This window comes from Pleurodeles waltl, chromosome 2_1, assembly GCF_031143425.1.
Source record: "Pleurodeles waltl isolate 20211129_DDA chromosome 2_1, aPleWal1.hap1.20221129, whole genome shotgun sequence".
In the NCBI taxonomy this organism is placed as follows: Eukaryota; Metazoa; Chordata; class Amphibia; order Caudata; family Salamandridae; genus Pleurodeles; species Pleurodeles waltl.
In genome coordinates, this window is record NC_090438.1 from 741,058,301 (window position 1) to 741,635,016 (window position 576,716).

Here is a 576,716-nt window from a genome sequence, read left to right on the forward strand (position 1 = left end):
CAACCAGAAGGGTTTAGCAGACAGAATGGCATATTGCTTTTTTAATCTGCCATTGTGGCAAAAAGTTATATATGTAAATGTCACAAATGCCTGCTTTCTCCTAGTCATTTTCAATATTTATTTTTTTCAACATTTATTTTTCTTGGGAAAACCTTGTGGGATCTACCTTCTGACCCCTTTGCTGAATTCAAAATGTTGTCTACTTTTCAGAAATCTATAGCTTTTCTGGATCACCCATGGGTTTCACGTTGGTTTCCACCATAAACTGGTAGTAGGTTGAGAGAACAAAACATAGGGAAAATAGGCTACCTCTTAGAAAAATGCTAAAACTGAAACAAAATGTGTTTTTTTTTAATTCCACTCTGCATGTTCCTAAAAGTTGTGATGATGGTGACTTTAGTACAGAAAAACATTTGTGGATGCCATTTTAGGGAAAAAAACAAACACTTGTCTCTGAAGCACTTTTTCCTTGTTTTTCTCAAAAAACGTTTGCCATATTTGGCGTATTTGCTCAGTCCCTTCCAGGGGAATCCACAAACCGTGAGCACCTTTACAATCACCAGGATTTTGGAAAGAAAGGACACAAATTTGGCATGGATACCTTATGTGCACAAAATGTTATGGAGGACTAAATGCAAACATCACCATAAAAGGGCTCATCACTGGGAAATGGGGAGTGTGGCTAGCAGCAAAAGGGTTAAATCATAGTATTTATAGTAACGTGGTTGATATATCAAATGATATATTTTACGAGAACACTGTGCATAAACAGATCTTTTCATTGTCTTGTTACCTCTCTAATCAAAATCTCCACCTTCTCCTGGGTACACTACAGATTCCTCTCCCTAATGCTTCCTGAATACCCATCCTTCTTGAAGTGTGTCCTCCTGGCTTATAGCCTTATCCTGGATTGTCATTTTGGAAACAATCAAAAACTTTAACGCCACAGTAATTACTGCAGAAAGCACCACTCCTATAAAGTGAGCTATGAACTTTAATGTGGGTGTTCCAGATATAGTTTCATAGCTGTCCCAGAATGTGATAGATGAAGTAGTTAATACATGACTGTCCAATCAGTGCTTTGCTTTATAAAAGAAAAGTACTTTAAGTTACATTAGCAAAATAAGTGATATAAAGAAAGATGATGGCGAAAGAAAGCTATAGACCTCCAGCACCTTCTTAGCCAGAGGTCCGGCCTCAAGAAATAGTTCTATGGCACTTAAAAGGGAGGAGCTATACAACAGTTAGCATGGGGTCTATGTCTATGTCCAGCATTATTCAATAGACTGTGATGTGAAGAGCTTTTATGTGACTACATGATACAACAGAGACAAAACTAAGAATTCTTGCAAAAATAGTTTGCAACTAAAATGACTATTTCGCAAGAGCAGACCTCAAAGGGTAGGAGTTTGCAGTGCTAAACTTCAAAGGCAGACAATGTCTACACTGGAACATACAGTGATTTGAGTTTGTTACAGTGGAGAAATATTAACAGGTTTTCAGTGCACATGCCACAAAATACTGTATCTACCACCCAAAGGGTGTCGTACCAGCCCAGTGCTGGCAAATAAAACAATTCTGTTCTGGAAGTACAGGGATGGTTTCCAATGCCCTGTGTGAAACATACACACTAATGGAATCCAACTAGGCCAGCATCCACTTTGCTAGTCTTTAGGGGTATTAGCAGGTGCAGGTGCCACTACACCTGGGAACCCGCATAGATGGCACAAAACATTGGGAGCCTTGTAACTCAGCACACTCAACTCAACACCCAGCAATCACAGTCATACAATTCCAGTGGTGTTGCGTGGGGATGGTGGCACTCCATCATTGAGCACAGGATAGGACAAGCAAGGAAAAAACTAAAGGCTGGAGGCAGATCTTCAACCTCATACAATTTGGTTATACCTGTGGTCTCTTAGATGTAGAGAGGCAACATATGACAGTCAGCAAGTAAGTACAGTCTCCTAATAAAGTCCAAACAACAAAATAATAATGATCAGAAGGTTCTCTTTGTTCCCTATATTCTTTTACTATTCTTCAATACAAAAAGTGCAGCCAATGCGTTTCGTCCACAATTAGTTTCATCAGGGCATGATGATCCTTGTCCATGCATAAAAATCACCCAATATGTACAATGGCCACTGCTTCCATGAAAAACTTTAATCCAGAATCTGTATATTAGGGTGCATGTTCTAAACGAATATCACAAGAGTAGTCATGGTTGTACAGTAGTCAACACCACAGTCCGTGTTTGGCATCTGCACCACGTCCTTGAAAACTGAAACACTCACTGTAGCCAAAAATAGCTGTGGTTTCTTGAGCCAGACTTCTGCAGTTTGGAGGGATAACTGCAACCGGCAAGAACTATCTCTGGGTTGCAGTCTTTCTCAGCAACACTGGGGTGCAGCTCCTCCTTGGATGCAGAGAAAAGTTGTAACACTCTGCTGGTCAATGATCCTACTACTTCTAGCTACCTAGTACCATTCTAATCTTGGTGGCAAGAGAGCCTTCAGTCCTACAAGGGTATTATTACCAAATTATCAGCCTTTGGAGGAGACATGTCTGATTTGAGGTTCTACTGGCCTGGAGCAGCTAGAAAGTGTTGTAACCAAGCACTCAATTAAATCCCCACCTTCAATACGTCTTTGAGTCCATTAATGAATAAGGGATTATATCACATTTTCCAGCCAACTTGAGTCAATCTTGATGTGCCTACGACCTTTTCCAATGTTGTGACATAAGAAAAAGAAGGAAATACATATATCAGATGATAGTGCATACATTGATGAACAGATGTGATACATCAGTATAGCATTTTTAACAGTGGTTGTGTCCTGTGTATTATATAGCACATTAAATTGTGTAGAACTGTAAAAACATGTCAGACAACAAATAATACAAAATAAACATCTATTGCAAACATGGGGCAGGGAACAAAGAAGCCTCATCTTTTTTTATGGATATCTGCAAGTATTGGTGCCAAATTATAGTGGAGCATCCTTAAAGTCTCTAGAAATAATGCTATCATAGAACATGCAGCCGCAACAATCACGCAAAACAAGCATGGTCCTGTTTAATAATTTCCATTATCAATTTCTACTATTATACTATTCCTTACAATCCTCATAAAGATGTCCGAGGAAATGTCTAGAATGCTAAAATTATTTAGTTATCAAGATTCTGATAACGGATATTCATCACATCCTGTTTGAATGCTTGCGGAAAGGTATTTACATGAAAATGAAGATTCAGCCATTAAGAACGAAGGAAGCACTCTAGTATGACGAGAACTGCAGGCAAGCAAAAGTAGAGCTGTTAACAGCGGTCAGAGTTGTAATAAAGTTGCCATCACTAAGAAAGAACTAAAAGTTGGTTTAAGATGCAAGTAAAAGAAGCTGGGAGGAATCATCAAGGAGAGATGTGTTACCAGCTTTGAGTAATAAAGGAGGTCATTTTAGAACATCCTTAGGCATGGTACCTCAATGACAGCCAGGAATGAAGAGCACTGTCTACAGCCCCACGCGTGGTTCAAACAGTTCTCAGGTGTTTACTCAGTACATGGTGGAGAGCAAAAGGATGCAGAAAACCATATTGACTGTAACATCATTGTCAATTTTGAGCCCAGCTCGCCAATCCGTTTTATGGTAGAAGAAACAATAAGAGCCATTGAGGCTTTAAAAGGGTTCAAAGCCCTGGGATTAGATATGATCCCAGAGGCTCTTTATTGAATTGAGGCCCTTTGTTTGGGCCCTGTATGTAAATTTACTGTGTACTGCCATTGCTGCTCGGGCTAACATCCCCCTATCTCGGAAAGGGGTAGAACCTATTCCAATTTACAAAAAAAAGAAAAGGGATAACCCCAGGAACTACAGGGCAATTAGTCTGATTGATAATTTACTGAACATTTATAGAGAACAGATATTGGCTAAGGTTGAAGACTGGATTGATGAATCTCAGGTTCTATCCCATCTTCATGCTGGATTCATTAGAGAATAGATAAGCACAATAGATATAGGCCCTCATTACAACCCTGGCGGTCAGTGTTAAAGCGGCGGTAATACCGCCAACAGGCCGGCGGTAAAAAAAATGAGATCACGACCATGGTGGAAACCGCCAACATAGACAGCCACTTTAACACTCCGACCACCACGGCGGTAGAAACAAACACCGCGGCGGTAACCTCCAACAGACAGGCGGAAAACAAGGTTCCGTCCACTGTATTACAAGAGGCCTATCTGGCACCTTTTCCGGGGCGGTACCAACGACATCAAAAGCACGGCAGAAATAGTCTGTGGAACGGAAACCACTCACCTTTCAATACCCAATGGGGACCGAGGACACCATGGAGCCCAAGTTACAGGTCCTGCCCATGTTGCTTTACCTCCTCTTGTATCAGGAGCAGCAAAGACGCCGGCGACGACCACGGTGAGTACTGCACCTAGCACACAGGGGAGGGGAGGAGGGAAAACAGAGTGATACACACATGCAATACGCAACACCCCAACCTCCACCCTCACCCACAACACCATACACACAAATACATGCAGCAACATTACATATACACCCCGTCACCCCCTGGAAGAACGCAAGGACCGAAAGAAATGATTGTAATGAGCGTAATCATTGAAAAATCAGATAAGCCAAATTAAAATATCAGTATATAAAATATGTACACCAACTACACAAGTCCAGATATGATTGAAATCATTGTCCATGGATCAGTGTCCCAAAATGCATGGGCGAAGCCCACACAAGATACCTGAGTTGAAACGGAGAGAACACTGCAGGGGCATTAGATGGAAAATAAACAGACACCTCAGGGGGAGGAGAAGGGGGGGCACCTCAGCCGGATGAACGGACAACACCACTGCTCCACGAGGGGGCTCCATGCCCACAGTTTGGTCCTGGGGAGTGCAAAGCCACAGTCTCTCAAGTCTCTCCAGTGGGTGGTTTGCTCACTGCTTTATCCAGGGGAGTGCAAAGCCACAGTCTCTCAAGTCTTTCCAGTGGGTGGTTTGCCCACTGCTTTATCCTGGGGAGTGCAAAGCCACAGTCTCTCAAGTCTTTCCAGTGGGTGGTTTGCCCACTGCTTTATCCTGGGGAGTGCAAAGCCACAGTCTCTCAAGTCTCTCCAGTGGGTGGTTTGCCCACTGCTTTATCCTGGGGAGTGCATAGCCACAGTCTCTCAAGTGGATGTGATTCTCCACTGGTTCTGGAGGGGGGATTGTGCCCAGAGTGCTTCATCCTGCCAAGGACTGAGGTAATGGATGTGAATTTCCACTTGTTCTGGAGTGGGCATTGTGCCCAGAGTGCTTCATCCTGCCAAGGACTGAGGTAGTGGATGTGATTCTCCACTGGCTCTGGATGGGGCATTGTGCCCAGAGTGCTTCATCCTGCCAAGGACTGAGGTAGTGGATGTGATTCTCCACTGGTTCTGGAGGGGGCTTTGTGCCCAGAGTGCTTCACATGCAGTGTGGCAGGTCCCATTCCCTCACCTGGGTGTGTGTGCCATGAGATTGCCTGGGAACAGGTAGCATGTTACTCTATGGAGGCAGAGACACACTCCACCCTGCTGCGACTTCGTCTGCCACATGCAGGTACAAACAGTGCTGGGTGTCGTGCCTCATGTACGCTGTGCAGGGTTCAGGATGTCTCCTGCAGCGTCGGACGGCTGCCCACTGGAGATGATAGCCATGTCAGCTGTGGTGGCACTGTCTGAGCACGTCGCGAGGCTGGTGGCGGTGGCTGCGGCGCTGTCTGTGTCAGCAACTGTAGAGGGACACAGCAGGACGTCTCCTGCAGGCTCGGACGGCTGCCCACTGGGGATGATGCTGGGGACTGTGCAGGTGGCGGTGCAGGTGGCGGTGTCCAGCGCCGTACAGGTTGATGTTCTGGTTGACAGAAGGGGTGACTGGTCCCTCAGCCGGAGCCTCCGTGCCCTGTCCTGACTTGCTCTTCGCCTTGTGTCCCTTCCCCACCTTTGATGTCGCTGCTGGTCCCTTGGCACTGTCCCCTTTTGGCTTGGAGGAGCCCTTGCTTGATGGTTGGTGCGGCTTCTCCCTCCAGCATGTGTGTACCTTCTTTACCTTGGCAGGTGGTGGAATGGGCTGCTCCTTGGCCTCGCTAGGTGGCACACTGGCAGCCCTGATGGGTGCCACCCGCCATGTATCCGGACTTGCTGAGACCACTGTGCTGGATGAGGTGCTGAGCTGGGACCTGGACAGCCTGGCCCTAGGGGAAGGATGGGGGGGAGATGTAGGGAAGAGGTCAATGTTAGCCAGGAAGAGTTTCTTAGACACACTGGGACGGGAAAATGGAGGGTGTTTGGGAATGGAGGAAGAGGTAGTGGTTGTAGGAGGTGTATGTCTGCTGAATTTAGGTGAAGGTGCATGGGCCGGAGGCTGTTGTGAGGTGGATGGCTGTTGGGTGGGTGTGTGCCTGCCTTTGTGTACTTTTGGAGGAGGGCTCACAGACACACTGGGAGAGGGCACATGGGATGTGTGCATGGTACTGGGGGTGGTGATTGCACGTGAGCGGTGTGTGATGATGGGCATGCTGGTGATGGAGGTAGTGGATGAAGATGTAGTGCATGCAGGTGTGAGTGGAGACGAGACAAGGAGGGAGGAGGAGGACGTGGAAGAGGAGGGCACAGTGGAGGCAGTGGATGTTGGTATGTCTGCATGGGGATGGGGATGGTGCTTGTGTGAGTGCCTGTGGAATGTGTGGTGCTTATTTTTGCCATGTCCACTCTTGTGTATTGATGAGTGAGCATGCTGGTCTGATGGTGTGCTTGGGATAGGCTGAGGTACATGGGATTGGGTCTGGGTGGAGGAAGTTGGAGGGGGGAGGCTGGACACAGGGACAATGGCTGCCATCAGTGCTGAGGCCAGAGCCTGAAATGTTCTCTGTTGGGCCGCCACGCCAGAATGAATGCCCCCCAGGTATGCATTTGTTTACTGCAAATGCCTCTCAACACCCTGAATGGCATTCAAAATGGTTGATTGCCCAACAGTCAGGGATCTCAGGAGGTTAATAGCCTCCTCACTGAGGGCAGCAGGGCTGACTGGGGCAGGGCATGAGGTGCCTGGGGCGAAGGAGATGTCCACCCTCCTGGGTGAGTGGGCACGGGAAACTCGATGAGGGGCTGCTGGGAGGGCAGTGCTGGTAGGGGGGGTGGGGTGGGGCAGTACCTGTTGAAGCGGTGGGCACAGAGGTGCCTGTCACCGCAAGGGAGCTCCCATCAGAGGAGGAGTCGCTGTCGCTGGTGTCTCCTCCTGTCCCAGTTCTGGAGCTCCCATCGCCTTCTGTCCCACTGGTGCCTTCTGACTCCGTTACTTCACCCTCCAGGGCCATGTGGGATGCAGCTCCCTCCTGCTCCGGTGCCACTGCTCCTCCGCCAGATGATGCTAATGCACACAAGGACAGGGTGACAAAACAAAAAGGGGGGGAAAGACAGAGGAGACACATGGTCAATGCCTGCAACACCACTACCGTTGGCAGACACAACACACAGGGAGCAGCCCTATGCACTAAGCCATGCACTAACAGGGCAGGGGAAAAGCACATGCCCATGGGGGATTCTGTCTAGACCCATTTCATGTACAGCTGGAACCCATGGTAGCCTGACTAGGTGTAGAGGTCAAATACCACCTTTGGGCTTGGAGTGGGAATGAGCCTGCAAATCAATGGATCTACCTTTGCGCATCTGCCCTGGCCTAGGGGAATCCACAGCCCACCTCCCCCACCCAGACACCTCGTCAAGCGCGCAGAGTCAGCTGAATGAGAGTGCACTCACCCCCTTGTGGCTGCTGTGATGCCCTCAAGCGCCCATCCAACTCAGGATATGCAACCGCCAGGATCCGGTACATCAGGGGGGTCATGGTGCGACGGGCACACCTTACACGTTGGGAGGCCATCCCCTGCTGGGCCTCCACCGTCTTCTTGCACCAGCGGCACAGGTCCTCCCATGTCTTCCGGCAGAGGGTGCTCCGTCTATGGTAGACGCCAGGGTCCGCACTTCCTTGGCGATGGCACGCCAAATAAACTTCTTCTGGTGGGCACTGACCTAGAGGAATAGTGATGTAAAAATAGATGTTACTCCCCGTACAGTTCTTCTCACACATTGGCCACAAACCTCCCACCCTGGCCCAGAAAAACATACACACACCATCCTCACATGCTGGCCTGTCCCCCCATCTCTTCCATCCACGACACTCCATACAATCATGTGCCATCCACCATGCACACAGTTTACTCACCTGTTTGTCTGGAGGACCGTAGAGTTGCGTGTACTGGGGGAGGACCCCATCAACCAGTTTCTCCAACTCCTCCACAGTGAAGGCAGGGGCCCTTTCCCCAGACACTGTAGCCATTGTTGCTTCCAGACACAGGTCACAGCAGCACTTGCAGGATAGGTCCCCTCCTGTTGAAGGTCAGGTACCAAGTGAGGGAACAGATAGAAAATGGCAGTTACGTCTGCGGCGGTGCGTACCATCACCGCTGGCGTACATCGTCATTGGCTCCTGGAACTCATAGGGCCGAATGATAACCAATGCTGAATTGCGCAGCGGTCTTCGACCGCCTAATGCGACGCTGCACAATGCCAGCGCAGTTACCTCATTTCCCCTTGTCCCACCTTACAGGTCAGGCAGCTGCCATTTCAGGGGGCCACATGGCAGACCAACTAACTGCGTCACACCTATTTAGGCCAGGAATACGGACAGACAAAGGCACATAGAGATAATTTAACGATTGTGCTAAACAGCCTTGTGAAACCTATGTGGTGTATGACCCTCTGCTCACTGTTCTCCTCCATAGGGCACGTCCGCTGGGGCAGGTGATGAGATGGCGGCATCCTCCGGTGTACACACCCTGGTGGACCTGTCGACAATGGAAGACAGACACATCATTATCACTTACAGACTTGATTGTGCAACAATCCAGGAACTGTGTGCCCAGTTGGAGCCAGACCTGATGTCAGCTATCCGCCATCCCACAGGAATCCCCCCTCTAGTGCAGGTCCTGTCAGTGCTCCATTTCCTGGCAAGTGGGTCTTTTCAAACAACAGTAGCCATGGCATCAGGGATGTCACAGCCAATGTTCTCTAACGTGTTGTCCAGAGTGTTATCTGCCCTGCTGAAACACAGCTACATCGTTTTCCCTCAGGTGGAGGATCTGCCCACAGTGAAAGGTGACTTTTATGCCCTGGGACATATCCCCAACATAATTGGTGCCATTGATGGTACACATGTGGCATTTGCCCCCCCGCAGGAATGAACAGGTGTACAGAAACCGGAAAAGCTACCGTTCAATGAATGTGCAGATGGTGTGTTTGGCAGACCAGTACATCTCCCATGTGAATGCCAAGTATCCAGGCTCGGTGCATGCCGCTTACATTTTGAGGAATAGCAGCATCCCTTATGTGATGGGGCAACTCCAGAGGCACTGTGTGTGGCTAATAGGTGAGCCCAAGGTCCCCACACAGTTTAATTAGGTGGCTGGGTATGGGAGATTCCCTAATCTTTGGAGGATGTCTAACAGTTGTCCCTCGATAGTTGCAGGTGACTCTGGTTACCCCAACCTGTCATGGCTTCTGACCCCAGTGAGGAATCCCAGGACAAGGGCTGAGGAACGCTACAATGAGGCACATGGGTGAGCTAGGAGGATAATAGAGCACACCTTCGGCCTCCTGAAGGCCAGATTCCGGTGCCTGTGGACCGTGAAGAGGAGGAGGCAGAAGAAGAATATGTAGACAACCGTAACAACATCATCATGCAATACTTCCAGTGAGACACAGGTAAGAGGATGACACTGCTTCCCATATCTCATACTGTTGTAGGACCTAGCATAAATCTGCCTTTTTACCTCTGTGTATGGACCCTGACTTGTCACTTTGGCTTTCCACTTCACAGATCTGGGTCCCACTTTATGCCCTCTGCTATGTTTACTGCTGGCCAACAACTGTGTAACATTGGTATGTGAACAAGTACATTGACATTGCTATATTTCAGATAGGTTGCAATTACACATTTGTGAAATCACAGACTGACTCCAGATTGATTTGTGATTCAAGGGTGTTTATTTCTGTGCAAATAAGTGGAGGGGGGTGTGCAATGGGCTGGGGTGATGGTGGAGGAATGTCCATGGTAGAGTCCAGTCTCTTGGTATTCCAGGTGCATTGACAATAGGGCATATGAAGGGGAGCAATGGCAGTTTAAGGTGGACAGGGTGACAAAGTGGGACAGAAGGGTGACATTCAGGAGGGTCTCATTTCCTGGCGGGGGTCTTGGCAATGTTCTCTGTCTTGTTCCTGGATCTCAGGGACCGTTTGTTGGGTGGTTCTCCTTCTGCAGGGGGTGGGGTGCTGCTGGTCTGCTGTTCCTGTGGCGGTGCCTCCTAGCGCCGGCGGAGGTGGAGGGCTGTTCATCATCCAGGCTAGTGTCAGGGGCCCGTTTGTGTGCCACTGTGCCCCTCATGGTGTTGGCCAGATCTACCAGCACCCCTGCAATGGTGACCAGAGTGGTGTTAATGGACTTCAAGTCCTCCCTGATCCCAAGGTAGTGTTCCTCCTGCAGCTGCAGAGTCTCCTGAAACTTGGTCAGTACCGTGCCCATGGTCTCCTGGGAATGGTGGTATGCTCCCATGATGTTGGAGAATGCCTTGTGGAGGGTCGGATCCCTGGGCCTGTCCTCCCCCTGTCGCACACAGTCCTCCCAGCTTCCCTGTTATCCTGTGCCTCTGTCCCCTGAACCGTGTGCCCACTGCCACTGATTGTCTTGGGTTGGTGGGTTTGCCTGGGGTCCCTGCAGTGGTGGACACACTGCTGATTGACGTGTCCTGGGGACAGTGGCATGGGCCCGCTGGGTGGGTGCTGTTGTGGTGTTTCCTGAGGGGGGAGGGTCTGTGGTGGCTTGTGACAGTGGCAGGAGACGCGACTGTCCAGAGGTCCCTGATGGGCCGGGCTGGTCATCTTGATCCAGGCGTGCAGAACTGCTGTCATCACTGTGGGCCTCTTCTGTAGGGGGACTGGATATGTCTGGCATCTCCTGTCCGGTGACGTTGGGTATGGGTCCTGTTGGGGTGTAAATGCATAATTTTAGTATCTGTGTGTGCCATCTTCTGCATTGGGTGAGGTACCCTCTACTCCTGTGCTTGCAATATTGTGTTTGCCCTTTTGTGATAGTTGGTTTGGGGTCTGTGTGGGTATCTGTACTGGACATGCTTTGGTGATGGGGGTCCATGCATAGGTGTTGCATGCAGGGCCTTGGTATTGGGATGTGTGGGTTGTGATAGTGAGGCATATGTGAGGTGTTGGAGTGATGGGGGTGAGGGTGGGGGTATGTGATGGCATGCAGGTGTGGTGGGGGGATATGGTAAATAAGATATGGCTTACCAGAGTCCAGTCCTCCTGCTACTCCTGCCAGGCCCTCAGGATGCAGTATTGCCAAGACTTGCCCCTCCCATGTTGTTAGTTGTGGGGGAGGAGGTAGGGGTCCACCGCCAGTCCTCTGTACAGCAATCTGGTGTCTGGATACCACTGAACGCACCTTACCCCGTAGGTCGTCCCACCTCTTCCTGATGTCATCCCGTGTTCTTGGATACTGTACCACTGCGTTGACCCTGTCGACTATTCTCCGCCATACCTCCATCTTCCTAGCAATGGAGGTGTGCTGCACCTGTGATCCGAAAAGCTGTGGCTCTACCCGGATGATTTCCTCCACCATGGCCCCACCATGGCCCTGAGCTCCTTCTCTCAAAACCTGGGGTGTCTTTGAGGTGCCATGATGTTGTGTGGGTGATGTGTGAGGTGCTTTTTATTGTGCTGTGTGATGTGTTGTGTTGGGGTGTGTTGTTTGAGGTGCGTGATTGTTGTATGAGTGATGGTGTTGTGTGCCTGTGGATGCTGGTGTTGTGTTTGCTACTCTGTCTCTCTTAGCTTTTTCAAAAAAAATTTGTTGTAAGGGTTTGTTGGTAGTGTGGGTGTGTGTTTCATAGTAGTGTGAGTGTGTGGGTGTGGTGTGTGTATGTGTATCAGGTGTGTGTATTTCGAAATGTCCAATGTAGTTGTGTTTTGTAAATGTGTGTGTATTTTGAGCACGGCGGTGTGTACCGCCAATGGATTACCGCAGTTGAAAGACTGCCGCGTTGATTCGTGGGTCGTGATAGTGTGGGCGTATTCTTGTTGGCGTGACGGTGTAGGTTTTGGTATTGCCAGTTTATCACTGAGCTTTGGTGTGGCGGACTAGTGTGGGTGTCTGTATTGTGGCGGATTCCGAGATGTAGGGTTATAATACCTGTAGTGGAAGTCCGCCGCCGCCACGGTATATTGGAGGCCTTCAGCACGGCGGTAAGCGGGATTTACCACCTGGGTTGTAATGAAAGTCTTTGACTTTGTACAACTGATATGGAAGACTGTCCTTCTGAATCACGATCACCTATATGTGGTATTCATGGATATAATTGCAGCCATTGACCGGCTCTCCCCTCCTAACTTATGGAAGGTTGTGAAAAGTATGAAAATGCCACTTAATTTACTTGAAATAATCATTTGTCTTTACAGAGGTAACTATGCTCAAGTTAGATGGGGTAGGCAAGAAGAGTTGATGGTCCGAATAAAGATTGAGAGAGAGGTCCATAAAGGCTGTGTTCTAGGCCCAACCTTATTCACTCTAAATATAAATGGGGTGATCAACTCTTTATATGCCTGTAACAACAACTCCCAAAAGCTGCTTGACCAAAACATTCCTGCACTCCTCTTCACAGATAATACCATATTAATATTGAACAGTCTAATGGGCCTCCAAACTCTGCTTTACAGATTTGCCACTGACTGTAAATCTCAGGGATTGGAAATCAATTCTAGTAAAACTAAATGTATGGTATTCAATACACATAGGTCATTCCAGGGCAAAGTGAAATTGGGGGAAACCATAGTGAAGAGAGTGAGTGTTTTTGGCTATCTAGGGGTCAGGGTGGCTAGCTCACTGTCTAGGATCCAGCCGATTGCAAAGAGTAAAATGAGCCTCCAACACGGAGCTTGCATGTCATTGAAAATGCAAAAGCCATTGAATAATTGATTGGTATCCCCAGTTGTAGTGGATCCTATTTAGTTTTAATGGGAACTAGGAGATAGCTTAGCCTTCTGGCTTGCAGGCCTGTGCCCCTGTCCCCTAGTGACTCTTAACCTACTTAGCCTGCTCTGTTTTAGCGCATTTATTTTATTATTTCTTCCATATTAATTGGCCACTACTGGGATTAATCCACAAACAGTACATTCTATCATGGGCAAAGTGCCCACGGGATGAGAAAAAATCCTGTTCTGGATAGCCCAGAAAACTAATCAGCTGGCAGCTGTGTTTCCCCATACAGGGCCACAGGAAAAGCATTCTCATAATGTGCTTGCCATTCGGAATGGTTCTCTCAGTGGATGACTGCGCCATATGGGGTACAGTCTTTGCTGCGATTTATACTACCACACATGGTACCCCGACACTTGCCAATTTACCATAAGTGTTGAAACAAATACAGAACTAGTACGGGGCTGCTCCAGCCCTACTGTAGATTTGGGGATGAAACTGATGAGTAACTTCGACATGGTCTCCTTAATAATACTCAGTAATATTAAAAGGGAAGCAGTTGCATTGGCTATAGGCCAGCGGCTCCGAGAGATTCCACACTTGGAACAGGAGAAACAGCTACCGAAAATAATTTCTGATACCTACACTAGTATAGGAAGGGATAGTTTGGGAGCCAAGCTGAAAAAGCCTGAAATACAGAGAACCACCCCTAAGGAAGGTACTACACAAGCGCAGGAGGATTCTAAGAAGCGCTAGGATAAACAAAAGCAAATTAAAGACAGACAATGTCAGAGAGCAGACTCTCCACACCCAGAGAACTTCAAAAGGAGATATAATCTCAGAAATAGAAAAAATATAAAAGCTCTTGACAGATATGCTGATTCACGTCCCTCTCGCTCCTTTCAGGACGCACGGAATAGATGTAGCGAGAGAGTGGATTGGACAGAGCAACATCCTTACTACGTTGAAACAGACTCACTTCGGTCTTTAGACAAAAAAGAAGATAAGTCCCCACAACAGTTTAAAAAGAAAAAAGTGGCAGCACATTCAATTAAAAATGCCAGTAAAGTTGAGAACATTGCTGAAGAACAAGACGTGATTGGTGACACTGCTGGACAGCGTAGCAGAAAGTCACAATATGTTGCCAAAGTCTAAAAGATCATCTGGACAACTGGCAACTTTATTGCAGTTGGGACTACAGAAGGGCGCATTCTCCCACCCAACAGGGTTTATGATTTAAATATCCAAATTGAGGGAGACATAGAGCGCACCATTAGTGTAATATTCTGGGATGAACTTAGTGTTGATATCTTATTGGCCAAGAGAGACTGGACTACTGAACATGTCCGTAAGCTCCCACATGGGGAAGATGTAATTTTAACTTCTTTCTTTGATTTTGTTACAGAAACGGTAAAACAAGCCTACGCTGCCAACTGGGCTTTAGCGCAGGCTCCTGCGCTATACCACAACCATGTAGGTTGGGATAAGGATTCTCCTTACCAATTAATACTAATTAGGTCTATACCCCAGACTCAGCCCCAGTATCCTGTTAAACACAAAGCCAAAGCTCCAGTGAGGCAGATCCTCACTCACCTTGAGCACCAGGGTGTAACTGAGTCGTGTGTCTCTGCAATGAATAACCCGCTATTCCCCGTTGCAAAACCCGACCATTCATATAGAATAGTCTTAGACTACAGACATTTAAACAGTCATACACGTACATATTCAGTACAAAATTCACACAGCAGAGCACTAATTAACAACATAGTGAGTAAACAATAAAAAACAACCTTGGATATCTCCAACGTTTTTTTCTACCAAAACGTAGCACAACCAGCTGTGGGTACTAAACATCAATACTCAGCCCCTTGTGCAGGCGTGAACAGAGTGATGAAGGATGGTGTATTTTACCCTCACAGTGCCTACAAGCATGCCCTGTGGGCATGCACAGCTCAGCTGGCTGAACTTTAAGCCCTTATCCTAGCGCTAGAACATACAGATCCAGGACAAATCACATTGATTGTCTGTGATTCATACTACTGTGTCCAGTCCCACAATGATTATGTTAATCATTGGCGATTTAACGGGATCAGAGACTCAAAGGGGAACACCATAAAACACAGAACTCTGTGGGGGAGGGTAGCTGATCTTAATGCTACCTAATACTCATGTAGTCCATACATTGGGCCATCAACGTGTAGGAATACACATTATTGGCAACACTCTGGCTGATGAAGCGGCAAATACGCAGTAGCTACGGCTTCTGTTGCTGCAGTGACTTGTTCCCAGACGAGATTGGATAGTGAAATACTGGCTGCCTTGAAAGCTCCGGCTGAAGGCAAGCCTCTCCCAAAAGCATGCCCTACAAAATATTCATAACACATCAATGCAACAATTCCTGGGGTTGGAGATTGAGTATTCCCCAACCAAGACCAGAGATTAGATCTAATTAAAGCAGCGCATGATGGTGTTGCCCTTGCACATGCTGGTGTTGTGGCCACAATAACACTCTTACAGAAACTCTTCTGGTGACCGGGTCAATACAAACAGACCAAGCAAAATTTTATTTTCTGTGACATTTGCCAGAAGATAAAGGGCTCAAATATCAGACATCCCCCTAAGTGTCCAATAGACCACTACAATGTGTGTATATGGACCATTGTAGTCCCCTTCAACCGAATGGTGCATACAAATACATCTTAGTCACTGTAGGTTCTTGTTCTAGATTCCTGTGGGTATGGCTTCAGCGGCCGGGTGACGCTTGAACTGTTATAAAAGACTTGCTGATCTTTATCAGTACATATGTGGTTGTAGCATTACATTTGCACCAGGGCCCTGCCTTTGCCTCTAAGGCATTCAGGGACACCATGAGGATTATGGGTGTTGAACTCCATTACACCTCACCCTACCATATCAAGGGTAATTTGGTTGTGAAGAGGAGGAATCGAGATCTAAAGCCGTCCTTAACAGCTAGATTACTAGGTTCTGGCTGCAGTTAGCTTCATCACCTATATGGGGTCTAGACAGCACTGAATAATATGCCAAGATGGTCCTTGGGGGGATGCGCTCCTTATGAGGTTCTCTTTGGGCTAACTATGTATGTCTCAGATCTAGATGGCCCTGGTTTGGTGGCAGCAGATACACCTTTTGACATAAAGTAACATCTTACTGTCTTACAGGAGCTTCAGCAATTTTGTGATGATAATTCATCCGCCAGTGCTGCTACCTTAGGAACAAGGGATTAGCCAACAACTTCTACAGGCTGGATTCCTAAAGTTGGGGATCTGGTTCATGAGAAGAGTGCTGTGAAGAAGCAATTTGGTCCATCCTACAGAGTACCGGTCCAAGTACTGGGAATACAAGGCACCAGAACTGTCATCTTACCATCGTTACTTGGTTCCAAAGCAAACAGATTTGTCTCCATTGACAACATCTAACTACACCATGTGGCCAATCCTGCACAGTATACCCAGAGGTCCCTTGGGTAGGTCCCAGTCCCCTCTCACAGTAGTGAGACATACCTCTTTAAAGAAATAACAACAACACTTCTATCTACAACAGCATGTAAAACTATGCTACGAATGCCTCCTCGAGCATGAGGAGGGCAGAAAATTAGCTTTTGCCGATTCCTGTTACCAGTTTACCAACTACAACTGTCCAAGATGTGGATGTCTTCTACTTCAACTTGACACAAACAGACTATACTGTCTACTTTGAACCTCCACGCAAAATGGATCCATCCATCAGTAATGCACCAGCTCCTGTGTTTGCAGAGACTGCTTCTGGTTATTTCATCAACCTTGATGACTTTTCTTCAACTTCATCCGCACCTGCAACTGAAACGGTTTCAAAGACACGTAAGATTTACATATGGCTTAAAATAACTAATTTATCCATGGAATTATCTGTGGATATTTCTGATATTGCTTGCCTTTATATTGTGGACTGGTTTTGTGACTGTTTTCTTTCTCCATATAAATGGTCATTACCTTCCTAAACAGTCTTCTGCTGAGCCTATGGATGAAGTTTAACTTCTTATCTTTTCTCACATAAGGTCCCAAGAGACTCGTCCCTTGTGAACATTTTCAAAATATTAATGACTGATGTAATTACACCTGGTGCTGTTTCTGATGACTGGGATGTTCAAACAGTTGATTCCATGTGTGCTGAATTGAAGGATTATACTGTATTTGAAATTGATGATATTTACACTAACAATGAATTAAAGGGAGATGTTCTGTTATAATAATATAATAATTGGGGACATTACTACCTGCACCGAGCAACCAGACACAGATCGGTATTAAATTACACACAGTGGAAACACTGTTAAATTCCACCAGTGGGGATCCCAAAGCATTATTCAGATAAAGTTGCATATTTTTCTGGGCATGACATTAAAATGCAGAATCATCCTATTTCAAGTTACCATCTTCTAAAATTAGGAAGATTTTGCTAACAAACACAAAATTTATTTATTCAGGTTCCTTTGTTTCTCGACTTGCAGTTGAATGATATAAATACTGGAAGAACACTATGGATGTAAAGAGTGTATGGGGAACACAAGATTGGCAAATTCAGGGTAGGGAAGTCTTATTTAGAGCGTACCTTATTCCTGTTCAAACAATCTTTTTGAATGACACAATTCAACAGAACTCTTGTCTAGGGTTAGCAAAAAAAAAAGAAAAAAATTAATGCTTCCATTATCCCCACATTAGCAAAATTCACTAATTGGCAGTCCTTACTGAACATCACAGAGGAAGAATTAGATGCAAAGGTTCAGGCTGGTACCTATAATTCTTCACTTTCTAGTCCAGGTAGGTGGTTATTGTGGCCAATAGACACAAATGGGTGTCAGACACGTTTTGTTGATTCCTCAGAGGGTTTCAAGATTAGCCAGCCGGACCTTCGCTTTATCTTGGGTCAACACTTGGGTATAGTTATTACATACAGTGTGGGTAAACTGTGGCAATGGTTGCAGACTAACACCTTAGCAGCAGTTAAAGAACATCTTAATACGTTATCTGAAGACATGGTCTTACGGGATTTCTTGTTAGGTCCCAGAAGGCCTCGCTCTAAAAGATTCAATTATATCATGTACAATGAGATCTAGAAGCTTCCTCAGATGGAAGAAGCTGCACGTTTAAGGCAGATAGATAAGAAAAATTTGGAGAAGCTTTAGCTGTTGTCGATAATGGCATGACCACTCTGTCCAACAGAATATACTCCCCTAATAACATGGGGCCTGATTACAACTTTGGCGGAGGGGATTACTCTGTCCCAAATCAATCAATCAATCAATCAGTAATTTGTTAAGCGCGCTACTCACCCGGTAGGGTCTCAAGGTGCTGGGGGGTGGGGTGCTACTGCTCGAAGAGCCAGGTCTTGAGACGCTTCCTGCAGGTCAGGAGGTCCTGGGTCAGACGTAGGTTGACGGGGAGGGAGTTCCAGGTTTTGGCAGCAAGATGGGAGAAGGATCTGTCGCCGGCTGTGGTACGGTGGATGCGGGGTACGGTGGCGAGGGTGAGGTTGGCAGAGTGGAGCTGGCGTGTCGGGATGTGGAAGTTGAGAGGCTCGTTGAGGTAGGTGGGTCCGGCGTCGTGGAGAGCCTTGTGAGCGTGGATCAGGAGTTTGAAGATGATCCTTTTGTTGACATGGAGCCAGTGGAGGTCTCTGAGGTGGGCTGAGATGTGTTTCTGGCAAGGGAGGTTGAGGATGAGTCGTGCTGAGGTGTTCTGAATGTGCTGAAGTTTTCTCTGGAGGTTGGAAATTGTTCCTGCGTAGAGTGCATTGCCGTAGTCCAGTCTACTGCTGACAAGGGCATGGGTGACCGTTCTTCTGGTTTCAATGGGGATCCATCTGAAGGTCTTGCGAAGCATGCGGAGGGTGTTGAAACATGAGGATGTGATGACGTTGACTAGCTGGGTCATAGTGAGATTGAGTCCAGTATGAAGCTGAGGTTGCGTGCATGGGTGGTGGGCGTTGGGGTGGCTCCTAGAGTGGCTGGCCACCAGGAGTCGTCCCATGCTGATTTGTTGGAGCCGAAGATGATGATCTCAGTCTTCTATGAGTTCTGTTTGAGGTGGCTTGCCTCCATCCAGTTGGAGATGGCGTGAAGTCCAGTGTGAAGGTTTGTCTTGGCGGTTGCGGGGTCCTTCGTGAGAGAGAGGATCAGCTGTGTGTCGTCTGCGTAGGAGACGATGTTGAGGCCGTGGGATCGGACGATGTTGGCGAGTGGTGTCATGTAGACAATGAAGAAGGTGGGGCTGAGAGAGGATCCCTGGGGGACTCCGCAGATGGTCTTGGTGGCTTTTGACAGGAACAGGGGGAGGTGGACTCTTTGGGTTCTGCTGGTGAGGAAGGATGTGAGCCAATCCAGGGCTCTGTGGCGGATTCCAGAGTCATGGAGGCATGTGCGAAGTGTGCGGTGACAGACGGTGTCGAAGGCTGCAGAAAGGTCAAGGAGGATGAGGGCAACGGATTCACCTTTGTCGAGCCTGCTTCTGATGTCATCGGTAGCAGCGATGAGAGCGGTCCCGTTGCTGTGGTTCTTGCAGAAGCCAGACTGGGAGATGCTGAGTTGGCTGTTGTCCTCCAGGAAGCAAGATAGTTGGCTGTTGACTATCTTCTCAATGACCTTCGCAGGGAAGGGGTGTAGGGAGATGGGCCAGTAGTTTTTAAGTCTTCGGGGTCAGCTTTGGGTTTTTTGAGTAGGGCGTTGTCTTTGGCGTGTTTCCAGCTCTCCGGGAAGATGGCGGTCTCGAAGGAGCAGTTGATGATGGTCCGGAGCTGGGGAGCAATGATTTGGTTGGCTTTATTGAAGACGTGGTGAGGAAAGGGGTTGGCGGGTGAACCCGAGTGGATGGTACGCATGGTCTTGGTGGTTTCTTCGACGCTGGTGTGGATCCAGGCACTTAGGATGTTGGTGTGGACGGGTGCATTGGGGTCGGCGTTGGCAGTGGTGGTGGTGGGGGTCGGTGGTGCGAAGCTGCTATGGATGTCTGTGATCTTGCGGTGAAAGAAGGTGGCGAGGGAGCTGCAGAGGTCTTGCGAGTGTGGGGGGTCAGCCGAGCAGGACTTGGGGTTGGAGAGTTCATTGATGATGTTGAAGAGCTCCTTGCTGTTGTGTGCGTTGTTGTCAATTTGTTCTTTGTAGAAAGATCTTTAGGTGGTCCGGATAAGCTGGCGATGTGGATGGCAGTTTTGAGGACGGTGTGGTTGCTTTCTGAATGTTCTTGCCACCAGATGTTCTCGACTTTCTGACATTCCCGCGTGGAGGTCTGAAGGTCGGTGGTGAACCAGGGGGCTTTCTTGCTGGTGACGGATATCTGGCCCGCTGAATTACGAGTACATTATAGCCTATGGAACTCGTAATACGGCAGGCGGAATATCCATCACATTTGGGACGGAGTAATCCCCTCTGCCAAAGTCGTAATCAGGCCCATAGTGTCATCTGTGATAGACATTATTCAGAATGACATGTCCCTTTTACACCATGGACAAATTCAACAGCGTTCCATCATGCAGTTAGGTGGGGCACTACAGATTTTGAAAAATGGCTGTGTTCCATTGAAATACATTAACAAGAGTGACCTGTTTGCTGCTTTTAATTTATCCAGGGAACAACAGACAATGGCTAAAAGGGAAGCGAGTTTCACCATGCTTCAAATAGAAAAGTTAGAAAAGTGCCTTTCACAGTTGCAGAAAGTCCATCAACAGTATGGCTCATACATGGCATTATAAATGTGCCCATTTCCACCTTTAGTTTTTTGAAATGCTTGAAACATCTTGTTCGTGGGCAGATAGGAGCAGCTAGGCAATAGTTATATTAAAGAAAAGTGGGGGTTGCCCTTTGAATATAAATGTCTGAATGGAGAAACAGAGGTCTTTTTCAGCGGAAGCGAATGTGAGACCACTGTTAGTCATTCAATGATTTACAAACAGGCATTCCTTCATCGCCTTTGCAATGTGGGGGTCGCAAACTTGGCCTGTTTTCTGAAAGGTACTCCCGTCCCTGTGATTCATCCAACATTTCATATACTTTCCAATGGAAGTTATATGGTCCTGAATGAACAAAGCTGTTGTGGCAGGAGACCAGGAATTGCCTATGCAATTTCAGTCTCAAAGATTATAACTTGTTGCGGACATGTTCTTTTCCTCCCCCACACACAAGAGATAAGAGTAGCAGAAATGTGGCCTCACATTGATACTACTAAAGTAAATTATGACAAGCTGAGCAGACTGAAGATGCAACTGTTCCAGAAACAAGTTGCGTTGACATCGGCTAGAAAGACGTATGATGTCCAGATAGCAAGATCATCAGCCGAGATACAATCCCTATTAAATACCAACTTTCCCAAGCACTTTGGAGAGCTGGTATCCAGAATATTCAATGCTTCAAGAACTACAGGGATTGTGCACTTCTTTAAGGCTGTCGGGTCTGGATTGGTGTCCATCTTCCAGACTGTCTTCTGAGTCTTTCTTCAGCCATCCATTCATTCTTTTTAAGTGTGTTTGTCAACTTTCCTGTGACTTTGGCATTGATCGTCAGGATACCGCTGTTGTTGTTCCTGATGCACAGTAGTTGTGCCTTCCCAGCTAAGCGGATTGATGGAGCTACTACCACCAGCCCAGCTGTGCCGTGATCGCATGGTACAGTTCTTTGGTGCGCCATTGCTGGAAGAATTGGAGCATGATTGGTCACTGTCATTCTGACCAGTCTAATGGTGTGTGCAACTAGTCTTTCATTGCACCTGGTGCCTCTTAAAACATCTACCTTTGGTGTGCCTTGCTGTTCCACCGGTGCCTCCTGTGGACCAAGAACTGCTGATGTTCTCGATGAGGGTTTATTCACGGTCATGCCCCATGAGACTGAGGCTGACTCACTAGGCCACTTAAGAGCTACCCTTGGTAGACTATCTTGCTCCTTTAGGCACTTTGGATGGTGCTGCCCTCACAGGTTATCCTGGGCTTGAGGCTGCTGCTCACTACTAGTCCGTGGATCTATCTGCCAATCCTGTTATCGATCTAACATCTGATGATGTGGTTTCCTTGCCGGATACCCTTCCTTTTGATGACTTCGATGACATTCTTTAAGATCATGATTACTGTTAAATTAATTTAAATATTAGCCTATTCTAAAGTTTCAAAGTTTTGCCAATATTGCCTTTAACTTTGGTCTGCTGTGCTTGTCATGGTAAAAATGTTCCCTCTTTGTATGTTTTAGCTCTTTTAAACAAGTTCTTAATGAGATTTCAGTTATATTTTAATATGATTTTAGCTTGCTTTAATCCAGAGCATTTTAGCTTGGGTTCACGTACCTTCTCTGGTGTCATTATTATAGCATCATACTTGTTCCCGCAATGGGGAGAGTGTAGTGGATCCTATTAGTTTTAATGGGAACTAGGAGATAGCTAAGCCTTCTGGCTTGCAGGCCTTTGCCCCCATCACCTAGTGACTTTCTAACCTACTTAGCCTGCTCTGTTTTAGCGCATTTATTTAACTATTTCTTCCAAGATGGCTGCTATGTTTATAGTTAGGAAGATGTTTTGATTTCACATTATCAGTGCCACTCTGTGAAGGCTTTACTATCAGCGTCAAAGACAAGTGATATACACAGTTATTCACATCAGGTTCTTTCCCTCTTACGTGTGACAGGAACATAGGGGGTCATTCTAACCCTGGCGGTAAAAACCGCCAGGGCGAATGACCGCGGTAGCACCGCCAACAGGCTGCCGCCCGCCGCGGTTAGAATCACCGCCATAATGTACTTTTGGAGGGAATATTTTATGTAATTGCTGCCCCAAGCATGCCTTCTTATCTATTGTTTGGGAACATACCTGCATCAGGGGTCCTACAAGATCTGTATAAATACATCTCACGCAGACAAGGTTATCAGAGGGATTCCTACCAGATGCCATCAATGCTACCTATGATACACGTTGCTTTGATGCAGACCCAGCCTTTGTGTCCCCACGCAGTGTGATCTAGAGACCTCATTCCAAGGTAACGAGGGTTGGGGGGCTCTTCTCATGGACATGGTACTGGTGGATTAGGTTTATCCTATCTAGCTCTTTTTAGATTAGGGATTAGGTTCATCATGCTAGGGTATTAGAGCCTATTTCACATCTGATGTTGTTGCATGATGGTGGGGGTCTTTATATTAATGACTCATTTTCACAATTCTGTTTCTTGCATTGTTCATTATCCTAATCATTGCAGCCCATGATTTGACAGTAGATTGCAGTCTTGCTAATAAAACCTATTGTAAACTTAACTGCATCTCCTTCATTGCCTGTGTGTGGCTGAGACTTGTTGCTCATGTGAGAAAAGGGTAATCTCTGTTTAACCATGAATCCCCTGAGATGTAGCACTCCTGAGTCCATGCGTAAAGGCTGCCACAAACCACCTTTAACTATTTGGCTTTTTGGTGAGGGACTTCTTGGGAGACAGGAGGGTTGGGTCGACAGTTGCGACTTGTAGGGTTGGCCTAGTCCCCTACAAACAAAAGTGCTGTTATAACTAAACCAGCAGTCTTGCTTAGAGCAAAGGTCCAACTACAACACAGTAGTCGAAATATACTTAGCCAAAGGTCTGGGCACCGCATTGTACAGTGCAGACATGTGGGGCAATTGTAACTTAGCCAGCCTATTTAAAGTTAAAAACAAGTTTGTAAGAGCACTGCTCAACATGCCAAAAGGTGCGCTCATGACTCTATGTCTGCACTTAGCATTAAAGAATATACCACATTGCCACTATTGTACTGGGTGAGAAGGGGCTAAATAACCAATTGGAGCAGACGTAGAGGGGACTCCTCTACGGCTGCACTTAGCATTGAAGAATATACCACATTGCCACTATTGTACTGGGTGAGAAGGGACTAAATAACCAATTGGAGCCTTATAAGAAATCACTTATTGAACTGAAAGTAATGGCCTGTCGCTCAAACTACTCTGAGTTCACTTATGTGAAATCTTGTTTTTTAGCAATTAAAACTGAAGAGATCTTGGAGGCACCAGAATCTATCCCCAAAGTCTCTGGGCCTCATTATGAGTTTGGTGGTCCCACCACAGGAATGCCAAACTCAAGGAGAGGATGCTACCGCCCTAGCGGTGATGCCCCCCCGAGCGTATTGCGATATTGCAGTACACGTTCCTGCTGGGCTGTCAGCCGGAAACAGTGTTAGGATATTGGCCGCGGCTCCCTTAATATCCTAACCCTCGTGCATACTCGGAATGGTTACAAGCCTGACCGTCATCATGAACCATGTTCCCAGTGGAGACTGCAGTCCCCTGGTGGATCGGCTCGCCACAGTCTTAATTGGGTGCTCCGAGCACCTGAAGTGCAGTGATCCGACCGTCAACGCGAGTGTGGCAGTCCTCGGTCCGCCACACTCATAATGGGGCCCTCAATGTCTCTGGTAAAATCAAGATAGTGTTTGTTTGTATATGAAAAGTGGTACAAAGAGTCAGGAAAAGGTGGTTTGGTGGGGATGGTCTTAGAGGGTAAAAATCTGTTGTTGTTTGAAGCGTCCCTTGTCAGTATTGTGCCACTTGAGGCTAGACCTTTATACCTAATATTTTGGATTGGGATTTTACCAATCAACAGTTTTGGCAGCAAATGGAGAACTCTGCCTAGAGAACCTGATGTTTGCCCAGTTTGCAAGGGTTATCTGCTGTTCTTTTGGAAACTTTATCAACACATCAGGAGAAAATAGTGTTTGTACATTTGTAAATCGGGCTGTTTGTGACCGCTAAAATGCTTTGCACATCTGCCCCTTTGTGCTTATCTAGAGACCAATGGCTTGCTTGCTGATGTTCAAGGAGGCCTATGCCCAGAATGAGAGACTGAGCTTTGATGGGTGCCTCCCTGGAGGCTCTGTGAATGGTAGCAGATGGTAACAGTGTCTGCACCCTGATCTTACTAGATCTGTCAGCAGCATTTGTTACTCTTGACAATAAGATCTTGCTTAATAAACTACCAGTGGCTGGCATCCCAAGAGCGGTATATCAAATTGTTCGACTCCTTCCGGTGTAATATCTTACAAAGAGTGATGTTAGACACAAATTGGTCAAACTCTCTCATTACAGTGCAGGCTTACTCATGGATATCTCTTTTCCTGTATCTGTTTAACATGTACACCTATGTCTCAGAATAGTTTGCTCCTTTGGTGTTCATCTCTTCACTTTTGCTGGTGGTACACAAATATTATTTCCACTTGACTCAAAACCCAGAAATGATAGTTCTTTAAAAAATGCATGGCAGTAAGGATTGGGATGGATACCCAGTGAATGAAATTAACTCCAGACAAGCCAGAAGTATTGGCAACAATGTGCCATCCCTCTCTATTGAATGGCTCCCTTAGGCTACCCTCTATCGGTAACTGCCCTTCTCCAGTCAAGGGGGTTAAGAGTCTTGATATTAAAATTGACTCTGATCTTTAAATACCTTCCCAGGTTCTCTCCTTTGTCTTATTCTGTTCCTTTTAAATGCATTGCATCTGTCACATATCTACGATGCTCCCTTTTTATAAAATAGAAAACAGTTGTCTTAGCACTGATTGCTTCAAGGCTGGGCTACTGCTATTTGGTCCAAGTATAAAATCTTCCTTATGGCACCACCTTCAAATTATCCAAAATCAAGCAGCCCACCAGGCTTTGGGGGGTCTTAAAAGGAAGAATATGTTTAACCTAGCTTTGGGAGTTCCTAAAAGAATGAACAGGTTTAACATGTTGTGTACTTTGTACTTGCTGCCAATCCGACATTGCACCTCCTTCAAAGTCTTATGCCCATCACCTTATATACATCACGTCCTCTTCCATAAAAAGATAGAAACGTAAAAATGATTTAACCTACAACGGTCTGCCCCTGGTGCTGTTTCATCCCTAGAGCTGGAAGACCATCTCATATTAGGTGACAGTGCACTCTACAAGACCCCCTATATCATAAGCCCATGATCATCACCACCACTAAATATTGATAGCAGTATTTGTATATGCGTCACTGCAATGCTTGATTTGATTTCTAAAAGTTAGAGAAATGTAATTCTGCCCACCCCAATTTTGCTTAAAACATCACCCAAAAGTGAGAAGGGGAAGCTAATAATTTTTTTTTAACTAACGCGTCAAGAATTTAAAATTCTATATAAGGACACTGAGGGGAGGATTATGCTTCTCCTTCTTTGATGTTCATTAATACCATTTAACAGCAGCCAATCAAAAAAAACTTTTTTAATAAACCACATTTCCCATACACCATATAATGACATCACATCCATTGTACCAATCATAGGCCCTCATTCTGACCTTGGCGGGCGGCGGAGGCCGCCCGCCAAAGTCCCGCCGTCAGGTTACCGTTCCGCGGTCGAAAGACCGCGGCGGTAATTCTGACTTTCCCGCTGGGCTGGCGGGCGGTCGCCTTCAGACCGCCAGCCAGCCCAGCGGGAAAGAGGCTTCCACGATGAAGCCGGCTCGGAATCGAGCCGGCGGAGTGGAAGCTGTGCGACGGGTGCAGTTGCACCCGTCGCGTATTTCACTGTCTGCGCAGCAGACAGTGAAATACATGTAGGGGCCCTCTTACGGGGGCCCCTGCAATGCCCATGCCAGTGGCATGGGCACTGCAGGGGCCCCCAGGGGCCCCGCGACCCCCCCTACCGCCATCCGGATCTCGGCGGTCCGACCGCCGGGATCTGGATGGCGGTAGGGGGGGTCGGAATCCCCGCGGCGGTGCAGCAAGCTGCGCCGCCGCAGAGGATTCAATGGGGCGGCGGTACACTGGCGGGACCCCGCCAGTGGTGCCGGTCCGACCGCGGCTTTACCGCCGCGGTCGGAATCCCCATTGGAGCACCGCCGGCCTGTCGGCGGTGCTCCCGCGGTCCTCCGCCCTGGCGGTCAAAGACCGCCAGGGTCAGAATGACCACCATAATGTCTCTGTTCGTATAAACTGCATTGTTGCCATTTTGACTTCCTCTTTCTTTGCCTCGTCAACAGAACGTAACCCTGTAAAGCCACTTTTCATCAACTGGACCTCACTGTGGTGCTATAACCATAGTGGAACCTTGAGGATAAGCCTCAGAACTGGAGTCATCTTTGAGAACAACGAGGCCTCAAAGAAACTGAAACCTGGGAACTCTTCTTGTTCATGTATTCAGTCATCAAATCAGTTTCCGGGAAAGACAGAGAAAAAGTACTGTAATACCTAATGCCATGCAGGGTAGTATAAAAACATCACATTTGAACACATCAGAACATTAGGGTGGGGTAATATAAACATTTCAGCATTGTAAACAACGCTGTTGAACAAGAGCGGGTGGGATAATCCTTACTTCTGTGTCCTTAATAGAATTTAAAATTCTTGACATGCTAGCTAGAAATGTTTTTATTCTATGTCAGAACCAGAGGCTTCGGATAATGCTTGTTCAAAGCTGTTGTAACCCAATTGAAGCCACATCCAGAATCGGGTTGAAATAAAAAGTTTTGAAAGCAGAATCAGCAGACCAGTCCACTACTCTCATGATGGCCTGACTGAGCAAGCTCCAAACTTAGAAGCATCAGTACCTACCTCAGAGAGAATCCTATTTCACCCAGCGAGCTAAAGTAGCAGATGAGACTGGAAGGAAAGGTGTCTGAAATGAAATGAGTTGACCCCCATTGGATTGACGGAACTCGCTAGTATGACCTTTGTATTCTTTCAGACATTGCGCAATATGCAACTTGGAATTGTCTGGAAAGTTAGAGTAAGCAATTTGCTTAGATACCATGTCTGGAGAAAATGAGCAGGGCTTTGACATCCGACACCCTTCCTCAGGAGACTAAACATAGAAGGATGTTCAATTTTGCTGAAAACTTTTTTCTGGATAAGTCAGAGTTGGACGGCCATCTCTGAAGAAATATGAGGATAATATTGATATCTCAAAGGACCGAATATTTAGTAAGAGGAGGATTGGCTAAATGAATACCACGCATGAATCTACTGACTCCAGGGTGTTTGCCGATTGGTTTACTCTCTAAGAGAAAATAACCTACTGAAATTGCGGATTGACAATTGTCCATGAAAGAATAGGTTAATCCATTGGAAGTAATTTCTGCTAGGAAGTTGATGACTGAAGCAACGAAGGCCCCTAGTGAATCCAAACCCACCAACGCAACCATTTCTTCCAGGCTGAAGCATATTGTTTGTGGGTAGAGACTGACCAGGACTTTGTTATAGAGGAGACAGATTAGTCCGAAGATGTGGGAAGAACCAGCGTTTCCTGAAACACACCAAGCCATGAGATGAAGACGGGCCTGTAGAAGAAGCAGTTATTGCAGGTCCGCTAGGCTCAAAAGAAGGTTGGGAATTCAGGAATCCGAAGTGTGCAGTTGCAGGACATCTTGAGAAGGACCGCTAACCAGGGCTGAGCTTTCCATAGCAGAGTAACTAGGATCAGTTCCACTTGGTGACAGAGTAAATAGGCTGACACTCTTGGGATCATCAAGAATGGGGGGAAGGCATAAAGTAGGGAGCCCCTCCAATTCTGAAGAAAAGTGTCTATAGTGAGAGCCATCAAGTCCAGTATCCAAGAGAATAATCTCAAAACACCACATGACCAGACAAGATGCAAAGAGATCTGACCCCAGTGATTCTGGAGTGCTTGGAAAATCATGGAGTGGAGTTTTCATTCGCTGGAATCCCGTAGATATCTTGAGTTCAAGTCAGCTACCACATTGCTCTGAGTTGGCAGCTATTCCTGCGGCATTGAGAAACTATATTGAAGATAATACTGCCAGAACATCTGCGCCCTCCCAGTTTGTTTATGAAGGTGACTGCTGAGATATTGTCCATTCTCAGCAGAATGCAGCAACTGGATTGAGGGGCTAGAGTTTTTTATTGCAAAGGACCCTGCTAAAAGCTCTAAGCAATTTATGTGAAGATTGGCTTCTTTCAGCGACCATCGACCTCCGGTGGAGATATCTTTTCCCCTGGCAACCCCTACAAACTGGTGTATGATTCTAGAATGATGTCTGGCCTGGAACAGAATATGGCTCTGCTGTTCTAGGCAGTCATGTGACTTAGCCACCATTGAAGCTCTGCACTGGTCTCTGAAGTCACATCAATCAATTCTGAGTAAGTTACGCCCCTCTGAAGAAGGTGGATCTTTAGACATTGGAGCAACTGGCAGTGGAGGGGGGCCGGGAAGATGGCTTGGACAGAGGAAGCCAGCAAGCCTACTGTTCTAGTTGTCATTCTCAGAGACACCTTGTCTTTGTGTAGGGTGGAACAAATTTTCTTCTGTATGGTGCGTAACATCTAAGGTGGCATTGGGCTGACACGGAGTTGATTTGAAACCCTAGAAATTCTATGCATTGGGGGTGGACGAGAATGGATTTCTTTTCATTGACCAGGAAGCCTAGGCCTTGGAGGAGTTGGACTGTCCATGTTAAGTGATGGAGCACCAACTGCTGGTCCTGTGCCATCAGGAGAATGTCTTCCACGCAGATAATTAGACAAACACCTCTGGCGTGAAAGTTCTGGACTACTGGATGAAAGACCTTGGTAAAGCACCAAGGGGCAGTGTAAAGGCCAAAAGGGAGCACTTTGACACTGTATCATTGGTTGTCCCACACAAAATGAAGCAATTTCTGGTGAGGGGGAAATATTGGAAGGGAGAGCCAGGAGTCCTTCAAGTTGAGGCATACTATCCAGTCCTTTTTGTCAGCCGCCGCTGCGGCGGTTCCAGCGTGGTGGAGAATGTAGCCTTTAAAGCTGTGCGCAGCACTGTGACAACTGCTCATCATCAGCTCCGCCTACCCCCCTTACTCACCTCTGATTGATTTCTCAGTGTCCTCTAAGTGTTTGGTGTCCTGCTTGCCTCGTTGGGCCTATCTCACTTTTCTGTTCCAGCATCGGTTATTTTCTCGCTGATCTGCATTTTCTTGGATTTTTCTACTAAAGACAAGAATAGAGACAAAAATAGGAAAGCTACTGATGGTCACAAAGTGGTAACATTTATGACTTCCTCTTTTCCTGAAGGATTACTTACCTGATGGAACTTGGTGGCAAAGTCTTAACCATATCTTTGCCAACGTCATTATATAAAAGGAAAAGAAATTACAAGACTTTGATTGTTGTTGCAGCGTTTTGTCTACAAATATATATATATGACTAAGACTTATATTAAGGTAGAACGATTAGCACATTCTGATGAATTTGTTTAGTTTCTTGTTTACTGAATACTACTCAAACACTATGATTCTATTTACAGGAAAGTACAATAGAGAGTCTAGAAATGAACATTATATAACTTTGACATGGTAAAGAATTGGTGTATATTCTTCTAGTTCACACATAGGTAGGTGTAGCAGACAAGTGTTTAATACTCATTCATATCTGTGTATCCTGCCAGTGGATTTAACTTTTGTGAGTTCTGTTTTCCTAGAAGTATTACACGTATAACATCAGTCTTCAGGAACCAGCCTCTAAAAGAAAGGGAGAAGGGACATAAGGTACTTAAAAGGGAATTATATTGATAAATATGAAAAAGTGTAAAAGTATTCTTTGATATGCTAAAAGGGGTTTTCTTTTTCACAGAAAACGGCTCAACACTATAAAGTGGAAGTTTCGCTCTGGTCCTGATCAAGGTTCAACTCTTCATCCCAGTGAGACAGACGTGGCTACCTGAGGTTCGCTTGTTTTGCAGGGAAGTTGGGAACTAGGTTGTGTCCATTTCACTCCTGCGGAAAAGGTACAAGGTTGACACTTTTCTCTGAGAAGATGTCTGAGGAGCTGAATCCCCTTCATTTTGAAATGGCAGTAGAGAATCCACCCATTTAACTCTTTTCGATTGATCACTAGGCGTGAACCACTGCCCTCTTTGGTCACCACAAAAATATTGCTGCAAAAGCCCAAACGATTGGGGTGAGGAGCACAAATTGAATATTTTTTCAGAAGTTGGGTTATTTCAATTTGAATAAAGGACAGATCTTGTTGGGAAAAATGGATTGGCAGGGGAGGGGAACCCCAAAGAACTCCATCTTTTTAACCTGTCACATATTTCTTTGACCTATTGATTAGGCAGTCAGAGGTGTTCAGTTGGAGAGAAAGTAGTGTGTCCTCCCTCCCAAGACAACAGAGGAAGGTTGATTCAGCCTTACCTTGGGAATTTGCTCCAGTGTTTTAGTTGCCCAGGTAGCGGTAAGAACCTCTTCTTTAGCAAAAGTGACTTCCTCGTGCCCTGGAGGAATAAAAGGTTTCTTAGGCTTAAGTGGAGATATCATGGCCTCTGGATGGTTGGTATGAATGGGGGCCGTGTACATTTGCACGGCTGGTCGGTCACCCTCTATAATGGCTGGCCTTGATAAAATAGCATGGCGGGATCCAAGGGTGGCATAGACATGGCATATATCTTAAAGGCTCTGTTGACGGACTGGGTCACAGAATTGTCTAAGGCTTCCAAGATGCTATTTGTCAGCCTAAGGTCCTCATCAAGGTTATGGGGTTCTTTTATAGCTTTGTAGCGCTCACCCATTGTGAATAAGTGTGCTGAAGTATTAGAAATTCAATAATCACTAGCAGGGTGGAGCGGCAGTGAAAAGCCATTTTAGGCTAAGGGGAGGCAAACCTATGATGGCCATGAAAAGGAGGCAAAAGTGTGAGAGGAGACGGAGCCTGGGTCAGACAAAGCCTCAAGCTACTCAGTAGAACTTGTATGGCCAAGCAACTTGTACTGGCATGCGGGCATAGGAGAGGCAATTTCTATTCCACTGCATGCACTGAAGCAGGGAAAAAGCTCACTCTTGCGGAGCTATGCATGTGTGCTTGCCTGCCTGATACAAGTCAGAGAAACGCAAAGCGTGAGAGCTCTGCACATGGTTCGGCAAGGTCGAAATAGGACAAAACTGTCTGCACTGTAGCACACTGCCTCCCTGCCTTCAGGTACTCCTGTTAGGTGCCGATGTAATGCGGCCTAAATGAATACAAAAATGGCACAAAGAACATCAATGAGTTAAAAAGCAATGTCTACTTATCTTGTGTTGAAGCTGCAAAGAAAGAGGAAGTCAGCATGGCGACAATGCAATTTATACAAACAGATGCAATGATTGGTGCAATGGGTGCAATGTCATTATAAGGTTTATGGGAAATATGGTTTATTAAGAAGTTTGTTTTGATTGGCTGCTGTTGAAAGATAAGTAAATACCTAAGAAGGAGAAGCATAATTCAAAGCCTCCGGTCCTGACATGGAATTGTAATCCCAATACTGCATCATGGATACTCTTTCAGAGTTAATAAATTCTTGTATAACATCATACATATGCAGGGGCCCAGAATATATTTGTAAAAGTGTAAAATTAGAGTTATGAAACAATTTTAATCATAAACATACATAAGGTAACATTTTGTGACTTTCTTATAAGCAGTCAGTAAAATCATTTATACAGGAATATTAGCCTGGAAACACTAGTTAAGGAAAAATAAGCTAGAAAGAAAAAAAAGACAAGAGGAAGTGGAACTCCCTGTAGTAGCTGCAGCCATAGTAGCTAAACTGCTACTGCCCCTTTAAGAAACTCCAGAGATGATGCTATGCCATAGTGCACAGCAGCATCTGTATGGCAATTTGTTTTTGGAGATCAGATTGACAAAGAACTACAAAGACCATTAAACCAAACGTGGCACTAGTCCCCGTAGTAGAGGGTGGGATATTAATGGAGTTGGAAAGAATATTGACAATGGAATAACCAATGTTTTCTGCTTGATCATGGAATTATCACAACCTAGGTGGATGACCAAGAACACAGAGGAAATATTTATATAAGCAGATTACACAGGGAAGCTGGCCCTTTTTCAGCCAGCCTACTCTGGAGCCAGAATTATTACAGAATTGCTTGGCAGAGGTATGTTTTAATCTCCAAGTAGCAGTTATGCATTTGTGTCAAGTAGGGAAATTCCTCATAAATATAGCAATAGACAACCTTCCCTAGTAGAATGGGCCTTCGGTTCAGACATAGTTCTCATTGCTTTCTGGTAACTCACAAATATGCAGGAGACTATCAAGGTGGGCTATGGTTTATATTGCGGTAGGAAGCCCTGTATGAACTACCTTGTAAGTAATAAATTGTTGTCTAACTTTGGGCATACTTTGGTCCTGTCCAATATGTAACACAGGGCTCTTATAAAACCAAAGGTACATGTACCTTTCTGAAGGACATCATGGTTTATGAAAATCAAAGAATGCTGAGGAAGAAAAGAAGTGAGTCCAAAGGGATCAATCAATCAATCAACATTTATAATGCATGGCTTATCACCCAAGGGTTCTTAAGGCACTAGCTGGGGGATGCAGGCCAGTCGAAGACCCATGTCTTGAAGTCCTTCCTGAACTGAGCCAGCGATGGGGACTGCTTGAGGTGGAGCGGCATCGTGCTCTAGCTTTGAGCAGGGAGGTAGAAGAAGGATCTTTTTCCAGCTGTGCTCTTCTGGATCCTATGGATGGGAGTGAGGGCCAGTTGTGCTTAGCGGAGTTGCCTGAAGGTAGGCAGGTCCAACATTGTGCAGGGTCTTGTATGCGTGGGTCAGGAGTCTGAAGGTGATGTGTTTGTTGATGGGAAGCCAGTGTAGGTCTCTCAGGTGGGCGGACATGTGGCTTTGGAGAGGGATGTCCAGGATCAGTCTGGCTGCGGTGTTCTGTATTCTCTGGATCTTGCTTGGAGTTTTTTGTTGATTCCAGCGTATAGTGCATAGCTGTAGTTGAGTTTACTGCTGATGAGTGCCTGGGTGACTGTTCTCCTTGTGCTGATAAGGAGATCTTGATACAATGAAATACAGTACAATGCTACGTGATACAAAGAGCTTGAAATCATCTTCCTAAACAGGTGCTGGAGATCCACATTGTGCATGGGCTCAAAAGGTGATCCTTCTACTTTTGATTGTACAATATTTGGCTCCCAACTAAGGGAAGGCTTTCTCAAAGGGCAAATAAAGCTATCTAAATGTCATAAAGACATCTATATTTAAAGGAATTATGAATAATTTGCCTGAGAACATCATTTATAATAAGAAGTAGCTTCAGGCTTATTAGAGCTAGACTATAGGCCACATTTAACCAGTTAAAGAAAGAAAGCTAGCACTGTTTCTTCCAGGCAAGTTCTTCTCCTGAAAGTAGATGCAGCATTCAATCCATCTGATGGTGTACAAGAATTGAGAATAATGTTTTTCTTTGTCTTGACGGTCATACCATAATCTGGATGTTTAGGGGTCTACATTGCAGGTACCAGGGATCCAGGCATCCATACTCAGCCATTTAAGGCTGGGGTAGAGAACATTGTTCACCTTGAAGGTGAGGCTCTTGTAAGAAAGAGATGGATAATGGAAGATGATTCTGATACCACCAGTGAAGATGCCGGCATGGAGCAATGATAATCATCCTCTACTCGCGCTCCTTGAATTTGGATATTACTTCAGAGAGCAGTGGAATCATAGAAAGGCATAACAAGTGTCCTTGTGACTTTCCTACTAAAAGAGTATTCCTATTGGATTGAGGTATTGGGAACCTGGAGATCTAGGGGCCAATTCATAAACTGCATTTTTTAGCAAATTTAGTAGTACTACAATAGTTCTATGTTATGTTTATCTCTAGAGTGCACTATTGCCTGTGAGGGAGTCCTGACAATGAGCAGGTGGGTGTGCCTAGCCCTGCCTATACTAGGTTGGTTAACTGTAAAGCCACTTCTTCAGCTTCCTGCAGAATTCAAGAAGAGAGGGGGTATAGTGCCCTCACCAGCCTGGGTACCCATAAACGACTATACCACACACGGAGCTTGGTCTTACACATCTTTAATGTTCTGCGTGTAACCGCAAACTCAACATTCTAAACATATAGGGGCATATTTATACTCTGTTTGCGACGAATGTGTCTCTGGCCATGGAAGGAGTCCAGAGGTGCCCTCTCCTGCCCCCAGGGACACCCCCTGCCACCCTCGCCCACCCCTGGAGGACACCCATGGATGGGGGGACCTATCCCAGGTAAGTACAGGTAAGTTGAGGTAAGTATTTTTTTTATTTTTTTAAAGTGGCAAAGGAGGGGCCTAATTTGGGCCCCCCTACATGCCACTGTGCCCAATTACCATGCCCAGGGGACATAAGTCCCCTGGGCATGGCCATTGGGCAAGGGGGCATGACTCCTGTCTCTGCTAAGACAGGAGTAATTTCAATGGGGGTTGTGCATAAAAAAATGGAGCAAGTCCGGTTTGAGGCATGATTTTTGCCTCAAACCTGACTTGCACCATTTTTGGATGCACAACCCCCATTTTTTTTTACTACGACAAGTCCGCAGCGCCGGCTAACGTCATTCCTTAAATAAGGCACCTGCATGATGCATAGGAATGGCGTTAGCCGGCGGTAAAAAAAATTACGCAAACCAGCGCCGGCGCTGGTTTGCGTCAAAAAGTATAAATATGGGCCATAATATATTCTTCACACCCAAATACTTAAGTCAGCGTTTTACAGAGTCCATCAGGAACAAAAAGGGTCCCGTCATCGCTAACTCACAAAAAAGTATTATTTTTGGAGAATTTAAAAGCAACAGGTGCAATTGTTCAAATGACAAGGAGATGGAAGTTCAGTTTGCAGATATTAAACCAAGATTTACTCGTAGAGGTTATCCACGAACATACACTGAGGCCCATATTTATACTTTTTTAGTGCCGCAATTGCATCGTTTTTTTATGCAAAATCGGCACAAACCTACAAAATACAATTGTATTTTGTAAGTCTGCGCTGCTTTTGCGTCAAAAAATTACACAAATACGGCACTAAAAAAGTATAAATATGGGCTTGAATAGGGTGCTACACTGGCCAAGTCCAAAACTCAGCACCAAGTCTTGGTAGAAAAGCCATAGCAAAATATTGAAGACCAAAACAACTGTCCACGCCTTATACTTACTTACAGTAAAGCAAGCAAAGAAATCATAAATATTTTCAAAAACCACTGGAAAGTATTGAAAAATGATCAGGACCCTGCTACAATTGTGGGTCCGAGCTCCCTTATAACCTGTAGAAAATCACGTTCACTCAAAGATATGCTAGTAAAAAGCCACTATGTAGCACCCAGCAAAATGAATTGGCTGAATGAATAAATGGTTGGCTTCTACAAATGCAATAAATGCAAAGTCCGCCAAATAGCTAGAAATGTGAAAACCTTTACCAACCATAATGAAAAAGATATACACATTACACAAAGAATTACTTGCAACAGTCAATATGTAGTATACTTGTTTGAATGTGCATGTGGCTTATGGTACATAGGTAGCACTATTTGTCCCCTTAAATAATAATATTTGAACATGTTAGCTATACAACATAGAGATCTAAGTTATGCTGTTGCAAAACAGTATGTAACTGAACATACCAAAGTATTAGGTTTTTTGGTTTAGCAATGATTAAACAAAATGAACGAGGTGGAGATAGGACTCTCAAATTAAGACAATTGGAAAGTAAATACATCATCTAATTACGTACAAAGATACCTGGTGGACTGAATGCTGATGAGGAGCTTTTCATTTACTCGTTTGACTCCTAGTTAAAAAAAAAAGTCTGAAGTAATTGACTAGAGGATGACCATTCAGAATACATGGCAATTATTTACAGGAAATAAATGAAATTGATCGTTAGCGAATATGAAAAATTATAAGTATGAAATGATATGCTAATAATATTATCTGAAATGAATGGAATATTCATAAAGAATGACATAATTTGGATGCAATAACTACTGTGCATTATTTAATATTATTATCAAGATTTCAAAAACAGATAACTATCAAAATAAGTTTATAGCACTTAGCTTCAATTTATAGATAGTTACTTTTGTTTATTTTCACCTTTTAAGACATTAATTGGTGAAGTTTTCCAGCACTAAGCTTAACTGTTTGAAAATAATTATATTTTCTTCAATTCATATAATTTGCATTATAGATACATTTACAAACATTCACGATCTTGTCATGTTATGCCAACTGAAAATAACAGTTTCAGCATCAGAATGAAACCATACATTGATATGTATATTTTATTTTACATTTATTTTATTATTGTTTTGTACTATGTTATCCAGAATGGCTCATTAATCGCAGCTTGGATTAATCATATATATGTGGAAAGGGATAAGGAACTCACTACTGTGAACAAGACTCTAGACGAGTTGAAACGCGTTGGTGGCTGTGCAACTTAATTAAAGATTGTGAATTTGGACTTTACGGAGTGCTGTGACTCTTTTCATTTAAATATATATATATATATATATATATATATCAAAACAAAGCGCTCCTTCTAGGATCCGGTGGCCTAAGAGGGGTGGCGCGTGAAACCAGCGGAGCAGGCCAGTAATAAAATCCACATTCACAATCCAAGTAAAACCACACACTCAGGACGTCCAGAATAGTGAATACAAGTGGCGAATATCTAAATGATAGTGACAAATCGACTTTATGACTAGATCTATCATTTTGTCCCACTGAACGTTTCAACTATGCAGAGACTCATATTGATTTATTTAAATTCATTAGAAAATTGAAACTTAAGAAATGGTACAAACTTAAAAACCAGAAGACTATTGGCAGTGGATGCTCAGTGATGATGATACTCAGGATGTTTTGAGCATCAGTGATGTGGACACCTTGGTAACCCTTTATGAGTTAGAAAATAATGAGGTGACACAGAGAGGTTCTAAAGATCTATATGAAACCTTGGATGTCTTGGGTGTCACACATGATTGTATGGCACCATCTGGGTTTAAGCCGGTGTCTACATTCCTCCCTAATATGAATCATGGTAATATTGATACCTTTAATGATGTAGTGGCTCAGAATCTTACACAATTTCGGCACAAGACTTGGTCTAAAGCGAGACAAAACCAAAATTTTACCTTTGAACAAAGAACAACTATAAAATCAGTGGCAGAAGATGTTAACACTATCATATGTCTGGCTGATAAAGGAAAAAGAACAGTTGATGGACGGAATGCAGAAGAAATCAAACATTCACCCCCAGTCACAGATCTGGGTTTAATCCATCAGTTTTTTTGCTCACCATGCCATTCCAGTTTGGACCCAGCCATATACAAATCAGTCTTGACTCTGTTCCCCATGGGAACAGTGCAGCCTGAACTGCCAGACCAGGTCCTCCCTGGACCAGAAACAAGCATCCTGGGACCGGTTTCGGGGTATTACCCCTCTTCAGCCTGGCTGATAAAGGAGGCAATATTGTGCTTATGGTTAGAGAAATGTATATTGAGGAAGCCATGCATCAGCTAAGTGATAGGCATTTTTACACCACTGTCACAAAAGAAAGCTATATGAGTAGTATTACAGGAATTTGGCAATATCTTACAGAATGGAAGGATAAAGGTTTGTTATCCTGGGAGGAATACTGTTTTCTTAAAAAAGATTTCCCTAAATTACAAGTATTGTACATTCTTCCCACAATCCATAAAGATAGATAACATCCTCCTGGTAAACCTATAGGGGGTCATTCTGACCCTGGCGGTAATTACCGCCATGGCGGAGGTCGGCGGTAGCACCGCCAACAGGCTGGCGGTGCACCGCTGGGCATTCTGACCGCGGCGGTTCAGCCGCGGCCAGAAACGGAAAGTCGGCGGTGTACCGCCGACTTCCCGCTGCCCTTGAGAATCCTCCATGGCGGCGGAGCGTGCTCCGCCGCCATGGGGATTCTGACACCCCCTACCGCCATCCTGTTCCTGGCGGGTCTCCCGCCAGGAACAGGATGGTGGTAGGGGGTGCCGCGGGGCCCCCGTAAGAGGGCCCCACGAAGAATTTCAGTGTCTGCTTTGCAGACACTGAAATTCGCGACGGGTGCAACTGCACCCGTCGCACCTTCCCACTCCGCCGGCTCCATTCTGAGCCGGCGTCCTCGTGGGAAGGGTGTTTCCCGCTGGGCTGGTGGGCGGACTTTCGGCGGTCGCCCGCCAGACCAGTGGGAAAGCCAGAATGACCGCCGCGGTCTTTTGACCGCGGAGCGGTCTTTCGGCGGGAACCGCTTGGCGGGCGGCGACCGCCGTCCGCCGCGGTCAGAATCACCCCCATAGTGTCTTCATGTGATAGTGCTTTGGAAAACGTATCTAAATATGTTGATTTGTTTCTTGGGGAGTTTGTCATAAACTGCCATCCTATGTACGTGACACCAAAGATTTTTTAGGCAAACGTGAGGGTGTCTCATGGGAAGATGAATTCATTTTGATAACTTTAGATGTCAATTCCCTGTATGCTATTATTGAGCATGAAGAGGAGATTGAAGCGTGCAGACACTTCTTGAGAGCAAGATCAATCAAGTACTTGGCACATACTGACATGATTATTGAAATGGTCAGATACTGTTTGATTAACAATATTTTTCTATTTAATGGAGTACTCTACAAATGAATACTTGGGACTGCCATGGGAAATTGTTTTGCTCCAAGGTTTGCTAATCTGTTCCTAAGATGGTAGAAAGAAGAGATATTCAAGGATGAGGGGAGGTATCCTGAAATCGAACAAGTCATATTGTGGCTTCGATACATAGATGATTTGTTTATCATCTGGAAAGGAACAGAATGGAAAGCTAAGAGATTTATTGAAAATTCTAACAATAATAACCACAACATTGGGCCTGATTACAACTTTGGAGGAGGTGTTAATCCGTCCCAAATGTGACAGATATACCACCAGCTGTATTACGAGTTCCATAGGATATAATGGACTCGTAATACGGCTGGTGGTATATCATTCACATTTGGGACGGATTAACACCTTCCTCCAATGTTGTAATCAGGCCCATTGTCTTGATATCTGAGTAAATCCTCTATTGAGTTCTTAGATACAAAGATAAAGATAAATAATAATATGATAAATACAGAGTTACTTCAGAAAGCCACTGCAGGGAATAGTTTACTTCATGCATCAAGCGGTCACCCAGATAAATTGAAATGGAGCATCCCCTATGGCGAATTGTTGAGGGTCAAATGTAATTGCAACACTGAGGAAGCTTTTGATAAAGAACAAAAGAATATGATTATCAGGTTTAAACAAAGGGGTTACCCCAAATGGGTGATCAAGAAGGCTATTGACAAAGTCATTGGGGTAGAGAGGACACAGGCCCTTTTTGATAATAAATTGTTGAAGACAAAAGCTGATACTAATGAGAGTAGAATCATTATGACATACAATGAAAATGCAGTACACATTAAGAAGATTATCTTAAAAAATTGTGACATTCTGAGAAGTGATCCCCTTATTGGCTCCACAATTCAAAGGAGACCCCAAATTACTTACAAAAGGGGCGTAAACTACATGACATCTTGAGCTTAAATGATATCACTACTGTTCCTCAAATTAGAGATCATAACCTGCAGGGATTTTTCCCATGTGGGCATTGCAAAGCCTGCCACAATAGTACTATGCGGAAGGACTTTCCCACATGCAAACCAGGCGAATTGAGACAGATTAAGCAATTTCTTACATGCAGTACTGCGTTTGCGATTTATGTGTTAGAATGTCGTTGTCACTGGTGGTATGTGGGAAGTACCAAACACATGGTCAAAAAACGAATTCTCGAACATATGCAAGCTATTACATCAAACAACTCACACTACCTGACACTTTCAGGAGAAACATAATTCTGACAACTCCTTGCTCTCTTATTTTAGTATAGAACATGTGCCAGGTAATCATAGGGGTGATGACAGAGAGCTTTCACTAAGAAAAAAGGAATCTAAGTATATACTGGATTTAGAAACTAAAATACCAAAGGGGTTGAATACGGATGAGGAATTAAACATTCACTTCTATGAGACTTGATTCATCAATAGTTTTCGCAACTGAAGTTTCTGTTATATTAATCAATGTGTTTTTAGATTTTGTGGTTGAATTTAAGATATGATGTTAATTCTTGTAGTAAACTTTTTATATGTATTGTGTTTTTTCTGGTCTTCCTTTTGATTATGTTAGGGTGTATTTTGATCTGATGGATTATTTTAATATGCATTTTGTGTTGTTACAGGAAGAAGGAGGCCTGATGGATAATGATTTGGATTCTCTGTGCCATCTCTTCTTCTTTCCTGCACATAAGGACACGTTTTGCACTGGTGTAATGATTCACAGATAATGATTTTTTGCACTCATCTTCCGCTGCATATTTACTAACACTATTAGTTCAGCATGTGTTATTGCCTACCGGGACATTATTACTATTATCATTATTATTGTATTTATGACATATAGAACAGGTCAGATTACCTGTAGACTTATGCATTTCCAATGTTATTTTATAATATTAGTGGACGATTGTGTGCTGATTTGATATTATTCATTAGGAGATTAGAAAAAAATATATATTGTATATTTATATTTATATCAAATTATATCCATTTCGTTCATGAAAAATAGTAAGGTGAAGACTATTCACCTGGTTTAAATTTTTCAGACACGATCAGATGTATTTGTATTACTGACATTGTTAAAGTTTCGTTTGAACTGAATAACAATAATTGCGTCTTTTACCTGTCTTGTTTCTATGAGACTGAACAGTGTTGTATTTATGTTATGCGGATTGGTTGCAATGTGCACATGATCAAGGCTGCCAAGTCAGCCGAAACGCATTGTGTTTGGGATTAAACTCGCCACTTGTATGCACTATTCGGGGCATCCTGAGTGTGTGTTTCACTTGTATTGTGTATGTGGATATATATCTATATAAATATATACTCTATGAGTCATCATGTGGTTCTGACCAAAGGCCCAGATCGTGTCCTCTGAGGCTGTAAAGAGAGAAGAGAAGCATCCGTGACTGGCACCAGTGGAGGGACAGATGCAGTCAGGGGCTCTCTGCTGTCTCATTCAAACCATTCTCATCTCTGACTTTAGGAACTGGCTCATAATGAGGCAGATGCCTGAAATATGAAAAATCTTGCATAATGTACTTTCCAGGATGGTATGCAGTCATCATGTGATCCTTGATAGTTAGAACTTAGAAAGGTTCAGCATCAAACGGAGCATCAGATTTGCATTTTCTCTTTTGTCACACTAATACTCAATTTCCTCCATTGAAAACAATGTTCTTGGCACATCGAAGCTTGTCGGCATATACTTTCATCTTTTATTTACGACACAAGTCTGTTTGATTAAGTTCACCATCTTTTGTAGATCTCCTGTTGATTTATTGTGGTAACTTGGTCTTCATGGCTCTCCCAAATGTCAGGGTGGCAGGACTTTCACCTGTTGCTGAATGAGGAGTCACCCAATAAGGTAGAAGAGAACCATGTAGAGCTGACTTCAGATCAAGCTTCTCCAATTTAGCACACTGGACAGTCTTTTTGAGTGTGCTCATAAAGCGTTTGCCAAGGCCATTTGCTTATGGCCAAAGAGGTGGGCTTTTCTGATACTTCAAATTGAGATTATCAAGAAAGTCTCTGAATTCCTGACTGTTGAAAGGTGGGCCATTGTCAGACTTCAGAACTGAAGGAGCATCCCATATTACAAAAATGCCACCTAACCTCTCAATCACTTTTTCTTAAGTAATGGATGAGAGATCTTCTATCATTGGAATTCACGAGTATTTATTTATTTATAATCACCATCAGGTGATGTCTGTCTATTGCCAAGATGACCAAAGAAAATAAACAGTGATTCTCTCCCACACATGTTTTGGTAAATCTGACATGATCAAGGTATGTTAAGTGATTTTGGGAGATAAGCAAATTCACAAATGACAGGACTTCAACTCTCTTTCAATTGTTTTGTCAAGATGAGTAAATCAAACTCGGTCTTGTGGAGCTTGTATAGTGGCAACAATTCAACAAGGTCCTTCATGGGCTACTTCATTTACTTGTTGTTGCAGACTCTCTGGTATGACAATTCTCAAACCTTGTAAAATAATACTTTCTTGTGTAACAGACAGTTTGTCTTTCACATTTTTAGACTTCTCACTGTCACATGTGAGCGGTAAAGTGTGCTGTTTCCAAGATTGATGTACAATAATGTCTTTTAGCATCAACAAGTCACTATCTTTACTCGTTGCAATAATAATAAAAAAAATAGTGTCAGGAGTACCAGACTTTATAATGAAGTTAATGTAGGCTTCAGCAGCCTTGGAAGTGGTACCATGCCACAGTACTGGCACTCGTGAAAAGTAGTCAGCAGGGTTTTGTCCCTTGTTGGTGCAGGATAGTGTAGTCATATTCCTGTAGTTGCAAACCCCAACATTCAATTCTGGGAAGAATCTTGGCTTTTAGGTTGCCAATGATGGTCAGCAATGCTCTTGATGAGTTACAAGAGTGAATAGTTGTTCACAAGCCCACCCCACTGCTGAACATCCTTTCTCAGGTTGTGAATAGGGCACGTACAGTTTGTGACGAACTTCTGCTTGCATATGTCGCAATATACCTTAGAACATGTAGGTGTCACTTGTGTTGGGCAAGGATCACACCCTAACTAACTGGGCTTGTGTCAACAACAAGCTCTGTATGAAGTATGAAATAGGCCATTTCAGTGGTATTCTCAATTGCACCCCTGATTTTCTTAAAACTTTGTTCACATTGGTGTGACAAGTAAAACTAAGCTTTTTTTGTTAAGTCTCCCAAAGGAGCACTTACTGTGGCAAAGTCACATATGCATCTGGGACAGTAACTGGTCATGCCAGGGAATGAATGTAATGTGGTACGGTCTTGTAGGGGATTGGTGGCTGACAACGCTTGTACTTTAGCTGGATCTGTTGTCATACCCCCATCAGAAAAGATATGGGCAAATATCTTGAGTTTTGTTTTCTGAGACTCATATTTCTCAGCATTCACAGCTAGACCTGCATTAGCAAGAAAACAACACACTTATGTGAGAGCTTTATCATGTTCCTTTTGGGTAGCTCAGAAAACCAATATGTCATCACTGTAATTGAAAGCATCCATGACAGGTTGTATGATACATTGAATGACATCTTGAAAAAGTTCTGTAGCTGATGATACACTGTAACAAATGCATTTATAGCTGAACAAACCAATATGGGTAGAAAAGGTGGTATTGTACCTGCAATTTACTTTGAGTTTCAAGTGGACATTCTTTGTTCGGATCAAGGAGAGAGACAACTTTGGCACCATTTATGTTGTTCTCGTTCAATTGCTTTGCTAGATTGACGCATATCAACACAGATGTGTATAGCGCTTTCACTGTTCTCTTTGGCCACTACCATTACAGGAGAAACCCACAGAGCTGGACCAGAAGATTGTTCTATGATATCATGCTTTATTAAAGTCTCTTTATCGGGGGGGTGTCCAAGATGGCGGAGCGCTAGGACGTGTCCGTGAGCGCTCCGCCGCCTCGATCCTGCAAAGTGCCTCGCGGCCCGTGGGGGGGGGAAGCCTGGAGGCTCCCCCCGCATTGTGAGGCCCCCCCAGGTGTTTGTCCCGCTCGGCTGCGGCCGGGTTCGGGTTGTGCCACTCCCGCGGGGAGAGCCGGGCTCGGCCCCGGAGTCGGGGCGGGGCCGCAGAGCGGCGCGGGAGGCGGCCTGGGCCGCGGGACGGGCCTCTTCCCGGCGGTCCTTCACGGCGTGGCACCGAGGACTGAGGGTCCCCCCTGGGCCCCACAGCAGCTTGATTGCGCCACGGGACCCGGCGCCTGGATAGCTGAGCGCCCTGGGGAGAGGGGCGCTCCCTTGTGCTCAGCCGGGCCGGGAGAGATAAGCAGGGCCTCCTCACCCTGATGCCTTGGAGTGGCGCCGTTCGCAGTGCAGGGCCCCAGGAGAAGGTAGGGGCCCAGAAGATCGGCCTCCGGGCTATTTTACCCCACCATTTGAACTTTTTATGAGTGTGGTCCTGCAATCTTTTGGAAGGGTGCCAGGAGCGGACTGCAGCTGGGGGTGGCTCCTGGGGGTTGGACCTGGTCGCGGACCCGGACAGGGTGGCATACACTGACAAGACCCGGACGGAAACCCTGGAGGCCCCACGGGATTGAACTGGCGAGGCGTGATCAGGCCAGCACGCCATGGCGACATCAAAATCCAAGCGCGAGCGCTCAGTGAGAGACATGCTGGCAGGTACGCGCCTGACATCTGGGACTGTGGCGGAGGATCTGCCTGAGACGAGGGCCCTGGAGAGTCGGGTGGAGACAGACCCAGAGGAGAGTTCTCCCGTTACGAAGGGCTTTCTGACCTCCCTGTTTGAGTCGCTCCGGGGAGATATTCAAGAGCTGTGTAGGGACAGCTCACAGGAGGTGAAGGAGTTACAGGGAGAGGTTACTTCCTTGGGTGAACGTGTATCGCAGCTAGGGGACAACGAGATCCCTCGCGGTGAAGAGGTGGCAGGCCTGCAACAGGAGGTAGTCCACCTTCAAGAGCAGCAGGACCTCCTCCAGATGGCGGTTGAGGACTGGGAAAATCGCTCGAGGCGACAAAATATTCGTATTAGAGGGTCCCGGTTGGTGCTGAAAAAGAGGACATTGGGTGCTACGTGGTGGACCTGTTTCACTCCTTGCTTGGCACAGATGAGTCACAGGAGGTAGTCCTGAACCAGGTACATCAAGTTAGGCGCGCCGGAGGTCCTGGAAACCACCACCCTGACATTTTAGCCTGTCTCCACAATTTTGTCCTTAAAGAAAAGATTTTACAGCGGGCCCGCAGCCTCCAGAGTGTACTCTTTCAAGGGCATGAACTCCAGCTATTTCATGGCCTATCTGTGCGGACTTTGCAGAGGCGGAGAGAGTTCAGACCGATCACGGATCACTTGAGGGCACACAACGTGTCCTACTCCTGGGGACATCCGTTCCGCTTGGTCTTCTGGTGGGAGGAGCAGCTCCGGCAGGTGAAATCCGTTTTGGAGGCTAGCTGCATCCTGGGTCTGGAGGACATAGGCCGGGAGGTGAGCGAGGGGGCGGTTCTGCCGGCGGGTGGGTCCCCCTCGTTGGTGGAGAAAAGAGAAGAAAAGGAAGCTGCAGCGCCCGACGGCCTCGGAGCTGAGGTTGGAGAGAGAGGCCGCTTTGAACAATGTGGCCGCCTGAACTTCGGCCTAGTGTGGACACCCGGGGGCGCCCGGGATTGCTATTGGCTGCATTGCTAACAATATGCTGATCGTCGAAGAGGGTCGAGGTGGCGGGGGCAGTGGACCTGATAACCTGATCTGGTTGGATATACAGCCCCGTGGAGACTGCACCTCGTGAGTATGGACAACCGAGGACTTCTGTGTTCTATGCACCTGTTGTGCTTATTAGTTGTCTGTTGTTGGGTTTCCCTGCGATGCTGGCTTCTTGTGGAGATATCCTCAGGTCTGAGTGCACTAGGTGGTCTAGATATTAATGTAGGGGGTAGTCCTCTGCTGTGCCCCTGCTTCCTTGCTTGCTCCCCTCAGTATAGGCTATGACCATTAAATGTTTAAGCTTAAACGCTAGGGGGCTCAATAACCCTACCAAGAGGCTAGCCATCCTATCAGCTTTAGAGAGATCAGGGAGTCATATATGTCTCTTGCAGGAGACGCACCTTGTCTTTACAGATACCTACCGTATGCGCTCTAAGTGGTTTCCCAGGCAGTTCTGGTCCTCTCTACCGTCCAAGCATGCAGGGATGGTGATACTTCTATCACGTTCATTTCCGGGGGAAGGGATATCACAATTGCACGAGGTCCCAGGGAGGCTTTTGGCCATGAGGCTTAGACTGGGTTTTTTTTCCTTCACGATCGCTTCCCTTTATGCACCTAATTCCCAACAAGAAACCTTCCTGAGACAGTCTCTGACTCCGCTGCTCCAGTCCCCTGATGGTGCTTTATTGCTGGGGGGCGATTTTAACTTGGTGATGGATGGGGACTTGGATCGCTCAGGTCATCGGTATGGGCAGACGGGGTCCTTTTCGGACGCAGGGCGGCAGTGGTTGAGTGAGTGTGGTCTGGTGGATGTGTGGAGGAATGCGCACCCCTCGCTGAGGGACTACTCCTTTTACTCATCAGCAACCAAAACATACGCTAGGTTGGACCTTTTTCTGGCATCCCAGGAGCTTCTCCCCAGGGTTAGAGACTCGGCGATTGAGCCGCGGGCCCTATCGGATCATGCCCCAATTACAGTTGAAATCCACATGGACATGGAGAGGGTTGGTGCATCAAGATGGCGATTTAGGGACTCGATGCTTCAGAACGCTGCAACAGTAGAGGCGATCCGAAAGGCAATAACAGACTACCTTAGCTTTAACGATGATGGGATAATAAGCATTGCAACACTGTGGGAGGCACTGAAAGCTGTTTTGAGGGGTGAGGTAATGTCCCTTTCTTCTAGGGACAATAAGGCAAGGCGTCGAATTAGGGGGGGACCTGGAGCAGCGGGTGAGGGTTTTAGAGCGCTCACATAAACACACCGGTGCTCCTAGAATATGGAGAGAGCTCGAGAAGGTGCGGAAGCAGCTGAGAAGGCTGGACTGGGACAGGGCATAGTACGCAGTGGTCTGTCTCAAACAAAAGTACTATGTAGGAAGCAACAAGTGCGGGAAGTTATTGGTGCATAGGTTGAGAGCACAGATTGCAGCATCACTGATAAAAATGGTGCGCTCCCCCTCTGGAACAGAAGCACGCACGAGTGACCAAATAGCGCAGGCTTTTGCGGAATTCTATCGGAATCTATATAGGGCTGATGAGCCCGGTACCTTAACTCCAGAATCCTTCTTAGAGGACATAGCAATCACCCCCTTGTCTTTGAGAGAGGCAACCGCGTTAGATTTACCTATAAGGGCAGAGGAGGTTATATCATCGATCGCCCGGCTGCAGACCTGGAAGTCGCCTGGCCCCGATGGTTTCTCTGCGCTTTTTTATAAATCTTTCTGTGCGGAACTTGTTCCCGTTCTGGTGCGACTCTTTAACTCTTTTCGTCAAACGGGTGCTCTTACGCCTAGTATGTTAGACGTTACCATCGTGGTTATACCGAAACCGGGGAAAGACCCTGAGGAATGTGCCTCGTATAAGCCGATCTCCCTCCTGAATATTGACGCTAAATTATTCACTGGCATTTTGGCACATCGTCTCAACTATTATATGCCGGGCCTGGTGGATCCCGACCAATCGGGATTCATACCGCATAGACAGTGTAGCGATAACACCAAGCGACTGCTTCACCTCTTGGATAAAACCGAACGCTCTTGTAGGACGGCGCTCTTCCTATCTATCGACGCTGAAAAATCATTTGATAGGGTTCATTGGCCATACTTGTTCAAGGTGCTTGAACGCTTCGGACTGGGATCGGGCTTCATGGCATGGATTCGCTGCATTTATCAAGCACCTCGGGCACTTTCTTTGCCGTTCGCCATCCAAAAGAGGGACTAGGCAGGGGTGTCCGCTTTCGCCCCTCCTTTTTGCGCTCTATATGGAGCCTATGGCGCAGAGGCTCCGGGACAACCCTCAGATCATGGGCGTGAAGTTTGGGGGAGATGAACATCTCATATCACTATATGCGGACAACGTCATCCTTACTCTGGCAGAGCCTATGACCTCACTACCGGCGCTAATGGGTGTTTTAGAGGAATTTGGACGGGTCTCGGGATTTCGTATGAACATGCTTAAATCGCAGGCCATGGGCAAGTTTATCAGTCCGGAGCATGAACGGGCTCTGAAGGCCCGATTTCACTTCACATGGACCTCCTCGGACAGTCGTCCGCACAGCGACGTTGAACTATACGAAACTAACCCGGGAGGTGCAGCGCGACTTAGAGACATGGGGGGAACTTAAATTGTCCTGTTTGGGTAGGGTTGCGGCAGTGAAGATGACCATCCTACCACGTATACTCTATCTGTTTCAGGCGCTCCCGTTGGAGCCTCCGCCGCGGATGATAGCGACCCTCCAAACAGCGTTTGTAAGATTTATATGGGAAGGGAAGGCGGCACGGTTATCGCGGCAGGTCCTGTATCGCCCCAAGCGGGAGGGGGGCTGGCTGTCCCCTGTCTCCTCCGATACTTCCAAGCAGCACAGCTGCGTTTCCTCTTGGAATGGAGTCGACCGTCTTCTGAGAAGCACTGGTGTTTTATGGACCAGGCAGTAGCTGGCTCTCACATATGGAAGGAACCCTGGCTTAAGCGCCGGCACAGGGCGCAGGGATTGTATATATCACCGGTCACGGAGGTTTCGATGAGCGTGTGGGATCGGGTGGCCGACAGGGTGGGTTTGACGACTTTCCCATCCCCAATGACTCCTCTGGGCGCGAACCCCGATTTTGGCCCGGGCCTACAGTCTGAAGCATTGTGTTGGTGGTACGAGGGGGTTGCAAAAGGGTGGGATATTTATTCGATGAACAGGGGGTTATCCCCTTTGACCGGCTGAGGGAGCTATATGGCCTAACCGAGGCTGACAGGATGATGTACTATCAAATAAGACACTGGGCCCTGCTTCCAACCAATAGGATATTAATAGATAGACCGTTAACACGTTTGAAAAATGGATTTGAATGAAAAAGGGCGATAAGCGCATGGTTTCTGAGCTGTATGTCCTTTTACGGGGAGGCCCGCTCAACCAAGACCAAGGGGCAATTGAGATGGGAGAAGGCACTAGAGAGGGAGTTATCGGAAGATGAGTGGGAGAGTGTCTTTTATAGGGCGCATCACACAGCTTATAACTCAGCAGGTACAGAGACAGCCTACAAGGTGGCCTCCTCCTGGTATTACACCCCAAATAGGATCCATGCTTGGGATCATGACAAATCTAATCTTTCCTGGAGGGGCTGCGGCGGAGGGGGCTCCCTTGTGCATTTACTATGGCATTGTCCCAAACTACACCGGTACTGGAAGGACATAATAGACACTGTGGACAGAGCTTTTGACACTCAGATCCCTAGATTTCCTGCCTATATCCTACTGGGCCTTCCCAATCCTCTCACTTTTCCCCTGAGATCATTGAAGGGTCGGCAGATGGCTTTAGCTTTGAATGCAGCAGTACAGCTGTTGTTATCTGCGTGGGGGACAGAGCGGATCCCGACAACAGTCTCGTGGCTGCACAAGCTCTGGTTTATCCTTGCTATGGAAAAGCTTACCCTGACTTCTCAGCAGCAGAGCGGGGACTTTAAAGAACTTTGGCAACCATTTGTATGTATCCTGTCCGGGGAGTTTTCAGAGCTGACATGCCCAACTTATCTGAGGGTTCTGAATTTGAATGGAGTTTAGGGGATTGCACCTGCAAGGGGATGTATACATAGGATTAGATTTATATGATATAAGAGCCTGAGATTGTTTGATCACTGTATTGTTAGCCAGAAGTGGGGAAACATAGTTGTATTAAATCATTAACTTTCTTTTTTATTGTTTCGCATGAAGTAAGCTAAAACAAGCCTTTTGGCAATATTGTGATGTATTCCATATGCGATGTTCTATAATTGAAACTAATAAACAGATTTGATCCATAAAGTCTCTTTATCAACAGCTTCTTATAGATGAAATGCCATTTGCCCGTATCTTTGGGGAACAGGACAAACATCCAAATTGTTATGCAGTTTCAATTTCATGGTCTTAAGATTCCCAATCCATGAAACAAAAGGAACTGACTTACATTTATGTGACGAGCACTCATGTTGTAGTTCACACATATCAGTCTCATATCAGCAGCAGTATTGAAACTGAGTTAACAGGCACTTGGCGCACTACCTTGAAGTGCATCAATGGGTGCCTGTACTTTTGTCTTTTTTTGTGTCTCATGGTTGCTACAAATGAACCTTGAATCTTTAATGGTGTTGATGTAGCCTGTGTATGAACTTTAGTCTTTAACGGTGTAAGACAATGCAATGAAGACTGTTCCTTGTATTTCTCTTCAGAGATAATATTTATCGATGCACCACTGTCAATAAAAAAAGGTATGGAGCAAACGTTTTCCTTTAGGGTAATCTTCGGACAATGTTTGAATGACTTTTGTGATTTTACTTGTTGATTTTTCTTTGACTCAAATTCTTCTTTGCATGCGGCCAGTCCAACATGGGCACGTTTTTCTAAGGTAAACATCAGCATGGCACATCTGTCTTCCTCACTGTCCATGCCAATTAAACTGAAGAACTCTTGGACGGAGATTTAGATCATGATCGTCTTCATTTAGTGTTGATTTGCCTCAGCTGATGTTGCCGCTTGTCCTTGTGGGCATGCGTAGAACGTTGTTCTGGAATGTTCGGGTGTTCATTTTGTTTTCTCATCGTGACACACAGAGCTTTTCCTTGGCCTTGCAAACCATTACAAAATGGTTCTGCTTCCCAAACGTTTTGCATACTTGTCCAATGGCGGGGCATTTAGATTCATGTAGAAATGAAAATCCACATTTAAAGCAAAGTTTTTTTTTCTTTACAGACATCACTTTGTGTCCTTCAGCTTTCTGTTTCTGCTTATTTTTCATGCTCATGAATGACATTCTGGGCACCTCCAGCCTCCATGTCAGCAGCTTGTCGGTAAGCAGGTCTGGCAGCTATAAGAACTCACTCCAGCAAAGGGTTTCTTTCAACATTCATCATCTGAGTGAATCTGACTGACATTCATCAATAATTCTGCAATGTCTGGCTTCTTCATCAATTAATTAATTAAACTTACAGTGTCCGACAAGCCTATCAAGTCTCTCAATAAATGTGTCGATTGTTTCATCAATCTTCTGTTGTTTCATGACTGAAAATATATCTTTCGTAATTGACAGTCAGCATTGGATTGAACATGAGATTTAACGCTTCTTAGATTTGATGGTTTGTGACTTCAGTTTGAGGCAGTTTCTTTATTACCTCTTTTACTCCTTGACCAGCAAGATATTTCAGGCATTTGACAATGTTTTTGTTGTCTGTTCCTTCCAATTCATCAATAAAATCATCAAACATTTCTATCCAGACAGTCCATCTGTGACCAGTATTTTGCTTTCTGGTGGTTTCAAAGGCGGTGGCGCCATATTTTGTGCTCTAACCAGCAGCTGTTGAAAAAGTTCACTATTCTGACCGCCATTCACGGCCTTCCAGTCAGTCCGATGTGATTCACCAACCTTGTAAGCAAAACCCCTGTGCTTCTGCTTGGGTTGCAGCGCCTAGTCTTGAGGTCGGATGGCTCTCATTTTGGTAAGTGTGATAGTATTCTTTATATATTAGATTATCACCACCTCTACTGTTTCTCTAAATGTATCTGCTTCTGCTCACAGCATTCCCTTCCACCTGGCTGTCGCTGCTCATTGTATTTTCCATACCTGGTTGTTACTGCCTTTAGCAGAGAGCCCAAAACACATACATGTACCTGTTAGTAATAAATGTGGGCGGGAGCAGGAGAGAGTGGATGGAAAAAGGAGAATACTTAGTAAAAAAACATGGGAGGGGTTTAAGGAGGGACATGCATCCACCCACAAAAGAGTAAATACATTGCTATATACAAATACCACTTCTAAAGTTACTACAGTAAAAAAGGACCAAAAACCAATGTAAACATAGTGCAGCTCAGACTTGCAGTAAGAACAACACAACACATTGCCAACCACTGTTACTGCCACTGTTACAGTGTCAGACTAAAAATAGAACCTTAAATGAATAATCTTAAAATTAACGTATTTCTATTTCATAAACATATATTTATTTTTATTGATTTGTTTATATACATAAAAATACATATTTTTCTTTAAACTATTTTAATAGCTTTTGTAATTGAAAAGTAAATGTAACTATCTTTTGAACAATTAAATGAAAGTAAATGAATTCTGTACATAATCTTTAGTACATTATAAATAAATATAAACATTTCCTTTTAGGTGGCTTTTTAAATAAATCTTTAAAAACATAATATTAATGTATATATTATTAAAAATATTTCGTTCAAACTTCAGATATTAGTTCTATAGCATTTTTGAAATTTGTTTTCAAATATATATATATATACACAATTAATGTATATTAATACGTTCGTTAAACGTATTTTTACTATTTCTTTTCAGGTTTACTAACCTTTTTACAGCTTTCCTATACATTAACATAAGGAGACCACTGACAATATCAGAAAATGTATTAGTCGTAAATTAGGCTCAGGCAGAGGCCAAATGTATGTCTACACTTTGCAGTAACTTTACACTCAGAAATGGTGAATAGAAAAAGTACTAAAGTTACTATAAAGTGTAAGAGTAACTTTACATGTGTAAATTTGTTCATGTGTAAATTTACCTGTGTGTATAGGGCCCATAGACTTGGCACTTATTATATCCTCACAAGGTAAAAAGATACCCATATGCAGTACCCTACTCAGAGAGGACTTTAGGAAAATTGCTTGTGAAACATAAATTAAAAATTCAAATGTTGACATAAAATAAAAAAATATAAAGATTACAAATGGCCTTGTGTCTTTGTGCTTTTTTCAAATTATAAGACTGCAAAATGAGACATTATATTAGTAAAAAGCAATTACAAATAAGAGACACCCACAAGCATCTAATCCGAATCCAACTCTCCGGCCTGTATCCCCTATTGCTACAGCTCAAGTTTCCCTGCCTGTTCAAGCAGACTTAAACACTAGACTAGCTAAGAGAATAGGCAACAGCACTCCGAGGACAATGACCACTCACCCCTATGTAAACCCAGGGAGGAATACATATAGCAGAATTGAATTCCCAAATATACGATACCGCCCAAGTGATCTATTACATCTTCCTCCAGAGGTTACTCCTTATGTAGTGATTTTGGCCAACGTTCCAGTTTTAAATGACCAACAGACAGAATCTTGGGCAGCTCTGAGAAATAAGGCCCTCAATTGGATAGGAGTCCGTTTGGGCTCAGGAATGGTGGGGCCTCTCTTTGAAAATATAAAAATGGTCAGGAGAATCAAGTGGTTGGGCAGCAGTAAGAAAATGCAGGAAGGCGACTGCGTGGTCCTTTCATTCAGGTCACCAAATTTAGTGGACACAATTATCCACAATCTAGGAGCCACACAGGTTACTTCCCAAGGAATCTCACTACTACCCTTAGGTTTCTTTTATCAAAGCCCAGAGGGACGCAACTCCACAGGCCCACAACTAGCAAGAGTATTTTCTAATACACCAGATTTCCCAATAGGGCACAACAGATTTCACCCCCTTACGGCCTTAGAAGATATTGATTGACTTAATAAGAATCAGACAGCTCCTTCAGATGAACTAGTCCAGATAGAATACAAATCAGGGTGGGCTTCAAACAAAGAACATATATCTTACACAGAAGATTCCATAGCAAACAGGTCCCAAATTCACTTAACCCAGAACAGTGCCCCCAGAAATTCACCCCAGTCATCAGGTGACATTATACCTCCCGGTACACCAGTGGACCAGCATGGTATCCCTAAACAGAAAGCAGAGATTGCTCTACTATTCTGGAACATTGCAGGTTTAAACAACAAAATAGGCAATGAGACTTGGGTGAATTTTATAGAAAAATATTCATGCATATGCCTCCAAGAGACGTGGATGACGAGTCCCCTTCACATTAACGGCTATAAAACATTTCACTCACCAGCTGCCCCGTCTAGGCACGGCAGACCAAAAGGGGGTTTATGCACATACATCTCTAACAAGTTACGACTACAAAACCTAGAGATGAAATTTACGAGTCTATACTATCAAATGATAGAGGGTAACTTGGATCATAAGACTCATCTAGTCATCATTAACTTTTATAATAATGCAGCCCCAGGAGAGCTTGCTAATATCCTAATGGAGATGGGAAATGATTTAAAAAAAATAACAAGTAAAATAACAAGTACTAATAACAGCCGTGAGACCTTTATGATCTGGGGTGGAGACCATCCCTGTAAAGAAACCTCAGATAAGGTATGTGGCTGGGTTTCTGAAGGCGTTGGCTTAAGTCTCCATTTTGCACACAACACCGAAGGAGACGCTTGAATTTACTGGCACAAACCCACAATTTATCCTTCGCAAATGAATTATACACTGCTGAATCAAAGTTTAATCCAACATACAACGGAAGGGGTGCAAATACAGTGATTGATTACGTTTTAATGTGAACCCATTTTTCACACTACCTCAAGAAATATACTTTGCATGACATCGTAATTAGTGATCACTACCCCCAGAGCCTCAACCTCCTAATAACTCCCCCAACAGCTGATAGAGAAGACAGGCCCACCCTGATAGACGACATTGAATTAATGCCGCGTAACGGTTACACCCTGAAATGGTCACAGACTGACCCCGACTTTCTCCTCAAACAGTTACTAAGCGACTGCAAGCACGCTTTTGCAGACTGTTTAAGTGAGAATTTAGATCCATGGTGACGTTTAAATGCCTTTACTTTGATCATGCAATTCATAAAGAAAGCCCTTACTACTAGAAGGGGTAACCTGGGAAAAAAAAGGGCCACTGGATGCTTTGATTATAACTGCTCACAAACACATAGGAAATTGAAAAAGGCTTTAAAAGCCCCAAAAAGATCCTTAATTGAGATACGTAAGTGTAGACAAGAATATAAAGCAGCAATGAAGGGAAGGAAATTGACTCTAAAAAGAACTCTGTGGGAAACTATACACACAGCTAGCCGAACGAAAGATAATACTCTTTTTTGGAAAACAATTAACTCACCTATGCTCGGGGATAGAGACTCCCCCAGGATGGAAATAGCGATCTCCGAAGAAGACTGGATCGCACACTTTTCTAAAATATATGCGCGGGACAGCGAAGAGAACCCTACATTTCCTGTACATGATCAAGCCCTCCAGGAAGGCACCCGCTTGTTAATAAGCCCACAATTTAGCCTTGAGGAGGTAGAGGTAGCCATATCTCTAAGCAAATCAGGGAAAGCTCCGGGCCCCGATGGCGTCCCGATTGATATATACAAGGCCAATATCCATTTATGGGGCCCTGTATTAACGCAGTCATTAAGGGCCATTTGCATACAAGGTCCCCTACCATCTTGGCGAGATTCTAATATAATTCCTATATATAAAAAAGGTGACCGTCTTAACCCAGCCTGTTATAGACCAATCTCCCTGCTGGACTCAACGGCTAAATTAGCAGGGAGAATCATCCTGAACAGATTGCAAACATGGGCAGAAGAAAAGAGAGCTTTATCTTCTGTCCAATACGGATTCCGGAAAGGTATTGGGACAGTGGAACGAAGCCTGAATCTAAATATTATCATAGGAAAGTATACAAGGATTAGAGAAGGTAATCTGCACCTGGCTTTCATTGACCTATCATCAGCATTTGACTGTGTACTACATGACAAGTTATGGGATACCTTAAGCAGCATGGGGGTAGAACCAGCCATAATTCAGTTTATACGAGACATGTACACAGGGTGCAGAGCAAGAGTGAGGTACGGCCTAAAGGGGGAAAGCACTCGCCCTTTTGGCATATTTAGAGGCGTGCGCCAAGGCTGTGTTCTTGCCCCGTTCCTGTTCTCGATGTATATAAATAACTTAGAAAATGTGTTGGCTAGTAACTGCAAAGATCTACCCCAAATAGGCAATCGCGCTGTCCCGGTCTTACTTTATGCAGATGATGCAGTTTTAATGGCCAGGACCCCGTTAGCCTTACAAAAACTTTTAACTACTTGTATTACATTTATGTCACAATTGGGTCTTACTGTCAATCGCTCAAAAACGTTCATTATGAACTGTGGTGGGAAACGCGGCAAATCCTATAACATTACAACCGCAGATGGGAGAGTAGAAACTGCGCGTACCTTTTCCTATCTGGGCATAATGTTTGACAATCAGGGCTCCTGGGCTAATTGTAGGAAGACAAAAAAAGCCCAGCTTATAAAAACAACGATGGCTCTAAGGCTTTTTTCCAAAAGGATAGGGGGGATTGCCCCGCCAAATATTATAAAAATTTACAAAGCTAAGTGCATCCCAGCCGCCACGTATGGGTCCGGTATTTGGGGATACACCGATTGTAATCTGGTGCAGACGGTTGAAAATGATTTTATAAGATATGTATTGATGGTACCAAAAGGTACTTCATCATACATAATTCATTCAGAACTGGGGTTCCCCTTTATTACCGACTTGATAAAGATTCAACCCTTACTGCTATGGCACAAAATTTGGACCTCGGAACATACTGAACTAAATAAGGCCATTTTGACCGACTGCATGGAGTCTATATACGCAATAAGGGTGCCTTGGCTAAGATACATTATGACTTTTTTTGAAAACATGGGCAACAAAGCTTATTACACAAATCCAGCTTTGCTGGTAACAATCTCTAGGAAGGATCTGAGTGCTCTGGCATTAAAATATCTAGAAGATTTACGATGGGAGGTCGAATCAAAAAAGCCCACCGTCATTCACAATCAAATAATCTTGTTGACGGAGGCCATTCAGCCTTATCTGACGAATGTGATAAATCCCCGCCATCGTTTTGTTCTCACCAGACTGAGGCTAGATATATTCCACCGTCTAGTGACCTTCCCAACTATGAATGACTGGAGCACCACCTTGAAGGCCTGCCCATGTGATGCAAAGGCACCACAAACCACAATCCATGTGGTTTTATTTTGCAAATTTTACACCAAGCAAAGAAAGCGCTTAGTAGCCACTCTTCTAAGGCTAATCAATCTCCCTCAGTGTCGTACCACGTATGCCAGCCTCCAGGTGCTATCATCCATTGAGATGTGCGGAACCTTGGCCAATTTTTTATGCTCCGTATTAAACACAAGAAAGCGCATGGGGGTAGCAATATAACTTGAATTATTTTATCTAACGGTTCGTATCTAGAATTTTTTTTTAAAGAACTTTAAAAAATTTTTTTTTTCATGTATGGATCTTTTATTATTGTAAATCATTAAGATTTTAACTTATTTATTGTATTTATCGTATAATAAAATGTAAAATATTTGTTACTTTTATGACTTGCTGAAAGTCGAATAAAGTTTTTTTGTACTGTACTGTACTGCCTTGGACTTTTATTTTAACTTATTTGTGTCATCTCTGAATGAATGAGGAATGCTTATATAGCACACAGCTACTCAGAGTGTCCCGCCGCTCCAGGTATAATTGGGGGTAGGAGGCGGAAGCTCAAATCTGCTGACTCATGCCTAAACAAAAAATCTTTAGCTCCTTCCTTAATCTAATCCTAGAATTAATCAGTCTAAGGTGTGTGGGCAAAAGATTCCAAGCTTTAGTGGCTAGGACCAAGAAGGAAACGCACAGAAGCCGAGCCGGATGATATTCCAACATCTTCCTGCACAGGTACTCTGGTCCCTGCTTATGAAGATCCAGGTGGGTCAGAGCCAGTGTAATTTTCCTCACAGCGGAGAAACCCTGCCACATTTAGGGATTTTAAACAGCAGGCGAACTGTCGTATTCTGAATAACCTGTAATTGATTTAACAAGTAGTCAGGCAGACCCAAATAAAGGGCATTGGAATAATCTAGCCTGGATACAATCAGTGCTCTCACTATCATCACCTGGACTTCATGCAATAGGTGATGTAAAAATGTCTCCAGCATCCGCATAATCCAACAGCACAACCTCACTACAGCTGATACTTGAGCCCCAAAGGAAAGCGCAGTGTGAAAAAGGACCCCTTAGTTTCTAACCGATCTTGGTGGGGGGTGGGCAGAGCCGGCACTGGCCATGCTCTTGTCCAACCAGGGGATGGATCATGGCCTATAATAGCACCGCCATCTTATCTGGGTTACATTGAATTTATTAACCTTAACTATCGTTTACAAGCTTATCAAGATCAGAGACGCTAATCAAAAGTCTAAAATAATTTATTTAAAAATAGCTAAAAAAAACTTATAAAACATATCAAACTGCGGATTTCATGAGGGCATATTCCAAATTTGTGAAGTACTGGGAGATAGACTGCTCTAAGGTGAGAAGCTAGTGTCAGATCATTTGAGCTTCTCATGAGAGGTTTCTGGATCTTGGTCTTCTGTGCTTGTGCAGATAATATTTACTAGTTGTAAAGCCGGACTGAAGTAGAATTAAGTTCACAACCGCCAACAGACGTGCGTTCCGAACCGCCAAATAATGAACCAACTGAAACACAGGCATCCTGAAAACCACTCACCGCCAGCAGAGGAGTGCCGACGAGGACAGAGCCTACCCACAGGCCGACGGAAAGGCCCTACCCACCCATCAAATAATGAAGCACTAGACCGCCGTCAGTTCTGGGGCGGGAACCACCGGCAAGCAAAGCCAGGTGGAAATGAACCAAATATATGGAAACACTCACTGGAGGCTCACACAACACGCCGAAGCAGACATGGAGAGAGAGTTGCAGATCATGCCAGCCCTGCTCCTTGCCATATACCTTCACGACCAAGACCGCCGACGAAGATGATGACGGTAAGTCCCACAACCTACTAAAGAAGGGAAGAAAGGGCACAGTTACATACCCACCCACCCTGCAACGCTCCCACAACCATTCACAGCAGCACAAGCCATACATCCCCCAGCAAGAGGTACTTACCCGACACAAGGCAAATCCAACCTGCCCAAAGTACATACATCTGCCCAACACCCTCAAACAATGAAACAAGAGACCACGGATCCTGAGTGTGCCTTAAACAACACAGGCCACACATTAACCTTTGTTCTGCTTACTGAGCAACAGAAGTGCATATAAGGCCAATGGCCAGTCCATAGGTAAAGAAGTCCAATGGGCCTCAATGGCCCCAACTTGACTCCACAAGTGCAACGGTACTCCACCTCATAGGAGCAACAATGGGGCATCCAGACACCTCAGGGAACAGGGGCAGGGGGTGGTGGTGGCGGGGACTTACGACTGGGAGGGGGGCTTAGATTTCCATTTGGAAGGTGGAGGGGACATAGGTTTTGTGACAGCAGCTGGTGGAGCAGACTTGGCCTGGGGTGCGGCAGATGTTCCTGTGCCAGCACGGCGTCTCTTCCTCACAGGGAAGGTAGCACAGGAATGGGAAGGGCGGACAGGGGCGGGCTGTGACGTGGGAGGAGTGGACAGGGCAAGGAGATGAGCACGTTTAGGGACGAGACAGGGTGGGCCAGTGGGTTCAAAAAGGTCAACACGGGATAGGAAAAGTTTCTTAGGTGCAATTGGGGTGGACCTGGAGGGAGGCGTGGGAGTGGAGGTAGATGGAGTGGTTGTGACAAGTGTAGGTGTGCGTGACGTGGGTGCAGGTGACTGGACAGTATGCTGAGGTGTGGTGGATGTGTGATGGGTGGTTGTTTTGGTGCGTTTGAGTGTCTTGGGAGGAGGGGGGTGGACACAGTGGGACAAGACAGGCTCCCACTGTAAATGGATGTTGTATGGTTGTCTGCACGTCTGGTGAGTGTGCTGCATGTGTCAACTAAAGTCGTTGTGAGTGCAGGTGTGGTGTCTGGGGTGCATGAATGGATGTGTGCTATTGTTGTGAATGCAGGAATAGGGTCAGCAACATTGAATGAGGGTGCAGTGCCTGTACAGGGAACAGACAGGGAGGCAGAAGAGGTGGACACACTGGGGGAAGTGTATGTTGGTGTGTGCATGTGTATGTTGGCTGTGTGTATGCTTGAGGTGGGAGGTGTGGTGCTTGTGTTTTGAAGTGTGCTTCTTGTGTGTTGTAGTGTGTGCCTGCATGTCAGAATGTGTGTTTTGGACGGGTGAAGGGAGTGGGTTACTGGAAGGGGTAGAGGTGGTTGGAGGGGGGACGGAATGACCAGGGACAATGGCTGCTGTCAAAGAGGAGGCCAGAGCCTGAAAAGATCTCTGTAGGCCAGACACAGCACAATGAATGCCATCCAGATAGGCTTTGGTCTGCTGCACCTCTGATGCTAGCCCCTGGATGGCATTGACGATGGTTGTCTGCCCTACAGAGATGGTTCTCAGGAGGTCAATAGCCTCCTCTGTGAGGGCTGCAGGGCTGACTGGAGCAGGGGATGAGGTGCCTGGGGCGAAGGAGATCCCCACCCTTCTGGGTGAGCGGGCACGGGCAACTCGGTGGGGAGCAACTGGGAGGGCCGTGATGGTATGGGGGGGTGGCGGAACATGACACAGTAGGGGTGGGCCCACTAGGGTCTGCTACGGCCAGGGAGCTCCATCGGAGGAGGTATCGGAGTCACTACCTCCAGTGGTAGTTGCCTCCTCTGTGGTACTCCCCTCGCCCTCCAACCAACTGGTCCCATTGGCATCGGACTCTGCCTCCGAGGATCCGTGGGCCGCTGCCTCCCCACTCGCCAGTGCCTCAGCTCCCTCATCAGATGATGCTGATGTACACAGACAACACAAGAGAACAGGGATGGGGGGACAAAACAGGAGAGACACTTGTAAATAGCTGAATGGAGGTACATAAGTGGTTCACCCACGCCAGAAAATATTCCACCAGGCAGCACCTACCACTATACTCATGGCTATGCCCCTGACAAGTGGCCAAAATCCTGCTCTACAGCCATTCCCAACAGAACTTAAGGACCTGACGTACTGCAGACTTGACCCTTACACCCCTACTCCCCATGGGGGCCATTATGTAGATGGACATTAGTCAGAGTCCCTGCCACTAGACAGCATAAATACGAACAACACACACATCCATCAAGGAGCCAAAATATGGTATATGTACTCACCCCCTTGTGACTACTGTGCAGCCTTCAAGCGCCCATCCAGGTTCGGGTACGCCACCGCCAGGATGCGTTGCATAAAGGGGGTCAGTGCCCGACGGGCACTCCTTCCTCGTTGGGAGGACTTCCCAGCTGGGCCTCACATATCTTCCTCGCCCAGCGCCGCAGGTCCTCCCACCTCTTCCTGCAGTGGGTGCTCTGCCGGTTATAGACCCCCAGGGTCTGCACCTCCTTGGTGATGGCATGCCAAAGTCCCCTCTTCTGTTGGGCGCTTACCTATAAGGGACACACAGAAAAAGTAACACTGAGGTCAGACAATGGCCAGTAATATACAGCTGGCTATTCGTCCACTATGGGACAGACATTTCAAACAGCCTGACAGCACACACAAACGCAGCATATCAGGAACCCTGGACCATACATTGTCACACGTGCACACATGTATGCAGCCATCAACCACCATTACACACATCCATGCCCCCCAATCCTCCTACTTACCTGTACCTCTGGCCGACCGTAGAGCTTGGCGTACAGGGACAGGATCCCGCCATGAGCTTCTCCAATTCCTCGTTGGTGAAGGCAGAGGCTCTTTCCCCTGCAACATGTGCCATTTCCCTGACCAGAGGCAGGACACAGCAGTACACTCAGTGGAGTACCTGCATGCATGAGATCAGGGAGTCAAGTGAAGTTAGGGTGATGAGTTCGCGTACGCACCGTGGCGGTGTGCACCGTCACCGCTGGCGGCGATCATGATACGCTAAGAATGCCCATTGACAACCATGTTAACCAATGAATTTGCACACAGCGGTAAACACCGCCTTACACTATTATGTCAACCGTTAGCGGTATGAGGTCACTTATACCACGATACTTCTGGATTACAGGGGGCAGAAATTTTGGCCTTAACTATGCAGTTGTAAAACCCTCATCAGCACAATGCAGGCCCTGTCGTCCCCTAAACACCCATAGGCATGAAACAATATACATTACCTCACCTGGCCAGTTCTGATATATCATTGTGGTCATGTTGCTGTAATGTCACACACACTAAGCATTTGTGTCGTCGACAATCATGCCAGCACTGCTGAATGAGAAACAAAGTGTGTGCAGATATATGTGTGTTCCTCACATGTGTTTTCAACTCCTCCTAGGTACAGACCCTTGTGGCGAGGGAGGGCCCCATCGGTGTACAGACCACTTGTTGATTTGCGGACTATGGTGGAGCGTCACATAATTATCAATTACAGACTCACTTGTGCTACTATTGATGAACTTTGCGCATTACTGGATCCAGCACTGAGACCGGCTAGACAGCATGCCATCCCTACTGAAGTGCAGGTGCTCTCTGCACTCCATTTCCTGGCCAAGGGCTCATTTCAAGTGACAGTGGGCATGGGTGCAGGTTTTTCACAGCCAAATTTTAGCATTATACTGTCCAGGTTCCTGAATGCATTTGTACGACACCTGCAGTCCTAAGTGATGTTTTCCCAAAGTGCTGACCTCCATGCCATCAAGTTGAACTTCTATGCCTTTGCCAACATACCCCATGTGATAGGTGCCATCGATGGCACCCACATAGCTATCATACCCCCAAGAGTCAGTGAACAGGTGTACAGAAACAGGAAGAACTTTCATTCCATGAACTTTCAGTTGGTGTGTACTGCAGACCAGTACATCTCATATGTGAATGCGATGTTCCCTGTATCAGTCCATGATTCCTTTGTGCTAAGGAACAGTAATGTGCCACACTAGATGGAACAACTACAAGAGGACAGAGGATGGATCATAGGTAGGTGTTTCTGGCACTTATTGTCACATAGCAGACAGCCAGGCTGTCTGTCTCTGAGGGTTGTCATTGACGGTCCTGTTTTGCACCATTTTCTAGGTGATTCTGGCTACCCCAACTTGCGTTGGCTCCTGAGTCCAGTAAGGAATCCTGGAACAGATGCAGAGAGGAATTACAATGAGGCCCATGGACGTACTAGGAGGGTGATAGAGCGCACAATAGGTCTCCTGAAGGCTAGATTTCATTGCCTACATATCTCTGGCGGTTCCCTGGCCTGTGGGCCTAAAAAGGTGTGTAGAATAGTGGTGGCCTGCTGCATGCTGCACAACGTGGCTGTAAGGAATTCTATCCCCCTCTTGGAGGAGGGGGGTGCTGTGTATCCAGACCAGCTTCCTCAGAGAGGGGATGAGAGTGATGGTGATGATGAGGAGGGGGAAGATGTAAATTTCAGGACCCAACTGATACAACTCTACTTCCAGTAACTATGTGGGACTATTGGATGAGATTGCTGTCTGTGCAGCATACTGTCAGTGTGCCTTTTCATCTAGGGGGGTGTTGGGTCAATAGTCATTGCCACTGTGACCAGGTCTGCATAGGACAGGTAACATTATAGCATAATAGTTCAACACATCTGTAGGCACAACAACATGTTATGCATGTGGTGCATTTCCTACTACTCAGATAATAATAAATGAGTTATAATACAGTTGCATCCATACTTCACTTTGGTCAAACAATGTTAGGGGACTTTGTAATAGGTGAACTGGGGTTTTATTTGGTGCAGGGATTAAATCGTGCAAATTACAGTGATGGGAGTGGGCTACTGGTGGTAGTACAATATGGCAACATGGTCGCAGCATTTGTTGGCAGTAGTGGTAGGTCCATCTATGTTTACAAGAGTTTGTTGTTGTTTTCACACGGTTTGGTTGTTGATCCAGTGGGACACTTGGAGGACAGTTATTGCCAAAGTCACTTCTTTGAGGGGGCTTTGGTCTTGGCAGGTGTTCCAGTGCCATATCTGGGCCTGAGGGTCCATTTGGGTGCCTGGTGTTGGCCTGTACGGGTTGAGATGGATGTCCCCTGTGTGTCCTGAGAGGGTGGAACATGTGCAGCTGCTGCTGATGCTGTTGTTGTCCGGTCTGTAGCATGGCCTGTAGTAGGGGGTTCCTGGTCTGTGTGGGACTCAGTCTGTGTTGGGACAAGGTGCAGCAGCGCACCTGCAATGCTGGCCATTGTGGCATTGTTCAGTTACCACTGCTCCATGGCCTCGTGGTGGCGTGCTAGCTGCATCCTTTGACTCTGCTCCAGGGTGGATACTATCTGGGCCAATCTGTCCTGAGTATGGTGATATGCTCCCAGGACCTCAGAGATCACATCCTGGGTTGCTGCAGCGATCCTGTGGCCTCCCTCTGGGCCACTGATGCCCTCCTACTGGGCCTAGACCCCTGTGCCTGTGTCCCCTGCACAGGTCGGGTGGTACCACTTGTACTGGGGCCATCGTCTTCCTGCTTGTTGGTAGGGGGTGACTGTGGCCTCTGTCCATGTGTTCCACCAGTCTGTGGCCTGGATACACAGGTGTGGGGACAGTTGCCCTGGGCTGATGTTGTTGGCTGGGTGGTAGGGGTGTCAGTGGTGTCCTGGGTGGGGCTGCTGGATGATGACAGTCCAGGACTGTGTGAGGGGCCAGGGTGATTGTCAATGTCCAGGGTTCCATCCCCAGTGTCCTGGGAGGTGCCTCTGTCTCACTGTGGGGCACTGCCACTCCTTGTCCTGTCTGTCAGGGTGGCATGGGTGGTGGTGCCTGTTGGGGGGAATGTACATGTCTGTTACAATTGCATGATCAGATGGGGTGCACAGGACTGGGCAGTTTTGTGCAGGTTTTCACACTTTGGGGCCATGCAGGGTGCTTTTGTGAGGTTAGCATTGCATTTTGCTTTGGATGTGGAGGTGCATTGTGGGTGTTGTAGGCCATTGTGATTCCTTGCAGGGGAGGGTGGCTGTGCACAGGGGGAGGGATGTGGGCCTGTTAGTGGGTTTGTGGGCATGCAGGGGGACTGGATGTAGTGACTGTGGCCTGGGTGGGGTAGTGGTCCTGGTGGGTGTTGGTGGGGTGGGGCATGCATTACATGTGTGATGGATATGGGGTAAAATGTAGACGACTTACCCGAGTCCACTCCTCCAGTGAGTCCAGTGAGTCCCTCAGGGTACAGGATGGCCAGTACCTTTTCCTCCCAGTCAGTGTAGTCGGGTGGTGTTGGTGGAGGTCCTCCCCCAGTCTTCTGGACTGCAATGTGGTACTTGGATGCCATGGACCTGACCTTCCCAAGCAGGTCGTTCCATCTCTTGCGGATGTTGTCCCTGGTGCGTGGATGGTGTCCCACCGCATTGACCTTGTTGATTATTGTCTGCCATAGCTCAATCTTCCTGGCGATGGGGGTGTGCTGGACCTGTGCCCCAAATAATTGTGGCTCGACCTTCAATACCTCGTCCACCATGGTCCTTAGCTCCCTTTCTGTGAAGCGTGGGTGTTTGGGGGGTGCCACGGGGTGTGCTGTGAATGGTGTCTTGTGTGGATCTAGGTGAGGGTGCTCTGGTGTGGTTGGATGTATATATATTGTATTGTGGCGTTCCGTGTCTGCTTCTGGGGTTCTCTGTATTAGTTGGCCTAATTTCATTGCAAAGGATTGTGGGGTGTGTCTGTGAGTGTTTTATAGTGTTCTGGATGTGTGTCAGGTGTGTGGGTTTCAAACTTGCCAATGTATGCATTTCTTACTGTTGGGACCACTTGCCGCCCGTGGGGGTCTGTACCGCCAATGGTCGTTTGGCTTCCACTGACAGCCACCGTGATTTGTGCTTCATTATTTGGAGGGTGGGGAGTTTGTGTGCTCGGCGGGGTGGGAGGTCCAGCATTTCCGCCGACAAGGTCCTGGCGGTGACTGATGGCAGGGAGATTTTTGTTGGTTTCTGATTTTTGCATCATTATATGGCAGGTTTCTTTTCACCGCCAATGGCGGTTTTCTGTTCGCCGTCGTGTTCATAATGAGAGCCTTAGTTGGAAAGAGCCAACTAAGAGAGGCAGGTATACCTGGCATCAGAAAGAACCAGAGCAACAGCATTTCTTTCTGTTGTGCACCTATTTAAGAAGTCAATGCACATACAATAACAATTTCCACTGTTCTCTCAATAAAATATATACCTAAACAGACATTAAAAGTCTACTCTATATTTTCACAATAATTCACATCTTGATCTCTTGAATGTAGACCCCTCTACCTTCTTCTCTACATCCCCATCCCTCCAGCCCCATTTTAATGTCCACTCTATCCCAACTTCACTCATTTCATTGTGAGGCTTTCCCACATTTCTTCAAATTTGGCCACTTGATCATTCAACTTATACATCACTTTTTTTCTTAAGTTGCAATGTCAAATATAGCTTTCAGCTCAGCCTCAGATGTAGGTATTGTTGCTGTTTTCCATCATCATAAGATTCATACTTTTACTACGGTCACCAGGAGAGCCGGAGGTGAGTGACAAGGACAAAGTTCCAGAGGAACCATGGACGCCCATTCCTTAATATTGATGGACAGCCAGGAGCTGATTAGGATGCCCAGGAGACATGTAATAAGAAACCGGGGGCCCTTGCGGTGATAGTGTGACTGGCCCTTGGCTGTTTTGATCTGGGGCTCACCAAGGGGTGATGCTGTGGTGGTGCTACGCTTAACAGACATCCAAGATGCTTGCTTTGATCCATACTTAGCCCTAAAGAATCAGACAATGGGCAGGCCTATCAAATACTGCATTTCACAAGGTGTGATCCTGAAGCAGACATAAGGCGGTCTTATGCATCTGAACTGAGTAACCAACTGATTCATGACTTGAGGTGCAGGCGGAGGCAAATGAAAAAATAAATTGGCCCCTGGGGACGCATCTGCAGAGAGTATGGCATCACAAGTGTCCTGGTGGTCGAGACCAGGGGCTGGAACAAATAGCAAGAGAGCTGAAAAAGAGCCAAGGCAAACACCTGAGGCCAGTGCGGAGCACAGGTCCTGCTGGGTGATTTGCTGCAGTACTCATGGCGATAAGAGGGCCCGACTAGAGAAGTGAGGGTTAGCGAAAGACTCACTCAGTGCTAGATGTGCCATCCCTTCCCCTTGGTGGATACTAGCTATGTATAGAGCACAGTGGGGGCATGTAATCAAGCACCAATTGTACCACATACTCCTTTTTAAAGGTGGGGGTCTCTAACAACTAATCTGCACAGTGCTTGCCCACTGCCACAAGGCAGCCACCTCTTCCCATCAGTTTGAGGAACTTTGGGACTGTAAACACCAGAGGCAAGATGACTGTCTTGTGGAAAGACAAAGGGGCATATTTCTACTCCGTTTGCACCGAAATTGCGTCGTTTTTTTTGACGCAATTTCGACGCAAAACTAACTCCATATTTATACTTTGGCGTTAGATGCGTCTAGCGGCAAAGTCCATGGAGTTAGCGTCATTTTTTAGCGTGGACACCTACTTTGCGTTAATTATATGCAAGGTAGGCGTTCCCGTCTAAAAAATCGACTCCAAGGCACGTGCGTGGGATTTATACTCCCGGGCAAAAATCACGCCCGGGAGTGGGCGGGTCAAAAAAAATGACGTACGGCCGCTTTTGCGCCGTTTTTTAGCGCCTGCAAAAGGCAGGCGTTAAGGGACCTGTGGGCTCTGAAGGAGCCCAGAGGTGCCCCCCCATACCCCCAGGGACACCCCCTGTCACCCATGCCCACCCCAGGAGGACACCCAAGGCTGGAGGGACCCATCCCAGGGACATTAAGGTAAGTTCAGGTACGTGTTTTTTTTTGTTTTTTTTGTGGCATAGGGGGGCCTGATTTGTGCCCCCCTACATGCCACTATGCCTAATGACCATGCCCAGGGGACAGAAGTTCCCTGGGCATGGCCATTGGGCAAGGGGGCATGACTCCTGTCTTTGCTAAGACAGGAGTCATTTCTATGGGGGTTGGGAGTGAAAAAAAATGGCGCAAATCGGGTTGAGGCGAAAAAATTGCCTCAACCTGACTTGCCCCATTTCTTGACGCCCAAGCTCCATATCCCCCTACGCCGGCGCTGCCTGGTGTACGTCGTTTTTTTTAACGCACACCAGACGGCGCCGGCGGCTAACGCCGGCTAACGTCATTCAATAAATACGGCGCCCGCATGGCGCTTCAGAATGGCGTTAGCCGGCGCTAATTGTTTTGACGCAAAACTCTGTTGGCGCAGTTTTGCGTCAAAAAGTATAAATATGGGCCAAAGTGAATTGGCAGTCTGTCCAGGGGGAAACAGATAGATTCACAAAGCCAAAACCCCCACAGACCGAATGATCATCAAGTCTCCGAAACACCAGAGGAAAACCACTCACAATCCATGTCAATCCTATTTGCAGATCAAGAATCCAGGCAGTTGTGGAGGGAAAAATTGGGGAACTCAGCATGGATAACACTAGGAAATACCTGACTGCGAAATACTATAGACAGGGTCACTGAGGCGGAAGGTCACATTTCAGAGACTGAAAACTCTCTCAGACCCACACAGACCAAGATCACAGAACTACAATTGACACTGAAAGTACTAGAGGCACGCGCTGAAAATGTGGAGGGCTGCTCACGACAAAACAACATTAGGATCGTGGGCATCCCAGAGGGAGCAGAGGGCCAATACCCCACATAGTATGTTGCAATGTGGCTGAAGTCCTGGATGCCAGCAGAGGTTTCCCTATACTTCCTTGTGGAGAGGCCCCACCAGTCACTGAATCCATGTTCCCCAAGGGTATCACCATGGCCGATGACCGTCAGAATCTTTAATTGTGCAGATAGAGGTGATTGTAAGAACAGCCCGCAAGATGGGAAAAAGAAACGTGTCTCTTATTGCCTTTAATGATATTCCCAGATTACATGCTTAAAGTCCAGCAATAAATAGAATCTGTTCTTGAAGTAAAACAGACATTGCAGGCAATGGCTATTAGATAGATGTTGTTCCTGGCACACCTAAAGTTCATATATAAAAATAGAGAATTGTTTTTTGACACTGCAGAAAGTGAACAGGCTTGGATACATGGTGCCATGGATGGCATATCCTAAACCCTCAGAAAAGAGACACACAGTAGGTGGCTTAAAACAGCTGGTGAAATGACAGCAGAAGAGCCGCTGGTATCACACATCAAAGGAGACAATGAATGGCAGCCCCTGCCAATGCTGACCACCTTCAGGGAGAGGGGGGATTGGGCACACCTAGGATGAGACTTGAAGGTACCACATTTGGAACCTGCCTAAATACAGAAGACATGTCAGTGCAGTCATTATATAATTGCTTCATGGGATATGTTTATGAGGTAACAACCTTGCTTGGGGTAACCCAGCTTGATTATACCTGGTACTCATACTATACCCCAGGTAAAGCATTAGCTATGTTGTTGGGGCAGCGGATATACCAAGCTTTGGGGTGGTGGTTAGTTTAAAAAACACTGCATGGTAAGGTGGGGTGGGGATATTTGATGTTATGTTATGGTATGTTCACTACCAAGCACACTTAGTAACACATTTAAAAGTACACAACCACCCTGGGGTAGATGGAAGCACAAGTGCATGGACATAAAGACACACAGAGTGATGGGCCAGTTTTGACATTCATGACGTGGAATGTTAATGGGTTGGGAAATAAAATTAAGAGATAACTAGTATCTAAAGTCTTGCAACACCATAAACTGGTCTTTGTGTTCCTACAGGAGACATACTTGACAGGTACAAAATGTTAATTTATCCGGGGGTGGGAAATATAGGGCTATGGTACCCGACGGTCTCCAGAGGGGTGATGATTCTGCTTAAGAAATCGTTTAATTTCCACCACTCACAAATATGGATGGATACTAACAGAAGGTATACTGCAGTGCTTGGGGAGTGGGAGGGTACAGAAATTGTTACTGGTGAATAGTTATGTGCCACAGAGTCTTCAGAAATATAGACTACAAATACAGACACAGCTCCTAGCCAACATTAAACAGGCCTTGACAATATTGGGAATTTCAACATGGTAGTACACCCACACTTAGAATGACCAAGCCCCCAACAGACATCACATAACTCACAGGGGGAACTGTATGGTTTCCTTCAAGCGATGGGGCTAGGGGCCATAGGGAGAACACTACACCTGCAGAAATGAAAATATATTTTTTATTCTGGGACACAAGTCACACTCATGAAAAGAACATTTCATCACACCATGCACATCCCTAGGTCAATTTACTGCTGCAGAATGCTTGGCATAGGGAGTGTCGGACCATTCCTCCTTGCAGGTGACACTGAGTCCAGACAAAAGATGCAAAGGAGGAGACTGTAGATGATGACTGACTAACCCTACAGTAATCAAGAGTCTCAACAAAGCCACAGAAGATATTTTATAGAAAATGAAAACTCAGTGAAGGTAGCAGATATACTATGGAAAGCTTACAAAGCCATGATAATCGGAGTGATCAATAAGGGAGACTTGGGGCACAGACGTGCAATAAAGCAGATAATGGGGAAACTGGAATGAGAACTCAAATAGTTAAAAATGGAGCAGGCCATACAACTCACAGAAAGGAAAGCATGCTTACAAGTGGCAAAAGAAGAATGTAGGACTACACTAACTGATGATGTCAAAATAGCCAACATGATCAAGCAAATGCATGTGTGAAACAGATGACAAAACTGGGAAACTGTTGGCCAGGCTAAACAGCTGATAAAGAGAGTGAAGACATATTAGGGAGGTACGAATACCCAACGTCTACAAGGTTAAGGGGGAACGTGAGATTGCAGAAACTGTTGCGGACAATCTAGAGCCCTTCTACCAATCCTGGTATAAAATCAGTCCCTCAGACCTCAGCTTTATCACAGATTTGCCAATGCAACAACTAACAGGAATTCAGAGTATTTCATTAGAAGGGGATCTCACTAAGGAAGAGATAGTGAAAGCAATGACCAGAACACAAGGGTCTACTGTTAGATATTTTTTTTAACAAAAATGGCACACAAGGTGACTAACTCAATTTGAATAGACAATGCACTCCTATTGCAGCACTCCAAGTAATGCTAAGGATAAAACACCCCTTACCAATTGTATGTGTGCACCAGGGCATTGCCTTCTGATTCTAGGCATTGGTACGAATGAACTGATTGTGCTGTCTCTCTCCTGGGAGTAACGTCCCCCGCGTGCACTATGGAAAGTCACAGAAGTCAGATTAAGACTATCTTCCACTTCTTGAAAATACATGTTTTAAACTCAATAAATGTAATCCATAACTGATGACAAATGTTCATGAAGATTTATTCTTTGTGAAATCGTCAAAAATATACAAACATCCATCTTTAAGTGCTGAATGTTAAATCATCCACATGTATACTAAATCATATGTACATGACTACTCTCTGATCTCAATGCATTTCAGGCAACAGTCCTGCATCAGAGGATATTTTCTTATGAAATAAGCAAAACAACAATAAACTGAAGTGGGATATAAGAGGTTAGAATGCCCTTGTCAAAAGGGAAAATAATGTTCCACTTATTAGATGTCTGTGAACCTTCGGTGTCATCACTCATCATGTGCCTTGTGTGCCAGTTAGTGAAAAGTAACCCGTTCAACAATTGAAAAATAAAAATTAAGTAAAAAAAGTCCCTTGGTTAAGTCAGTGGAAGGCAGGCAACCAACAATGTAGCAAAAACATGCAAAGAGTTATTTCAAAACTAACAGTGAGTGAATATGCCCAGACCACAATGTGCCCACATTACATGTTTTGTTTTCTATAAACCAGCCATCAGGGGGAACACGGAGAACCATGTAACCCCAGTGTATAAAACATGTGTACAACGAAACAGTGGAGTGCTGGCATTCCTTGAACACGGTGTGAACTTAAGGTGCCCAGACTACAACGTACTTGCATTACAAGTTAAGCCTTATATAAACAGGCCTTCAATGGTATGCATTCAACCATGCAAGCCAAATGTATAAAAAAATATATAAAACGTAACGGTGGTGTGCTTGCATGCCTTGTTAATAAATAGTGTACACCCTGCCATGGTGTGAACTTAAATAGTTTGTGAATTACTTGTAGAAGTACTAGAAAATAGACAATATCATGCACTCACCACAAAGTGTTTTGAAATATTGCATGTATCTCCGGTGGCATCTAATGCAGTCGCTATATTACTAATGCTAAATACACTCAGCTGTCGGGGTGGAAAAGGTACTAGGTGAGCTGTGGAACCAAGGTGAATAAATCAGCGCCATGTTGGTATGGCATATTCTATAGGTACAAAACATGTAGAATCAAAACACTACAACTATTAATCCAAAGTAAAAATAGACAACAGTAAATTATCACCCCGCTGATGTAGCTTGTTCAATACAAAAAGTCTCTGCAGCTTATAATCCAGAAAAAAAACCATGTTGTTATATATCAAGTGTGAGCGTGCTTAACACTGCATGTTCTAGTAATATATGTCTAAGAGATCTAACTAAGTGTGAATGGTATGCAAAACATTAAAGCAACCACTCAGGAAATATATTTGAACATCTTTGATACTATGTGTTGTAAGTTGTGTGTTCAGAAAATCTTACTAAATATAAACAATGAAGAGTGTCTGAAATGTAAAAACTATATGGCAATCAATGTAAACAAGTCAATAGGCTACAATAAATGACTGCAAAAAATAATGGGTTGTAATAAATGGTTACAAATAGACTACTGAATTCCATTTGATCATTTAAGCCTCTGGGTGTTAAAGTGTCCAATCTTTTAATCCAATAAACCTCCTTCCGTAGTAGCAGTTTTTTGTTATCAATCCCTTCTCTTGTTTGAACTGTTTCTGATACAGTGAATCTCAACTGGCTAACATTGTGTCCATGAGTGTGAAAATGCCTTTCCACTGCAGATTTCTCATTCTTAGTACGCATATTGCTCTTATGTTCTGTGATTCTTGTTTTAATCTTTTGTTCTGTCTTGCCTAAGTATGCTAGACCACATGGACATTTCAAAAGATAGAGGACATTCAGGGAATCACATGTGACAAATAATTTGATTTTGTTGTCTTCCATTAGATGAGTGATAGTGGCACCTTTAATGATACTATTACAATTGCAACAGCTCAAACACACCACTGTCCCTTTATAGATGTTCATGTGCTGTGGGCAGCACAAATGTGCAAGGAGTTCTTTTAAATGATCGGCCCTTTCATAGGCAAAGAGGGGTACTTGCCTGAAAATTCTACGAAATTCATCTTCTGTTTGAAGCATAGGCCAATGTTTCAATATGGCTTTTTTGATTCTGGCAATTCTTATAGAATATTTTGAAATGTATACTATTCTCTTGGTTTCACTGCCAGATTTTCTGGGAAGTTAAAAGTTGTGCCCGTCTTTAGTGTCTTTGGTGTTAACTGCTTCTTTGATTACTGCATCAGGATATCCCCACTGCAAGAATTTGTTTGCCATGTGATCTTTGCCTGTATTGAATTTGTTGGGGGTCTGAAATAATGTGTTTGATTCTTACCTGTTGTGAATATGGAAGATCCTTTTCAAAGAGTTTTGGTGAAAACTGCTGTAGTGCACAAAATTATTGAGGTTGATGAGTTTCACATAAATGTTGGTTTCCAATGTACTGTCTATCATGGTGACCTCTGCATCCAAAAATGTGATATTCTAGTCACTGACAGTATGAGTAAAACTAATTTGATCATCGATGTTCTATTTTTCAGTGGCAGTTATTTCTGAATGAACCCCATTCAAATGATGAAGATATTGGCAATATATCACCAGTAAGTAAGGAGTTGCTCTTGACAAGTCTGGTCTTTCAAAATATTATCCTGCTCAAATTTATGCGTAAAAAGATTGGTGTAACATGGAGCTGCACAGTTTTCTATGGAAGTACCTGGTCCCTGTAAAAAGTACTCAGTGTTCCATATGAATCAACTGTGATATAATGTCAAATGTAATAACTCCAATAGGAACACTTTCAAATCTTTATCCATGTTGGTACCCGACAAAAAATACTCAACCGCATATATGCCTACATTTTGTGGAATAGAAGTGTAAGATGACTTAACATCAATAGTACAGAGGACAAAAGTATCTTCCCTGTTCAGTTTGATGGCAACAATTTTATAAAAAAACTGTCATGACCACACAAACTTGCCAAGTCAAATCAAAGAAGTGCATGAGAAAAGCAAAGAGATATCCTCAGTGGAGACAGCAAAGCCCAAACTGGAAAAAGGTTTGCAGAGTAATCTTGCGCTTATTTCAAAGGAAGAATCAAGAAGAGAAGATCCAAGATGGCCGCTGTGAGTCCTGAAGGTTAGTTACAGTTCTAGTCTTGCAATCGGTTGGTTGCTAGGTTACGAGCTCTCCAGCTGGAAGCCTTGCACTTCAACTGAGGTCTGACAGGAATCAGCTGTGGGGAGAGAGAGCGCGCTTCAGAACAGAAACTCCTGTGAGGTAAAATTACATTTGAAGATTATATTATATAAAACAGATAAATATTGTCAAGGTTTATTCGAAGAGTTTGATAGTAGACCGTTCCCGTGGAAGTCGGCAAGGCTACAGAGTTAATGTATGAATTAACCTTATGTTTACAAGGTTCTTGTTTAAGATATTAAAGTCAAAGAAAAAACGAACTTTAAAAGAGCAAGTATCTACAAATGTCAAGGTTATAAACAAAGGCCAAGTTTAAAGGAGAAACGAACTGTTAACAAATAAGCATTTACAAATTCAATGGTAATAAACCAAAATAGAGTTTAAAAGAGAAACAAACTTAAATAAACAAGCATTTACAACTACAAGTTATCGATAGATGTCGAAGTAAGGAAGGAGAAACTAACTTTAATAAACAAGCATTTACAAATACAAGTATTGACAGAAGTCACAATAAGACAGGAGAAATTAAATAACATCAGCTGATTTGAAGAACGCATTATCACCAACTATATATATATATATAGCAACATAAAACCAATCTCTAACAAAGGTTGAGAAGTTCTTCCAGAATCAGTAATAAGCATTTTTTAAGAAGAGCTATCATTTATAGAGAGAAGCAAGGCTACAGAGAACTCAGGGTGAGTGAAGAAATAATAGAATTAAAGAGAATTAAGTGTTGAGAGTAGAAAGTGAAAAACTGATGTTGTATGTCCCTAGTAATTGCGACTGTGACTCTTGCAGGTGCTGTATCCAATCTTAGATGTGAAGAGGCAGACTGAGTACTGGTGTTCATCATCTCTGTGGCAGTCTCTCTACCATCCCATTCCCCTTTCCCCCTCCGGGGTACTCAGCACGAAGGATTAATATTAGTTGTGAGTAGCTCGGGTCGGGACTGAGGAGTTATCTTCTGCTTTTGAGGAAATCGAATTGAAGTATCCTGACAGAAACAAATCTGTGGTGTTTTTCAAATACTTGGTCATGCATGGAACCAATGGTTGTAGATGTCGATCCAAATATTTACCCAAGTGTTCATGTATAGACTTTCCTGTATACACAATGGGTCTAAAGGTGGCTGCATGAGATTTTTTAAATAATTTTTAGGAAGCATTTAAAAGTTAGGATGTTTTGGATTACTTTGTTATGGCTCTGTCTAAGATGGCCAAAAGTATCTTTGTGAATTAGGTATTTGGATTAAACTTTAATTTCATATAAGTAGAACTGTCATAAACATGATCATTGACATTCCGTATAAACTCAAGCCTTCCATGATAACTACGCTGCTCTTGTCTGCTTTACAGCACACAAAGTCAGGGTTGTCAGCAATTTGTTTAATGATTCCTTTCTCTTTTACACTCAAGTTTGAGTGTCTATGAGTCTTGGTGTTGAAAATTTGACTCAATTCCTTTTTGATTACGACTTCAAATGAATCAAATACTTTGAGACTGACTGGTGCTTCAAAAAAACTTTTGGGATGCAGATTCCATCTCTTTTTTTTTAAATTTGTTATCTCACAATGTTGTTTTTTTTAAATGGCGTAGCCTTAAGTATTTCATGAATTTAAAAGGACTAATTTCTTGTTTAAGAGCGTTAGAATGATAGGTGAGAACAAAAGATGTTCCTTTTTGCAAGGTTTTCATTTGTATTGGCATTAAATGATGTTTAGAAATGTTGATAACTAGGCTATTATCTTCTGTGGCTTCTGGCTTTGTTGACATCTTCAAATCTCTAGTTGAAGGTTGCATTTTTTCTATTCTTGCCACTTCCTCTGTGGATTTTTCTTTGGTGGCAGGGCTGATTTCTAAAATTAATTCATAAATAATTTAAGTTCACAATGTGGCAGAATGTACACTTTTTATTAACAAGGCACGCAAGCACATCACCATTTCATTTTATATACTTTTTTTATACATTTGGGTTACATGGTTGATCGCATACCTTTGAAGGCTTGTTTATATAAGACATAACTTGTAATGCGATGTATGTTGTAGCCGGAGCATCTTAAGTTCACACACTGTAGACAAGGCATGCGAGCACTCCGCAATTCCGTTTTACACACGTTTTATACATTGGGGTTACATGGTTGATTGTGTACCCTTGAAGGCTGGTTTATAGAAAACATAACATGTTATGCTGGCACATTGTTGTCCGGGCCTATTCGCTCACCACTAGTTTCAGAGTAACTCCTTGCATGTTTTTCTGCATTGTTAGTTGCACTACCTTCCACTGACTTAAGGAAGGGGCTTTTATACTTAATTTTTATTTTTCAATTATTAACGGGTTACTTTTCACTGACTGCCACACAAGCCATGTGATGACACTGCAGATTCACAGACTTCTAATGAGTCTTGGAATCTGGGTCTCACAAAACAAAAACTATGAAGATAATTCAAACCTGTTAGCTACACAAACTGGACACAAACATATCACATTGGTGACACCTACCAATATCATTACTCAAGAAAGCAGCACTCTTTAAGATGACTGCATTGACCAGATTTACATACGTACTACAAAGCACCCTACATGGAATACCAAACCTTTTTTTTTTTTTTTAACCAAAACAGACCTACTGAGGACATTATTATGGGCAGGAGGCATACCCAGTAGACCACTGAGCAGCCTGCAATGAACAACATATGAAGGGGGAATTGCACTCCCAAATACCCAGAAATATTAGGAAGCAGCACAGTTCTTCACAGTCAAGGGCTCAAGCTACCCCCTGTTACAAGAACTAGAGTATAGACTGGACAGATTCTGATTGAGGAGACATTGATACACACATGCTCTATATTGAGGGGGGAGGGTGGTGAGAAACAGAAGGCACATTGCCTCCCATAACAAACACACTAATTCACAAATGGCATACACTAACTTGGAAATGGGGTGGGACAGGAGATTGACACTGAAGACACCTCTATGGGTAGGGCCACAGTTAGGGCACTAGTGAGCTTGCCAGACTACAAAAAAATGGGATAGAACTGGCATCTCTCCACTAGCTGTTGTCTGGGATACAAACGTGTTAATGCCATTTGAGCGTCTATAGAAGGAGTACGAGATAGACATGTCTCAAATATGTAAATACCTACAATTGAGACATGCCTTACAATCTTACATTGCAGCAGATGAGATGAAAGAAGACTCCCCTTTAGAGAGGAGACTGATGTACAACTCGCCACCAAGGTCAGATCACTTACATACAGCACATTACTGGCTAATACTCAGGAAGAATTAATGACATTGGAGTCTTGGGGTATGAGGATCGGGGAGATGCATTGAGGCTCCCGAAAAGCTAGCTACAAATCTATACAACTTAAAACACTACATGGAGTGTATTACAGCAGAACATTGTTATATAAAATGGGCAAGAAGGTAACGGACAAATGCCAGCCTAACTGTAGACACAAGGGCACTTTCTCTCACAATAGATGGGAGTGCACAAAAATTCAGAGAAACTGGCAATTGATTGCAAAGTGGGTACAGAATGCCACAACCTGCACAATCAACCACACAGCCCCATTGGTGCTACTGGGGACATGTAAAAATGCAAACGCATACAAGAAACTGCTGATAAACTTAGGATATTTTGTGGCCAAACGTGATACTGCCCATAGATGGGATTAGTGCGATATTCCCTATGATAAAAGACTGGGAGAGGGGTATGGAACTTTCCATGACCATGGAAAAGTTGGTTTAAAGGGATCAAGGATGCCCTGAAAAATATGAAAAGATGTGGGGAGGATGGATGAAAGATGGGGAGGGAAATGGAGGATCAAAAAGCAACCCTAGGATTGTTGTGACCTGGGTGTCTTATACCTCTCGTCCCGTCTCCAAGCTGTTTCCATGAAGGTTAACAACATTACGGTAGATTAATATTATTCATGGGGCAGTATGGCCAAATAACGCATTGTAGAGATGATTAAGTTATGTACAAGAACAATCTAACATGGTATCACTGGGGAATATCTACGCACACAAAAAAAGGAGGAATAGTGCTACCCTTATCAAGTCAGGGGAACCACCCTGGAGGCAATCAGTAAACAGGCGAAACATGCTGACAAGAGAGTATCATCACAGAAAGTTATTTCAATCCTATCCAGGGAATCCATCAATAAAGAGGATCAGGACTCCCATGAGGTAGTTTTATTTGTTTGCTTTTGTTCTGCATAGTAGATCCCTATATGTATGTGTGTGTATTGTTTTCCCTAATCCCTTATGCTCCATCCCTGATGTTGGTTTGCGCAGGGATGTGTTAGCAAGCCTGATGATGAAGCATGCCACTACTAGTGGGTGAGAACACTTTTAATAACAATGCATTTTGCTAGGGTGGCTCCTCTGATGCGATAAGAGTAGCATTATTTGTCCTTCTCTTTTTGTGTGCTTAGATACAGTTAGGTAGGGAGGGTGGAAAAGGAGAAGTACCGCTCTCCCTTTTCTCTTGTGTTGTGGATCACTGGGGGATAGCCAATCCCAAGAATGTTACTGAGGATGGTACTGTATTCTACTTAAAAAAAACACAAACATACCTATGTTGAAGAAAAATATTGTGTAAGCTTCTCTCAGTCACATAATATATGCACAATATAAACATCAGTTTTGCCACATTTCCAGCAGTTAGTTTCAATGATTGTCATTTTTTAGGTTACTAATGCCAACTGTGCAGAACTTTAAAATAAATTTGCTTTAGTCTAGTCTTTCTAATTCCTTTATCATGCTGATCAACTTGTCTCAATCTTCCTCTGCATATTCAGCTGCTAACCTGCCTTCCCAAAATGTTCTAAGGCCTCTCGATGTGTGGGCCAAGAATCTGTGATGTACAAGTGACCCATATAGACCTGACACCATACCCTTGCATGAACGTCCTGCTTGTATGTACTTCTGCACGGCTGAGATAGGTAAGTTTACTGGTGTAGGACCAAAGATGGAGTTAGACAATGAATCAGTTGCCTGTACCTCTACCCTTGCGTTTGTGATTAATCATTCTTGTGTTAATATTGAAAAAGTCGATGTCTATGTGCAAAATGATACGTTCACATATACAAATGAAATTGCATCACTGGTGTAGAATGTACTCATCATGAACTCTCCATCAACCCCAACTCAGCAATATGTGGTCTGGCAGACTTTGAGACCTAGGCCTGAGGTTACTGATTGACAGGTCACAGGTGGGGCATCACGTAGCAGGTAGACAAATGGGTGAACAGGAAACTCAGATAAATCCCATGGATAGGAGCAGCAACACCAAAATGATCCCAGGAGTTTGGCCCCAATAAAGCACATATGTTGAAGGAGTGTGCACATTCCCAAAAACACCATAAAGTCAAATGCCACGAAGTTTTGGGCAGGACAGGGGTGTCTTTCTGCCCTTATGGTATTTGTGCTAGTTGTTTTGGCGCTATCTGTTTATGCCTCGTTGCATTGGTTTGTTGTTGAATGGAGCCTCTATCGTCATGTTTACTCTGCAGCTCACCCACTGTCCATAAAGTACCCGATGACTGCTCGCTCCTTGATTCTGCGGCCTCCTGCCATACACAAATGAAACTAACATTCTCACATGGAATGTGAGAGGTATACACACACCAGCGTGCAGATACGCTATTTACTCATACATCAATAGACATTCCATACACATTGGAGTTTTACAGGAAACGCACCTCACCATGTTAAATGCCACTAGTCTACAGAGACGCTGGCACAGACAACTCTTTGCAACACATTTCTTCTCTTTTGCTAGAGGCATTCTCATATGGGTTAAACCAGGTACCCCCTTTCAGGCTGAGGAGCAGGTAATAGACGCTTATGGCTGTTATGTATTTATATTCGCCCATTTAGATGGCCAAGCCTTAATTTTAGGATCGATATATGCGCCAAACACAGGACAAGCGTCCTTTTTACACAAACTGTCTGGCGTCCTGTCCCGCTGGAGTGGTATCCTGTGGCTTCTGGGGGAGACTTATTAGCGTTATTGACCTGGCCCTAGACCGCTCTTTCCCTTCCCTTCCCACGGTACCTGCAAAATATGCTGTGACATCATTCCATAACTGGCTTCAGCACTGGTGCTTGGCAGACATTTGGTGCCACCAACACAGTCAGGATTGTGCATACTCATACTATTCTGCCCCACACAACCTCTATGTGCAGCTAGATAGAATCCGCTGCACTAAAAACATAATACCCACCATATCGTACACAGACTACTTGGGCCGTTACCACTCTGACCACAATCCACAATACCTACAGTTGGTAGAGGATATTCTGGTTCCAGCTTTACCCACTTGGAACTTATGACCGGAGGACCTTCCCTTTTGCGAGTCTCTTGGTAGAGCCGTCCCAACATACTTCGACAACAATGCCCAGACGGCCTCATTGAGGCGCCTGGGAAGGGACGCACTTAAGGCGACACTGCGGGCCACTGTTTGGGTGTGCGGTGGAACATGCGTAAGTTGACTGAGGCCAGTCTGACGCGAATAGAGAAAACTCTATTGGGTCAAGAAATACATGCCCTAAGCGACCCGGAGGGGCGACGCACCCTAGGGGATAGTCACAGGGAACAAATATCTCTGTTGCAGTGTCTACGATGCCTTAATTATGCCACACACTCAGCCTGTATGCATGCTGCAGCAGAGCGGTCAGGACGATTACTGGTGTGGCTGATACATCAAGAGGGCGCCGCAATCCCAATAGTGGAGTTACGCTCTGCGGCGGGTAACTTGCTGCATACCCAACGGGAAATGCATGATGATCTTACACATTACTATACACCCTTGTATCAGTATACGGTATCGGCGAGCCCCGAGGAATACGAAGCATTTCTCACTTCACTTCCTTTGCCTCGCCTCACGGATGATTAGCGAATGGAATTAGAGGAACCCCTAACACTGACCGAACTGCAGGAAAGTATACATGCCCTAGCCACTGGTAAGACCCCGGGCCCAGATGACCTCCCAACTGAATTTTACAACACTTACGCTCACTTGATTGCCCCTCACCTCCTGAGAGTGTATGAGGAAGCACTCCGCGGCTGCCCTCTCTGCTTCTCAACGTGAGGCGCTGCTGATTTCCCTTCCAAAACCTGGCTGAGATCTGACCCTGTTGGGCTCTTATAGACCGCTGGCCATGTCTAACACGGATTATAAGATACTGGCCAAGGCGCTCGCCACACATTTGGTGCCTTTGGTCCCCACATTGGTCCACCCAGACCAGAATGGGTTTGTGCCAGCCCGCAGCACATCATTGAATATCCATCGCTTTTTCAGTGTAATGAAATATTCCATGTAGGCCTGGCCAGCAGCTGGATGTCTGGTATTGGACCTTGAAAAGGCCTTTGATTCGCTTAATGGCCCTTTTTATTTCAAGTCCTGAGTCGATATGGTTTTGGCCCCTGCTTTCAGAGACTAGTAAGACTGTTGTATACACGACGTCAGTTTAGAGTAAAGACTGCTTCTGCTATCTCTGATCCGATCACAATTGGCAGGTGCACTCAACAGGGCTGACCCCTTTTCCCCTTACTCTTTTCACTAGCTATAGAACCTCTGGTGACAGAGCTCCATTGCCGTAGGAGGTGCTGGGGCATCTCACTGGGGGACGGACTACATGTGGTGTCCCTATATGCAGACGACCTACTTCTTTATTTTAGAACCATTGCAGACATCTCTGCCGAGGTTGTGGAGGTTTTGCAACACCTCCGTCAGGCCTACGTGTTAACTGGGGTAAGTCGTGTTTGTTTCCATTCCATCCATAGTTGAGGGACCCGGCCTTGCTGCTCTCTCCTACACCAGGCCTCTGGCAACATTTTAGATATCTTGGGATCCGTATAGATCACTCAGACTCTGATCTGCACGATGGAAACCTTAAGAGTGCGCTCACTTCCATCCGCACGCAAATTACCTTCTGGCAGAGTCTGCCGTTATCTGTGATGGGGCTAGTGGCCCTCCTGAAGATGGTAGTACTTCCCCAGCTTTAATATTACTTCTCCAACTGCCAATTTATATATCAGCAACGTTTTTTAGAGAGTTAGAGCCCAGGTTGAGGAAGTTCATATGGAATACTGGCAGCTGTTGTGTGGCGCTGGCGAAATTATATGCGCCACTGTATAGGTGCGGTTTGGCGGTGCCTAACCTAGAACACTATTATCTGGCCTCCCAGCTACAGTGGGTGACCGGCTGGCTTCCGGGCCAACACTTACCGGATACAACTACAACTATGCCGCAGCGGACTTTGGCCAGTATATCCCATTTATTCCACCCAAATATATGCACTAGGACACTGGATTCCCATTTTTTATGGGTGGCGCACTGGTGCTATCTTAGGAGCATTAATCTTACACGCTCACTGACTCCCAATGCACCAGCACTGGTCCTATTGGGCACCCCCAGAAACACCATTCCTATATCAGCAGAGGAGCTAAAATTCTGGCATGCAGCAGGAATACATTCATTGGGTGACCTATACAAGGAGGGCACACTGGTCCCCTTTGACACTGTGGCAGCAGAGACTGGCCTACAACCAGGACAGTTTCTGTTTTATAATTAATAGAAGGCATTTTTGTCGTATCACTGGGGAGACATATCAACGGAATTGCCACCTGACGATCCAATATATGCAGGTTATGGGTCGGGCGCGCACTTGGTACGTTGGCTAGGTAGCTCGCTACAAATACATACCACATTCACACATGCTTGTCTACGTGCCCGGTGGGAGGGTGACCTCACCTGGCCCTTCACGGATAGGGAATGGGAGATGGCACAGGAAAGCCCCACACATGTTCCGCGGAACGCACGCTTCCACCTGATCCAATTTTACATACTACACAAGGCATATCTTACTCCTGAGAAGATTAACAGTTTTTTTCACTGGATTGATGCGTCCTGTCCCAGATATGCGTTGGTTGCAGCCAATTTCTTGCACATGATGTGATCGTGTCCCTCATTGTGCACTTACTGGCGAGGAGTGAACTCTCACCTTTCAACCTGTAAGGCGTGCCCATCATTAAATAAGTGGGAAGCATGGCTATTGGGGTTATTACCCAGATCTAGGAAATATAAGGCAATCTCCCATTTCTTGGACTTGGGACTTTTGACAGCAAAGTGTCTCATTACAAAGAGATGGAAGACATCCAAACCTACCTCTGTAGTGGCGTGGCTGCATTCTTTCACAGTGTGGGTGCAGGCGGAGGGGCAGCATTATGTAGGAAGGGTAACTTGGGGCGGCGCAGGTATCCATTGTCTGCTAGTTGGGAGACCATACTCTTTGAGCTTGACATGCTGCAGGGTAAACCTGATGGCAATCTACAGACCTAAAGGTGCATTCTGCATTGTTTGTGGGGTAAAGGGGGCGGTCTGTGAACCTGCTGTGGGGAATGTATAGTATTAGAAGACTGAATTACTGCATATCCTTGTTTCTAGAGAGCAGGGTGACCGAGTGGATGCGATGGGATGGAAGCAGGGAGCTGTAATGTGGGTGAGATTCTGCTAATAGGCTCTGGTTATGTTTGTTAAACCCACTGTTGTTACCACTTGATATCCCAAGCTATGCTGAAGCGCAAATGATAAAACAGACACATCCTTTTGTTGTACCACAACTGCCCTGACATGCATGGTTGCTCGTCATAGGACTATCCGAACCTTGATAGCTGTCTCCGCTATAGTATGCTTTGAATCTAGATACAAGGGGAGAAACGGCTGTCTCAGTTGGGCCTCCCTATAACTTGCACACATTGTGAGCTGTAACCGTTATAGACATGAGGTACAATGAGTCTATATGTGTATTACTGAAATATGTCTCTACTGGAGATGCTATGTCTGATTATCCCCGATTATGCTTAAATGTTATATTGTGTAAACGGTCGAAAACTGTAGCAAAAATCAGAACACAGCACATACAGGAAGAATTCTTATGGGGCCATGGCGAAAGAAGTTTTTCAGCTAGAGCCATCTCAGATATTTGTCTCTGGCAATATCAGGACAGGGGTTCCCAGATAAGGAAGAGGAAAAGGATAATCATTTTAATACAGCTGAATATGGGAAGGAGCTTAGAGCTCCTGTGATAGGAGCTTGAATTCTGCCAATTCAGACAGAAGCCTCCAGGAAGGTTTAAAGTCATGGTAGTCTGGGAGTGCTGAAAGAGGGCTATAGGGTGGTGGGAATTCTGCAGGGGCTATGCAATGGCAAGTCTCCAGTCACTGGCTAGTGGAAATGATAACAAAAACGGTACGATATAACAAGCTCCCAAGTACTGTCATGCAATGTGGCAGAGACCAGAAAAGAACCTGATAGGCACCTGTGAAAAAGAGAAGGCTTGCTGCAGACCTGGACCAACACTTCACTTGCATCTAGCAACAGGAAGCACTCTCCCAAGGTTAGTCAGCAGGCCCCATATACACAAAAGGCTAAGCAAAAGCTCCTTCCTGTGTTGGAGAACCAGCTGCCCAGATGGACCTGGTTTGAATTGGACCCTGTGAGAACCTTGGCTGAAGAGAGACTTGGGCCCAAAGAGATGTCCTTGGACGCCTGTGAGCTATGAAGAGATGAGGTGTGCCTTTTTTAGCATCTTAAAGAAATTGAAGCTTTTGTTCAAGCAGGGGGTGGTGGAACATGAGATGCGTTTATCTTTCAGCTATAACCTATTTTAATCCTTTGTGTCATTTTGCCTATGAAATGTTTTGGATTTTACTAAGACTGGAAAGGTTATATTGTTTTTTTGGTAGAGCTTGAACATAGAACTCTTCTCTTGCGAATATTGTACTACTAGTGAAATAGCTGCATATTTGTATAAGTGAAATATATTGTAACGTAACTTTTATTAAGTTCACAAGGTTGCCTTTCCCAAAGTAATTGCCGACTCTCTGATAATAATGTTGTTTAATGTTTTCCAATCCTGAACTTCATGAAACATCTGAATCTCATTGGGATGCAGAAGATTGTATCCGTAGATCTGTGGGGTACATCCCGTCTCCTCTGTAAAGCTGTCGACATGCTGGATAAAGAGTCAACATTCTAGACTTCTCTTTAGAGCCATTTGTTTGTTGTAGAAATGTTTGTTTTGCACCCTTCTTTTCCTAGTATTCTACAGTGGGAGAACATATGTCGAACATCTTTATGGCCACTATTCTTAATTTTTTTTTATTCTTCATAGTACACTTAAGACCGTATCCTTGACCTAAGACTTTCATGAAATGATTCATCAATCAATGTTCTCCAGGGTAGTCATCCTGATAATTTTTAATGATGCAAACATGTGTGAGCTTGATTTCAAATGAGTGTGCTTTCTCGCGATAGGTCTCCTCTCAATCAGTGGTTGGTGACAGAAGCAGAAAGTTTCTCAGGTAATGGCTGCACTGTTTCTGTACTGCCCAGTGTGGCACTAGCTGAGAAAGAGCTTGTGGATCATCCTTAGTTGGTAGAATAGGCAACAGAGCCTTGGCTCAGGGCTCTGAAGATGTAGAAGGAGACCTGATAACGCATCACTTTTTGTGGTCTCAACATAGCGGCTATAAAAGGGGACATTATGACTGAGAGACCATAATGTAGTATGAATCCTCAACGGTAAGTACAGTGATGTCGACTATGAATGGAAGCAGTAGGGATATCAGCGTACAAGTCAAAAGTGATGGACAGAGAAGGGTTGTGACCTGGTCTCATTAGGTGATAAGGAAGAGGAATACCCTTAAACCCTGTCTCAAAAAACACTGCACAGGAATAGGAGAACTGCATATACCAATTTCATCAGGCTGCGCAATGAGGCAAACTCCTTTTCTGTCCCTCATTCCTATATGGTGTGACAGTCAGCACACACTTTGTGATAGTTTTTCTGACATCTTCCCACCATATATTGGACACCTTTCAAGAAGAGAAGGAATACTGAATGGAGGTACACAAGGAAGCGAAAACATCTTGCCAAAAGGAAATTAACATGTCTCCATCAAGAATGTTTCTTGAGAACGCAGGTATGTAGCTTGAAAATGCCCAAGAAGTTGAATAAAAAACAAAAACAAATCCCCAGATGAAACAGCTTTCAGTTAAAAAACAGTTTCGCAAAGGAAACCGTGCAGAAAGCACAAACTGTCACACCCAGCTATGAATTACAGAAAACACCCAATCTCTGGAGTGTTTTTTTTTTTTTTTTTAAAGGGAAACGGTCAGATTTTTCAACCAAGCTATAACTTGTCCCATTTCCTACTTTGATATTTTCATCTCCTAGTTACATTTTTTTTTCCACAAACAAATGTTTTAAGACCAAAGTATTAAATTGACTTGCTGATTACTTTTTGGAAAAAAGTAAGAAAATGTTGACTTAAAGAGACTTATTTTCAGTCAATATTGTTTAATAACTTTAAATAACATATTTAAACTTGTTCTGGGACATGAAACTGCTTATGAACGTTAGAGAGAATCCCATGATGGAAAGTGGAGCATTTTATCGGCGCCTTAAAAAATTGATACGGGATTAACACTTGAATTGACAAAAGGTGAAATTCGTGTCTCTACTGAGCAATATGGAGCAACTACGTAAACAAATGTGCTATTACTAAACACAAGATAGTATTGGACATGTACCTCTTGGCTTTTTAATAGTATTGAGCATAAGATGAATGCATCCTTGCAGAAGTGAACCCTTTTCTCTTTGTTCTATACTTTGCACAATGTTTTCTGGCACATGACTACTTTAAATCCATTGGATTGGTTGTCATTTTAAGTTTTAAACTTAATTGCTCCACTATGATTTTGGGTACCATATTGGTCTGAACGTGAATGGTATTTGTGCATTCAGTTCATTGTAAGTATGCCAGTGAGAAATGAAATCTGATGATTGAAATCATAAGCCATGGCGAGAGGCAACACTCCAGCAGAGGATGAAGACTTAGAATTAGAGAAAGTATTGCTCATTTATATCATACGTACTTCAGTGGTTTATTAGCCATGTGGGCAATCGTATGAAGTGTGCATGGTGAACAGGCACTATACCAGGAAATTTACAGTAGGCTTAGCATGGGCGTCCACAGAAAATCTTTCAAAGGGTTGGGGGGGGGGGGGGCACAACATTTTAATGGGAACCGCAGCCGTACTAATGCAGGCAGCCTAACAATACAGTTGCCGTAGTGTTATGCTGCACTTCGGGCAAAACAGCGTACAGACCACAACACTCATCTTAAGGGGGTAAAAGGCTGCTTTAATAGAACAGGTCTGGCAAAAAACACAATAACCTTGGCATAAAAGCCTCACAAAACTACATAAATCCTCACTAATACAAATATTTCCTCCTAGCCCCTCCCCCACCCTCTAAACTTACCCCTCACCACCACCCCTTGCCCCATCCCCACCTTGACCCAACCAATCTATTACTCATCTGTCCTGCTGTCCACCTTCTGTAGTTACCCTTGCCTTTGAAAACTCCCTGCCCTCATCTTTTAGCATCCACCCCCTTCCCCCCCAAAGGCTTTCTGTGAAAAAACCCCACCACACAGGAAAACCCGGTAGGCGTTTTCCTGCCCCACCCGAAAACCAAAACCTACCAATCCCAAAGTCTCTCACCCAACAACTCAGCAATCCTCATCCGAAGCTCCAACAGGTAATGCTCGTTACCGAGAAAGGATGAATGTACCCCATCCTGCCTAAACAACTCCACATCCGAACCAACTATATTCTCATGCATCAATACTGAAAACCTTGTGACCTACAAAAATTCCTCATCTCCCTGTTAACTTTCCTACGCTGTTTCTCAATGCCTACGAATTAATTTGCACCTCTCCAAACTCTCCTAGGCACCAAGCTAGTCCACACAATATGGGTACCAGCCCAACGCTGCTTGATCCTCCCCAAATCGAACTTCATGGCTTTCAAAAGACCAATACCCGACAGCGGCACCAAGTCATTCTCCCCCAGATGAATAACCAGCAAATCTGGACAAACCCGCTGCTCGAGCCTTCTAGAAAGTACATATAACAATTCTCCCCACCTCATGCTACTCTTACCCACCCAACTAATCTTGATCCTTGCCCCATCCGAACCCAATTGCCGTCCAAAATGCCTTGATGATGCCTGTTTCTCCACCCAACGAATGAACGAATGCCCCAATGCCCCACAATCCACACAGAGCAGGCTCTGTCCGGGCCCCCAACACAACCTGCAAAAGAACATCACAACTTAAGTAATTTGCAGTTGGAAAGAGGTATAGAAAGAAAGGGAAGGAGGGGGTTTGGGGGTGGGAGAGGAGAAGGAAGAAAGAGAAATAAAGTGTGACCAAATCACTATTTATAAAACCTCATGTAACGCTGAAAACATTGAGACCTCCACCTCCCCATATCTATAATAGCTTTATCTGGTTTACCCAACCGTTTCTCTACTGTAGCAGCACCAATCCGAAATGAATGTGCCCCATAACATTGTGGATCCAACCCCAACCTTCTAATTGCCATGTTTGAATCTGCAAGCAATTGATGAGATGATAAAAAGGAACCGTCTTGGTGAACAAATACCAACCTGGATGTTTCTGGCAACACTCCAGCAAAGGAAATCCAAAGCTTAAGGGGACAATCACAAGAGTGCTTACCTCTTAATATGACCTCCTGGCCCCTTACCAACTGATCCATTTTAGATGAACACAACCAAATACAAATATCCCCACCTCTTACCTGAACGTCCAAACGTGAAATACCTTCTTTTCCTCTAACTCCCAGCAATTCAGAAACCCAAAATGCACCATGAAATAGCCAAGACATACAAAGTGAAATCAACCGGACCTCCCACATCAAAGAACAAACCTCATCCAAAAACCCCAATAATGCCCGTAATAGCTGCAATGTAATTGGGCGCCTACGATCCACTGTAGCATCCCCTGTCCTTGCCCAACCTGCCAATATTCTCCTACTAACTTCCCCTTCAACAGGATCATAGCCCCAAAAATACTTACCATAGAATGAAACCCCTGATAACGTACCCGCTATCGTAACCGCAGACAACCCAATCTCAATCTGCTGCATAATAAAACGAACAGTATCCTCTCACCTTCTTCCACATCCCTCCACCCCACCCTCCCGTTTTACAGCACCTGAATTCAGAAACTCCAACCAGGCCTGAAAATAACTCCTCCTGGTGGACGGAGCTATGGACTGTTGTACCAGCTCCAACATCCTCACGCTCCTATCTCCCACAACTCCCCAGGTACTGCAGTCTTCTGCGCATCTGCTCCCGGTGCCAGCCCACGGAATCTCTGACACTGAAAACGAGATAGTGCATCAGCAATATCATTACTAATGCCAGGAACATACTTAGCCTTGAACATTATATTGAATCTCAAACAATTCAACAAAAACATTCTCAACAGCCTAAGCACTCTCTCGTCCCTTGCTCTTTGTGAGTTCACCAGATGGACCACAGCTTGATTGTCCACATTGAAAACCACGTTCCTATTAGCCAGACAGGGACCCCAAATGGACAATGCAACCACAAGGGGAAAGAATTCCAAAAAGGCAATGCTATGCCCAACTTCCTTCCAACACAATGGCCAAGCTTCCGCCGCCCAATGTCCGTCCCAAAAAAGGCCAAAACCATTAGCTCCAGATGCATCCGAAAAAATTTGAATTTGCCAAAACCAGTCAGACTCCTCCACCAACATAGTCACACCGTTGAACTCCTGAAGAAAACCAATCCACATCCTCAAGTCGTCCTTAACACCAGCACAAAGCCGAATATGATGATGCGGCAAAACAGCGCCACGCATTGCAAAACCCATTCTTCTGCAGAAGGCTCTGCCGACTCTCACCACCTTGCAAGCAAAATTCAAATGACCAAGTAAAGATTGGGCTCACTGCAACTCCAGCTTAGGTTTCCGTACCGCCTCCTCCAACATCAAAACTAACTGCTGCACCTTGTCCTGTGGTAACCGTACCTCAATTTTTACAGAATCCAACTCAATACCCAAATAATTCAGACATGTTGAAGGCCCTTCCGTCTTCTCCTGTGCCAATGGAACCCCAAAGAGGGTCATCATCTGCTCAAACTCCAACAACGCCCTACCACAATCACCTCAATCAGGCCTTCCAACCAAGAAAAATTCATCTAGATAATGTGTCACAAACTTGAAAGCACACTGAAATTGAAAAAAACACTGCAAAAAAGTGCTAAACATCTCAAACAAAGAACAGGACACGGAACAACCCACAGGTAACATCCTATCTACGTAAATGGCATCATCGAACTGCATGCCCAATAAAGAAAAATACTCTGGGTGAACCGGCAAAAGTCTAAAAGCTCACTGGATGTCAGATTTTGCCATTTCAGCACCCCGTCCACATCTCCGCACCAACAAGACGGCTTCATCCACCGAAGCATAATGCACAACAGTATCCTCAGGGGCAATAAAATCATTAACAGAAGCCCCAGCCGGCCACGACAGGTGAGAAATTAAACTAAACTCTTCTGGCTGTTTCTTGGGCATCACCCCTAAAGGTAAGATATGCAAATTCGGCAAAGGCCACTCCGAGAAGGGGCCCAGTTCCAATTCCTTCTTCAACTTAGCCCTCACCACGTCAGGATATTCCTTCGCAGACTTCAAATTATTAGCCCATCTTCGCAGACTAGGGCCCTGGTAACACAACCTGAAACCTTCCAGAAAACCTCTAAACAATTTGGGGTAGAACCGCAACCAATAACTCACCACATCCAACTTAATAGGTGTAGGGCCCTTTACCTGGCAACTGCTGCACCTGCCCCCTACCTCTCTCGACACCTCTTGCCTGTGACCCATGCCAGCCCCATTGGAGCCCACCATAACATTGATAGGCAGGGTGTCTACAAAACAGTCATGCCGAAACTTACATTGCTGCCTGTTGCAAAGTCCACTACTGAACGACCAAGATGCCCTGTTATGTGGGAACTGCCATCGGTGTCCAAAACCCACCCCAAAGTCTGTGGGACGTCCCTGAAAGGGCTTATACTGCACAGGTAAACCACTAGCCATATGCGTCGTAGGTGCATTCCTTGCCGTCCTTAGCCATTGCATACAAAGCTCATTATCGATTTCACCCCATACCTTGTCTGCATAAATGGCCTTCCTCGCTCTAAACTCCTTATCGTACCAGAACCAACCAAAACCTCCATAATCCATCTGAGCGCGACGCACAATATCCATATATTTAAACAGTGCCTCACAACTATCCGGATAGCTCTCACAATATACACTTGCATAAATCAAGAAAGCTGACGTCCAATTCCCAATTGTGGTTGGAACTCTAGGTCTACGAGCTAGCACCCACTCCTCTTCTTTCGAACCCTCTTTAGCCTGGACCTCCCTACGTAACAACTTAAAAACGTCAATAAACTCACCCTTCCATATCTTTTCCTTCAAACTCTGAGTGAGATGTGCCCTCAAAGGCATCAACACTCCCATATAAGGTAACCTTTTAACCTTAGAAATGCACCCTAAACCTTCACCCGTCGCAGTAGCTGACCAACCTGCCCATCACCTGCCTTAACCATATCCGGCTTACCTAACACCTCGGAACCAATCCCCCAACTCACCTCTGACTTACCTGACACGTCATCCGAATTGATACCTACCTGGATGGAAGCATCCACACTTCCCTTCCCTCGATCCTTGCCCACCAAGCCACATATGACCCTGTCAGCATTTTGTATTGCATCCACCGCCCCAAGCTCAACAGAAACCAACCCATAATCCTCACCTCTAGGTAAATTTCCAACGACCAACTCTTGACGACGTCCCCCTGGGTGATCGCGCTGGACCACCTTCTGGACCACTCTAGGCGTCTCCATCATACCACCCTTCGGCACTGATGCTACTTGTGCTTCCACTTCCTCATCATAATCCAGCAGTTCTTCCTCTATGTGCTCCAAATTGGAACCAGCACCCCGGCTAGTAGATGGCCGCATGTCAAAAACTGGACCCTCATCCTGACACAGAACTCCATGACGAGCTGCCTCCCACGATGTCAGGTAAACCGCTCTGGGTTTGACCCCCCCTTCAGCCCGGTGTCTAAAAGGTGCTCCGACCCTCACCGGCAAACTCTTACCACCAGCCGGCCGCCCAAGCTGCTGATGCACCGCATGATCCCCATGTCCGCCCAAAACATGGGGACTGTCACACCCAGACAGGCCCTCACCCTGACCCGAATGCCAAAAATCAAGCATAACCTGAGCCCTACCTGCCTTCCCATCACCACTAGCTTCCCCACAAATAGTACCTCTAAGCACCGTACCACTACTGTCCACAAACTCTACCTGCTCACCAACCTTAAATACTGCCTAATTATCCACCTCCCAAGCCTGCACCTTATACAGCATGGGACTAACTACTCTAGGTATCCAAGGAATCATTCTACCTTCCTTTTATATATATATAAAAACACCATCAAGAGTACCTTTCCCTCCACAATCAGCGCTATTCTGACCACCCTGCTCCTCTACCTCTTCCTCAGAACTAATAATAACTGTGTCCTCAACCATAGACACGGGCGCTGCCATCTTGTGCGCCCCGCCTAATTGCCTTTCATCTAAATTAATCCTCCGATGCTGACTGAAATCGGAGGGCGCCGCCATATTGGGCGTGCCTCCTAATGGCCTTTCCTCTGCAGGATTCCCCATAAGCTCCCCACCGCTTTCCAAGGGTGGTGGAGCTTGCTTTCTTGCTCTGCGCATGAGTCTCATCGACCCGCTCCCACGTGTGGCTGATCACACCCACCGCACCTGAGAGGCCAGCCCCCCATCACTCCAACGGCCACCCACTGCCAAAATGAGGCTCCTGAATGCCTCGCGAACCTGCCTCCGCCCCGCTGCCCACTCCTGACCGGCGGGTAAGCTACATTCCTCCGCCCCCAAATCCACGAAAACCTTTCCGGCGACTACGCAACTTTCCTACCCATCACACTTTTTGATTTAAATTTTTTAGGGGCTCGTTCAGGTGATGTGCATGCAATAATTGCTGCCGTCATGCCCTCCACCGATAGCCTCTTAGGCCTTCTAAGCCCCACCCATGCCTGCTCTAACACTCCCTCTCTAATCAGGTCCTCCCTCCCCTCGTCCTGTAAAACTTTTCAAGCTTGCACCACCTTATTGGGCTCCATGACCGAACCTATAACAACCAGTTAATCACCACAAACTGCTAGTTAAACTCCTACCAAAATCTCAATACTGCCTATAATCACCACAAAAAACGCTAGATAAACTCCTACCAAAATCTCAGTAACGCCTACTGGGTGTGACAACGGCCAAAGAGGCCGCCCTGCCTTATAAACCCACCCTGAAGTAACCGCCCCATCCAGATAGCCCAACCAATCCACTACTCCCGTTGTGGGCTATCCCACTGCCGCCCGATAAGCCCAGGGGGAGACCGGGCAAGCCCTTTGCTCCCCCCAAACCCCAATGAGCCTGCACACCAGGCTGTACCTAAATCCGGGAGGTGGGGGAATGCACCCTCTCTTAACTCCCATGAAGTTTAGATGTTGATGCTAATTTTTATTGCAGTTTGTGAATCAATGAAATGGCGTAGATCTACGCAAACAATAGTAATAGTTTATAACTAAAACACTTTTTGGGTGAATCAGTACCACAGTGTTGATAGCAGAACTAACTGTTTTGCCGTATCATAAACCCATCAAATGTTGGTGCTTCTGAATAGCCATCAGCAGGGCTGGGGCAGATTAAATACATGCCAGACAACTTAAAGGTAGAGACAATTCTTCTTTCTGGAGGCAGCATACTACAAAATCGCAGCATCTATTATTGCAGTTTCTATCTATTTTGTTGCTATTTTGTAAACATTTCTAAAATAAGAATTTTAATGACATTAGCAGCTGACCTCCGTCACAAATTCAATGTTTGTGATTATAAAGGATAAAGTATATTCTGGCTCAAGATCGATAATATGGCCCTATCAAATATTTATGAGGCTGGCAGCATAGCCAGGTACTGAATGCCTTCATTGACTAGAGGGGACACATGGACTAAATGGGGGGTAGGGGGTCTTAATTTGAATTTAGTAAAAAAAAAAAAAATCACTTGTACAGCAGTACACACATCTGAATTATAATCATAGAAAAGTTACGAAATATTAGTTTATTTTAAACAGTTTTCACAGCTGCATTTTCTATAAAACTTTACAAATTGTACAGTTCATACTACGTAACATAAAAGTAGGTCCCACAGATGCAAAAATACTGTACCAATGCCAACTTAAGGCAGATTTACAAACTGTACAGCACTCCCCCAAGAAGGGAAGTCAGATCCCGATATAAACTTAAAAACTGTACAAAAATAATGTGTTTTGTTTTATAATTCTTCATACATTCGTCATATTGAAAGCAGTCTTCCAGTAACAGTGGATATCTGTCATCACTCAGAAAACAACTCCTGGAAAGGAATGCAAAGTATGGATATGTACACAGGGCACACTGCTACACTATAGTTTTTACAGCACAGCCTTATAAAATGCAGAGAAAAAGAACATTTAACATGTAATATAAGATATTTTTTGGGACGAAGTTTGTATTTAAGTGAGGCAAAATTAACTTATTAAATAAAATATATTCTAATGAACCTAAAAAGTATACACAGGCACATAAAAAGATATTTTTGGTGTGATACATTGATTGAACCTGAAAATAGAAAAACTACGTTTTATAAAGAAGCAGTCTTACCCAGCAACTGAAGCACTATAGTTAAAAATTGTGTAACTGTTGATACAAAATGTAAAACTAATGCATAACTTAGATATTCATAGATAAGATATTCAGTGATTCACTAATACTGAAAAACAAGCTTTCATCCTAGAGACAGTGGTTTCTTCATGCTTACTGGGTAAGATTAGGACTTTCCCAAAAAGGGGAGAAGCATTTTATTTTTAGAAATCCTGAGCACACATATACATTTTTTTTGCAGATATGTATATCAAAAGAATATATAATATTAGTTTTTTTTTTGCATTTACTGAAGTCTTTTCCAGAATGCATAATTGCTTGAGGTATTTCAACCTTTGTCCACAATTTAAAGGCATAACGTAAGCTCATTACTGTATTTTTTAGCATTAAAGGTAAGGGTTGCCAGATACTCATTTCAATCTTAGATTCCATGTGAAAAAATAAACATTATTCCAGACCTTCCTGTCACAGAGTCCAAAGTCAAAACAATTTATCCTCTCTTCATTATCCTCCTCTTTTTGCATTATTACAGTACTCTGTAGAGCCATGAGCTAGTTCCTCAATGAGAATGTTACAGATCTCCATTTCATATAAGTTTTGTGTGCACTGGAGGAAGGGAAGAAGCTCTGCAATTGTCTATTACAGTACTGAACGGAACGGAAAGTTGATTTTCCAAATACAGTTCCAAGCTTTCGTTACTTAACTTGCTTCTTGACTTTGAAATATAGTTGAGCACTCCGTCCTATGTGCCCAATTAATAAAATTCCAGTGTCATTCCACGTATGAGCATTTGCATAGTCCATCAGAATTCATCAATCTTCCTTTGTAAGTACTTTAACATGGAGTCCATTCCTTGGGAAGAGCCCCAGACTTTCTTTAAAACTTCACACTCCCTGTCATTGGCTTGCTCCAATTCATCTTTTATGACGTTACGGACAAGAGCTTTGGTTTCTTCAAGTACCTAGATGAAACAACATTTTTTTAGTAATCTGTAAGAGTAATCATTAGAATGCTAATTTTGACGATTACAAAATAGTACAATTTGCTGCCTGTTAAGAAATTCTTCGAAACAAACATGTACATACATAGAAAAACACAATGAAACCAGCAGTAATGCACTTTAAAATTAGTGGAATTTCAATATACAAAAATGCATTCGACATATTTATATTACACTGTAATAACATAATAATAATGCTTATGCAGTAAGAATGGATTAGGCAGTATAACATTTTCTACAACCGTGTGGTGAAAAGAGTACACATAACTTAAGACTCACACCTGGATATAGATGTATCCGCATCAGAAATGCAAGCAGGTGCACTCTGAATAAAAAGATTTATAAATATATAATTCTTAAAGTATATACAATACAATGGATAGTAAGATAAATCTGTAGTCAAAAATTAAAAACGTTATTTCATTTACAAAAGAGTTATATTTAATATGAAACACATGGCCTTACACTGTTCAACAAAACACTGTTTTACTACAGCAGCTCTTAAGGATAAATATCAGTACAGCAAGTAGGAAGAAAAAAAACCGCTCAAAATCAACCTTTATTTTCTGTTTCCTAGCCCTCCTTTTCCCCCATTTCTCTCTTATTACAATCACCTTAACAACCTGTTCTGCAATTTGAATGCTGAATCTACCCAGCCCACGTCTTCAATTATTAACTCCACGTATTGACAGAGAAACACAATTTTTAGAACATAAGACGTGTGATTTGTGCAAGGCTTAACATCAAAGTAAGCACTGGGCTTATCCGCTAAACGTATTTGGTTCCCAGGCAGGTCGCTCCCCTCACCGCCACGCAGCCCCCAGTGTGACCGCTCTCGCTGCAGTGCCCTGACTGCCTGTGCCTGCCTCCTGTGACCGAGCGCCAGTGTCCTCCGATTCTGTGCCCGAGCGCCAGTGTCCCTGGTATAGTTGCCCTGATTTGTTCTTCCTTTTTGCCCTGACTGTGCTCCCTTCCTTCCTGCTTCCCTCGTCTTTCCGCGTCTCCCCCTCGACTCCCGTTTTCCCGCCGCCGCGTCCCGGTAGCTCCGCCCCCTTGCACCCCATTGGCCGCCCCGCTCCCACCTCCCAGCTGCTCCTCCCTCCCTCTTCCCCTCATATGGAGGCCGCGCAGCGGGCGCGCCGCTGGCGCGCCAAAGGCAAGCCCGTCTGCACCTGTCCGCGCCTGGACCGCGCCCAGCGCCAGTCCCCCTGGCCCCCGCCGCTGCCAGCCTCCCCGCCGGACCTACGCCGCCGCCACCCTCCTCGCACTCAACACCAGCCGGATCCCCGGGTGCTGCCGTGCCGACCCAAGACGCACCCACGGACCCTTCGTCTGCCAATCATGCAAGTTCTCCTGCATCCGGACCCGCACCGCACCCACCAAGCCAAGCACCAGCAGCAACCACCTGAAGTGCATCCTGCTCAACACCCGCTCCATCCACAGACACGCCGTGGAACTCTGGAACCTGCTCGACACCACATCTCCAGACGTCGCCTTCCTCACAGAAACCTGGATGAACGCCTCCTCAGCGCCCAACATCGCCATCGCCATCCCGGACGGATACAAGATCACCCGGAGGGACCGCGTCAACCAGACAGGAGGAGGCATCGCCATCGTCCACAAGAACACCATCCGCATCACGACCAACTCCGACGACGCCCTCACAGCCGCCGAACATCTCCACTTCCAGATACACACCGACCCCAAGACCACACTCAGAGGCACCCTCATCTACAGACCCCCAGGACCCCGCACACAATTCAGCGAAGACATCGCAGACTTCATCAGCCCACACGCCATCCCCTCCTCTGACTACATCCTCCTAGGGGACCTCAACTTCCACCTGGAGAACAACAACGACAACACCACCACCACCCTGCTGGACAACCTCGGACTCAAGCAACTGGTGAACACCCCCACCCACTACGCCGGACACACGCTTGACCCAGTCTTCTCCTCCAGCAAGTACATCTCCTTCAGCCACTCCACCGGACTCCACTGGACAGACCACAGCTGCGTCCACTTCAACTTTAGCTTCAGAAGAACCACGACTCACCACCACCCACAACAGGCTCCCCGCAGGAGCTGGAACAAGATCACCACTGACCAGCTCTCCACATCACTGAACCAGAACCCTCCCGCCAGCTCAGCGGACCCCAACCAAGCAGCCAACAACCTCACACAGTGGATCACCAACTGCGCTGACAACCTCGCACCTCTGAAAACCCATCCCATCAGGCCCAACAGCAAGAAAGCCTCCTGGTTCAACAACGACCTCAAGAACTCCAAGAAGAACTGCCGCACCCTCGAGAATGCCTGGCGAAAAAACCCGACTACAGACAACATGACCGCCCTCAAGCACGCCTCCCGCAAACACCACCAGCTGATCCACACCACCAAGAAGACAGCATTCAAAGAACGACTAGACAACAACGCACACAACAGCAAGGAACTCTTCAGCATCGTCAAAGAGCTCTCCAACCCCAGCGCCGGAAACAACGACATCACTCCCTCACAAGACCTCTGCGACTCACTCGCCTCGTTCTTTCACCGCAAGATCGCCGAAATACACAACAGCTTCGGCGCACAGACCACGCACCCAACCACCAAACCGACGCCCCCCAACACCACCCTCCGCGCCTGGACCCCGGTCAGCTCCGAAGACACCATCCATACGATGAACACCATCCATTCCAGATCACCAACCGACCCATGCCCCCACCACATCTTCAACAAGGCCAACTCCGTCATCGCACCCCATCTCCGGGACATCATCAACTGCTCCTTCAACACCGCCACCTTCCCAGAGAGCTGGAAGCATGCCGAACTCAGCGCCCTCCTGAAGAAACCATCAGCAGACCCCACCGTCAAGAACTACCGCCCCATCTCGCTCCTCCCGTTTCCTGCCAAAGTCATCGAGAAGACCGTCAACAGACAGCTAGCCGCCTTCCTCGAGACTAATGGATCCCTCGACCACTCGCAGTCCGGCTTCCGAGCCAACCACAGCACTGAGACCGACCTCATCGCAGCCACTGACGACATCCGAGCCCTGCTCGACAACGGGGAAACAGCGGCCCTCATCCTCCTGGACCTCTCCGCAGCGTTCGACACTGTCTGCCACTGCACCCTAGTGCAGCGCCTCAGCAACATCGGAATCCAAGAGAAGGCACTAGAGTGGATCATCTCGTTCCTCGCCGGAAGAACCCAGAGAGTCCGCCTCCTCCCGTTCAGATCCAAGGCCACCGAAGTCATCTGCGGCGTACCACAAGGATCATCACTCGGCCCCACCCTCTTCAACGTCTACATGAGCCCCCTCGCAGCCATCGCACGCCAACACAACCTCAACATCATCTCCTACGCCGACGACACCCAGCTGATCCTCTCCCTCACCAACGACCCAGCCACCGCCAGAACCAACCTGCACGAAGGGATGAAAGACGTAGCCGAGTGGATGATGAACAGCCGCCTGAAACTGAACTCAGACAAGACGGAAATCCTCATCCTTGGATCATCACCCTCGGCCTGGGACGACTCCTGGTGGCCCCCTGCCCTAGGCAGCGCACCCAAACCAACGGACCACGCACGCAACCTAGGCTTCATCCTGGACTCCTCCCTCTCGATGACCAGACAAATCAACGCCGTCTCATCATCATGCTTCAACATCCTACGCATGCTCCGAAAGATCTTCCGATGGATCCCCACCGAAACCAGGAAGACGGTCACCCAGGCACTCGTCACCAGCCGACTGGACTACAGTAACACCCTCTACACCGGAACCACGGCCAAACTACAGAAAAGACTCCAACGCATCCAGAACGCCTCCGCACGCCTCATCCTTGACATCCCCCGACACAGCCACATCTCCAGACACCTGAGAGACCTGCACTGGCTCCCGGTCAGCAAGAGAATCACGTTCCGTCTCCTCACCCACGCACACAAGACCCTCCACGTCCTGGGCCCCAGGTACCTCAACAACCGCCTGACCTTCTACACTCCCACCCGCCAGCTACGATCGACCAGCCACGCCCTCGCCACCGTGCCACGCATTAGAAAAGCCACCATGGGAGGAAGATCCTTCTCCTACCTGGCAGCCAAGACTTGGAACTCCCTCTCCATCCACCTCCGTCTGACCCAAGACCACCTCTCCTTCAGGAAGCAACTCAAGACCTGGCTGTTCGAGCAGTAGCGGTCCCCCCTCCCCCAGCGCCTTGAGACCCTCCGGGTGAGTAGCGCGCTTTACAAATTTCTTGATTGATTGATTGATTGATAGTCTTTCATCTATGTGTAAAACCATACTACTTTGGGGCAGTTTCAGAACACTAAAACAAGAAGCAAGACAATAAAGAGAATAAGAGAGACTGGAGGTCACTGCAATCCATTTACCACTGGTGTTAAAAGCTATTCTGTACTTCATGTGGTCAAGTTCTAAGGGGGGAGAATGGAATTCCAGAATGTAGAGGTTTGGGTGTACAATCATCCTCCTACTTGCTGTATCCATTTTAGAGAGGAAAGTGTGGTTGAGGAAGGCTAGTTATATGCAAATGGTCAGCTAGTATCATCAGAACAGGAATAATCTGGTGTTAGATAACAGTGAACTTTTACTGGTCAAGCACAAAGAATATAGATAAAATTATATGCTTCATTTGAATTGATTTTTAACTTTCTTGTAAAATACACTGGTCCTCTTTTAACTACCCCGTTTTTAGGGTTGAGCGCGGGCAAGCACTCTGGACCATGTTGTAATCTCTCTGTGGGCTTCTAACCACGCCCATGTCACAGCCGCCACTTTCATTAGTTCCTGGGCTTGCCTTTTAAATCGATTGATTTCATTTGTGAAAGGAATGCATATGTCATACCTTTACCAGTGTTTAGCCCTCCTCGAGCGCACCGGTGAACTACTGAAAACATACGAGGCTCTGTTTTTTCAGCTGGTTTCTGGACTACTTTATCTTTTTATTTCCTGGGCAGCGCGATCTTGCTGGGCAGAAGTCGAGCGCTTCGCATGACACCGACCCTGATACATGGATAATTACACTTTTGCCGATATGTTTCACTGCTGGTGAAGTTCTGCTTTCTTTTCTGTGTCTCCTTGAAACTCATGGCCACCATCGGCTCGCATATGTGAAACTGTTTTACTTTTCATTAATAGTTTATGTGGCAAGAAAAATCCGGTTAGGAGTTTACAATGCTAATAGCTGTAACATGAGTAAACGGGATACCCATTGCAAATGCTTGTTTAATTTGCATTCTTCATATTGTACCTATTGGACTGGCGAGGATTTTAGAGCACGTCTGACAGCTTTAATTTGTATGTTTTAATGTGTCAGGCTGGAAATGGCAGACACACTGATACTGTCAGCAGCACATAGCCTCAGAGACACTGGTACGGTCAGCAGAGCATAGCCATGCAATTTCAGCAATTGTGAGTGTTCCGCTATGTGCTTGATGGAACATATGAGAGTGTAGAGAAATTCAGTGGCTTGCTTTCAGGTCAGAGGTGAAGTACCATCTAAATCTAAAAAGCAGCAAAATTTAAAGTATGATGAAGGATGTGGTGCTACGGCCAGAGCTGTTGACTTCGAAACTGTGGAATCAAGTTTGAGTCTCGGCTCAACATCCTGTGATTCTGGGAAAATCACTTAATCTCCCCTGCTCAATACAATTAACGTAAGATTGTGTGATGTAACAGGTGCTCATGTAAAGTGCTCAAGCACTTGGGTCGGGTTGAGGTTGTGCTATATAAAAAGAAATGCCAAAAAACAAACTGTACCTCACACTCAGTATAGGCAGCGGGCGGAAATCAATCTGTACTTCTGCATCCTCCAAACAAAGACAAGAATTGGCAAAGTGAATAGGCCTCACCTATGCAAGACCTATTGGCTTTGCCAATGTGTTTTAGCCATGTTGTAAACCAGCATGGCTGAAAGTTAGTGGTGTAGGGGGGAGTCGCGTGGAGTGTCAGAGTGGAATGGCGAACAGTAGAGTACTGTGTTGTAGAGTGGAGTATCAGTGTTGGGTATTCAGGAGGCATAGTGTGGAGTTGTGAAGAGGGGCAAACATTGAAGTGGCATTGAGTAGAGTGGATGGTGTAGAGTGTTAAAGAGTATAGTGGCGTAGAGTGCAGTGGCATTGAATTCAGTGGGGTACAATTTAGCGTTGTAGAGTGCAGTGGCATGGATTATAGTGGAGCATAGTAGAGTGCAGTGGTGCAGACTGGAATAGTGTAGAGTGGTGCAGAGTAGAGTGGCATAGAGTTGAGTGATGCAGAGGGCAGTGCACAGGGTACTTGAGTGGCATTCAGTGCAGTGGCGTAGAGTAGCATAGAGTGGTGCAGGGAAGAATACAGTGGAGTGGAGTGACAGAGTACAGTTGTGCAGAGTATAGCAGTGCAGAGCACAGTGGCGTAGAGTTTAGTGGCAGAACTGCAGTGATGCAGAGTAGAGTGTCAGAGTGCAGTGGAGTAGAGTGGCTTAGATAGAAGTGGCAGAGTACAGTGATACAGAGTAGAGTGCAGTGGTTACGAGTAGAGTGGCGCAACGGCATAGAGTTAAGTGGCGTAGAGTAGAATGTTTCAGATTAGAGTGACGTGGCATAGAGTGTAGGGGTGCAGGGTAGAGTGCAGGTGCACAGAATGGCAGAGTGTAATGGCGTAGAGGACGGTGGTGTAGAGTGCAGTGGCCTTGGTTGCAGTGATGCAGAGTAGAGTGGTGTACAGTGGATTGAAAGAGTGTATTTGCATAGAGTGTGGTAGTTCAGAGTGCAGAATGGCGTAGAGTACAGTGGTGTAGAGTGCAGTTGAGCAGAGTAGATTGGTGTGGCCTAGACTGGAGTAGTTTAGAGTGCACAGGGGTAGAGTAGAGAGGCACAGAGTGCATTTACATAGAGTAGATTGATTCAGGGTAGAGTAGAGAGGCATAGTGTGAAGTGGCGCAGAGTGCAGCAGTGTGGTGTAAAGTGGATTGGTGCAGAGTAGAATGCAGTGGTGTGGGGTGGTGTAGAGGGGAGTTCCGTAGAGTGGTGTATTCATGGTGTGGCAGCACACTGCCACTTCAAACAACACAATTTGAATTAAAATGACCATTACTTTTGCGCAGACATACAGTTTTACTAATAAAAAGATACAGTGCACAGGTGAAAATGTGTGGACACTGCGTCACCTAGTGTTTTGATCATATTAAAGTATTTGTTTCCAACACTTCAGAAATAACAAAAAGTTGGCTTTATTTGTGTTCCTAATTCTGATATATTCTGAATTACCTGCACAGTTCATTTAAATGTTCTTTTGTGCTAGACAAAAACCCAGTCCTATCCCCAGTATTCAGCAAGATTGTCACATAAATCCTCTCACTTTGAAGTCAGAAAAAGAAAAATAAGCAAGGGCCCTCAGAAAACAACATTTGACATTAGACCTCAGCCTTTGAATGTGATGAGGTAAGAACAAGGTTTACAGTCTATTTACAGAAAGGGAGCACTCAAAAGGATACTGTAAACAAGGTTTGGGCAATGGAAGGTACGAATGCAAGCTGGACAGCCTAAAACAAATAAAGCCAGCAAATGAAAAGCAAGAAAATATGAGTTACAAACCACAAAGACAATGACAAGCAATGGGCAGAATGCACTCCTAGGTCAACTTTCTGAATGTACCCAAGACGTCTTTAGTAAATCAGGCAGCTATGCTGTCTGGTAGGCTGCAACCTAAAAAGGAAGTGATGCCTCGAATGCACTGCTGAATTACAAGGCAGCAAAGAAGAGTGATAATGATCACTCCAAGAGAAGGAAGCCAGTGGGAAAAGTGGGCTGCCCATTGCTCCAGGCTGTTTATTGTGGTGGGTTTAAGTATGATGACAGTGACCAATCAACTGACCACTGAATAAATCCTGCTTACCAAAAGCCTTTTAATGTATATATATTATTGTTAGACCTGACAGCCTTAGGGTGGACACCCCTAACTAAAGGCAGGGTGCAATGTAGATAAAAGGCAGGACATGTACCTGTGCAGTTTATATGTCCTGGCAGTGTAAATCTCCTAAATTCGTTTTTACACAGCTGTGAGGCCTGCTCCTTTCACAGTTAACATTAGGGCTATCCTCATATGTTGTTTGAGTGGTAGATTCTGATCTGAAAGGAGTAACAAGGTCATATTTAGAAAGACCAGAATCGTAATACAAAATCCTGCTGTCTGGTGAAGTTGGATTTAATATTACTATTTTAGAAATGCCACTTTTAGAAAGAGAGCATTTCTCTGCACTTAAATCCTTCTGTGCCGTACAATCCACATCTGGCTAGGTTTAGTTGACAGCTCCCTTGTGCATTCACTCAGACAACCGCAAACACAGGATCCTCAGTCACACTTGCATACATCTGCATATTGAATGGGTCTTCCCTGGGCTGGGAGGGTGGAGGGCCTGACACTTACATGTCAAAGGACAGTAGCCTGCCCTCACACAAAGGACTGCCACACCCCCTACTGGGACCCTGGTAGACAGGATGGAACTGAAAGGGGACCTTGTTGCCCTGCTGCCCCCTGGCTTTGCTAAGAAGTGCTGGCCAAGGGCTTGGATAGAGCTTGCCTCCTGTTCCTTGAAGTCTAACAACCAAAAAGACTTCATCCTGCAAATGAACTCCTTGTGTGGTGAAAATTTGACACACAGCCTGCAAGAAACAACATGCAGCCTGCGTCGCGGTGAGATCATCACCGCATGCTGAACCGGAACGACACAGCCCGGCTCCCCGAAGTGGAGATCGACGCAGCGCCAGCATTGCAACCGGAACTTCGACGCACGGCCCATGCAATCGACGCAAAGCCGAGCCAGAACGCGCCAGGCAACTTCCTGAGAGGAATCGACGCAAGCGCCAGCCGTGCATCCCCAGGATTTCAATGCATCGTCTCCGGGGCGTCCAAAAGCCCGCACCCCAAAGAGGATCCCAGTCTATGTGCCGGAAATTGACGCAAAGCCTGTACTGTGTGAAAATTAAACTACGCATCATCTGTGTGTGCCGGAAAAGTCGATGAACACCTCCCCGTTTCCACGCATATCTTCCTCTGCGGCCCCTTGTGGAGGATTTGAACACAAACCAGGTACTTTGTGCTTGCAAGAGACATTTGTTGCTTTTTAAAGACTAAAGACTTTGTTTATCATTTTCTACAGTGATAAATCAAAGTGTACTTATCAAATCTTAATCATTTTGACCTGCATTTAACCAGGTAAATATTATATATTTTTTTAAACAGTGTGTGGTGTATTTTTTGTTCCCACTTAGCCCCAAGGTGTTTAAGAGTTTTGGAGAGATAGTGACTAAGGTTTTTATTATTCACAAAATTGTCTTTCTGATCCACCCTGTCCATGGTGAGCCTCGAATGAGGTGGGCTGAACTGGGAGAATAAACCATTCAACCACGCAAATGAAAATATCAATAGAATTCTGTCTCGTGCAGCAAGAAATGGGACAGTTGACTGAAATGTTTTATATGGCCACTTTTCCATACAAACCCCAACTTAGAGATGCTGACCAGGTCTCAAGCTCTAAAGCCTGGCAAGCTAGCCACCCGTTACAGACAGTACCATACCAGAGAGGATTCTTACCTGTGGGAAATCCCTCTGAGCAAATCCACCTCAGTGCACAATGCCAAAAAAGCACAATGACCAGGTGACCAGTGGAGATTTGATGCCTAACTAGTACATAGAGCAGGTTGACTAGTCCATAGTGGTCTTACCTGATCCAGCTCAAGCTGGATGCTGGAACCTTTTGTGTTCTAAAAATAACCAATCACTGAAAGTCAACTTTCAAATGGTGACATTACACATTTAGTGAGCCATATATGCATTGGACCACGCGTCCACAGAAAAGACCTTACAGACGACTGCAAATTGTCAAAGGCGTATGTAGAGATCTTGTACCAGTAATTCTGCATCACAAAAAGTAACTGTATGAGGAAAATCAATCTAAATAATGCTCCAGAGCAAGCCAGAGGGAGTGGCAGCTTGCTCCAGGCCACCATGTTCCTTTTGGCTGGTCACATGTGCCTGTGACAGATGCAGGTATGGTTTTGTTCCAATTTATGCCAAGGGCGGAGGTGTTGGCATGTATCTGTCAGATTTTCATCAGTCTCTGTATAGAACCTTCTGGGTCTTGGACATAAGGATGCAGGTCATCAGTATACACTGCAACTCAGTCCTCATGCTAATCATACCATCTTAATCATTTAAGTTATGCATTGTGACAAACCCACTCCATAAGTGGCTAGATCACAAAAGCGAAGAGGAGATGAGGAAACATGCTCAATCAGAATAGGAGGGGGTAATACGCCATTCACACTGAACTGTACCAATGGGGCCTTATAAAGGATATACTTCTGAAACAGTGCAACACAATTCATATTGTCATGGCCCCAGAACATAAATGGCAAGTGGATGTAGCCAAAGGTCTTCTTAAAGTATGCAAGGACCAAGGCACTGGGCCCCTAAGGCAAGAAGAATCATCAAGGTCTATGTGTAGGTGGCAGGGCTGGCGTGTACTGCAATTCAGCATGAAGCTGCTTTGGTCTCGGCAGATGAGAGATGATTACAGCCAACAAGTGTCTAGCAAGGATTTTAGGTAAATTTTTGGTTTCAATATTAATGAGGGAGATTGACCAGTATGAGGTGCAATTATTCTGGTACTTGTCTGGTTTTAACATTGCTGAGATCGCAGCCCGGGAAACAGAGCTGGATAGGACAGCCTCCTCGAAAAGCACAGATAGGTTAGGAGTGAGGTTAAGTGCTAATTCTATGGTAAAGCCATTAGGGCTAGTGTTTTCTCTGATGGCATTATTTCAATTGCATTTAATAAACTGCATAATTATTTGGAAAAATACGAAATTGCAAGCCAAATAAATAAAGCGTAGGAAGACCAGTACTTAATTTGATCCTGTGGTTGTAGATGGTGGGCATCAGTACTTATTTTTGGAGACCGGAACTTATTTACCCTTATTAGACTTTGACCCAGAGTAAAAAAAAAAATAGAAAAGGGAGGAAAGAGGAGAAATGTAAATGGACTCCCAAGAGTGAGATATAGGTAAGGGAAATGTAGGTTGGTAGAGGAAAGAGGCAGAAAACAGAATCAAGACTAGCCAGTCTTGGGGCTCAACAACCATAGCGTATGGTAGCACTGGTGGGCAGGCTCCTAAGAAAAACTCTGAGATCTTGTACTTATTTTTGTACAAGTACCGAAGAGGACCTTTGAATAGCTTTGTAACCTTTTAAACCTCTAATACAGCTCGCCTTTGGATCAAGATCACACATGATCTACTTAGTTTGCATAGATGAACTCTAAAAAATGGAAATGAGCCTGAAAATGTCATCAATGTTCTCTGTTCAGACAAAAAGCCATGAGCTACCATGTTCTTCACAGCGACATATCAACAATAGTCATATTCCAAATGCAGGTAATTCCTTTGAGGACTGAGCTTCTATTTTAAATAAAGGAGAGTTCAGTGAACGCTAGGAAGAAGCACCAGTTCATTTACTCTCTTCATGTACAGCCGTTCATCTACAACCATCGTAAGAGGATTTTTGAAAAGATTGCCCTAATCTTAGACTACACATTTTATTTTGTCATTTAATCTAATACTGCTGTCTTGCTTTGAGATGAGGTGGACACTAAATATACCCAAAAAATAAAGTGCTTTTCTTTTGGCTCAGTTTTCATTTAAGCATTTCAAGACAGAGCACATAGTTTATTTCTCAAATAACTTATTCCTGCAGCATTAAGACAGACTACATTTAGTGTTCTGCTTCTAAAGTCACAAAAAGGGCTCTGATTTCCCAGTTTGAAGTTAACATACACAAAAGGATTTTCTAGGGTGGGCATGTACCTATGTAACCTCACATTTTACAAGCCTCCCCAAAAACACACTAATTAATTAAGAAGCATCACCACAATGCATACCACTATTTTCCACTAGGTTTCTCATAACAAGCAATGGCGAAGCCAATTGTTTATGCCTATGGAATATCTATTGGCTGTGTCAATGTTTCCTAAATGTTGCACAGCAACACGGGCTGCTGAGCAACAAAGTTTAAAAAAAACAAGCACTGGCAAAGTTAATAGTCAGAGCTATTGACTTTGCCAATGTGTTTTAGCCATGTTGTACACTAGTGTACTAAATGTTAGTGGTGTAGAAGAGAATTGTGTGGAGTGGAGTAGAGTATCAGAGCAGAGTGTGGTATATTGGAGTTGCATAGAGTGGAGTAGCGTGGCATACAGTGGAGTGGCTTAAAGTAGAGTGAATTGGTGTAGAATGCATTTGCGTAAAGTGCTGTAAAGTGCAGCAGCATAGAATTCAGCAGAGTACAATTCAGCATCGTGGAATGCAGTGGCGTAGATTAGAGTGCTGCATAGTAGAGTGCTATGGTGTATAGTGCGCTTGTGCAGACTAGAGAGGCATAGAGTACAGTCATGGAGAGTGCAGTGGTGCAGAGTAGAGTGGCATTGACTGCTATAGCATAGAGTGGTGCAGAGTGGACTGGTGTGGAGTATAGTGCCATAGAGTGCTGTGGCGTTGAGTGCTGCCGAGTGGTGAAGAGTGCATTGGCATCAAAGGCAGTAGCGCACTAGAGTGGTGTAGAGTTGTATTTGTACATTACAGATTGATAGAGGGCAGCAGAGTAATTCTTCTCCCGTTAGCAGATGGAATAAAATTACTTCTGAAAAACTTGAAGTATAATCAAATGAATCCCTCTCAAGGACTAATAGCCCGTTAGAATGTTCTGCAGAGAGTTTTAGTTTATGGCTAACTAATGCTATCAATCAGTTTGCCCCCTTACCTCTAAAACTAGAACCAGAATTTCCGCTCCTTGATTTTTAGAGGACTTGACAATGCTCAGACATCAGGTCAGAAGACAAGGGTGGAAATAGAGCCTTACACCCTCTGAGGAAGAAACTAAAAAGCATAAAGAACGGAAACAGGTATAAGCATGCCAATGAAGCAGCTGCTTATTTTTCTGAAAAAAATAGGTCAGCTACCAAAACTCCGAAGGAACCTTTTAAAGTGATTAACAGTCTTTCTACTCTGCCAGCCCAGCGTACTTCTGAGAGTTCACAAGGTTTCTGTATTAGTGTGGCAGCTTAGTTTAGGGACAAAATCTTTATGATTGTGTCCTGCTTCATCTCTAAGGAAGGAGGTCCCCTTTCAAACTGTAGTGAGGAGGCAAATAATCCAGCCTCATCTGCCACTATATCAGCCTTTCCCCTTATATCGATTTTAAAACTTAAAGAGCTTCTCCTACAGTTAAAATCAGGTTCTCTGGATGACCTTTACCCCCCCAGAATTTTTCAACTGCCTGCAGATCTGATTGCCTCCTTTCTTGGAAACGTTTTTAACCTAATTCATAGTACCTGGATCTTGCCCCTTTCTTAGAAGGAGGCAGTAGTCACCCAATGGAGAGCAGGAAGACTATAGCAACCTGTTTCTTATTTCTTTGGTGCTTGTGCCTGCGAAGATCCTTGAAAAATACATTAATCAGGTACTCATGGAGTTCGCTATTATTTAATATCTTTTCCATTCTTCGTAGAATGGTTTTCGGAGAAGCCATGGCACAGAATCCGCACCGCTAGTGGCTACTGAATCTATAGGCCACCAGGTGGATCAGGAAGGATCTGCTATACTGCAATATTGTCTCTCTCTGCTGCATTTGATACTGTGTGTCCCTCCCACTTGGTAAATAGACTGTGCCTGGCAGGTATGAGGGACTCCGCTCGGGCCCTGTTAGTGTCCTTTCTCATGAATAGGACTCATACAGTGAGATGTGGGCATTTCAGGTCAGGATCTTATCAGCTGTCTTATGAAGTTCTGCAGGGCTCTTCGCTCAGCTCAACTTTGTTCAATCTGTACATTGCCTCCTTGGCTAAAGTGATAAAAAAAATTGGGTTCTAAATATTGAGTTACATGGATGACAGCGGATAGGTTTGAATGCTGCGTGATAAAAAATTAACACCTGGATGAAAGAGAAGTGGCTAAATCTAAATGCCAATGAGACTGAAAAACTGGTCTTTGGTGAGCAAAGATCGGTATGGTCTGAATTGAGGTGGCCAAGGCGTGTGGCTCATTACCATACCCAGTTATGGAAGACAAAAACCTAAGAGTTATCTTTGACAGTACCCTCTCCTTTGATTCTCAGGCCAAGAAGACAGTGAGCGCCTGTTTTTTCATTGTTAGAATCTTGAAAAAGATCTTTCCTTTCATTCCTTTTGAGCTCAGGGTTGCCGTGGTTATCACCCTGATTACTTCTCAGCTAGACTACTGCAACTTGCTATATTTAAATATCAATAAATGTACCCTCAACAGTCTTCAGATTGCTCAAAATGCAGTTGCTCACTTGAGTCTGGATGCCTCTAAACATGTTTGGGTTAGGGATGGCATTCAGTCTCTTCACTGGCTGCCGATCATGAAGCGTGTGACGTTAAAAGCTCTATGCTTGGTTCACACTGCTTGCACTTGCAGGGCCCGCTTGCCCTAAGATCATCTTTTCAATTGTATACCTCTCACAGACCATTGAGACAGTTCTCTCTTAGGAAGGTTACTACCCAAGAGTTAGAAAAGCCAGATGGGGAGAATGGACCTTTTCGGTAGCTGCAGCCAAGCTGGGGAACGTGCTTCCACATGACATTGCTATTATTACTTCCAATACAGTTTTCCCAAGAAGACTTAAGACTTGGCCTTTCTCCCTTCCATTATCACTGGTGGATGTTTCCTTCATGTTACTGCTTCTTCTATTACTGCTAGCACTTTGACACGCTTGGGTATAATGCACTTTACAAATCCCAAATACTAATATAATAATAGTAATATGCAGTGGCATATTATGCAGTCGCCTAGTTGCGTAGAGTGCAGTGTCCTAGAGCGCAGTGTAGAGTGGCAAAGGGTATACTGAAGTGGCATAGAATGGCGTACAGTGGAGTGGAATGGAGTGGCATAGAGTAGAGTGGACCTCTGTAGAGTGCACTGCCAAAGTGTTGCAGACTATAATGGCACAGACTGCAGCAGAATAGAATTCAGTGGCATGCGCCGTGGTGTACATTAGAGTGGTGCACAGTAGAGGGCAGTGGCATAGACTGTGGTGGTGCCAAGTGGAGTGAAGCAGAGTACAGCAGCATGTAGTGCAGTGGCATAGAATACAGAGGCTTAGAGTGCAGGGTTGCAGAGTAGAGGGGTGTACAGTAAAGTGGCATTGAGTGCAGTGGTACAGACTGGCACAGAGTAGAGTGGCAGTACAGTGGCGTACAGTGCAGTGCTTCAGATGGCAGTTGCACTGAGTGCGGAAGTGAAGAGTAGAGTGGCACAGAGTTCAGTGGCAGAGAGTGGAGTGCTGCATAGTAGACTGACGTAGAGCACAGTGGTGTAGAGAGGCATAGAGTACATTGGCATAAAGTTCAGTTGCTTAGAGTAGAGTGACGTAGAGAACAGTGGCATAGACTACAAGGGTGCAGAGTAGAGTGCAGTTGGGTAGAGTTCAGTGGCATAGAGTGCATTGGCATAGAGTATGGTAGGACAGAGTGGAGAACAGTGGGAGAGTAGAGGGGTAGAGTAGATTGTTTTACAACAGAGTGAAGTAGCATAAAGTGGAGTAGTGCAGGGCTGAAGTGCATTTAGTTTGCATATAAAACTGCCTATTATGCAAATTAAAGGAACTTCAATGGGAGCGTATTATGCCCCCAATGTGGCTATTTTGTTTGTGGAGAGTTTTAAGGAAAAAAACTATCTATTCTACACAGATCACCTCTTTTTTTGAAAATGTTTGCCATTGGCAGCGGTATACTGATGATGTCTTCTTTATATGGCATGGTACGAGCTGGCTTCTTAATGATTTTTTTTGGATTGGCTTAATAACTGTTCAGCAGATTTCAATTTTACATCTCATTCTAGAATGTCTGTCAATTTCTTGGACTTGACAATTATGATGCAGGAGGGCAAGTTGGCCACAAGACTGTACATGAAAGCTACGGCCCGGAATACCCTACTTCAGTATACCAGCCATCGCACTAGAGGTTTGTAGGTTGAACTTCCCTTTGGGCAATTTCTCCAGAGTTGTAGAAATTGTAAGTTGAAACATTACTTTTTCAGCTAAGCCAATATTTTGACCAGGAAAATGGAAGCTCGGGGTAATCCCATGAGATTAAGTGCTCATTGGAACATGCGTAGTATAACCATCCTAAATTTTTACTGATCCCTAAATCCAAAATATCTATGACGCGAGTAGTGGGTGTTACCACTTTTTGCATTAAGAGTAATGCAATAACCAAAATCATTAAAAAACTTTGGCCACTGATTCAGGCATTTGTGGTACGCCAGAGACTTTGCCCCTAAATCTATCGCTGAGTTCATCTCGCCTCCAGTCAGACTCCAAACAATGTGTCCTCCTGGGAGACCTCAATTCCCTTCTTAACGACCCCAACGACTGCAGCTCCACCACCCTCTTGGGCAACGTAAAAAACATCAGACTCAAGTAACTTGTCACCAGCCCCACTCAATGCAGGACACACTCTGGACCCATTCTTCACTGCCAGCAACAGGATAAAATTCTCCCATATGACGGAGCTAACATGGACCTACCACCACATCATACTCCTCGCCATAACTAGTACGCTGGAACCCTACCACACACCTCCTGCCCCCCGCCCCCCTCATCAAAGATGAGAAAAAACCATGAGACCCAATGGACACCACCACCATCAAGACCGACAGACCCAACCCCACTGGCAACATCGAGCAACACGCCCGGAGCTTCCCTGACTGGATCCTTAATTGTGCCAACAAAATCCTCCCCACAAGAAACTCCAACACCAGAAGGTCCCGCAAGCCCATGAGGTGGTTTACATCGGAACTGCACCCCCTGAAGACAGAATGTATCAGACTAGAAAAGGGATGGCGCACCAGCAAAAACCTATCAAATCCCGTCTACTTCAAAACTGCCCTAAAAAAATACTACCACCACCTCAGTGAAGCACAGAAGGATGCCCTAATCAACTGCATCAAGGACAGCACCAACTGCACTAAGGAGCTTTTTAGCATCGTGAGAGAGCTCTCCTGCCCTGCTGACACTAAGAACACAATAAAACCATCCCACGCCCTCTGTGACTTGCTGGCAGACTACTTCCATGACAAAATAGCAAGTATCTACAGCAATGCTGCGACTGAAACCATCAACACTGACCACCTCCTAACCCTGACTGACGAAACCCACTGACAACTGATCACCAACTGAAAACTGCTACCAACTCAGGAAACATCAGCCATCATGAGTGCAACACACGCCAGATCACCCAGTGACTCGTGCCCACACCACATCTACAACCTGGGACAGAGAGAGATCAGCAGCACCCTCACCCCCATCCTCAACGCATCCATCTCGATGGTCATCATTTCAGACTCCTGGAAGCATGCAAAAGTAAAACTGCTTCTGAAGAAACCGTCCGCCGACCCCAGTAAGCTCAAGAACTACAGCCCGATATCGCTGCTACTCTTCCCCGTCAAACTCCCAGAAAGAGCCACCAACAGACAGCTCTCTCAGAAAACCTAGAAGAACATAATTTTCTAGACATCTCTCAAGCAGGTTTTCATGCCAACCATAGCACCAAATCCAACCTGGTTGCAGAAACGGACATCAGAACCGACCTCATCCACACAAACAAAAGTTGCCCTAATCCTCCTTGACCGTTTAGCAGCTTTCAACAATGCTTCCCACCACATCCTCATAACTGGGCTCTATCATCTCAGGATTCAGAATAACGCACTCAAATGGATCCACTCCTTCCTCACAGGATGCATCCAAAGAAACCACCTACCTCCTTTCACCTCAGAACAGAAGAACATAATCAGCAGCATTCCCCAGGGATCCTCGCTCAGTCCCACCCTCTTCAACACTTACATGACACCTCAGTAGACATCGTACACAGCCATAGACTCAAAATCATCTCATATGCCGATGACACACAAATTGTCCTATCACTCACTGAAGATCATGCCACCCAAAGAGCCAACTTCTGCAATGCCATGAGCAACGTAGCCGAATGGATGAGAGTCAACTGTGTGAAACTGAACGCGGACAAGACTGAAGTAATCATCTTCGGAATCAACCCATCCCCCTGGGATGACACATGGTGGCGCACCACCCTACGACGGTCCCCTACCCTGAAGGACCACACCCCCAACCTAGACATCATCAACAGCAAACTCACCTTCAAGCAACAGATAAATACAGCCTCCTCTTTTCTCCCTCTCCGCATGCTACAAATAATTTTCAGACGGATCCCTGTCGATACTCGAAGAACAGTAACCCAAGCCCTAATCGCCAGCAGACTTGACTACCGGAATGTACTCTACTTCGAAACCACCACTCACCTCCTCAACCTATACAGATCTCCTCAGCAAGACTCATCCTAGATCTTCCTAAATGCACCAGCATCACCCCGCACCTCAGAAGTCTACACTGGCTGCCAGTATACAAGAGATTTAAATTCAAGGTCCTGACCCTCACCTTCAAAACCCTCCACAACATTGGACCCAAAAACATTAACCACCAGCTGACCTTCCATCAACCTGCCACAAAACTCTGATCAACCTCCCTCGAACATGTTTCACGCATCAACCAGAGTCGCTGTGGAGGCTGCTCCTTCTTGTACCTTGACGCCAAAGCTTGGAACGACCTCCCACTCCACCTTCAAATCACACACTCCCTCCTCAATTTCAGGAAGAAGCTGAAGACCTGGCTCTTCGATGAGAGGCAGTCAGTACGCAACGCCACCTCCGAGCGCTTGGATACCCCTCGGTGAGAAGTAGTGCTCAACAAATACTGACTGATTGATGATTGATTGATTCTCTTTTAGAAAAGACTCCATTTAATGGATCATTTAGTATGAACTGATATCCCTCGTAAGACCTCACCTAATCTGGTTTCTGTGTGGGGCATCAACAAAATCATATGGCATTTCGAGTAATGTGTGATTCCACATTTACTACCAAGCAGTTTATACATGAAAATATTGTGCATGATTTGAAATATCATACTAATTGCAACTCCCAAAACGTTGTTTATGTGATTTTGTGCCACTGTAATTTGATTTATGTGGGGCAAACCACACAGAAGATCAAAACCAGATTGTCACATCATAGGAACCAAATTAAAACTAAGACTTTGTTAGCCCTTCTTATATCTCATTTTGCTGAGCTAGATCATTCACCTAATGACTTAAGATGGCAAATTGTCGAGTTGATCATGAAACCTCCACTTGGCAGAGACACACAGACTGACTCAGGCTGAATGCCACTGGATACTCCGATGTGATAGTATCATGAAGAGTTTCAATACATTGGAAGAATGTAATTCTTTGATTATGTGCTGAATCTGTAATGGTTTTGGTTTATGTTTTTTCCTGTATTTGAAATGTGTTAGATGTAGCAATCATACTGTGAGATACTGTGAACTTTTTTCTGTGGCTCAACAAGTTGGAGGAACATAAATTTTGATTTATGTGTGCAGTAATAATGATTGTGTAATGTGTATTTTTTCTTGAGGTTGATTGTATGTTAATGTTAGGAGGGCTATAACCTTTTGATATTGCAAATATTTGATTTTGAATAATCAGGCATCACACCTATTGTTATTTTTCATATAATTGCTCATACAATGATTTGCTATATTACATGTTTAAGGTCATAATATGCACCCTTTCTTTAGTTATATTTTTACTTTTTGCTCTGGGCCAACAAGTACATTGGTGGCACATTGTTGCAATTCTTTTGGTTTGACTTATTAATTTCTGTTTGATGTATTATGGTTTCTGAGTACCTTTGTTATTCTATGGGCTACCAGTGCACAGCCTTTGAGCATAAACATTTGTACTCTTTTTATTGTTATCTTGATTAGTATTCTTATTAAAGTTTTTGGTAAGTTATCAGTATGAATAGCCTGTATTCCTAACATTGTTCCTCTGGATTTAATATTATTGAATAGTATGCTTTTTGAGTACTTTGGTTAATCAGTGGGCAATTAGTATGCAGTCTCTAAGCCTGCGCGTTTCTGTTTCCTGGTGGTTTGTCCACTTTGTCCTTTGAGCATGTGTTTTCAATTTCTTGATTTTTATTTCTTATTTTTTGAAAGGTCACGGCTTATTCACTTACTTTCTTTTTTATTTGTTTTTCTGTATTTGTACATTTTACAACACCTATGTTTTGAGTAGCCTGCTAAGGCATTGGGTGATTAGCGTGGAGCCTCTGAGCAAGCACTTGTTGGTTTCTGTTGTCCTATTCTTTTTCTATTGCCATGCTAATCAGCCCCTTTTAAGACACTGCAGTGCAGGTCGGTTTCAATGCAGACTGTGGCAGTTTGGTGAATTAGCCCAGAAGGTCTACTGTTTTACATACAGTGACCAAGTCATTTTTGAAAGTTAATGGTTGGAGAGTCTTGTGCTCCCATGTAAGTAAGGTCTTATCTATCTAGTCGGGGTGGCTTTCTTTGGAAAGTGCCACCTATTGAAAGTTTGGTGGGATGTCTACCACCAATTTTTCAGTGGTGGTTTGATTTTCGACTGCTATGGTATTGCATATCTTGTCTGTGATTGGGTTAATATTATGATTATCTTTTGTGACTTGGTTATAATTATTTGTGTTAGATACATTGAATGTAGGTCCTTTACGGTGGTATTTTTGAGTTATTGGGATAGTGCGTTTCCCTTTATGATTTGATTGACTCTAACATGATGGGCACATTGAATGAAAGTGTCCCTGTTATTTTTTTAATTCAGATTTTTGCTCAGTAATTTTGGTTCCGTCCTGCGGGTCAGCACCACATGCGCTGGACTTATTTGCAGGGCAATGATTTATTCATGACAAGACAAATATTTCAAGTAGGTTGTTGATGGGTGTTTGTCTCACACTATTTATAGGTGGCTTTGGTCTCTAGTATTTTGCTATTGGTGCTGGACTTGGTGCCTTTCACTTTTCTACTATTCAGCACAGTGTATTAAGTACCGATTTATTTTTTCAGCAGGATTATTTATTTTGGTGGAGTTCTTTGATTAAATTTGTTTTTGCTGGGAAGGCAGCAATGCGAGTATTTGGACTTGGGCCCCTTTATTAAATAACAATTTTTCATCTTACGGTACCTTATCATAGTCTTATTCTGTTTTTGTTTTTATTTTGAGAGTTTTCATGTATGCTCCAAGTTTGTACGCCTGATTGGCTGACTGGATGCAAACATTGTTTGTATTTCTATTCCATTAACTGTGGTCTATTTGATTGTCTTTTACATCCATTGCCTTAGTTTTCTTGTTTTACACTGTATATTGTTTGCAAATGTGTACAGGAGGAGGCTGCCCTGGTTTGTAGTGGGTACCTTGGGTACTTACACCTTATACCAGGTCCCTTATTAGTGAAATGTAGTAGTGTTCTAGCAGCTAGGGCTGAAAGAGGGAGACATGCAAAGCTCATGCAATACCACTTATAGCTACACAGTACTTATACACAAGTAAAGACAATACTCAGTGTTACCAAAAATGAAGGTATTTATTTGGGTGACACAGTACCAAAAATATCTTAAGAGACAATACTCCTTTTGGGGGTAAGTATTATACACAATATGTACACAAGACACCAAAATTAGACAAGTAAATAGTCATAGAACAATTCAAATAATAGGAAACGCTATAGATTGCAATGGGAGAAAATAGGTCTAGGGGCAACACAAACCATATACTAAGAAAGTGGAATGCGAATCACAAATTCCCCCCTAGACAAGTGTAGGGTGTGCAGAATCGCTGGGAGAGTAAGAATACAGTAAAGGTAAGTAAATTACCCCACTCCAGAGCCCAGAAAAGCAGGAGTAAAGTAGTGCAAGTTTCCTTAGGACACACTACACCTCACGATTGGGATTATGCAGTAACCAACCAAGTCTGCAAACAACAACTGCTGGATTCCTGGACCTGAAGGCCTGCAAAAGAAGGGGACCAAGTCCAGAAGTTGAAAGAAGTTCCAGGAAGGACTGGAGCCCCTGCCAGCCCAGAAGAGGGTGCAAAAGAAGAGTCCACGGTTAGTCGAAGACTGCAGGAATGCACCCTAGGAAGACGCCAGCAGGTTCCTGCATGATGCAAAGAATGTCCCACGACGCGAAGATGGATGCAGACGTGATTTTGTGTTGGAAGTCACCAACAAGCCTTGGATACGACAAAAGTGCGTTTTGCGTCAAAATGGTGCTGGCTGCACCCAGGAGGGACCTTGGGGCCTCAACTCTGTGTGAGGAGGAAGAGGGGGCTCTCAGCACTTTAGAGAGCTCTCAGGATGCCAGGCAGCACCCACGGGAGTCCCAGGACATGGGGACAAAGAAGGTGCATAATGTGGTTGGTGCAGCACAACAAAGGAAGGTCCCATGCTGCCAGAGAACAACTCAGCGAGTTGAGCATTGCAGGACGGAGTGCTGGGGACCTGGAGCAGGCTGTGCACGAAGGAATTTTGCAAATAGTGCACAGAGGCCTCAGGAGGTGAAGAAGACGCAGTACAAAGGGGTACCGTCACTCTCAGGGAAGGCAAGGTCTTACCTCCTCCAAATTGCGTCAGCAGGACCTCAGGACAGTCTGTCAAAAAGGTCCAACCTCTGTGTCCTTAGTAGCACGCTCGTCGCTGTGAGAGGAATCCAAGGGTACCGGTCGTTGTCTTAGAAGGTGCCTGCTGGAGCAGGGGAGTGGCTCCGTCACCCCACAGGAGATTTCTTCAGTCCTTCTGGTGCAGGATGAAGACAGGGAGTCCTCAGAGCGTGCACACTGTGGAAAGTGTTGCAGTTGCTGGTTGGTGCTGAAGTTGCAGAGGAAAAGTATCCCTTGTGGATACTTTGTTGCTGTTACAGCGGTTCCTGGAGCAGGCTGTGGTTGATCCGAGGTCAGAGGATGATGAAGTAGTTGCAGAGGATTCCTGAAGGAAACTTGCAAGGAGCATCTGAAGAGAACCCACAGGGGAGACGCTAAACAGACCTGAGAGAGGGATTGGCTACCTTATCAGGTATGGGCCTATCAGGAGGGGTCTCTGATGTCACCTGCTGGCACTGGCCACTCAGAGCCCTCCAGAGTGTCCCCAAACCTTGCAAAGCAAGATGGATGAAGTCTGGGACAGACTGGAGGAGCTCTGGCACCACCCCTAGGATGGTGGTGGACAGGGGAGTGGTTACTCCCCTTTGTCCAGTTTTGTGCCAGAGCAGGGGACAAGGGGTCCCTGAGCTGGTGTAGACTGGCTTATGCAAGCAGGGCACCATCTGTGTCCTTCAAAGCATTTCCAGAGACTGGGGGAGGCTACCCCTCCCCAGCCTGTAACACCTATTTCCAAAGGGAGAGGGTGTAACACCCTGCTCTCAGAGGAAATGCTTTATTCCGCCTTCCTGGGACTGGGCTGCCCAGACCCCAAGAGGGCAGGACCCTGTCTGTGAGGTTGCAGCAGCTGTAGCTGCAGTGCAAGCCTCAGAGAGCTGGTTTGGCAGTACTGGGTGTCCATGATGGAGCCCCCAGGACGCATGGAATTGGCTCCACAATACCAGATTTGCAATGGGGGGGACAATTCCATAATCGTAGACATGTTACATGGCCATATTCGGAGTTACCATTGTGAAGATACATATAGGTATTGACCTATATGTAGTGCACATGTGTAATGGCGTTCCTGCACTCACAAAGTCCCGGGAAATGGCCCTGAACAATGTGGGGGCACCTTTGCTAGTGCAAGGGTGCCCTCACACTTAGTAACTTTGCACCTAACCTTCAGCAAGTGAAGGTTAGACATATAGGTGACTTATAAGTTACTTAAGTGCAGTGAAAATGGCTGTGAAATAACGTGTGCGATATTTCACTCAGGCTGCAATGGCAGGCCTGTGCAAGGGCTTGCCTGAGCTCTCTATGGGTGGCAAAAGAAATGCTGCAGCCCATATGGATCTCCTGGAACCCCAATGCCCTGGATACCTGGGTACCTAGGTACTATATACTAGGGACTTATAAGGGGGGTCCAGTGTGCCAATTGAAATTGGTAAATGAAGTCACTAGCCTACAGTGACAAATTTAAAAGCAGAGAGCGCATAAGCACTTAGGTTCTGGTTAGCAGAGCCACAGTGACACAGTCAAGCACTACTGAAAACACATACATTAGGCCAAAAAATATGAGCACTGGGATCCTGGCTAGCAGGATCCCAGTGAGACAGGCAAAACACACTGACATATAGGTCAGTATCTATGAGCACTGGGGTCCTGGCTAGCAGGATCCCAGTGAAACAGTAAAAACACACTGACATATACTCACAAAGAGACCAAAAGTGGGGGTAACCATGCTAGAAAGGGCTACGTTCTCACATGTACTAAGTGTAACATGGGGAGCCATTCTCCTATGTATATTTGATATTATTGAATAAATATTCTCATGTTTGTACAATTTTGTGTTTTGGCACAGTTTATTTCTTGTCTATTCTTTGTTTTTGTTTAATTATTTTTTCTCCTGGTGCTACTGTTGTTAATATTAGGTTTAATTGCTCCAAGTTCTGGGTTTGCAGGGCAGACCCTATTGCTGTACTATTGTTTATTTCTTTTAAGCAATTACAGCTCAGAGTCAAGCAACATGAGGTTGAGGTGGGTGTGTAAGCACATTGAAGAGTAGGAGGAGGTGCCTAATGGAAGTAATAAAGTATTAGAAAGAGGTCTCACTTCTTACATGGTACAAAACAGTAGCAAGTGAGGGGAGTGGAGTGAGTCAAAAAAACTGGCGAGCAGAAGGGTGGGTCAAAAGAACAGTAAGTGGGGGAGGGAAGTGGATCAAAACTGTGGCGGATGAGGGGCTGATGAAAACAATGGCTGGCAGGATGGCTGTTGAAAATAAAAGCAAGCAGGGGGTGGGAGGGTGATTCAAAACAAGAGGCAGTACCTGTGCATGCCTGGAGAGACGAGAAAATAGTTATAGGTCCTCATCTTACTTCGTATACCTGGTGCTAACGTTTTAAGATGTGTTCATCTCTCCTCACAATATGCCCTCATCAGCGCGTGCCCCTTTAAACCTGCTAACATAGCTGCTGAGTATGTTGTATTCCCAAAGTGAAATCCAGAGACTTGTGATTGCTGTATTAGTTCACAAACAGCACTCAGTAAAGTGCTGCTTGCTAAAATGCCAAGACAGGATGATCCTCCCACACACTATTGAGCCACCTGAAAGCAAAGTGCCCCTGCTCCCCACCTCAGTCCTAAGAAGAGAGCTGCACTTCTAAGCGGGGCCTCTTGCTTTTTCAAACTCTTACCAATCTACCATTAGTGACCTCCCAATGAACATGTGACTCCCATTGAGCATATGACTCTCAAATTTCCACAATTTCCATGTGCATTGTAAAGCAATAAAGATAAAAATGAACTCCTCAAATGCCATCAAGGAAAAATATTTTATTTGGCATTACTTTCCATTCTTCCTCAGTTTTATTAATTGAAGCAGAAAATTAGAGTAGTATCAAGGTCTCACTTCTGACATGGAGCAAAACAATGGGAAGTGGTAGAAGGGGGAAGGCGTTGTTCAAAGTAATGGTAATGGTCCAAAAAAAACAGCTGGAGGAAGACCACAACTGTGGGAGGGCAGAGAGCGGGGTGATTTAAAACACGGGTGAGCGAAGGGGGTGGATCAAAACAACAGAGAGCAGGAGAAGGGAGGGAGGGGTGTTGGGTCAAAACAATGGTGAGCAGATGGCAGGTGAATCAAAACAATGGTGAGAAGGGGTCAAAACAACAGTGAGCAGCAGGCAGGTGGGTAAAAACAACAGTGAGGGGAGTTACAAACAACAATGAGTAGTGGTTAAGGGGGTAAATACAACAGTGAGGGTGATCTAAACAACAAGCAGTGGAGGACAGGGGTGAAGGAGAAGGACTGCAGAGATGTATTGCAATGATAGTACATGTCGGGGGAAAAGAAAAAAGGAGTACCTGCTAGCCAGTGGAAGTACACTGACCAGAGGAAGCAGTCCATGCTCCATTGCATGGATGAATACTGAAAGCCGCAGGCGAGGAGGAGGCCCTGGCCAACAGGAAGCAAGGAAATGAAAGTGACATGGGAGCCCACCAATGGTAAGTAAAGGTGCGTAATAAGCAGGCTTAAAGACCCTTTTAAGATTTATCATTCTTTACAAGAGATTTTGCAGAACAGTGCAGGCAAAACCTAAAAATGTAAATATAACAGGAAACAAGCTAAAACAGTGCTGTTCATGCACCAGGGACAGAGAAACACACCACTATACCACTGCTTTTCTCACTGACATTAACAGCAGAGTTAATTCATTTCACAGTTACGGGGAAAGTAAGAGACCTGGTATACACTGTCAGGTGACTCCTAACGGTTACCAAGTAACAGAAGATTTTTAAACCAAAAGACGTGAACATTATGTCTCTACTTAACTGCTTACAACCCACAAGTGAGGTTAATATACCAGCATTCCTCAATGACGCAGACAGATTGACAATCAAACTAATCATACAAAACTACTGCTTTAGAATATGCACTGAAATTAGGCTAGTCGTGCTAATCAAAGCTAGTAAAGCAGCATAACTATATTTAAATTGCAACTCAGATAGCTATAGCTGTAAATTTGAAACTGTACCAATCATTGTTGAATTTGGCTACATACATATTATCCCATGTAGTGCATCAAATAAAAATATGTCCTCTGGTTCACTATATGCCAAGTCATGCAAGACGCAGCTCTCATGGAGTGACTTCATGAAGTTTTTTTTCAATCTGAGGTAACACAGTTCTTTGTCCCAGAAAATGTATGAAAAACCTTATAGATGTTGGTCCATTTTTTTAATGCCATAACAAACATATTTTAAGAAACAATGTTAACCGAGTGAGAGTTGTAATGTCAGATTCGTTTTCAGTTTTGGATTCTTAGGAATACAAGGTCAAATCTTGCAAATTCACCAATCATATGGTGATCTGTGGATTATACTTCCCATTACATGCAAACTTTAATCAGTGTTCTAAAATACAAGCAATAAACACCAGGGAACGTCCTCAATATCTTGTGAATTACATTACAAAAGCTATGAAAAAATGGCATATTGGATGGCAAAACTGATCTACACTATCCATTACATTACTAAATCATTGCAATATCAATATTTGCTGAGAATGATAAACTCTTTAGCCTGTGGCTATTTTCTGATATGTACATTTCATGCCTCTAGTCACTTAATTTGTCACTCTACAGAGGGTAGCGGTAACTGCAGGGTGATCAAGTTTTTACCTATGACCAATAAAGATGCAGAGGTGAGCGTGTACAACGGTGACTGTTGTCTGTACAGCATTGTATCTTGCACAAAGGCAACCATTTGTACTAATCAGCAAACTAAGGAATCTGTCCTTTTCAATGACATCGCCCAGTATGTAATGAAAAAAGGGTTCCATGCACACTCCCATCACTGCCACTGAAATGGCAGAATAGATGAAAATAGTTTTAAATGTAAAAAGCTTCTCTGAACCACGTAGAGCCACCCATTCCTTTATGTATTCCTGTCCTGTTTAGTGTGAGAGGGAAGATGAGGGATGGGTGTATACAAGCTTTGCAAAGCTTCATAAAGATGTGTCTGTACAATGAGTAGAAACCCGACCAGAGACGCTGCTAGCTTGACTGGAGGCTCCTGGACCCAACTAAACACACCAGAATGAATTAGGGGAAGGTCACATCCTATACCCCCCCCTCCTGACCTACGCCCCTGAAGTGGACAATCTCATTCTCCACGAAGAGAGCAAGGAAAAGCCATGGCTCTCTCTACGGAAAACTGACCTACTTTGGTCTCTACCTAGGCTAAACCTTACTCCCTGTACAGCGGAATAATGTTACAAAAAAAAGTGGGAAGGCATATGAGAAGTGATCAGTGATGATGAGGCTGTTGGTGAGTTTGTCAGGTATGCAGTGATGTTTGCAATGTCCTCAGCAACTGCCAGTGTGCCATAAGTCAGGACATAGCTAAATTAAATGTGGCAGTGAAGAATGTATTTATAATTCAGAAGGCAGCACAAGCATGCACAGTATTTAGACAAAACATCATGTTTAAAATATTGGCAGACAAATATCGGAAATTGAATATCGCTGACAAGAATATCCTTTTGTGATGTAAGTAATATCATTTTAAAGAATATTGATGTTTCTTATATTTAAAGTAACAGTTGTTATCAATATTGTTTTAATTATTTTAATGTGTTTTAGCGGATATGTTACTACTGTTTTAATTAAAATGTATTAATTTTTAAATACATCTTGTATGTTCAAGGGATTTCAAAATGTTTATTTAGTTATTAATAGTAATTTAAAGCGAAGCAGGTTGCTGGATTTGAAGGGGTAGAGGGTGGGAAGTTAACTAGATAATAATTATGAATTATTTATTACATTTCATTTGATCACATTATTGATATTTATTGTGAAAATAATGCAATACTTATTTAATTTAGTTATAGGTTATTTGCAGGCTGTTAGGCTTGTAAAGGCATGGGGGAAGTTAATTAATAATTACAATTAATTTTATTGATTTTTAATTATGTATTTCATGGAATATGTATTTATTTTACTCATATTTGAGTTGCAAACGACTAGGTTTGTCATGGTCTAGGGTGGAAAGTTAAGTAATAATCAATGAAAAATGTATTAATTTTTAATGATTTGACTTATTTTTTATAATGTAAAATATGGAATACTTATTACTTCAGTTATATTTTAGTTCCGGGCTACTAGGGTTATGGTGTCTAGAGTGGCAAACTAAGTAATAATTATTCATTATAAATTAATTATTGAATTGAATTTTAAATACATAATTTATGGAATACTTTTTTATTTGACTTATATTTTAGTTGTGGGCTGCTAGGTTTGTAGTGGTGTAAGGTAGGAAGTAAATTAATCATTGAGTAACATTTATTATCTGTTAGTTATTTATGCGTAATAATTATGTAAACTGATATAGTTTTTTGGTGCATATATCTTTTTTCATGTTAACTAATCATTTTTATATTGAGTTTAATATTTTGTTAGATTCATTGGGTTACTCATATAAATAATGTGTTTGAAGTTAAGTACTTTCCTTACACAGTAGGAATAGTAAAATTAACCTCTTCGCAGTTCAACACTTTCCGTACTCTTGTGCAGTCAGGAGTGGGACTAGTACATTTTACCCCTATGAAATCCAATCTTTTCTCTACTGTTGAACAGACTGCAGTGGGAAAAAACAAATTCAACCCCTCCAAATTCCAACGTATCTGTCTACTGTTGCATTTAAAGGAGCAGGAATGGTAAATCTAGCCCCTCCTAAGTCCAATATTTTCCCTCCAATTGCAGTGACTGGAGTAGAAATAGTAAATCTAGCCCCTTCAAAGTCCAACACTTTACCTTCTGTTGTATAAATTAGACTGGGAATATGTATTTAATATTATTACACTCCAATACTTTTCATAATGTTTAAATGGAATTTTGTGCGTTAATTGTTTTTATATTTTATACTATTGGTTTTTATTTTTAAATTTATGTTAATGTTTATACATTTTTTTGGGATTTAAAATTTTCAATATTTCATTTATTGCCTAAGTTCATATATTTTAGTTATTTAATTATTTATATTTTTGTTTTTTTAAATATATGTAACACACATATATATATATATATATATATATACATATATATATATATATATATATATATATATATATATATATACACAAAATCTCCTTAACCCCCTTAGCTGTCAAGAATCCAACTTCCCACCCCCCCCCCCCAACAAAACACCCATGTGCTAAGTCCTTTTGTGTTTATTTGGGGTAGTTGGTGCTTAGGGTTCCATAACTTTGTTCCATATTAGGTATCCATGCCAAACTTACTGCCTGAATTCTAAAGGTAACAGGGATTGTGGATTCTCCTGGAAGGGACAGAGAACATGGGCAAAATATAGCAATATTTTGAGTTTTTTAGAAAAATAAGAAAAAAGTGCTCTGGATAAAAGTGTCTGTTTTTTGCCCTTAAAATTGTATCAGCGAACAGTTTGCTGTGTTAATGTCACCATCTTTACACCATTCCTAATTTTGAACTACAGTTTTGTCAGTATTTGGCAAGGTCCTCAGGGTCTAGTGTAGGTTTCTTTAGAAGTGGCAGGATCTGGACTATCTTGAGAGCTTCTGGAAGATGCCTTAAGGGAGGCATTGATAATGGTGAGTAGGGATGAAAGAGCTTCATCAGAGAGCTTTGATGAAGATGAGGGTAAGACATCATCTTCATAAGAAGTGGTTTTGAGGGAGAAAACTATGTTGGCAAACTCTGAGAGGGATAGGGCTTTGACGGATGACCAATGAAAGACTCTACAAGAAGGGGTGGCCCTAAGGGAAAAAACAGGCTTGGTGCTGTTGGATCTTCTGTGACGTTATCGCTGAGGATGAGGTTGATGGCAGTACACTTGTCTGTTAAGTGTGGAATAGGTGGGTACGCCAGGGGGGTGATGCAGTCTTGAAAAGCATTCAGCTTCTGTTGGTATATTCATTGATGGTGTTGGCATGGTACTATACTTTGGCCGATGTTATCGAGTCTTGCACAGAGGGACTTCAGCATCATGAGGACAACGTGAGTTCAGTTGTTTCTTCCGTTGTTTTTCCGGTTTGTCAATGGAGGACTTATTGTCAGCAATCTCTTTAGAGTATCCGAGGTGCTGACACTTTTGGCTTCCCATGCATGTTTTTGTTGGAACATGGATGTTTGCATAGTTTAAAAAAATAAATGTGTTAAAGATATTAAGAAAGCTGTTAACCTTAGAAATGGAGTTGGTAAGGAGGGAAAAGGGTGACCAGTGGAACAGTTCTTTTTCAACATGTGGCTGATTCAATTTATGTGATTGATCAAATACTTAAAGGTAGTGGGTGCTGTCTTAATCACCTGCAAAAAAATCAACATACTTCTCTAACTTTTCTAAAAATGCAATATTTGATATGAAAGGCTGAAAAGATGTAACATTTAAATTTTAGTAAATGTTTGGTCTGTTTGGTGGTACAAATCATGTTATGGATTCTCAGTGATCCATGCTTGTCCTTCTACATGTTCCAATGTTATTTTCACAATTACAGTTCACAATTACATTATATTGTCTTGTGGGACCACTCTGTAATATTAACTACCTGAAGATGTTCAGCTAATTTCCTTTGATACATGCTACTATCCATTATCCCAATTGCTTCCCCCTGTTCACCTTTCTTTTTGTAATTTCAAGAAAAGTCCTCAGTGCTTGAAGGTGTGGTCTTTCTTTAGTGATCAAATATTACATATTTCTGCTAACGTGGTTGCCTCAAAAGCATCAATTGCAGTGTGCAATGTGGGTGCTTCAAAATGTGACTACATAATAACTAGTCTTTCATTCTTATGATAAGGTTACAATTGGGAAAACATACTTTTAGCATAAAAGGTCCTAAATGTTCTCAAAAGCCTCTACTTTCTTGTTCAACAACGTGTTTGAGGTAGAAGGCACAAATGACACTCCCACTGGCCAAATCCATTACTCTAATGGAATCACCTCTTAAGGCGATAGGTTTACAATCAAATTTTAGTTTGGCTTTGTAATGTTCTTTTTTCTTTCCCTACTTGTTTGTCTTTTGATTTTACGTGCATTTCATTCTCTTTTTCATTTGTTTGTTTTGCATCTGAATATTTATTTGAAGTTGAAGATACTACTTTCTCTATTATTTGAGGCTGCTCATTGCTTTTTTGTGCTACCTCAATGTGTATTATTCTTCGTCCATTAAGTTAATTTGTGCCTAGTGCATTTCTAACATCAAATGGTCTCTGAGAAGCTTCATGACTATTCAAAGAAGAACTGCAGTATTGTACATTACTCCTTTTTGGCCCATAGCAGTTCACTGAGATGTAGGCTATATCAAGTTTGTAATCTAAAATGAATTTCCTATTTTTTTTTTTCTTGTGCTCCAACTCTTAATGTTTGAACTTTGTTTCTGTCCGTGGATTTTCTTTTCAGCTGATCTATCTTAAATGATTGCTTTAATTGCCTTTTCAATTTAGCCATCTCTGTATCTGAAGACAACGTTTTTCAAGTTGATCAAATACTTAAAGGTAGTGGTTGCTGCGTTAGCATTATTAAATCTAGCGAACTACTGAAAATCACACTCCACTTGATGACAAATTCCTTCTATTTTTGCATAATGTCGACCCTAGTTTAATTTGTAGTCCCTAAGGAATTATTTGTACCTTTGATGGCAAGCAAACACTGTCATATAGAGTGTCCACAAAATGGCCAATTCCCAATACTTCCGTAAATGCTGGAGTAAGGTTGGGTACCAACAATTGCTTTCCATAGGATAAAGCACATTAGATCCTTTGCAATGGCCCTAGACATTGGAAATATTTTGTGTCTCAAAGTCTGTAAAACATTGCTACTCATCAGTAACCTTCCACTGACACCCATGAGTTCATGCTACTGACAGTGAGGATGCCGATAACGTCATGATACAGGGGTTCCAAAGGAACATTCTTGTCATTCCACAGGAGAGAGGGGAGCAAATCCATGAAGTCATGGTGGAGTCACAATGTCAAACTCTGGGGTTAGGGAACGGGCCAAGCCATGGACCAGGATCACAGCTTCAAGTCATGGGCCAGAGTCACAGCTTTAAGTCACAGGCCAGAAACAAAGGCTCAAGCTGTGGGAAGGGGCACAGTCTCAAGATCTGTGAATGATGCACAGCCTCAAGCTGTGGCAAAGGGGCACTACCTCAACTCATGGGCTTGTGGGAGAGGTGCATAACCTCAAGAAATGGGAGGAAGCATTGTCATTCCTAAAGAAAGAGCATCAAAGCATGGGTGGTATATTCTGGAAAGGAGGACCCATGACACATGCCTATGGGGGCTATGATAAATCCAAAAAACAACAAGCATTGGAAATGCCAATAGGACACGCTTATGAAAGTGCCTTTTGTGCCACAGATTGGGTTATGTACTCAGTAAGTCACCATTACAAGCTCTGTCACTCATGCATCCATTCACTGGCTCATTCTTGTGTTCACTCTCCGACACAACCGCAATAAAACACATAAAAACTCAACAACATATGCAAGATAAATTAAAATGAATAGAGTCGAAAAAAGAATCATGCTGGTGTCTAAATACGATGGGCATATGCTTGCAATAACTGAACTACACATAGCAGTTGGTGTACGTCTTGCAATGGTATTGTAAACAGTCTATATTGTTGTTTTAAAGGTCAACCCTGCTGCCACATTGAGAACCAATCTGTTTACCATCTTGGGATGGTAAAACAGTGATACGCTGTTACACAATGCATTGCACAACATCACATCTTTTGCATATAAACACTATTTTGCAGTGTGTAGTACATATAACTTACACTACACAACACTCACACACACTCATTCCTGAGTGACGAGTTTATTACTCTCCTGCTATGTTGAACGTCAAATATTGCACAAACCAGTTGTAACTTTTCCATACATAAATCACTGTTATTGTTTTAAACAGTGCATTTTTTCACTATTAAACTTTGTTATTGCATGTGCTTCCCTTACAATTATTAACCACTAACTTATTTTATGTACTTCACCAAGTACACATAATGGTGCTTCAAGGTGGGGAGCTCTGGCAGCACCTGGCACAGGAGGGTCTGCTGCAGCTCCCTGTCAATCTCCTGGAGCTAGGCAGCGTTGAGGCAAGCCCCGGTACAAGGTAGGGCTGGAAGGGTGAACAAGCTAGGTGTGCCGGGACAGAGCACCTTTTTTTTTTTTTTTTTATACAATGCTTTCGATGGTTATACAATTACAGCAACTGTAGATCTCCCAAATTGCCAAGATGGAGATATTCGCCAACGCTGTCTTTTTGGCTCACGTCGCTTTGGACTCTGATAGCTGTAGTTTTATTTTTGTATTATTAAAATTTGACTGCAAATATCAGAAAGCAATAAACACACTGCGGATGGTTGCAACAAAAAGCCAGTTACTAATAGAACATGTTTTCTGTTGTGCATGTTGGTCAGGCGGAGAAGACAGGTTTTCAACAGTTCTTTTCTATACAGCATGTGCAGCAAACAAATGCAAATTGTTTTAATCTCAAGTAAACGCCGGCAAACCAATTGTGACAGAGGCAGTCAAGCTGGTGTAAGCAACACATGCCAAAGGCAAACATCTTGAAAATGCTATAAAAACCTTTAAGGTGTGGCAACGTCAACCTCAGGGCAGCTACCCTCCCCATCAAGGTGCTGCAGATTTCACATTTTAAGAAGTCTGTATGCAAACAAACCAGCTGTTCTCCAACACCCTCAATATTTAAGTGACGCAAACTCTTCCTTTGCATGGATGTAATGCAGATTACGCCTCACACCACAGCACGTAAACTTGTATCAAAATAACTCAAACATGCTAAGTTCAAAGTTTTCCTAAGTTCGAGTTGCTTAGCTTTCACCAAGTGCCCCTGCGTTATGTTACCTCCTTTTTGCCAGGCTGACTTTTTTCGGTAACCGCAGCTTACAACCAGGACCAAAGTTATTTGACTTCTTGGAAGCCTCGTTGGGGGTAAGCGATATATGAAAAAATACAATTTAATATTGACTCAAACATAGAATATAAAGTTATTTTGTCTAACAGAATAACAGAACTGATAAAGAGAATCTATCTAGATTCTTATGTGGCACTCAATAAACAAAAACGCTTTCAGGTGCTGATATACTGATATGACGGCGACAGCGCCAGCCATTATACGAACAGACCCGTTGCAAATTCAGGGCAAGGGGGTGGCGGGGTACCCGAGGAGGCCCAGGTCTGAAACACTGAATGGGCTTTTTTCAGGTCTGACCTTACCCTAGCTACCTCATGGTGGATTACAGACTCAAAACGTATTGGATAAACCTCATGCTAGATATAAAACTGTTGTTTGGATAGACAAGAAATGACGAAAAAAATGAAAGAAATGATCATAAAATGCACGAAAATATATAAATAGTAGGAGGTGTATTTTTGTTGTGTTGATGTGTATTTAGGTATATGTACTTTTTCCTATAAATTTGGTGAATGATGAAATGTCTATATGGAGTATAATGCAATTTACCCTATTGTACAATAATATCTAAAAAATACATACAAGTCATCAAATAAAGACACGAGGCGCTATGTTATTTTACCTTGCTTTGTAAATTTACAGTTATACAAACAAATTAGTTTTGTCTTGCGATAAAAGCATTCCTTTGACTCATCCTCGGGCTCCCCATTTCTTGTTATTATGATATTAGCCCAGGGGTAGTGAGGTTATTGGGGTGTCCCTCCTTTTTAGTTTGAGTATAGCAGCGCCCAAGCGCTGCTTTTCCAACGTGTTGCTATGTACCTGGGCTTTTAACCACCTCTACCTCACGCCCATCACTATCACTATTTTGTGGGCTTGCCCTTTAAAAATCCTTTATCCTCGTTGGTAAATGCTTTACGTTTGTACCTCCTTGGGGCGGTTTAATTAGCGCCTTGGACATCGCCCCTGTTACATGGTTAACCGCACTTTTGCCAATATGTTTGACTCCAAGCAAACTTCTTTTTCCTTTTGTGTATTCCATCACGCTGATGCCGTGGTGCTTTGAATTGGCTGGCTTATGTGAAACCGTATTACTTTTAATTTTCAATTTATGTGGAAAGAAAAGTCCAATTAGGAGTTTACAAAACTGATAGCTCTAACTTGAGCAAATGCGAGACTTATTGCATTGCAAATGCTTGTTTCTTTTTTACCACCAAGGAATCAAAGGCAGTCCTAACAAAAAAGTTACTTACCTTCCGTAACGTCTTATTTGGTAGAGACAATATCTAGTTGCAGATGCCTTACTTTTGAATTTCTCCCAGGCATCAGATTGAATCCGGAGACTTTTGTGAGCAGTACCCCACGGCACAGTCAGGTGGTGTTGATTGGCTCTGCTTTGCCCGTCAGGGCCATCTGCGCTGGCTATGACTTCACGGTTCCTGTATAAGTGCCACTCCGGTGAGCTGGCGTCAGTTTCTGATTACTGGTGTGTCAGAACTAAGAACCTGAAAGGGTAGTCCCTGCCCCTCTAAATCAGTTTGCAGAGTGAGGAGGATGGGTGTGTCAGTAAGGAATCTGCAACTGAATATTGTCTCTACCAGATAAGGAGTTACCAAAGGTAAGTAGCTTGTTCATCTGACAGAAACTTCTAGTTGCAGATGCCTTACCTTTGAATAGATACTCAAGCAATACCATCCCTGGAGGAGGGTCTGAGAACCAAGTTCATATCAGAAAGTCCTGCAGGACCCAATGGGCAAAGTGCCCGTCCCTATGGATCTGACTGTTCAGGCAATAGTGTTTGGTGAACAAGTGCAGAGATGCTCATGTTGCTGCCTGACAGATGTCAAGAACTAGGTGGTCCGCTTCTGCACTGCCCGACCTTTCTTCGCACCCACATAACCGACAAAGAGTTGATCATCCACTCAGAACTCTTTTGTACGATCAAGGAAGAACACCAATGCTCTTTTTGGGTCCAGGTGGTAGAGTATCTCCTCTTCCTTAGAAGGATGTGGGGATGCAATAAAAGTATGCAAGGTGATGGATTGCCCCACATGAAATGGCGTAACCACTTTTGGCAGAAAGGAGGCCCTAATGCAAAGCACCACTTTGTCAGGATAGATAGAAAGGGAAGACAGCATAGATGACCATGCCTGCAGCTCACTCACTCTTTGGGAAGATGTAATGGCCACAAGGAAGGCTGTTTTCAAAATGAAAAGCTGGAAAGAACAATTGTGGAGACGCTTAAAAGGAGCGCATATACAAAATATCAAAACCGAATTCAGATCCCATTGGAGCAAAATGAATGTGGATGGAGGAAAGAGGTGTGCAAGACCTTTGATGAACCTATGTACAAGAGAGGACTTAAAGAAGGTTTATCAGGCAACCTCCAAAAAGCAGAAATAGCATACAAATAAACCTTTAAGAGTGCCCATGGCAGAGCCCTACTGGGCCAAGGAAAGGATAAACAAAAGAACCTCAGAGAGAGAGGGGCAGAAAGGATGTTTACAGACTTGTCTGTGCACCATGCCACAAGTTTCTTCCAAGGATAGGCGTATAAGGCGCATATCGTTTTGGTGGAGGGATGCCTGGCTGCCAAGATTATGTTACTGACCTCAGGAGGAGGATCAAAAGCTGTCAACTGTCGCCGCTCAATCCCCACGCAAGAAGGCAGAGAGTGGACAGGTTCAGACGTAGAACCTTCCCCTGTTGCTGCAACAAAGGATCTTCCAGAAGGGTAGTCTGATCGGAGGATCGATGGACATGCTCAGCAGCTCGGGATACCAGACTCTCTCTGCCCAGTCTGGAGCCACAAAGATTGCTTGGGCCCTGTCATTCTTGATCGGAAGAACTCTGGGCAGAAGGACGTACAGGAGACCCAAGTTCCACTTAAGATGAAAAGCATCTCCAAGCGATTGCTGCCTTGGAAACTCCAAAGTGAAAAACTGCTGCCATTGTGCATTCTCTGAGGAAGCAAACAGATCTAACCAAAGCTCTCCCCACTGCTGAAAGAAACCTTGTGCCACCTTCAGATGGAGATGCCATCTGTGATCCGCTAAGTATGTTCTGCTGAGTTTGTCTGCTCTGGCGTTCAGAGACCCCGCCAGATGTTGAAGCACCAGGGATATGCCCTGCTGTTCTAGCCAAGCCCAGAGGAGCAGAGCCTCTTGACAAAGGGTCCACAACCCCACACCACCCTGCTTGCTGCAGCACCACATGGTGGTGGTGTTGTCTGAACACCGGTGACCATCTTTACCTTGGTAGAGCGAAGAAATGCCTTCAATGCTAGCCGTATCACATGCAGCTCAGGCTGATGTGGCGTCCGGATTCTGCTGGAGACCAGATGCTTCTGATCTCCAACTCTCTCAGAGGGCCAACCCATCCCAGGAGTGACACAACTATCACTACTGTCAGATCTAGTTGAGGAAGGAAGAGGGATCTACTTCTGACTCAACTGTTGTTCGTTAACCACCACTGCGGATCTTGCGCAATTCCCTCCAAGATCTGGACCTTGTCAAAGGGATTCCCCTGATGCTGCGCCCACTGGAACTGCAGGTCCCACTGCAGAGCCCGCATATGCCATTTGGCATATCACCAGCAGGATGCAGGAGGCCATGAGGCCCAGCAGCCTCAGAGGCATTCTCACCAATATCCAGGATTTAGGCTGAGACATCATCATCACAGCCTGAATATCCTGGACTCGCCACTTGGGAGAATAAGCACAAAACTGCACTGTGTTCAGAAAAGCTCAGATGAAGGGAACATCTGGGAGAGAGTAAGGTGTGACTTCAACACGTTTATAGTAAACCTGAGCAAATTGAGGCAGTCTGCCGTAATCTGGAGGTGGGAGACAACAGCCTAGGGCAATCCTGCCTTCAACAGCCATTTGCCAAGATAGGGGCAGATTGAAACACCTGATCTGTGCAGATGAGTTGCGACCATCGCCATCACCTTGGTGAACACCCGAAGGGCACTGGGAAGGCCAAAGGGGGGCACAGTGTACTGAAAGTGCTTGTGGCCTACCGTGAACTGCAAGTAACGTGTATGGGCAGGCAGGACGGTGCTATGAAAATAAGTCTAACTCTACCATCCAGTCCCCTAGGTCCAGGACAGATAGAACCTGAGCCACAGTGAGCATCTTAAGTTCGCCTTCTTAATGTAGAGATTGGGGGACCTAAGGTCTAGGATAGGGCAGAGGACCTTTTCGTTTTTGGGTACCAGAAAATAGTGGGAATAGCAACCACAACCTACTTCTGGCATGGGAACCCTCTCTATGGTTCCCTTTGCCAAGGGAGACATAACTTCCTTGCAGAGAAGGGACAAGTGATCCTCTGTCACCCAATCGTAGGATAGTGGCATGGATAGAGGGTTAGTCTTGAAGGGGAGGGAGTAGCTCCTCAGGACTTTCTGCAAAACCTACTGTCTGACGGGATGGATTGCCAGCGGAGCAGATGATGGTGAATTCTGTCTCCTACTGGCCCTAGGTGGGGGAGAGTCAGACTAAGAAGGCTTAGAGGGTACTTCAGAAGGGGGCGGAGAGGTCAAGACTGTCCAGACCACTAGTCACCTGATCCACGAGGTCAGTGGATCCAGCTCCCTCGGCCATGAAGAGGCTGAGCAGCATGAATGGTTTGATGGCTGGCAAGGATTGGGCGCAGTTGGAAGCCCCTTCCGAAGGGGGCGGGCGAGTGAGAGACCACCGCAAGGTCCAAGGGCCTGGCCATTACTGAACAATACACGAAGTGCTCAAGCACAGAGTCTATCTTGTCTCTCAAGAGCCATGTGCCTTCAAAAGGCATGTCCATCAAGGTAGCTTGGACATCCTCTGAAAAGCCAGATGCGCTCAACCAGGGATGGCACCTCAGGGTCACTGTCGATGAAACCGCTCTGCCCAGCGAGTTGGTTGTGTCCAGTCGAAAATGGATTGTAGACTTTACTGCTTCTCTCTCATCGGCAGCAGCCTGTGAGAGTACAGCCCAGGCTGTCTCAGAGACCTGTGGCAGCACAGGGCTTGAAAAATCTACTTGACAACTCGCTATGGCAAGTTATAATTGATCAGGTCAAGCTATTTTTAGGACTAACTGGACTTTTCTGGTGAATTGACAAAGAACAGGTGTTCTGTTCAGTCAGAAAGTGGATGGGCAATAAAAGATGTCTTTAAATCTTCTTCTTATGTTACATTTGCTCTGTGTTCACAGACACAAGTCAAAAGTTAGTTTGGCTTACAATTTCCCTTCTGACTGCAGTTTCAGGACTTTGTAAGGTGAACTGTGTGACCTGATGTTAAAAGTGTAAAATAAAAGGATCTAGGGTGTCAGGCTTTTCCTAACACACTAAGTCAACTGTACAAACATTTCAAAATATATTTAAGTAGTCATGAAAGCCCTTTTTTGTATTTCTGTGAAATGAAAAAATATTTTGATAGGATGAAAACTAATCAGAATACTTTATGTGTTGATGTGCAAAGGATATGTTTTCTGAAACCCATTTTTCACAGATTGTTGATATCCTATAGAGTTTTATCGGTAAAGCTGCAAGTTAGTGGAAAGGTTTTTGTATATTTCTTGGAAATTTCCTGTGTGTAGATGACAATAGGCTACCACATCATGGTTTGGAATGAAAATGTCACTTACCCAGTGTACATCTGTTCGTGGCATTAGTCGCTGCAGATTCACATGTGTGGCACAGTCCGCTGCCTGGTGTTGGGCTCGGAGTATTACAAGTTGTTTTTCTTCGAAGAAGTCTTTTTGGTCACGGGACCGAAGGACTCCTCCCTCCTCGGCTCCATTGCGCATGGGCGTCGACTCCATCTTAGATTGTTTTCCCCGCAGAGGGTGAGGATGGAGTTGTTTGGTATAAATAGTGCCCATGCAATGGAGTGAATATGTATGTACGTTAAGAGTTTCTAATAATTATTTACAAATGTTCAGATGTTTAAGATTTATGATCTACTTCTAAACGGCTACAGGCTTCCCGGGGAGGTGGGAGGGTACATGTGAATCTGCAGCGACTAATGCCACGAACAGATGTACATTGGGTAAGTGACATTTTCAGTTCGATGGCATATGTTGCTGCAGATACACATGTGTGGCATAGACTATAAAGCAGTTACCTCCCCTAAAAGCGGTGGTTTAGCCTGTAGGAGTTGAAGTAGTTTGGAATAATGTTCTTAGTACAGCTTGGCCCACTGTAGCTTGTTGTGCATTTAGTACGTCTACACAGTAGTGTTTAGTAAACGTATGAGGCGTAGACCAGGTTGCAGCCTTACATATTTCGCTCATAGGAATGTTTCCTAGAAAGGCCATTGTAGCACCTTTCTTTCTGGTTGAGTGTGCCTTTGGTGTAATAGGCAATTCTCTTTTGGCTTTAAGATAGCATGTTTGAATGCATCTGACTATCCATCTAGCAATGCCTTGTTTAGAGATTGGATTTCCTATGTGTGGTTTTTGAAAAGCTATGAACAGTTGTTTTGTTTTCCTGATTAGCTTTGTTCTGTCAATGTAATACATTAGTGCTCTTTTGATGTCTAATGTATGTAGTGCCCTTTCATCCACAGAATTTGGTTGTGGGAAGAACACTGGCAATTCTACTGTTTGATTTAAATGGAATGGTGAGATTACTTTTGGCAGAAATTTTGGATTTGTTCTTAGAACTATTTTATTGTTGTGTATTTGAATAAATGGTTCTTGTATGGTAAATGCCTGTATTTCACTTACTCTTCTGAGGGACGTGATTGCAATGAGAAATGCGACCTTCCAGGTTAGATATTGCATTTCACAGGAATGCATGGGTTCGAAAGGTGGACCCATGAGTCTTGTTAAGACGATGTTAAGATTCCATGAAGGAACTGGTGGTGTTCTTGGTGGTATAATTCTTTTTAGCCCTTCCATGAATGCTTTAATAACTGGTATTCTAAATAGAGACGATGAATGAGTAGTTTGTAGGTAAGCAGATATTGCTGCGAGGTGTATTTTTATAGATGAAAAAGCGAGATTTGCTTTTTGCAAATGTAGTAAGTATCCTACTATGTCTTTAGTAGAGGCATGTAATGGTTGTATTTGATTGGAATGGCAGTAGTAAACAAATCTTTTCCACTTAGATGCATAGCAGTGTCTAGTGGAAGGTTTTCTAGCTTGTTTTATGACCTCCATGCATTCTTGTGTGAGGTCTAAGTGTCCGAATTCTAGGATTTCAGGAGCCAAATTGCCAGATTCAATGATGCTGGGTTTGGATGCCTGATCTGTTGTTTGTGTTGTGTTAACAGATCTGGCCTGTTGGGTAGTTTGACATGCGGTACTAGTGAAAGGTCTAGTAGAGTTGTATACCAAGGTTGTCTTGCCCATGTGGGTGCTATCAGTATGAGTTTGAGTTGGTTTTGACTCAACTTGTTTACTAGATATGGAAGGAGAGGGAGAGGGGGAAAAGCGTACGCAAATATCCCTGACCAACTCATCCATAGAGCATTGCCTTGTGATTCGCGGTGTGGGTACCTGGATGCGAAGTTTTGGCATTTTGAGTTTTCTTTTGTTGCGAACAAATCTATCTGGGGTGTTCCCCAAATTTGAAAGTACTTGTTCAGAACTTGGGGGTGAATTTCCCATTCGTGGACTTGTTGGTGGTCTCGCGAAAGGTTGTCTGCTAGTTCGTTTTGTATTCCTGGAATAAATTGTGCTATTAGGCGAATGTTGTTGTGAATCGCCCACTGCCAAATTTTTTGTGTTAGGAGGCACAATTGTGTTGAGTGTGTTCCTCCTTGTTTGTTTAAATAATACATTGTTGTCATGTTGTCTGTTTTGACAAGAATGTATTTGTGTGTTATTATGGGTTGGAAGGCTCTTAACGCTAGAAATACTGCTAACAGTTCTAGGTAATTGATATGAAATTTTGTTTCGTGTATATCCCATTGTCCTTGAATGCTGTGGTGATTGAGGTGTGCTCCCCACCCTGTCATGGAAGCATCTGTTGTTATAACGTATTGAGGCACTGGGTCCTGAAATGTCCGCCCTTTGTTTAAATTTTTGCTGTTCCACCATCGAAGCGAGAGGTATGTTTGGCGGTCTACCAACACCAGATTTTGAAGTTGACCCTGTGCCTGTGACCATTGTGATGCTAGACACTGTTGTAAGGGTCGCATGTGTAGTCTTGCGTTTGGGACAATGGCTATGCATGATGACATCATGCCTAGAAGTTTTAGCACAAATTTTGCTTGTATCTTTTGGTTTGGAAACATAGCACTTATTACCTTGTGGAATGCCTGCACTCTTTGTGGACTTGGAGTGGCAATTCCTTTTGATGTGTTGATGGTTGCTCCTAGATATTGTTGTGTTTGACACGGTTCTAGGTGTGATTTTGTATAGTTGATGGAAAACCCCAGTTTGTGAAGGGTTTGTATGACAAATGTGGTGTCGTTTGCGCATTTTTTTACTGTGTTGGTCTTGATTAGCCAATCGTCTAGGTAAGGGAACACATGTATCTGTTGTCTCCTGATGTGTGCTGCTACTACTGCTAGACATTTTGTGAACACTCTTGGTGCAGTTGTTATTCCGAATGGCAACACCTTGAATTGGTAATGTATTCCTTTGAATACGAACCGTAGGTACTTTCTGTGAGAAGGGTGTATTGGTATATGAAAGTACGCATCCTTTAGGTCTAATGTGGTCATGTAATCTTGCTGTTTGAGCAGTGGAATGATGTCTTGTAGTGTGACCATGTGAAAATGGTCCGATATGATGTAGGTATTTAGTGTCCTGAGATCTAATATTGGTCTTAATGTTTTGTCTTTTTTTGGAATTAGAAAGTACAGGGAGTAAACTCCTGTGTTTTTTTGTTGTACTGGTACTAACTCTATTGCATCCTTTTGCAGTAGTGCTTGAACTTCTAGTCCTAAAAGTTCTAAATGTTGTGGTGACATTTTGCGTGTTTTGGGGGGGATGTTTGGTGGGAAGTTGTGAAATTCTATGCAATAGCCATGTTGGATTATTGCTAATACCCAATTGTCTGTTGTAATCTGTTGCCAAGATTGGTAGAATTGGCTTAGTCTTCCCCCCACTGGTGTTGAGTGAAGGGGTTGCGTGACTTGAAAGTCACTGTTTAGGTGGAGGTGTTTTTGGAGTCTGGAATCTTCCCCTACTCCTTGGGAATTGACCCCCCCGATATCCCCTGAAACCTCCCCTTTGGAAGGAACCCTGATATGGTGTGGTTCTTGTTTGTTGGCTGGTGGTGTCTGTGGGTTGGCCACGAAACCCCCCTCTAAATGGAGTTTTTCTGAAAGAGCCTCTGCTCTGCGGGGAGTAGAGTGCGCCCATGGCCTTGGCCGTGTCTGTGTCCTTTTTAAGTTTTTCAATGGCTGTATCCACTTCAGAGCCAAAAAGTTGTTTCTCGTTGAAGGGCATATTAAGGACAGCCTGCTGGATTTCAGGTTTGAAGCCTGAAGTGCGTAGCCAAGCGTGTCTCCTTATGGTGACAGCAGTGTTGACTGTTCTTGCTGCAGTATCGGCTGCGTCTAGTGAAGAGCGGATTTGATTGTTTGAGATCGTTTGTCCCTCTTCCACTATTTGCTGCGCCCTTTTTTGGTATTCCTGGGGAAGATGGTCTACGAGAAGTTGCATCTCGTCCCAGTGTGCGCGGTCATATCTGGCCAGCAGCGCTTGTGAATTTGCGATGCGCCACTGGTTGGCTGCCTGTGATGCTACTCTTTTCCCTGCCGCATCAAATTTTCGGCTTTCTTTGTCCGGAGGTGGGGCGTCGCCAGATGTATGTGAATTTGCTCTCTTGCGAGCTGCCCCTACTACCACGGAGTCAGGTGGTAACTGCGAAGTAATAAACACTGGGTCTGTGGGTGGTGGTTTGTATTTCTTATCCACCCTTGGGGTGATGGCTCTTGATTTTACGGGCTCTTCAAAAATTTGTTTTGCGTGCCGTAACATCCCTGGTAGCATTGGGAGACATTGATATTGGCTGTGTGTAGCCGAGAGGGTGTTAAATAAAAAATCATCCTCTATAGGATCGGAATGCAGTTGGACATTGTGGAATTCTGCTGCCCTAGCCACCAGTTGCGAGTATGAGGTACTGTCCTCTGGCGGTGACGGCTTTGTGGGGTATGACTCGGGATCATTGTCCGGCACTGGGGTGTCATACAGGTCCCAAGCGTCTTGATCCTGATCGTCATGACTTATGGTCGTTTGCGCTGGTGAGTGCATTTGTGGCGGTGTTTGTGCCGGCGATGCCTGTGGTGGAGAGGGCGGAGGCGTGACTTTTTTAACCACTTTGGCTTGTGGTTGTGCGTCATCCTTTGGAAGTCCGATCCTTCTTTTCCTCATGATTGGGGGAAGGGTTGATATCTTCCCTGTGTCTTGCTGGATGTACAGTCTCTTTTGTGTGTAGTCCGATTCTACACTTTGGAGCTCTTGTCCAAATCTGTGCATTTGGCCACTTATTCCTTGTTCCTCTGAGTAGGATGAAGGTGTGGTATTTTTCGGCGCCGAGAGAGAATCTTTTTTCGGTTTCGGCACCGACAGAACTTTTGTTCCTTTCGGCATGGATTCTCGGTGCCGATGTTTTTCGGTGCCGGTATCTTGTTTTTGTCTCTCGGAGCCGCTTTCTCGGCTCCGAGGTTGCTCCATGGCGGTCCCTCGACCGGAGTCGGGTGTCTTCGCTATGGGCGTGCCCTTTTTCGGCGCCTTCGACGGGTCGCCTGTTTTATGGGTCGAGCCATGGCCTGTTGGCAGTGGCGTCCCCTGGGCTTTCGGTTTGTCGATGGATTTACTTTTCGACGTCTTACTCACAGTTTGTTGCTGTTGTTCGACGTCGGAGTCTCCGGATTCTGATTCCGGAACCGAGAATGTTTCCTCTTCCTCGTCGAAACGTTGTTTTGTCGACGTGGACGCCATTTGTTGACGCCTGGCTCTTCGGTCCCGGAGTGTTTTTCTGGACCGGAAGGCTCGACAGGCTTCACAGGTATCCTCCTTGTGCTCGGGGGACAAGCACAAGTTACAGACCAAGTGCTGATCTGTATAAGGATACTTACTGTGACATTTTGGGCAGAAACGAAACGGGGTCCGTTCCATCGGCTTCGATGTCGCACGCGGTCGGGCCGACCAGGCCCCGATGGGGGATCGAAACTACCCCAAAGTCTTCCGATGATCGGTGTCGATGTACCTAACTATTCCGATACCGAACGGAACAATACCGACGCTTTCTTCCGAGATTCTGACTAACTTTCCGAACCGAAACACGGAGCGAAAAGGAATACGTCCGAACCCGACAGCGGAAAAAAACAATCTAAGATGGAGTCGACGCCCATGCGCAATGGAGCCGAGGAGGGAGGAGTCCTTCGGTCCCGTGACCAAAAAGACTTCTTCGAAGAAAAACAACTTGTAATACTCCGAGCCCAACACCAGGCAGCGGACTGTGCCACACATGTGTATCTGCAGCAACATATGCCATCGAACAAATATTTATTAAAAGTAAGTGTTTAAACAAACTGAGAAATACTCCTGCCCTGATCGCAATGGTGTTAGCAAACTAAAGGCAAGTCATGGGTCATGTGTCCCCGGTATGTGGGCTAGATTCTTGTGATACATGCAGCAAACTTTAGTGTACTTAAACAAAAGAGACTTTTTTGTACTGCAGAAATGCTGAGCTCACATTTTTGAAGGTGCAATCATATGTGAGAATGAAGAAGAAGGCGACTCTGTGAACTATTTAATAGGATCACACAACTTGAGACCCGTTTACGGGTCAAGTACATTACTGTTAGACCGAGTAGCTTGTCTAAGTTACTCGATCTGCAGGTATAGTAACATTTTTATGACTTTTTGAGGCCTGCAGCACCTGCACATCTATATCCCCACAGCCAGAGGGAATAACAGCCCAAAAGGCATGCATGTTCACAGATCACGGTGCAAGGCTGCTGAAAGAAAACATCCACTTCCCAAGTGTGTCCAACCTTTTGGATTCCCTATCTGGGAGTGCAGAAGGGATGATGCCCTGGGAGGTAGAGGCTTGGATAACCAAGCTTTCAGGGGTGTGGTGTTGCATCAGAAAACTTGGGTCCCTGGAGAGGAGAGATGGCAGCAGGCATTTGTCCTCTTTACAGGAACCCCTGTGCTGGGTTTGAACCAGATACTGAGTAGGACATCTGTAAGGGCCTCATTAAATGGGAGTAGGGGTTCTGAGGTGGAAGCTCCAGTTTATGGACAGCCACCGTTAGAAATGGGGTCTTTGGTTGGCAGCAGTCAGGTTACCCCCTGTCCAAGCAAGGACCCTCACTCTAGTCAGGGTAAGTCACACACAATCCAAAGTATCCTGTGCCCACCCTCTGGTAGCTTGGCACTGAGCAGTCAGTCTTAACTTAGAAGGCAATGTGTATAATATTTGTGCAATAAATCATGCAATAACATAGTAGAACACCACAAGTATACACCACACAGTGTTTAGAAAAATATATAATATTTATTTGATAAGATGCAGGTCAAAACGATCAAGGTTCAATAAGTATGCATGGAGATATCGCTGTAGAAATTATATAAAATGTCTTTAGTCTCTAAAAAGCAACAGGTGTCTCTTACAAGCACAAAGTACCTGGTTTGCGTTCAAATTCTCCGCACGGGATCGCAGAGGAGGCGTTACGTGGAAAACGGGGAGGTGTGCGTCACTTTTTCCAGCGCACACAGACAATGTGTCATTGAGTTTTTACGCAGGGCAGGCTTTGCGTTGATTTCTGGTGCAGAGACTGTGATTCTCTTTGGGTTGGGAGGTTTTTGGACGCCCCAGAGACAATGCGTTGAAATCCTGGGCGTGCAGAATGAAGTCACAGGGGCTGGGTCGATCTGGTGGGCGTTGCGTGGAAATTTCTGCCGCACAGCAGGTGCTGCGTCGATTCCTCTCCGGAAGAGCTGCGTCGTTCCGGCTTGGCATTGGGTCGATCCAGTGGGTCGTGCGTCAGATTTCCAGTTGCAACGCTGGCGCTGCATCGTTTTCCTCTTCAGGAAGTCGGACTGCGTCGATCCAGTTCGGCGTGCAGTGATTTTCTCACCGCGAAGCAGGCTGTGTGTCAATTTTTGCCACACAAGGAGTTCTTTTTCAGAGATGAAGTATTTTTGGTCGTGAGACTTCAGGGAGCAGGAGGCAAAATCTAGCCAGCACAGCCAGAGAGCATCAGGGCAACAGCAAGATAGCAGTCCTTCTCAGTCCAGGTGAGTCCTTTGGGCAACCAGGCAGTTCTTCTTGGCAGGTTGCAGGTTCTGGTTCAGGGATTCTTCACTGGGTTGGTAGGGTCAGAGACCCTACTTGAATACCCAAATATGCCTCTGAAGTGGGGGGAGACTTAAAAGAGTGGCTTAGAAGTGCACTAAGTCCCCTTTCAGTTCCATCATGTCTGCCAGGGTCCCAGTAGGGTGTGTGGCAGTCCTTTGTGTGAGGGCAGGCTACTGTCCTTTGACATGTCAGGCCCTCCACCCTCCCAGCCCAGGAAGACCCATAAAATATGCAGATGTATGCAAGTGTGACTGAGCATTCTGTGTTTGGGGTTGTCTGAGTGAATGCACCAGGGTGCTGTCAACTAAACCTAGCCAGACGTGATTATAAGGCACAGAAGGATTTAAGAGCAGAGAAATCCTCACTTTCTAAAAGTGGCATTTCTAAAATAGTAATATTAAATCCAACTTCACCATTAAGCAGGATTTTGTATTACCATTCTGGCCATACTAAATATGACCTTGTTACTCCTTTCAGATCAGGATCTACCACTCAAACAGTATATGAGGGTAGCCCTAATGTTAGCCTGTGAAAGGAGCAGGCCTCACAGCAGCATAAAAGGAATGTAGGAGTTTTACACTGACAGGACATATAAACTACACAGGTACATGCCCTTCTTTTTATCTACATAGCACCCTGCCCTATGGATTATCTAGGGCCCACCTTAGGGGTGACATATGTAGAAAAAGGGGAGTTTAAGGCTTGGCAAGTACTTTTAAATGCCAAGTCGAAGTGGCAGTGAAACACACAGGCATGGTTAGGAGGCCACTTATGTGGGTGGCACAATCAGTGCTGCATGCCCACTAGTGGCATTTAATCTATAGTCCCTGGGCACATGTAGTGCACTTTACCGGAGTCTTACAAGTAGATTAAATAAGCCTACTGGGTATGAACCAATGTCACCATGTTTTAAGGGAGAGAGCATATGCTCTTTAGCAGTGGTAAAGTGCGCAGAGTCCTAAAACCAGCAAAAACAGTGTCCAAAAAGTGGAGGGAGGCAGGCAAAATGTTAGGGTTGACCACCCTAAGGCTGTCAGGTCTAACATGTGTCCCCCTCCAGCTGAAAGTGGGGAGAGCTACCCAACCTCCTGGGAGCTCTCATCGCTAAGGTGAAAGTATCTGGAGAGACCATCAGCACTGGCGTGGTCAATCCCCGGGCGATGCTCCACTGTAAAATCCATCCCCCTGTAGGGAAATGGAGCAACTCAAGAGTTTAGGATTCTTGCCCCTCATTTGCATGATCCTTCTGAGGGGCCTGTGGTCTGTCTGAACCCGGATGTGAGTCTTAGCTTCTTCAGTGCCCAGACCACAGCAAATGCTTCTCTCTCACATGCACTCCAACTCTGTTCCTATGGTAAAAGTCTGCTAATAAAGACTACTGGTTGGTCTAGGCCCTCCTCATTTAGCTGTGCTAGAACTGCCCCTATGCCATGCTCTGAAGCGTCTCTGCACAATACATTTTTGGGAGTAGTCAGGGGCCTTGAGCACGGGGGCCGTCCACATGGCTTCCTTCAGGGAGTCAAAGGCTTTCTGACAAGCCTCTGTCCAATTCACCAACCTAGGTAGCTTTTTGGATGTGAGTTCTGTCAAGGGTGACACAATGGTTCCATAGCCCTTGACAAACCTCCGGTAATAACCAGTAAGTTCCAAGAAGGCGCTCACCTCGGTTTGGGTTCTAGGTGGTTGCCAGGCCTTGACAGTTTCAAGCTTGGCCTGGAGAGGCTGCACCTTGACACCACCTATTAGGTGTCCCAAGTAGACCACGGAACCGTGCCCAATCTGGCACTTACTGGCCTTGATGGTCAGGCCTGCCTGTTGCAGGGAAAGCACCTCCTTTAGGTGGAGCAGGTGTTCCTCCCAGCTGGAACTATAAACGTCAATATCGTCGAGGTAGGCTGCGCAGAAGGCATCCTTGCCAGCTTAGGGGCATTTTTCAAGCCAAAGGGCATCACCCGGAATTGATAATGACCCTAAGGTGTGGAAAATGCAGATCTCTCTTTAGCCCCCTCAGTCAAGGTGATCTGCCAGTACCCTGATGTGAGATCAAAAGTACTGAGGAATTTGGCAGCGCCTAGTCTGTCTACGAGCTCATCAGCTCGGGGATGGGGTGAGCATCAGTCCATGTGACTGAGTTGAGACCCCAATAGTCCACGCAGAACCGGAGTTCTGGCTTGGCACCGGGTGCAGCAGCCTTGGGTACCAGCACCACAGGGCTGGCCCAGGGACTACTGGACTTCTCAATAACCCATAGTCCAGCATCTTGGCGACTTCCTCCTTGATGCTGGCCTTCACCTTGAGTCTAGGAATGAGGGAAAACAGAAAAAGAGAACTGTTCTAATAACTCATGGCAGTCTCCTCTATGTTCTGGGGTCAGGGAGTCAGAGAGATCAACACCCTCCACTGACCCATCACTTTCTTTGGCAGAGAGGAGTTCGGGGAGAGGCTCACTCTCCTCTTCCATGTCCTCATCTGTCACAAGGAGCAGACTGACGTCAGACCTCACAAAATGAGGCTTCAGCCTGTTGTGGTGGAGAACCCTTAGACGGTTTCTAGGAGTCTCGAAGTCCACTAGGTAAGTGGTCTCTCCCTTTCTCTCCACTTTGAATGGGCCAGTCCAGCGGTACTGGAGGGCTTTAGGCCCTACTGGCTCCATCACCCATACTTTGACTCCAGGTGAGAATTCTACCAGAGTGGCCTTCTGGTCATACCACTTCTTCATCACCTCTTGACTGGCCTCAAGGTTACTCTTGGCCTGTTTCCAGAAACGCTGGGTCTGGTTACGGAGGGCCAGCATGTATCTGACCACATCCTGGGGAGGATTATGGGAGCTTTCTCCCATCCCTCCTTGACCATACTTAATGGTCCCCTGACAGGGTGACCTTAGAGAAGTTCAAAGGGGATGAACCCCACCCCTTCCTGGGGCACCGCTCTATAAGCAAAGAGAAGGCATGGCAGAAGACGTCCCACTTATGCCTAGACCAGTAATCATGCCTTTTAGAGTCTTTTGGAATCTCTCAACAAGCCCATTGGTTTGAGGATGGTAAGGGGTAGTAAACCTGTAGGTTACCCCACACTCATCCCACATGGACTTCATGTACGCTGACATGAGGTTTGTGCCTCTGTCAGACACAAACTCCTTTGGGAACCCCACACGGGTAAGTATCCCAATCAAAGCTCTGGTCACTACTGGTGCAGTCACTGTCCTTAAAGGGATTGCCTCTGGATAGCGGGTGGCATGGTCCACCAAAACCAGGATAAACCTGTTGCCTTGGGCGGTTTTGGGGTCCAAGGAATCAATTACGTCAATGCCCACCCTTTCAAAGGGGGTGCCAACGACAGAGTGGGATCAGGGGGGCCTTAAGCCTTTTCCCTGTCTTCCCACTAACCTGGCAGGTTGGGCAGGCCCCTACAGAAATCATCTGAGGCTACCCGCATTCTAGGCCAATGGAAGTGGGTGACAAGCTTGGCAAAGTACTTGTCTTGTCCCAGATGTCCTGCCAGGGGGATGTTGTAAGCCAAACCCAGTAGGAAGGCCCCGTAGCACTGGGGGACCACCAGCATACATGCTGCCCCAGTGGCCGGTACCTTAGGCTCACTGTATAGGAAATCATTCTCCCAATATATGTGGTGATCACCAGAGGCTTCACCTGCTGCTTGGGCTGAGGCTTGTTGCCTCAGACTCTCAAGCGTGGGGCACTCCTTCTGTGCTTTGCAGAATTCCTCCCTGGTTGGCCCACCCTCTACTTGCTAGCCAGCAAGTTCAGGCAGGTTTCCCAGGTTGGCAATATCCTCCTCAGATGGCTCAGGGGCCTCCTCCTCTGGGACCCCGTCCACCTCCGTGGGAATATCTGGTGCTGGCTTCCTGCGCCCCTTGCCCTTCCTCTGTGCAGCTGTCTGGGCCATTGTTCCAGGCTCCAAACTCCCTTTACTCCCTTCCCGGGCAGCCATGGAACTTGTGGTCATGCAGACCCACTCAGGCAAACCTAACAACTCCAGGTGGGATCTGAGCTCTACCTCCTTCCAGGCAGCATGCTCAAGATCATTACCTAGCAGACAATTTACAGGCATGGCAGGACTCACAGCTACCTTTAAAGTACCAGAGACCCTCTTCCCCCACTCAAAGGGAACCAGAGCCACCAGTAAGTTACTCTCGCAATTGTCAGTTACTATGACATGGTGGAATGTATTAGGGATGATTGCTCTGCTGACACCAGCTGACCCCTGACAGTAGTCATACTGGCTCCTGTCACGCAGCGCCTCCACCCTTTGCCCATCAATGGTGACCCACTGCCTATATTTGGAAGTATTTGCAGGCATGTGGGCTTTTGGCTCCATTTCCTTATCTCCCAGGGATACTAGTGACACCTCTACCTGCTCCCCAAAGCTAACTGGGACCAACTCCCCCGAGCGCTACACTAGCCAACCCAGGGGTCTGCCCTCCAGTGGGTGCTGTGCCATCTTGGGGCATTGGAGGTCACCCTTATAGTGCCACAACTTGAAGCACTCTAAGCATCTGGAGATAAACTTCCCTTTCTTATTGTCAAAGTACCCTGACTTCCTGTCAGCTTCAGGTGGGGACTGGTTACCACCACCCCTACACCCCTGGAAATTGTTTTGGGGGGCTTTTGAGAACTCCTTATTTTTAAGGTTTTCTCCCCCCTCTTTCTTCTGTTAGGAACCCTGACCACCTTTGTGGGTGTCCCTCCACCCCCCATGTACCTTTTTAGACACTATGGTGCTAACCCAGAGGTCCAACTCCTCATCACGCTTTCTAGGATCAGTCAGCTTACTGTCAACTAGGTACTGGCGCAACTCTGTAAAGCAAACACTGAACATATGCTCTTTCAGGATCAAATTATATAACCCCAATAGTCATCTACTTTACTGCACTGCACCCATCCATTCAGTGCCTTACTGGAGAATTTAAAAAAAAGTCTACCCAGTTCTGTGTGGGGAGTTTGGTGGTGTCCCTGATCCTCTGACGGTACTTCACAGGTGTCAGCCCAAACTTGGCAAGCAAAGCATCTTTCATGGGTGTGTATCTGTTTTGATCCTTAGGATCCAGTGCAAGGTGTGTGTCCCTAACCCCTACTGGTACATACCACCACAAGGCCGCCCCCCATTGCTCTTCAGAGACCCAATGAGCCCTTAGTGAAACTTCATAAGCAGCCAACCACTTATCAATGTCATCTCTTAACACATAACTTGGCACTACATTTTTGGGTATACAAAACTTCCTTTCCCCAGCAGGTCCTGCATGTATGCTTCCACCATCACTGCTGGACTCAGACTGTCTCGCCTTAATATCCACCTCCTTGAGACTCAGTTCATGAGCCAACAAAGGTTTATTTTCAGCCAAAGCTCTCTCAGCTTCAGCTTGTTTGACTGCTCTCTCGGCCTCTCTCTCTGCTTTCCTCTCCTCTGCTTCCAGGTTTAACTTTGCCATTTGTAGTTGGAATTCTCTCTCCTCTTTCATTTCCTGCGGTTAGGCCATGGCTAGAGACACTGCTCCCTGGTCTACTGGGGGCACAAATCTAGAGTTAACATCCCCCACTACTGGCAAGAAATATTCTGAGGGGCCATCCACTTGCTCCTCCTCCTCAACATCCTCCTCTGAATAAGCTTTCAGCACCAGTTGGTACTCCTCCTTCTTGGAGGCACCCTGGGTGTGTACTCCCAACCCCTTGCAGAACCCCTTTAGCTGTTTGACAGTGTATGTCTCCAGCTCGGCTAGGTCAAAATCTTCAGTTCCTGCTTGAGACCCAGCCAGAAAGAATAACATTGCAGAAAAAGATTTTTTAAAAATTCAAGTTGACCTTCAACTGTGGGTAGGTAGTGAATTAGGGCCAGATGTAGGTACGTTGCAAATTGCGACTTGCAATTTGCGAGTCCGAGTGACTCGCAAATTGCAACTCGCAATTTGCTATGCAGAAATGTGTCTCAGACACCTTCTGCGACTCGCTTTGCGAGTCTGGGCACTCACGGGGATGGTGGCCTGCTGGAGACAGCAGACCACCATGTCCGTGACTGCTTTTCAATAAAGCAGTTATTTTTTTCCATCTGCGGCCCGGCTTCCTGCTCTGAAAAAATATTTTTGTGTTCATTCACAAAGGGGAAGGGGTCCCATGGGGACCCCTTCCCGTTTGCGAATGAGTTACCATCCACTTCAAGTGGATGGTAACTGCGAGTTGATTTGCGACCGCTTTCGCGGTCGCAAATCAACTTACATTGCGTTGCGAGTCGCAAATAGGAAGGCAACATCCCTTCCTATTTGCGAGTCGGAAACGCATTTTGCGAGTCGGTTCCGACTCGCAAAATGCATTTCTGCATCGCGTGGCGGCTTTTGCGCCTCCCAAACGGCGTTTTTCGCCATATGCGAGGCGCAAAAGCCTTGCTACATCTGGCCCCTAGTGCACAAATACATGTCCTATCCTCACTGCTGATCACCAATGTTAGAAATGGGGTCTTTGGTTGGCAGTCAGGTTACCCCCTGTCCAAGCAAGGACCCTCACTCTAGTCAGGGTAAGTCACACACAATCCAAATTATACCCTCTGTTAGCTTGGCAGTGAGCAATCAGGCTTAACTTAGAAGGCAATGTGAAAAGTATTTGTGCAATAAATCATGCAGTAACACAGTATAACACCACAAAGATACACCACACAGTGTTTAGAAAAATATATAATATTTATCTGATAAGATGCAGGTCAAAACGATCAAGATTCAATAAGTATACGTTGAGATATCACTGTAGAAATGATATAAAGTGTCTTTAGTCTTTAAAAAGCAACAAGTGTCTCTTACAAGCACAAAGTACCTGGTCTGTGTTCAAATTATCTGCAAGGGACCGCAAAAGAGGGGTTGCGTGGAAAACGGGAGGTGTGCGTAAATTTTTCAGGCACACACAGGCGATGTGGCGTTGAGTTTTCACGCAGGGCAGGCTTTGCGTCGATTTCCGGCACAGAGACTGGGATCCTCTTTGGGTTGCTGGGTTTTCGGACGCCCAGGGGCTGCGTCGATCCGGTGGACGTTGCGTGGAAATTTCTGCTGCATGGCAGGCGTAGCATCGATTCCTCTCAGGAAGTCAAGCTGCATCGTTCCAACTTGGCTTTGTGTTGATCCAGTGGGCCATGAGTTGGATTCCCGGTCTGAACGCTGGCGCTGCATCGTTTTCCTCTTTGGGAAGTCGGGCTGCGTTGATCCGGTTCGGCGTGTGGTGATTTTCTCACTGCGAAGCAGGCTGTGCATTGTTTCTTGCAGGCTGTGCATCAATTTTCGCAGCACAAGGAATTATTTTGCAGAGATCAAGGGGGTTATTCTAACTTTGGAGGAGTGTTAATCCGTCCCAAAAGTGACGGTAAAGTGACGGATATACCACCAGCCGTATTACGAGTTCCATAGGATATAATGGACTCGTAATACGGCTGGTGGTAAATCCGTCACTTTTCCGTCACTTTTGGGACGGATTAACACCTCCTCCAAAGTTAGAATAACCCCCTAAGTCTTTTTGGTCCTGAGACTTCAGGGAACAGGAGGCAAGCTCTATCCAAGTTCTTGGAGAGCACTTCTCAGCACAGCCAGAGAGCAGCAAGGCAGCAGGGAAACAGCAAGGCGGTTGTCCTCAGAAAAGCAGTCCAGGTGAGTCCTTTGGGCAGCCTGGCAGTTCTTGGCAGGTTGCAGGTTCTGGGATTCTTCACCAGTGGTATCTTGTCCAGAAGTGTCTAAGTTGGTAGGGTCAGAGACCCTGCTTAAATACCGAAATGTGCCTTTGAAGTAGGGAGAGACTTCAAAGAGTGGCTTAGAAGTGCACAAAGTCCCCTTTCAGATCCATCCTGTCTGCCAGGGTTCCAACAGGGGGTGTGACAGTCCTTTGTGTGACGGCAGGCTACTGTCCTTTGACATGCAAGTGTCAGTCCCTCCACACTCCCAGCCCAGGAAGACCCATTCAATATGCAGATGTATGCAAGTATGACTGAGCATCCTGTGTTTGGGGTTGTCTGAGTGAATGCCCCAGGGGGATGTCAACTAAACCTAGCCAGGCGTGAATTGTCAGGCACAGAAAGATTTAAGTGCAGGGAAATGCTCACTTTCTAAAAGTGGCATTCCTAAAATAGCAATATTAAATCCAACTTCACCAGTCAGCAGGATTTTGTATTACCATTCTGGCCATACTACAAATGACCTTGTTACTCCTTACAGATAAGAACCTACCACTCAAACAGTATATGAGGGTAGTCCTAATGTTAGCCTATGAAAGGAGCAGGCCTCACAGCAGTGTAAAAGGAATTTAGGAGTTTTACACTGCCAGGACATATAAACTACACAGGTACATGGCCTGCTTTTTCCCTACTTAGCACTCTGCCCTATGGGTTACCTAGGGCCCACCTTAGGGGTGACGTATATGTAGAAAAAGGGAATTTTAAGGCTTGGCAAGTACTTTTAAATGCCAAGTCGAAGTGGCAGTGAAACTGCACACACAGGGCTTGCAATGGCAGGCCTGAGGCATGGTTAGGTGGCCACTTATGTGGGTGGCACAATCAGTGCTGCAGGCCCAATAGTAGCATTTCATCTATAGGCCCTGGGTACATGTAGTGCACTTTACTGGGGTCTTACAAGCAGATTAAATAAGCCAATTGGGTATGAACCAATGTCACCATGTTTTAAGGGAGAGACCATACGCACTTTAGCACTGGTTATCAGTGGTAAAGTGTGCAGAGTCCTAAAACCAGCAAAAACAGTCTCCAAAAAGTGGAGGGAGTAAGGCAAAAAGTTAGGGGTGACCACCCTAAGGCTGTCAGGTCTAACAGCCACCAAACGCAACTCAAGGTCCAGGACCTCAGCTGCCCTCTTCTCCACCATAGAGTAGGAAAATCCCTCCTCCATAGCCATGGTAGGGGAAGAAAGCATGCCAGTATCTGGAGGTGTACCCAATTCTCAAGCTTTATCCAAGTCTGTACCCCAGTCCATAGACTGTTCTTCCTGGAGCTGGTATTCTAAAGGTTTCAGCGACCCCTCCCATTGACTCCCGGAACCTAGACCATGAGAAAGGGGCTCAAGATCTGACCTAGGAGGCAAAGCTCCTGCCGGTGTCAGAATCAGCATCATACAATGCCCATCCCGCTCCGTGTAGGAGTCGGGGATTACAATGGTGATGGGACAGGAGCATCGGGGAGGGTCAGAGTGGTACAACAGTCATCAATCTGGATCCGTGGGTGCCCCTCGGCACCGAGGCTGAACCTGCTGAGGTGGAATCCGTAGGGGGCCGCTTCTGACTCCGCGGTCCCAAAGGCGCTCCAGCAGTGTAAGACTTCCCAAAAATGAGGCACATGGCCTCATAAAACTCTGAGTTGGGCAGGGGTTGCTCCGGCTCCCGGAAGCACAGGGAGGCATGGAGTCTGCTCAGGCACAGGCTCCACAAAGCGAGGCCTAGAACATTGACGCTCCCTGATCTCATCGCCCAATGGACAAGAATAACAAGTTACTTACCTTGTGGATACACTAGCTGCCTGTGGATTCTTCACCTAAAGAATAGGAATAGTGAGGAATCCACAGGTAGCTAGTGTATCCACCAGAAAAGGCGCTACCGAAGGTAAGTAACTTGATCTTCAGATGGATACAACTACCTGTGGATTCCTCACCGAAAGAATAGAGTCCCAAAGCAGTACCGCACTCATTGGTGGGTGCCTGAATGGTCAAACCAAGAAATCCTGCAGAACTGAGCGTGCAAAATGGCCATCCCTCCTAACTTCAGAATCCAAACAATAATGTTTGGCAAATGTGTGGAGGGATGCCCAAGTTGCCGCCTTGCAGATGTCAACCACAGGAACACCTCTAGCTAAGGCCGATGAAGCCGCCTTAGCCCTGGTGGGATGGGCTCATAGCCCCACAGGAGGTTCCTTCTTTGCTAAAGAATAACACAATTCAATGCAAAGAATGACCCACCTGGAAAGCGTTCCCTTGTGGACAGCTTTGCCTCTCCTCTTCCCCACGTAACCGTCGAAGAGCTGATCGTCCTGTCTGAACTCCCTCGTCCTGTCGACGAAGAAGCTCAACGCTCTTCTTGGGTCAAGTCGGTGAAGCCTCTCTTCCTCCTTTGATGGATATGGTGGAGGATAGAAGGAAGAAAGTGTGGTGGGCTGTCCTAAATGAAAGGGTGTAACAACCCTTGGTAAGAAAGCCGCCTTGGTCCTTAACACCACCTTGTCCCTGTAAAAGGAAGTATACGGGGGTTCCACACTAAGAGCCTGGAGCTCACTCACTCTTCTAGCAGATGTAATGGCAACTAGAAAAACAGTTTTTAAAACTAAAAGCCTCAAGGGACAAGAATGCATCAGTTCAAACAGTGAACCCATCAGAAAGGCCAACACTAAGTTCAAATCCCACTGTGGCATAACGAATGAAGTGGGTGGAAACTTGTTAGTGAGACCCTTAATGAACCTCAAAACAATTGGGGACTTAAACAATGAGGGTTGGTCTGGAAGGCACAGAAAGGCTGACAGCGCGGATAAATAACCCTGAACAGTGGCAACTGCACAACCCCTCTGTGCCAAGGATAACGCAAATGAGAGGATGTCTGATAAGTGGGCACGCAAGGGATCAATTTGATTCTCTCCACACCAAATCACAAATTTAGCCCACCTGCTTGCATAGGTAGATTTGGGGGAGTGTCGCCTGGCTGATAATATAACGTCCACCACCTCAGGTGGGAGAGAAAAAGTACTCAGATTGCCCCGTTCAATCTCCAGGCATGTAGGTGCAGGTGTAGAACCTGCCCCTGCGACTGCGAGAGGAGGTCTGCCCTGTGAGGAAGACGGAGCGGAGGGCACAGAGAGAGTTGGAGAAGGTCTGAATACCACACCCTTCTTGGGGGCTATTAGGATGACTTGGGCCCGGTCTTGGCGAATCTTCCTCAGGACCTGAGGAATCAAGGGTATGAGGGGAAACGCGTAAAGCAACTGACCTTTCGAGGACATCTGAACGCGTCCCTTAAAGTTCCTTGCACCGGATACTGGAGGCTGCAGAACGACGGGCAGTGCGCGTTCTCCCGAGTGGCAAACAGGTCTATCTGTGGATCCTCCACACCTGGAAGATGTAAAGGACCAGGTCTGGATGAAGACGCCACTCGTGATCGGTCGAGATGTGCCGAGACTGTCCACACGTACGTTCAAAACTCCGGCCAGATGGTTTGCTACCAAGCAAATCCGATGGTCCTGTGCCCAGGACCAGAGTCGCAGAGCTTCTCTGCAGAGAAGGTACGAACCCACCCCTCCCTGCTTGTTTATATACCACATCGCGGTAGTGTTGTCCGTCAGGACCTGGACCGACTGACCGCGAAGGGAGGAAGGCCCTGAGAGCCAGACGTATCGCCCGCAATTCTAACAGATTGATATGAAACATCTGTTCCGCTGGAGACCAATGACCTTTGACCTCCAGGTCCCCCAGATGAGCTCCCCACCCTAGAGTGGAAGCATCCGTTATCACAGTGGCCACTGGAGGTGGCAGCGAGAACGGCCTTCCTTGAGAAAGGTTGCCATCCGCAGCCCACCATTAAAGGTCCGCCACAGCATCTCTGGAGATCCTTACCGATTCCTCGAGATCTCCTTTGTGTTGAAACCACTGCCTGCGTAGGCACCACTAAAGAGCCCTCATGTGCCAGCGTGCATGAGTGACCAGCAGAATGCAAGAAGCAAACAGACCGAGCAGACGAAGGACCTTAAGGACTGGAACGACCGCTCCATTCTGGAACATTGGAATCAACTCCTGAATGTCCTGAATCCGCTGCGGCGGAGGAAAGGCCTGATTCAATGTTGTGTCCAGTACTGCCCCTATGAACAGGAGGCACTGAGAGGGCTCCAGGTGAGATTTGGGCACATTCATCGAAAAGCCCAGATCGAACAACAACTGAGTTGTCGACTGCAGGTGACGCCGCAGGAGCTCCGGAGACTTGGCTTTGATCAACCAATCGTCCAGATAAGGGAATACTGCTATTCCCCTTCTTCTGAGCTCTGCTGCAACCACTGCCATCACCTTTGTGAAGAGTCGAGGTGCTGAAGTAAGACCAAACGGAAGGACCGCAAACTCATAATGTTGCGACCCCACCACAAACCGGAGATAATTCCTGTGCGACTTGAGGATCGGGATATGAAAGTAAGCATCCTGCAAGTCGACAGACACCATCCAATCTCCTTCGTTCAACGCCAAAAGAACCTGTGCTAGGGTCAGCATTTTGAACTTCTCCTGCTTGAGGAACCAATTCAAAATCCTCGGGTCCAGGATTGGCCTCAACCGACCATCCTTTTTGGGGATCAGGAAATATCTTGAATAACAGCCCTGACCCCCTCTCCTGCTCTGGAACCAACTCTACTGCACCTTTCGACAAAAGGATTAGCACTTCCCGTTGTAGTAAAAGAAGATTGTCTTCCGAACAGAAGGATGGGCGGGGAGGGAGGGGAGGGGGAAACTCCCGAAAGGGAAGAGTGTAACCTTTCCCCACAATATCGGTGACCCAGGAGTCCGATGTTATTGACTCCCACATGTGAAGAAACTGAGACAGTCTCCCCCCTACAGGAGATGCATGCAAAGGGAGTGATGGAGGACTAAGGCTGCTTTCCCTGCTGCACCCCTTCGGAGGAAGAGGAAGAGGCAGACTGCTGCTGGGTGGCCCCTCCACTACGAATTCTACCCCTTCCCCTGAATGATCTATAGGGGTGAGCTGTAGAAGGTTGCTGTCCTGCTGCCTGGAACCTCGCTCGAAAGGAAGAGCCACGCCCAAAACCTCTAAACCTCCTAAACGATCTCAAAGAAGTGGAGGTGGATGCTTGCAAGCCCAAGGATCTTGCTGTGGCCCTACTCTCTTTGAACAGCTCCAAGGCAGAGTCAGCTTTTGTCCCAAATAGTTTATCCCCATCAAAGGGCAGATCGAGTAAGGTTGTCTGCACATCGGAAGAGAATCCTGAAGACCGTAGCCAGGCATGCCGTCTTGTCGCTATGGACGTGCCCATAGCCCTGGCCACAGAGTCCGATGTGTCCAGCCGAGAATGAATAACCTGGGTCGCCGCCGCCTGAGCGTCCGTCAAAGGATTAAGCACCTCCTGAGGCAATGCAGTGTGTGTCTTGGCCTCGTCCATGAGAGCATAAATGTACCTTCCCAGGATACAGGTAGCATTCGTTGGCTTGAGGGCCACGCTACATGAAGAGAACGCCTTCTTAGCAGATTGGCCCATTCTCTTGGACTCTCTGTCCGTGGGAACCCCTGGAAAAGATCCTGGAGCAGAGCGTGAAGAGAATGAAGCCTGCACTACCAAACTCTAGGGAGTCGGGTGTCTGGTCAAGAACGTTGGATCTCCAGGAGCCACCCGATACCTTCTCGCAACAGACCTGTTTACTGCCAAAGTCACAGGCTTCTTCCACACCTCCATTATTGGGTCAATGAGTGCCTCATTAAACGGAAGAAGCGGCTCTGCCACAGCTGAAGAAGGACGCAAAACCTCTGTCAGAATGTTCGTCTTAACATCCGCAGCTGGAAGAGGAAGGTCAAGAACATCCACTGCCTTCCTGACCACCGAATGGAAAGAGGCAGCCTCTTCAGTGTACTCCCCCGGAGAAGCCAAGTCCCACTCCGGGGATGTGTCCAAACCGCTAGCCGTGTCCAAGCCCTGCAGGTCTCCCAGGGCCTCCACAATCTCACCCTCTTCCAAGAGCTACTTCTCATACTCTTGCTCCTCTAGCAGCCTCAGAGCCAACCTCCTGGAGCGGAGCTTGGATTCAATCTTGGCGTCGATAAGGCGTCTGTGACGCCAAACACCTCGGACAGCATTGACCATCGGATTCATCCGACGTCCGATCCATCGGCGCCGTATGCTTCTTCAGAGTAGATGAAAGCTACGGCGAAGTCATCGGCGCCGGAGCAGTAGATGTCGTCGGCGTCACAGGCCTTCTAGGCGACGCCATCGGTACCGGCGCCGAACCAGCACTTCCCGAAGGAAGGAAAGGCATGAAGGGCATCGGTCTGTATGAAGCCGGAAGACCCATGTCACAGGCCAATGGACCCGAATGACCACCTCCCGGAGCCATGGTGGCAAAGATGTTGAACATCGCATTAAGAAATGCGGCAGGGTCTGGCCTGGCGCTGGGAATGCCGGATATCCCTGCTGAGCCAATGCCTGAGGTGAAACCGGCATTGATTCGGGCATCTCCGTCTGCGCCGGAGAGACCGCCGGCTCCTGGTGAGGATCGTCTTCGAAGACCGACAGCGGAGACGTCAGAGAAGTAGGAGTCGTCCGAGGCAGAGGTGTGACAGTCGGACTAACTTCCCAAGTCGTACGACGTCGAGCCGACAGCGACCTCGAGCGGGAACGGTCCTTAAGCGTCATGAATCATGCCGGCGTCGGGAGTCTCGATGCCGCCTGTGAGATTTCGATGACTTGGAAGAAAACCCACGACGATGATGTCTCTCCTTCTTCTTAGACCTTGCCAAGAACAACTTGGCCTCCCGCTCCTTGAGAGCCTTCGGATTCATGCGCTGACATGAACCGCACGCTTCGACCTCATGGTCAGAGCTCAGACACCACAAACAATTCTCGTGTGGGTCTGTGACTGACATTCGGCCTCTGCACTCCCTACAGGGTTTAAAACCCGACTTCCATGGCTGAGACATTTTAACACACGAAGTGAAACAGTAGCTCTCTTGTAGCCTCCAAGAAAAAAACGTTACTCGAAGGCATGGAAAAAAGGGAACTGACGTCTGCACGTCAACGAGGACCTCTTATGGCCTGGATGACATCATACGGCATCGCGTGGGAGTCGGGCAATTGTGACGTCGACGTGCAGAGCTAGAAGAACATTTCCGTTGAATGCTGGCGCGTGGGGAAAATTCTTTAGGTGAGGAATCCACAGGTAGTTGTATCCATCAGAAGTCGAAGAATGCTTCAACTTCTTAGATTTATTCTTGTGTCTCGACTGACCCAATCGCCTGAGGACTTTGAGTGGGACGACTATAATTGAGGACTCTGTGACCGATCACCGGAACAGGACTTGAAATTCTACTCGCCCAATCGCCATGGCGAGTCATGTTACCAGGTCAAGCTATTTTTAGGACTTACTCGCCTCTTTTGGTGAGTTAACATAGAACAGGTGTTTTTTTCAGTCAGAAAGTGAAGGAGGCCTTTAAATCTTGTTATTGTCACATTTGCTCTGAGTTCAGAGACAGAGCTCATAAGCCAGTTTGTCTTCAAATGTATTTTCCTTCTGAGTCCAGAGTTCCAGGATGTTATCAGTGTTTTCCTAACACACAACATTTAAATAGCAAAGTCATCTGCACAAACATTTCAAAATATATTTCAGTAGTTGTGATAGCCCATTGTTTGTACTTCTGTGTGATGAAAATAATATTTTAACAGGATGAAAACAGATCACAACACTTATCTTGGTTATGTGCAAAGAATAAATATGTTTTTTGAAACCAGATGTTCACAGATTTGATAATACATTATATAGTTTTATCAGTAAAACTGCAAATTAGTTGGAAAGGATTTTGGTCATCTTTTGGAAATTTTCTGTCTGTAAATAACGATGGGAGCACATCATGCTTTAGTAATATATTTATTAAAAGTGAGTGTTCAAAAATAAACCCTCCTGCCCTGGTAACAATGCTATTAGCAAACTAAGAGGCAGGTAACAGAGTAGTAAAATTTTTATGATTTTTCGAGGCCTGCGGAACCTTCCTCTCAAACAAGATCTCGACTTGCGGAGTCGAGCATAGGGCCACCATCAGCTTCAGGTAACGCCCCCTCAACTTCAGGTCATGGTCTCGCTCCAGGCACCAAAGACACACGACGTGCGGATCCATTACAGACTTCGCTCAATGACATGAACTGCAGAGCTTGCATCGGGGCTTCCTCTATGACACCCTCGATGCAGCAGAAGTTGAAAACACGAAAAAAATCTTTGACAAAAAGTTGAAAAACCCAGTCAAATAATGACCGAGGGGATAGCTCTCTTTGGATCAGCGCTTGGTGGCGCGGAAAGAAAAGAACTGCCATTAGCCCGCTGGGGTGGCACCTATATAGGAGCAGATATGTCATATCCGGAGCGGACTATGCCAACAACAAACACAGAGCCCATCAACGCTACCTGACGGCGCGCAAAGGTACTGCTCCCAAAATTATATGAATCCAGTCTGACACCTGGGGGAAATTGAAAGGTAAGGAATCTGCAACTAGATGACTATCAGATCTGTGGAATCGAAGAGATTCTTGTGGTTGTCAATTCTCACTGCCAAACTAACATTTCATGAGGAATGATGAGATTCTGACAATTCCAGAAGCACATCCCCTGAGCACACTATTTTTCCACCACACAGTCTACATCTCTAAAAGTGCTGACAACAGTCTCCCTTTTCTGAAAGAAGCAGATGAAACAATGGACAGGGTGAGAACACAGAAATAAATAACTGAACATGTGTAAAACTTAACCTTCAAAACTTTAAAGTCTGCTTAAAAGGATATTAAAAAAATGGCAAAGGTCAGTGATACATATCTGAGCCATGTGTCCAGAATTTCTTCAGTATAGTAACTATGTTTGCGACGCTCTCAATGCATTTAAAAACAAAGCGTTTGAAAAAAGTCCTCTATTTCGACCTGTACCACAAAAAGCCTACAAGAAGAAGCTTTGTAAAAACAGCATTTCTACAGTCAAGAATTATTGTCATAAAAGTGGGGTCATTAAGAAGAAGAGCAACCTCGAAGGTAAGATTTGTTTGTATATTCAGACATACAGCATTTCATTTACAACACATAAAAAAAGTCTGACTTACTACTGGATTGCAGGTCACAAGTTCTTTAATTCGAACCATTACTTCTTGCGTGAACGTCCCAGGCCAGAAAACTTGAGAGACTAAACCTTTTGTACATGCCTCCTGCGCAGTCAATTTTCTTCCGCTGAACAACATTTCATTTGCCTGAACAATAAAACATGATTTTGGTTAAATATCTTAAATGATAAATAGCCACAGAATGCAAACACAATATTATTAAACTGCTAAAAAAAACACAAACTCGAATGTAACAGCAATAGCCTCGTTCCCAAACACAGGGTTTCTGCATAAAAATCTAACTGCAACAAAAAATAAGCTCTTTTGTAAATTTGTAAACATAATATTCTATAGTTACACAATAGCACGATAAAAACAAAGAACAAACCAGCAATAGCAAAGTCAAAGAGAGCACTTAAAAAAAACTATGTTGCTTTTTTTAAATAATAAATAGAAACCTTTCATAAAGTATCAAAAGTAACGTTTATTTGAAAAGGAGATGTTCCAAGGCCTTTCAACTGCCAAAAGTCAGTGACATTTGAAAACTTTCTAATACTTTAATAAAAAAAATCTGAAAATGAAAAACTTCTTACAGGTTAGTATTGAATACTCAAGATATGTTTGCTCGCAGAGAAGTTGAGTCATTGTCATGAGATGCAGTATACCGTGCGCACAAAATGTTCTGCAATGAGGTTTTTTTTTTAAGATCATCTACAACTCCTCTTAAGTTCATAGATTCTCTGATCTTCTTTGAGAGGTAAGAACATATGAAAATAGAGCAAACTGTGGAGGAGGTGCTGGACTAACAGCTCTGTGCAATGAGCAATAGTTTCATTTGGTTCAGTTGATAGAATTCTGACTCATTCGCAGGAAAGAGACCTGTTCTTGCCCCAACACTATCCGACATCGTTATCACTGGTCTATACAACCACCTTCTGAGTTTTGGTGGGGATATTCCAGGGGTGGGCAGGAGGCCCAGCCCTGCTATTCATCCATGATGCTGTCCTGGCACACTGAGAACTAGCAGATTTTTTATCAATTTCCTACTGTATTGATTGGAAAAGGCATTCTGAATAACAGTCTGCAAAAATTAGAACAGTATGCCTGATTCTACAGATTGAGAATGCATTACAGTATCAGGTCCTGTGTTTTCTCATAATTAACTGTTTGCCCTCAGCAGTAAGATTTTTTTCAATTAATTTCTCATGTTCACACTTGAAGTAAACGATACTAACATACGGGTGTTAATAATTATATGATAAAAGAAGATGTACAAACATAAAAAGTGTTTGAGATTGTGTTTTCCACTGAATAACTGGAACACCATGACTTAGTAAATATTGTACAATCGATGTGCCTCTGCCTGAGTCAGCATAATGGTGATAAAGAATTTCTAATTTCTTACCTGAGGTTTCCACTGATTCTATTAGTTTTATTGCAAGGCTAGCAGCTGTACTCATAAGTTTGTGATATATGCTTAACCAGTTATTGTATCAGTAAAGGTCACTTGGAGTTATCAGATAAATGTATTCTTATCCACATTATTTCCTAGAGTCTATTAACTACCATTTTAATAAACCAGAAGTCTATCACAGTGATAGACATGTAGAAGAGTATGATATGTAACTGGTGTAGGGTAGTATGGAATTTCTCGACAAATTAGAGAAAATAAAAGGCTTTTCTTACTGTGCGGACTCCCGATCTAGCTTTAAAGGACAGCAGAAAAAGTGTCCTTAACTCTTAGTTGAATTGCTGCTCCAACTAAGGGGTCCAGAGCTAAAAGAGGTCGGTTTCCTGATTTGGCCTTAAGGAACAGTGAGGATTTAGGTCTGCTGAGAAAAATGTGCTTTGTCTCCTGTGAGAGTATAGCTTCTGTCTGATTTTTCCTTGATGTGGTCATGTCTATCCTCAAGAAGTTGACAGCCTGTGGAGGACTCCTAGTTCCTGATATTACTGCTTGTAAGAAACTGGGTTATTAGTTGAGAAGGATGAGTAACCACCTCAAATAATGATCACAATCCTTGTCAGGGTGAAGTCACAAAATAAACCGGAGATCAACCACCTGGTAGCACAGAACAGATGGGCTTTATTTAGAGGCACTGTGTAAAGCGTTTATGCAGTAATAAAGTTGAAATGTGAAACAATGAAAAAATCCCAAAATGAATTAGAAGCATAGGATACAAAGTAGGAAACAAGCTTAAGCCAAAAAGACAAACATCTAAAAAGGAGAAAAATATATATAATATTTTAAAGTTTAAAGTAAAAATAGTGACATGAAGCACAAAGTGGCAATGGTAGTCAATAGTTGCAGTAGAACAGGTCCTAAGCGCAAACTGACACTGAACGTGATGGCATACAGTTAGGATACACTAAACAGGCTCTTCGTAGTCAAAGATTTTACCTTCTGACTTTAGTCCTTTAATTCCCATTCCAACACAGGAGTACATTCCTAAACCACTTCCGCCAGGACCTCATGGGAGGCATTTAGAGACTCACAGGTTGGCAGGCAGAGTCCAGTCCCGTTCCAACTGCTACTGACCATCCTAGCAGTTGCAGGGTAGGCTTCTTACAGCTTGTGTTATCTGTGTAGCTTGAAAAGGAGAGCAGCCTTATGACACGGAGTCCTCTTCTTTGTCATGGGTACAAGGGAGAGAAGCCAGTCCTATAGTGCTCTTCTCACGTTTAGACAGAAGGTCCAGTCCTCTTCTGATCTTTCTCAAGTCCAGAAGTGTGGATGTCACATTTATGCCTGGCACAAGCTAGTGGGTGGCAATGACCCCCTGACTATGCCTTAACCATTTTCAAGATGGCCGAAGTGTTCAGCTTTACTAGTGTGTGTGTGTGTGTGTGTGTGTGTGTATGTGTATGTGTGTGAGAGATACACACTGTGGTAACCCTAGTGTCTTCCCACAATGAACAATAAGCTCTAGCTTTAAGCAATCCTTCTACCCCGAAGAAACTCAGAGTCTGAAGTGTGATCAAACAAAGGCTGAACTTCCAGTAACCAGTGTGTGGATAAAGACAAGTTGTTTTGGCATTCAGTTTTTCTCCTTTGAAGTACATCCCAAGAGCCATGTGAAAACTCCCCAGTACATCTGTCAAGCAGTTCTCAACTGCTCCAGAGGGATCTGACATTGTGATGTCAAAAAGAAGCCCATTGTGATGATGGTCTGACTAGCTCCAGTGACAAAAAAAAAAAGATGAAGGCCTAGGCGTTCGCTACATCTGCGTGTGACAGGGTAGACCTCTTTGAAGTCAATCAAGTCCTGTGCCCACACAACAGGCCATCCTGTCAAGGGCACAGCAACACCTCCCTATTCCCAAGACGTTTGTCCGTGTCATGGGAGCAAGTTCACAAATCGTTCACGCCAATTAAAATGCTAATTACTGGTCAGCACAAGTGGAGGGAAAAATGCAAATTTAGCTTAAAGGGACTTGAAGCATGCCAAAAGTAATAATTCCAAAATATTTACTACAAATGTGATTTCACCAGTGAATTGGGCTTGCAATAAGTATTTCAAAAGTGCAGAAATTAAATTTGGAGTTGCTTCCTACCCAGAGATAATATTTAGTAAATAGTTTATCCCAATGCGTTTCAATGGAACATCTAACCCTTCTACAGTGAAAATAGCTTTCAGGGCATTTTCACTGTAAAGACATGTTTAATATTAAACCAAACCCTTACATGCCCTACTTGTAAGACCAGGGCCCCTGCATTATTAGCAATAAGGCCTAGTCCGGGGGGGTGGGGTGGGGGAAGCAAAATGGCCGACAGGACGTGCTCCTAGTGAGCTCCCACTTCCCAGCTATATCCTACATTGATCCTGGGGTGCCCGAGGTGATAAGCCCCCCCCCGTATTATGGGACGGCACCCTGAGTGTGTCGCTACGCTACGGAGCGGCGCCAAATCTGACATTTCGGCATCCTGTTCGGGACTGTGTCCGTGGGGCAGCTACCGGGCCTAGGAGGTGTTTGCAGCAGGCTGGCAACATGGTGCACGCTGTTGGGGGTCGAGGTCTCCTCATACGTGGCCCCCAGGCTGCATGTACTGGACCTCTGATGAACTTTGGGGCGCCCACACGCTAGCATTGAACTATGTGAGACAGCGCTGTCGGGCGTGCCCCTTTGGACTGGTGACCCACCTGGGAGCCGGTGTTTGGTGGACCCTTGGTTGGGCGGCTGAAGACCTGTGGAGCCGCAAGAAGGAGGGGGCCGAGTTAGGCCGGAGGAACTGCCACACAAGTGGGTAAGGAGTGGCCATTGCACTGACTTCGGTGGTGGGGGAACCTCATTTAACGGCCAGGGGTTTGGATTTGGGCCCACCACGATGAGTGGCATTGGACTTGCTGGGAGGAGATACTGGTGGTGCCCAATTCTCTCGAATCTGAGGCAGTGCGCTGGGATACGGCGTACAACGGCACCCTGAATACTGGAGAATTAGACCCTGAACTGCTGGCAAAGTGAACCCGGGCATTTTGCCTTTTCCCTGAGTCGTCAAGACGGGGACGCTGTTTGGCCCCTGGGTGGCGGCGGAATCGGCGGACAGAAGCGTTGCAAGGTAACACCATGGAGCAGTATACCACTCCGGTTCCCTTGCCGCAGCGCCAGACCCGAGTGGGGGGAGGTTGGGGGGTGGAGATGGCCTGAGTGAGCCAGCAAACACAGAGGAGCCATCACAAGCTGAGATTCGTGTGGCTATTCAAGGTTCGAGGGTGGCCCCTGAGGGAAAGATAGAGTCGGTGGCAGTTGAAGTGAACCTTCTTCGGGCGGACCTCAGGAAGGTGTCAGACAAGGTCAAAGTGGCGGAGGGCTCCATCGTGGAGTTGCAAAAGGAGGTGGGGGTCCTGCGCAAACAGATGGTGCAGGCAAACTCCACAGTAGTATGGATGGAGGCGAGGTTGGAGGATCCAGAGGGCAGGTCCCGGCGGAATAACATCAGACTGCTGGGATTCCCGGATTGTGCGGAGGGGTCCACAGCTGAAACGTTCATGGAGAGTTGGATCAGAGATGTGCTGCAGCCGGTCGGGCTGTCCAGGGTGTTTGTGGTAGAAAGTGCTCATAGGGCCCTCATCGCGCCTCCTAGGCCTGGTGCGCCACCGAGGGCTAGCATCGCCCGCCTTTTGAACTACAAAGATCGAGACTGTATCCTGCGGACAGCCAGGGAATCTGATAGGGCGGAGTTTGAGAACTGCAAAATATCCATTCATCCAGACTACACGAACAAGGTACAGAGCTCCAGTAAGGGGTTCCTAGAGGTGAAAGCGAAGCATTGTGCCATGAACATTAGATATGTGCTCCAATACACATCGCATTTAAATGTGCTTTCAGGTGGCAGGTCCCACTTCTTCGAACGACCGGAGGAGGTATGGCGATGGCAGGAGATGTGGGACAAAGCACCTCCGAGTATGGCAGAAGGGCAGGTAGGGTGGCTCCTGGGCCTTCTGGATCAGATGTCCCGGATTGGAGAACCAGGGACGACATTCAGCAGAAGGATGCCGTGACTCAGGCGGCGGCCACAGATCCTGCCCACAGAATTGTGATGCAACAGGACGGGACAATAGCTGTTTCGACTGGTGGATTGGCGGAGGGTTCGAATGTGGAGCTGGAGCGGGGAGCGGAGAGGTTCTCTGCGCGGGGCTGAATATGTTACTCACGGCTGGAAATTACAGCTGTGCACTCTATATGGGGGTTGGTGTCAAAGTGAGAGCACTCTCTTCGTGAGGAGGGGTGCAGCTGACCCGAAAGTAAGGTCCTGGTGGGGTGTCATTTAAACATTTGAATTATGGAATGTATTGGACATTGGGGGAGGTATATGATAATATCAATCTATGCTGGGTTGGTATTCAGGCCTTTGTTTGCTGAGCCGGGGTGGTCACTCCACGGTTGTGGTAGGTCTTCATATCTGGGTAGTTGGAGATTATGCTCTTGCCCTGGCAGCAACTATAGCATGGAGCTACAGTATGGTTTGTTGTGCTTGGTTCACAGTTTATCCTGGGTGGGGGCTGGGGGTATGGGGCATTTGGTTGGTGAAGTTTATCAACATTTGAAGTTTGCCTCAGCAGTGCAGGTGTATGGGTGAGATGGACTAAGTGTACTTTCCTGGTCTTCCCCCGGCTATGGGTAGGTCAGGGGTGGAGATCCAGAGGGTGGGATGGAGGTTAACTATCGGTATGGGTCGACAGATTAACATGTTGACATGAAATGTCCATGAGTTGAAGAGGTATACCATGCGCTACAGGGTACATTCCTTTCTGCGGAGACATATGGTTCATATCGCCTGTCTTCAGGAAACGCACATGACTGAGGAGGAAGCACAGAAATTATCCAAAAAGTGGCGGGGTCAGATGTTCTCATCCTCATACTCCTCCTATGCTAGGGGCGTAACCATATGGGAGGCCCTGGGGGTCCCGTTCACCCACATGTACAGTGAAGTAGATATCGAGGGTAGGTACGTTCAGTGGAGGGCATGTTGGATGGATCCCTATCATTATCCTTAACACTTATATTCCTTTTATGCCAGAATACCAGAGATTTTGGGAGAGGGAATGGATGGGCCTATTGTGTGGGCTGGAGATTATAACTGTATACTGAATGGGGAAATGGACCGTCTCCCGCTGAGGCTGGGAACTAAACCCTTGATGGTGAAATCTCTAATAGAAGTTATGAGTAATTTAGGATTACGGGATGGATGGAGGGAGCTGCATCCGGAGGGTAGGGAGTACACGAGCCACTCCAAAACACAACACCTATAGTCGGCTGGATCGGTTTCTTCTGGGTGGACTGAGCAGCATGACGGTCTTGGATGTCACACACTTGGGTAGGTTCTTATTTGATCACATACCAGTGTTGATGCGCCTGCAGTGGGGGTCTGATGCTTCTGGTTCAGTACGTACCTGGCGCATGCCTGCAGAGTTCCTGACTGACGCGGGGTGTCGGGTCAAGGTGGGGGAGGCCACAAAAGACTATATTGACTTTATCCGGAACACAATGACGTCTAGAGGTATTGAGTGGAAGGCTCTAAAGGCGGTCTTGCGGGGGGTCTGCGTAGGTACCGCATGCGGGGTACGCAGACAAATGGAGACAGGAACTCACAAGTTTGGAGGTGAAGTTAGTGCCTCTGCAGCACCAATCGCCAAATATGAGAATAGTTGAAAGGGAGGAACTCAGGTTGAGGAGGTTAATAGCTGTTGGGACACGCTGAGAAGGGTCACACTCAGGACATATAGGCAACGTCTACACAGGGAGTGGGACAAATCTGGCAAGCTGTTGCAGTGGATTTTGAAACGAGAGGTGGAGTCGCCCCCCATTGTGCACATATACGAGTGGTGAGATGATCACTAAACGCTCGGACATCCTTCGGGTGTTGATGGAGCACCTTCAGACGGTATCGAGAGCTGGTGCGCCACCTCCATATGATGGCGTGGGGGGATTTATGCGGCGGATGTGGCTTCCGCGTTTGGGGCAAGAGAGTAGGGATGTTTTGGAGGCTGCTCTTACTGTGGAGGAAGTGAGTGAGGCAATCAATGCGATGACCAAATCTAGAGCTCTGGGGGGCTATGGTTTCCCGGTTGATTTGTACCAGACGTACTCCCTACTCCTGCGGGAGAAGTTCCTGGTGGTGTTTGAGGAGGCCCAAGACTGGGGCCTATTGCCAGAAACCATGTGCCAGTGCCAGGGCATTGTGTGCTTGATGCTTAAGCCTGGGGACCCCTCTTCCTATCGCCCGCTAACCATGCTGAATGGTGATGTAAAGATATTGTGTAAGATCTTGGCTACTCCGCTTTGTGGGGTGATTCGGAGGTTGGTGCACTAGGATCAATGCGTGTTCATCCCCGGGTGCAGCACGACCTATAATGTGCATCGCCTAGCACATGTTCTGCATGAAACTGAGGAAGTGGAGGATGAAATGGCACTAGTGCCATTGGACCTAGAGAAGGCCTTTGACACTATTGAATGGGACTATCTCTTAGCGGTGTTGCATGGTATGTGGTTTAGCCCAAGTTTTTGTGCATGAGTGAAGTTACTGTTCACTGCCCCTAAAGCCCCCTCTGCGCGGGTTCGGTGGGTGATGAGTTATTGGAATCCTGGGAGATTAGCAGGGGTACCAGACAGGGATGCCCGCTCTTGCCACTTCTTTTTGCCCTAGCGGTAGAACCGCTGGCGATCTGGTTCTGAGAGGAGCTTGGACCCTGGGGTATCCGGATGGGGCAGACTACACACATTGTGTCCCTATATGCAGATGATGCACTGGTATAGCTTCGGGGACCAAGTGCTTCTGTGCCCTTGTTGCTACGGATGTTGGGTGAATTCGTAGAAGTCTCGGGTTTTAAGGTAAATAGGAAAAAGTCGCTCCTGTTTCCCTTGGGGTCCTACTGTGGTATCCCGCAGGGTGATTTGCTGAGTGTAGGACTCAGGTAGGAGGTTGAGCGTTTCCGGTATCTTGGCTTCTGGGTCACTCATATAGAGGCAGCACATAAAAAGCATAATGTAGAACGTGTGGTTGCCGGCCAGTCTTGTTCTGGAAAAGATTACCTCTTTCTGTAATGGGTAGGGCTGCAGTAGCAAAAATGTTGTACATGCTGCAGTGTCTGTATCTGGTTCAGAACTCCCTGTTTCCGCTGTCTGCTCTGCTTTTTCGCCATCTGGACAGTTTGCTGACCTCTCTAGCCTGGTCAACGTAGTAGGTTGGCGCTGCCTGTATTGCAGAGGGATCTCGAGGGGGAGGGTTGGTGATTCCCAACATCAGACATTATTACTTTGCGGCGCACCTGCAGCATGCTGCGAAGTGGATGACGGAGTCCAACAATTGGTAAAAGAGATTGTTTGCAGGACTGCTGGACGGACGGAAGTTGGCGCATCTATTGATGGCGAGTGGTTGGTCCGAGTTGGTTGTTCCCTATCTGGTCAAGGCCACAGCCTGGATTTTGGATCAGGCCGTTAAGACTGTGCTCGGACGGGAACCGTTCGATAGAGAGTTGAGGATATATGACTTGGCAACGTTTAGTGAAATGGAAAATCTGATGTCCATGGAGGGCTGGAGGTCGGAAGGCTGTAAAGTGGTTGGAGATCTATACCCTAACGGGGAGTTCATTTTCTTTAATGAAGCTCAGAACACATTCGGTCTGGGTCCTAGACAGTTTTTACAATATGCAAAAATGGAGAGTGTGGCTTGTGAGATTTGGTGTTGTTTTCCAATGGCCCCCAGGCCTTGACGGTGCTGAATGGCCTGATTAATTGGGGTGAGGGTTCACACCTGATCACCCGGTTCTACAAAGCCCTTCGGGTTGATCTCCCGAACAGGATGAGTGAGGCATGTAGGGCGTGGGAGCGTGAATGAGGGGAATGTCTGGAGGATGCTGATTGGGATCTGGCTTTATCACTGGTGCGTACGGTGTCATGTAATAATAGATTCAAGCTGTTGCATTTCAACTTCATGCACAGGGCATATCTCACGCCAAGGCTGACTAAACAGAATTGACCCGGGCTGCAGGGCGGGGTGTCCTAGGTGTGGAGGTTTTGGTGCCTCCTTCCTACATTTGACTTGGACCTGTAGAGTGGTATTTAAATTCTGGGAGGAAGTGGTACGGAGAGGTCACAGGACTGGGTGTGGAAGCGACACCACTGATATGTCTCTTGGGGGTAGTGACGAAACCACAGGCCGGAGTATCCCATAAAAGCTTGCGCAGTTGGCGTTGGCCAGGCGCAGGGTAACTATTGTTTGGGTGAGTCCCCAGAGTCCTTCAATTCCCTGTTGGTTGCGAAACTTGATGGAATGGGGCGCTGCGGAGGAACAGCATATGCGCCTGACACCCAGGGATGAGGGGGCATTAACAGATGTAATGGCCTGGGGCGTGTTGTTGTTGGAACGGTTCATTGGAGTGGAGAACCCAAATTCTGCAGGGAGCACGGAGGATGAGGGGGGTGTAGGTACGCCTTGAACCAATTGGATATTTGACGGCTAACTGTGGCAAAGACATGTTTCTACTGTATACAATCTGTGTAATGACTGGTCACAGAAGGATTCTTAGCGGGATGAGGGGCCAGGTGGGAACTTCATTCGCAGTGGTTGCCATTGTCTCTTGGCTTGGATTTATGTAAATGTGGACCTCTGGCACTGTAATATAATGATACAGTCATGTCTTGCGATAACCAGCACTGCGATGCATGTTTATTGTTGATCATGTTCTTCAAAACCAATAAAAACAGAGTTATAAAAAATAAAAAAAGGCCTAGTTCGGGGTCTGGGCGTGACAGACGTTATATTATTTAATTTATTTATGATAAGGTGTCACATATAGGGTAAGTCATCTATTACCCTAAGAGGTCGACTCGGATCTTTGGACTCAGACAGGAGAGAACATCCAATCAAATACTGTGAACCAATGAACATCAAATATATCATCCAATAATCAAAATATTCAATTTGGAGTCAATAATGTATATGCACCATGACCTATTTGCCCATGAATCACCACACCAGTTTAGTAAAGTTTATACATTTATTGCCCTTTAGATTAACAATGCTAAGATTGCGTAAATCATGAGCAAAACCAAATGACAAAAGTACAAAAACATCAGAGGCTGTCCAAAGCATCTAAAGAATCTCAATCTAACCAAAGCATTTATCATTAGACACTTAAAAAGAATGATACAGAATAAAAACAGAATCAAGTGAAAAATACAAACAGCATACATTTATTTTGTGCAGTGGAATTAATCACCATCAATTAATAAACAATCACATTTAGACACTGGGTCAGACATCCTTAACTAATACTCTAATTGGAAAACGTGTGCTTCATGCAAAACAAAAAATAAGACAAAAATTAATTTGGAAAACATACAACTATGGAGCTAACCAAAAACAAGCAGTTGGATTTTCTAAAGGAAAAAAACTTGCAAGAAAGACAAATGCACATTTGCTAAATCTCTCTTAAATGGATCAGCAGGCAGTGATGTCTTCATCAAAGGAGCATCTGGTCTTCATTGAGCAGCATCAGTATTTGAAACATGAATGGGGAAACAGTTCAGTAAAGTTTGGGCCTAATATAACTGAACTGAGAGAATCAAACTTCTTAACTGTTTCCTCAAAACGTATGCAGGAGGACAGTTTCATGTCCTTTTTCCCATAAGTTGTGGATTCAAAAGATACCCAAGTTTTGTGGATTTCTTTGGCTGGAATGGGAAGTAAGCACATTTGTTTCCCTCCTAAAAATTGCATCAACCGAAGGTTTGACAGGAAATGCCCCAAGACACAATGTAGAGACATCAAACTTTTTGCCCCCAAAATGTCCCTTGTTTGCAGTGTGGATAGCTGTGGGATTCAGCTATGGGCTTCTGCTGCCACTCAGGAAAACCTAAAGACTTTTATGAAAGCTAGAATTGTGTGACTTGCGTGGCTCCCACAACCTTTTCTGACCCCTAATGCCCTGCAGAACTCAACCTTGAAGTAAGATCACAGATTTCCCCTCACATAGCTAGAATCTGATGTGATACACCAAATCCCTATCACCAAGCATTCTTACAGTTCTCCCAGAAAAAACAGTACCCAATGTGTACGTGGACTCGTGACAGCAATAGATGAAAACTGACCATATGAAGTCGGTTTGATCTTCGTATGGTCCCCAGCTTAGTCCATTTGTATCTCCACCAGTAGGCCCAGCCACACAACTTGTATACCATCTATTTTGTGGACCCCAAATATTCTGAAACTTTCCCTAATAGATATGTGGGGTGAAATGCAAGAGTTAAGCCAAAGTATGTCATTTGTAAGGCATCCTGGGTGAGCAAATTTAGCAGGATCCATGCAAGCCTCCTCAACCTGGATTTGTCTAGGTCTGTAGATTTCAGAACTGGCCAGTATTTGTAAGATTCCCGGCTGCTGGCATGCCTGGAGCATGACTAGAATGGTCATTCACCATGGCATAGGCCAGATGTATGGTTGGGCTGCCCCACCCCATATTTTTTCATCCCAAAAAAAATAAAAACATTCTCGATGTGTTGTGGGCTCTCTGCCTTGCCATGGGGCAGATGAACTACCTCAGTCTGCCTCCAGAGGGTGGGAGTGGGCAGAAAAACTTTGAGGCTCTTTGGTCAAACCTGATGCCTGCACCCTCTCACCACAATTTTTTTAAATAAATATGAAAAAAGATCCCTGGTGTTTAGAGGGCTTTATACCTACTCTCTAGCAGATGCTTGTGGATTTAATTTTCACATTAGCAAATACACAAGCTTCTTGCGAAAATTTGATTGCAGATTCACTTGTTTCCAGTGCTGACCTACACAAAAAAATTGTCAAGTAATACAATTAGCTGTGCTAATTCCACATGCAAGCTTGGTTGTCAAGACTCTTTCACAGATTGAGTTTTCTGTGAATTAATGCTCTGGGGCTTTGAACGCAGACTCTTTGTCCTTTGTTTTTAAATCCCAGTGAAGTGCAGCGATACATTGTTGGTATGCCTTACAACTGACTCCGAGCCCTTTATACCTTCTGGGTATAGAGACTGCCCAGAACAAACTGTCACCACTAGAATGCGGTAACTGTCAGAAAACTAGGCTTCTTTTTATGTTTCACTGGAATTTTTGGGTGAAATTTTCTTTATAAAGCCCTTTCTCCACATTTGAATATTTCCACAAGAAATTTGTTGTTTTTATACCCTGCTTGGTGTACACTATTTCTATGACCTTGGGGTTGAAACAATTAAATATATTACTTATAATTATTTTGTAATTTTTTATTTTTTTTTCTCAAAAGAGAAGCACTTTTCCTCAAATTCACATCTCTTCTCGCACCTGAGAAAAACTTTACTTTTGCCACATGGGGAGTAAATTTCAAACTTTTCCAGCATAGGAAGTGATTAGAGCAGATGGTGAATACATGTAAACAAAGCTTGAGCTTTCTGCAGATTTGCTATTAAGAATTCAAAACGTATATATAATCAGATGGTAATATTGTTCCATCTACCCAGCACCTGGATCTCTTTCTTGCTTTGTCTCTTAAACTTGGGTGTTCAGTCACATGTAAATATTGTAGTTTTCTCTTTCCTGAGGAGTAGAAGGAAGTTTAGATGTATTATCATATGTTAAAGTACACCGCACAATGTAATTCAGAAGATGTAATTATAAGTATGATAAGTATGATCTGGAACTCCACTAGCAGATGACTCCATCTTTTTCCTATCTGTTTCCGTCCCAGAGTACTGGACCATGTGATATTGCACACCAATTTTGAGAGAATATATCCCTTGCTCCAGCCTGGCTTAGTGATGATCAAACTAACACTTATGTCCTTATCAGGAAAAGCATGGAAAATATAATGTAAATTCAGCTGTGTAAAATTACCCTGGATTTTGTTTAGGGTCACAAAATAAGCTTTCAGCCACACTGGATGCATCCTGGCCAGAGGTGCTTGATACTAGGGAAACAGTTCTCTTAATCTTGTTTGAACTCAGTGACTTTTGATACCACTGACCATGTCAAATGCATCTCAGAATCCATGTATGTAGAAGACATTTGCAATGTCTAGCATAATGATTTCTTTAATGTACCGTTTCAATTACCTTAACCTCACATTAGTCTGAAAAATAGAATTATTGCTAGGATTTACTGAACATTTTGCTCTGAAACAATTACTAACCTGTAGGGTGCATCATGCCATGGCTAGTTTTTTAGGTTGAGTGTGCAAGTGCTTTCTGACCTGTTATAAGTATTGTGTGCTTTTAACCATACCCATGTCACGCCCATCACTTTAACTCGTTCGTGGGCTTTCCTTTCAAAAATCCCTTGATGTCATAGGTAAATGCTCTACATTTGTCCTGCCTTGGGGCGGTTTTGTTAACGCCTTGCAGATTGACCCCGTTACATGGATTATTGCACCATTGCCGATATACATCCGCGTGGGTGAACAACTTTTTCCTTTTGTCTTACCCCTTCACGCAAATAGCGGCCATGGCGCTCACATCACGCACAGTGAAAAAAATGGGCTGGTCATATTGTTCACACGGTTACCTTACTAGAGTCATTTCTTTTGGCTCTCCCATAAGTAGGTTCTATCTCCAGAAAGAACATAAATCGCCAGAGTTATTTTGACATTTTTACATTACATGCACTTTTTGATTTGTCTAGTTCACGTTCTTTGCAGCAGGCATATTAACCCTTTGAATTACCTTACGATGACTCCAGGGTTCCACTAGACAAAAGTATGTTCTCTCTCCAGAAAGAACATAAATCGCCAGAGTTATTTTGAAATGTTTAAATTATATGCACTTTGTGTTTTGCCTAGTACTCGTTCTTTGCAAAAGGCACAATAACCCTCTGCGCTACCTTATGATGACGCCAAGCTTCCATTAGACAAAAGTACGCTCTCTCTCCAGAAAGAACCTTAACCCTCTTTGCTACCTTTTCATGAGTCTAAGCTTCCTCTAGACAAAAGTACGTTCTCTCTCCAGAAAGAACATTAGTCGCCACAGTTATTTTAAAATGTTTACATTATATGTGCTCTGATCTGCTTAGTACACATATTCTTTGCAGTAGTCACACTAACCCTCTGCGCTGCCTTATGACTCCAAGCGTCAACTAGACAAAAGTACATTCTCTCTCCAGAAAGAACACTAATCACCGGAGTTAATTTGACATTTTAACCATAGATGCACTCTGTGATCTGTCTAGTACACGTTCGTTGCAGCAGGCATATTAACCCTCTGCTCTATCTTATAATCAGTCAAAGCTTCCACTAGATAAAACTATGTTCACTCTCCAGAAAGAACATTAATCACCAGAGTTATTTTGACATTTTTACATTATATACACTCTGATCTGCTTAGTACATGTTCTTTCCAGCAGTCATATTAATCTTGAGCGCTACCTTATGATGACTCCAAGCTTCCACTAGACAAAAGTAAGTTCTCTCTCCAGAAAGAACATAAATCGCCAGCGTTATTTTTACATTTTTACATTACATGCACTATGTGATTTGCCTAGTGAACTTTCTTTGCAGCAGACATATTAAACCTCTGTGCTACCTTATTATGAGTCCAGGCTTCTACTAGACAAAACTATGTTCCCCACTCCTGAAAGAACATTAATCACCAGGGTTTTTTTTTGCCATTTTTTACATTACATGTACGTTGTAATTTGCCTAGTACACGTGCTTTACAGCAGGCATATTAATCTTCTGTGCTACCTTATTAAGAGTTCAAGCTTCCACTAGATAGAAGTATGTTGTCTCTCCAGTAAGGACATGAATCGCCAGAGTTATTTTGAAATTTTTAGATTACATGCACTTTATAATTTGCGTAGTACACATTCTTTGCAGCAGGTACATTAATCCTCTGCGCTACCTTATAAGTCCAAGCTTCCACTAGACAAAAGTGCATTCTCTCCAGAAAGAACATTAATTGCCCGAGTTATTTTGACATTTTTACATTTAATGCTCTCTAAAGAGAAAAACATCACAAATGTAAAAAAAACTGTTGTAACAGTGAGCTGAAGGGGCGGGGAGTGGCTAGACATGGAATATATAGGTCTAATATGGCTTTAAAATTATGTCGCCTCAGTATCTAGTGCTTTAACATTTATATGCAGCAGCTGTGTTGCTGCATAGCATTTTAAAGCTATTTTCTGCTTTGAAGATATTTATTTGTTTGTTTGAGCCTCCGGGTATAATGAGTTATTTAATGAGTTGTTTCTGTGCAGGCAGCCAAACCCCGCCCATGAGCTGTAGCTGCAGTCTGTGATGAATAACAATCAGGTAAGGTGCTGAAATCCTGGCTTTGCCGTGCCTTAGTTGTGATACACTACTATTCAAGAGGGCATTCCAACTGTAATATCGTAAAGTTGGAAGCCACTTCTTGGAGTAGTATTCGTAGAGTTGTCCAGCTGCCTAGCTCAAAATGTGATTCATTTATTTAGTTTATGTTTCTGCTTTCCATTCTGGGACTTGTAGTTTTATTTTTCGAATGTGATAGAAGCTGGAAACCAGCTCTTGGAGTAGTATTCCTAGAGTTGTCCAGTACCCTAGCTGAAAACGTGATTCGCTCATTTAGTTTATGTTTCTGCTTTGCATTCTGGGACTTGTAGTTTTATTTTTAGAATGTTATACAAGCTGAAAATACAGAGCAGAAACCTGACTGCAAGCAGTATTTCAGTGTTTTTACAATCTCTCTCTTACCTGGAAAGTGGACTCTGCTAGCTTGGAAGTGTGGATTCGGCCTGTCTGTATCCAAGGAGATTCTGAATGGAGCAGCAGCTGCCTCTTCCCTTCCCACAGGGGCTTGGGCTTGCTGATTGGCTCTGTAACTCCCAGGCAACCTGAGCCCTCCTCTAACACCTGCACTGGGGCTTTAGGTTTGTGGAGGGAACCCCAAGACACCCCACCTCCATTTTGTGAGTCAGCTATTTTCATGCGCCCTAATACAGCCCAGTGATTAAGGAATCCTAGGAGACCTAGGCAAGGAGCCCCAGACCTTTCTGGGAAATATTATTTGTTGAAAAGTGTTTTCTACTGCTATCTGTGCCTGTTTACTGTAGGCTCCCTTGTTTCAGGCGGCTTGGCCTTTTTAAACTGCTGTTTTTTTTGTTTTGTTTTTCAGCAGTGACTGTTTGAAATTTCATTCCTAGTTTGTGTCAAAAGACTACATAAAGCCCCACCCTTCTTTTTAAGTAAAAAGGCTTCATACACCTAAGTGGCTAACTAGAGTGTGTTTAAGAGACTTCTTAATCTGTCTCTGTGGTTTAAATTGTGTTTAGAAAGTGTCTGCATCACCTATTTTTCCCTTGAAAAAGCCAAATATCTCAGTGAGCGACAAGCAGTATTTCAGTGTTTTTACAATCTCTCTATTACCTGGAAAGTAGACTATGCCTGCTTGGAAGTGTGGATTCAGGCTGGCTGTATCCAAGGAGATTCTGAATAGAGCAGCAACACTCTACTCCCTTCCCACAGTGGCTTGGGCTTCAGTTAACTTGCCCTTATATAAGTTTCTATTGGTTGCTTCATATGTTCCTGTGATTGGTTGCTGAGATTAGTATTTCTACTGGCTTAAGGATTAGGATTGGTGTCGTGATTGGTACTAGGGCTGGGATTCCTATTGGTTCGTGTTTTTATGGTTGGTGCTGTGATTGGCACTAGGTTTGGGATTCCTGTTGGCTTGTGTTTTTAGGGTTGGTGCTGTGATTGGTACTAGGGTTGGGATTCCTATTGGTTCGTGTTTTTAGGGTTGGTGTTGTGATTGGTACTAGGGTTTGGATTCACACTGGTTCGTGTTTTTAGGGATGGTGTTGTGATTGATATTATTGGTACATGTTTTTAGGTTTGGTTTTGTGAGTGGTACCAGGGCTGTGATTCCTATTGGTTCGTGTTTTTAGGGCTTGTATTGTGATTGGTACCAGGGTTGGGATTCCTAATGATTCATGTTTTTAGGGTTGGTGTTGTGATTGGTACAAGGGTTGGGATTCACACTGGTTTGTGGTTTTAGGGTTAGTGTTGTGATTGGTTGTCAGGGCTAAGGGTGTGATTGGTGAATAGGGCTGGGTTTGGGGGGTTTAGGGTCACAAATCTGATTGGTTAGTGTTAGGACTAGCTTACGTTGCTATTGGCCAAAAGGGCTATTTAAGCCTAGAACTCAGGGCGACTCAGCCTTGGTATCAAGGCTAAGGGCGGAGAGGACGAAGGCATTTGCCTGTTTGGGCCTGCTCGGGACTGGTCAGCCTAGGGCCAGAAATGCTGCCCAATTTTCCATCTACCAGAAAGGACGTTGCTCCCTTACACATCCATCAACATGCAAACACGTTATCAGCAAAGACATCTAAATCTTGCATCACAAACTGACCTCATACAGATTTGAATGTCTCATCAACCAACACGAAACCCCACATACCAAACCTACACACACACACGCACATCTACGATAATAAAAAACACCTTCATTTTCACAGCAAACACTACTCTGTCCATTCCCACTAACACAACCTACCATCGCCCACACAACACAAAACCACATTATACATTACTTTCAGCCATCCAGATACATACTCCCTGTTCATACAAATAAACAGCACTATCCTCTATTTTCTTCACACAGACCTCCTTTTATCATGAAAATACCTAAACCCAGTCTTCCAACACACCATCTTACAAATACCCTTCTCCTCTCTTCACCAATTACACACAACCATATAATCCTTACACTCCACTCACCCACGTTACCTCTTCCAGTCATCTCAACTAACACAAACACCCCTGACCCACATTCATCTCTTCTTGCCTCATACACTCTTCTTCAAAATACATCAACACCCCCTGTAATATTGTAATACCACTCACCAGCACTGACATACAAATCATTCACAGAAAACCACGACATCTATATCTCCTCTCACTATTCTACAAAAACAAAACAGACCACACACATCAGCACATCAGAGTAACACAAACTTTCATAATACTTTCCGTCACACCACCGCCCACCCTCATGACTACACAAAGAATACAAATCTTGACCAACCTTTACTCCTACATTGTCACTCTTCACAAACATCCCCCACAAGCACCCCAGCACAGCAACATTCATTCACCCACCTCTCATCCTTTGCATAATTAAGGCTACACTACAACAAAAGTACACTCTTCACGTTTCTCTCAGCCACCAAGTCTACCACCAACACACACAGACCAAACAAGATGCCTCCTAAGCCTGCTGGAAGAGGAACACTATATTGAAAAACAGGACTATTGTAACCATCTCACAGTTATGACAACTAACAACACACCTGCTAAAATATACTGCGCACCCTTCTCCAAAACAAAACAAAACCGCCACTAACACACATTTTCTAAGCTGCCTGCTATAAATGCCCAATCACTCTAAAAAAAAAAACAAGAACCACATCTATGATCTGCTCACGGACACACAACCTGACTTACTGTTCATAACGGAATCATGGTTAGGAGATGACATGGTCCCAGTGTTGCATGATGCCGTTCCTCCGGGCTATCATACCATCACACAAAACCATATAGGCAAGAGAGGAGGTGGACTAACTATTATAGTCAAGCAAGTAATAAATCTCAGTGAAACAGACATTTCCATATAAGGTTGTGGGGCCCTCCTCACCACATGCAACCCTATACCAACTTCCTCCTGTAACTCTCTCCTCCTTTACAGACCTCCATCTAACAACTCAACATTCCCAGCCACTTTTCTAGATACATTCTCAAACCTTATAACATTATACTCAAACCTATGCATTCTTGGGGACCTAAGTCATTTGGTTTGACAAACCCAATATGCCCCATCCAAAAGCTATCACCACTGGCCAGGTTGCACTGACCCTTCATCAGGTTGTACAAAATCCCACACACATCGCTCAACACATCCTAGATGTAATTTTTGCAAAGCCTGAACTAATTAACATTCATAGCATCATGCCAATCACATGGTGAGACCACCATTTGATAACTTTCCGACATACAATACCACAGATCAACACACCCCATAGCAACTTACATACATGCATCTATTGATCATGAAGTAACTCAATTTTTAAGACTTAGAAACATAACTAACAGCCAACACAAATCTAGATACAATTATTGCTGTTCCACACCTTTGTGAGTGACTACAGGAAGCTTTCAATATTTTAATACCACTCAGAAAAACTAAACAGGACAAAAGAAAACCAACACCTTGGAGAAACACAGAACTTAAAAAGATAAAGTAACAAATCAGAAGATTGCAATGGACCTGGCTCAAAACAAACAACATTCAAGACAAACTTCAGCTATATAAACTTAACAGAATATACAAATCATCAATCAAAAAAGCTAAAAAGGTACTAATCAGACAGAATTCTAAATGCTGAATCTGCAACCAAAGATTTTTTATAAAATCCTCAATGAATTTCAAAAACCTAAATGCATGGAAGGAAGTCATCCCACTACTCAAGATTTCACAAACAAACTGGCAACTCATTACACAACCAAGACAGACACATTGGGTTCCTATTTAAAACAGAAGAAAAAATCTATCAGCACCAACCCCTTTCCTAAAATCCCCTCCAAGAATAAGCCAACCCAGGCTCTGCACTCCTTCAAACAAATATCACAAGGTGAATTTATGGATTTGGCCAAAGCAAACAGGCCTTCCGGTTGCCCTTCTGACCCTTGCCCACCACACATCTTCAGGAACATTCTTTTATCTACTTCTGCTGCCACACCTGTAAAAAGAATCATCAATAACTCTTTAACTACAGGATTTTTTCCGGAAGACCTGAAAAAGGCAAACATACGTCTGTTATTAACCCCTTAGCTGCTGGGCCTTTCCCCCCCCAGTGCTGAGCCCTTTTTTGGCTATTTGGGGTAGTTCGCGCTTAGGGCTTCATAACTTTTTGTCCACATAAGCTAACCACGCCAAATTTGCGTCCTTTTTTTCCAACATCCTAGGGATTCTAATGGTACCCAGAGTTGGTGGTTTCCCCTGGAGGAGACCAAGAAAATAGCCAAAATACAGTGACAATTTTGTTTTTTCCAAAAAAATGGGAAAAAAGGGCTGCCGAAGAAGGCTTGTGGTTTTTTCCCTGAAAATGCCATCAACCAAGGGTTTCTGGTGCTGAAATCACTATCTTCCCACCTTTCAGGAACGGGCAGACTTGAATCAGAAAACCGAATTTTTCAACACAAATTTGGCATTTTACTGGGACATACCCCATTTCTACTATATTTGGTGCTTTCAGCCTCCTTCCAGTTAGTGACAGGAATGGGTGTGAAACCAATGCTGGATCCCGGAATGCTAAACATTTCTGAAAACTAGACAAAATTCTGAATTCAGCAAGGGGTCATTTGTGTAGATCCTACAAGGTTTTCCTACAGAAAATAACAGCTGAAATAAAAAAATATTGAAATTGAGCTGAAAACAACAGCCATTTTTCTTTATGTTTTACTCTGTAACTTTTTCCTGCAATGTCAGATTTCTGAAAGCAATATACCGTTTTGTCTGCTGGACTCTTCTGGTTGCGGGGATATAAAGGGCTTGTAGGTTCATCAAGAACCCTAGGTACCCAGAGCCAATAAATAAGCTGCACCCTGCAGTTGGTTTTCATTCTATACTGGGTATACAGCAATTCATTTGCTGAAATATGAAGAGTGAAAAAGAGGTATCAAGAAAACCTTTGCATTTCCAAAATGGGATCAAGATAAGGTTTTGAGGAGCAGTGGTTATTTGCACATCGCTGAATTCCGAGGTGCCCATACTAGCATGTGAATTGCAGGGCATTTCTCAAATAGACGTCTTTTTTACACACTCTCTTATATTTGGAAGGAAAAAATGTAGAGAAAGATAAGGGGCAATAACACTTGTTTTGCTATTCTGTGTTCCCCCAAGTCTCCCGATAAAAATGATACCTCACTTGTGTGGGTAGGCCTAGTGCCCGCGACAGGAAATGCCCCAAAACACAACATGGACACATCCTATTTTTTTTATAGAAAACACAGCTGTTTTTTCCAAAGTGCCTACCTGTAGATTTTGGCCTCTAGCTCAGCCGGCACATAGGGAAACCTACCAAACCTGTGCATTTCTGAAAACTAGAGACCTAGGGGAATCCAAGGAGGGGTGACTTGCGGGGCTCGGACCAGGTTCTGTTACCCAGAATCCTTTGCAAACCTCAAAAAGTGGCTAAAAAAACAAGTTTTCCTCACATTTCGGTGACAGAAAGTTCTGGAATCGGAGAGGAGCCACAAATTTCCTTCCACCCGGCGTTCCCCCAAGTCTCCCGATAAAAATGATACCTCACTTGTGTGGGTAGGCCTAGCGCCCGCGACAGGAAACGCCCCAAAGCGCAACGTGGACACATCAAAATTTTTGGAAGAAAACAGAGGTGTTTTTTGAGAAGTGCCTACCTGTAGATTTTGGCCTCTAGCTCAGCCGGCACCTAGGGAAACCTACCAAACCTGTGCATTTCTGAAAACTAGAGACCTAGGGCAATCCAAGGAGGGGTGACTCGCGGGGCTCGGACCAGGTTCTGTTACCCAGAATCCTTTGCAAACCTCAAAAAGTGGCTAAAAAAACAAGTTTTCCTCAGATTTCGGTGACAGAAAGTTCTGGAATCTGAGAGGAGCCACAAATTTCCTTCCACCCGGCGTTCCCCCAAGTCTCCCGATAAAAATGATACCTCACTTGTGTGGGTAGGCCTAGCGCCCGCGACAGGAAACGCCCCAAAGCGCAACGTGGACACATCAAAATTTTTGGAAGAAAACAGAGGTGTTTTTTGAGAAGTGCCTACCTGTAGATTTTGGCCTCTAGCTCAGCCGGCACCTAGGGAAACCTACCAAACCTGTGCATTTCTGAAAACTAGAGACCTAGGGCAATCCAAGGAGGGGTGACTCGCGGGGCTCGGACCAGGTTCTGTTACCCAGAATCCTTTGCAAACCTCAAAAAGTGGCTAAAAAAACAAGTTTTCCTCAGATTTCGGTGACAGAAAGTTCTGGAATCTGAGAGGAGCCACAAATTTCCTTCCACCCGGCGTTCCCCCAAGTCTCCCGATAAAAATGATACCTCACTTGTGTGGGTAGGCCTAGCGCCCGCAACAGGAAACGCCCCAAAGCGCAACGTGGACACATCAAAATTTTTGGAAGAAAACAGAGGTGTTTTTTGAGAAGTGCCTACCTGTAGATTTTGGCCTCTAGCTCAGCCGGCACCTAGGGAAACCTACCAAACCTGTGCATTTCTGAAAACTAGAGACCTAGGGCAATCCAAGGAGGGGTGAATCGCGGGGCTCGGACCAGGTTCTGTTACCCAGAATCCTTTGCAAACCTCAAAAAGTGGCTAAAAAAACAAGTTTTCCTCAGATTTCGGTGACAGAAAGTTCTAGAATCTGAGAGGAGCCACAAATTTCCTTCCACCTGGCGTTCCCCCAAGTCTCCCGATAAAAATGATACCTCACTTGTGTGGGTAGGCCTAGCGCCCGCGACAGGAAACGCCCCAAAGCGCAACGTGGACACATCAAAATTTTTGGAAGAAAACAGAGGTGTTTTTTGAGAAGTGCCTACCTGTAGATTTTGGCCTCTAGCTCAGCCGGCACCTAGGGAAACCTACCAAACCTGTGCATTTCTGAAAACTAGAGACCTAGGGGAATCCAAGGAGGGGTGACTTGCGGGGCTCGGACCAGGTTCTGTTACCCAGAATCCTTTGCAAACCTCAAAAAGTGGCCAAAAAAAACAAGTTTTCCTCACATTTCGGTGACAGAAAGTTCTGGAATCTGAGAGGAGCCACAAATTTCCTTCCACCCGGCGTTCCCCTAAGTCTCCCGATAAAAATGATACCTCACTTGTGTGGGTAGGCCTAGCGCCCGCGACAGGAAATGCCCCAAAACAGAACGTGGACACATCACATTTTTTCATAGAAAACAGTGCCTACCTGTGGATTTTGGCCTCTAGCTCAGCCGGCACCTGGGGAAACCTAGCAAACCAGCACATTTTTGTAAACTAGAAACCCAGGGGAATCCAAGATGAGGTGACTTGTGGGGCTCGGACAAGGTTCTGTTACCCAGAATCCTTTGCAAACCTCAAAATGTGGCTAAAATACCACGTTTTCCACACATTTCGGTGACAGAAAGTTCTGGAATCTGAGGGGAGCCACAAATTTCCTTCCACCCAGCGTTCCCCCAAGTCTCCCGATAAATATGATACCTCACTTGTGTGGTTAGGCCTGGTGCCTGCGACAGGAATAGATCACACAACGGTCAATGTTGGTCCTTACGTGAGGCAGCTGTTGACCCTGGGGTGATCCATTCCTGACACAGGCACTAGGTGTAGGCACTCAAGTGGGGTAGTGTTTTTATCAGGACAGGTGAGGAGTCACTGGGTGGTAGGAATGTTGTGGATCCCAGCATATTCCTGTAGTTTGTGTGACAGAAATGCAAGAAAAATAGAGTTTTTTCTCAACATTTCAGCTTTGCAGGGTATTCTGGGTAAGAAAACTTTGGGGAATCCACACAAGTCACACCTCTGTGGACTCCCCCGAATGTCTAGTTTCCAGAAATGTTTGGGTTTAGTGTGTTTCTCTATATGGCCGCCGAATCCAGGACCAAAAACACAGGTGCCTGCCTTACAAAACCAGTTTGTTTTGCCATAGACAATTTTGATGTCTCCACAATATGATTTGGGTGGTGGAATTTGGGGCTGAACTAAATTGGTGAGCTCCCAAGAGAGCACTCTCTCTCTGCTTGCCGCCGCATTCACCTGCTCTCTGGGTTGGCCTAACCCACTATTACCCAGTTGCACAAACAGCTTGCGAAGGGACAGCAGGACTGTCCTCATCACCTCCCTCATAATGTACTGGAAGAGGAGTTTTCGAATGGGACTCCTCTGACTGAAAAATCACTCCCAGAGTCTGCGCCATTGTCCTATCCCTCAGATGCTGTCTCAGTATCTGATGTCTCAGTCTCTGATCCTATGTCAGAGCGGTCCTCTATAACCCGAGTGCAGGCAGCAGTCATCCATCAAGATGCCATCTCTGCTATTGGCTAAACTGTTGCTCTAAAACACTAGCCTACGTAGACAGTCACAAAATCGATGGTGTGTGTGAGATACGTGCAACAGTAGAGGCCACCTTACCTGCGCTTCTTCCCTCAATCAGCACGTACTTTCAAGACACTCAAAAAACACCTTGTCACATACCATTCGTCACAGTCTTTAGCACCTCCTGCGCCCAGTCCAACAATCATTATTGGTGCTCCCACTCCCTCCTCCTCGGATTCCCTCATTACCACCCAGCAAAAGTGCCCTTCATCTCTCCATAGACTTTACTAATGTACTCAGCTATTTACATAAAATACAGATGTGCTCTTTGCAGTAGGCATATAAACCTTCTGCGCTTCTTTATGGCACTAAAACTGCCACTAGACAAGTCGGACCCTTTTCCCCCCAGGGAAACCACACACATATTGACAAAAGTGATGTATATATGACAGCCAACCACCTGAAACTCAACTCAAGCAAAACCGAAATAATCCTCTTTGGCCCTCACCAAAAAAACCTGGGACCCCCCATGGTGGCCCACCACGCTAGGCCCTGCACCCACCCCGCCAACTACGCACGCAACCTCAGCATCATCTTAGACTCCTCCCTCTCTATGACCCAACAAATCAACGCTCTTACCTCCTCATGCTTCAACAAACTCCGTATACTGAAAAACATTAAAATGGATCCCCACAGAGACCAGAAAAACTGTCACTCACGCACTCATCAGCAGCAGGCTTGATTACAGAAACGCCCTCTACGCCGGCACCACTCTAAAACTCAAGTGCAAACTACACGCATCCAGAACTCAGCAGCACGACTCATCCTCGACCTCCACCGACACGAACACATCTCTCCACACCTCAAATCCCTCCACTGGCTCCCCATTGACAAAAGGATCACCTTCAAGATCCTCATCCTCACACACAAATCACTCCACAACACAGGCCCTGCCTACCTCAACGAGAGTCACCTTCCACACCCCCACACGAAACGTCCGTTCAACTGACCTCTCTCTCTCGCCTCTGACCCCCGCATCAAACACACCACACCACCACAGATCCTTCTCCTACATTGCACCCAAAACATGGAACGCACTCACAACTCACATTCGCAAGACCCAAAACCTACTTCTTTTCAGGAAGGGCCTCAAAACCTGGCTTTTTGAACAGTGAACCTCCTAGCCCCTTTCCCTCCCCCCCGTCCCCCCCCCAGCGCCTTGAGACCCTCACAGGTGAGTAGCGCGCTTTATAAATCTCTTTGATACAGATCTACCTATATATATATATATAAATATATATCTACATAGATATATCTATAGATATATCCATGTACCTAGATATATCTATCTACATAGATATATATATATAGATATATACATATATTTTTTTTTAGTTGTTGTATGGTTTCCTTGGGGGCCAAAATGGCCCCCAGGGAAACCCTACAACATCTAAAAAAAGAATTGCCCCCACAGGGGGTCACCCTGCCCACGGGCGACCCCCTGTCATTTCATTTTATTTATTTTTTTTATTTAAAAAAAAAAAAATCCCCTGGGGGGGGGGGGGGGGGGGAGAGCGCGATCGCGCCTCCCCCCCTCCCCAGGGGGCACCTACCTTTTTATTTTTTTAGGAAAATTATGCCGGGGGGGGGGGGGGCTGCCCCCCAAAAGTGAAATCCCTGGTGTCTAGTGGGGTTTCCTGGCCCCCGATCGCAGCTGTGCTGCGATCGGGGGCCAGGAAACACTTTCAGGAAGGCCTCGTAAGAAAGGGGAGACTCTCCCCTTTCTTACGAGGCCTTCCCGAACGTGAAAAAGGCCGTTTTCCCCATGAAAGCAGGAAGCGGCCGCAAGGCTGCTTCCTGCTTTCATGGGGAAAACACCTTTGCAACGTCAGCGCGCCTCGCGGCGCGCTGACGTCACAAAGGGGCGGGTGGGGGGAGACACGGTAGCTTCCGTGTCTCCCGGGGGGGGGGGGGAAATTAAAAAAAAATCCTCGGGTGCGACGCACCCGAGGATTTATTAATGCCCTTCCTGGTGTCGGCCACTGGTCGTGACCCGCACCAGGGAGGGTGTGTGGGCGTCGGCCAGTGGCCGACGCCCGCATTTAAGAGGTTAAGGACAACAAACCTAGACCCGCAGGACCCAAACAACTACAGACCATTCATAAATGGACCTTTTCTGGGCAAACTGATAGAGAGGGCAGCATTTGCCCAGATGTCACAATTCATTGAAGACAATTCTAAACTTTCAGAATACCAAACTCACAAATATTCAGTTACCTCTGAGCCATTAATCAGTGGATTACTTGGAGCCATCTCAAACTAAATGGTTCCAAAATGGAAATACTCACATGTGGTGACTGGAAAAATTATGACCCACCGTGCACCTGGCCAGACAATCTCGGACCACCTCAAGAATCAAAGGATGTCTAAAACCGTGGAATTACCATGGACTCCAAGTTAACAATAAATGCCAAAGTGGAGAAATTAGCACGATCAAGCTTCATCACCTTGAAGACTCTGAGACGCATCTTCCCCCACCACGGATTTTCACACAAGGTACAGGCACTATCGCTCTTGTACTATCCAAACTGGATTATGCCAATGGCCTCTACCATGGATCATCTCTATCCATTATGAAAACACTACAACATATTCAGAACTGTGCTGCAAGGCTACTATTACAGATAAAGCCAGGAGCCCACATCTCCCCTGCCTTGAGAGCACTACACTGGTTAACCGTTGCCAGAGGATCCACCTTAGAGCTGCTTTGTATCACCCACAAAGCTATACATGGAACAGGACCGCTTTACTTTAGAAACAAAATAACCAAATACATTCAACAAAGAAACCTCCGCTCAAGATTGGCAACCCGCCTTATAACACCACCATACAAATAAAAGACAATAGGTGGTACATCCTTCTCCATTCAAGTAGCCAAACTATGGAATTCATTATCCCCAAATATAAGATCCACGGATAACTATCTTGCCTTCAGAAGACTACTCAAGAGTTGGCTCTTTCCTTCTAACCACCATATTCAAAAAGCAATGGACTGCAATGCCTGTGTTGATAAATATGTATAATCTTATTATGTGTATATTCTAGATATGTATAGTTCTTTAAGAAATATGCATTGTTACTATTTCATAATAATAAATTATACACACACACTTTACTCACGGTTATATATATATATATATGTGTGTGTGTATATATATATATATATATATATATATATATATATACACACACACATATATATATGTATATTATTTCAAGCTTAACGTGCTCATAGGCATTGCATAGCTCCTAGATAAGTAGTTATATCAGATACTTATGAATCTCAGCTTTCATTTTTATATCACAATGATCAAATGTTTTATTAAAAGCATTTCGCTATTCAGAAATTGAGGAAAGATAAATGAAAGAATTTACCTTCAAATATTAAATTCTTGAAAGTCTGATTAAACAACACTACTTTTCTTCTCATATTATTATACCCATTATTATATTCCTTGCACATATATTCCCTTACTATGTATTTACATATCTATTACCCTACTCCTACTGTACTAGAGAAAATTAAAATACAAATACATTTAATCAAATCTATAAATAAAATTCAAATTACAAATAATTAAATTAAAAAAATAATTGTAAATACATAAAATACAAATTTAAAACTGAGTGTATATATATATATATATATGGAAAATGTCACTTACCCAGTGTACATCTGTTCGTGGCATGAGACGCTGCAGATTCACATGCTGTGCATATCCCGCCATCTAGTGTTGGGCTCGGAGTGTTACAAGTTGTTTTTCTTCAAAGTCTTTTTGAGTCACAAGATCGAGGGACTCCTCCCATTTCGGCTCCATTGCGCATGGGCGTCGACTCCATCTTAGATTGTTTTCCCCGCAGAGGGTGAGGTAGGAGTTGTGTATATAGTAATAATAATGCCCATACAATGGAGTAAGTATGTATGTACATAATGTGACTAAAAGTATTATATTTACAAATTGACAAATGTACGAGTTTAATTTTAATCAACTTACAACGGCTACAGGCTCCCGGGGAGGTGGGAGGGCGCATGTGAATCTGCAGTGTCTCATGCCACGAACAGATGTACATTGGGTAAGTGACATTTTCCGTTCAATGGCATGTGTAGCTGCAGATACACATGCTGTGCATAGACTAGTAAGCATTTATCTCCCCAAAAGCGGTGGTTTAGCCTGTAGGAGTTGAAGTTGTTTGAAATAAAGTTCTTAGTACTGCTTGTCCTACTGTGGCTTGTTGTGTTGTTAACACATCCACGCAGTAATGTTTAGTGAATGTATGAGGCGTAGACCATGTGGCTGCCTTACAGATTTCTGTCATTGGTATATTTCCTAGAAAGGCCATTGTGGCGCCTTTCTTTCTAGTGGAGTGTGCCTTTGGTGTAATAGGCAGTTCTCTCTTAGCTTTAACATAACAGGTTTGAATACATTTCACTATCCGTCTGGCAATGCCTTGTTTGGATATTGGATTTCCTGTATGAGGTTTTGGTAAGCTACAAACAATTGTTTTGTTTTGTGAAACTGTTTGGTTCTATCAATGTAGTACATTAGAGCTCTTTTTATGTCTAATGTATGTAATGCTCTTTCAGCTACAGAGTCTGGTTGTGGAAAAAACACTGGGAGTTCCACAGTTTGGTTTAAGTGGAACAGTGATATAACTTTTGGTAAAAATTTGGGATTTGTACGTAGATCCACTTTATGTTTGTGTATTTGTATAAAGGGTTCCTGTATGGTAAAGGCTTGTATTTCACTTACTCTTCTGAGAGATGTGATAGCTATTAGGAAGGCTACTTTCCAAGTTAAGTATTGCATTTCACAAGAGTGCATGGGTTCGAATGGTGGACCCATGAGTCTTGTTAATACAATATTGAGGTTCCACGAAGGAACTGGTGGTGTTCTCGGTGGAATGATCCTTTTTAGACCCTCCATAAAAGCTTTTATGACTGGGATCCTAAATAGTGAAGTTGAATGTGTAATTTGCAGATAAGCTGAAATTGCTATGAGATGTATTTTAATGGATGAAAAAGCTAACTTAGATTTTTGTAAGTGTAGTAAGTAGCTTACAATGTGTGTAGCGGACGCGTGTAATGGTTGAATTTGATCATTATGACAGTAATAAACAAATCGTTTCCATTTATTTGCGTAGCAATGTCTTGTAGTAGGTTTTCTAGCCTGTTTGATGACCTCCATACATTCCTGTGTGAGGTTTAGATGTCCGAATTCTAAGACTTCAGGAGCCAGATTGCTAGATTGAGCGATGCTGGATTCGGGTGTCTGATCTGCTATTTGTGTTGAGTTAACAGATCTGGGTCCAGATGTAGCAACCAGTTTGCGACTCGCAAACGGCAAAAATTGCCGTTTGCGAGTCGCAAACCGGAGTTTGCTATGCAGAAATGCATTTTGCGAGTCGGGACCGACTCGCAAAATGCATTTCTGACTCGCAAATAGGAAGGGGTGTTCCCTTCCTATTTGCGACTCACAGTGGTATGCAATTTAATTTGCGACCGCGTATGCGGTCGCAAATGGAGTCGCAGTTACCATCCACTTGAAGTGGATGGTAACCCACTCGCAAATTGGAAGGGGTCCCCATGGGACCCCTTCCCCTTTGTGAATGGACCCCAAAATATTTTTTCAGGGCAGGTAGTGGTCCAAGGGACCACTACCTGCCCTGAAAAAATTCCGAAACAAAAGGTTTCGGATTTTTTTTTAAGTGCAGCTCGTTTTCCTTTAAGGAAAACGGGCTACACTTGAAAGAAAAAAAACTGCTTTATTAACAAGCAGTCACGGACATGGAGGTCTGCTGACTACAGCAGGCCTCCATGTCAGTGAGTGCCCATAGTCGCTATGGGGCCTCAATTTGCGACCCACCTCATTAATATTAATGAGGTGGGTCTTTGCGATTTGCAAAGTACCTACATCTGGCCCCTGGTCTGTTTGGTAGTTTGATATGAGGCACTACTGACAGGTCTAGTAGTGTTGCGTACCAAGGTTGTCGTGCCCAAGTTGGTGCTATTAGTATTAGTTTGAGTTTGTTTTGACTCAGTTTGTTTACTAGATATGGAATGAGTGGGAGAGGGGGAAAAGCGTAAGCAAATATCCCTGACCAACTCATTCATAACGCATTGCCCTTGGAGTGAGGCTGTGGGTACCTGGATGCGAAGCTTTGGCATTTTGCGTTTTCCTTTGTTGCGAATAGGTCTATTTGCGGTGTTCCCCAGTTTTTGAAGTAGGTTTGTAGTATCTGGGGATGAATCTCTCATTTGTGGATCTGTTGGTGATCTCGACTGAGATTGTCTGCCAACTGGTTTTGAATTCCTGGGATGTATTGCGCTATTAGGTGAATGTGATTGTGATTCGCCCAATGCCAAATTTTTTGTGCTAAGAGACACAGTTGTGATGAGTGTGTGCCTCCCTGTTTGTTTAAGTAATACATTGTTGTAATGTTGTCTGTTTTGACAAGAATGTGTTTGTGGGCTATTAGCGGTTGAAATGCTTCCAACGCTAGAAACACTGCTAGTAGTTCTAGCTGATTTATGTGAAGTTGTTTCTGCTGAGTGTCCCATTGTCCCTGGATGCTGTGTTGGTTGAGGTGTGCTCCCCACACTACCATGGAAGCATCTGTTGTGATCACGTATTGAGGCACTGGGTCCTGGAAAGGCCGCCCTTGATTTAAATTTATATGATTCCACCATTGTAGCGAGGTGTGTGTTTGGCGGTCTATCAACACTAGATCTTGTAGTTGACCCTGTGCTTGGGTCCATTGTGTTGCTAGGCACTGTTGCAAGGGCCGCATGTGTAATCTTGCGTTTGGGACAATGGCTATGCATGAGGACATCATGCCTAGTAGTTTTATCACTAATTTTACCTGATACTTCTGGTTTGGGTGCATGCTTTGTATTACGTTCTGGAATGCTTGTACCCTTTGTGGACTTGGAGTGGCAATCCCTTTTTTTTTGTTGATTGTTGCTCCTAAGTATTGTTGTATTTGACACAGCTGTAGGTGTGATTTTTGGTAGTTTAGTGAGAAACCTAGTTTGTGAAGGGTTTCTATGATGTATTTTGTGTGTTGAAAACACTGTTCTTGTGTGTTGGTTTTGATTAACCAATCGTCTAGATACAGGAATACGTGTATGTGCTGTCTTCTGATATGTGCCGCTACTACTGCAAGGCATTTTGTAAATACCCTTGGTGCTGTTGTTATCCCGAATGGTAACACTTTGAACTGGTAATGTATTCCTTGGATTACAAACCTTAAGTATTTCCTGTGTGAAGGATGTATGGGTATATGGAAGTACGCATCCTTGAGATCTAATGTCGTCATGCAGTCTTGGTGTTTGAGCAAGGGGATTACGTCTTGAAGTGTCACCATGTGAAAGTGATCTGATTTGATGTAAAGATTTAGTGTTCTGAGATCTAATATGGGTCTTAGAGTTTTGTCCTTTTTGGGTATGAGAAAGTACATGGAGTAAACCCCTGTTCCTTTCTGATGATTGGGTACTAGTTCTATTGCATCTTTTTGCAACAACGCTTGGACCTCTGGCTGTAATAGATCCATGTGTTGTTTGGACATGTTGTGTGTTTTTGGAGGCACATTTGGTGGTAATTGTAGGAATTCTATGCAATAACCATGTTGGATGATGGCTAGGACCCACGAGTCTGTTGTTATTTCCTCCCAATTTTGGTAAAAATCTGTTAGTCTCCCCCCCCACTGGTGTTATGTGTTGGGGATTTGTGACACTGAAGTCACTGTTTGTTTTGAGGGGTCTTTGGACTTTGGAACTTCCCTCTAGTTTTAGGGAACTGTCCACCTCTGTATTGTCCCCGAAAGACTCCTCTCTGATACTGGCCCTGGTATGTGGGCCTGGTTTGTGAGGTTGAGGGTTCTGTGGTTTGGCCCCGAAACCCCCCTCTAAATTGTGTCTTCCTAAATGTGCCTCTGCTCTGTGGGGAGTAGAGCGCGCCCATGGCCTTGGCCGTATCTGTATCCTTTTTCAGCTTCTCGATAGCTGTGTCCACTTCCGGCCCAAACAACTGCTGTCCATTAAAAGGCATATTAAGCATAGCCTGTTGGATTTCGGGCTTGAATCCTGAGGTGCGTAGCCATGCGTGTCTCCGAATTGTGACAGCTGTATTTACAGTTCTTGCAGCTGTGTCTGCTGCGTCCATTGCCGATCGTATCTGGTTATTCGAGATACTATGGCCCTCTTCCACCACTCGTTGTGCATGCTTTTGGAATTCTTTGGGCAGATGTTCAATAAAGTGCTGCATTTGATCCCAGTGGGCTCTGTCATATCTTGACAGCAAAGCCTGTGAATTGGCAATGCGCCATTGATTGGCTGCTTGTGCTGCCACTCTTTTCCCCGCAGCGTCGAACTTGCGACTTTCTTTGTCGCGTGGTGGTGCATCTCAGGAGGTGTGTGAATTCGCCCTATTACGTGCTGCGCCTACTACTACTGATTCAGGTGTCAGTTGCTGCGTGATGTACATAGGGTCTGTTGGGGAGGCTTGTACTTTTTCTGCACCCTAGTAGTGATGGCCCTGCCTTTTACGGGTTCTTGAAATACTTGCTTTGCGTGTTTCAACATTCCCGGTAACATCAGAAGATTCTGGTACTGGCTATGTGTGGACGACAGAGTATTAAATAAAAAGTCATCTTCAATCGGTTCAGCGTGCAGTGTCACGTTGTGAAAAGCAGCTGCTCTGGACACCACCTGTGTGTAAGCCGTACTGTCTTCAGGTGGTGATGGTCTTGCTGGATAACAGTCGGGACTATTATCTGATACAGGCGCATCATAAAGATCCCATGCCTCTGGGTCATCTTGGCTCATCCCTGTGTGCGTTGGAGAGTGCATCATAGGTGGGGTAGCAATTGGTGATGGTTGCGGTGAGCGTTGTGGTGATGGTGGCGGAGTTAATTGTTTTGCCACCTTTGCCTGTGGTTGTTTATCTTTATCTTGGAAAGCAAGTTTCCTTTTCATCCTTATAGGAGGGAGAGTTCTTATCTTCCCCGTCTCCTTTTGGATATGGATCCTTCTCTGTGTATAATCTGGCTCCCCTGCTTCTAGCTCTTGTCCGAATGTATGGCTTTGCATTTGTGCGGAAAGCCCTTGTTCCTCGGTGTAGGAACTTGTTTTCGGCTCCGAAGCCGGATGTTTCGGTATCGAAACCTTTTCAACAGCCTTTTTCGGCTCCGATGCCACTTTTTTGAGTTTCGGTATTCCGATCTCTCGGTGCTGACTCATCTCGGTGCCGGTATCTCGGTGTTGAGATTGTTCTGAACCAGTGTCTCAGGCCGAGTCTGTTCTGTGCCGGTATCTCAACCGGAGTCGGATGACTTCGACACATGTGTGCCCTTTTTCGGTGCCGATGGACGGTCACCGATTTTTCGGGTTAAGCCATGGCCTGCCGGCGGTGGCGTCCCCTGGGCTTTGATGATTTTTACGTGAGTTTTGGCCGGGGCTGTTTTACTCATGGTTTTCGGCGTCTTTTCTGTTTCGGCCTCGTCCGAGTCAGCAATGGAGAAGGTTTCTTCTTCCTCCAAGTCGTGGTGTCCTGACAGCGCTGACGCCATTTGAAGCCTTCTTGCTCTCCGGTCCCTCAGCGTTTTCCTCGACCGAAACGCTCAACAGGCCTCACAGGTATCCTCTTTGTGTTCGGGAGACAAACACAAATTACAGGCCAAATGTTCATCTGTGTAAGGATACTTGTTGTGGCATTCGGGGCAGAAGCGGAATGGGGTCCGTTCCATTAGTCTTGTAGACGCATGTGGTCAGGCCGACTAGGCCCCGCCGGGGAATCGAAACCCCGAAGGGCCACCGGAGCTCTTCCAAATTCGGTGTCGATCTGCGTTAACTAACCCGATACCGAACGCAAACAATACCGTCAAATTTTCCGATATCTAACTAACTTTCCGAACCGAAACACGGAGCGAAGAGGAACACGTCCGAACCCGATGGCAGAAAGAAAACAATCTAAGATGGAGTTGACGCCCACGCGCAATGGAGCCGAAATGGGAGGAGTCCCTCGATCTTGTGACTCGAAAAGACTTCTTCGAAGAAAAACAACTTGTAACACTCCGAGCCCAACACTACATGGCGGGATATGCACAGCATGTGCATCTGCAGCTACACATGCCATCAAACACATATATATATATATATATATATATATATATAATGTCACTTACCCAGTGTACATCTGATCATGGCATGTTCCGCTTCTGATTCACAGATTCACATGCTATGCATAGGTCCTGCCATCTAGTGTTGGGCTCGGAGTGTTAAAAGTTGTTTTTCTTCGAAGAAGTCTTTTCGAGTCACAGGATCGAGTGACGACTCCTCTTCGGCTCCATTGCGAATGGGCATCGACTCCATCTTAGATTGTTTTCCCGCAGAGGGTAAGGTAGGAGTGATAGAGTATAAAGAAAAGAGATGTCCATGCTAATGGAATAGAAATATATATACATATGTACAAATGAATGTTTTAACTTAAACGGCTACAGGCTCCCGGGGAGGCGGGAGTGCGCATGTGAATCTGCAGCGGAACATGCCACGAACAGATGTACACTAGGTAAGTGACATTTTCCGTTCGATGGCATGTATAGCTGCAGATACACATGCTATGCATAGACTACAAAGCAGTTTTCCTCCCATAAGCGGTGGTCAGCCGGCAGGAGTTGAAGTTGTTTGAAATAGTGTTCTTAGTACAGCCTGTCCTGCTGTGGCTTGTTGTGTTGCTAACACATCTACACAGTAATGCTTGGTAAATGTATGGGGAGTTGACCAAGTGGCTGCTTTACAGATTTCGGTCATTGGTATATTTCCTAAAAATTCCATTGTTGCTCCTTTTTTCCTGGAGGAATGTGCTTTTGGTGTTACCAATAGCTGCCTTTTAGCTTTTAGTTAACACGTTTGGATGCATTTTACTATCCATCTAGCTAGTCCTCGTTTTGAGATAGGATTACCAGTATGCGGTTTTTGGAACGCCACAAATAACTGTTTGGTTTTCCTAAATGATTTAGTTCCATCAATGTAATACATTATAGCTCTTTTAATGTCTCTTGTATGCAGCGCTCTTTCTGCTACAGAGTCTGGCTGTGGGAAGAAGACTGGGAGTTCCACTGTTTGATTGATATGAAACGGTGAAATCACCTTAGGTAGAAATTTTGGGTTTGTCCGAAGTACTACTTTATGTTTGTGTATTTCTATGAAGGGTTGCTCAATAGTTAAACTTGTATTTCACTAACTCTCCTTAATGAAGTAATTGCAACTAGGAATGCTACTTTCCATGTTAGGTACTGAATCTGACATGAATGCATAGGTTCAAATGGTGAACCCATGAGTCGTGCGAGTACAATATTTAGATTCCATGAAGGCACTGGGAGTGTTCTTGGTGGTATGATATGTTTTAGTCCTTCCATGAAGGCTTTGATAACAGGGACTCTAAATAGAGAGGTGTGTTGTATATTTTGCAAATACACTGAAATAGCAGTGAGATGTATTTTGATGAACGAAAAGGCTAAATTTGCTTTTTGCAGATGAAGCAAGTCACTTACAATGTCTTGTATTGATGCTGAAAGAGGGGCAATCTGTTTAGATTGACAGTAAAACAAAAACCATTTCCATTTGTTTGCATAACACTGCCTGGTAGTGGGTTTTCTAGCTTAATTACTTCTATACATTCTGTTGGAAGATGTAGATATCCAAACTCTAAGACTTCAGGAGCCAAATCGCTAGATTGAGTATTGCTGGATCTGGATGCCTGATCAGTTGCCTGTTTTGTGTTAACAGATCTGGTCTGTTGGGCAGTTATTTGTGTGGTGCTACTGACAGATCTAACAGTGTTGTGTACCACGGTTGACGTGCCCACGTTGGTGCTATAAGTATGAGTCTGAGTTTGTTTTGACGCAGGTTGTTGACTATAAATGGAATGAGCGGGAGAGGGGGAAAAGCATAAGCAAATATCCCTGACCAGTTGATCCATAGAGCATTGCCCTTGGATAGAGGGTGTGGGAACCTGGATGCGATGTTTTGGCATTTTGCGTTTTCGCTGGTGGCGAAGAGGTCTACGTCTGGTGTTCCCCAGTGATGAAAGTATTTTTGAAGCACTTGGGGATGAATTTCCCACTCGTGTGTTTGTTGATGATCTCGGCTGAGAACATCTGCTAATTGGTTCTGCATCCCTGGAATGTATTGTGCTACAAGGTGAATGTTGTTGTGTATTGCCCAATGCCAAATCTTTTGTGCTAGAAGGGACAGTTGCGATGAGTGGGTCCCTCCTTGTTTGTTTAGGTAATACATTGTAGTCATGTTGTCTGTTTTGATCAGAATGTGTTTGTGAACGAGAAGAGGTTGAAAGGCTTTGAGTGCTAGGAATACGGCTAGCAATTCTAGGTGATTTATGTGAATTTGTTTGTGTTTGTTGTCCCATTGTCCTTGAATATTGTGATTGTTCACAATACATTCTCAGTAAGTGTACAAAAGTAAGAGCCACATTTTGAGGATCACTAGCATTAACATAGCTTTCACTGCAACTTTCAGCAAGCGTGTACCAGTAGATTTCCAATGTTTTTCTTCTGAAGTAGTGACAATGATCTTATCTCAGTCTGAACTTAATGTAGTTAGCCATGTTATCCGTCAATCTACAAATATTTCCCATCGGTAATTAACTGCCTGAATCTGTTAACCCACTTCATCACACATTCGTATGCATGCAAGGACCGTCTTGCCAACGGTAATTGAAAGAACATATTCAGAACCAAAAATAACAAACAAAAGAATAAAGGGTGCGCTGTTTCCGTCTTCTCAGATTCAATGCTTGACTATTACTAATACTTATATGTTTCAGGGGTTTGTTGACGAACTCTCCTTTTGGACATGTTATATATAAGTCATCTCTGATAAATTCTATGCACGTCACTGCGATGTCAAAGTCACTCTCTAGCGAAATGTCGACAATTACAATTGTCTCAATACCAATGTGAGATACGGGCAGATTTCCAAGACTCAGTCACAAGCCTTGATGTCCTGTTTTGGATTAATGACAGTCAGCTTAATATTAAATTTGGAATACAACTTTAGTTGTGGCAGTAGAAGTGACTACTGCAGCCCACCCTCTGCTGTGCTCCCATAGGCGTACCGAGGATGAACATAATTAGTTTATCTTTAGTAGTGGCGATGAATGCTGAACACATGAGCGCACCGCGAGTCACAAATCTGTTGCGATCTAAACATGAACTGTTTTTGTTTGGAAAATATTAGATGTACGACCTCTGACAGCTGTGCCTTCTCTATAGGTATTGTAGTCACTCTGTTCCTAGTATAGAGTATGTGCTCTATAGCACCTCATGTAAAAAGACAAAATGATTTTTGGGAATTTCGATCTCAGAAGTGCCATTACCTGCATGCCAAGTGTTTCAGATGTGGCATGTAGCACACACTGATCTGTTGAATTCATGTTGAAGTATGCAAAACATGCTCTGAACAGCAGGTTGGATTTGGGGAAAGTAGGGAGAGAGAATAAGTCCTTGTGATCTTGTATTCCCAAGTGTGGAGTTATGGTCCACACTTTGATGGGGAATCAACTTCTGCTCACTTTCCACTCAGATGTCTATGTCGGTGTTAGTGCTTGAGTGAGAAGCAAAGGAAGAGCCTGAATCCATTGATTCCGGATTTGCTGACCTGGTCACATCTCGGAGTCATCTGCACATACTGCCTTCAGACCCTTATTTCGATCTTCAATCTGTAGATTTCTTCATCTATTTGTAGCCCTAAAGCCAGTGTTATAGGGAAAAGGTAATCCACATATTGTGGAGTACTTTAGGGCACAGTCATAATGGGCGGCACCATGAAGACGCTTTATGTAAAATGCTATCAACCTTCATCACTGACTTGTAGATGTGACAAGTATGGAAGGTCTATAAATTGCTTCTTTCTATATGGAGGGAGAAAAGGATAACATTTGAGCGTCTGTCTAATGCATGTCTGTCACAATAACCAATGAGAGATGTACAGTCAAAGCTCACAAAGCCACAAACCTATCTACTCAAATATTTGATTATTTTGCCTATTATGTCAATAGTGATTATTTTATATGGTAGCACCAGATGTATGAAAACAGATTTTTCTTAACAACAGACCACCCTCAAGGATTAAACGTTACTAAATCTCTGCTTTTGTTTGTCCTTGGGCAGAAAAGTATAGTCAAGACTGTGTTAAAAAAATACACAGACCTGGTAAGTTTCCAAAATCCCTGGACACACAAGCATTGTTAATTTAAAAGAGAAAATACAAAATACAAAACAAAGGGTTATATAGGCAGCAGCCTAATCAAAGGCCTGTTTTACACTGAAATTTTAGTTAGGATTACAAGTGGCTAGCTCTTCCGTCTCCATTCTGGGACCTTAAGTAATACTCATACACATTTAAAAAGGGATCTTTATCCACACACCATTAAGTAATTAACCAAATCTTTTCCTTAAAAGAGCCAAAATGTCCGACTTGCCTCTGGTGAAATCGGCTGTACCCCTATCTCTTAGCTCAACATGTTGGAAGAAGCTGTTTGCCTAAGGATTATTAGAGGTAGCTAACCTGTGTGAATAGGTTTGTAAAAAAGTGACTTTGACTTTCCAATGTGTGATGGTACAACCAGTAATATCTTTACCGCTGGGGTAAGTAAGCACAGACACTCCCACTGGAACAAAATAGTTTAAGGGAAGTGATAGAAAAGAAAAAAAACTTGATTAATGCTTAAACCCAAATTAAACGTAATTTTTCCATAACAGTACTAGTGTCATGAAGATTGAAGTTATTTACCAATAAAAAAAACATTGTTTTATCACAGGTATCTTCTTTGAATTTATAAACAACAAATAGCTTGTCCTGCAGGAGGGGTTCTGAAAAACCTTGGTTAAATAGAAACCTATATTTTTTAATACCTATCCAAATGCCTTTTTTTTGTAATTCTTGTTTCTTCCCTTTTTTTCCATTTTTTTATATGTGGAGAACGAGGTGCAAAACAGACTACTAAAATTTATTTTCTCAGAAAAAGTAAAAAAAAGTCAGAAAAAATGGTTTAATAGTCAGTACCTTTTAAAAGATAAGACAAAAATGCACTGCTTCTTTAAGGCAGCGAATGCGGAGCTCGATCTCAACAGTTTACGAACTGTAAGCCGAGCCCGCACGCTACACTTGCTATCTCAGTGTTTGTGTCCACAGGCCCAATTATAAGTCGGCAAACTGTGGGCACATTTGGGGCAATTTAGATTATAAATACATGATTACTTCATGACACAGTACTTTGAACTGAAACCTTTTCAAACATTCTGAATCTGCGGAACTGGCACACCCTGCACAGAGGGGAGGACTTTAAGGGGTTTAATATTGTAAATGTTCCATTAAGTCAGTAGACTTTCCGGCAAGTTTAAAATAATTGAGGTTTTCACTGGTTAAAATTTGTATATCCTTCCAACAAAATAAAATCTGCCTGTTTCATAAGAAAATTGGCTACACCTATCATTCTACAACAAGCAGGAGACCTGTATTCTTATCTAGAGTAGGAGCTGCATTCCACAAGTGAACCATGTGGATACAACTGACAATGAGATTCGTGGATCATCACTTGCATCTCAGGAAGAGGAAGAAATCATTTGCAATGAAGCGAGTATAGAAGAAACACCACCAAAAGGACTCCTTAACCGTGGAGTTTTTCACACATCCTTCAGGAGAGAAGAAACTAAATACAGGGAGAGTTACATGCAGAATCTCCAACCAGAAGTTAAGCAGAGGACAAAGAGGTCTGTACTCCTTTGGAACTTTAGAATTATCAAGAAATCTGAAGTCAAAGCTTCTTAAAGAGCAGAAAAAGCAAACACCAGCTAGCCAAGATTCACGAACACCTCAGACTGCTTCTGGACAGGTGCTGCATAGGAGAATAATCCACACTTCAAAATATTGCAAATTTGTGGAGTGGAGAACAAAAACCAAGCACTGAAACAAGAAGATGGAAGATCACTACCAAAAAATGTGCAAAAGATATGCGAAACACAGGAGGGGGTGGTCGAACTGTATTATCAAAAGCAAGAACAGAAATTCACAGAAAAAAAACTATTAAAGTCATGATTATATTTGAATATAAGACCTTAACATATGTTTAAAAAATCTCTTACAAATACAGCTAAAGCACTGTTAGGGCTACAGATTTAAACAAAAAAGTCACTGAAATTTACCAGAATTGTTAGCTCTGCAAAGATAATTCCCACAATAGACATGCAAATATACAATACTCTCACAAAATTTACACCAATAAGTAATACAAAATAAAAAAAAACAAGCATTTGGAATGCAATGGGTCTTACATTTCATGGAGTTCGAGCTATTAGCGTTGTAAATTCCTAACCAGACTTTTTTTGCCACATTAAATGGGGAACAAAACTAGTGCGATCGTGCTGCGAAATAAAAATAAAAAGTAGTCCAGAAACCATACGGAAAGCATGGAGCCTCGTATGTTTCCAGTAGTTGGTCGGTGCGCTCGAGGAGGGCTTAACATCGGAAAAGGCATGAGGTATTCATGCCTTACACTAATGAAAGCAAGCGGATTTTAAAAGGCAAGCCCACGAACCAATGTAAGGGAGTGACGTGACATGAGCGTGGTTAGAAGCCCAAAGAGAGATTACAACAGGGGTCGGAGCGCTTTGCGCTCGCCCTTAATAAATAACAAAACACAGTAAAAACAATAAATAATATTATATTAACAGCTGTCTAATTGATGGAGTCAATGCTAATGCACAACATCATTAATAATTTAACCTGCAAGATAATGTATGATATTAGCAATTGCTTCTGGCACATTAAGGCATGAAATAAGCACTGAATTTGGTGTGCAAGTTACAGTTTTGACAGTACTATTGGACACAAATGTGGATATATATATATAAAATGTCACTTACCCAGTGTACATCTGATCATGGCATGTTCCGCTTCAGATTCACAGATTCACATGCTATGCATAGGTCCTGCCATCTAGTGTTGGGCTCGGAGTGTTAAAAGTTGTTTTTCTTCGAAGAAGTCTTTTCGAGTCACAGGATCGAGTGGTGACTCCTCTTCGGCTCCATTGCGAATGGGCATCAACTCCATCTTAGATTGTTTTCCCGCAGAGGGTAAGGTAGGAGTGATAGAGTATAAAGAAAAGGGATGTCCATGCTAATGGAATACAAATATATATACATATGTACAAATGAATGTTTTAACTTAAACGGCTACAGGCTCCCGGGGAGGCGGGAGGGCGCATGTGAATCTGCAGAGGAACATGCCACGAACAGATGTACACTAGGTAAGTGACATTTTCCGTTCGATGGCATGTATAGCTGCAGATACACATGCTATGCATAGACTACAAAGCAGTTTTCCTCCCATAAGCGGTGGTCAGCCGGCAGGAGTTGAAGTTGTTTGAAATAGTGTTCTTAGTACAGCCTGTCCTGCTGTGGCTTGTTGTGTTGCTAACACATCTACACAGTAATGCTTGGTAAATGTATGGGGAGTTGACCAAGTGGCTGCTTTACAGATTTCGGTCATTGGTATATTTCCAAAAAATGCCATTGTTGCTCCTTTTTTCCTGGAGGAATGTGCTTTTGGTGTTACTAATAGCTGCCTTTTAGCTTTTAGTTAACACGTTTGGATGCATTTTACTATCCATCTAGCTAGTCCTCGTTTTGCGATAGGATTACCAGTATGCGGTTTTGGGAACGCCACAAATAACTGTTTGGTTTTCCTAAATGATTTAGTTCCATCAATGTAATACATTATAGCTCTTTTAATGTCTCTTGTATGCAGCGCTCTTTCTGCTACAGAGTCTGGCTGTGGGAAGAAGACTGGGAGTTCCACTGTTTGATTGATATGAAACGGTGAAATCACCTTAGGTAGAAATTTTGGGTTTGTCCGAAGTACTACTTTATGTTTGTGTATTTCTATGAAGGTTGCTCAATAGTTAAACTTGTATTTCACTAACTCTCCTTAATAAAGTAATTGCAACTAGGAATGCTACTTTCCATGTTAGGTACTGAATCTGACATGAATGCATAGGTTCAAATGGTGGACCCATGAGTCGTGCGAGTACAATATTTAGATTCCATGAAGGCACTGGGAGTGTTCTTGGTGGTAGGATACGTTTTAGTCCTTCCATGAAGGCTTTGATAACAGGGACTCTAAATAGAGAGGTGTGTTGTATATTTTGCAAATACACTGAAATAGCAGTGAGATTTATTTTGATTAACGAAAAGGCTAAATTTGCTTTTTGCAGATGAAGCAAGTAACTTACAATGTCTTGTATTGATGCTGAAAGAGGGGCAATCTGTTTAGATTGACAGTAAAACAAAAACCTTTTCCATTTGTTTGCATAACACTGCCTGGTAGTGGGTTTTCTAGCTTAATTACTTCTATACATTCTGTTGGAAGATGTAGATATCCAAACTCTAAGACTTCAGGAGCCAAATCGCTAGATTGAGTATTGCTGGATCTGGATGCCTGATCAGTTGCCTGTTTTGTGTTAACAGATCTGGTCTGTTGGGCAGTTATTTGTGTGGTACTACTGACAGATCTAACAGTGTTGTGTACCACGGTTGACGTGCCCACGTTGGTGCTATAAGTATGAGTCTGAGTTTGTTTTGATGCAGTTTGTTGACTATAAATGGAATGAGCGGGAGAGGGGGAAAAGCATAAGCAAATATCCCTGACCAGTTGATCCATAGAGCATTGCCCTTGGATAGAGGGAGTGGGAACCTGGATGCGATGTTTTGGCATTTTGCGTTTTCGCTGGTGGCGAAGAGGTCTACGTCTGGTGTTCCCCAGTGATGAAAGTATTTTTGAAGCACTTGGGGATGAATTTCCCACTCGTGTGTTTGTTGATGATCTCGGCTGAGAACATCTGCTAATTGGTTCTGCATCCCTGGAATGTATTGTGCTACAAGGTGAATGTTGTTGTGTATTGCCCAATGCCAAATCTTTTGTGCTAGAAGGGACAGTTGCGATGAGTGGGTCCCTCCTTGTTTGTTTAGGTAATACATTGTAGTCATGTTGTCTGTTTTGATCAGAATGTGTTTGTGAACGAGAAGAGGTTGAAAGGCTTTGAGTGCTAGGAATACGGCTAGCAATTCTAGGTGATTTATGTGAATTTGTTTGTGTTTGTTGTCCCATTGTCCTTGAATATTGTGATTGTTGAGGTGTGCGCCCTATCCAATCATTGATGCATCTGTTATAAGTGTGGTATGAGGCGCAGGGTCTTGAAATGGCCAATGGGGATAGAAGGGATCATTGTGCGCAACCATTTCATGGTATTTACATGGTGGTATTCGAATCCGAAAGACGCGCGATTCATTCCTTGCATTAAAACTTTGATAATCATTGTGCGCGACCATTTCTTGGCATTTACATGGTGGCATTCGAATCGGCAAGACGCACGATACATTCCTGCATTTAAATCCTGATGTTTCAGATCGCTTGCAGAGTGCGCGATCATTTCATGGCATTTGCATATCCTTGTTGAAATCGGCAGTTTGCGCGATTCATTTCCCGCATTTAAAACTAGGTGTTAAAAATTCAAGATTTTACATTATACGTGCATATTAAGTCCTTAATACAACTTCTATTGTGTTCCAGGAAACGTTCAGATTATTTTTTGGCCTCATGTAAAAAAAACATGTTTGTTCTGAAAACATAATTCTAGAAGGTTCTTATATTCCTAGACAATGTGTAACATTTCATGAAAAGTTTCATTGAGAAGTTGTATTAATCATTCTTGATTTCTTCCCAGGTATCCAGGCGTCTTGAGGCCTAGTTATTTAGTCCTTTCTTAAGTTATCCATGGTTACAGTATGACAATGCTTAGAATCATAGTCTAGTAAAAAATCAATGTGATATAATCTTGATATTGTGTGGTTTAACCTTTTGCTTCCTACAGGTCTCCTTCCCAGCTGTTCCCATCCTAATCCCCTTTTCCCCTTTCCCCCCGACTCTCTCAGTCTCTGTGATTTTAATCTATCAGAGTCTTGGAGCTGTCTAGTGGTGGACATGTTGGGAACGTGCGCAGACCCAGAGGATCTGGTCTCCCTGACACATTCCCAACACGATGCCCCTGCACAGTGTAATGCAGATTACCTCAGGGAACGAGTTGGGCCTTGGACTGTGCTCTATGGCCATTTTGGACTTTGGACTGGCCACTGACCCTTTCGGAACAGTGAATCAAGTATTTTTTGTCATATGAACAATATGTGGCTGTCATACAATTACGGTATCAGTACTGCCTAATTGATTAATGCCTTGCATTATTATGACGTGTGTCCTGTGACATTGTTTTTCCTCTGCAGCTGGTTGTGTGTGAATGGTGTGTTGTGCGTGCGTGTGTGTCACTCTCCTTTTCCTCGATCCCTCACTTCCTCCCTTGTGTGCTAGGTGGCTGCACTCACCGTTGTCGTCTTCGTTGGTGTTCCACGTGAAGCATGGCGTAGAAGAGCATCGGGAAGACTTGTAGTTCCGGTTCCATAGCGGCAGTGGTCTTTTCTGTGTCCCTGATGGTGAGCCTTTAGTTTTCTGTACTGTGTTTCCGCCAGGCTTTTGTTGGCATTGGTACCGCCCCGGAAATCATGGCAGTTTGCTATGTCATAATATGGTGGGTGGTACCTTGGCTTCCGCCTGGCTATAGATGGCTACCACCATGGTCAGTGGTGTTAACGCCCTGGCGTTTGGTGTGGTATATTGGCTGTCTATGGGAGTTATCACCGCCATGATCATAATTTGGCAGTATAACCGCCACTTTAACAGTCACCACCAATGTCATAATGACCACCTAAGTATCTGTTCTGGATTGTCGCATGTATATACAAAGCTTTCCTACATGTTGATAATCTAAAGCAAGCTTCCCTTCTGTGTTAGTTACACTATATGCATAGTCATTCTTGTAAGTGTGTTTCACTATACCCTTCTCTATTTTCTCTTTCATTGCCTTTCTTCTATCAGTCTAAGCCAGGAAAGTCTTCTCAACTGGTGAAAGCATACATGTTAAATTATTTATATGTGCATAGGCAGTCCCAAAGAAACCTCTTACAATGTCACTGTTCCTAGCTTTAGCAATACTAATTAAATGTTGGTTAACTGGAACAAAAGAAAAGACAACATCAAAACTGGAGTAGAAATATTGCATGTATTCCTAATTATAAAGTCTTGTTAATAGAAGACTGCAAATAACCCCATATGTTAATGGTAAGCTATGATACTGTTGACGCAGATATACTAATTAGAAATTATTAAAGCATGCATATATGTTATGACTTGAGTTCATAGAAAAATGAATCATAGAGAAACTAATGTACATGTTTTAAAAAATGTGCCCATGGGGTATGTCAGCCACATATAAGAACTTGTACTAAAAGAACTAAAAATGCGAGAAATAATGAAAATGTTTAATAATGATGTAGTAATATGCCATAATGAGATGTATAACCTATGTTTTATATTATATTGTAGAAGCTAACTAAGCCTAAGCTGTGGCCTAATTGACAGGCCTCATGCAGAAGTAGAATTAATAAATGTACGCTGTAGAAGTTGCTAGTGCCTGTGAACCGACCATTAGTTTTCTGCAATGTACAGACAGACAGGAGATGATGTGGTCAATTTGATACAATTATGTGTGGAGTAGGCTGAATGTACTTTCCCAGGACTTGAACAATCGAGGCACTGACTGAAGAGGAACATGCAACATTTTCGATACCTGGAGAGCAGGATGATGAGGACATCGTACAGTGGACCAATCCATGAACTGAGAAAGACGAAATACTAGAACTCATAGATATGTAGAATAAAAAGTATTGGTTAACGTCACCTATGGAGGACTGATTGACCAATTAGGAATTAGGGGGATGGACTGAAAAACTCTAATAAAGAGTCATGACAAGGGGCTAGGAATTCAGAATTTAGGCAGATGCAGGAGATGAGAGGGGAGAATTGATGACGTCAAAAGACGCAGTTTGAGATTCTGTCATTGGGCTCATGCTATCGAGAGCCTAATGCGTTGCGGATTGATTGTTGACCTGAGGACAAAGACTGAATTTGTTGCTGATCCATTTCGTGGATAGGTAGCTATGACAATGTGACTGATTAACTTGTATGTCTTTCTTTTAGGTACCAACTGTGCTGTTTTATTGTTCTTTTCTTAGCTAGAGGTTTTTCCAAATTCACATTCTCTAAATCATTTTTGCATGAGGTCCCACATGCTAAATGCTAATTTGGGTTAGGTAAGGGTTATTTGGGTGACGTTGACAGTGACAAATGATTGACGGACTGATTGCTGAACTCTGCTATTAATGCTGTTATATTCATCTTAGTTGGCTTATGCTGATGCATTCAAGCGTATGTTTTCTCAAGTTCTGATTAGAACATGATTGGTGGTCATTAATGAATTAATTTTGAGTTGATTGAATAAAGTTTGATCTAACCTGATGACCTAGCATTGTAACTAATAGGGAAATAAAATTAATAAAACGTATAATTGAGTTGTGATTATTCATGAAATGTTGATATATTGTCTCATGCTTAATAATTCTCGTAGTGGTTGTTGACTGATTACGTTGATAATTGATGTTCATCGATCACTACATAGCTAGGATACTTCATGCGATCCAAAAGGTTCATTCGGCCTTTACGCGTCCCCTTGTAAGTTTACGTACTAAGGACCATACGTGCTTGCAATATTTAATTCCTTCTTGCACTGAGTTTATGTACACATATAACATTCTCTTACATCCATTGTCTCAACATATGCATACAATAAGCAATGGAAAACATTAGAAGAAAGATCTCCTTGTGAGCTGTCTAAATGCATGTTTTTCACATCCCTATTAAACTTCTCTAATTTAGAAAGTGTAGTAGTCTCTGGATGAGGTGAATAATTAATTTCAGCTTCATCAAAAACACTCATACTTACTTATCAACAGAAAACTTATCAACACGCATACTACTGCCAATCCAACATACATACATATGCAACAACCATTGTTTCTATTGTGATTAGTATCTATGGCCTGTAAAGAATCAGAAAGTGAAAGAAAAAGAAAAAGATTTAACTATGTGGCCAAACAAAAATAATCTTCAATCTTCTTTGTGATTATTTGCAGCAGCTTTCAGACTTCTCCACAATTTGTCAAAAATCGGTTGAAATCAGATTCAATGTCTCTAAGTAGATCATAATCTGCTGATCACTATTAATTTCTAGTGTATAATGTATCTCTTGTTCAATTGGCAATGTGATTTCAAAACTCAGTTCAAAGGCGATTTCAAGTTCCAAAACGTAGAACTGGATTCTCACAGTCAAAACAAAAGTATATAATCTTGTGTTCCCATTCATCGTCTGCAAGGTACACCCATTCAGGACCTGAGTGTCTTTGACTTGCAACTCTCTTTCTTCTTGATCTTCGATTTTCCCTTGTTTCTCCTTCACTCTGATCAGTTTCTTCAGTTGTTTCTTCTGTTGTATCATTTATAGTTGATATATACATCAGGAACTTTTTCAGTTTCATACAGTGTAGGCCACTTGTCTCCTTAGTTTTTCTAGACGGTGATTGCAAAACTGGACTTACATTTCTTTTTGATTCAGCAGGAATTTGAATTGTTTCACATGCACCATTAGCCAATTCAGGAGGAGTCAAACCTACATGACTGATTCAACTCCACTTTTGGCTTCTTTGGGTAATTAGATCTGCTTTCTCTTCTTTTCTCAAACGTCTGCTTCTGAGAGAATCCTCCTTAAAGTTGACTCTCCTGTTACATCTGCTTCTAATTCTGCTGATAGAAGATTATCAGGATTGTCCTCTATTTCATCTCTCAAAGGTGTACGTGGATCTTCACCAGTTTGCACTGCCTTTACTTTTGCATTCTCTTGCTCTATCTTTGTCACTTGTTCTTCTTGAGACTATACAACTTTTGCTGGTGCTCTCAGCAACACCGGATCTTCTTCCACAGGATACAACTCTTTGCAAGTATGGCTTGCATGGACCAGTTCGAAACTCCAGCACACTTCACAGCAGTCGTCATTACAAGAATAATTTGGTAAGGTCCCTTCCACCTAGGCTCCAAGCAAGTCTTCAGTACGTGCTTCTTGATCACCACCCAATCACCAGCCCAAAGACTGTGACACTGGTCTTGGGATGGTAGCACGGCTGTAGCTTCCACCTAGACCCTTTCAGTAATCCAGCACCAAGTCATCCGTTATGTTTACAAGTGCATTTGCAGGAACAGCTGGCAACCTCATTACTCTGCCCATCAAGATCTTGTGGGTAGAGAGTCCAGTCGTTCTGTCAGGTGTATTTCTTATGCTCATTAGAACCGAGGTAAAGCACCTGGGCTTTTCAGATTTGTGGATGACACATTGTTTTGCCAATCGAGCTTTCAGAGTTCAATTCATTTGTTCTATTAATCCAGAAGCATCAGGACGGTAGCTACAATACAGCTTCTGCTCAATGTTTAAGGCTGAACATAGTCATTTAATTACTTCATTATTAAAGTGACTTCCTCTGTCTGATTCTAAAGAGGCCGGAAAACCAAAATGTGGGTTCAACTCTCTAAGTAACAGCTTTGCTACTGTGAGCCATCATTTCAAAATGTGAGGTTGACTAATTATACAGACAATCACCAACACGTATCTCAAACCATCACTTACAGGCATTTCAATGAAATCCATCTTCATTCTGTTAATGGACCACCTGCTCTTCCAATGTGACTAAATTTGACTACAGTTCTCTTTCCCACATTCATTTGCTGACATGTAATGCATCTGTGACAAATTGCTTCAGCAAACTGTCTCAACTTTGGATTGAACCAGGTTTGCTTGAATGTTCAAATCATTGCATCCCTGCCAATGTGTGTTTGACCATGATAGTATCTTGCCATTTGCGTCACCAGACAGTCTGGCAAAACCACCTGCCCTTCATTTGAAATCCAGATTTCATCAATTTCTCTTTGAGTACAACCCAATTTTATCCATCTTTTCTTTTCATCATCGGAACCTTCATCCTCGAATCTCTTTATATCCTCCCAAATGTCAATCTTTGTCAACATGTAACTTTGTCTTGTATTATCAGCATTTACTGCTCCAGCATTTTTCCATTTACCATTAAAGATGACACAATTAAATGCACAGAAACGAGCAACCTGATCTGCATAGGAATTTCCCTTGGAGATGAAATCGCTCGATCTCTGATGAGCACTGCACTTAACCACAGCAATCCTTTCAGGTAATTGTAGAACTTGAAATAAATCATGAATTCTATCACCATTTCTGATTGGTGAGCCAGAAGGGGTCATAAAACCTCTCTGGGATCACAACTGCACAAAGTTGTGTACAACACCAAATCCATATTGGCTGGCTGTAAAAATTGTAATTTGAAGTTGAAATACAGCATGCTCCTTGAAGCCATGAATCTTCGAGTACACCAGAAATTGTGCACACAGCATATCCAGATTTCAATGTTCCCGCTTTATCTCTCAAATCATCAACAAACATTATTTGATCATTTTTCTCTAATAGAGTATTCTGAATATCAGGTTTAGGGTTGTTGCCACTGGACAACATTTGACCACAATATAATTCCTTTTTCTCAAATCTTGAACAATGAGAAATTTCCCACTTGTCTTTCTCAAACCAATAGTAGGTGAATTACATGGCCTGCTTAGCACTTCTTTTAAAACTCCGTGCTTGACAAAATCTGAAAATACAGGACTAATTCCTTCAATTACATATGGTGTCATCTGATAATGAGCCGTTTTCGGCAAAACTATATTAGGTTTCACTGTGACTTTGACTGGTTCAACTCCTTTAATTAGACCAATGTCTTTTCCAGAAAGGTCCCAAACTGTACCTCATAAGTCAGTTGGAAGGTTTGTGTACTGTAAATGTGGGATAAAAGGTAATCAGGGGGAATTCTTCAATAATTGAATTACAATTAGTTGGTATGGAACTATGGATGATTCATCATCATTATCACTATTTGTCTGCATGGCAATTCCATAGTTTGTACAGGTAATTGAACATCTTGTTACACAACAGTTCTCTTCCAAATAAGGAAACTGGACTTGAGTCACAGACTACAAAATTGTACAAGCCTTCACAAATACCAATTTTAACAGGAATTGCTTTACTAATTGGATGTCAGGAATTGATTTGCTACTCCTACAATCTGCACTGTTTTCACATAAAGTAGCACATTGGGAACTTTTACAGTTCTGACAGTAGAGCATGTTGTTTCAGTGTCAACCAAAAATGAGACTTGATGACCCATTACTGTTCCATTTAAATAAAGACCCCTTTGATCCTCTTCCAATGAAGCTGCTAACACACATTCTTCACTCACTTGTTAATACATCACTCAATTCATCCTCGCTGTAAAGTGTGAATTGTTGTACCATCTGATTATTTTGACTTAATCTTTGACCTGTGTTCTGTTGAGGAACCATCGCCCGCTGCTGTGTCATTGGAGCTTGAGGTATCTGAATTTGTTGCTGTTGTGGCATCATTTGCGTTTGGGGCTGCATTTGCTGTGGTACCTGAAAACGTGGTACCCTGCATCTGTTGTTGGCGAATTTGCATTTGCTGTGGAATCTGCATTTGATTATTCATGTTCTGGACATTTAGATTAGAATTCCAAATTCTCAGTCCTGTCAAATTTGGAAAATGATTGTTTTCATTCATCTGCACAACACCTTCCCGTATCATCATTGGACACTCCTGTTTCCAAAGCCTGAGACCCCAGCAAGCGTGACAAGGTAACATCTTTTTCATTGTCTGCATATCACCCGAACTAACATTAGTATTCAAATCAACACCAAAAACACAATTTCCATTTCAACCACCACCACATCCTCTACCTCTCGCCTGTCCCTGATTCTGGATCACCTGCATTTTCCCTGTTGTGGAAAAACTCCCTGTATTCCTGATTGTGCTGCTTTAATCTGCATGATCATTGAATTTACTTTCAATTTCTTTTGCTTCGTTTCAATCTCATCACTAAAATATTTAGCAAACTGTAATACTTCATCAATTGGCTTTGCTTGCCAGCAAATCAAATGACTCAATCATCTTAGTCAGGCCTCAATCCATCAACAAATCTGAATACAAAGTGAATCATGTCTTTAGGTTCAATTATTTCTCTGCCACTGTAATGATTATATGCCTGCAATAACCTTTCTTAGTATGCTTGTATTGATTCTTTTACTTCCTGTGCTGTCCTATCAATTCTCTGCCAATCAATGCTTTTCGGATAAATTATTCTTTTAAAAAATCCAATCACTTTGTAATAGCTTTTCACTACATCAGGAGATGGAACATCTGTAACTGGATTTCGTGGAGGTTCTCTTGCTGGCACATCAACACTTTTTGCATTCAACCCATAAATCAGCTGGAACCACTATTTCTAACAAGGTATTTAAACCCCCCCACAAGCATTTTGCGAGTTTCACAAACCTATCTGTCTGCCGGTACCATTCCACTGATTTCTCGCTCAGTCTAGGGTAATCATTTGTGAATGGCAAAATACCACTCCTGCTCCCAGAGACATGAACATAATTCCATCCAGGAATTTCTCTCATTGGGAATATTTTTACTGGACTATCAGTCTGCTGTGTATCAGTAGAGTTCAAATTTGCAGACTCTCTTTTCTTCTGATCTCTTTTATTTACCCACCTGCCTTCCAAATAATCTAATGCTCTCCATGTTTTTATACTTTGGATAATTTTCTCTAATATGAATTTTCATTCCAGATGATCTCATGTTCTCAATGTCTTTCAAATCAAATTCTAATCTGTATCTCCGTTTTAATGGTTTGGATTTCTCAATATCTACTTCATATTTCTCTGCAAGTTCAGATAATTTCTGATGTGCCAATCCTGCTCTGTTTGTGACATATTTGCACATGAAGCATAACTCATCTTCATTATATAGGTCAATTCTAGTTAACTTAAGTGATCCCCCCCATCATTTCATATAATTCAAATTTTAATCTTGCTAGGTTCAGCGTACTTTCCCCTTCAGAAACTGTTTTCATTATTGATACTCCACTCACTTTCTCCAACCAATCTTAACTGTTGAGCTGTCAAGCCTTGTAAATAAACATTATTATTCTCATTGGGCACATGTGAAATATTACATGGAATCATCAAAATTGAGTTTGAATTTGAATTTGACTTCTACAAATGTTGTGAAGTCCTGGGATAAGTTAAGTCTATAAGAGGACCTGTTCTATCAAACGTTTGATTAACTGGAGGCATAACTACTGAAGTTGCATTGAGTTTCTACATTTGTATTGAAAAGATTCTGTACAAAATCCTCAATATTAATCTGAGCATACATTGGAACAACGGGACCAATTGTAACAGGAACTGGTAATGCTTCTGGACTTGATGGAGCATTGTTATTTCTCAAGTAAATTACTCCAGAACTCTGACCGGTAAGTACTGAAGAACTTGACTGCGTTACTGCTACAGGAGTATGCACTGGCACTGTCTGAGCTTCACTTACTTGCACAGGAGTCACTGGATTAGGTTTTGACTCCTTCTGAACCATCGATGGTTTCTGGTAAATCTGTGGTGCCACTGGTACTGTAATACTCGGTGCAGAACTCACAATAGGAATTGTAGGGTAACCTTTAGGCTGATCTACAGTTTGGAGTTTGAGTTACTATATTAGCAGGAATATTAGTTGCAACCTGTACTTGACTTTGTGTTACCACCACTAGAACTGGTGCACTTGGACTAATACTAGTACTAGACTTGCCTCTTGTGCTGCATATGAAGGAGGACGACTTCTTAACAAGTGCATTATAAATTCATCATCATCTGAGTCACTATTATAAGTCAATGATTTTCTAGCTTCATCTGACTTCGACTCCTTTTCTTCAGGCTCCTTATTCTTTTTCTTTTTCTTTGTCTTTGGTCTGACACTGCTCTCCTTCTATTTCACTTGTGTTATTGCAGGATACTCATTATCTCACCTTGCCTCTAGCAAAGATTTTTCAAATTTTCTCATTCGCCTTTCCAAATTTCAATTTTTCTTGTTGTCTGGCTACTAACTCCCAAATAGCTTATCACTTCAAATTGTGCTGGTCTCAGAGGGGGCTTTAATTCATAAAATATTCTTCTCAAATTTTCTAAAATTCTCACATTAAAACTTCCAGGAGCAGGAAACACTAAGTTTCCTTCATTATCTGCTATTTTGCACCACTGTTTTAACCAAATACATACTGAGGATCCTTTCTCTTCAATTACGATGAATGCAGGCATCCCTTCTGGTGAGGCAATTCTCCTAATCTGACTGTAATAAGAGCATATCCTCTTATCCCACTCTTTAATGCTTCGAAAATTTTCATTTTTACTTTAATCAGACTTAAAAGTACAATTTAAATGCAAAACAGGAAGTAATTCAATCCAAAAATCCCTTTCGCTTGTCTCTCTCATCCAACAGCTATTGTCCACCAATCCGTCAGCGGCTCCTTTTTACCAACCGATCAATCCATGAACGGATCTAGTGGCCTCACACTCACTCACGCAGCGGCTGACAAAGTCTTGCAGACTCGTCCTTCAAACTGGATTCAAACAGAATACTAAATGCAAAATACTGCGAGCACGAAATGAAAAAAAAAATCAACAAACCAACTTGTCTGCTTACTACAGTTAGGAACACAATCACTTCGGAAGCTTTACGGATATTTCGTTTGCGGCTTAGCTCTAACAACTACTCATCCGATTTTAGCTTTGTCTCATTCGCAAGTAAAATTTGACCAGCAAATTTCACCCCTTGACTAATACCAGATCTTCCTTAAGTTCTCAGGAATAACCAAGTATCTGTCAAACTAACACTCCCTTAACACATACGCTAGGATCACTATTTGTCAACCAGGACCGACTGACCAAACACATCAGACAAGTTATAACATCCACCAATTGTCTCGTACACTTGTACAATCCTCCGGAGTCTTAAACCAACGCTGGGTACGTATACCAACAACCACATGGGCAATTTTTTTAACACAAAGAGTCATACTCTATTGAAGTATGACAACTTCCCTACACTTATCCTTTGGAGTACGCAAACTCCCTAACCAACTACACTAGAGTATGCAAACTACATATTTCTCTCATATATCACAATTCACTGCAATTAGCTAAAACAATGCAAGCGCAAACCCTATTCAGAACTCAAACAACACTTGGAACACACCAAATTTCATCTAAACAAGCATTGGCAAAACCAAATTTCCAAGAGGCAAAATGTCCACAAGCATTGGCAAAACCAAATCTCTCAACTCTCTCCTATTGAGATAGAACCATCAAAACGAGGGCATTTCCCCCCCGTTAAGATGAAACCATCCTCTGCTACCAAATTCTGTCACACCCACAGGGGTGACCTATTAATAATTAAAAGGAAGGTTTAGGCCTGTCAAAAGAGGTTGACAGGTCCAAATTGCAGTTTTGAAACTGCACAGCCAAGTGATAGCCCTGGAGACGTGCTTTACAGTGCCACTGCAGTGGATTTCACAATGAGTGCTGCAGAACACTGGTGGCATTTAATTTTCAGGCCCTGGGTATACTTGTTACCAAATACTACAGAGTTATAAGTAAATTAATTAAGAGTATACAAATTTTACCATGTTTAAAGGAGTAGAACAAGCACTTAATTCAAGTTAGCAGGGTAACGTACACAGTTCTACAGTCAGCAAAAATAGGGTTTAGCAAACAGCAAAAATCCAGGGTGCCCTACAGAAAGTGCGAAACTTCCAGGACTACTGACAGGAAGTGGGCAGTTGGAACGTTTGATGGGAATTATTTCCTGTGGTCTGGAGAACTTGCCTTTAACAGGAGACCAGAGCAGAGGACATATGCTGATGGTGCTTTCGCACAATGTCAACCCAACTCTGCAGTCCTAGCTGAGCTCTGTCGAAGTCCCTATCCAAATGGAGCACTTAGAGGTACATGACAATTTTAACTATCCAAGCTGAAGGAACTGACACATTTAGGTACCTCCTAAGCACTAATTGATTACCTTTGTTTTGCACTCTATCTCACTCTGACATTTTGATTCTGAATATCTGAATGAGGGCATGTGTGACAACTGAACACCCCAAAGCCAGGTTGGGTGTGCTGGACATTTTCAAGAATCTTAACTTTGAGTAATTCAAAAATATGCAAGTTCCAATCCAGAAAAAAAACACTAACTTCAGGCTGGCTGCATGCCCTCATCGGTCACTTTTCTGCTCAGAACTCTTGGTAACCATATGCTTGGATATCTATATATTTTCAGATACACCCCAAGGCTTGACCCTGCTAGCTTTTTGACCCATTGCCTTTTCTAACTACTAGAATCCTTCATTGGGAAAACACCAAGGTTGCATTTGATTACTGTGTGTACACTGGTGGGTCATCTATATTAGGATCTAGGTCCTCGTAAATTTTCCAAAGGTCACTTAGATTGTTTTCACCTACATTTATATTTTCTGTTTTCTAAAGCAACGGGTGATAGATTTTACAAAACCATATCAGGCGTTGTGGCGTTCATTTTTTAAACTTTTTATTTATTAAGTCTTCATATTTTCATTTGAGCTTGATATGGATATGTCAGCACTTTAGTTGACTACCTTGTTGTTTAGTTGTGTTTTATGTATAACTCTCACTGAGAGACACTATCATGAACACCAGATTTCAAATCTGGTTATTAACCAATATGACATAGCAACAATGGGAAACAAAAGTTGCTTCCCTACTGTTGCTACATCAAAGGAATTCAATGCTGCTGACAGATCTCTATGTGTGCCTGTCAGTGCAACACCCACTCTCTGCTCTATGAAGAGCAGAGCTATGGGAGTTAACAGGAGGGGATAGGGAGGTTTAGAGAGTGGTGGAGGATAGCAGGGTTTTTTCCATATTTGGGACAGAGAGGAGAGACCATATTATGTATAATTCCCTCCTTACTTCTCTGTCCCTGCATAGCAGTTGAAAACAGGCCATACAAAACAAAAAATTATAGATGGGTAACACATATATTATAATATATAATATTAAACTATTATTGAATTTAATTGAAATGGAAGCAAATTTCACAATTCACATCTTCTCTTCTACACAGGGTACATCTAACAGGATTTGATATACTCACAGCTGATGAAAATAGTGCACCAAGTTCAAAACTACAACAGAAGGTGATTTTTATTTTCAGGAGTATTCTTTGGGGTGAGGTTTAAAATGTTTAATGTTTCACTTTACAAATGACTGACACTTAAAGTAATAACATTGAGAATATTTCCAGAAAGTATTCACAGTTACGTGCATATAATCCTATTGATCCATCATATTTATTTTCATTATGTTTATAGCCTCCATAATTTCTGAATTTCATATCATGTACAGTGAATCATAAAAACAGATGTTTTCACCTTTACGATAAAATACAAAAGGCACAGGTATGAATATGATGAAGATACCCCTGATGGAGAATTAAAATTACAGGGAAAACTGGATTCCTTCTCCATTACGGGTTCTTTATACTTCTTCATACAATTTAGAATAGACTAAATAGCAATTACCCCAGCAAGTGGTAGGCAAGATTATGAGAAAAGGAGAAAAATCCTCATCTTCTCAACAGAAGAGATTTAATCAAGTTTAATACTTGTGAGTCAGCTCTAGAATTGGAACCTTGCATTGATGCTTACAAATTGTGTGAACATATCTTCAAATTAATGCTTAGAATACCCTAGAGAATGGAACGAATACCATCAAGATAGCACTGATGATAATTTAACACCTGATAATGGAATGACATTCTGGAAACTATCCAGCTCCAAAATGTGCCTGTTTGGAGGCAGTCACCTAAGATTTTGAACCTGCATTACACCATCTAGAAGTCCTGATATTCTTTTTTGTTGTTTAAATGGTACCATGCATATTTTTCTTTGCATTCTATATACTTTGACTTCCACCATGAAAGTTGATAATGAGAGGAAAGTGATGTATGAGACATAAAAACAAATGGCAATACATAACAAACTTCAATGTGGGAGTGGAGATTACAATGCTACTGAAAAGATGCATCTCTGTGAGGCTGTGCACGGCTCAAATTCTGGGGCTGGTACATGCCATCAGATAGCTGATTGGGTCTCAGAAGGTGGGACACTGAGCATGGGGACCTACTGTCCTCACAGAGTGAGGACTGAGACACAAAGAGTAAAATCATAGCTGTCCATGACACTTCCTTTCATTATGCTCCCGTACAGCAAGAGGGCACCTACCTGTAGGAGGCTGGCCTGGTTTATAGTGGGTACCTGATGGTGCTTACACCTTGTGCCAGGTCCAGTTATCCCTTATTAGATTAGTCGTGTTCTAGCAGCTTAGGCTAAAAGAGGTAGCTATAGCAGAGCAGCTTATGCTGAACTAGGAGACATGCAAAGCTCCTACTATACCACTTATATCATACAGCACTAATCCTAAGAATCACAATACTCAGAGTTACTAAAAATAAAGGTACTTTATTTTAGTGACAATGTGTCAAAAATATCTCAGAGGATATACTCCCTTAGGAGGTAAGTAAAATACACAAAGTATACACACAAAACAAAATCAGGTAAGTAAACAGTTAGAAAAGTAGTGCAAACACTGTAGAATACAATAGGATGCAATAAGCCTAGGGGCAACACAAACAATATACTAAGAAAGTGGAATGCGAACCACTTAGGGACCCCAGGCCTAGTGTAGTGTGTAGAGGGTCGCTGGGAGTGTAAGAAAACACTAATGGTGTCCAAGATACTACAACCCAAGACCCTGAAAAGTAGGAGTAAAGTTACCCTACTTCCCCAGAAACACACTAAAGTCGTGATAGGAGATTCTGCAAAGACCACTACTGACTGCAAAGCACTGAAGACGGATTCCTGGACCTGAGGACCTACAAAGGAAGAGGACCAAGTCCAAGAGTCACGAAAGTGTACAGGGGGGACAGGAACCCATTAAACCCCGGATGAAGGTGCAAAATGGCTGCCTCCGGAAGGAAGAAGCTGAAGATTCTGCAACAACGGAAGATGTCAGGAACTGTCCCACGGCGTGCTGGAGGATGCAGAGTTGTTTCCACGCAGAGAGGCCGCAAACAAGCCTTTCTAGCTGCAAAGGTCGCGGTTGAAAAAAATGGGTGCTTCCCGGGCCCAGGAAGGACCAGGTGGTCGCCCCTTGGAGGAGGAGACAGGGGGGGGCGTTCAGCAACACAGAGGGCCCACGCAGAAGCAGACAGCACCCGCAGAAGCACTTGAACACAGGTTCAAGAAAACTGAGCACAGCGGTTGTCTCAACACTACAAAGGAGGGTCCCACGAAGCCGGTGGTCAACCCAGCAACTTGAGCAATGCAGGACGGAGTGCTGGGGACCTGGGCTGTGCTGTGCATGAAGGCTTCCTTGCAAAAGTGCACAGAAGCCCTAGCAGCTGCAGTTCACACAGTACACAGGATTCCTGTCTGGCGTGGGAAGGCAAGGACTTACCTCCATCAAATTTGGACAGATGGACCACTGGACTGTCAGGGTCACTTGGATCCAGCTCCTGTGTTCCAGGGACCACGCTCTTCAAGATGAGAGAGGACCCAGAGGACCGGTGATGCAGAAGTTTGGTGCCTGCGTTAGCAGGGGGAAGATTCAGTCGACCCACAGGAGATTTCTTCTTGGCTTCCAGTACAGGGTGAAGGCAGACAGCCCCCAGAGCATGCACCACCAAGAAACAGTCGAGAAAGCCGGCAGGATTAGGCGATACAATGTCGCTGGTAGTCTTCTTGCTACTTTGTTGCAGTTTTGCAGGCGTCCTGTAGCAGTCAGCAGTCAATCCTTGGCAGAAGTCGAAGAGGGAGATGCAGAGGAACTCTGGTGAGCTCTTGCATTCATTATCTGAAGAGAAGCCCACAGGAGAGACCCTAAATAGCCCTCAGAGGAGGATTGACCTCCTAGTAAGGTAAGCACCTATCAGGAGGGGCCTCTGACATCACCTGCTGGCACTGGCCACTCAGAGGTCTCCATTGTGCCCTCACACCTCTGCATTTAAGATGGCAGAGGTCTGGGATACACTGGAGGAGCTCTGGGCACCACCCCTGGGGTGGTGATGGACAGGGGAGTGGTCACTCCCCTTTCCTTTGTCCAGTTTCACACCAGAGCAGGGGCTGGGGGATCCCTGAACCAGTGTAGACTGGTTTAAGCAAGGAGGACACCATCTGTGCCCTTCAAACCATTTCCAGAGGCCAGGAGAGGCTACTCCTCTCAGGCCCTTAACACCTATTTCCAAAGGGAGAGGGTGTAACACCCTCTCTCAGAGGAAATCCTTTGTTCTGCCTTCCTGGGACTGGGCTGCCCAGACCACAGGAGGGCAGAAGCCTGTCTGTGGGTTGGTAGCAGCGGTAGCTGCAGTGAAAACCCCAGATAGTTTGTTTGGCAGTACCCAGGGTCCATGCTGGAGCCCCAGGGGATGCATGGGATTGGCACCCCAATACCAGATTTGGCATGGGGGGACAACTCTATGATCTTAGACATGTCACATGGCCATATTCGGAGTTACCATTGTGAAGCTACATATAGGTATTGACCTATATGTAGTGCACGTGTGTAATGGTGTCCCCGCACTCACAAAGTCCGGGGAAATTGCCCTGAACTATGTGGTGGCAGGGTGCCCTCACACTTAGTAACTTTGCACCTAACCTTCACTAGGTGAGGGTTAGACATATAGGTGACTTATAAGTTACTTAAGTGCAGTGTAAAATGGCTGTGAAATAACATGGACGTTATTTCACTCAGGCTGCAGTGGCAGTCCTGTGTAACAATGGTCTGAGCTCCCCATGGGTGGCAAAAGAAATGCTGCAGCCCATAGGATCTCCTGGAACCCCCATACCCTGGGTACCTAGGTACCATATACTAGGGAATTATAAGGGTGTTCCAGTGTGCCAATCATAATTGGTAAAAATGGTCACTACCCTGCAGTGACAATTTTAAAGACAGAGAGAGTAAGTACTGAGGTTCTGGTTAGCAGAGCCTCAGTGACACAGTTAGGCACCACACAGGCAACACATTCAGGCCATAAACTATGAGCACTGGGGTCCTGGCTAGCAGGATCCCAGTGAGACAGGCAAAAACAAACTAACACACACGTAAAAATAGGGGTAACATGCCAGGCAAGGTGGTACTTCCCTACACTACCAGACTGCAGTATGTTCCTGGGATCACACAGACTGACAGCAGTACATGAATCAGAGACTGGGTTTAGACTGACCTCAAACTAACTTCTAGAGGCGGAAAATAGTATTGGTTGCCAATCACAGCCTTAGAGTAAGCACAGTGTGGTACAAAGAAAACTGCATCAGGTTACCCCAGGAACCCCTGCCAGTATATCAGTGGGAAGAGCCGTGCTGGAGACTTTGCTCAAGGAATAAAATGGATGATGACACACGCACACAATCACTTTTTTTGCTGATTCTGTTCTGCATTGGCAAACTAGTATTTTTTTCCTTTGCAAAAATTATTGGGGAAGCCAAAAGGTTGGCTCACCTTAACACAAAGTAGCCTTTCGGCTTTGCCCATGCTTGCCTGAATAAGCATCAGTGAAAGAAGATCAACCAAAAAAAAGCATGAATGTAAACGGTCTGCTTAACACGGGCACACTGGCTCAATATGCCCTCAATTTGTTTTCAGCTTGTGTTGGACATCATTATTACAGATATCCATCTACGCGCTAAATAACCACAAAAATAAAGCCCAAATTAGCTTATATAAATATACTGGTAGAAGAAGTGTCTTGTTTATTTCAGTCCAACGTAGTCCACATTAGTTCAAGCATACATACTGGCAGTGGCACGGAGTGGTTTCCTTCACTCTGAATGAAAGAAATGACAAATGTACTAACTGGCTACTTTTCCTTCAACTGCTATACTTCCACGTGGGCCTAAAGTGGATTGGTTGGTCACGTTGCCCTCATACTTTTTAAAGCCCACTGCTAGCTTGCATGAAAATATAACAAATGACTTAAAAAATATTTAGTTCTTTATGGGTGGCAACAAACACCCACAAGTTCTATAAGGTAGTATCATTCACCCAACTGTAATTTGAAGGCAAAAAAGTAAATATAAGTTCCACAATCTATACCCACCTTTTAAAAAACATTAGTATGAGTTTTTTTTTTTTTACAAATTTTGCAAAAGCCTCCACAAATTCCATAATGAAAAGGTAACTCGAATTTCATAATACTGTAAACTTCTGAATACATTCTCAGTAAGTGTACAAAAGTAAGAGCCACATTTTGAGGATCACTAGCATTAACATAGCTTTCACTGCAACTTTCAGCAAGCGTGTACCAGTAGATTTCCAATGTTTTTCTTCTGAAGTAGTGACAATGATCTTATCTCAGTCTGAACTGAATGTAGTTAGCCATGTTATCCGTCAATCTACAAATATTTCCCATCGGTAATTAACTGCCTGAATCTGTTAACCCACTTCATCACACATTCGTATGCATGCAAGGACCGTCTTGCCAACGGTAATTGAAAGAACATATTCAGAACCAAAAATAACAAACAAAAGAATAAAGGGTGCGCTGTTTCCGTCTTCTCAGATTCAATGCTTGACTATTACTAATACTTATATGTTTCAGGGGTTTGTTGACGAACTCTCCTTTTGGACATGTTATATACAAGTCATCTCTGATAAATTCTATGCACGTCACTGCGATGTCAAAGTCACTCTCTAGCGAAATGTCGACAATTACAATTGTCTCAATACCAATGTGAGATACGGGCAGATTTCCAAGACTCAGTCACAAGCCTTGATGTCCTGTTTTGGATTAATGACAGTCAGCTTAATATTAAAGTTGGAATACAACTTTAGTTGTGGCAGTAGAAGTGACTACTGCAGCCCACCCTCTGCTGTGCTTCCATAGGCGTACCGAGGATGAACATAATTAGTTTATCTTTAGTAGTGGCGATGAATGCTGAACACATGAGCGCACCGCGAGTCACAAATCTGTTGCGATCTAAACATGAACTGTTTTTGTTTAGAAAATATTAGATGTACGACCTCTGACAGCTGTGCCTTCTCTATAGGTATTGTAGTCACTCTGTTCCTAGTATAGAGTATGTGCTCTATAGCACCTCATGTAAAAAGACAAAATGATTTTTGGGAATTTCGATCTCAGAAGTGCCATTACCTGCATGCCAAGTGTTTCAGATGTGGCATTTAGCACACACTGATCTGTTGAATTCATGTTGAAGTATGCAAAACATGCTCTGAACAGCAGGTTGGATTTGGGGAAAGTAGGGAGAGAGAATAAGTCCTTGTGATCTTTTATTCCCAAGTGTGGAGTTATGGTCCACACTTTGATGGGGAATCAACTTCTGCTCACTTTCCACTCAGATGTCTATGTCGGTGTTAGTGCTTGAGTGAGAAGCAAAGGAAGAGCCTGAATCCATTGATTCCGGATTTGCTGACCTGGTCACATCTCGGAGTCATCTGCCCATACTGCCTTCAGACCCTTATTTCGATCTTCAATCTGTAGATTTCTTCATCTATTTGTAGCCCTAAAGCCAGTGCTATAGGGAAAAGGTAATCCACATATTGTGGAGTACTTTAGGGCACAGTCATAATGGGCGGCACCATGAAGACGCTTTATGTAAAATGCTATCAACCTTCATCACGGACTTGTAGATGTGACAAGTATGGAAGGTCTATAAATTGCTTCTTTCTATCCGGAGGGAGAAAAGGATAACATTTGAGCGTCTGTCTAATGCATGTCTGTCACAATAACCAATGAGAGATGTACAGTCAAAGCTCACAAAGCCACAAACCTACCTACTCAAATATTTGATTATTTTGCCTATTATGTCAATAGTGATTATTTTATAAGTAGCACCAGATGTATGAAAACAGATTTTTCTTAACAACAGACCACCCTCAAGGATTAAACGTTACTAAATCTCTGCTTTTGTTTGTCCTTGGGCAGAAAAGTATAGTCAAGACTGTGTTAAAAAAATACACAGACCTGGTAAGTTTCCAAAATCCCTGGACACACAAGCATTGTTAATTTAAAAGAGAAAATACAAAATACAAAACAAAGGGTTATATAGGCAGCAGCCTAATCAAAGGCCTGTTTTACACAGAAATTTTAGTTAGGATTACAAGTGGCTAGCTCTTCCGTCTCCATTCTGGGACCTTAAGTAATACTCATACACATTTAAAAAGGGATCTTTATCCACACACCATTAAGTAATTAACCAAATCTTTTCCTTAAAAGAGCCAAAATGTCCGACTTGCCTCTGGTGAAATCGGCTGTACCCCTATCTCTTAGCTCAACATGTTGGAAGAAGCTGTTTGCCTAAGGATTATTAGTGGTAGCTAACCTGTGTGAATAGGTTTGTAAAAAAGTTACTTTGACTTTCCAATGTGTGATGGTACAACCAGTAATATCTTTACCGCTGGGGTAAGTAAGCACAGACACTCCCACTGGAACAAAATAGTTTAAGGGAAGTGATAGAAAAGAAAAAAAAACTTGATTAATGCTTAAACCCAAATTAAACGTAATTTTTCCATAACAGTACTAGTGTCATGAAGATTGAAGTTATTTAACAATAAAAAAAACATTGTTTTATCACAGGTATCTTCTTTGAATTTATAAACAACAAATAGCTTGTCCCGCAGGAGGGGTTCTGAAAAACCTTGGTTAAATAGAAACCTATATTTTTTAATACCTATCCAAATGCCTTTTTTTGTAATTCTTGTTTCTTCCCTTTTTTTCCATTTTTTTATATGTGGAGAACGAGGTGCAAAACAGACTACTAAAATTTATTTTCTCAGAAAAAGTAAAAAAAAGTCAGAAAAAATGGTTCAATAGTCAGTACCTTTTAAAAGATAAGACAAAAATGCACTGCTTCTTTAAGGCAGCGAATGCGGAGCTCATCTCAACAGTTTACGAACTGTAAGCCGAGCCCGCACGCTATACTTGCTATCTCAGTGTTTGTGTCCACAGGCCCAATTATAAGTCGGCAAACTGTGGGCACATTTGGGGCAATTTAGATTATAAATACATGATTACTTCATGACACAGTACTTTGAACTGAAACCTTTTCAAACATTCTGAATCTGCGGAACTGGCACACCCTGCACAGAGGGGAGGACTTTAAGGGGTTTAATATTGTAAATGTTCCATTAAGTCTGTAGACTTTCCGGCAAGTTTAAAATAATTGAGGTTTTCACTGGTTAAAATTTGTATATCCTTCCAACAAAATAAAATCTGCCTGTTTCATAAGAAAATTGGCTACACCTATCATTCTACAACAAGCAGGAGACCTGTATTCTTATCTAGAGTAGGAGCTGCATTCCACAAGTGAACCATGTGGATACAACTGACAATGAGATTCGTGGATCATCACTTGCATCTCAGGAAGAGGAAGAAATCATTTGCAATGAAGCGAGTATAGAAGAAACACCACCAAAAGGACTCCTTAACCGTGGAGTTTTTCACACATCCTTCAGGAGAGAAGAAACTAAATACAGGGGGAGTTACATGCAGAATCTCCAACCAGAAGTTAAGCAGAGGACAAAGAGGTCTGTACTCCTTTGGAACTTTAGAATTATCAAGAAATCTGAAGTCAAAGCTTCTTAAAGAGCAGAAAAAGCAAACACCAGCTAGCCAAGATTCACGAACACCTCAGACTGCTTCTGGACAGGTGCTGCATAGGAGAATAATCCACACTTGAAAATATTGCAAATTTGTGGAGTGGAGAACAAAAACCAAGCACTGAAACAAGAAGATGGAAGATCACTACCAAAAAATGTGCAAAAGATAGGCGAAACACAGGAGGGGGTGGCCGAACTGTATTATCAAAAGCAAGAACAGAAATTCACAGAAAAAAACCTATTAAAGTCATGATTATATTTGAATATAAGACCTTAACATATGTTTAAAAAATCTCTTACAAATACAGCTAAAGCACTGTTAGGGCTACAGATTTAAACCAAAAAGTCACTGAAATTTACCAGAATTGTTAGCTCTGCAAAGATAATTCCCACAATAGACATGCAAATATACAATGCTCTCACAAAATTTACACCAATAAGTAATACAATATCAAAAAAACAAGCATTTGGAATGCAATGGGTCTTACATTTCATGGAGTTCGAGCTATTAGCGTTGTAAATTCCTAACCAGACTTTTTTTGCCACATTAAATGGGGAACAAAACTAGTGCGATCGTGCTGCGAAATAAAAATAAAAAGTAGTCCAGAAACGATACGGAAAGCATGGAGCCTCGTATGTTTCCAGTAGTTGGTCGGTGCGCTCGAGGAGGGCTTAACATCGGAAAAGGCATGAGGTATTCATGCATTACACTAATGAAAGCAAGCGGATTTTAAAAGGCAAGCCCACGAACCAATGTAAGGGAGTGACGTGACATGAGCGTGGTTAGAAGCCCAAAGAGAGATTACAACAGGGGTCGGAGCGCTTTGCGCTCGCCCTTAATAAATAACAAAACACAGAAAAAACAATAAATAATATTATATTAACAGCTGTCTAATTGATGGAGTCAATGCTAATGCACAACATCATTAATAATTTAACCTGCAAGATAATGTATGATATTAGCAATTGCTTCTGGCACATTAAGGCATGAAATAAGCACTGAATTTGGTGTGCAAGTTACAGTTTTGACAGTACTATTGGACACAAATGTGGATTTCAAAGTACTCTCCTTTAGCACTTGACCCTTAATAGTTACAAGGAAGAGCAGTCCAAAGCTTACTCAAGGAGATAACGTAGATTAGACACTCAAAGCACAATAATAATAATCTAATGAAAATACCCCTTCATAAATGAACGTTCAGTCAGTGCCTTTGCTTTTATAAATCAGATCTCTATGCATAAAATAAAGATACAGGAGAAAAACAGAAGTGTGTAGCACTTCCTGGCCAGAGGTCTGACCCCCAAAGGTTATTACAGTGCTTAAATGCTACAGTTTCCTTCACACTAGTGTTCATTTCCAATGTTATGTCTGCGGGAATGTTCGGGCTCTCTGGCAGACTTTGTAAACAATAGAACATTTGCTCACAGACTGATGTAAAAGTACTTCATTTCGTATGATTTCACAGTGTGGTTAAAGTGTGGGAGCCAAAAACCAATAATTTACTGAACCATAACAATTTACTCTCCTGATTTAGGTAATCTGTCTCAGTCGTTCTTGTTGATCAAGACCCTCCCCAACATTAAACCTACAAAATGGCAGATTAAAACCTAAATCGGAACGGAGACCACTCAATAACGGAGTTCTAGATAAAAAAAGTTAAAAATATTTAGTACAGAATTCTAATATAAGTGATACAAAATAATGCATAGATAGCCATGAATGCTCCGATACAGTAATACAAAATCAGAAATCAGAGTAAAAACTCCTATTTAAGCATTTAAATCTCTCCAGATATGTCAACCACACGATGCATACTGCCAGCATTCTATGGGAGAAGAAGGAAGACTCACATTAATCGGACCAAGTCTCGGCAGGAAAATGAGAAGTCCCCCCACACCTTCAGAACACAGGTTTTTTAATAGACATTGTATGCATAAACAATTAGCAGAAATGCAGATTCAGCAAGGCATGATCATGTTAGATCTCATTGGCAAGCCAAAAGTAACTTCGTAATATTTGAAACCCATTTCTAAAAGTAAATATAAATCTTCCGGTTGCCTTCTCAGCAACTGCGCTCCACACTTTGTGGGTTCCCTTGAAGGAAACCAAGATATTAGCCAAAATACAGCAAAAAAATAGTTTTTTTTAAAAAAATTGAAAAAAAGGGCAGCAGAAGAAGGCTTGTGTTTTTTTTCTCTGATAATGGCATCAACAAAGGGTTTGCGGTGGTAAAATCACCATCTTCCCAGCTTTCAGGAACAGGCAGACTTGAATTAGAAAACCCAATTTTTCAACACAATTTTTGACATTTTACTGAGACATACCCCATTTTTACTATTTTTGTGCTTTCAGCCTCCTTCCAGTTAGTGACAGAAATGGGTGAGAAACGAATGCTGGATACCAGAAAGCTAAGCATTTCTGAGAAGTAGACACAATTCTGAAGATCCTACAAGTGTTTCCTACAGAAAATAATAGCGGAAATAAAAGAATGTTGAAATTGAGGTGAAAAAACAGCCATTTTTCTCCACATTTTACTTTGTAACTTTGTCCTGCGATGTCAGATTTTTTAAAGCAATATACCATTACGTCTGCTGGACTTCTAGTTGCGGGGATAAATAGGGCTTGTAGGTTCATCAAGAACCCTAGGTTACCAGAACCAATAAATGAGCTGCACCTTGTAGTGGGTTTTCATTCTATACCGGGCATACAACAATGAATTTGCTGAAATATAAAAAGTGAAAAATAGGTATCAAGAAAACCTTTGTATTTCCAAAATGGGCACAAGATAAGGTGTTGAGAAGCAGTGGTTATTTGCACATCTCTGAATTCCGGGGTGCCCATACTACCATGTGGATTACAGGGCATTTCTCAAATAGATGTCTTTTTTACACACTGTCTTACATTTGGAAGGAACAAATGTAGAGAAAGACAATGGGCAACAACACTTGTTTTGCTATTCTGTGTTTCCCCAAGTCTCCCGATCAAAATGGTACCTCACTTGTGTCGTTAGGCCTACTGATCGCGACAGGAAACACAAAATGGACACATCATATTTTTACATTGAAATCTGAAATGTTCTTTGCAAAGTGCCAAGCTGTAGATTTGGCCTCTAGCTCAGCCGGCACCTACGGAAACCTAGCAAACTTGCGCATTTTTTAAAACAAGACACCTAGGGGAATCCAAGATGGGGTGACTTGTGGGGCTCTGACCAGGTTCTGTTACCCAGAATCTTTTGCAAACCTGAAAATTTGGCAAAAAAAAACAAAACACTTTTTTCTCTAATTTCGGTGACAAAAAGTTCTGGAATCTAAGAGGAGCCACAAATTTCCTTCCACCCAGTGTTCCCCCAAGTCTCACGATAAAAATGGTACCTCACTTTTGTGGGTAGGCCTACTGACTGCGAAAGGAAATGCCCCAAAACACTATCTGGACACATCAAAACTATAAAATTCAAAACTACCTGTTTTTGCGGGGTGGCACCTGCGTTTTTGGTCCTGGGTTCAGCAGCCATCTAGGGAAACCTACCAAACCCAGACATTTCTGAAAAAAAGACGCCCGAGGGAGTCCAGGGAGGTGTGACTTGCGTGGATCCCCTAATGTTTTCTTACCCAGAATCCTCAGCAAACCTCAAATTTAGCTAAAATAAATCATATTTTCCCCCACATTTCTGTGTGGGATCACCGCACCAGGACAGATTTCCTACCACCCAATGTTCCCCTCAGTCTCCCGGTAAAAATGATACCTCACTTGTGTAGGTGGGCCAAGTGCATGTGACAGGGAAGAGCCAAAAACATGTTGAAATTGAGGGGGAACCAAAGCGGGTCCAAAAAGGCAGTTTGAAAAAAAACATTTTTAGGCTGACAAGTGCAGCAGTATTTTTATCAGTATAGATGAGACAATGCTGGGTGGTAGGAATTTTGTGGATTCCTGCAGATTCCAGAAGGTTCCATCACAAAAATGTGGGAAAAATATGTGATTTCCAGCAAAGTTGAAGGTTTGCAGGGCATTGTGGGTAAGAAAATGGTCCAGGGTGCATGTGAAACACACCACCCTGGAATCACCCAGATGTTTAGTCTTCAGATGTGTCTAGGTCTTGTGGATTTTTCTACATGGCAGTGTCCCAAAGACCATAAAATGCAGCCCCCACCATTCCAAGTGGGACAATTTTGAGAGTTTGTCAAGCTCTCATGGCTCAAATGTAAAACCAAAACCCAAAATAATCAAATGTCCTCTTGTTTGCCGTGGGATAAGATGTTTTAGTGTGCAAGGGAGAGCTGAATGACTGTTACACCCTTCAGTTGGGGTGGGGTCATAACCAGGCCCATACTGGTTGGTAGCCACCACCCCACTATTTTTTTTAATTCCCTGGCATCTAGTAGACTTTCTGCCCCCAGGGTGTGGATCAGGAATAATTGCCCCATCTGCCAACTGGTGGGCAGAACAACGTTGGCCCCATTTATTTGGGGTGTGGGTATGGCCATGTGCCAGTGATGCACAGTGGGATGTATAACAGAGTGATTTGTCATGAATTGTTACACTGTGTGTGAGGTCTTTGGTCTTGAACTGTTGATTCTTGATTTAGTTTGTGGTTTGAATACCATGATTTTTGATGGATTTGTTATATTTCTGATTTGTGCCAAAATAGTTTTGATTTTGTTATTAGTTGGTTTACCTCTTCCATGTTGAAAATGTACTGGAGCTGTCCAGCACAATAGTGTTCAGGTGCTGTGGATGACTCCTGGACGTCCTCCCACTGGGGGCAGGAAATCCCACTGGAGTATGCACCACAGCTTTGTATTTTCAGCTTCTGCTGCTGGTATAATCAGCATTATTATAATTAGTAGCTTTCAGCATGTACTTCTAGTTGGATCATTATAGTCATAAAGGAATAGTGGTACAACCCATCCCACCTCCCATGCACTCCTAATAGAATATCCCTTCAGTTTAGTGTGAGGCTGCTTTAGAACGTTGAAGTGAGGAGACGAGGAACGATCGATATGGAAAGGTGAAGCAGCAAGTGGAAACCGAACAAAGAACTTGTATTTGATCTTTTTTCTGCCTGGTTCTATCTAGAACATAAATGGCGATGAGTTGGCTGTGAAAGGGGGCAGAATGGTTTACACCCCTTCTGTGTACCCTGCTTCAAGGGCACAACATCCTGCGCAGGCCCTTCGATCCCTCCAGCCGGGGATTGTATTAATCAGGTTCAGAAGTGGAATTTAACGCAGAAGGAAGGAAGAATACAAACATTCGGCACCAGAACAAATACAAGGAAAATTACAACATTAAGCATGGAACTAAACAACAAAAATGGGAAGTTGGAGAGTGGGTTTTGGTTAAGAAACCTTTGAAAAGAGGCGACAACGTCTCAAAGTTTTAGGAACCTATACACATTGCAAGAGTAAACCATCAAACCAAGATCAGTGGGAGTTTGAGGGCCAAGTTTTTGTGTCTGGGGAAAGGAGGAGAAAAGCACTAGCGCCCCCCATTGGTAGCAGATAGGACGTGTTCTCCTCTGATCTGCAACCCCCCCCCACCACCACCAGCAGCAGAGGGCACTAGTGCTTTTCTCCTCCTTTCCCCAGACACAAACATGTGGCCCTCAAACTCCCATTGATCTTGGTTTGATGCATGCCATCCGCAGATGCCACAGAAATGCAAGGAAAATGCATGTTAAGCAACATTTGAGGTTTGTTGGGCGGTGTGGGTAAAAAAAATCATAGGATACATATTAGGTACACCAACCCTGGACTTCCCTGTGGGTCTAGTTTTAAAAAATGACTGGGTTTAGTAGGGTTCCCCAGGCGGCCATCAAGTCCGGGGTAAAATACCACAGCTGCCACCATTGCTAAATCGGGTCAGGCCATCTTTTTGACAGGACATGTTGATGTTTCCATATTGTGTTTTGGTCCATTTTACGTCACAGTGCTTGTGCGAATGCTCGATGGTAGGAAATCAGTGACTCTTTACAGATTCCACAAGTTTTCCTCACACAAATGTGAGGAAAATATGTGGTTTTAGTTAGAGGCTTGAGGTTTGCAAAGGCTTCTGGGTAAGAAATACCATTGACAGCAACACAAGTTACATCACCCTAGATTCCTTTAAGTGTCTACTTTTCAAAAATGTGTAAGCTTGCTAGGTTTCCCAAGTACTGGCTGAGCTAGGGCCCAAAATCCACAGCTACCCACATTGCAAAAAAGGGCTAATTTTTTGTGGTAAAATGTGATGGGTCTATGTTGCAATTTGGATTCTTTCCTGTCATGGGCACAAGGCCTACAGACACAAGTGAGGTACCATTTTTATTAGGAGACATGTGGAAACCAGAATAGTAGAACATCTGATATAGCTAATTGGATTTATCTGTGGCGATGTCTTCCAAATGTAAACCACTGTGTAAGAAAGAAGACATTTTGAAAAATGTCTTCCGAATCACATGCTAGTGAGGGTTCCCAAAAATTCAGAGATGTACAAATAACCACTGCGCCCAAACTCTGCATCTGGTGTCCAGTTCAGAAATACATAAGTTTCTTTGACACCCATTTTTCACTCTTTATATTTTACCACATGAGTTGCTCTGCACTCAGTACACAATGATAAACTATTGTAAGGTGCAGCTTAGTTGTTGGCGCTGGGTACCTCGAGTTAGTAGGCAACCTACAGACCCTATGTATCATCACAACCAGAGGAGTCTTGCAAACCTAATGGTATATTGCTTTTGTAAATCGGACATTGTGACAAGACGTTACTGATGAAAATGTCACAAGTGGACTTTTTTCCTACTCATTTTCAATATTTTTTACATTTCCGGTTAGCTTCTTAGGGAAAACCTTGAGAGATATATGCAAATACCCCTATGCTGAATTAAGAAATTTGTCTACTTTTCAGAAATGTATAGCTTTCTAGGATCACCAATGGATTTCACATTGTTTTCTACCACAAATTGCAAGTAGCGTGAATGCACAAACATTAGGAAAAATGGGCTACCTCTTTGAAAAATGCCATACGTGTGGCAAAAAATACATTTGTTGATTCAGTTCTGCATGTTCCTGAAAGCTGGGAAGATGGGGACTTTAGCACAGGAAACATTCCATGGATGCCATTTTTAGGAACAAAACCCAACCCTTTTTGCAGAGCACAATATTTTTGGTAATTTACTTTGTTGTCTTATGGGAATCTACAAACCCTGGGTACCTTTAGAATCCCCAGAATGATGGAAAAAAGAGACACAAAAAAATGTTAAAGTAACTGGATTTCTCATAATCCAAGATTTTGTCAGCAAGGTGATAATGTGATTTATACAGACAGGAATCTTTTACTAATTTAATCAGTTTTTTGTGTTTGATTTAGTTTGATATACTTGCTCTTAGGTGCACAAAAGCAAGTAAACTAATCAGAGGTAGATGTCCGCAGAAAGGGAGTCTGCTTTAGTGCGACTTGGTAATTGACAAGTACCTTGAAGGTACTATCCTTGCTCCTATTTGTGAGTTTCTTTTAATTCACTCTTCTGAGTTTCTCCTGTTTAGGTCGAGCAGACATTTTATATGGTTTATTTTTTGTGCGTTGTGACAAAAAGGGGCTTCGCATTGTTTTCCTATTCACTGAAAACTAACACTGCAATTCGTTGGCCAGCTGAAAGTTGCATTAGGAATGTTAAGTGGTCACCACAGAATTGCACTGTCATTAGTTGGTTGCCGCTGTAGCTGCCCTCAGTTGTTGCCCTTTGTCACTGCCGCACTGGGGTTGGCTTTTGTTTATTTTCTGAGGTTTTTTGATTATTTTCTTTAGACATAATGGGTTTGTGCTGAGAACGTCTAAAGCTTCTAGAGTTTTTGTTAGCGGGGGCAGATGACATCTCCTGAAGATTCCCCTTCATTTGAAATGATGACAAACGTAGGGTTTTATACGTCTGCAGTTGAAATACTGGCATGAGTATTACTTCCGGTGGCAAGGACATGCAATTTTCTTTAGAGGGTACCAATAATACTAGAAAGCTCGACTTCCTGAGACACAAAATGTGTGAGAGAAAACTGTAACCTAGACCTACAAAATTTGCAGCACTCAATGAGTAGGATTGAATGGCATAGCGAAAGCTAGAAAGAAAATAAAGAATCAGATTAAAGGTGCAATAAGTCAGTGGATGGCATTAAAATGGGCAAATCAGTAAAGGGCATGGAGATAAGATTTGGTAGAAGAGGGTAGGAGTTTTTCCTTAAATAATCAATGCGTCAGACAAAAAGAAAGATGTGGATTCTGACAGAGACAGACAAAACAAGAATAAGGCAATTGATTCAGATGAGGGGGCTAATTTCTTGAAAGGTCTATTGGATTCTAGACCTCCTCTATAAACAGGTGAGGCACAAACTCCGCTTGTACCTGATATGTGTGCAAGTGATAAGTCAATTACAAGTATCCAAGGAATAGTGACACATACAGTACTATGTGCAAGTACCAGAGAAACTGCTCCGCCTGAGTGTTTACCGCCTGTTTTACCTGGTCAAATAACAACTGCTGTGATTACAGAAACAGTAGTTTATGGTACTGTTTCTGCTGTAGAAGCAGCAGCTAATAAACTACCTGAGAGGAGAGAATTTAACATTGTTATTCTAAAGACTGAATTTGGGGACATTTTACATTAGTTTGAGTAGAAAAATGACCTATACTTCAACTGAATTGAGATTCTTGAGCAAACAAGCTGCAAGGTGTGCAAATGAGGCACATGAACTTGAAGATTTAGCTGAAGAATCTAGAGTCAACATAAGCAAAACCGAGGGCTTGGAAAAAAGCTATAAAATAGAGGTGTAACAGAAAGGACATGGTCTGGTTATACTGTGGGCTCATATTAGAGACTTAGATTAACACACACCAAAAACAGGAGGGATTTGAGAAAATACAAGGACCAAGTGGAAGAAGAAAACTAGTAATAAAAATAAATATATTGACACAAATATTGACACAGGGTGAAAGTAAGTGTGGTCTGGAGTGTTCGAAATCTAGAGTCAGTGACAGAACGTCTTTTAGGGAAATACACACAGGAAATTATGTGCATAATTTTTGATCCTGGGGTGATTCCTATGCCTTTTTTGCAAATTGTCCAAAACAGAGAGAATCCTGACAAGCGGTACAAGAAGGTTCACAGATTGGCGACACTTTGAAAGGTGGTTTGGACTGATTTAAGTACATGTTTGAGAATGTCATTTGTAGTGAATTGTGGGCATAATGTAAACAGCTGTCATCTGGCTGAGGCAAGAACCAGCAAGGTTCTGCCGCCTAATGCTCCAACTGATTGTGTATGCAGAAGTGGTGATAGATTATTTGAAAAGTAAGTGCCAGAGTAAAAAGTGAAAATAATGAGAGCCCCACAAGAGCAGAAAGAGTGTGTGCGTGCTTAGTAGGAGAGGCTTATGCAGGTTTGCCGTCTGTGTGTCTTTTTTTTTTCCTTTTCCAAGTGTGATGTCTGAGGACCAAAGACATGCTCTTTATCATAAGGCATATTGCAGCACATGCTGTTGTACCTCTGGCTTGAACCCAGAGATGCGAAGCTAAGCACGCCTCCTTAGTAATATGCTGGTGCTAATCGCCGTAGCTGCGATGCCAACAGCATCTAGCGCACATCGTATGGAGGTGCAGGATATTAGTTTATCTGGGAGATATTGGAGGAGATCCTCCATCTAATCCCAGTTGGTGCAATCATGACTCTGAAAGTTGTCAAAGCGCCAATGATTGGCAGCTTGAGCCGCAACTCTCTTCCCTACAGCATCAGTCCTCTTACTCTCCTTGTCAGGAGGCAGGGTATTCCCTACTTGCCTGCGAGTAGGCACATTTGTGAGCAGTCAAGGTGATAGCGGAATCAGCATCATATGTATCCCAGGGGTCATCTGGTGGAGGCATTCCAAATGTGTCCTGTGTCCCACCATACCCAGCAGGGTCTAATTGGGGAGACCCTTGTGGTGATATGTCTAATGAGTCTTGTCAATCGGGCTGTGGAGAAGGTGAAGCTGGTGGTGAGGCAGGTGGGGCAAAGGACTAGTAGTCTTGTCCACTTTTTTCCTGGGCTTGCGAGGAACTAATATTTCTAAATCCTCTTGAAAGGTCCCTTTTATTTTAGGTGGTGGAGAGGCACTGGAGTGAAAGCCTTTACCAGTATCCGTCCAGTGTGGGGCAGGATAGTAATTTGTTTTTGCCGCACGTCCTGCTGTTCCTGAAGTCTATGCAGGATCAGTTCCTCGGATGTTTCAGAACCGGACTTGGATGTTGGCTTTGAAGTTCTCAGCTCCAAAGGTTTCACCTCTGAACTGAATTTTGGCTTCAACATGGATGCTCTGCTTGGCGATAAGATGGTGGAAATTGACGGGCGGCTCAGCACCGATGATCGAGCAGGCACCGAGGGACGAAGTACTCAGTGTCGAAGGCTTCGGCTTCAATGGAGGATTCGCCAAGCCAGAGGACAGGGTGACCGAACCAGTTGCATGGTGCTGATTATGGCCAGAAAGCAATGGTGGACTGAAGGCCTCCGACTGTGGATCCAAAGGAGCTGAGCATCTCTTGGTGGGATCTGGGTGATGTATGTGGGCGGGGAAGACTGTATTCACAGCTTGCCAAGCAGGTGTCACATCCTCCATTTCTAGGTCAATTTCTAGGTCACAGCTGGAACTGCCCTGGATGGAAAAGGCCATTTCCTCCATGGCCAATGGTTGAGGGTGGCTTTCTTAGTCTTCGGTGTGTCCTTCACCAAAGATGTCTGGAATAATGTTGATGGTTGTATGTGAAATTTCCAGGCCATGCGCTCAATGGTCTCGAAGAGTCTTTTTCAAGCAGAATGATTTAGATGTGTTTCAATCCACTTCTCTTCTTTCGGGTGACAAACACAGGTTGCAGATGAGGTTTTGGTCAGTGTGGCTATTTTGCGTGGCAACACGGGCAGAAACTGAGTGGTGTCTGTTCCATCACCAGTCAGGTATTCTCAATGGGTGTGATGGAGTCTGAAGGAGGACCTGCAGGGCCAGGCCATAATAGGGCAATGGGCAGAAGGAACTGAAACGTTGTAGACGAGGTTCAATATGCAGATAGAGAACAAGATTGAAAAACAATACCATTGATCGGATGGGTTAAGCAAACCAAAAGTGAGGGGTGACAGAGTCAACAATGAAGCGAAAGGCACAAACGTCCGAACCCGATGGCGGATAGAAAACAATCTAACAATGGAGTTGATGCCCATGTGCATTATCAACAAGAGGAGTTACTAGAGCTCATGACTCAAAATACCTCTTCGGAGAAAAACAACTTATACACATCCAGATCCAACACTAAGTGGCAGTATTATGCAAGCATGTGCCACACATGCCTCAAACATATCTTTCTCCTTATCTAAAATTAGGTACATTAGCTCATGAAAATTAATGCAGCCGAAGCTAGTCCAGATATCATTCGAAGAAAATGGAAAACCCCAAAGGAGTGCTAAAGGATGTAAAAAGCCTAGATTCGTGGATAGCTAATTCTGAGATCACACACCCCTTAAATCTAATGTTTCCCCATCTGAGCTAACATCTCTTGTATCTTGTAAAAAGGGAAACAATGAAACAGAAAGTGTTTAAGATTCTAAGATCCATACACAATCTTACTTCTTCTGACTTTTTCTTGGTCACTACTATAGGCGAAATTCATTGTGAAAAGTCACCTTGACTAGTTGTCTAAGTGTTCTATAAATTGACTCCTGATGCTCAACATAACGTTTCTCACATGGTGAGCAATGGGAATTGCATCAGGTTTCAGCACAATTACGTGTTTGTCCCCTCTTTAAAAAAAAAAAAAAAGACATATGTTTATCTGTTTATAATGATCAAGTGACTTCAACCAAAGAAATAGGATAGTCACTTGCAGCCCTAAGGATCATCCTGAATTCACCTTGATCCCTCCATCCCAAAATGTTATTACCAATTGTTGTCAGGTATATCTTCGTGCAAATGAGTTTGTATTTATTTTGCATATTTTCACTGAAATACCTCATGTCAATCTAAAATCCACTAAAGGTGCATGCACGCGCACACACACACATATGTATATATATCTATATATATAGGAAGTAACATAATAGTATTTCATTCTTTCATGGAAAAACCTGCCAGTTATTAGGTTAATTGGACATCCAGAATTCACAGTAACATCTACTATCAAATCCTCAAATTTTACACCACACACTCAATCATCTTCATTAGCAGTTTACCCTTCAGCTGCAACCATTTCATTTGAGAGGACTGCTCTACTCTCCCCATCACTCTCATTGCGTTTCCCATCTACAATGTCCAGTTGCTGTTCATATACTAGTTCAATCTTTTGGTACTCTTGCATGTCCTGACTAAATGTTCAACCCTTCTGTATTTCATATACCTTTCTCCTAAGGCAGGGCACACATTAGAATTTGCTAAACACTTTTTGGACCCACATCTATAACTATTTTCAGGCAAATGCAAACTCCCTTTCTCAGTTTTTCTCTTGTAAGTAAAGGAATTTGAGTGATTCTTCAGTCTGGACACCATGACATTTATATTCTCAGTATAACTGGGTTAATTTTCCTAATTCCTTATTGACAATGACTGATCTTTCTATAACTCTTGCAAGTACCAGAATCGCTTAATACCTGCAACAAAGCTATTTTTCTTGTGTCCTACAGTCACTGCAATTGACTTAAAGCTAATCCCTTAAATAATTATTCAACATTCCACCAAACTCACAAGTGGAAGCAAGTATCCTCAGCTCTGCAACAAACCAATCAATGGCTGTTATTGAATAAAGATCCTATGTATTTCCAGTATTATACCTAGGTCGTCTTTGAGATGTGGTGATAACCTACTGACTATTTCGGTAAACGCCTCCCATAGGTGTGGTGCAGGAGGTATTATTGCAGGTAAATTGAAAATCCTTTGTCCCTCTGTGCCTAGGCAATTATAAATTATAGCCTTCACCTTAACTTAATGGGTCAAACCTTGTGCCAGCAATAGCAAATACATATCAATGCTTCCATTTTTGTCTTGGCATCCCAGGTTCAGCAAGAAAATAGTGAACTAAATTAGCATTTTGCCTATTCACATTTACTAATTAACACTATGTATTTAACTAGCCACACCAGAAAAAATAGTTCAAAATCTTCTGGAGGGGAAGGATAGCCATTCTATCCGTCCATTGCAAAAAGTAAAAAATAAATGAAATGAAAATGCATGCAGTTTCAAAAGTAATATTGTCACATTTCCACATAAATGGTTTGTTTTGGCCCAGTTGAGACAGTTTCATTTCATGGTGGTGGGCTGAACCTTAATAATAAAAATAACCAGATATTTAAATTGAGACTGCTTTCTCACAAGCATGAATCTTACCACAGCTCTTTCCACATAGTCAACATCAATTATCAACCATTACAACCCAAAGCAGGGTCTGAGATAGTTCAGGTTAGATTTGGCTAAATGTGAGTAGGAGTAGATAACACTCATGGATTGGTTTTGCCTTTGATTAGCAAAAAACAAACACTGTGAATTGCTGAGTGGTGGCCGGTACAGGAGAGCTGTGCTATGCAGTACACATCCATGCACTACTTCAACGAGACTGCCATCTCTGCGCAGGCAAGGGTCACCTTGCAGCAGGATCATCATGCGTGCTGCGATGCATGGTCACTGACAGTGCCCATCTGTGAGCTGGAACCACAATGGTGTGTAGGGAACCAGCACCAGTGGGCCGTGCTGCCGGGATAGTGGATTGACTTTGAGAGGGTTCACGTGGGCATTATAGACAATCGCTGTCACATATTTTACAGCTTTAGCAATATTTTGCTTTTGTCCTTTTTGTCCCTGAATGGAGCATGCTTACAGCCATACACAAACCCCAAGTAGCATCCAGCCATTCTAAAATATAAGCTTAATTTTGAAGAAAAGCCTTGTGGTTATGATTAGGCCAAATAATGAAACCATAGTTATGTTATCTATGCAGGTTTCGGTCTATGGTATCATACAAATTCAGCCACCAAACAGCACACCACCTTCTGAAAACGTTGACAAAACTCAGAATGCAAGACTGAATAATAAATGAGACCTTCTGTCAGTAGATGCTGATAGGAGAAATATAAAGGCAGGACAACTAATGCTTTTGTTCTATCAAAGTAAAAACTTTCAGAAGCTGACAAATTGCTGCATAACCTACAGTACTGCAGGGTGAATGTGAGCTAGGTCTTTTATGAAATACATTAACTGCTCAACTTTGGGCCTATACCATAGACCATTAATACACAAAATATGTTTGTATAGGTCACTTCAGCCATTTCTAAGAGCTGTGTACAGCAGGTGTTGCAAGTTATCCCATTTAGGGGTACTCAGTGGCCCACATTCACAAGGGTGGAAGGATGAGCTGGTCCCACAAGGATTCCAACTTGAGATCATCAAATTAAACAGATATCAATAGTGAGTGTTAACCAACAGCTCTATTGACACCTACCCTATTTTTCAAAAAAATTAAGATCTTTTACTCATATGTTTTTATCATGTGGCAGGGTTTTTTTGTGAGCAATCAGTAATCCTAGGGTGTGTAATGTCACTTTCTGTGACATCATCTGGAGGGGTACCAAAGGTCACATGGCATCCCTTCCTGTGATGTCACCTGCTGAAAGATCTTCTGAAGTCATAGCCTGTGAAATCATCTGGTGTCAAATGGCATATATCACATCACTTCTGCAATTCCTGTGATTTTCGCAAATCTACATCCATGCACATAGTTCTACTTTGGCTGCCACTCACCATTCCATCCACTGTAGCTGTGGCACTGCCATTGTGATGGCAGTGTAAGAAACCACAGAAAAAGGGTTTGGTGGACTTAGAGCAATTTTGGAATTTTTATGGCTTTATATGGCCTTGTGTGCCAATAACAATTAAAGAAATAGCTGTTATGACAGTGATCATACATTCAGAAATTACTGTACAGGTAATCACTCATCAGACAAACCCTGTGTTGGCTATCTACCCTCAACAACTTTTGTTCCATTGATGGTACCACTAGCATTTGTGACAGGAATTATGGACGTAAATGTCCCCTTGCTACTGACAATGCTATCACTATTGTTTTCTGCAATTAATAATTCCCCCAGATACATAACAGTAATCATGGCATTAACATTTCATACAATAATCATACCTGCCAGTGTGAAACAAATTATGACCTCAGCAATTATTATGCAAAGTATCACACAAAGGCAGAGGAACAATGGCAGTAGTCACTGCCATGGCAAATATGTATGTATATAATAACTGCCTCTATTGGAAAAGTAATACTTGGATTTGTCACCTCCATTAAATAAATTAGGCTTTGAATCAACGGACCATTATGGCTATCTACCGATGGCTGTCTACCTCCTGTTTGCCTATCTGTCACTTCAGAAAATGCATGAATGTAATCACAACCATCATCAAAGAATCCATTTCTTAAGGTGTCCCAAAAGCGTGCATATCTCTATTCAGTTGCCCCATCAGTGATAATGGCAGTTTTTAATTGTTACATCTGGAATAGATTACTTTGCCCACACTGAATTGATGTGACTATTTATTTGCTTTCTCCTGGATTAAGCTAGAATTGAATGAACCCCTCAGGGAACATGCCAGCATTCAATATCCCACTTTTGGGACTTATACCTTGTGTTTATCTCCACAAGTGCTTTGCCAGTACTTCACATTCAGTTGGCAACATCCAAAATTACATCAATATACATTTGCCCTCACTAGTATTAATCAGTTACCCCACATGGTCTTAAGCCACGTGGAATAACTGATTCATACTTCATACAAAATTATGCCATAACTCTGTTGCACTCATAATCCTACAATTTAGGTGGCCCCAGTGCTCCATTAACCCAGCCTATATTTTTTAAAACAATTATACCCTTGCCACATTCACTGTAAACAGGACAAGAAGAGGTAGAAGCATGGCACCCTTCAGTACCCTCAAGGGTTTTCTTAGGAAACATGGCACTGAATAAGATATGCAGAAAATCCATTCCTTGTTGTGTTCTAACAATCACAGTTAAAACTATACATAAGTATATGGTAGGGGTTTTATTCAATCAATAAATCCAGAGAAATAACAGTCATCATGAATCCAGAGATACAGCAGCCAACACATGTTTCGTCAACAAGACGTTCTCAAGGCTGTAAAGTGGACATACAAGAAAACAATATACAATCAAATCACCAGACGATAAACAGGGAATCTAATTATCGTGAGGTTCCAAGTCCAAAACCTGCATCAGGCATACTCCTAATAGTGTATCATGGATACGCTAAAAGGCGAAAACCAGTGGATGTACGAAGCCACACGTGCAATAAAACAAAGGTTGAGAATGTCCCGACTGGCTGGGCCCAAAACCCATCCCACACAAAGTAACCACCACCAAGTGATGTGCAACATGCGTTCAATCATGCAATATATAGAAACCTCAAAAAAGGGCCTCCTAAAAGTTGAGAAAAGGTAAGGCGGAGTAATAAATAGAGAAAATAACAACATACCCCAAGCATAAGTACAGTCTAATGTCCCGCAAATGTTTGCGAGGTTCAAAAGTTCCAGAAAGAACATCGGTCTTGAAATGTAATTGCCAGATCCAGAGAGATTATGTGATATAGCCAGTGGACACAGCCATGATAAGCCTGGATAGAAAAAGGAAACCACAATAAAGACAAGGGCAAGTATCGTTATGAGCGTTAGAAAACGTCTCTTATACTTAGAAAAAAACGGGTTACGCTGATTGTGCAGTACGAAAAAAGTATGGGTACTGCAGAATGGGTGTCCGAATAAAACAGTAAATTAAAAAATGCAGAGATCTAGCATGTCAACATGGTGCATACACTGATATGTGTAGTATATACCAAGCATAACTACAGTACACAGTATACATGCTTTACAGAAATACATGTACATCCTTCTTGATATTGAGCCCCTCCTCAACCGCGCTCCAAGTTTCACAATCCACTTACCCTCCCATACATCTTAACATCAGGGTCATGTCTCCACTTCGTGGACAGGTACCTAATGTATCAATGCCATGAACAGTAATCCCCAAAACTTCTCTCTGCCCATGTACGGAGTTGTAATGGATTGCAAAAGGATCATCTGTGTTGTTATGCTAATTTGGCCCTAATTTGCTCTTGAATTCTTTCTTTGAAAGGCCTAATTGTGCTACCCAGATAAATAAGTTTACAAACACATATTATACAATATACTACATGTCTGGTATTGCAGTTTATGAACTTAAAGATCCTGTAAGATGTTTTGGTGTTGAATTGAATGGTAGATATTTTATCTCCCACATAACAACAAAAGTTGCAGTGTCCACACTTGTGGAAACCACTGGGTGGTTTGGGTAACCATGTTTTGTTCGTTATAGATGGCATGAAGCTGTAGTATAGCCGGTTGCGTAGTGTACGCCACCTGCTATGTATGATACTCGATGGCTACTCCCTATATTTGACGGTACCATGAACCATTGTGCAGGAATACGTTGTTGTCTAGAACAGATTCTAAGAGCTCCACCAACATGTTAGAGTGCTCTAGTAAGGTGGCATCCCGTTTATCAAGAAAATGTTGCATAGAAACCATGCCTTTTGCTCTAGGGATGATAGTATAAAGAGAGGCAACATCAAGGGTGCCCTTCAGTCCATTCAAAATCACTGACCTGGCACAGTAGATCTTTTTGTATCCCTGATGTAAGATGGTAAATTGCATACAAAGAGCTGTAGAAAAATGTCAATATATTCTGATCGTTTCTCTGTAGGTCAGCCTATCCCTGAAATGATGGGCTTGCCCAGTGGAAAAGTGTCTGTTTTATGTATTTTGGGAAGAATGTAAATGCATGGCAATTTGGGTGTAGAGTTATAAATTTACCGATAGTCAATATCTGTTACGAGACAACTTTCCCTCCAATGACATAATTTCTCTTGTATAATTCTGTTGACTTCTTTCACTGGGTTCTGAGAAAGTCTACAGTAGGCAGAAGTGTGAGAAAGCTGTCTATCGATCTCATGAATATAGTCCTCTTTATTCATCAGAACTATATTGCCCCCCTTGTCTGCCTCCTTGATGACAATATCATGTGCCTCGGAGAGTGAGTGTATGGCCTCATGATCTTGTCTCCGGGTGCTGTGTGTAATATTCTTACGTTTAGATACATACAGATCCTCCAATTTGTAAAGCTACACAGTGACACGTTTATAAAAAATGCCAATTACATTGTCGGATGGTATGAATGGAGTAAATTTGGAGGTTGTCTTAAGCCCGCTATCAACACTCAAATATGGGTCAACGTCCAAATCAGCTAAAATCTCTAACAGGGAAGGAATAGAAGTGAAGTCTGTGGTATGTTCCAAGGAAAGGAGTGTCTGTATATCCTTTGCATCCTTAATAGTCAAGTCACTAGATACATGGATATTCGAAATTGGAGAAGCTATTGCATTTTTTTAATGAACAATTTGAACAATTTACATTTGTGAATGAATTTGTATAAGTTGACATGCAGTTCAGAAAAATCAGGCAGAGAAGTAGGAACAAAACTCAAACCTTTACTCAGAATCTTTATTTGTTGTGCATCAAGTGTCATATTAGAAGGATTCATAATAGAGATCTCATTCCAAGGTGGAACAGAGACTTGTGAGCTATGGCTTAGTCCCTCTGATTGAGAGATGCTACTCTCGTGGTTACACCCTCCCTTCCTTTCTCTGTTCCTTTTGTTCTTCCTTGTCCCTCTTCTAATTCTTTTGTGTATGCTTCCTGTTCCATGTGAGATGGTTTCTGACCCTTGTGGTATCTCTCCAGTTCTAATAAAAAAGGCGATTTGTTGATGATAACATTGGATTGCTGCCTATTTGAGCTACTTGCATCATCACTTGTTAGGCTTGAAATACTGGATCCCTCACTGTCACTAGTAGAGGCAATCGATGTCAAGTAATTGTTTTGTATCTGGTTGGTGTCTATCGGTTTGTCAACTTTTATGTAGTCAAATTTGCGTGTATATGTGAACACCCTTCCACTTTTGTAGTCGTTTGCATCTCTTTTTAATTTATGTAATTTATTTTTCTTTGATATACTGTAGGTGTTTTTGAAGAACATCCCTGAGAATTGTGTAGTTTTTTTCTACTGCCTCAGGCAGGTTAGTGTCTCTAATTCCTTCCTCCAAAATTTGGATATCATGTAGAAGTTTGTCTCTCTTGCTTATGGCATCCCTAATAAGGATATCCATCATTCCGTAGGAAGATGTGATCAAAAGTTGTTCCCACTCTTTGAGGAGTTCAGGACTCAAATCCTCAAAAGAGGGGAAGAGGACCACACATAATCCTCTGGGTATTTGTTTGTTCTCTATATATTTTTGTAGAAAAGTATGGTCCCACCATCTGGACAGTTCCTGTTTCTTTAGAAGTTCGAAACTTACAAATTTAATTTTTAAGCCCTCTTTGTTGAGACGGTTTGTGCTTGTTAAAGCTACCGCTTGTATATTGGTACTGAAGGGTTCTTCTAACAGAGTGTCACTGTTATTGTCAAATGTAGCCATTTAAAAAATTCTGAATACTTAGATATAGATGCAAGTTCATACAGTATTAATCAATTAGAATACAAGGAGTGCAGAAATGTACATGAAATACGAAACAGAGTGGCTATGCAAACAGGTTTGCACCTCCTATATATGAGTATAATATGATAGGGAAAACAATGTCCATATGTCGCAGACAGTACTGCCGATAGTGCCAAACTGGTAAGCACCCAACCACTTTGGGTGCAGTTGTGTTGGTTGAGGGATCAATCAACACGTAGGGTTTCAATATTATTATTCAAGGCACACAACAGTAGTCCTAAAAATCCATTCCTTGTTGTGTTGAAGCAATCACAGTTCAAACTATATGTAAGTATATGGTAGAGGTTTTATTAATCCAATAAATCCAGAGAAATAACAGCCATCATGAATCCAGAGATACAACAGCCAACACGTGTTTCATGAACAAGACTTTCTCTAAGCTGTAAAGCGGAAATACAAGAAAAAAATATACAATCAAATCACCAGACGATAAACAGGGAATCTAGTTATTGTGAGGTTCCAAGTCCAAAACCCGTGTCCGGCATACTCTTAATAGAGCATCATGTGTACGCTAAAAGGCGAAAAACAGTGGATGCTTGAAGCCACACTTGCAAAAAACAAAGGTTGAGAATGTCCCGACTGGCTGGGACGAATACCCATCCCATACCAAGTAACCACCACCAAGTGATATGCAACATGCGTTCGATCGTGCAATCAATAGAAACCTCTAAAAAAGGGCCTCCTAAAAGAAAAGGTAAGGTGGAGTAATAAATAGAGAAAATAAAAACATACCCCAAGCGTAAGTACAGTCTAATGTCCCCAAAATGTTTGCAAGGTTCAAAAGTTCCAGAAAAAACATAGATCTTGAAATGTAATTGCCAAATCCAGAGAGATTATGTGATATAGCCAGTGGACACAGCCATGATTAGCCTGGATAGAAAAAGGAAACCAGAATAAAGACAAGGGCAAGTATCGTTATGAGCGTTAGAAAACGTCTCTTGTACTTAGAAAAAAAATGGGTTACGCTGACTGTGCAGTCCGAAAAATGTATGGGTACTGCAGAATGGGGGTCCGAATAAAACAGTAGTCATAAATATGGAAAGTGCATATAACAAAGAACCTACGTCTAGAAGAGACAAGATAAGTGCATAAATATCACTATTTTGGGTATAGGAAAAGTAATGGAAAAATAACGCAACCACCATGAACACAAACAAATATATTATGCAATTCCGAAAGGATAAAATGCACAAGGATGTTAAATAAAATAAGGGGCGGAAGAGTACACTCACATCCAATGGTGTCATGGATGTCGACAAGGAAAGGGGCAGGTAAAAGAAGAGAACATTGGCAAAATTATGCTAATCATTACTCGAAGGTCGAAACAAAGAGTGCCGTCAGCCCAGTGGGATAAACATATGCAAATCGCCCTATCATATAAAAATCATACTGCGATGAGCTGAGTATTCAAGGTATACGAGTGCTGCCAGTGTGTCCTATATAAGAGCAAAATTCATGGTGATAGAAAGAGGAATTAAAACATCGGCCAATATGGGGGAACCAGAGTAAAAAAGCACCATATTGCAGTGATGTTAAAACACATGCAAAATTATAGAGGAGTAGCGAGTAATAAAATGAGGATCACAAGTGAAGGGAGACATGCACACTATAAACCCACAAGATACAGCGAATATAGTATCATGTTAAAAGCAGATAATTGTATTAAGGAGAGAAAAGTGAATTACATGGATTGTAGTCAAAACCCAAAACCAGGAAATGTATAAAAGATGAAGTCAGGTATACACAATCAATATTGTAAAATCATTGCAAATACATTTGTAATGAGCCTTGCATATTGACTAGAAAACACCATGCTTGAACATTGGAAATATGTTGTGTCACAAAGAAGAAAGTAACAATAACGTGACCATGGCCATGGTCACGCTAAAATAACAATCAAACACATCAAATGAGAAACAGAGGTACACTATAAAGAACATTATCAGAGTAATATTGTTGTAAAACAACACATCAAATCTATACAAGACACATTTTTTGTATTTACTTGAGCACTTTTGCCATAAAAAAAATGTAGAGGGCTAGCACATCAACATATTGCAGGTAGCCACCAATGGCTGCAGTAACTAATGAAGACAGAAGCAACATAATCCCATTTTATGTCCTATTTCCAGTAATTCTTAAACTGGAAAAGAGAATACTGCAATACAGTGCCTTCCATCGTAACTGAAAATGCTCTGTAACATGATCTGACCTTAAATGGTTTAAAGCAGAAATACTGAATAATTAAGCTTTCACTGAGGTGAAAAGCATTAAATAATCAAGTACAGGATAATGCTGCTAATTAAGTAATAGGAGTGACAAAATATGCTTAATTAACCTCATTAGTGCGGGCGCCCACACTACCTCCATGATGCAGGTCACAACCAGTGGCCGACATCAGGAAGGGGGTTAAAAAAATCCTCCAATGCATCACATCAGAGATTATTTTTTTTAATTAAAAAAACGCCGGGAGAAACGTAAAATCTTCCGTGTCTCCCTCCACCTACCCCTTTTGTGACACAGCACAATGACGTCATTATCTGTTTTCCTGCACGAGGGTGGGGCGGGGAAATGGGCCCAAACGGGCCTCCCTGACGTTCAGGAGATTCTCCCCTTTCAAACGAGGCCTTCCTGAACAGGTTTCCTGCCCAGTCAGGAAACCCCACTAGACACCAGGGAGTTTGCTTGGTGAGGGAGGGTGGGGTGGTTGGCCCCCTCAGCAAACTGGACACCCACCCACCCCAGGGGGGCTTTTTTTTCTTTAAATGTAGTTTTACACCGGGTTAAATTAAATTAATTAAAAAAAGAAAAAAAAAAAAAGCAATACGTTTTTTAAATAGTTGTATGATTTCCCTCGGAGCCACTATGGCCCCCAAGGAAACCATACAGCTATTAAAATAATGTATGTATATATATATATATATGTATATATATATATGAAATACACTTCCTTAAATAAACATTAAGGCTCCAGCACTCCACGAAGGTTAGAAAGGTTTATTATAACCAAGCAGGAACGCGTTTCGGCGTGACCGCCTTCTTCAACCTGCGGGCCGCCATTTTGGCCCCCTTTAAATATCCTTAGTAGTAACATTGATTTAAAGCAATACACTCCCTTTGAAAATTAAATAACCACTACATTATACTCCATTTGAGAAAAAATTTGTGAATTATATGCAAAAATATAAACCTAGTGCCCCAATATGCTAATAAACATGACAAAATGAACAAGTACACACATAAAGATATCAAAGAAACAATAATGAAACTTTACACATCTTAGTAAATATTAATGAATGAAATAAGATATTTGTCTCTGGGAAACTGCTGTGTGTATTCATCTGAAGAAAATATGTATGAGAAATCCACCAGGTCCAATCACATTGATATTAATATTAAGTAGGGCATTGTTTGTAGGGACAATTATTAAAATGAAAAAGATTCCCATATACTCATTCGCCATCTCAAAAAATAGTTGACACGTTATAATAAACTTATTCATATCATTAATGAAAAGTAATCCATAATTTAACAATGCTAACCTAAATGTATGTATAACTCTTCACTCGAGTTAAGCCCCACTGGTTCTCTTGAATCGAATGCCAATATATATCTAGACTCTAATCTCCTCAGCTGTTTTTCCCTATCTCCTCCACGGATATCCTTCCTGATTCCATCTATTACACTATATTTAACTTCTTCCATGCGACCTCCATGAAATTCATGGATGTGTCGGGCAACCGGGTAAGACTCATCTCTATTAACTATGGCCCTTAAATGATGTAAAATTCTTTTGTGCACTTGGAGTTTGGTGCTACCTACATATAGCTTGGGGCAACTACATTTTAAAATATAAACTACATGGTCACTTTTGCAGTCGTATCTGCCTTTGATGGTATGTGTAGTTCTGTCGGTTAATTGAATAGTTTTGATGTTTTCCCCATTTTTACATGCCTTACACTTGGTGCATTTGAAAAATTCATCTGGTGCCTTTAACCAACTCTTAATCGATGGTTTCTCTTGTCTCACATCATTTTTGACCAACAAATCTTTCATTGATTTTCCCTTTCTATAAGTTATGGTGGGCCTATTGCTTATTAGTGTGCCTATAACTGGATCACTTTTGAGCATATGCCAATGTTGTTGCAGTAACTTTCTTACGGAGTCATGTGCAGTATTAAATGTAGTAATAAATCTCACGATCCCCGTATCATTATGTTTTTTGTCATTCTTGATGTCCAGCACATTAGTTTTATTATCTGTCGTAAATAGTAACTGTTCCCTCATTCGGGATTTTACTCTTCTAACGGTGTTCTCTAAAACCTCATTGGCATAGCCTCTCTGTTTCAATCTTTCTATCATTTCACTCTCTACATTAGCATAATTTTGTTCTGTACTACAAATCCTTTTTGCTCTTAACAACTCTCCATAAGGAATATTATGTTTCAATGGCTGTGGATGATAACTTTTGGCATGTAATATACTGTTTCCAGCTGTGCTCTTCCTGTGTAGTGTTGTCTCAATTCTATTGTCCATTACGATCACTGATATATCTAAAAACTCAATCTTTTGCGAATCAATCTTGCCTGTGAATCTCAAATTGCAAGTGTTGTCATTGATTTCTTTGATAAATTCATGGGCAGTGGTTAAGTCTCCCTTCCAAATTATAAAGATATCATCAATGTACCTGAGCCACATAATAATATTGTCACTCCATTTGTCTAGGGGAGAATTATTTAAAATCTGTTCTTCCCACCACCCCATGAAAAGATTGGCATAACTAGGAGCAAAGCACGTTCCCATCGCTGTACCGCATACCTGCTCGAATATCTCGTTGTTAAAATAAAACATGTTATGTTGTAAACACCATGTGATCATTTCTAATAGCATTTTGCTGTGCTGATAAAAGTTGATAGATCGCTTTTTTAGAAAATAGTCAACTGCCTGGATTCCCAAATGATGCGGAATACTTGTGTATAACGCCGTTACATCTAGCGTCATCAGAAGGAAATCTTTCTCCCAGCTAATATCAAAAATCATTCTTAAAAAATCACTGCTGTCCCGTAGGTAAGATGATAGATTTCTAACCAAAGGTTGTAAATATGCATCTAAATACTGGGATACAAATTCAAACAAACTCCCTTTGATAGATACAATGGGCCTCCCAGGTGGTTTACATGCGTTTTTGTGGATCTTGGGTATTAAATAGAACACAGGTAATTTAGGAAATTCTACTTTGAGAAACTTATATTCTTGTTCACTTAAAAGACCTCTATCTCTCCATTGTAACAATTCTAAATCAAAACTTGTTTTAACATTTGCCACATATTCCAAGTCAATTCTTTTGTAACATCCAGAATCATTTAACTGTGTGTAAGCCTCCTCCATGTATTGTTGTTTAGGCCATATTACAACATTTCCTCCTTTGTCAGAGCCTCGCACCACAATTTCAGGATTGTTAGACAATTTTTTCAGTGTATTGTGGTACCTACTGGTCTGTGTGTTTGCTTTCTTGGCTGTCTGAGCCCTCAGGATCTTAAGACCTTTAGTTAAAGTGTCAGAAAATTGATCAATTATATCTCCACTGTATGCGGGAATAGTTCTAGACTTGGGCTTCAGCCCTGATGACCCTTCTCGATCCAGACATATGCCCTCTGATTCCAGTCTAGTAATTACTTGTTCTTCACTAAATTCTTCCATGGAACCCTTTTCCAGTTCCCAAAGATCCTTCATTAACATCACATCTTCAATGAGTAAGTTCTGACTGATGTGACTCTCAATTGAAGACCCTGATTGTTCAATGTTCACTCCCTGTGGTAATATCATTTTATTCTTGTTTGAATGAATTTTAAATAATTTTAATTTTCTTATGAATAAAAACAAGTCTATGCGAGTTTGTACGTAATCAAAGTCATGGGGCTGGCAGTAAGAAAGGCCTAATCGCAAATTTTCTTTATCTTCTTCGTCTAATTCGACATTCGACAAATTCACCACAGTCTTATCATCTCCTAGTATCGCTTGTTGCTTCGAGTCATCTTTCCTCCTTCGTCGGTTGAGATTTCTCTTACCCCCTTGTCTCTTCTGCCTCTGCCTCTTCCTCTTGGTCTGATTCCTCCCCTCCAGGGTCTGTGATTTGTTCTTCGGTCTCTCCTTAAAAAATCAAATTCATCTTGCAATGAAGTATGTGACTTGACCCGTGTCGATTCTTCAAAATCTGTATCTGAACTCTCGCTAGTTCCCACATTAGAAGTTTTCCTTTCCGTGTCAAAATCTTTCTTACTTAATTCTTTGCCTTTTTGTTGTCTCCAATAATCAAATTTCTTGGCAAATGTATATATTTGACCTGTTTCATAATCAAAAGTGTCCCTGTTAAATTTACGTGATTTTTTTGAAATTATTTCTTCCTCAATTTTACTTAATCGCTCCTCCATAGCTTTGTGCAATGATTCAACCAACTTTTTATCAGCAAAAGTCTCAATTAATTTGGTAATATCGTCAATTTTCTCTAAGATTTTCTCTCTTTCTATATGGGCATATTTGATCAGTATCTTCATCATCCCTGCAGAGCTGGATGCATATATATATATACATACATACATCTCTACATAGATATATCTCTATATAGATATCTATATATATAGAGAGAGATATCTCTATATAGACATATCTATGTACATTATATATATATATATATATACACATATATATATATATATATATATATATATATATATATATATAAATAGAGAGAGAGAGAGAGGGAGAGAGAGAAAAATTACTTTTGTCAATGCGTGTGTGGTTTCCCTGGGGGCTGCATTCGGCCCCCAAGAAAACCACAACCACATATAAAAGTGATTATATATATATATGTGTGTGTGTGTGTGTGTATATTCGCCACCAGTTCTCTTGCAGTTGCAGCTTGCGTCTTCAAAGCAATGCACATACTTCAACTGACGCGTTTCAACTGTAGCTTTTAGGCAGCAACAAAAAAGTCAAGTAAGTATTGTGGTTATGTTTCTGCTACAAAAGGATCTGACTTTTGTTTAGTGGCAGTTTTGATGCCATAAAGTAGCGCAGAATGTTTATATGCTTACTACAAAGATCAAATCTGAATTTTATCTAAATAGCTTAGTAGATTAGTAAAGTCAGCCATTACCTGCGCTATAATACGAATGAAATGTATGTGCGGGTGCTATGGAGAGACGGAGGGCACTTTTGCTGGGTGGTAGTGAGGGAATCTGAGGAGGAGGTCATGAGAGTGGGAGCACCAATAATGATTGGTGGGCTGGGCGCTAGAGGCGCTAAAGACTGTGACGACTGGTATGTGACAAGGTGAAGTAATAGTGTGTCTTTTTTTTAGTGTCTTGAAAGAACGTGCTGATTAAGGGAAGCAGCAAAGGTAAGGTGACCCCTACTGTTGCATGTACCACACACCCACCCACCAGCAATTGTGTGACTGTCTACGTATACTAGTGTTTTAGATAGACAGTTATAGAGGACAGCTCTGACGTAGGATCAGAGACTAGTACAGCAGGTACTGAGACAGCATCTGAGGGATAGGACAGTGGCGCAGACTATGGGAGTGATTTTCAGTCAGAGGAGTCACATTCGATAACTCCTCTTCCATTGATTATGAGGGAGGTGATGAGGACAGTCCTGCTGTCCATTTGCAAGCACAGTCTGTGCAGTGGGACAATAGCAGGTTAGTTCAACCCAGAGAACAGCGGCAAGCACAAAGAGAGTGGTATCTTGGGAGCTCCCCAATTTAGTTCAGCCCCAAATTCCACCGCCCAAATCATATTGTGGAGACATCAAAACTATCTATCACAAAACAACCTGGTTCTGTAAGGCAGGCACTTGCGTTTTTGGTCCTGGGCTCGGCGGTGGTATAGGGAAACCTACCAAACCCAGACATTTCTGGAAATTAGACATCCAGGGGAGTCCACAGAGGAGTGACTTATGTGGATTCCCAAAAGTTTTCTTAACCAGAATACCCTGTGAAGGTTAAATATTGAATAAAAACAACATTTTTTTCTTGCATTTCTGTCACACAAACTACAGGAATATGCTGGGATCCACAAAATTCCTACCACCCAGTGTTTCCCCACTTGTCTTGATAAAAACGCTACCCCTCCTGAATGCCTGTACCTAGTGCCTGCATCAGGAATGGATCACCCCAGGGACAACAGTGTCCTTATGTAAGGCCCAACATTGACCATTGTGTGATCTATTCCTCTTCCGGGCACTAGGCCTACCCACACAAGTGAGGTGCCATTTTTATCGGGAGACTTGGAGGAATGCTGGGTAGAAGAAAATTTGTGGCTCCTCTCAGATTCCAGAACTTTCTATCCCCGAATTTGAGGAAAAAGTGTATTTTTTGCAAAATATTGAGATTTGCAGAGGATTTTGGATAACAGAACCTGGTGACAGCACCACAAGTCATCCCATTCTAAATTCCCATAGATGTCCAGTTTTAAAAAATGTATAGGTTTGCCAGATTTCCCTATGTGCCGGCTGAGCTACAGGCCAAAGACCAGAGCTAGGCACTTTGCAAAAAACAGGTTTGTTTTCTTTGGGAAAATGTGATGTGTCCATGTTGTGTTTTGGGACATTTCCTGTTTAGGGCACTAGGTCTACCCACACAAGTGAGGTACTATTTTTATCGGGAGACTTGGTGGAGTGCTGTGTGGAAGGAAATTTGTGGCTCCTCTCAGATTACAGAACTTTCTGTCACCGAAATGTGAGGAAAGGTGTTTTTTTTTTGCCAGAGTTTGAGGTTTGCAAAGGATTCTGGGTAACAGAACCTGGTGAGAGCCCCACAAGTCACCCCATCCTGGAATCCCCTAGGTTATTTTTAAAAAAATGCACATGTTTGGTAGGTTTCCCTTGGTGCCAGCTGAGCTAGAGGTCAAAATCCACAGCTAGGCACTTTCCAAAAAAATACATCAGATTTCAATGTAAAAATGTGATGTGTCCATGTTGCGTTTTCTGTCGCGGGCATTAGGCCTACCCATGCAAGTGAGCTACCATTGACATCAGGAGACTTGGGGGAACACAGAATAGCAGAACAAGTGTTATTGCCCCTTGTCTTTCTCTGCCTTTTTTCCTTCCAAATGTAAGACAGTGTGTAAAAAAGACATCTATTTGAGAAATGCCCTGTAATTCACTTGCTAGTATGGGCACCCCAGAATTCAGAGATGTGCAAATGACCACTGCTTCTCAAACCCTTATCTTGTGCCTATTTTGGCAATACAAAGGTTTCCTTGATTCCTATTTTTCACTCTTTATATTTCACCAAATGGATTGCTGTACACCCGGTATACAATGAAAACCCATTGCAATCTGCAGCTCCTTTATTGGTTGTGGGTACCTATGGTTCTTGATGAACCTACAAGTCCTATATATCCCCGCAACCAGATGAGTCCAGCAGACGTAACAGTATATTAGTTTTGAAAATATGACATTGCAGGAAAAAGTTACAGAGTAAAACGGGGAGAAAAATGGCTGTTTTATTTTACCTAAATTTTAATTTGTTTTTTTATTTCAGCTGTTATTTTCTGTAGGAAAACCATGTAGGATCTACACAAATGACCCCTTGTTGAATTCAGAATTTTGTCTACTTTTCAGAAATGTTTAGTTGTCCAGGATCCAGCATTGGTTTAAACACCCATTTCTGTCACTAACTGCCAGGAAGCCAAAAGCCTGGAAGGTGAGGGGGTGGGAAGGCCCAGCAGCTAAGGGGTTAATGTTTGCTGAGAAATCACAACTTTACACTTTGAAGATGCAGTAAGTGGGAAGCCATATACTATACGGTACAGGGGATGTCAATGACAAAACTTGACCAGCTGTGCATCTTAATTCGAAAGAATTTTACAAAATTACATACATTAATGACAAATTTTGCAACACAAACAAAACATTGGAAGCATAGAAAAAATACAAATAAAAGTTGAAAAAGATCTACAAATGCATTTAAATTGAAGCTGTAAGAACTGTGATAAATAAACGAAGAGGTAGAGAAAAACATTTTTTATATTAAGTTCCTACAGGGCAGGGTTTAGATACAGCATTCAGAGAATTTCCTCAAGGTGTATTTAAATTTAGGTATTTTGTTCTTTGATTAGTCACTAATCTATTCCAGGCTCAATGGTTGAGACAATTACTCTATCCATTGCTGTGAAGAGAGAGCTGTTTATTCTTCCAAAGCTTAGAAACAATCGTTTGCCTGGAGTTATGGCTTTCAAACCACCTTCGGCAGCCTCCTTGCAACTGAGTGAGCTAAAGGCATTGTGGACTCTACTGTAGAGTTCCTCAGACATTAACTAATGTCAATGTTTAGACCTCGACAGGTCAGGTAGTCAACCTTGCCTTGTCTCTTCCAGCTTGTAGAGCAACAGGTTGCCATTATGTTATCTTTATATGTACTACGCATAATGGTTGACCTGGACTTTATTGGGAAGAGCAAAACAGGGCTATTTTATCTGACTAGTTTGTCGGTTTATTTTGAGAAATTACACTAGAGGAGTAAAATAATTCTCTATGCAGAAGGGAAGTTTCTCAACGTAATCCAATAGCAAACAATATTTAAAAACGCTGTAATCGGAGTGGCAAAAAATGTGAATGACTTCATGTGCATATACAGAAAATGCTCGTCATCCTGTATATCTGAAGAGAAGTATCCGGAATATGGAGTGTGTTTTCTTGTTCAGCTTTGTTGTAATATGTGATGATGATCTTTAAGTAAAGATCTATTTGATAGGGGCTTGTAGCCAAGCCAACAAAAGTATTTTAGGAAATAAAGTCAAGCTGAGCGCTTTGAATTTGAAGGCACTAAAGGCACAAAATTAACAATATTTACTTACAGAAGGAAGGCCCATTATTTTAGGAAATGTAAGCGACGAACATCCATCAGGACTCTGCCCAAAAGTAGTGTATGGGGTTTGGAACCAAGCTTTTTCATTTGCCCACACCACATCACAAAGAGGTAAAATGGAGACTCCTAGTCCAATGGCTGGTCCATTTACTGCTACAACGATGGGCTTCTTAAACTGAATGAAAGTGTTCACAAAAGTCCTAAAAGATAGCAACAAAGTCACATTTACAGCGTTACATTTATAAGGCCCAGTATCAGAAACACATTTTCTTACTGAGTGTAGTTATAAGTACATGTAAGTGAAGAAATGAAGATTAATACTGAAAAAAAGATAACTAAGATTCAATCATTTCATTGTTAATTTGAAGCATTCATTAAAAACGTTAACAACAACAGCACTGGGAAGACAAAATTAGGATTAACATTACTGCATTAATTTGGATTCATGGTGCTTTTTTATTTTATCACTACTTCGAATTCCCAATCAACTAAACAAGAACATAAATACTGACCAGTACAAATGTACGGATGTATGCGTGCAGATGGAAATGTAAATTACTTTTTTTACAGCTTTGCCCAAGGCACTCACTCATGAGAATACAGTTGTTCCATCGACTCAGCGACAGGAACGTGCCAACGCAGAGTTGTTTAACTATTTGATATGATTCAATATACTTCAACAAAGGAGAGGCAGGTAGGTATTTACTAAATTTTTGACGAATGAATCCGAAACTGAAACAATAGAGTATGTAGACATGGCTAACAATTGTTAATGGATTCTAAGCTTAAAAATAAATTGTTGAAATCTTAATAAAAAATAAAAAAAATCTTAATTTTGTTTTGTTTGTACATAACATGCAAAAATAAGGGAGCAAAGACGCACCCAAAACCATTTCATAACAAAGGAGGACACAATACACATAGGCAGAACCTTGCACAGGGTAGGTAAATGATAACCACACCATAACGCAATAAGAAAAAAGGCAACAACATGTGAATGTACCACGCGTGCTCAAAAGGTTTTTGAAGAGGTGTTCGTCCCACTGGCAGAGAACAGCATGTCATAATATCTCAACCAAACACCCCGGACCTTGAAAAATGTGTGGGGGCATCCTTTAATTTTATAAATTACTTCTCTGCCGCCATGTGAAGGTCTATTCCCGACTTCTATTGTCCCAAAGTCAGAGCCACCGGGGCACTCCAGTGTCGTGCAATGTCTCGTTTAGCAACCAAAAGCCCCAAGTTACAAAAGAGGAGCTTTGGGCTAGGGATGTCTAAATCTCCCAGAACCCCCAGTAGGATATACTTGAGCTCTAGAGGAATGTGTTCCCCTAACAGCTTGGCTCAGGTTCGGGGATCCACCCCCAAACCTCTGTCCGACAACATTTAAAATCAGGCCACCACAGTTGTGACAGCCTCACCGCTAGCACCAAAGCGGGCTGAGCAACAGCACAATGCTACAATGTGGGCACTGGGCCCACGATAGGAAATCTATGGCAGTAGGCAGGCACACCACAACAGCAGCATCCACAATGGCGACTTCCTCCGCATGCTGTTTCTTCCACCCAAGCAGTCATATTTGAAATCCCCAATGGGGGCTTCCACTGGTGCCCAGGCCTTAATCCCTAGCATCTGTCATCGGTTCCTAGGCTCCGCACTGCACCCAGCTGTCATGCTTCATCCTCAGCACACCAGGGCACTCTCTGCTCAAGCTATGGTGCCACAGCAGGCACCACTCCCGCTATCAGCCTTCACACCTCCTACCCCAGCTCCGCTGCATGCATCTCTCTCTCACTCCAGGCAAAGGGCATTAGGCAGTGGGGAAGGCGCGCCTCCTGTGCCATACCATGCTCCCGCAACACAGGGCTGTCTCTCCTCAATCTCCAGGAAACAGCAGTTCATCTGGTAGGACCCCAACTGACCTGTTAACTAGGCTTCTTGCAGTTTCGCTCGTAATGGGGCACCGGATCGGGGGGGAGGATGGGTGGGGTGAACCAAATCTCCCCCCCCCCCCAACCCCTCTGACCACTGACCCTACTGTGCACCACCATGCTCTGCATGTCATCCTTGGTATCCTCAGAGATGGGCGGGGAGATAACAGGCATCAGTGACAGTTAGCTCGGCCACTGTTTGAGCATGCTGCATAGCGGTCCAGCACCTCCAGTCTCATAGAAGGCAGCACTGCACTGAGGCAGCACTGCACCCCTCCAATGCTCAGCATAGTCCTGTGTGAGCCATTATATCACCAATAGAGCCCGGAGAGTGCTGTCCGTGCGCCGCCGCCATAGGCCAGAAGGCCACTATCACTCATCAGAACCTAGGGAGGCTACAGGCATCAGAGACCAGCCCGGGGGCTCCCTTTGTTTAGACCATGTGGCAGCACTCCCAACAAGCAAGGAGAGCGGAGTAGATTGGCAAGATGATTGGGGATGCGGTATTAGGGCAGGGAGGTCCTCTCTAAAACTTCCTGTTGGCCATCTTGCCGGCCAAGCCCACAAAAGTGCTGAACCTCGAGTTAATCTGATCATAGAGGAACATGACATCCACCCAGAAATATGACTTCAAGTGCATGTACTGCTTTTAGAACCTAGGAAGGAATGTACATTTGCAGTCGACATCCTGACTTAAGTGGAATGCATTTAAAAAAGGTTTTTTTAAGGACACTACAAAAGTACCACTTGTACTTTTTCTGCAGGAAAGGTAAATAAGATTAAAATACTATTAAGGTCTTGCACGCATGGATTGGAACACACAAAACAAGCCAATGCCATCCTGGTTGATAGGGCATATGTCAGTCTCAAATTAAGTAAAGTGATAATATGATGTACTGTGAACGGCCCATGTGTTTGATGCAGGGCATGCATAGAACAGCCACCAACCTGTGAAATGCCAAACGGTGCATTGAAATCAATCAATCAATCAGGGATTTCTAAAGCACACTACTCACCCGTGGGGGTCTCAAGGCACTGAGGATGGGTGGGGGGGGGGGGAGAAGGTGAGAAGGGGAGGTGCTGCTACTGCTCGAACAGCCAGGTCTTCAGAAGTTTCCTGAAGGTAAGGAGGTCTTTGGTCTGGCACAGGTGGGTGGGAAGTGTTCTCCACGTTTTGGCGGCGAGGTACGAGAATGATCTACCGCCGGTTGTAGTTCTGCGGACGGGCGGGACGGGTGCGAGGGCGAGGTCGGCAGAGCAGAGATGCCGGGTCGGGTGTAGAAGGAGAGCCGTCTGTTGAGGTATTCTGGTCTGGTGTTGTGCAGTGCTTTGTGAGTGAAGGTGAGGAGTTTGAAGGCGATTTTCTTGTTGACTGGGAGCTAGTGCAGGTTTTTCACGTGGTCTGTGATGTGGCAGTGGCGAGGGATGTCCAGGATGAGGCATGTGGAGGTGTTCTGGATGTGTTGCAGCCTCTTCTGGAGTTTGGCTGTGGTTCCTGCATAAAGGGCATTGCTGTAGTCCAGCCTGCTGCTTACAAGGGCTTGGGTGACTGTTCTTCTGGTTTTGGGGGTATCCATTTGTAGATCTTTCGGCGCCTGCGGAGGGTGTTGAAGCAGGAGGAGGAGATGGCGTTGACTTGCTGTGTCATGGATAGTGAGGGGTCCAAGATGAATCCTAGGGTGCGTGCGTTGTCGGTGGGAGTCGGAGCGGTTCCGAGAGTGGCAGGGCACCAGGAGTCATCCCATGCGGAGGGGGTGGAACCGAAGATGAGGACTTCTGTCTTGCCAGAATTGAGTTTGAGGCAGCTGCTCTTCATCCATTTGGTGATGGCCTTCATTCCTTTGTGGAGTAGGTCTTGGCGGAGTCCTTGATGAGGAAGAGGATCAGCTGGGTGTCATCGGCGTATGAGATGATGTTGAGGTTGTGGGATCGGGCGATGTTAGCAAGCGGGGCCATGTATATGTTGAAGAGGATCGGGTTGAGAGATGAACCCTGGGATGTAGTGAGGGCAGGGGTCAGATGGAGAGCCGGAGTGGATGGTGTTCATGATTTTCATGGTGTCGCTGACGGGGATCCAGGAGAGCAGGAGGCTGGTCAGAGGTGAACCTGTGGTTTTGGTGGTTGCTGGGGGGGTCTGGGTGCTGAAGCTGTTGTGGATGTCTGCAATCTTGTGGTGGAAGTAGGAGGCTAGGTAGTCGCAGAGGTCTTGAGATGGCTGGATATTGTTGGCGTTGGAGCTGGGGTTGTAGAGTTCTTTCACGACGATGAAGAGCTCCTTGTGGCTGTGTGCATGGTTGTTTATTCGGTCTTTGAAGGCGGTTCTTTTGGCGGCTCTGATGAATTGGTGGTGTCTGCAGATGGCGTTTTTGAAGGCTGTGTCGTTGTCCAGAGTCTGATCTTGGCGGCACTTTCTTTCGAGTCTTTGCCAGCTTTGCTTAGATTCGTGGCGGTCGACGGTAAACCAGAAGGCCTTTCTGTCAGTGCATCTATTGGAAGGATTCTTGATTGGGGCGAGAGTATTGGCACAGGTGTTGACCCATTGCATGAAGTTGAGGTCAGCTGCATCAGTGTTGGTGGTGTCAATGGTTGGGTTCTGGGAGAGTGTCACGATGAACGAGTTACTTACCTTCGGTAACGACTTTTCTGGTGGATACATTAGCTACCTGTGGATTCCTCACCTGATGAATACTCCCATGGCGCCAGCATTCGACGGAAATCTTCTTACTAGTCTCTGCACGTCGACGAGGACGTCACTCTAGCCGACGCGACGCCGTCTGACGTCATACAGGCAATAAGAGGTCCTCGCCGACGTGCCGATGACAGTACCAAAATTTTTTTACGTGCATGAGAATAATAATAACCCAATGCAATGAAAGAGCAAAGCAACATCTCTTAATATTGTAAATCACACAACATTGCAATAAAATAGCTGTAGATTTAATATAACCTTCTTTTTTTTTTTTTTGTTTTTTTTTTAAACAAATAAATATATTTATACATACGAATCATGTATATACCCAATATATATATAGATTTATATATAAATATACACATATATACAAATATCATACATGCAAAATGTATTGCAACTTTGAAGACCAAAAGGAGCACACTCAAGGATTGCTTGGAGAGACCAAAAAGGCAACGGGGAGGCGGGTGGGACCGTGAGGAATCCACAGGTAGCTAATGTATCCACCAGAAAAGTCGTTACCGAAGGTAAGTAACTCGTTCTTCTGATGGATACAACTACCTGTGGATTCCTCACCTGATGAATAGAGTCCCAAAGCAGTACCACGCCCGGCGGTGGGTGCCTAAATGGTCAAACCAAGAAATCCTGTAGCACTGACCGTGCAAAATGACCGTCCCTTCTGACCTCAGAGTCCAAACAGTAATGTTTCACAAAAGTGTGAAGGGACGACCAAGTTGCGGCCTTGCAGATGTCGACCACAGGAACACCCCTGGCCAAGGCCGAAGAGGCCGACTTAGCTCTGGTGGAGTGAGCTCTAATGCCCTCAGGCGGATCCTTCTTTGCCAAAGAGTAACAGATTTTAATGCAAAGAACAACCCACCTGGAGAGTGTTCTCTTGTGGACTGCCTTTCCTCTCCTCTTGCCCACGTATCCGACAAACAGCTGATCCTCCAGCCTGATATCCTTCATTCTGTCGATATAGAAGCTCAACGCCCTTTTTGGGTCCAGGCGATGTAGTCTTTCTTCCTCCTTTGAAGGATGAGGCGGAGGATAAAACGTGGACAAAGTGATTGTCTGAGCCAAATGGAAGGGTGAAACAACCTTCGGAAGGAAAGCAGCCTTGGTCCTCAACACCACCTTATCCCCATAAAACGTTATATAAGGGGGTTTAACCGATAAGGCCTGCAACTCACTCACTCTCCTTGCAGATGTTATAGCTACCAGGAATACTGTTTTAATAACCAAATACCTTAAGGGGCAAGAATGCATAGGCTCAAAAGGGGACCCCATAAGGAAAGTCAGGACCAAGGACAAATCCCATTGAGGCATAACGAATGGTTTTGGAGGATATTGATTCAGAAGACCTTTCAAGAATCTGAGAACAATAGGGGATTTAAATAACGATGGTTGGTCTGGAAGACAAATGAAGGCTGACAAGGCCGACAAATAACCCTTAATGGTAGCTACTGCACAACCTTTCTGCGCTAGAGACAGTGCAAAAGACAAAACATGTGACAGATGAGCATGTAAGGGATCAATCTGTCTCTCTCCACACCACATAACAAATTTAGACCACCTATTAGCGTAGATAGATTTAGTGGAGTGTCGCCTGGCCGCTAAGATAACATCCACTACATCAGGCGGGAGAGAGAAGGAACTCAGGTTGCCCCGTTCAATCTCCAAGCATGTAGGTGCAGACTCTGGAGGTTGGGGTGTAAAACCTGCCCCTGCGACTGCGAGAGGAGGTCTGCCCTGAGAGGGAGATGGAGCGGAGGGCACAGTGAGAGTTGGAGAAGGTCGGAGTACCATACCCTCCTTGGCCAATCCGGAGCTATTAAGATGACTTGGGCCCAGTCTTGGCGAATTTTCCTCAACACTCGAGGAATCAAGGGTATGGGGGGAAACGCGTAAAGCAACTGGTCGCACCAGGTTATCTGAAACGCGTCCCCCAACGCTCCCTGCATCGGATACTGGAGGCTGCAGAATAACGGGCAATGCGCGTTCTCCCGAGTGGCAAACAGATCTATCCGAGGAAACCCCCACATCTGGAAGATTAAACAGACTTGATCTGGATGGAGACGCCACTCGTGGTCTGCCGAGAATTGGCGACTGAGACTGTCCGCACGTACATTCAAGACCCCGGCCAGATGATTTGCCACCAAGCAAATCTGATGGTCCTTTGCCCAGGACCATAGCCGAAGAGCTTCTCTGCAGAGAAGGTACGACCCTACTCCTCCCTGTTTGTTTATGTACCACATCGTGGTAGTATTGTCCGTCAGGACCTGTACCGACTGACCACGAAGGGATGGGAGGAAGGCCTTGAGAGCCAAACGTACAGCCCGTAACTCCAACAGATTGATATGAAACACCTGTTCCTCTGGAGACCAAAGCCCTTTGATCTCCAGATCCCCCAGATGAGCTCCCCATCCTAGGGTGGAGGCATCCGTTATTACCGTGGCCACTGGTGGCGACTGCGCGAATGGCTTTCCCTGTGAAAGATTGTTGCCCGCAATCCACCACTTCAATTCCACAGCAGCATCTCTGGAGATCTTGACAGTACCTTCTAAATCTCCCTTGTGTTGAGACCACTGCCTTCGGAGGCACCACTGAAGAGCCCTCATGTGCCAGCGAGCATGCGTGACCAACAGAATGCAGGAGGCGAACAGACCGAGCAGACGAAGGACCTTGAGGACTGGAACTACCGCTCCATTTCGAAACATTGGAACCAATTCCTGAATATCTTGAATCCGCTGAGGCGGAGGAAAGGCTCGACTCAATGTTGTATCCAGTACTGCCCCTATGAACAGGAGGCGCTGAGAGGGCTCCAGGTGAGATTTGGGCACGTTCACCGAAAAGCCCAGGTCGAACAACAACTGGGTTGTTGACTGCAGATGATGCGACACAAGCTCCGGGGACTTGGCTTTGATCAACCAGTCGTCCAAGTAAGGGAATACTGCTATCCCCTTCCTTCTGAGCTCCGCCGCAACCACTGACATCACCTTTGTGAAGACTCGAGGTGCTGAAGTAAGACCAAACGGGAGGACCGCAAACTGATAGTGCTGCGACCCTACCACAAACCGGAGATACTTCCTGTGCGACTTGAGTATCGGGATATGAAAGTAAGCATCCTGCAAGTCGACAGACACCATCCAATCTTCCTTGTTCAACGCCAAAAGCACCTGTGCTAGGGTCAGCATCTTGAACTTTTCCTGTTTGAGGAACCAATTCAAGATCCTCAGATCCAGGATTGGTCTCAACTGACCATCCTTTTTGGGAATCAGGAAGTATCTTGAGTAACAACCTCGACCCTTTTCCTGCTCTGGGACCAACTCTACCGCGCCCTTTGAAAGGAGGACTTGAACCTCCTGTTCTAGCAACAGGAGGTGTTCTTCTGAACAATAAGATGGGCGGGGCGGGATGAGGGGCGGGAACTCCCGAAAGGGAAGGGCGTAGCCTTTTCCCACAATGCCGAGAACCCAAGTGTCCGTTGTGATAGACTTCCACTTGTGGAGAAAATGCTGTAATCTTCCCCCTACAGGAGAGGAATGAGTGGGAAACGGTGGAAGCCTAAGGCTGCTTCCCCTGCTGCACCCCTCCAGAGGACGAGGAAGAGGCAGAGTGATGTTGAGAGGCTCCTCTGGTACGGACCCCACCCCTCCCCCTCCCTCTAAATGACCTATAGGGGAGGGAAGAGGCAGGTTGCTGGAACCTCCCCCGAAAGGAAGAGGAATAAGAGCCACGCCCAAATCCCCGAAACCTCCTGAAAATTCTAGAAGAGGCAGAGGAAGAAGGAGCTTGCAGTCCTAACGATTTGGCTGTGGCTCTGCTCTCCTTAAATCGTTCCAAGGCTGAATCTGCCTTGGCTCCAAACAGTCTGTCCCCATCAAACGGGAGGTCCAGCATTGTCGACTGCACATCCGCAGAGAACCCTGAGTTTCGGAGCCAGGCCTGTCTTCTTGCCACCACAGCCGTGCCCATCGCCCTGGCCACCGAGTCGGTCGTGTCCAGCCCAGACTGGATAATCTGGGTCGCGGCAGCCTGGGCGTCCGAGACCACATCCAAGAGACCCTGGGGAAGCTCCGTAAATGAAGACGAAATATCATCCATCAGCGCATGGATGTACCTCCCCAGAATGCACGTTGCGTTGGTGGCCTTCAACGCCAAACTGCATGACGAAAATATTTTCTTGGACTGCGCATCCAGTTTCTTGGAGTCTCTGTCTCCAGGCACCGTCGGGAAGGAACCAGGCGCTGACTTTGAGGAACAGGAGGCTTGCACCACCAAGCTCTCCGGCGTAGGGTGTCTAGAGAGAAAGCCAGGGTCAGATGGTGTAGCTCGATACCTCCTGGCCACAGCCCTATGAATGGCCGAGGAAGACACCGGCTTCTTCCACACCTCCAACACCGGATCCAGCAAAGCCTCATTAAATGGCAAGAGAGGCTCAGCTGCAGCAGAGGCCGGATGCAATACTTCTGTCAGCAAATTCTGCTTTGCCTCTGCCACCGGCAAAGGCAGGTCCAAAAAGCTCGCTGCCTTCCTCACCACAGCATGAAAGGAAGCAGCCTCCTCCGTATATTCCCCTGGAGATGAAAGGTCCCACTCAGGGGAAGTGTCCAGCCCACTGGCTGTATCCAGACCATGCAGTCCGTCTCCAGAGTCCTCAATCTCTCCCTCCTCTAGGACTCGCTGGTACTCTTGCTCTTCTAAAAGACGGAGAGCACGCCTCCTCGAATGAAGTCTCTCCTCGACACGCGGAGTCGACATGGCCTCCGCCGACGTCGAAGAACGGCGCCGATCTCCAGAAGCATCTGACGCCGCGTCCGGCGCCACAGGCAGCTTCGGCGCCGAGGCAGGAGCCGGAGGACGAGGTCTTGGAGCCGATGGATCAACCGGAGTCACAGGGCAAAATCCTGACTTCGACGGAGGGGCAACCTCCGGGGCCGAAACATCCGAAGCCACCGGAGCAGCCACCGACGCCGGCACCGGCGCCGAGCCCACATTCCCAAAAGGGAGAAAGGGCATAAAGGGTGCCGGCCGAAGAGGCGCAGGATCACCCAACGAAAAGGCCAAGGGCCCCGAAGGACCAGCCGGAGCAGCTCCTGGAGCCATCTGCTGAAAGATGGTATACATCGCATTAAGAAATGCGGTACTATCGGCTCCAGGAGTGGGAAAAGCCGGATACTGGGGTGCCTGGATCGAGGGCGACCCCGACGCCGGCCTCGACGTCTGCGACGCCGGAGAAAACACAAGAGGCTGCACCACCTCAATCACTGACGCCTGACCAGGCGAAGTCGGTGACGCCGGAGAGGGCAACGGCGTCGATGGATGCGGCGTGACCGTGGGGCTGACCTCCCAAGTCCTCCGACGCCGAGCCGAAGGTGACCTCGAACGAGACTCCTTGCTGGAGTGACGTCGTGAGTCTCTACGGCGCCGGGAGTCTCGATGACGCCGGTGAGACCTTGGCGAAGAAGACTTCTTATGATGTTTCTCCTTCTTCTTTGACTTTGCCATGAATAACTTGGCCTCACGCTCTTTGAGGGCCTTCGGATTCATGTGTTGACATGAATCGCAAGTCGAGACGTCGTGGTCGGAGCTCAAACACCATAGACAGTCGGAGTGAGGATCTGTAACTGACATCTTGCCCCCACACTCTCGACAGGGCTTGAAACCCGACTTCCTCTGAGACATTGTTACCGCAGAGAAGACTACGCAGCAGACAATACACTGTAACCACGAAGGTAACAGTAGCTCCCTCGAAGATAACCGTTTCGAATTCACGGAAAAAAGGGAACTGTCATCGGCACGTCGGCGAGGACCTCTTATTGCCTGTATGACGTCAGACGGCGTCGCGTGGGCTAGAGTGACGTCCTCGTCGACGTGCAGAGACTAGTAAGAAGATTTCCGTCGAATGCTGGCGCCATGGGAGTATTCATCAGGTGAGGAATCCACAGGTAGTTGTATCCATCAGAAAAGTTGGTCTTCGGTGACCTTGTTCCAACTGCGGTGCGGGATCCGTTGTGGGTGGTGGTGTGTTGTGGGTTTCTTGAAGGAGAAGTGGACGAGCGGTAGTCTGTCCAGTGGAGTTTAGTGGTGTGGCTGAAAGAGACGTGATTGCTGGTGGAGAAAACCGGGTTGAGTGTGTGTCCTGCGGAGTTGGTTGGTGTCGTGACGAGCTGTTTGAGGCCGAGGTTGGAGAGGCTGTTGAGCAGGGTGGCGGTGTTGTTGGTGGTGGTGTTCTCGAGGTGGAAGTTTGGGTCTCGAGGAGTATGTAGTCAGTGGATGCGAGAGCGTGCGTGCTGATGATGTTGGTAATGGAATCGCTGAATTGCTGTCGTGGACCGGGGGGGCCTGTAGGCAAGGGCCCCTCGGAGGGTGGTGTTTGGGCCAGTGTGGATTTGGAAGTGCAGGAGTTTGGCGGTGCTGAGGTTGTCTTCGGTACTGGTCGTGATCCTGAGGGTGTTCTTGTGGATGATGGCGATGCCTCCTCCTGGTTTGTTGGAGCGGTCCCTGCGGGTGATCTTGTAGCGTCTGGGATGGCTATGGTGATGTCAGGCACTGAGGAGGGGTTCATCCAGGTCTCAGTCAGGAAGGCGATGTCTGGGAGGCTGAGTCGAGTAGATTCCATAGCTCTACTGCGTGCTTGTGGATGGAGCGGGTGTTGAGGAGGATACATCTGAGGGAGGGGGAGCCAGGGGTTCTGACGCTGGGCGCGGTCCAGGCATGGATGGGCGCAGACGGGCTTGCCTTGGGCGCACCCGCTCCACGGCCACGCATCAGCCTCCATTAATTAGGGAGTTGGGGGAGGAGAGGACAGCTGGGAGGCGGGAGGGGGACGAAAAACGGCGCAAAAAGGGTGGCGGAGCCAATAAAGGGGGCAGGCCGCGGTGGCCGCAGCGGCGGGGGAGAAAGAGAGGGGGAGAGCGAAAGTGAGAGAGAGCAGAGAGAGAGAAACAATGAAAAGGAGCACTAAGGGACAGTAGTGGAGCAGAGAGAAAAGCAAAAGGAGGAGAGAGGCAGAAGGTAGCCTAGTAGGAAGGCAGAGCTCTCCTACTAGATACCAGGGAGGAGGCGCAGGCAGAAACCTCCAGGTGGGGGAGGGCCTCGAACTCCTGACAGGTGTCAGGAGTTCAGAGGAGCAAGGGAAAAGGCTCTAGTTAGAGGGTGGAGCCACAGGTGGCAGAGCAATGCACTGACCAGGTCCATAGGCATAGCCCCATAGTGTTTTTAATTTATTTACTGATGCTAAGAGAAACCAGGATAACCAAATTATTTGTGGTCTGACACAAAATGTACTTTAATGCAAAAGTAATTTGCAATAAAGGAACTGCTTACTTAATTTAGTTGACAGTTGCCTAAAGGAGAATATTCCAAACACCTACAGAAACATGATATGATTTATAAACAAAACAGGCTTCACTGGAGAAATAAAGCTGGACCAAAAAGGTATTTTTACATGGATGTCACATATAATGTGCCACAATATCATTTCACTAAATTTTCAAATGAAACATTTATTTTTATATTAATAACCAATATTTTCAAACAGTATAAAAGTACAACAAAAACATGTGATGTAGCGCAGAAATGCTATCAACAGGAAATCCCACTAACAAAACAGAATACAAGTTCAATGTCACAACAATGATGCTAGATAAGAGAAACAGTGGAGGCAAAAACTTAAGGCAAGCTTCAAGCTTCCACAAAGAAAAGGAAAACAATTAGTTGACCATTAAAATTTCATAAACTGTTAAGCAGGGTGGGAGAAAACTAGAAGGTCTTGGAAAGCAGTAATATTCACTATGTAGGACTAAAGTGATTTTACATACATCTGTAAGGATGCACAGATCTATAGATTGATTTATCTAATTTACCTAAAACGCAAACATGATTTTCACTGTAAAACTAACATTCAGATTTGCTTTAAGAGGTTAACATGGAAAAATGGCTTAAGATGCTACCTTCTACTATAAATCAACACAAAATGTTATCTTTGTCAAGAGGTCTGCAAACAAAATGTAACTCAGCAAAAATTCTAACTACAATCACATGTTCGAAAGCAACAAAACTCAAGTCTTATTCCTCATAAGTACAAAACATTTACATTATAACAACCTCTCTCATAAAAATCATCCCAGCACTAGTTCACGAGCAAGTAACACAGGGTGACGTCACTCATCTTGCAACTTCATCTGCCACGAGTAACGACGCAAAGCCTGCAACTCATTAATATTTGTTGCCATAATATTCCACACCACCTACCTTGGAACACGTTACTAATCTAGATTTACATACACAGTTTATACTTTGCTCTGCTAATAAAAATGGTGCAATTCATGTTAATTTACTCCAAAAGTCAAAATGTCACAGAAACATTTTTTTAAGCTCCATGGTCTGCCTCTCGAATTAACATTTAAAGTGACATTGTTGCTTTACTGCCTTTCAGAAAACACCAAACGGTGTCTTGCCACTGTATTTCATGCGACATAGAACAGCAGTATTTACCGTCCCAGCGTGACCTTTGATTAACTCCTAGCAAATGTGGGAAAACGGGTGTTTTGGGAGGTTAACCGATTACAGATATGTGCTGCATTGCATCTTTATACTCTAAGAATTACATATTTTTCAAATGTATCATTTACAGTCTTTTTTTTTTTATTATAAAGGGACACCATATAATCTATGTCTGTAGATACCAAACTATTTTATCAACACAAATGATAAAATTTATTTTGACAAAATTCTGCAATTTATTTTAGAATTAAGACTGAGATTTGCACACCTCCTTAAGCTTTTACAATAGTTCCAAGTTAAACTAAAAGAACCATATCCTCTTCTATTTCCGCATTAAAAGTTATTATTGTCAACAAATGAAATAATTTGCTTAACCTCTTCCCAGCTCAGCCTTTCCCCCTCTTTTGCTAAGCCTTTTTTCTTCGTTATTTGTGGTAGTTCGCGCTTAAGGCCACATAACTTTTTGTCCACATAGGATAACCACACCAAATTTGCGCCTTTTGTTTCAAACATCCCAAGCAGGGATCCACTCGGGGTGGGGGGGTACCTTTGGAAAGGGGAGATTCTCCTTTTTCCAATGATACCTTTTCCATCTGCCTCAGTGCTCGGGTCCCGAGATAGCTCCACACGTACTGAGGTGGAGAAAGTGAAAGGAGCAGACTGGCTCATTTCACTTTCAGTTTCAGTGAAATGACGTCCATTTCACAAAATAAAAGAAACAGCCCAGGGAGGTGGGATAGGTTTTCTCCATCTCCTCATGCTGTGTTTTTTTCAGAAGGGAATCACCTCTTGTTCCTGCACCAGAGGGATTTCTGTGCCATGTGCGTGCACAGCTGGAAGCCGTGCGAAGCACACAACCACTGTGGTGTCAGATGGCTCCCAGCCGTCTGGTGCACAGAAGGGGTTAAAGAAACGTTATTTACTTGTAAACCTAGTGTGCCTCCATAAATATCTTCATAGACAATTAATACTGCTGCGTATATGTGGTATTTGTGTAACATGTTCACAATAAGAACAACTACATTTATAAAATCTAAATAAAAAATTCATGTCTCGATTTACTTATATTTTGTGAATTGTCAGTTTTCAGCTTTACAGAAAACTAGCAGCACAACGGAACTGTTTTTTTTTTTTTAAACTCTGAAACCCCCTATTTTTTTTTATTTTTAAAAGGACAAAGAAGAACCATTTAAATAGTTAGTTGAAATCTTTCACCTTTAGGAGACAGGACTGTCTAAGAACGCAGTGCAGCAGAAGTAGTAAAACAACAGGTTTACTGCATTAATCACTGAGAGTGCATTAAAATAAACATTCAGCAATCATCATAAAAGCAGTCATGTTGGAAGGTATATACAGGGAGTGCAGAATTATTAGGCAAATTAGTATTTTGACCACATCATCCTCTTTATGCATGTTGTCTTACTCCAAGCTGTATAGGCTCGAAAGCCTACTACCAATTAAGCATATTAGGTGATGTGCATCTCTGTAATGAGAAGGGGTGTGGTCTAATGACATCAACACCCTATATCAGGTGTGCATAATTATTAGGCAACTTCCTTTCCTTTGGCAAAATGGGTCAAAAGAAGGACTTGACAGGCTCAGAAAAGTCAAAAATAGTGAGATATCTTGCAGAGGGATGCAGCACTCTTAAAATTGCAAAGCTTCTGAAGCGTGATCATCGAACAATCAAGCGTTTCATTCAAAATAGTCAACAGGGTCGCAAGAAGCGTGTGGAAAAACCAAGGCGCAAAATAACTGCCCATGAACTGAGAAAAGTCAAGCGTGCAGCTGCCACGATGCCACTTGCCACCAGTGTGGCCATATTTCAGAGCTGCAACATCACTGGAGTGCCCAAAAGCACAAGGTGTGCAATACTCAGAGACATGGCCAAGGTAAGAAAGGCTGAAAGACGACCACCACTGAACAAGACACACAAGCTGAAACGTCAAGACTGGGCCAAGAAATATCTCAAGACTGATTTTTCTAAGGTTTTATGGACTGATGAAATGAGAGTGAGTCTTGATGGGCCAGATGGATGGGCCCGTGGCTGGATTGGTAAAGGGCAGAGAGCTCCAGTCCGACTCAGACGCCAGCAAGGTGGAGGTGGAGTACTGGTTTGGGCTGGTATCATCAAAGATGAGCTTGTGGGGCCTTTTCGGGTTGAGGATGTAGTCAAGCTCAACTCCCAGTCCTACTGCCAGTTCCTGGAAGACACCTTCTTCAAGCAGTGGTACAGGAAGAAGTCTGCATCCTTCAAGAAAAACATGATTTTCATGCAGGACAATGCTCCATCACACGCGTCCAAGTACTCCACAGCGTGGCTGGCAAGAAAGGGTATAAAAGAAGGAAATCTAATGACATGGCCTCCTTGTTCACCTGATCTGAACCCCATTGAGAACCTGTGGTCCATCATCAAATGTGAGATTTACAAGGAGGGAAAACAGTACACCTCTCTGAACAGTGTCTGGGAGGCTGTGGTTGCTGCTGCACGCAATGTTGATGGTGAACGGATCAAAACACTGACAGAATCCATGGATGGCAGGCTTTTGAGTGTCCTTGCAAAGAAAGGTGGCTATATTGGTCACTGATTTGTTTTTGTTTTGTTTTTGAATGTCAGAAATGTATATTTGTGAATGTTGAGATGTTATATTGGTTTCACTGGTAATAATACATAATTGAAATGGGTATATATTTGTTTTTTGTTAAGTTGCCTAATAATTATGCACAGTAATAGTCACCTGCACACACAGATATCCCCCTAACATAGCTAAAACTAAAAACAAACTAAAAACTACTTCCAAAAATATTCAGCTTTGATATTAATGAGTTTTTTGGGTTCATTGAGAACATGGTTGTTGTTCAATAATAAAATTAATCCTCAAAAATACAACTTGCCTAATAATTCTGCACTCCCTGTAAAATGACTAAGCAGAATTTTCTAACATTTTAGGCTAGGTATAAAGAGTTTGTTAATTTAAAAATGCAATTATTATCTTTAACAATGTTTTTTATTTTAAATCAGCCTTTAAGCCATTGTTAAAAAGACGTCAGAAATTAGGTCTTCTTAAATGCAAAAGTTTTTAACATATACATGGTATATGCATGAGGGTTTCCGTTTTGTAACCACAAAGTCGGCAAGTCTTCCCTTGCAGAAGTCCATTCCAAGACGCCTCAAGGTCATAGATGGGCATGTAGAGCAGTCTAAATCTGAAGTAATTCATTTTTATCAAAATATGGAGGCTAGAGTTAATATATTCCTGCTGTTTTGAATACACATAGGTTTCAGTGGCAGGTCCATATGTTTGCATTTCTTTAGAGAGGCAAGGTCTCTCTCCTCCTGGCTGCAAACGAAGGCCCTAAGTAGGACACTTTTTCAAGCCATTCGGTTAGCTTAGATAGGGTCTCAGGGTCTGGTAAACTGTATATGTTTTGTATCTTTGTTTAAAGATGAAATGTTCAGCTCCATGTCCTTATATGCAGTGCTTGAAAAGGAAAAACAGAAGTGCAGGTACTCTGTACCAGAGTAACTGCTTATTTCTGAGAAGTGCCGGTACTCTACAGTTAAAAGTATTATGTTTTTCTTGAGAAGTGCAAGTACTCTCCCTCTAAGAATAAAGAATTGCCGGTACTTCGTACTGGACAGTCCCGGCCCATTTAACGCACTGCTTATGTGATTTTTTTTTTAAGTTTCAAATAAATTAAGTATTTTAGAATTGTCGGATCTGCTCCAGCACAGTCAATTAAGTAATTTAAGGAAGCCTCGATATGGACTGTTATTAAAGACTTTAGGTTCAACTCCAGCCTGACGACACTATGGGGAGTGGCTGTTTGAAGATGTAAAAGTTGTCTGTAAGTTTGTCAAGATTAGTTATAAACGTAGTATTTAGTACAGGCGATGGACAAAGTAACAAACGCGTAAGTTTCATTCTTAGCACCCTTAAGGATGAGTCAGTTGGCAGCAGCAGTACACCCCAATTCACTTTTCAACTAAGAAGGATTAATTTACGTTCTCCTTATTCAAGAATCTGATTTCCGTATGAAAATGTAGGCAGGTGGGTTATAATTTTAATGACCAAAAAGATCAAAGGCAGTGTGACTAAGGTGTCATCTAGGATGGACCGTGAATTGACACCGCTGAAGTGTGACTTGATGGAGAATCACAGACAGCAGGAGTTATCAACACTTAGGCCCTCATTATGACCTTAAGATCTGACCACCGGGCAGCCGCCAATGCGGCCGCACTCCCGCTGCGGTCATTATGAGATCCCCGCTGGGCCGGCGGGGATCTCAGCCGCAACACAGGAGCCGGCTTCAAATGGAGCCAGCAGTGTTGCGGCTGTGCGACGGGTGCAGACAGTGAAAAGCTGCACGGGGCCGCAAGGGGCCCCGCAACTCCCCGTACCGCCAGCCTTTTCCTGGCGGTTCAAACCGCCAGGTAAAGGCTGGCGGTCGGGGACTCGTAATCCCCTAAGCAGCGCTGCCCTGGTGGATTAACACCGCCGGGGCAATTGTGGCGGGAAACCGCTGGCCCCGGCGGCGCCAGCCTGTTGGCGGTGCAATCGCCACAACAGCCCTGGCGATCTTTGACCGCCAGGAATGTAATGAGCCCCTTAGTATTGAATTGTCCTCTTGCATCAGGATTAGATTAATGTTAAAGTCTCCAGTCAGGATGATATCCCAATCTGGGTGGCTTTGTCAGTAGTGCAAGATGGTGGCCGTTAAGCCTTTTTATTGCTGCCTGCTTCCGAGAGGGGCCAGGATGAATATATGAGTTAACCAGCAGCATCAGTGGCCTATTGTTAGTGGTCCAGTTGCATAGTTTAATCACTTGGCTGTCTGGGTCACAGCTCTTCTGTGTCCATTTTCAAGTCTAATCAGAGGTAGACTGCCAGGCCACCACTTGGCCTTCCAAACTGCTTGTGCTTAACTGCATTTTTATGGTCGGACGTGAAGCCCGAAATCGGAAGTTCCTGTTGGGACCAGGTTTCCTGGAGTGCAATTATGTCCATATGGTGCAAAGTTATAGGAGGATAACCAGTTTTCAGCAGGGATTGGGTGCCTGCTATGTTCCAGGATAGAAGCCTTAGGAATTTCTATTCTGGACGTGCCTTTGGTGTTTCTATTTCTCATGAGGCGAGGAGCATTAAGAGCCCTTGGGAGCCACTCCCATCTTGCACCAGCAGGTGATGTTTGAGTTTGGGCTGGATACATTTTTTGTTTACCTGGTTGCGTGGGGGAAGCGCCTAGAGCACCCCTCAAAAACGTTAAAGGTTGTGCAAACGGAGTGTTGGAGCTTAAAAGCGGAAACGGGTGTCTGTCCGACTCTGGCATGGTTATAGATATCCTCAAGATCTCCAAGCATAGGACAGGATTTGGTCCACTATTTCTGCTGACTGCCAGGTTGTTAGAGTAGCTTCTGGTAGGTTGTTGTCCTTGGCTGGATGGAACTCCACAGTGGTTAATTCTTCTAAGGTCAATGTGTTAAGCTATGGGATCGCTTTTAGGAGCCTCACTATGCGGGCTCTATTAAGGATATTGTGGCTCCCCGTGAGGTATAACGTGGATGAAACCACAGCTTAAGATGGAATCGCTCATAACTTAAAGGCGGTAGTTGCAGTGACGATGCATTTTGAGCTGGTGCCTATGTTGATGTTTTGAGGCATAAAGTAGTGCTGGAATGGAGGAAGAGAGCCTCTACGTTAGACGCCCCACCAGGTCTGCCTAGAGGTAGAGTTGAGGGGCTTTGATTCTGCTGGGGAGGAATAGCTTTATGCGAAGTTTGATCATGTGTAAACGCCATAGGTGGCCCTGCCACAACCAAGCGTCCATGGGTTCCTGTGTTCACTAACAACCTGCTGTTTACAGGGGGACCAGTTTCCTGCTTCACAGTATTTGCTGTTGAAGCATCCACATTGGTAGGTTGGGGCCTTTGGCCTGGTGTATAACCAAGAGGTGATGGGTTTATGATTTTTGATCTGGTGTTTGCTTGCTGGGCAGAGGGCCTGTCCTGCTGGAGGCATCTTAGTTGTTTGGTTGAGGTTGCGTTGCTTGACTCCTGCCAGCAGGTTGAGGGAGGAGTGTGAGCCTGCAACAGTTTCTGCCCCTGCTGCGATCTGTAGTTGGTCAAGTTCTGCAAGTTGCAAATGTCCTGGATGACAGTGAGGGGGAGGGAGTACTGCCCTTTGTTGGAGTGTGTCTCACTGTTTTTTTTCTTTCCTGTTTTAACTCACTGGTCTTTTATAGGTCCAGTGTACACACTTTGGCAGCAGCTATGAGATATAGTTTATAGAGCACCATATGTAACAACATTTTAACCCGACAATTGGGTAGGGATGTGCAACTGAGATAGACATTTGTTGCCTCTATATAGTTATGGTTTACTTGCCATGCACATCTAATTACATTACTGATGACACCTTCTGTGGCATCTTGATATTATCACTGCAACATTTGCAATTACAATATTGTTTAGAAAACTGTGCATGGCAGGGGTTTGAGTTATAGTTACCTTAGAGCGCGAGTATTAGTTACTTGAGTTAACCATAACTATAACTGCTGAATTTCAATTTCGAAGTGTTACAAGTTGTTTTTCTTTCAGAAGGTTTTTGAGTCACGAGATCGAGTGATAGTGTGCAAGGGCATTGAGTCCTCTGTTAGATTGTTTTCTCACAGGAGGGTGAAGTAAAGAGTGTACAAGTGTATATGTACATATATAGAAAAGAAATGAGATGTCCACACAATTTATGTACATATTTACAATCTAATAATACTACAACAGCCACAGGCTTCTGGGTAGGAGGAGGGCGCATGTCAATCTACAGCACTACATGCCACAAACAGTTGTCTACTGGGTAAGTAACATTTTCCGTTCAATGGCATGTGTAGCTGTAGATACACATGCTATGCATAGACTGAAAAGCAGCCACTCCTAAGAAATAAGTGGTGGCTAGCCTGTAGGAATTATAGCAGTTTGAAATAGTGTTTTAAGCACGGCCTGTCCAACATTTGGTTGTTGGCGAGATAATACATCCACACAGTAGTGTTTAGTAAATGTGTGTGGTGTAGACCATGTGGCTGCTTCACATATGTCAGCATATTGCCATATTGCCCAAGATTGTGATTGAAGCCCCTTTCTTCCTAGTGGAATGGGCTTTTGGAGTTACTGGTAGCTGTCTTTTGGCTTTAAGTCTGTATACATTTGACTATCCATCGTGCTATTCCAGTTTGGGCACATTCACATTGGGCACTATTGCTATGCATGAAGTCATCATTCCTAATAGTTTCATTACTAACTTCACTGTATAAGTGTGGTTGTATTGTAGTTGTGATATGAGATTGTGAAATGCTTGAATCCTGACTGGATTTGGGTATGCTAAAACTGACTGAGTGTTCAGAATTGCTCCTAGATACGGTTGTATTTGTGATGGTTGCAGGTGAGATCTTTGGGAATTTATAGTGAATCCTAGATTGTGTAAGGTGAATATAGCGTATTGAGTATGCTGTTGGCAAATCTGAATCGTACTGGCTTTTATGAGCCAGTTGTCAAGGTATGGGAGGACATGTATGTGTTGCCTTCTGAGGAATGCTGTACTACCCTTGGTGCTGTTGTTACTCCGAATGGTAGCACTTTGAATTGGTAATGTTTTCCTGCTACAACAAATCTTGGATATTTTCGATGTGCTGGATGTATGGGAATGTGGAAATAAGCATTCTTGAGGTCAAATGCGGTCATGTAATCCTATTTTTGTAGTAGGGGAATGACGTCTTGGAGAGTGAGCATATGAAAGTGTTCTGAAAGTATGTATAGATTGAGGGGTCTGAGATCTAGGTTTGGTCTGAGAGTACCATCCTATTTTGGAATGAGGAAGTATAGTAAACATATTCCTGACCCCTGTTGGGATATAGGTAGTATCTCTATGGCTCCTTTGAGCAGTAGCGATTGTACCTCTTGTTTTAATAGAGTGAGATGCCCCTGAGTTAGTTTGTGTGAACAAGGTGGAACCTTTGGTGGACTGGAAATGAGTTCTAGACAATAACCATGTTGGATAATTGATAATACCCACTGATCTGTAGTGATGTTTTGACACCAACCCTTTGTTGATGCCATTTTCAGGGAAAAAACCACATGCCTTCTTCTGCAGTCTTTTTTCCCCATTTCTTTTTTATTTTTTTACCACATTTTTGCTAATTTCTTAGTCTCCTTCATGGGATCCCACAAACTCCGGGTACCTCTAGAATCCCTAGGATATTGGAAAAAAAGGACGCAAATTTGGCATCGGTAGCTTATGTGGACAGTTGAGGGCCTAAGTGCGAACTGCCCCAAATAGCCAAAAAAAGGCCTGGCACCTGAGGGGGAAAAGGCCTGGCAGCGAAGGGGTTAAAGCAACATTATTTTAGAACGTTCTGTCCGCTTTTCTTGTTAGAACCCTCTCCTTTTGTTAGCCATGCTGGAGAGAGGAAGGGTCTTAATGGTGGCAGTTGAATTAAACATTGGCTTCTTATTAAATTAATCATGTGGTTATGAACTTCAAGATGTGAGATTAATTTTTGTCCAATTATAATTTTCTTTTGGATTTTATGCTGATAAATTGCCTCTATATATTCTGTTTTTATAGTAATGTTTGGCAAAATTTATTTTATCAAGTTTATTTTTTTATTTGACGGTTTTATCATTTTATAGCTCTGTGTAAGAATCAAAATAAACATTTTTGACCAACATGGTCCTCTCTGTTCACAAAATCACAGTACATCTTTAAAAACAGACAGACTAAATAAAACGGAAAACGCCCTCAAATGCATTGTTACATTTTAGAAGTATACAGTTAAACAAGGACTGATAACTTGCAGAAAGACTTTAGGGCCCAATGCACAAGGAGACAGATCACAAAATTGGTGGCAAAATGAGCACAAACTGTTTGTGAAGTGCTAATGATTTTGCAACTCGATCAATGTAGTAGTAAGCCGTGTTGCATAATCTCCAGTAACAAAACAATCTGCTTAATGAATATTAATTATACATGTCGCTATTTGCAATCTCCTGTGATTGCCATAAACACAGGGGTTGGTGGCCTAAAAACATCAGCAGACCAACATCCCTGTGTTTGTTAAAGAATCTGGCAGTGCATTACTAAAATGTTTTCTACCTGAAAACACATCAGTGGAAGCAGGACGTAACCCCTGGTACCACTAGTGGCATCACAAACCCCTACAACCTCACCCACTTCCCGCAGGCCCCCTCAACAAATAACGCTTCTGAGGTCAGCAGGCACAGTTTCCAAAAAGGAAGCTGTCCCTTACCCTTTCTGAATCCGTGTTTACCACTTCGTCTGATGAGACAAACTGTCAATGATTTACGACTACAGTCTCAGTTATCAAAACTTTGCTATATATCACTCCAAATTGCAAGTAAGAGAGGAAGTCCTTTCCTAAGTGCAATTTGAAATGGGTTGTTATTTGGAAATGCTCTTTGTGGCTCGCACACTGGGTTTAGTACATAGCAAAAAGCAGTTCTGTGGTTGCAAACCATGTGATTTTGCAAATCACAGGGTATGTAACCACAAATGGGTTTGTACACCTGACACTATACAGTTTCCACTATGTTTCACAGTCATGAGGGAATGTATTTACTTTTCATAAGATAACGTACTTAAAACATGTCCTCAAACATATGATTACAAAACAGTTTACTTACTTAATTGTGTCTGCCATTTTAATACTTTCCCTTTTCCTATCATCCGTCAAACGTCGTATAAAATAAATAAAATCAAGGCCACCGCAGAAGACACTGCCAACCGCACTTAGCAGCACAAGTTTGCTGTCATCTGCAGCCGCTGTATTCATTGCACTCTGGACCTCCTTCATTACCTGAGAAATTGATAACATTTGTCAGAAATTGGGTATTATATAACTCTCCCTTCCCTCCCCTCCATGTATTATGCCATGCCCCACAAACGTTGAGCGTAGTATCATAGTTCTGAAAATACAGTTTGCACTTTATGATGTATAGAATGATACTCCTCATTTACGGAGAGCCCTCCACTGAATTTTGTGGTAAGCAGAAAATGTCCAAAGACAGATGACAAAAGGTAGAGAGCTTACAGGTTATTGGATAGTTATGGGCTGCTTCCTAACGAATAAAGTGCTTCTTTCAGACAATGTAGATACTTTCTTTTTGGTATTGAAGCTGCAACACGGATGCAAAAAATGAATTTCAAATTTTCTCTGTCTAGTACAATTAATAAAATAACTCAAATTACACAAGTAATTAAAACAGCCAACAAGGCACTAAAAAAAAAAAAAAAAAAAAAAAAAAAAAAGTCATATCCTTTCATACATTTCTAGTCATCCTCTTGTGTTTTGATACCTACGTCATCTAAACTCTGATCAAACAAAAGTCCCTTATATATAAATCTCAATACTTTACTTGCAGTATCAGTGTAAAATAAACATTATAAATAAAACCTTACATAAACTCACAAGCTTCATTATTATTATCTCAAACAATGGCTCCACTTTGTTAAAAAAAAAAAAAAAAAAAAAAATGTTTATCAATTCCTTCCCTACAAAAATACCATCCTCCATAAGAGGTCGTTAATGAGTTATGATAAAAGGAAGGTAACACATTTAACCGCTTCTGTGCCACGGATGTAATGGTTACGTCCTACGGCACAGTGCTCCTGTGCCGAGGACGTATCCATTACGTCCTCGGCCCAGAGCCCGGTTCCCCCCACCCCCCTAAGGCAGGGATGGAAGGGGATCGCGCGCAAACATCATTACACAGTGCTGGTCACACTGGAAGCCATTTGCTTCCAGATTGCGAACGGAGAAACCGGTGAGTTTCTCCTCCGGCGGGTGGGGGGTTGTAAACAAAGAGGCACCGGGGGAAAGGAAAGGGTTTTCCTTTCCCCCGGTGTCTCTATGAGCATTCCTGCTGCCGTATGCCCACTAGACGCTAGGGATTTTGTGTCTTTATTTATGTTTGCAATGTTTCGTGTTTGGAAGCGGCCCCTTGGGCAAGGGTCGCTCCCATTTGGGGGGTATGTTTGTGTGGCCATTTCTGCCCCCCCGCAGATCGGCCGAACATTTTTAGGTTGATCTTCCAAGGGGGGCAGAAACCACTAGACGCCAGGGATTTTCTTTTTTTCATTATTTATGCTGTGTTTTGTGTTGCGGAGCGGCCCCTTGGGCAAGGGTCGCTCCCATTTAGAGGCCATGTTTGTTGTGGCCATTTCGGCTTAATATTTTTAGGCTGATCCGCCCCCAAGGGGGGCAGAAACCACTAGACGCCAGAGATTTGTTTTTTCTTTATTTCTGCTGTGTTTTGTGTTGGGGAGCGGCCCCTTGGGCAAGGGTCGCTCCCATGTGGGGGGCATGTTTGTTTTGGCCATTTCTGCCCCCACTGGAGGCAGATCGGCCTATTATTTTTAGGCTGATCTGCCCCCAAGGGGGGCAGAAACCACTAGACGCCAGAGATTTGTTTTTTCTTTATTTCTGCTGTGTTTTGTGTTGGGGAGCGGCCCCTTGGGCAAGGGTCGCTCCCATGTGGGGGGCATGTTTGTTTTGGCCATTTCTGCCCCCACTGGAGGCAGATCGGCCTATTATTTTTAGGCTGATCTGCCCCCAAGAGGGGCAGATACCACTAGAACGCCAGGGATTTTTTTTTTTATGTTAATTTTTGTGGGGGGTGGCGTCCCCTTGGGCAAGGTATGCCCCCCAAGAGGGGGCATTGAACTGTTGCCCATTTCAGCCCCCCTTGGGGGCAGATGGGCCTATTTTTGTTATGTTAGGCCCATCTGCCCCCAAGGGGGGCGTGTTAGTGGAGGGGGGGTGGCCCCTTGGGCAAGGGTCACCCCCCTTTGGGGGCATGTGTACCAAAGCTATTTTTGCCCCCTTGGGGACAGATCGGCCTATTATTTTTAGGCTGATCTGCCCCCAAGGGGGCAGAAACCACTAGAACGCCAGGGATATTTTAAAATATTTTTATTTATGTGGGGGGGCGTCCCCTTGGGCAAGTGGGGCATTGAACTGTTGGCCATTTCTGCCCCCGATGGGCATATTTTTTTTTAGGTCCATCTGCCCCCAAGGGGGGCAGAAGCCACTTAGACACCAGGGATAGTGTGTGTTAGTGGATGGGGGGTGGCCCCTTGGGCAAGGGTTGCCCCCTTTTGGGGGCACGTGTACCAAGGCCATTTATGCCCCCCTTGGGGGCAGATGGGCCTATTGTTTGTTTTTTAGGCCCATTGTCCCCAAGGGGGCAGAAGCCACTTAGGCACCAGGGATAGTGTGTGTGTTTTTGTTTTGGGGGGGCGGGGTAGCCCCTTGGGCAAGGGTCGCTCACCGTGGGGACACACTACTGAAGGTATTTTCTGCCCTCCTTGGGGCAGATAGGCCAATTTTCTAGTAGGCCCATCTGCCCCTATAGCAGAATCCACTTAGGCACCAATTTCTAAATGCTTGATGGTAGGATGTTTGTCAACTGACAAAGTATTTGCAATTGTGATAAAAAAAAAATCTCCTTTTTGTTGTAGTTCAAAGCTTTTGCTTTCTTTGCTGTGGCTCCTTGCGGTTTTGGCAGTGGTTGACCTGCGGTTTGCATAGTTGCATGTTTTAGGTAAGTAAAACCAAAAGGAGTATTGTTGTCAAGCATGAATGACATGTTTGTAGGTGGTGTACTAAATGCAGGTTTGTGTGAAATTGTCCTTAGATTTGTGCACAATGATATTTGTGTTGTCTTATTTCTAATTTGCTTTTCTTTCTTACTTTTTAGTGGGATATCATTGGTGATTGCTGTGTCTGTGCAGAGTAGCTACTGGTGATTCAAGCTTTTTCAGGCAAGTGAGCGGTATAGTTTTTGAGTTTATAACTCTTACTAATAAAGCAACACTTTATTACTTATCTTACACAGTGCTGGTTGTTGGTGGTGCATTTGTCCAGTTAATTTTTGTAGGAAAGATCATGGCTAGCCACAGGATGGCCGCTCAGCAGGTGGTTGGTATGCTTTTTGAGTCATTGTCTGATCATGATTATGAGACGGACTCTGCATCTCAGGCAAAGGAGGAAGTGAGAGATTCTGGCAGTGAAGTTTCTGTCGGAGAGGAATCTTCTGATGAGGAAGCCACACTCAGTGCAGATGAAGGGCCTGTTTTAGAGGAGGACACTGATGTGCCATTAAGTGCAGCGACCTGGGGCTGAAAGGTTTCCAGTTAGAAGACCTGAACTCTGTGTTGCCCCAAACATGGAGCAGCCAGATGCCTTTACTGGTCTCCCGGGGTGTAGAGTCAATACAGAGAACTTTTTGCCTGTCAATTTCTTTGAGTTATTTGTGGATGATGTGTTTTTGGAAGAGATTGTTGAGCAGACTAATTTGTATGCGGAGCAGTATTTGAGGGACAACGCTGCTAGACTTAGGCCACACTCTAGAGCTACCCAGTGGATTCCCCCAAATTTGGAGGAGATGAAAAGGTTTTTGGGTTTGACTCTTTTGATGGGTTTGATAAGGAAGCCGTCACTGGCTTCTTATTGGTCTACTAGTCCCTTGATGGCAACAGCTATATTTCCTGCAACCATTAGTCGTAATCGGTATTTGCTTCTTAGGATGCTGCATTTTATTGACAATGCATTGGCCTTACCACAAGATCACCCTGATTCTGACCGTCTTTTTAAGATTAGGCCTGTCCTTGATCATTTTGTAGATCATTTTTTAGAGATCTATGTTACAGGCAAAGAAATAGCTGTGGACAAGTCTTTGGTCCTCTTCGAGGGTCGTTTGGTTTTTAGGCAGTACATTCCTAGCAAGAGGGCACGATATGGAATTAAATTGTATATGCTGTCTGAAAGTAGTACAGGATATGTGTATAATTTCCGTGTCTACACTGGTAGGGATTCCAGTATTGACCCCCCTGGTTGTCCTCCCGCTTTTGGAGTTGCTGAGAAAATTGTGTGGGAACTTGGTAGACGACTGTTCAACAAAGGTCACCATTTGTATGTAGATAACTTCTACACTGGAGTGCAGTTGTTCAAGGAATTGTTTAGAGTGGACACTGTTGCTTGTGGCACAATTTGTTGTAACCGGAAAGGCTATCCAAGGGAGCTTGTCTGTAAAAAACTTCAGAGGGGACAGTGCAGTGCCTTGCGGAATGATGGGCTGCTAGCTTTGAAATTTTCAGACAGGAGGGATGTCTACATGCTAAGTACCATCCATGATGAGAGTACTTTGTGTGACTGTTTGGGGCCAGGTTGCTGAAGTGCACAGACCTGTGAGCATTTTAGATTATAATAAGCACATGGGAGGTGTAGATAGAGTTGATCAAAGATTGGAACCTTATACTGCTATTCGTAAGTCTTACGTTTGGTATAAGAAGTTAGCCAATCACCTCTTCCACTTAGCAACTTTTAATGCTTTTATTGTGTTTAAGGATAGGTTTCCAGAGTCAAAGATGACATTTGTGAAATTTCAGGAGTCCGTGATAGAGAGCCTTATTGTGGTGGAACAGGCTAGAGTTCCTAGAGAAGCAGTGGTGGAGGATGTGGCTAGATTAAAAGATCGCCACTTTACTGAGTACATTCCTCCCACACCCAAAAAAGAGTGTGTTTTCGAAGAGTTATCCGGAGGGAGACTCGAATGTACTGCCCAGATTGTCCTTCAGAGCCTGGGCTGTGTGTGGGTGGTTGTTTTAAGGATTACCACACCCAGAAGAATTACTGGGAACAACCATGAGTGTAAACTGCCTGTTTTGTATTTTCATGTGTTTAGTTTCATGGTTGGCTTTTCTGTCATGTACTTAGTTAGAGCTTTTGTGTTTGTAGTTTTGTAATTATTCCTAATTAGTTAGTGGTTTCTTTGTTTATAAATAAAAATAAAAAAAAGTGATGCAATTGTGTGTGGAGTGGCGCTTGGCTGAGGGTGTACATATTGACTTGCTGTTGGCTAATGCAACACACTGCCAGCCAAACACCAGTCCACACACTCCCATCAGCTGGTGTGATTGCTGTATCAGGCATGTGGGCGTATGTAAGTGATGGGCCCTTGAGTGGCGATGTCTGTCGATGCGAGTGTTGTAATGTGCTGGGCCCGTGGCTGGCGGCGTGAATGGTCTTGTGCATGTCATGTATGAAAGGTGTGTGAATGGACTGTAAAGCGGTAGGTGCCTTGCCGTGGCTTTACAGCTCACGAGCTGTGAGTCATTGGTTCAGTTTTTTGGCCTTTCAGTTATTAACAGTGCATTTCATTTTTGTGAAATCTCGTTAATAAAATTTGATCCTCTGAACTATCACTCACCCTTGTGCCAAATCCAACCAGTATGTGTGGTAAAAATGACAAAACCTGCTCCGCTGTAATCAGGTGTCGCAACACACCTGAGACACTCTAAGTGCCTCGGGTGGGACTCCGATGATGAAGCATGCCACCAACTTAGTTGGTGGGTGAGGGGTCTTTTTAACATAACCAGTGCATTTCTTTTCACAATTTTAGTGTTTGGAACATCACATAAGTATGTGGACACACCAAATGATATATTGCAAAACAACCTGTGTTGGGGGGGGGGGGTGGGCACCTGTGGTTTTGGTCCCGGGTGTGGCCTTCATCTGGGGAAACCTACCAAACTCAGACATGTTTTAAAAATAGACACCCCAAGGAGTCCAAGGAGGTATGGCTTGCCTGGATCCCCCAACATTTTCTTACCCAGACCCCTCGACAAACGTCAAAATTTGCATAAAAAAATATATTTTCCTCACTTTTCTTTGTAGGATCACCGCGGTGGCACAGGTTTCCTACCACCCAGCGTTCCCCTCAGTCCCCCAAGTAAAATGATACCTCACTTGCATGGGACCCCAAAGCAGAGTCAGCCTAAAAGATGTATAAAAGAAAAATATGTGCTTATCATCTCGCTGTGCTATCCCCTCAATCTCTACAAGTTTTAGGCCTTTTTCTGTTTCAAGTTTTGGTACAAGTGAGGTACCATTTTTATCGGTCGGGAGACTTGGGGGAACGCTGGGTGGAAGGAAATTTGTGGCTCCTCTCAGATTCCAGAACTTTCCGTCACCGAAATGAGAGGAAAAAGTATTTTTTGGGCAAATTTGAGGTTTGCAAAGGATTCTGGGTAACAGAACCTTGTCAGAGCCCCACAAGTCACCCCATCTTGGATTCCCCTAGGTGTCTAGTTTTCAAAACTGCGCAGGTTTGCTAGGTTTCCCTAGGTGCCAGCTGAGCTAGAAGCCAAAATCCACAGCTAGGCACTTTGCAAAAAACACCTCTGTTTTCTTTGTGAAAATGTGATGTGTCCACGTTGTGTTTTGGGGCATTTCCTGACGCGGGTGCTAGGGCTATCTGCACACGTGAGGTATCATTTTCATCGGGAGACGTGGGGGAACACAGAATAGCAAAACAAGTGTTATTGCCGCCCCTTGTCTTTCTCTACATTTTTTCCTTACAAATGTAAGACAGTGTGTAAAAAAGACGTCTATTTGCAAAATGCCCTGTAATTCCCATGCTAGTATGGGCACCCCGGAATTCAGAGATGTGCAAATAACCACTGCTTTTCAGCACCTTATCTTGTGGCCATTTTGGAAATACAAAGGTTTTCTTGATACCTATTTTTCACTTTTTATATTTCAGCAAATGAATTGCTGTATACCCGGTATAGAATAAAAACCCATTGCAAGGTGCAGCTCATTTATTGGCTTTGGGTACCTAGGGTTCTTGATGAACCTACAAGCTCTATATATCCCCGCAACCAGAAGAGTCCAGCTGACGTAACAGTATATTGCTTTCACAAATCTGACATCGCAGGAAAAAGTTACAGAGTAAAACGTGGAGAAAAATGGCTGTTTTTTTCACCTCAATTTCAATATTTTTTATTTCAGCTGTTATTTTCTGTAGGAAACACATGTAGGATCTACACAAATGACCCCTTGCTGTATTCAGAATTTTGCCTACTTTTCAGAAATGTTTAGCTTTCTGGGATCCAGCATTGGTTTCTCACCCATTTTGGTTTCTCACTAACTGGAAGGAGGCTGAAAGCACAAAAAATAGTAAAAATGGGGTATGTCCCAGTAAAATGTCAAAATTGTATTGAAAAATGAGGTTTTCTAATTCAAGTCTGCCTGTTCCTGAAAGCTGGGAAAATGGTGATCTTGCCACCGCAAACCCTTTGTTGATGTCATTTTCAGGGGAAAAACCACAAGCCGCCTTCTGCAGCCCTTTTTTCCACTTTTTTGGAAAAAAACAAAATGTTCACTTTTGGCTAATTTCTTGGTCTCCTTCAGCGGAACCCACAACGTCTGGGTACCTCTAGAATCCCTAGGATGTTGGAAAAAAAGGACACGAATTTGGTGTGGGTAGCTTATGTGAACAAAAAGTTATGAGGGCCTAAGCGCGAACTGCCCAAATAGCCAAAAAAAGGCTTGGCACAGGAGGGGAAAAGGCCTGGCAGCGAAGGGGTTAAAGGCTTTAGCCGGGCTGGGCAGGCAGTAAGTAACATGTTAAGCCTTTGAATATAAAATCAGCAATGCTTCTACGACAAGGCCCATGGGTTCGGAACCTAGCTAATCTCGGGCAAAGCTGAATAAAACACTTAGCTGTGATCCATCTTCTGCTATAAGTCAAACAGACATTTGATCTTACGCAATGAGAATCTATAGCTTGGTGTTATGAACTATCTGTTTTGATCCCAAGTTTAATCACATCTTCCTAGGCAGTTGTAAAGTCTCAACTGCTCTTGTATGTTTCCATTGATATTACTGAGCTTGAAAGGGGAACACCAAAGGTATGGCACTAATCGCCAATAGCTTTGCCCTTGGAGCGACTGGTACAAAGGGACACAAGCTCAATAGAAGTGACATAATTAAACTAATAAAGTTTGCCAATAAATTTTCAGCAGTAGTATGTGATCCTGTGGAGTTGCCTCCAAAACGGATTAAGGAAAAGGACACACAAAGAACATTCATACTTTATAGAAGTAAAAATTTAAAACATTAACGCTTCTCCATAAAGAAGCTGAAAAATATCACTAGATGTGCAAATGACCTGATTTACATATTCAATTTCACTTATTCTTTTTTTAATATAGAGATTTTGTCGCATTTGTGCAGTGGCAAAAATCGATCAGAAGATTCTGTATCAAATTTTTTCTAACATACATTAAAACTATGTTAGAACGCATTGTATGAATTGCAAAGAATTCATGGTATATCACAAAAGGGTATCTTGGCATGGGAGTAGTTGCCTTGGATTAGAAAATTTAAACAAAAGAACAGCAGATAGAGAACATGAGTTCTAGTGGCCTAGGGAAAGGCAAAAGTGATGAATTCAAAGACAGCAAAATACTAGCACAAACTTTGTGCAAGACTGACTTTTTGTTTAACAGACTGTAGGCCACTTTTTCCAAGGAGGCCTTGATTGCTATCTTGGAAAATCGCAACAACTGTTTAGGTTTCCAGCTATACAAGATAATCCTTTTGGCAATCGGGAAACTCTTTGAGAAACCAAGTTAGTCAGAGTCCCGGTTATCGAGATGAGATTTGAGACTGACCAAGGTCACTGGCAGAGTAAGCGCCTCATTACGAGGCTCACTCGTAATGAAGACCACCAGCCTCGTGGTGACGGTCGGACAGCCGCAACTGCCACATTACAACCCTGGCGGGCGGACCTGCGAGAGGACCGCCGCCCCCGCCAGGAACATGGTTCCTGACATGGTGACGGCAGTCGGAGTTATACTCAGCCAGGGCGGCGCTGAACTCAGCGCTGCTTGGCTGATTACAACTCAGCTTTCTGCCAGCCTTTCGATGGTGGGGACCCCGCCATGAAAAGGCTGGCGGAAAGTCAGTGCTGGGACAGTGCACATTTTGATGGTGCTGGAGGGCCACCTTTTGCAACAGCATTGGCCTTGGCTTCATGTGTAGCCGATACCAATGTCGCAGTACAGTACAAGAGTCAGCCCAGTTGAAATCTTGTTATATGTCTGGTGGGGAGACCACCAGCTCCATGGTGGTCTCCTCACCATGAGTATGGCGGTCGGCTTGTCCAACTGCCAGACTTGTTATGAGGCCCTAAGTCTGAACATGATTTAGTCTCTGCCAATCATCAGGAAAAGTAACAGGCATTGGACAAATATATACACATATGGTATGCTGCCTTTGCTTTGCAATGTTGTAAGTGACTTAAGCTTAACAAAAGTATGTGTGTGTGTTTATGTATATATATATATATGGAAAATGTCACTTACCCAGTGTACATCTGTTCGTGGCATGAGACGCTGCAGATTCACATGTTGTGCGTTATCCTGCCATCTAGTGTTGGGCTCGGAGTGTTACAAGTTGTTTTTCTCTGAAGAAGTCTTTTCGAGTCACGAGACCGAGGGACTCCTCCCTTTCGGCTCCATTGCGCATGGGCGTCGACTCCATCTTAAATTGTTTTCCCCGCTGAGGGTGAGGTAGGAGTTGAGGGTATACTAGATGTGCCCATGCAATGGAGTAGGAGTGTATGTACATATTGTGTATTAAAATAATATTTATTTACAAATTTACAGGTTCTTGTATAGTAAATGCTTGTATCTCACTTACTCTTTTAAGTGATGTGATATCTATTAGAAAGGTCACTTTCCAAGTTAAGTATTGCATCTCACAAGAGTGCATGGGTTCGAATGGTGGTCCCATGAGTCGTGTTAATACAATATTAAGGTTCCACGAAGGTACTGGTGGTGTTCTTGGGGGTATGATTCTTTTTAGTACCTCCATAAATGCTTTGATGACTGGGATTCTAAAAAGCGATGTTGAATGTGTAATCTGCAGATAGGCAGATATTGCTGTGAGATGTATTTTAATTGAAGAGAATGCTAACTTTTGTAAGTGTAATAAGTAGCCTACAATGTCCTTTGCGGAACAATTGAATTTGATTAGTGTGGCAGTAGTAAACAAATCTTTTCCATTCGTTTGCGTAACAATGTCTTGTAGTGGGTTTTCTAGCTTGTTTAATGACCTCCATACATTCTTGTGTAAGGTCTAAATGTCCAAATTCTAAGACTCCAGGAGCCAGATTGCTAGATTGAGCGATGCTGGATTCGGGTGTCTGATCTGTTGTTTGTGTTGCGTTAACAGATCTGGCCTGTTTGGTAATTTGATGTGAGGTACTACTGATAAGTCTAGCAGTGTTGTGTACCACGGTTGGCGAGCCCAGGTTGGTGCTATAAGTATTAGTTTGTTTACCAGATAAGGAATGAGTGGGAGAGGGGGAAAAGCGTAAGCAAATATCCCTGACCAACTGATCCATAACGCATTGCCCTTGGACTGAGGGTGTGGGTACCTGGATGCGAAGTTTTGGCATTTTGAGTTTTCTTTTGTTGCGAATAGGTCTATTTGTGGTGTTCCCCAGCATAGAAAGTAATCTTGTAGGATCTGGGGATAAATTTCCCATTTGTGTGTTTGTTGGTGATCTCGACTGAGATTGTCGGCCAACTGGTTCTGAATGCCTGGGATGTATTGTGCTATCATGCGAATGTGATTGTGAATTGCCCAATGCCAAATTTTCTGTGCTAAGAGACACAGTTGTGACGAGTGTGTCCCTCCTTGTTTGTTGAGGTAATACATTGTCGTCATGTTGTTGGTTTTGACAAGAATGTGTTTGTGGGCTATCAGTGGTTTAAATGCTTTTAATGCTAGAAACACTGCCAACAGTTCTAAATGATTTATGTGCAGTTGTTTTTGTTGATTGTCCCATTGTCCCTGTATGCTGTGCTGGTTGAGGTGTGCTCCCCACCCCATCATGGAAGCATCTGTTGTGATCAAGCCTTGAGGCACTGGGTCCTGGAATGGCCGCCCTTGGTTTAAATTTATAGGGTTCCACCATTGAAGCGAGAAGTGTGTCTGACGGTCTACCAACACTAGATCTTGGAGTTGACCCTGTGCTTGTGTCCATTGTTTTGCTAGGCACTGTTGTAAGGGCCGCATGTGTAATCTCACGTTTGGGACAATGGCTATGCATGAAGACATCATGCCTAGAAGTTTCATTATAAACCTTACTTGGTAGTGTTGGTTTGGCTGTATGTTTAATGTTATATTTTGGAACGCTTGTACCCTTTGTGGACTTGGAGTGGCAATCGCTTTTTGTGTGTTGAGTGTTGCTCCCAAGTATTGTTGTATTTGGGATGGCTGCAGATGTGATTTTTGGTAATTTATAGAAAATCCTAGTTTGTGTAGAGTTTCTATAACGTATTGCGTGTGAAGAAGACAGTGTTGTTGAGTGCTGGTTTTTATTAACCGTAAGTATGGGATTACGTGCATGTGCTGTCTCCTTATGTGAGCGGCTACTACTGCAAGGCATTTTGTGAATACCCTTGGGGCTGTTGTTATCCCGAACTGTAACACTTTGAATTGATAGTGCACGCCGTGTATTACAAACCTTAAGTATTTTCTGTGAGAAGGATGTATGGGTATGTGAAAGTATGCATCCTTGAGATCGAACGTTGACATGTAGTCCTCTTTTTTTAGTAAGGGAACCACGTCTTGAAGTGTTACCATGTGGAAGTGATCCAACTTGATGAAGAGATTCAGCGTTCTGAGGTCTAATATGGGTCTTAACGTTTTGTCTTTCTTTGGAATTAGGACATATAGTGAGTAGTCACCTGTTCCTTTCTGACGGTTGGGTACTAACCCTATTGCTTGTTTTTCTAACAATGCTTGGACCTCTAGTTGCAACAGGTCTAAGTGTTGTTTGGACATATTGTGTGCCCTTGGGGGCACATCTGGCGGGAAATTTATGAATTCTATGCAATAACCATGTTGGATAATGGCTAGGACCCATGCGTCCGTAGTTATGTGTGTCCAGTTTTGGTAGTATGCAGTAAGTCTCCCCCCCACTGGTGTTAAGTGTTGGGGTTTTGTGACATTGAAGTCACTGTTTGGTTTGACTTGTCTTAGGTGTTTGGAATTTTCCCCTTGCTTTTGGGAATTGTCCACCCCTATATGAGCCTCGAAACCCTCCTCTCTGGTATTGTCCCCGATAGGTGGGTCTGGTTTGCGAGGTGGAAGGCTCTGGTTTTTGCATACGAAACCCCCCTCTAAAGTGTGGCTTTCTAAATGTGCCTCTACTCTGTGGGGAGTAGAGCGCGCCCATGGCTTTGGCCGTGTCCTTCTTTAATTTTGCAATTGCTGTGTCCACCTTCGGCCCAAACAACTGTTCTTGGTTAAAAGGCATGTTTAACACAGCTTGTTGGATTTCTGGCTTGAAATTGAGCTTCGTAACCATGCGAATGGTTACCGCAGTGTTGACTGTTCGTGCTGCTGTGTCTGCCGAGTCTAATGCGGACCTTATTTGGTTGTTGGATATTGCTTGTCCTTCCACAACCTGTTGGGCACGTTTCTGTTGTTCTTTGGGCAAGTGCTGTATAATATGTTGCATCTCGTCCCAATGTGCCCTGTCGTAGCGAGCAAGTAGGGCTTGTGAGTTTGCGATCCGCCATTGATTGACTGCCTGTGCTGCCACTCGTTTGCCCGCTGCATCAAACTTCCTACTCTCTTTGTCAGGCGGTGGAGCGTCTCCTGACGATTGAGAGTTTGCCCTCTTTCTTGCTGCTCCTACAACCACTGAGTCTGGTGTAAGTTGTTGTGTTATAAACACAGGGTCCGTTGGGGGGGGCTTGTATTTTTTCTCCACCCTAGGCGTGATAGCCCTTTCTTTTACTGGCTCCTGGAATGCCTGTTTTGCGTGCTTGAGCATGCCCGGGAGCATTGGCAGACTCTGGTAGGAAGTGTGGGTGGATGCCAAGGTGCTGAACAGGAAATCATACTCTATTGGCTCTGAATGTATTGCTACATTGTGGAACATAGCTGCCCTTGATAGTACCTGCGTATATGCAGTACTGTCCCCTGAGGTGACAGCCTTGTTGGGTAACAATCTGGGCTATTGTCTGATACTGGAGCATCATATAAGTCCCATGCATCCGGATCATCCTGTGTCATCCCTGTATGCGTAGGTGACTGCATTGGAGGTGTTACCGGGGACAGCTCTGGTGAGTGTAGTGGGGAAGGTTGTGGCAAAAACCTCGGTGGTGGGTTTTTATCTCTGGCCACTTTCACCTTTGGCTGCATTTATGACTCTTGATATGCCAGCTTTCTTTTGGTTTTGATTGGAGGAAGAGTTTGTATTTTTCCAGTCTCTTTCTGGATATGCAACCTCCTTTGCGTATGGTCTGGTTCCCCCATACTTATTTCCTGCTCAAATCTGTGTTTTTCATGCATTTGGCTGGAAAGTCCTTGCTCTTCTGTGTAAGAGCTTCTTTTTGGCTTCGAAGCCGCTTTTTTCGGTACTGATGCTTCAGAGAAAGTCTTTTTCGGTTCAGACATTACTTTTCTCACCTTGGGTGAGTCGAACTCTCGGTGCCAAGATCGTTCGGTGCCTGAATCTCGACTGGAGTCTGATGTCTCCGGCAATTCTTTGCCCTTTTTCGGTGCGGATGTTTGGTCACCTTCTTTTCGATGGGTTAAGCCATGGCCTGCTGGCGGTGGCATCCCCTTGGCCTTTACGATCTCTGTGTGAGTTTTGGACGGGGAAGTTTTACTCACTGTTTTCTGCACTGTCGTGGGTCGTTCGCTTTCGGATTCGTCAGAGTCCGTCCCCTGGATGGAAATTCTTTCCTCCTCTTCGACGTCGAGTTGTTCTCTCGGTGTCTACGCCATTTGAAGTCTTCTCGCTCTTCGATCACGTAGGGTCTTTTTTGATCGAAACGCCCGTCAGGCCTCACAAGTATCCTCCCTGTGTTCTGGTGATAAACACAGATTACAGACCAAGTGTTGGTCTGTATAGGGATACTTCGAGTGGCACTTCGGGCAGAAGGGGGTCCGGTCCATTAGTTTTGTCGATGGATGTGGTCGGGCCGACCAGGCCCCGCTGAAGAGCGGAAGCCCCGAAGGGCCGCCGGAGCGCTTCTACTATCGGTGTCAATACGCTAACACTAAACTGGTACCGAGCGCGAACAATACCGTCGAATTTTCGATATTTAGCTAACTTTCCCGATTCGAAATACGGAGCAAAGAGGAACACGTCCGAACCCGATGGCAGAAAGAAAACAATCTAAGATGGAGTCGATGCCCATGCGCAATGGAGCCGAAAGGGAGGAGTCCCTCGGTCTTGTGACTCGAAAAGACTTCTTCGAAGAAAAACAACTTGTAACACTCCGAGCCCATCACTAGATGGCAGGATAATGCACAGCATGTGTATCTGCAGCTACACATGCCACCGAACATACATATATATATATATAGTTCACGTAAAAAAGACAAAGGTTACAGGGATGTTATAGTTAGGTTCTGATTTCACTTGCACAAAACCATAGAAATTCAGCAGTTATAGCTAGAGTTATTTCAAGTAACTAGAACTTGCGGCCTAAGGTAACTTTAACTTGCGCCCGCGCCATGCACACTATTTTCTCAATAATTTGCTAATGTTTTATTGATATTTTTATTGATGTTAAAGAAGTTTTCATGAGTGCTGTAATATCTGGAGTAATTAGCAGTCCATGGTGAAGGCGAGAGTTATAGTTACCTTATGCTACGAGTTATAGTTATTTAAAAATCGCCATGGACTGCTAATTACCCCAGAAATGATAGCACTCATGACAGCTTTTATATTATTAAGACCTGTATTATCAAGACCCTGCGGCCCACTCCCCTAACCACTGAACCCTCTCCTGCGCACAGCCTTTGGCTGTAGGGCCGGTCTCTCTGGGTGTGAGGATAGTTGTGAGATGGTGTTTGGGTGTGAGAGTGGGTATGAGAGTGTCTGTGTGGGTGTGTGAAAGTATATGTGGGTGTGGCTGTCTGATTGTGCTCCAATAGATGAAAGATGCATTCACCTCCACAAAGGATTTCAGATTGACTTTCCAATATGGAATCGCAGAGTAAACAAACTTGCTTTGCCTTTGCCTATTCCAGTGTTAGGATCATTGTCCTTTCCAGAAGTGGAGCTTCAACTGGGGAACCGGCTTCACTTATATTTTCAAGTGCCTCCTCTTGAAGTTTAATTTTTGTGAAATAAGCATCATGGTCAAAATGGAAGCTCACCTGCTCGTTTATCCAACACGAGTCCACAGTTTTGCACAAAATATCTATCCAACTGGAGTAGTTTCTACAGATTAGTAAGTAAGTGCTACCTAATTCAGTGAATGGCCTGTGTGCAGGAGGAGGCCCTCCATCCCAACTGATTCTGGCCACAGGGACCCAATCCACTGGGGCTCACTACTATTCAAAACGGGAGGGGGACCTACAGCCAACCTCCCCCGGCCTGTCATAACTCTGGGCAGCCCCGGCATATAAAAACAGTGTTAGCCCCGGGGAGGTGGTGTTACCCAGGGGGCCCAACCCTATTATAATTAAAAGATTTTGCACCGGGGCTGCGTCCCTGCATACAATTTGATTTATGCCCCAGAAAGGATGCAGTCCACGGGGTATAAATAAGTCCAGGAGGGGGGGGGGGGGTCTCCTCATCCCCTCCTTTATTTTTTTATATGCCCCCAGGTCCTGGCCCACCCAGGGGCTTCAGTAAAATAAGCGTGGGAGACCGTGCTTGTTTTTTCTTATTTTTTTTATTTTTTATGTTGCTGTGAATTTAATTTGCATCAAAATCTTTTTTTTATTTTTTTTAAAGAGTGCTTTTTTGCCCTGGTGGGGTCCAGAGTTAAGGGATCAGGGTGTCCCCACCAAGGCCCCTATCCATTTTTCAAAATCTTTTTCTGGAACTTGACTGAAGCAGAGTCTAAAGATGACTGCCAACACTTCCTGGTTGAAGTGTTGGCTACCAATCAGAACTCTACACAAGATCTGGAGTATTCGCGAAGCCTTTGTGCCTCTAGATATCTAGATTTCTTTTAATATCTCAAAAACTACTGAACGGATTTACACCAAATTACAAAATGCACTCTTTCTGGACCAAGAGCTACCTTCCTGCCAAATTTGGTGAAACTGTGCAGCGGTTCGGGCTATAGTTGTGTCTAAAATCCCTTTGGGAATGAAAATGGGAAATTTACTTTTTCTGACCCCCCCCTCCTCCCTTATTAGTATGGAAAGGTCTTCCTGCCTTTTGCCAGGAAGATGGACAGCTTATCAAAGGGCCCCCCAGTGTGTTTGCCGCCGATTCTGGTGTTGCTTTATTGATGCAAAAGAATATGAGGACATCTCCACAAAACAAACAAGAACTTACATAATTTAGGTAAGAGGAAGTACCCTGGTTTGCTGGAGATATGTCTTTGTAGTCTTGTTGGCCTTTCTATAGGAGGATTCATGTTATCTCAGTATTTTGGATAAAGACTCACGAATCACAATCATAATGTCAAACACACCCAAGGTCGCTGACTACATTTTCTCATGGTTCACTAAGCAGCTATAGTATTCAATACCCAAGGTGGCAGGAAGAACTCCACTTAGGTAGATATTTTGTTAAAAAAAAAACTGTGGACTCTTGCACCCACTCACAGACCCACTCAGACCCTCACATAACCATTGACAGACTTTCTCAGACATTCATGCACCACTCACACACCCAACGCAGGCTCATGCATCCAATCACAGACCCACACAGATGCTCGCACACCCAGACTCCCTCTTGCACCTACTCTCACACCCACATCGACCATCTCACACCCAGAGACACCCTCTCACACCTATTCTCACCCATATTCTCACCTATACACAAGTTGTTATAACTCGCCCTCTAAAGTAACGGTAACTCATGCCCTTGCCAGGCACTGCTAATTACCCCAGATATTACAGCACTCGTGACAACTTTTATAACGTCAATAAAAATATCAATGAAACGAGAGTAGTCAATTTACTGAAGAAAAAACTGTGCATGGTGGAGGCGTGAGTTATAGTTACTCAAAATAACTAACTATAACTGCTGAATTTCTATGCTTGTGCAAGTAAATTCAGAACCTAACTATGACGTCCCTCTAATCTTTGGTTTCTTAAGTGACTGTCTATGGGTTTTGTAATGTCTATTTCCCAACTATAATGTCCCTGTAACTTTCTGTTTTATAGTGAATATATATATATATATATATATATATTTATTTTTTTTACATATAAACACACCCACAGAGTACGTAATGGGTACCTTTGTAACATTGCAAGGGTCTCCGGTGACATTTCTAAAACACAAGGCTGAAGGTCGCAATGACTGAGAATGCGCCTTGGTAGAGGGCCTGAAGCACACAACAGAGTATTTCTAATGTTGTATGGGTGCAAAAATTGTAAGTAGATTATTCCAGTTAAAGCTATCAAACGTCCTCTGAGCATCCAAGAAGAAACATTTGGTGAATGAAACATGAAACGAGTTAAAGAGTTGGATAATGTCAATTTGCTGGCGTATATTGCTATTGGCATATCTACATTGGATAAAACTGGATAGTTATACACCAGTAGTTACCATTTCTGTAGATACATGCTGCAATCTTTATGTGCACATTTAAGTTGTGAAGTTTTATTTAGAGCAACAGTGAGACTGGCTTGTAATTTCCACAACATTGGGGATCTTTACTCCCCCTGTAAATAACAAATATTCATGATACTTTCATGGATAGGAGAGAGAATTGACATGAAAATCTTTGCATACCAGAGACTAGAGTTTGATATGGAAGAGTTTGAAGAATCCATGTGCTAAGCCATCTGGCCCAAATGCTATTAAGCCTGACTTTACACTCAAACTGATGTGCTGCAATGTATATGTAGCATTTTTGAAAGTGACAGCACATATTATGTTCAGTTCAGTCATTACATAAATAGTCAGCAGGAAGAAACAGTGTCTAGCATGATCATCGTTGTAAGGCTAACATTCTCTGCTTAACTTCACACCCACCCAGTTGCGTCATTCACGTTTGTTTTGTTTTCCCTCTTTCAATTCCTCACATATGGTTATCCAATTTCTCCTCCTAGTCGAATATGTATGATCATGAGTTTGTCATTTGATCCCGCAGGCCTCTGTTGCGTCTCCTGTGGTCCGTGGTATTTTCCATATTCTAACTAGGTCATCATTGCCATACAATGAGAAAAGCCTGTAAGCCTCTGTCAATGCATTTCATTTAACAATTACTTTGGTGGTTAATGTGTATGACAGGCACAAACTGAATAATACTCTCTAAAACAGCAGTGGCATATAGCAGCACAAATGTCTGAGTGCACTTAGACCCAGCCTCTACCATTCTTGTGTAAGACCAACCCCCTGCAGTCTCTCCTCGTCTGAGGTCGTAGGCACCATATTGATAAATTGCTACCCTCTTCTTCTCCATAACCCTACTCTTCCCCATATAATCTAATCCCAAGAATCTCTTCCCTTTATTCTCTAGATATATTGCTGCAGACCTTTGGGATACACAATTGAGTACAACCGGCTATGCTTTTTGTCTCCTGGCTAGTTCCAATAGATGTTAACTCCGTACCTGTAAATGGCATATACAACTCTCACATTATCAAGAAAACACCTATTTTCCTATTTTAATGGTGCCATTGAAGTTATTTTATTCAATCTGATGACTTGAATTGGCACATCAAATTTAGTTGAGATTTCTACTTTCGATGCTGGTTATGATTACGTTTTTAAAAACTTGAGACGTTTTAATTTTTTTAACGTTTTCCCTTGAAACTGTACACTTCATCTGCTTTGGGTAAATGAGTTTATTAATACAGGTTATCCTTCTCTTTCTATAAATACTGTATTCCCTATATGGACAATGAAAGTAGAGAATCCTTTCACCTCAGTCTGCTATTTTCCAGCTCATAGGAAAAGATGCATGGAATCTGCAAAACATAAAGCATTATTGCTCACACGCCTGACTGGAAGAATGAACCAAAAAGATGTTCCTGACTGCATGCATGCATCTTCCAAAAAGTGCAAGTCAAAATTGTAATAGTTATTTCATATACGTGTTGTATGAATGGCGTTTGTATTCATTTAACTCCACTTCAGTAAAATAAACATGGTAACACAATTATGTACCATATAGAGACAATTAAACTTGCAGGTATCAAAATCAAAAGAACCTGAGCCTTAAAAGGTTGCGAACACTCACCAGGCACAGGCAAGGAAGTAAGAAGTAGTTGTAAAATGCTGATAATCTCAAACCACCCTCATCCAATACTAGTAGCCCAATGTAGCTTTCCTCAGGGTTACAAGAATCATTTCAACCTTTGGGTTCTCTGTCTAGAGGGACGACTCTTCTATCTTGGCTAAGTGACAGCAGTGGGACTGAAAAGTCATTTTGCAGAGAATCCTTAACCAAATCACCCTACGAGCAGACTGTATATAAATTGTACTTTCCACATAAGAAGACATTTTGAGACAGCTCAGCAAGGATTGTAGCCTACATGATGCCGCTGACACCAGGTAGTTAATCCCAAACAAATTAGAGATGTTTTTGATTAATAAATGCAGTAGTTGAAGCTCAGTGTGTAAGATTCAGGGGAATTTGATGTGCTTGCCTTCAACACTGTGAAAAAGCTCGTATACTCGCTCTACAGGGCTACATGCACATGGCAATCATGTTAAGGTAAAATCTGAAACTTGGACTTAAGCAGATAAAACTAGCCAATCCCCCTGTTAAAATGTTTTTCTGTCATATATGAACACTTGTGTATTGTTCTTAATTAAAATGCTACCTGTTTTTGCTGTTTTGCTATTTTATCACGCAGTTTCTCTTCCAGTAAGTGAAAAAGTCTATTTGTTTGGTGGCAGCCTTGTGAACATAAACTAGTAATCCTTCGTGAACCAGAGAAAGCCATATCGACAGACTTTCATGAAACAAAGCATACACTTTCTGGAGACCACACCTACGAAATTCACATATCTCAGGCCTTTGTTGACCAAGAATGTAACTTTACTTTGCACGCTAATACAATTTCAACAGATATTTTATTGTAACGTTCCACCAAATATGAGAGGCAATAGAGTGTCTGGCAGATGATCAAGATTGGAACCCTTGGATCCTCCAAATAGAGCCACTCCTCACTGAAACCACCGAAAAAGGAAACGGTTGAACAAACAGGAGATTGCCTTACACAAAAAATACATTTACAGGTGAATAAGGCACACATGGCTGAAAACAAATTATATAAGACAGAATTTTGTTTAACTTTGAAAGGATTGATTAGTATTAGGCGTGATGAAGTGAACAATGATTTATAGGGTCTAGAAACAGCAGTGGTTTAGAAAAATCCACATCAATTTTCACTGTTATCCCTGTTCTTAGCAGTGAATTGCCATATGGTGTACAACGTTTGTGTCAATTGGCTTACATGAAAAGATAATAGAAACTGAAGATGTCACTTGGGGCGCAGCTACATGCAATTCAGGGCATTCAAGGCTCTGTCCTTTCAGCCTCAGCATAACAGAAAATAACTAATGCCAACAGATTTGCACATTCTGACACAATAAACAGACATGACCCTCTAAGAAAGCATTAAAGGCAATTTAAGTAGTGGATCACAGACTCTTTTGGTACAGTTGATCACCACCAAAAAAGACATCTTCCAGGTCAAACTTGTGTATGTTATAGTGGGCCATATGTTCAACTGGTTAGTGTAAGAGGTAGGCCACCATAATATTCAAATCCCACTGTGGAGCAGAATCCCTAATAAACAGCAGAAGTAGGCCGCTAATGCTGAACAACCTAATTTCACAAAGTAAAAATGCCAGACTCGCCATTTTAGTAAACCAGAATGGCTGCCATGTAATGCTTACAGTAATCTATTTTAATCTCTCTACCAGCCAAATGAGAGTCAGAATGTCACTGAGTAAAGTATTTGAAAGGTTCAACTTCCTTTCTAAGATCCACTAACAAAATATTCACAAGTGATATTTGTTTTATTTCCTGGATAACTCCTTGTCACAAATGAGTTCTCAAGTTTGGCAACGGTTGAGAGAGAGAGAGAGCGAGAGGTGAAGAAGCAGTCTCCCGAACCTGGAGGCTCATCAGAACATTGTTCTACAAGAGGAGCACGGGTTCATTGAACCATAATTGTCAAAGTGAAAAAGAGGCAATCATTGTCAACTTCGAATAGGAGGGCCACCTAATGTTCAAAAGGGTCAAACGATTTAATGTAGGTGGAAAAGCACAAATCCCTTGACTAGACCAAGGACATTTTCCTCATTACCATCTTGCAAACAGAAGTTTGTTTTTGTAACCTGTTTAATTGGTTTCTCATTTACACAATATAGACTCATTTGTTTTATTAATAGTCTACTTATAACCTTAGTAATACCACCTATCATGTCAGTTACATAACAGTAGTGGATGTTGCTGTATCAACGATACTGTTTAGAAAAATGAGGAATAGGGATAGAGGTAAAATAATAACAGAAAAACGACTGGAATTGAACCATCAAACTGCTTATGTCACTATGTCTTTATGTTCCCTACATGCAAACTTGCTTGCCATCCTATCCATAGTGAATGGGTTGCCCTGATGTTGCCTCCCGGTTGTGTATCCTGAATCTGTTACATCATCATGCGGTATCTCTTGGAATTGAATGTCAGGGTGAACTTGGTATGCTTTCAGGTATTTGTGTAAGTATGGAATCCCAGTTCATCACTGTTCCCGACTCTCATAAGCCTACTGGTCTTAAACATAATCTCTACTTCTCGATCTGCCCAGTTTTTCATTTCTTACAACATCCCAGAGTCAGCTGAGGGCCTTGCCTCTTTCCATGACACTGGATTTGTTTCTTGCCCCAAAACATTGCAAGGTCAACAATTTATACTTGGGTTTTAAGTGTTTGGGGCAGGATACTAAGGCAAGCTGGGCACATTTGGTTCACTGAGCCCGGTCTTACCCATGAAGGTATTTAATGTGTTTGTGAGCGAGTCCCAGTACTTCCTGAGTTCCATACAAGCCAATGCCATGAGAAGGAATCTCACTTCTTCAGTCCCCCGGCAGGGGCAGGGAGGGGCCTAGTGAATTCAGGAAAAGTTTTTTTTTTTTTTTTTAACCTCCACATGTCAGGTAAATTTAACGGAGAAAGCAGAAGTGAGCATTGGTAGATACGATCAGTACAAACTCTCTCGCCTTAATCCATTCAACATGTGATAAGGCTGCATGCAGGTCTTCCTCTCACCCCGTTCTATGAGCATTCCATAGTTGTACAGTAGTCCTGTAAATTATTTTGTTACGTAATGTGATTGTACCGCTCCTTCATCATACTGTAAAGGAGTTCAAGCTCAGAAAAATGGCCTTCCCCTCTGAGTGATCGATATGTAGAACACTACCATTGGGAGCCACGAGTCATAGTGGCTTTTGCAACAAGATAAAATAAGTTTGTGGTTATTGTAATGTAAAGAGTTGAAGCCTAAACATAACTTCCTTGAACAGGTTTGAGTTGAGTTCAGAGTCCACCAGTGAAGACAGTCCAGTATGTAACAATCTTCTTTAACTAAGGCCCTACTGATATATGCCCAAAATAAGGTGACACAAGGAAGGTAAGTGTGAGTTTATTCAGAGATCATCTAAGTACATCTCCAGTCTCGTCTGAAATGGCCACAGATGAGAGAAACCAATGTTCTAAATAAGCATAAATAAATAAGAACTTTCTGAGAGTGAGTAGGGAAGGGGTGGCGGAACAAAGTGAGATACAACAATACAATTATGAGAAACTGATTCAGGTCCTAAAGATCTACTTTCACCTGATGATCCCATTCTTTTTGGGGACAAGAAAATACCTGGATTAAATTCCCAGGCCTCTTTTCATTCTCTGGAAGTAGTTTAATTAACAGTAGAGTTTTTTGTTTATTTTCCAGTAAAGCAGAGGTTGACCTCTACAATGTTGGAGGACATGAAGCTGGAATTCAGCAAAACGTTCAGGACAACCCATCTAAATTTTGACATTCCATCTCCTTGCTGGAGAAGCTGTGGCTCTGTGTAGCCTCTAGAAGCCTGCCAGCCTGCATAGTGAGGGAAAGAGAGCAACTGCCCCTGCAGGAGGAGAGGCTGCCCAGAAGGAGAAGGCCAACTATGCTGCTGGTGTTGGAACATTCATAAGAAGCAGGCTACCCACGTGGGCATCACCAGGACCAACCTGTGTCAGTGAGGACGTTGCCTGCTCTCAGAGTGTGATTATTGTTTTGAACTACGTGAAGAAACTGTGATCCAAGAAACAAAGTACTGTCTGGAACCCCTCCAGCCCAAACCACTGTTTCTGCCACTACAGATGTTTGGTGCAACCTTCGAAGAGAAATGGGCTATCTGCCCTGATCAGTAGGTCCATAACTACCAAAGAGGAGTTCCCTGTGCACCTGCTAGACTGACCCAGGGGTTGCAACTGTCCCAGACTAGCAGTCGCCAGTCTGGCCTGCCATGCTTATACCTGCTGTGACCTCGACGGAGAGGGAGAAAGAGACAGAGAGAGAGAGGCATGCGACCACTGATGCATTTCAGCAATGCCAGAAAAGACATGAAGGTATAATCCCTTAGGTGCAGCCTCCAGTGCTAGTGAAGCTGTGTCTCCAATGAGATGGTAAACTTGAGCTTCCAGAGACAGAAAATCCACAATGCGATCAAAATAAGCTGCAATTGGAAGTTATCTTTAGTGGCAAGACTCTGTGGACTAAGAACTGTTCAAACCAAACTACAAGTTGTTGAGTGGGTGGCAGCTTCAATAAACTTGCACCTGTGCCTAATCTTGCATACAGTGGACTTGGGGGATAGGTCAGCACAGACTTTGTGTGACACTACAGAGGAGAGGAGGGCATTGTATAGGGATGTCCCAAATACATGCCCATGGGGGAGATCATTTAATGTTGTAGTAGTAGTAGTACACCTATCTTGTGTATTATTTTGTACTGCTGTGATATTAGAAGTACTTTCTTTACCTAAAAATACAACACTGGACTGAAAAGTGATTTATTGCTGTTGTTTAACTGTTGAGTTCTGAGTCTCAGGCCCCTTCACGATCAACATGAAGCTCACATTCTGTACCCTGATAGTCATGTACAGTAGGGGTGTACTTTGTCCAGTTTGGTTAACCACATGAGGATCCACTCCAGGATACCAGAGGCAGGTGGCTCTGGCTACCACAGTTTGGCCCAGTAGCCCCTGTCTACCTTGTGGCTTCCCCAAACGTGTTCTGACAATCTGAACTTTATCCAAACTCTTCATTGCACCAAAAAGAGTTTAATCAACCAATTAATTCCACATGGACATTACAAGTAACCATAAAAAGTGTCAGGTATTCAATCTCAAATAATGTCTTCATGAGTAACGTTCAGACTGTTTTTCTCATAGGTTCTGGTGAGCTCGGTAGGGTGTCCCTTTTGATTGACTGTGATACAACTGCTCTGGACCAATGCCAATTTCCACTCATGTCAAAGTAAAAAGACTCAAATGAATTGCCACTGCATTGTAAATGAATAAAAAAGGAAATATTATGTCTTACTTTAAAATATTGACTCCAAAGTGACAATTACTACTAATAATGGTCATCACAGGCAGGGAGTTGCAATACATCCTCACAAAATTATTAAACTGGCTAAGAAAGGTATTGGGACTTCCCAATTAAAAGCCAATATACTTTCTCCTATGCACAACTAACCCTGAAAAAATAGGATTAACAACAATGCTAACATGCTCCAGTTTGTTCCAAAATTATAAAAGAAGGACTGTTAAAGTTACATCCTACATTCATCTGAATAGGGAGAAAGAAAACATATGATTGTTTTATTGGGATTAAACAGCAGTCATAGCTTTACTAGGGAGACAATGATGTGGACATTTAAGGAGCCCTGAAAAAATTGGTATTCCCTGTAACACTGATGGGTGAATGGTGATGAACCAAATACTTACATTCTCATGATGAGTCAATATACGTCACTTACCTTGGGAACTAAAGCTCTTTCCCTTCATTTGTAGGTAATGTGGTGTAAACAGTCTATTAATGTTGCTAGTGATCTGTTGCATCCATTAACAGTCAGTTCTGATTTTGTAAATCAGTAGGCCTGGCATAAGTGGGGCAAATAACACAAGGGAGACTTAACAGCAATTTACAATGTCCCTGAAAACTCAGAAAGCCTTGGTAGGCACCAACGCCTTTATCAATATGAATACTTAATGGCAAGGCCTATGTTTCCTATATATTCCCTTGATGAAGAGCAAATGTGAATTCTAAATATTAATGATTCACTTTGATGAAAAATGTCCTGATAGGTTTAAGAAAGAACATGACCATCCTAGTTAGGAGTATTCCTAAAAAAAAAGCCACAGTGGCAAGACTTAAAACTGAACGTTTTTCAATTATCCCTCAAGGAATATTTAAATAGTAAATCACAGTAGAAGGGATTATGTCATAAGAGAAATCTGAAAAGAAAAATTTGTTTTTAAGGTAGAAGAAACTTAGTTTTGCCATTTCAACTCCTCTGTTGCAGGTATACAACAGAACCAAAGATCTATCTACCATCTTGGAAGGAGCATTTAAGATAGCATCTGCTCATATGTTCTGGGTGGTTAATGGAGTAGAAGAATAATAGTTATGGAAACCAGATGTGAAACCAAAGAATTCATTCAGCAGCAGCCAAAATAAGTATTATCAGACTCACAATATGCTCTTTGCTAAGGCTTTAGTCAAATGCAGATTTAAACATATTCAGAAAACAAATATTCCAATTCATTTAAATATGGGCCATTCTTTTGAAGTAATTGGGTAGTGTTTATTTCTCTTCAGTCACCCTCATCATAAATAGCTTAAAGTCTTGAGGAATCTAGCCCCTACAAAGTACATTTAATAATCTAAACCCGAAGGACGCTGGTAACTGCTCACTTGTTAGGATTAAACAAGATAATCAGTGCCTCTAGACAAGACAGCCACTCCCATATGTAGACCAAAGTTCATCCTGACTACAAGGTACCCAGATATTTAATACATAATGTTTAACAAATGGAACAAGGAAGGAACAGGAGAAGCTGTAGTTTAGCTTTCAGAACCAACAGTTTTGTAGGTAACAAATGCCTTTTGGATACACCATTAGTTGTGAAAAGAAAGGAATGCAAGTAGGTAGGGTCAATGAAGTTGGGGAAGAAACAGGGGGTGGAAGGTGAGTAGGAGAACAATGGAGACATCTGAGGCACAGGAAGAGCAAAAAATAGTAAAACATTCAGGGAGCTTGGGAAAGCAACTGGGTATAGAAATAATGGAATTACCCAGAGTACGTGTTGGGGGTTGGTGTTTGGGGGAGGGAAGCATCACACAAGGGAAAGCTCTGGAAAACAGACACATTCATGAAGTGCTGAAAGAAAAAGAAAAAATAGCACCCTACATTTGAGCAGAAGACATAAATAAGTCATCCAGTCAAAGGGTTATGTTCCAGGGGAGGGACAAACAGAAGAGGATGGTCAAACATAGGACGGACAAATAAGATTACATAAATTACAAGCAAATAACAGTTGCTTTTTATGCTAGTAATCAAAAGGCAGGCTTCTCACACAGTGCTTAATTTGAACACTGGCACTCATTATTGCAGACTGGCACTTATTTTTCCTGCAACAAACATTTGCTGAAGGCAAGAGAAGGCAAAACACGCAAAGTGGAAAGACTGAGGAGGAAACAGACGGAAGAAAATCATCTGAAAGGGAGAAAACAGGAGCCTGTAAGAATGAGATAGAGGCAGAGAATGGTAGTGGATTAAGTAGGCATGACATAACTACGCATGTTTGGTATTCGGTGTGTCGACATTTAATTGCACCAGTTGAGAGCTTCTGAGCAGAGATTTGGACACCAACACTCATTCATTGACAAATTAAGCACTGCTCTCACAGCAAGCAGGAATTCTGCTTATGCTAGCGGCAAAGACAATCGCCTCCCATGCTGCTACCTCAGTATGACTCTGGTTCAAATGTCAGAACTCCAGGGTCTTTCCTTTCAAGTAGTGCACAGTCACGTAATTATTTACCAGCTTTCACTCCAATGTTTCAGGTATGCCACATTTTGGTGGCACTAACAGAAGGTAAATCTGAGGCATGAGCTTGACAGGTCTAGCAGTTTCCTTCTACTATCTTATACTATGATTACGTTTACTAGCGGTCCAAGCAACACTATCATTTTCTCATACTCTTGCCTGGCCCTTCTTCACTTTTTAGATGTGCACTTTATTTGTATTTTACACAATGTCAGTTCAGTCCGACCTTTTTTGTTTACTGTAGGAAGCCACTAATAGAATCTGAGCACCACCTCTAATAAACACATGGATACTTACCTGTACCATTAGTTGGTATGTTCTGTTGCAGAGTCACCTACTGTGCATACTCTTGTTATACTTTTGGGTTAGGAGGTTCACATTTCTTTAAGAAGTCTTCTCGAACTCTATGTTAATTAGCAGATTTCATCCAGTAGAGTTAGCTACAAATAGGAACCCTTTACGTTTTCACTGAATTGATATTAAAACATTTCCTAACTTGTCCTTTTACTTTTGTTGATTTTTGAACCTACGACCTGATTGATTTATATTTATTTCTAGGCTAAGATCTGCAGATAGCCTACTGCGCAAGTACCAGCTGGGTGCAACTCGCAGGCGCAAGCTACAGGAGTGACATCACAGGAGAGGGACTGCTGAATTTGAAAGCCATGTTTTTGGGGTGCATAAACAGTGCCTCTGGGAGGAGTTATCAAAGCTCCTTTTACTTCAGTGGCTGGGGCAGGCTGATGAGAACAAGGAGAGACTGGGTCGCAAAAATGTGTTGTTCATCACAGAGGGGCAGGCTGTAGGAGGGATCAGGGGGGCGTTCTCCTTGCAGTAGCATGTGTTTAGTACTGCATTTGGTTTCACTTTGAAACAAATGTTATGGAGCTGAGGACGGAGCGCTCCTTATGCACTAGTAGACTAAAAGGTAAGGGTGCAGTTAAGCTTCAGCTTAAGGGGCATCGTCTACCCCCACCCTCTTTACCAGTAACAGTGGAGTGGGGTTGTTATTAGGCCTCCTCTGTCTACACCTCCGCAGACAAAGGCTCATAATTAACTTGGGAAGGCGAGTGATTAAAAGAGAGGATAAATGAAATGGTGGATGAATAGATGCAGGGTTGAATGAGTGAAAGGATGGATGTAAGAATGGAACAGTGAAACAGAGGGTGTAGTAGGAGTGAAAGCGAGGGTAGATGATGGATGGATGATGAAAAGATGGATGGAGGAGAAAGGATGGATGAATGGATAGGTGAAAGGGTGAATGGATGGAGGAGTGAAAGGATGGATCAAGGGATGAGAGTAAGGATGGATGGAAAAATGAAAGGATGGATGGACAGATGAGTGAAAGTGTAAAAGGATGGATGGAGTGGATGAATGGATGAATGAGCGAAAGGACGTAACAATGGATGAGTAAAACAACGAAGGGATAAGTGCAAAGCAGGGTAGATGAATGCCTGGATGAAAGAATGGTTGAGTAAAAGGGTGAATTGATGAATGGATGAGTAGATGGATGAGTGAGTGAAAGGACGGATGGCTGAGTGAAAGGGTAAGTGGAGGAATATATGTATGGATAGAAGGACGGGACGAAAGGTGGATGGATGGGTGCAGGCATGGATGACTGAATGAAAAGGTGGATAGATGGATGAACCAAGGGGAGGATGATAGATGGAGTGAAAGGATAGAGTGAGTGAAAGGGTGGATGGTGAGCAAAAGGATGGATGGTGAGCACAAGGATGGATGATTGAAAGGATGGATGGATGAAGGGGGTGGATAAGTGAAAGGATGGATGACTAACTGGATGGATTGGTTTGATGGATGGGTGTCCCTGGACCTGCGGCTGCTCTCCTTTATGGACTCCACAGCTACACCACACCCTCATGTTTTGTGGTCCAAGTGAATAATTATTCACTCTTAGTATAAAAAAATATAATGCAGGACCCCTTTGGATCCAGCAACAAACTAAGGCAGCTAGTGACATTGTATGATTGGTGACACAGGTGCATGAAAGTGCCTGTGCTAGCTATCAGAGATACTGTTCAGATCTGGTGAAATTCCAGCACTGTGAGCATGTCTGTCTATTTGCATGAGTTAAAGTGGGAGACAGTTAGCGAAGGAGTGAGTCAGAGTGAGTGAGAATGAATGATAGTAAGGACGAGTATGTGTGAGAGTGAAAGTGAGTGAGGGAGAATGACTGAGTGTAAATGACTGCTACTGTGTATGAGACACAGTAAGACTAAGTAATTCAGAATGAGTGAGCATGAGTGGGACTGTGTTTATTAGTGAGACAGAGTGAATCAAAGTGAGACAGTAAACGTTGAGGGTTATTTACAAGAGGCCTGTGCTCCTGGAACATCGCTTTTTAAGACACTCCGCTGGCGCAGGCCTCTCAATCATATCTATGAGGCAACGCAAAGCCACCCTGCATGGCTTTGAATGACCTCATAGATATGGACTAAGGCAAGGCAGCACAAAGTGCTGGGATGCTTCACTTTGCATCAAGGAGGAGATCAATGGACATTGTGGTGGGTGTTCCCACGCAACATCCATGGATTTTGACGCTGCCCAGATTTACAAAGTGATATTAACATGGTGCAGCGCCAAAACCAGGAAAACGTCTTCATGGATTGTTTTTATGCAGGAAGGTGTCCCTTCCTGCACAAACACAATTCTGCCAACAACGCAGGCATCCTGGCACCATGGTGCGAGGGTGCCTCCGTTGGCAGTAGGAACCAAATTATGCGCCGGCTGAAAGGACAGGAATATTTTACAGATATGATGCATTCCTGCCCTTTTGATCTGACGTAGTGCAGAACAGCAAAAAGACTTGCAGCGCTTCTCTTCGCTAAATCTTTGTAAATTAGGCCCCTAGTACAAGAAAGTGTAAATAACCGTTCAAAAAGCAACTCATTCGAATTCGAGCCAAGTATTATGCCCCACCACTTTAAAAGGTCACCAGACACCACTGCTTTTGCTTGTGATTTCCTTCTACGTTAAAAAGCGTGGGTGTGTGTGCTCAAGTGTACGTGCATGGGGAAGTGTTAAATTATTTTTGCAAAGATACATAAAATCAATCAATTACTGGGTACTTTTGTCTTGAAAATAAACATTTGGTCGTATAGGAAACATGTGAAACTAACACAGCAATGATCTGTTTCACAAACATAATAAAATCATTCACTTGATATTCCAGGGTTATGAAAAGCAGCATTAAGTAAAAACCAGAAGCCATTCAAATGACAATTATAGATTATAACAGGACACCAAACTTGTGAAGTTGTTGTTATGCTCATATTTGGAAACTAAAGAACTGCTTCGCTCAGGAGATGCGATTAAAACAGTGTTTACCTTGCTAGGCTGGAATGGTTACATCAGAGCTCATTCTACTTGCATTCAGTTAACCTCAGTGCATTTCAATTGCATTCAGTATCATTTGACATTGTTTTGAAGATGCTGATGCATGGACTGAAAACAAACCTCTGGATTAAGGGAATTGTTCTCCGATGATTTTGTAGAAAGTAAGATGTGGGTGAAACCATCTTGTTTCCGGACAACAATGTCTCTATAACGATAAGCACTTTCTGTCTGTCGTACGCTGAAGCGAAGTCTCTTATCAAAAGGTTGATCTCTTCTCTCCTCAAATCTCCGCTTGCCCCCTGTCGCTCCAGTTACTGATGTTTGCATTTTAGTTGTTCCATTTGCTGCTAATACTTCCATGAGTGTAGACGTACCTACAAAAAGTTAAAGAAAATTTCAGGGAGACTAAGATGTGCTACCGCTCAAGGCATTTTGACACAGCAGCTAATCACGGTCCCCTGAATGTTTGGTACAATTTAATCAATTAAATAAAGAGATCTAAAATAACCCTCTTTTATTGCAGACTTCCTAGTCTCTAACCATACCCGAGTGCTGCTTGTACACCATCATTTTCCTGCTGCCTTCTTTAGCAAGATGTTTGTCTGGAAAGAAGCTCGATGTCTTTAGCTTATGTTCCGGTCAAATGGACGATGCTCCATGTAATATAGTAGTCGGCTGGAAACAAGATCTTTACCATTGGTTTATGGCTATGCACTACCATTCTGTGAGCTTTATATTTATTCAAAAATTGAGAATTGTTTGTGTTCCTGTCGCTTAACATTTGTTTGTGCCACGTTACCCACACTCTTAGATACCTTCCTGTGGTAAGGAGTGTTAACTGTTCAGCTCAGTACATGACTGACCATGCTTACTATCTGCCAGACCATCGTTTAGCATTAAGACATTTACCCACTATTCGATACACTTGCTTGCTCACTTCATCTCAAGTTCACATGCCAGCATATCTTGCTTCAGAAGCACTACATTAGAATTACGGCTTTTTCTACACAGGCAAAACTGGAACTCTGTTTACAAACTAAAAGTAGCAAGTTATACTTCTGGAATATGTTAATATTAAGTTTTTCTCCAAATAACACTTATATCCACATTTTCAGTTACCTTGTAAGTTTGAGGGTGTCAACTGGCCCATCAGGTGTATCAGTGATTAAATAGTAAACATGACAGAAGCAACACAAAAGAAGCAGTGTTTGGCGTCAGAAAGGCCCCCCATTAGAGTGCATCAAATAAATTATTATAACTTTATATATTTATGTCTTTGATTAACGATGACCTGAAAACGTCCATTCATTATGAACTAACAATGTTAGAGGAAGTGACAAGTTTAATTTTTCATTGAGAATGTTAAAAATGTGAGGGGAGGGCATGAAAAACCTTTATCCTTCCAAAACATAGTGCTATATAATTTGGTTTTCCAAACTGCGCTGTGGCGGATCTAAAAAATATTGAGCAGACATACCCATTAGGAGCACATTACAATTTATTGAAATTAAGGATCTGCTTCTTCATCTGTTCATCTCACAGTTTAGCACAAAAGCATCTACGTTGTACATTTCATCTGTTAAGGCTGGAATGTTAAAGGTTGGAAAGAGGAATGCGGAGCAATTATATTTTTTGTTTAAAACAACAGTCTGAAGATATTTGTCTTTATCATATAAAATAGTATAAACAGGCTACAAACATGCAACATTAATGACAAATTAGATTGTATTCAAACAATATATGACATAGGTCACTTGATGAATACATAAAAACTATGCTTCTTCACTATACTCACGTTTTTGAAATGCTCCTAAAACACAACCAGAAACATTAAAAAAGGGAATGAAGTGTACAGTTTTAACTGGTCAGCAAAAGAGCATGTGTGTCAGAGTGGCAGATCGCTGGTTCAATTAAAAATTCGAGATAATAGAGTATGTAAAGTAATCTCTTGTGGCTAGCTTGATAACTCAGAATGGATGCAAATATATACACAAAAATTTGCTTTAGGTACTCCCCTGCTGTACAATATAAGGATACTGCAAGCCGCTGAGGAATTCCCTGACAATACAGAGGCAAGAGACCGAAGGCTGAGTTCCTTTATAAGGTTATGGAACCCCAAGGTGACTAGCAATATGTTTGACATTTCTTGCAGGGGATACTTCATCCCTTATAATACATGATAAAACCATTTTCCCACAAACCACTTAAATCCTTGGTGTGCAACTCTTGCATAGAGAGCATGTTTGCAAACATAAAGAATAACTAGTATGGGCTAAGCCTATAGGTCTGGTGCTAGCCACCAGTCTTTGGGCAATTCTTATTTTGTTTTGTCATGGTTTTTGCAAAACTTCATTGGATGGGGATTTGCTAGGCCTTTATCAATCTTTAAAAAAAAAAACTGGCTTCGGGCAAAAGGTTTTTCTGGTGAAAGAAAAAACCCACACACATTACCAGCATACACTCTGGCACTTAAGGGAACAACTGTATGTGTACAAGTGCCACATGCCATTACTCGTAGTGGAGTCAGCCAGTTACTGAAGTGAGTTGATGCATTGCCCTTTGGTGCATGCTGGAGTGGGTGGGAGAAAAAATGTGAATGACACCAACCACAGACTAATGGGTTAAGTCTGGCTGAAACCCTTATATTTAAACTATGCTATACACATAATTCTAGTATAATCAAAAGGTCTAGGCTAACACAGACCTAAAAGGTAATTCAGTCTGCCGTTGGATGCAAGCCTCTTGCCTTTAAGAACGAACGAAAGAAAGAATACAGAACAAAAAGAAGGCAAGAAGAAAAAAGAAAAAGAAAGAAAAGAAAAATGAATGAAAGAAAAATAAAGGCAGCAAAAATGAAGACAAGGAAACAAGAGAAATAAAAAAGAAAAATGAGGATAGCTTAATACAGAAGGGCTTGAAACGGACAATCTGATAAGCTGTGAAGTAGCAGCTGTCAGTAAAGCAAACTACTCAAAAGCAAACATAAGCCCACTAATTAGCACAATAAAATTCCAATATGAACTGGGAGCACTCAATAACTAAGCTCTACACCAAAAATAAGTTTAAAGATTTGAAACAGAATTAATTCATATAAACGATACAGAGAAATGCGTAGTATGCCATGAAGGCTCTGTTACAGAACACAGAAACATAACATTAAAGCAAAAGTTCCTATTTAAGGAGTAAATCTCTCCAGATTCTGTCAATCTCATAAAGAGTACTGACCGCATTCTAACTGAGGAGGAGACTGTCCCAAAATAATGAGACCGAGTCTAAAGAGGAAAACGAGAAGTTGTCTATGAACTTCCCATACTAGGGGTTGTGTATACAATTTAATGGATATGCAATTAGCATAACTACAGATTCAGCATCACATGACCATGGTTAAGGCGTACCGGCAAATCAAAAGCAGTTTAGTAATAATTAAGACTTTAGCACTAACCCATTTTTTAAGGTTTTAAGGTAAAAGAAAATCTTGATTGCCTCCTCAGCAACTGCACTCAGGAAATATACAATACAATATGAAACATTTATCAAACAAAAGCTCATAGAATTATGGCCTACACTGGAACTTCCAACGAAAATCCTTCAAAATGATACATAGAGTACACAGTGGAAAGTTTTATTCAGAATACGCGCTTTCTTAGGACAAACAACATTTATGTCAAAGCACCCTGTGCTCCGTGAAAACCATTAGGGGAGAAGACTTGCAGCGAGTGTCTGATTGGGATGGGGAATAGGGAATGAGCAGGATAAACAAACATCAGAAACTTCACTCATTCTAATGAAATGGAATATCATGCAGACATATGATATAACTACATTGCATTATTAATCACACTTCTAACCCACCTAATTAAATTGTTTCAAGGCCATTTTCATTAGTTCATCAGTTACAACCATAAGCATCATTCAAATCACAAATTCACCCAAATTTGCACATAATAAAGCACTTTAACCACTTCCCCCGATTATATTTAAATCATCACTATAACACTATTAATAGATGTTATTAATCAACCATTATATAGTAGATATCGTTGTCTTCTTAGGTAACAGAACATTCTCCTCCATCATCTTTAACTTAGAAGACGCTGATGTGTCTATGGCAAGCCTATGTACTACTGTAGACAATCATCGAAATTTCACAAAATTCCTTGCCATTCCCATTGAAGGAATAATAGCTCCTAACATATCTAAAACTTAATTTGATCCATTCTAGCACAAACTAACATAGAGCTACCCAATTTCTCCAGAGGTTAAAATAAGCAGTCTTCCTACAAACACACATATTATATTTGTCTCATAATGGGCTACTCGCCAAACTATTTTCACTAACTTCATAACATTTGTCACACAATCTCTCACCTATAAATGCTACTTTCTTAATTTCCATAGGACTACGCCTTACTATCCACATTTCACTGTTTCTTACTGCTCCATTGTTAGGCTAAGATGTAAACCAAAACTGTTCTCTTCCCCTCTTATTTTTTCGAAGGAAACTTTCTGTTCTTCCAAATTTCTCCTTATTTTCAACTCCTCTTTCATTATATTCTTTGATAAAATTATGTTAACTATTCAAAAGACATGAATAATCTCTAATCAAGTTAGTATAATACCTGTTTTGTGCAATCACTTTCGAATACTTACCATACTTACTTCCCTATCATTCTCATTATTGACAAATTCTCTAGAGACACATGAAAACCAGTCAAATAAAGAGAAATACATTCTTCATGATTAAAGATTTAAACAAAAGCTCTACACGATAAAACACATGACATTTCTAACTGGACATATGTTGAAGCCTCACCTGCCAAATGTACGAACACTTACTAATCTTCAATAGTTCTATTTAGTCCCTAGTCATTTTAGTACACACATTATCCTTAAAACCACCAAGTCCCCTTCACGTACTGCTATCATTTGTTAAAATTCATAATAATTAATTTCAACTTCATCATTGAAATTTAGACGATCTGAAACATATTCTACAGGATTCAGTAAGGACAACAACAGACCAACTAATACGAATAGTATTATGATTAATAAAGTAATCTCTACAATTTTACGGCATCCACTATTTCCCATCTTCACGTTGAGACAAAAAGCGTTATTGTGGCAACAGAAGAAAAAGAAAAAGAAATCAACAAACATTTTCTTCAAAACTATTTTTTCTTCATTTCTTTCATTAAAACAAAAATCAAAAACAAAATTTCTAAGCAAAATCAGGATTAGTTTTCTCAGGCCTTTTCAAAAGTTGATATATTGAATTCAAACAATTTGTTTCAGAAATCAATTAAACTCAGTATCTTATTTCAGTCTTCAAACGTAAATCATTCTATTTCTGTTCATGTCTTTCACCAGGTGTGAATAGTGAAAGTCTCTACTTCTCTTCCTCCGTATCAGTCTCGAAGTCACTCTCAAATTTGTAGAGGTACTTGTTTTGATATCGTGGCTAAATACACCCATTAAGGAAAGGCATATTTTTTTATTTGGAAGTCTTCTTCTACCAGATCTTTTAGCAACTGATGACTCACTCCCACTGGTTTCTGAATTCAAGTTCTCTTCCAGGGAATGCCTTCAATCTTTTCTCTTTCAACAACAGTTTTAACTCTTTGTCTTCCTCAAAACTTTGACTTGAGCCCAATACTGAACTCTGACTTGAATGTGAACCTTGATCAGTCTTATATCTGGCTAAAAATCAATGTATTTATGTCATTTGTAAAATTTAGCAGGGGCAGAGATACTGATCCAATCCAAAGAAGGAAGGTAAGTACAGTTAATAAGAGCCACAGATAGTTCCATGAAAGAATGAAATTGTTAATTTGGAGCCAATTTATCAGCTTATGTGCTCCTGACAGTCTTGTTGCAGAAGAGGCACATAAGTCTGAGAAAGAGTCATTGACATCGGCAAAGTATCCAGAAACAGTTTGTGGAAAAGCTGGAGCCATATTAGGAAAAGGAGAGCTGGCAGAAGTCTCCCTTGGTCGTTCACAGTATACTACTCCATCCGTTTGTGTTGAATATGAGTAAAATCGCTCAAAATTGTTGACATTGGTTGCCGCAGAAGAAATTAACAGGACCAATGAAAGATCATTTTCCACCTTCCCCAAGCTTGGAGAGGTGTCAGCATTGCTGCTCAAAACCTATAGGGGAACATCCTGGTCTGTAGTGAGAGGGATTAGGGTACCACCAAGGTGTCCTCTAGGTCTGCGGTGCAGGATCAGCCTTATGGTGTAGTTTGACATCGTCAATGGAGACAAAGCAGTTTTCTTTAGAACCAGGCAGCTGTTGTAGAACAAACAGTTCAGGTACTGTGTATTCCCAGGACTGGAACCAGTGCAAGATGAAAAGGACTGAACTCCTTTTTCACAGCAATCCTTTCACAAACTAGAGCCCCAACTTTTGGAATCCAGCCGGTTGGTGTTATTGGTTCATCCCCTACTCCCAAGGAGGCGGCACTGGCAGATGCGTCAGGACCATCAAGATCTGGAACATTTATTTGTGTTCCCAATAGGGATTCATATGAGGTACGCCGTCCCAGGGACCTTTTGGGCAAATTATTAAGTGCTCTCTGGACTTCATACAGGTGACTAAGCCAACCACGACCTGTGCCTAATACTCTGGCTGTTAAGGATTTCTTTAAATTCTTGTTTCTTCACTCCATGACACTATTTCCCTCAGGATGATATGGAAACGAATAGTACAGTTGGACCCCTAACAACGCCATGCTGTCCCTTAATGTCCTTGAGGCGAAAGCAGGGCCCTGGTCCAAGTGGAAATCCGCAACTGCATATGTACCGATAAAGACTTGCAAATCTTCAATAAGTCAGAGCATCAGTCAAACGTTGTGGCCATACCCATAGCAATATGGAGCACGAGTCAACAGTGACTAAGATGTATTTGTATGCACCAGCAGGTGTTGGAGATTAGGAGGGGTGTCTGCGGTGGGCGTTTAAGGGTGGACCCTTTTATTTGATGACAGATGTCACAGCAAAGGACATACTTCTTGGTCTGTTTGTATAGACCTGGCCACCAGTAGCGTGCTTCTAACAGTGAAGTAGTAGCTGCCAGATTAGCATGGGCAGAAGCCACTCCCTCATGCGCTGCTTTAATTAACTCTGGTCTTTGATCTGGGTTGGGGATCACACGATCACCCACCCCTGGTATTGTTACTAGTGCAGTGCGATAGAAATATTTGGCAGGATATGCCTTTGACATTGGCTTGCCTTCAGCCAAAGCTTTCACAGCAGCCAATGTTTCATCAACCAACCTCGTCCATGAACAAGTTATTGCAGCAACAGAAGCTATAGCTGCTGCTGACTTGGCCGCTTCATCAGCCAAACTTTTGCCAGCAACGTACATTCCAACACGTTGAGGTCCCAATGTATGAATTACATGGACAATGGGTAGCATTTCTTTCAGATCCGCTACTTTCCCCCACAGGAGTCTATGTTTAATGGTATTGCCTTTTGAATTTCTGAACCCATTCTGGTGCCAGTAATGCAGATATTCATTGAAGGACTGGACAAAGTAGTACAAATCACGGACGATTAATGTGAACTGTCCTGGATCTGTGTGTTTCATTGCCAACCAGAGAGCCTTGAGCTCTGCTAGTTGTGCACTGCTGTCCCGTAAGGTCTGCGTGTAAGTGTGTTGTGGATGGAATCCATCATCTTTCATGTTGCCACTAAAGACCGCGCAGGCTGTTGAGTATTGATGTTTAGTGCCTACTGCAGGCTGAGCCATCAGTGTACATAATTGTTTAATATTGTTCAATAGGCAATGTGTTTGCTGGAATTGGATATTCAAGTTCATACTGTAGGAATTCCTGAGTTTGTAATTTTGGGTTAAAAACATAGTCAACATCAGTGGCCAGAGACTGACCCTTTGAATCCAATGTGGATGTAGTGCCTTAGAGTTAGGAAAGCTGACTTTAGCAACAGCCTCAAGGGTTGGCACAGGAGATACAACAATAATGCGTTTCCCCTGGGCCAGAGGTCTCTCTTTAATGACAGCCATCTGAACAGCAGTCAGTATTTTTTCAGTGGGAGCAAAGCGCTGTTCAGCTGTGGAATACAAATGAGATTTGTATGCAATAGGGACGGTATCACCCTCATTGAACATTACATAGGTGAAAACGATGGTACTAGCAACTCCTCTGTTGACCAAATGTGTTTTGTTGTCTCTTGTGTTTAAGTGTTTAGCTGGAAGCATGTCTTGTTGCAATGCTCTAAGTATGCGTGTGTGTTCAGCTGTCCAATATTTGCTTGAAAAGTCAGGAAGTGTTAAGTCATATAATGGTTTTAATGTGTTGTGCAAAATCCGGAATGTAACTTCTACCAAAGTTTAAAAAAACCATCAGTGACTGGAGCTTTTGGTAGTGTTTGGTGGTTTTAGTTGTGTGCATTTTTCAAAAAATTGGAGCGCTAGGCTCTTGCTTCATCTGGTAGTTCATATCCCAAAAATAGAACACTAAGGAAGGCTATTTTTGTTTTTTGAAATTGAATTTGCAGCCTAATTTTGCAAATCTCACAACAATGCGGCCCACCCATCTTACATGTTGAACGAGATTATCATCCATAAGGTAGATGTTGTCTGCGTAGGGCAATGCCTCAGGGTAAATGATGTGTAAAATTGAATTAACACAAGCTGAAAACAATCCTGGACTGTTTTTATACCCTTGTGGGAGTTGGCAATTTTTTTGCTGTGAGCCTAAGGTGCTAAAACGTGTTAAGTTCCTACTTTCAGGCGCTATATTTTGGCAGAAAAAAAACATTGGAAATATCAAAGGTTTTGTATTTTTCCTCACTATGTAGTTAATAAGTACTGTGCTGTGTGCATTTTGAAAGGCAAATGTGTGTGTATGACTATTTAAATGCCTGTAGTCTAACACTATTCTATATGAACGGTTTAGCTACAAGGAACAATGGATTGTTCACTGGTGAGAGACAGGGTTCAATTACGCTCTGGCACTCTAGCTGTGTGAGAATTGTTTTTATAATAAAACAGCTGATACTTTGACAAAATGTCCCAACGTAAGGATGTGGGTTTCTGTCAATGTTGGAGACGCAGTGCACCACTTTTCTATCTCGCTGCAGCCTTGAGGAAAGCACAAAGCGAAAAGAATGTCTTGCTAAAAAAACACAACGCTTTCCTAGGCGAAAGAACTAGATAAATAAAATAAAACAGCAGCACAAATAAGGCTGATTCTGGAATATTAAAAATGAAGCAAAATAAAATGTAACTGGGTTGAAGGGCACAAGCGGCAGGCCTATTTGCTAAAATAATGTGCCTAGAGACATCACTAAAAAGGCTACTGCAACAGTTGCATTGATGGGGCTGTTAGCATAGGCATTCAAAATGGTGTCTGATTCTTCATATTCTACTTTGAATTCTGCATGTTTAAACATCATGTTACTTCTCTGTATCTGTGGCACTTGTTCTGAACTTACCAGAAACATATTAGAATTAGGGGGTCATTTTGACCTTGGCGGACGGCGGAGGCCGTCCGCCAAGGTACCGCCGCTGAATGACCGCACCGCGGTCAAAAGACCGCGGCGGCCATTCAGACATTTCCTCTGGGCCGGCGGGCGCTCTCCAAAAGAGCGCCCGCCGGCCCAGAGGAAATGCCCCTGCAACGAGGACGCCGGCTCAGAATTGAGCCGGCGTAGTTGCAGGGGTGCGACGGGTGCAGTTGCACCAGTCGCGTATTTCAGTGTCTGCTTAGCAGACACTGAAATACTTTGCGGGGCCCTCTTACGGGGGCCCCTGCAGTGCCCATGCCATGGGCACTGCAGGGGCCCCCAGGGGCCCGCGGCACCCCCTACCGCCATCCTGTTCCTGGCGGGAGACCCGCCAGGAACAGGATGGCGGTAGGGGGTGTCAGAATCCCTATGGCTGCGGAGCGCGCTCCGCAGCCATGGAGGATTCACAAGGGCAGTGGTAAACCGGCGGGAGACCGCCGGTTTACCCTTTCTGGCCGCGGCTGAACCGCTGCGGTCAGAATGCCCTCGGGAGCACCGCCAGCCTGTTGGCGGTGCTCCCGTGGTCGGTGACCCTGGCGGTCACCGGCCGCCAGGGTCAGAATGACCCCCTTAGTGTCTGATCCTCTCACATAAATGGCAAGCTGTATTCTTTTTCAACATCTCAACATTCACGTTTGTCTCAACTGTCTTATCACCTTGCATTACCTGATTCAATGCATTCACTACATTCTGCTCAAAATTCATATCTGAACACATTTGATTCTGCAACCCTTTCTCAAACTGACTTGTCTGAGCAATCATCATCTTCTCCTTTAGCTTCTTTTGCTTTGCCTTAAAGTAATCACTATTACTTTTTGCCAACATCAATATCTCATCTATGCCCTCTGAACACAATAAATTCAGTTGAATAGGATTACTAATCTTGGATCTTGATCCATTCAAAAAAGCAGAAACGAAACTGCTTACTCCAACTTTCTCTCTACTATGTTTCAAGTAAATATGTATCAACCTCTCAATACAGGAATGCACTGACTGAGTTCCTGTGTTGTTCTCAAAATCTAATGCTGAATTATATCCTTTTCACTTTTACAAACAGTTAATTGAGGCCTTAAATTCATCTGCTATTTCCATAACTGGAACACTATTAGGACCAAGTCTAGATGTTTTTTGTGACTGCCAGCCAACAACAATCTTACATTCCAAGCTCAAATCTCCGGGAAATAATATTTTAAACAAAAAATTCAAATCAGTCCATAACATTGGAGAAATGTTCATCAATTTGTGTATATTTCATCATACCACTTATGCATAAAGGCACACTAATCAGCCCTTGTCCAAGGCACACTAACAAAGCTTTCCTTAAAGGAAACTCCAGAACAGAGTCTGTACCTACCTCTTGATCACTTTGTGAAAGTTCTTGCTTTCCCTCAATTCCTTTGATGATCTTTTTATTTATGGTCCCCTTCTTCAATCTCTCTCGATATTTCTTTAAGTCACTCAAGTCTCTTGTATTTTCAATTAAATCCTTTATACGAGTCCCTAAAGTGATAAGGCCCATTTCACTAATTTAATCAGGCGTCAAATCCATTTAAAAATGTTGTTTTGGAATCTGTATTCTGCTCATGCCAATTTCTAACTCATCAGCTAATTATAAAAATTTGCCATCTAGCAGCTTCTTTTATCAAATACCTCATTTCATCAGCATTGTAAGTCAACATTCTGTTCAATTGCATTATAATCATAGCACCCATCACAGAGTAGAAGATGACGTTGTCCTAAGAATAGATGAGGCAATGTGTCCCTAATGATTACATTCTAAAACAGTATTTAAACAAAAAACAGGCAATACTAAAGACAGACTCAAAAGAGTTTGAGAGTAATAAATTTAGGAAATCATGAACATTTAATAAAATATTAAAGTGCAATACAGCATGGTAAAAATCTAACACGTTCAAATAAATCAGTCGTATCACATAGGAATCAACTGCCATGAAGACTCTTCAGCATTTCATGTAGAAGCAACAACCAACAAAATCTGAAAAACAGTCTAAAGGCCTGTTTACGACCTTGGCGGATGGGACACTCCGTCACAAACGTGACAAATATCCTGTCCATCAACCTAGAAGTTCCAGTATATCCTAAGAAACTTGTAAATCGCCAGGTGGGATATGTCACGTTTGTGGCAGAGTATCCCATCAGCCAAGGCCGTAATCAGGCCCTAGGTCCAAAAGGTGCCGCAAATCAATAATAGAGAACTGAGCATCATCCCTAGTAGAGATCCAAAAAGAATCTGGCTGGATTTTTATAGCAAATTCCACCATAGAAAGCATTAACTACATACTCAGCATGAGGTGAGCAAACGTAACAATATAAAAACAAATCATAATTTAATTCAACATTATAAACCATCATAATACCACCATCAAAGCACTATTCCATAATATAAGTCACTGAGGACTTCCATAATCATATAAAGGAACAACGCCAAAGGCTGAGTTCCTTTTTAATGTTATGGAACTGCAAGGTGACTTGCAATATCCTGATCATATACGCCAGGGAGTAAGTACTTTATCCAACAAAATACAGGGTCACGCCATCAACTTTCCCACAAACCACTTAAAACCTTGGTGAGTAACTCTTTCGTATGAAAGACCGCGCATGCGTGCAAACATGAAAAATTAAAATAAAACCTCCAGTGAAAAATTATACACAACGAAAACCTGTTAGATATTTGTTGCAAACAGATATTAGAAACAGTTCAAAACAAGTCAGATAAAAAAAAAGCAGCAGTAACTCAAAATGCGCAGAAACATGCAGAAAGATTCTATCTTTTCTCTATCTAAGGAGTGCAGAAAATCATTCTCTGTGCTAGTCATTGTAAAAATTGCTCCATTAAAATAGAGCAGAAGAAAGAAAAGCAACATTCCATTTTCATTGTTTAAACAGCTGCTTTAATTATGCTTCGTCTTCTGACCTGCCTTTCAGCTAGACTGCTGGCAGCAGGCATTGTAACATCAGAACTCGACTGTAATAACTTATAATAGTCAACTTCTGATGTCTTTTCTTTATGATTGGCAACTGGGTGCTTCCTGAGTCGCCAATTATAAAGAAATTAGAGATATGTACCTAAACAGGGATTACAGAATCCCATGTATTACATGAATGATAATGAACTCCTTCTTACCTAATGTCATTGGAGGTGTCAGAATAAATAAGGTTGCATAGGCAATGGAAAGACCGAGGAGTGAATATAAGGCAGTGTGCGAGCAGGAAGAGCATTGAAAAGTATCTACAAGCTTCCGGAGCTCTTTCAGAATGGCATGCTGTTACAAAAATTAAAAAAACAGTGCACATTTTACTGTGTACAGTGTTAATGAGAGCTATAAATACACACAATGAATATTATTAAACAGCAGCCATGTTATTTCAAAATGTAGTTGAGCCAAGTTAGAAAAACAGTTCTACACATCCCAGCATGCTCATCCTAATTGCAAATGTCTTATACTATTAAGCACATGTGATTCTAACAATGAAGCAACCTCCACAAAATCTACCCTCTGATGATAACAATCATCACCAATATTCCATAATTACATTTCATAATAAAGGCTTCATCACTTTGTCTGTTCTGTATTGATTCTTCCAACATCTTAATGTCACCATATGCTTGTGTTTTTTGTCTCTCAATTCATATTTTTACTTCCTTTTGATGACATTGCTAACAACTTCTTCTTTCACCCACCATCTGATTATTACAATCACCAATATTCCATTATTACATTTCACAATAGCCTGCATCACTTTGTCTTTTGTGTCTTGATTCTTCCAACATCTTGTTATAATCATACGCTTGTGTTTTGATGTCTTCTAATTCATATATTTGTTTCCTTTTATTTGACACTGCAAACAACTTATTTCACCCTGTTAAACAAAAAGACTACTTCCAACATCTTGAACACAAGAATGAAACCAATTGCACAAATGAACACAATTATTGGGGTAACAATTAAGCCCAATAAAGCCCCTTCTGGACAAACAAACCACTCATCAATCTCAGTAATCCAGGAACCTACTGCTTCCACAAACCATACTCCTTAAGAGCTTTTGCTTCATAAGAGATACTGGCAACATTTGTTAAATAAGCGTAAATAAAATTACTGTTGTCTGGAATCAAGGTGCAGCACTGTTGTGTCTTCAACACTTGGCAGCCTCTGCCTTCCTTCTCAAGAAAAATATCTAATGTAAGGCTCTTTTACATAACCATAGCGAGCATTGCCATTAATTCTTTGTTTCTTTTAGTTAGTGCTCTAGCACTTTTAGAAGCACAGTGATCAACAGGCGCCAATGTACTAATTTTCACATCATTCATGGCCACGCCAATACACAGAATCATATAGCACCAAGCATATTTAATGCAATTTCTGTAAATCTGCGTTTATCTCTTTTCAAACCATTAGCTTCACTAATTTCATTCACATGTTAAACCTATGGGAATACCAACACAATAGGTAGCTATCCAATTATGAAGCAGATTAAAATAGGTAGTCTTATCACAAACGTTATACATTACTCTAACTGTAGATTCTTCACCAATCAAACCTCATCTTCTACCACATAATTCTTTTCACATTCTCCAATAAATGTAATTGAAATAGTACACCTTGAGATTTCAATCACACTATGAACAACACTCCTCGTTTCACATATCCCATTACAGTCTTATTTCATATTTGAATTCCTAAATTTCTCCTCGGCTTCTATCTGCATTTTAAACTCATTCTCAGCATTCTAATTCCACAAGATTTTCACCTTTTTTTCATTTTACTCTTTAATAAACTCACTTCTTCACTCAAGCTATACACACTCATTTTTAGTTTTGTTACAGTTATTTGAGGGATGTGAAATTACCTTCAAGTGTTTTTAAAACGTTACACAAGAGTCTTCAGATGCAGAAAGTACTTCCAGTGAAGCACTGAAGTCTGAAACATACAGAAGAAGAAACGCATAGTTTCTTACCTGTAGGTGTAGTTTTGCAGCTTGACACATTTTCTGGATTCACATGCTGTGCATTATTCCACCATCTAGTGGTTTGGTCTCGGATTCTCCACTATTTTGTAGTCATACTTCTATTTATTGTTATGCTTTGATGGACCACTATTTGGTTATCCTGTGACGTTATACTTCTTCCACCGAAAGCTCCCACCCTTGGTCGCCACCTTCAGATTGTTTTTTTTACCTGGGATTCTTGTTCTCTCCTTTCATCTTCTTAGTGGGGTGGGTGAGTCGCTTGTGAATCCAGAAAATTCTTCAGGCTGCAAAACTACACCTGCAGGTAAGAAACTGCGGCATAAATCTTTTCTGGATTCACATGTTGTGCATAGATTTCGTAGGGGTTTATTAGTTCTGAGATGGATGGGTTGAAGATGAGCTTTGATTTGTAAGCAGATATTGTAAGACCTTTTGTCACACTTTAGCTTCCTTATTCATTTGAATGTCCATACAGTAGTGTTTTGTGTACCAATGACCACGTTGCTAGCCTGCATCTGTCCTGTAAGGGTGTTTTTACTAGAAATTCAACAGCAGCTCCTGTCTGTCTTGTTAAATACACCTTTGCTGTTGAGATTAACTTCTCTCCTGCATTTGTGTGGCACATCTGTATGGTTTGTGTGATAAATTTTGGGATTGTGCCCTTAGTTACAGGTTTCCCTGACGATTATTTGCAAATGAAACAATTAGCTGCTTTGTTTTCCTTTTTATTTTTGTCTTTTTAATGTAGAACATTATGGCACATTCTGCATCCAGCATGTGTAACGTTTTCTCTGCGTGTGTTTGGTTTTTTGAAGAAAAAAAAACGTGGAATTCATATTGTCTCGATGAGGAAATGTGAAACTACCTTGGATAGTAACTGTGGGTCAGTTCTCATTACAATCCTATGTCTGTGGACTTGGAAGTATGGTCCTTGAAGTGTGAGTGTATGTAATTTGCTCAGCCTGTGCAGAGATAGTATGGCCACCAAAAAAGCTGTCTTCAATGTGAGCATTTGTGATGTTGGTGTGTGTAATGTTTCATAGGGTGCCTTCAATAATTGTGTGAGTACCACATTTAAATTCCATGTAAGTGCTGACACCCTTCTTGGTGGTGCAATCATTTTTGCTTCTTCCAAAAATGTTTATGACTGGGCTGTGAAGAAGATTCTTCCCATGTGACCCCCTGTGTACACCACTACTGCTGCTAAGTACTTTTAGCGATGCGTATGTTTATAATAATTTGCAGTCCATGAGGTGTATTAGATATTTCAATACTGCTGCATCCTCTGTATTTGTTCTTAAGAGCCCATTTTAAGACAATATAAAGAGTATTTTCTCCATTTTGCTATGTAACATTTTCTTGTTGGCTTTCTCACTTCCCTTACAACAGCCATTGTGTTTCACGGTAGCTTTAAATAACTGTATTCTAATTCTTTAGGGGCCAGGCTGCCAGGCTAACAGACTTTGGTCCTTGGTGTCGTAACCTTCCCTCTTCCATTGACAGTAGATTTTGTTGTCTTGGTAATCTTTGAATGTTTCCTTGTGCTATTTCTATTCGCTCCAAAAACCATGTTTGCCATGCCCACAGTGGGTCAATTAGTATGAGTATCATCTTGCTTCTCTTGAATTTGCTGATTACTCTGTATAACAGCGATATCGGGGGGAAATCGTAAGCAAATGTCCCTGACTAATTTATCGACAGTGCATTCCCCAAGGATTGGTGGTATGGCTGTCCACAAGCAAAGCTTTGGCATTTTGTGTTCATTGGTGTTGTAAACAGATCTATTGTTGGCGTTCTCCACTTCCAGAAGATCTTTTCGATTACATTCTGATTTAGTTCCCATTCATGTGAGCATGATGCTTGTCTGCTCGGCCTGTCTGCTTCTGTATTGTCCTTTCCCAGGAGATGGACTGCGGTTATTTTCCTAGTGAACTAATAGTGCATTTTGTTCACCATAAACCTGAGGTATTTTTTGTGTATTGCCTTCATTGGCATGTGCAAGTATGTGTCCTTTAAGTCTACAATTGCCATGTAATCCCCTATTTGTAATTGGGGAATGGCTTCCTGCAAGGTTGTCATCTTGAATTGTTGCTTCCTTATAAAAACTTGTTCATAAATCAGAGGTCTAGGATTGGACGTAGTGATCCATCCACCTTAGGTATTAGGAAATATGTTGAGCAATTTCCCTTGTTGGATCTGCCTTTGGCACTGCTTGCATTGCCATTCATCTACCTCCTTGAGAAGACAATTTGTTTCTTCTTTTGAGTGAACCTTCTTTTTTGGTCCCCTTGTTGGAGGCGTCCTGTCTAATTCTATACAATACCTATATCGAATTACGTGCAGGATCAATTTGTCTGATGTTACCATCTTCCATTGCTAAAGGAAGTTTTTTATTCTGCCTCCCACTGGTGTTGTGTGTAAGAGGTCGTGCTCTCCTCCTATATCTCTCATTGGTGTTATTTGTGATAGGTTGTGGACTCTTAAGTCATTTGTTGGTGAGGGTTGCGCCTCCCCTGTGGGGCTGTCCCCTGCCTTGTGTTCTTCCACAAAAGGACTGTCATCCTTGTTGCTGGAACTGCCAGCTCTGCCGGGCTGAAGGTGTTTGCTTACCTCCTTGAAACTCCTGGTGAGATGTTCCCAAAATGAAATTGCCTCTTCCGGTGGGGCCTTTGTAATAGTACTGTTCCCCTTTCCATACCGCCTCGAAACTGTAATGCTCCCACTGATTTTGCAGTTCCGTTGTCCTTTTTGAGCTGGTTCAAGGTGTTATCAACTATGCTCCCGAACAACTGCTCACCATTATTTAGTATGTTCGTCTGCACCTCCAGATTGGAACCGGAAATTCACAACCATGAGTGACAGCGTAGGGTGATGCCCATCATCATCAGTCGGCTTGAGAAGTCTGCCACCTCCAATGCCGATTTGAGACATGAGCTGGCGATGTTCTTGCCTTCCTCTGCCAGGTATGTGCTCTCTTCCTGTACTGTTCAGGCAGGTGTTTCATCAGTTCCACCATCTTTTCCCAAGGGTGGTAGGCATGACTATTTGGGAGGGAATGTGAATTTACAGTTCGCCACTGTTTTGCAGCACTGCATTCGAATTTGGCGCTTGTGGTCCATCCTCTTGCTCTTCTTGTCTGGAGGTGGACCTGATGTAGATGGAATGTTGGTCTTCTCATGTGCTGTCGAGGGGGTGATTGAATCAACCAGTACACTTCCCTTCATGTATGCTGGGCCCTTGGACAAACACTTGTACTTATTCTCCACAACTGACGCCACAGCTCTACAGGTGGCGGGTTCTTTGAACGATTCCTTCCCTAATCCAGGACACTTGGAAGCATTGGCAAGAATTGGTTCCTTGCTAGTGTGAGTAAAAGTGTTTCCAACAGGAAACAAGATTGAGGTCTTTCCACTTCTCTTTCCACTTCCAGCTGAACCCATATTTGTCCAAAGCCGTCTTAATCACTGGATTATACGTGCCAATATCAGTTGGCGGTGATGGCCTCGATGGATAATTATCTACCCCCTCCTCTGGGGAGTCTGTGTCAAAGTCCTGCCACTGGGACTCTGAACTCTAGTGCCTCAGAGCCTTGGAACATTCCTCCCATTTGTTCCTCGTCATAGAAGAGTTCTTCTTCCTTCTCCTGTGGGGTTAAGGGTGGCTCGATCTCTTTGACCTTTTTTTTTTTCTGGTCCTTTTGCTCCGAAGGTTTTGGAAGCATTCGAAATCCCTTAAGGGATTTGTCGAAGTCTTTCTTCTTTTGGAGAAGAGTGCCATTTTGACCTTGAGGCGCATCTTCTTCTTGAGCTCTGTTAAATATTCTTCGGCATTGAGGCTGAGCATCATCTTACTTTTCGATGTTGATGATTCTTTCGAGAATGGCTTGGTCGTTGAGCTTTTGTGTTCTTCTCAAGACCTCTCCCTTTTTAACGGTGAAGCATCTTTCCCTTATCCGTTCTTCGAAGACTGGGTTTTTTCATTGGATTTTCCTCCTGCGGTGTCCCTTGCGAGGGATCCGAGGGATTCTCGGTTTTGGGACATGCCTGTGGTCGGCAAGTGTTTTGAGGTTGAGGATTCCTTTGATGGCCTCAAGACGGATTTTCAGGACTCTGCCAATTTCTTTGGGTGTGATGACTCTCTTACCTCTGACTTCTTGATCTTCTTTGTTGTCTGTGCTTTGACGCTAACAATTCTTGTGACTGACATTTCCCCCTGGGCAAATCTGGTGAGGTTTTTCTCATTGTTGCCCGACAGACCCAGGTCTCTTAGAGATGGAGTCATCTGCTGTCCCTGCATGGTATAATGTGCTCGTCTCTGGCTCTCTCTCACTCTCATCGTGTTCGACGTGAACATTGGGCACGTGTTCCAGTCATTGCTTCAATGGTTTGAGGGTAGACCGAGGTTTCAGACTGGGTGTTGGTCCCTCTGCATGAACCTGCGGTGCCAATTCAGGAGGAGCTCCCTGTCCGGGCTTTCTTAAAAAAACAAATTTGAGGTGATTCTTCACCTTCTCCTTGAATTCTCATCCAGTATCTTGTTGTAGGTGTTCTCTGATTTTTGTTAAACCTTTTGGCGAAATTCTAAAACTTTTCTTTAACTTTTTCTTCCTTGTGTTGGAGAGCCTTCAGTAATGCATCCAAAACCAACAGTGGAAAAAAAGAATCTGAAAATAGTGACCAAAGGTGGGAGCTTCCGGAGAAAGGAGTACAATGTTACATGATACACCAAATGGGTGTCCGTTGACACACAACAAACACAAAAAATAAAAGTACGACTACAAAATAGTGGAGAATTCCAGACCGAAACACAACAGGATAGAACAATGCATAGCATATGAATCAAAAAAAGATTCACACTGCAAAACGCTCTATTAAGTAAAACACTAAAACATGTTACAGGATAATGCATAGCAGAGGGGCAATTGAGAATAAGTTGCACCTCCTCTCATTCATGAAGGCACATATGTGGAAATAAAATAACCCTTAAAATTCTTAATAATAGTACACTTTTCTAATAAATTTGAATGTAAATGCTCTCTATAATTACCTATTGATCTAACCATATGATAAAACAGATCTAACTGGAGAAACCAAGCATAATAATAGGCCAACTAAAATTAATATCATTATTAATTTAAATGCCTACAAATTTAGCAGTACCTTTGTCTGCAGGTTGCCTTCATCTACTAAGCAAACAAAATGGAGAAAGGAATACCAAACTTCTAAAAAGGTTTAAAAAAAAAAAAAGAAGAAAAAGAAAAAAGAAACATTTCTGCTATTACTTTAGTAATTAGAATTCAAGAAAACCCTATCCTCTTCGTCTAGATACCCAACGTAGGAAACAAAACCAATTATTAAAATATTCTTCAGTGTTTCACAATTTTAGCTAAAAAATTAATTACAAACTTTTTTTTTATTGAGTTAAGGGTGGCTCTTCAGGTTCTTCCTCAAAATGAACTGACAGCAGTTTATCAAATCATAGACTTACATGTCCGATTCTTCATCTGCTTAAACAGATGCTATACAAGTCCACTCAGGTGATACTCATTTTCTGTTTGTCACTCTCTCTCTTGTTGGTATTTGTGCTACTGGAGAGTAACTCTCTCCTTTTTCAGAGTCTACCTCATTGCCTCTGGCTCTTGTCTGATCGGCAGATCATGCCAATGTTAGTCGTGAGATTCTCTTGATAGGTATCGAGCATGCTTCTTTATCAGTGCCCACTCGCCATTATGCCGCACTTGGCACTGGAATTCTGTTGCCTCATTCACCTTATGAGAGACAGATTTCACATCAGACAGACTTCTGCAGTAGTCCAACAAAATGCCATCACTTACTGATACAAATGCTTCTGGGGCATTATGCAGGATTCTCATAGCCCTTTCTATTAGAACTTTGTGTGCAGAGAGACCAGTTTTTTTTTTTTTTGGAGCACTTCTGATGCTTATCAGCACAAGTGGAAGTACATCTGGCATTTCAAATTTGTCGAGGCACACATCTTTGCTAGTTTGAATCTTACTGTTCCATTCATTCTTTCTACCACACCTGATACCTCTGGTGGGCAAATGCAGTAGAAACTTTGCTCAATTTGATAAGCTGAACATAATAGTTATAATATCTTGTTTTTGAAGCTGGTACCTTTGTCTGTCTCAATAGCATTAGGCATGCCAAAATGAGGTATAAATTCCCTCAACAATAGTTTGGTTGGAGTCATGCTGTGGCATCTCCTAGTTTGATAAGCGTCCACCCATTTTGAAAACAGGCACACAATAAGCAAAATAAGTCTATGACCACTGTACACAGGGACCACAATGTAATCTGATTGAAGTCTTGTAAATGATCCCTCGGACTTACCTAAGTGTCTTAGTCACCAGTGTTCATTTTCCTTGCTTAATTCTCTGAAAAGGAATGCATTTTTGTCATAAATCTTTTGTGACAGCTCTAAAGTGACTATAATAGCAATATTTGTTTTTTAAATCCTCACCATACTATCTATCCCTACACAAGTCTGTCCATGAATAACCCTAGCAATGGTCAGTAGCACTGAATCAGGAAGTACATATTTGTGATCAGGAGTTACCCAACTTCATTATAGTCTTTCTCACAACCAATTGCTTCTTACCTTTACTTTTCATTCTCTAGTGCTTCCTCCTAAAGTTATCTGAGCTCACTTAATGATGTTTCTACTGGGTTCAACAAAAACAATTCACATAATTAGTCTAATCAGTTTCTGTCTTAAATTTACATTGTTTTGTTCTTTCTCGTGTTCTTGCTCCTTTGAATTGATAGTTACAATTTCAAGAGCACAGTACCTAGTAACCTGATTGGTATAGCGATTGCCTATGGTAATCGTGTCATCACAAGACTTAAGAGCAATGCACATTACAACTGAAGTCTTTTTAGGTTGCTGTAGAGCAGGCTTTCCCAATGAGTATCTTGAGTCCTACTAGTAGCTACTGTTGCATATACCACAACTCTGGTGTAGTTCTACAAGATTTGCTTTCCCACCCACAAGCGACACAGTTGAACTTTGGTTCAATGCACCATTGATGAATACGAAAAGACAGTTTATTGTAGCCCCGCAGTATCTCACTCATACAATGTTTAAGTGGAAATATTGCTTTTCAGTTACTAACAGTCCCTAAATAGGGATCTGGGGCACTGAAGTATTGGAACAGATCTTTTTTTGCTTTTTACAATATCACCCTCACCAATGGTATTAAGAAGATTTGACAATATTAGCTAAAAACACTTATTTATTAAAAAAGGGTGACCCTGTTTCTCAGCATATCTAAAACAACCACAAAGAATATCATAAAAATACCAAATAGGCACTTTGTAAAATACACGAATAAAATTAGCATTTCCAACATAGCTAAAATGTCATTTAAACCCTAACACTCTACAACCTACTTCTACGCACTATGCTAGGAGAGCATGGAAAGTAGAACTTACAACCTAGACTTTCTTAGGGAGAAGCACTGTTGACAGCAAAAGCTGTGGTTTGTAGTGAGGTGTGAAGGCAGTGCACCCTGTAAAAGGATCAAATGCAGCAGCTGTCTATCTTCTCCTGGACTCAGCTTGTCATTTGCACTAGGTGCGATGCAGCATATTCTTAGTGAGCTGGCAGCAGTCAACACCGTCTCCGGCAGTATCTTGCGTGATACCCTGGGTGAAGGATCTCTCCTGACAAGTGATCAAGTGCTTTTATACTATCTCTTATCAAGGCTTGGAATTTCTGCCATGAGTTTAGGAATGTTTGACATAGATTATGTGCATGAAGGTATGCGCCCCTGAGATATCCTTATGAACTTACAAAGTAAATGGACGTCAAAACAGAATACACTATTTTGACTATATGTCTGTGTCTGTTTTTATTTGATCTTAACACTGTGATAACTATACACTTGTCCCACATTGATGTTGCGTCAGGTGTTCTATCTTTATTATTGTCAAAATGACTTGACATCTTCACAGTGCTTGGAATGATAAGGTCAGACGACATCTGCGTCAATGGCAGATAGGACAATGATTCTGCATAAATTAAGGACAACAGCAGCTCCCATTACCTAAAACTGACAAAAATGGTGACTTCCATTACCTAAGATTAAGTTGTAGCCTACTTAAAATGGAGCTGGACCTCCTGGGCTAAACTTCACTCACTACGAAGCAATATGTAAGTAGCTCCTTTTTCTGCAGCTCAGTCTAATAAATTAGAAGGTTTTGGTTGGTCAAATTAATATGCGTATTAAAAAATCAAGAGTGTGTGTTCAAGATGAAAATGTTTTAATCCAGAACTCAAACTGATGTTTGGAAACATTTTGCTCAATTTTCAAAATAATTTAAAACTCATGATATTAGTACGAAGTCTGCCCAACAGCATATAATTTATCACTGAAATATAACCCTAGTGCCAAGGGCTTTGCAGCTATCACTGTTATGTATTACCCATGTACCGGCAGTCAAAGTATGATATGATCAATGCTAGTAAACCTTACATGTGATGGACACAAATGTAACCTTGTCTGGTGTAGTTGCCACTACAACACTAATATTAGCAGCTGGTGCTAATTTTCATTGAACATAAGTAGCTCTTGCTACAGGAAAGGTTGGAAATCCCTGCTGTAGAGCCTCTAACAAATTTGAAATGTATGTACCATTCCTAATTGAGAACAAAATGATGCAGTAAAAATCCTTTCTGACCCGAGTCGCCCAAAAACATGTGCCACTTCAAAACCATACTGGCTGTCTGTATATTGTGTCACACTTAGTCTATTAGCCAGGCAGCATGCTATTCTCAGGGCAATTAATCCTGCTACTTGTGCCAAAGTTACATTAAACATCTATGATGCAAACAATTTCAGAGATATGTAAGAGGTAGGACAGAGTGTGTAACCTGCTCTCAATATTCCTTGATGGCCTCTCAACAAAGTGTGATCCACAAACAGATCAGACTCATCAAGTGGAGTATTATTTTATTTGTTCTTGGTTTGGTATAGAGGTCTGTTACATTAGTGGAATCATGGTCAGATTCTTCATCATTTTTTGGAATCGGCAACAGCATGCAGGATTGAAAGTATTACATCTCCTGATTGAGATGTTATCAGCTGCCAATATTGTTTGCTCATATTTTTGCAGGCAGCTGTTTTGTAATGTGTTGAGTTTGTGTACAAGTCAACAAAATCTTAACTGCACCTGGTAGTAACATAATAAGTGTATAATTGCGGACAATGCAAAGTATTGTTGTGCTTTATGACTAAAATTAAATTTAAAAAAACATAAGTGCATAACGCATTATGATTCCTTCAATCTGCTCTATTGCCAGGCTGCTACAGATTTTAGAGCACCAGTAAGAGTTTCGGCTATTGGACCTAATGTACCAGAGAAGTAAGCGACAGGCTGCTTTACTCTAACATGCTCTTGCACAAGAACAGACAATGCACACCCATCTTTTGCATTACAGTATAAGAAGGAATCCTTACACAATTGGGCATTCTAGAGCTGGTGCACTACAGAGTTAGCCACACAGTTCCTGAAAGGCACTTACCTATTTGTCATCTCATGGGATCGGGTCTCCTATGTTGCTGTCAGTAAGCCTTACTAAAGGGTTTGCAAGCAAGGAATAGTTTGGAATCCATTCACAATAGGCAACCATACCCGAATATGTCCTCACTTCCCTCTGAGTAGTTGGAGGATTCATTCTCAGGAATGAAGAAAAGTTCCGTGGACACTTCTCTTGCCCCTATTTTACTATGGTGACCGCTTCTCTTTGACAATATTGCAAACTGACAGGTGAGAAGACCTTGTGTCCATTATCAGCAATCTTCTTTTGTTTTGGGAACGACCATTAGGTCATCAATGTATTGCACAAGCTCTAAGTACTAGGGAGATTCAACACCAAATGAGGACTTTATTGGAAAACAAAATGTGAAAAGATATTGGTTATCCTCATGAAGAGAAAAACGCTTGGTACAAGTGAATGACTGTGTCATTCTGAATCCACAGGAACCTGAAACAAAATTACAGGAGGCTCTGACACCACTGGCAAATACTTGACTACTATTTTAATGATGTCCTTCAGATCCTGAAATCACCCTCCATTTTCCTCTCTGTTTTTAATGCCCATCACAGGTGAGATGCTGGGACTTCTAAGCACCACTCTCACATTTCATTATTCTATTATCCTTTCTAAGACTAGCATCATTCCCTCTTGTGCTTCTCTCGAAAGTTTATTTTGACAGGTTCAAGGGTAAACAGCATCTGGTTCTACTGAAATTTTCACCAGCTCTGCACTCTTAATTAAGCCAGTTTCTTTATTAGCAAAATCCTCTACCTCTTTAAATGTAATTCTTAAATGAAATGACAGGTCATCTTTTGTGAAAAATAGAAAAAACTGAACTTTTGCCAAGCAAGTCCCTGCCAAGCAAATTAACAGGACTTGAATCTCAGTATATGAATGGGTGATCATTTTCCATAGGGCCAATTAATACACATTTGCTGAAACCCGATTCATAATTTGCTTTTTGCTTATTCCTACAACTTGGACTTCTTTTCCCAAGAGGGATAGGTTTGGAACTGCTATGGAATGAATCATTGAGCTTTGAGGAAGTATCAATCAGGAAACAAATGCGGTGGCCATTCAACTCACCAACTACATATGGGCCACTCTGGCTTACATCTAGGACTGCACCATGCATGAAATCCTCCCCCCCCCCCAAGCACCATCATTACAAATTACATCCGGTGTAAACTCATGAAATTCATGATTTAAGATCAAAGAATTATGCGGGAAACCCTGAATTCTGCCAATGAGGTATGCATGTCATGTTTTCTACAACACTTGAGCTACAGGCACATTAGCATTGGCCTGCTTATGATTTTAAACATTTTGCATAGGTGTCTGTTGGGTTGGGCAGTAAACTGTCTTGATTTGCATTCTCCTACATCTGAGGTACTAAATAATTCTAAATTCGATCTCGATTCTGTCTACACTCGCACCTCAAGTGACTGATTTTCCCACAGTTGTGACCAGCAGTACTCTTAAGCAGATTGATGTACACATTTGTTCCAGGATTTTCACAAACCCTCTACGGCTGCCCTGTGGGGCCACATTTACAATATGTGCAGATGACATATTTCCATGCTCATCTACTTCTTGCATTACTTGCATCCCAAAACTAAAATTCACACTAGCATCTGCACCATTAAAGCCAGAATCACAACCCAAATTCACCAGAAGCCAGAATCACAACCCAAATTCACCAGTTGATATTGTGTTACATCCTGGTCTGCCTGTGCTGTTTATTATCATCACTATTTTTCAGTGAAACAGGTGCCATGTACTCTGCTATGTACTTTATTTTGCAAGAATAAATATCTGGAATTTTTGTTCAAACAAACATGCAGTGTTGATTAGGTTGTCTGATATGCTTGTTCATTGTTTATAATTTCAAGCACCTTGCCACTTCAAGGCCTCCATTTCGAAATAGTCACTTGTCTGTCATCTTTTGTGCACCACATTTCTCGTTCCTCTCTCAGCCTTGGAAACTTTGTTGTAATTGCTCAGAGCTTAAACCTTGTCCAAGAAGCATGCACATATGTTCCTCAATGACCTTCTTGCAAAAGGCAATTTTGTCGCAACCATTTGCGTTTCAGGGCTCACTCATGACCACATTTGCCTTTTTTTTCCAGCATCACTTTAAGCTTTTTAATGTAACTCAATTCCTTCCATTTATTTCTGTATTTTTTTCAAATCCTTCCAGTCTTTAATAAAACCCATCAACTTTCAAATGTGTGCTCACAGAGAGAACAATCCCATGTGCCTTTATTTCAGCTTCACTCAAATCGATCCTAAAGTTTCTATGCACATTTTTCTTTTTATACATATCAGTGGAACAATTTTCTGTTAATTTTTCAAGTCTTCCATGTGCTTCAAACAAACACCTAGCTGCGTCTTTGGTCAAATATTTCAATTCATCTGAATTATACAAGATCAGTCTTTCTGCATCTATTGTACTCTGCAACTTTTCACCAAACTTAATCTTTAGCAATGGTAAAGTATCTCCTTTTTGGGTTGTAGTCTGGAGGCTGCACAAAAGTAATTAAAACAAGGACACTTACATCAGCAGTAGGTGGAACAGTAATACCACTTGGACCAGGCAATTCTCAGGTGAAGCACTCGGAATACTTGCAGTATTGAGACTTGTTATATGCGTACCCGTGCTTGGCGCTCCTGACACAACAATAACATATGCTGGCGGTCTTCTTACCTATGCGTCAACAGTATAAGGAAAAGGTCTACAATCTAATAAGTAATTTAGGAAATCATCCTCTTAAACAGAATCCTTTCCATAATTTCTTTGTCTTTCGTTTCTAATCTTTAAAATCAGCCGATTTATTCATTTTTCTTGTATCTAATCACATTGGCTTAGAATTCAGGACAAATGTATTTTGAAACATGAATGGTGGTTGCACAATGCATCCGTTGAGGTTGAATTCACATCAAAAGTGGCCTCCTAAGGAAGGGAGGCAATCCCATCTTCCACACTAGATGCAAGCTCAGTGTTAAGGGAAATGGCTGCTATTTCCCACCCACTCCCTCCTTGGTAAATACATCATCCCGAGGTGCTGGTCTATCTTCAAGGTCTGATTAACGATCAGCTGGTTTGGACCCCTTTGTAAGAGCCCCATCATCTCGAAATGAAATAGAAGTGTCACACCCCCATTTACCTGTTATGTTTTCATTACCAACTATATCCCAAACCCAGAAGGCCTTCATAGTAGACTATTCCCATAGCAGCCAAAAAGTTACTGCCACTTCTGCAAACATTATTCTTTCTTGAAACATCCCAGGTCTCAAGCCTAACCTGCAAGCAACGGACTGGATGGAATATTATGATCAATTTGATGTTTCTTAGTTCCAAGAAACATGGGTTATGGTACCTTTGTATAAATTGGGTTTTGCTACTTACTATATAAATGTTCAACCATCCATTTGTGGTAGACCATCGGGGGGCCTTTTGATTTGGGCAAGAACAGGTCTAAATTTGCATATTGTGACTCTAGAACTTAATTCATCAGATATCCTGGGCCTAAACATTTGCTCTTCAGGAGGGTCTGGTACGTATTTGTATAATATCCGCTGTAGACTAAGAAGCAGGAGTACAGAATCACTTACCACGACAGTCGTGCAACATCCTTTAAGTATAATTAGTCCTAAAGATTTGATAATCATAGGAGGAGATTTTAATATAAATTGTGAACCCATATATGGCTATATGATATGATCCCCTAGGAGAAGGATGAGTGCTGGGTCATACTGTCTCATCTCGTAATGTTTTGTACTAGGTTCAGTAGCTACCATGCAGGTTCTTAGCCTTACCTCATCCAATAGGCTGAGAGCTTGTAATGATAGATCTGAATCTGACAGGCAGGGAGCTCCTACTTTCAGAAAAGGCCTGTCATCATTCAAATTGGACTATATTCTGAGTAAAGCCTCAAGGTGGGATTAGTTGGGAGACTTTAAGATCGATCATAGGGAGGAAAGAGAGCACTATCCTCTCAATGCCAAAGTTGGGATGTGCTGGACCACCATCTCCTGCCTCCTATTACCTCCAGCTATCATTCCAGTAATAGGGAATAATTGCAGGTCCATTAAATGCCCCTCAGTCTTGGGGAACCTTGAAATTGCAACTGAGATTTATAATGCTTTTGTGAAGGTCCTAGAAGAAGTACCTACTCCAGCTAATACTACAATCTCTATAATAGATAAACATACTGAGTTAATAGAATCATTTAAATTGAGCTTGACCAAACCCTTAATGATTAAATCTTTGGTCAAGACTCACAGTAGGAAAAGTAATTCATGGTACTCGTAAGACTGTTGCAAAGCTAAAAAAAAAAAAAAAAAGCCATAGTTGTTTCACTTAAAAGTAAAAGCGTGCAAGAGTTACACATTAAGGGATGCGTACAAAAAAATGACTAGATCAGTATGGCAAGCATGGGAGGATGCATGATGGGGTGATTTAGTGCTAGCTGCAAAGAAGGGGGTAATTGTCCATTATAGAAAACATTTGCACCATGGGAGCAGGTCCTCAAGTCCACGGCTCGATTGTTATCTCAATACCTGGGCCTAGGTAGATCATTTCACCAAATTATACAAACAGGTCTCCCTAGAATTAGCAGTGCCTTCCTGATCCCTCTAGATTAACACTCTGCCTGCCCTCCATTTTTCACTTGAAGACACAAGGGTAGCAACTGCTACTATTAAGCCGGGTAAGGCCCCTGGCCCAGATAAAAAACTCTGGAGATTTACTGCACCATGATAACTCTGCTATTGTCACTGGAGCCCCAATCCTCCCCACACAGAAAGAGGCGGACATTTTTCCCATTTTTTAAAAGGGGGGGGGGAAATCGGGGAGCCCTGCTAATTATAGGCCAATTAGCCTTCTAGATTCTCTCCAGAAAGTCTATACAAGACACCTGCTCAACAAACTAAATGACTGGATTGAGGAAATAGAAATGATGACTCCATATCAAGAAGGGTTTAGACCCATTATTAGAAATATACCAAACTTAGAGAGGGTCACATCTATATTGCCATTATGGACTTCAAGGTTTCCTTGGATATGGTTCCTCGAAGGTTCCTTTGGAAATCCTTAAAGGACTTGGGGGGGTTCCGGAATCCATTCTTGCTCAACTCAAAAGCCTCCACAATAACAACAAAGCCCAAGTTTGATTATATATGCAACATATAAATATCTAGTTACAAAACACGGCCACACTAAAAAACAGAAGTAAACCCATAGAGCACATATATATAGTCCCCAGGGGTAACTAACTGATGAAATTGCAATATGTAGGGGGGTAAGGCCTATTAGTCCCTACCCTATTCTCCCTATATATTGATAATATACTGGAGACTCTTTTGTAGGAGAATACAGATGAACCAAAATTGGATGGGCATAGGGTGTCCGCTCTATTATTTGCTAATAACACCCTCCTAATATTACAGATTCCCATGGGATTGCAGCAACTTCTGGTAAATTTCAGTACTTTTGTGTTATCAAGGGCCTGGAGATTAATATTTCGAAAACAAAGTTTATGGCAGTTAAACTTCATAAGTCATTCAAGAAAACTTTGTCCTGGGTAATGAAAGTTTGGAGCATATCTATAAGTTTGAGTATCTGGGTATAATGCCAGACAGCAGGTTATCATGGTCTCTCCATATACAGAAGATAAGGGTTGTGGCCCAGGATCAAGCCTCAGAGATTTATAAGAAATGTCAGGGAGCACTACTTCCAGCTCTTGAATTATACAAAATTGAAGGCTTAATCTGGTGCCCTATACGGGTAGAAATCTGGGGCTATTTGAATAAAGAGCATCTCACTCTAAGCGAAAATAAGTTTGTTTGCTTACTCCTCCACCTCCCTAAGAGCACTCTTAAAACCTATGTTCCTTGATATTGCCGTAAATAGTGGTGGAATTTGCTAGATTAAGGCCCCTATTATGCTGGGTGAGGATATGGACCACACAAGAGCCATAAGTGTGCACTAAAGGAACTCTTAATCCTTGACAGGCACTGTACTTTCCCATGGTTCAAGTATGTCCAGTCTTGGTTTGACAAGCTAGACCTTGGTTTCTTTGGTACAGAACCCGAACTGTTGATGGCATCCTCAAAACCTTGTTTCAAAATCTGTTACTGAGAGCATACTCAGGCCATCCTTCATGGTAACCCTTCCCTTGTCAGACTTACAAATCAATTTCTGCTAACCAAGGATAACCCATTTTAAGAATCATTTCAGACATTCCATTGCAGCAATTGGCAAAAACTCACTAAAATTCCGTTATGACACACTTTAAATTGGGGCATTTATAACATCTTGGAAAGGTTGGGGGGGGAATGATGCTCCCTCGCTTGCATGTACCTTGTGCCCCCTGCTATCCACTGAACCTACCTCATGTGCTATTCTTCTGCCCTGCTTATAAAAATCCCAGACAGAAATGGATACGTGCACTGTGTAAACACTTCAGTATTCGGAGGCACATGGAGGCATTAAGGTTAATGAAGGTTGATATATCTACTCATACGGTTTTTACTAAAAGTAACTATCTCTTAGCAGTGTGCCTAATCAGGTTTGGGAAGGGCTTAAGATTTTAGGCTAGAACACCGTGCTCATAGCAGAGATGCCCTTCACGTTAAGAATATGAGTGTCTAAGACTTTTGACTGCCCTTCAGAGTTTATTCATGAAGGATGCAAGTGTGCAATCCTATGTTAAAGGTATTTATATTGTATTAGTAGACAGAGCAGATGGAAATGAGAAGTCTCCTACATATGGTTTTACTGTATTCTAAAGAGAAATTATTTTGCGTCTAGTCGCCAGTTAAACATACAATTGTTTAAAAACTTTTTATACTGTGATATTAGGTGTTTTAATGGAGTATTGTAAATAGAGATTCATAAATTGATCAAAAATGAAATATTTGTATGTTTTATGGACAATCACGTTTTATGGAATTAATTTTTCCGAAATAAACTTGATAAATAAATATGAAACAATGACATTGTATTTTAAATAAATTCAGTTTATGGATAGCTAATGACACCAGGAAAGAGGAATCTACCTTACTCGTGTGTGGTTAGAGGATAGACATGAAATGCATTACTTTCAGACTTGTGTCATGCAACATCCTTTTTATAGTTCTGAGCGAAAACTGAAAAAGCACTTACTGAGAAGTGTCACCTAATGCATACACTTTATTTTCTGTACCTGTGTAACTGCTGTTTTGCTATTAATTTCCATGTGTATAGATAGTGCTACGTATTTCTATAATGCCTTATGTGGGCTCTGAAACTCGACTTTTGACTTGTTCCATCACTGTTGCACATTTACAAATACATTTACCATTACTTACAAATATCCAGCATTCTTAATGTAACTGTTATAACAAATTATTTTTTTAGACTTTGTGCAGCACTACATGCATTGAACACATTTTCAAACTATGCAGTCTTTAATAATAACACAAATCTCTGGTCATTTAAAAAGCTATTACCTTAACAAAACACACACAACAAAAAAGTGAACCAGCCTTACATCTGCTGGACACAACCCTATGCAAACACAAGTTTCCCTTGAAATACTAAATAAAGGAAATTACGATGTATTAATTAGCTCCTAGCCTTGTGCCCAAATAGAAACAGCATTTGCTTCAGACTATGGGGAAAATGTAAGCGAGCCAGGCAATGGAGAACAATTTAAGAGTCAAGATTTAACAAAAGAGTTTTTGACACGGACCTGTACTCGAGATATCACACCAGAGCAAAGCCTTACACAACATGTGGGTAGACAACAAAAAAAGCTTAGCACTCAGATACTGTGTCAGACACTGTGTCTCTCCGGCTGTATCTTAATAGCAGACATGGGCGCTCACCAACAACGAAAAAATATATGTACTGCATGACATAATGGTGACAAGAGTTCTATCATATAATGGCCAGGAGTTAAGGGCTTGCACAGAATTTTTTTTAAACTGATAGTGAAAGAATATGACCAAATCAGTCATATTGATTTTAGATTTAGGAGGAGGCTTATTTTTTTTAAAGAGATTAGAGCAGTCAGAACAAAATAGATTAGACCAAAAAGAAACCCCACAAATATATTCACATATGCAACATATAAATATGCAGTTACAAAACACGACCAGTCTGAATATTGAAAGAAAGGCCACACTCAAAAACAGAAGTAAACCCATAGAGCACATACATAAAGTTATCACACAGGTATTGGTTAGAGAATGTACTGTAGAGATGCCCTTATAGAAGTTGAGAGAAAAGGTTAATTTCCATATGTACAATTAGTTAAGCAGAACCAAACAAGTGAGGTCTTCCAGAACTTTGCAGACGAGAACATACACATAGCAAACAAAGCACAGTGCAACACGTGTATGTGACAATAAAGATAAGGACCATAGCACCACAATGTCTGCTGCCATCAGCAAAACCATACTATAAATGCAGCATTGTAGATTCTAGAATGCATATCACATTAGTTTTCACACAAGAAGATGATCCACTTGATTAGAATATGTGTAATCAACTGAAGATGTATTGTGAAAGCCAAAATTAACAAGCAAAAAATACTTAATATTGGGTGCTGTTGAAATTAATGCAAACAATAGCTTAATGGTGTCCAATAAATCTCATATTCTACCTTTGAGAGAGATAGTGTGTATTTACATAAATGCCAGAGTGCATCTCCCTAATCAGAGTCAATCACAAAATCCTCTGATATATACTTCAAAATTAATCTGATAGATTATGTTGGCAACAAGTCAGTTTTAGAATCATCATAGAACATATTTTGCTAAGATTTTTAGTAAAACTGTTTGACCCCACCAATAAATTAGCATCATATAGCAATAAGACCACAAATGCGCTTTATTAAGTTAGCAAGACGCATAGTTGGAAAGGAGATCAATTCATAATTTTTATGGTAAAAGCAAGTGACCTGAGGATGAATCAATCAAGAAACAGGTAAAACAGTCGAAGCATTGCAGGATGTGAAACACATATGAGACAGAAAAGGGCAAAATAATAATCTAGTTTATCCTGACAAAACCCCATGACTCATTATGAAAACTGGCCTATATATCGTCAGGTGATTTCACATTAAAAGATGCCTTGTGAGCCATGATGATATGGGTTTCGGAGAACCTCAAATTACCAAGTGTACACAGATATTTTTATTATTAGTATGAATATGGCAAATCCATTCAATATCGAGAGTGCAAGTGAAACTTCAAAGTGATAGATTGAAATGTACTGGAATCGGTGAGACAGGACAGATAGCTCAATTAACTAATGAACATAATGTAGAGAAGTATTACAGCTCAAATGTAGGCAAGAGAGACAACTGTCATGATAAACAAGAAAAGGCAAGACTCTGAAAACACCCTCATGAGACATAAGGATTTGCCTCATAAACAAATGCCTAACCGGTCAAGGTTTCAAGTTCTTGTAGCGAAAGCGAAACTAACAGTTTTCGCCAAGTGTGTAATTGCATATAAACTCAGGAGTATGAATGCTAGCACAGCCCGTTTCCGTGGCTCAACAAACAGATGCAAATCTTAAATGTAGCCTTCTATATTTGTGCAAATGTCTGCAACCTAATTTGTACTTGCTTTAAAAAGCATTGTATCAAATCCACAACTATGCTACCATGTCAGAAAAGATGGCTAATTGGGGAAAAAACATATTTGTGACTTATAATGGATTGTTGCATACCAAATTTTAAGCAATCATGTTTATTTAACTGTCTTGGTTGGCTATAAACACAACATTTATCAAGATGGCTGCTGCAAGTGAAAAAGCTGAATATTTTACAATGTGGTACCAGTGATGAAGCAGAAAATGAAAGTTTTGATTTATTAACGCATAAACGTAGTGTGAAATAATCATGTGTGACTTTAACCGAACTAATAAAGATTGTACGGGGACAAAATGTGCCCTCAGAGTAGTTTGCCAACATTATACGCGTGCTTTATATATAACGTGGTGTATTAGAATTGCACTAATCTGACATAATCATAAACGTGTGCTACGATTTGCTTGTTTGAAATGCGTTAGCTTAGCATTACTTTAGAGGAGGCTTTGGCCTAGTGGCCTGGTCTCACGGTTTAGATGTTCGTATTTTTCCAATGTGCTATTAAACGTGTATTTCTGCTTGAAGCTGTACTTTTCCACAGAAACTGTTCACATGCTTATCTTAAAGTTTCGTGTCAGCATGGCATATTTTCTCTTTAATTCAAGGTCGACTTGCAGGTGCGGACAATGGAGGCTCTGAAAGTGAGCTAATTGGTAGACAATGTTGCGATTTGCGTACCCATCTCCAAGGATAATGTATGCCTAAGTAAAAGCTTGAGAACTGTCGTTTTTGATTGGACAATTTGAAGCTAACCTATGAACCCTCCAATGGAGACCCTACTGGATTCGAACTGTTGTCTATAAAACCCAGGTGCACGAGAGGAAAGCTCTCTCCATTATTGGACATCCCGCCATTTTGCAGACTTCGTAGCTATTATGGCCCACTTTGCTGCGACGCCATTTTGAGAGACTTTGATGCTTTCTCTAGTCGAGAGAAAGAGACTTTAATGATTTTTTGCCCTAGAGACTTTAACTTTGATTTGTCCCTTTGCATGAAGTAGTAGTCTTAACTTGCCGCCGTGAGGCGATTGCCCCGTTCACCCCTGCCCCTTTGTCCCGTCCCATGCTGATCGAGAAACGGTACCTGTGAGACGAAGACTTCCTTGTATGCTGATCGTAATTGGTAAATATGAAAGGAAACTGTAAAATTGCATTGCGTTTCTTTTAGGTAACCAACTGCTGATTTTTTAGAAGATCCCTAGATAGGAGTTTTCTAAATTTATGTTGATAAATTGTTTTTGCATGAAGTTCCACATGCCGATGCTAATTTGAAGTTAGATGAGGATTCCATATAACGCACGATGCAATTTGAGATCTTGTTATGCTGACTAAATGTACGCAATTAGTTCATTACAGATTATCGTATTAGTGCTTTGCATTGCCATTATCGAATGCCTTGTGATTCAAATGCTACATAGATTACACTTGTTTCGACGATATGGACAGCTATTAATGTTCATTTATGTTTATCATTTGGTGTTGAGACACATCTATATCGTGCTAGCTTTGTTAATATAGGGAAATAAATTCACTAACTTTGCAATAAACTGGTGTGGTTATTCCTGACTGAAAGGTCAGGGTTCGCCGAAATGTATTCTGGATTAATCATTAAGTGTTATGTTGATCAAGGTATTGCTTATGTACGTTATTGATTATTGATTTGATGCGACTGATCGATTAAGAGTACAGAGAGTTCCCACTTAGTCAAAAGATTCATCGGCCTAAAGAGCGTCCGAAGACAGGTAAATTGTTACGACGGTTTCGCTCTATCAGTAGATGGTAGCAGAGGACGGTTTCGTCTTTTGGGACCCTGTACTATTAAAATACATGGTGTTGAATTAACGGTTACGCATTTTGAGGCCTCATTCGAGAAGTTGAATTAGATTTTTCTTGGATAAAACTGATTGACAGAATGATGATGGGCTAGGTCCACCGCGACTTTCCCGGGATCTCGGAGCTTGCGAATGGAGAGAACGGAGGTGTGGAAACAGCGTTGGCGGTACTAGAGATGGTATGAGTGAAGTTAGGGTTTTGCGCTTGCACAGCTTATTGCCGCAGGGTGTGTGAAAAGGTTGCGAGGATTTTTTTCTTTTTAAGGATAGCGGAGGTGCGACTCCGGGTGTAGAAGTAGAGAAGTCGTCGAACTTCATAGAGATATCGGAGGTGCGGCTCCGGGTGTGAGAGTAGGGAAGTCGTCGAACTTCATGTGCGTGTGGCGCTTTGTGCATAAAAAGGTCCACGTGGTTGTTGTTGTTGAGACGGGCCCTGCGAGGTCAAGAGACTCCGGAGTATGTTGATCCATGTTGAGGTCTGGCCGGTTTAGTAGGTTGATCGGGCGTGGTCAACGAGTCGGTACGTGTGTTAGGGAGTGAAAGGAACTTCGACTTCGGGCTTTGACAAGATTCTAAGTGCACTAGAACAGATCATTGACAAGTCGAGAGTAGGTCTGCAGGTCAGATTTGCTTGCGAACGTGGGGACTGAGAAAGACGGAATAGCGGCCGAGGCTAGTGAAAGGTACCGAGGCTAGTGAAAGGTCCCTAAGGTCCTGAAGCGATTGTGTTACCCCTCCTGTAGTAAACCGACAGATCTGTTTTAGTTTTTTGGTAGCTCGCGATACATGCAAGAAGTTGTTACGGGAGGAGCTGAGTGAAGGAAGACTAGCCGCGAGGCTTTGTCAGCCGCAGTGTGTGTGAGTGTGACGTCACTAGGAGCCGCGCTGGGATAGGTTGGTTGGAGAAAAGGGTCGCGCACGGATTGGACGCAGTCCGTGGGGCTCGTTAGGAAGGGGAAAGGCAAGCGAAGAGTATTCCGGGAATTAAAGTCACCTATTGATTACAAATTTTGTGGAATAAAAGTGACCTATTGATTACAAACTTTGTGAAATAAAAGACGAGAAAATGAAATTCCTTAAAGCATTTAGGAGTGCGATGAAGGGGGAGTCTTACATCAAAGCGAGCGTAGGAGAGGAGACGCCGCCCGAGGGCACACCAGCTTATATTGTAATGGAGGAAAAAGGGGTAGCTCCGTGTCTTTGGCTAAAGCAATGGCACAAACTGACAGAGAAACATGGGAGCGTAGCGTTCCCGATACATGGGACATTCAATATAAGGATCCTAGAGAATTTGAGATTCACGATGTACGACATGAAGGTGCCTCCAAGGCCAGCCCAGTTTGAGGCTCTAGCGATCTGGGAATTAATGGCTAGACAGCAACAGAAGAATAAGTTTGAAACAAGGATGAGGAAGGTAGAAAAGACACTAGCGGATGCTAGGTGGGATAATGCGCAGAAGGTGTTGAGGTCAGATGTATTGCAGGGAATAAAATTGTTTCCCGCAATTACTAAGGAGGAAGAGGAGACAGGTAAGAAAGCTACCTGTAAGACAGACAGAAAGTGTTCCAAGGATAGAGAGGACGAGGAAAAATTGAGAAGAGAAGAGGAGTTAGAGGATGAGGAGTTAATAATGCAATTGCTGAACGACCGTCCACCACCTTATGCGGAGAATGGACAAGGTCCAAGTACCAGTTCTGCCCCTCCGGCATCGGTACAGAACAGTGAAACCCAGAGTTCAGGAGCGCCATCGGGATCTAAGGACCCGAGTTTACTGTTCACCCCGCAGATACCGCAGGTTAGGAGAATATATCCAGATGTGCCCATAATGAAACCAGCAGAAAATTACCAACCGCAGATGCCTGGGTACTACAGCAGTGACAATAGTGGAGGAATGGTTCTAGAACAAACAGTAAGGGGAGTACAGAATGGTCACAATCCAACAATGACACAGGCTGAATCAACTCAGTTTATGATGCCCCAAAAGCAGATGCAGGGAGGAAACGCTCATGCTCAGATGACGGGGAGTCAGATGGGCATGCCGACAATGATGACCCATAGTATGGGGATGAACATGCCTCAGAACATGGGATATGGACAGAACCCAGACGCGATATCACTACCCATTACTGTAGGTCCACCGGTACCTCTGTATAGCCAGCCTAACTTAGGCATGAACAGTCAGGGATCAATGCTGCAGAATGGGACAGAGAGGAGGTGCATAGAGAACACTCCAGGGATAACTCCGATAGCGGCTCAGCCAAGTGGATCTGGATCCTTGATGGAGTTTAGTCCCATATGTGCTCAGTCTACACTGGTGAGGTCGAGCCCCCCACTGATAATACCTTTAACATCGAATACTGAAAAGCTGCCGCAACCATCAATGGCAGTCGATGTGAATGCTACACTGATGGGGGTAAATGCGCAACAGCTGACACAGTGGTTCAACAGTTTAAATTCCACACAAAGTTCAGCCAGTGGGAAAGGAGAAGACTATATGAATAGGGTCAGGTTGAACATGGAAGCACAAGAATTGGTGGAAGGGACTATGGGTGTAAATAGGCTAGAATCCTACACGGAAGAAGAACTGAGGTATCTATGTCCCAGAATTACGAAGGAAGTGAACAAGGTACATAAGGGCTTGCAGGAAGCAGCTGACAGAAACGGGGTTGACATAGACAAGATGAAACACTTGAGCAGAAGCTATAGGTTGGATTTTGGGACCACAGATTTTGAACACATGAGGTCAGCAGGCATGAAGACACACCTCAGAGAATTGCTACAGAGTGCACAAGTGTGGAGGTGCTTAGACAAGTGGGAAAGCAGATGGGTAAAGAGAAAGGAAAAGAGGAGGGACAGTGCTACAGAGCATAATGAGAAGAGACCACAAAGCAGCGAGACAGTAACAATGTTACCAATGAGGGAGACAGCAGGGGGAAAATTAGTACATGTACCGTGGCACAGAAGCGACATTCAGTCATTTACGGATGATTTTCCCAAGCTGAGAGAGAAGCCGATTGAATGGTATCAACAGACTGATAGGTTTGTGAAGCTTGCAAAATGTCTCTGGGAAGACCTGAACACTCTCTTTGAGATCGTGGTTCCGGCAGATTTGTGGGAGGATTGCAAAAGAGCTGTAGGTTGGCCGACAAGTGAACCAGAGAGAGACAGGGAGACGGGTGCACCATCACCTATGGTGATGAGCTTGTACTATAAGGTGATTGAGCATTTGAAGACGAAGGTTGCCGCGAAAAATGTGGATTGGCAGAAGATTGATCGAACTGCCCAAGAGGTTAAAGAATCGATTCATAGTTACTATGAGAGGTTGTTGAAGGCGTTCAAGAATTACAGTGGCACGGAAACAATCGAGGCGAAAGATATGCTTCATTTTGTGTTCAGATTTGTGGAAGGGCTGAGACCAGAAATAAGTCAGATGATAAAGTCGCATTTGATTTGTTGGCAGTCTAAACCGATTGATGAGGTCTTGACTTACGCGAAATATTGTAGCGACGAAATTGAGGTAAAACAGAAAAGGCTGAAAGAGAAGGTGATGATGATGCAGCTTAAAGCAGCTCAGACAGGTCTGCAAGGTTTGCAAGGGATGCAAGGGTTCCAACAGCAGGTACCGCAACCGCAGCCGCAGTTGCAGGGAAACATGGCATTTCAGCCACAGGCGAGAGGCAGAGGAGGTTTTGTGAATAATGGTCCGGATTTAAACACTGTTGTGACGGGTGTGCAGGCAATGAAGAAAGTGATGCCGTGTCACGTGTGCGGAATTGTAGGTCATTGGAAACGCGAGTGCCCGATGGTGGTGCAGGAAGGTGCAGGTGCAGGTGCAGGTGTTGGTCAGCAAAACAATGATGTCAATGCATTTCAGACAATGAGAGGACCGAAAATGAGAGGTCCAAATCCAAATTTTCAGACCATAAATCAATTGCAGGGATTACAACCTATGCAGCCACAGCAGATGCAGATGCCTCGTATGCAGATGACGCAAATGCAGCCGATGCAACAGCAGTTACCCATGGTACCTAATCAGCAAATGCAAATACCTTTGGCACCAATGAGTCAGCAGCAAGTGATGGTTCCTCCACAGGTCTCGGGTCAGGTAATGAGTACAAATGGCACCGTACAACAGTTCCCACTACACAGTGAGAGTGGAATAAACAATGTATGGGAGAGTGAAAGCTCAGAAGAAGAAGGGGATTGTGTGCTTGCAGCGTCCTTAGAAGTTGATCAAAAGGGTCCGTACGTAGAGGGAAGAGTAATGGGTCATCGTGTTTCATTCTTGGTGGACACGGGAGCCACACGTTCAACTGTTAAGAGTAGTGAAGTACCAAATTTGCCACTCTCAGGGAGGACGGTTCAAGTGGTGGGAGTAGCAAACAGGCACCTGATAAACCCAATAACAGATCCGGTACCAGTCAGCATCGGTAACTATCAAGGGGTGCATCAGTTTGTGATATGTGACTCAAGCCCAATAGCGCTGTTAGGGAGAGACCTATTGTGCAAGCTGGGATGTTCGATCATGTGTTCGAACGAAGGAATAACAATCCAGACAAGCAGTGATGGGGAAGAAGAGGATAGTGCAGAGGGGGATGAAATGGAAACGGTCGATGAAGAGTATCCTCTGATTTGTCTTTTCCCGATGATAACTGAAGAAGATATTCCAGCTGAATTACGGGAAACAGTCGGAAAGGAAGTGTGGGACATGACAGGGAAAGAGGTGGGATTGATGAAAGGAGTGGAACCAGTGAAAGTGACGGTAAAGCCCAATGCAATCTTTCCCCAGACCCCACAATACCACAAGATACCCTCATGAAAGTTGCCCAACTCTTTGACGAATTTGTGAAACAGGGGGTACTGAAAGAAGTGTTAAGCAGTCCCTGTAATTCACCGATAATGGGACTAATAAAGCCAAGTGGAAAGGTCCGACTTGTGCAAGACTTGAGGAAAATAAATGACATCATAGTCAAATGCTGCCCAGTAGTACCGAACCCAGCTGTGATAATGTTTCAAATTCCTTGCGATGCCGAATGGTTCTCGGTCATCGATTTGTCACAAGCATTCTTTTCTGTGCCTCTTCATGAGGACAGTCAATTCCTCTTTTGTTTCAAATTCCTAGACAGAGTATACAGTTGGTGTCGAATTCCTCAAGGGTTTTCTGAGTCACCGTCAATATTCAATCAGGTTCTAAAGAAAGACTTGGAAGAGTTAGAGTTGCCATTCGAGTCAACCCTAGTACAGTACATTGACGACTTACTGGTTGCATCAAAGACAGAAAGTGGCTGCACAGCCGATACCATTGCCCTGTTGAACCATTTGGGAAGAAACGGACACAAGGTGTCTCCTTCCAAATTGCAGTTCTGTCAGAAGAAAGTGAAATACTTGGGTCACCAGATAGAGAAAGGGTCACGGAGAATAATGAAGGAAAGGATTACAAGTGTACTTCAGATGAGTCCGCCCAAGACGAGAAAGGAGGTGAGGAAATTCTTGGGAATGGTGGGCTACTGTCGACAGTGGATTCCCAACTTCTCGACTCTAGCGAAGCCTTTACTGAAACTGACCCAGAAGGATGCTTTGGATCAAATTGAGCTGAAAGGAGATGAGATGGATGCTTTTGTTGAATTGAAAGAATGCATGTGTAGGGCTCCAGCTTTAGGTATGCCTGATTACACAAAGCCTTTCACATTGTTTTGTCATGAACGTGATGCATGTTCTTTGCCTGTCTTGACTCAAGCCCATGGTGGCGTAAACAGACCAGTAGCGTATTTTTCAGCTACTTTGGATCCGGTCGCAGCAGCACTCCCAGGGTGTTTGCGCGCCGTAGCAGCAGTTGGTATCAGCCTCACTCAGAGTGAAGGAATAGTGATGGGACACCCAGTAACAGTCATGGTCCCTCACTCAGTTGAGATACTTCTGACCCGCTCCCGAACGCAACACATGACTGGAGCAAGACTCACAAGGTATGAAACGATTATTCTGGGCTCACCGAATGTGCAGCTGAAAAGGTGCACTACGTTGAATCCAGCAACTTTGCTTCCTGGAGAAAATTTCGAAATTGAGAACGCTGAAGACGTCGAGCATGACTGCCTTCAGGTGACTGAATTTTGCACAAAACCCCGACCGGACATTAAGGATACGAAGCTTGATGAAAATGACCAAATTCTTTTTGTTGATGGTTCATGTCTAAGAGATGGGATGGGGATTTTGAAAGCAGGATACGCTGTATGCACTGTAACAGGGGTCTTGGAAGCGGGATGGCTTCAAGGAGTCTATTCTGCACAAGTAGCAGAACTTGTAGCCCTCACCAGAGCATGTCAACTGTCTGCATTGATGAAAGTCACCATTTACACTGATAGTCAATACGGGTTTGGGATTGTGCATGACTTTGGACAACTATGGTCACAGAGAGGTTTCCTGACTTCTTCAGGATCCCCAGTGAAAAACGGGGAAAGAATAAGGGAATTGTTACATGCCATTCAAGTACCAGCTGAAGTTGCAGTGGTAAAGTGCAGTGCTCACACGAAAGGACAGGACTATGTTTCTCTGGGAAATGCATATGCAGATCAAGTCGCAAGATTTTGTGCCTTGAACTGTATATTACTGAGAGATGAATGGAACTCAATAAGTGAGCCAGAACTCGAACCAGCTGAAGCATTTGCCTTGAAGGTCGTAGATACAATAGAGGAACTAAAAGCACTACAGAATAATGTCAGGGAGGATGAGAGAGATTCCTGGATTAAATCACAATGTATAAAGAGACAAGACGAGTTATGGGTTTCACATGAGGGAAAATTTGTTTTGCCAAATAGTCTCTTATCACAGCTTGCGCGGTTCTATCATGGGCAAGCTCACCTGGGGAGAGATGCCATGATAAGATTGTTCAAAACTGATTGGTTTAACCCCAGAGTTCGTCAAGCTGCAGAAGCAGTTTGCCATCGATGTGTCACTTGCCAGCAGATGAACCCAGGAAAGGGAACAGTTGTGAACGCGAGCCACATTGGTAGGGCAAGCGGGCCTTTTAGTCGTATGCAGATGGACTTCATTGAGATGCCTGTGCATGGAGGTCTGAAATATGTGTTGGTGATTGTGTGCATTTTTAGTCACTGGATTGAGGCATACCCCACACGTAGAAATGACAGCCTTACAGTTGCCAAGCTATTATTGAGAGAGTTGATACCACGTTTCGGATTCCCGATCTCTTTAGAATCAGATAGGGGAAGTCACTTCAACAACGAGGTGATAAAGTTACTTTGCGAAGCGCTGAACATTGAGCAGAAACTGCATTGTAGCTATCGCCCTGAAGCATCAGGACTGGTGGAGCATATGAATGGTACACTGAAATCAAGAATGGCGAAAATATGTGCATCAACAAATTTGAAATGGCCTGATGCATTGCCCTTAGTGCTAATGTCAATGAGAAACACTCCTGATAGAAAAACCGGATTGTCTCCGCACGAAATTCTCATGGGCAGGGCTATGAGACTTCCTGCAGTTCCCGCAAATGCGCTTCTGAATATTACAGATGATATGGTGTTAGATTACTGCAAAGGACTGGCTGACGTGGTTCGCTCTTTCTCTCACCAGGAGGAAGCAACCACCTTGCCACCGATCCAAGGTCCAGGACACGCACTGAAAGCAGGTGACTGGGTCGTGGTGAAGAAGCACGTGAGGAAGTCGTGCCTGGAACCCCGTTGGAAAGGCCCTTTCCAAGTGATCCTGACGACAACTACCGCTGTGAAGTGTGCGGGGGTTCCCAACTGGATTCACGCCAGTCACACAAAGAAGGTGTTGTGTCCCACAGATGAGGAAGTTGAAGCGCTGAAATTGCCAGTGCCTGATAAAACAGTGCCGAGTGCTGAGACAGAACAAAAGCGAACTGAAAGCGAACAAGCAGCAGCAGGAGAAAAAGAGATATTATTGGAGAACGAAGAGTCCGACTCACTTGGGGAAGACCAAGGAGAAAGTTCAGACAGCGACGAAGAAGCTGCAGGTGACAAAGTGCCTGAAGCAGCTGAGGGTAGCAAAAAGCCTGAAGCAGCTGAAGGTGACAAAGAACCTGAAGCAGCTGAAAGTGATACAGAGCCTGACGAAAGTAACGGTGACGAAGGGCTCGAAAAAGGTGAAAAAGCAGGGGAGCCTGATCAGAGGAGGGCTTTCCCAGAAACAGACGATACAGAAAAAGAAAAGGAGAACGTGATCGATTCCCCTGAAGGAGGGGACAAGGCAGAGCAGAACGAAAAAGTTCAAACCTCTACAGAAAAGGTCGCAGGTCCATCAAATGGACACAGTGCAAAGAGGAGACTAAGTATATCACCAGTAAAACAAAAGTCTGGAGAAGGTTTGAACGACGGAGAAAGGCCAAAAGTAAAAGAGAAAAGGAAAGAAGAGTCTGTCGTGGTACCAACTTCGAGTGAAGAAAAAGACTTGACAAAAGAGGAAAGTACCAGCGAGGCAGAATCGAAAAGAGAAGCAAAATTGAAAAGGAAAAGGATACCGAACAGAAGGTATTCCGGTCCTGAATGGGCATATGCAGTCAATGACGATTGGACTGACGAGTTTGTATCTCTAAGCATCGAGAACGAAGAAGAGGAAGAGATACCAATAGAAAAGAAAAGTTTCATGGACAGTGTTGATTGAAGGGGTGATAAATGATATCGCTTGCTACAATATAACGTGAAATAAACAACCAGTTGAGACATTTGCTAAACCGATAAGGACTGAGTTATTGCCGAATCGAGACAAATGCTGCTAACCGATAAGTGACTGGCCTCTTGAAGAAGACAGTGTGAACATTGCGCTCGCTCGGCTTTGTAACTGAATTGCTAAATAGTTTCATTTATAAGTGCTTCTAACTCTCTGATTCTATACAGATCATGACGCAAAACAATAGAAAGAAATATTGTAAATATGTGTGTATAGGCTTGGTAGTTACGTGTGTACTAATAATAATGGCAATTGTGCTTGGAATGCATGGAAAGGGTGAGAATGAGAATATTGAGGCTTCTACTATTGCTCCTGTTACTGTCACTGAACTAAACGCATTGAAAAGGCTAGCACTGGATGAGAGACTCTTGCATGAAAGGAAAGAGCTTTCGTATAATGTTTTCTATCGCTTACTAACAGAATATGTTGAGACAATGGATGCGAAAGATTGTTATGTGTGTACCCAGATACCGACATCAGTGAAGGAAGGGGTGACATACCACCACATGCCTCTTACATACGGGATTACATGTAGTATAGTAATGTCTAGGTTTTATGGTCAAACTATTTCTGCTTGAAGCTGTACTTTTCCACAGAAACTGTTCACATGCTTATCTTAAAGTTTCGTGCCAGCATGGCATATTTTCTCTTTAATTCAAGGTCGACTTGCAGGTGCGGACAATGGAGGCTCTGAAAGTGAGCTAATTGGTAGACAATGTTGCGATTTGCGTACCCATCTCCAAGGATAATGTATGCCTAAGTAAAAGCTTGAGAACTGTCGTTTTTGATTGGACAATTTGAAGCTAACCTATGAACCCTCCAATGGAGACCCTACTGGATTCGAACTGTTGTCTATAAAACCCAGGTGCACGAGAGGAAAGCTCTCTCCATTATTGGACATCCCGCCATTTTGCAGACTTCGTAGCTATTATGGCCCACTTTGCTGCGACGCCATTTTGAGAGACTTTGATGCTTTCTCTAGTCGAGAGAAAGAGACTTTAATGATTTTTTGCCCTAGAGACTTTAACTTTGATTTGTCCCTTTGCATGAAGTAGTAGTCTTAACTTGCCGCCGTGAGGCGATTGCCCCGTTCACCCCTGCCCCTTTGTCCCGTCCCATGCTGATCGAGAAACGATACCTGTGAGACGAAGACTTCCTTGTATGCTGATCGTAATTGGTAAATATGAAAGGAAACTGTAAAATTGCATTGTGTTTCTTTTAGGTAACCAACTGCTGATTTTTGATAAGATCCCTAGATAGGAGTTTTCTAAATTTATGTTGATAAATTGTTTTTGCATGAAGTCCCACATGCCGATGCTAATTTGAAGTTAGATGAGGATTCCATATAACGCACGATGCAATTTGAGATCTTGTTATGCTGACTAAATGTACGCAATTAGTTCATTACAGATTATCGTATTAGTGCTTTGCATTGCCATTATCGAATGCCTTGTGATTCAAATGCTACATAGATTACACTTGTTTCGACGATATGGACAGCTATTAATGTTCATTTATGTTTATCATTTGGTGTTGAGACACATCTATATTGTGCTAGCTTTGTTAATATAGGGAAATAAATTCACTAACTTTGCAATAAACTGGTGTGGTTATTCCTGACTGAAAGGTCAGGGTTCGCCGAAATGTATTCTGGATTAATCATTAAGTGTTATGTTGATCAAGGTATTGCTTATGTACGTTATTGATTATTGATTTGATGCGACTGATCGATTAAGAGTACAGAGAGTTCCCACTTAGTCAAAAGATTCATCGGCCTAAAGAGCGTCCGAACACAGGTAAATTGTTACGACGGTTTCGCTCTATCACCAGTGATGGCAAAACTGTTAGCCCAGGTCATTTTCTCTACTCTATATGATAAGGTATGTATAATTAGACTGCCTACATTGCTCATTTAATGTTGGTGAAATAATCCAAGAATGTTCATGGAGTTGTTTAAGTAGCTGCATAATTATTTACTAATGTATTTTCCCTTTCACATGTTTAAAGTGTATTTTTACCCTGAACCTAGTTATTTCATAGCGTTTGCACCCATTTCTGAACGTGCCACGCATGCTGTATAAACCACTATCTGCTGCATAATTTGCTTCATTAAACCAGTTACAGACGTCACAAAACGTACGGTGTACTGAAATCAACGGAGCGCCTGATACTTTGCAAAAGTTTATTGGTCACTACTATCCTGCTGCCTGTATTTATTAATTAAACATGCAAGTTTTCATAGTTGAAAAGGCTTTTATTTAGAGCTGAAATAAACGTCCTACTCGTTTACATGTAATTTAAACAGTCTGGAAAGAACTAATCCCTCTTGGTCATAAAATGGCTTCACTATTGGTGCAAATTCTTGTTTACAAAGGAGGGTTCTCAAAGTAGTTATATTAAGAGGGCACCTACAGTTTAAAGGTATCCCAAACATTTTAATGTGTTTTTTACGGCTTATGTCCCGAAATGTAAAGCTCCATCTAGTAAGGCATTTAGACAATATGTATGTATTGAAAAACACTTTTCTGCAGAGTTGTTTCGTGTTTGAATAGTGCCATCCGCGGACCCTCTTTAGAGTACAAAATATACTTAAAATTAAGATCCTGAAGACAGGTTTTAAAATATAACTATGATACACAGATTAAAACAGGTACATCATTTTTACACAAGAAGGATGAACATGCAGGATTTTTTTTCTTTTGAATGCAGCATACGTTGTCTTTAAACTCACAATGGGCTATATAATTAGCATTTTCTTGCTATGTAATTGAATGGAACCCTCCACGTAACTTGGTACTAAACTGCTGCACATGTCTCGTGTTTCCCAATACACCTTACTGGTTCTCACTTTTATTTTATTTTTTAAACTGTTCTACCCAACACTGATATTGAAGAGGATCTTTCTATGAATCAAGCAAATCTGCACTCGTTCCTTCTGTTCCGATAAAGGTTAAAAGGCCCAGTACTTCTTTAGAACGAGGCGTTAAAGTTCAGTTCAGACTTTATGCCCAGAAAAACTCAACTAGAAAAACTGATTTAAGGAATCCTCCAAGCTAGACAGTATGATATGATTATTTTGTTTCCATTTAATGCAATTTACTATGTGCGGTAGCCCTTTGAAGAGGCTGACTAGTAGTCCTCAAATGCGCACCAGACATAAACATTAGTCTACCATGTTGCGCATTAGCTAGAGACATTAGAAACTTCGATAGAGTTGTTAAAATGGGGCAGATCGATTTTAAACATAATTCTGGATTTTTCTGAAATTGTGTGACATTTTACTATATTAACCAAGTAGTGTAAGGTTACAAAAACGAACTATTTTTTCTAGGCTCCCTTCAAGTGCAAATTCAGAAAGTAGCAACACTGAGCAGTGCCAAAGTATTACCGTATGTTGATTTGTTTTCCTTCAGTACAAAGAATTACAGTACTTATAGCAAAGGTTTTAGTATTCTAGTATTGGATGAACCTAACTAACCTCTAAAAGTACATTGATTTTGTAAATAAAAAATTCTCGTAAGTCTTTCTTTCCGGACTCTCCCTAACTCTTCACACGTGCAGTAGTTGTGCTTCCCTGGAGTGTTCAACTCTAGAAAGTCAAATAAGGAACCACATATTTCCCTTTCTGACACTCTACAAGGAAAATTACTAATTGCTTTGCACAGTTCCATAATCACGTTTTCCGTTCGCATGTTTTTATTTCCACTACTTGTGGTTTTCAGGTGTCAACTACATACAGTATTTGTCAAGAGACCTATTGTATAGGATACCACTACTAAGAGTGGGTGAGACATTGGTTGGTTTCCTTTCCAGTCTCATTCCCTTGCTTCTAGTTGATGGCTTTATTTCCTATATTGGCTAGTCCCTCCCCCGAAAAGAAGTTTTCTTTAAAAAAAATTAACTGCTCTAAATAAGTATTCATCATCTTGGAACAGTAAACTAAAAAAAAGAAAGCAGCCGTGAAGTGATGCATACCTGCATATGTGTGGTGATGCAAGGGCAGGCATTTATCATCATGCTGGTGCTGCTGTAGCGTCATGATTCATGCACATTTATGCATCGTTCCACTGTTTTTATTTCCCATTATGATGTCCAGCCATGGTTTTCAGCACCAACAATTATTATTTGATTCTTCATTTCTTTATTTTTCTAATGTTAAACAGTTCGGGCAAAAGCCACTGGCAAAGCCAAAAGGTGAGACCTACAAATTTTGACAGTGCCTGTTAAATTGGAGTGGATTATTGCATTCAGTCTGAATGTTAATGGGCCTTGGAGGATATGCCAGCCATTTTGTTTGCCCCTTTCATCAACAACAGTTCAGATTTGTAGATATATGAAGGTAATAAGTATTTAAACATTAAATGATTGTCACATCCCTGTCTGCCCATCGATATAATTTTCCAGATTTTATGGATGTTTAGATTTCAATTAATAACTCGAAATGCTTCCATACCTTTATTGAATCAACTATTACATTTGCATCCTTTGTTTAAATGACAATGTATATCAATAATTGATTTCTTAACATTGTGAAAAACAAATGACTTACCTGTAAACGGTGGTTCTAAGTACTGATATCTTTCAAAGACTGACATGCTTAATTCTTCCCCAGCGTCATGATGTGAGTCCCACAGTAACAGTAATATAAGCAGTGTTAAAGTATTAACATGAAACCCAATAGAAAACAACAGACATTGTTAGCAAATTCACATTGTTTTAAAGCATCCAGTCTTTAACCAGTCAGATCAGAGGCCCTGAGGCACTCGCCCCCTGCAGAGCCACCAATACCTCAGATTTCCAGCATTTGTGTATATATAAAAAGAGTAAGAGATATAACAATGGTAGGCCTTAACGAGGGGGAGGGAGGGTCTAACAGTAAGTAACTTGTTTTTTCTCCAGTATTGTACCATTCATCGATTCACATGCTTGAAACAGACTAGCAAGCAGTGCCACAGAAGAATGGAGGCAGGTAAGCAAACCACCCCACCAGTTTGACTTATATCAATGATACACTTAAGCATAACAGGTTATACCACAGGATCTCATAATTGTAATGTTACAGGTTCAATACATAAAAGGTACAAGATCCAAAATCATAGAATAAGACAGAAAGAGGGAGACAAGGATTAGATAGCACAAATTAATTGATTCAACAAAATCCAAATGCTGTGTACCTTATGAAAATACACGTCTGAGTGCAGCTTGTCCTACTATAACATCTGCCTTTTTCCATGCATCTAGGCAATAGTGCTTCGTGAAGGTGTGGGCATAAACCCACATTGCCATCCTGCAGATGTCAGGCAGTGACACTCCTGCAAACAATGCTGAATAAGTTGTGACTTTTCAGGTAGTATTGTCCTTCGCAGACAGTGGTCTTCCGGCCTTTTCCTTGCAGAAAGCCTTAGTCGCAGACACCCCGGTAGCAATGATTACCCGCAACAAGGTTTGTCCTTTTCTTGGCAGAGCGAAAGAAATCAAGAGCGTTGACTGGACTTTCTGAAAGTTTTGTTCTTTCCGGGATAGAATTTCAAACAACGTACAATACCCAGAGAGTGCAAGGCCCTCTCCCAGGCGAGGACTGGTTAGAAAAGAAAGTTGGCAAAATTATTGGTTCATTTAAGTGGTAAGAGGTTAGCACCTTTGGGATAAATTGTGGGTTAGTCCAAACGATGACTATCATAGGTTCTTTAATTGAGAAAGCTTGGATCTCAATTATCCTTCTTGAGGATGTGATAGCCAAGGGAAAGGTTACTTTCAAAGACAGAAATTTTAACTCCGCTTTGTGAATCAGTTTGAAAGGAGATCTGATGAGCTAAGATAAGACTGTTAAGCTGCTACTGCACAAGAGAAGGTCAAATTGGAGGACAGAATCGAAAAAAAATCCTTTGTGGACTCCGTTACCAGCTGATCAGACCATAGTGACAACTGCCCAGAACGTCTTCTGAATCTAGAAATGGCTGCCAGATGAACTTTAATAGATGAATGAGTGAGTCCTGATTTTGCAGCAGATATAGGAGGATCTGCTCCTGTGTAGATGAGATGGGATGACAAGATTGAGATGCACGCCATGAACAAAACCTCTTCCACTTTGCGGAACAACATTTGTTTGTAGACGCAGAACGAGCACTTTGGAGAATGGAAGTACACTTCTCAAAGAGAACTAGAGTGCCGAAAATGTTGTGAGAAACCACGCCAACAAATGTTGTGGATGCAACTCCTGCGCCTCATTCATCAATAGGAGATTCTCTGCTGGCTGGAACTGCTTGTGCGGGCACCCTGATAGGCAGAAAGGTTTGGTGAACCACTACTGTCTTGGCCATGGTGGGGCAATGAGTTTGAAATGGCAAAGTTCCCCATTCATCTTGCAAACTACCTTGGGAATGAGTGGAAATGGAGGGAACACATAATCAAACATCCCTGTCCATGCTTAGTGGCATGCGTTTCCCCAAGACCTTGGCTGAGGACAGCTGCTGGCATACAGACACAACTTCTTGTTGCGACGAGTGGTGAAAGGATCCAGGTTCGGAGAACCCCAATGCTGAAAAAAGCTTTCGTAATTGCTGTTGGTTGAGCTCCCACTCTTGACAATGGCTGTCTGTTCTGCTGAGAGAATCCGCCCACTCATTCTGTACTCCTGGAACACGCTCTATTTTTAGAGAGGTGTTGCTGACCAACAACCATTCCCAAATTGGCTGCACTTGTGCCGAACGCACCTGTGACTGTGTCCTCCTTTGTTTTGTGAGATAAAACATGGTCATAGGATTGTCGGTCCTCCCCACACCAAAGAATTGCAGAGTCTGGGAATAAACATCTGAAAGCCCAGGAACACCACTTTGAGCTCTAGGAGGTTTATGTGTAAAATAGCTGCTTGACTGGACCATTTTCCATGAACCTCCAAGTACTGTACATGAGCACCCCATCCTTCTAGGGAGGCGGCAGTCATTACCACCAGTAGTATCACAAGAAGGAACGAAAGAGCCTGTGGGATATTCTCTGTGATTTTCCACCAGGACATTGCCAACTTCATCTCTGGTGTGATTACTATGTTGTCCTCGAAGGAGCCTTGACACTGGATCCACTGAGCATCTAGCTACTCTTGTAAAGGTTGCATGTGAAGATGACAGTTCGGGATCAATGGGACGCAAGATGACATAAGCCCCAACATGGACTTGTACTTTCTGATGGAAGTTAAATTTTTTGCAGATAGAGACTCCATGATTGTTTTTAGAAGTAGAACCCTTTCTTGTATTGGTAAAGCCTTTGACACCTATGTCCAGAATTACCCCCAAAAACACTACTGATCACAACCGAGTGAGAGATGATTTTCCCCTGTTTAGCTTGAGGCCCTGATGTTTTGCTGCATGAAACATGTAGCCCTTTGTTAACCAGTGGTGCAGGTGGTGTCGGAGAAAAGCCGCCACTGTCGCCATGCACTTGGTAAAGACCCTGGGTGCTGACATTAACCCAAAGGGGAGTAATTTAAACTGATAATGGCACCCTACTGCCTTGAATAAAAGGCATTTTCTGTGCTTCTGATGAATAAAGATGTAGAACTACGTGTCCAACAGATCCAGGGAGGTCATGTAGTCTCCTTTCTCCACCAATTGCGGGATCGCCTGCAGCAATAACATCCTGAAGGACTGCTTTTTGATAAATTTGTTTGAGAGCCTCAGATCCATCACCTGCCTCCACTTTCCTGATCTCATTCTAATGAGGAAGAAATTGGAATAAAATCCAGTATTGTGTTGGCAGTACTTCCGCCTCTGGATTCTTGGCCAGAAGCGATCGAATCTCCTAGTTAAGAAGGGAAAAATGGTGATGGGAAGATTGCAGTGGAGGGAGATTGGGAGGCTTTTGAACAAATTCCAGGGTGTGACCATGCTGGATTACGTCTAACACCCATCTGTCGGAGATGAGCTTCCAATGCTGGAAGAATTTGGGCAAAAGGATTGCTGATTAAAGTGGTACTGGGAAAACAGTTGCTTGCATCATGTCATTGTTTCGTAGAACAATCCAGTGGTTTTCCTCGAGGCAAAGCACGTCGGATGCAGAGGCTGTCTGGAGTAGGCAGGTGCTGCTATTGGCCTCTTTCACTGCTGTGTCGAATAAGGGGCATGAAATCCCTGCTGCACGTATGGCTGAATACCCAATTTGCTGAAATTGCCCTTTGGACACAAACTGGCTTCTACCTCTGCTTCGCGCACAGTGAATAAGGAGTCTCCATATTCGATTTTATGGAATGCAATGCTTTGGCATGTTTGCCAAATAGGTTCTCCCCATTAAATGGCATATTGAGGATTTTGGATTGAACCTCTGCAAGAAAAGGCATTGCTTTCAGCCATCCCTGGTAATGCAATACTGCCTCTCCTGCCATCTGTCAAAAGGCTGTGGATGAAATGTCCATGGCCACGCGAATAGTATCTCACAAGGGCTTCTCTCCTTTCATTAGGATGTCATGAGACTTTTTTCCTGTCCTCCGGAACATACTCCAAGAATGATGGCAAGACCACAACCGACTATATTTCTCTAGGATTGCCAGAGCATCGGAAGCCCTACTAAAAGTGGCCACCATGACAGAGAATCACTTGCTTATGTTGTCGAGCCTGCGGCCCTCCTTATAAGGGAGAGCTGCGCAAGGTGATGAGGGTTCTTTGGCCGCCACTGAGCTGTCTGCATGATGACAGAGCCTGGTCTTGGCTGAAGAATAAGGCACATAGGGGAAGAATCTGGAGCCTTGTACTTTTTTCCAGCTTGGGGAATAGACGCTAGGGTCTTCATTCATTTTAGCCATCCTGCCATACAAAATCTACAATTGGGATGGATCAAGTGGTGCGTTGGGCCACTACTTTAAAATCATATAGGAAGCATTCCATTTGCTTCGTTGGAAGCAGAAGGTCATAGTAGTTGCTCGTCTTTTACAATATGTGGGGGAAGCTACCAATATCTGCTGGCGGAGAATCTGCTGGGGGGCAGTAGGTGAGGCTGACAATGGGGCTACCTAATCATCCCTTTCAGGATGATCTCCTCAATCAAACAGCATTTCCCCCTCTTCCGGTTGCTGGTCACTGTCACTATCTGCAAAGGTATCTCTGACTGCAATACTTGGTAACACAGGTCTGTGTCTTTGCAATCTGGGGGAAGGACTCTTAGCAGTTGACGCAGCCACCTGAATATCCTGCCTGAGTGGCAACTGTTGTGCCGGTGCATTAGCATCTGAGAACCTTTCGTAGTTATCATTGATCATTATACGCAGATCAGTGAAAAAGATACAGGGATCACAACAGAAGCATCCCGCACCTAATGTTGCTCTTCCACGGGTTCCCCATAAGGGTAATGCTCCATTAATGGGTCATAGGCCTGAACTGATTGACTGGCCCAGTCAATGAAAAAAGTCACCCTCTAAACATGTAGGCGGTTCTTGCTTTGCCTCTTCATCCTCAGTCTCCTGGCACTTCACGTTGAGCTGAAGGGCTCTAAGCAAAGCCAAAATAGACCTTGATCCAGGGATTCCTGCATTTCCAACAGGCGTTCTGGTGGCAAAGAAGATATGTTGGATATGTACTGTGGCATAGATGGTTATCCCCTTAGTAAAAAATAGACAATGTTCCTTTTGCAACCGTCAACGGGGTCATTGAGGGTACCATCGACAGGGCCATTTATGGCACCGTTGATTGGGTGTTCGATTACGTAGCCCCGGATGGAATCCTCGATGCAAGAACCTCAAATAATGTGGCTGTTATTGGTGCCGTCACCAGTGATATACGAGTTGTCTGAGATGGTCTCGTAGACTACGATGATGCCGTCGTCACAATCTTCGGCAACAACGCAGAAATGGTGGTCATCTCATTGGTTGTCATCATCGACGATGTTGCCGTCGTCACAGGTCAAAGAGATGTGATACCCGAGAAATCTCAGTGGTTGTCAATAGGGTAATCTTCATCGACTGGTCCGTTGATGGGTAAGTTATCTTTAGCAATGGCTCCTTAAATGGAGTAGAAAGAACAGATGAAGTTGGGGCTTCAGGTTTTCATTGAGAAGGAGAAGGACCAGCCAGCTCCTTATCTCTTGACCTCTCAATAAGGGTCTCTTTGGAGTGAGTCTTGGCCTTTTTTGTGCGTGTGTCAGATGAGGGAGAAGTCTCTTCTTTTCTTTTCCTTGAGGAGGAATGACCCTTCTCCTCATACTCAAAGTCTGAATCAGAGTGTGAGTTGTTCTTTTCCAACCACAGGAGCAGCCTGGCCTCACAATCTTTTAGTGTCTTCGCAGAGAAAGTGTGGCAGTATTTGCACTCCTTTGGCTTGTGTTCAGGGTACAGACAATATAGGCATTCCTTGTGGGGATCTTCTGTGAAAAGTCTAGATTTCCCACAGGACCTACAAGGCCTGAAAGCCTTTTTTGGAACCCTCACAGATGCTGAAAGATAGTCAAGCATATTCCTGAACTGTGCCTCACATGGTTCCCATTGATTTGGTCAGAAATGGATAACTGTCAGGTCAAATGTTGAGCTGAGAAACACTGACTGAGCAGAGCTCAGGGAGACTCCCTAAGACATGAGTGGTAGGAAATCTGAGATATGGGAGCTCTGCAGGGGATGGGTGTTTCAGAGCCTCTACTTTGATTAATGTTTGGGTGATTTAAAACAATGTGAACTGGCTACCAAAGTCTATTGTTTTCTATGGGGTTTAATGTAAAATGCTTGAAGACTGCTTATATTACTGTCACCTTGGGACTCCCAAAATGACGATGGGGAAGATTTAAGCATGTGAATCTATGAAAGGTACAATACTCGAGATTTGAAATATTACAAATGGATTTATCAGTATTTTGATTTGTTGACTGCTTCGCATTAAAAGGAAACTTGCACAACCTTAAGGTTTCTTGTACAAACACATTTCAGCTAAGACGAGGACACTATATTCAATTAATTGGAACAACAAATAAACTACCCTAGATAAAAGTTGGTGATCACCTATTTAACACTGTCCAGTATACCAGTTTCCCAGGCATTAACATTTTGTGGCCTATGAGGGGAACGCCTGGAGGCACAGTGATCATGACTTTAAATACAATCTTAACCTTTTAAAACAAAATAAATACCAGCAACACATTTAAATTTAAATCCTTTTAAGTCCAGTACAATGTTGAAATAATAACACGATCAACAAAAACATGCATCTTCATACTGCAACGTACACTTACCTTTCCCATTCACAGTTAATGTTGATGCTTCTGACCCTGTCCGTGGCATTGGAAGCCGAGGCACTAATGAGTGGGCCCTAGGTCTGCTTCCCATACGAGCTCTTTCTGCCCCAGGGCCCAATAATGCTCCAACTGGTTTTTCTGCCGTCACCTCAGGAACCATGGAGTCCTGGTGCTGTTCCATATGGTCCAATTTATTCAAATCTTCATTCTGAAAGCTATCAACAGAAGTCCTGCTCTTCATAGGACTTTTGGGCACAAGTATTTTAATTCCTGATCGAGATAGGTCCATACTTTTCCTGCTGGAAAGTGCATGTGAAGGACTTCGACGGAACTTATGACTACTAGCAAACAGCTGATTAGGTTTGGATTCACTGTCTTTTCCAAACACTACTGATTTTGGAGAAGTCTTTGAAAAAGAGCTATTTGTTGACCTGGAAATTTGTTTTCTGGCATTGTTAGGGGAGATCCGGTTTGGTCTAGTGTATGTGCCATCTTTAGTTTTGTCATTGTGCCGTCTATTAAACTCATGAATGTATTCCTCACAATTCACAAGGTGCTGTTCTGGTTCCCATGTGTCATCGTCGCTGTCGTATCCTTTCCACCGCACCAGGTATTCAGTTTTTCCCTTTTTATTTTTTTTCTTGTCAACAATTCTCTCTACCTGTTACAGGGACAAAAGAGGCGTGTTCACATTTATGGAGCGACTCAATTTTACATACATTAACTATCAGATATATACTGGACATGTTCGTTAAAAAGGATAAAGTTATCTCTATGGTAACTAAATTATGTGGTCAATATGATAATTCCTATTCCAAACCTTTGGGTACTCTTCCACCTTGTATCAGAAACTGCCTCTCAAAGCTGGTAATACTGCAGCACCAGAACCGCATACAGGTGTGTATGCTAAACAGCCACAACCACTGCAAGGGTTTACCAGCATATCTGAACACCAACACCATCTTTTTCTGTCAAAGGAAGCCTAAAGATGTAACAGATTTGAACAGTGCCAAAGGCTGAGGGAGGCAGGCCGTTGTTAGGACTAAGACAGGTTAAGGACTAAGACTAACAGTCACTCTTCTCTGAAATCCTGGCTCTCTCTCATTTCTAATCTGTGGTATATTTCAGAGCTAGAGAAAAAAAGAAAGGAAGGTGAAAGGCTCCACAGGGCAGTTAATAACTTAAATAAACCAATTTCTTACGACTTATTGGCTCAACAGTGCCTTACTTTGGGATGAGACTTTGAGAGCTCATTACTTGAAGAAAGCAAAGGGGTGGGGCCACAAAGCTTTCATGTATATCCCCTCCACAGGAATGTTCCAACAGAAAATTGCTGTCTGTGAACGCCCACTGACATTCATAGGAATGTTCCATATAAGTAAAGGATTTATGGTACAGAAATTACCACAGATCGATAATGAAGCAGGATTTAAGTACTCTGTAGGTTGCAAACAAAAAATACTCAATTAAAATGTAACTTAAGCCACATTAAGTGCAGATCTATGTGATGAACTTGGGGTGAGACCTCAACTACCTTGAAGATTTTCCATGAAATCAGCTTCAATGGTTCAAAGAGCTTGTGCAACTGCATTCCACAAGGTAGCAGGCCTTCTCACCAGCAGGACAGTTGCAACATACCAGTTAGAGGATGTTTTGTGGTCTTGGAGATAAACAATGACTCACATGATCTCCTGAGGACTCCTATATTTGCTAAAGAGATCTTACAGAAATCCACTAGCATGATTAATACTCTGTGTCTCAAAAATGATAAGATGGCATACAGCAAACAAATTTGATAATTAATGGCTTTGGGTGAAGTCCAGCATTAAAATTTCCACTACTTGCTTTTGAGACTTAGTGGTGGATTTCCTTCTATAAGATTAAGGATCGACTAACTGGCCAAGGAGCAATGCTTAAGGAAGGTGATCATATTCTCTTTGATGGATAGCACAAATTCTGAGGAACGGGAAAGCTGTTGCAGACCTATGTCCAAAACAGACCACACAAATTATTTTTGAGGAGTTTTGTTTAGTGAATTTAATCAGAGCAAAAGAATGAATGCGGTCATGCTAACAATGGCCAGATTTGATGGAGCCAGTCACCTTTACCAACCAGTTGTCCAGGTATGGATAGCAAAAGACATTTTGGAACTGGAGACTGCTATAAGACCCTGAATATTTGTAAATACGCAAACAGCTGCATTGACGCCAAAGTGCCATCTTCTCTACTAATTGTGCTTATTCCAGATTGTGGCTTCATGTGATTTTGACAGACAAGCCCTTCACAGCACACACCCTGCTTGTCTACAAAGCAAGTATAATAAGAGATATGGAGATTCTTAAATTCTGGAATGAAGTGACTGCTTTAAATTGTACAAATCCAGTACATGGCAGCCGTCGACCTCCGTTTTCCTTACTAGAAAGTGGTGTGAGTAAATGCGTAGCTCCCTCTCAGAGGAAGGGAGTGACTCAAGGGCCATAAGGGGAAATGGGATATATCAGAATCCACTATGGCGACAACCTGTTCATAGTAGTGTACAGCCAAAAGGAGATCTCTCTGCCAAAGATGTTAGGAAAGATGGAAATTTTAAACAAAAGTGCTAAAGAGTTCCTGCCTAATGTTTTTACTGGGAATAAGACACAAAGGCACCTAGTGAAGGACACAATGATAGAAAGGTTGTGCCACATACTCCTTAATCCTTAAAAGCAGATTAATCATCTGAACTGATTAACACAGGAAGAAAAACTGAACAAGAAGGTCCCTCACCTTTATGGCTGGAGCTGGATGGGACTCATTGACTATACATCAAAGGTATGGTACCCACTGGCAAGGTGCTAGCTTTATTTCTCAGAGCAACTCTTCCACACCAAAATGAACACAAGTACGGAACGCTTCTCTTCTCAGTAGAATGTTCCTCACTGCACTAATAGTTGATGAAATACAGACCACAGCTGTGCTGAAACTGATTTGATACTCATCACCATAGTACTTTCCGGGGACAAACAGGTTTCAGTGAGTGTAACCTCGGTTCACCATTAGTGGCGCAAATGAAAATGTGCCTACAGAGAAATGTATGTAGATGTAATGTCTAACAATCAAACGAACTATTAAAAGGCAAGGGAATTAAGCCCACATCACAAAGTTATTTGCGGTATCACACAAGGCAGATGAATTTCGTAGAGGGAGTAAGACATCTCATGATGCAATGCAGTTTTAGAAGCCATTGAAGGTTTTCTTTACGAGAATCACTTAGCTCCTGAGAAGTGAACACTTCTTCTTGAAAACATTACCACTGAACAAGTTATTAGCTACAGGCGGACAGCTGGTCCTGTGAAAGCACCTTCCTCCTTTCTTATGGTCAGTAGCACAGATTGTGTTGAATGAGTGTTAGTAAGATTGACTTAGGAAAGAATGGTTAAGTCTGGCTTGGAAACATGCCTATTTAATGATCTTTGCTTTTGCACACAACTCTTCAGAAAAATTAAATCAAATGCCTTTTGCTTCATGGAGGTTCCGTTGCTTTGCACGCACACAAGGCAGTTCTTCACATACTTTGTTCTCATGTCACACAAGAAACGCTATATTGCACAGGAGGTTTATTAGCCAAGCAATACACACAGAAAGAAAATGCAACATGCCCATAAAGAAAACGCCTTGTACCACCTTACAAATGGCTTGAACGCTCAAATCTGTGACATAATCTGACTCAAAGAAAAGAGGAGAAAACAGCAAGACAGTAGAGGAAAGAGCAGAGAAGAAACTCTGCAATATGCAGTGGAAACGAACTGAGGAAAAAGGTGCCAGTAAACTGAGATTGACGAAACAAGGGAAACTGTTGCAAGCATTCATGGACAAAGGGACGTGGTCCATATTCATAAATAGGTATGCACAGGACCAGCTGCACTATGTTCTGCACTAAGGCCTATGAGAGGGTGTTTCCAGTTCTGTCCATAGGTAGCAGAGTAATAGAATAGAGTTCAGACATCAAGTAAGAGTACTACAATATATGCAGGGTGTACAAATGAGACACTGATTTTGGTTACTATACAAAGGACAGTGACGGACACTGATTTTGTTTAGCAACTGCAGTGATGACACCCTTTCAAACTTTTAAGATTTTGATGCATGCATTGTGAAGTAAAATGCGTTTAGAAACACTGATTTTGTCAAGATGTAGGGAAAGGTCTCAAACAGAAACAGAAGCACTATACATGCTACATACTGGGATATGATAGACCTACCGTAAATTAATTATTGGATATCATAACCTCATTTAAAATGCTCTCCTCTTGCAAAAGTTCCCACTATATGGTGGTTAGGTCATTATTCACTATCGAGCTAAAAAATAGTCAGTAACACTATTTTACAAGAAAAGAGAAGAACATTAGGAAGACAGCACATCTTTACTATAGTTTTAGGTGGGGCTAAAACCAATATCTCTTAAGATGCATTAAGTACTTTTATCATTAAGGAAAATTTGTGCAGTACGAGATCTTGGCATGTGGTTTAAAAAGAGTCTACCTTGGAGTAATTATTCCCCCCCCCTCTTAAATATGAATAAAACACCACTTAAGAAAGCGTTTCAATGTGATATTTCATTAGTGAGCTTATGCATCTTCTATTTCATACGCAAAGAATTTTATGTAGACCTTACCCTAACATGCTTGATAGAGAACTACATTAGTACACATCCTATAGAAATCATGTAATACAAACTAATAGGAGAGTAGACACAAGATCAAATGGATATAAAACCTTATCTGCAAATTACCATAAGGTTTTCAAATGGCATAAAAATAAATTATTACATGGCAAATCTAGTTATATTTGGTCAAATCAACATATTAAAAAAATCATGTTATGTACTTTACGACTTTCAGACTTGAACTAAGCCCTTTCTCTACTAGAACACACTAGTTGTACAAAAAAATAAAACTAACAATCATTTAGCTATTTTCCGGACACTGAAAGCCATACAAGTGGCTGCCATTCAATACTTGTCCTGATGCTTCAGGCAAGAGCTATAGGCACATTAAAGACCGTCTTCAGGGATACTAATAGTAGGTCAAAAAAGTACACGCTCATATAATACGAGTCCAAATTCCATGGTGGTTGTGCTGATAAGGCGATTATACAAATCTTGAACGAGCACCGTAAACACCACGGAATATGCGGCAAACAGTATTACTTAGGTTAGCTGAACTTGCAAAGATGGCATCAAAATAATGTTTTGATAGTAAACCAGTTCTCGAGTGGAACATCCTATTGAAGCTGTTTTTGCTCTTTGATGTGGAAGTGAAACACACTGGCTGTCTTTTTTATATCTAAGTAAATTGAAATAGGAAGTACTTTTATGCGGACTCCGTTCCTGCAGTTATCCTTGAGTCATTGGACTTAGAGTGCAAAGAAGAAACAATATCTTTTGGTTTTGTTGCCTTTCCATTCTGTATTGCATCTAGACATATTTCTGGGTTCTGGGCAACTGACCGAAGAAGGTGGGCAACATGTACAGTACATGCTGTACAGCTGTCTTAACTTGCTTAAAATGAACATCATGTCAGCTATTCGGACGTTTTTTAAAAAATTTATGAAAGCTGCAGCTAGCAATTTAAAATGTTTATTATAGCTTTTACATTGGTAGCCCTTTCATCATGGACACTATGACATTTGGGGCTGCACCCTACCGGCATAGAGCACTTTTGACCAGTATGGGTCAAATTCAAGAATTAGATTAAGGCTAGTGTCCTGGATGTGGACTGGCTATAACTTGTTTAAAAGGAGAACCATGCCAGCTAACCAGGCGTTTTTTAAACTCTATGAAAGCAGCAACTGGTAATTTTAAAGTGCTTATGATTGCTTTGATATTGGTTGCAGTTTATTTCTATAGGACACTTTGATTCCTGGGGCCGCACCCTACTAGCAAGGAGCACTTTTAATCATTGTAGGCTATAGTCAAAGAATTAGAATAAGGATAATGCCCAGGATGTGGACTGGCAATGAAAAGCCTTGTCTGCCCATGAAGTAAAGGTTGAAAGATGCCCCAGTTAGCTAACACCATTTCGTCCCCACAGGAATGATGGAATAGGAAGCACTTTTTAGCACAGAGCATTTTATAATAGGGAACGACCCGTGGTTTCCAAAACTAATGTTCTGCATGAGGCAAAGGTTAAAGTCTCACGTCAGATTATTGGGGATAGGGTGTTTGAGGTTCCAAAAGGGGACTACAAACCTGATACATTTTCCATTTTTTAAACACGGTTTTAATCATGTTTTATAATTATTGTATGTGTTGAGATGTAATGATTTTAATTATTCGAACATCAATAAACTTCATTCTTTCATACAGTACTAATTGAAGGTGATTGCACTGTGCGGTTGATAAGGCCTCAGATGTCTTCTCTGGTTGATATAAAAAGAGGTAATGGGACAATCGCACAACCTTTTCCCCATTCATATATTTATTTCAGACTAGAAAGTCTTCCTCCACAGTGGCTGGTCCTTCCTGGACCTCAATGGATAACTCCCTGCAAGGGCAAAGCATACAATGATCTATAGAGAAGTATTTTTGCCTAAGGTTTAAAGATAAATATTTTGGTTGATGATTGTTTTCTGGTGGGGCGAAGTGATTATCTTCGCCTCCATATAGGCAGAAGGTAGGAGGAAAGGGGATAGCAGTGAGAGAAGCTCTTAAGGTTCTGATCCAGGCATGCAGGAAGGACTTTATTCATCTGGGAGTTATGTCAGGGTCATGGGTGTGTCTTACGAGGCACAGAAGAGACACCAGTGGGGTAGAAGCCCCTGTGTCCACCTGCTCACCACCAAAGCAAAAGATCAAAAGAAATGCCGTTAGCATATTGAAGAGTGGGGGCATGTCGCCCAGCGCAGCATCATCACATTGTTAGAATCAGGGCCCTTGCCTCAGAGAGACATTAGTGAGGAAGTACTTGAATCTTGAGGATGAACTTGCTCTCCCAGCAGCAAGGGGAAGAGGCCGTTCAGCACTAGCTGTATGGGGAGAGTGAGCGTATTAAAGAAAACATGCCTGAGGGTGGAGACAGCACTGCCAAAAACACCCGTTGTGCAGGCAACAGAAAGACTGGCAGCGCATGAACGTGCAGCAGAAAAAATGATGGCTCCACTTGTTACAAACCAGCAGGTGATGCAGCAGTGCACACATGAAAGGGAGGTTAAGGTTACAGACCACAGGTACGGCCAAAGCTCACGACTGGGGCTAATCCTCCACAAAAGAGTATTTCAGGCACTAGGAGGTGCATTGGATCAACACAAGGTGGAAAAACTGAAGGCACAGTGGACAGGCCAAGAGTAGATATCACAGCGGAGAGGACTGTGCATGATGCAGGGTTTGAGCATGCTGAGGTTCTGTTTTTTTCCAGATGGGGCACAAGAATAGGAGCAGGATAGAGAGGGGGTAAGTCATACAGTTGCTGGCAGATGGGTTTCAATTCCTAGAGAGAATACAGTAGATCAGAGTCTGGGTGGTATGTTATCAGATGTTGACAGGTCCACAGCCCCGTCAAGTTGGGGTGACCTGATGGCCAACGTGGGAAGAATGCCGGATACAGAGTCCAGGAGAACTGTGCAGTCACCGGTCAAGTTCATTATGGTCTGTCAACACCTGACACATGAGAGGGAGGAGGCTGGTGTGACCATTCTAACGTTGCTGGAAGAATGTAGAAACAGCGAAGACGGACATATGTTGAAGACAGGCTGGTAAGTGTATGATAGTGGTGTGGGAGATGGTGAGAGGCCCGGTGGGAGTATGGATGCAGGTGTGTGGGATGTGGATGAAGAATTGGATTTGACTTATGAGGGGGCAAAGAAGAATTGGAGGAAGGTGAAATTCCTCATTGGCAGGAAGCAGGGGGTGAGAGGGTGATTAGAGACCAGGCAAAAAGGGGAAAAACGTCTATGAGAAGTTATGTTTTTCTGATGCCTAGTAGCAAAGCGCATGCATCATCCGAGACTGAGGAGAAGACTCATTGAGGTATGGGAGGAACACATAGACGACGGCCAGCTAGCATTCAACAGCATTTAAATGCACATGAGACAGGTTGGTGGGGGTTCTGTGGTTTTAGGGAAAGAGACAAATGTACATAAAGATGTAAGTATGAATTTCATAGACAAAGAGGTAAGTACAGAAAATATTGTGGAGTTCGCTGGCTCAGGAGACAGAAATAAGAGCAGGAAAGGTACTAGAGCTACCGGAAAGTCAAATCAGGAAGGGAACACAGCGAACAGTGCAGCTTAGGGGAGGACAGTAAGGACAGGGCAGACAGTTTCAAATAGTTACCTTATATGGAGTTGAGTTCACCATTTAAAAAAAAAAAAACAACTACAACAAAATATGTAAAGGTGAGTTTGTCAATGTATGTAAGCTCCTACACAGGGAGATACAAACCAAGGAAGGGTCAATAATAGAGGCCTGGGAACTGGCAAGAACACCTAGAGTACATAGACACTTGGACATCTGCATTTTTGATGTGTGCAAGTGTATACTGTAAGACATTCCCAGATAGGTCGGTATCGATTTTTAAATATATGGGGTACAGCTTCCCCATCATAGGATCAGAGTTTTAGCAGCTCTAGGGCCAGACCTGGAAGTGTGGATGATGTTACTGAGCGTGTTTAATGGAGTTACCATATGGTTGATGAAGAATTTTCAATGGCAGGTTGAAATCATTTTGGATGTGGCCAGCGCTGAAGAATTTGGCCTTTTTTGGGAAGGAAAGTGCTGTTCAAAGTGTTGACCAGACAACTGGAAGACTGCAAGTCAAAGCATTGCCTTTTTTTTCGTTTTTTCCCCCGCTGCTTTTTAGCTCTGGCTTTATAGGGGGGGGGGCGACCTGGAAAATAAGACAGTCATCTTTAATGTTGACAACAGCATAGTAGTGGCTTTAGTTAATGGTCAGCAAGACAAAGACAAGAAATTGTTGAAGTTGTTGCAGTGATGTATGCATGCGTGTCTAATGTTCAATACTGTATTTAGAGCCAAACGTGCTGTGGTGAACAATAACATTGCAGAAGCATTCTCTCATTCACATTGGCAGAGATTCCGTGGTGTGGTGCCCGGGGCACAACTGCAGAAGACAGAGGTACCACTAGAGATATGGGAACTGGGAGACTGAGGGCAATGGAATTAATGGAGAACGCCATTGCAAACAGTACCAAGACAGCTTATAGGGAAGCTTGAGAAGGGTTTCTATGCAGTGGTGCAGGTAGGAAAGGCTAGGGGGTGAGTGATATAGCAATCAGAAGACAGGATGCAGTAAGATTCATTACGAGTAATGTTGCTAGAGGCATTTCTGCCACCACAATTGCAGGAAAGCTGGCAGAGATCAGTTTCTAAGGCAAATTATTTTGGGGTTACACTCCTGATGCTGGGGAAATGGGGAGGAGGATTTTGCAAGGCTGGTCAAAAGAACACAAGAGAGTAGGTTGGAAAAGACAGCCAGCGACGATGCTTATATTATTTAAATTGGTAGGAGGCCTGCATGAGATATGCTGGCCACTTTTTCAAGTGATGTTGTTTCAGCTATGCATGTGTGTTTTTTTCCATGGCTTTTCGTGTTTCAGAGTTATTGGGTAAAGGTTTGGAAGGGGGTTTGAGAGTTGTGGATTTTGAACTTCAGTGGTTGTTTCTAAAAAAAAGATCAGAAGGGTAGAGGAGCAAGTGTGTGTCTAGTTGAAATGTGGCACAGGTGTAAAGTGATATGGGGTGCTCGATTGAGGTTTAACATGAAAACAGTAATAGCATATTAATCTCCCAACTGTTGGCTGTGATGAGAAAAGTGCTTTTGGTGATGGCCTATAGAAAGACCTGTGGATTTTGCTACCTGCTCTTTTCAGATTGGTGCTGCATCTGAGGCTGCCAGGCTGGGTTTTTCGATAGAAAAGGTTAGAAGGTTGGGGTTGCTTACATTGTATTAGGGATATTGAGGATTATTAAGGAAATAGCATTTATATTAACATTTTTCCTTTCTGATTACAATATGTGTAGAGGGACCATGGATGAAGGTAATCTGGATTTGGATTACTGGCCATTCGTTTGTTAAATGGGCAGTGAAACAGGCAGCTGCTCATCCTTTCTGGAAGAATTTGGATTTCAGTTCTGCAGTGATTCAGATTGAACAGTGGGCTATAGGGGGCACAAAACCCAACTCCAGTACTCCCCACCCTTGTACTGGCTATGTGAGACTGTGCCTCACTACCAAAGATAATTCTCTTACAGACGGATAGACAGGCTGTGACCAAGCCAATCGTTGGGCACCTGAAACGGAAACACACCAGACATGTAGCACATATGCACAACAAACCAACACAAAAACAATACATAGGGTATGCCAACCAGAGAGAACATGTATGGGACAAGGCAAAGACAAGTTACTTACCTGTACACAGTGGTTCTCCAGTATTGATAGCTTTCATAGATTCACATGATTAAATCTTCCCTGTCATCGATGTGAGAAACTTCGCGGTAATTGTAACTAGCAGTAAAACTCCATTACCTTACACCGTAATTACATATCCCAAAGGAGGACTGTGTAGCAATCTACATCATTTTGAGCAGAACCAATGTTCAACTAATCAGGAGGCTTCTGTTCCATTCCTCCTATCCAGTGGCACCACATGTCAGATTTCAAACTACAAGTGCATGAAGATACACCATCTGAATAAATAAGAGATCAATTAGTGAGTGACTGAAGGGGAGGCGGAAGGGATGCATGAGAATTTATGAAATATATCATTTCTGGAGAACCATAGCGTACGGCTATGTAACTTTTTCTCCAGTCTTCAATCTTTCATAGATTCACATGCTTGAGTGTGAATCGCTAGCAGTGGTCATCTGAAAAAACTTTTAATAATATATTTCCATGCGGAGGCGGGTAAGAAAAAAGAAATATATGTATATTATAAAAATTCTAAATACAATTGCAGCAAACAGTAACCATATATACATAACAGTCAAGCTCACCTTATTGAAACAAACTGCGAAGAACTGCTCAACCCACCTCTGCGTCCTTGTTGGATGTCATGTTAATGTACATGCTCAAAAGGCCTTCTCATCAGTTGTGCTAAAACTGTATCCAGCTGCCAAGTAATTGGAGGTTCCCTCACTGGTGGATAAGCTTGATATAACTCTTTAAGGAATTATTTTATTAGACTGCTTGACCACAGTGGCTTTCGGTTCTTAGACCATGTGAATCTAAAAAATGCAGCCAGATATACCTCAATCAAGCTATGAGATGGCCAGACTGAGCCAAGCACAGTAGGTACAGCAACCCTTGTGGAGGTACTGAAGAGAAAGGGTGAGACGCATTTGAAGAACACCAATAACAAAATCTTAGCCATTTTGCGTTATATGATTTAGTTGTGGACTCTGCTCTGGCGTTCGCCACAATGTCTCTGCATAAATGAGAAATATTCAGTTAGTAAAATTCATTGTATTCAGTATCCATGTGGTTTAGGTGAGAGATTCTGGTTTCAGATGCATAACCTGACAGACCAGTCCCAGAAACAACTGAGTGGAATGGGAGTCTGTTCTGACATCAGAAGAAGCTCCATGAACAAGAACTGTCTTGGCCACACTGGAGCTATCAGAATAATCTGGCATGGTTCGCTTTTTATCTTGTTCAGCATTCTTGGGATTTGGGTGCATTGGCTGAGAGGCATACGCAAATATACCCAACATTGACATTTGGAGGGCATTCCCCCATGACCCCTTATGTAGGAATCTGCTTGCATAATATTGACATTTCTTGCTCATTGGAGTAGCAAACAGATCTAGAGGCAGTGTTCCCCATTTGCTGAATATCTTGTTGAGTTCAATTTTCTACAACTCCCACTTTGGCAATCTTTCAGAGACCGGCTCAAATTTGTCTGCCCACTGGTTTTCCTTGCCTTGCACATGCTCCTACTTCATGGAGACCTTGTGATGGAGAAACCATTTCCATATGTCCTGTGCCTCTATGAACAGCAGACATGTTCTTGTTCCATCTTGCTTACTTCAATAGAACATTGTGGTTGTGTTGTCTGTTCGACTCAAGACCTCTGATCTCTTGACTCTTGACAGAAAAGCTTGGCGCCCTAAAGCTACTGCTTTCAGTTCTAGGACAATTATGTGTTTCTTCTTTTCCTCATCTGACCATTTTCCGCTCACTTCCAACTCCTGGAGATGTGCTTGCCACCTTCTATGGAAGCATCTGTTGTCACAACATAACTTTGCGATTTGACTAGAAATGCAGACTCCACTGCAATGTTGACTTCCCTCGTCCACCACTGCATACTGCTCACCATTTCTACAGTTATGCGGAAGATATTGTTGAATGAGCCTATATCCTGTGTCCACTGTTTGTCCAGCTGTTCCTGCAGTGGACCCATGTATAAACAGCATGTTGGGATGAGAAGAATGCACGGAGATACAATTCTTAGAAATTATTTGAATTGCCTGACTGAAGTGGACAGTTTTCTTGATAGGGGAGACGCTAATGTTATTATCTTTGCAGTTCTTTCTTTTGTCTGATACACCTTGCAAATTTTCATACCCAGAATTGGGTCACAGAAATACAATTGTTGTGCCTGAAATGACACACAATTTCTCCTTGTTTATTTGGAGGCCCAGATCTACGAAAAAATTTGAATGCATGTCCTGGCAGAACTCGTTGCAGACCTGCGTGAATTTGCTTTTATTAACCAAACGCCCTTCGTACAGAAATACCTGACGGCTGTTTAGTCTCAGGTAAGCTGCTACCGGTGCCATGCATTTGGTGAACAGTCTTAGCTCAGACTTTAATCCAAAGGTAGGGCCCTGAATTGGTAGTGACATCCAGCCACCTTGAATCTAAGATACCGTCTGTGCTTTACATTTATGGGAATCTGAAAACAGGTGTCCAGAAGAACCAACGATGTCACGTGGTCTCCTAGGTTTAACAACTGAATGATATCTTGTTGAACAATCATTCTGAATTGAGATAATTGTTGAGTAGTCTCAGATCCAACACCTGTCTCTATTTTTCTATGCTTCTTTTTCAGCAGAAAGAAATTGGAGCAGAGACCTGTGTTTCTGCAATCTTGTGGGACTACTTCTATGTCTCTTCAATAATAGAGACTGTATTTCCTCTCTTAACAGATGAAGATATCGGTATGACCTCCTTAGAGGCAGATGACATGGAGGTTTTTTAATAAATTCTAGGGTATGTCTATATATTATGATGTCCAAGACCCAGTTGTTGGAAATCAATAGACTTCCAATTTTTGTAACAGTTGTTGAGAGTGTCTCTGAAATTCAAGGGAGACAAACCCAGAGAGGGCGACCGGTGTCACTGTCACCTAGAGAGCTCTTGTCCTTTTCCTGTAGCTGCAGCTGTTCCCTTACCTGGCTGCCTCGAGAAAGTTGTCTGTGAAGGTCTAAATTGTTGAGTACTGCTGTCGATAACTCTGCGGTAGGGGATGATACGGTTGGTATCTATAAGGCTGGTATGCCCCTCTAAAGGAATACTAACAACCTTACTGTCTGCGTTAGCTCTGATTGATTGTAAAGTGTCAAGATGCTTTCCAAATAGAGCTTCTCCATTCTAAAGCATGGCTAATATTTTTTTTTATTGCACTTAAGGTCTGAATGAAGTTGCTTGAGCCAACCCTGCCTTCTCAATACCGCTGCTCCAGCCACTTGTCTGAAACCGGTGAGGCCTACATCTATAGCTGTATTGATGATTTCTGAGGATGTCCTTTCCCCTTTGAAGATAGGTGTAGCCTCCTGTCTTTTATCCTCTGTTAGAGACTGTAGGACTTGAGTTAGGTCTTACCACATCTCACGGTCATACATATCCAGTACGGCAAGGGTACTGGACGCCCTTATGATGATCACGGTCATGGCAGAGAAACTTTTTCCTACTCTACGAACCTCCTTATTCAGAGGAGCTGAGAAAGGTATTGTTGGGTTTTTCAATCTTCTTTGTGCTGCCTGCATAACGACTAGGTCTGAGGTGTGGTACTACTGGACAGGAGGAATGGGACAGAAGTCTCCTTCTGACTGACTGAACTTTGGTTGTGCTCAAAATGATGAGGACTGCTACACAATCCTATGGGACATGTACTTACGGTCTATGGTAATGGAGTTTTACTGCTAGTTATAATTAATGTGGGACTCCCAGCTCGACGACGAAAAGATTCAGGCATGTGAATTTATGAAACATTCAATACTGGAGAAACATAATTTAACGTCTTGATCTGTCAGAAGGCAATGGGTGGCTCTATAGTGCAGTAATATTGGTACAGGTCAAACACAGGGTCCACATGTTTGGAACACCTAGATAAGTACACATCCTTTCCCAGTACATGTAGGGTGAGCACCTCACTCCAGGTCAGTAGGTGTACACTGTCTCCAGTCATGAACCTTTCGCCTACAAATTACTCATTTCTGGTGTGTTAGTCTAATCAGTTCAACTGAAATAAAACAAGACTACAACACTCAGAATGCATGAAGCGATCATACAAATTCCAGGACTAGGAACATGGTCTGTAATGGCCTGAAGTGAGATGGGCACCTTATTTGTGAGTTTCCAGATAAGTAACAAAACATACAACTGCATAAAGTCAGGTATACAGCGCCGCTAGTCTTGGTCATATACGTTAGGTATATTTGGTGCATACATGACAACAGATGAAGCATCTGAGTTGTGTGAAGGGTAACCAGACGTACATAGAGATTGTGTGTAGATATTAATTAGTGCCATTGTGATAGACATGGCTGTCACTAGGGGAGCTGGCGCCGGGGTATGGGTGGGGGGCTGAGGGGCTCAGTTTACAGGAGCATTACAGGAGGGTCAGGGTGAGAGCCTGGAAGTCCTGTGACTAGCAAAAAAATACAAAGGCTGCCATATGTTTTTGGGTTGGGAGGTGGGGGGGTTTTAATGTAGCATACACTTCACTTGTTGTGTAACAATAAGCCAGGCTGTTGAGACATCATTTCACAATTGGGGGGTGGGTGCCGAGCACACTAGTTGAGATCCATTTCACACCTTGCCAGCAGGAGCGCAATGGCCCTGAGCTGGTGCACCGGTTTAGGGATATCCTGTATTTAACCCAAAAGGGCTGTGAGTGGGTTAGGAGTCAAAGGTAGTTCTATCATCTGAGCCAGCATGGCATATATTGACTGCCAATAGGTTGCCCTGCCAGACACATCCAGGCAAGATAAGCAAAGTTTGCATTGGGATTAAAGCATCGTGGACAAGCAGGGGATCTCATGGTGTCTAGGCGTAGAAGGAAACTGGGTTAAACATATATCCTACAAAGGAATTTAAAGTGTATAACCTTATGGCGGTAGTTAAGAGAGACCAGGCAGATCTGTGCGCAGCAGGCAGACCATATCTTATCGTTGAGTGTGTGATCCAAGTCAAATTCCCAAGCGTGTCAGAGTTTAGTGTCACAGGGGGATGGGGGAAGTAGGGTGAGACATGTATGGAAGACATTAGATACAAGTCGCCATCCTCTATCAGCAATGATGATTGTGGTCAATGGAAGGAACTCAGGAGGAACAAATAGGTATGTTGGGGTCAAGGTGTGTGCTGCGCTTAGGAGGCGGCGCAGAATTCAGCTATCCATCTTGGTGTGTGCTAGAAAGCACACAATGTCCGTTATATCCACTATGTGACCTGCCGGGAACACATTAGTAAAGGTGTGGAGATTGTGTTTTTTAAGGGTGCAGCGCACTATCTCATTGGCGATGGGCTGCCAAGGGTTGGAAGAGAGAGGCAATAGCGAGGAGTGTAAGACAGGGTCCTTAAGTAACCGGAGCAACCTTTTCCAGGCCCAGCTGGTGGTGGAAAGTGGTTGGATATCCGCAGAATTCAGTAGGTGTCCAACCAGGAAGAGGGATTCAAGTCGGGTTGGAAACGCTAAGTCAGTTTCAGGTCTCATGTACAGAATTCGTGCATCAGGATGGAACCAATGATAGGATTAGTGGCACTGGGTGACTAGATAATAAATTTGCACCAGTACATTCCAATCCACCATCGGGTGCCGTCCCGCTCATATCAGTTTCAAGAGGGGACTGTACAGTGTGGCAAAAAATAAAAACTTATTGGTGAGCCGAATGGTAATATTTAGTAACAAGTATAAAAATTGTGGGAGTATGACCATTTTTATGACAGAAATACACCCAGCCATCAAAAGAGGAAGCCGAAGCCAGTGGACAATTTGAGATGTCAATTTGTCAATGGTAGAACCATAATTAAGTCTTATCACCCGTTTCTTGTCTCTGTGCAACATAACACTAAGATATCTCACCGGGCCAGTACACCAAGACAATGGAAACTCACATTGGAATTGTACAGTGGCATCAGTGTGCAGAAATAATACTGATTTGAACCAGTTAATGCATAGGCCCGAAAGGGATCCAAATTGCGTGACCTCGTGCAGCAGTGGTGGGAGATTGTCGGCGGAGTATCTGACGAAAAGCAAAACATTGTCAGCATACAGTGAAGAAGTGGGCCACTGCGAAACTGAATATCCCGGTGTCTATGCTTTTCCTGGAGACAGCGGACTAAAGGTCCATTGCAATTAAGAAATGTAGCCGAGAGGGTGGGCAACCATGCCTGGTGCCCTTTTTGATGGAAATGGGCCCAGTTAGTGTGCCGTTAACGCAGATTCAGGCTATGTGGTTTGTGAATATAACAATTTAATCATGGAGGTGAAGTAAGATGGTATGCCTAATTTGGCCAGAGTGGCATGCAGAAAGGGCCATTCCAAAGAATCAAACGCGTTCTCAGCATCTAATAACACAGCTGCAGCGGGAGTGTCAGCTGAGACAGGGTATAGGGCAGAGAAGGCAGTTTGCAGGCTCAAAGAGGTTGAGCGATGTGGTAGAAAGGCAGGCTGTACCACAGGAATATTTAGTCTACGATTAGAGAGAGACAATTGGGGAGAATTTTTGCAAGAATTTTACTATCCAAATTTGAGAGCGAGAGGAGTTGATATGAGCTGCTGATGCCGGGCTTATGGAATAGGATAATAACTACTTCACGTACCGGTGGGGGTAGCGCACCTACATGTAGGGCCTCAAGGTATATGGCCAGAAGATGGGGTGCAAGGAGATGTTTAAATTGTTTATAAAAAATGCGGTAAAACCATTGAGGCCAGGGTCCTTAGTGCGTCTAGAGAGTCAATGGCTTGTGTAACTTCATCGCAGGTGACAGGCTCAGCTTGGAATAGTTGGCAGACCTAGGTCATCCATACCATAGCCACCTCCTCAAGGAATGAGACCAAGGAGGAGGTATCAGCGGAGAATCTTGTGGTGTATAAGTGAGTGTGCTATTGTATAACATTAGCTAGAATGTCCTCACAGTCCATAACATGAGCGCCTTCCGGCGATAGTAACTCAGGGATACTCGGGGAGCCCCCGCGAGGTTGCAGGAGTGTGGCTAGTGTGCACCCAGTTCACCTGCCCTCGCCGTTAAGGTGGGCGTTTGAATATTTCACTAGAAAGAGGGATTCACATGCCGTGAGTTCGTGAAATTCTACCAGAAGGGAGATGCGCCGGGTGGAAAGTGATGCCTCATGGGATGATGTGGCCTGGTTGTCTAATGAGATCAATTGCGCCTCGACTCGCTTCAGGTTGGAGTGGAGGTCACGTTAACACACCCAATCTCTTAGAGATGCATATACCACAAATTTACGCTTTCGATGCTTCACACAAGGTAGTCTGAGTGGGAACGGAGTTAGTGTTAAGGGCAAAATAGTCAATTATCCCTGGTCAGAGAGGAAGAGGTCATCCAGTACGGTCATGGTGGGAAACCACCACAGATGTTCGATGCCACTGGCATACGGTAAACAGAGTGAGAGGGACACAGGTGCATGGTCCGAGAGCGTACGCGCCAGGTGGACCACATCTTGCAGCCAAGGGGTGAGCACAGAGGATAAAAACCAATAGTCAAGCCGGGCCCACGTGTTGTATGGTGTTGAATTATGGGTGTAGGCAGGGGTAGTGGAATAACACAGGCACCAAGGGTCTCAAAAGCAGAAAAGTGTGGCAGATGTCATGAACTATCTACACCAATTTGGGTTTGTTCGCGAGGGCTGCATCCGTTGGAGTCCAAGTGATGATCCATGAGATTACCCCCCCAGATAATGTAATCATAATCCAGGTGGTCAAACTGGTCCATGAGGGGCCTAATAAAATCGGGGGTATCCACAGTGGGGGAATAGATATTAGCCAAGAGGATCTGGAGGCCCGGCAAGATCCCAGATAGCAGGACATAGCGGACGCAATTATCTATGGGGGACCGACAGCAGATGGAAAGGAAAACTTTGACGTAGTAGGAAGCTGAATACCCTAGAGTAGGAGCTGCAACAGGATAAGTATCGCTGGGGCCCCAAGTGGATGCGAAAAGGTAGTGGTTCGGAGTTATAGAATGGGCACTACGCACCAATAAAAATAATACAGTTGACAGCAGAGAAATATTAACTAGAAGCTTGTAAATACTAAAACCCCAGTCCACCACCCAAACTGGGCAAAACGCAGCCCAGCAGTTCCCATTTCCCATCAAACAATTCCACAACATAACATCAGAACAAAACACATGATAATGTGTACACCACTGGGAAGCGGCAATGCCGCAGCATGACGGGCCCAATTGTCGGAGTATATAAGGGTGCATAACTGGACCAACATAAGCAAATGCGTGTGGGATCACCAACAGAGGAGAATACAGAGTGCCTCATAGTCTGATGGAAACATTTCTGTACTGGAGGAGCGCCCAGGGTCCTTCGAAAGAGGGTACGGGGAGGATCTACGTGGCGAAAAAGTGGGTTTAACATATCGTTTGCAGAAGGTTAGAGCATCTGCCGGCATGTTGAAGAAGCAGGTTTTTCCATGGTCATCAACCCGCATAATGGAGCCCTAGCCCCTGCAGTGTCACCCTGGCCTCAGTGAATTTGTGGTGGGCCTCCAGCACAGCCAAGGTGAAGCCTAGGTAGATTGAGATGTTAGCACCCTACACCAGGAGGAGCACAGTATCCTGATCACGGTAATTCAGCAGTCTGGCCAGGATCGTTCTCGTCTCAGTTCCTGGTGGCGGTAGGAGTGGGGGCCCAGGGACTGGTGTGCCAGCTCAACCACAAGTGTTGAAGTGAAGGACTGGTGGTCGAAGAGGTCTGTGAATAGGGGTTCCACGAAGATGTCTCGCCATTCCGTGTCTGTGGATTCCACCACCCCACATTATGCGGAAGTTGTTATTCTTGATAGCCACTGTTTTGAGGAGTTTTTCAAGCTTCTCTATTTGTTTAACCGCTGATGAGGAACCATCCTCAACACTATATATGTGTTCCTCTGCTGCCTGGTCTTAAGTTGCTCCGGTTGTTCCCCCATATGGTCAAGACGACCAACTAGGGTGTCAAATCTGCAATGGCGCGAAACCCCACATGCAACTCTGCCATGATGGTATCTGTTCCAGTGAGTGAGGCACACTCTGTGGCAGCAGCCATTCCCAGCTCCATCCTGGGAAGCACAGGCATCGTCTGTGGTTTAGTGGTTGTAAGGAGAAGCTTGCATTGACGATTGTCCCCATGGAGCATGGTGGTAAAAGAGTGAGGTAGGAAGCATCCCCCGGCGAAGGAGAGAGGCCAAAGGGCCGGCGGTGTGGCTTGGCAGCACAAGAAACAAGGAGATAGGCCTGAACCACAATTGAGGGCCAAATGCAGTTGGCTAAATGGGGACCAGTCAGTAAGAACCAAAGCAGTTGGTTACAGTGCCGGGACGAAACGTCCAAATAAAGAGGCATGGCTACCTAGGCATTTGGGGGCTGAAGTGTGGGCAGCATAAGGCGGGCGCGGCCACCGCAGCCACCTCCCAGCAGGCCCACACAAAGATAGATCAACTAGCCCACGTGCGCAGATATCTAGCTAGGCACGTATGCAGGGCGGGGAGAAACCACAAGACACACCCTCCTCCAGGAGCATGAAGGTAAGCGCCACAGGAGTTGTGCACCCCAGGAGGCAGCAGGTCAAAGGGTGGAGGCAGAGGGTGTCCAGAGAATTGGGTCACACGCAGCGGTGGCCTAGCAGCCTCAGGCTCACCCGCGGCCCCTGTTGCAGTGGGACCTCCAAGGGAGCTGTTCGCTGTGCCGGAGCAAGCCCAGAGCCTGACACAGTGACCCTCAGGCAGACCCAGTGCAGTATCGGGCGAAAGATTGGGCCCACTCCACCACAGCTTCAAGGTCAAACGGCCATCTTCGCTGCCGGCTCAGCCACGCCCCTGAGATGGGCACCTTACATTTTCAAGCTCAATAATGATGATAGCTGGGGAATTTGCAGAAAGGTATACTCTTCCTGAGGTAGATGTGCAGTAGGTTACTAAATTTGGGGACACTAGCAGTGGACTGGTATAAGGCAGCGAGGGGGTTTAAGAAAAGAGAGCAGCATAGCTGAAAAGTCTTGCCAAGGAAGTGCAGCCAAGGTGGGGAGGGGAGGCAGGTATCGTGCAGATGGCAGACCAGGCAGGCCCCAATGAAAACGTAATAATGGTTCAAAGCACTGGCAATAGGAGCTGACAAGCTCAAGATGCAATAGACACCTAATAGTGTAGCTGTAAAAGCAAAGGGTCTACTGCAGGCATGCCACTCTAAGAATGAAAAGGATGATCACCAGATGCTTCTGAGACATAATCTTAACAATACTGGGGTGCAGAAATGTTTCTCTAGTACAGTTAACCGGGTCACCAGACCCTGTCAGTCAGTCTTGCCATTCGTAAGAATCAAGGGCTAGATGTATCAAGAATCCATTTTGCGATTCTCTAATAGCGATTTTTAAGAAATCACTATTTCAGAGTCGCAAAATGGTATGTACCATATTTGCGATTCGGTAATAGCAAGTTCTTAAAAATTTCAAATGCTATTACCGAATCGCAAATAGCGGCACTGCCCCCATTCGCACCTATGGGCCTGTTGGCCCATATTTGCGATTTTTTTGCATTTCCCAAACAGCGAATTCCTAACTGGAATTCACAATTTGGGAAATGCAAACCCCAGGGTACTGGGGGCCTAAGGCCCCCTCTGCTGCACCCCAAAAACATTTTTTGGGACATGTAAGGCGCACACATGCCAAAAGGCTTCTGGAAAGTAGTCTGGATCCTCCTTCATCCACACCATCATTTGTCTCCTCTTAGAATGGAGGAAAGCAAACATGAGTAACTCCCTTAGGTGTTTTCAAACCTTCTCGAGACAAGATCCAAAGCAGCACCGTCTCATTAATTTAGAAACGTAATAAATTCTGACAGAAAAATATTTTTCAAGTGTTTGCTTGAGAGACAGAGACATTTTACAGAAAGGCATGCAAGATCAATGGCCACAGAATGCAATCTTGGGAATAGAAATGTTAGAAAAATACAAAAGCACTATCCCTCATTATTATGAAAATGGTGAGCGGGCCCAAGACACTGTCATGCAGACACAGTCCCTGCAGACCCTCCCCCCAAATCACTGGTAAGCTACAGCTTTTAACTGAAGACTATATATGGGATGGTAAAGAGACACTCACGGCAAAGGAACAAGCATATGGTGCAGTGGCGGAGTGTGGTTTGGACATTCCCCACTTGGTGCGGTACTATCAGGCAGAGCGGCTCAGATATTTAGTAAAATGGTCTAGGTCTTGCACTGAGAAGCACTGGTGCTTTATAAACTAAGTGGTAGCTGGGATACACATCTTGAAACTGCTGTGGTTTCCCAGGCCACACTGATCACCTAGGGTTTATATCTCTGTGATAGTTAGGGTGACTGTAGGATCCTGGGACAAGTTGCAATTAGGCCTTCCATCCGCATATCACAGTAGACACCTATTACAGGAAACCCCGACATCCCTCCAGCTCTACAAGAGACCGCATTCTGTGCGGCAAAAGGCCAAATGTAAAAGGGTTGGGACTTATTCGATCATGATGGCCTTACAGACTTTGCACAGGTCCAATCTATCTATGGCATTGATTCCAGTGCCCATTGGCAATATGCTGCAATTTGCACTGGGTGACACAGCAACAGGTGCCCGCATGCCAGCTGACCCCTCACACCTCTTGAGAAATGGCTCTCCACCGCTGCATGGACAAAGGCCTTCTTTCTGATATCTATCCCCTCCTTAACAACCCGATGACCAACACTAAATCCCCAACACAGAGGCGAAGGGAACTGTAGTGTGATTGCCCCTTTACTCCTAAAGAGTGGTCTGGGATTCTTCACCGAGCACGCACGTCTGCTTGTAGAGCCTCTGGAAAGGAAACTTGACTTAAAATTATGCATTACTGTTATTACACCCCAGCTAGAACTGCTAAATGGAAGCAGGGCAGGGATGATGGAGGCAATGCAGATATGTAGGCACACTGACACATATTCTCTGGCATTGCCTAAAACTACAAAATTACTGGACGGTTGGTCTGGCAGACAATGAGATGTATGAAACTGACTTGCCCAGGTTCCCCAGCTACATTTTGTTGGGCCTCCCCAATGCACTGACGTATCACCTGTGAACAGTGTGGGAGTGGGGCTATCACCCTTGCCCTCTGTGCAGCTAAGCAAGTCATACTGTCCAAGTAGGGGTACAAATATGATGGAGATGGGACTTGACTGCCAGCATAAACTATGGAAACTCCTTGGCATGGAGAAGTCGACGGCGATACTAGACCGCAAATAGCCGCAATTTGATAAAACTTGGGGACCCTGTATAGCGTTTCTACCTCAAGAATTTAGGGAACTCTCCTGCCCATCCTTCTTGCGGGTACTCTGTCTCACAAACAGACCATGACACTGAGTGAGATGTGGAAGTAGCAATTTAACCTGTATTGTCTTCCCCCTGGGTTAAACTCATTGCATTTCCTGATAACAGGGGTTGTGGAGCATATCCTCCTTCCCTTTCCATTCCTACTACCTTCCCTCCTCCCTTATTATGTCAGGCCACCCTCACAGCCTATTACCTTCCCCAGTTTACCTCCATGTTGCCTCTTTTACACCTCCCTGGCCAATGGATATAAGTGAGGATACTGGTATGTATTGTTTGTTTCTTGAAACACATTTAAAACAGATTTAAACCTATGAATAGTGGGCCAGCTGCCCAGACAGTGAAACTGTGTCCAACGTTTGAGGAAAATATTTATTTCGTGAATGATGAACTTCCAGAAGCGTTCCTTAAAATAATCATGAGGGAAGGAGGGGGTGAAGGGTAATAGCAAAATCTTCAGCAGTTGATATATAAATTGGGACAGCGTGATATTCCTAACCGTAAGCACTTCGATGCATAAACGTGGCACTTCATGGGGACTCAGTGAAGATAATTTTTGCAAAATCTGTAGTTATGCTTTAGACAGGTTAGTTTTGGATATCTGTACACTTTATTTCAGTATCTTCAGGATTTTATTATCCAGGCTATAGTTTTATGCTATGTACTACTTCCTGTTAGCACAATACAATGAGATTCTGCTGGATCTGTGGTGGTCACAGTTTTGACTCTTCTACGCAGTGGAGGGCAGCTCCTGAAAGTGAATTTCTTCTTTTGTTTTTTTATGTTGTCCTTTTGCTGATGTAAATCAATAAAAAAACATTCAAATCAATTTAGTACACGACTTCCAGTACTTGAGTCGACAGGCCATTAAGTGTAGGCAATAGCCAGGTACCTCAGCTACCGAGAACAGCTATCAGATTAGGTGGAATGCACACTAGGTAGCTCTGCTGGAGTGCAGTACATACTGTGTAGTTATTTACCTGTCATTGAATATTATTTCAAGAGCATTCAGAGAAACGCTGGGGCACATCATATATCACTATTTCAGTGAAAAAAAGGGTACAGTTTCCAACACACTACTGGAACGGGATGCCTTTAGTGCGGTGGTGAGGGTCAAAGGATCAGGACAGGGGTGGGCATCAAGGAAACAACAGGAAGGGAACAGAATGCAACTAAATAACCCCCAGAGCAGAAGGAGACTGACAAAAGCTAGAGAAGAATATGCCATGCTGTGAGAAAGTGCGCCTAGCTTTAACCACACTGAAGATGTCGTGACAGCTCGTAGCGAGGGAGACAAGGCAAGTAGGTTGATTAAATTTGAATTGACAGGTACATCCATGACAACTATCAGAAGATGTCGAGAAAATATAGTATACGGATAAATGATAATAATGTAGCTTATTTCGAATATTACTCTGATCTTTAAAGGGAAAGGAGGGGTTCAGGTAGAGGCCAGGTAGCTCTTGAAAGATTGAAACTTCCTATAGAAGGAGGAGACCGGAGTGTGTTTGATTCTAAACAATAATCTAGCAGCACAAGCAGAGTGGCTAATTTTTAGAATGTTTATGAAATGCATGGCTATCCATGGGACCTTCGGTGAAATTCCATGATAGCTCAGGGTGCCCTGGTCATCCTCTTTGTGGAGCAGTGAATTGCTAATGGGGAATGTAAAAGACTGCTTTGGATCATGATGAAGCACCAGAAGAGGAGCTTGATGAAAACCAAGGAAAACCGATTATATGCCCATCCTTCCTGCTGGTGGGCTTACTGAAGCCCCAGGGGTGCTTAATAGCTAGACAAGTGGAGGGCTGGTCCAGGTCAAGTACAGAAAAGGTTGATGACTGTTACTATTTGGAAGCGTTGAAACCATTCATTGAGATGGTGGATTCAGGCAGACTCAAGTCGGCTAATTTCTGTCATAAGGCAGCCTGGCAATCTCAATCTGTGAAAAATGAGGGACATATGGAAGACCAGACACACAACCTGATGCATCAGCTCTTTAGACTGAGCGAGAGCAGAAGCCATGTCACCTGGCCATACAATCCATGACGAAGACAGAATGGCAAATAAAAGCAGAAGTGGGACTAGGATTTGGGTGGGAGAAATAGAGGACAAGAAATTGGACAAAGTCTTAAATCTCGATACACTAGTTAAGAATATGCAAGGTACCCATACACGTAGGACATACTTGATACCAAGCAGTCTTAACAGGATGCATTCTCTAAATACACTGTTCTGTGTGTAGATGCAAGAATTTTCTACATGGTGTGGGACTGCCATAAAATCAATACAAAATTATAAGAAATCAGTGACATGGGAGAAGAAACACTGGTGAGAACAGGCCTACATGCACCTGTGAATGCCTGCTGGGCCTTTCAGCCACTGAAAAAGTAAAGAAGGCAATAAATTCCTTTATCTAGTGCTATTGCTGGTTAAGAGAGCGATAGGGGTTGCATATTGTTCACTGGAGCATATTGAATGGTTATCAGTAATTCAAATTAACTGTAATTACTGATAACCATTCAATACGTAGCTCTTCAAGGACTCAACACAGACTGGTAAAAAAAATATGAGCATTAATAAATCAGGCAGTTTATTTAAATAAAAGCACTCTACGCGAACTTGATTGTCATCAATATGCCTTAACAAGAAATTAGTTTGACATCTAATCCAGGGGTTTAATGGGTAGTTCAAATAGGGAAAAGGAGACTTGTCAAATCCAAATCCACCATAAAATATAAATCTACACCTTCGTTTTTTTCCTCATGAGAAATTGTCTTCAACTTACCTTGATTCACATGTTTAATTAGGTAGGATCACCATCTAAATTGTTTTATGCAATAAGAAGTGAGAGGCTACAAAGAAATTATTTATTACAAAGACCCGAACACCAGAATTGACTACGGTCAGAAGTAGGGCAAAGGCGAGGGATAATGTCAGGGGAGAAAAAGTCACTACCTAGATTCAGACTAAAGTAACCACAGTTAAAAACACTACAAGTTGTTCTCACTAAAGTGGTTTAAACAACATGTAAAACATATATGCAACCTATTATTTGGAAAAAGAGTAAGCCGATTTGTAGGTACCATGGTGCTCACCTTCTACCAGAAACAGAGAGGGTAATATGGGGCTTAAAAAAAATAAGGGGAAGGAAGCACACTGCCTGACAGTCTTTCTGCACTATTTCACGGAATACATTCCGATAGTTGTAGTCCTCAATAGTGTTTATACCCACAATAAAGTGTTCACTATCGAGTGTTGGCAGAGCAAGTGCTGGATATCGATGGACATGTTTCGTGTGACCTGGCACTCATCAACAACAAGCAATACTGTAATTTGGGGATGCTTGGTACGCTGCCTTCAGGCTTTGTACCATTTCTTAGCACTGGGGAGCATCTCCAGAGTTTGTCAACACAACAAACTATCGGAAATAAAATGTAACCCGTGGGGAAGCGAGAACACTGCTTTTTTGCCTGCAGCAGTTTTCCTGTAAAGTTCTCACTAATGTTCATACTCACATTCAGTTATTTGCTACCTAGTGTTGGCACTGCTAATGCTTGATATCCTGTGATAGCAACTACTTTATTTTCTAAAAGGATATTGGGTCCGTAACTGGGCACAAGAGGTGAGACTCTCTATAAGTGGTATGAAGTACGGTTAGGGTGTTGGGGGTGGGGGGGAGGGAGGGAGGGGTGGAGGGGTGCTTTAATGACCAATAAATAAAGAGGACCTAGGATAACCAAATAGAAAATGTATAATTAGGGTCAACAGATCATGGCCCACAGTCTCTCAAACCTATACTGAAGCAAACTTTTGAGGCATGTCCTCAACAGTCTTACCTCTTTACAAAAACTGCCTTTCACCATAAACCATCATTCGATTATTCAACACCTGTTATATATGGGATGGCAGGTAGATAGGCAAGGACCCAGCTTTATGGTAAAGATAGGCCACATTTCCCATAAATATAAATGTAGACCGTAGCTCAATGAAATGATGAATGCTACAAACAAAGGAGTCATTTTGTAGCTCAGGAATTAACCACAGATTACACAATTTTTGAGGTAGATTATTTGTATCACCAAAAATACTAGAACAATATTAGCTTTAACACATTTGGTGTTCCCGATTGTGATATGTGTTACAAGTACTGGGTCCAGGAGAACATCCAATGGCAAGGAGTCCTTAAGTTAAAATAGATATCTCCAAATTAGTGGACTGTGGATTTAAGAATCAATCGCAGTACAGTTGTAATATTAACAATGATTTAACTATAGTTGGGGGAATATGAGAGTTGTTAAAGGAGATTGAAATGGACCCAAGTTAAGGAAATGGACAATTCAAACCTATAATTTTAAAGCAGAACTGTTAATTAGTTTTACCCTAGACGCTGAGACATATCTAGTAGACATAACTAGGAAGACCAAGTGGAAAAAATACCCTGAAAGCAAAAAAGATAAAATAGCTCATTTTTACACTCTGAAGTAGAGAATGAAACAATACGCCTTTTGGTATGGCAATGCAAGGTACTTAGTGCAGCTCATTTTTATTATGCAATAAAATTTCCTATAACATTTCATTGATAAATTGCCATGATAAATTCTTGATTTACAAATTTCTGAATTTTTGTGAGCAAGTGGTGGGAGCGCATCAGGTGGAATTTATTCCAGGAAGACTTCTCACAGCAAAACCTATTTTGTAAAGGCTCTAGAATAGTTAAACTTTAGGGAGACTGGGCACAATGTTTCTTTATGAAGTAAACATTTTTCACCTGGTGAACTGGGGGTTGGTTGGTTAACATTGGACTTGTTTTCTTCTTCTCCAGTAGATAAGATCCATTACACACTTTTTGAGGGAGCCTCCATGGGTACTGTGGTTGACAGTTCCATTATCAGGCAGATTCAGATCTCCTGGGAGACATAGTAGGCTTTCCTTTCTCCCTACTATTTTTGTTTGCATTTATGGAGACTTTTGCTGCTATGGAAAAGGAGATACTTGTAGGTCATTGATATTTCAGCCTCTCCAGGTGATAATTTTATAATTGGAAGATGTAACTCATTTGTGGGTTGATGTCATGCTACAGGACTTACTGCTGACAGGACAGATGTTTTGTTGATCCACGCATATTACAGATCAACCCCTTTAGTTTCCCAGACACAAATAACAACATTTTGTATGCATGGAGTTACAAAACTTTGATTATTAAAATGAGAGGAAAGTTTTCGGACGGGGGAACATTTCATGTTCAGCAGTCTGATAATTCAAGTAAAGAGGTCTGTGCCTGCCCAGTTCCTTTTTTAGGTCACCGCGCAATGCGCTCCGATGTGTTGTAATCGGCTTTTAATCACGCCTACTGCATGCCCATCAATATCACTCATTCATGGGCTTGCCTTTCATAAATCCTTTGTTATAATTGGTAAATGGTTTACGTTTGTCTCTCCCTGGGGCAGTTTTGTTACCGCCTTGGCCATCAACCCAGTTACATGGATAACTGCACATTTGCCAATATGTCTGACTCCGAGGGAACTCCTTTTTTATGGGCGAGCACAAAGTGCTCCGTCCATTCTGTAATCTCTTTGGCCTTTAAACCACGCCCATGCCACGTCAGTCACTTACATTGGTTCGTGGGCTTGCCTTTTTTGAAATCCACTTGCTTTCATTTGTGAAAGGTATGCATAAGTCATGCCTTTTCTAGTGTTTAGCTCACCTACACAGCACCGGTAAAGTACCAAAAACATACGAGGCTCGATATTTTCAGCCTGGAGTCCGGACTACTTTATCTGTTTATTTTACACGCAGCGTGATCGCGCTGCGTTTTTTGTTTTTTGCTTTACAATGCTAATAGCTCTAACTCGAACAAATGCGTGACCCGTTGCATTGAAAATACTTGTCCTTTTGTGTCTCTCCTTCGCGCTCATGCTGGCCGTAGCACTTTGAAACGGCTTGCTTATGCCAACTGTTTACTTTTCATTTTCAAGTTATGTGGCAAGAAAACTCCAGTTAGAAATTTATAACGCTAATAGCTCTAACTCAAGCAAACGTGAGACCCGTTGTATTGCAAATGCTTGTCTATGAAAGGTCATTTCTTGCTTGTTGTCTAAAAACTTTTTTCTCATTTATTGAAGTTTATATTGGTCAATAATACTTCTCAGATGAAAAGGAAAAGGCCTGGCACCACTGGAAATTGAGAGCTGTTACTTTACAACCCTATCTTTGTTGGGCAGTTTCTTCACAGCCACATCTTCATTATTTGCAATGGCTGGGCAAACCAAATTTTGTAACAGCACATGATAATTTTTGCCACATAAACATACACACACACAAACACACATCTAGATATAAAATTTGAGTTAAAACGTATCAAAAGGATTTCTTTTTTTAAATCTCAAGTATTTAAGTAAAGAAAAGTTAAGACAACTGTGGCATATTGTAATTCCTGGCAGAGTTTTAGAAAATGTATTTGTACCCATAGCAGCTTTCTTCTGCTTTATGGCTCCTATGAAAAGGAATCTCTTTTGTCTAAGACTAATAATGAGTGAAACCGATTTAAATATTTTCCCTATTTACTAACAGAATTTGATATGCAACGGGCAGGATTAAAATATAATATATATATATAAACCTTGCTAGATAAGCAGACATTTGAGGTGAGCAAATCTAGAGTGACGCTGCTGTTGCAGAGTGCTTTTTACAGGAGCTGCTCTCCACCTAAATTTGAGAACTACTCTTGTTTGTTTTTTGCATTATTTATGCGTCACTCTAACCCTGAAAGGGCCTTGTTTTGATAGATATATATATATATATATATATATACACACACACACCCCTCCACGTACTACAAGTGAGGGCCCAGGTGTTGGCTTCAAAATACATGAAATTATGGTTTATGTTGTTTGATATGAGATACTGGGCACCTGGAGAGCTGTATCCTCATCACAGGCTGATGCACTAATTATTTTTAATATATGCTAATGTCAGGTGATTACAGTTTTTTTTAATGTGTGTGTATATATATATATATATATATATATATTAATTATTGGATTCTGGACAGAATGCAAAAAGCCCTTCCTCGGGTAGGAGACAGCGGTCATGCTTATTACCTTCCCCCAAATTTGTGGATTTTTGGAACAGGTTGTTCAAGATCAATGCTAGGTTTCGAGTGCTAGCTCTCTGGAGAACTCCAATGTAGCACTTTTTTGGTTTAAATACTATAGAAATGAAAAGGGAGCAAATTAGTCTCTGCAAAGTCTATTTGCAAACTTTCCAGTTTTTAAATCAATAATTTATTGTTCAGAGCTGAAAATATCAGGCTTAACATGCCCCAGAAATAGCAAGAGAAAGAAATGGAATAATCTGCGATTATAGAAGATGATTTTTTTTTATTTTTTATAATCAAGTTTCATTGATTTTAAACATCCAGAAATGCTATCAAAACACAAATTCACGTCACATGCATCCAATGAGTTAGTCAAGACAAAGGAGATGAACAAGGAACGGGAGATGTATAAAGATATGTCAGGGTACCAGTACGCCATAACAGGCACACCAGCGTCCCCAAATCTTTTCATGCTTGTGCAGGAATCCTTGTATAGTGCCTTGTATACTGGTTACTCCAGTTTGGCACAGCAGTCCATCATGCTTGCGATGGGGCCCAGGTAGATTCCAGTTCATGGCAAGGTCTCACTTCGCCATGGTGACCCGAATACCCACCAACATCTGTTCACCCCCGAGACCACCCACATCATCTAGGATTCCCAACACTGCAATTTGTGGGGAGCAGTCAATCGTTTGTCTAAGTAGCGTAGATAGGGCAGGGAAGATTTTCCTCCAATATTGTGTAATTATGGTGCACTCCTGTGAAAGAAGCCACAGTTCTGGTCTGCATAATGGCGGCAGAAGACCAGTGTGTGACTCTCCAATGCTGCAAGGTGTTGGGGTGGTGTAAGCCATGTGAAAGTATTTCAGTGCTATTAGGTGAAGGTGGGAAGTGATGACTAGCTTTCTTGGGGCCACTTTCGCATCCCTACAATCGCTTTCGTTCAGAGGCCCTACATAGTCCTCCCACTTCCCGCATTCCGAGGGTATCAGCAACGTTCAACATAAGAGATTTGTAGCTTGCTGATATAGCTCCCAGGCCTAGCAGACCAAAGGTGAGCTTAGATTCTAGGGTTTTCTGTCCTAGAAGGTTGGCTAGTATCTGGTGATGGGACATTAGTGAGTGTCGCAATTGGAGAGATTTGTAGAACTGAGATTTAGGTCTAGAAAAGTCAGCCTGTAACTCAGTAAAAGCTTTCATGTGCTAAATCGACCACACATCTCCTAACTTTGAGATACCTTTAAGGTCCCATCAGCTGAATCCTTCTAATTGTGCTGTATGCTGAAGTGATGTGCCCTGCCATAGGGGGGTTTCCTGTGTGTGTGTCTGCAGTCCCATTTGGACCCCTGAATGGCTGCTCGCCAGCACAGGATCGGGATACTCAAAACTTCCAGGGGCGAATTTGGAATGGGAGTCCCATATAGCAGTCCTCTGATATTCTGGTGGCCAAGTAGCGAGATCTCAAGACGTAAAGTGGAGTCACTGCAACCCCCAAACATCCAGTTATTGATCACTTGAAGTGTTGCTGCCCAGTAGTAGAAGAGTGGGTCTGCCATGCCCATTCCTCCATCATATGTGGACTGCACGTATTTCCAGAATGCGTTCTTCGGTGGTTTTACTCCGCCACAGAAAGCCACGTTTTCAGGCTGTGAGCTGCTTGAAGGCTTGTGGAATAGTGATGGGGACTATGAAGAGGAAGCAGGGCAACATTACCATTTTGAATAGATGTGCGTCCTAGGACGGGAAGGGGTAAATGTATCCATCTATCCATGTCCTTTACCATCCAATTTGTAGTAGATGGAGGTTGAGGATCCATGCAAGTTCAAGCATTAGGAATACCTGAACTCTGAGATACTAAAAAAGATGAGGTGGCGCATTGGGTGTGGGGGTTGCCAGTCCACTGTTAAAGAGGCGTCCATAAGGGGGACCAGGAGTGATTTAGACCATTCTACCCGAAGCCCAGATGCCTCCACATGTTAATGTAGTATGCGCAGTAAGCATGGGTCTGAGGTCGACCCATAAATATTAGATCATCATTAGCATAAAGCGAGATGTGGTCTTCGAAACCACCATAATCCGCAGAGCTATGAATCAGAGCATACCCATGCTGCCAATGGTTTCATCGCAAACTAGGTCCTTGGCCGACAGAGAAGATGGGAGAAAGAATGCCATTAACTCGTACTGACTTGCAGGGTGGCTGGGTCCAAACTGGTGTTGTGTGGTAGGCAAGAAGAAACAATGGACTAAACAGAGATCTTTGTGGCTGGGGTTGAATGTTTGCATTGTTCAGCATTCCATCCATCATCTGTTCTTTTTGCTTTTTTCACCCTAAGTGGGAAGGGTATGCCCAGACGTGGGTCCCGTGCACAATGCGCCACTGGATTCAAGCTGGCCTGGCCTATGAGGGGGTGATACCCCGAAACTGGTCACAGAATGCTTGTTTCCGGTCCAGGGAGGACCTGGCTTGGCAGTTCAGGCTGGGCTGTTCCCATGGGGAGCAAGGTCAAGACTGATTTGCACATGGCTGGGTCCAAACTGGGGAGACATGGTGGGCAAAAAAAAAAACGATGGATTGAACCCAGATCTTTGTGACTGGCGATGATTGTTTGCATTGTTCAGCATTCCATTCATCATCTGTTCTTTTTTACTTTTGTCGCCCTTAGTGGGAAGGGAATGCCCAGACATGGGTCCAGTGTGCACTGCACCACTGGATTCAAGCTAGCCTGGTTGATGAGGGTTGGTACCTCAAACCCGGCCCCAGGATGCTCGTTTCTGGTATAGGGAGGATCCAGTTTGGCAGTTCGGGGTGGACTGCTCCCAAGGGGAGCAAGGCCACGACTGATTTGCATAGGGCTAGGTCCAAACTGGGGTGGCATGGAGGGCAAAAGAAAACGATGGATTAAACGCATCTTTTTGACTGGGGTGAATGTTTGCATTGTTCAGCATTCCGTCCATCATCTGTTCTTTTTGCTGTTAACCCGTACTTGGGCACAAAGATGGGCATACAGTCATTAACAAAGGAGAGGAAGTGCAGCCCGAAATGCATGTTATTGAGTACCTAGATTAACGAAAAGACCAGTCTGGGCAATCAAAGGCCTTCTCAAAGTCAATGAGTAAGAGGGTTACTGAGAAAGTGGTGGTGTGCTAGTGCAACATGGACTCTGCGGATACAGTGCCAGGTACTGCAGTGAGGGATAAATCCACACTGGTCCGGGTGGATGAGCCTAGTGAGCACTGGCAATAGTCTATTGACCAATATTTTGACAAAAATCTTCAGGTCCTAGTTGATCAATATGACTGGGTGATAAGATACACAGCTCTCTGCAGGCCTCCAAGACTTGAGAATTGCCACTATTGTGGCTAGGTCAAGCACTGGGGGAAATTGCCCCACTTCATGCACCTCAGTAAATAATTTAAGAAGGTGGTAGCAAGCAAGGTCCTGAATATGAACTAGTATTTAGCCGTGAATCCCTATGGCCGTGATGTCTTTCCTGAAGGCATATCTGAGATTGCTGCGTCAACCTCACCTAGGTTTATCAGATGACCAAATATTTTATGTCCATTCAGGGAGGGGGCAAGGGGAAAGTCCACAATGAGCAGCTGGGCAGGCTCATGTTGGGCAGTCGAAGAATGCATGTACAGGTTGCTGTAGTAGGAAGCAAACACCACAGCCATTTCCTAGGACGTATCTAGCAGGACACCTCAATGGTTGCGGACTGGTGAGACCAGCCTTGTGACTGTGTCACAAGTCAGTGCAACAACTTACCAGTTTTATCGCCCCACCTGAAGACTCTGGCCTGCGAGGCAAGCCAACACTGTTTAGCCTCTTCTAGGCAGAGTTCACGTAGGAGGTCTTATGAACTAAGAGGCTAAGTTTCATGTGCTCATCATATTGTGTCCATATTTAGTCTCCAGTTGAAGGAGGGCCATCTCTAGGTCTGTGATTTTCTGGAGCCTGTCACTGGCCCACCCTTATTGGCAGGCTTTCGCCTTGCCACATAAGACCGCTTCCTCTGTAGTCCAGAGGGTCCCCATGGTTGAGACTGAGCCCTGGTTCAGCTCAAAATAATCTGTGAGTTCATGAAGAATGTAGTAGGAGCAGTCTGAGTCAGTTCGGTATCTGCATTTGGACGCCACATAGGTTTAAGGCTTTTCCTTGTCACATCCATGTGTATCAGCACTGGGGTATGGTCATATCTCTTGGGAGAATGGCCGCAGCTGTGGTAGCCACTAGGTCTGTACCAGGCATGAATCCAGTTGTGACAAGCTGCCAAGACGCGCGTGTATCCACTTCAATAGGCCCAGGGTGCTGGCCATTCTGCCAGGGGAGGTGACCCACGTTGGGACGCTGCTCTAGCCCTGGTTGAGTCCATCCAGATGTTGAGCACCAAGGTAAAGTTCCTGTCAACTATTGTACAGGTTTAGCATTATTGTTTGTAGGTCTGTCAGGGATGCCTTCATTGGATGATATGGGACATAGACAGAATGTATATTATAATGGACCCCTTCCAAAAGACCCCCAATGACCCTATATCTACCAAAGTTATCTGTGGAGGAGCAGGTAACTGAGAGGGGAAACTTTTGATGCAGGAGAATCATGGTCCCCTCTGGAGCCCCTAGTGTGGCCTGCATCCTAGTGTGGCCTGCATCCTAGTGTGGCCTGCATCGAAGACTCTGTCATAACCCACCTGGGCTGAGACCAGGTAACACGTGCCAAGGAGGTGTGTCTCCTGAAGGAGAACAACCATTGTCAGGTGGCATTTCACAAACTGAAAGACTATGCTGTGCTTAATGCGGTTGTTTAGGCCATTTACATTCCAGGTTAGAATTCTAATGGTGGCCATAAAAACAAAATAAAAAAAGATGTCTAAGCCTTTGGGCATACGCGTGGTCCCCCCTGCATTACCAGAGGCGTCATCACTGGGGACCTGGTGGGGTTCAGGGAGCGGCAGGCTGGATGCAAAGATGGTGGAGTGTGTATGTTGCAGAGCGAGCAAGAAACAAGGAAGGGAACACAGACCTTACAAAATAAATAAAAAACAACCCCCTGTAGCCCCTCAATTCCCCCACTTCCTCCCAAGAAACATATTTTGTCCAAATAATCCTGTGGTATGTTAAGGCTCATGACTATCTTGGGTGAAGGCTTAGCCTGACCATTTGACAAAGGAGCAGAATGTAATTAAGTCATAGTAGAATCTCAGAGGGCTAGTGTGCTAGTTGGAGGCAGGAGGAGAAGGTGATGAGATGCTGGTTGGATGAGGCCTTCTGATGTTGAATAAACTTCTACTTGCCTACTACCAGTGCCTAATTTGGTCCTTTCATGAAAGCCCCTTGTCACACTGGCAATGAGGATGGGATGGGATGTGAAGGAGCAAGAAGCAAGTGGTAGAAAGAAGTCCTCAACAATGGGTTCCACTGAACCCGCTGTGTCTGACTGCCCCAACTTAACTGGCAGCATTGAATCATGATTGGTAACCCAGATATTTCATTGTAAAAGGAATGGAGCCATCCTTTCTCCAGCCTCGAGTTTCTGGGAAGCCTTGAGAGGCTATTCTGATGCTTGCGTGTTCTTGAGAGTTAAAGATTTACACTTGGACAAGGGCAGTGTCCTTTGGTATGAGTTTGGGCCGTCGGCAGTGATGTAATTTTACCTTTCAGCTGTAACTGCTGCTGTTAAAACCCCAGGGCCAGCATTATTAATCAAAAGGTACCTAATTGACCGTGAGACCCGAGCAACTAACGTTAATTAACTTGTCAGCTCTAATGGCCCATCGCATTTTATCTTGCCTTGCACCCCACATGCTTCGGTGTTGTTGTCCAGCAATGAGGTACAGCCCATCTGCGCTTACGCAGAACAAGGAGCTGCCCGACAACAATGAACAGGTCTAGCTTTGATTGTGCTTTCACATGGAGTTACCCCGACTACAGGGAAGAGGGAAGAGGGAAAGAAACGGCCACACGCCGCAGGTTGTTGGCTGTTTTTGCGTCCGCAGCAACATAATGTGAGTACGACTGGCTGCAAGTACACAGAATTGGAGTGGTGACAGAAAATCACTCCAGAGCTATTCTCTGTATTATTCACAAAATAAGGCTTTATTCAGAGCAGTTAAAATAAAATAAAAAAAGATGTTTACTTACAAGCAGGGGGGAATGGTTCTTTTCAGAAACTCTGCAAGTGTAGATCATATTTTCCTACTTTTGATTTCTCATGATAATTACCTAGACAGCCGAGTTTGTGCAGGTTACAGACTAAACTGTATTGCTCAGTTCCAGTATGGTCGGTGAACAACTAGTCTGTTTACTTATAGGAGTTCTACACTTTGAGTAGCTCTAAGAATTACTTATTTTCGTAAAAAGTTAACTGTTTCTTTACAGGAAATTTTTAGGCACACAGATCAAGTGTCCAACACAAACTATTAAATACATTGTTAGAGTATATTAAGAAACAGTATATTACTAAACTATGCAGAACATAACAGCTCCTCCGTTTTTTTCCGACTATCCCGTGTACCACCGATTAGGTGGCAGAAATAGAAAAAGATTTTTGAAAGATATGTCAGGGTATGTGGCACTAGTTGTGAGGAATAAGGCTGTGCGCGGTCAAGGACCCAGCCTGACCTCTGCTTTGTGGTGCGTCATGCGCGCCACTTGTCATCCCTGCTTGCTCCAGAAGCGGTCATCAGCGTCGCCTGCCCTGTGGTAAAGCTCATGTAGCTGCAGGGTCAGGAAATTGGTGGACAAGATGCACTTATCAATGCCATTCTATGAATGGACTACAACTCCCAAGTTTCTAGGCGCAGCGGCCATCTTGGGGTGTGGCAGGCCTATAAAGACCTCGTGGGGAGTTCCTCTGAAGAAAGCGGATTTCCTGTATGGCAGAGTGGCAGCATGTCAGAGTATCCTTGTTTCCATGGTGAATTCAAAAACGAGTAAGTCGTACTCGTATCGGTAAGGTCTTGTTGAGTCAAATCTTGAAGGGGGTTGTTTACTCCCAAAAGTAAAGCGCCCCTTAGCAAAACGAGCAAAAAGCTTTAGACCAAAAGTAAAGTGCTCCTGGCACGACAATCAAAGCGCTTCAGGCCACACGAGTAAAGCACCCCTTGGCACAATGAGCAAAGCGGTTCAGGCTAAACGAGTAAGACGCCCTTCGCACGACAATCAAAGCACTTCAGGCTAAAAGAGTAAAGCGCCCTTGGCACGACAATAAAAGTGCTTCAGGCCACACGAGTTATGCGCCCTTGGCACGACAATCAAAGCGCTTCAGGCCACACGGGTAAAGCGCCCTTGGCACGACAATTAAAGCGCTTCAGGCAAAACAAGTAGAAGCGCCCATGGCATAATGAGTAAAGCGATTCATGCATGACGATCAAAGCATTTCAAGTTCAATTAGTAAAACTTTTCAGGCCTCAGTTGCAAAATGCAAAAGCGCTTGAGAAAAGCAAGCTGTAGTTTCATTGTTTTTTGGGGAAGTACAATATGTGAGATACATATTTAAATCTTTGTGCATTTCTAGGCTAAGATCAAACGTTTATGTTATGAAAGCATAACTGTTATATGGTTAATATTCATAGTATGATCATAGTCCAAAGCTCTTGCCATCTTTAGGTACAGAGATTGCAGTTCGTTCTTATTCCATGATTCAAAGAAGGGGCTACGCCCAGTTCACAAAGGGTCTCAATCCGATATCACGGAGACGCCTTTGTTTCACAGTCTATTGGTGAGTTTATACTGTTATGAAAGGGTATATGCATATTTGTCCTAACCATTTTCTTTTTAGACCTCTCTCCCTTCAGTTCTCTACCCTAATTCCCTTCCTCCTGCCTGACTTCATCAATACTCTGCGCTCTGACAGCGTTCTGAGTTTGTGACGCCGGGAGGTAGGCCTTTTGGTCAGCAGTGTGCAGATCCCGAGGAAAGGGCACTGTGACACTAGTTTAAGGTCTGAAAAGAAGACAGCGCTTCTGCTACATTGTTTAGGCCCAGGTCAGGAAGTCTTTGACCTCTTACCTGAAATTACTGATGAAGAGGACGTAGACCTGAATGAATATGAGGCTTGTATAAAGAAGCTTGGCAAGCATTACCGCCCTAAAAGGAATGAATTATTAGAGGTTTCACTTTGGCAAATGTAATCAAAAGGAGGGGGAATCTGTTGAGAATTACGTGGCAGACCTAAGAAATTTAGCTTCATCATGTAAGTGTGCAGGACTAGTAGAAGAAAGAATGCATGATCAATTCATGTTAGGTTGTAATATTGAGACAGTGCGAGAGGAACTTTGGAAAAAAACTGAACCAATGTTAAATGAAGTGTTAGTAGTGGCTAAGACCAGAGAACACTCCCTCAAATGTGTAGAAACTATGAAAAGAGAAAATACCAGTGGTGAAAAGGTGTCAGTGGTTAATAAACTGAAAACGAAACAAGAAAAAGTATACCAAAAATTAGATGAAGAATGAATTTTTAGGTAAATGTAATTTATGTGGGAATACACAGCATTTGGCTAACAACAGGATTTGCCCTGCCATCAAAGCTTTGTCTAATTCTTTTTTTTTTTTTTAAAGAAGGATCACTTTTCTACTACATGCAAAAATAAATGTTTTTATGGAAGAAAGTGTTTGAGATAAAGGACAATGACATTGAGTGTGATGTAGACACCGATTATGAGTGTTGCCTGATTGTGCTACAAGTGGTAGAGGTAAACCACAATACTCCTGTGGATGAGATAAAAGAGAGTGGGAAGACGTTAAAAATGCTGTTCGATTCTGGAGCGAAAATTACCATATTTTCTCATTATCTTTAAGAAGGAAAACCTCAAGGGAAAAATTTACTGACCATGGTCCTGACATGAGGCCATATGCTTATGGGGTAAACCAATTAACTTCAAGGTTACTTTGAAGGCATGATAGAATACAAGCGAAGGTATACTAGTGCTAAAATGTATGTGTCAAAGAAAAGGGAGAGCATCTAAAGTATTAGAAAACAAGTTAGGAAGTATGAAAGGCTATGTTCAGTAAATTTGGTTGCAATCACAGGCTAAATCTATCAGTGGGATGCCTCGCAATGTACCAAGGGCTGTGCGTGAGGACGTACAAGTGGAGTTGGAGAGACTCAAGTCTGAGGGAATCATAGAAGAGGTTGAAGACAAAGAATGGTTAACACCAATTGTGGTAGCTAAAAAGGTCAGTGGAGGGTTATGTTTAAGTGTAGACCTTAGAGTACTAAACAAGAATGTGGTGATTGACTTCCAAATATTGCGGACATGCTTTTATTACTTGAATGAGCCAAGATTTTTCCAACCACTGATTTAACATCAACAAATCATCAAAGTGAATTAGATGAAGCGTCCAGAGACCTTACAGCATTCATCGCTCTTTTCTGAATCTTCACGTATGCTAACTTCCATTTGGCTTATTTTCCATGGCCTATGTCTTTCAGAGAACTTTAAAAAAGGTATTGAAAGGTTTAGGAATAGGATTTACCAAGATGACACGTTAGTGTTTGGAAGGGACGTTGAAGAACATGATTCTAGAGTTAAGCAAGCACTGGAGAGATTTGAGGAATACAACCTTACAGTGAAGGTGGGAAAGTGCAAATGTAGAAGGCATTCTCTTGATTATCTGGGACACAGCATAACTGGGGAAGGCATTATTTTCAAAGAGGAGTTGGGGAATTCAATAGACAGGATTAAATCACTTGGCAACAGAGAAAAACAGATACATTTCTTAGGCATGGCTGAATAATATGGTAAATTTGTTAAGGGCTTTGTGGAAACACGTGCCAACATGATGAAACTTCTCAGGAAAGGAGTAGATTTTATGTGGGATGCTAGATGCGAAGCTGAATATAAAGAAAATAAAAGAGAAACTTAGTCATGCCCCTAAATTGAGGAATTTTAATCCAAAAGAGAGATTGATCCTTACAAATGTGCACTTTATCATCCCAAGAACAATGGAATGGTAGAGCGCTTCAACAGAGTTCTGAAGGACACATGGCCAAGGACATTGGCTTAGTCAAAAGAGGGGAGGCATGCAGATTCACTCCTCACTTTACCACAGGAAAAACGTCCTTTGATCTATTCCAGGGTAGACGACTTGATGCTCTAATGGTTCGAAGCTACCTAAATGATTTAAAAGGGAAACCTGATGAAAAGAAAGAAAGTTATGTTTGGAGGTTGCTTGTAAAGAAAACTTTGCCTAAAGAAAATCTATGGATAAATGGTGATTAAGTTTGGTGACTGAGTTATGGAGTCAGGAGAGGATGTGGCAAAGAAAGAGGTGTGAGACATGCTAAGCCTTTAAGAGTTCCTAAACTATTTACCAATTCTGTGAAAAGAGAGGACTCGCCCATTTGAAACCGGAACCAAGTTGTTCCCTATAAAAGAAAGATTTGGCTTCCACGCCAGAAGCTCCTTTTTCATTAGCAAAGGAAGAGGATAGAGTTTTGAGTACAAAGCTACAAGAGAGCTATATGGGGGAAGTAACATTCCAGATGAGGTACTGAACAAAAGAACCTATAGAGAGAGAAAATATCCTGCATTCCTGGAAGATTATGAAAAATCACTCTATGATGGTTTTGTGTTGAGAACCGTATGTATTTGATATAATTTTGTATTCACAAAGTATTGTATTTTTCCTTTTCTTTAACTTGTTTGATTTAAGCTTACATTTTGCAAAGGGGCTGTGTGTGTAGTATGTAAAAAATATGCCAATCTTGCTGATATTGAATAAACTTCTTCTACTTGCCTACTACCACTGCCTCATTTGATCCTTTCATGAGAGCCCTTTGTCACAAATCCCTTTCAATATAGTTATGACATCAACAGTAAGAATGTGACTGGTCTATTCATGGATAACAGGATTTCATACTCCTGGCGGAATAGGCTGCTAGGCTCAAACCAACTAGGTAGTAGTCAGATTGGTACATAGGAGTTCAGTGGCTAGAAAGTAGACTCCTACTCAGGTGCAGGGTGGGGGGCAGAGTCAAGAGCATTGTAACAGTACCCAGGCAGGTCTCCATTCTCCCTACGGATGTGCCCCTTGGATCATCCCATTCTTCTTATTCTGAGGGCTCTAGGGAGTCAGCTCACTGGGCCTTCTGTTACCTGAACTGGGGCCTATTGAGAGGCCTACTTCGGGGCCCCATACCAGTCTCCTTCTGTGCCTGTGTGGTGCTCCACCAAGGGCCAGCCGAGATGGGCCTTCTCCACTGTGGCCCACGCCCAGCCTTTTTCTGGTGTTTTAAGGAAGAGGGAGCCTGGAATTGTGCAGCACTTTGAGGCGGGCAGGACACATAAGCATGTAGGTGAGGCCCCTTACCTTCAGCTTCTGCTTAACAGCATCAAACTACTTTTGCTCCTTCTGGACCAGCCAAGTATAGTCTGGGAACACAAGGTTGCAAGATGACAAAAGAGGATGGCCCTTTTTCCCTTGCTCCCTTCAGGATGGCATCTTGATCCTTGTAGTGCAGGATGTTGGCTTGGATGGGGGACACTGGGAAGGGGCTTCTGTGTCAGAACCAATGAGTTCTTTTGATGGGAAAGCACGGGAAGAACCGATCAGCCGAAAGCTAAGTGGTGATCCGGGATTCAAGGAATGTCTCTGGGGAAGAGTCGTTTATACCCTCTAGGAAACCCATGAACAAGAGGTTATTTCATCTTGCTTTATTCTCAGCATACTCTACTAGCCCCTCCAGAAGTTCGACAAAGGCAGAATACTGTCACCTTGAGGTCTCTGAAGGTATTTTCCAGCGTACAAGTTCAGACCTCAGTTACTCTGCTGGTAACATTTCACAAGTCTCGACGGCAGGAGGGCAAAGTCCATCCCCAATCTTAGTTTTGAAAGCAGAACAAGATTCATGGATTGCTCGAAGGATGGAGATCTTGCCCTAATGTCGGTGACATGTGGACCAAGGTTGGTTTGGTAGCCCCAGATAAAGTGTGCGCAAAGCTCTCTATCTTGGTCTGTGTCTGAGAGAAAGGTTGACAATCTGTTGGCTGTCTCCCACAGGATACTACCCCACCATGCTGGAGTTTTATTGGGGGCTGTGTAAGTGACCCACATGCATCATAGTAGACGGACACCAAGCAAATCAGTTGGCCTGTGGGTGGATCTACATCAGCAGCTGACCACTCAGGGCGGCACCTCTGCCATGGATTCAGCGGGGGTGGTCCGCAAATGATGGGCACATAGGAGAGAGCACAGTTCTTTTCCAGGGTGGTTCAATGAGGGTCAGAGGGGGTTTTAAAGGCGCTCTCTGGACCCCACGCCACCTGCACAGGGCTCAAGAGCCTGTGAAATGTCTGCACTCCAAGGCCCTGGCAGCAAACCTAGGGGGCAACAACAAGTTTAGCCTGTATTTCTTTGGTTTTTACATTTACTGGCCCAGTTCACAGAGCCTCTGTCTGTTTCCAGGGTGCGCAGTGATAATGTTGTTCTCAGGAGGCACCTACCGGCCCATGTAGAGTGAGGCACCCCACCGCCAGTACCCAGGGATCCACTCAAGGCAAGCACTGATGTGCATGGCCCTTAAGCAGACCTAGGAGAGCATCTATCAAAGTAGCCTATTGTCACCAGGCAGGCCACCAAGAAAGTCCCTTCCACCGGGTGCATGTGGCCACCTGGTGTATAATTAGGGCCCTGCTTGTGTGCACCCTCATTTAACAGGCAGCCTGCACCTCTTCCAGTAGTCTCACTGGAGCAATGATGTAGCTGGGATTTAGATCATGCCCTCCGAGGGCATGAACCGGCTCACCAGATGCGGATGCTCCTCGCATTCCAGTCCCTACTGTTGGTGTTTGTGGAGGGTCTCCCAAGCACCGGCCCCACAGTGCAACGGCCCCCAGGTGGAGCAGTCAGACGGTCATTGCAAGTTGCTCTTCCCTCGCGGTGTGGGGCTCCCAGGCCTGTCCAGAGACCAGCCTCTTCAGCCTCCTGGTCACCATGTTTACGCTTCTTGGCCAACTGTGCTCTTTTGACTTTCGGACTTCTGCGGAGGGCAGCCGTGACTCAATGACCCCTCTGAGGACACGTGGTCCCCTAAACTTGGTCTGTGAGGCGAGGTGGGGGCTGCCAACAGCAGGATAGAGGATCAAACAGCGGAGGCCCTCAGTTAGCATTGGCCATGCTGGCATGGCCTACTCCTTGGTAAATAGAATATCTCTGTCCCTGAACTATTATTATAATTTACCAAGGAGTAGGGTGATAATATAAAATGCCCAAGGTCAGGTGTGTGGGGAAACATTTAACAATGTTTATATTTTGCATGGCACTTCAATAATGCACTTTTTGTTGCTGAAATTATGTTTACACAGAATTGATAACACACATTTTGCTCTAGAAAGCACTTCACAGTTATGCACTTCACTACAGTTTACTTGGTAGGATCTCTGTTAGTACCTGCCATCAGATTGTTTGGGTGTTATGGAAGCAGAAAGGTTGGAAAATACAAGAATGTTACCATGCGTATTTTGGATTGTACTTCTATGTATTTGGACTGATTTGTGCATTTTAAAAAAAATATGTTTGAAATGAAATAATTAAATTTTGCAATAGAGTAGAAATAGTCTGAATGGTTGTACTCCTGAAAGTTTTTTTACAATCAACTTTCAGACCACATTAGGAATAATCTTGGCAGATCCTGTGAGCTCTGAAAAAGAGCCATACACATGTCTCAGAATGTGGTTTACTAGCAACTGTTTGGTAAATTTCTGGAAATTAAATTGCAGACCAATTTAAACCTTTATGAATCACATTTTAATCATACCTTAAAGGAAGGAAATCATAAAAAAAAATCATCTTCAAGCCAATATCTAAAGCCGGAGACCTTGGGCTTCTTTAGGTGAATAAGAACACATTATTGAGGCATTCTTTAAGTGTAGACAACAAAAATAAAAATACAAGTACTTTGCAGTAAAAAAACTGAAGAGTCTTTTCAGTGATTCCTGTAATGATCTGAAGTCCATTTGTTAATATTTTATTTTGCCTTGGTTATCCTAATTCAAACTCTGTGCCTCATAGGTTGCAAAATATTTAATGCTGGTAAAAAAAGTATTTGATTGCTCTTGGAAACATACGACTGTAGGAGGATTGCAATACCCTCACAATGTTGACCTTGCCTCAGATAATTCATCTGGGAAAACATATACCAATAGGTTAACCTGAATCAGGAACATTTGCAATTTTATTGGCCAATAATTGGAAAGAACAAGGTGCACAAATCTCTGGCATGGGGACTTAAACATAATCAATGGACTGACCTGCATCATAACACAAACATATTGAAGATGGTGATAAATTCTGAACTGTTGTCTAACATTTCACCAATAAGAAATTGTGTTGAGTTATGTTTAATAAAATTAAAATGAAGTAGAATCTATTCCAAATCAATACATCTGCAAACAACCTGAGATGTCAGTTAGCTCAATTTTTCTAGTTAACCGCCTGGATTCTAGACGGATTGCAGCACATGTGGTTCTCAGAACTGCGCTGGTCCTGTAGACGTACGCTATGTGGTTCCTCTATTTGTAATGAATGCAAAAGTAATTCCTCATGTCAAGACATTGGGGCCATTTGAGGTTAGCATAGTGAGTACAACAATGGTGTCAAGGTTTAAGAAAAGTGACCTTTGTATTCTCTTTAGTTCAGATCAGTAGATCTTAAAAGGTAAATTCAGCTGCACATATCTGCTGTAGAACTATGCTTCAGTCTGTAAAACTTAAAACACTATAAAAAATGAAGATAGCATTTTAGTTATTTACGACACAGCCTCTGAATACATAAATAAGACAAAAGCTCTGCAAGAGAAATAAATATTACATGGTTTTCATTCTTTTCCAGTCGGGTATCCGTTGTAAAGGGTTTTACAAAGCAAATTTTCCATAATGAAAAAATAATATTTTTACCAGAAAAATTAAATAAAACAAAAGTGATCAACTGTAGCAAACCTATGTAATGTGCCATCATAAAATGACTGGGGTGATTATAGGAATTATAAACCACTGGGAGAATTTTCAAAATTCTAATTTGTGTAAAAACAAATTCACAAGTAACTTGTCAATTACAGTCAGGTTTTTTGTTGCATTATGAACATGCATTTGCAGACAGATTAAATGGCGAGTAAGACATCTAGCTATGGTTTAGTGGACTGTCTCATGGTAACAACTAATGAAGCAAATATGGTGTACCTTGAATGAACCATATCAGTGGCACTGCTTTATAAAGCATCTCCATCCTTACAAAGTGTGCATCAAAAAGTCTACACTTTAAAACAAGACAAAAGACAAGCTCTTCCCTTAATAGAGTTTCAGCAAACCAACCTGTCTTATATAATCCAAGTGTAGCAGATCATCACCTACTGTGGCTACCACTTCTGTGACCCTGCTGTATATAATTATGTCTACATTTTTTTTTAAAGCTGACATATTGATAATGCAATGTAAGTGGCTTAGGGATTTTGGTTTGTTGCTCTCTAAAGCACTGTGGAATTTGCCCAAGACACAACAGTAAATGCAATGCTAAAATCTTATCATTCCAAACAGTTTAGTTTAAAATCATGTAAAACATTAATTCTGTTACATTTCAGTGCTTACTCCTAGTATAGTATCTTGTATCAGAAGAAGTAATATTCCTGAGACTTGGAATGAAGGTATTAGCTGTTACCCATTAATCATGTTGCAAGCCATTTTACAGTTTCACATCTCACAACAGATGGTTTATACAGTTTGGGTAAACTTCATGCATCTTAAACAAATAATGATTTGCTCAATAGTTTGTGATGAAAGTCTAGACTAGATTAGACTATACAAAACAAGTATGATGAATGTAAAATTAATGAAAAAAAGCACTGCACCTTACATATTAAGAAAAACAGCAGATCTGACTCCAGTCCATTTCACCAATTCCAGTTTGCATGAACTGATAAAACTAAATGTTTTTGGCGGCAAGAGATGGATAATGTAAGTTAGAGTGGATTTAACATATGCTTACTGGGTTAAGTGCTCTTAAATCATGGTATAATACTCTCATGGTCACTTGGATTACATTTTGAGAACAGTCTACCTATTCTTCAGTAAACTAAATATTAAAAGCATTTGTACTACATTTCCAACTTTGGTAAATGCACAGTTCTTCAATAAACACATTTTTAATGTATTATACAATACAAATCATATAATAAAAGGACATTCACCAGATGAGGTGAGTAGTATTTTTATATGATGCTCCTGCTAATAGAATTACCTTTTGTTCACTTATGCTGACTGCTAAGCAGGAACAGAATAGAGTGGGCGAACTAATATGATTCTACATTGGCAAGGCCATTTTGCAACAAAATCATTTCCCTCTGAACCACAGAATAACTATGTATTTGCAAAGTGGTTTCAACAGAGAACCCAGCAATGACCAATCAACTTCTTTCTTTAATTTTTAGAATACGTTTTTTGCAAGTTAAGATCAAAATAAATGAAGTCATTCTACCAATGAACACTGGATGAAAACGTACACGAAAAATAAAGGAAGATGGGGCAAATAAAAGATTTGGGGATGCAATTGAAATAAATGCTAAAATAAACCTTAATCTTGTGTATTAGTAAATCACAATGCAGATTATTTCAGAGGGGCAAATATATATTTTAATGAATAACAAAGCAATTCCCTGACTCCTAACACATTCCCAGTTTGTATACTCCATCCTTTTTCTAAACATAAACACCCTGCAGCCTATAATTTGCTTGAAAAAGTTAGTTCTATTCCCCCTCACAAAACAGCATTATAGTTCCTGGATTTATTTAAGATGCAAGAACTGTATATTGAATTTGAGTGAAGGAAAATCTTAAAATATGATTGGTCAAGTTGTGAATAGGTTCATTTAGTGAACTGCCACTGTGCATTCCAAACCACCTTATGTGAAGTTTGAAGAATTATTCAGATTACAGTAGTACCATTTCAAGACTGTATAACAAATAGTGCATCTGCTTTGAGGAGATTAGTAATTTAAGTCTGACGGGCACAAGGGTTGTACAGAAGGTTCTGGAGCAGTACTTATATCTTCCTCAGAGATGTGCTTTCTTGCTACAGGACTTGATGATCTTTGCATGACTCTAGACACTGGTGTCTAAACTGCACTAAATCTCCTCAAGCTCGCTGCAGCCTTTGATAGGGTTGTTCGCCACTTTAACTATCTTGATGAATGGGGGGGGGGTCGGGGTGGTCAGCTCTAGCCCGGCTTACCTCTTCATTTATTGGTCTAGACGAGGCAGTCACTCTTCCTATTTATAAGTTTCACTTGGAGCTCCTCATAGTTAATCCCCAATTCTCACGTTTTAATATGTACATGGAACCTTGGCAATCTCTTATTAAATCTTTGCGTCTCCAGTTTAATTGCTGTGCTGATGACGTTAAGCAGATTTTGTAGCTGAAAACCAAATCCATCAGGCAGCAGTTTCAGGGCCGTCTTACTAGCAATTGCTTACTGTACGTTTGATAGCCACCCAAAGAAGGGAAAATACTGAATTACTGATTTCTAGATGCTTTGCTTCAAGAACGACCAGCTTCTGGTGGTCGTCCTTCCCTCAGTGACTCCTCTTACTCACGTCAGCTAGGATAGGAACCTAGGCATAACTATGAGCCATCTTGTTGCTTAAACCTAAATAGCTGAAGTAGCTGCTTTCTTAAGTTAAGGTCTTAGCAAAAAGATTCTCCCTCTTCTTCCAACTACATTTAGGGAAACTGTTGCCCAGGTCATATTTTTCTACATTGACTATGGCAATGCCACCTACCAGAAACTCTCCAACATAAGAATGTACAAGAGCAATACTTTACATACTTCAAAATGCTTTTGTGAAAGAGGCCACTAGGTGTTTGTGACAAAGCAGTTTCTATCTGTGATCTTCACTTTTGGTTTAATCTTCATGTTTCTCGCAGGAATTTAAAATTCTGATCTGCTTTTTCTTTGGTTGTGCATATCTTCATGTGTTTCTGTATGGGTGGTAGAGCTTTCTGACTGCAGAGCTAGAAAAAAAAACTTTCTGCCAATCTTCTATCGCCAAACCACCACTAATCCTCATGCTTTGTAGAAAGCTCTTAATTTCTGGATTTTTTTTCCCACTGTGGTAGTTTTGATCACTGTCAATTCTTGTGGAGCACCAAGATATGTTTTGTGATTACTGTATACTTACCAGCTGCAAATGTTCATTCTAAGAGAACAGCCACAATAATAATTCTGAAGAATTAGAAATTCATGAATATGGTTGCTTATCAGATTTTTTTAATCAGAGATTGTACTTTTTCTTTATCATTCATATCTTTACTTACCTAATACCTCAATTCAGAAAGGGCAGTGAAAAATCTCTTCTTCAAAGGACCGCATTTCACAGGTCATATGTAAGCCCTCACTGTCAGATCACACTTTGCCTGCGAATGCCAGTATTCTTCAGTCAGAAATTAATTTTCTTGATCTAAAGAATAACTGCCCACACTACGCTACAACGTAAAATGGCAAATGAATATCTGAAGGCCAATATTATTCTTTTGGGGCTTTAAATTAGGAATCAATTTTTAAATGATGGGCAATTCAGAGTAGGCTTTAGCTCCAAAGCCATAGAGATGGATAATATTAAGTAATTAAACAACTGTTCACATTAAGGAATGGTATTAGCTATTAATACTGCCCTTGCATAAAACAAATCGGTTGCTCAGAACTAGTCAACACCGCTTCTAGAAACTTCTTAGCACTTAACTGGTTTGAAAAAGGTGTACTAAGTAATTACTGGACATAGGCCCTCATTACGACTTTGGCGGTCTTTTTACAAGACCGTCAAAGCCGCAGGCATCTTAAGACCGCCACATTACAATTACCGTCAGATTTCTGCCTGAAATCAGACAGAAATCCGACTGCAGTTGTGCTGGTGGTCGCAGGGAAGAGGTTGTTCCACTGCCAGCACTGCTACGCCAAAAGAATTCCACACGCGTATTACGACCCGCAATATGGCGTGGTGGTGTCCTGATGGCAGGGCGTTGCCGGCGTTGGAAGCACAGGGGCATGTCCCCTACCAGACGACCTCCTCGACAGACAAGGTAAGTGATCGTCCAACAGGGGTGGGAGGTGTGTGTGTGTGTGCACGTGTGTGAGTATTGTGCATGGGGGCGGAGGTGGGTGCGTGTAGGTTGGTGAATGTGGATGGATGGGCTGAGTGCAAGTGTGAGGCGCGGAAGGGGGGTGTGAATGGGTCTGAGGTGTGGAGGGGCGTGAATGGATGCATGCAGGTGAGGGGCGTAAATGTGGGAATACACTGGAGGGAGAAGCGGGGGAATGAATGCTTGAGTGTCAGTGGGGTTTGTGTATGTATGTCAGTTGGAATGGGTGTGTATGTTGCGTTTGCGTGGGTGAGTAGGGGTGCATTTGTGTGTAGAAGTATGTGAGTGCATGCGTGCAGGTATGTGGAAGTGTGTGCAAGTGTGTCCTGGTGACAGGAATGGTTATTCCTGTTGCCAGAATGCAATACCACCAGCTTTTCTGGTCGCGCGAGCGCCAGAAAAATGTTGGCAGTCTCCCACATTGTACGACGTCCGGCAGGTTGGAGGTGCTCAGCTACAGCCCCGCAGACCGCGGAAAAGCAGCAGGATGGGTGAAGTATCAGCAGTTTTGCTTCGGCCAAACCGCCAAACTCGTCATTTGGCGATCTTCACCGGCAGTGAGACCGCAACTGTGGCCCTGGCGGTCTTCGGACTACCAGGGTCATAAGGAGGACCATAGTCTTAAAAGTAGTGGATAAGGGTGATACCACTGTTGTTCGATATGCAGATTATTTATGATTTTGAAATTATGTACCAGCTCAACAATCTAAAGCATTCAAGAAATTATCAGTCTCCACAAACACTTCCTAAAATTGATAAGAAAGTCTAATTGTGGCATACTGTGGTACAGTCTTGTAGCGAGTCTGCAAATATGGTACAGTGATGGGTGCAAGTGTAGCATCCACCCTAGCAAAACACATTTTATTGATTTTAAGCCAACAGTGCCATAAAGTGCACAACACAAAACACTTCTCCTCCATCGCCCTCCCCAGCATGGACCACCATTAAAATTCAGATTAACATTAACCACACTAAAAGGCTTCCCACACTAGGAGAAAAGATTTAGGCTTTGCAGCTATGAATTTCATTGTCACAGGTATCATTCTGAGCACATAATGGATCTATGGTGAACCCTCGATATTGCCCTCAGTATTCCCACATTTTTCAAAGTTTGTGTGTACACCCTTTGGCAAATTAGACCAGTTTCTCCATGGCCATACAATGATCGAGCCGCTTCCTCCACTCTTCCAGTGAGTAGGGGACCCCTTCCCTCTACAGTGGGCTATGTCTCGCTTGGCACCCACTCATCAGGGCCAAAGCAGAGACAGAATTTACCTACTGTGTCTAATGCAACAATGATTTGTAGAATGATCATCTTTTGGTTGCGTTGCAGTGTACAAATCAGTATGGTTTCCACATAGGAAAGTACTGCCTCCCAATATGAGTGAAGTACCTTACACTCCCATACCGTATGCATAAGGTCACCCTCCACTGAAGAACACTGGAGGTAGCAGGGAGAGGCAACTTCCTACATCTTCCACAAACTGTCTCATAAGGTATACTGTGTAAACTGCAGCCAACTCGCATATATGTGAGAAAATAAGGCTGACTGAAGAGGCCCCCTAACTTTTTGCCTCCACTTTTCACTTTTTGCTGGTGTTTTCTTGACTCTAATGGTGCCCTGGGTACTGCTAAGTTCCAGGGCCTGTACTCTGTAAAATGAGTATGCAAATTAGGTTAATTATGATTGGCTATGTCAACCTACCAATACGCCTGTAGTATATGGTAGGGCATGTAGGTTTAGGGACCCCAGCATAGGAAGTGTACCCATAGGTGCACTGCTGAGGTGCCCCGTGTAATTTTAAAGGCAGCCCTGCGTTGCTGGCTGTTTTATACTAAAGTTTTATGGAAATTCGACTTTGGAATTAAAAGTACTTCCAAAGTCTTACATTACGTTATTTTTACTTATAAGTCACCCCTAAAGTGTGGCCTATGTGCTCTTAGGGTTGGGTGCCATGCAACTATAAGCAGTGACATTATAAAAGTAGTTTTATAAGCCCTGGTGAGGTAAAAACAGCCAAATTTGTTTTATCCTCACTGTAGTGAATGGCCTCCATAGGCTAAAATGGGGAGACTTTATTTTAATTAATAAAGTCCCCTTCAATTTCAGATACCTTGAGTTTGGTATCAAATTAATAGTTATAATAGTATAATAAATCCCACAACTTAGAGTTGTTAGATTTAACGTAACTAGTTCAGGTAAAGAGTTTTGAAACTCTACCTGCAAGTTGCCAACTTCAGCCCAGTAGTGCCCTTCTCTGATTGACCAGCCTCTGGAAGCCTGGTCATGCTGCCTTGATGAGGTATGAAGTGACCTGGGCTGAACACAAAGGATGTGCCTGGTGGGGTGGGGGGGGGGAGAGTTCTGTCTCAGCTGATGGGGAAGCAGGAAGGGGGAGGGCAGCTAAACTGGTCTTCAAAGGCAGGGCAAAGGACATCTGGAGCAGCCCAGCACCTCCCTCACACCCTGCAACCACAGACAATTAGGTGCCCTCTTGATTAGAAAAGGAGAGGGCAGGAAAGGGATGTGTTTAGGATTTTTAGCCACACCAGTGGGTGGGCTCAGCCAGATCTAACCTCCAAAAATCACTTTCAGCCATGTTGGATTTTTGAGGACTGTTGCTCCCTGGGATTGATTTTTGCCACACTTCCCAGGAAGTGGTGAAAGGGAGAAGGAGCCTGTCTGTGATTGGACCCCCAGGGCCCCCTGGTTTTTCACCCAGGAGCAAGGATTAATAGGACAGCGCTGCACCCACACCTCAGATCTCTACGAGGAAGAACATCAGAAGGACTGCACCAGCAGCACACTTGGCTTCATCACAAGAAGGACTTTGCCTGGCTTCAACTGGTTCAAGAAGAGACTCCCTGCTTGCTACAGGTGAAAAATAGCTAACCAGAGTCCCCTGCCTCAAATCCTGAAAAAACGGACCAGCTGACCACTGTCTGGTGGCCATTTTGGAGTTCATTCTGGGAGTTTGAGTTTGCACCCTCAAGGAGCTACTCAGAGCTTCTGGAACCTTGGGGTGAGCTGTGGACTCCTCAAGGACCTTCAAAGACCTTCTGGAAGAAGATCCAGAAGTTTGAAGAAAATTGGTGAACTTTTTGGAAAAAATTCCATAGAGGGACCGACCAACCCAGTGAGCCTAGCCAGCTTACCTCAACCACGACCCGGCCTGACTTGCAGGTTCATCCCGCTTAAGATAATCTCCAAAAAAGTGAGTATGTCCGAATGTGGAAAGCTGACCGGGACCTCCCACGCAGGGATTCCGAAGACAGCTCAAGAGACATTTGATCAAGATTCAGGTTTGCCCCGGTCGAAGGATTTGCATCTCGAAAAATCTTCTAAGTCCGAACATAGAAATCTTTACTGAGGTCTCCTGCGATGTGTATCCGAGGAAGGGCTCCAGGGAGGTCGGATCAGACTGGCAACTTCATCCCACTGAAGAAAATGTTCAAGAAAACGACTAAGTCTGAAGGTAAACGTTTGACCGAGGCCTCCCGCTTCCAGTAGCTGAGCAGGGCTTCATCGAGGTCAGCCTAAAAGTTTGACTTTGGCCCAGTCGAAGTGCGACCAGATTCGCGCTATTCATTTCTATGCGCTAAAAAAACACCAATTCTTTAAAAATTCATATCTCTGGATCCCCTTATCCAATTTTATTCATTTTGGTGTCATTTTAAAGATAACAATATGATCTATGTTTATGAATTGGTGCTGTATTTTTATTGTGTTTTACTTATTTACTGTTTTGTGATTTTTAAATGCTTTTCACGCTTGTTAAGCCTTGTCGCTCGTTGCCAAGCTACCAAGGGTTGATCTGGGTTTAATTTATTGAGATCTAACTGGAGGTTAGTGGCCTATTGCTAAGTGTAGGTACTTACCAGCCCTTACCAATAACCTACTTTCCAACACTATAGCAGACTCTATCAGGTCTCCCCACTCTTCATCCATCAGAGTCTCAAGACAGATGACATATATCTGGGCCCAAAGTAAATCTTCCTATGGAGTCAAATTGCTATTTTCACCCCACTGAGTCGAATGCCTTCTTGATGTTTACCAGTATGACCATTGCTGTGCCCGCCAGCCTGCTCGTCAGAGCTGGAATGTAGTACAATCTCAGTATATTGTGTCTTGTAGGTTGCTGAGGCATGGCCCAGACTTCTTTCTACAAGCCAGAGAGGGTATTACTTTTACTAGTCGATCTGCTAATGCTTTTGCTATTATCTTTTCTTCCGTATATAGGAGGGAAATGGGGCGATGAGAGCATAACTCCGGAGAGTGGCCAGGGTGGTGATCACTACGATCCAACCAAACGCAAGTCGGGAAGCTACTGTCATCACCTGCCTCCCAGTGAGGGTTCTTGAGTGGGTCCATATGTTTATTTAGGCATAATTTAAAGAACTCCACCAGGAACCCATTGGGACCCAGCATTTTCCGCTGCTGTAGTCTGTTTAGAGTTGCCAAACGTTCAGCCAGTGTGAGGTCCTCCTATAGAGTGAACCTGAGTCAGACAACCTCCATAGAGGAAAGATGGTCAGATCTTTCAATGTCCAAAATGAAACATATCCTCTCTCCGTGAAACTGTGCAAACTGCTGAGCTATGCTCTTTTCACCCGTTATCTTGGAGTTTTCTGATTCAGAGATGTATACAACTGGGGTGCAGCATCTAATGCCATTTAATGTCTTAGCAGAGCCAGCTGAACTTTATACTCACCTTGTCTACCCACTGGTGGATGTGGCACAGTGTAACCGTTCATACTTTCTTGGCTTTATTTGTCTTAAACGTCATGCCATTCCATATGCAGTATATTGCTGCAAATGTCAGGTGACAGAATTGTGACACCAAAATGTGAATGCAAGACTCAAGGTCAGTAACTGCTTTCTGTCATTTTCATTTATTTCCACTGAGGAGGTTTCCAATATCTCCCCTGACAGTTGCTTTAAGAGCCTACCAAAGGACTACCAGAGAATCAACCAAGGATTGATTATTTCTGAGGTAGGTATCAACTGCATCATCTATGTGTTTTCTTCATGACTTAACTCAAAGGGGCCACGGGCTCAATCTTTATCTTATCTTCGGCTTTTGATGTTGCAAGGCAAAGCACCACTGGAAAGTGGTCTAAAGGCCACAGGCAAGAATTTGAACCTTGTTAACTGTGCAATTCTGCCCTAGGTAGCAAGAAATAATCCAGTCAGCAGAGTGTCATGGACCCCAGAGTAGAAGTTGAAACCCCTCTCTCATGCATCATATGTCAGACATTTCCTGGAGGACCCACCAGTCCCCTTTGATTTGTCACTGGAGTAATCTGTTGCCCCATTCCAGTCACCTCCCATAACAAGTGGACCCAGGGCAGTTCATCAATCAGACTTCCATTACTTCCAAGAACAAGGCACTTGAGGGCGGTGGGAGGAGAAGGCATAGATACTGACAAGTCTTAGAGGCTCTCTGAAGATCCATAACTGCAACATAACTATCCTACTTATCCACCCACTCTACTTCACTCTGGCAATCCACCTTTTGGATGAGCTGCATCACTGATCTCCAGAGTTGCCTAGTGCAGGATTTACCTCTGTTTCAAATGCAGTTCAAGAGGGACATTGGCCTGTACCTCAAGAGTGATGAGGGAGGGAGTTTGGTCTCTAGTTGTAGTGGGGTGGGGGGCAGAGGTCAGCACTCATCTCAGCACATCTGTGACGTCTTGAAGAGGGCATGAGACTGGAAGATTAACTTAAGCTTGGACAGACACACAAACATACAACAAATGTTCAGGCTGCAAAACTTCTTCTTGGTCCCAACAAAGGACCTCTGCTGTTGTTGGACAAGCCTCATGTAAATGAGAAAGAAAATAATTTGTTAGATAAAAACAGCAGAGTCTTGGCTACTGGCAAGGTTGAGAATCATGCCCTTTCCACTAGAATAATTGAGCAGCTAAGCAATCATCGGATAAGCAGGAGTACCCAGGAGCAGTTATTGTGTGAGTGCTCGGTTAGCCACTTAATTTATAAAGCAGTGGGATCAGGATTCCTCTGGGAGGATAGATGGCAACCAGTGGACATGGAATTTCTCGGGGAGGACAATTCAAAGCCCTCTGAAAACCCATGAAGTGGAGTTTTTTCCTTCTTGCTCTTCCCTTAGCATTTTTCACAATCTGCTCTAGTTCTCATACTTTGCCGACTATTGGGAAACAGTCTGTTGCAGAGAAGCTACTTTATCTTCAAAGTCAGATACTCAGTCTTCCACCTCAGTTATCCTAGCTTTTGCCTGTAAGAGAGCCTGGTGCAGCAACATGATGTCGGCCCCCAAAAGCATCTATCTTGGCTTCTGGTGCATCCTGTGAATCAGTTATGGTGGGAAGAATTTCAGTACTGTCTGGGTTTGCCCCACACATTTAGGAATCTCAGATGGGCAGAATTTTTGCACGGTGTTGTTACGCAGAGCCGGCGGTGTGTGCATATTTATCCAATCTGTTCTGCTTGTGTCCGGGGGCACTGTCAACATCAGGACAGTGCGCGCTTTACGGGCGAAAAAAATTCTAAAACCCAGTCTTTATGCAAGAGCATAATTTGTGCATTGTGTTGATATGCAGTACGTTAACCTTTTGCATTGCAGAGTTTAATCTTGAAAAACATTATTAATGGTGTTTGCAATAACTGTTCATTTGCAAGTTTGTTAGGGTGTGGTCCCTTTCTAGGACCTTCTAGAAGCTCTCCCTGCAGCATGACTGGGTGTGGCTTGTGGGCTGGGCCAGACTCTATATAAGGGAGCCAGCCCAGCTCCACGTGCTCAGTATTCAGAGGTCCCGGTGAAGAGCAGCAGCAACTTCCTGAGCTCCTGTTCCGGAGGCCTACCTTGATGTTCCAGGCCTGCCCCACATTATATTGGTGATCCTTGAGCAGGGAGGTAAGGCGGAGGTCGGGCTACGCCCCTGACCCCGTTCTCAAAGACTCTTGAGTTTTGGGCCTATTGGTGAAACTTTCAGAGTGCGCGATTAATTTCCCACATGTAAACCTTGATGTTCAGATCGGCAACAGCTTGCGCGATCATTTCATTGCATTTGCATATTCTTGTTCGAATCAGCAGTGTGCGCAATTCATTTCCTGCATGTAAACCTTGATGTTCAGATCGGCCACAGCTTGCACGATCATTTCATGGCATTTGCATATTCTTGTTCGAATCGGCAGTGTGCGCAATTTATTTCCCACATGTAAACCTTGATGTTCAGATCGGCCACAGCTTGCACGATCATTTCATGGCAATTAAAACTTTGGTGTGTTGTGTTTGTTGAGGTGCACACATTTATCCTGAGCTTTTGGATTTCCTGTGAAGATGCTTAATTCAAAATGTGGCATTCTTCATGCATATTAAGTTCCTAGTACAATTCCTATTGTTTTCCAGGGAATGTTTCAGATAACCTTTTGTCCTCATGTAAAAATGCAATGTTTGTTCTGAAACACTATTCTAGAAGGTTCTTGTATTTCTAGACAGTATGTGATATTTCATGAAAAGCTCATATGAAACATTGTATTAACCCATTCTTGATTTTTCCAGGTACCTAGATATTTTGAGGCCTAGTTGGAGTCTAGTTCTAGGCCATTCATGTTTCTTCCGTGCAGTGTTATTTCATGTTCCGAGTATCATTGAACCCTAGATTCAAGTGTTATTTCATGTTCAGAGTATCACTGAACCCTAGATTCAACAGTGTTATTTCATGTTCCGAGTATCATTGGACCCTGACTTTCAATAGACTCTCTGTTGAATCTAATGTGATTATATCTTGATGTTGTGTTGTTTAACCTTTTGCTTCCTACAGGTCTCCTTCCCAGCTGTTCCCTACCTAATCCCCTTTTCCCCCACTTGGACCCTCTCAGGCTCTGTGATATTTCTATCAGAGCTTTGGAGCTGTCTGGTGGTGGACATGTTGGAAACATGTGCAGGCCCGAGGATCTGGTCTCCCTGACAGGCTCGCTGTCTTTAGCCATAACGTGACCAAAGGTGGTTCTGTGGCAGGACGACATGCTCACAATTCACTAGCTGAGCTACATTTCTCATCATTTAAGGGAGGGCGGGGTGGTCTCAGGTAGTGGTGTCCCTCTTCCTTCAAAGGAAAAGTCCAGCTAACATCCCAGAAAAATATAAGTGTCATTAGGCCTTTCCTCAGGCATCAACTGTTGTGTGAGGCTGCTGGGACTGGCACATTGTCCTCTGTGGTAGCACGGCCGGGCTAACAGGGGGGGGGGGGGGGGGGGGAAATGGGAAGGAGCCCCTACTCTCTCTCTCACATCCTGGGAAGGCCAGTCATCCACTAGACAGGATCTTCTCTCAGACCCCTCTCGCCAGATTCTCGACACAGACCCAGTTGACAAGCTGAATTAGCTTTCAGCTCCTGGCCAATGGCCTGCACTTCACCACAGGGATTCTCAGCAAGCCAATGTTACCAGGCCTTACCTCACTGCCTTTGCATCACTCGCCGCCACAGCCTTCTCCCACCTCTCCCTCAAGCACTAACCAAACCGCATGCAATACCGTCAGCGATGCATCCAGAGGGGCACGTAAGAGGAGGATGTTGAAAGATTTTGTGGCAATGTGGAACCAAATAAACTGCAAGCACCATATTTGGCAGTTAGGCCTCGCCCTTCCTTTCTCAAGTTGTGAAACTGTATCTATTTATAATATAAGACTTTTCCAAGCAAACCCAGCTTACTTGGCGATATAATAATGAAATTGTTATTTTGTATGGCTCAGGAAATGGAGCTGGAGGCTATCTTGGGAAAGATCAATATCCAGAGCACTGACAAAGTTTTCTTCAAAAAGTAGCAATAACTATGAAAAACTGAATAAAGTCAATTCAGTTTTAAAATTCTCTAGTTAGTATCTTTGTAGTCTGGGAGACAGTCCACCATTTGGCCAGTTATTGTAAAGCTTTTTCAAGAGAGAATATTCAAGATGTCTATTTTGGTGGGCTGGTATCAGGGTCTACTTTTGCTCCATTAAAGACTTATTAGATGCCAAGACATTGAGGTCCAAGTCACCAAGGTTAATCCATTAACCAACTGCATCAAAAGATTTTCCTTAGGCACTTCAATATTGAGTCACACTTGCACACTCCTGTTGAATGATAACATTTCTCATTATAAAAACATCCATCTGGTTATAGCTTACAACTGCCACACAGAAAGAATGAATTACACCAACCTAGGGACTCATTAACATTATCAGACACTTGAAAGAGGCACCTGCCTGGTGTCCAATTTTACCAGCAACGCAAAAATGTTTGAATACATGAATATTGTGTGCTCCCAACTCCCACTAACTACAACGCAGCACATGTTATCTTTCGCATTAAATGTGTCTGTGGTCTGCTGTGTGTGGATAACACTAGCCAGGGTTTCAACAAAGAGAATCAGTCAGCACTGCTACAAAAAATTCTACAGGTTACTTAGTGAAACATTACCTGGAAAACAAAGTCACAAGGAAGATGGCCTAGTGAAGCAAGTGATTGAATGGAGTAGAACTTTTATCAAGAGGAGGCAACATTCCAGCTTCCCAGAGCTGCTTCCTGACTCTGGTCTCTTCTAAATAATACATTATTTAGTTTTGGTCATACTTCTTTTACATATAAGTAATTAGTACTGTTGACTTACACACTATAATATTTGTACCTAACACACACAGCTGTAGATGTTCAAACAGTGCTGACCAAAATGCCCTCTCACTCCACCCTTCAACCTCCTTTAAAACGATCCATATTTTAAAAATGATACGCATGATCAATTAGAAGCTATTGGCAAGGGTTTAGGTTTGTTCAATATAAGTAGAACTGGCTAACCTCAAACGTCATTAGCTACATATAGTATGTTTAAGCTTTGTATGATGATTTTCTTCTAGTTATCTAAATGACCTTCCTAGTTTTATTTTTATTTGGCTCTACAATAAGCATGTATCTTCATATGTAAAGAGACTAGTGCCATTTCATTAAATACCTTAGGTCAGCTATGTGTACCTTAATTAATGATTTTATTGGTGTCAACACCAGGGCAGTGCGCGCTCTACGGGCGACTTGAATGCAAAAACCCAGCACTCTCAAGACAACGTAATTTATGCATTGCGCTGATATGTTGTTGTTTAACCTTTTGCATTGCAGAGTTCAATCCTGAAGACTTATTTTTAAGGTGCTTATAAATACTGTGCATTTGCAATGTATTGCTGCAGGCTTTCAGAGTGTGTCAGGGTGTGGTCCCTCTCCAGGGCCTTCTAGAAACTTTCCCTGCAGCATGCCTGGGTGTGGTTGTGGGCTGGGCCAAGACTCTATAAAAGGGAGTCAGCCAAGCTCCACGTGCTCACTATTCAGAGGTCCCGGTACAGAGCAGCAGCAACTTCCTGAGCTCCTGTTCCGGTGGCCTACTTTCATCTTCCAGGCCTCTGCCCTTCATACTACATTGGTGATCCTTAAGCAGGGCGGTAAGACGGAGGTTGGGCTGGGCCCCCGACCCAGTTATCGAGTAAGCTCGAGTTCTTGGGCCTAATTTTGCATGACAAACAACTTTATTCTTGTGCGTGTGAAGGTGCGCTTGGACGTTTTGTGGCATTTGCATGTTGGCTTTCGAATCGGCAGGTCGCACGATTTTTCGCTGGTGTGTTAACTCTTGATATTCATTGTGCGCTAGCATTTGCAGGGTGGCGTTCGAATCGGCAAGACACGTGATTCCTTTCTTGTGTGTTAATTCTTGATATTCATTGTACGCTACCATTCCTTGGCAGTTTCATGGTGGCATTCGAATCGGCAAAACGTGCGATTCGTTTTCTCGTGCTTAATTCATGTTACTCATTGTGCGCTACCATTCCTTGGCAGTTTCATTGTGGCATTCGAATCGGCAAAACATGCGATTCGTTTTCTCGTACTTAATTCATGTTACTCATTGTGCGCTACCATTCCTTGGCAGTTTCATGGTGGCATTCGAATCGGCAAAACGCGTGATTCGTTTTCTCGTGCTTAATTCATGTTACTCATTGTGCGCTACCATTCCTTGATAGTTACATGGTGGCCACCGAATCGGCAAGACGTGCAATTCGTTTTCTTGTGCTTTAACCCTTGATATTTATTGTGCGCTACCATTCCTCAGCAGTTACATGGTGGTACTCGAATCGGCAAGACGCGCAATTCATTTCCTGAGTGTAATTCATGTTACTCATTATTCGCTACCATTTTAAGGCATTTACTTGGTGGCTTTCGAGTTGGCAAGTCGCATGATTTATTCCTTGAGTCTAATTTGTGTTATTCATGGTGCACAATCATTCTATGGTATTTACTACTTATGTGAAAATCTGCAATGTGCGCAGTTCATGTTCCGGCAATTTGAGAGAACAAAAAAAGCCAGAGTTCTAGATGTCATTTTATGTGTTCTTAATATGTTTCTCAAAAACGATTCATGTGAGGTTTTAGAAATCATTCAGATTGTTTCCTGATCCTCATGCAAAGGATAATACTTGAATCTGAAAATTGCATTTAACCTTTCTTGATTCCCTCACAGGTATCCAGTTATCTTGAAGCCTAGTCATTTTAAGTCTATGCTTAGGTTGTCCATGATTTCAGAATGACAGTGCTTAGAGTCATAGCCTAGTATTGATTCATATGATGTAATTTTGATAGTGTGTTTTAATCTTTTTGCTTCCTACAGGTCTCCTTCCCAGCTGTTCCCTTCCTAATCCCCTTTTCCCCACTTGGACTCTCTTAGACTCTGTGACAATTCTAATCAGAGTATTGGAGCTGTCTTGTGGTGGAAGTGTTGGGAACGTGCACAGACCCCGAGAATCTGGTGACTGACAAAATAGTGAGCCCACAAATTATTATCCTCCTGGTTTGTGTATGTTCTCAGCATGGCCACACTGGACGAGCTAGTCAAGGCTATCACCCAGCTCCAGGCAGGGGTGGTATCATCAAAAGATTTGGCAACTAGCCTAGCTAAGAGAGGGAGTCAGTTACAGGATAAGGAAGAGAAGAAGGAACAAAGTCCCACAGATGTGTCTTGGCCAGGCACTTCTTCTCAGACTTCTGGAGGTAATCCGACAAACATTTCCCTCAATGGTCCTTCAGCCATTCCTTTAGCTCCCCCAGAACGTTTCTCAGGTGACCCCTTGAAAGCGCAATCTTTCCTGGTTCAAGTGGAACTACACTTCACCTGCAGACCACATACTTTCCCCGATGCCCAGTCCAAAGTAGCTTTCTTGTGATCATATCTGTCTGGAGATGCAGCTACCTGGGCTATTTCTCTTGTGCGTAAAGACAGTCCCCTGTTATACAACTGGAGAAATTTTGTTCGCGAGTTTATGATCATAGAACTGTAACACTGTCAGCAGATCGTGAATTATTAGACTTACGCCAAGGGAATCAGGACTTTCTGTCATATTTAGCCAACTTTAATCGGTTGGTTGCTGAGACATCCTGCCCTGAGGAAAAACAAGCGGCCTTGTTTTACAACGGACTCAAAGAGGAGCTAAAAGATTTCTTAGCGCAAATCGACCCGCAACCTACAGACTGTCAAGAATTAATAAACCTTGTCTTGAGGCTTGATCATCGTTTAACAGAACAAAAAGGAACGCGCAAAAAGACTGACAAATATTCCTGGCGTGTTCACGATAACAGAGACTCAAGAACTCCGAAAGAAAGAACGCCGGAACCGATGGAAATTGGAACCATCAGGAGACCTTTGACCAAAGAGGAAAAGGACCTACGCAGAAAGAATGGACCATGTCTCTATTGTGGGCGGAAGGGTCATTTTGCCAAAGATTGTCCAATCAAACCAAAGAGCAAGCGAGGTCCAGTCCAGAAGGTTGTAGCCAATGTACCAGTAGAGTCAGAAAACTAAAGCACCCAGGATGCAGAGAAGGGTTGCTTTTGGGTGTCACCGTGGACCATTCACAATCTAGGCATCTCAAACTGGGAATAAGAGTTCAGGTTAAGAAAAAGACCTACTTCAAGAAGGCTCTAGTCGATTCTGGGGCTACCTGGAACTTTGTTGACGACCAATTGGTTCGTGCAAGGGGAATCCTATATATTGAAAAGAAGACCCCAGAAAATATTCCAGGCAGTCGATGGAAAACTCTTGACTGGAGGTCCGGTAACTCTTCAGACTGTCCCCTTGTCGGTGATTTGTGAAGATAAAAATCAAAGAAAAAAAGATAAAGAGAAACTTATCCTTGACGTGATCCATGCTCCCCAGTATGGGATTATCCTTGGCTTGCTATGGTTAACTCATCACAATCCAGATATTAATTGGGCAGAACGAAAAGTCGTGTTCTCATCTGCGCTATGTAAAGAACAATGTCTCCAATAGGGTTCAAGTATCAAAAGTTTGCAGCTCTTACATAGCTACTGCAGCGGAGAAAGAAGTTCAGTTGCCCAAACAGTATTCATCTTACGAAGATGTATTCGATGAGAAAGAAGCAGAGAACTTACTTCCTCATAGATCTTATGACTGTCAAATTGATCTAATCCCAGGTGCGATACTTCCCAACTGTTGTGTGTATGCCCTGTCAGAACATGAAAATCAACATTTACCAAAATACCTAGATCAATTCTTGGAGAATGGTTTCATTCGCCCCTCTAAGTCTCCCACAGCTTCTCCTTTGTTTTTTGTTCTGAACGCAAATGGAGAACTTCGAACTTGTATCGACTATAGGGGATTGAACAAAGTCACCATCAAGAATAAATATCCTTTGCCTCTAATTCCGGTCTTACTGGAACAAGTAAAGAAAGTAAAAATCTACATGAAGCTTGACCTTCGAGGTGCTTATCATTTGGTCAGAATGAGAGAGGGTGACGAATGGAAAACAGCATTCAAGACAAGATATGGCCTGTTTGAATACACAGTCATGCCTTTTGGTCTGTGTAATGCTCCGGCAGCATTTCAGTTTTTCTTGAATGACGTTCTTAGAGAGTACCTCGACATATTTGCCATAGTTTCCATCGATGACATTTTGATCTACTCAGACAATGAAAATGAACATGTCCAGCATGTCAAGAAAATTCTTGCAGCCCTTCGAAAGCACCATTTATATTGCAAACTAACCAAGTGTGAGTTTCATGTTACCACAGTTGAGTTTTTAGGGGTTATCCTGATCCCTCAAGGTATGGTGATGGCAGAAAAGAAAGTAAAAGCCGTATCTGATTGGCCCACCCAAAAGACTGTTCGTGATGTACAATGTTTCCTGGGGTTTGCAAATTTTTACCTGAGGTCCATAAATCATTTCTCCCAGACAGTGGCTCCAATCACTAAGTTATTAGGAAAGAAGGAGAAATGTGTATGGTCTCCAGAAGCTGACCAAGCCTTTTCAACTTTGAAAGAAGCTTTCTCCACTGCCCCAGTCTTGACTCATCCGGACGCGGATCGACCCTTTTTATAGTGGAAGCTGATGCTTCAGATGTGGCAATAGGAGCAATCTTGTCGCAACAAAACAAGGACACTGGTCAACTTCATCCTGTAGCTTACATGTCTAGGAAGTTGAATGAAGCCGAACAGAACTATGTCATTGCTGAAAAAGAGCTTCTGGTGATTTGTGACACCTTTAAAAGAATGAAGACATCATTTGTTGGGTGCCAAATACACTGTCACGGTATATACTGATCATCGCAATCTTCAGTTCATGAGTTCCGCCAGACTTTTGACTCCTCTGCAATTACGCTGGATGCTGTTTTTTTGCCGAATTTGATTTTGTGGTAACCTTCCGGCCTGGTAAAGACAATCGCAAAGCTGACACCTTGTCCTGCCAACAGTCTACCACGTTGCCTGCAGTTCAAACCTCCAGAGATATCATTGCTCCCGACAAAGTCCTATGTATCATAAAAACTGAAGATTTCTTTTAAGACATCCGCAATTCTTTTACTGTTGAGAAATGGCAGACAGAGGCCCAAGCAGATCCAAAAAGGTCAATCAAGCAAAGATAACCTTTTCATGACGCTCGTTTGTTCGTGCCCACTACCAAACTTCACAAGATAGTTCTTCACTGGTTGCATGTTATACCTACGGCAGGTCATCCAGGTACTCCTAAAACTCTTGAATTAATCCAACGCTATTTTTGGTGGCCTACCCTAACAAAAATTGTAAAAGCAATGGTAAACAACTGCGAAGTCTGTGCTCGCACTAAAACAAGTAATTCAAAACCGAAAGGGTTGTTACACCTACTCCCAACCCCAAGTCGTCCGTGGGAACACATTTCCTTAGACCTTATTACTGGTCTGCCAGTGGTTCAACAGCATTCAGTAATTCTGGTGGGTAGTAGATAGTCTCACGAAATATGGACATTTCATTGCCTGTAAGAAACTGCCCACCTCTAGTGAACTGGCAACTATTTTACTGAATAGAGTGGTTCGTTATCATGGACTGCCAAAAGGGATCCTCTCCGATCGTGGGTCGCAATTTGCCTCCAATTTCTGGAAGATATGGTGTAAAACACTCCAAGTGACATCTACACTATCTACTAGCCACCTTCCTCAAACAGATGGTCAAACGGAGAGACTAAATCAGACTTTGAAGCAATACCTACGTGCTTACGCTGAAAAACCGCTTAATTCTTGGACATCAATGCTCCGGTTAGCTGAGTCAGCCTACAATAACTCATTCCACACTTCTACTGGCGTTACACCCTTTTTTGGTTTGTTTGGCTATCATCCTGACACCTTGTCCATCACAATCCCTCAAGAAAGTTCTCTTACTCCAGCTGTGTCAGCTGTCTTGTGGTGGAAGTGTTGGGAACGTGCACAGACCCCGAGGATCTGGTGACTCTGACAATTGGTTCCATTGGAATGGTGGTCATAATCCACTGCATAGTATTGTGTCCTGAGGCAGACCCTAATAAATCAATGTAAAGTGTTGAAACATTAACAATGTATGCTGAAAGACTGATATTTGGACATGGCTCTGCCAGGTTATGTTATGTACAGATTTCTCACACTGGATGTCTTAAGAAAAACAAGTCATTTTGCTTTGGTGACCAAATCTGTGGATTTATTAATATTTTATAGAACCTGGTACGCAGCACTAAGTACTTTGTCACCTCCATTCTTAAAGTACTGTCACCATGAAACAATTTATGAAGTTTGTTTCAGGACCTCTTCAGCTCGGATTCACCCACAGGATCAGACATGATGCTTATCATTCGAAAAATAAATATTATAGATTCCACAATAAGTGACATAGAAACAGTATCTATTTTGCAGTTTATATACTCAGGCTGCATTTCGGACTATAGGGTGGCACTACACGCTATGATGCATCTTTTTCAACACTATCTGACCTTCAAAACCCACCAAATCAGTTTAAGCTTTTAGCATAGCTCTTGAAAGCAGCTATAGCATCTACAAAGACTAGGACAGTTAAGTGGTTTTCAAAGTCAAGTGCTGTGTGAGCAGAGACGCTTGTGAATGTTTCACTATATCCTGGCAGACTTTGAAGAGCAAGCCCATTGTCCATATGTACACTATAAAAAAAAAACTCTTATGGCTCTTATATTTCAACAGGTACCACCCTCTGTCTACTTTTCTCACCAATGAGCTCCAATCAAAGACTATTCAATGTGTTGCAGAAGCATGGATCAGTAACTGAACTACCCTGATCGGCACTGGAGAAATTCCTGAAAGGTGTTGAAATTGTACTCCAATACATAGTTCCTTTCTACAAATAAAGGGCCAACCATTTTGCCTTGCCCTGTTTCTGAGGGCTGTGTGTGATAGACATTGGGTTTTGTGCTCACCTCTTGTTCATTTTATTTATAATCTTTATTAGTTTTATACAAACATATATCAAACATTTGCATGATGTAGGTACATTTATTACAGAGAATGATTGTGTGTGTAAGGTTACAATATGGTTCACAATATAATTTCCTCAATGCACATCCCCCACTGGTGAGACATGTTACTGAGTATCATTTCTCTTCACAGTACCAAGTCCATCTTCCATCACTGCATATTTGCAGCAGCCTGCAGTAGATGTCTGCATATTTACAAGCAATCACAGTAGGCATTATGGGCGAAGTGGCACATGCACATTCCCATTACAGAGATTTTAGTTTCCGGGGATAGTACATCGAGGGAAGGAGGAAGGAGTGAAGGGGGTGTGATCCCAGTGGTATGTTCTACCATCGGGGGCAGAAGGGCAGAGTGCCCCTGGGTAGATGTGTGGGCAATTATTAGTGATAGGGCCGGTCCTAATGAATTTTTGTCTTGTGTAATACTACAATACCAGAAGGTATAACACGTTCTTAGGTAACAGTGCATATGGTGGAGTATTGATGATGGGGATAGGGGGCCATGGAAGACTTCACTTTCTGTAAGTAGGCCTGCCAAATCAGAGGTGTCTTTGGTACTGTGTGAACTAGAGCCCCAGTTGCCAGTATCTGTTCTTTTTCGAAAATGGCTGTTTTCAGGTCTGATAAACACACCTTACGATGTGGGGCTATTGCGGACTTCTAGCTCAATGCTGTCCGACATTTTGTCAACACCAGTGCATGATCTATGAATCTGTTAGCTGATTTACCGTTAGCGGAGCGAGTGGTAATTTCTAATAAATAATGGGCACTCATTTTCTGGATGGGTGTCGCCAGCAACTCTGCAAGAAAAGTGATATTTCGTCCCAGAAGATGGCTATTTGAGGGCAACTCCATATCATATGCAAGAAGTCTGATGGGAAGTGACAGCAGCAGGGGCAGGTGTCAGGTGACCCTGGGTACATCCGAGCCAGACATGTTGGAGAGAGGGAGGTATGATGGAGGTAACTGAACTGTGTATATTTTAAGAGCACATTTGTGGAGACTAGTTTAGGCATTGCGATGCATTAAGCCCATTGTTGGTTTGTCAGAGCAGTGTTGAGTGTAGTGTCCCAATAGGTGTGCAATTAGATAAGCGGAATCTCTCTATCGGACCAGAGAGAGAGAGATATACAGGCAAGTCAACGCCCTACACCCAGCTCCATGCAACAACAGGGTCTGGAGTAGCCTTGAGGTCTGAGGTTTGTCAGGTGTTTTAGGCCACGTTTCATACAGGTCTCATATGAGAGTGGTGTACAGTAGGAAGGATCCTTGTGGAATACAGTAATTGTCTATCATATGCTCAAAACATAGTCAGAATTTTATCTGTGAATAAATCTCCCGAACTAGTTATTCCATCTGTAGTCCATGCCACGACCTCCAGACGGGATTGCAGTAACCAGCAACCAGGCAATGCCCATAATGACAGTTCCAATGTACACAGCGGGTGGAGAGCAGAGGTTACCCCATATTTAGTCCAGCATGTCGTGCTACCCACATGAGAACACTGCCCCCACTTTCTAGGAGTCTACAGTTCTGACCCCAGTAGGCACTGCAACACCGGAGGAGAGGGTGTGCCCCCGAACCAATGTCCCACCTCGATGGTGTTATGGCCATCTAACCATTGCATCGGCCATTGCAGCTGAGCAGCTGCGTAATAGAGTTCATAGTTAGGAGTCCCTAGGCACCCTGTTCTGTGGAGCATATACTTTAGCTAGTGCCACTCGCCTCTTGCCGTTGCACTATATGAGACTAACAAGGAGTGTGCATAGGTCTGCAAACAGATGCACGGTGATCATCACTGGTAAGGTGGAAAAGAAGTATAGCAGTCTGGGTTGCAATATCATTTTAGAGATTGCCACTCTTCCCAACGAAGCAAGCGGTAACGATGCCCAGCATCGACATGGGAGGAAGGATCTTGCAGCGGTCATGGCTCTGCCCATGTTACGACTTAGATCAGTTTCTGAGTGGTATGTTCTGACCCCCTGGGTATTTAATAGTCTGGCAGGAGCATGACAGAGGTGTAGATGGCAGTGCCACTAATTGGGCCTCCGACATGTTCAATATGGGGAATAGGTGGGATTTGCCCCAATTCGTTTTAAGTCCAGAGACATCTCCAAAGCATTGAAATAGTTCAATAACTTGGGTTAAAACTGTGCTATCTTTCAAATAGAGCAAGGCATCGTCAGCATACAGTGACACTATGTCTAAGTGACCATATGCATGTATCCCTCAGTTTGTGGTACAGGCTCTAATTGCACTTGCTTATGGCTCCATTGCCAAGGCAAATATAATGGGAAACAGTGGGAATCCCTGAGAAGTACCACATTCTGAAAATCAGGGCTCAGATACTGTGGGTCCTGTTTTGACCCAAGCTAATGGTGTATTATAAAGTAGGGACACCCAGGCAAGAAATTTGAGACCTATTCCCATCTTTACCAGGACCACCTTTAAGTAATCCCATCCCAAAGTGTCAAAGGCCTTTTCTATGTCTAGGGACGCCACCCAGCTGTTTGTGTTTGTTGAGCACGCCCAGTCTATTAGCATTAACAGGTGGCGTAGGTTCAGGAAGCTGTTGCATTCGGGTATAAACCCATTTTCATCAGAATGGACTATGATTTGTGCTGTAGGATCAAATGATTGGCCAATATCTTACCCAGTATCCTGTAGTCTGAATTCAACAGGAAAAGGGGCCTGTATGATCCATTAACAAAGGGTCCCTATCGGGTTTGAATAAGATCACTAATACAGCCTTGTGAAGTTTACTGGGGAGCATTCCCTTTGAAAGGGCCTAATTATACATTTTAAGTAATAGAGGGGTGAGCTTGAGGTTGCATAAAACTCTATTGGCCAGCAGTCCACTCCTGGGGTTTTTTTTGCACGCCATTTGACTAATTGCTTCTGAGATCTCAATTTCGGTGATGGAGACTTCAAGGTCTGTCCACAGCGACTTTCGGAGTCATGGTATTCTACTGTGTCTAGAAAAGACCCAATTAGAGGGGCGTCTGTGTGGCAGGGTTCTGTGTATAAGTCTCTATAGTAGGTATGAAATGCGGTGTTAATTTCCTTTTGTGTATTGAGGAGTGTGCCCATTTTATTGCATATTGTGGTGATTGGGGGCTCTGGTCTTTCGGAACGAAGAAACCAGGCCAGTAGTCTACCTGCCTTATCGCCTGCTGCATATTTACAGGCATAGTTGCATCAGTGATGTGGTATATGCCAGTCGTGCACTGGCTAGGAGTGGCAGCCATTGTCATCTGGGAGTCGCCTTGCGGGTTGCCTGATGTCAGACTAAGTTAATCAATTCTCTACCAACATAGTGTCAATTTGGAGCCATAGTGCGCAGTACAGCTTTGAAGGTGTCCCATTCTATGCCCAGGTCTGTGGCTGTACCCTCATTGTGTATAAAATATGTAGTGATATGGTTGGAGATGTTGGTGCAGAAGGATTAGTCTTGTAGGGCTTCAACTCGGAAAATGCCAAGTCGATATACAAAGGTGTTCTTGGCCCCACTTCAGTTGGACTTGTAAGGGGCAATGATCTGATTTAGTGCGAGACAGGCATTCAGCCATGGAAACCATGGGGAGGGCCTCTTAGTTACAGTATATCAGGTCAATCCGGGTGTGTATATAATGTAGCCCTGAGTAGAATGAATATTCCCTCAGCAAAGGATGTAGGCTGCGCCTTGCCTCTGTCACTTGTGTGTGTGATGCCCAACTTGTAAGATGTCAGGTTAGCGACTTCGAATGTGCTGTCAGTGGAAGGTGGGAGAGATCTTTGTCGAGGTCTGGTACACAGTTGTAATCCCCACCCCAATACATGAGTGCTTGTAGATTATGTAGCAGGGACCTGGGATGGCGTGAGGAATTGCAGGAAATGGTCCTGATTAACATTCGGGACACATAGGAGTATGAAAGAAATAGTCCTGTCTAGTGCACTCTCTAGGGCTGTATACCTACCCTCAGGGTCAATCTTTGTGTGTATTATCTCCAGGGGTGTCCCCGGGGAAATACAAATGAGTGTGCCCCTGGCATATCGAAAGTAGGTAGTGCCCACTAATGTGCCCCTCCATCGATGAAGCATGCACTCTAGATCTATTGCTGTGAGGTGTGTTTCCTGTAAAAGCGCAACTTGAACCTTATGTCTATGCAGGTGCTGACAGACTCTATACTGTTTCACATAGCTAGCAAGCCCCCAAGTATCCCATGTCAGTAACATGTGTTATGTGTCAGATCCCATGTCCAGTTCAGAAAGTGTGGGCCCAGCATGTCCTGTAGCGCAAGTTCACAATCATTTTGCACTCCATTCCTCAGGAGGCACTCGCTCCCCAGACACCCCCCTTCTTAGTCCATTGTCACCTTAAACTAATTAAGAGTTCAGTGCTACGCACACAACAAAAACAGAAGCATAACAATCAATAATGCCCCACCTTCTCCCGTCAGTACGCCAACAGGCGCCCAACCCAACTCACTGATATGTAAACATAAAGGAAAGAAACACAGTCTATAATAGCGTAACACTATGGGGGTAACAACTAGATTGAAAAGTGTAGCATCACAGCCCCCAGTCACCGTATATGATTTATCTTGTCATGGGTGCATAATGTAGGTAGTCTATTTTTGAGGGTATGACGTCCCTGGAAGGTGGAGGGCATATACTTTCAGCTATATGACATCAGATGCTTGAGAGGTAAGAGTCGGATCTTCTCCGAATAGGTGAGCAGTCAGCAACATCTGGCTGTTGGGTGTGTCGTCATCAGTGGCGGTACTTTCTGATCTTGGGGAAGACAAGGGGATGTTGCTTCACAACCCACCTCAGCGATCACATGTGCCCATTCTTTTGCTGCTTGTTCTCTGGTGGGTCCCATCTTTGGTTCCTGGTTCTTTGGGCGGCGGCGACCTTGGGTTTCCCACATTGAGAAAGTACTGGGGGTGCTGTGCCAATGACATACCGTTGCGCTCCAGCCAACCCCAGACTTCATCAGGAGTGCAGCAGAGGGTGGCGCTGTCACCCTATATTATTTTCAGTGTGATAGGGAACTGCGGGCATATTTGATGAAGTGGTCCCAGAGGCAGATTTTGACAGGAAGAAAAGGAGGACCTGCGCTTTTGCATGTCTAGTGTGTAATACGGATAAATGTTGACTTGTATATTTTCCACAGTCCATGGGCCCCCGCGCCCAGCTGACCTGTAGGATATGGTCTCTGTCTCTACACTTGAGAAGGCAGGCCACTACCAGGTGTGGAGGGGACACCGGAGGAGGCGGGGGGTCTCCAGGGTCACTGTGGACCCGTTCCACTGAAAGGAAGGAAGATTGCCTACCCTGCAGACTCACAGAGAACAATTCAACCAAATAAATTTCCATGCTAGGTCTTTCAATTTGTTCTGGCAGTCCCACTACCCTCACATTATTCCTGCGGGATCTACCTTCCTAGTTGTCAGCGGGTTGCCAGAGGTTGTCTATCTCAGAATGTAGAACCTTGATATGGGTAGAGGTAGCCTAGACTGTAGGTCTGAGAGTCTAATGTGGACTCGGCAGGTTCGATCTAGCCCTTCAGTTCTCTGTGATCGTACAACATAGGTTCATGTTGATAGGGAGCGCATTCATTTTTGGTTCAAGATTGGTTTCGATGTCTGCCACTGCAGCTAGTATGTTGACAATTGTGCATGTATGGGCTGCCAGCATGTGTTCCAGTGCACTGCCGGTTGTTCCATTGTGCCACCCGTGGGCTTAGCCTACTTTGTGTGGCCCATAGTGCAGAAGAAGGTGCAGCACTAAATAGCCTCCATTCAGAGCAGGTTTGGCGTGGCACATGCAGTTCTATATCCGTACGGCGGTGACCACAGGGAAGGGGAGTCAACGTTTGAATGGCAACACTTGGGTAGTGAGCATGTTCCTAGGGGGCTTCTCGCTAGGGGGTCTGTAATAACACCTGGTGGATATGCCCTGTATTTGGTGCCAGCGCTGACGTGCTGCACAGAGGACAAGTTCATCCAGATACTCTCTGGTATGCGTCAGTTATATAGCTGATCAAGAAACGGCCTGGTAAAGCCCCTTCAGCATGCAGCAACAGTGTAGGGGTGACCTGCTTCTTGCACTCACTTCCCCAGTGTAGATTCTCAATTCAAGCCCTGCACGTATGTCCACAGCTCTGCATCACAGGTCGTCATACTGCATAGCAAGCTCATTGAGCTTCAACTCTGGGACAGTGCCACTGTTTCAGAACTGATTTGTAGGCCTCCCTTATTTACAAGCGTGTTCTCAACTTGCGCTCTATTCAGTGATTGAGCCACCCAGGACACAGAGTCACACTGCTCACATCACTGGGGGCACCATCTTTTGCTTATTACAGTGCTGTGCTTGCTGGGGGTGTAGTACCAGGCATCTGTGAGGTACTCGCTATAAATGTCACTTCTAGCCTGCGGCTTCCCTCACGGGTTGGAGGTTAAGGCAGGGCAGCAGTGCCCCCTGATACACCTTGACTCTGCAGTGGAGCTTCAGTGTTGGTCTGGGCCCTGGGTCTTCCTTTATTGCAGGCGTAGCTTAGCTGCAGTCCAGTCACTTGCTTTCCTCTCCACTCACACCTGGGGGCTTTCTCTTTGTGGTGCCTAAAGTAGTTATGGTGCCGTTAAAATTGAATGGTTGGCTGTGTTGCTCCCGCCACTGCCATTGCTTGTCGTTTGCAGTTCACAGAGTTCCGCCGCTGCCGACGGCGTGGTTAGGATACAGTGCTCGGTCTAGGTCTCAGCTGGTAGCTAGCAGCATCCACATCCACGCCACTCATTCAAGGCTATAGTACGCTCTCTCCCCACTGCTCCAGTACTCTTCGGCAGGTCTCCTCCCGTGAGGTGATCGGCCACCCCAGGCCCTTGCTCCTGGTCCGTCCGGGCGTTATCGTACAGCACTGCTTAACCGCTCACGTGGTCGGCTACGCCTGGAGTGGTCAGAGCCCCGCCTGATACCCTGGGGGCAGCGTTTCAAGTTGGAGGGGGTCCGCTCGTGTTCAGCCACGCCCACACTTCTAAAGGCTGACCAGGGAGAACCCTTTATTTAGCAGGATCAATTAATGCTGCCAAGGGCTGCAGAGCACTGCGCAGCGCAACCTACTCGGTCACCATCTTGGCCACACACCCTCACCTCGAAGTTAATGGAACACTTAAGTGGCATTGTCCTTTTATTTCTCCTTTGAAGCGCCTAATAGGTTTTACATTTAGGCTTCTTCAAGGAATAAGTCCACACTTTTCATTCTTCTATAGATGATGCACGATTTTGAAGGGTCTGTCTTTGATGGGTGAGAGATGTTTTTTCCACAAAAATCCAGAGATCCCGGCTAGAAATCCAGTTGCTATACGGGCTGTTGACACTTCTTCTGTAAGCAGATTCATAGGAGATGTTTAAGGTATTTTGTGAACACTGGCAAGTGCCCACGGTAAAAAAAGGAAAAAAGTATGTTATTATGAGGCACAGTGTAGCCTTAAGCAATTTGAGTCATTTAAAAAGCCAACAGTAAATATCAAGACACAGAACTAGGTATGAAATGTATGCTCATAATATGGTCCACCAATAGAAGCAGTACTATTCAAAGTCTTTAACTAGCTTAGTCTCTGGAAAATAAAAGCCTTCTTTCTAGAAAGAAATGTGGACTTTGAGAAAAGCATGTAGCCAGATGACCCTTCCATACGTCTGCCTTTCTTCAGTAAAGCAGGACTTACACAAGGCACAGCCAACATTCAACTCAATGCAACGAGCACTCATATTGCCTGTGAAGGTACTTCCGACTGTTCTCAGCAAATTGTTAGAATGGAATTTTAAGAAGTACTACTAACGTTTAGGACTGTGTTGTTTTTTCTCCATAAAGAAAAATATGTGCTGACATCCACAAAAATAAACAATGACATTAAGAGAAATACTGTTGACAAACACCATCCAAAAAGTGTCAAACTGAACAGGTCATTTCAAGTCTTGCTCCAGTTGTACATTGTTTCTGAAGTCATCTACTTTAAATCCACCCAGTCTCAAATAAGCACAAACAATGATGTCAAGATGTTCTTCACAATAGCCAATTATCCATGAAACTAACTAGGACATTGCAGAACAATAACTCATACATCCTGTGGTACATAGTCTTGTCATTCCAGCCTCTTTTTGAGCATGGCATTTTTTTCCCCATTGCATATCCAATATCTCACCCTACTAGCTTTTCAAATATTGATATGGTTCCTTTTCTGATTTACTCGTTTGGGATAGATTTGGCCATATTATTTCTGGGTGGTGTCTGACTCGGCAGTACATAGACAAAAATAAATTATGATTATTGATCACATAATCTACAACATATAAGGGGAGGAATAAACAATTATTTTGTCGAACCATGCAGGCCAGAGTTGATAATAACTTGCAGTCTTTGTATTGCCAACCAGTCTTCTGCTTTATCACCAATTCAACAGTAGCCTGGTGCAATCAAGTCAATGTCTCAGTCATGGACTATCCAATAACCGTATTCTTAAAGTGAGTGTTGCCTCAAGGATATTTGGGGAAAACTTTAACAACAATGAAAAAAAATCAAAATGTCTTTCTTCTTGAACATTAAAATACAAAAACACAGGGACGTCATTCAGGGATCGCCACTGGTCGCAGCTGCGACGCTTGGCTTGTGCCTTGCAACCCCTGGCACTGCATCTGCGACACTTGGTCTGGGAGGAGGCAAAAATCAGTGCCAGTAACATAGGGGCAGCTCACCCTTACGGATATCAGTTGGGCTGCAATATCCTTGTTTATAGTCAATGTTTATTACACGAATAGTGAATACTAACATACTATTCACAGTTAGTGTCATAAAAATGGAGCACAGTTAGCTGGAATGTGACCCTCCGTAGCAGTTGAGGTAACTAAAACTGCTTATTTAAATGTATGTTGTGTACAAGTGTTTATGTGAGAGTGTGTGTGTGAGTGTGTGTGTGTGTGTGTGTGTGTATGATTGTGTGTAAGCATGTGTGGGTGACTGAATGTAAAGGTCGAATTACGTGTGATGTCACTTCTGCAACCCCTGGCCTTTTGGTGAACTGACGATCAAGCAAAAACATTTTTTCTGGATGTCTTTAACTGCTACCCTCGTTCACTAGTATATTAACAGGAGACCTAATGAATGAAGATCATAACGAGGTTCTGTGTTCCCAACAACTTAAAGACGTGTACAAATTAGGTGTACAGACGCGTAAGACACAAAAACTCACTTCCAACATGAGTTTGGTTTCCCAAACAATCCACACAACAGTGCTCGTTTTCGGTGTCCTCTTCCAATGTAAACTGAATAGACACTCAACTGACGAATCCTCACATTAAAGGTTCAATAGTGAGATGCAGTCAAGGGCTGTTATCTTTCATGGCTAAGCACACCAAGAGTATCCCAGCCCTCCTCTCGCCAAGTAACTCCTGATTGTCCTGTGGAATCTGCTCCTTCCGCACACTGATTACTATGGGATCTCCCGTGCACATCTTTAGCGTCGCCTTGGCTTTCTTGTCACTTTCGCAATTAACAGGGTGGCACTGCCCCCTCTGTCGAACCAGCCGAGTTCCCCGCCTACCCTCCAATCAAATGTGGTCAACCTCTTTGATGGCGGGGGGCCACAGAAGCATGACCCACCCCTTCTTCCCCTGAGGCAGTGATCATCCCTACCCCCCGCTCTTTCCACTTAAGTCAGAAGTGTGTCAGGTCAATCTAGCACTTCGAGGCCGCCCGCCCCATGAAAGAGAGATATACACCCTCAGCAACAACGTATGACTGTCTTTAATGCGGGCATGAACAGGAAGGGACTGTCTACTACAGAAAATGGGGAGCAAGGAGAAGGAAGGCAGCAGCAAGTGTCGGTGAAAAACCTGTGTTTTTTACATGGGGAGGCGGGATATTAGTGGATTGCAGACGTGTGTACGGTACCTCGTAGAGTTCTTCGGAGGCCATGCCGGGGACCGCCTGACGGGCGGGAGTTGGCTGCCGGTTTGGAGCTACTTTGTTGCAGTTGTAGGTCTTGTGCGCTTGGCCTCCGCTCCTCCTCCTCTTTCCTCCACTGTCGCTCAGCGGCGGAACTCGGAGCTCTGTCACTCAGCACCAGAGTGCGGTGTGAGTGCGCACGGCAGCTGCGCAGCAGCTCCTGCCCCTCGCTGGCATACACGGGCGCATAGCTCCATGCAGCGGCGGTGCTGGTGCCCGCCGGCCGAGCACCAGGATCCTCAATCGAGCACAGAGCCTGCCGGCGCACTCGCACACGGTTCCGTTTTCCTTTCAGCACCAGCGTCCCCCCGGAGCCTTCCCTCTCCCTCCTCTACCAGCTCAGCCGCCGAGCCCGCCCTCCCCTTCTTCTTCCTCCTCCTCATCTTCCTCCTCCCCTCTCCGGCCCCCACCCTTCCTCCCCTACGGTCCCCGATCCCCTGTCCCATTGTCCTTCAATTCCATCCGACGAAGCGTCGCTGCCTGTTGGGTCGACTCGTTCTTGATTTCCGTGTCTCTGATGCTAACATTTATTTGAGAGGGTGGGAATGGGCTGACTGTCCAGCTTTGTTTAATTAAGGAAAGAATAGTTACAAGTATCGCTGCTACCCCCTCCCCTTTTTTCCACTCCTCCCTTTCACCGACACACATCGATCCTCTTCGTCATTGAACCCGCCCCGTGGCAGTCTCGGAACTTCGACGGTTTTTTCCTCCCACGGGGTAGAGCGTGGAATTCTGTTTAAATTTACCGACACTCCCAACACCCGTTGCCCCTTTAGTTAATGAAAATGTGAATAAGCCGGCCAAGTAAAAGTTGCGAGCCATCCGCAATACACTGCATATGCTGCTCTCTTATCCTCACCGCGTTAGTGTCACTCTGCACAATCAATTACACTATTGTGTTACTGTCATTTCACTAGAAAATAAAAACAAAAACTGATTGAATGTTGCGAAAGCCGACGTCACGGTGTTTAATGGAATTGATTTGGGCATCTGAAATAAAACAGAGTAATGATGTCACTTATGCAATGGTATGTCCTGTATGTTTGTCGGCGTGGCCACCTTTACCTTTCCCCGCCACATGGTGGCTCCAGGGTACTTTGTTAAAACCCTAAAACCTGCACATGCTGTAAACTGTCTAGCGTGCTTTATTTAATACCCGACGTCAAGGTGCATTTAAGGCGGTGGGTCATGTTCAAAAATAGTTTAGGCAGACGTTAAAAACCTCGAACAGCCTGTTGGAAATTATGGGTACCCCTAAAACCAATTCGAACCTAATATGTTGCTATCAAGATAAATCACTTAAGAGTACCAGTTCTGGAACTAATGCCCGAGTCCTTGAGTTTGTTTGCCCCTTGTCCCTTCCGGAACTAATTTGCACACAATGAAAATGGAGCGGGAATAAATTATCACTCATTCTGACCACTAACCTTTTTTAAATTACCCCCCCCCCCCCCACCTAAATGTGTCCCCAAATTAACTTTCATCTACTTTTGATTCAACATTTACTCCGTTAAACTTTCTGCTGTGTAAAAACTTCTGCCTTCTCTGCGGTCCTTTACAGTTAATCCCACCAAATGTCAAAAGTGCACAACCTCGCGAGCCAAAGAAATGCCGCCAAGTTGGTAGAGATAAATAAATGAGTTAGGCATGTTTGAATTTGAATAGGCCCTTTTTTCAGAATTCTCAGAAAGAGACTTATCAAGTACCCCGATGACATTAGACCGAGTGATCCTTAATCAAAAAGAATTCAAGAGAGCATGCTCCTACTTCCTGTACTGGGATTGACCGTTCCTCTGAGTCATCTGTCTCTGCTTACTCATCACTTTTAACTCACGGAAAACTCTTCTCTGGTTTGGAAAGAGCCGAGAAAAAAATCGTGATTTTAGCAGCTTGTATTCATTCCTATTTCCAAATTAACCAAACACTGTTGGTTTTCATTGGTGTTGCTCGCCGAACAGGGTAAGCTCCCTTGCAAAACTCCTCAAATAAACGACAGCAATACATATGCCGGCATTTTTTCAATCAACAGTATAAAAAAAGTTTTCAAATATTGTGGAACTAATCATTTGTATAGACGAGACGTTCCGCATTTCTTCCTTGAGGAATAAAAACTATTGCCTCCCGCTACTGAGCATTAAAAAATGCCGAGTCATTGAAGAATGCGAGCAGACGTTTATATGTGTGTATTTTACTGAACAATTCGTCATTAGTCTTCTAAACCATAATGCAACTGTTGAAGCAGATATTATTAATAAACTCTTATATGTTATGGTTAACAAAAGTTCATAGAGAAATTAATCGTCAAGAAAAATTAATGTGCACTTTTGAAAATGTGCCCATAGGGAATGTCAGTCACTTATACGAACTTGTACGAAAATGACTAAAAATGCGTGGAATAATGAAAATGTATAATAATAATGTAGTAATGTGTCATATTAAGATGTATAACCTATGTTTTGCATTACATTGTAGAGTTAACTTAGCCGAAGTTGTGGCCTAGTCTTTCCAGGCCTGTGGTACAGAAAATTCTGGACCCGTGTTATAAACATCGTCGTATCACAACGATTTTGGTATCAGCAGACCGAGAATGATTAGAATAGTATGCACAAGCATTGTATTCATATTCGGGTAACAAAATCACCCGAATATCAGAGTTTCCGTCCTGAACCCTCGTGTTCCATTTAAACAACAGCCATTTTGTGATTGCCCTCACATAGGCCAATGTCTAATGCTGAAAACGAGTCTGAAGGACACGTACATCTTTGCTGACTCCTCTGTGACCTGGGCAAGCTGACTCCACTGCCTGAAGCCAAACCTGTTCGGCCAGTTTCTTTCCCAGTGGCCGAATGAGATTAGTATCAAGGCACAACACATCATAAACCCTTTCATCACACACAAACCATGCCTAATCTTACACGCACCTGTCCCTGTTTCTTTCTTTATGACTTGCTTTACAAGGAGGAGGTGCCTGTTTATATTGGGGGTCCGTTGATATCTGATGAAAGTACTGAGCCTTGCCGGGTAATTGATTGAGGGCTGGACAAACTGAAATATGGGCTTGTCATCATAACCCTGCTATTTCTTTGTAGTGAAAATATGTGAATGGTCAACTGTAAAATAAGGAATGTTTGCCCAAAGCATAATATTTTGTATAAAAGAGAAGGTTAGCTTTGCAAGAGCAGCAGTCTCCTGAGAATATACACCGTGTTGTACTTCTAGGATATCTGTTACTGGCTGCAGCCAATAAACAAGATCTTTGACTTCACCAAGAAGACTCTGTGTTTCTGTAGTCTGAAACAGGAAGGACTCGAAGTCTTAGGGTGTGTTCCCTGGCACCACTGGGTTCTGAAAAACCCAGTACTTCAGTTGGCGCCCAATGTGGGGCGATTTCAGCGGTACCGGTCCAAGCCAGAGGTTCGTAAGGAGTTTTGTGTGAAAATTCTGGAGGGAGGCCGCCACTTCATCGACCCCTGTATGTCGACGTGGTCCGAAAGTCTTTGCTGCGAGGTTCCCCGCTTCCCGACGGCTACGAAGGACTGCTGCCCTGACTATCGCCCTGTTTTGGACCCTTGATGATTTGGTAGAGCGAAACGATAAACGAGTCTTCTGGTGACATCATCGATACCTCAGTTAAGTATAAGTGGAGCGTCTCCCAGTCCTTAGTTTGATTCTTAGTTTGGTATCCCCTTGGGATCTTTGATTTGGAACTTGCAAGTACCAAAGCCGAGGGATCCGTGTATTCACGAGACTATCGTATTCGATAATCCATTGAAGTTTGAAGCTAGACTAGAGAGCGAAGATGCCTGGTCTTAGCAGACATGGAAATTTGTTTTGTCTTGGTTATAATAGGAATTCCCGATTGGAGGACTCGTGTCCGGTTCCTCCGATTTGAACTCCAACCTATGAACTATATGTGAAACATGGCATAGGCCCCCTCACATATAATGAAGTATGGATCCGATACACCAGGAAAGATGGTGTTTTAAAATGGCCCCAATATGGTAGTTTTGACACAGAGATTCTGAATAATCTGGAGGTTAAACTTTTCAAGAATAAAGCCCGGCCGGCGATGTTTGACTCTTTCCGCCTATGGCGTAAGGAAGCCAAACAGAAGGAAATTAAATTAGCAAAGAGAAATAAGAGGGAAGAGGGTATCTCGATAATGCAAGCTGCCATGCAGTTTAAAGATGATGAAGAAGAACAGATGAATGAGCAGTTGCATAGGCAACGTAAATTGGTGACCGATAAATGTTATCCAGTTTTTCCCCTTCTTCAGCAAGATGCAGCAAAAGAACTTGAGAAAGATCCTTTAATGTCACACTTGTTGAGTTCGCCACCCCCTTATGCGCAGAATGCTACAGCACCTCCGCAACCTTTAGCTGTGCAACCTCCGGTTATTGTGCCTCAGGTTCTTCCACAGCCGCCAGCTCCTCTTCAGTTGGCTCCTACTACTATGGCGCAGCCCCTTCAAGGGCCGCCGACTTCGCTACCTGCTCCATCTGTACCTCCTGCGACTTTATGTACTACATCGACTGCCTCTTCTGGTGTTCTTCCTGATTCTGCCTCTGCGTCTGCTTCTGCGTCTGCCTTGCCTCCCTCTGTTTTTCCTCCTGTTCTTTCATCAACTTCTCCTTCTGTCCGACAGAGAATGACAGATACTGTTGCCAGCCTTATATTTCCTCTCTTTGGGTCGTCTGGTGTGACCCCAGATTCGGAGCGTAAACAGTCACGTAGTCAACTGCCTAATTCTCTAGAGAGAGAAATGTTTGACCGTATGGCGCGTAAATGGGTTGTTTACCCTTCAAGATACGATGTAGAGTCTGTTATGGATGTCTTCTGTCAATGGGAAGCACCTAAACAAAGATACATTTTTGAGAAAATGTGTGCTTTCCTTTGTGAGGAATTGGAGGATAATGATTTGGAAACAAATCCGCCTGATTTGTGCAGTGTACGGTTTGAGTTTGAAAAAGGCACGATTGTGGGTCCCGATGTTGAGAAAGCAGTTGCAACGTTGTTGTCCTTTAGGAATAAGGATCCTTCTCAGTCATTGTTCCAACATGACTCCTCTGTTAAAAAAAAGGTGCAACAGTACCCAATGAGAGAAGTCCCTCCGGTATGGAAGGACGCCGTTGCGGCTGATGTTGCTAATCAAATTGATGCTGTCCCAGCTCATTTTCAGCGTGTTTGGGTACATGTTCCGTGGAAGCGAGCTGAAGTTTTAGCCCTTAAGCAGACTTTTTACCTGATCCCCGTAAAAACCCTGCAGGGTATTATAAGGAATTATCACAGACTGCAGACTCATGCATTATGAATTTAGCCGACATAGACATGTTATTTGGTAATGTTGTTCCACAGCCTTTGTGGGGATTGATTCGCCATACAGATCATGCGCAAGAGTTAGGTGACTCATGGGCTAATATTAGTGCTGCAAATGATAGACAAGTTGGTGGTTCCAAGCCTGAGCCTTTGGTAGCAGAACTGCCTGCTAGGATCATTACTTACAAGAAGACTTTAATGCCTGCGATGCGTGTGAATTGGGATAAATTGTCTGCGTGTAAGCAGAAGAAAGATGAAACAGTGTCTGATTTCTTCACCAGGTTTGAGGAAACGTTTATCGACCACAGTGGTCAAGATATGAGTACAGAAGGTGGTCAACGGTTGTTCGTCGACAAGTTTGTGCACAATTTGCTTGCCGAGCTGTGTAAGAAATTGAAGGATTCAGAGAGTTCTTGGGCCGTTTCCTCTTCAGCACAAATATTGGCTACTGCACAGTACTACGAAAATAGGGATAAAGATGAGAAGGATAGAGCAGACAAGAAAACTAAAGAATTAAAAACGAAGGTTCTTTTACAACAGGCGTATCCGCCACGTGGTGGTCAGAGTAACTATCAGCAACCTCAACAGTTCCAGAGAAACTCGCAAAGGTTCGAGTTTTCTCAACCACGTGTTCCTGTAGGTCCCAATCAGTGTTCATATTGTAAAGAAGAGGGTCATTTCAAGTATAGTTGCCCTATTTTGTAACAGCGTACGAATGGTGCTTCTGGCGCAAGAGGTCGAGGTGTTCAACAAGCTCCTAGAGGTAGAGGACGTGGAAGTTTTCCCCAGAACACGCGTTCCTTTCCGTCTCAAAACTCAATGAATAGTTTTGACCAGCAACATAACGCGTCTGGTAGGACGGCTCAGTACTATGCTGACGACTACTATGCAGAAGATGAGAACTTGGAAGTTAATAATTGCTAGGACAGCCATAGACGAAGAGAGGGAGTTTTTTTAGTTCCAGTGGATCAGAATGGACCTTATGTTAAGGTGATTACATCAGGTGTGTCGGAGCCTTTTCTGTTGGATACTGGTGCTACAAAGAGTTCTATTATGCACTCAAAACTCCCTGGCGCACCTTTGTCTGGCGAGATGAATGTTTCAGTAGGTTTTTCTGGCGCCCCGGTTAGGAACCCGATTTCTAGTCCTATGTCCCTTTCTGTTGGACCTTGTGAATTGAAAGCACCCCTTATTCTGACGACAGGTTGTGGTGAAAACTTGTTAGGATTGGATTTGTTGACAAGATTGTATGCAACATTATATTGTTCTCCTTCGGGAGTACAACTTACACTGGGTAGGAAATTGGTCTCTCCAATGTATTTGTCGAAGGATAAACTTCCGACCGAATTGTCGTTTCTTCCTGATATCATTTGGGCTACTGGTCCTAATGACGTGGGTCTTTTGGAAATACCGCCTTATGTTGTGACATTGAAAGCCAATGTTAAATTACCACGCATTCAACAATACAAGATCTCTAGTGAAGGTGAAAAGGCGTTGCTAGCGATCATTTATGATTTAATTGAAAAAGATGTAATTGAAGAGACAAGAGGCAACGTTTGTAATAGTCCTGTTTTGCCTGTTTTGAAACGTAATGACCCCTCTAAGCCACCTGTTTACAGGCTCGTGATTGATCTTAGAGAGGTAAATAAAATAGTTGTGCCACAGTTTCCAGTTGTTCCTAATATCACTACCCTATTGACTATGATTCCAGCTACCGCCACCTGGTTCTCGGTGATTGACTTAAAGAATGCTTTCTTCAGCATCCCGATTGCAGAGGAGAGCAGGGATATTTTTGGCTTCAGTTTAGGAGGCCGAAGTTTCCGTTTCAAACGCGCTCCTCAAGGCTACTGTGAAAGTCCATCAATTTATAGTCAGGCTTTAAAAACACAGCTTGATGCAATTATTTTACCTGACGGCGCTACCCTTATTCAGTACATTGATGATTTGCTAGTCGCTACAGATACTGAAGAGATTTGTAAAGAAGCCACCTTGTTGTTGTTGCGTCATTTATCTGATTTACATCACAAAGTGTCCCTTTCAAAACTGCAATATTGTCGACAAGAAGTGACCTACTTAGGTCATCTCTTATCGAAGGAGGGAAGGAAACTGACCTCAGAAAGAATTCAGGCAATTGCAAAATTGAGTGTGCCAAGGACACAGAGAGAAGTACGTGCTTTCTTGGGCATTACATCATACTGCAGACAATGGATACCGAATTTTTCTTTGCTGGCCAAACCTTTGGTAGCATTGACCTATAAAGATACACCAAATCCCGTTCCGTGGTCTGAAGATTGTCAGAAAAGTTTTTCCGAATTGTGTAATGCATTGTGTTCGGCTCCTGTGTTGGGTACCCCCGACTACAGTAAGCCCTTTACACTGTATGTCCATGAGAGAGAGGGTTGTGCATTGTCAGTGCTGACACAGTCTTTTGGAGACAAGCAGCGCCCATGCGCATATTTTTCGTCGACTTTGGATCCGGTAGCTAAAGCATTGCCGAGTTGCTTGAGAGCCACAGCGTCAGCAGCTGTTTCGATTCAACAGTCTGCTGGGTTAGTGATGAATAATATGTTGATTGTGATGGTTCCACATGCAGTGGACACGTTGTTAAACAGGACCAAGACACAGCATTTAACTAGTGCTCGATTGTCAGGTTACGGGTTGACACTGTTAGCGAGTCATGTGCACATAAAGAGGTGCAATACGTTGAATCCAGCCACGTTATTGCCGATTTCAGTAGAGACAGATGATGTTGAACAACATGATTGTTTTCTTAGGACAGAAGAAGAAACGAAAGGGAGAGTAGATCTTAAAGATACTCCTCTTGTAAAATGTGATGGTACCTTATGGGTGGATGGTTCATGGTTCATGCTTCAAGCTTCCGAATGGTGATACGACTGCAGCATATGCTGTCACAATTTTGCATACGATTATTGAAGCTGCACGTATACCACATAATTCAGCTCAAGCAGCAGAGCTGATTGCACTTACGAGAGCGTGTGCGTTATCGAAAGGAATGAAAGTGACCATATATACCGACAGCCAGTATGCGTTTGGTGTGGCCCATAGTTTTGGACGATTGTGGAAAGAACGTGGGTTCCTGACTTCGCATAGAGCTAAAATTCAGCATGGTCAGTTGGTGAATGAGCTTCTTAAGTCACTGACCTTGCCATTACAAGTTGCGATTGTGAAATGCAGTGCACACAAGAAGGTTACTGATGATGTCGGTCGTGGCAATGCATTTGCTGACGAAATCGCAAAAGAAACAGCAAAAGATGTGATGAATCGAATGTATGTTGCAGGCCCCGCAAGATGGGTTGGTGACGTTGGAATATGTGAAGATACGATAGAGGGTGTGAAGTCTCTTCAAGCTGAAGCTTCAGAGAAAGAGTTGAGTGTGTGGAAAGAAAGTTCAGGTAAATTGGATGAAAATGGTTGTTGGGTTGACTTGTCAGAACATCAGCGATGGTTGTTAGCCGATGCGTATGTGCTTGCAGTGGTGACAATGGCTCATGGAATGGCCCATATCAGTGTGAAAGGGATTTGTAAGTTGTTGGCTCCAGTATGGCAAAATGCTGGAATTCCTAAATGTGCAGAGAATGTGGTCAAGAATTTTGTCTGAAATACAATCCTGGTAGGGGAACCCCAACTCCAGCTGGTCATTTTGCGCCTCCAACGTATCCGTTCGAGGTTTTGCAGCTAGATTTCATCCACATGGAAAGGTGCAACAATCTGAAATACGTACTCGTTGTTGTTTGTGCTTTTTCAAGATGGGTAGAAGCATATCCCTTAAAAGACAACACTGCCTTATCCACAGCTAAAGCCCTTGCCAAAGAATTCTTCCCTAGGTTTGGAATGCCGAGAATGGTCTGGAGTGATAATGGGAGTGAATTTGTGAGTCGAGTGATGAAAAAAGTATGTGAGGGGCTAGGTATCCAGCAAAAATTCCACGCTGCAAATCACCCCCAATCAGCTGGACTAGTAGAGTGCTATAATGGCACGCTAAAACTGAAGTTGGCAAAGATACAAGCGAGCTCTGGTCTTAAATGGCCTGACGCTCTGCCTTTAGCACTCCTATCAACAAGAATGACTGTGCATTCGCGAGTGGGACTTAGGGCCAGATGTAGCAATGGTTTTTCCCCATTCTGTGTCTATGGGAAAAAGTGTTTGTACATATGGCCCTTAGTCCCTATGAAATTATGTTCGGCCGCCCGGCCAACATATGGGGAGTGCCAAGACCAACAAAATTCAGTGAGATCGAACACCCTGTACTGCTTGATTATTTGTATGAATTGACGGCTAAATTGCGTGTTCTACACCAACAGGTTCACGATACTCTGCCTCAGGTCTCTGAAGCTCCAGGACATCTTATCGATCCTGGATCATGGGTGCTGGTCAAGAACTTCCAGCGGACAAAGAATGACCAGCCCCATTGGACCGGCCCCTACCTCGTCCTTCTCTCAACAAGATCAGCTGTTCGAGTGGAAGGGAAAAAGAACTGGATCCACGGCGTACACTGGGTGTGTGGTCTTATGCCTCATACTACTGATAAAGGTATCCCTTATCTGGTCCTGCCTTTCAGACATAATGGTTCTGTGTGGGCATATAGAACGGTGTTCATATACGCGTATGAAGCCAACCCCCTACGTTCTGTGAAAGATAATCCTAAGAATAGTGCTCTAGCTAAGGGTATAGTAGATATGATTAGGGAAGATATTTCCTATGAGACTATCCCGAGAGATGAGACACTAGCATATATTGGATGGAACATAACAGGATATGGAGTTACTCCGAGTGGAAACCAGCGAGCAAAGAGATCCTCCCCGATTTGGATTGTACCCCATCAGGGTCACCTATGTCTGCAAGGTAATGGCAAGAATCCCAGAGCTCAGTTAGGGAAAAGTATCTGCACTGAAACATATGTTTTTGTGTCTCAGACTTCTCCTTCGTTCTTAGCAGCTAAGGGTACTTATTTCATCTGCCATAATAGAGCCTATACATGGTTGCCCCCTGACTACTCAGGCACATGTTTTGTTTTGTTCCTGTTTCCTCCCTCCTACACGGCCGCGGCAGATTACCATAAGACAAGGATAGTTAGAGGTGTCATAAGTAAAGAAGACACTACAGGACAAGAATTTGGAGATTTCGTAAAGGGTTTTCTGCCGTTTTGGGGTCCTATGGTTAACAGCAGGAACATAAGGCAATTGACAAGGGTGGTTGAATCCACGGTAGTTGAAACCGCCGGTGCCCTTAGTAATTTGACTGCTGAGCTCCAGTCGGATCGTCTTATGACTCTTCAGAACAGGGTCGCATTAGACGTCATACTTGCAGACCGAGGTGGGGTATGTAAAGTGATCCAATCAAGTTGCTGTGTTTTCATCCCAGATAACGCCCCGACAGTCTACCAGGCCATTTCCAAACTGCATAAGATCTCCGAATCTATTCACGTGGATAAAGGAGATTGGTCATTGATGGGGTGGTTCTGGGAGCTGATATCCGCCTGGGGATGGAAGACTCTGGTAGTCATTGGGATGATCTTAGCCATTCTTTTCCTGTCCTGTCTGTGTGTACAGTGTGCTCCTGCAATATGTGGCCTCTGTGCTACATCGTGTGTAAGGAAACCTGTATCACGGGACGAGCTAGGTAATAGGATGATGCTACAGCAACATCTCAACGACTTTATGAATATAGACCTGGACTCAGATTAGCGTGAGTATAGGTTATTGCCTATGTAAGGGCAAAAGGAGGGTCTGTGGTACTGAAAATTCTGGACCCGTGTTATAAACATCGTCGTATCACAACGATTTTGGTATCAGCAGACCGAGAATGATTAGAATAGTATGCACAAGCATTGTATTCATATTCGGGTAACAAAATCACCCGAATATCAGAGTTTCCGTCCTGAACCCTCGTGTTCCATTTAAACAACAGCCATTTTGTGATTGCCCTCACATAGGCCAATGTCTAATGCTGAAAACGAGTCTGAAGGACACGTACATCTTTGCTGACTCCTCTGTGACCTGGGCAAGCTGACTCCACTGCCTGAAGCCAAACCTGTTCGGCCAGTTTCTTTCCCAGTGGCCGAATGAGATTAGTATCAAGGCACAACACATCATAAACCCTTTCATCACACACAAACCATGCCTAATCTTACACGCACCTGTCCCTGTTTCTTTCTTTATGACTTGCTTTACAAGGAGGAGGTGCCTGTTTATATTGGGGGTCCGTTGATATCTGATGAAAGTACTGAGCCTTGCCGGGTAATTGATTGAGGGCTGGACAAACTGAAATATGGGCTTGTCATCATAACCCTGCTATTTCTTTGTAGTGAAAATATGTGAATGGTCAACTGTAAAATAAGGAATGTTTGCCCAAAGCATAATATTTTGTATAAAAGAGAAGGTTAGCTTTGCAAGAGCAGCAGTCTCCTGAGAATATACACCGTGTTGTACTTCTAGGATATCTGTTACTGGCTGCAGCCAATAAACAAGATCTTTGACTTCACCAAGAAGACTCTGTGTTTCTGTAGTCTGAAACAGGAAGGACTCGAAGTCTTAGGGTGTGTTCCCTGGCACCACTGGGTTTTGAAAAACCCAGTACTTCAGGCCTCATGCAGGACCCAAATTAATAGACGCACAATGTAGAAGTTGCTGGTGCATTGAACTGACTGTGAACTGTTTACTGCTTAACAAAATCTGCTTTGCTAGAGTTTTCTGCAATGTACTGATGGACAGGAGATGATGAAACTAAAATGTTACAGTTTGGTGTAAGGCAGACTCAATGTCATTTCCCAGGAATCAAACAATAGAGAAACTGACTGGAGCAGAAGATGCAACATTTTCGATACCTGATGAGCCGGATGATGAGGACATCATACAGTGAACCAATCAACGAATTGAGAACGGAGAAATATTAGAATTCATAGATTTGTAAAATTAATATTATAGGATAGTCATAACTGCTGATTGATTGACAAATTAGGAATTAGGGTGATGGACTGGAAAATTCTAATAAAAAGTCATGACAAGGGGCTGAAACCTCAGATGTGAGGGGTGAAATGCTGATGCCAGAAGACGCGATTCGAGATTATGTCATTGGGCTCATGCTCTGGAGAGCCTGATGCGTTGCTGATCAATTGATGACCTGAAGACGGAGACTGACTTTGTTGATGATCCATTCGGTGGATAGGTAGCTATGACAATGTAACTGATTAACCTTTTGTGCCTTTTCTTTCTAGGTACCAACCGCTGTTTTTATAGGTTATCTACTAGCTAGATGTTTTCCAAATTCATGTTCTAAATTGTTTTCGCATGAAGTCCCACATGCTAAATGCTAATCTGGGTTAGGTAGGATCTCTTTTGGGTGACGTTGACAGTGTCAAATGGTTGACGAACTGATTGCTGAACTCTGCTATTAATGCTGTTATATTCATCTTTGATGGCTTAAGCTGAAGCATTCGAGTATATGTTTTCTCAAGTTCTGATTAGATTATGTTACTGGTGGTCATAAATGAACAAATTCTGAGCTGATTGAATAAAGCTTGAATTAACCTTATGACTTAGTATTGTAACAAACAGGGAAAATAAATTGATAAACGTATAATCGAGTTGTAGTTATTCATGAAATGTCGATATGTTGTCTCATGCTTAATGATTCTCTTAGTGGTTATTGATTGATTACATTGATAATTGATGTTCATCGATTACTACATAGCTAGGATACTCCATGCGATCCAAAAGGTGAATCAGCCTATACGCATCCCCTTGTAAGTTTACTTACTAAGGACCAGGCGCGCTAGCAGTTTTTGGTAGCAGCTTGATGGTTAGTTTCCTTGGAGAACTAGTTATGTGGTGACTGGTGGTTATGGTGGTAGTTTAGTTGTTCATTTTATTTTGATGAGGTTTGAATTTTGTTTTTTTGAAATGGCAAATGTAGCAAGAATGATGTTCCCCTAAGCCCAGAAATGACTTTCCCAGATCCTCCTAGTAAAGTTGGGTATGTTCTCGGCATATTTGTGATAGTGTGAAAGTGGTAGGATTGCGCTTTCAAAGGCTTATGCACATCGCAGGTGAATTGTGATGTATGTGAGGGAAGTAGGGAGTTTGCGTATTCCAGTTGAGGTTTAGTAGGAGTGTGCATACTCCGCAGTGTGAGAGTAGGGAAGTGGTTGAACTTCATATGTGTGTGACGCTTTGTGCTCAAAAACTGTCCACGTGGTTGTTGGTGATGCGTGGTCTAAGATTCAGGAGTATATTGACAATTGTAGGAGACACTTGGTTATATGTTGTAATCTGTCTGGTTTAGTAGTTTGATGAGGCGTGGTCAACTAGTCAGTGTGTGTGTTAAGCGAGTAGAAGAAATTTTCGACTGAGATTTGGTGAGTCCGATGTGCACCAGGACAGACCTGTTGATCAGTTGAGAGTGAAATTCGCTGGTCGAATTTTACTTGCGAATGTGGGAGTCTGTGAAAGAGGAATAGCTACATGAGTGAAAGGGCCATTAGTGAAAATCCGTAAGGTCTCTGAAGCGATTGTGTACCTTCCTGTAGTAAACCAGCAGGTTTGTTTTTGGTTATTGGTTTTTGGTTAATGCTCCCAATAATTTTGCATTAGGTTTGTGTGAGTTGAAGATTAGGAGGACAAGCCGCAAGACTTTGTCAGCTGCAGTGTGTGAGTGTGATGTCAGAGGGAGCCACGTTAGGATAGGTTCGTTAGTGAGAAGAGTCGCGAGCAGATTGGCTGCCGCCCGTAAGAGGCAATTGGTTGACAAGGCGGGTGAAGAGAATCTTGGGAGTAAAAGTCATTTCCTTATTGAATCGAATAAAAACAACAGAGAAGATGACGTTTTTCAAAGCGTTCAGGAGTGCCATGATAGTTACATTAAGGTGACAGTGGGGAAGCGTAATGGAAGAGCGTGGTATTGCGCCTTGTCTTTGGTTAAAGCAGTGATGCAAATTGACAGAGAAACAGGGAGCTTTAGCGTTTCTAGAGCATGGAACGTTTAATTTGAGAATTTTGGATCAGTTGCGAATAGCATTATATGAGACAAATCCACTTCCGAGACCAGCACAGTTTGAGGCTTTAGCGGTTTGGGAGCTCATAGCCAGGCAGCAGCAAGAGATCAAGTTCCAAAGGAGGATAAGGAAGGTAGAAAAATCCTTAGCAGAAGCAAGGTGGGATTGGGAACAGAAGAAGTGGAGAATGACGACGTTACAGGGTGTTAGGTTGTTTCCTGCTATTGCAGAGGAAGATGAGTCAGAAGAAAAAGAGGATGCTGGCAAGAGTAATAAGGAATCAGGAGATAAGAACAAGAAAAAGACTTATGTAGATGAAGAGGATTCAGGATCGACCTCCACCATATGCGGTGAATGAAGGGGGTCCAAGTACTAATTCTTTTCTGACTGCTCCAGCTCAAGAGATGGGAACAGTGGGACCAGTGCAGACAGATAATGGACAGATACAAGGGATAGTGCAGAGTACTCCTAATGCAGTGACTACTTCGGTGGCCGAAGCTCAGATGCACACACCATTGATACAGAGAATTTATCCAGATGTACCAGTTCTTGAGACAACTTTGAACTTAGTGGTGCCGTCGGAGCAAGTGGTTCCGAGGCCAATGCTAGTTCAGACTGAGCCGACTCCAATGTTGTTGCCTCAGGCACAGCCACAGGGTTTGTCGAAGTTCACACCAATGACAGGGACACAGTCAGATGTGACACCAGTGATGAATCAGAATATGGGAGTAGCCCTTCCACAAAATGCGAGTGTCAGAGCAGCACCAGATGCAATATCACAGATACAGTACAAGTTGAGAGTGGCAACTTCATGGGACTGTATAAGTTTGTAGTCTGTGACTCAAGTCCAATATCTCTACTGGGAAGGGACTTGTGCAAGACCAGATGTTCGATTAGTTGTTCGACTGCAGGAATAGAGGTTCAGACTAATAGTGATGATGAGGAAGAATAGACTCCTGAAACTGAGAATGAAACCATTAATGAAGAGTACCCATTGATTGAGTTTTTCCCAATGTTTACTGTGAAAGAATTGCATGCAGACTTGCAGGGAACAGTACAGGAAAATATGTGGGACCTGACAAGTAAAGAAGTGGGCCTGATCAAAGGAGTGGAACCAATTAAAATCACTTTGAGGCCAAATGTAGTGTTTCCACATCCTCAACAGTATAACATGGCACAAGATGTTCTGATGAAAGTGGCACAGATAATTGGAGATTTCCTGAAACAAGGGGTTTTGAAAGAAGTGTTGAGCAGTCCATGTAATACACCAATATTGGGCTTAAAGAAGCCGTGTAGGAAAGTGCGCATTGTGCAGGATTTGCGAAAAGTGAATGACATGGTGGTCAAGTGTTGTCCTGTAGTGCCGAAACCCAGCAGTGATACTGTTTCAGACACCATGTGATGCAGAGTGGTTCACAATGGTTGATTTGTCACAAGCTTTCTTTTCTGTGCCTCTCCATGAGGATAGTCCGTTTCTTTTTAGTTTCAAATTCCTAGACAGAGTCTACAGCTGGTGCAGACTTCCACAAGGGTATACGGAGTCACAGTCTCTGTTCAGTTAGAGTCTGAAAAAGAATTTAGAGTCATTGGAACTACCGTACCAATCAACTCTAGTGCAGTACATTGATAATTTGCTAATTGCATTCAGGACAAGGGACGAGTGTAAGTATGACTCGATTGCCCTGTTGAATCACTTAGGAAAGTTTTGACATAAAGGGGGTCATTCCGCTTGGACCGCCAGGGCCGGGGACCACGGAAGCGCCGCCAACAGGCTGGCGGTGCTTCCCAGCCCATTCTGACCACGGCAGTAAAGCCGCAGCCAGAAAAGGGAATCCGGCGGTTTCCCGCCGGATTTCCCCTGCATGGGCTGAATCTCCATGGCGGCGCTGCAAGCAGCGCCGCCATGGAGATTCCGACCCCCTTCCCGCCACCCTGTTTCTGGCGGTTTTTACCGCCAGGAACAGGATGGCGGGAACGGGTGTCGTGGGGCCCCTGGGACGGATCTGTCCCAGGGGCCCCTGCACTGCATGGGCATGGGCAGTGCAGGGGCCCCCTAACAGGGCCCCATAAAGATTTTCACTGTCTGCATTGCAGACAGTGAAAATCGCGACGGGTGCAACTGCACCCGTCGCACCCCTGCAACTCCGCCGGCTCCATGGCGGGCGCCCACCGGCCCAGCGGGAAAGCCAGAATGGCCACCGCGGTCTTTCGGCGGCCTGATTTTGCCGCCCGCCAAAGTCAGAATGAGGGCCAAAGTGTCACCTTTGAAATTGCAGTACTGTCAGAAGTCAGTGAAATACTTGGGATACCAGATTGAGAAAGGGTTGAGGAGAATCTCCAGAGAGAGAATTACAATTATATTGCAGAAAAGTACTCCGACTTCACAGAGAGATGTCAAAATGTTTCTGGGAATGGTAGGTTATTGTCGTCAGTGGATTCCAAATTTTGCTGAGATTGCCTAACCATTGCAGCAACTGACACATAAGGAGGTGACTGACCCCATTACTTTAGATGAAGAGCAGTTGAAAGCGTTCACTGTGTTGAGAGAGTTTGTGCAGAGCGCCAGCGTTGGGAATGGCTGATTACACGAAGCCATTCACATTGTTTTGCCATGAACTTGATGCTTGTTCTTTGTCTGTTTTGACTCAGGTCCATGGAGGTGCTTATCGCCCAGTAGCCTATTTTTCAGCTACCTTGGACTCAGTCGCAGCAGCTTTACCAGGTGTGCTGTTGCTGCAGTTGGTCAAAGCCTTTCACAATGTGAGGGAGTAGTGATGGGATACCCTTTGACAGTAATAGTTCCTCACCAGGTTGAGATCTTACTGACAAGAACGAAAACACAGTATTTGACTGGTGCCAGATTGACAAGGTATGAGACGAGCATTCTAGGTGCTCCAAATGTAACATTGAAAAGGTGTACAGTGTTGAACCCGGCAACATTACTTCTGAGTGATACTGTTGAAATTGAAAAGGAGGAAGCCATCAAGCATGATTGTCTTGAGGTAACTGAACTGTGTACAAAACCAAGGCTTGATATCAGAGATACACGATTGGAAGAAAATGACCAACTTGTCTTTGTTGATGGCTCATGTCTCAGAGATGGTACAGGGACAATGAGAGCAGGATATGCTGTATGAACAATCACAGGTATATTAGAAGCTTCTTGGCTTCGAGGTGTATATTCTGCACAAATGGCAGAATTGGTAGCTCCTACTAGAGCATGCCATGTTTCTGCGAGACTGAGAGTCACAATCTATACTGACAGCCAATATGGATTTGGAATTGTTCATGATTTTGGTCATTTGTGGTCGCAAAGAGGTTTCCTGACCACTGCCGGTACACCAGTAAGAAATGGCGAAAGGATAAAAGAATTGTTTTATGCAATACAGTTACCTGAAGAAATTGCCGTGGTGAAATGCAGTGCGCATCAAAAGGCACATGATTACATCTCATTGGGAAATGGATATTCGGATCAAGTCGCACGGTTTTGCGCATTGAACTGTATATCGTTCAAAGACAAGTGGGAATTAATGTCAGAAGAAGATAACACATGTACAAGTTTTGCATTGAATGTGATTGATACTCTGGAAGAGTTGAAAACATTGCAAAGTAATGTTGACAAGGAAGAGAAACGTCTTTGGTCCAAATTTAAATGTGTCCAACGTCCTGATGAAATTAGGGTTTCTGAGGAGGGTCAGATGGTCCTGCCCAATAGTTTATTGTTGCAAATGGCCGGGTATTATCATGGCCAGGCACACATTGGGAGGGATGCCATGGTTAGATTGTTCAAGATCGACTGGGTTTAACCCTAAGTTCAGGCAGGCAGCAGAGACAGTATGTAATCGCTGTATAATTTGTCAGCAGCTAAATGTGGAAAAAGGGACAGAGGTGAATGTGAGCCACATTGGAAGATCAGGAGGTCCATTCAGCAGAATACAATTGGATTTTATTGAGATGCCTGTGTGTGGAGGTTTGAAGTACGTGTTTGTGATAGTGTGTGTCTTTAGTCACTGAATTGAAGCATACCCTACAAGAAGGAATGACAGTCTCACAGTAGCAAAGCTGTTACTCAGAGAGTTGATTCCATGTTTCGGGTTTCCGATCTCTTTAGAATCAGATAGAGGAACACACTTCAATAACGAAGTGATTAAACTCTTATGTGCAGCACTAAACATTGAGCAAAAGTTGCATTGTAGTTACCGCCCTGAAGCATCAGGACTGGTGGAACAGATGAATAGTACCTTGAAATCAAGAATTGCAAAGGTATGTGCAGCTACGAATCTGAAATGGCCAGATGCATTGCCTTTGGTATTGATGTCGATGAGAAACACACCTGACAGGAAGACAGGGCTGTCGCCTCATAAGATCCTCATGGACAGAGCAATGAGATTACCAACAGTTCCAGCCAATTCACTTGAAAATATTACAGATGATATGGTTTTGGACTACTGCAAGGGTCTGGCTGATGTGGTTCACTCTTTCTCTCAGCGGGTGCAGGCCACCACCCTGCCACCCATCCACGATCCAGGGCACAATTTGATAGCCGGTGACTTGGTCGTTGTCAGAAAGCATGTTCGCAAGACCTGTTTGGAACCAAGTTGGAGGGGTCCTTATCAGGTGGTGTTAACAACTATGACAGCTGTGAAGTATGCAGGACTCCCGAACTGGATACACGCAAGCCATATAAAGAGAGTGGTATGTCCACTGCTCATGAAGAAGCATTGTTGAAAGCACCAACAACAGGTAAACAGGTTGCCACACCTGAACCAGAAAAAGAATCAATAGAGCCTGATGTTGAACCAGAGCTTGTGGAAGATGGTTCTGTTACCCCTGTAAGAGACGAAAGTGAAGAATTAGAGGAGAGTGCGCAAGAACCATTCTCAACGGATACAGCAGGAGAGCCTAGCTCAGCAGAGGTTCTCTCAGAAACAGACGGTGCTGAAAAGCAGACAGAGCAAGTGCCAGACCAAGAGGGGGAAAGAGTTGAGACGGATCAAAGTCAAAGTGATCCGACTCCTCCTGAGCCCGTTGCAGGTTCAGCAAGAGAAAACACAGTAGAGAAAGAAAAGGAGAAAAGTCAAAGTTTTAGAAGAATATTAACAGAAGGAACAAGAAAAGGAGATAATGGGCCTGAATCATAGATTGGGAAGAAAAAGAAACTGGTCATAAATGAAACAATAGAGGAAGAAGTGGTTACTACGAGAAAAGAAGAATTGAGTGAAGGAGAACTAAGTGGTGATCGAAGGTTGAAAAGAAAGAGAATAGCAAGATGACGCTACGCAGGTCCTGAATGGTTGTATGCAATTACCAATGAATGTCAACATGAGTTTATGTCTTTTTGTTTTGATAGAGAAGTTCAGAGTCAGTACTTTGACTGAGGGTGATCAGGGAGCTGAATTGTTGAGCCAGTCTGAAAAAACCCAAAAGAGGCTGTTGAAAATAAAACCGAAAGGGACATTGATAACCTGATTTGACACTGAAAACCGGATGTGACAAGCTGCTAATCGATTGACAAAGGAAAAGGGTTCCTGAATGTGAAACTGAACTGTGAGAGAAGAATTTTTCTTTATTTTTGATTTTTACTGCATTTTAATTAAGAGTTACTTCTTCTTTTTGATTCTTTATAGATCATGGCTGAGCTAAATAATCAAGATAGAATTGCTAGGCGCTGTAGATACATGAGTGTTGGATTGGTAGTTATGTGTGGAATAAAACGGCTTTAGAGAGGTTTAAGCTAGATGAGAAATATTTGCATGACTATTCTAATGCTCAAGGAGCTTGCTTCTAATGTTTTCTATCGCTTGTTGAGTGAGTATGTTGAAACGATGGATGCAAAGAATTGTCTTGTGTGTAGGCAAATTCCTTCGTCAGTAGAGGAATGAGTTACATACCATTGTTTACTGTTAACCTATGGAATAAGCTGTAGCCTGCTACTAACAAGGTTCTATAACCAAGAGTACATACAGTATTTTTATTCCAACCACAATGTTGTGTTTTCATTTGATCCTATTATCAGATACCTGAGTAAAATAGCTAGAGAGCATGATATAGTGCTAGTTAGAGGATTCTTTGAGCCTACATTAACATTTGGGACAGCCTATGTGCATCGTAACAATCTAACATGCTTGCTTACACTTTCAGAGAAAAGCTTCATAGGACATACTGATGATAGAAGAAAGGCACTAACGGAGAAATTAGAGAAGGGTTTAGAGAAGAGGACTTACAAGAATGATTATGCTTACACTAATCTGACTAACTCAAGTAAGGATTTGAAAGAATTAAAGGAACCAGGTATTTGGGAAAAGGTTGGAAAAGGATTTGCTTCAGTGGGAAATTGGCTTAGTCAAATTTGGAATGGGGTATTATTAAAACTCATACAGGAAATATTAATTGTGATTGCTTGCATATTAGGATTATGGAGTTCATGTAAATTATGTCAAAAGATAAAAAAATAATCAGAGGAGGGAAGAACAAAACAGAAATAATTTATAGGGAAGATTTGAGAAGGAGACAAAATACAGCAGAAACAGAATTGTGAAATGATGGGGAATGAAAGGTGTGATGACATATTTAGTCATCAGAGGAGGGACTGTTGAAGCAGATATTATTAATAAACGCTTATATGTTATGGTTAACAAAAGTTCATAGAGAAATTAATCGTCGAGAAAAATTAATATGCATGTTTGAAAATGTGCCCACGGGGAATGCCAGCCACCTATACGAACTTGTACGAAAATGACTAAAAATGCGTGGAATAATTAAAATGTATAATAATAATGTAGTAATGTGTCATAATAAGATGTATAACCTATGTTTTGCATTACATTGTAGAGTTAACTTAGCCAAAGTTGTGGCCTAGTCTTTCCAGGCCTCATGCAGGAGCCAAATTAATAGACGCACAATGTAGAAGTTGCTGGTGCATTGAACTGACCATGAACTGTTTACAGCTTAACAAAATCTGCTGTGCTAGAGTTTTCTGCAATGTACCGATGGACAGGAGATGATGAAACTAAAATGTTACAGTTTGGTGTAAGGCAGACTCGATGTACTTTCCCAGGACTCAAACAATAGAGATACTGTCTGGAGAAGAAGATGCAACATTTTCGTTATCTGATGAGCCGGATGATGAGGACATTGTACAGTGAACCAGTCACCAAATTGAGAACGGAGAAATATTAGAATTCATAGATTTGTAAAAGTAATATTATAGATTTGAGTCAATACTGCTGATTGATTGACGAATTAGGAATTAGGGTGATGGACTGGAAAAAAAAAAAAAGTCATGACAAGGGGCTAAAACTTCAGATGTGAGGGGTGAAATGCTGATGCCAAAAGATGCGATTCGAGAACATGTCATTGGGCTCATGCTCTTGATAGCCTGATGTGTTGCTGATCAATTGATGACCTGAAGACGAAGACTAACTTTGTTGCTGATCCATTCGGTGGATAGATAGCTATGACAATGTGACTGATTAACTTTTTGTGCCTTTTCTTTCTAGGTATCAACTGTGCTGTTTTTATAGGTTACCTACTAGTTAGATGTTTTCCAAATTCATGTTCTAACTTGTTTTCGCATGAAGTCCCACATGCTATATGCTAATCTGGTTTAGGTATGGTCTCCTTTGGGCGACGTTGACAGTGACAAATGGTTGATGAACTGATTGCTGAACTCTATTATTAATGCTGTTATATTCATCTTTGTTGGCTTAAGCTGAAGCATTCGAGTATAAGTTCTGATTAGATTATGTTACTGGTGGCCAATAATGAGCTAATTCTGAGCTGATTGAAAAAAGGTTCAATTAACCTTATGACTTAGTATTGTTAACTAATAGGTAAAGAAAATTCATGAAATGTCGATATAGTGTCTCATGCTTAATGATTCTCTTAGTGGTTATTGATTGATTACATTGATAATTGATGTTCATCGATTACTACATAGCTATGATACTCCATGCGATCCAAAAGGTTCATCGGCCTATACGCGTCCCCTTGTAAGTTTTCTTACTAAGGACCAGGCACGCTAGCACAACCAAGGAAAACGTGCCGCCGTCTCGTTGTTAGGTATAAAAAGACAGCCCCTGAGGTCCAAGGGCCTTGGAGCCATTGTATCTTCTGTACTTGTGGTGTTGGTAACGCGTGCCTAACACCTGCACGCAACTATAGTTGTGGAACATTGTGGGGTGGCAGTTCGAGAATGTCAGAAGAAGCAGGGGCAGACGTCCGTTAGCTGAAAACCAGCATGAACGTGTAAAGGCCTGCTCTTAAATAAAGGATCTCCTCTACTTACCTGCTGAAGTGTAATTCTACAAAATTGGCGACGAGCGGAAGAACCTTTGAATCTACATTGCCGCTTACCGGCAGTAAGAAGCTGCAACAAGTAAGAAGAGCAGGTCCAGAATAGGCTGCTGGATTCTCGTGTCTCTGTGAGGCCTGCTTAGCCTCGGTGTTTATGCATTTCTTCTCCATGGACGTTCCTGGTAGATTTTGTTTTTGGGGGGAGACTGTATAGTGTACTGATTCATGTGTGTGTGAACTGCTGCACGCACCCGTAGCACGTCATGTTGCGACATTGCTTCGGCCGCCATCTTAAAGTCAGGCGTCAGGCGTGGTGATACACTGAAGTACGTGCCGTCTTTTTGTATGCTCGCAAGTGGAGTCCGGCCGAATTGATCATCTTGTTTAAGCTGAACGTGCATTTAACGATCTTAAAAACTGGATGAAGCAAGAAGTGTAATTTGGTTGGTACAAACAGAGTTGAAATGACTAAATAACTATAAAAAAAAAAAAGAAAAAACAGGATCAGAATTTTTGCTCATCGGTTGTTACCTTATTTCCAATTTTAACGTTATACATCGATTGTTACTTTATTTCCACCTTTAAGGATGATGTGCACACCTAGTTCTGTTGTGCATAGTATATATCAAAATGAAAAAACTCTACAGTTACAGAAATAACTACATATTATAAGTATTTTTATGCGCGTTTCCGGCACTTTGATTAGGAATTTAATTGCTAGAAGTGTTGTAAGCTGGTTCCACATTACCTTTGCTTATTGTGAACATGTGTGCGTAGGCATTTCACTCACTCCTCCTGTTCCTTTCCTTCCCAATGTGGGGGAGCCTGCAATGAAATGGGGGGATAGGAAAGAGTATTTCTTGAATTACATTGCTGCTATTTAAGAAGCGAGTGAAGAAACATTCTCCTGTGTAAGGAAGAGATGCATACTTTTACATTGTTTGGGTCCTGAAGGACAGAGAGTGTTAACTCAGATGGAAAAAAAAAACAGAGAGCTAGCGATGACTCAGATGTCTTCAAACATGCATTTGAAGACTTAGACGCACATTACCAACCGGTTGTGTGTGCTGCAGTGGATAGATACAATTTCTTTAAATGTAAGCAAGGCAAGGATGAGACTGTGGAAGATTATGGCCCTCATAATGACATTGGCTGTGAATCCCACTTACCGCCACGCTGATAGCTGCCAACATACCGCCGCGGTGGCGGATATCCATTTACCATATTATGACACACACACCAATCTGACAGAATACAGCCACATACACAAATCCGCCAGACCAAAGGTCAGTGATAAAGTGGCGGTCCCAAAACCCATATCGTTACGCCAACAAAGCAACACCCACCACATTATGACCCATGAATCACCATGGCGGACATTCAGCGTCTGTAAACCATTGGCGGTACATACCATCATGCACAGAATGGACACCCACATACAAAACAACAGAACATTGGCCAATACCAAATACACACACCTGACATCCATACACACACCACACCCACCACTATAAAACACACACCCACATTACCCACAACCCTTTGCCAACACCAGTTGCCACCAGGAAACTGAGAAGAAGAGGACAGAGAAAACTAGATTCACACACCACTTACACCCATACACCACTCACACACGCCACATCACACACCCCACCACATTACCCAACACACCCTCACCAACACACATCACACAACACCCCTGGCACCACAAAGGTAGCCCCGTTTCACTGAGGAGGAGTTAAGGGTCATGGTGGAGGAAATTGTCAGGGTAGAACCACAGCTGTTTGGAGCACAGGTACAACAGATACCCATTGCAAGGAAGATGGAGCAAAGGCGGAGAATCGTGGACAGGACGAACACTGTGGGACAGCACCCAAGAACAAAGGACAATATAAGGAAGAGGTGGAACGATCTATGAGGGAAGTTATGTTCCATACAGCAGCAAGGCACCAGCTTGCCATACAGAGGACTGGTGGTGGACCCTCACCTCTCCCCCCACAGCTCACAGCATGGGAGGAGTAAGTACTGGCATTACTGCATCCTGAGGGACTCTCTGGAGTAGCCGGAGGACTGGATATTGGTAAGTCAAAATGTACTAAGCATCAACCCCCCCAAACCTGCATGCCATCTCACACCCACACCCTCACTCCCATAACTCTACTCCAACCCACACACTGCACCTACACATCTCACTAACCCTAATGCCAAGCCCTGCATGCCAGCCCAAGGCGTGCACACCCCTCCCAGCCCTGCATGTACACCCATCACTAAACAATGCACAGCATAGGGAAACTAACAATCCCACAATACATCACCATACACAAGCAAAAGTTGGCAGGTCAACACCAACCACAGAGGGGGAGCTAGGGATGTACAAATGTCATACACTTGAAGCATAATACATCACTTACATCCCCACAGGTACCCCAGCCAGTGTCAGTGGAGAGGAGGTGCAACTACTATCCAGTCCCCCAACAGAAGAGGCCCCCAGTGATGACAGTAAATCTGGACATCTGGATCTGAAGGACCTACCTGGCCCAACACGGACCACAAGCACAATCACAGACCACCACAGAGCCTCCCTGTGGACGGGCGATGCAATGAGGACACGTAGACAGCGGTCAACTTTTCAGGTGAGTTTTATTTTTCGTGCAAGATAAGAGTCCTGTAGTGCTATGTGACCTACATTTATGATGTTTTGTTTGAGGCTATCCTCTTCTTGTCTTCTTCTTCCAGGGTTCCCGGGAGGCACATGTGGGAAAACACAAGATAAAGAACCGGTAAGTAGGCGGTCCTAAGTACAGGTTTTATCTTTTTCTTCGTCTTTCCTGTCCTTCCTTCCCCTTTTCCCTGTCTGTCTCCTCTTCGTCCTTGTCTATCCTTTCTTTATGGGGTTGGCGATTTCTCTCTCATCTTTTGGGTCCCTTTTCTCTGTCTCCTGTATCCTGGTTGCTCCTTTTTCCCCTCTAAGGTCTTTCTACTTTCCTGTGGGTTTTATTGTTTTCTCCTTTTTGCTTTTCTTATTACTTCTGCTCGCCTCTGGTGTACCTTTCTATATCTGTCTCTGTTCCTGCGGTCTTAATCCGTCCCTTTTTCTTCCTTCCTGTCTTCTTTGAGTTGGTATTGTCCCCCCTCCAACCCCAAACCACGTTTAGTGCCCCTTTTGTGTTGTCCCCACCACCACACCCCTTCACTTCGTATTATCCCAAAATAAATCCCAGAAAAGCAAACATACAACAACCAAATACTATAGGTTGTATAACCCCCTCTCGTCCACCCCTTCCTTTCCCTTCCTTAGGATTGCCATGCACCTGGATAGGCCACGCTTCTCCTGAAGCTTGGCCGGAATTCTCGCTGGGCGCCTCCTGCGCTGCTGGTGCTGCTCTGCGAATCTCCGTGGCATTGTACTGCTCCTCCCGCGGTATAGATGGCTCCTCTGCTCCGTTCTGGTGTGCTGCGGGTCGTCGTCTTCTCTGCGGCATTTTTAGGGCTCTCCGTGTGGCTTCCCTCGACGTCTGTGTCCCTCTTGGTGGCTGTCTCCGGTTTTACGCCCGAAAGGGCGTGAAGCTGCTGGCTCTGCTCTTTGGCTTGTAGGGGATTGGTCGACGGACCTTCCCTTTCCAGGTCGGGAGCGGAAGGGTCAGTCTGGGCCACAACATTGGGCGGGTCTGTTGCTGTTCACAACAGCCTGTCATAGACACTCCCCCTAGCGAGTGGCTGATAGAGCTGCTCCATAGCCGGATAGCAAGATAGGTAATTGGCATTGGCAATGCAGGACCCAGGGGAATGACGAACCTGGAAGGAAAAAGGCTGTAGGGAGAGGAACCATCTGAGTACCTGTGCATTAGTATCCTTATGTTGAGCAAGCCAGGTCAAAGGAGCATGGTCCGTAAGCAGCGTGAATGGTATCCCAGCCAAATAATATCGTAGTGATTCCACAGCCCATTTGATCGCCAAATACTCCTTTTCAAGGGTAGGGTAGTTTTGCTCCCTGGGTAACAATTTACGACTGATGTAAACAATGGGATTTAAAGCCCCATCCCTATCCGCCTGTGACAATACTGCCCCCAGTCCCACATACGAGGCATCAGTTTGAACCACAAAAGGTTTGGTAAAGTCCGGGCAACAGAGGACCGGTTCAGAAGTCAAGAGGCGTTTCAGAGTTTCGAAACTCTTCTGTTCGGCCTCAGAAAGGGTGGCTATACGGTTTGGACTTGTTTTTCTTAGTAAATCCGTAAGGGGTCCTGCTATGTTGGAAAAGCGGGGTATGAACCAGCGGTAGTAACCCACCATTCCCAAGAAGGCGCAAACATCTTTCTTTGTACGTGGAAGGGGTATTTGTGTAATGGCTTGAATCTTCTCTATTTGGGGTCGCACCCTCCCTTCCCCTAGTACATAGCCCAGATATCTGATGATTGTTTGACCTAACTTACATTTCTCCGGGTTTTCCGTCAGGTTGGCTTCCCTGAGGCCTGTATTATTTGACGTAAGTGCTCGAGATGCTCTTCCCAACTGCCACTATAGACCACTATATCATCCAGATACGCTGCTGCATACCTGTGGAAGGGCCGGAGTATTCTGTCAATAAGCCGCTGGAAGGTGGCAGGAACCTCATGAAGGCCGAACAGTAGAACCGTAAATTGATAGAGACCGGAAGGAGTGGAAAATGCGGTCTTTTCCTTGTCTTCGGATCTCAGAGGATTCTGCCAGTTGCCTTTGGTCAGATCCAGGGTGGACATATATTGAGCTTGGCCTAAGCAGTCTAAGAGCTCATTGATCCGTGGCATCTGGTATGAATCAAAATGTGACAATGCGTTACAGAATCTGGTGCTTCCATCTGGTTTCAGTACTAACACTACCGGGGAACACCATGGACTGGCAGAGGGTTCGATAATACCTGCTTTTAACATGGCTTCCACCTCTTGTTCCACTATCTGTCTTTTAGCCTCGGGTATTCTGTATGGTCGTTGGTGGAATACTGTATCTTTAGTGCTGCAAATGGGGTGTTGTATCAACGGAGTTCGACCGGGTATTTTGGAGAACACATCGAGACTCGTGACAACTAGGTTTTTGAGCTGTTTTAGTTGGGTCTGAGTGAGGGACGCATTTAACTGAGGTAGAGGGGGCTCCGTTACTGGGGTTTCAGGGACTGGGTATATGGGTATGTCTTGTTCGGGTTCTTTGGTTATGTACAGGGTAGGGTGGTTGTCAGTCGTTTCATACCATCTCTTAAGAAGGTTAATATGGTATATTTGTTCTCTGCCGGTTCCCAGGGGTATCTCAAGCTTATAGGTGGTCGGATTGATTTGTTCTACTACCTTAAATGGACCTTGCCACCGTGCGAGCAATTTGTTTTCACTGGTGGGTAATAACACAAGCACCTTCTCTCCCACCCTCAGACTTCAGGGAGTGCTTTTATGGTCATAGTATGTTTTTTGTTTGGTTTGGGCTTCTATTAATGCATTGTGGGCTTCTTCCCACAGGGTATGTAGGTTATCTCTCAGGTCTTAAGTGTATATGAGGATATCTTTAACCTCCTCCTCTGATTCCTCTCAGTGTTCAGCTAACATTTCTAGAAGAGTGCGGGGTTGTCATCCGAAGAGTAACTCAAATGGGCTATGTCCAGTGGAGGATTGGACATGCGTGCGGATGGCATAGAGGACTAATGGTAACTTCTTTTCCCAATCTCTACCGAACTCGGTGAGGACCTTTCCGTAGCATTGTTTTAATGGTTTTATTGTATCGCTTGACTAAACCATCCGTTTGTGGATGGTACACAGAGGTCAGTATCTGTTGGACCCCCAGGGAATGACAGATTTCATCCATAAGCCAAGACATGAAAGGAGTTCCCTGGTCCGTAAGTAGTTCTTTTGGAAATCCGACTCGGAGAAGAATTCAATCATGGCCTTAGATATTGTTTTGGTATGCATACTGGAGATGGGGATAGCTTCGGGATATCGGGTTGCATAATCAACTAATACCAGGATATATTGATGTCCGTTAACCGACAGGGTTAAGGGACCCACAATGTCTAAACCCACTCGGGAGAAAGGTGTATCTATAATGGGTAAGGGATGTAAAGGATCCACTCCATGGGGTGATATATTAATGAGTTAGCATATAGGGCACTCTTGACAGTGTTTCCTGTATACGCCTGGCCAATAAAACCGTTGTAAAATAGTTGCCTCGGTTTTTTCTCTTCCCATATGTCCCTCCCCGTTATCCCCATGTGCCAAGTGGAGGACCTGCTGTCTATGGGTTTGGGGTACAACTAGTTGAGGGAATCTTCCAGGAGTGTTAGGACAGGATCTATACAATAAGTTATTTGCTATGGAGAATGTGGGACCTACCGATGCCTCATCCGGGGCTAAGGCACGTTGCCATGCGTTTTTCAAGGTGAGGTCTTCCTGTTGTGCTTGTCTGAAACTACCTACTGCTGTTAATACTATTGCCGGTTGCGTGGCTGGTCGGAGAGAAACTGGAGTAGGGTTGGCGTGGTAAGACTGCTGTTGTTCCCGCCTTTGTTTCCTACTAAGTTTCGGTCTAATGGGGTTCTCTTCTACTTCCGCTGTACCATATGGTGCATCTTTTCACCATGTATTGGATAGATATTCCTGGCTGGCTTTCATTAACAATGGAACAAAGTCCTCGTAATCCGTGCCAATGATCAGGTCTTCACCCAGGGCAGGGATCAATCCCACCGAGATCCGCTCTTCTGTTCCTCTCCAATTGAGGGAGACCGTTGCTACAGGATATGTCCGTTGGTCTCCATGTACGCAGGTGATCAGGACTTGGGTTTGAGGGTTCCATTGTTCTAGTTTCACCAGATCCTGTTTTACCACACTTTGGCTGCACCCTGAGCCTATCAAAGCTTTTATTTTTTTGCCGTTAAGACCCACGGTTATAGTATATTTCGTTTTCTTGGTGCCAGACCATAACACTCGTCCCTTCATCATTCCTATCTCCACTGGTTCATCGGTTTCCTTCTTTAAAGAGCAGTAGCGGGCGATATGTCCCTATTCTGAACAGTGAAAACAGTGGGGCCAAGTTACAGTTTCTCGAGGGGACGAGGTGTGCGTAGGGGTTGATCGTTCTGAACTATGAGGAACCAGGGCCTGTAGATGGACTGGTTTTACAGGTCCCAACCGAGACGTTGTGGATGCTTTCGGTTTAGACTGGACTCCTTGAAAGTCCGGAGCTCGATGGAAGGCACAAGAGAGGTCTATGGCTGTGCTGTTGGTTAAGTCAGGATGCTGTCTGACCCAATTACGGGTACTTGCTGGGAGAGCTTCCAAGTATTGCTTGAGTATGATGGCATCGAACATGTCCTCCTTTGTGGTCTTGTGGGGTGTAACCATTTTCCCCCTGCAGGGTGTACCCTATAGTATAAGGTACGTGGGTTTTCCTGGGCTATCCATTTTGTCTGACGGAACTTGACCCTGTAACTTTCCTGGTCCAACCGAATACGTTCTAAGATTGCTTTTTTTATTTCATTGTAGGGTGTAATCCCTCCCGGGTTTACCGCCTGGTATGCGGCTTGCAGATGACCGGTCAGGAGAGGGGCAATGTACTGTCCCCATTTATCCATGGGCCAATTGGCGCTTCTTGCCACTCGCTCAAAATTTTTAAAGAATGAGTTGGGGTCCTCCTGTTCCTGATACTTTTGGAGTATACTACTCGGAACATTTGGATGCACCTTGGTGTGTGCAGTGGTATCTGCTAGTTTTCCCAAGGCATTCTCATGGACCAGTTGGTTATTAGCCATGATGGTGGACTGGCTTTTTAGGGCTGTCTGCAGGGCCTCCCGCTCCTCCTTGGCCTCTTTCAGCTGTTGTTCCCAAACCAACAGTAGGTGCTGCTGACCCTCGGCCAAGTGAGCTATCATGTCAGCGAGTGTGGGCTTTTCCTCCATGTTGACGTATTCCTTATCCCACTTCTGACACCACTTGTGGACGGGTGACGCAATGAGGACACGTAGTCAGCAGTCAACTGTTCAGGTGAGTTTTATTTTTCGTGCAAGATAAGAGTCCTGTAGTGTTATGGGTCCTATATTTATGATGTTTTGTTTCAGGCTATCCTTTTCTTGTCTTCTTCTTCCAGGGCTCCCAGGAGGCACATGTGGGAAAACACAAGATAAAGAACCGGTAAGTAGGCTGTCCTAAGTATAGGTTTTATCTTTTTCTTTGTGTTTCCTGTCTTTCCTTCCCCTTTTCCCTGTCTGTCTCCTCTTTGTCCTTGTCTATCCTTTCTTTATGGGGTTGGCAATTTCTCTCTCGTCTTTTGGGTCCCTTTTCTCTGTCTCCTGTATCCTGGTTGCTCCTTTTTCCCCTCTAAGGTCTTTTGGCTTTCCTGAGGGTTTTATTGTTTTCTCTTTTTCGCTTTTCTTATTACTTCTGGTGTACCTTTCTATGTCTGTCTCTGTTCCCGAGGTCTTAATCCATCCCTTCTTCTTCCTTCCTGTCTTCTTTGAGTTGGTATCGTCCCTCTCTCCAATCCCAGACCATGTTTAGTGCCCCTTTTGTGTTGTCCCCACCACCGCACCCCTTCACATCGTATTATCCCAAAATAAATCCTAGAAAAACAAACATACAACAACCAAATACTATAGGTTGTATACCCCCTCCCGCCCACCCCTTCCTTTCCCTTCCTCAGGATTGCCACGCACCTGGGAAGGCCACGCTTCTCCTGAAGCGTGGCCGAAATTCTCGCTGGTCGCCTCCCGCGCCGCTGGTGCTGCTCTGCGGATCTCCGTGGCGTTGTCCTGCTCCTCCCGCGGTATAGATGGCTCCTCGGCTCCGTTCTGGTGTGCTGCCGGTCGTCGTCTTCTCTGCAGCATTTTTAGGGCTCTCCGAGTGGCATCCCTCGACGTCTGTGTCCCTCTCAGTGACTGTCTCCAGTTTTACGCCCAAAAGGGCACGAAGCTGCTGGCTCTGCTCTTTGGCTCCCAGAAGTCGTAGGGGATTGGTCGACAGACCTTCCCTTTCCGGGTCAGGAGCAGCAGGGTCAGTCTGGGCTATAACATCGGGTGGGTCTGTTGCTGTTCGCAACAGCCCGTCACACTCCCCTATCAGGATCCAACACCATAGCACCCACCCTGCGCGTACCCAAGCCTCTGTCCTCAGGTCACGTCAATCAGCAGTGTGGCCACCTGTACAGGGACCCCAGGCCACACCTTGCGCCCAAGACAATCAGGGACCTGGGTGTCAGTGGGCACACCATTCAGGGGACGGGCACAGGCCAACAGGTAAACTGGGAGGACTGCTGTGCGCCAGGGGGAGGACAGGACCAGAGAACCGACTGTCCAAGAGGCACTCTCCGAGATCCTGGAAGCCTACCAACATTCCCAGGGCACGTTGAGCCAGATCCTAGACAATGTGCAGGAGAACAGGCGGCTGCAGGAGGGACAGTATAAGGGGAGCAGGGAGGACTTGCAAACCATCAACAACACCCTGATCTCCATAGACCCATAGCAGGGTTGCTGGCAGACATGGCCAACATCATGAGGGATGCAACAGCACACCAGTGGGCCCCTACTACTAGCCAGTCCATTGACCAGCCCTCCACTTCCTCTTCCACTAGTGGGCAGGAGGCCCCGTCACAAGACCCACAGGCCACCAGCACCCGTCCCTCGCAGAAGGTGAACCACCCTGCAAAAGTTCCCTGTGGCCTAGACAGAAGCCAGAGACACTTGCCAAGTCCACTGCTAGGAAATGAGACTCTCCTGATTGTTCCCCTTGTGTCCCACTCAGTCACCTTGTCCACCTTGAACTGCCATTGCTCCTCTTGCTATGGCCCCTTGAATACTGCACCTGTGCTACAAACACACTGGAACAATACCCTGGGCTTTCCTCCATTATCACCCCATTCCATTGCACTTTCCCCTCAGTTTCTTAGCACTGCACAAAACACCCTTGGAAAAAACTTGACTACTATTATTTCATGTATTGAAAATTTGTATTGATGGAAACAGCTACATCCATTGCAAATGAACTGTACATAGTGAGAGCATAGAAATAATGACCTGTAACTGGCTGTAGTGATCACATCAGGACATTGTTGTCATATCACCAACATCTGTAAAATGATAATCCATAGGTGACAGTAAGTAGAGGTAAAAAGTGGGCAATGCCATCATGCCACAGCCACACAGACTACATCAATAGTCATAGAAATGTGAAGTTGCAGTGTCTCACCTGTGTATAATTGGAAGTACTGATGGATAACTGATGTTCTGTTGTCCACATCCTTATCCTCTGCCTCCTCATCCTCACTGTCCTCAGGGTCCACTGCTTCCATAGGGGCATCACCATTCTCCTCCTCCTACAGAAAAGGTACATGGCATCTGAGGGCCAGGTTGTGCAACATGAAGCATGCCACTAGTATCTGGCAGACCTTCTTGGGTAGGAAGCACAGGGATCCACCTGTCAGATGGAAGCACCTAAACCTGCCCTTGAGGAGGCCGAAGGTCCTCTCAATGATCCTTCTGGTTCACCCATGTGCCTCCTTGTAACGTTCTTCAGCCCTTGTCCTGGCATTCCTCACAGGGATCAGCAGCCACAATACGTTTGGTAGCCAGAGTCACCTGCAGGTATTGAGGGACAATATTTAGCCATACACTATCCTATTAGGTTAACATCAGAGGCATACACTAACTTACAGTGGGTGGGGACCAAGCCTCACCTATAAGCCACACCCTGTGCTTCTGTAGTTGGCGCATCACATTTGGGATGCTGCTATTTCTCAGGCAAAGGCATCATGCACCAACCCAGGATATTTAGCATTGACGTGGGAGATGTACTGGTCCGCCAAGCACACCATCTGCACATTCATGGAGTGGACACTTTTACGATTCCTGTACACCTGTTCATTCTGGCGGGGGTATGACAAACGCAATATGTGTCCCATCAATCGCACCAATAATATTGGGGATATGTCCCATTGAATAAAATCCGGCCTTCACTGTAGCCAAATCTTCCACCTGGGGGAAGCAATTTAGCTGCACATGTGTTTTTCCAGGGCAGACAAAACTCTTGCTAGCACGATTGCGAACATTGGCTGTGACATTCCTGCTGCCATGCCCACTGTCACTTGGAAAGATCCAGTTGCCAGGAAATGGAGCACTGATAGAACTTGCACAAGAGGGGGTATCCCAGTGGGATGACGGATAGCTGATATCAAATCAGGCTCCAACTGGGCACACAGCTCTGTGATTGTGGCCCTGTCCAGTCTATAGGTGAGTATAATGTGCCTGTCCTTGGTGTAGCTAAGTCCACCAGGGGTCTGTGCACAGGGGTATGGCTTCATCTCCTATTCATCCACAGTGGTAGATATCTAAGGGCCATAAGAGTGAGGAGGCTGTCACAGTTTGAACAACTAAACCACAACAGCAGTCCACATTGTGCAATTACTAATTGAGACAGTGTAAATTTCTATGTATGTGCCTATTTACCCTGTGACGCAGCAATTATCGATAGGCCTGGTCACCCCCTACCCCTGAAATGACGACCACTTGTCCTATGTGGAGGGACAGATGGAAGTGAATTAATCCCGCCGACGTTGGGCGTCGTGGCGGTAGGCGGTCGTGAACCGCTGTGCAATTCCTCATTGAATAATATTGCGCCCTATGGAGTACAGTGGCCGGTGGTGATGGTGTACACTGTCGCAGATGTGGCCGCCATTTTCTAAATCATTCCTCACTTGTTTCCTGACCTTCAACAGGAGAAGACCTACACTGCATGTGCTTCTGTGACCTGTGTCTGGAACCTACCATGGCCCGTGTGACCAGGGAAAGGGCCCAGCCTTCACTTTGGAGGAGTCGGAGCGACTGGTGGATGGGGTCCCACTCCATTACGGCCTGCTTTATGGGCCTCCAGACCAACAGGTGAGTACACTGTGGGCACAATGCATGTGGCATGGATGCATGGGGATGTGTGTGAAGGCATTGTTTAAGGGGGGATTATCTGTTGGTGGTGTACATGTGCGCTGGGCAATGTGTGTGCCAATGGTGATGGAAACAGGTATGGTGGGCCATGTGTGTGGCAGGCTGGACTGTTAGTTTAATGTTGTTCTCCTGTCTTTGTTGCCTCTGCAGGTCAATGCCCATCAAAAGAAGGGAATATGGCTTGCCATCGCCAAGGAGGTGTGGACCCTGGGCGTCTATGGCAGGCGAAGCACCCACTGTTGGAAATGGCGGGAGTGCCTGAGATGCTGGGCATGGAAGACGCGGAGGCCCAGCTGGGGATGGCCTCCCAATGAGGAAGGGGTGCCCGTCGGACCCTGACCCCACTGATGGCATACTGGCGGTGGCGTACCCTGAGCTGGATGGGTGCTTGAGGGAATCACAGCAGCCACAAGGGGATGAGTACATTGGGTATCATTATATATTTTGGCTTGTGGGGTGGTATCCGGGTGGTAGTTGTGTGTTAGTGGGTGCCTCTAAAGCAGGCATTGCAGGGTGGGTCCTCTGAAGGGTAATGGTTGCATGGCAAATACAGGTAACCTAGCTTGTTAGTAGCCACTTTCAGGCAGGGCATTGTGGGTCACAGGTGTGCTACAGTTGGCGGTGTGTGCTCCTCATCATGCCTTGGTGACTAAACATATCACTAGTATTGCACTGCATATTGCGTAGGCCTGTTCCCTGTGTGTGAGGGTGCTGTGTACGCCAACGGTGGTGTTGGTGCAGTCATTGACTCAGTGTATCCTCTGTCTCTCTCCCCCCTTTCTTGTTTTGTCATCCTGTCCTTATGTGCATTAGCATCATCTGTCGGAGGAGCAGGGGCACCAGTGACAGAGGGAGCTGTATTCCACATGACCCTGGAGGCAGAATCCACTGACTCCGAGTGAACCAGTGGGACAGAGGGCGAGGGGAGCACCATGGCAGAGACTGAAGGAGACAACATAGACTCAGATACCTCCTCTGATGGGAGCTCCCTGGTGGTGGCAGACACCTCTGTGACCACCTTGGCTGCAGGCACAGCCACCACCCCCGTACCAGCACTGCCCTCCCAGTAGCCCCTCAGCGAGTTGCCCCTGCCCGCTTACCCAGGAGGGTGGGCATCTCCTTCGCCCCAGGCACCTCTGGCCCTGCCCCAGTGAGCCCTGCTGCCCTGAGTGAGGAGGCTATTGACCTCCTGAGATCCATCTCTGTAGGACAGTCAACCATTGTGAATGCCATCCAGGGGCTGGCATCCCAAATGCAGCAATGCAATGCAATGCATTCCTGGAGGGTATTCACGGTGGATTGGCGGCCTAGCAGAGAGCGATTCAGACTCTGGCCTCCTCTCTGATGGCAGCCATTGTCCCTGTTTCTACTGTTCCCCTCCAACTACCACTTCCCAGTCCCACTCCCCTCAACCTCAACCCATCCCAGGCACACATACAGACGAGCATGCACACAAGGCAACACACAAGAGTGGCACAGGCAAACACAAGCACCACCCTTCATCCCACAGGCACTCACAGAAACACCATACTGTTGCAGACCCGGCAACATCCACAGCCTCCACTGTCTCCCACTCCTCCTCCTCCATCCCAGTCACTTCCACATTCACACCTGCATGCACTACATCTACATCCACTGTTAGCATCACCAAGTAGAACACACACCAAGTAGAACACACACCTCACTGGCAGACACCTCCACAATAACCATGCACACGTCCCCTGTGTCCTCTCCCACCATGTCTGTTCCCCCCAAGAGATAAATATGCAAGCATTCACACACCCAACGTCCACCCACCTCACATCACCATACAGCTCATGTACCTGCACCCAAGTCCAGGAGACATACACCTCTAACAACCACTCCCTCATCCTCCACTCCCATTACTCCTCCCTCCTCCCGCCCCAGTGTCCCTAAAAAGCTTTTCCTTTCCCAAATTGACCTATTCCCTACCCCCCCTGTCCTGCATGTATGGGCTGGGTACTAAGGTCACAGCCCAGCACTTCAGACGAACAGTCCACAGGGACAGTGGTAGCACCACCTACTCGTGGTGGTAAGGATATCAGACCTACAACACAGAAGGGGAAGGAGCCAGCTCCACCAGGGAGGAAGGGGAAGGGACCTACACCACCAGGGAAGAATGTGAAGAGACCTGCACCACCAGGGAAGAGTGTGAAGGGGCCTGCACCACCTGTCAAGAAGGTAAAGAAGCCTGCACCACCAGGCAGGCCTTCCACTTCCCTGGACAAAGCAATGGTCATGTTGCCCCCTCCAGAACCAGTGGGCAAGTCACCCACTTGAGAGACTGTGGCCTTGCACTCCCCAGGACAAAGCAATGAGCATGTTGCCCCATCCAGAACCAGTGGGGACGTTCCCATATTCGGCCGAGGCACCCCCCTCCCCCCAGAGGTGCATTCCCACTTGCAAAATGATCCCCCTGCAGAATTCTCTCCGGCTGTGTCAGAAAACAGGTTGGGCCTTGGACTGTGCCCTGTGGCCTTGAGTGCCTTTAGCAATTCGGACTGGGCATTGGCCCTCTATAGACATTTGTATATATTTGGTTTGTGTGGTGGATTTTGCTATGCTGATAGATTGTCGTTACTCCAGCATTGTGGTACGTGTTTTATTATGCCGTGTGTCGTGTGCCATTGGTTTACGTGTGCAGCTGGTTGTGTGTACGGTGTGTGTGTGTCTGGTGTGTGTTGCATGTGTGTGTCACTTTCGTTTTCCTCCCACCCTCCCTTGTGTGCTAGGCGGCTGTACTCACCATCGTCGTCTTTGTCGGCGTTGGTGTTCCTGGTGGAGCATTACGTGGAAGATCATCGGGAAGACTTGCAGTTCGGGTTCCATGGCTGCGTGGTTCTTCCCTGTTTCTCCAATGGTGAGTCCTTTCACTTCTGAGCTCTGTTCCTGCCAGACTTTTGTTGGCATTGGTACTGCCCCGGAAAAGGTGGTGATTTCGTGTATCATAATATGGTGGGCGGTACTTTGTCTCCCGTCTGGCTGTTGATGGCTACCGCCGTGGTGACTGGTGTTTCTGCCGTGGCGGTTGGTGTGGTACATTGGCTGTCTTTGGGAGTTAACACCGCCATGGTCATAATTTGGCAGTACTTACCGGCAGCCTGTTGGCGGTATTAGTGCTACTTTATCACTCACCTCCAGGGTCGTAATAAGGGCCTATGTATCTGCTCTCAAACAATTGGCAATTTATATTAGTGGAGATGCTCCCTTGAATGAAATTATTGCTATTGTTAAGAAAGCAGAATTGTCTAAACGCTGTGCCAAAGCAGATTTGAGTAATGGAAAAGAGAGTGATTTGGTGTGTTAAGTAATGCATGAGGAAGAAAAAAGTTACCAGTAATAAGTATACTGCACATAAACCTGGCATAAAGAAGATTCAGCAGGGGAAGGTTATCGTATGCTACAGATGCGGCAATAAGGGACTTTATGCAAGAGACAAGTGTTGTCCTGCGACCAAATCAAAATGTGCATTTTGTGGTGTGTTGGGGCATTTTGCCAAAGTGTGTAAGAAGAAAGCCAGTGTTTCTATTGTTAAGTGCGTGGAGGTTGAACAAGTATGCAATGTTGAAGAGTCTGAGTCAGAAGATGGGGATTGTATTTTAAGCATAGATAATTTTGTATTACGTACCAATGAGTTGAGAAAAAATCCTGTATGTGATATAAAAATTGGGGGGTGCCAATACTAATGGTGGCAGATTCTGGTTCACCGTTCATTATTATCTGTAGTGATGTTTGGAACGAAAAGTTTGCTGATTTCTATGGAAGTGATTTATCACCCTCTTGCGTTCAACCTGTTACTTTTACGGGTGAGAAGATTCTTATGATGGGTTCCATGAATTTGACGTTCGAGTTCAAAGGCAGGAAGGCACCTGCCACTTTGTTTGTGGTGGAGAAAGGACCCTCCGTTTTAGGGTGGAAGGGCCAAGGAGCATTAGGAGTCATTTTAAATTCTAATAGTGATACACAAGTGCTATCCTTAAGAGGTGGAGTTATTACAAAAATGTCCCCAACTATTTTTAGGCAAAGTGGGTGAACTGTTGAAATTTAAGCATAAAATTGTAATTAAGGAAGGTGTTTCCCTGTTTCCCACAAAGTAAGGAACATTCCTTTAAGTGTGAGGAACACTGTTATGAAGGAGTTGGATGAATTGGAAAAGGATGGTATAATAGAAACCATTGAAAGTGCAGAATGGTTAGCACCTTTAGTTGTGGCTTGTAAAACCAATGGACAGATTAGTCTCTCTGTGGATTTGAGATAGCTTAACAAGTGTATCGCAGTTGATAAATTTCCTCTACCTAAGATTGGGGAGTAATTAACTAAATCGAAGGAATGTCAATGGTTTTCAACAATTGATCTTAAGTCTGAATACCATCAGAGCCGATTACATCCATCAAGTAAAAAATTAACATCTTTTCTCACACCTTTTGGGTGTTATAGATTTGTTCGGATGCCTTTCAGTTTAGCCTCCGCTGCAGCGGTGTTTCAACAGCTCATGCACAAGATTTTGGGTGACGCAGTGAGGGCCACTTATTTTCAAGATTACATACTCATCATGGGGAAGGATAAAAAGGAACATGACGGTAGGCTAATGTTGGTTATGGAAAGGCTTGCTGAGAATGGGCTTACGTCAGAGCTAAATAAGTGCAAGTTTGCTAAGGAATCCATTACGTATTTGGGTCATGAAGTGAGTAAACAGGTTATTCTTCCAAGGGAAAGTATCTTGACTGCGATTAGGGATGCTTCTGCTCCAAATTCTAAAGATGAAGTTAGGTCCTTATTGGGATTAGTTGAATTCCATGCAAGTTTTGTGGAACACTTTTCCACCAAAACTTATGAGTTTAGACAGTTGGTTATGGAGAAACAGGAATTTTTGTTGAATGCTGAATTGAATAAGGATTTCGAGCAAATCAAAAAATAAATCTGTTCGACAATTCCCCTGCAAGAATTTGACAACCTAGAAAAGACTATACTCACTGTTGATGCTAGTGGGAAAGGTCTTGGGGCAGTGCTTACACAAACGTCAAGGAAGGGTTCTGAAAGTATCATTGCGTTTGCCTCACATGCCTTATCTTCTATGGAAGATAAATCACATGCCTTATCTTCTACGGAAGATCAATTCTCTGTTATTGAAAATGAAATGCTGGCAGCAGTTTGGAACATGGAAAAATTTAGACACTACCTCTGGGGATCGAAATGTGTGTTAAGGACAGATCATAAACTTTTGGTTAAGGTTTTAACTTCACAAGGCATTACAAAAGCTACGCCCCACATAGCTAGTTTGTCATTGCGGTTGTTGGATTATGTTTGTGATGTGGAATATCTTCCAGGCATAAGAAATAAGGTGGCTGATTATTTAAGCCGTTCTCCCCTACCCATTCAAGCAAGTGATGAATGTGAATGGAATGATTATAGTGTCGCTGTGGCAGGTGTAGTTGAGGGTGATCTGACCAACAGGGAGAATAGTGTTGTGGATTTCTGCCTACAACAGAGATGATGTATTGCAAGGGATTATGGGTTCTGGTAGAAGTGGTTGGCCTTGTAAGAATAAATTGAACCAAGATCACATTAAGTGGTGGGAAGACAGAAATGAATTGACCATTAATGATGACACTTTCCTTATGAGAGGTGTCAAGGTGGTACCTCCTGAAGTACTTAGGGGGAAAATTCTTGCAGTAACACATGAAGGACATTTGGGAATTCTCAAGTCAAAGAAAAGAGTGAAAATATCCTATTGGTGGCCTGGGATGGATGCAGATATTGAAAGAATGGTGCGGAATTGCATGGTGTGTGCTAATAAGGACAAATCCTTGAGGGTGTTTGGGCCTGCCTTAGGTATGAATTTGTGTCTGAAGGGGCCAAAGGGAGATGAAGCGGTTGACATTTTGGGTCCAATATCCAATTCTGTTGATAGCACTTCCTTTGATTCCAAATCTGTGATTGTGTTGCTAGTTCTTTATTCAAAGTGTCCTGAATACAAAGTGTGTGAGAAGATTGACTCATCTACGGTGATCTCATTTGTGTCAGGTGTGTTTTTGAGAAAGGGTATTCCCAGATGTGTCTTAAGTGACAATGGCTCTCAATTTGTGTCCGAGAAGTGGAAGGAGGTTTTCTCTAGAAATGGGATTAGGGAAAAACATACTCCAGTCTACCACCCAGTGGGGAACGGTACTGTGGAGCATTTCAACTGTGTGATAATGGGTTCTGTACCAGCAGCCAGTGGTGCAGGGAAGGATTGGGAAAAGGAACTTGCATGCATATTGTGGGCTTATAGAATCACTGTGACTATTACCGGGTATAGTCCCTTCAATATACTCAGGGGAAGAGAGCCATACAGTAAAGATAATAGAGCGTGGTTAAATCTGAAGATTCCGAGTAAGTGGTCCCCTGCTATGGTCAAGAGCAACATTTTGAAGGCGCAGAAGGTTTATAAAGAGTATTACCATCAAAGTCACAAGGTAAACAATGTCAAACTTGAGCCATGTGATTGGGTCAAAGTTAAATTGGTGTGTAGAACTCTGAAAGGGGACATCAAGTTCTCTAATCCCCTTCAAGTAAAAAATAATGTTTAAGTGTTCAGCGTTATTGAGTGATGAGACGGTATGACATTATGGTAAATTGGCTAAATGCAGTGGCAATGTGGAGCGGAATGGTATGGATGTGCAGGAAAAATCAAAAGCAGATTTTGAGTGGTAATGGCCACAGGTGGAGAGTGAGGATAAGCACATACAAGTTGGACAGGAACAACCTTGGGGACATAATTAACGTGGGCGTTCGTCGGGCACCACTCATTCCGATGTCCAAAGTGAGTTGCCTCCAGCCCAGGAGCAACAGGATCATTTGTCGGAATCCACTCGTGTTAACAACCGGAAGGTGTTGTCTCCGATTGCTACTCGTAGTGGAAAGGTTGTTAGACTGCCAAGGAAATATCAAGATTTTGTGTTAGATATTTAAATTCTATATAAAATCTTCCTTATTCGATGTTCAGGTACCTGTATTTATCGAGCTTTGAACTGGCTCAGTGGTCTGTGTTATTGTTAATTAGGGGGGATGTGTGGTGTTGGTAACACATGCCTAACGCCTGCACATGACTATAGTTGTGGAACTTTGTGGGGTGGCAGTTCGATAATGTGAGACGCAGCAGGGTCAGACGGCCTTTAGCTGAAGACCAGGATGAACGTGTAAAGGACTGCTCTTAAAGGATCTCCTCTACTTACCTGCCAAAGTGTAATTATTCTACAGTGCTGTCCATAACTAGATCACTACATTCGGACTAACTACCTTTATACACAAAAGATACAAAAAACATGTTTTATACTGGTTTGAATGTTGCACATTTGCGTTTAGTGTGGTGGATGTGTGCAGGTTGATCACAGAAGAGTAGGAAAGATATGAGGCAAGTGCCATAGTGATGTTTTTTGGGGAAAATAGTTGTTATCCTCAAATCCTGTTCCATGGGATATTGTTTCTGCTCTCCCCTTTCTTACAGATTGATTCATCTTGGGAGCTCAGTATATTAGCTTTAGATAATCAGCTGATTTGCTAGAAGTTTATTTTTCTGACCATTTGTTTGATGAAGTATATGAGTAATTGTATAAGCTTTTTTCTTTGGGCTGATATGTCACTGTAATGTTCTATTGTGTTTTTTAATCTTTTAGTTTTTCTTAAGAGGATTGCCACAGATTTCGACACATTTAGAAGAATAGAAAAAATCCCGAAATCCAATCCAAAGAAGTACTGATGCTTATTAAAAATTTAGTGAGTCTCATACATATCTACGTTGGTCCCCTAATATGTATAGTTTAGTAAGTTGTCTTTGAATGCCATGCCTTGAAAAGCATAGAGTATAATAGGTGTAGCACAACATAGCATAGCCTTATCTGTTTTCACCATTCAAGATGAAGGTTAACACGAAAACAATACAGAGCCAGTCCAAACTTTTGGAGTCATAGTGGCATTAAATAGCAGACAACATATGTGCAATATAGATATCAATAATTACCAGTTACAATTCATTGTTATTTTTTAGTGGTACTATTATTTATACTACATATTTCTATTTAGTGTGAAGAGCAATCATACCTAAAAATTATAGAAATTACAATGGAGGAACAGTCATCCCTTCCCCTGGTTTAGGTAAGTTACGGGGGCTATGATCTGTTACTGTAAGCAGTCATCATTATCCTACTTAGGTATGTCAGCAGTTGTTTCCGCCTCAAAATGTTTTTTTCATGGTCTTGCGCAGGAAAAATATCTGTCAAATGTATCACCAAATCATACACATTTTCCAACCAACATTTCTAGCAGAACCTCGTTTGTAAAAGCGTTCAGAATTTTGTTTATTTACAGGAATATACAGTTACACTTTGAAGTCATTTTCTGCTTCATCCTTTCCGGGCAACCTAAAAGGGCACCGAAAAACTTTGAACACTGAGCCAAATCACATTTTTATTAGAGCAACATTAAATTGATAGTGCATATGCGGACCCAAATGCTTAGGGGAAATCAGTCTCCTCAGTCAGCCATGCACAAATTATTTGATAACTGTGGTCTGCCACTGTAAAGCTTGTGATTTATTTTTATTTCATGCCACTGAGCACTCTATCATAGAAATAGCTTCTGTACTGTGATTGTCTATGTGAGTGGAGCAGTTTTGAACCTAGAGTCCGTGAAGCCTATTTGGGAGGTCCATGACTGTTCAGAAAATTACATAATATAAGCAGATGAAGAAAGCATTTTTACATAAAAACAAAATGTAAATTTTTTAATGCTCTGTGAATATCAAGGACTTTCAAATTGGTGTCTAAAATGAAGTTGGTAACCTTAGCTTGTTTCTTGGGAGTAGGTTAGATATAGAAAACAGAATCTAATATGGACGATTGATGGCTTAAATGGTATGCAACAGCAAAATGAGAGCATGTGTTAGGAGCAAAAAGACAAAGTGATAAGCTGTAGGTTACCATATTGCTTAATGTTTAAGAAATAAAACAACATTTTGAAAAGCTTCAGCCTTCCCATTTAAACTAAAATTTACATTTTCATATTTTTCGTTTGTGAATTAAGTATTTAGTCATTTTTGTATTTGTTTGATATATACATGTTTCTGTATTTTTCCTTTTTTTTTTGTGGTTCAAAGTGTATAAATTGCTTAGGCCATGGTCCCCAGTTTCCTGTAGCAATTCAGAGAGGTTCTATAGAAGTTAGAAGGTTGACAATTGCTTGTCTATATTGCAATCACATTAGCTTGGATATTAAAGCCAAGTCATGTCTTGGTAGTGTACCTCTCAAGGGGATTAAAAATGATAATATGTGTTGGGAATCAGAAAAATGTGCATCTGAAATTAATTCAATTTTTTAGAGGTCTCAACATTTGTATAGGTGGCACCTAGGACCTACTGTTCCAATTTAGCATAGGTTGCTGTTGTGAATAACAACATGAGACGGGTGTCATGGGAAGAAGGTTTGTAGTTTATTCACAACGGACAGCACACAGCCTTTCCAGCAGCTCATCCAAGGTAGACTAACAGTCTTCCCCAGAATGCTTTGTCAGAACAATCATGGCGATGTTCCAGACTAGATTCTATTACAAATGGAACTCAAATATAAGCAACCCATAACTCATCTTTCCCCTTAACAGACTAAAAACAAAAAGAACTACCATACATGAATGACACCAATGACAAAAAAAATGAATGAGGAACATAGTCATACAAATCAAGTAATTAGTACAAGGTATATTCATGTAAATACACTGGAAGAACAGTTCTCCTTATGTTGCATATTCTTCCGGTGACAGATGAGGATCCCACTGGATCGGACACATTACCCTGGCCACCCTTTGTAGCTTCACTAGATGGGCCAGCATCTGAACTGAGAGATAACACATTTTGATGAATGACATGGGAATCTCCTGCTCACTCATTACTAGACCCAGGGTTGACCCCCCGTAACTCGACCTGACCTGCACCACTCAGACTATTCTCCAAACACCACACTACCTCAGTTTCTGAAGCTGTACTAGACCATTTCTCTTCATCCGCACCAGAACCATTCCCATGTTTCCTCCTAACTAGAGCCGACTTGCTCTTGGTCCATCATTTGCCATTTTCAACAAATATGGCATGATTAGAAACCTTCACCACACGTGGTTGGAAAGAACTTGGAACCTAACTTCTTTTGCCCTTGAGGACTTTTAATCTTCACCAAATCACCAACCTGAAAAGCAACCTTCTTAACATTGTAAATAGTGTCAGACCTTGCCTTAGATCTTGCTTTTCTCTTACTTTGCCTCACACTCCCTCACAACTAGGAGCTCTTTTGCTCGCTTCAGTCTTATCTAAAACACATGCAGGAGATAAACCACAAGATGAATGCCTGCCTCTCATCAACGCAAAAGGTGAAACTCCTGTGTAAACATGCAGGGTATTACTGTAGCTCCACAGCCTATCTTGAACAGCCCTTGATACATCTACCTCAGCAGCCACCGCTAGCTGGACAGTTTCCTTCAACATTCGGTTAACTCTTTCTATCATCCTGTTGCCATGGGGACTATACAGTATTTTTTTTTTTTTAAATGGGGCAACCCAGGGCCCTGGGACCTGGGTAAGTGAACAAAAAAAAATACCAATTCGCCTTCCATCACATGTAGCCCTGGTGTGTTGTTAATAATACTACTTTTTTACTTTGCCATCTAGTGAAAAATTATATATATATATATATATATATATATATATATATATATATATATATATATAAATAAAATTAATTGTCTTATTGTTGTTTCCAAGGTCGAGGCTACTGTATAGTGTTTGAAAATGAGCCAAGTGTTTAAAGTCCTTTTTAAAAACTTGTTGGCGTGGTCCTATGTTAAAGTTAAGGATCTGCAGCCCTGATTTAATCAGGTTAAATGCTAATCAGGGCTGCAGATCCTTAACTTTTAACATTATCTTGAGTGGTCTTCACCGTCTTGATAAATAAGACTATCCTAGTGTCTGAATCTTCTGCCAATGCATGGTAAGAATGGGAGTCCTGTTCCTGTACAAACCCCACCTTTTGCACACTTTTGCATACTTTTTGCAAAATGACCCAATTACTTACATTTCAAACATAGTTTATTGGCTACAGGGCAGTATATAGCACTGGCTAGGTGGTTGTTAGGTCCACACCTCAAACATGTGTTGGAATTCCCGTCAGGTCTCCCACCCTTCTTTACATAGTTTTCGAGGGAATTATGAGATTTTGCTTTGAGTGCAATTGCATGCACATGTTCAGTAGAAATGTGTTCTTTGCCTTTGTTCAACACCTTTGAAGCCTCGGTTGATCTTTCAATTGCTCTAGCTATCTCTAGCGTTTCCCGGAGATTGAGATTTCGGCAGCATAGCAATTTCTACTGGATGCGCTGGTCAAAACAATCAACTACAATTTGGTCCCTGAAATAATTATTCAGGTTAGCATCAAATTTGCATTTAAAGGCTAATACTCTCAACGCAGCTAAGAAATTATCAATGATCTGAATTTGAGATTGTGTTCTAGTAAAAAAACTGTGTCTTTCCACTATGATACTGGTGTCATCCTTAAAATGACTTTTGAGTCTAATAATAGTTTGTCTGATTAATTAAAATAATTACAATTGTTAGAAATGGGGTCTTTGGTTGGCAGACAGGTTACACCCTGTCCAAGCAAGGACCCTCACTCTAGTCAGGGTAAGTCACACACAATCCAAATTATCCTGTGCTCACCCTCTGGTAGCTTGGCGCTGAGCAGTCAGGCTTAACTTAGAAGTCAATGGGTAAAGTTTTTGTGCAATGAATCATACAATAACACCATGTAGCCCTCAATGTTGAGATAGCACTGAAATGTGATATAAAGGCCCTCATTCTGACCTTGGCGGGCGGCGGAGGCCGCCCGCCAAAGTCCCGCCGTCAGGTTACCGTTCCGCGGTCGAAAGACCGCGGCGGTAATTCTGACTTTCCCGCTGGGCTGGCGGGCGGTCTCCTTCAGACCGCCAGCCAGCCCAGCGGGAAAGAGGCTTCCACGATGAAGCCGGCTCGGAATCGAGCCGGTGGAGTGGAAGCTGTGCGACGGGTGCAGTTGCACCCGTCGCGTATTTCACTGTCTGCGCAGCAGACAGTGAAATACATGTAGGGGCCCTCTTACGGGGGCCCCTGCAATGCCCATGCCAGTGGCATGGGCACTGCAGGGGCCCCCAGGGGCCCCGCGACCCCCCCTACCGCCATCCGGATCTCGGCGGTCCGACCGCCGGGATCTGGATGGCGGTAGGGGGGGTCAGAATCCCCGCGGCGGTGCAGCAAGCTGCGCCGCCGCGGAGGATTCAATGGGGCCGCGGTACACTGGCGGGACCCCGCCAGTGGTGCCGGTCCGACCGCGGCTTTACCGCCGCGGTCGGAATCCCCATTGGAGCACCGCCGGCTTGTCGGCGGTGCTCCCGCGGTCCTCCGCCCTGGCGGTCAAAGACCGCCAGGGTCAGAATGAGGGCCTAAGTGTCTTAAGTCTTTTTAAAAGCAAACAAAGTTTCTTTCAAGCACAAAGTACCTGGTTCACGTGAAAAAATCTCCGCAAAGAACTGCAGAGGAGGAGATGCACGGAAACAAAGGGGTATGCGTTAATTTCTTGGGCCGCACATAACGATGCATTGTTTAGTTTTCACGCAGGGACGGCTGTGCATCTATTTCCGGTGCTCGGTTGTGGATCCTCTTTGGGTTGTGGGGTTTTCAGATGCCTCGGGGATGGTGCGTGGATTTCCTGCACTGGTATGGCAAAGTCACAGGGGCTGCATCGATCTAGTGGGCGTTGCGTAGAATTTTCTACCGCACGGCAGGCTCTGCGTCTATTCCTCTCTGAAAGTTGGGCTGCGTCGTTCCGGGTCGGCAGTGCGTCGATCCAGTGGGACGAGCGTTGAATTTCCAGTCGCTACGCTGGCACTGCATTGAGCTTCTCGTTGCGAAGTCGGGCTGCGTCGTTCCGGTTCGGCGTACTGTGAAATTTTCACAGCGATGCAGGCTGTGCGTCATTTCTGGCAGGCTGTGCGTTGAATTTCACCGCACAAGGAGTCCTTCTTGAAGAGATTAAGGCCCTCATTACAACCCTTGCGGTTGATGATAAAGTGTCGGTAATACCGGCAACAGCCCGCGGTAAAAAAAATTGAACTATGACCATGGTGGAAACCTCCGACACAGACAGACATTTAACACTCTGACCGCCACGGCGGTAGCAACAAGCACCACGTCGGTAACCTCCAACAGCCAGACGGAAGACAAAGTACTGCCCACAGTATTACAAAACATCAATCCACCAGCTTTTCCAGGGCGGTACCAACGCCATCAAAAGCACAGCGGAAACAGTACACAGAAGGGAAACTACTCACCTCTGGAGACTCAAGGAAGAACCACGATGCCATGGAGCCCGAACTACAGTTGTTACCCATGCTGGTCTATCTCCTCCTACACCAGGAATACCAACGCCGACGAAGACGACCACGGTGAGTACTGCCCCTAGCACACAGGGGACAAAGGGGTATGCGTTGATTTCTCGGGGCGCACTGCCGATGCGTCATTTAGTTTTCATGGAGGGACGGCTGTGCGTTGATTTCTGGCTCTCAGTCGTGGATCCTCTTCGGGTTGCAGGGTTTTCAGACGCCCCGGGGATGGTGCGCGGATTTCCTGCGCTGGTACGATGAAGTCACAGGAGTTGCATCGATCTGGTGGGCGTTGCGTCAAATTTTCTACTGCACGGCAGGCGCTGCGTCGATTCCTCTCTGAAAGTTGGGCTGCATCATTCCGGGTCGCTGTGTGTCGATCCAGTGGGCCGTGCATTCAATTTCCAGTCGCTACGCTGGCACTGCGTTGATCTTCTTGTTACGAAGTCGGGCTGTGTCGTTCTGGTTTGGCGTGCTGTGAAATTTTCACAGCGGTGCAGGCTGTGCATCATTTCTGGCAGGCTGTGCGTCGAATTTTGCTGCACAAGGAGTCCTTCTTGAAGAGATTAAGGCCCTCATTACAACCTTGGCAGTCGGTGTTAAAGCTACGGTAATACCGCTACCAGGCCGGTGGTAAAAAAAATGGAATTATGACCATGGTGGAAACTGCCAACACAGACAGCCACTTCAACACTCCAAGCGCCACGGCGGTAGCAACAAGCACCGCGGCGGTAGCCACCAACAGCCAGGCAGAAGACAAAGTACCGCCCACAGTATTACAAAACAACAATCCACCAGCTTTTCCGGGGTGCTACCAACACCATCAAAAGCATGGCAGAAACAGTACACAGAAGGGAAACGACTCACCTCTGGAGACTCAAGGAAGAACCACGACGCCATGGAGCCCGAACTACAGTTGTTACCCATGCTGGTATACCTCCTCCTACACCAGGAATACCAATGCCGACGAAGACGACCATGGTGAGTACTGCCCCTAGCACACAAGGGACAAAGGGGTATGCGTTGATTTCTTGGGCCGCACATGCCGATGCGTCGTTTGGTTTTCATGGAGGGACGGCTGTGTATTGATTTTTGGCGCTCGGTCGTGGATCCTCTTCGGGTTGCAGGATTTTCAGACGCCCCGGGGATGGTGCGTGGATTTCCTGCGCTGGTAGGATGAAGTCACAGGAGCTGCATCGATCTGGTGGGCGTTGCGTCAAATTTTCTACTGCACGGCAGGCGCTGCATCGATTCCTCTCTGAAAGTTGGGCTGCATCGTTCTGGGTCGCTGTGTGTCGATCCAGTGGGCCGTGCATTGAATTTCCAGTCGCTACTCTGGCACTGCGTTGATCTTCTTGTTACGAAGTCGGGCTGCGTAGTTCTGGTTTGGCGTGCTGTGAAATTTTCACAGCGGTGCAGGCTGTGGATCATTTCTGGCAGGCTGTGCGTCGAATTTCGCTGCACAAGGAGTCCTTCTTGAAGAGATTAAGGCCCTCATTACAACCTTGGCAGTCGGTGTTAAAGCTACGGTAATACCGCTACCAGGCCGGTGGTAAAAAAAATGGAATTATGACCATGGTGGAAACTGCCAACACAGACAGCCACTTCAGCACTCCAAGCGCCACGGCGGTAGCAACAAGCACTGCGGCAGTAACCGCCAACAGCCAGGCAGAAGACAAAGTACCGCCCACAGTATTACAAAACAACAATCCACCAGCTTTTCCGGGGTGGTACCAACACCATCAAAAGCATGGCAGAAACAGTACAGAGAAGGGAAACAACTCACCTCTGGAGACTCAAGGAAGAACCACGACGCCATGGAGCCCGAACTACAGTTGTTACCCATGCTGGTCTACCTCCTCCTACACCAGGAATACCAATTCCGACGAAGACGACCACGGTAAGTACCGCCCCCAGCACACAGGGGAGGGGGGAGGAAAAAGAGAGTGACACACACACATGCAACACCCATCACCCCCACCCCCTCCCCCAACACCATACACACAAACAGATGCAGTAACATTACATATTCACCCCGTGTCCCTCAGGAATAATACAAGGACAAAAGGAAGTGATTGAAGTGAATGTAATAAGATCAAAATCCTGAAAAATGTCCTAAAATTATATACAGTATTTACAGATTCACAAATGGAGGAACACTGCCCAGTCCATAATGTCCGTGGACCACAGGGCCATATCACCTAGACCAAGGCTCCACTTGTCTCCTGCCTCAATATGGAGAGAACACTGCTGGGGCATTAGGTAGGAAATACACAGGTACCTCGGGGGACAGGGAATGGGGGGGCACCTCTGCCAGAAGATGGTACAACACCACTGGCCTGGAGGGGGCTACATGCCCTGTGCGATGTCCTGGGGAGTGCAAAGCCACAGTCTCTCAAGTGGGTCATTTGCCCACTGCTTGGTCCTGGGGAGTGCAAGGCCACAGTCTCTTAAGTGGGTGGTTTGCCCACTGCTTGGTCCTGGGGAGTGCAAGGCCACAGTCTCTCAAGTGGGTGGTTTGCCCACTGCTTGGTCCTGGGGAGTGCAAAGCCACAGTCTCTCCAGTGGGTGGCTTCTTCCACTGGTTCTGGAGGGGGCCTTGTGCCCAGTGTGCTTCATCCTGGCAAGGAGGGGGTGAGTGGATGCCTTCTTCCACTGGTTCTGGAGGAGGCCTTGTGTCCAGTGATGCATATCTTGGGGAGTGCAAGGTCACAGTCTCTCACCTGGGTGTCAGACCAACGTGATTTGCAGTGGACAGGATGCATGACACTCCATGGAGGCTGGACTACAGTCCATCTGCCGGCAGCGACGGCTGCACAGTGGTGGCAGTGCCGGTGCTGGTGGCGGTGCTGTCAGTGTTGGGTGGAGGCTCCAGCCCTTCCCCTGCAGCCTCGGACGGCTGCCCACTGTGGCTGCTGCTGCTGCCAGTGATGCTGGTGGCGGTGCTGGTGGCAGTGCTGTCAGTGGTGTGGGGAGGCTCCAGCCCTTCCCCTGCAGCCTCGGACGGCTGCCAACTGGGGCTGCTGCTGCTGCCAGTGATGCTGGTGGTGGCCCTGTCAGTGGTGGGGGGAGGCTCCAGCCCTTCCCCTGCAGCCTCGGACGCCTGAAATGCCATGGTTGGTGTTGTGGGCTCAGAGTCAGCTCCAGCACCAGGCCTACTATCCTTCCTGCCTGCAGTAGCCGGCCCTTTGTCCTTGGCCTTTTTCAGCTGGTGGTCCCTCCTTGCCCTTGGCAGCTGGTGGTTCCTCCTTGCCCTTGGCATCTGGTGGTTCCTCCTTGCCCTTGGCACCTTGTGGTCCCTTCTTGGCCTTGGCAGCTGGTGCAGGCACACTGGCAGTGCTGACGGGCGTCTCCTTGGAGCCTCTCACACCAGCAGTAGCTGCGAAACTACAGTGGCATGGCCTGAGTGGCTGAGGTGCTGGCCTGGGTTCTGCCCACCCTGGCCCAAAGTGAAGGACGGGGGGGAGGGGCAGGGAAGAGGTCAAGGGTGGAGAGGAAATGCTTCTTAGGGATACTGGGGCGGGAAGAGGTTGAAGGTGTGGGAGTGGAGGAAGAGGGAGTGGTGGTTCGAGGTGTCTGTCTGCTGTGTTTGGGTGCAGGTGCATGGGCTGGATGCTGTTGTGAGGTGGTTGGCTGTTGGGTGTCTGAGTACTTGGGTTTGGGTACTTTGGGAGGAGGGGACACAGACACAGTGGGAGGGGACGTGTGCATGGATGTGGGGGTGGTGACTGCCAGTGAGGGGTGTGTAGTGATAGGCGTGCTGGTGATGAAGGTAGTGGATGAGGATGTAGTGCATGCAGATGTGAGTGGAGACGCTACTAAGAGGGAGGTGGACGAGGAGGGGGACTCAGTGGAGGCAGTGGGTGTTGGCATGTCTGCATCTGGATGTTGTTTATGTGAGTGCCTGTGTGATGATGTGTGGTGCTTGTGTTTGCCTGAGCCATTCCCGTGTGTTGTCTTGGGTGCATGCTGGTCTGATGGTGTGCCTGGGATAGGTTCGGGTTGAGGGGAATGGGACTGGGTAAAGGAAGTTGGAGGGGGAGGCTAGAGACAGGAACAATGACTGCCATCAGGGAGGAGGCCAGAACCTGGAATGATCTCTGTTAGGCCGCCACACCAGAGTGAATGCCCTCCAGGAATGCATTTGCTTGTTGCAAATGCCCTGCCAGCCCTTGGATGGCATTCACTATGGTTGACTGCCCAACAGAGATGGATCGCAGGAGGCCAATAGACGCCTCACTCAGGGCAGCAGGGCTGACTGGGGCAGGGCCTGAGGTGCCTGAGGTGCCTGGGGCGAAGGAGATGCCCACCCTCCTGGGTGAGCGGGCACGGGAAAAATGCTGAGGGGCTGCTGGGAGGGCGGTGCTGGCACGGGGGTGGTGGCTGTACCTGTATTTGGGGTGGTCACAGAGGTGTCCGCCACCACCAGGGCACTTCCATCGGAGGAGGTAGCACTGTGAGAACTGTCCCCTCCAGTCTCCGCCGCGGTACTCCCCTCGCCCTCCATCCCACTGGTGCCCTCACCGTTAGTGGACTCGGCCTCATGGGCCATGTGGGATGAAGCTCTGTTCGTCGCCGGTGCCTCTGCTCCTCCACCAGATGATGCTAACGCACATAAGGTCAGGGTGACAAAAAGGGGGGAGAAGAGACAGAGGATACACTTGGTCAATGCCAGCAACAGCACCACTGTTGGCATACACAACACACAGGGAACAGCCCTATGCACTAGGCAATGCAATACCAATCACAATGCTAGTCACCACTCCATGGAGAATAATGCCTAATGCCAATAGCAGCATACCAGAGACCCACTGATCCCTGCCCTGTAGTGGATGCCCAGTAGCATGTTTGGGGGTGGAGTGCTACATACCCTGCCCAACATGGAACCTATCCTGCAATGTCTGACCTGGCCTAGGGGCACCTAGAGGCCCACATCCCCCACCCAGAGAACTCCCCACCACGCGTAATTTGCAGAATTGGTAAATGTACTCACCCCCTCGTGGCTGCTGTGATGCCCTCAAGCGCCCATCCAGCTCCGGATAGGTCACCGCCAGTATGCAGAACATCAGAGGGGGTCAGGGTTCGACGTGCACCTCTTCCTCGTTGGGAGGCCATCCCCAGCTGGGCCTCCGCCGTCTTCCATGCCCAGCGTCTCAAGTCCTCCCACTGTTTGCGATAGTGGGTGCTCAGCCTGTTGTAGACCCCCAGGGTCCGCACAACCTTGGCGATGGCACACCATATATCCTTTTTCTGATGGGGGCTGACCTGCAGAAAAAAGAACATATAAGAAGGGATCAGTCATACCATCCGGCCTGTTACACCCATGGCCCACCATATCCCTCCCATCCCCTTACGCACATACATTGGCCACCATACATGCAGCACTGTGCCTCAACCACCACCCCCTTACACGAGGCCTTCACACACAGCACTCCATGCATTCATGCCCCAGGCATCGTGCACACAGTGTACACACCTGTTGGTCTGGAGGCCCATAAAGCAATCAGTAATGGGGTAGGACCCCATCCACCAGTCTCTCCAACTCCGCCACAGTGAAGGCAGGCGCACTTTCCCCAGACACTCGAGTCATGGTCGCTTCCAGACACACTTCACAGCAGCACTTAAAGTGTAGGTCCTCTCCTGTTGAAGGTCAGGTAGCAAGTGAGTGAACAGATAGAAAATGGCGGTCACGTCCACGGCGGTGCTTACCGTCACCGCCGGCGTACATCACCATTAGCTACATAGGGCCCAATGATAACCAATGAGGAGTTGCACGGCGGTCCTCGGCCGCCTCCCACAACGGTGCACAACGTCAGCGGAATTACCTCATTTCCATCTGTCCCTTCACACAGGACAGGCGTCTGCCATTTCAGGGAGGGGCAGGCCATGGCACATAATTGCGTCACAGAAGACATAAACACATTGTTTCTGTCACAACATGCAATGCAATTTACTCTGAGGATATTTATGAAAATAACCTGCTGCTCACCGTTTTTCCCCTTAGATCACAACCGCTGAGGATGAATAGGAGATGGGGACATACCCCCGGACTTGGCAACAATGAAGGACAGGCACATTATCCTCACCTACAGACTTGACAGGGCCACAATCCAAGAGCTTTGTGCCCAATTGAAACCAGACCTGATCTCAGCTATCAGTCAGCCCACTGGGATCCCCCCCTCTTGTGCAAGTGCTATCAGTGTTACATTTCTTGGCATCTGGCTCCTTCCAAGTGACAGTGGCCATGGCAGCAGGGATGTCACAGCCAATGTTCTCAATAGTGCACACCAGAGTGTTGTCTGCCCTGATGAAACACATGCGCAGCTACATTGTTTTCCCCCAGGTGGAGGATTTGGCCACAGTGAAAGCTGACTTCCAAGCAATGGGACATATCCCCAGCATCATTGGAGCAATTAATGGTACACATATTGCCTTTGTTCCCCCCAGGAGAAATGAACAGGTGTTCAGAAATCGAAAGAGCTTTCACTCAATGAACGTGCAGATAGTGTGCCTGGCGTACCAGTACATCTCCCATGTGAATGCAAAGTATCCTGGGTCTGTGTATGATGCCTTTATCTTGAGGAATAGCAGCATCCCATTTGTGATGGCTTAACCCCAGAGGCACCGGGTGTGGCTAATATGTGAGCCCATGGTCCCCATCCAGTGTATATTGGTATATGGGTGTGGGCCTGGCCCTAAGGGTGAGTGTTTGGCTAACAGGTATCCCTCGATATTTGCAGGTGACTCTGGTTACCCCAACCTCTCATGGCTACTGACCCCAGTGAGAGAATTATTGAGTGCACCTTTGGCCTCCTGAATGCCAGGTTCAGGTGCCTCCATCTGACAGGTGGATCCCTGTGCTACTCACCAAAGAAGGTGTGCCAGATCATCGTGGCATATTGCATGTTACACAACCTTGCCTTGAGACGCCAGGTGCCTTTTCTGCAGGAGGATGGGGCTGGTGATGGGCGTGTGGCAGCGGTGGAGCCAGTGGACAGTGACGAAGAGGAGGCAGAGGATGAGGATGTGGACAACAGAACAACTATCATTCGACAGTACTTCCAATGACACACAGGTAAGACACTGTAACTTCACCTTCCATTGCTGTTTTGTGGACTGACCTTTCTCTGGCAGGCTGCTGTTCCTACTACTATGGCCACTTACTGTACCTTTGGCATGTCTATTCACAGATATTTGTGCCCTACTCTGGCTCCTGGTGTATTGACTGCAGCACATTACAGGTCATAACTATGTATACATAACTGTAGAGTCTAATTGCAATGTCTACAGATTGTTAAACAAATTCATCCTCAAATCATTTGACACACTCCTTACTTGTATTTTTTCAAAGGGTGTTTATTTAGGTGCTGAGAAGTAAATGGGGATGTGCAATGGGCTAGGGTGATGGTGGGGGAAAGTCCTGGATCGAGTCCAGTCTATTGGTATCACAGGTGCATTGTCCAATGGGGCATAGGAAGGGGAGCAATGGCAGTTCAAGGTGGACAGGGTAACAGAGTGGGACACAAGTATGACAATCAGGAGAGTCTTATTTCCTGGCAGGGGTCTTGGCAATGTTCTATAGCTTCTGCCTGGATCGCAGGGACCATTTGCAGGGTGGTTCTCCTTCTGCAGGGGGTGGGGTGCTGGTGGCCTGTTGTTCCTGTGGTGGGACCTCCTGTCCACAAGCATCGGCGGAGGTGGAAGGCTGTTCATCGGTGTGGCTAGTGTCAGGAGCCCGTTGGTGTGCTACTGCCTCCCTCATGGTGTTGGCCATGTCAGCCAGTACCCCTGTAATGGTGGCCAGGGTGGTGTTTATGGACTTCAAGTCCTCCCTGATCCCCAGGTACTGTCCCTTCTGCAGCCACTGTGTCTCCTGCAACTTGTCCAGTATCTGGTCCATTGTCTCCTGGGAATGGTGGTATGCTCCCAGGATGTTGGTAAGTGCCTCGTGGAGAGACGGTTTCCTGGGCCTGTCCTCCCCCTGTCGCGTAGGAGTCCTCCCAGCTTCCCTGTGGTCCTGTGCCTCTGTCCCCTGAACTGTGTGCCCACTGCCACTGACCCCAGGTCCCTGCTCGTCCAGTGTTTGTGGGGTGTCCTGGGGTCCCTGTAGTGGTGGACTCACTACAGATTGACGTGTCCTGGGGACAGTGGTATGGGCCAGCTGGGTAGGTGCTGTGGTGGTGTTTCCTGAGGGGGGAGGGTCGGTGGTGGTATGGCACTGTGCTTGGGTAACTGACTGTCCGGAGGTCCCTGATGGGCAACGTTGGTTATCCTGATCCAGGCGTCCAGAGCTGCTGTCATCACTGTGGGCCTCTTCTGGGGGGGGACTGGATGTTGCTGGCACCTCCTCCCCGGAGACGTTGTGTGGGGAACCTGTGGGGATTTAAATGCATGTTATAGTTTCTGCATATGTCATCCTGTGCATGGGTATGTTGCCTTCTATTGTTGATATTTCCATGGCAGATTAGCCGTACTGTGAACTGTTGTTTGGTGGGCTAGGTGATTGTCTCTAGTGTGCATGCAGTGGTGATGGTTGTCCATGCAGGTCTGTGATTGGTGTCCATGCATTGGTGCTGCATGCAGGGCTTGGCATTGGGATGAGAGGGGTGTGATGGTGGGGAGTATGTGAGGTGAGGGTAGGGGTGGTGGTTTGTGATGGCATGCAGTTAGGGGGGTGATAGTAAAAGATATTTGACTTACCAGAGTCCAGTCCTCCTGCTACTCCTGCCAGGCCCTCCGGATGCATGATTGCCAAGACTTTCTCCTCCCATGTTCTTAGTTGTGGGGGAGGAGGTGGGGGTCCAACGCCAGTCCTCTGTACAGCTATCAGGTGTCTTGCTGCCACAGAATGCACCTTCCCCTGTAGGTCCTTTCACCTCTTCCTGATGTCATCCCTTGTTCTGGGCTGCTGTCCCATGGCGTTGACCCTGTCCACGATTCTCCGCCATAGCTCCATCTTCCTCGAAATAGATGTCTTCTACACCTTTGATCCGAATATCTGTGGCTCTGCCCGGATGATTTCCTCCACCATGACCCTTAGCTCCACCTCTGAGAACCTGGGGTGTCTTTGTGGTGCCATGGGTGTAGTGCGAGTGGTGTGTGTGAGGGTGTTTGGGATGATGTGTTGGGGTGTGTGCAGTGAGGTGCGTGGGTGGTGTATGGGTGATGGTGTTCTTTGGCTCTGGTTCTGTGGGTGCTCTCAGTGTGTCTCTCTCACTCTGTTGTAAATGTTTTTGAGTCGTAAAGGGTTGTGGATAATGTGTGTGTGTATTTGTAGGAAGTTGCCTCTGTATGTACTATTTCAAAGTAATAAATAGCATGCACAATGTCCAAGGGTTCCCCTTAGAGGCAAGATAGTGGCAAAAAGAGATAATTCTAATGCTCTATTTTGTGGTAGTGTGGTCAAGCAGTAGGCTTATCAGAGGGAAGTGTTAAGCACTTGTTGTACACACACAGGCAATAAATGAGGCCAATAGGTTTTTATATAGAAAAATATATTTTCTTAGTTTATTTTAGGAACCACAGGTTAAAGATTTACAAACAATACTTTAAATGAAAGGTATTTCACTTAGGAACTTTAGGAACTTTGAATTAGCAAAATAGCATATACAGTTTTCACACAAATGACAATAAGCTATTTTAAAACTGGACACAGTGCAATTTTCAACAGTTTCTGGGGGAGGTAAGTGTTTGTTAGTTTTGCAGGTAAGTAAACCACCTACAGGGTTCAAAGTTGGGTCCAAGGTAGCCCACCGTTGGGGTTTCAGGGCAACCCCAAAGTTACCACACCAGCAGCTCAGGGCCGGTCAGGTGCAGAGGTCAAAGTGGTGCCCAAAACGCATAGGCTTCAATGGAGAAGGGGGTGCCCCGGTTCCAGTCTGCCAGCAGGTATGTACCCGCGTCTTCGGAGGGCAGACCAGGGGGGCTTTGTAGGGCACCGGGGGGGACACAAGTCAGCACAAAAAAGTACACCCTCAGCAGCATGGGGCGGCCGGGTGCAGTGTGCAAACAGGCGTCGGGTTTGCAATGTAATCCAATGGGAGACCTAGGGGTCTCTTCAGCGATGCAGGCAGGAAAGGGGGGGCTCCTCGGGGTAGCCACCACCTGGGCAAGGGAGAGGGCCACCTGGGGGTCGCTCCTGCACTGGAGGTCGGATCCTTCAGGTCCTGGGGCTGCGGGTGCAGTGTCCTTACCAGGCGTCGGGTTCTTAGAAGCAGGCAGTCGCGGTCAGGGGGAGCCTCTGGATTCCCTCTGCAGGCGTCGCTGTGGGGGCTCAGGGGGGTCAACTCTGGCTACTCACGGGCTCGCAGTCGCCGGGGAGTCCTCCCTGTAGCATTGGTTCTCCACAAGTCGAGCCGGGGGCGTCGGGTGCAGAGTGCAAAGCACTCCGGCAGGAAACGTGTGTTCTTTCAAAGTTGCTTCTTTGTTGCAAAGATGCTTCTTTCTTGGAGCAGAGCCGCTGTCCTCTGGAGTTCTTGGTCCTTTTAGATGCAGGGTAGTCCTCTGAGGCTTCAGAGGTCGCTGGACCCTGTGGAACGCGTCGCTGGAGCAGTTCTTTTAAAGTGGGTAGACAGGCCGGTAGAGCTGGGGCCAAAGCAGTTGGTGTCTCCGTCTTCTCTGCAGGTTTTTCAGCTCAGCAGTCCTTCTTTGTCTTAGGTTGCAGCAATCTAGTTTCCTAGGTTCTGGGAGCCCCTAAATACTCGATTTAGGGGTGTGTTTAGGTCTGGGGGGTTAGTAGCCAATGGCTACTAGCCCTGAGGGTGGCTACACCCTCTTTGTGCCTCCTCCCTGAGGGGAGGGGGGCACATCCCTAATCCTATTGGGGGAATCCTCCATCTGCAAGATGGAGGATTTCTAAAAGTAAGAGTCACCTCAGCTCAGGATACCTTAGGGGCTGTCCTGACTGGCCAGTGACTCCTCCTTGTTTTTCTCACTATCTCCTCCGGCCTTGCCGCCAAAAGTGAGGCCGTGGCCGGAGGGGGCGGGCAATTCCACTAGCTGGAGTGCCCTGGGGTGCTGTAACAAAGTGGGTGAGCCTTTGAGGCTCACCACCAGGTGTTAAGGTGCCCGCAGGGGGAGGTGAGAAGCACCTCCACCCAGTACAGGCTTTGTTACTAGCCACAGAGTGACAAAGGCACTCTCCCCATGTGGCCAGCAACATGTCTGGTGTGTGGCAGGCTGCTAAAACTAGTCAGCCCACACTGGTAGTCGGGTATGGTTTCAGAGGGCATCTCTAAGATGCCCTTTGGGGTGTATTTTACAAAAACATGTACACTGGCTTCAGTGTGCATTTATTGTGCTGAGAAGTTTGATTACCAAACTTCACAGTTTTCAGTGTAGCCATTATGGTGCTGTGGAGTTCGTGCATGACAGACTCCCAGACCATATACTCTTATGGCTACCCTGCACTTACAATGTCAAAGGTTTTGCTTAGACACTTTAGGGGCATAGTGCTCATGCACTTATGCCCTCACCTATGGTATAGTGCACCCTGCCTTAGGGCTGTAAGGCCTGCTAGAGGGGTGACTTATCTATGCCATAGGCAGTGTGAGGTTGGCATGGCACCCTGAGGGGAGTGCCATGTCAACTCAGTCATTTTATCCTCACCAGCACACACAAGCTGGCAAGCAGTGTGTCTGTGCTGAGTGAGGGATCCCCAGGGTGGCATAAGATATGCTGCAGCCCTTAGAGACCTTCCTTGGCATCATGGCCCTTGGTACCAGGGGTACCAGTTACAAGGGACTTACCTGGATGCCAGGGTGTGCCAATTGTGGAAACAAAAGTACAGGTGCATTGGCATGGGCTGTCCCAGGTCTGTGTTCCACTATAAAGTCCATTCCCTGTAGGGAGATGGACCACCTCAACAGTTTTGGATTTTCACCTTTCATTTGCATTAGCCATCTGAGAGGTCTGTGGTCAGTCTGAACTACAAAGTGAGTACCAAAGAGGTATGGTCTCAGCTTCTTCAGGGACCAAACCACAGCAAAGACCTCCCTCTCAATGGCACTCCAACGCTGCTCCCTGGGGAGTAACCTCCTGCTAATGAAAGCAACAGGCTGGTGTAGGAGGCTGGACTGGCTTGTAGTGAGTACCAAGGGGTACTTACACCTTGCACCAGGCCCAGGTATCCCTTATTAGTGTAGAGGGGTGTCTAGCAGCTTAGGCTGATAGAAAAGGTAGCTTAGCAGAGCAGCTTAGGCTGAACTAGGAGACGAGTGAAGCTCCTACAGTACCACTAGTGTCATATGCACAATATCATAAGAAAACACAATACACAGATTTACTAAACATAAAGGTACTTTATTTTTATGACAATATGCCAAAGTATCTCAGTGAGTACCCTCAGTATGAGGATAGCAAATATACACAAGATATATGGACACAATACCAAAATATTCAGTAATAGCAATAGAAAACAGTGCAAACAATGTATAGTCACAATAGAATGCAATGGGGACACATAGGGATAGGCAACACAAACCATATACTCTAGAAGTGGAATGCGAACCACGAATGGACCCCAAACCTAGGTGACCTTGTAGAGGGTCGCTGGGACTGTAAGAAAACAGTGAGGGTTAGAAAAATAGCCCACCCCAAGACCCTGAAAAGTGGGTGCAAAGTGCACCTAAGTTCCCCAAAGAGCACAGAAGTCGTGATAGGGGAATTCTGCAGGAAAGACCAACACCAGCAATGCAACAATGATGGATTTCCAGACGAGAGTACCTGTGGAACAAGGGGACCAAGTCCAAAAGTCACGATCAAGTCGGGAGTGGGCAGATGCCCAGGAAATGCCAGCTGTGGGTGCAAAGAAGCTGCCACCGGATGGTAGAAGCTGTGGATTCTGCACGAACGACAAGGGCTAGAAACTTCCCCTTTGGAGGATGGATGTCCCACGTCGTGAAGAGTCGTGCAAAGGTGTTTTCGTGCAGAAAGACCACCAACAAGCCTTGCTAGCTGCAAAGGTCGCGGTTAGGGTTTTTGGATGCTGCTGTGGCCCAGGAGGGACCAGGATGTCGCCAATTGCGTGAGGAGACAGAGGGGGCGTCCAGCAAGACAAAGAGTCCACTCAGAAGCAAGCAGCACCCGCAGAAGTGCCGGAAAAGACACTACGAAGTGGAGTGAACCGGAGCTCACCCGAAGTCACAAATGAGAGTCCCACGACGCCGGAGGACAACTCAGGAGGTCGTGCACTGCAGGTTAGAGTGCCGGGGACCCAGGCTTGGCTGTGCACAAAGGAAATCCTGGAAGAGTGCACAGGAGCCGGAGTAGCTGCAAAACACGCGGTTCCCAGCAATGCAGTCTAGCGTGGGGAGGCAAGGACTTACCTCCACCAAACTTGGACTGAAGAGTCACTGGACTGTGGGAGTCACTTGGACAGAGTTGCTGAGTTCAAGGGACCTCGCTCGTCGTGCTGAGAGGAGACCCAGAGGACCGGTGATGCAGTTCTTTGGTGCCTGCGGTTGCAGGGGGAAGATTCCATTGACCCACGGGAGATTTCTTCAGAGCTTCTAGTGCAGAGAGGAGGCAGACTACCCCCACAGCATACACCACCAGGAAAACAGTTGAGAAGGCGGCAGGATCAGCGTTACAAGGTCGCAGTAGTCGTCTTTGCTACTTTGTTGCAGTTTTGCAGGCTTCCAGCGCGGTCAGCAGTCGATTCCTTGGCAGAAGGTGAAGAGAGAGATGCAGAGGAACTCTGATGAGCTCTTGCATTCGTTATCTAAGGAATTCCCCAAAGCAGAGACCCTAAATAGCCAGAAAAGGAGGTTTGGCTACTTAGGAGAGAGGATAGGCTAGCAACACCTGAAGGAGCCTATCAGAAGGATTCTCTGACGTCACCTGCTGGCACTGGCCACTCAGAGCAGTCCAGTGTGCCAGCAGCACCTCTGTTTCCAAGATGGCAGAGGTCTGGAGCACACTGGAGGAGCTCTGGGCACCTCCCAGGGGAGGTGCAGGTCAGGGGAGTGGTCACTCCCCTTTCCTTTGTCCAGTTTCGCGCCAGAGCAGGGCTGAGGGATCCCTGAACCGGTGCAGACTGGCTTATGCAGAGATGGGCACCATCTGTGCCCATCAAAGCATTTCCAGAGGCTGGGGGAGGCTACTCCTCCCCAGCCCTGACACCTTTTTCCAAAGGGAGAGGGTGTAACACCCTCTCTCTGAGGAAGTCCTTTGTTCTGCCTTCCTGGGCCAGGCCTGGCTGGACCCCAGGAGGACAGAAACCTGTCTGAGGGGTTGGCAGCAGCAGCAGCTGCAGTGAAACCCCGGTAAAGGTAGTTTGGCAGTACCCTGGTCTGAGCTAGAGACTCAGGGGATCATGGAATTGTCTCCCCAATGCCAGAATGGCATTGGGGTGACAATTCCATGATCTTAGACATGTTACATGGCCATGTTCGGAGTTACCATTGTGACGCTATACATATGTTGTGACATATGTATAGTGCACGCGTGTAATGGTGTCCCCACACTCACAAAGTCCGGGGAATTTCCCCTGAACAATGTGGGAGCACCTTGGCTAGTGCCAGGGTGCCCACACACTAAGTAACTTAGCACCCAACCTTTACCAGGTAAAGGTTAGACATATAGGTGACTTATAAGTTACTTAAGTGCAGTGGTAAATGGCTGTGAAATAACGTGGACGTTATTTCACTCAGGCTGCACTGGCAGGCCTGTGTAAGAATCGTCAGATCTCCCTATGGGTGGCACAAGAAATGCTGCAGCCCATAGGGATCTCCTGGAACCCCAATACCCTGGGTACCTTAGTGCCATATACTAGGGAATTATTAGGGTGTTCCAGTATGCCAATGTAAATTGGTGAAATTGGTCACTAGCCTGTTAGTGACAACTTGGAAAGAAATGAGAGAGCATAACCACTGAGGTTCTGGATAGCAGAGCCTCAGTGAGACAGTTAGGCATCACACGGGGAACACATACATATAGGCCACAAACTTATGAGCACTGGGGTCCTGGCTAGCAGGGTCCCAGTGACACATAACAAATATACTGAAAACAGAGGGCCATATTTGTACTTTTCGACGCACAACTGCGCCAACGCAGTTGTGCGTCAAAAAATCTAACGCCATTCTGAAGCGCCATGCGGGCGCCGTATTTATTCAATGACGTTAGCCGGCGTTAGCCGGCGGAGCTGCATGGTGTGCGTAAAAAAAAATGACGTACACCAGGCAGCGCCGGCGTAGGGGAATATGGAGCTTGGGCGCCAAAAAATGGGGCAAGTCAGGCTGAGGCAAAATTTTCGCCTCAACCCGATTTGCGCCATTTTTTTTTACTCCCAACCCCCATTAAAATGACTCCTGTCTTAGCAAAGACAGGAGTCATGCCCCCTTGCCCAATGGCCATGCCCAGGGGACTTATGTCCCCTGGGCATGGTCATTAGGCATAGTGGCATGTAGGGGGGCACAAATCAGGCCCCCCTATGCCACAATTTTTTTAAAAAAAAAATACTTACCTGAACTTACCTTAAGTTCCCTGGGATGGGTCCCTCCATCCTTGGGTGTCCTCCTGGGGTGGGCAAGGGTGACAGGGGGTATCCCTGGGGGCATGGGAGGGCACCTCTGGGCTCCTTCCGAGCCCACAGGTCCCTTAACGCCTGCCCTGACCAGGCGCTAAAAAACGACGCAAAAGCGTCTGGACGTCATTTTTTTTGACCCACCCACTCCCGGGCGTCATTTTTGCCCGGGAGTGTAAATACGGCGCACATGCCTCGGAGTAATTTTTTAGACGGGAACGCCTACCTTGCATATCATTAACGCAAAGTAGGTGTCCACGCTAAAAAATGACGCAAACTCCATGAACTTTGGCACTAGACGCGTCTAACGCCAGAGTATAAATATGGAGTTCGTTTTGCGTTGAATTTGCGTAAAAAAAACGACGCAAATCCGGCGCAAACGGAGTATAAATATGCCCCATAGGGTTTTCACTATGAGCACTGGGCCCTGGCTAGCAGGATCCCAGTGAGACAGTGAAAACACCCTGACATACACTCACAAACAGGCCAAAAGTGGGGGTAACAAGGCTAGAAAGAGGCTACTTTCTCACAGCTGGTCAAGGCCATCATCATTTGTTTGTGACAAAACTGCCCCTATCCCATGTTCAGAGGCATCGGTCTGCACAATGAACTGCTTGGAGTAATCTGGAGCTTTGAGAACTGGTGGTGTGCACATTGCTTGTTTCAGGATGTCAAATGCCTGTTGGCATTCTACAGTCCAGTTTACTTTCTTGGGCATTTTCTTGGAGGTAAGTTCTGTGAGGGGTGTCACTATGGATCCATATCCCTTCACAAACCTCCTGTAGTACCCAGTCAAGCCAAGGAATGCCCTGACTTGAGTCTGGGTTTTTGGAGCTGCCCAGTCCAGAATAGTCTGGATCTTGGGCTGGAGTGGCTGAACTTGGCCTCCACCTACAAGGTGTCCCAAGTAAACCACAGTTCCCTGCCCTATCTGACATTTGGATGCCTTGATAGAGAGGCCTGCTGCTTGCAGAGCCTTCAAAACCTTCTTCAGGTGGACCAGGTGAACCTGCCAGCTGGAGCTAAAGACAGCAATATCGTCAAGATAAGCTGCACTAAAGGACTCCAAGCCAGCAAGGACTTGATTCATCAACCTTTGGAAGGTGGCAGGGGCATTCTTTAAACCAAAGGGCATAACAGTGAACTGATAATGCCCATCAGGTGTGGAGAAAGCTGTCTTTTCTTTTGCTCCTGGTGCCATTTTGATTTGCCAGTACCCTGCTGTCAAGTCAAAGGTACTTAAGTATCTGGCAGCACCTAGTTTGTCTATCAATTCATCTGCCCTTGGAATGGGATGGGCATCTGTCTTGGTGACAGAATTAAGTCCTCTGTAGTCCACACAAAACCTCGTCTCTCTCTTTCCATCTTTGGTGTGAGGTTTGGGGACTAAGACCACTGGGCTAGCCCAGGGGCTGTCAGAGTGCTCAATGACTCCCAAGTAAGGGCCACTCCATCTGTCCTGAAGTGCCCTGGGAGCCACAGGCTCCAGAACCCAGACTTTCTGCCCTGGCTGAAACTCAACCATAACAGCCTTTTGGCCATACCACAACTTCTGGAGTTGTTGGCTGGCCTCAAGGTTTTTACTTGCCTTTTCCATATACTCTGCCATCCTTGAACGTAGGCCTAGTACATAGTCCACTATGTCTTGTTTAGGCTCATGAAGAGGTCTCTCCCAGCCTTCTTTTACAAGAGCTAGAGGTCCCCTTACAGGATGGCCAAACAGAAGTTTAAAGGGGTAAAAACCTACTCCCTTCTGAGGCACCTCTCTGTAGGCGAAAAGCAGACATGGCAAGAGGACATCCCATCTCCTTTTGAGTTTTTCAGGGAGCCCCATGATCATGCCTTTCAATGTCTTGTTAAATCTTTCTACAAGACCATTGGTTTGTGGATGGTATGGTGTGGTGAATTTGTAAGTCACCCCACACTCATTCCACATATGCTTTAGGTATGCTGACATGAAGTTGGTACCTCTGTCAGACACCACCTCCTTAGGAAATCCCACTCTGGTAAAAATACCAATGAGTTCTTTGGCTACTGCAGGGGAAGTAGTCGACCTAAGGGGAATTGCTTCAGGGTGTCTAGTAGCATGATCCACTACTACTAGTATGTATTGGTTCCCTGAGGCTGTGGGAGGTTCAAGTGGACCCACTATGTCCACACCCACTCTTTCAAAGGGGACCCCCACCACTGGAAGTGGAATGAGGGGGGCCTTTGGGTGTCCACCTGTCTTACAACTAGCTTGACAGGTGGCACAGGAGACACAAAACTTCTTGACCTTCTGGGACATGTTGGGCCAATAGAAGTGGTTGACTAATCTCTCCCACGTCTTGGTCTGTCCCAAATGCCCAGCAAGAGGAATATCATGAGCTAAGGTTAAAATTATCTCCCTAAACCCCTGAGGCACTACCACTCTCCTAGTGGCACCAGGTTTGGGATCTCTTGCCTCAGTGTAAAGGAGTCCATCTTCCCAATTGACTCTATGTGTTCCTGTTATTTTTCCTTTGGACTCTTCAGCAGCTTGCTGCCTAAGGCATTCAAGAGAGGGACAGGTTTCTTGCCCCTTACACAACTGTTCCCTTGAGGGTCCCCCTGGGCCTAGGAGCTCAACCTGATAAGGTTCTAACTCCATGGGCTCAGTTCCATCAGAGGGCAGAACTTCTTCCAGGGAAGAGAGGTTCTCTTTCTCTTGTTGTGTTGAAGCTGGTTCCCCAGTCTTCTTTCCTTTTCTCTTGGAGGGTTGGGCCCTTTTTCCAGGCTCCAACACCACTTTTTCGCCAAGAGCCTTGCACTGTGCCCTTGTCTTGACACACACCAGTTCAGGGATACCCAGCATGGCTGCATGGGTTTTGAGTTCTACCTCAGCCCATGCTGAGGACTCCAGGTCATTTCCAAGCAAACAGTCTACAGGGATATTTGAGGAGACCACCACCTGTTTCAGGCCATTGACCCCTCCCCACTCTAAAGTTACCATAGCCATGGGATGTACTTTAGTCTGATTGTCAGCGTTGGTGACTGGATACGTTTGTCCAGCCAGGTATTGACCAGGGGAAACCAGTTTCTCTGTCACCATGGTGACACTGGCACCTGTATCCCTCAGGCCTTCTACACTTGTCCCATTAATTAAGAGTTGCTGCCTGTATTTTTGCATATTAGGGGGCCAGGCAGCCAGTGTGGCTAAATCCACCCCACCCTCGGAGACTAATGTAGCTTCAGTGTGAACCCTGATTTGCTCTGGGCACACTGTTGATCCCACTTGGAGACTGGCCATTCCAGTGTTAGCTGGAGTAGAGTTAGAAGTGGAACCTTTCTTGGGACAGGCCTTGTCTCCAGTTTGGTGTCCTTGCTGATTACAGTTACGACACCAGGCCTTTTTGGGATCAAAGTTTTTACCCTTGTACCCAAAATTGGATTGTGAAGAGGCTCTGGACCCTCCCTCCTGAGCAGGTTTTTGGGGCCCTATAGAAGACTCTTTACTTTTTCCTTTGGATGTCTCAACACTCTTCCCCTGGGGAGTCTTTGTGACCCTTTTCTTTTGGTCACCCCCTGTGGAAGTCTTGGTCACCCTAGTCTTGACCCAATGGTCCGCCTTCTTTCCCAATTCTTGGGGAGAAATTGGTCCTAGGTCTACCAGGTGCTGATGCAGTTTATCATTGAAACAATTACTTAACAGCTGTTAATTCACAAATAAATTGTACAGCCCATCATAATCATTCACACCACTGCCTTGAATCCAACCATCCAGTGTTTTCACTGAGTAGTCTACAAAATCAACCCAGGTCTGGCTCGAGGATTTTTGAGCCCCCTGAACCTAATTCTATACTCCTCAGTGGAGAATCCAAAGCCCTCAATCAGGGTAGCCTTCATGAGGTCATAGGATTCTGCATCTTTTCCAGAGAGTGTGAGGAGTCTATCCCTACACTTTCCAGTGAACATTTCCCAAAGGAGAGCACCCCACTGAGATCTGTTTACTTTCCTGGTTGCACAAGCCCTCTCAAAAGCTGTGAACCATTTGGTGATGTCATCACCATCTTCATATTTAGTTACAATCCCTTTTGGGATTTTCAACATGTCAGGAGAAGCTCTGACCCTATTTATGTTGCTGCCACCATTGATGGGACCAAAACCCATCTCTTGTCTTTCCCTTTCTATGGCTAGGAGCTGTCTCTCCAAAGCCAATCTTTTGGCCATCCTGGCTAGCAGGAGGTCCTCTTCATTGAGACTGCCCTCAATGCTTCCAGAGTTGCTGGACTCTCCTGTGAGAGAAGCAGCATCTCTGACTATCACTTGTGGAGACAGGGTTTGAGGGACCCTGTACTCCCTAACTAGGAGTGGGGGTGGGAAATCCTCCACATCACTAGCTTCCCCTCTGGGAAGGTATCCTCAGATGGGTTGTTCTTAGCAAACTCTGCCAAAAGCTCTTGGAGCTGTACTTTGGTAGGGTTTGAACCAGTTTTAATCTTTTTGGTTTTGCAGAGAGACCTTAACTCTGACATCCTAAGATGCAGGTAAGGGGTGAGGTTGAGTTCCATCACAATCTCTTCTGCATTAGACATTATGGGGGTCATTCTGACCCTGGCGGTCTAAGACCGCCAGGGCCATGAATGACGGAAGCACCGCCAACAGGCTGGCGGTGCTTCCTAGCCCATTCTGACCGCGGTGGTAAAGCCACGGTCAGAAAACCGGGGCCGGCGGTTTCCCGCCGATTTTGCCCCGTCTGGGCTAATCCGCCATGGCAGCGCTGCAAGCAGCGCTGCCATGGGGATTCTGATCCCCTTCCCGCCAGCCTGTTTCTGGCGGTTGTCACTGCCAGGAAGAGGCTGGCAGGAACAGGTGTCTTGGGGCCCCTGGGGGCCCCTGCACTGCCCATGCCGCTGGCATGGGCAGTGCAGGGGCCCCCTAACAGGGCCCCGGCCGGCTTTTCACTGCCTGCCTAGCAGACAGTGAAAAGCGCGACGGGTGCAACTGCACCCGTCGCACGGCCGCAACACCGCCGGCTCCATTCGGAGCCGGCTTCTGTGTTGCAGCCCTCCTTCCCGCTGGGCCGGCGGGCGCTAACATAGTTAGCGCCCGCCGGCCCAGCGGGAAGGTCAGAATGCCGGTAGCGGTCTTCTGACCGCGGAGCGGCCAAATGGCGGTTCCCGTCTGGCGGGCGGCAACCGCCGCCCGCCAGAGTCCGAATGACCACCTATGTTTCTAAAAGTTGGAATACTTTTTAAGAATCTAAAACTATCTCTAGAACTTAATTCAAACTTTTACAAAACTTTTAAACTCTAAAATAATGCTAACAGGGACTAACACAAGGCCCTAGCAGGACTTTTAAAATTTTTGAAAAATAGCTCAAATTTCAAAAATCAGTTTCTAATGAAATTTTTTGGAATTAAGTTGTGTGATCAGGCATTGGCTGAGTAGTCCAGCAAATGCAAAGTCTTGTATACCACCGCTGATCCACCAATGTAGGAAGTTGGCTCTGTATGTACTATTTCAAAGTAAGAAATAGCATGCACAAAGTCCAAGGGTTCCCCTTAGAGGTAAGATAGTGGCAAAAAGAGATAATTCTAATGCTCTATTTTATGGTAGTGTGGTCGAGCAGTAGGCTTATCAGAGGGTAGTGTTAAGCACTTGTTGTACACACACAGGCAATAAATGAGGCCAATAGGTTTTTATATAGAAAAATATATTTTCTTAGTTTATTTTAGGAACCACAGGTTCAAGATTTACAAACAATACTTTAAATGAAAGGTATTTCACTTAGGAACTTTAGGAACTTTGAATTAGCAAAATAGCATATACAGTTTTCACACAAATGGCAATAAGCTATTTTAAAACTGGACAGAGTGCATTTTCAACAGTTCCTGGGGGAGGTAAGTGTTTGTTAGTTTTGCAGGTAAGTAAACCACCTACAGGGTTCAAAGTTGGGTCCAAGGTAGCCCACCGTTGGGGGTTCTGGGCAACCCCAAAGTTACCATACCAGCAGCTCAGGGCCGGTCAGGTGCAGAGGTCAAAGTGGTGCCCAAAACGCATAAGCTTCAATGGAGAAGGGGGTGCCCCGGTTCCAGTCTGCCAGCAGGTAGGTACCCGCGTCTTCGGAGGGCAGACCAGGGGGGTTTTGTAGGGCACTGGGGGGGACACAAGTCAGCACAAAAAGTACACCCTCAGCAGCACGGGGCGGCCGGGTGCAGTGTGCAAACAGGCGTCGGGTTTGCAATGTAATCCAATGAGAGACCTTGGGGTCTCTTCAGCGATACAGGCAGGAAAGGGGGGGCTCTGCGGGGTAGCCACCACCTGGGCAAGGAGAGGGCCACCTGGGGGTCACTCCTGCACTGGAGGTCGGATCCTTCAGGTCCTGGGGGCTGCGGGTGCAGTGTCCTTACCAGGCGTTGGGTTCTTAGAAGCAGGCAGTCGCAGTAAGGGGGAGCCTCTGGATTCCCTCTGCAGGCGTTGCTGTGGGGGCTCAGGGGGTTCAACTCTGGCTACTCACGGGCTCGCAGTCGCCGGAGAGTCCTCCCTGTAGTGTTGGTTCTCCACAAGTCGAGCCGGGGACGTCGGGTGCAGAGTGCAAAGTCTCACGCTTACGGCGGGAAATGTGTGTTCTTTCAAAGTTGCTTCTTTGTTGCAAAGATGCTTCTTTCTTGGAGCAGAGCCGCTGTCCTCGGGAGTTCTTGGTCCTTTTAGATGCAGGGTAGTCCTCTGAGGCTTCAGAGGTCGCTGGACCCTGTGGAACGCGTCGCTGGAGCAGTTCTTTTGAAGTGGGGAGACAGGCCGGTAGAGCTGGGGCAAAAGCAGTTGGTGTCTCCGTCTTCTCTGCAGGTTTTTCAGCTCAGCAGTCCTTCTTCATCTTAGGTTGCAGGAATCTAGTTTCCTAGGTTCTGGGAGCCCCTAAATACTCGATTTAGGGGTGTGTTTAGGTCTGGGGGGTTAGTAGCCAATGGCTACTAGCCCTGAGGGTGGCTACACCCTCTTTGTGCCTCCTCCCTGAGGGGAGGGGGGCACATCCCTAATCCTATTGGGGGAATCCTCCATCTGCAAGATGGAGGATTTCTAAAAGTCAGAGTCACCTCAGCTCAGGACACTTTAGGGGCTGTCCTGACTGGCCAGCGACTCCTTCTTGTTCTTCTCATTATCTCCTCCGGCCTTGCCGCCAAAAGTGGGGCCGTGGCCGGAGGGGGCGAGCAACTCCACTAGCTGGAGTGCCCTGGGGTGCTGTAACAAAGGGGGTGAGTCTTTGAGGCTCACCGCCAGGTGTTACAGTGCCTGCAGGGGGAGGTGAGAAGCACCTCCACCCAGTACAGGCTTTGTTACTAGCCACAGAGTGACAAAGGCACTCTCCCCATGTGGCCAGCAACATGTCTGGTGTGTGGCAGGCTGCTAAAACTAGTCAGCCCACACTGGTAGTCGGGAATGGTTTCAGGGGGCATCTCTAAGATGCCCTCTGGGGTGTATTTTACAATAAAATGTACACTGGCTTCAGTGTGCATTTATTGTGCTGAGAAGTTTGATACCAAACTTCACAGTTTTCAGTGTAGCCATTATGGTGCTGTGGAGTTCTTGCATGACAGACTCCCAGACCATATACTCTTATGGCTACCCTGCACTTACAATGTCTAAGGTTTTGCTTAGACACTGTTGGGGCATAGTGCTCATGCACTTATGCCCTCACCTATGGTATAGTGCACCCTGCCTTAGGGTTGTAAGGCCTGCTAGATGGGTGACTTATCTATGCCATAGGCAGTGTGAGGTTGGCATGGCACCCTGAGGGGAGTGCCATGTCGACTTAGTCATTTTATCCTCACCAGCACACACAAGCTGGCAAGCAGTGTTTTTGTGCTGAGTGAGGGGTCCCCAGGGTGGCATAAGATATGCTGCAGATCTTAGAGACCTTCCCTGGCATCAGGTCCCTTGGTACCATGGGTACCAGTTACAAGGGACTTACTTGGATGCCAGAGTGTGCCAATTGTGGAAACAAAAGTACAGGTTATGGAAAGAACACTGGTGCTGGGGCCTGGTTAGCAGGCCTCAGCACACTTTCAAATCATAACTTGGCATCAGCAAAGGCAAAAAAGTCAGGGGGTAACCATGCCAAGGAGGCATTTCCTCACAGTATTTTATAGTGGTATGAGTGTGTGGGTGTAGTGTGTGTACGTGGGTCAGGTGTGTGTTATTCAAATTGTCCAATGTGTTGTTGTTTTGTATGTGTGTGTGTATTTTGAGGGCAGCGAATGTACCGCCAATGGTTTACTGCGGTCGAATGTCCGCTGCAGTGATTTGTGGGTCATAATGTTGTGGCCGTAGTTCTGTTGGCGTAACGGTGTGGGTTTTGGTACCGCCAGTTCATCACCGACTTTTGGGCTGGTGGAATTGTGTGTGTGTCTGTATAGGGACAGAATTCTATGTGTGGGTCATAATACGGGTAGCAGTATACCCCCGCGGACACAGTATGTTGGCGGCAGTCAGCATGGCGGTAAGCAGCACTTACCACCGGGGCTATATTGACCCCCAAAGTCTTTTTGATCCTGAGACTTCAGAGAACAGGAGGCAAGCTGCATCCAAGCCCTTGAAGAGCACTTCTTCACCACAGCCAGAGAGCCGCAAGGCAGCAGGGCAACAGCAAGGCAGCAGTCCTTCACAGAAAGCAGTCAGGTGAGTCCTTTGGGCAGCCAGGCAGATCTTCTTGACAGGATGCAGGTTCTGGTTACAAGTTTCTTCTCCAGGAAGTGTCTGAGTTGGTAGGGGCAGAGGCCCTGTTTATATACCCAAATGTGCCTTTGAAGTGGGGGAGACTTCAAAGAGTGGCTTAGAAGGGTCCCAGTAGGGGGTGTGGCAGTCCTTTGTGTGAAGGCAGGCCCTCCACCCCCCCAGCCCAGGAAGACCCATTCAAAATGCAGATGTATGCAAGTGAGGCTGAGTTTCCTGTGTTTGGGGTGTGTCTGAGTGAATGCACAAGGAGCTGTCAGCTAAACCCAGCCAGACGTGGATTGTAAGGCATAGAAAGTGCAGAGAAATGCTTACTTTCTAAAATGGGCATTTCTAAAATAGTAATATTAAATCCAACTTCACCAGTCAGCAGGATTTTATGTCACCATTCTGGCCATACTAAATATAACCTTCCTAGTCCTTTCAGATAAGCAGCTACCACTCACACAATGTATGAGGGCAGCCCCAATGCTAGCCAATGAAGGGAGCAGGCCTCACAGCAGTATAAAAATGAATGTAGGAGTTTTACACTACCAGGACATGTAAACTACATAAGTACATGCCTGCCTTTTGCCTTCACAGTACCCTGCCATATAGGTTACCTAGGGCATACCTTAGGGGTGTCTTATATGTAGAAAAAGGGGAGTTTTAGGCGTGGCAAGTACGTTTAAATGCCATGTCGAATTGGCAGTGAAACTGCACACACAGGCCCTGCAATGGCAGGCCTGAGACAAGGTTAAGGGGCTACTTAAGTGGGTGGCACAATCAGTGCTGCAGGGCCACTAGTAGCATTTAATCTACAAGCCCTGGGCACATATAGTGCACTGTACTAAGTACTTATAAGTAAATTAAACAGTCCAATTGGGTATGATCCAATGTTACCATGTTTAAAGGGAGAGAGCAAATGCACTTTAGCACTGGTTAGCAGTGGTAAAGTGCGCAGAGTCTTAAAACCAGCAAAAATAGTCTCTAAAAAGTGGAGGGAGGCAGGCAAAAAGTTAGGGGTGACCACTCTAAGGTTGTCAGGTCTAACAACAATCATATTAACACATTAAAAAAATGATCTCATAGGAAACTACAGATATAGAACGTCAAACCTGACACGCGCAAATCTTTCTCAAATCTGTGCAAAAGGATGCTTAAATGCTTGATATTAATAACCTCTAGTCCTTTGTTGTTTAATGCTCAGCTTTTATCAATAAAGAGGGACAGGGAGATTGATGGTCCAGTGTACTTTCTCCCAATAGACTAGTGACAGAACACTGTTCCAAAAGGACACACAGGGAACCCGGAGGTTTAGGAGCAAGAGCCCTCACACACCCATTAGGATGTCATGCCTTATCATCGGGAGATTCTCCTCGTCAGACCGGCGCTGTAATGTCTGACAGGCTCCCCTAAGAGGGGGCTCTTTGCCGGAGATCTCTTGTAGAGGCTGCCAAGGTGGAATATCTAAGTTAGTGCCTAAAGGCAGACCCTCATCAAGCAGGAGAGTATTTTTTTTTAATTGGTTCTAAACCTCAACAACCAAATCATTTACTAACGAAAACCGAGGATTTAGACCAAGATTAAAAACAACGTTAAAGTGAAAATGTGAGGAATGATGCTCAACCACTTTCTATAAATAAGTCAAGGCAAGGAAACTATCACAATGCCTCTAGACAAGGGTCGACATGTTTCGGGTCCGCTGTTCTGAGAGGATCCAATGATGCTTCATCAGGACCAGCAAAAACAGAAAAAGCTTCTCCTGAAGTACTTAAACTATAGACACAGTAAGGTCTGTATAAGGACAAAAAAAGGGGGGGTTATGACTCCAATCACTTACATTAAAGTCTATTGTCTGTCCGGTCAACTAAACATAAAGGGGGTCATTACATCATGGCGGTAAAAGCCACTTACCGCCGTGCAGAAGACCGCCAATACACCGCCGCGGAATTCCACCACAGCTATTATGACACACATCTCTGAATCCGCCGAAATTCAGACACCCACACAAGTCCGCCACACCAAAGATCAGTGATAAACTGGCGAAAACAAATCCTCCACTGTCACGCCAACAGAAACACGCCCATGCTATTACGACCCACGAATCCACGCGGCAGTCTTTCAACCGCGGTATTCCATTGGCGGTACACACCGCTGCGCTCAAAATACCCACACATCTCCAAAACACCGCCACATTGGACAATTCAAAATACACACACCTGATACACATACAAACACCACTCCCACACACCCAACACAATATAAAACACACACCCACATCACCCACAAACCCCTACGACCAAAAATTATAGATGAAGGCGAGAGAGAGAGCACAGCAATAGAAAACCCCACCACACAGAGGCACATGACACCATCACCCACACAACATCCACGCACAAAACACCCCACACCACTACACATCACCACACTCATCACCACATACACCACCCCACACATCACCTACACCACCCCATGGCACGCCAAAGACACCCCAGGTTTTCGGAGGAGGAGCTCAGGGTCATGGTGGAGGAAATCGTACGGGTAGAGCCACAGCTATTTGGATCACAGGTGCAGCACACCTCGATAGCTAGGAAGATGGAGCTATGGCGAAGAATCGTGGACAGGGTCAACGCAGTGGGACAGCACCCAAGAAATCGGGAGGACATCAGGAAGAGGTGGAACGACCTGCGGGGGAAGGTGGGTTCCGTGGTCTCCAGGCACAACATCGCGGTTCAGCGAACTGGCGGCGGACTCCCACCTCCTCCCCCACAACTAACAACATGGGAGGAGCAGGTCTTGACCATCATGCATCCAGAGGGCCTCGGAGGAGTCGGTGGAGGAATGGACACTGGTAAGTCAAATCTTAACTATCATTTCCCCCACCCTACCTGCATACTATCACACACCCACCCTCTCACTCCCTCCCCTATCACTCCAACTCCTCACTAATGTACTAATAACACAAACCACACATCCCAACACCAAGCCCTGCATGACACAACAAAGCATGGACATCCATCACTAAAGCATGCCCTCTGCACATACCCATAACACCCCCTAACCATCATCACACAAGCCCCCACACAGGAATGCTAGCACTGGGGTACACGGTCACCCACCCATTGCACCTCATGACACACACAGATGCAATAATCATGTTTTTACACCCCTGCAGGACCACTACCTAACGTCACCAGACAGGAGGGTCCAGACATCTCTACCCCACCCACAGAAGAGGCCCACAGTGATGACAGCAGCTCTGGCCAACTGGATCCAGATGACCAGCCCGGACCATCGTGGGCCTCGGGACAGTCGGTTCCCCTCGCACAGGCACAGCCCAACACTGACCTTCCACCCTCTGGAAACACCAGTACAGCACCCACCCAGCGGGCCCATACCTCCGTCCCCAGGACACGTCAATCAGCTGTGTGTCCACCACTACAGGGAACCCAGGATAACCCACCACCCCAACAACAACTGGGACCTGGGGGCAGTGGTAGTGGGCACACGGTCCAGGGGACGGAGGCCCAGGAACACAGGGGAACTGGGAGGGCTGCTGTGCGACAGGGGGCGGACAGACCAAGGGAACCCACTCTCCACGAGGCCTTCTCCTCCTTCATGGGAGCATACCACAACTTCCAGGAGACGATGGCTACTGTCCTGGCCAAGTTTCAGGAGACCCAGCGCCTGCAGGAGGAACAGTATTTGGGCTTCAGGGAGGAACTCAGAACCATCATCTCCGCCCTGGGCACCATCGTAGGGGTGCTGAAGGACATACAGTAAACCATGAGGGACACCGTGGCACTCCAAGGGGCCCCTGACACCAGCCTGGACGATGAACTGCCCACCACCTCCGCCGGCACTAGTGGACAGGACGCCCTGCCACAGGACCACCACACCAGCACCCCACCCCCTGCAGACGGAGAACCACCCCGCAAGCGGTCCCTGAGATGCAGGAACAGGACAGAGCACGATGGCAAGACCCCCGCCAAGAAATGAGACCACCCTGATTGTCATCCCACTGTCCCACTTTGTAACCCTGTCCATATTGGAACTACCCCAGCTCCACTTCCTATGCCCACATGGGCAGTGCACCTGTGAGACTAATAGACTGGACCCTGCCATGGACATTCCTCCACCATCACCCATCACCATTTTACCACCCCCTCCAATAATTAGCACTTCAATAAACACCCTTGAAGCACAAAACAATCTGGAGTCAGTCTGTGATTTTGAAAATGTGTATTAGCTATGACAATGAGAGAAACCGTTTGAAAATGTAATGTCAACATACCTATGTCACACATCACAAGTCCATGAAGGATGCAAGCAGATGACACATGTTGGTAACCACACCTGTGAAACCGTAATGGAAATGTACAACTCAGTTACCAAATACTGCTTGAAATTGACAGACAGGACAGAGGTAGAAGTGTGAAAGTAAATGTATTAGTAAAGAAAGTGTTCTCACCTGTGTGTCACTGGAAATATTGCTGTATGACTGAGTCCCTGTTGTCAATGTCTTCTTCCTCTGCTTCCTCCTCATCACTGTCCACAGGCTCCACAGCTGCCACATACGGACCATCCTCCTGCAGAAAAGGCACCTGGCGTCGCAAAGCAAGATTGTGAAGCATAGAGCAGGCGATGATGATCTGGCACACCTTCCGTGGTGAGTAGAATAGGGAACCACCTGTCATATGGAGGCACCTGAACCTGGCCTTCAGGATGCCAAAGGTGCGTTCAATCACCCTCCTAGTCCGCCCATGGGCCTCATTGTAGCATTCCTCTGCCCTGGGATTCCTCACTGGGGTCAGTAGCCATGACAGGTTGGGGTAACCAGAGTCCCCTAATAGCCACACACGGTGCCTCTGGAGTTGACCCATCACATAAGGGATGCTGCTATTCCGCAGGATGTAGGCGTCATGCACTGAGCCAGGGAACATAGCATTTACATGCGAGATGTACTGGTCTGCCAAACATACCATCTGTACATTCATCGAATGATAACTCTTCCGATTCCTGTACATCTGTTCACTCCTGTGAGGGGGGACCAGAGCTACATGGGTCCCATCAATGGCACCTATGATGTTAGGGATATGTCCCAGGGCATAGAAGTCACCTTTAACAGTAGCCAAATCCTCCACCTTAGGGAAAACGATGTAGCTCCTCATGTGTTTCAGCAGGGCAGACAACACTCTGGACAACACGTTGGAAAACATAGGCTGGGACATCCCTGATGCCATGGCCACTGTTGTTTGAAACAACCCACTTGCTAGGGAATTGAGCACTGATAGCACCTGCACTTGAGGGGGGATTCCTGTGGGATGGCGGATTGGTGACATAAGGCCTGGCTCCAACTGGGTACACAGTTCCTGGATAGTGGCACGGTCAAACCTGTAGGTGATGATTAAATGTCGCTCCTCCATTGTCAACAGGTCCACCAGCGGTCAGTACACCGAAGGATTCCGCCATCTCCTCACATGTCCCAGCTAACGGTGCCTAGGAAGGACAACAGCAACCACAGATTCAAGCAACTCAGAGGTATGTACCCACAGCTACACAGAACACGAAACAAAATCCCAAAAGTTGTCTATATGTGGGTTGAGTCCTGGCCTAGGTATGTGTGACGCAGTTGAAAATGAAGCCATGTGGGCCCCTGAAATGGCGGCTGCCTGACCTCTAAACTGGGACAATGGGATGTGAGGTAACTGCGCTGGTGTTGTACACAGTCGCGGTAGGCGGTCGAAGACCGCGGCGCAATGCTGCATTGGTTAACATTGGACCCTATGGGTCCCAGGAGCCAATGACGAAGTGCGCCGGCGGTGATGATACGCACCGCTGCATGCACTACCACTACAGCCACTAGGACTCTCACCAGAACACCCACCACCACACCCCGCTCACCTGCACTCACCACCCCACTACCATTTGCACATCGCCTGTGTCCTCTCCCAGTGTGTCTGTGACGCCCCCTCCCAAAGTACACAAACGCGGGCACACACACACCCAACATCCATCCACCTCACGACAGCCTCCAGAACATGCACCTGCCCCCAAATCATCAAAAGTTACACCTCCTACAACCACCTCCTCTTCCTCCACTCCCAGACCCCCTCCAGCTACCCGTCCCAGTGTTCGTCAGAAACTTTTCCTGAGCAACGTTGACCTCTTTCCCACCACCCCCCCTCCACTTCATAGGTCCCGTACTAGCACCTCAGCCAAAAAATCTCCGGTACCAGTGGTGCCTGTTAGAGGAATGTGGAGTGCACCGGGCACAAGGGCAGCCAGTGTGACACGGAGCCAAAGCACAGCCAGTCCCCCCGTGAAGCACCATAAGTTGGACAGTGCCCGACGGGAGAGGGGGAAGACTCCTGCTGGCAAAGCCGCTCACAAGTGTCCCGGGGGTAATGTCGAGTCAGCTGTGACTCCTCCCAAGGTGGGGAAGGGGCAGAAGAAAGCGCCAAAGTCTGGGAAGAGCAGCACGGCGGAGAAGGCCGCCATCATCCCAGCTGCCCAGGACGCCACCGCCAGCCCCATCGTCACTGGTCAGGAGACCACCGCCAAAGTCAGTGCCCAGGCCCAGGCAAGCAAGCAGTGTGTCTGTGCTGAGTGAGGGGTCCCCAGGGTGGCATAAGATATGCTGCGGCCCTTAGAGACCTTCCCTGGCATCAGAGCCCTTGGTACCAGGGGTACCAGTTACAAGGACTTACCTGGATGCCAGGGTGTGCCAATTGTGGAAACAAAAGTACAGGTTAGGGAAAGAACACTGGTGCTGGGGCCTGGTTAGCAGGCCTCAGCACACTTTCAAATCATAACTTGGCATCAGCAAAGGCAAAATGTCAGGGGGTAACCATGCCAAGGAGGCATTTCCTTACAGTATTTTATAGTGGTATGAGTGTGTGGGTGTGGTGTGTGTACGTGGGTCAGGTATGTGTTATTCAAATTGTCCAATGTGTTGTTGTTTTGTATGTGTGTGTGTATTTTGAGTGCAGCGTATGTACCGCCAATGGTTTACTGCGGTTAAATGTCCCCTGCAGTGATTTGTGGGTCATAAGGTTGTGGCCGTAGTTCTGTTGGCGTAACGGTGTGGGTTTTGGTACCGCCAGTTCATCACCGACTTTTGGGCTGGCGGAATTGTGTGTGTGTCTGTATAGGGACAAAATTCTATGTGTGGGTCATAATACGGGTAGCAGTATACCCCCGCGGACACAGTATGTTGGCGGCAGTCAGCATGGCGGTAAGCGGCACTTACCACCGGGGCTATAATGACCCCCAAAGTCTTTTTGATCCTGAGACTTCAGAGAACAGGAGGCAAGCTGCATCCAAGCCCTTGGAGAGCACTTCTTCACCACAGCCAGAGAGCCGCAAGGCAGCAGGGCAACAGCAAGGCAGCAGTCCTTCACAGAAAGCAGTCAGGTGAGTCCTTTGGGCAGCCAGGCAGATCTTCTTGACAGGATGCAGGTTCTGGTTACAAGTTTCTTCTCCAGGAAGTGTCTGAGTTGGTAGGGGCAGAGGCCCTGTTTATATACCCAAATGTGCCTTTGAAGTGGGGGAGACTTCAAAGAGTGGCTTAGAAGTACACCAGGTCCCCTTTCAGTTCAATCCTGTCTGCTAGGGTCCCAGTAGGGGGTGTGGCAGTCTTTTGTGTGAAGGCAGGCCCTCCACCCTCCCAGGCCAGGAAGACCCATTCAAAATGCAGATGTATGCAAGTGAGGCTGAGTTTCCTGTGTTTGGGGTGTGTCTGAGTGAATGCACAAGGAGCTGTCAGCTAAACCCAGCCAGACGTGGATTGTAAGGCATAGAAAGTGCAGAGAAATGCTTACTTTCTAAAAGGGGGATTTCTAAAATAGTAATATTAAATCCAACTTCACCAGTCAGCAGGATTTTGGCCCATATTTATACTTTTTGACGCAAAACTGCGCCAACGCAGTTTTGCGTCAAAAAAATTAGCGCCGGCTAACGCCATTCTGAAGCGCCATGCAGGCGCCGTATTTATTGAATGACGTTAGCCGGCGTTAGCTGCCGGCGCCGTCTGGTGTGCGTTAAAAAAAACGACGTACACCAGGCAGCGCCGGCATAGGGGGATATGGGGCTTGGGCGTCAAGAAATGGGGCAAGTCAGGTTGAGGCAATTTTTTCGCCTCAACCCGATTTGCGCCATTGTTTTTCACTCCCAACCCCCATAGAAATGACTCCTGTCTTAGCAAAGACAGGAGTCATGCCCCCTTGCCCAATGGCCATGCCCAGGGGACTTCTGTCCCCTGGGCATGGTCATTGGGCATAGTGGCATGTAGGGGGGCACAAATCAGGCCCCCCTATGCCACAAAAAAATAAAAAATAAACCACTTACCTGAACTTACCTAAATGTCCCTGGGATGGGTCCCTCCAGCCTTGGGTGTCCTCCTGGGGTGGTCAAGGGTGACAGGGGGTGTCCCTGGGGGCATGGGAGGGCACCTCTGGGCTCCTTCAGAGCCCACAGGTCCCTTAACGCCTGCCTTTTGCAGGCGCTAAAAAACGGCGCAAAAGCGGCCGTACGTCATTTTTTTTTACCCTCTCACTCCCGGGCGTGATTTTTGCCCGGGAGTATAAATCCGACGCACATGCCTCAGAGTCGATTTTTTAGACGGGAATGCCTACCTTGCATATAATTAACGCAAAGTAGGTGTCCACGCTAAAAAATGACCCAAACTCCATGGACTTTGGCGCTAGACGCGTCTAACGCCAAAGTATAAATATAGAGTTAGTTTTGCGTCGAAATTGCGTAAAAAAAAACGACGCAAATCCGGCGCAAACGGAGTATAAATATGCCCCTTTATGTCACCATTCTGGCCATACTAAATATAACCTTCCTACTCCTTTCAGATCAGCAGCTACCACTCAAACAATGTACGAGGGCAGCCCCAATGCTAGCCAATGAAGGGAGCAGGCCTCACAGCAGTATAAAAATGAATGTAGGAGTTTTACACTACCAGGACATGTAAACTACATAAGTACATGCCTGCCTTTTGCCTTCACACTACCCTGCCATATAGGTTACCTAGGGCATACCTTAGGGGTGTCCTATATGTAGAAAAAGGGGAGTTTTAGGCGTGGCAAGTACGTTTAAATGCCATGTCGAATTGGCAGTGAAACTGCACACACAGGCCCTGCAATGGCAGGCCTGAGACAAGGTTAAGGGGCTACTTAAGTGGGTGGCACAATCAGTGCTGCAGAGCCACTAGTAGCATTTAATCTACAAGCCCTGGGCACATATAGTGCACTGTACTAGGTACTTATAAGTAAATTAAACAGTCCAGTTGGGTATGATCCAATGTTACCATGTTTAAAGGGAGAGAGCAAATGCACTTTAGCACTGGTTAGCAGTGGTAAAGTGCGCAGAGTCTTAAAACCAGCAAAAATAGTCTCGAAAAAGTGGAGGGAGGCAGGCAAAAAGTTAGGGGTGACCACTCTAAGGTTGTCAAGTCTAACAACAATTATATTAACACATTAAAAAAATGATCTCATAGGAAACTACAGATATAGTACGTCAAACCTGACACGGGCAAATCTTTCTCAAATCTGTGCAAAAGGATGCTTAAATGCTTGATATTAATAACCTCTAGTCCTTTGTTGTTTAATGCTCAGCTTATATCAATAAAGAGGGACAGGGAGATTGATGGTCCAGTGTACTTTCTCCCAATAGACTAGTGACAGAACACAGAGTAAACTGTTCCAAAAGGACACAGGGAATCCGGAGGTTTAGGAGCAAGAGCCCTCACACACCCATTAGGATGTCATGCCTTATCATCGGGAGATGCTCCTCGTCAGACCGGCGCTGCAATGTCTGACGGGCTCCCCTAAGAGGGGGCTCTTTGCCGGAGATCTTTTGTAGAGGCTGCCAAGGTGGAATATCTAAGTTAGTGCCTAAAGGCAGACTCTCATCAAGCAGCAGAGGAAAAATTTAAAATTGGTTCTAAACCTCAACAACCAAATCATTTACTAACGAAAACCGAGGATTTAGACCAAGATTAAAAACAACGTTAAAGTGAAAATGTGAGGAATGATGCTCAACCACTTTCTATAAATAAGTCAGGGCAAGGAAACTATCACAATGCCTCTAGACAAGGGTCGACATGTTTCGCTTCCGCTGGTCCGAGAGGATCCAATGAGGCTTCATCAGGACCAGCAAAAACAGAAAAAACTTCTCCTGAAGTACTTAAACTATAGACACAGTAAGGTCTGTATAAGGATAAAAAAGGGGGGGGTTACGACTCCAATCACTTACATTAAAGTCTATTGTCCGTCCGGTCAACTAAACATAAATGGGGTCATTACAACATTGGCGGTAAAAGCCGCTTACTGCCGTGCAGAAGACTGCCAATACACCGCCGCAGCCGCGGAATTCCGCCACAGCTATTATGACACACATCTTGGAATCCGCCGAAATTCAGACACCCACACAAGTCCGCCACACCAAAGGTCAGTGATAAACTGGCGAAAACAAATCCTCCACCGTCACGCCAACAGAAACACGCCCATGCTATTACGACCCACGAATCCACGCGTCGGTCTTTCAACCGCGGTATTCCATTGGCGGTACACACCGCCGCGCTCAAAATACGCACACATCTCCAAAACATCGCCACATTGGACAATTCAAAATACACACGCCTGATACACATACAAACACCACTCCCACACACCCAACACAATATAAAACACACACCCACATCACCCACAAACCCCTACGACCAAAAATTATAGACGAAGGCGAGAGAGAGAGAGCACAGCAATAGACAACCCCACCACACAGAGGCACACAACACCATCACCCACACAACATCCACGCACAAAACACCCCACACCACTACACATCACCACACTCATCACCACATACACCACCCCACACATCACCTACACCACCCCATTGCACGCCAAAGACACCCCAGGTTTTTGGAGGAGGAGCTCAGGGTCATGGTGGAGGAAATCGTACGGGTAGAGCCACAGCTATTTGGATCACAGGTGCAGCACACCTCTATAGCTGGGAAGATGGAGCTATGGCGAAGAATCATGGACAGGGTCAACGCAGTGGGACAGCACCCAAGAAACCGGGAGGACATCAGGAAGAGATGGAACGACCTACGGGGGAAGGTGTGTTCCGTGGTCTCCAGGCACAGCATCGCGGTTAAGCGGACTGGCGGCGGACCCCCACCTCCTCCCCCACAACTAACAACATGGGAGGAGCAGGTATTGACCATCATGCATCCAGAGGGCCTCGGAGGAGTCGGTGGAGGAATGGACACTGGTAAGTCAAATCTTAACTATCATTTCCCCCACCCTACCTGCATGCTATCACACACCCACCCTCTCACCCCCTCCCCTATCACTCCAACTCCTCACTAATGTACTAATAAAACAAACCACACATCCCAACACCAAGCCCTGCATGACACAACAAAGCATGGGCACCCATCACTAAAGCATGCCCACTGCACATACCCATAACACCCCCTAACCATCATCACACAAGCCCCCACACAGGAATGCTAGCACTGGGGTACACGGTCACCCACCCATTGCACACCATGACACACAGATGCAATAATCATGTTTTTACACCCCTGCAGGACCACTACCTAACGTCACCAGACAGGAGGGTCCAGACATCTCTACCCAACCCACAGAAGAGGCCCACAGTGATGACAGCAGCTCTGGCCAACTGGATCCAGATGACCAGCCCGGACCATCGTGGGCCTCGGGACAGTCGGTTCCCCTCGCACAGGCACAGCCCAACACTGACCTTCCACCCTCTGGGGCCTTGAGACAGTCGGTTCACCTTGCACAGGCACAGCCCAACACTGACCTTCCACCCTCTGGAAACACCAGTACAGCACCCACCCAGCTGGCCCAGACCTCCGTCCCCAGGACATGTCAATCAGCTGTGTGTCCACCACTACAGGGAACCCAGGATAACCCACCACCCCAACAACAACAGGGACCTGGGGGCAGTGGTGGTGGGCACACGGTCCAGGGGACGGAGGCCCAGGAACACAGAGGAACTGGGAGGGCTGCTGTGCGACAGGGGGCGGACAGGCCAAGGGAACCCACTCTCCACGAGGCCCTCTCCTCCATCATGGGAGCATACCACCACTTCCAGGAGACGATGGCTACGGTCTTGGCCAAGTTTCAGGAGACCCAGCGCCTGCAGGAGGAACAGTATTTGGGCTTCAGGGAGGAACTCAGAACCATCAGCTCCACCCTGGGCACCATCGTAGGGGTGATGAAGGACATACAGTACACCATGAGGGACACCGTGGCACTCCAAGGGGCCCCTGACACCAGCCTGGACGATGAACTGCCCACCACCTCCGCTGGCGCTAGTGGACAGGACGCCTCACCACAGGACCACCACACCAGCACCCCACCCCCTGCAGACGGAGAACCACCCCACAAGTGGTCCCTGAGATCCAGGAACAGGACAGAGCACGATGGCAAGACCCCCGCCAAGAAATTAGACCACCCTGATTGTCATCCCACTGTCCCACTTTGTAACCCTGTCCATATTGGAACTGCCCCAGCTCCACTTCCTATGCCCACATGGGCAGTGCACCTGTGAGACTAATAGACTGGACTCTGCCATGGACATTCCTCCACCATCACCCATCACCATTTTACCACCCCCTCCAATAATTAGCACTTCAATAAACACCCTTGAAGCACAAAACAATCTGGAGTCAGTCTGTGATTTTGAAAATGTGTATTAGCTATGACAATGACAAAATCCGTTCGAAAATGTAATGTCAATTTACCTATGTCACACATCACAAGTCCATGAAGGATGCAAGCAGATGACACACGTTGATAACCACACCTGTGAAACCATAATGGAAATGTACAACTCAGTTACCAAATACTGCTTGAAATTGACAGACAGGACAGAGGTAGAAGTGTGAAAGTAAATGTATTAGTAAAGAAAGTGTTCTCACCTGTGTGTCACTGGAAATATTGCTGTATGACTGAGTCCCTGTTGTCAATGTCTTCTTCCTCTGCTTCCTCCTCATCACAGTCCACAGGCTCCACAGCTGCCACAACACCGTCATCTGGACCATCCTCCTGCAGAAAAGGCACCTGGCGTCGCAAAGCAAGATTGTGAAGCATAGAGCAGGCGATGATGATCTGGTACACCTTCCTTGGTGAGTAGAATAGGGAACCACCTGTCATATGGAGGCACCTGAACCTGGCCTTCAGGAGGCCGAAGGTGCGTTCAATCACCCTCCTAGTCCGCCCATGGGCCTCATTGTAGCGTTCCTATGACCTGGTCCTGGGATTCCTCACTGGGGTCAGTAGCCATGACAGGTTGGGGTAACCAGAGTCCCCTAATACCCACACACCGTGCCTCTGGAGTTGACCCATCACATAAGGGATGCTGCTATTCCGCAGGATGTAGGCGTCATGCACTGAGCCAGGCAACATAGCATTTACATGCGAGATGTACTGGTCTGCCAAACATACCATCTGTACATTCATCGAATGATAACTCTTCCGGTTCCTGTACACCTGTTCACTCCTGTGGGGGGGACCAGAGCTACATGGGTCCCATCAATGGCACCTATGATGGTAGGGATATGTCCCAGGGCATAGAAGTCACCTTTAACAGTAGCCAAATCCTCCACCTGAGGGAAAACGATGTAGCTCCTCATGTGTTTCAGCAGGGCAGACAACACTCTGGACAACACGTTGGAAAACATAGGCTGGGACATCCCTGATGCCATGGCCACTGTTGTTTGAAATGACCCACTTGCTAGGAAATGGAGCACTGATAGCACCTGCACTTGAGGGGGGATTCCTGTGGGATGGCGGATTGGTGAGATAAGGTCTGGCTCCAACTTGGTACACAGTTCCTGGATTGTGGCACGGTCAACCCTGTAGGTGATGATTAAATGTCACTCCTCCATTGTCAACAGGTCCACCAGCGGTCGGTACACCGGAGGATTCCACCATCTCCTCACATGTCCCAGCTGACGGTGCCTAGGAAGGACAACAGCGACCACAGAGTCAAGCAACTCAGAGGTATGTACCCACAGCTACACAGAACACGAAACAAAATCCAAAATGTTGTCTGTATGTGTGTTGAGTCCAGGCCTAGGTATGTGTGACGCAGTTGAAAATGAAGCCATGTGGGCCCCTGAAATGGCGGCTGCCTGACCTCTAAACTGGGACAGTGGGATGTGAGGTAACTGCGCTGGCGTTTTACACCGTTGCAGTAGGCGGTCGAAGACCGCGGCGCAATGCTGCATTGGTTAACATTGGAACCTATGGGTCCCAGGAGCCAATGACGAAGTGTGCCGGCGGTGATGATACGCACCGCTGCGGACGTCACCGCCACGGACGTGACCGCCATTTTCTATCTGTTCAATCACTCAATACCTGATCTTCGACAGGAGAGGACCTACACTGCAAGTGCTGCTGTGACCTCGGTCTGGAAGAGACAAGGGCACGTGCGTCTGGGGAAAGGGCCCCTGCCTTCACTGCACAGGAGTTGGAGAAGCTTGTGGACGGGGTCCTCCCCCAGTACACGCTACTCTACGGTCCTCCAGACCAACAGGTGAGTACATAGGGTGCAAGTTGTATGGGCTATGCCTGGGTGGAGAGGGCTGGATGTAAGAAGCAAGGGGGCAGAGTTTTGCAAGCATGAAGGACTGTGAATGCATGTGCCACATGGCAAGGGTAGGGATGTGGGCCACTCACTTCGATGGTGCAGTTGGTAATGACTTCTCTTCTTCCCCTGTACATGTCATGTAGGTCAGCGCCCACCAGAAGAAGGATATTTGGCGTGCCATTGCCAAAGACGTCCGGACCCTGGGTGTCTACCAGAGACGGAGCACCCACTGCCGTAAAAGATGGGAGGACATTCGCCGCTGGATCAAGAAGACGGCGGAGGCTCAGCTGGGGATGGCCTCCCAACGTGGGAGGGGTGCCCGTCGCGCCATGACCCCCCTGATGTTCCGGATCCTGGCGGTGGCCTACCGTGAGTTGGATGGGCGCATGAGGGCATCACAGCAGACACAAGGGGGTGAGTACACGCTCATTCTGCTGACTTTGCGTGCAGTGGAGGGGTCTGGGTGGGGGAGGAGGGGTGTGGGTTTCCCTAGGCCAGGGCGAGTTCCGTGGGCTAGGCCCCTCCGTAATGCAGGCCATGTGGCACTCCACCCCAACTCTGTAGAGTGCCAAGTACAGGTATACATGCCCCTGTGTCATCTATGTTTGCAGATGTCCACCATAGCCATGTAAGCCATATCCCAGGAACTGCATCTGTAGAGCCCAAGAGCGCGGCGTAGTGCAGGGGGCTGCTGTGTCTGTATTGTCCGCCAGCGGTAGCGGTGAGCCATGCACTCAACCTGTCTTTCTTCTGTTTCCCCATCCCTTTTTGTGCTCTCCCTGTTCTTTTGTACATCAGCATCATCAGGCGGACATACAGTGGCACCGGAGCACGAGGGGGCTGCATCCCACATGGCCATGGAGGGCCACACCACGGACTCAGAATACACCAGTGGGACGGAGGGCGAGGGGAGCTTCACAGCGGTCACCGGATCAGCAACCAGGGACACGGACTCGTCCTCCGATGGAAACTCCCTTGTGGTGGCAGCAACATCTGTGCCCCCCACTTCTACAGGTACAGCCGCCACCCCCCCTACCAGCACCGCCCTCCCAGCAGCCCCTCAGCCTTCACCCCGTGCCCGCTCACCCAGGAGGGTGGGCATCACTTTTGCCCCAGGCACCTCAGCCCCGGCCCCAGTCACCCCTGCTGCCCTCAGTGGGGAGGCCATTGACCTCCTCAGGTCACTCACTGTTGGGCAGTCTACCATTGCGAATGCCATCCAGGGTGTAGAAAGGGAGTTGCAACACACTAATGCATTCCTGGAGGGCATTCATTCTGGTCAGGCTGCCCATCATCGAACCCTGCAATCTCTGGCCTCAGCACTGATGGCAGCCATTGTCCCTGTGTCTAGCCTCCCCCCTCCAACTTCCTCCACCCAGACCCAATCCCATGTACCTCTGCCTATCCCAAGCACACCATCAGACCAGCCTGCACACACCTCAACACACAAGGGCAGCTCGGGCAAACATAGGCACCACACATCCCACAGGCACTCACACAAGCATCACCCACATACAGACACAGCAACATCCACTGCCTCCACTGTGTCCCTCTCCTCGTCGTCTCCCTCCGCCCTCCCAGTGTCGTCTACACTCTCACCTGCATGCACTACCACTACAGCCACTAGGACTCTCACCAGAACACCCACCACCACACCCCGCTCACCTGCACTCACCACCCCCACTACCATTTACATGTCCCCTGTGTCCTCTCCCAGTGTTTCTGTGACGCCCCCTCCCAAAGTACACAAACGCGGGCACACACACACCCAACATCCATCCACCTCACGACAGCCTCCAGAACATGCACCTGCACCCAAATCATCAAAAGTTACACCTCCTACAACCACCTCCTCTTCCTCCATTCCCAGACCCCCTCCAGCTACCCGTCCCAGTGTTCGTCAGAAACTTTTCCTGAGCAACGTTGACCTCTTTCCCGCCACTCCCCCCTCCAATTCATAGGTCCCGTACTAGCACCTCAGCCAAAAAGTCTCCGGTACCAGTGGTGCCTGTTAGAGGTATGTGGAGTGCACCGGGCACCAGGGCAGCCAGTGTGACACGGAGCCAAAGCACATCCAGTCCCCCCCCTGTGAAGCACCAGAAGTTGGACAGTGCCCGACGGGAGAGGGGGAAGACTCCTGCCGACAAAGCCGCTCACAAGGGTCCCGGGGGGAGTGTCAAGTCAGCTGTGACTCCTCCCAAGGTGGGGAAGGGGCAGAAGAAAGCGCCAAAGTCTGGGAAGAGCAGCACGGCGGAGAAGGCCGTCATCATCCCCGCTGCCCAGGACGCCACCGCCAGCCCCATCGTCACTGGTCAGGAGACCACCGCCAGAGTCAGTGCCCAGGAGGGCAGCCCAATCGTCACTGGTCAGGAGACCACTGCCAAAGTCAGTGCCCAGGAGGGCCCCGGCAGCCACAGCCCCGCTGGGCAATGAGGGACCGCCATGGCACACACCGCTGCACAGGTCAGAGACAGCAAAGTCAAGCACCACTGAACAGGGCAAAGACCGCCATGGCAAGCACCGCTGAACAGGGCAAGCACCGCTGAACAGGGCAAATACCGCCATGGCAAGCATCGCTGAACAGGTCAGAAACTGCTAAGTCAAGCACCGCTGAACAGGGCAAAGACCGCCATGGCAAGCACCGCTGAACAGGGCAAGCACCGCTGAACAGGGAAAAGACCGCCATGGCAAGCACCGCTGAACAGGTCAGAAACTGCTAAGTCAAGCACCGCTGAACAGGGCAAAGACCGCCATGGCAAGCACCGCTGAACAGGGCAAGCACCGCCAACTCAAGCACCGCTAGCCCATGTGTGACAGGGGCAGTGACGGAACTGGGACCGTCACGGGGAGAGTGATGCACTCTGGGCGCCAGTCCCCCTCTAGAACCAGTGGAGAACAGCATCCACTCCGTCTGTCCTGCACAGGATGAAGCCCTCTGGGCACCAGTCCCCCTCCAGAACCAGTGGAGAACAGCACCCACTACCTCAGTCCTTAACAGGATGAAGCACTCTGGGCACCAGTCCCCCTCCAGAACCAGTGGAGAACAGCATCCACTACCTCAGTCCTTAACAGGATGAAGCACTCTGGGCACCAGTCCCCCTCCAGGACCAGTGGAGAACAGCATCCACTCCGTCTGTCCTGCACAGGATGAAGCACTCTGGGCACCAGTCCCCCTCCAGAACCAGTGGAGACTGTCATCCACTTGAGAGACTGTGGCTTTGCACTTTCCAGGATGGTACAGTAGGCAAACCACCCACTGAAAAGACTTGTGAGACTGTGGCTTTGTACTCCCCAGGATGGTACAGTGGGCAAACCACCCACTGCAAAGACTTGAGAGACTGTGGCTTTGCACTCCCCAGGATGGTACAGTGGGCAAACCACCCACTGCAAAGACTTGTGAGACTGTGGATTTGCACTCCCCAGGATGGTACAGTGGGCAAACCACCCACTGTAGAGACTTGAAAGACTGTGGCTTTGCACTCCCCAGGATGGTACAGTGGACAAACCACCCACTGCAAAGACTTGTGAGACTGTGGATTTGCACTCCCTAGGATGGTACAGTGGGCAAACCACCCACTGTAGAGACTTGAAAGACTGTGGCTTTGCACTCCCCAGGATGGTACAGTGGGCAAACCACCCGCTGAAAAGACTTGTGAGACTGTGGCTTTGCACTCCCCAGGATGGTACAGTGGGCAAACCACCCACTGCAAAGACTTGTAAGACGGTAGCTTTGCACTCCCCAGGATACATCAATGGGCATGGAGCCCCGTTGTGGATCTGGCGTGGTGCTGTCATCCGGCTGAGGTGCCCCCCCTTCACTTCCCCCTGAGGTGCCTGTTGTATTTCTATCTGATGCCCCAGCAGTGTTCTTTCCGTTTCTGGACAGGTATTGTGTGTGGGCCTCGCCCATGCATTTTGGGCCCAGTGGTCCACGGACATTGAATGGTGCATACCTGCACTACTAATCGTGATGTCTAATTTTTTGAATGTGTATATATTAGCTTACTGTATTTTGATACATTACAATGGTTGAACTCATTTCCTTTTGTCTTTGCATTCTTCCGGGGGGGTTGGGGGTTGTTACTGTGATGTTTGGAAATGCATTGGTGTGTGTGTTGTAGTGTGCGAGGGTCGGGGTGGGGGTGGGGGTTTTGCGTGTGTGTGTGTCCCTGACTTTTGCCTCCCCCCTCCCCTATGTCGTAGGTGCAGTACTCACCGTTGTCTTCGGCGCCGGCGTTGCTGATGATCGTAGAGGAGCAGGAAGACTATCGCAGGGAGTATTTGGAGTTCCGGCTCCATGGTGCCCTCCTTCCTCGTGGAGTGTGTTAAGGTGAGCGTTTTCCCATTGAAATGGCTGTTTCCGCCGTGTTTTTATCCATGGTGAATCCGCCCCGGAAAAGGTGGCGGATTGGCCTGTTGTAATACTGTGGACGGTACTTTGTCCTCCGCCTGTCTGTTGGCGGTGACCGCCGCGCTGCTTGTCTGTACCGCCGTGGCGGTCGGAGTGTTAAAGTGGCTGTCTTTGTTGGCGGTTTCCGCCATGGTCATAATTCCCTTTTTTTTTTCGCCGGCCTGTTTGCGGTATTACCGCCGCTTTAACACCGTCCGCCAGGGTTGTAATGACCCCCATAATGTGCTACTGGTGAATATTGAGCAACTAATATGCGCAGTGGTGAAACACAAAGCCATTGGTCAAACACAATTAATAGCATCACACCTCCCCAGCGTCTAACCTCCTCTTGTCCTGTCTCATAGTTCAACCATCTTCACTGAATCCCATTTAGCCACTGACAGTTGATCAAACATATTGTTTTAGTTATTAGTCATAACAATATTACAGATTCAAACTTTGCTTTCAAATAATTTATAGTTGACTTCAAATTTAACAAAATAACCTGTCATGGTTCAAAGGATACATGCAGTATTTATGATACAATATTAAAGGTTGTACACATAAGTTCCACCTGGGACTAGTAGATAAACAGGACCATCGAGTAAATGAACAGTAAACCATGGATGGACTTTTGCATAGATATGCCCAACAATAATGGAATCAAGTTGAATGGTGCGGATTTGAAAAATTGAAAGTTTATTAATAGCTCCTTTATATGTATCCCATTCTGTGTCTGGAGGCTGAAGAGCTGTGGGTAAATGGTCAAAATGTCAGTTGCCCTTCAGCACCTAAACAATTGTAAAGTAAGGCCAATTTCCCTCTTGCATTAAATTTGTCTCCATCCATGGCAATTAAGTAGCTGTCAAATTTTTAAACCATTGGGTCCATTTATACTTTAGAACGCCAGCTTCTGCTAAAAATGGAGGAGGAATATTGGCATTTAGCATTTTGCCTAAATACCAGTAATGAGCAAAACGCCTAACAATACACTTACGTAGGTATATGTACTATATAAACTGTAACATAAATACCATACGTCCTTAAATGCAGCAAAGTAGGGCAAATAATCCTGTGCTAGGAAAATTGTAGAACTTGAGAATGGCCCTTGAACAACAACCAAATTAACAGGAATTAATTAAAAAACATGGAGCATGTCAGACACTGAGCAGCACTCTAGTATCAGAAATACCTAAATAAATGTGTTAACAAAAATATAAAGCAGCAGGGTTCTTCAGAATGTTTCTTATTGTGCTTCCGTGAAAATGCCCCTGAGTAACAATACAGCTTGCTTGTTATCAAAATCAAACCAACAATAAGGCAAATAGGATATGCCTGTCACCACAAGTTAAAAATGTGGGTTGGGCTAATGAAAATATTTAAATTGATAGTAAGACGTGCCAATCACTGAGGACAGGCAAATCATTTGCTTTAAATGGGCCGGTACTCTCCGGTACTGAGTACCGGCACTTTTTTATTTTGAGAGGGAGAGTACCGGCATATCTCAGAAACAAGCAGGTACTCTATTACAGAGTACCTGCACTTCTATTTTTCCATTTAAAGCACTGGAAACAGTAAAGCGTTGAGGCGTGCCTATCACCGAAGACAGGTGAAACAGAAGGTGTGCTTATCGTCACAATCAGCAAGAGTGGTTTAAAACAATGAAAACGTAGAAATTGACAATAAGGTATGCCGATCTCTGAGGACTGGCAAACAGCAAAACAAGAAGGCATGCCTGTCGCTGCAACAGATGTCGAGACAAAATCTCTTTCCAAAAATATGGCCGCCGAGTGTAACTGATGTGCCATCAACAGGCAATTGACCTTGGGCTTGTTCATAGTTGACAAGTGATGTAGCGGAGGTGGTGACAATGACGAGCACATGGAACTGGGCTTGCGGAACCAGCTCGTGGAATACAGAACACGCAAGCAGGCACACAAAGCTGATGAGACAGTGAGTGGTAACTTGCGCAGCTCGCGCAGACCACTGTAGTTGATAGACTCCGGGCTTAAACTATGAAAATCAGAACGCGCAAGCAGAGCCAAGTACATCACGGCCAATGTAAAACTGTCCCAGAAACGTCATTGCAGCGGCACTTGCTTCAAGTTGTCTGTGATCCCCGTTCCTTAATCCGTTCCAACCAATATCAGCCTTAAAGTACACAAACGCACAAAGCGCCAGTAACTTGCCTGCCCATTGTCCAGTTGATGCGAGATAAATAAAGTGGTTGTACTGTCCCACGATGCAGGGTTCTACCCGCTTGTCGCCAAAACGTTATGAGTAACAACATGAGACGGGTGTCATAAAAAGAATGTTTGTAATTTATGTGCAACCGACAGCACACAGCATTTCCAGCAGCTCTTCCAAGGTCGACTGTCTTCTCCAGATCACTCTGTCAAATCGACTGTGGCAACATTCCGACACCAGATTCCATTACAAATGGAACTCCAATAAGAGCAACCCATAACACATGCATTATATAAAGTGTCATGAAACTGGCCAGAGAGGGAAACAGCAGCTTTTTTCTTCTTTGCCATACAAATTTCCTTAATCCTGTAACTGGTAGCTTTCCAAATGTACACATTCATATGTCATTCACCTAAGAAAGCTCCAATAGTTTATTTTGTCTTCTCCAAGTTCATCTTATTTCATTAGTCCTGTATTTCTTTGACCAAATGAGATGTATGTCGTCCAACTGCTTTTTTCTTGAGGCCCCTTCTTTTCCTCTTTTTCAGTCAGGTTTCCACTTCGCCTATTCTTTTTAAAACAACAGTGCAATTTTTTAAAAGTTTTATGTGTATCAAAATTAGATTGGTACTAAAGGATAATAAAGCCAGAGTGATTTAAATACATAATAGCGTGGTTAAAAAAGCCAGTTTATTCTGAGGGTTAAATTACAGAAAAAGAAAATTGAAAAGAAATCACCAGATCGCTACATCAAAAGAAAAAATAATATTTCATGCTTGACAGGCTATCCCTCTACATTCTCCCTCAACCACTAAAATTCACAATAGCCTATGTCTTAAAGCAGTTCTTTACCGCCATACTTTCAGTAATGGTTCATTAAACTCTAACCAATAAATTTGCAACACAAGTCTAGATCTCATAGCAACTAGTATACAGATATAATCCCAGCCTCCTTTGTTTTCTTTGCGTGTCCAACAAACATTGTAAAGCTTTCGCTTGGCCTAACATATGCTGCACAATTTAAAAATCTCAAAAGACCTGATCTGTTATTTGTTTGAGAACTGCAAATTGCCAGGGACAGCTGCAGAATACTGCTTGTTTGTAGTTACAGGATACAATGAGCTCACAGTCTGGGAAAGTTTCTCTTACTGATTATTGATGCCATTTTTTAAAACAACCCCATTCTTCTGAAAGTCTGGTCAAAACATAATTATTTTATTTTTTCCATGTAGGCGGATTTTTAAACTTGTTTGAAATTTAAAAAATAGATAAAATAAAAGCATTAAAAATCTTCTGAAAGGCCTTAGTCCAAACATTGATGATAACAGGAAACCAAAGGTGGTGAAGGGAAGATCTGAATTATGATCTCCCCTTAGATGCACGCATTTCAAGATTGCCTTTAATATGCATGCTTGAAATGTGCGCAGCCACGGGCAGATTAGATAAACAAGCACAGCGCTGTGCTTGATTACCTAATCTCCCCTTGGCTGCACGCTTTTCAAGAATGCAATCGCTGTGCAGGATACAGCACATTATAAATAGAGAGCTCAAGCGCCGTGCAGACAACAGCTTAAAAATGTCCCACAAAGCGGAAGGAAACAGTAATTGGGCCTCAGGACACTGATAAGAGAGAAAATACAAGAAAGAAGCATTGGTAAAGGCAGGAAATATGCTACAGCCAATGGAAACAGAGGAAAAGTAAGTTACAAGCACACGAACCATTGAAAAGCAAGGGAAGAGCAAGGGCAGGATGTAATCCCCTTTTAAAGTATATTTAACACAATAGATTTCCCAAGCACAGCGCTGTGCAGGTGGAACCTAAAAAGTAAGAGGTGAGTTAACGTTTTATCTCCACTTCTGGTACTATTTCTATAAACTTTGATGATAGTCAAAAATGTATTAAGCTTTACTGACTAATAAAAGTTCTCATACTTGTAAAAAATGTTCTAACAAAATTGATGATAATTAAGTATGTACAAGTTTTAATTAATGTGTTACATTTGAAAGATGAAATATTTGAAACTCTCTGGCCAAGGTATTTGTAGTGACAAGTTTGATTTTATTAAAGAAACTCATATAAAAATAAGAAAAAAACTATGTCTATCAGGCTCTAGTATATGAGACATACAAGGCAAGAATATTCATCTTTGAAAATCATCCAAGTATGCAAAATATCCTACAGTATTTTACAACTGTGAAATAATCAAGGCATGTTGCGGCACACATCATATCTATGTTTTCCGAAAAAACACCTGAGAGATAATCTCCTTTTGATCCCCAACGTACTGGAAACCCACTAGGTGGTGAATATGTTAAAGAGATTGTGAAACTCTTGAGGTAACAAGTCAGTATGATACAAGGGGATCTGCAAGCCTTATTGATGACATTTAAAATGCCTCATATTTTACATTCATTCTCACAAGTAATATTCCATCACCTTAACTCAAATCCTTTTGGAAAAATAAATTTAATATTAGAAATATTTAAATGAATAAGGGATTTTTCCAGAACGGAACTGTTAGGCGACCTCTAAGTACCTTTCCTGTAAGCAGTCTGGTAGTATGACATAATATCGGCCACAATAGTATTGGTTTACAATAACAGCAGAGCACCAAAAAATACAATAAACCAAATGCTGTCATCCCAAACTCAAACAAGAAAACACAAATATCGCTGTTTATAATATCTAAGTTATTCTAATTACAACAGCAAAACTATACAAATACAAAATATTGCCACCACCTTAAACATATACAACACTACTCAAATATCAAAAACAACAATATAGAGTACCAAAATATTGTTGATAGTATATAAAAATATTTAAATTCCATTAAATTATCATTTTAAAATAAAAAAAATACAAAATTAGTCAAATATATAAATTAATTCATTAAAAGTATAAACACAAAAAAAGAAACATTTTAAAATATTTTAAACTAACGTTAAACTAGAAAATAGATATAACATTAAACCTATGATTAAAAAATAATCAGTCAATACAACACCTAAAAAACATAATTGTTAGAAATGGGGTCTTTGGTTGGCTGTCAGCTTACCCCCTGTCCAAGCAAGGACTCTCACTCTAGTCAGGGCAAAAGAGAATCACCCTCAGCTAACCCCCGCTCACCCCTTGGTAGCTTGGCACGAGCAGGCAGGCTTAACTTCAGAGTGCTAGGTGTAAAGTATTTGTACCAACACACTCAGTAACTTAATGAAAACACTACAAAATAACACAACACAGGTTTAGAAAACTAGAAAATATTTTCTAAACAAAACAAGACCAAAACGACAAAATCCAAAATGCACAAGTCAAGTTATTAATTAAAAAATAAAGAGTCTTCCTGTCCTTTTAAACACAATGCTAACTGTGTTAGCGTGAAAATGTACCTGGGTCACGTCAAAATGACCCTGATGGGCGAGTGTGTGTCAAAAAAGGTAAGCAGTGCATCGATTTCTCACCCGCAAGCGAGGTCGTGCGTCGTTTCTCCTTCTCCAGTTCCAATCTGCGTGTGTCGTTTCTTTCCCCACAGGAGAGAGATGCGTTGATGCCGACAAAGCACCTTGGGTCTGGGCAGGCTTGCATTGTTTTTCCACGCCCAGCGATGTTGTGTCATTGCAGCCTCCGTCAGCGATGCCGAGTGCCGTTTCTCCAGCTGTGTGCGTTGATTTCACAGCGGCGCTGCAAGCTCTGCATCGATTTCAGCCACGGAGCCGGCAGCTCGTTGTTTCTTGAGCCGTTCTCTGAGGTTGCGTCGGAAATTTCCCGCACAGCGATCTGTGCGTGGATTTCAAACCTTGGTCCACCAGCTTCACCTGTCAAGGCCCTAGGACCTGGATAGGGCACCACTTGGCAGGGCAGAGTCTCAGCAGAGGCTCCAGGTGCTGGCAGAGAGAAATATTTGCTGTCCCTGAGACTTCAACAAAAGGAGGCAAGCTCCGTTTCAAGCACTTGGAGAGTTCTTCCAAGCAGGAAGGCACACAAAGTCAAGTCTTTGTCCTCTTGTACAGGCAGAAGCAACAACTGCAGGATAGCTCCAAAAAGCACAGTCACAGGCAGGGCAGCTCTTCTTCCTCAGCTCTTCAGCTGTTCTCCAGGCAGAGGATACTCTTGGTTTCCAGAAGTGATCTAAAGTCTGTGGTTTTGGGTGCCCTTCTTATACCCATTTTGCTCTTTGAAGTAGGCCTACTTCAAAGGAAAGTCTCTCTTGTTTGTGAAATCCTGCGTTGCCCAGGCCAGGCCCCAGACACACACCAGGGGGTTGGAGACTGCATTGTGTGAGGGCAGGCACCGCCCTTTCAGGAGTGAGTGACCTCTTCTCCCCTCCCTCCTAGCACAGATGGCTCATCAGGATATTCAGGTTACACCCCAGCTCCCTTTGTGTCACTGTCTAGTGAGAGGTGCAAACAGCCCAACTGTCAAACTGATCCAGACACGGAATCCACAAAGAGGCAGAGTCACAGAATGGTTTAAGCATGAAAATGCTCACTTTCTAAAAGTGGCATTTTTAAACACACAATCTTAAAATCAACTTTACCAAAAGATATATTTTTAAATTGTGAGCTCAGAGAACCCCAAATTCCACATGTCCATCTGCTCCCAAAGGGAATCTACACTTTAATCATATTTAAAGGCGGCCCCCGTGTTAACCTATGAGAGGGATAGGCCTTGCAACAGTGAAAACCGAATTTTGCAGTATTTAACTGTTAGGACATATAAAATACATTAGTATATGTCCTACCTTAAACATACACTGCACCCTGCCCATGGGGCTACCCTAGGGCCTACCTTAGGGGTTCCTTACATGTAAGAAAAAGGAAGATTTAGGCCTGGCAAGTGGGCACACTTGCCAAGTCGAATTGGCAGTTTAAAACTGCACACACAGACACTGCAGTGGCAGGTCTGAGCCGTGTTTACAGAGCTACTATTGTGGGGGGCACAACCAGTGCTGCAGGCCCACTAGTAGCATTTGATTTACAGGCCCTGGGCACCTCTAGTGCACTGTTCCAGGGACTTATTATCAAATCAAATATGTCAGTTATGGATAAACCAATCAACAATACAATTTACACAGAGAGCATATACACTTTAGCACTGTTTAACAGTGGTAAAGTGCTCAGAGTTCAAAAGTCAACAGCAAGAGGTCAGAAAAAATAGGAGGCAGGAGGCAAACAGACTGGGGATGACCCTGCAAGAAGGCCCATTTCCAACAATAATGATTTCTTAAAACATCACATTAACTAAAATAATCATAAATATAACCTAAAAATCAAGTATGTATAAATATCAGGGTCACAACTAGAATTAAACTTCGGGGGTGGCTGACAAGTCGATTAGTGGAGGCAGAGACATCATAAAAGCTGAATCAAAATTACTTGCGAGTTGCTCCCTTTGCTTTTCTGATGCAGCACATACAACACAAAGTCACTCTTTGAGACTACATGAGGCAAATAGTGCATTTTAAAGCACACTTGGTCAGTAACATTGTTCTCAGCATAACAGGATTTTGGGGCTGACAAATGTTTTATTTTAATACACATTAGGCCACTAAACCTGGTTTAATGTGAAACACCAGATTCTATTTTAAATAACAATCTGTGACAAATCATACAGTCCAAACACACTAGGCCAGTTGTGTCGCTGTCAACCTAACCGGTCTTAAAAAAAAACTTTTACAAAATATTTAAGCATCCTTACCCCAAAGTAGGGTTAGGAATTTAAAAGCAGAAAATGCAGTTTAAGCACATTTCTTTAGTTGTTCTGTTTGTGCTTCATTTACTTGCATAAAATATTTTCATGCTATTTGCTGAATCACGCCAGGAGAATTATTGTCACCAATCCACCTCTGAATTTGGATGTACAGACTTGGTAGCCCCACACCACATACCTGTATGTCACTGGAAGTACTGATTGGTGAGCTCTGTCCTAGAGTCTGATGCACCTTCTTCCTCTGGCTCCTCATCACTTGCCATTTTAGCATTTCCGCTGGTCCAGCTGCCTCACTGTCATCAGCTAGCAATGATATCTGACATCTCAGGGCTGGATTGGGGGACCATGCAGCAGCCAAAGATGATTTGGCATACCATTTAGGGCTTCTACAGGAGGGCACATCCAGATAGGTCAAGGCACCTGAATCTTGCCTTTAGGAGGCCGAACGTGCACTCAGTGACACGCCTTGTCCTCTCGTGGACCTCGTTGAAATGGAGTTCCCCTTCTATGGCAGGGTACCTCACTGGTGTCAATAGACAAGGAAGGTTTGGATAGCCAGAGTTACCTGTGTGCACAAATGTTGGACTTGTGAAATAATAGGTACAGCGACTTGGAAGACTGTGATGACAGGTGCCATAACAGTTAAACATCTACATTTGCATACATACCAAGGAGCTATGCCCTCTCTGTGTGTAGTCGTGCCATGTGTGGGACATTGCGGTTCCACAAAATGTGGGGGTCATGAACTAATCCTGGAAACTCGGCTGTCACTTGAGAGATGTACTGGTCTTCCAGGCAAACCACCTGAACATTTATGGAATGGTAGTTCTTCCTGTTCCTATACACCTGTTCATTGGCACTGGGATGGACGAGGGCTACATGGGTGCCATCAATGGCTCCTATCACATGAGTCTACTGCCATTTGATAAAGTTTGTTTTGACCAATGACTTTGTGTTTCACCACTGCGCATATTAGTTGCTCAATGTTCACCAGTAGCACATGGTATGTTTTGTTCAGTTTAGCCGCCTATGGGCTTTGACATTGCATTAGTCATTACATTCTGTATTCTGCCTATTGGCTTTGACATGGCATTAGCCATTGCTTTCTGTATTCAGTTTAGCCGCCTATGGGCTTTGACATTGCATTAGCCATTACATTCTGTATTCTGCCTATTGGCTTTGACATGCTGTATCCAGTCTAGCCGCCTATTGGCTTTGACATTGCATTCCTATTGGCTTTGACATTATGTATTCAGTTTAGCTGCCTATTGACTTTGACATGCTATTAGATATTCTGCCTATTGGCTTTGACATGATATCATATATTACATTTTGTATTCAGCTCCGCTGCCTATTGGCTTTGACATGATATTATACATTACACTTTGTATTCAGCTCCGCTGCCTATTGGCTTTGACATGATATTATATATTGCATTTTATATTCAGCTCAGCTGCCTATTGGCTTTGACATGATATTATACATTGCATTTTGTATTCAGCTCAGCTGCCTATGGGCTTTGACATGATATAAGACATTGCATTTTGTATTCAGCTTAGATGCTTATTGGCTTTGACATGACACTAGACATTGCATTTGATATCTAGGTTAGCTGCCTATTGCCTTTAACGTGGAGTTAGACATTGCAGTTGAGAACCCAAGCTGTATTTTTCCAAGCTGTGTTTTTGCACAAGATGAACCAAGATGTTTTGTTCTCACAGTAGACTAGACATGATAAGAGAGAGTACATGCGTGTTGTTTTTTCCTCGCTTGAGCTTGGGAACAGGAGTAGTCTTGGAGACCTGGCCAGTCTCCAAAAGGCTTGCTCAGTTTCCCAGGTGTGAGAGGAGGGGGCACACCTTTGTAACGAATGTAACAGGCTGCAGAGAGTCAGATTCGAATCTGCCGGACCTCGTGCTGGAGCTTGGCGCCAGCTGCCAGCATCCCGTGTGGGTAGATGAAACTCTTTCTCGCGGCTGACAGGGGTCATCAGCTTGCAGACCTTAGAAAGATGTAGCTGTAAATAGTTCCTACACGGTGAAGTATTTGTTTTGCTTTGCATTCAATATCTTATAAATATAACCTGCTGTGTACATTGCAAACTGATATATTTTGTTTGATTAACGCGGACTTGAAAGCTACTAATTCGTCATTCATATAACAACAATAAAAGTCTTCTTTGACCTCAGAAGTGCATTTCTGTTGTGTTATGTTAGTGCTTAGAAACTAAATAAGAGGAAAGCACTACAATTGGTACCAGAAGTGGGGTCGGTCATTAAGAGGTGATTAAAGGGTTTGACGAGTTAGTAGATTTCTAAGTGCACACTTTAAAAGTGTAATTGTTTTTTTGTTGTTTATAGAATTACAGAAATTGTTTTCTGTTTGGGGAATCACAGTAGCACGGCAGACCATGTCTGAGAATACATGTGTTGATGAACTGCCTGATGGTGCTAAGAAAAACTGTGAATTGTTTTCTGTTTGGGGAATTACAGAAGAAAATGCATGTGTAGCTAAAATGCCTGATAATGCTTTGAGAAATAATTCCCGTTGTATATATGTAGAAAACGTGTCTTTTGGAAGTAATGATGACAGAAAGGTCTGGATACCTTTATCTGCTTACAGAGAAATGCAGGAGAAATATAGGAAGTTGGAACATGAAAATAGGAATTTACGTGAGCAAATTAGCCCGACTGAAAGTTATGAAACGGCTGTTTTTGAAGAATCTTTCTTGTCCCATTCCAGTAATGAGGGGGTTAAGACAGCTCCGAGCTGCACTGAGTTTTCGTGTGAGCCAGGGTTTTTGGCAGCCAAAATGCATTCCTTAACTGATAACACGGACGAGAGAGACCAGAATGTGATTTACGAGTTACCGTTGCAAAATGCCCAAGTAAAACGAAAGATTTTAGAGCAAGAGCCGACTTTCATTAGCTTGTTTGATTTTTGGAAAAAGAATAGCCCTCATTTGAGTGAAATCCTAACACTTTTGTATATGGTCACTGTGAAAAATTATATGCAGTTGCGCGCTTGTGATTTGGCAAATGAAATAATGCAGACTTTAGGTTTCTGCGCAGTGCAAGAAGGAAATACTTATGTACATTTAAATCATGAACAAGGAAAGAAAATAGTGCCCCTAGCTAGAATCATACAATGGATCTGGTACTTGCAAGACAGGGCTAGAGTACCACAGATAAAAGAATTACCGATGAAATTGTGTGCACCATTTGAATTCGTGTCTACTGAAGATAAAAAGCATGTTTGTTTTACTAATGATTCATTGACTGAAATGTTGTTTTCGGGCACAGTAGAAGGAACAGCGTTGTATAATGTGTGTCAGATTTTAAAGCAAGAGCTACGTGAGATGTGTCATTTTTACGCTGATTTTTGGTTCATTGCTAATGTTTTAGCTGTTTGTTTTTACATATGGCTTGTACCTAACTGGTTCAATTACCTTGCAGATGTTAATGAGAAAAATTCAGAGAGAGAAGTGTACACCCAGAATTCTGCCTTAGTGGGGATGGCTAAGTGGGTGCCCCAGAAATGTGAACAGCTGAGAGAAAAAGCCACTTACAGGTGGGCAGAGATTAGAGAGATGCACATTCCCCTAGATTTGATAAAAACTGTGCAGGACGCACAAAAGCAATCTGTCATGCAAGCAGTCACAGAGCAGTTGGGGAGAGGAAAGTTACCAGGACAGAAATGGCAAATTGATCAGGTTTTAGGGAAAGTGATTGCTGCAAATTACCAAGGAAAAATCGAAATTATGCTGATACCTAGAAAAGAATCTGATTCATTCATACAAATTGGAGACAGAATGGCCCAAATTGGCAAAAGTGCAGTGAATGGAGGTTTGGTAAAGAATGAGTCTGCCCCAGCCCTTCTGACAGTGCAAGAAAAGGGGAGCTGTGGCGCAGCAGATACAAACCTCAGTGCTGATGTGTGGGCTGAAGCCCCAAGTGATCCTGCAGAGAATATAACAAAGGGCCTCAAAAACGTCCTGCTGATTATAAAACAGGGAAAGAAAGAGGAAGGGTGCAGTTTAAATGAAAAATGTTATTTGCAAGAAAAGTCATACTTGTTTCTTTTGCAGATCCTACCACGTTTCGCCACTGTCCCTGAGTGTGCTGTGTGGTCCCCCTTCCGGTGTGTGCGTGTGGGGTCGGGGAAGGGACCGAATCCCCAACCTGAACCTGGCTGAGTAAAGTGCCAGCACCATGGATCCATTTTGCGCAAACTGCGCCTTCAGTTCAAGTTCAACTTGTTTGATTGCATTCTTCCAATGGAACTAAGCTGTGTTTTTTTTTTTTCCCCCTCGTATGGAACTCTGACTTTTGCTTATCTTCCAGCAAACCTTTCAGGTGGACCGTGCACCTTTACATGAGCAGAACTCATGCCACATCAAATTGCTAACACTGTTGAATTAGAGACTCATTCAGAGTATAAAAATTGCCCAGTCTTTTCTATGTAGATGTATCTGATGGGAAAGGTTATGAAATCTATGTGTTAATTCACTTCTATTGCTTTACAGGGATTGCTTTGATCATAATGTTTTTGTTTGTTTGTGCTGATGTTTTTTTTTTTGTTTTTGGTTTGACACAAGAGATATGTGAAACAAAAATTCATTGGTCAAAGGGCGGAATGTACTGCCATTTGATAAAGTTTGTTTTGACCAATGACTTTGTGTTTCACCACTGCGCATATTAGTTGCTCAATGTTCACCAGTAGCACATGGTATGTTTTGTTCAGTTTAGCCGCCTATGGGCTTTGACATTGCATTAGTCATTACATTCTGTATTCTGCCTATTGGCTTTGACATGGCATTAGCCATTGCTTTCTGTATTCAGTTTAGCCGCCTATGGGCTTTGACATTGCATTAGCCATTACATTCTGTATTCTGCCTATTGGCTTTGACATGCTGTATCCAGTCTAGCCGCCTATTGGCTTTGACATTGCATTCCTATTGGCTTTGACATGATGTATTCAGTTTAGCTGCCTATTGACTTTGACATGCTATTAGATATTCTGCCTATTGGCTTTGACATGATATCATATATTACATTTTGTATTCAGCTCCGCTGCCTATTGGCTTTGACATGATATTATACATTACACTTTGTATTCAGCTCCGCTGCCTATTGGCTTTGACATGATATTATACATTACACTTTGTATTCAGCTCCGCTGCCTATTGGCTTTGACATGATATTATATATTGCATTTTATATTCAGCTCAGCTGCCTATTGGCTTTGACATGATATTATACATTGCATTTTGTATTCAGCTCAGCTGCCTATGGGCTTTGACATGATATAAGACATTGCATTTTGTATTCAGCTTAGATGCTTATTGGCTTTGACATGACACTAGACATTGCATTTGATATCTAGGTTAGCTGCCTATTGCCTTTAACGTGGAGTTAGACATTGCAGTTGAGAACCCAAGCTGTATTTTTCCAAGCTGTGTTTTTGCACAAGATGAACCAAGATGTTTTGTTCTCACAGTAGACTAGACATGATAAGAGAGAGTACATGGGTGTTGTTTTTTCCTCGCTTGAGCTTGGGAACAGGAGTAGTCTTGGAGACCTGGCCAGTCTCCAAAAGGCTTGCTCAGTTTCCCAGGTCTGAGAGGAGGGGGCACACCTTTGTAACGAATGTAACAGGCTGCAGAGAGTCAGATTCGAATCTGCCGGACCTCGTGCTGGAGCTTGGCGCCAGCTGCCAGCATCCCGTGTGGGTAGATGAAACTCTTTCTCGCGGCTGACAGGGGTCATCAGCTTGCAGACCTTAGAAAGATGTAGCTGTAAATAGTTCCTACACGGTGAAGTATTTGTTTTGCTTTGCATTCAATATCTTATAAATATAACCTGCTGTGTATATTGCAAACTGATATATTTTGTTTGATTAACGCGGACTTGAAAGCTACTAATTCGTCATTCATATAACAACAATAAAAGTCTTCTTTGACCTCAGAAGTGCATTTCTGTTGTGTTATGTTAGTGCTTAGAAACTAAATAAGAGGAAAGCACTACAATGAGGAATGTGTACCATACCATAAAAGTATGCCTTCACATGGGCCAAGTCCACAAGTTGGGAGAACCTGGTGTAGCTGCCCAGGTGCATTAACAGAACACACAGTACATCCTTCAAGACAAGACTGAACATGGGCTGAGAGATCCTTGCTGTTAAGGCCACTGTATTCTGAAAGGAGCCTGTGGCCAGGTAATATAGCACTGACAAGACCTGTACAATGGAAGGGTTTCAATAGAGATTGCGTATGGCTGGCAAGAGATCTGGCTCCAACTGTGTACATAGATCCATGATGGATGACAATCCAGACGATATATCTGGATTACATGCCTGTCCTCCATGGTTGCAAGTTCAACTAGTGGACGGTACACTGGTGGTTGTCTCAAACTCCTCATGACAGGATATCTATGTTGAGAGGAGAGAATGTCCAATGAGTAAAGCAGTTGGCACATGTAAGCACCACATGGTATATTAGCTCACAGATAGCACTATAGGGGATGCGTTGCACTGCTTACATATACAATACTGACCATGGTTATGCACATGTTACATCCTCATTGCTGCACATTGGTTGACATGTAAATCGGATATCACATGTATTATTAAACATCTGTGGCTGACTGATCTGTGATGCACTGATCTTATATATTATTGGAATCTACCCATATATAGCCCTCACCAATGGGACTCCAAGTAGCTACACATAGCTATCAACATTTATACAGCCTCAACATGTCATTGTGTCAAGAATGGCACAATTTGAAGCACTACCATGATAGCACAAAATAGGGTTACACCACCAATTGGGCGAGTATGTGTATGGCACGCTTTATCAGGCTCTTCCATGGATTACATGTGCACAAAATAGCAGTCACCTGTCTTCTTGTAGTGGACATTTGGAAGTGATTTAAGTCCACCGGCAGAAGTCGTCAAGGACGTAGGTGGTTGCAAATGCTGTGAAAATTGTCATTGGTTAACATTTCTGCCTGTGGTGGACTTGGCCCAATGGTGATAACCGCCAGCGGTGACGGTCCTGTACGTGGTGGCCAAAGTCGCCATTTTCTGCAGCCTTGCTCACTTGACTCCTGACACTGTTGCTAGGAACATCTCCATGACGTGATCTGCGGTGTACTGCCCTTTGGGAGCCGTCATGCCACATCCTTCACCCCGGAAGAACTTAAGAAGCTGGTGGAGGAGGACCTACCCCTGTATGGGCACCAGAGGAACAGGTGAGTCCAATGGACCAGCCATGTGTGATAGGGGTTGCGTCTGACGTTGATTCAGGCATGGTCACTGGTGAGAGAATATATGCAAGCAGAAGCCATATAGTGAAGGCGTGTGAGCAAAGAGGATGCATATGTGTGGGCACTTGCTGTGACAGATGTGTAGTGTCTACTCTTGATGGTATGGTGCATGTGTACATGACTTTCTCCTTTTGCCTGTGTCATCCATGCAAATGAACGTGCATCAGAAGAAAGGGATCTAGTGTGCCATCACCAAGCAAGTGCGTATCCTGGGTGCTCACAGCCGGCAGAGCACCCATTGTCGCAAGCAGGGGGAGGACCTAAGATGCTGGGCCCGGAAGATCGCGGAGGCCCAGCTGGGGATGTCCTCCCAATGAGGGACTCTGATCCCCCTAATGGCCTGCATTTTAGTGGTGGCCTACCCGGAGGTGGATGGGCGTTTGAGGGCAGCACAGCAGCCACAAGGGGATATGAGCATTAGTAGGTCTAAGGTGTCTGTCCACTCCCTTATGTATTGATCACATGTATTTGCAACTGGCTGACTCTCATCTTTTGGTACAGGGACTATAGGCATCTACTACAGGTACAGGTATAGACTCCATATGAGGCAGCCATCTCATATACACCACAAATATGGCCTATATAGTACTGTACTAATGGCTTTATAGTGGTATCCCCATTGTAGGTTCATCTTCAATATATGGGGTATGAAAAGGTAGCAACAATAGGCTAATGTGATTTGGGTGTCTGATTTGATGTATTTGGACTCATTATGCATTTCCATGTGCTTGACTTGTGGGGATGTATCCTTCAAGTCAAAGGGTTTGTTCTAGAGAAGGTAAGTGGCTAGGCAGATTTCGAATTTGACAATGTGGCATGGCAATGGCATGTGTGCCAATGCCCTACAAATTACAGTGCAACATAGCTTAGCTGCAGCCTACATCACGTCTCAATGGTTAATTGGGGGCATATCTGAGGAAGTGGGACAATGACTGATAACCTTGGCCTAGCTGATGTGGGTACTATTGACAGGATAAGGTTTTTTTCTGACTTATGAAATGGTGATATGTTCTTTATGTGGTATCGTCATTCCTGTAGCTGTCCAATGTAGTAGTGGGATATGTTGTCAATGCAATGGCAGTTGTGTAGATCCATGTGTGCATGATGTTTACATGTCATTTCTGTTTGATATGTGTGTTGTCAGGACTTAGGTACAGCTAATCACAAGTCAGGAATGGTGTGAGTGATGTAGGTTTTCTCATGTTGTGAAGTAGTACTACTGTAACTGCATGTCTGGTGTAATGCTAGGTGTCCTAAGATGTAATATGTGGCTACCAGAAGTTAATTAGTTGTGACACTGCACTCAGTGATTGTGTGTGGATGTGTCATGTGTGCCATTTAGGCCATTGTAGATGCACATTGATGTATGAATTGTTGTGGTGTATATGTGTTAGGTGTCTGCAGAACCTCCTCTGTGATTAGGTCAAACTAATCCCCTGACTGTACCCCACACTTGTATTCTATACATCAGATGTGACATGTATGGGAGTCCAATTTGTTGTGGCTACCTCAGTTAATAGATCCATATTGGCATTTATGTACAGTGTTTTAGGCCAGCCATGTAATGTGAATGGCAGGTTCTGTGTGGTCTGTGAGTGGAGTAGTCTTCATTAGCAAGGGGCATTACAGGTGTACATGGACTGATCAGGTATAGTTTCAGTACAACCCTGATGTGTATTGTTCAGTCACCTGCTCTTCCAATAGGTGGGGGGAATATGGAGAGATCTGTTCAGGAACCAGGTAGTCATTTGTGCTTCATCCAGGGCATAATGTTCATGCAGACATGAAATTGCTGTTGATCATGTGGCCTACTCCAGTCATGCCAACTTTTTTGGAATTTGATGTGGGTGTGAGGCTTGACATACATGGGTGGCTAGTAGTGACATGATGTAGGATATGTGTAATGCCAACAGATATTGCCTAGCCTGGAGATGTTTACCTACAGATGTGCATGTTTAAATGTGTGTTTGTGAGGATTTTGTTAACCCTCTCTCTCTCCCTCTCACTCTCTCTCCCTCCCTCTCGCTCTCTCTATTTGTGTGCATCAGCATCAGCAGATGAAGGAGATGAGGCACAGACGAGTGGGGATGCTGCAGGCCGCTGGACCCGGAGTGCTGTGACCAGTGACCGCGAGGGACCTAGAGGGTGAGGGGAGGGCCACGGGAGAGACCGGATCTTCCACTTCATCTTCGGAACCCTCCTCGAGAAGACACTTCCTAGCAGGCCCTTCTGGGACCACCCCAGCACCATCTTTGTCAGCCACCCCCCTTGCTACCACCGTTCTCCCTGTAGCTCCTCACCAGTTGTTTGTGCCCACTCACCCAGGAGTTTGGGCATCTCCGTCGCTGCAGGCACCTCTGCCCCTGCCCCAGTCAGCCCTGTTGCCCTCAGTGAGGAGGCTATTGACCTCCTGAGGTTGACCTCTTTGGGTCAGTTGACCATCGTGAATGCCATCCAGGGACTAGCAACTCAAGTGCAACACAGTAATGTGTTCCTGGAGCACATTCACAAAGCCTGGCTGGTCTACAGAGAACCTTTCAGGCTCTGGCTCCCACACTGACGGGAGTCAGTCACCCTATGTCTTCCGTCCCCCCTCCATCTACCTCTTCCCAATCCCACACCCCTCTTCCCCATCCCAGCCAGAACACACAGACAGACAAGCATGCACCCACCTCAACATCCAAGGCTGCAGCTGACAGATACAAGCACCACAAGACCCACTACTGGCATGCACATAAACAACATCCTCCTGCAGACACACCGACATCCACTACCTGCACAGTCTCCCTCCCCAATCCTACCTTCACAGACGCTACACCAGACACACCTGCAGACACTACACCAGCATTCTCAGATACAACCCCCACTCCAATCCTACCCACAGTCAACACAATAGCAGGCCCACAGACATCCACCCCAGTCACCACATCCACAGACACCACAGCCACAGACACACCCACATGCAGCACATCGTCTATACCTGCAGACACCACCTAAACAGACAGTCACCCTCCACCATGTCATCTCCCAGCACCTCCCCCCTCTTCCCAAGGCACATAAACACCCACACTCACCCACTGAACAGACACCCAGCACCCACAAGCATTCCTCACACACACATGCACCCAAGATATCCACCAAGACACCTTCTACAACCACTCCCTTTCCCTCCACTCCCAAACCCTTTTGCCATGACCGTCCCCATGTGCCCAAAAAGGTGTTTCTCTCAGAGTTTTCCCTCTTCCATACTCTTCTCCCAACCTGTGATACCACCAAACGCACTGTGTCCCTCCCCAGGTCCAGCCCTTCCACCTCCTAGTCCTCCCCTGCTCTCCCTGCTAGTACCCATGCTCCTCCCTCTGCCAAGATGTCACCCTCTCCCATGTGTTCCCAGCCCTCCCCTAAACCTCGCCCTAAACCCCCATTGTCGAAGCCCAAAGAGCCCCTCCCAATCCATAGCCCAAACCCCCCCAGCTCCACCCCTGCATCCCTGAGAGGCCTGCCTGCCCCCTTTATGCCCCTACCCTGTGGAGGTGATATTGCAGTCAGGAGTCATACAGGTACCATATGTGCATTGCACACATGGTTCTATGCAGTGGCGTAGCGTGGGGGGTGCAGGGGGGGCCGGCCGCACCGGGTGCAGCATCTGGGGGGGGCGCGCTCGCGAGTGCAAAATCCACAGGTTAGGGGGCGCAAATTACTTGCCTTGCCCCGGGTGCTGACAACCCACGCTACACCACTGGTTCTATGGACTGCCCTATGGCCTTTTAACTTGTACATAGTTTAATTTTTATTTTCATTTTCATTTTATATACTCTAATATATCTGGGCCAGCCAGTTGTTGGTCCCATGGTCACATATAGTTCTGCCTTTAATTCAACATGGCTGTTTTAGTCTTTCCTGCTTTAGTTTTTGTGTGAGTAACTTTTGTGTGTGTGTTGGTTGTGCTTCTGTTGTAGTTTAGCAGCGATTAGATTAAGCATTAGCAGAAGACATCTTGTATTTAGCAACTATTGTGAACATTTCGCGGAAACCATTTTGTATTCATGGCAGCCATTTTCTCTGCCACATGCTGCCATGTGCTCACCATGTGCTCTGTCCTACCTTCCTGTTAACTACTCTTGAAAATCTGCCTAGTGACAAGTTATATTTAGCATCTCCCACTTCGCACATGCTCAGTAAGGTCTGCAGCTGTTAGTCCTTGAAAACTGTCAGCTCCTCCTACCTGTTGACTGTGCATTTCCACATGACCTTACATGTATGCAAGTCTTGCTTCTATAATTGTACCACCTCCTTTTAGCCCCTGCGTGGATATAAAAGGACCATGCTCTCTCAGTTCAGTGTGCTACTTCAAACATTACCGAAGGGTGCTGTTTGAACTGTAGTACCACCTCATGAGGTTAATAAACTTTGTCTTTTATTTCAATTTCTGTGCCAACTTCTTCCTACATGGTCTGAGGACTTTGTGCAGAGAAAGGTGAACCCCTTGCACTAGTAGGCCTTGCTGAGGCTTACTTCAACAAATTAGCGCCCGAATAGGGACTCATCGGCAACTTGGACTCCCAACGGATTGGTCGCGACGAAGGATTGGGATCTCGCTGCGGACGATCAATGCCTGAGGAGACCCGAGTCTTGGCAACCACGGCGTTTTTCCCTTCCTTCTGATTTGACCATCCAGGTGGGGCCGGTCCTCGACTGAGATCCTTTTTGTTGATTCATCATGCAGTGACCATTTGGTCGATTTTAGAACTTGGCAGTTGGAACCTGGACACCCTGTGATTGGTAAGAGCCGTTTTACGGCACTTGCTGTGGGTTTTGATGCCTTTGTTTGGTAATGTAGTTTAGCACTACTTACTGTGGCTCTCGTGTTTTGGGTGACTAGTCAATTTGTGTCCTTTGAATTGATATATAAATTGCAATTTATATAGGCAGGTAATGAGGAGAATTTTCTCCAATTTATTTTTGATTTGAACGGCACCTTAAGTGCTACTTTGATTATAATACTGCATATTCTGCACTATTTTTGGCATGCCTGTTTTTAGCGCACTTCGTAGGATGTGTTGCTTTTGTAATGGTACCAATTTGAGACTGGAAGAATCGCAACTGGCACCCCCAGAGGGGACGCCCAATAGAGATATGTATGTTAAATATGGTCGTTCTTCTATAATGTACAGCACATTATGGAATAAATACACTTGTGCGGATCCTGAGTTATGTTGGCCTATGCATGGGTCATTTGATTTGCAAAAGATTGAGTATGTGGAACAATGTATGTGTAAGCGAAGTTCTAGGCAAGATATGTTTGACTGTGTACGAATGTAGGAGAAAAAAGTGCGTGTACGAGTGAAGCATGAGCAAGCCTTGCTTGAGAAAGAGCAACGGAAGAATGTATATGTGAAAGCATTGGAAATGAGAGAGAAAGAAAGAAATGACTTAAAAGCGATAGAAGAGAAAGAACGTAAATTACAGGTAACTGGCCAATACACTGTTGGGCAACCTCTCTATACTATGCTTAAAAAACCGCACAATTATTTTTTATTACTAGATCGCCCTCCACCTCCGTATGACGTTCCTTCTGCCCCTCATGAGTTAGCTGAGGTCTCCAGTTCGGAGCAACAGAAGATGCGAGACAGTCGCTCTATGTTGCCTGCTGACCGTACGTCTGAGCTTAGATCTATTGCTCGTAAAACAATTTGTAGCGTTGTCTTTGCTTCTGAACTTTTAGACAACATGAAAGGGTGGACGGAAAAGGAGCAGCTATATTTTACTGAGGCATTTGGCACAAAAGTTATTGAACTATTTCGGAAATATTCTGATGAGTTAGAGCCCGATGATGTAGCAGCTGATCATAAGCAAATGCGTGATGGTATTTTTGTTTTCTTCCAGGTGGCTGATGCAATCAGGCGTTTGGTGAAATTATGTGTTGCAGCAGACCGTTTGCGAGAGGAGAAAAGGGCAGTGGACGTAGTTGCACGGACATCTCAGACCGGGGGGGTGCAAGCTTCCATCTTTGGAACAGATAAGATTATGATAGTTCATGCGAAACCAATGCGGGAGGTTGCGCCTTTGTATGTTCCTCCTAAAGGATCGGGTACAAGTGATGATAAAACTTCTGTTGATGCTAAGGGTTATTTTATTTATAATTGGGTGTATACTCCTTGGAATAGGGCAGATATAATGGCACTTAAAACAGCATTACCTGACCCGCAGAAAAATACAGCCGCCTTTTAGGAGGAAGTTGAGTGAGCAATTAGTTCTTGTACTATGACTTTGGACAACTTGATTCTTTTGTTTTGCCTGAAGGTGTGGCTCTCATACAATATGTTGATGATATTTTGTTGGCAGCTGATACCCCTGAGCAATGTGAAAAGTGCACTTTGTCCTTACTTTCTTTTCTTGCTTCACACCATCATAAAGTGTCACAAAAGAAATTGCAATATTGTAGACCAAAGGTAACCTATTTAGGTCACCTTTTGTCTAAGGAGGGCCGTGCACTTACTTCAGATCGTATTCAAGCAATTTTAGACACACCAGTACCCTCTACTCAGAAAGATGTTCGTGCATTTCTTGGTCTTACTTCTTTTTGTAGGCAATGGATATTAGGGTTTTCACACATTGTCTAACCTTTGCTAGCACTTTTGACTAAAGATACTCCAATGCCCCTCCCATGGACAGATGAATGTGAGACTTCTTTCCGGCAGCTACGACAAGCCCTTTGTTCAGCACCAGTGTTAGGTACTCCAGATTACATGAAGCCTTTTGCACTTTACGTACATGAGAAAGATGGATGTGCATTGTCAGTCATGGCGATAAGCAGCGTCCCTTTGCATATTTTTCATCAGTACTTGATCCTGTCGCTCGAGCATTGCCTGGGTGTTTTCGTTCAGTTGCGGCAACAGCTGTGTCAATACGTCAGAGTGAAGGGATAGTTTTGTCATATAAGCTGTTGGTGTTAATACCCTATGCGGTTGATGCTCTTTTAAATCAAACAAAGACGCAACATTTAACTAGCGCTCGCCTGATAGGCTATGAATTGACATTGCTGGCTCCTCACATTACACTGAAGAGATGTGCAAAACTAAATCCAGCCACTTTGTTGCCATATCCGGTGACTCAGCCTCAGTCACAAGAAACACATGATTGTATATTCCTTACCGAAGAACAGACAAAGGGGCGTATTGATTTACAAGATACGCCCCTTCCAGATGTAGACGGGGAATTGTGGGTTGATGGGTCTTGTTTGAAGTTGCCAGACGGTATGACCCCAGCTGCATATGCAGTCACCACAATACACACGGTAGTGGAGACAGCTCGTATACCACAGAAGTCAGCTCAAGCAGCTGAACTAATAGCTTTGACATGAGCATGTGAGCTTAGAGCTTAGTACTGACTTATGTGTGAACATTTATACAGACAGCCGCTCTGCTTTTGGAGTGGCTCATGATTTTGGTTTGCTTTGGAAGGAGAGAGGCTTTCTCACATCCCACGGGATGCAGATAATGCACGGAGAATTAGTGCATAACCTCTTGACTGCATTGACATATCCAAAGAAAATAGCTATTGTGAAATGTAGTGCACACAAGAAAGTGACCAATAAGATAGGGCAAGGTAATGCCCTTGCGGACCACGTAGCACGTGAGACTGTGATGCAGCGAAGTACTACTTCTATGTATGTAGTGAAGTCACAAGCTGAACGTTGGCATAATGCTAGACAAGACGTATTAGATATACAGAAATCTGCTTCTGTGAAAGAACGTGAGCAATGGTCTGAAGAAGGAGAATTGGATGATGAGGGCTGTTGGCGGAATAAGCAGATGGATAAATGGAAATTGCCTATAGCTTTTGTACAACCTATGGTTCAGATGGCACATGGGCTGGCACATGTTAGAGCTTCAACAATAACGAAGTTGCTTACGCAAGTTTGGGAGCATCCAGAAATTTCCAGTACAGCTAAGAGAGTAGAACAGTCTTGTTTGATCTGTTTACAATACAATCCTGGAAAAGGGACACAAACTCCTGCGGGAGGGTTTGCTACACCAACTGCACCTTTTGAAGTTCTACAAATGGATTATATTCAGCTTGAACACTGCAACAATTTAAAGTATGTCTTGGTGGTGGTATGTGCCTTCAGTAAATGGATAGAGGCGTACCCCACAAAGGATAATACTGCCATTAGCACAGCGAAGGTGCTTTTGAAATAATTTTTCCCTAGGTTTGGTGTTTGCAGACTTTTATGGAATGATAACGGACCTCATTTTGTTGGGGAAGTTATTAAGTATGTCCTGAAAGGATTAGGGATCAAACAGAAGTTCCATGCGATTTTCCACCCACAATCAGCAGGGTTGGTGGAAAGGTATAATGCTACTTTGAAGCGGAAGTTAGCGAAGATACAGGCTTCCACATCCTTAACTTGGACGGATGCATTACTGTTGGCATTATTGTCTATTAGGTCAGTGCCATACTCTCGAATTGGCCTTACTCCCTAAGAAATAGTTTTTGGAAGGCCAATGAACATTTGGGGAGTTCCTAAGCCAAATTCTGTATATGATGTACCTTGTGTCCTGATGAATGATTATTTGGCACAGTTAACCGACAATTTGGTTTCTATTCATCAACAGGTTCGAGAAGCACTTCCTGACAGATCTACAGGTGAAGGCCATGAACTCCGACCTGGTGACCAGGTGATGATTAAGTCCTTTGAAAGATCAAGCAGCTTGGAACCAAGGTAGCGAGGCCCAGAACAGGTGCTCCTTGCGACAAGGACAGCAGTTCGAGTGATGAACCAAAAGAATTGGGTCCATAGTACTCACTGCAAGAGAGTGCCACCTACCTTGGTGGAACCTGCAGTGCTGACCGATCATCGAGAGATTTTGACTACGGAGAAAGGCCGTGCTATATCACCTGACGAATCTGCAGAGGTCTTCCCGGACCCTACGTCTTCTGGAGTGTCGCAATATAATTTGAGACCGAGGAAAGAATCTCAAAAGTTTTTGAAAAAAACTGGTTGAGCTACTGCCCTGGGTTAGTGAAACGGAGAGCCAATGTGGCAAGGGGGGGGATCAGCCATGCATTAGAGTAGTGACACCCGTCTTGGCCCGTGGTGAAGAAATCAGCGGCTGCCCAGGGATAAGAGCTCCAACGATTGTTTTTAATTAATTTCTGAAAGGGTCGATTATCACTGTTGCTAAAATGAATAACAAACTGATCATTAGTACTATGGGGTTTGTTGTTGTTTTGGTGGTTATATCAATAATCACCTGGTTTGTTGAAAAGAAGGCTCCTGCTCATGAGTTTTTTGTTGCCACTTTTCCAGTACCAGAGGATCACTATTACTTTACGCTTCCCTATCAGGAGCAGAAGCACCGTCAATCGTACTTCAATAATACTTTCATTCAGATGTTGCATCAAACTCATAATGCTACAAATACTACTAACTGTTGGGTATGTGGAATGATACCTGCGCATCAAAAGAAAGGAGGAACACCTTTCATTCCTCTTCCTTTTTCACACAATGGTTCTTGTCAAGCTTGGTACACACTTTTGTTTGCATCTGGAAAACGTGCAGAGGGCGGACTTTTTTTTTTCACCTTAATAAAGTATACTACCAAGACAAAGATGGGTATCCCCAAGCCAAAGGAACTAAATGGGAATGGGAAGAGTATCAACCGGACAATGTTTCAATACCATATGTCTTTACAAATATAAGAGACTTTGACAAGAAAGAACAATTTGTGATTTCTGTTACAAAAACTAAAGCAGATTTATGTATACGTAGCATTGGGAGAATTCCAGTGGGGATAAGCGATTGTACCTTGATTTGAACTATTGTGGGTGTAAATAATAGTAGTTTTACAGCTTCACATAATACATATTTTGTTTGTGGTAACTATGGATATTACCAACTACCTGTTGGGTGGTCAGGTGTGTGTAATGATTGCAATATTTTTCACATGCTATATCTGTATTCAGTGTGGTCCAATGTTCTGCTCCATGTGTATTACTGCTTGTATGCCTACCAAAAGAAATATTACAGAAATGAAAGCACAACATATGTTAGATAAGGAAATAGCTGAAATGATGAGCATAAATATACAAGATGAATATTTAGATTATCCTAGAAAGACAAATGTCTTAAGCTCGTGCTGAAAGGGTCGTCTGTTGTAGTTTAGCAGCGATTAGATTAAGCATTAGCAGAAGACATCTTGTATTTAGCAACTATTGTGAACATTTCGCGGAAACCATTTTGTATTCATGGCAGCCATTTTCTCTGCCACATGCTGCCATGTGCTCACCATGTGCTCTGTCCTTCCTTCCTGTTAACTACTCTTGAAAATCTGCCTAGTGACAAGTTATATTTAGCATCTCCCACTTTGCACATGCTCAGTAAGGTCTGCAGCTGTTAGTCCTTGAAAACTGTCAGCTCCTCCTACCTGTCGACTGTGCATTTCCACATGATCTTACATGTATGCAAGTCTTGCTTCTATAATTGTACCACCTCCTTTTAGCCCCTGCGTGGGTATAAAAGGACCATGCTCTCTCAGTTCAGTGTGCTACTTCAAACATTACCGAAGGGTGCTGTTTGAACTGTAGTACCACCTCATGAGGTTAATAAACTTTGTCTTTTATTTCAGTTTCTGTGCCAACTTCTTCCTACATGGTCTGAGGACTTTGTGCAGAGAAAGGTGAACCCCTTGCATTAGTAGGCCTTGCTGAGGCTTACTTCAACACTACCATTTGTGTTTGGGCAGCATGTATGGGTGTGGCCTTGGCATTTGTCCTGCAGTAATGGTTGTGTATTGTTGGTGGGACATGTTTGTGTTTGGGACATGCATGTATGTTGATGTGGTGTGTATTGTTTGTGTTGACATGTGTCAAGTGTTGTGTGGTGTGTTTGCATGGTATGACGTATGCTTCGTTGTATGGTTGTGTGATTGCGTGTGTTGGTTGTCAGGTGTTGTTACATGTTGTATGTATGTAATGTCAGCTGGAGGTGTGTATTGTGGTTGCTTGATGATGCGTTTGGGGTGCTGCAGTTGTGGTGTAGTTGTGTAAATTGCTGTTGATGTGTATTGTTGCGTTCGACTATGCTGGTGCTGTGTGTCTGCGGGTTGGTGTGTGTTTTGGTAGTGTGTGTTGGCCATGGTGTGTGTAGTATGTTTGTGGTTGTGTGTATGTTGCTGTGTGTGAATGTGCATATCAATGTGAGGCTACATGTGTGTGTCCGCTTTTGTTTTGTTTCACTAATGACCGAGCTGAAACACTCATGCACTGCCAAAAATCTCTGGAATGCACTTCTTAGTCTAAAGAAGACATTTATTAATTTGCTTTGCAAGGTTCGTAAAGGAAGGTCGGCGTGCTGAAAGCATACGTTTAAAAATGGGCACAGATATAAAATAAAAACATGTACAAATGATTCTTCACTGCAATATACACAGCAAATATATGTATCTATATTATATTGCAAAGCAAATAATTAATTAAAAAATAGGCATCACCATGAGGCAAGGGCACATGTGCTTCATCTCCATCCTATCGGCATCAGATCGCCAGATCTCAGAATTGATCGTGGAGAGAGAGAGAGATCAATTATTCTCATGGGAAGGATGACACACCTCAACGTCCTGAGCATGTCTGAGATCTGAATCGCTCACACCGGTCCATCTGGTCTCGGCCTCTTATACTTTGAACAAACAAGAGAGGAAATTTCTTGAAACTCTCTCTCATAAGTTTATTATTCCAAAAATGCTGATTACTTTAGGCCAGCTTTGAATAGAACATGTTGGGACTTGGCCAGAATCCCAAGGTGCCCCCTCAAAACAAAACCATTCCCTGCCGTCCTAGTACATTGTTGTCAGCCTAAGTTCTTGGTGGGAAAGAACACGAGAACATGCAGAATAAAAACATGACCACGTAGAAAACTACTTGCAGCTTTCAACGTGGCAGTGGCTAATTCTAAAATAAAGTCTATATGCAAAATAAAGTTGGTGGTCACTAATGTGAAAGTGTGCTACTAGGCTAAGTGCAAAGTGGAGTCAGTGGTCAAAACACAAATATTGTTATAGCCTTGCCATCTGACCTGGATGTGTATGTTGTGTGTGCCTAGGTACGTTCACAAATTACAACAGTGACAAGTGGGTGTGTGTACTTACAGTTGTTGTCATCATCGATGGTTCCGGAGTCGCTGGGCGAGCAGGAGCAGTGGGAGAACGTGCAGTTGAGGTTCCATGGCGACTCTGGACGAGTATGGCTTCCTGAAGGTGAATGTCTACTTTTATAGAGTTGGTTTCCACCAGGGTTGCCGTGGTGGTGTGACCGCGGCGCAAAGCTTGATGGTGTGTAGCCTCGTAATCTGTCTGGCAGAAACATGGTCTCCGCCGGCCTCAAGGTGCCTACCAACATTCCTGGCAGGGGGATTGACTGTATTCAGCTGGGAAGACCTCAATGGTCATAATTTGGCGGTCTTCTCCCACTGCCTGTTGGCAGTATGACCGCCGCCACCAACATGGCGGTCCTGTGACCGCCAAAGTCATAATGACCCGCAGAATGTTGAATATGTATTCTTTGGTACTTTGTGACAACTCCTACCAAATATTTGTGCATTTAAAATGGCCTGGATTGTCATTTAACATGACATACAACTCATGTTTGATAGATTTGCTCTAATAACATGCATTACAGATGGAAATTGAGCACACAAATGTGATTATCCATGATACCCCCACATCACACATGGGTGTCAATTTGGGATTACCGAGGGTGAGAGATGTTGACCTAGCTTTCCATTTGGTACTCATCATACTGCACTCTGTACCACCTGTTTCAGTGAAAGGATTAGAAAATAAACAGAGCTTTAAAATTCCTATTTATTTTTACTAAACTACATTCCAATCCCTCTACATAGCCACTGAGCAGTGAATGAATAGCCAATCATGGGTTAAGGGATCAACTTGTGGTGCCACTTCAACTATTGCTGCCATTTCTGTGAATAAATGCCACGGCAGCTCAGGGCTGATATCCACACTTGCAACATACCCCTGAACACAAATGGGAGCAGATTATTAAAATGTAATAATATTCTTGAAAATAATTTGCAACAGTGCTTGAAGAGTGACAATGTGTTTACTGATAACAATGTTTGTGTATTTATATTGAATTCTTGTGTGAAGCAAATTACATATGAAATGAGACTTCTTGGGGTGGAAGATTAGAAGCAGCATGAAGAAGTAATCCCAGAAAGAACTTTGATTGCATAAGACTGTGTTCAATTAACGATGAGGGGGCTAAATTAGAACAATTGCAAACTGTTTTGGGGATAATCATAGTGCAAGAAAAAGACTGGGTTGCAGACAATCTAGTCTCTACTTTTGTGTGGCAGGCAGGAAATTAGACACAATTGATGGGCCCTGCAAATCTAATCCTGACCTCATTTAAGGTAACATATTGACATATCAGCAGGAAGCAATTACTCCAGGGGCAGAAAATACCTTCCCTTAGTATTATCCATTTTAAGCACTGTCCCTTCTGCTAACGTAGCCTTTGACTCTGTAAACCATTGCTGAAGGCAAGATATCTCTAACCATGGTGGCCTCTGTCGTCAAAGAAGCCATCTCTCCTTCTGTCTCCTAAGATAAATGTAATTACAGGAAGGATCATACGAGGTCTGCTTTGAGGCCTTATGCAGTAGGTGGGCAGCTCCTGTTTCCAAGGGGCTTTTCTTGACCTGCCCTAGTATCTCTTGATCAGTACACCTTTATTTTTAACTCTCTGCAATACCCATTCCTCTGACTGTCATCCTTTACTCTGAAAATATACCTCTTTTCCTCTTTTGATCCTTCCTTCTCTTTTCTATTCGGATTTTTCCTTTGCTCTGTACCTTTTGGCCATATTCCCATGCAAGGCTATATGTAAAACACCACTAAACATCCAATTTGAGATACCAGTGTCCTGGCGATGTTCTACTCTATCTAAAAGGCCCCTTCTTCATTTACTCAGTCTTGTGTCCTACTTTCCTTCCTCCAATTTTCTCTTTTTCAATTCCCCCCTTTGTCATTGTTTACCAAGAAGAACTCTGATAAACAGCGAACCAAATAAAGTTCCTCTGCACAACTGTAGTAACCTTTTCTCAAACTGCATCGAATTTCACTAAAGTTTATACAAACATAGGCCCTCAATACAGGTTTGGCGGTCTTTTTGGAAGACCACTCTGGGATGCTGGTAACAGAGATTTCATGAGGCCAGATTGCACAGCAAATGTAGTATTTGGAGCTATCATTGTGTTGTCTTGCCCTTACAACATTGGGGTGGTACTAGATGTGGTTGGTCACCGGGGAGGTACCTGAAGTATCACCATAGTGTTTTCATGTCATGTATGACATAGCCCTGGCAATTCCCATGCTGCTATGCATGGTCACTGCCTTCGTCATGTCAATATGTCAAGTTGTGTGCACATCTGATGTTCAATACCCATAACAGTTTGCCTTGACCAATAGGTAGTATCAGACTTGGAGTGCACTAGTAATGGCATGGCCTGCCATGATATGTCAGAGATGTACATGTTGATATGTGGCTATTGGAGGTATGTATTTACCTGTATCCACCCTATCTTTCTCTCTCTCTCTCCCTCTCTTTCTCTCTCTTTGTGTGCATCAGCATCATCAGGCGGAGGAGAAGGGGCACAGGTGAGTGGGAAAGCAGCAGCCCATGGGACCCAGCGAGGCAGAGCGACCCAATGGGACAGAGGGTGAGGTGAGTGCCACAGGGACACTGGATCAACAACATCATCTTCTGGTTCCTCCTATGATGGACACTCCCTGGAGGTTGCGGTCCCATCTGGGACCACCCCAGCAACATCACTGTCTGCCACCCACCTTACTAGCGCCGCCAGCTCTGTTGCTCCCCACCCAGTTGCCTGTTACCGCTCAGCCAGGAGGGTGGGCATCTCCTTCGCTGCAGGCACCTCTGTTCCTGCCCGAGTCAGCCCTGCTGCCCTCAGTGAGGAGGTTATTGACCTCCTGAGGTCCATCTCTGTGGGTCAGTCCACCATTGTGTATAACATCCAGGGACTGGCCTCTCACGTCAAACAGATCAATGCCCTCCAAGGCCTCCAGAGATCCTTCCAGGCTCTGGCATCCTCACTCACGGCAGCCAGTCACCCTTTGTCTCCTGTCCCCCCACCACCTGTCTCTTCCCAATCCCAAAGCCCTCTCCCCGCATCCATCCAAAGCACACATTCACACAGCCATGCATCCACCTCAACAGATGCTGTTGACACTGACAAACACAAGCACCACAGGACCCACCACCAGCATGCACACAGACAGCACCCTCCTGCAGACACAACAACATCCACTCCCTGCACAGACTCCCCAATGACCCCCTCCTTCACATACACTACACCACTCACACCTGCTGGCATGACACCAATACTCCTTGGTCCAGCCACAAGTCCCATCATACCCACAGTCGGCACATTAGCAGACCCGCAGACATCCGCAACAGTCACCACATCCCTACTCACAATAACCACCGACACCTCCTGTGACGCTGCGAGGACCTGCGGCGCCCCATTTGCGGATCACTGTCAGATCGGCGGTCCGTGTCCTGGATGGCTGTTTCTGCAGAAGGCCGTGTTTTGAGCCACGTTTCGGGCTGCTACCTATTTTACGGTCCACAGCGCGACCCGCACATCTCTCTTTGGACGCTGCTTTGGTTTGCGCCCGCCTTTTGCCCTTATAATCTCTCTTACCTATTTTTTCTGTCTTTTTTCTTGTTTTCTCTTTCTTCGTGGTTTCCCACTTAGCCATCTTTTCTTCTTCCCATAAGTCTGTGTTTCCTTCCCTCCATGCTTTGCTTCCTCTTTTGCACCATGGCTATTTTTCCATTCGATCTAATGTGGCTTTTCCCAATTCAAGATGGTGTCTTTGGAACTTCCTGTGTGTTACTTCCTGTTTGCCAATATATAAGCACAGTTGGTCTTCTGTCCCTTGTGTTGCAAACACTTCCGTTCTGGTGGTGCTCCTCGCTCCTGTATCCGGTGATTTGTTTGGACTTCTCTTGTTTTTCTTGTCTGCAGTTTAGGCTGTTTCCAGTTCATATTACGCTTCTCTTTTTTCTTACATCTTTTTTAGGAGTTCCATGCTTCTTAGGTTTTTCCCATGATTAGGGTTTTCCCTCTGGGACTCCTTCTGGAGGTCACGGTCTGCCTGGTGTTACTCTATCAGCAACATTCTGGCTACTGGGAAGGGCCGTCCTTACCTTGGTCAGTCCAGAACCAACAAGAGACCAGGTGATGCCTCGAGATTGACAGACAACCGTGGTAAGAAGCATTCAGATCATGACAGATTGCAACGGCAAAAGATTCCGCATTGCCCTGGAACCATGGACGTCCCACTTGATGATGTTGTGGAAACTGCACAGACTATGCTTCATACGATACAGCAACAGACACATGAATTACAACAACTGCGTACAGAGAAAACAGCTCTGAGACAAGCATTGGTGTCATGGTCCAGTGATGTGCCTGCTATTTCTGTCTCCATACCTCGTTATTTTGGAGATCCAAACAAGTTAAAGGAATTTCTGGACTCCTTATAGGTATACTTTGCATTTCGACTCTCTCAGTTTACCCAGGATAAGACCAAGGTTGGTTATCTAATAAGCTCCTTGTCTGGTGCAGCCCTAGCTTGGACAACCCCTTTGGTAGCTGCCAATGATCCGATAATATCCAATTATTCACACTTTGCACGAGCCTTTAGACAGATGTTCGAACTACGTGGCTTGGAAGCTGCTGCAGAAGAGGCGTTATGTGAGATACAACAAGGAAATCAGGATGTTCTGACTTACATAACCCAATTCAAACAACTTGCGACTGAAACCACATGGGCCGAGCGCACCTTTGTGACACTTTTTAGTTGAGGGTTACAAGACGAAATAAAGGATGAACTGGTGCATTCTACTCCAGTAGAATCATCGAAGGCACTGATGGACGTGACCTTTAATAATGAGTACCGTTTACGGGAGCGTAGATTAGAGAAACGAAGATCCAGAGTCCAGTCTCCGACAGTGGCTATTCACCCGTCTACACGTCGTCCTGAAGAAAACCGATCAGAATACTCCGCTTCTACGGAGGAAGAACCCATGCAAATAGACGTTGCCCGTGGTCCGTTATCAGAAGCAGAATGAGAGAACCGATGACGTAAAGGCTTATGTCTTTACTGTGGCAGTGCAGGTCATTTAATTAGAATGTGTCCTATCCGTCCTATCAGACCTTCGGGAAATGCCAACTCCTGCCCCCTGTGAGAAGGAAGGGGAAGGAAGGTATTGAAATACCTTCAATCTGCTACTCCAGAGAAGACAACTCTGTGCTTTTTATCATCTCAGTGATTCTTCAGTGCCCGAACCAGGAAGAACAAGTCTTTGCGTTATTAGATTGTGGAGCCAGGGGTATGTTTTTAGATGAGAAATGGGCTAAAGAAGAAGGAATACCTTTGTTCCTAAAGAAATCCCAGAACATGTCTAAACAATAGATGGCTCTCCTCTAACTTCTGGACCAGTGGTTGATACCACGCCTAACCTTAGCCTGCAATTCGGAAGACATAAGGAACATGTGGCCTTCGACCTGATATCTTCCCCTAACTATACTATGATTTTGGGTATTCCTTGGCTGGCAAGACACAATCCATATGTAAACTAGGAAACACGGACTATATCACTTTCCTCTCACTTTTGTCAGTTGCATTTCTATTCTACTGACTCCTATTGGTCACCAAAAGGGTCCATGTTTTCCTCCAACGAAGCAAGCAGTAATATTAATGTGATTCAAGGAGTACCCAGATGCTATCAGGAGTACTCTGACGTATTCCAGAAATGTCAAAGACCCATTTTGCCTCCTTATAGGGACTATGACTGCTCTAGTCCTTTGATACCTGGGGAAGTGGTACCATTTGGAAGAATGTATTCCCTATCAGAAGAGGAAAAGAAGGTACTCAAGGAATAAGTAGAGGAAAACCTACAACGTGGATTGATTGCTCCCTCTTTATCACCTTCTGGGGCTCCTCTTTTCTTTGTGCCTAAGAAGACTAAAGATCTCCGCCCCTGTATAGACTTTCGAGAGTTAAATAAGATTACCATCAAGGATAGGTATTCCTTACCCCTTATTAAGGATGTTTTGGAAGCAGTCCAAGGAGCTACAATATTCACTAAGCTAGATCTAAGGGGTGCCTATCATCTCTCATGAATTAAGGAAGGTGACGAATGGAAGACTGCTTTTCGTACCCCGTTGGGCAACTTTGAATATTGTGTCATGCCATTTGGTCTTACCAACGCACCTTCCATATTCCAAAGATTTATGGATTCGGTTTTGTATGATCTTTTGAACCAGAGTTTCGTAGTCTATCTAGATGACATTCTAATATATTCTCTTAGTTCCGAACAACACACCAAACATGTTCTTCAAGTTTTGGAAAGACTCCAACAAAATAATTTGTACTATAAATCGGAGAAGTGTGAGTTTAACAAGACCGAAGTTCAATATCTTCGGATCACTCCAGTTGGAATCGGCATGGACCCAGAAAAGGTACAAGCCATATTAGATTGGCCTTCTCCTACTTCTGTCAAAGAAACACAGTGCTTTCTAGGGTTGCCCAATTTATATAGGCAATTTATAAAGCACTTTGCCCTATAACAAGGATGTATAACCCAGACCATCAAAAAAGAAGGCCTAAAGAAGGGGTTCATTTGGACAGAAGAAATGGAAAAGACTTTTGAGACTCTAAAGCATGCTTTTACCCAAGCCCCGATACTCCGTCATCCTGACACTACTAAGAAATTTATTGTGGTCACGGACACTTCAGATCGAGCCATTGGAGCCGTGTTACTTCAAAAGCAAGACAATGATAACCTTGAGCATCCAATCTTTTATCTATCCCACATGTTATCCGATGCAGAACTAAAATATTCTGTATTGGAAAGATAATTACTGGCATTAAAGGCTGCCTGCAAGGAGTGGAGGCATTACCTAATGGGTTCTCAGAAGACTTTTGAAGTACGAACTGATCATCACAATCTACAATGCCTCTGCAGTTTTCACTGCCAGAATAGTCATCAAGCCAGGTGGGCTTTCTCTTCTAGTCAATACGATTTCATTGTTACTTACATTCCCGGATCCAAAAATATTGTGGCAGATGCCTTATCCCACCGATATCCGGAGAGCAATATTTCTATTTCTCCACACATCATTGAGACATGTCACATTGTGAGACAAATTCAATCTTTTCTTGACCGGGTGAAGACCGAGTATCAGACGTTATCCATGGAAGAATTGAACACTTTAAGTCCCCACTCACAGAATCATCAGGAATATTACTTTCATAAAAACACCATATTTTCGCCTACTAAGAAAGTACAGACAGAAGCTTTGCAAATGTGTCATGACTCTCCTATTGCTGGACACCGCGAATTAAGAACACACAGAAACTACTCCTTCGCTCTTTTTGGTGGCCCACGTTAAAGTCTGATTCCGAAACATATGTAAGATCTTGTCCAATGTGTGCTCAAACTAAAACACCTGGGACTAAGCCAGCAGGTCTATTGATGCACTTACCAGTACGTTAACCACAGATTTTATATGTTCTTTGCCACCTTCTGCAGGTTATCAGGTCATAATGGTTACAGTGGACTCCTTTACTAAGATGGCTCATTTTTCAGCCGTCAAGAAATTACCCACGGCTAAATAAATGAGTCAAGTCTTTGTACAAGATATATTTCGATTACATGGTCTTCCTCAAGTAATTATTTCTGATCGGGGACCTCAATATGTATCCCGTTTTTGGAGAGAGTTTTGTAAAGTTTTACATATTGATGCAGCCCTATCTTCAGGTTTCCATCTGCAGACCAATGGTCAAACAGAACGCCTAAACCAAGGACTCCAACAATATTTGCGCTGTTTTTGTAATGCAACTCAAGATAATTGGTCTTCTTACCTACCATTGGCTGAGTTTTCTTATAACAATACAGTCCATAGTGCACCTAAGTCTACACCTTTCTTTTGCACTTATGGTTTTCATCCACCTGCTTTTTCTAATGTCACTCCTAAGGACTCCCCTGTGCCTGCAATTACCTCATTTGTTCTCATCTCCATCAGGTCCAGAACCTGATATGTGCCAATCTCTTGGCCACAAAACAATATATGAAGAAGGTACCTGATGTTCGGCGTACTACTGCTCCATCTTTTCAGCCCGGGCGCAAGGTCTGGCTTTCTTCTAAATTTCTGCCTTTTTGCCTCAGAACAAGTTCAAACCTCGTTACTATGGGCCTTTTTGAGTTTTGCATGTGATTAATCTAGTCTCTGTTCAACTTCGTCTGCCATTGACTTGGAAATTGCATCCTGTTTTTCACATATCCAAATTCAAGTCTTTTGTTCCAGACCAGAGAACTGCCCATGGTCCTCCTCCTCTTTTAGTTGATGGTGATCCGGAGCATGAAGTACGTGAGATATGCGATTTGCGCATTTTTCGGACTCGCCTCCAGTTTTTGATTCGCTGGAAGGGCTATCCCATTAGTGACTGTTTGTGGGAAGATGCCTCCTCTGTCCATGCTCCTTGCTTGGCCCGTACCTTTTTTCAGAATTTTCCAGACAAGCCTGGGGCTTCGGGGAGGGGACCTACTGTAACGCCGCGAGTACCTGTGGTGCCCCATTTGCGGACTGCGGTCAGATCAGCAGTCCGTGTCCTGGACGACCGTTTCTGTGCGGTCCGCTTTTTGAACCGCGTTTCGGGCTGCTGCCTATTTTTCGGTCCACAGCGCGACCAGTACATCTCTCTTTGGGCGCTGCTTCGCGCTGCGTCCGCCTTTTGCCCTTATAATCTTGTATACCTATTTTTTTTTTCTTTTTTCTTTTTTCTTGTTTTCTCATTCTTTGTGGTTTCACTCTTAGCCATCTTTTCTTCATCTCGGGAGTCTGTGTTTCCTTCCCTCCATGCTTTGCTTCCTCTTTTACACCATGGCTATTTTTCCATTCACTTAATGTGGCTTTTCCCAATTCAAGATGGTGTCTTCAGAACTTCCTATGTGTCACTTCCTGTTTGCCAGTATATAACCACAGTTGGTCTTCTGTCCCTTGCGTTGCAAACACTTCTGTTCTGGTGGTGCTCCTCGCTCTTGTATCAGGTGATTTTTTGGACTTCTCCTGTTTTTCTTGTTTGCAGTTTTTGCTGTTTCAGTTCATATTAAGCTTCTCTTTTTTCTTACCTCTTTTTCAGGAGTTCCTTGCTTCTGAGGTTTTTCCCATGATTGGGTTTTTTCCTCTGGGACTCCTTCTAGAGGTCACGGTCTGCCTGGTGTTACTCTATCAGCAGCACCATGGCTACTGTGAAGGGTCGCCCTTACCTTGGTCAGTCCAAAACCAGCAAGAGACCAGGTGGAGCCTTGAGATTGAAAGACAATCACGGTAAGAAACATTCAGATTTTGACACCCCCACAAGCAGCACATGTACCATACCTGCAGACACTGCCCCAACAGACAGTCACCCATCCAGCATGGCATCTCCCAGCACCTCCTCTCCCCTCCGCCCAAGACACCTAAAAGCCCGCACTCACCCACCCAACAGACACCCAGCACACACAAGCATTCCATGGACGCATGCACCTTAGACGCCCACAAAGATACATCTTACTACCACTGCCTCTCCCTCCACTCCCAAATGCTTTTCCCATGACCACCCTTTATGAGTTTTCCCTATTCCCTCCCCCTCTCCCACCCTGTGCTTCCCCGAAGCGCCCTGTGTCCCTCCCCATGTCCAGCCCTTCCACCTCCAAGTGCTCTCCTGCCACCCTTGGTGTTGCCCATGCCCCTCCCTCTGTCTGAAAGTGTGACCCCCCCAAACCCAAGGTACCCCCTCCCAAGGCGAAACCAAGCTCAAACCCAAGGCCCCCCACCCAAACTCAAGGACCCCACTCCCAAGCCCAAACCCCCACCTCCACACCCAAACCCCTGAGGTGCCTGCTTGCCCCCTTGATGCCCCTACATTGTGAAGGTCATTTTGCAGTCAGCAGTCAAGTTGGGGCACATTGTAGTGCAATTTTTGCCATGGGCACCATTAACTATGGACTGGCCAATGGCCTCATATTTGCATATAGTTTTTTGAGTGCTTTTGTGCTTGAATGCATCTGGACCAACCTGGAGTTGGTATAGATGGTAACATGTTTGTCCTGGCTTTCCTTCAACATGGATGCTTTGTGTTTGTGGGCTTTTGTTTGTCTGTGTGTGAGTTGTGTGTGTTGGTTGTGCTAGATGTTGTGCCTTGGCTGCATGTATCTGTGTGGCCCTGCCATTGGTCCCGCTGCTATTGGTGTGTTTTGTGTCTGTGATATAATTGTGTAGTTCCATGCATTGTACGTGGTGTGATGTGATGTAGCAGTTTTGTGTGCCAGTGTGTGTTTGTTGTATTTGCATTCGTGTGTGCAGTGATGGCTGTGTCCTATGCATTGTAAGTTGTGTGGGCATGGTGTGACATTTTGTATGTTGTATGGGTGTGCGATGGTGTTGATTGTTTGTGAGTTGTCTTTGTGTGTTGTCAGTATGTGTTCTCATATGTAGGTATGCAGTGCTATGGGTTGGCAATGCGTTTGTGTAGTTGAGATTGTGATGCTGTATGACTCAGTGGTGTTGTGTATATGTATGTTAGCCTGTGGCGGTAGTCTGTCTGTGCAGGGTAGTGTGTGTAATGTTCGGGTGCATGTGTGTTTGTCTTGTTATGGGTGTGTGGTTGTGTGTGTGTGTGTGTGTCAGTCGCTAGCCATCCATAATGTGTGTTTTGTGTGTGCGTGTGTTCTAATACCTTTAACTCCAGTGTGTGCTAGGTGGGTGTAACCGGGCGTCTATCGCCTCGGTTACTCTCCGTCAGCCGGAGCCGACAATACCATACCCCCGGGGCACTCCGGAGAGACTGGAGCGAGTGACGTCAGACGCTGAATGCGCCGAAACCAGACTTGAAATTGATGGCATACACCCAAGTGCGTCATCAGAGAAGCTGGAAGGAACCCTGCCATCAAGGACCGAGAGCAAGGAGACGCTGGTATTCATAGCGAACGAAGGATCTCAGGAAGCCTGCGAACCGAACCTGAAGGAGCCGGAGGACGGAGAAGCACTATTCCCGCCGCAGGAGAATGTCAAGGAGAAACCAGGGAAACGAGGAGGGGCCCGCCACGTCCCAGGAGGGTTGTGGCATTCACAGGTACGATCGTACCTAAGGCTTTCTTTTGTGCCGGCATGGTTACAGGGTGGGAGAAAGTTTAAGGGAACTGCGGGGAGGAGTGGGGAAAGGTGCTGCAGAGAAGGGGAAGTCTTTTGAGCCCCAAATCAACTAATCCCATGAACAACTGTGATAAAACCCCTCTCCCAGCTAGAGAAAGACACTAAAGAGGAAAGAAAGAGAGAATATTCACGGGAAGGTGAAATGCACTAGAAATATAAAATACCCAACCACAACCCTGCACAACCCCATCCTCCCACTACCCCTATTAACCCTCTTAAAACCCAGTACATTTACCTCTACACTTACCTGTTGTTCCATTCTTTCTGTTTTGGGGAACCCGGTCCGCCGTCACGGGAGAGAAGCACCGACCTTATTCCACCAAGGGACAGACTGGCTTGAGACCTCTACCTGAACACCTAAAAGAAGGGAAAAGAACCCGGCTGAGCTCATTAGCAAGCCACCAAGAAATCCAACAGAAAGAGGAAAAGAAACTGTAAAATCATACCAATAAAGCAATTATCCAACGTAAAGACCGTGGCCTATAGTATTATTCCAATATCCATCCCATATAGACTAAGAACCCATTACAGTGGTGTCAGAAGTGGGATATTGGAATAGGCACCCAGGACGGATAGAGACTATGGAAGGTACCCCCACAATAGCGGACATGATGCAGCAATTGGCTGAAGGGCAGAGGCACCTTCAGATCGTGTGGGAAGAACAACAGAAAGAAGCTAAGGTTGAAAGAGAAGCCCTACAAAGTGCTCTTAAAAGTCAGGCCACTATCATGGCCAATAATCAGTTGGTACATGAAAACGCTCTAAAGTCCTTAACAGACACCATCGCGGCCACCCGAGTACATCCAAATGTACCAAGCTCAGTGTTACAAAGGTACCAGGAAGGCGAAGACCCGGAGGCCTTTTTTACAAACTCTGAGCGAGTCGCCACTTCAGCCACCTGGCCTCAAGATAGGTGGGGTCAGTATATTGCCCCTTTATTAACTGGAACCCTCCAAGCAGCTTGTCAAGTTGTGAACCCGGGAGGTACTACGCCCTACCAAGATATTAAAAAGAGCATCCTGGAGAGGGTAGGGTTTGTCACAGAACATTATAGGGTTCGGTTTAGGAAAGCCAAGTGGGGACTGTCCGAGAATCCAAGAGCCTTGTATGTTAGGGTAAAAGATCTGGGTCTCAAATGGCTGGGGCCCATAGGGACTAATAGGGAAGATATTATTGAGGCCATTCTGCTGGAACAATATCTAGAGGCTCTACCCGTCACCTCCCGTAACTGGATCAAACAACATCCGAGTCCCGACACGAATACTACCATTGAGTTGGCCTGTGCTTTTCACCGCTCCCTCGAGTTTAAAACACCCCTCCATCGCACAACCCTTACCCCAGCGTGACAAAACCTAGGACACATTCCCCCCTTGGGAAGAAGACCGGTCGAAGATCCTGTAAAACCCAGAGGGGTCGAGAGACCATTTTTGCAACAACCCCAATGTTATAGTTGTGGGGAGTGGGGCCACATAGCTCGGGTCTGTCCCCTTAAAACCGAGAAACCAGAACCTATGGAGATAGGTATTACTAGAGGACGGGTTTTCTGTACAGGGGGAAAAGATACCCATTATAAGAAAGAGCTATTGATCAATGGGAGACTAACCATGGTACTTATCGACTCCGGATGTAGCCAGTCAGTAATCAGGGCTGACTTGATAGACAGCCATACCCTTACTCCTGGGATTACCGTTTCCATTTGCTGTATCCATGGCGAAACCAGAGAATACCCCATGACTTGGGCCACCCTTTCTTGGGAAGGGAAAGAAACACCCATAAGAATGGGAGTAGTAGAACGGCTGGTTGAAGAAGCCATAATCGGAACGGATTATAAGGACTTTGCTGTTCTTTTGGATAGTACAAGGAATCAGGAGGATACTAGTTCCTGGTGGAAGAATGCTCCTTTTTCCAGCACGCAAATACAACCTCAGGCTATCCATTATAAACCTACTAGAAAAGAGAAACGGGAAACAAAGAGACTCTATGGACAAAAGGACACATACTATAATCGGGTAATTACACGAGTCCACACCCTCAATAGTCTTCCCCCATTCCGTACGTGCCAAAGGGAAGATCCTAGTCTACTTAATGCCTGGAGAACCGCCCGACCCCGAACCCCTGAGGATAAGGGTCCTTCTTTTTCCATAATCAAAAATCTGCTTTATAGAATCACTAACATTGACAGCCAGGAAAAGAAACAACTACTGGTTCCCGAGCCCTATAGACAGCAAGTATTACATCTGGCCCATAGTCAACCAGGGGGGTGGTCACTATGGGAGAGAAAAAACTGAAGAATATTTGTTAAGGACGTTTTATTGGCCTGGTGTATTTTCCCAGATCAGGAAATTTTTTCAACAATGTCCTAAATGCCAGTTCATTGATCCTGGGCCGAAGAAAAGAGCCCCTTTACAACCCCTTCACATTATCGAAATACCCTTTTCCCGGATAGGGATGGACATCATAGAACCTCTTATACTTTCCTCAAAGGGTTATCGATATGTATTAGTACTAGTAGATTACGCCACTAGGTACCCAGAGGCCATCCCGCTCACCAGTATTAACACCAAAAGTGTTGCTAATGCTATGATAGGATTCTTCTCCCGAATAGGCTTTCCCAGAGAGATTCTAACAGATCAAGGAACACAGTTCATGTCCAATCTAATGGCTCAGATCTGTCAACTTCTGGGAATTAAACAAATAAGGACTGCGGTTTATCATCCTCAAACCAATGGTTTGGTGGAGAGATACAACTGCACCCTGAAAACCCTTTTAAGAAAATCAGTTTCGGAGTCAGGGAAAGACTGGGATAGGAGGTTGCCATTAGTACTATATGCCATTCGGACCCATGAGCAAGCATCCACAGGACACAGTCCTTTTGAATTAGTATTCGGACGGCAACCACGAACATTATTGGATATGGCCGCGGAACTATGGAAAGAGGAGGAAGGGGGAGAGAAATCCCTTTTAGAATATACCAGCGATTTAAAATCCTGATTACAATCAGTATGGGAGGATGTAAGGGAAAATATGGAAAAAGCCCAGAATACACAAAAACAGTATTATGATAGGAGTACTCAAATGAGAACCTTAAATAAAGGGGAAAAGGTGTTAGTACTCCTACCTAGTTCCGATAACAAACTATTGGCAAAATGGCAGGGGCCGTATGAGGTGATAGGAGTAGTGACCCCAGTTACCTATAATATCCAACTGGCTGTTAATCCCAAACGAACCCAGATATTCCACATAAATCTGTTAAAAAAATGGGAAGAGCCGACAGATGCTCAGGCAACTGGATGTTTGATCAATACGGTTAAGGAGCTAGAGATATGGTGGTGTCCTACTGACAGACATTCCAAAACCGAAGAGCCGCATAGAAATACAGATCTCACGTCAAAGCAAAGTAGTCAGTTAACCCAACTGCTCACCTGTCATAATCAAGTGTTTTCTACACAGCCGGGTAAAACCACTTTAGTACAGCACCAGATTTTAACCCAACCAGGTAAACTAGTCAGGTTACGACTCTATTGTATCCCAGAGGCCCGAAAAGTCCTAGTAGAAAAAGAAATAGAGAAAATGTTAGACATGGGTATTATAGAGCCCTCAAAAAGTCCCTGGTGTTCCCCGGTGGTGTTAGTCCCCAAACCGGATGGATCCATACGCTTCTGTATTGATTTCAGACAGGTCAATGCGGTGTCCCAATTTGATACCTATCCCCTTCCCAGGGTAGACGAACTCATAGAAAGACTAGGGAAAGCCAAGTATATGTCCACCCTTGATTTGACAAAGGGGTACTGGCAGATTCCCTTAGCGGCAGAGGATAAGGAAAAAACGGCCTTCTCTACCTCCTCGGGCCTATATCATTTTAATGTTCTCCCTTTTGGTTTACATGGGGCTCCGGCCACCTTCCAGCATCTTATAGATTCTATATTACGACCTCATACCAGATATGCGGCTGCCTATCTGGATGATATCGTTATTTATAGCGAAACCTGGGATGATCACTTACGCCATTTACATAATATATTTACTGTCTTACACCAGGCAGGGCTTACAGCCAATCCCTCCAAAAGCCGTTTAGCCTTTCATGAAATCTCTTACTTGGGGTATCACATCGGAGGAGGTATCATTAAACCACAGATGAACAAAGTAGAGGCCATTACTCGCATAAAAGCTCCTACCACAATAAAGGAGGTACGTTCTTTTCTAGGCCTAGTTAGTTACTATAGGAGATTTATACCGCATGATTCCACCTTGGCGGCACCCTTGACAGATCGCCTGAAGAAAGGACAACCCAAAAATATTATGAGTCTCACCCCTGTCCAAACCCATAGTTACCAAACTTTACAAAAATGTCTCACTACTCAGCCGGTATTGAGCTGTCCAGATTTTAATCTTCCATTTCACTTGCAGACTGATGCCTCAGATGTAGGGCTGGGGCGGTCCTTTTCCAAACGGACAAGGAGAACATAAGCCACCCTGTGGTCTTCATAAGTCGCAAGCTTTTTCCCAGGGAACAGAGATATCCTATAATATGAAGGGAATGCCTGGCCATCAAGTGGGCAATTGAAAGCCTATAGTATTACCTCCTAGGTCGGTCCTTCTTACTGTGTACTGACCACGCTCCTCTTAAGTGGCTCTCAAGACACAAAGATACCAACGTACGTATTCTGAGATGGTTTATGGAACTTCATCCTTTTTCCTTCCAGGTATGCCACCTTCCTGGGGAGCTTATGGGTCAAGCCGACTATTTGTCCCGTTATCCGGCCTCTCTGGGACTCGAACAGCCCCATTCATGGGAGGGGACTTGTAACCGGGCGTCTATTTCCTCGGTTACTCTCCGTCAGCCGGAGCCGACAATACCATTCTCCGGAGAGACTGGAGCGAGTGACGTCAGATGCTGAATGTCCCGAAACCAGACTTGAAATTGACGACGGACACCCGAATGCGTCATCAGAGAAGCAGGAAGGAACCCTGCCATCAAGGACCGAGAGCAAGGAGATGCCGGTATTCATAGCGAACGAAGGATCCCAGGAAGCCCGCGAACCGAACCCGAAGGAGCCGGAGGACGGAGAAGCTCTATTCCCGCCGCAGGAGAATGTCAAGGAGAACCCAGGGAAACACGGAGGGGCCCGCCACGTCCCAGGAGGGGCGTGGCATTCACAGGTACGATCGTACCTAAGGCTTTCTTTTGTGCCGGCATGGTGACAGGGTGGGAGAAAGTTTAAGGGAACTGCAGGGAGGAGTGGGGAAAGGTGCTGCAGAGAAGGGGAAGTCTTTTGCACCCCAAATCAACTAATCCCACGAACAACTGTGATAAAACCCCTCTCCCAGCTAGAGAAAGACACTAAAGAGGAGAGAAAGAGAGAATATTCACGGGAAGGTGAAATGCACTAGAAATTTAAAATACCCAACCACAACCCTCCACAACCCCATCCTC

General features: G+C 44.2%; 1 protein-coding gene across 1 annotated transcript; it reads right to left on the reverse strand.

The window, feature by feature from the left end:
• Window positions 1-94,857: 94,857 nt before the first annotated feature.
• CDYL (chromodomain Y like) lies at window positions 94,858-442,003 on the reverse strand. Its single transcript, XM_069217515.1, has 7 exons — window positions 441,455-442,003; window positions 365,722-366,385; window positions 310,385-310,638; window positions 279,688-279,860; window positions 256,855-257,065; window positions 161,086-161,229; window positions 94,858-96,414 (listed from the first exon to the last, which is right to left on the reverse strand). Exons 1-7 carry the CDS (start codon window positions 441,476-441,478, stop codon window positions 96,256-96,258), a joined length of 1,629 nt encoding a protein of 542 aa, XP_069073616.1. The 5' UTR covers window positions 441,479-442,003; the 3' UTR covers window positions 94,858-96,255.
• Between the last annotated feature and the right edge of the window lie 134,713 nt (window positions 442,004-576,716).

What these genes read in the sequence shown, in the direction of transcription:
- CDYL (XM_069217515.1), bottom strand. Translation starts at nt 441,478, where the DNA reads ATGGCCTCCGAAGAACTCTACGAG. An exon ending in ATTAACTGTGAATGGGAAAG is followed by an intron (nt 310,639 to 365,721) that starts GTAAGTGTACGT and finishes AACTTTTTGTAG; the next exon opens with GTACGTCTACACTCATGGAA. An exon ending in AAAATGGCAGACACAATTAA is followed by an intron (nt 257,066 to 279,687) that starts GTAAGTAAACTG and finishes GCTATCTTTTAG; the next exon opens with GACTTTTGTGAACACTTTCA.